Raw genomic sequence first — 576,716 nt, 5'->3', positions numbered from 1 at the left:
GAATCTGAGAACAGATATTCCGGATCCCTTTGAAGACGAAAGGGCGAAAGGAAATATCCTCCGATAACAAAGAGATAGAAGCTTTCTGAGAAACTTCTTTGTGTTCTGTGAAATCATCTCACAGAGTTATAGCTTTCCCCTGAAGAAGCCTTTCGCTAAGACAGTTCTTGTGGAATTGGCAAAGTGATATTTGGAAGCCCATAGAGGGCTATGGTGAAAAAGGAAATATCCTCAGATGAAATCTGGAAAGAAGCTTACTGAGAAACTGCTTAGTGTTCTGTTAATTCATCTCACAGAGTTACATCTGTATTTCGTGGATCTCTTTGCTAGCCTTATTTCTGTGGAATCTGAGAACAGATATTCTGGATCCCAATGAAGACTATAGGGCCAAAGGAAATATCCTCCGATAACAAAGAGAAAGAAGCTTTCTGAGAAACTTCTTTGTGTTCTGTGAAATCATCTCACAGAGTTACAGCTTTCCCCTAAAGAAGCCTTTCACTAAGATAGTTCTTGTGGAATTGGCAAAGTGATATTTGGAAGCCCATAGAGGGCTATGGTGAAAGGAAATATCCTCAGATGAAATCTGGAAAGAAGCTTACTTAGAAACTGCTTAGTGTTCTGTTAATTCATCTCACAGAGATACATCTGTATTTCGTGGATCTCTTTGCTAGCCTTATTTCTGTGGAATCTGAGAACAGATATTCCGGATCCCTTTGAAGACTATAGGGCCAAAGGAAATATCCTCTGATAACAAAGAGAAAGAAGCTTTCTGAGAAACATCTTTGTGTTCTGTGAAATCATCTCACAGAGTTACAGCTTTCCCCTCAAGAAGCCTTTCGCTAAGACAGTTCTTGAGGAATTGGCAAAGTGATATTTTGAAGCCCATAGAGGGCTATGGTGAAAAAGGAAATATCCTCAGATGAAATCTGGAAAGAAGCTTTCTGGGAAACTGCTTAGTGTTCTGTTAATTCATCTCACAGAGTTACATCTGTATTTCGTGGATCTCTTTGCTAGCCTTATTTCTGTGGAATCTGAGATCAGATATTCCGGATCCCTTTGAAGACTATAGGGCCAAAGGAAATATCCTCCGATAACAAAGAGAAAGAAGGTTTCTGAGAAACTTCTTTGTGTTCTGTGAAATCATCTCACAGAGTTACAGCTTTCCCCTAAAGAAGCCTTTCGCTAAGACAGTTCTTGTGGAATTGTCCAAGTGATATTTGGAAGCAGATAGAGGGCTATGGTGAAAAAGGAAATATCCTCTGATGAAATCTGGAAAGAAGCTTTCTGAGAAACATCTTAGTGTTCTGTTAATTCATCTCACAGAGTTACATCTGTATTTCGTGGATCTCTTTGCTGGCCTTATTTTTCTGAAATCTGAGAACAGATATTTCGGATCCCTTTGAAGACTATAGGACCAAAGGAAATATCCTCCGATAACAAAGAGAAAGAAGCTTTCTGAGAAACTTCTTTGTGTTCTGTGAAATCATCTCACAGAGTTACAGCATTTCCCTCAAGAAGCCTTTCGCTAAGACAGTTCTTGTGGAATTGGCAACGTGATATTTGGAATCCCTTAGAGGGCTATGGTGAAAAAGGAAGTATCCTCAGATGAAATCTGGAAAGAAGCTTTCTGAGAAACTGCTTAGTGTTCTGTTAATTCATCTCACAGAGTTACATCTGTATTTCGTGGATCTCTTTGCTAGCCTTATTTCTGTGGAATCTGAGAACAGATATTCCGGATCCCCTTGAAGACTATAGGGCCAAAGGAAATATCCTCCGATAACAAAGAGAAAGAAGCTTTCTGAGAAACTTCTTTGTGTTCTGTGAAATCATCTCACAGAGTTACAGCTTTCCCCTAAAGAAGCCTTTCGCTAAGACAGTTCTTGTGGAATTGTCCAAGAGATATTTGGAAGCAGATAGAGGGCTATGGTGAAAAAGGAAATATCCTCTGATGAAATCTGGAAAGAAGCTTTCTGAGAAACATCTTAGTGTTCTGTTAATTCATCTCACAGAGTTACATCTGTATTTCGTGGATCTCTTTGCTGGCCTTATTTTTCTGAAATCTGAGAACAGATATTTCGAATCCCATTGAAGACTATAGGACCAAAGGAAATATCCTCCGATAACAAAGAGAAAGAAGCTTTCTGAGAAACTTCTTTGTGTTCTGTGAAATCATCTCACAGAGTTACAGCATTTCCCTCAAGAAGCCTTTCGCTAAGACAGTTCTTGTGGAATTGGCAACGTGATATTTGGAAGCCCTTAGAGGGCTATGGTGAAAAAGGAAATATCCTCAGATGAAATCTGGAAAGAAGCTTTCTGAGAAACTGCTTAGTGTTCTGTTAATTCATCTCACAGAGTTACATCTGTATTTCGTGGATCTCTTTGCTAGCCTTATTTCTGTGGAATCTGAGAACAGATATTCCGGATCCCCTTGAAGACTATAGGGCCAAAGGAAATATCCTCCAATAACAAAGAGAAAGAAGCTTTCTGAGAAACTTCTTTGTGTTCTGTGAAATCATCCCACAGAGTTACAGCTTTCCCCTCAAGAAGCCTTTCGCTAAGACAGTTCTTGTGGAATTGGGAACGTGATATTTGGAAGCACATAGAGGGCTATGGTGAAAAAGGAAATATCCTCAGATGAAATCTGGAAAGAAGCTTTTTGGGAAACTGCTTAGTGTTCTGTTAATTCATCTCACAGAGTTACATCTGTATTTCGTGGATCTCTTTGCTAGCCTTATTTCTGTGGAATCTGAGATCAGATATTCCGGATCCCTTTGAAGACTATAGGGCCAAAGGAAATATCCTCCGATAACAAAGAGAAAGAAGGTTTCTGAGAAACTTCTTTGTGTTCTGTGAAATCATCTCACAGAGTTACAGCTTTCCCCTAAAGAAGCCTTTCGCTAAGACAGTTCTTGTGGAATTGTCCAAGTGATATTTGGAAGCAGATAGAGGGCTATGGTGAAAAAGGAAATATCCTCTGATGAAATCTGGAAAGAAGCTTTCTGAGAAACATCTTAGTGTTCTGTTAATTCATCTCACAGAGTTACATCTGTATTTCGTGGATCTCTTTGCTGGCCTTATTTTTCTGAAATCTGAGAACAGATATTTCGCATTGCTTTGAAGACTATAGGACCAAAGGAAATATCCTCCGATAACAAAGAGAAAGAAGCTTTCTGAGAAACTTCTTTGTGTTCTGTGAAATCATCTCACAGAGTTACAGCATTCCCCTCAAGAAGCCTTTCGCTAAGACAGTTCTTGTGGAATTGGCAACGTGATATTTGGAAGCCCTTAGAGGGCTATGGTGAAAAAGGAAATATCCTGAGATGAAATCTGGAAAGAAGCTTTCTGAGAAACTGCTTAGTGTTCTGTTAATTCATCTCACAGAGTTACATCTGTATTTCGTGGATCTCTTTGCTAGCCTTTTTTCTGTGGAATATGAGAACAGATATTCCGGATCCCCTTGAAGACTATAGGGCCAAAGGAAATATCCTCCAATAACAAAGAGAAAGAAGCTTTCTGAGAAACTTCTTTGTGTTCTGTGAAATCATCTCACAGAGTTACAGCTTTCCCCTCAAGAAGTCTTTCGCTAAGACAGTTCTTGTGGAATTGGGAACGTGATATTTGGAAGCACAAAGAGGGCTATGGTGAAAAAGGAAATATCCTCAGATGAAATCTGGAAAGAAGCTTTCTGAGAAACTGCTTAGTGTTCTGTTAATTCATCTCACAGAGTTACATCTGTATTTCGTGGATCTCTTTGCTAGCCTTATTTCTGTGGAATCTGAGAACAGATATTCCGGATCCCTTTGAAGACTATAGGGCAAAGGAAATATCCTCCGATAACAAAGAGAAAGAAGCTTTCTGAGAAACTTCTTTGTGTTCTATGAAATCATCTCACAGAGTTACAGCTTTCCCCTCAAGAAGCCTTTCGCTAAGACAGTTCTTTTGGAATTGGCAAAGTGATATTTGGAAGCCCATAGAGGGCTATGGTGAAAAAGGAAATATCCTCAGATGAAATCTGGAAAGAAGCTTTCTGAGAAACTGCTTAGTGTTCTGTTAATTCATCTCACAGAGTTACATCTGTATTTCGTGGATCTCTTTGCTAGCCTTATTTCTGTGGAATCTGAGAACAGATATTTCGGATCCCTTTGAAGACTATAGGGCCAAAGGAAATATCCTCCGATAACAAAGAGAAAGAAGCTTTCTGAGAAACTTCTTTGTGTTCTGTGAAATCATCTCACAGAGTTACAGCTTTACCCTCAAGAAGCCTTTCGCTAAGACAGTTCTTGTGGAATTGGCAAAGTGATATTTGGAAGCCCATAGAGGGCTATGGTGAAAAAGGAAATATCCTCAGATGAAATCTGGAAAGAAGCTTCTGAGAAACTGCTTAGTGTTCTGTTAATTCATCTCACAGAGTTACATCTGTATTTCGTGGATCTCTTTGCTAGCCTTATTTCTGTGGAATCTGAGAACAGATATTCCGGATCCCTTTGAAGACTATAGGGCCAAAGGAAATATCCTCCGATAACAAAGAGAAAGAAGCTTTCTGAGAAACTTCTTTGTGTTCTGTGAAATCATCTCACAGAGTTACAGCTTTCCCCTCAACAAGCCTTTCGCTAAGACAGTTCTTGTGGAATTGGCAACGTGATATTTGGAAGCACATAGAGGGCTATGGTGAAAAAGGAAATATCCTCAGATGAAATCTGGAAAGAAGCTTTCTGAGAAACCGCTTAGTGTTCTGTTAATTCATCTCACAGAGTTACATCTGTATTGCGTGGATCTCTTTGCTAGCCTTATTTCTCTGGAATCTGAGAACAGATATTCCGGATCCCTTTGAAGACTATAGGGCCAAAGGAAATATCCTCCGATAACAAAGAGAAAGAAGCTTTCTGAGAAACTTATTTGTGTTCTGTGAAATCATCTCACAGAGTTACAGCTTTCCCCTCAAGAATCCTTTCGCTAAGACAGTTCTTGTGGAATTGGCAAAGTGATATTTGGAAGCCCTTAGAGGGCTATGGTGAAAAAGGAAATATCCTGAGATGAAATCTGGAAAGAAGCTTTCTGAGAAACTGCTTAGTGTTTTGTTGATTCATCTCACAGAGTTACATCTGTATTTCATGGATGTCTTTGCTAGCCTTATTTTTCTGGAATCTGAGAAAAGATATTTCGGATCCCTTTGAAGACTATAGGGCCAAAGGAAATATCCTCCGATAACAAAGAGAAAGAAGGTTTCTGAGAAACTTCTTTGTGTTCTGTGAAATCATCTCACAGAGTTACAGCTTTCTCCTCAAGAAGCCTTTCGCTAAGACAGTTCTTGTGGAATTGGCAAAGTGATATTTGGAAGCCCATAGAGGGCTATGGTGAAAAAGGAAATATCCTCAGATGAAATCTGGAAAGAAGCTTTCTAAGAAACCGCTTAGTGTTCAGTTAATTCATCTCACAGAGTTACATCTGTATTTCGTGGATCTCTTTGCTAGCCTTATTTTTCTGGAATCTGAGAACAGATATTTCGGATCCCTTTGAAGACTATAGGGCCAAAGGAAATATCCTCCGATAAAAAAGAGAAAAAAGCTTTCTGAGAAACTTCTTTGTGTTCTGTGAAATCATCTCAAAGAGTTACAGCTTTCCCCTCAAAAAGCCTTTCGCTAAGACAGTTCTTGTGGAATTGGCAAAGTGATATTTGGAAGCCCTTAGAGGGCTATGGTGAAAAAGGAAATATCCTGAGATGAAATCTGGAAAGAAGCTTTCTGAGAAACTGCTTAGTGTTCTGTTAATTCATCTCACAGTGTTACATCTGTATTTCGTGGATCTCTTTGCTAGCCTTATTTTGTGGAATCTGAGAACAGATATTCCGGATCCCTTTGAAGACTATAGGGCCAAAGGAAATATCCTCCGATAACAAAGAGCAAGAAGCTTTCTGAGAAACTTCTTTGTGTTCTGTGAAATCATCTCACAGAGTTACAGCTTTCCCCTAAAGAAGCCTTTCGCTAAGACAGTTCTTGTGGAATTGGCAAAGTGATATTTGGAAGCCCATAGAGGGCTATGGTGAAAAGGAAATATCCTCAGATGAAATCTGGAAAGAAGCTTACTTAGAAACTGCTTAGTGTTCTGTTAATTCATCTCACAGAGATACATCTGTATTTCGTGGATCTCTTTGCTAGCCTTATTTCTGTGGAATCTGAGAACAGATATTCCGGATCCCTTTGAAGACTATAGGGCCAAAGGAAATGTCCTCCGATAACAAAGAGAAAGAAGCTTTCTGAGAAACTTCTTTGTGTTCTCTGAAATCATCTCACAGAGTTACAGCTTTCCCCTCAAGAAGCCTTTCGCTAAGACAGTTCTTGTGGAATTGGCAAAGTGATATTTGGAAGCCCATAGAGGGCTACGGTGAAAAAGGAAATATCCTCAGATGAAATCTGGAAAGAAGCTTTCTGAGAAACTGCTTAGTGTTCTGTTAATTCATCTCACAGAGTTACATCTGTATTTCGTGGATCTCTTTGCTAGCCTTATTTCTGTGGAATCTGAGAACAGATATTCCGGATCCCTTTGAAGACTATAGGGCCAAAGGACATATCCTCCGATAACAAAGAGAAAGAAGCTTTCTGAGAAACTTCTTTGTGTTCTGTGAAATCATCTCACAGAGTTACAGCTTTCCCCTCAACAAGCCTTTCGCTAAGACAGTTCTTGTGGAATTGGCAACGTGATATTTGGAAGCACATAGAGGGCTATGGTGAAAAAGGAAATATCCTCAGATGAAATCTGGAAAGAAGCTTTCTGAGAAACCGCTTAGTGTTCTGTTAATTCATCTCACAGAGTTACATCTGTATTGCGTGGATCTCTTTGCTAGCCTTATTTCTCTGGAATCTGAGAACAGATATTCCGGATCCCTTTGAAGACTATAGGGCCAAAGGAAATATCCTCCGATAACAAAGAGAAAGAAGCTTTCTGAGAAACTTATTTGTGTTCTGTGAAATCATCTCACAGAGTTACAGCTTTCCCCTCAAGAATCCTTTCGCTAAGACAGTTCTTGTGGAATTGGCAAAGTGATATTTGGAAGCCCTTAGAGGGCTATGGTGAAAAAGGAAATATCCTGAGATGAAATCTGGAAAGAAGCTTTCTGAGAAACTGCTTAGTGTTTTGTTGATTCATCTCACAGAGTTACATCTGTATTTCATGGATGTCTTTGCTAGCCTTATTTTTCTGGAATCTGAGAAAAGATATTTCGGATCCCTTTGAAGACTATAGGGCCAAAGGAAATATCCTCCGATAACAAAGAGAAAGAAGGTTTCTGAGAAACTTCTTTGTGTTCTGTGAAATCATCTCACAGAGTTACAGCTTTCTCCTCAAGAAGCCTTTCGCTAAGACAGTTCTTGTGGAATTGGCAAAGTGATATTTGGAAGCCCATGGAGGGCTATGGTGAAAAAGGAAATATCCTCAGATGAAATCTGGAAAGAAGCTTTCTAAGAAACCGCTTAGTGTTCAGTTAATTCATCTCACAGAGTTACATCTGTATTTCGTGGATCTCTTTGCTAGCCTTATTTTTCTGGAATCTGAGAACAGATATTTCGGATCCCTTTGAAGACTATAGGGCCAAAGGAAATATCCTCCGATAACAAAGAGAAAAAAGCTTTCTGAGAAACTTCTTTGTGTTCTGTGAAATCATCTCAAAGAGTTACAGCTTTCCCCTCAAAAAGCCTTTCGCTAAGACAGTTCTTGTGGAATTGGCAAAGTGATATTTGGAAGCCCTTAGAGGGCTATGGTGAAAAAGGAAATATCCTGAGATGAAATCTGGAAAGAAGCTTTCTGAGAAACTGCTTAGTGTTCTGTTAATTCATCTCACAGTGTTACATCTGTATTTCGTGGATCTCTTTGCTAGCCTTATTTTGTGGAATCTGAGAACAGATATTCCGGATCCCTTTGAAGACTATAGGGCCAAAGGAAATATCCTCCGATAACAAAGAGCAAGAAGGTTTCTGAGAAACTTCTTTGTGTTCTGTGAAATCATCTCACAGAGTTACAGCTTTCCCCTAAAGAAGCCTTTCGCTAAGACAGTTCTTGTGGAATTGGCAAAGTGATATTTGGAAGCCCATAGAGGGCTATGGTGAAAAGGAAATATCCTCAGATGAAATCTGGAAAGAAGCTTACTTAGAAACTGCTTAGTGTTCTGTTAATTCATCTCACAGAGATACATCTGTATTTCGTGGATCTCTTTGCTAGCCTTATTTCTGTGGAATCTGAGAACAGATATTCCGGATCCCTTTGAAGACTATAGGGCCAAAGGAAATGTCCTCCGATAACAAAGAGAAAGAAGCTTTCTGAGAAACTTCTTTGTGTTCTCTGAAATCATCTCACAGAGTTACAGCTTTCCCCTCAAGAAGCCTTTCGCTAAGACAGTTCTTGTGGAATTGGCAAAGTGATATTTGGAAGCCCATAGAGGGCTACGGTGAAAAAGGAAATATCCTCAGATGAAATCTGGAAAGAAGCTTTCTGAGAAACTGCTTAGTGTTCTGTTAATTCATCTCACAGAGTTACATCTGTATTTCGTGGATCTCTTTGCTAGCCTTATTTCTGTGGAATCTGAGAACAGATATTCCGGATCCCTTTGAAGACTATAGGGCCAAAGGACATATCCTCCGATAACAAAGAGAAAGAAGGTTTCTGAGAAACTTCTTTGTGTTCTGTGATATCATCTCACAGAGTTACAGCTTTCTCCTCAAGAAGCCTTTCGCTAAGACAGTTCTTGTGGAATTGGCAAAGTGATATTTGGAAGCCCATAGAGGGCTATGGTGAAAAAGGAAATATCCTGAGATGAAATCTGGAAAGAAGCTTTCTGAGAAACTGCTTAGTGTTCTGTTGATTCATCTCACAGAGTTACATCTGTATTTCGTGGATGTCTTTGCTAGCCTTATTTTTCTGGAATCTGAGAAAAGATATTTCGGATCCCTTTGAAGACTATAGGGCCAAAGGAAATATCCTCCGATAACAAAGAGAAAGAAGGTTTCTGAGAAACTTCTTTGTGTTCTGTGAAATCATCTCACAGAGTTACAGCTTTCTCCTCAAGAAGCCTTTCGCTAAGACAGTTCTTGTGGAATTGGCAAAGTGATATTTGGAAGCCCATAGAGGGCTATGGTGAAAAAGGAAATATCCTCAGATGAAATCTGGAAAGAAGCTTTCTAAGAAATCGCTTAGTGTTCAGTTAATTCATCTCACAGAGTTACATCTGTATTTCGTGGATCTCTTTGCTAGCCTTATTTTTCTGGAATCTGAGAACAGATATTTCGGATCCCTTTGAAGACTATAGGGCCAAAGGAAATATCCTCCGATAACAAAGAGAAAAAAGCTTTCTGAGAAACTTCTTTGTGTTCTGTGAAATCATCTCAAAGAGTTACAGCTTTCCCCTCAAGAAGCCTTTCGCTAAGACAGTTCTTGTGGAATTGGCAAAGTGATATTTGGAAGCCCTTAGAGGGCTATGGTGAAAAAGGAAATATCCTGAGATGAAATCTGGAAAGAAGCTTTCTGAGAAACTGCTTAGTGTTCTGTTAATTCATCTCACAATGTTACATCTGTATTTCGTGGATCTCTTTGCTAGCCTTATTTTGTGGAATCTGAGAACAGATACTCCGGATCCCTTTGAAGACTATAGGGCCAAAGGAAATATCCCCCGATAACAAAGAGCAAGAAGGTTTCTGAGAAACTTCTTTGTGTTCTGTGAAATCATCTCACAGAGTTACAGCTTTCCCCTAAAGAAGCCTTTCGCTAAGACAGTTCTTGTGGAATTGGCAAAGTGATATTTGGAAGCCCATAGAGGGCTATGGTGAAAAGGAAATATCCTCAGATGAAATCTGGAAAGAAGCTTACTTAGAAACTGCTTAGTGTTCTGTTAATTCATCTCACAGAGATACATCTGTATTTCGTGGATCTCTTTGCTAGCCTTATTTCTGTGGAATCTGAGAACAGATATTCCGGATCCCTTTGAAGACTATAGGGCCAAAGGAAATGTCCTCCGATAACAAAGAGAAAGAAGCTTTCTGAGAAACTTCTTTGTGTTCTCTGAAATCATCTCACAGAGTTACAGCTTTCCCCTCAAGAAGCCTTTCGCTAAGACAGTTCTTGTGGAATTGGCAAAGTGATATTTGGAAGCCCATAGAGGGCTACGGTGAAAAAGGAAATATCCTCAGATGAAATCTGGAAAGAAGCTTTCTGAGAAACTGCTTAGTGTTCTGTTAATTCATCTCACAGAGTTACATCAGTATTTCCTGGATCTCTTTGCTAGCCTTATTTCTGTGGAATCTGAGAACAGATATTTCGGATCCCTTTGAAGACTAAATGGCGAAAGGAAATATCCTCCGATAACAAAGAGATAGAAGCTTTCTGAGAAACTTCTTTGTGTTCTGTGAAATCATCTCACAGAGTTACAGCTTTCCCCTCAAGAAGCCTTTCGCTAAGACAGTTCTTGTGGAATTGGCAAAGTGATATTTGGAAGCCCATAGAGGGCTATGGTGAAAAAGGAAATATCCTCAGATGAAATCTGGAAAGAAGCTTACTGAGAAACTGCTTAGTGTTCTGTTAATTCATCTCACAGAGTTACATCTGTATTTCATGGATCTCTTTGCTAGCCTTATTACTGTGGAATCTGAGAACAGATATTCCGGATCCCTTTGAAGACTATAGGGCCAAAGGAAATATCCTCCGATAACAAAGAGAAAGAAGCTTTCTTAGAAACATCTTTGTGTTCTGTGAAATCATCTCACAGAGTTACAGCTTTCCCCTCAAGAAGCCTTTCGCTAAGACAGTTCTTGTGGAATTGGCAAAATGATATTTGGAAGCCCATAGAGGGCTAAAGTGAAAAAGGAAATATCCTCAGATGAAATCTGGAAAGAAGCTTTCTGAGAAACTGCTTAGTGTTCTGTTAATTCAACTCACAGAGTTACATCTGTATTTCGTGGATCTCTTTGCTAGCTTTATTTCTGTGGAATCTGAGAACAGATATTCCGGATCCCTTTGAAGACTCTAGGGCCAAAGGAAATATCCTCCGATAACAAAGAGAAAGAAGCTTTCTGAGAAACTTCTTTGTGTTCTGTGAAATCATCTCAGAGTTACAGCTTTCCCCTCAAGAAGACTTTCGCTAAGACAGTTCTTGTGGAATTGGCAAAGTGATATTTGGAAGCCCATAGAGGGCTATGGTGAAAAAGGAAATATACTCTGATGAAATCTGGAAAGAAGCTTACTGAGAAACTGCTTAGTGTTCTGTTAATTCATCTCACAGAGTTACATCTGTATTTCGTGGATCTCTTTGCTAGCCTTATTTCTGTGGAATCTGAGAACAGATAATCCGGATCCCTTTGAAGACTATAGGGCCAAAGGAAATATCCTCCGATAACAAAGAGAGAGAAGGTTTCTGAGAAACTTCTTTGTGTTCTGTGAAATCATCTCACAGAGTTACAGCTTTCCCCTCAAGAAGCCTTTCGCTAAGACAGTTCTTGTGGAATTGGCAAAGTGATATTTGGAAGCCCATAGAGGGCTATGGTGAAAAAGGAAATATCCTCAGATGAAATCTGGAAAGAAGCTTTCTAAGAAACCGCTTAGTGTTCTGTTAATTCATCTCACAGAGTTACATCTGTATTTCGTGGATCTCTTTGCTAGCCTTATTTTTCTGGAATCTGAGAACAGATATTTCGGATCCCTTTGAAGACTGTAGGGCCAAAGGAAATATCCTCCGATAACAAAGAGAAAAAAGCTTTCTGAGAAACTTCTTTGTGTTCTGTGAAATCATCTCACAGAGTTACAGCTTTCCCCTCAAGAAGCCTTTCGCTAAGACAGTTCTTGTGGAATTGGCAAAGTGATATTTTGAAGCCCTTAGAGGGCTATGGTGAAAAAGGAAATATCCTGAGATGAAATCTGGAAAGAAGCTTTCTGAGAAACTGCTTAGTGTTCTGTTAATTCATCTCACAGAGTTACATCTGTATTTCGTGGATCTCTTTGCTAGCCTTATTTCTGTGGAATCTGAGAACAGATATTCCGGATCCCATTGAAGACTATAGGGCCAAAGGAAATATCCTCCGATAACAAAGAGAAAGAAGCTTTCTGAGAAACTTCTTTGTGTTCTGTGAAATCATCTCACAGAGTTACAGCTTTCCCCTCAAGAAGCCTTTCGCTAAGACAGTTCTTGTGGAATTGGCAAAGTGATATTTGAGAGCACATAGAGGGCTATGGTGAAAAAGGAAATATCCTCAGATGAAATCTGGAAAGAAGATTTCTGAGAAACTGCTTAGTGTTCTGTTAATTCATCTTACAGAGTTACATCTATATTTCGTGGATCTCTTTGCTAGCCTTATTTCTGTGGAATCTGAGAACAGATATTTCGGATCCCTTTGAAGACTATAGGGCCAAAGGAAATATCCTCCGATAACAAAGAGAAAGAAGCTTTCTGAGAAACTTCTTTGTGTTCTGTGAAATCATCTCACAGAGTTACAGCTTTCCCCTCAAGAAGCCTTTCGCTAAGACAGTTCTTGTGGAATTGGCAAAGTGATATTTGGAAGCCCATAGAGGGCTATGGTGAAAAGGAAATATCCTCAGATGAAATCTGGAAAGAAGCTTACTTAGAAACTGCTTAGTGTTCTGTTAATTCATCTCACAGAGATACATCTGTATTTCGTGGATCTCTTTGCTAGCCTTATTTCTGTGGAATCTGAGAACAGATATTCCGGATCCCTTTGAAGACTATAGGGCCAAAGGAAATGTCCTCCGGTAACAAAGAGAAAGAAGCTTTCTGAGAAACTTCTTTGTGTTCTCTGAAATCATCTCACAGAGTTACAGCTTTCCCCTCAAGAAGCCTTTCGCTAAGACAGTTCTTGTGGAATTGGCAAAGTGATATTTGGAAGCCCATAGAGGGCTACGGTGAAAAAGGAAATATCCTCAGATGAAATCTGGAAAGAAGCTTTCTGAGAAACTGCTTAGTGTTCTGTTAATTCATCTCACAGAGTTACATCTGTATTTCGTGGATCTCTTTGCTAGCCTTATTTCTGTGGAATCTGAGAACAGATATTCCGGATCCCTTTGAAGACTATAGGGCCAAAGGACATATCCTCCGATAACAAAGAGAAAGAAGCTTTCTGAGAAACTTCTTTGTGTTCTGTGAAATCATCTCACAGAGTTACAGCTTTCCCCTCAACAAGCCTTTCGCTAAGACAGTTCTTGTGGAATTGGCAACGTGATATTTGGAAGCACATAGAGGGCTATGGTGAAAAAGGAAATATCCTCAGATGAAATCTGGAAAGAAGCTTTCTGAGAAACCGCTTAGTGTTCTGTTAATTCATCTCACAGAGTTACATCTGTATTGCGTGGATCTCTTTGCTAGCCTTATTTCTCTGGAATCTGAGAACAGATATTCCGGATCCCTTTGAAGACTATAGGGCCAAAGGAAATATCCTCCGATAACAAAGAGAAAGAAGCTTTCTGAGAAACTTATTTGTGTTCTGTGAAATCATCTCACAGAGTTACAGCTTTCCCCTCAAGAATCCTTTCGCTAAGACAGTTCTTGTGGAATTGGCAAAGTGATATTTGGAAGCCCTTAGAGGGCTATGGTGAAAAAGGAAATATCCTGAGATGAAATCTGGAAAGAAGCTTTCTGAGAAACTGCTTAGTGTTTTGTTGATTCATCTCACAGAGTTACATCTGTATTTCATGGATGTCTTTGCTAGCCTTATTTTTCTGGAATCTGAGAAAAGATATTTCGGATCCCTTTGAAGACTATAGGGCCAAAGGAAATATCCTCCGATAACAAAGAGAAAGAAGGTTTCTGAGAAACTTCTTTGTGTTCTGTGAAATCATCTCACAGAGTTACAGCTTTCTCCTCAAGAAGCCTTTCGCTAAGACAGTTCTTGTGGAATTGGCAAAGTGATATTTGGAAGCCCATAGAGGGCTATGGTGAAAAAGGAAATATCCTCAGATGAAATCTGGAAAGAAGCTTTCTAAGAAACCGCTTAGTGTTCAGTTAATTCATCTCACAGAGTTACATCTGTATTTCGTGGATCTCTTTGCTAGCCTTATTTTTCTGGAATCTGAGAACAGATATTTCGGATCCCTTTGAAGACTATAGGGCCAAAGGAAATATCCTCCGATAACAAAGAGAAAAAAGCTTTCTGAGAAACTTCTTTGTGTTCTGTGAAATCATCTCAAAGAGTTACAGCTTTCCCCTCAAAAAGCCTTTCGCTAAGACAGTTCTTGTGGAATTGGCAAAGTGATATTTGGAAGCCCTTAGAGGGCTATGGTGAAAAAGGAAATATCCTGAGATGAAATCTGGAAAGAAGCTTTCTGAGAAACTGCTTAGTGTTCTGTTAATTCATCTCACAGTGTTACATCTGTATTTCGTGGATCTCTTTGCTAGCCTTATTTTGTGGAATCTGAGAACAGATATTCCGGATCCCTTTGAAGACTATAGGGCCAAAGGAAATATCCTCCGATAACAAAGAGCAAGAAGGTTTCTGAGAAACTTCTTTGTGTTCTGTGAAATCATCTCACAGAGTTACAGCTTTCCCCTAAAGAAGCCTTTCGCTAAGACAGTTCTTGTGGAATTGGCAAAGTGATATTTGGAAGCCCATAGAGGGCTATGGTGAAAAGGAAATATCCTCAGATGAAATCTGGAAAGAAGCTTACTTAGAAACTGCTTAGTGTTCTGTTAATTCATCTCACAGAGATACATCTGTATTTCGTGGATCTCTTTGCTAGCCTTATTTCTGTGGAATCTGAGAACAGATATTCCGGATCCCTTTGAAGACTATAGGGCCAAAGGAAATGTCCTCCGATAACAAAGAGAAAGAAGCTTTCTGAGAAACTTCTTTGTGTTCTCTGAAATCATCTCACAGAGTTACAGCTTTCCCCTCAAGAAGCCTTTCGCTAAGACAGTTCTTGTGGAATTGGCAAAGTGATATTTGGAAGCCCATAGAGGGCTACGGTGAAAAAGGAAATATCCTCAGATGAAATCTGGAAAGAAGCTTTCTGAGAAACTGCTTAGTGTTCTGTTAATTCATCTCACAGAGTTACATCTGTATTTCGTGGATCTCTTTGCTAGCCTTATTTCTGTGGAATCTGAGAACAGATATTCCGGATCCCTTTGAAGACTATAGGGCCAAAGGACATATCCTCCGATAACAAAGAGAAAGAAGGTTTCTGAGAAACTTCTTTGTGTTCTGTGATATCATCTCACAGAGTTACAGCTTTCTCCTCAAGAAGCCTTTCGCTAAGACAGTTCTTGTGGAATTGGCAAAGTGATATTTGGAAGCCCATAGAGGGCTATGGTGAAAAAGGAAATATCCTGAGATGAAATCTGGAAAGAAGCTTTCTGAGAAACTGCTTAGTGTTCTGTTGATTCATCTCACAGAGTTACATCTGTATTTCGTGGATGTCTTTGCTAGCCTTATTTTTCTGGAATCTGAGAAAAGATATTTCGGATCCCTTTGAAGACTATAGGGCCAAAGGAAATATCCTCCGATAACAAAGAGAAAGAAGGTTTCTGAGAAACTTCTTTGTGTTCTGTGAAATCATCTCACAGAGTTACAGCTTTCTCCTCAAGAAGCCTTTCGCTAAGACAGTTCTTGTGGAATTGGCAAAGTGATATTTGGAAGCCCATAGAGGGCTATGGTGAAAAAGGAAATATCCTCAGATGAAATCTGGAAAGAAGCTTTCTAAGAAACCGCTTAGTGTTCAGTTAATTCATCTCACAGAGTTACATCTGTATTTCGTGGATCTCTTTGCTAGCCTTATTTTTCTGGAATCTGAGAACAGATATTTCGGATCCCTTTGAAGACTATAGGGCCAAAGGAAATATCCTCCGATAACAAAGAGAAAAAAGCTTTCTGAGAAACTTCTTTGTGTTCTGTGAAATCATCTCAAAGAGTTACAGCTTTCCCCTCAAGAAGCCTTTCGCTAAGACAGTTCTTGTGGAATTGGCAAAGTGATATTTGGAAGCCCTTAGAGGGCTATGGTGAAAAAGGAAATATCCTGAGATGAAATCTGGAAAGAAGCTTTCTGAGAAACTGCTTAGTGTTCTGTTAATTCATCTCACAATGTTACATCTGTATTTCGTGGATCTCTTTGCTAGCCTTATTTTGTGGAATCTGAGAACAGATACTCCGGATCCCTTTGAAGACTATAGGGCCAAAGGAAATATCCTCCGATAACAAAGAGCAAGAAGGTTTCTGAGAAACTTCTTTGTGTTCTGTGAAATCATCTCACAGAGTTACAGCTTTCCCCTAAAGAAGCCTTTCGCTAAGACAGTTCTTGTGGAATTGGCAAAGTGATATTTGGAAGCCCATAGAGGGCTATGGTGAAAAGGAAATATCCTCAGATGAAATCTGGAAAGAAGCTTACTTAGAAACTGCTTAGTGTTCTGTTAATTCATCTCACAGAGATACATCTGTATTTCGTGGATCTCTTTGCTAGCCTTATTTCTGTGGAATCTGAGAACAGATATTCCGGATCCCTTTGAAGACTATAGGGCCAAAGGAAATGTCCTCCGATAACAAAGAGAAAGAAGCTTTCTGAGAAACTTCTTTGTGTTCTCTGAAATCATCTCACAGAGTTACAGCTTTCCCCTCAAGAAGCCTTTCGCTAAGACAGTTCTTGTGGAATTGGCAAAGTGATATTTGGAAGCCCATAGAGGGCTACGGTGAAAAAGGAAATATCCTCAGATGAAATCTGGAAAGAAGCTTTCTGAGAAACTGCTTAGTGTTCTGTTAATTCATCTCACAGAGTTACATCAGTATTTCCTGGATCTCTTTGCTAGCCTTATTTCTGTGGAATCTGAGAACAGATATTTCGGATCCCTTTGAAGACTAAAGGGCGAAAGGAAATATCCTCCGATAACAAAGAGATAGAAGCTTTCTGAGAAACTTCTTTGTGTTCTGTGAAATCATCTCACAGAGTTACAGCTTTCCCCTCAAGAAGCCTTTCGCTAAGACAGTTCTTGTGGAATTGGCAAAGTGATATTTGGAAGCCCATAGAGGGCTATGGTGAAAAAGGAAATATCCTCAGATGAAATCTGGAAAGAAGCTTACTGAGAAACTGCTTAGTGTTCTGTTAATTCATCTCACAGAGTTACATCTGTATTTCATGGATCTCTTTGCTAGCCTTATTTCTGTGGAATCTGAGAACAGATATTCCGGATCCCTTTGAAGACTATAGGGCCAAAGGAAATATCCTCCGATAACAAAGAGAAAGAAGCTTTCTTAGAAACATCTTTGTGTTCTGTGAAATCATCTCACAGAGTTACAGCTTTCCCCTCAAGAAGCCTTTCGCTAAGACAGTTCTTGTGGAATTGGCAAAATGATATTTGGAAGCCCATAGAGGGCTAAAGTGAAAAAGGAAATATCCTCAGATGAAATCTGGAAAGAAGCTTTCTGAGAAACTGCTTAGTGTTCTGTTAATTCAACTCACAGAGTTACATCTGTATTTCGTGGATCTCTTTGCTAGCTTTATTTCTGTGGAATCTGAGAACAGATATTCCGGATCCCTTTGAAGACTCTAGGGCCAAAGGAAATATCCTCCGATAACAAAGAGAAAGAAGCTTTCTGAGAAACTTCTTTGTGTTCTGTGAAATCATCTCAGAGTTACAGCTTTCCCCTCAAGAAGACTTTCGCTAAGACAGTTCTTGTGGAATTGGCAAAGTGATATTTGGAAGCCCATAGAGGGCTATGGTGAAAAAGGAAATATACTCTGATGAAATCTGGAAAGAAGCTTACTGAGAAACTGCTTAGTGTTCTGTTAATTCATCTCACAGAGTTACATCTGTATTTCGTGGATCTCTTTGCTAGCCTTATTTCTGTGGAATCTGAGAACAGATAATCCGGATCCCTTTGAAGACTATAGGGCCAAAGGAAATATCCTCCGATAACAAAGAGAGAGAAGGTTTCTGAGAAACTTCTTTGTGTTCTGTGAAATCATCTCACAGAGTTACAGCTTTCCCCTCAAGAAGCCTTTCGCTAAGACAGTTCTTGTGGAATTGGCAAAGTGATATTTTGAAGCCCTTAGAGGGCTATGGTGAAAAAGGAAATATCCTGAGATGAAATCTGGAAAGAAGCTTTCTGAGAAACTGCTTAGTGTTCTGTTAATTCATCTCACAGAGTTACATCTGTATTTCGTGGATCTCTTTGCTAGCCTTATTTCTGTGGAATCTGAGAACAGATATTCCGGATCCCATTGAAGACTATAGGGCCAAAGGAAATATCCTCTGATAACAAAGAGAAAGAAGCTTTCTGAGAAACTTCTTTGTGTTCTGTGAAATCATCTCACAGAGTTACAGCTTTCCCCTAAAGAAGCCTTTCGCTAAGACAGTACTTGTGGAATTGGCAAAGTGATATTTGGAAGCCCATAGAGGGCTATGGTGAAAAGGAAATATCCTCAGATGAAATCTGGAAAGAAGCTTACTTAGAAACTGCTTAGTGTTCTGTTAATTCATCTCACAGAGATACATCTGTATTTCGTGGATCTCTTTGCTAGCCTTATTTCTGTGGAATCTGAGAACAGATATTCCGGATCCCTTTGAAGACTATAGGGCCAAAGGAAATGTCCTCCGATAACAAAGAGAAAGAAGCTTTCTGAGAAACTTCTTTGTGTTCTCTGAAATCATCTCACAGAGTTACAGCTTTCCCCTCAAGAAGCCTTTCGCAAAGACAGTTCTTGTGGAATTGGCAAAGTGATATTTGGAAGCCCATAGAGGGCTATGGTGAAAAAGGAAATATCCTCAGATGAAATCTGGAAAGAAGCTTTCTGAGAAACTGCTTAGTGTTCTGTTAATTCATCTCACAGAGTTACATCAGTATTTCCTGGATCGTTTTGCTAGCCTTATTTCTGTGGAATCTGAGAACAGATATTCCGGATCCCTTTGAAGACGAAAGGGCGAAAGGAAATATCCTCCGATAACAAAGAGATAGAAGCTTTCTGAGAAACTTCTTTGTGTTCTGTGAAATCATCTCACAGAGTTATAGCTTTCCCCTGAAGAAGCCTTTCGCTAAGACAGTTCTTGTGGAATTGGCAAAGTGATATTTGGAAGCCCATAGAGGGCTATGGTGAAAAAGGAAATATCCTCAGATGAAATCTGGAAAGAAGCTTACTGAGAAACTGCTTAGTGTTCTGTTAATTCATCTCACAGAGTTACATCTGTATTTCGTGGATCTCTTTGCTAGCCTTATTTCTGTGGAATCTGAGAACAGATATTCTGGATCCCATTGAAGACTATAGGGCCAAAGGAAATATCCTCCGATAACAAAGAGAAAGAAGCTTTCTGAGAAACTTCTTTGTGTTCTGTGAAATCATCTCACAGAGTTACAGCTTTCCCCTAAAGAAGCCTTTCACTAAGATAGTTCTTGTGGAATTGGCAAAGTGATATTTGGAAGCCCATAGAGGGCTATGGTGAAAGGAAATATCCTCAGATGAAATCTGGAAAGAAGCTTACTTAGAAACTGCTTAGTGTTCTGTTAATTCATCTCACAGAGATACATCTGTATTTCGTGGATCTCTTTGCTAGCCTTATTTCTGTGGAATCTGAGAACAGATATTCCGGATCCCTTTGAAGACTATAGGGCCAAAGGAAATATCCTCTGATAACAAAGAGAAAGAAGCTTTCTGAGAAACATCTTTGTGTTCTGTGAAATCATCTCACAGAGTTACAGCTTTCCCCTCAAGAAGCCTTTCGCTAAGACAGTTCTTGAGGAATTGGCAAAGTGATATTTTGAAGCCCATAGAGGGCTATGGTGAAAAAGGAAATATCCTCAGATGAAATCTGGAAAGAAGCTTTCTGGGAAACTGCTTAGTGTTCTGTTAATTCATCTCACAGAGTTACATCTGTATTTCGTGGATCTCTTTGCTAGCCTTATTTCTGTGGAATCTGAGATCAGATATTCCGGATCCCTTTGAAGACTATAGGGCCAAAGGAAATATCCTCCGATAACAAAGAGAAAGAAGGTTTCTGAGAAACTTCTTTGTGTTCTGTGAAATCATCTCACAGAGTTACAGCTTTCCCCTAAAGAAGCCTTTCGCTAAGACAGTTCTTGTGGAATTGTCCAAGTGATATTTGGAAGCAGATAGAGGGCTATGGTGAAAAAGGAAATATCCTCTGATGAAATCTGGAAAGAAGCTTTCTGAGAAACATCTTAGTGTTCTGTTAATTCGTCTCACAGAGTTACATCTGTATTTCGTGGATCTCTTTGCTGGCCTTATTTTTCTGAAATCTGAGAACAGATATTTCGGATCCCTTTGAAGACTATAGGACCAAAGGAAATATCCTCCGATAACAAAGAGAAAGAAGCTTTCTGAGAAACTTCTTTGTGTTCTGTGAAATCATCTCACAGAGTTACAGCATTTCCCTCAAGAAGCCTTTCGCTAAGACAGTTCTTGTGGAATTGGCAACGTGATATTTGGAATCCCTTAGAGGGCTATGGTGAAAAAGGAAGTATCCTCAGATGAAATCTGGAAAGAAGCTTTCTGAGAAACTGCTTAGTGTTCTGTTAATTCATCTCACAGAGTTACATCTGTATTTCGTGGATCTCTTTGCTAGCCTTATTTCTGTGGAATCTGAGAACAGATATTCCGGATCCCCTTGAAGACTATAGGGCCAAAGGAAATATCCTCCGATAACAAAGAGAAAGAAGCTTTCTGAGAAACTTCTTTGTGTTCTGTGAAATCATCTCACAGAGTTACAGCTTTCCCCTAAAGAAGCCTTTCGCTAAGACAGTTCTTGTGGAATTGTCCAAGTGATATTTGGAAGCAGATAGAGGGCTATGGTGAAAAAGGAAATATCCTCTGATGAAATCTGGAAAGAAGCTTTCTGAGAAACATCTTAGTGTTCTGTTAATTCATCTCACAGAGTTACATCTGTATTTCGTGGATCTCTTTGCTGGCCTTATTTTTCTGAAATCTGAGAACAGATATTTCGAATCCCATTGAAGACTATAGGACCAAAGGAAATATCCTCCGATAACAAAGAGAAAGAAGCTTTCTGAGAAACTTCTTTGTGTTCTGTGAAATCATCTCACAGAGTTACAGCATTTCCCTCAAGAAGCCTTTCGCTAAGACAGTTCTTGTGGAATTGGCAACGTGATATTTGGAAGCCCTTAGAGGGCTATGGTGAAAAAGGAAATATCCTCAGATGAAATCTGGAAAGAAGCTTTCTGAGAAACTGCTTAGTGTTCTGTTAATTCATCTCACAGAGTTACATCTGTATTTCGTGGATCTCTTTGCTAGCCTTATTTCTGTGGAATCTGAGAACAGATATTCCGGATCCCCTTGAAGACTATAGGGCCAAAGGAAATATCCTCCAATAACAAAGAGAAAGAAGCTTTCTGAGAAACTTCTTTGTGTTCTGTGAAATCATCTCACAGAGTTACAGCTTTCCCCTCAAGAAGCCTTTCGCTAAGACAGTTCTTGTGGAATTGGGAACGTGATATTTGGAAGCACATAGAGGGCTATGGTGAAAAAGGAAATATCCTCAGATGAAATCTGGAAAGAAGCTTTTTGGGAAACTGCTTAGTGTTCTGTTAATTCATCTCACAGAGTTACATCTGTATTTCGTGGATCTCTTTGCTAGCCTTATTTCTGTGGAATCTGAGATCAGATATTCCGGATCCCTTTGAAGACTATAGGGCCAAAGGAAATATCCTCCGATAACAAAGAGAAAGAAGGTTTCTGAGAAACTTCTTTGTGTTCTGTGAAATCATCTCACAGAGTTACAGCTTTCCCCTAAAGAAGCCTTTCGCTAAGACAGTTCTTGTGGAATTGTCCAAGTGATATTTGGAAGCAGATAGAGGGCTATGGTGAAAAAGGAAATATCCTCTGATGAAATCTGGAAAGAAGCTTTCTGAGAAACATCTTAGTGTTCTGTTAATTCATCTCACAGAGTTACATCTGTATTTCGTGGATCTCTTTGCTGGCCTTATTTTTCTGAAATCTGAGAACAGATATTTCGCATTGCTTTGAAGACTATAGGACCAAAGGAAATATCCTCCGATAACAAAGAGAAAGAAGCTTTCTGAGAAACTTCTTTGTGTTCTGTGAAATCATCTCACAGAGTTACAGCATTCCCCTCAAGAAGCCTTTCGCTAAGACAGTTCTTGTGGAATTGGCAACGTGATATTTGGAAGCCCTTAGAGGGCTATGGTGAAAAAGGAAATATCCTGAGATGAAATCTGGAAAGAAGCTTTCTGAGAAACTGCTTAGTGTTCTGTTAATTCATCTCACAGAGTTACATCTGTATTTCGTGGATCTCTTTGCTAGCCTTTTTTCTGTGGAATATGAGAACAGATATTCCGGATCCCCTTGAAGACTATAGGGCCAAAGGAAATATCCTCCAATAACAAAGAGAAAGAAGCTTTCTGAGAAACTTCTTGGTGTTCTGTGAAATCATCTCACAGAGTTACAGCTTTCCCCTCAAGAAGTCTTTCGCTAAGACAGTTCTTGTGGAATTGGGAACGTGATATTTGGAAGCACAAAGAGGGCTATGGTGAAAAAGGAAATATCCTCAGATGAAATCTGGAAAGAAGCTTTCTGAGAAACTGCTTAGTGTTCTGTTAATTCATCTCACAGAGTTACATCTGTATTTCGTGGATCTCTTTGCTAGCCTTATTTCTGTGGAATCTGAGAACAGATATTCCGGATCCCTTTGAAGACTATAGGGCAAAGGAAATATCCTCCGATAACAAAGAGAAAGAAGCTTTCTGAGAAACTTCTTTGTGTTCTATGAAATCATCTCACAGAGTTACAGCTTTCCCCTCAAGAAGCCTTTCGCTAAGACAGTTCTTTTGGAATTGGCAAAGTGATATTTGGAAGCCCATAGAGGGCTATGGTGAAAAAGGAAATATCCTCAGATGAAATCTGGAAAGAAGCTTTCTGAGAAACTGCTTAGTGTTCTGTTAATTCATCTCACAGAGTTACATCTGTATTTCGTGGATCTCTTTGCTAGCCTTATTTCTGTGGAATCTGAGAACAGATATTTCGGATCCCTTTGAAGACTATAGGGCCAAAGGAAATATCCTCCGATAACAAAGAGAAAGAAGCTTTCTGAGAAACTTCTTTGTGTTCTGTGAAATCATCTCACAGAGTTACAGCTTTACCCTCAAGAAGCCTTTCGCTAAGACAGTTCTTGTGGAATTGGCAAAGTGATATTTGGAAGCCCATAGAGGGCTATGGTGAAAAAGGAAATATCCTCAGATGAAATCTGGAAAGAAGCTTCTGAGAAACTGCTTAGTGTTCTGTTAATTCATCTCACAGAGTTACATCTGTATTTCGTGGATCTCTTTGCTAGCCTTATTTCTGTGGAATCTGAGAACAGATATTCCGGATCCCTTTGAAGACTATAGGGCCAAAGGAAATATCCTCCGATAACAAAGAGAAAGAAGCTTTCTGAGAAACTTCTTTGTGTTCTGTGAAATCATCTCACAGAGTTACAGCTTTCCCCTCAACAAGCCTTTCGCTAAGACAGTTCTTGTGGAATTGGCAACGTGATATTTCGAAGCACATAGAGGGCTATGGTGAAAAAGGAAATATCCTCAGATGAAATCTGGAAAGAAGCTTTCTGAGAAACCGCTTAGTGTTCTGTTAATTCATCTCACAGAGTTACATCTGTATTGCGTGGATCTCTTTGCTAGCCTTATTTCTCTGGAATCTGAGTACAGATATTCCGGATCCCTTTGAAGACTATAGGGCCAAAGGAAATATCCTCCGATAACAAAGAGAAAGAAGCTTTCTGAGAAACTTATTTGTGTTCTGTGAAATCATCTCACAGAGTTACAGCTTTCCCCTCAAGAATCCTTTCGCTAAGACAGTTCTTGTGGAATTGGCAAAGTGATATTTGGAAGCCCTTAGAGGGCTATGGTGAAAAAGGAAATATCCTGAGATGAAATCTGGAAAGAAGCTTTCTGAGAAACTGCTTAGTGTTCTGGTAATTCATCTCACAGTGTTACATCTGTATTTCGTGGATCTCTTTGCTAGCCTTATTTTGTGGAATCTGAGAACAGATATTCCGGATCCCTTTGAAGACTATAGGGCCAAAGGAAATATCCTCCGATAACAAAGAGCAAGAAGGTTTCTGAGAAACTTCTTTGTGTTCTGTGAAATCATCTCACAGAGTTACAGCTTTCCCCTAAAGAAGCCTTTCGCTAAGACAGTTCTTGTGGAATTGGCAAAGTGATATTTGGAAGCCCTTAGAGGGCTATGGTGAAAAGGAAATATCCTCAGATGAAATCTGGAAAGAAGCTTACTTAGAAACTGCTTAGTGTTCTGTTAATTCATCTCACAGAGATACATCTGTATTTCGTGGATCTCTTTGCTAGCCTTATTTCTGTGGAATCTGAGAACAGATATTCCGGATCCCTTTGAAGACTATAGGGCCAAAGGAAATGTCCTCCGATAACAAAGAGAAAGAAGCTTTCTGAGAAACTTCTTTGTGTTCTCTGAAATCATCTCACAGAGTTACAGCTTTCCCCTCAAGAAGCCTTTCGCTAAGACATTTCTTGTGGAATTGGCAAAGTGATATTTGGAAGCCCATAGAGGGCTACGGTGAAAAAGGAAATATCCTCAGATGAAATCTGGAAAGAAGCTTTCTGAGAAACTGCTTAGTGTTCTGTTAATTCATCTCACAGAGTTACATCTGTATTTCGTGGATCTCTTTGCTAGCCTTATTTCTGTGGAATCTGAGAACAGATATTCCGGATCCCTTTGAAGACTATAGGGCCAAAGGAAATATCCTCCGATAACAAAGAGAAAGAAGCTTTCTGAGAAACTTCTTTGTGTTCTGTGAAATCATCTCACAGAGTTACAGCTTTCCCCTCAACAAGCCTTTCGCTAAGACAGTTCTTGTGGAATTGGCAACGTGATATTTGGAAGCACATAGAGGGCTATGGTGAAAAAGGAAATATCCTCAGATGAAATCTGGAAAGAAGCTTTCTGAGAAACCGCTTAGTGTTCTGTTAATTCATCTCACAGAGTTACATCTGTATTGCGTGGATCTCTTTGCTAGCCTTATTTCTCTGGAATCTGAGAACAGATATTCCGGATCCCTTTGAAGACTATAGGGCCAAAGGAAATATCCTCCGATAACAAAGAGAAAGAAGCTTTCTGAGAAACTTATTTGTGTTCTGTGAAATCATCTCAAAGAGTTACAGCTTTCCCCTCAAGAAGCCTTAAGCTAAGACAGTTCTTGTGGAATTGGCAAAGTGATATTTGGAAGCCCTTAGAGGGCTATGGTGAAAAAGGAAATATCCTGAGATGAAATCTGGAAAGAAGCTTTCTGAGAAACTGCTTAGTGTTTTGTTGATTCATCTCACAGAGTTACATCTGTATTTCGTGGATCTCTTTGCTAGCTTTATTTCTGTGGAATCTGAGAACAGATATTCCGGATCCCTTTGAAGACTCTAGGGCCAAAGGAAATATCCTCCGATAACAAAGAGAAAGAAGCTTTCTGAGAAACTTCTTTGTGTTCTGTGAAATCATCTCAGAGTTACAGCTTTCCCCTCAAGAAGCCTTTCGCTAAGACAGTTCTTGTGGAATTGGCAAAGTGATATTTGGAAGCCCATAGAGGGCTATGGTGAAAAAGGAAATATACTCTGATGAAATCTGGAAAGAAGCTTACTGAGAAACTGCTTAGTGTTCTGTTAATTCATCTCACAGAGTTACATCTGTATTTCGTGGATCTCTTTGCTAGCCTTATTTCTCTGGAATCTGAGAACAGATAATCCGGATCCCTTTGAAGACTATAGGGCCAAAGGAAATATCCTCCGATAACAAAGAGAGAGAAGGTTTCTGAGAAACTTCTTTGTGTTCTGTGAAATCATCTCACAGAGTTACAGCTTTCCCCTCAAGAAGCCTTTCGCTAAGACAGTTCTTGTGGAATTGGCAAAGTGATATTTGGAAGCCCATAGAGGGCTATGGTGAAAAAGGAAATATCCTCAGATGAAATCTGGAAAGAAGCTTTCTAAGAAACCGCTTAGTGTTCTGTTAATTCATCTCACAGAGTTACATCTGTATTTCGTGGATCTCTTTGCTAGCCTTATTTTTCTGGAATCTGAGAACAGATATTTCGGATCCCTTTGAAGACTGTAGGGCCAAAGGAAATATCCTCCGATAACAAAGAGAAAAAAGCTTTCTGAGAAACTTCTTTGTGTTCTGTGAAATCATCTCACAGAGTTACAGCTTTCCCCTCAAGAAGCCTTTCGCTAAGACAGTTCTTGTGGAATTGGCAAAGTGATATTTTGAAGCCCTTAGAGGGCTATGGTGAAAAAGGAAATATCCTGAGATGAAATCTGGAAAGAAGCTTTCTGAGAAACTGCTTAGTGTTCTGTTAATTCATCTCACAGAGTTACATCTGTATTTCGTGGATCTCTTTGCTAGCCTTATTTCTGTGGAATCTGAGAACAGATATTCCGGATCCCATTGAAGACTATAGGGCCAAAGGAAATATCCTCCGATAACAAAGAGAAAGAAGCTTTCTGAGAAACTTCTTTGTGTTCTGTGAAATCAACTCACAGAGTTACAGCTTTCCCCTAAAGAAGCCTTTCGCAAGACAGTTCTTGTGGAATTGGCAAAGTGATATTTGGAAGCCCATAGAGGGCTATGGTGAAAAAGGAAATATCCTCAGATGAAATCTGGAAAGAAGCTTTCTGAGAACCTGCTTAGTGTTCTGTTAATTCATCTCACAGAGTTACATCAGTATTTCCTGGATCGTTTTGCTAGCCTTATTTCTGTGGAATCTGAGAACAGATATTCCGGATGCCTTTGAAGACGAAAGGGCGAAAGGAAATATCCTCCGATAACAAAGAGATAGAAGCTTTCTGAGAAACTTCTTTGTGTTCTGTGAAATCATCTCACAGAGTTATAGCTTTCCCCTGAAGAAGCCTTTCGCTAAGACAGTTCTTGTGGAATTGGCAAAGTGATATTTGGAAGCCCATAGAGGGCTATGGTGAAAAAGGAAATATCCTCAGATGAAATCTGGAAAGAAGCTTACTGAGAAACTGCTTAGTGTTCTGTTAATTCATCTCACAGAGTTACATCTGTATTTCGTGGATCTCTTTGCTAGCCTTATTTCTGTGGAATCTGAGAACAGATATTCCGGATCCCATTGAAGACTATAGGGCCAAAGGAAATATCCTCCGATAACAAAGAGAAAGAAGCTTTCTGAGAAACTTCTTTGTGTTCTGTGAAATCATCTCACAGAGTTACAGCTTTCCCCTAAAGAAGCCTTTCACTAAGATAGTTCTTGTGGAATTGGCAAAGTGATATTTGGAAGCCCATAGAGGGCTATGGTGAAAAGGAAATATCCTCAGATGAAATCTGGAAAGAAGCTTACTTAGAAACTGCTTAGTGTTCTGTTAATTCATCTCACAGAGATACATCTGTATTTCGTGGATCTCTTTGCTAGCCTTATTTCTGTGGAATCTGAGAACAGATATTCCGGATCCCTTTGAAGACTATAGGGCCAAAGGAAATATCCTCTGATAACAAAGAGAAAGAAGCTTTCTGAGAAACATCTTTGTGTTCTGTGAAATCATCTCACAGAGTTACAGCTTTCCCCTCAAGAAGCCTTTCGCTAAGACAGTTCTTGAGGAATTGGCAAAGTGATATTTTGAAGCCCATAGAGGGCTATGGTGAAAAAGGAAATATCCTCAGATGAAATCTGGAAAGAAGCTTTCTGGGAAACTGCTTAGTGTTCTGTTAATTCATCTCACAGAGTTACATCTGTATTTCGTGGATCTCTTTGCTGGCCTTATTTTTCTGAAATCTGAGAACAGATATTTCGAATCCCATTGAAGACTATAGGACCAAAGGAAATATCCTCCGATAACAAAGAGAAAGAAGCTTTCTGAGAAACTTCTTTGTGTTCTGTGAAATCATCTCACAGAGTTACAGCATTTCCCTCAAGAAGCCTTTCGCTAAGACAGTTCTTGTGGAATTGGCAACGTGATATTTGGAAGCCCTTAGAGGGCTATGGTGAAAAAGGAAATATCCTCAGATGAAATCTGGAAAGAAGCTTTCTGAGAAACTGCTTAGTGTTCTGTTAATTCATCTCACAGAGTTACATCTGTATTTGGTGGATCTCTTTGCTAGCCTTATTTCTGTGGAATCTGAGAACAGATATTCCGGATCCCCTTGAAGACTATAGGGCCAAAGGAAATATCCTCCAATAACAAAGAGAAAGAAACTTTCTGAGAAACTTCTTTGTGTTCTGTGAAATCATCTCACAGAGTTACAGCTTTCCCCTCAAGAAGCCTTTCGCTAAGACAGTTCTTGTGGAATTGGGAACGTGATATTTGGAAGCCCATAGAGGGCTATGGTGAAAAAGGAAATATCCTCAGATGAAATCTGGAAAGAAGCTTTCTGAGAAACTGCTTAGTGTTCTGTTAATTCATCTCACAGAGTTACATCTGTATTTCGTGGATCTCTTTGCTAGCCTTATTTCTGTGGAATCTGAGAACAGATAATCCGGATCCCTTTGAAGACTATAGGGCCAAAGGAAATATCCTCCGATAACAAAGAGAAAGAAGGTTTCTGAGAAACTTCTTTGTGTTCTGTGAAATCATCTCACAGAGTTACAGCTTTCCCCTCAAGAAGCCTTTCGCTAAGACAGTTCTTGTGGAATTGGCAAAGTGATATTTGGAAGCACATAGAGGGCTATGTTGAAAAAGGAAATATCCTCAGATGAAATCTGGAAAGAAGCTTTCTGAGAAATCGCTTAGTGTTCTGTTAATTCATCTCACAGAGTTACATCTGTATTTCGTGGATCTCTTTGCTAGCCTTATTTCTGTGGAATCTGAGAACAGATATTCCGGATCCCTTTGAAGACTATAGGGCCGAAGGAAATATCCTCCGATAACAAAGAGAAAGAAAGTCTCTGAGAAACTTCTTTGTGTTCTGTGAAATCATCTCACAGAGTTACAGCTTTCCCCTCAAGAAGCCTTTCGCTAAGACAGTTCTTGTGGAATTGGCAAAGTGATATTTCGAAGCCCATAGAGGGCTACGGTGAAAAAGGAAATATCCTCAGATGAAATCTGGAAAGAAGCTGTCTGAGAAACTGCTTAGTGTTCTGTTAATTCATCTCACAGAGTTACATCTGTATTTCGTGGATCTCTTTGCTAGCCTTATTTCTGTGGAATCTGAGAACAGATATTCCGGATCCCTTTGAAGACTATAGGGCCAAAGGAAATATCCTCCGATAACAAAGTGAAAGAAGCTTTCTGAGAAACTTCTTTGTGTTCTGTGAAATCATCTCACAGAGTTACAGCTTTCCCCTCAAGAAGCCTTTCGCTAAGACAGTTCTTGTGGAATTGGCAAAGTGATATTTGGAAGCACAAAGAGGGCTATGGTGAAAAAGGAAATATCCTCAGATGAAATCTGGAAGGAAGCTTTCTGAGAAACTGCTTAGTGTTCTGTTAATTCATCTCACAGAGTTACATCTGTATTTCGTGGATCTCTTTGCTAGCCTTATTTCTCTGGAATCTGAGAACAGATATTCCGGATCCCTTTGAAGACTATAGGGCAAAGGAAATATCCTCCGATAACAAAGAGAAAGAAGCTTTCTGAGAAACTTCTTTGTGTTCTGTGAAATCATCTCACAGAGTTACAGCTTTCCCCTCAAGAAGCCTTTCGCTAAGACAGTTCTTGTGGAATTGGCAAAGTGATATTTGGAAGCCCATAGAGGGCTATGGTGAAAAAGGAAATATCCTCAGATGAAATCTGGAAAGAAGCTTTCTGAGAAACTGCTTAGTGTTCTGTTAATTCATCTCACAGAGTTACATCTGTATTTCGTGGATCTCTTTGCTAGCCTTATTTTTCTGGAATCTGAGAACAGATATTTCGGATCCCTTTGAAGACTATAGGGCCAAAGGAAATATCCTCCGATAACAAAGAGAAAGAAGCTTTCTGAGAAACTTCTTTGTGTTCTGTGAAATCATCTCACAGAGTTACAGCTTTACCCTCAAGAAGCCTTTCGCTAAGACAGTTCTTGTGGAATTGGCAAAGTGATATTTGGAAGCCCATAGAGGGCTATGGCGAAAAAGGAAATATCCTCAGATGAAATCTGGAAAGAAGCTTCTGAGAAACTGCTTAGTGTTCTGTTAATTCATCTCACAGAGTTACATCTGTATTTCGTGGATCTCTTTGCTAGCCTTATTTCTGTGGAATCTGAGAACAGATATTCCGGATCCCTTTGAAGACTATAGGGCCAAAGGAAATATCCTCCGATAACAAAGAGAAAGAAGCTTTCTGAGAAACTTCTTTGTGTTCTGTGAAATCATCTCACAGAGTTACAGCTTTCCCCTCAAGAAGCCTTTCGCTAAGACAGTTCTTGTGGAATTGGCAACGTGATATTTGGAAGCACATAGAGGGCTATGGTGAAAAAGGAAATATCCTCAGATGAAATCTGGAAAGAAGCTTTCTGAGAAACCGCTTAGTGTTCTGTTAATTCATCTCACAGAGTTACATCTGTATTGCGTGGATCTCTTTGCTAGCCTTATTTCTCTGGAATCTGAGAACAGATATTCCGGATCCTTTTGAAGACTATAGGGCCAAAGGAAATATCCTCCGATAACAAAGAGAAAGAAGCTTTCTGAGAAACTTCTTTGTGTTCTGTGAAATCATCTCACAGAGTTACAGCATTTCCCTCAAGAAGCCTTTCGCTAAGACAGTTCTTGTGGAATTGGCAACGTGATATTTGGAATCCCTTAGAGGGCTATGGTGAAAAAGGAAATATCCTCAGATGAAATCTGGAAAGAAGCTTTCTGAGAAACTGCTTAGTGTTCTGTTAATTCATCTCACAGAGTTACATCTGTATTTCGTGGATCTCTTTGCTAGCCTTATTTCTGTGGAATCTGAGAACAGATATTCCGGATCCCCTTGAAGACTATAGGGCCAAAGGAAATATCCTCCGATAACAAAGAGAAAGAAGCTTTCTGAGAAACTTCTTTGTGTTCTGTGAAATCATCTCACAGAGTTACAGCTTTCCCCTAAAGAAGCCTTTCGCTAAGACAGTTCTTGTGGAATTGTCCAAGTGATATTTGGAAGCAGATAGAGAGCTATGGTGAAAAAGGAAATATCCTCTGGTGAAATCTGGAAAGAAGCTTTCTGAGAAACATCTTAGTGTTCTGTTAATTCATCTCACAGAGTTACATCTGTATTTCGTGGATCTCTTTGCTGGCCTTATTTTTCTGAAATCTGAGAACAGATATTTCGAATCCCATTGAAGACTATAGGACCAAAGGAAATATCCTCCGATAACAAAGAGAAAGAAGGTTTCTGAGAAACTTCTTTGTGTTCTGTGAAATCATCTCACAGAGTTACAGCTTTCCCCTCAAGAAGCCTTTCGCTAAGACAGTTCTTGTGGAATTGGCAAAGTGATATTTGGAAGCACATAGAGGGCTATGTTGAAAAAGGAAATATCCTCAGATGAAATCTGGAAAGAAGCTTTCAGAGAAACCGCTTAGTGTTCTGTTAATTCACCTCACAGAGTTACATCTGCATTTCGTGGATCTCTTTGCTAGCCTTATTTCTGTGGAATCTGAGAACAGATATTCCGGATCCCTTTGAAGACTATAGGGCAGAAGGAAATATCCTCCGATAACAAAGAGAAAGAAAGTCTCTGAGAAACTTCTTTGTGTTCTGTGAAATCATCTCACAGAGTTACAGCTTTCCCCTCAAGAAGCCTTTCGCTAAGACAGTTCTTGTGGTATTGGCAAAGTGATATTTGGAAGCCCATAGAGGGCTACGGTGAAAAAGGAAATATCCTCAGATGAAATCTGGAAAGAAGCTGTCTGAGAAACTGCTTAGTGTTCTGTTAATTCATCTCACAGAGTTACATCTGTATTTCGTGGATCTCTTTGCTAGCCTTATTTCTGTGGAATCTGAGAACAGATATTCCGGATCCCTTTGAAGACTATAGGGCCAAAGGAAATATCCTCCGATAACAAAGTGAAAGAAGCTTTCTGAGAAACTTCTTTGTGTTCTGTGAAATCATCTCACAGAGTTACAGCTTTCCCCTCAAGAAGCCTTTCGCTAAGACAGTTCTTGTGGAATTGGCAAAGTGATATTTGGAAGCACAAAGAGGGCTATGGTGAAAAAGGAAATATCCTCAGATGAAATCTGGAAGGAAGCTTTCTGAGAAACTGCTTAGTGTTCTGTTAATTCATCTCACAGAGTTACATCTGTATTTCGTGGATCTCTTTGCTAGCCTTATTTCTGTGGAATCTGAGAACAGATATTCCGGATCCCTTTGAAGACTATAGGGCCAAAGGAAATATCCTCCGATAACAAAGAGAAAGAAGCTTTCTGAGAAACTTCTTTGTGTTCTGTGAAATCATCTCACAGAGTTACAGCTTTCCCCTCAAGAAGCCTTTCGCTAAGACAGTTCTTGTGGAATTGGCAACGTGATATTTGGAAGCACATAGAGGGCTATGGTGAAAAAGGAAATATCCTCAGATGAAATCTGGAAAGAAGCTTTCTGAGAAACCGCTTAGTGTTCTGTTAATTCATCTCACAGAGTTACATCTGTATTGCGTGGATCTCTTTGCTAGCCTTATTTCTCTGGAATCTGAGAACAGATATTCCGGATCCTTTTGAAGACTATAGGGCCAAAGGAAATATCCTCCGATAACAAAGAGAAAGAAGCTTTCTGAGAAACTTATTTGTGTTCTGTGAAATCATCTCACAGAGTTACAGCTTTCCCCTCAAGAAGCCTTTCGCTAAGACAGTTCTTGTGGAATTGGCAAAGTGATATTTGGAAGCCCTTAGAGGGCTATGGTGAAAAAGGAAATATCCTCAGATGAAATCTGGAAAGAAGCTTTCTGAGTAACCGCTTAGTGTTCTGTTAATTCATCTCATAGAGTTACATCTGTATTTCGTAGATCTCTTTGCTAGCCTTATTTCTGTGGAATCTGAGAACAGATATTCCGGATCCCTTTGAAGACTATAGGGCCAAAGGAAATATCCTCTGATAACAAAGAGAAAGAAGCTTTCTGAGAAACTTCTTTGTGTTCTGTGAAATCATCTCACAGAGTTACAGCTTTCCCGTCAAGAAGCCTTTCGCTAAGACAGTTCTTGTGGAATTGGCAAAGTGATATTTGGAAGCCCTTAGAGGGCTATGGTGAAAAAGGAAATATCCTCAGATGAAATCTGGAAAGAAGCTTTCTGAGAAACTGCTTAGTGTTCTGTTAATTCAACTCACAGAGTTACATCTGTATTTCGTGGATCTCTTTGCTAGCCTTATTTCTCTGGAATCTGAGAACAGATATTCCGGATCCCTTTGAAGACTATAGGGCCAAAGGAAATATCCTCCGATAACAAAGAGAAAGAAGCTTTCTGAGAAACTTCTTTGTGTTCTGTGAAATCATCTCAGAGTTACAGCTTTCCCCTCAAGAAGCCTTTCGCTAAGACAGTTCTTGTGGAATTGGCAAAGTGATATTTGGAAGCCCATAGAGGGCTATGGTGAAAAACGAAATATCCTCAGATGAAATCTGGAAAGAAGCTTTCTGAGAAACTGCTTAGTGTTCTGTTAATTCATCTCACAGAGTTACATCTGTATTTCGTCGATCTCTTTGCTCGCCTTATTTCTGTGGAATCTGAGAACAGATATTCCGGATCCCATTGAAGACTATAGGGCCAAAGGAAATATCCTCCGATAACAAAGAGAAAGAAGGTTTCTGAGAAACTTCTTTGTGTTCTGTGAAATCATCTCACAGAGTTACAGCTTTCCCCTAAAGAAGCCTTTCGCTAAGACAGTTCTTGTGGAATTGGCAAAGTGATATTTGGAACCCCTAGAGGGCTATGGTGAAAAAGGAAATATCCTCAGATGAAATCTGGAAAGAAGCTTACTGAGAAACTGCTTAGAGTTCTGTTAATTCATCTCACAGAGTTACATTTGTATTTCGTGGATCTCTTTGCTAGCCTTATTTCTGTGGAATCTGAGAACAGATATTTCGGATCCCTTTGAAGACTATAGGGCCAAAGGAAATATCCTCCGATAACAAAGAGAAAGAAGCTTTCTGAGAAACTTCTTTGTGTTCTGTGAAATCATCTCACAGAGTTACAGCTTTCCCCTCAAGAAGCCTTTCGCTAAGACAGTTCTTGTGGAATTGGCAAAGTGATATTTGGAAGCCCTTAGAGGGCTATGGTGAAAAAGGAAATATCCTCAGATGAAATCTGGAAAGAAGCTTTCTGAGAAACCGCTTAGTGTTCTTTTAATTCATCTCACAGAGTTACATCTGTATTTCATGGATCTCTTTGCTAGCCTTATTTCTCTGGAATCTTAGAACAGATATTTCGGATCCCTTTGAAGACTATAGGGCCAAAGGAAATATCCTCCGATAACAAAGAGAAAGAAGCTTCCGGAGAAACTTCTTTGTGTTCTGTGAAATCATCTCACAGAGTTACAGCTTTCCCCTCAAGAAGCCTTTCGCTAAGACAGTTCTTGTGGAATTGGCAAAGTGATATTTGGAACCCCTAGAGGGCTATGGTGAAAAAGGAAATATCCTCAGATGAAATCTGGAAAGAAGCTTACTGAGAAACTGCTTAGTGTTCTGTTAATTCATCTCACAGAGTTACATCTGTATTTCGTGGATCTCTTTGCTAGCCTTATTTCTGTGGAATCTGAGAACAGATATTCCGGATCCCTTTGAAGACTATAGGGCCAAAGGAAATATCCTCCGATAACAAAGAGAAAGAAGCTTTCTGAGAAACTTCTTTGTGTTCTGTGAAATCATCTCACAGAGTTACAGCTTTCCCCTCAAGAAGCCTTTCGCTAAGACAGTTCTTGTGGAATTGGCAAAGTGATATTTGGAAGCCCATAGAGGGCTATGGTGAAAAAGGAAATATCCTCAGATGAAATCTGGAAAGAAGATTTCTGAGAAACTGCTTAGTGTTCTGTTAATTCATCTCACAGAGTTACATCAGTATTTCGTGGATCTCTTTGCTAGCCTAATTTCTCTGGTATCTGAGAACAGATATTTCGGATCCCTTTGAAGACTATAGGGCCAAAGGAAATATCCTCCGATAACAAAGAGAAAGAAGCTTTCTGAGAAACTTCTTTGTGTTCTGTGAAATCATCTCACAGAGTTACAGCTTTACCCTCAAGAAGCCTTTCGCTAAGACAGTTCTTGTGGAATTGGCAAAGTGATATTTGGAACCCCTAGAGGGCTACGGTGAAAAAGGAAATATCCTCAGATGAAATCTGGAAAGAAGCTTACTGAGAAACTGCTTAGAGTTCTGTTAATTCATCTCACAGAGTTACATCTGTATTTCGTGGATCTCTTTGCTAGCCTTATTTCTGTGGAATCTGAGAACAGATATTTCGGATCCCTTTGAAGACTATAGGGCCAAAGGAAATATCCTCCGATAACAAAGAGAAAGAAGCTTTCTGAGAAACTTCTTTGTGTTCTGTGAAATCATCTCACAGAGTTACAGCTTTCCCCTCAAGAAGGCTTTCGCTAAGACAGTTCTTGTGGAATTGGCAAAGTGATATTTGGAAGCCCATAGAGGGCTATGGTGAAAAAGGAAATATCCTCAGATGAAATCTGGAAAGAAGCTTACTGAGAAACTACTTAGTGTTCTGTTAATTCATCTCACCGAGTTACAACTGTATTTCGTGGATTTCTTTGCAAGCCTTATTTATGTGGAATCTGAGAACAGATATTCCGGATCCCTTTGAAGACTATAGGGCCAAAGGAAATATCCTCCAATAACAAAGAGAAAGAAGCTTTCTGAGAAACTTCTTTGTGTTCTTTGAAATCATCTCACAGAGTTACAGCTTTCCCCTCAAGAAGCCTTTCGCTAAGACAGTTCTTGTGGAATTGGCAAAGTGATATTTGGAAGCCCATAGAGGGCTATGGTGAAAAAGGAAATATCCTCAGATGAAATCTGGAAAGAAGCTTTCTGAAAAACTGCTTAGAGTTCTGTTAATTCATCTCACAGAGTTACATCTGTTTTTGGTGGATCTCTTTGCTAGCCTTATTTCTCTGGAATCTGAGAACAGATATTCCGGATCCCTTTGAAGACTATAGGGCCAAAGGAAATATCCTCCGATAACAAAGAGAAAGAAGCTTTCTGAGAAACTTCTTTGTGTTCTGTGAAATCATCTCACAGAGTTACAGCTTTCCCCTCAAGAAGCCTTTCGCTAAGACAGTTCTTGTGGAATTGGCAAAGTGATATTTGGAACCCCTAGAGGGCTATGGTGAAAAAGGAAATATCCTCAGATGAAATCTGGAAAGAAGCTTACTGAGAAACTGCTTAGTGTTCTGTTAATTCATCTCACAGAGTTACATCTGTATTTCGTGGATCTCTTTGCTAGCCTTATTTCTGTGGAATCTGAGAACAGATATTCCGGATCCCTTTGAAGACTATAGGGCCAAAGGAAATATCCTCCGATAACAAAGAGAAAGAAGCTTTCTGAGAAACTTCTTTGTGTTCTGTGAAATCATCTCACAGAGTTACAGCTTTCCCCTCAAGAAGCCTTTCGCTAAGACAGTTCTTGTGGAATTGGCAAAGTGATATTTGGAAGCCCATAGAGGGCTATGGTGAAAAAGGAAATATCCTCAGATGAAATCTGGAAAGAAGATTTCTGAGAAACTGCTTAGTGTTCTGTTAATTCATCTCACAGAGTTACATCAGTATTTCGTGGATCTCTTTGCTAGCCTAATTTCTCTGGTATCTGAGAACAGATATTTCGGATCCCTTTGAAGACTATAGGGCCAAAGGAAATATCCTCCGATAACAAAGAGAAAGAAGCTTTCTGAGAAACTTCTTTGTGTTCTGTGAAATCATCTCACAGAGTTACAGCTTTACCCTCAAGAAGCCTTTCGCTAAGACAGTTCTTGTGGAATTGGCAAAGTGATATTTGGAACCCCTAGAGGGCTACGGTGAAAAAGGAAATATCCTCAGATGAAATCTGGAAAGAAGCTTACTGAGAAACTGCTTAGAGTTCTGTTAATTCATCTCACAGAGTTACATCTGTATTTCGTGGATCTCTTTGCTAGCCTTATTTCTGTGGAATCTGAGAACAGATATTTCGGATCCCTTTGAAGACTATAGGGCCAAAGGAAATATCCTCCGATAACAAAGAGAAAGAAGCTTTCTGAGAAACTTCTTTGTGTTCTGTGAAATCATCTCACAGAGTTACAGCTTTCCCCTCAAGAAGGCTTTCGCTAAGACAGTTCTTGTGGAATTGGCAAAGTGATATTTGGAAGCCCATAGAGGGCTATGGTGAAAAAGGAAATATCCTCAGATGAAATCTGGAAAGAAGCTTACTGAGAAACTACTTAGTGTTCTGTTAATTCATCTCACCGAGTTACAACTGTATTTCGTGGATTTCTTTGCAAGCCTTATTTATGTGGAATCTGAGAACAGATATTCCGGATCCCTTTGAAGACTATAGGGCCAAAGGAAATATCCTCCAATAACAAAGAGAAAGAAGCTTTCTGAGAAACTTCTTTGTGTTCTTTGAAATCATCTCACAGAGTTACAGCTTTCCCCTCAAGAAGCCTTTCGCTAAGACAGTTCTTGTGGAATTGGCAAAGTGATATTTGGAAGCCCATAGAGGGCTATGGTGAAAAAGGAAATATCCTCAGATGAAATCTGGAAAGAAGCTTTCTGAAAAACTGCTTAGAGTTCTGTTAATTCATCTCACAGAGTTACATCTGTTTTTGGTGGATCTCTTTGCTAGCCTTATTTCTCTGGAATCTGAGAACAGATATTCCGGATCCCTTTGAAGACTATAGGGCCAAAGGAAATATCCTCCGATAACAAAGAGAAAGAAGCTTTCTGAGAAACTTCTTTGTGTTCTGTGAAATCATCTCACAGAGTTACAGCTTTCCCCTCAAGAAGCCTTTCGCTAAGACAGTTCTTGTGGAATTGGCAAAGTGATATTTGGAAGCCCATAGAGGGCTACGGTGAAAAAGGAAATATCCTCAGAAGAAATCTGGAAAGAAGCTTTCTGAGAAACATCTTAGTGTTCTGTTAATTCATCTCACAGAGTTACATCTGTATTTCGTGGATCTCTTTGCTGGCCTTATTTTTCTGAAATCTGAGAACAGATATTTCGGATCCCTTTGAAGACTATAGGACCAAAGGAAATATCCTCCGATAACAAAGAGAAAGAAGCTTTCTGAGAAACTTCTTTGTGTTCTGTGAAATCATCTCACAGAGTTACAGCATTTCCCTCAAGAAGCCTTTCGCTAAGACAGTTCTTGTGGAATTGGCAACGTGATATTTGGAATCCCTTAGAGGGCTATGGTGAAAAAGGAAATATCCTCAGATGAAATCTGGAAAGAAGCTTTCTGAGAAACTGCTTAGTGTTCTGTTAATTCATCTCACAGAGTTACATCTGTATTTCGTGGATCTCTTTGCTAGCCTTATTTCTGTGGAATCTGAGAACAGATATTCCGGATCCCCTTGAAGACTATAGGGCCAAAGGAAATATCCTCCGATAACAAAGAGAAAGAAGGTTTCTGAGAAACTTCTTTGTGTTCTGTGAAATCATCTCACAGAGTTACAGCTTTCCCCTAAAGAAGCCTTTCGCTAAGACAGTTCTTGTGGAATTGTCCAAGTGATATTTGGAAGCAGATAGTGGGCTATGGTGAAAAAGGAAATATCCTCTGATGAAATCTGGAAAGAAGCTTTCTGAGAAACATCTTAGTGTTCTGTTAATTCATCTCACAGAGTTACATCTGTATTTCGTGGATCTCTTTGCTGGCCTTATTTTTCTGAAATCTGAGAACAGATATTCCGGATCCCTTTGAAGACTATAGGGCCAAAGGAAATATCCTCCGATAACAAAGAGAAAGAAGCTTTCTGAGAAACTTCTTTGTGTTCTGTGAAATCATCTCACAGAGTTACAGCTTTCCCCTCAAGAAGCCTTTCGCTAAGACAGTTCTTGTGGAATTGGCAAAGTGATATTTGGAAGCCCATAGAGGGCTATGGTGAAAAAGGAAATATCCTCAGATGAAATCTGGAAAGAAGCTTTCTGAGAAACTGCTTAGTGTTCTGTTAATTCATCTCACAGAGTTACATCAGTATTTCCCGGATCTCTTTGCTAGCCTTATTTCTGTGGAATCTGAGAACAGATATTCCGGATCCCTTTGAAGACTAAAGGGCGAAAGGAAATATCCTCCGATAACAAAGAGATTGAAGCTTTCTGAGAAACTTCTTTGTGTTCTGTGAAATCATCTCACAGAGTTACAGCTTTCCCCTCAAGAAGCCTTTCGCTAAGACAGTTCTTGTGGAATTGGCAAAGTGATATTTGGAAGCCCATAGAGGGCTATGGTGAAAAAGGAAATATCCTCAGATGAAATCTGGAAAGAAGCTTACTGAGAAACTGCTTAGTGTTCTGTTAATTCATCTCACAGAGTTACATCTGTATTTCGTGGATCTCTTTGCTAGCCTTATTTCTGTGGAATCTGAGAACAGATATTCCGGATCCCTTTGAAGACTATAGGGCCAAAGGAAATATCCTCCGACAACAAAGAGAGAGAAGGTTTCTGAGAAACTTCTTTGTGTTCTGTGAAATCATCTCACAGAGTTACAGCTTTCCCCTCAAGAAGCCTTTCGCTAAGACAGTTCTTGTGGAATTGGCAAAGTGATATTTGGAAGACCATAGAGGGCTATGGTGAAAAAGGAAATATCCTCAGAAGAAATCTGGAAAGAAGCTTTCTAAGAAACCGCTTAGTGTTCTGTTAATTCATCTCACAGAGTTACATCTGTATTTCGTGGATCTCTTTGCTAGCCTTATTTTTCTGGAATCTGAGAACAGATATTTCGGATCCCTTTGAAGACTGTAGGGCCAAAGGAAATATCCTCCGATAACAAAGAGAAAAAAGCTTTCTGAGAAACTTCTTTGTGTTCTGTGAAATTATCTCACAGAGTTACAGCTTTCCCCTCAAGAAGCCTTTCGCTAAGACAGTTCTTGTGGAATTGGCAAAGTGATATTTGGAAGCCCTTAGAGGGCTATGGTGAAAAAGGAAATATCCTGAGATGAAATCTGGAAAGAAGCTTTCTGAGAAACTGCTTAGTGTTCTGTTAATTCACCTCACAGAGTTACATCTGTATTTCGTGGATCTCTTTGCTAGCCTTATTTCTGTGGAATCTGAGAACAGATATTCTGGATCCCATTGAAGACTATAGGGCCAAAGGAAATATCCTCCGATAACAAAGAGAAAGAAGCTTTCTGAGAAACTTCTTTGTGTTCTGTGAAATCATCTCACAGAGTTACAGCTTTCCCCTAAAGAAGCCTTTCGCTAAGACAGTTCTTGTGGAATTGTCCAAGTGATATTTGGAAGCAGATAGAGGGCTATGGTGAAAAAGGAAATATCCTCTGATGAAATCTGGAAAGAAGCTTTCTGAGAAACATCTTAGTGTTCTGTTAATTCATCTCACAGAGTTACATCTGTATTTCGTGGATCTCTTTGCTGGCCTTATTTTTCTGAAATCTGAGAACAGATATTTCGAATCCCATTGAAGACTATAGGACCAAAGGAAATATCCTCCGATAACAAAGAGAAAGAAGCTTTCTGAGAAACTTCTTTGTGTTCTGTGAAATCATCTCACAGAGTTACAGCATTTCCCTCAAGAAGCCTTTCGCTAAGACAGTTCTTGTGGAATTGGCAACGTGATATTTGGAATCCCTTAGAGGGCTATGGTGAAAAAGGAAATATCCTCAGATGAAATCTGGAAAGAAGCTTTCTGAGAAACTGCTTAGTGTTCTGTTAATTCATCTCACAGAGTTACATCTGTATTTCGTGGATCTCTTTGCTAGCCTTATTTCTGTGGAATCTGAGAACAGATATTCCGGATCCCCTTGAAGACTATAGGGCCAAAGGAAATATCCTCCGATAACAAAGAGAAAGAAGCTTTCTGAGAAACTTCTTTGTGTTCTGTGAAATCATCTCACAGAGTTACAGCTTTCCCCTCAAGAAGCCTTTCGCTAAGACAGTTCTTGTGGAATTGGCAAAGTGATATTTGGAAGCCCATAGAGGGCTACGGTGAAAAAGGAAATATCCTCAGATGAAATCTGGAAAGAAGCTGTCTGAGAAACTGCTTAGTGTTCTGTTAATTCATCTCACAGAGTTACATCTGTATTTCGTGGATCTCTTTGCTAGCCTTATTTCTGTGGAATCTGAGAACAGATATTCCGGATCCCTTTGAAGACTATAGGGCCAAAGGAAATATCCTCCGATAACAAAGTGAAAGAAGCTTTCTGAGAAACTTCTTTGTGTTCTGTGAAATCATCTCACAGAGTTACAGCTTTCCCCTCAAGAAGCCTTTCGCTAAGACAGTTCTTGTGGAATTGGCAAAGTGATATTTGGAAGCACAAAAAGGGCTATGGTGAAAAAGGAAATATCCTCAGATGAAATCTGGAAGGAAGCTTTCTGAGAAACTGCTTAGTGTTCTGTTAATTCATCTCACAGAGTTACATCTGTATTTCGTGGATCTCTTTGCTAGCCTTATTTCTGTGGAATCTGAGAACAGATATTCCGGATCCCTTTGAAGACTATAGGGCAAAGGAAATATCCTCCGATAACAAAGAGAAAGAAGCTTTCTGAGAAACTTCTTTGTGTTCTGTGAAATCATCTCACAGAGTTACAGCTTTCCCCTCAAGAAGCCTTTCGCTAAGACAGTTCTTGTGGATATGGCAAAGTGATATTTCGAAGCCCATAGAGTGCTATGGTGAAAAAGGAAATATCCTCAGATGAAATCTGGAAAGAAGCTTTCTGAGAAACTGCTTAGTGTTCTGTTAATTCATCTCACAGAGTTACATCTGTATTTCGTCGATCTCTTTGCTAGCCTTATTTTTCTGGATTCTGAGAACAGATATTTCGGATCCCTTTGAAGACTATAGGGCCAAAGGAAATATCCTCCGATAACAAAGAGAAAGAAGCTTTCTGAGAAACTTCTTTGTGTTCTGTGAAATCATCTCACAGAGTTACAGCTTTACCCTCAAGAAGCCTTTCGCTAAGACAGTTCTTGTGGAATTGGCAAAGTGATATTTGGAAGCCCATAGAGGGCTATGGTGAAAAAGGAAATATCCTCAGATGAAATCTGGAAAGAAGCTTCTGAGAAACTGCTTAGTGTTCTGTTAATTCATCTCACAGAGTTACATCTGTATTTCGTGGATCTCTTTGCTAGCCTTATTTCTGTGGAATCTGAGAACAGATATTCCGGATCCCTTTGAAGACTATAGGGCCAAAGCAAATATCCTCTGATAACAAAGAGAAAGAAGCTTTCTGAGAAACTTCTTTGTGTTCTGTGAAATCATCTCACAGAGTTACAGGTTTCCCGTCAAGAAGCCTTTCGCTAAGACAGTTCTTGTGGAATTGGCAAAGTGATATTTGGAAGCCCTTAGAGGGCTATGGTGAAAAAGGAAATATCCTCAGATGAAATCTGGAAAGAAGCTTTCTGAGAAACTGCTTAGTGTTCTGTTAATTCAACTCACAGAGTTACATCTGTATTTCGTGGATCTCTTTGCTAGCCTTATTTCTCTGGAATCTGAGAACAGATATTCCGGATCCCTTTGAAGACTATAGGGCCAAAGGAAATATCCTCCGATAACAAAGAGAAAGAAGCTTTCTGAGAAACTTCTTTGTGTTCTGTGAAATCATCTCAGAGTTACAGCTTTCCCCTCAAGAAGCCTTTCGCTAAGACAGTTCTTGTGGAATTGGCAAAGTGATATTTGGAAGCCCATAGAGGGCTATGGTGAAAAAGGAAATATCCTCAGATGAAATCTGGAAAGAAGCTTTCTGAGAAACTGCTTAGTGTTCTGTTAATTCATCTCACAGAGTTACATCTGTATTTCGTGGATCTCTTTGCTAGCCTTATTTCTGTGGAATCTGAGAACAGATATTCCGGATCCCTTTGAAGACTATAGGGCCAAAGGAAATATCCTCCGATAACAAAGAGAAAGAAGGTTTCTGAGAAACTTCTTTGTGTTCTGTGAAATCATCTCAGAGTTACAGCTTTCCCCTCAAGAAGCCTTTCGCTAAGACAGTTCTTGTGAAATTGACAAAGTGATATTTGGAAGCCCATAGAGGGCTATGGTGAAAAAGGAAATATCCTCAGATGAAATCTGGAAAGAAGCTTTCTGAGAAACTGCTTAGTGTTCTGTTAATTCATCTCCCAGAGTTACATCGGTATTTCGTCGATCTCTTTGCTCGCCTTATTTCTGTGGAATCTGAGAACAGATATTCCGGATCCCATTGAAGACTATAGGGCCAAAGGAAATATCCTCCGATAACAAAGAGAAAGAAGGTTTCTGAGAAACTTCTTTGTGTTCTGTGAAATCATCTCACAGAGTTACAGCTTTCCCCTAAAGAAGCCTTTCGCTAAGACAGTTCTTGTGGAATTGGCAAAGTGATATTTGGAACCCCTAGAGGGCTATGGTGAAAAAGGAAATATCCTCAGATGAAATCTGGAAAGAAGCTTACTGAGAAACTGCTTAGAGTTCTGTTAATTCATCTCACAGAGTTACATTTGTATTTCGTGGATCTCTTTGCTAGCCTTATTTCTGTGGAATCTGAGAACAGATATTTCGGATCCCTTTGAAGACTATAGGGCCAAAGGAAATATCCTCCGATAACAAAGAGAAAGAAGCTTTCTGAGAAACTTCTTTGTGTTCTGTGAAATCATCTCACAGAGTTACAGCTTTCCCCTCAAGAAGCCTTTCGCTAAGACAGTTCTTGTGGATATGGCAAAGTGATATTTCGAAGCCCATAGAGTGCTATGGTGAAAAAGGAAATATCCTCAGATGAAATCTGGAAAGAAGCTTTCTGAGAAACTGCTTAGTGTTCTGTTAATTCATCTCACAGAGTTACATCTGTATTTCGTCGATCTCTTTGCTAGCCTTATTTTTCTGGATTCTGAGAACAGATATTTCGGATCCCTTTGAAGACTATAGGGCCAAAGGAAATATCCTCCGATAACAAAGAGAAAGAAGCTTTCTGAGAAACTTCTTTGTGTTCTGTGAAATCATCTCACAGAGTTACAGCTTTACCCTCAAGAAGCCTTTCGCTAAGACAGTTCTTGTGGAATTGGCAAAGTGATATTTGGAAGCCCATAGAGGGCTATGGTGAAAAAGGAAATATCCTCAGATGAAATCTGGAAAGAAGCTTCTGAGAAACTGCTTAGTGTTCTGTTAATTCATCTCACAGAGTTACATCTGTATTTCGTGGATCTCTTTGCTAGCCTTATTTCTGTGGAATCTGAGAACAGATATTCCGGATCCCTTTGAAGACTATAGGGCCAAAGCAAATATCCTCTGATAACAAAGAGAAAGAAGCTTTCTGAGAAACTTCTTTGTGTTCTGTGAAATCATCTCACAGAGTTACAGGTTTCCCGTCAAGAAGCCTTTCGCTAAGACAGTTCTTGTGGAATTGGCAAAGTGATATTTGGAAGCCCTTAGAGGGCTATGGTGAAAAAGGAAATATCCTCAGATGAAATCTGGAAAGAAGCTTTCTGAGAAACTGCTTAGTGTTCTGTTAATTCAACTCACAGAGTTACATCTGTATTTCGTGGATCTCTTTGCTAGCCTTATTTCTCTGGAATCTGAGAACAGATATTCCGGATCCCTTTGAAGACTATAGGGCCAAAGGAAATATCCTCCGATAACAAAGAGAAAGAAGCTTTCTGAGAAACTTCTTTGTGTTCTGTGAAATCATCTCAGAGTTACAGCTTTCCCCTCAAGAAGCCTTTCGCTAAGACAGTTCTTGTGGAATTGGCAAAGTGATATTTGGAAGCCCATAGAGGGCTATGGTGAAAAAGGAAATATCCTCAGATGAAATCTGGAAAGAAGCTTTCTGAGAAACTGCTTAGTGTTCTGTTAATTCATCTCACAGAGTTACATCTGTATTTCGTGGATCTCTTTGCTAGCCTTATTTCTGTGGAATCTGAGAACAGATATTCCGGATCCCTTTGAAGACTATAGGGCCAAAGGAAATATCCTCCGATAACAAAGAGAAAGAAGGTTTCTGAGAAACTTCTTTGTGTTCTGTGAAATCATCTCAGAGTTACAGCTTTCCCCTCAAGAAGCCTTTCGCTAAGACAGTTCTTGTGAAATTGACAAAGTGATATTTGGAAGCCCATAGAGGGCTATGGTGAAAAAGGAAATATCCTCAGATGAAATCTGGAAAGAAGCTTTCTGAGAAACTGCTTAGTGTTCTGTTAATTCATCTCCCAGAGTTACATCGGTATTTCGTCGATCTCTTTGCTCGCCTTATTTCTGTGGAATCTGAGAACAGATATTCCGGATCCCATTGAAGACTATAGGGCCAAAGGAAATATCCTCCGATAACAAAGAGAAAGAAGGTTTCTGAGAAACTTCTTTGTGTTCTGTGAAATCATCTCACAGAGTTACAGCTTTCCCCTAAAGAAGCCTTTCGCTAAGACAGTTCTTGTGGAATTGGCAAAGTGATATTTGGAACCCCTAGAGGGCTATGGTGAAAAAGGAAATATCCTCAGATGAAATCTGGAAAGAAGCTTACTGAGAAACTGCTTAGAGTTCTGTTAATTCATCTCACAGAGTTACATTTGTATTTCGTGGATCTCTTTGCTAGCCTTATTTCTGTGGAATCTGAGAACAGATATTTCGGATCCCTTTGAAGACTATAGGGCCAAAGGAAATATCCTCCGATAACAAAGAGAAAGAAGCTTTCTGAGAAACTTCTTTGTGTTCTGTGAAATCATCTCACAGAGTTACAGCTTTCCCCTCAAGAAGCCTTTCGCTAAGACAGTTCTTGTGGTATTGGCAAAGTGATATTTGGAAGCCCTTAGAGGGCTATGGTGAAAAAGGAAATATTCTCAGATGAAATCTGGAAAGAAGCTTTCTGAGAAACCGCTTAGTGTTCTTTTAATTCATCTCACAGAATTACATCTGTATTTCGTGGATCTCTTTGCTAGCCTTATTTCTCTGGAATCTTAGAACAGATATTTCGGATCCCTTTGAAGACTATAGGGCCAAAGGAAATATCCTCCGATAACAAAGAGAAAGAAGCTTCCGGAGAAACTTCTTTGTGTTCTGTGAAATCATCTCACAGAGTTACAGCTTTCCCCTCAAGAAGCCTTTCGCTAAGACAGTTCTTGTGGAATTGGCAAAGTGATATTTGGAACCCCTAGAGGGCTATGGTGAAAAAGGAAATATCCTCAGATGAAATCTGGAAAGAAGCTTACTGAGAAACTGCTTAGTGTTCTGTTAATTCATCTCACAGAGTTACATCTGTATTTCGTGGATCTCTTTGCTAGCCTTATTTCTGTGGAATCTGAGAACAGATATTCCGGATCCCTTTGAAGACTATAGGGCCAAAGGAAATATCCTCCGATAACAAAGAGAAAGAAGCTTTCTGAGAAACTTCTTTGTGTTCTGTGAAATCATCTCACAGAGTTACAGCTTTCCCCTCAAGAAGCCTTTCGCTAAGACAGTTCTTGTGGAATTGGCAACGTGATATTTGGAAGCCCTTAGAGGGCTATGGTGAAAAAGGAAATATCCTCAGATGAAATCTGGAAAGAAGCTTTCTGAGAAACTGCTTAGTGTTCTGTTAATTCATCTCACAGAGTTACATCTGTATTTCGTGGATCTCTTTGCTAGCCTTATTTCTGTGGAATCTGAGAACAGATATTCCGGATCCCCTTGAAGACTATAGGGCCAAAGGAAATATCCTCCAATAACAAAGAGAAAGAAGCTTTCTGAGAAACTTCTTTGTGTTCTGTGAAATCATCTCACAGAGTTACAGCTTTCCCCTCAAGAAGCCTTTCGCTAAGACAGTTCTTGTGGAATTGGGAACGTGATATTTGGAAGCACATAGAGGGCTATGGTGAAAAAGGAAATATCCTCAGATGAAATCTGGAAAGAAGCTTTCTGAGAAACTGCTTAGTGTTCTGTTAATTCATCTCACAGAGTTACATCTGTATTTCGTGGATCTCTTTGCTAGCCTTATTTCTGTGGAATCTGAGAACAGATAATCCGGATCCCTTTGAAGACTATAGGGCCAAAGGAAATATCCTCCGATAACAAAGAGAAAGAAGGTTTCTGAGAAACTTCTTTGTGTTCTGTGAAATAATCTCACAGAGTTACAGCTTTCCCCTCAAGAAGCCTTTCGCTAAGACAGTTCTTGTGGAATTGGAAAAGTGATATTTGGAAGCACATAGAGGGCTATGTTGAAAAAGGAAATATCCTCAGATGAAATCTGGAAAGAAGCTTTCTGAGAAACCGCTTAGTGTTCTGTTAATTCATCTCACAGAGTTACATCTGTATTGCGTGGATCTCTTTGCTAGCCTTATTTCTGTGGAATCTGAGAACAGATATTCCGGATCCCTTTGAAGACTATACGGCCGAAGGAAATATCCTCCGATAACAAAGAGAAAGAAGGTCTCTGAGAAACTTCTTTGTGTTCTGTGAAATCATCTCACAGAGTTACAGCTTTCCCCTCAAGAAGCCTTTCGCTAAGACAGTTCTTGTGGAATTGGCAAAGTGATATTTGGAAGCCCATAGAGGGCTACGATGAAAAAGGAAATATCCTCAGATGAAATCTGGAAAGAAGCTGTCTGAGAAACTGCTTAGTGTTCTGTTAATTCATCTCACAGAGTTACATCTGTATTTCGTGGATCTCTTTGCTAGCCTTATTTCTGTGGAATCTGAGAACAGATATTCCGGATCCCTTTGAAGACTATAGGGCCAAAGGAAATATCCTCCGATAACAAAGTGAAAGAAGCTTTCTGAGAAACTTCTTTGTGTTCTGTGAAATCATCTCACAGAGTTACAGCTTTCCCCTCAAGAAGCCTTTCGCTAAGACAGTTCTTGTGGAATTGGCAAAGTGATATTTGGAAGCACAAAGAGGGCTATGGTGAAAAAGGAAATATCCTCAGATGAAATCTGGAAAGAAGCTTTCTGAGAAACTGCTTAGTGTTCTGTTAATTCATCTCACAGAGTTACATCTGTATTTCGTGGATCTCTTTGCTAGCCTTATTTCTGTGGAATCTGAGAACAGATATTCCGGATCCCTTTGAAGACTATAGGGCCAAAGGAAATATCCTCCGATAACAAAGAGAAAGAAGCTTTCTGAGAAACTTCTTTGTGTTCTGTGAAATCATCTCACAGAGTTACAGCTTTCCCCTCAAGAAGCCTTTCGCTAAGACAGTTCTTGTGGAATTGGCAACGTGATATTTGGAAGCACATAGAGGGCTATGGTGAAAAAGGAAATAGCCTCAGATGAAATCTGGAAAGAAGCTTTCTGAGAAACCGCTTAGTGTTCTGTTAATTCATCTCACAGAGTTACATCTGTATTGCGTGGATCTCTTTGCTAGCCTTATTTCTCTGGAATCTGAGAACAGATATTCCGGATCCTTTTGAAGACTATAGGGCCAAAGGAAATATCCTCCGATAACAAAGAGAAAGAAGCTTTCTGAGAAACTTATTTGTGTTCTGTGAAATCATCTCACAGAGTTACAGCTTTCCCCTCAAGAAGCCTTTCGCTAAGACAGTTCTTGTGGAATTGGCAAAGTGATATTTGGAAGCCCTTAGAGGGCTATGGTGAAAAAGGAAATATCCTCAGATGAAATCTGGAAAGAAGCTTTCTGAGTAACCGCTTAGTGTTCTGTTAATTCATCTCATAGAGTTACATCTGTATTTCGTAGATCTCTTTGCTAGCCTTATTTTTGTGGAATCTGAGAACAGATATTCCGGATCCCTTTGAAGACTATAGGGCCAAAGGAAATATCCTCTGATAACAAAGAGAAAGAAGCTTTCTGAGAAACTTCTTTGTGTTCTGTGAAATCATCTCACAGAGTTACAGCTTTCCCGTCAAGAAGCTTTTCGCTAAGACAGTTCTTGTGGAATTGGCAAAGTGATATTTGGAAGCCCTTAGAGGGCTATGGTGAAAAAGGAAATATCCTCAGATGAAATCTGGAAAGAAGGTTTCTGAGAAACTGCTTAGTGTTCTGTTAATTCATCTCACAGAGTTACATCTGTATTTCGTGGATCTCTTTGCTAGCCTTATTTCTCTGGAATCTGAGAACAGATATTCCGGATCCCTTTGAAGACTATAGGGCCAAAGGAAATATCCTCCGATAACAAAGAGAAAGAAGCTTTCTGAGAAACTTCTTTGTGTTCTGTGAAATCATCTCACAGAGTTACAGCTTTCCCCTCAAGAAGCCTTTCGCTAAGACAGTTCTTGTGGAATTGGCAAAGTGATATTTGGAAGCCCATAGAGGGCTATGGTGAAAAAGGAAATATCCTCAGATGAAATCTGGAAAGAAGCTTTCTGAGAAACCGCTTAGTGTTCTTTTAATTCATCTCACAGAGTTACATCTGTATTTCGTGGATCTCTTTGCTAGCCTTATTTCTCTGGAATCTGAGAACAGATATTTCGGATCCCTTTGAAGACTATAGGGCCAAAGGAAATATCCTCCGATAACAAAGAGAAAGAAGCTTCCGGAGAAACTTCTTTGTGTTCTGTGAAATCATCTCACAGAGTTATAGCTTTCCCCTCAAGAAGCCTTTCGCTAAGACAGTTCTTGTGGAATTGGCAAAGTGATATTTGGAACCCCTAGAGGGCTATGGTGAAAAAGGAAATATCCTCAGATGAAATCTGGAAAGAAGCTTACTGAGAAACTGCTTAGTGTTCTGTTAATTCATCTCACAGAGTTACATCTGTATTTCGTGGATCTCTTTGCTAGCCTTATTTCTGTGGAATCTGAGAACAGATATTCCGGATCCCTTTGAAGACTATAGGGCCAAAGGAAATATCCTCCGATAACAAAGAGAAAGAAGCTTTCTGAGAAACTTCTTTGTGTTCTGTGAAATCATCTCACAGAGTTACAGCTTTCCCCTCAAGAAGCCTTTCGCTAAGACAGTTCTTGTGGAATTGGCAAAGTGATATTTGGAAGCCCATAGAGGGCTATGGTGAAAAAGGAAATATCCTCAGATGAAATCTGGAAAGAAGATTTCTGAGAAACTGCTTAGTGTTCTGTTAATTCATCTCACAGAGTTACATCAGTATTTCGTGGATCTCTTTGCTAGCCTAATTTCTCTGGTATCTGAGAACAGATATTTCGGATCCCTTTGAAGACTATAGGGCCAAAGGAAATATCCTCCGATAACAAAGAGAAAGAAGCTTTCTGAGAAACTTCTTTGTGTTCTGTGAAATCATCTCACAGAGTTACAGCTTTCCCCTCAAGAAGCCTTCCGCTAAGACAGTTCTTGTGGAATTGGCAAAGTGATATTTGGAACCCCTAGAGGGCTATGGTGAAAAAGGAAATATCCTCAGATGAAATCTGGAAAGAAGCTTACTGAGAAACTGCTTAGAGTTCTGTTAATTCATCTCACAGAGTTACATCTGTGTTTCGTGGATCTCTTTGCTAGCCTTATTTCTGTGGAATCTGAGAACAGATATTTCGGATCCCTTTGAAGACTATAGGGCCAAAGGAAATATCCTCCGATAACAAAGAGAAAGAAACTTTCTGAGAAACTTCTTTGTGTTCTGTGAAATCATCTCACAGAGTTACAGCTTTCCCCTCAAGAAGCCTTTCGCTAAGACAGTTCTTGTGGAATTGGCAAAGTGATATTTGGAAGCCCATAGAGGGCTATGGTGAAAAAGGAAATATCCTCAGATGAAATCTGGAAAGAAGCTTACTGAGAAACTACTTAGTGTTCTGTTAATTCATCTCACCGAGTTACATCTGTATTTCGTGGATTTCTTTGCAAGCCTTATTTATGTGGAATCTGAGAACAGATATTCCGGATCCCTTTGAAGACTATAGGGCCAAAGGAAATATCCTCCAATAACAAAGAGAAAGAAGCTTTCTGAGAAACTTCTTTGTGTTCTTTGAAATCATCTCACAGAGTTACAGCTTTCCCCTCAAGAAGCCTTTCGCTAAGACAGTTCTTGTGGAATTGGCAAAGTGATATTTGGAAGCCCATAGAGGGCTATGGTGAAAAAGGAAATATCCTCAGATGAAATCTGGAAAGAAGCTTTCTGAAAAACTGCTTAGAGTTCTGTTAATTCATCTCACAGAGTTACATCTGTTTTTGGTGGATCTCTTTGCTAGCCTTATTTCTCTGGAATCTGAGAACAGATATTCCGGATCCCTTTGAAGACTATAGGGCCAAAGGAAATATCCTCCGATAACAAAGAGAAAGAAGCTTTCTGAGAAACTTCTTTGTGTTCTGTGAAATCATCTCACAGATTTACAGCTTTCCCCTCAAGAAGCCTTTCGCTAAGACAGTTCTTGTGGAATTGGCAAAGTGATATTTGGAAGCCCGTAGAGGGCTATGGTGGAAAAGGAAATATCCTCAGATGAAATCTGGAAAGAAGATTTCTGAGAAACTGCTTAGTGTTCTGTTAATTCATCTCACAGAGTTACATCTGAATTTCGTGGATCTCTTTGCTAGCCTTATTTCTCTGGAATCTGAGGACAGATATTTCGGATCCCTTGGAAGACTATAGGGCCAAAGGAAATATCCTCCGATAACAAAGAGAAAGAAGCTTTCTGAGAAACTTCTTTGTGTTTTGTGAAATCATCTCACAGAGTTACAGCTTTCCCCTCAAGAAGCCTTTCGCTAAGACAGTTCTTGTGGAAATAGCAAAGTGATATTTGGAAGCCCTTAGAGGGTTATGGTGAAAAAGGAAATATCCTCAGATGAAATCTGGAAAGAAGTTTTCAGAGAAACTGCTTAGTGTTCTGTTAATTCAACTCACAGAGTTACATCTGTATTTCGTGGATCTCTTTGCTAGCCTTATTTCTGTGGAATCTGAGAACAGATACTTCGGATCCCTTTGAAGACCACAGGGCCAAAGGAAATACCCTCCGATAACAAAGACAAAGAAGCTTTCTGAGAAACTTCTTTGTGCTCTGTGAAATCATCTCACAGAGTTAGAGCTTTCCCCTCAAGAAGGCTTTCGCTAAGACAGTTCTTGTGGAATTGGCAAAGTGATATTTGGAAGCCCTTAGAGGGCTATGGTTAAAAAGGAAATATCCTCAGATGAAATCTGGAAAGAAGCTTTCTGAGAAACCGCTTAGTGTTCTGTTAATTCATCTCATAGAGTTACATCTGTATTTTGTGGATCTCTTTGCCAGCCTTATTTTTCTGGAATCTGAGAACAGATATTTCGGATCCCTTGGAAGACTATAGGGCCAAAGGAAATATCCTCCGATAAAAAAGAGAAAGAAGCTTTCTGAGAAAATTCTTTGTGTTCTGTGAAATCATCTCACAGAGTTACAGCTTTCCCCTCAAGAAGCCTTTCGCTAAGACAGTTCTTGTGGAATTGGCAAAGTGATATTTGGAAGCCCATAGAGGGCTATGGTGGAAAAGGAAATATCCTCAGATGAAATCTGGAAAGAAGATTTCTGAGAAACTGCTTAGTGTTCTGTTAATTCATCTCACAGAGTTACATCTGTATTTCGTGGATCTCTTTGCTAGCCTTATTTCTCTGGAATCTGAGAACAGATATTCCGGATCCCTTTGAAGACTATAGGGCCAAAGGAAATATCCTCCGATAACAAAGAGAAAGAAGCTTTCTGAGAAACTTCTTTGTGTTCTGTGAAATCATCTCACACAGTTACATCTTTCCCCTCAAGAAGGCTTTCGCTAAGACAGTTCTTGTGGAATTGGCAAAGTGATATTTGGAAGCCCTTAGAGGTCTATGATGAAAAAGGAAATATCCTCAGATGAAATCTGGAAAGAAGCTTTCTGAGAAACTACTTAGTGTTCTGTTAATTCATCTCACAGAGTTACATCTGTATTGCGTGGATCTCTTTGCTAGCCTTATTTCCGTGGAATCTGAGAACAGATATTCCGGATCCCTTTGAAGACTATAGGGCCCAAGGAAATATCCTCCGATAACAAAGAGAAAGAAGCTTTCTGAGAATCTTCTTTTTGTTCTATGAAATCATCTCACAGAGTTACAGCTTTCCCCTCAAGAAGCCTTTCGCTAAGACAGTTCTTGTGGAATTGGCAAAGTGATATTTGGAAGCCCATAGAGGGCTATGGTGAAAAAGGAAATATCCTCAGATGAAATCTGGAAAGAAGCTTTCTGAGAAACTGCTTAGTGTTCTGTTAATTCATCTCACAGAGTTACATCTGTTTTTGGTGGATCTCTTTGCTAGCCTTATTTCTCTGGAATCTGAGAACAGATATTCCGGATCCCTTTGAAGACTATAGGGCCAAAGGAAATATCCTCCGATAACAAAGAGAAAGAAGCTTTCTGAGAAACTTCTTTGTGTTCTGTGAAATCATCTCACAGAGTTACAGCTTTCCCCTCAAGAAGCCTTTCGCTAAGACAGTTCTTGTGGAATTGGCAAAGTGATATTTGGAAGCCCATAGAGGGCTACGGTGAAAAAGGAAATATCCTCAGAAGAAATCTGGAAAGAAGATTTCTGAGAAACTGCTTAGTGTTCTGTTAATTCATCTCACAGAGTTACATCTGAATTTCGTGGATCTCTTTGCTAGCCTTATTTCTCTGGAATCTGAGGACAGATATTTCGGATCCCTTGGAAGATTATAGGGCCAAAGGAAATATCCTCCGATAACAAAGAGAAAGAAGCTTTCTGAGAAACTTCTTTGTGTTTTGTGAAATCATCTCACAGAGTTACAGCTTTCCCCTCAAGAAGCCTTTCGCTAAGACAGTTCTTGTGGAAATAGCAAAGTGATATTTGGAAGCCCTTAGAGGGTTATGGTGAAAAAGGAAATATCCTCAGATGAAATCTGGAAAGAAGTTTTCAGAGAAACTGCTTAGTGTTCTGTTAATTCAACTCACAGAGTTACATCTGTATTTCGTGGATCTCTTTGCTAGCCTTATTTCTGTGGAATCTGAGAACAGATACTTCGGATCCCTTTGAAGACCACAGGGCCAAAGGAAATACCCTCCGATAACAAAGACAAAGAAGCTTTCTGAGAAACTTCTTTGTGCTCTGTGAAATCATCTCACAGAGTTAGAGCTTTCCCCTCAAGAAGGCTTTCGCTAAGACAGTTCTTGTGGAATTGGCAAAGTGATATTTGGAAGCCCTTAGAGGGCTATGGTGAAAAAGGAAATATCCTCAGATGAAATCTGGAAAGAAGCTTTCTGAGAAACCGCTTAGTGTTCTGTTAATTCATCTCATAGAGTTACATCTGTATTTTGTGGATCTCTTTGCCAGCCTTATTTCTGTGGAATCTGAGAACAGATATTTCGGATCCCTTTGAAGACTATAGGGCCAAAGGAAATATCCTCCGATAACAAAGAGAAAGAAGCTTTCTGAGAAACTTCTTTGTGTTCTGTGAAATCATCTCACAGAGTTACAGCTTTCCACTCAAGAAGCCTTTCGCTAAGACAGTTCTTGTGGAATTGGCAAAGTGATATTTGGAAGCCCATAGAGCACTATGATGAAAAAGGAAATATCCTCAGATGAAATCTGGAAAGAAGCTTTCTGAGAAACTGCTTAGTGTTCTGTTAATTCATCTCACAGAGTTACATCTGTATTTCGTGGATCTCTTTGCTAGCCTTATTTCTGTGGAATCTGAGAACAGATATTCCGGATCCCTTTGAAGACTATAGGGCCGAAGGAAATATCCTCCGATAACAAAGAGAAAGAAGCTCTCTGAGAAACCTCTTTGTGTTCTGTGAAATCATCTCACAGAGTTACAGCTTTCCCCTCAAGAAGCCTTTCGCAAAGACAGTTCTTGTGGAATTGGCAAGGTGATATTTGGAAGCCCTAGAGGGCTATGGTGAAAAAGGAAATATCCTCAGATGAAATCTGGAAAGAAGCTTTCTGAGAAACTGCTTAGTGTTCTGTTAATTCATCTCACAGAGTTATATCTGTATTTCGTGTATCTCTTTGCTAGCCTTATTTCTGTGGAATCTGAGAACAGATATTCCGGATCCCTTTGAAGACTATAGGGCCAAAGGAAATATCCTCCGATAACAAAGAGAAAGAAGCTTTCTGAGAAACTTCTTTGTGTTCTGTGAAATCATCTCACAGAGTTACAGCTTTCCCCTCAAGAAGCCTTTCGCTAAGACAGTTCTTGTGGAATTGGCAAAGTGATATTTGGAAGCCCATAGAGGGCTATGGTGAAAAACGAAATATCCTCAGATGAAATCTGGAAAGAAGATTTCTGATAAACTGCTTAGTGTTCTGTTAATTCATCTCACAGAGTTACATCTATATTTCGTGGATCTCTTTGCTAGCCTTATTTCTCTGTAATCTGAGAACAGATATTTCGGATCCCTTTGAAGACTATAGGGCCAAAGGAAATATCCTCCGATTACAAAGAGAAAGAAGCTTTCTGAGAAACTTCTTTGTGTTCTGTGAAATCATCTCACAGAGTTACAGCTTTCCGCTCAAGAAGCCTTTCGCTAAGACAGTTCTTGTGGAATTGGCAAAGTGATATTTGGAAGCCCTTAGAGGGCTATGGTGAAAAAGGAAATATCCTCAGATGAAATCTGGAAAGAAGCTTTCTGAGAAACTGCTTAGTGTTCTGTTAATTCATCTCACAGAGTTACATCTGTATTTCGTGGATCTCTTTGCGAGCCTTATTTCTGTGGAATCTGAGAACGGATATTCCGGATCCCTTTGAAGACTATAGGGCCAAAGGAAATATCCTCCGATAACAAAGACAAAGAAGCTTTCTGAGAAACTTCTTTGTGTTCTGTGAAATCATCTCACAGAGTTACAACTTTCCCCTCAAGAAGCCTTTCGCTAAGACAGTTCTTGTGGAATTGGCAATGTGATATTTGGAAACCCATGGAGGGCTATGTTGAAAAAGGAAATATCCTCAGATGAAATCTGGAAAGAAGCTTTCTGAGAAACTTCTTAGTGTTCTGTTAATTCATCTCACAGAGTTACATCTGTATTTCGTGGATCTCTTTGCTAGCCTTATTTTTCTGGAATCTGAGAACAGATATTTCGGATCCCTTTGAAGACTTTGGGGCCAAAGGAAATATCCTCCGATAACAAAGAGAAAGAAGCTTTCTGAGAAACTTCTTTGTGTTCTGTGAAATCATCTCACAGAGTTACAGCTTTCCCCTCAAGAAGCCTTTCGCTAAGACAGTTCTTGTGGAATTGGCAAAGTGATATTTGGAAGCCCTTAGAGGGCTATGGTGAAAAAGGAAATATCCTCAGATGAAATCTGGAAAGAAGCTTTCTGAGAAACCGCTTAGTGTTCTGTTAATTCATCTCACAGAGTTACATCTGTATTTCGTGGATCTCTTTGCTAGCCTTATTTCTGTGGTATCTGAGAACAGATATTCCGGATCCCTTTGAAGACTATAGGGCCAAAGGAAATATCCTCCGATAAGAAAGAGAAAGAAGGTTTCTGAGAAACTTCTTTGTGTTCTGTGAAATCATCTCAAAGAGTTACAGCTTTCCCCTCAAGAAGCTTTTCGCTAAGACAGTTCTTGTGGAATTGGAAAAGTGATATTTGGAAGCCCTTAGAGGGCTATGATGAAAGAGGAAATATCCTCAGATGAAATCTGCAAAGAAGCTTTCTGAGAAACTGCTTAGTGTTCTGTTAATTCAACTCACAGAGTTACATCTGTATTTCGTGGATCTCTTTGCTAGCCTTATTTCTGTGGAATCTGAGAACAGATATTCCGGATCCCTTTGAAGACTATAGGGCCAAAGGAAATATCCTCCGATATCAAAGAGAAAGAAGCTTTCTGAGAAACTTCTTTGTGTTCTGTGAAATCATCTCAGAGTTACAGCTTTCCCCTCAAGAAGCCTTTTGCTAAGACAGTTCTTGTGGAATTGGCCAAGTGATATTTGGAAGCCCATAGAGGGCTATGGTGAAAAAGGAAATATCCTCAGATGAAATCTGGAAAGAAGCTTACTGAGAAACTGCTTAGTGTTCTGTTAATTCATCTCACAGAGTTACATCTGTATTTCATGGGATCTCTTTGCTAGCCTTATTTCTGTGGAATCTGAGAACAGATATTCCGGATCCCTTTGAAGACTATAGGGCCAAAGGAAATATCCTCCGATAACAAAGAGAAAGAAGCTTTCTGAGAAACTTCTTTGTGTTCTGTGAAATCATCTCACAGAGTTACAGCTTTCCCCTCAAGAAGCCTTTCGCTAAGACAGTTCTTGTGGAATTGGCAAAGTGATATTTGGAAGCACATAGAGGACTATGGTGAAAAAGGAAATATCCTCAGATGAAATCTGGAAAGAAGCTTTCTGAGAAACTGCTTAGTGTTCTGTTAATTCATCTCACAGAGTTACATCTGTATTTCGTGGATCTCTTTGCTAGCCTTATTTCTGTGGAATCTGAGAACAGATAATCCGGATCCCTTTGAAGACTATAGGGCCAAAGGAAATAACCTCCGATAACAAAGAGAAAGAAGCTTTCTGAGAAACATCTTTGTGTTCTGTGAAATCATCTCACAGAGTTACAGCTTTCCCCTCAAGAAGCCTTTCACTAAGACAGTTCTTGTGGAATTGGCAAAGTGATATTTGGAAGCCCATAGAGGGTTATGTTGAAATAGGAAATATCCTCAGATGAAATCTGGAAAGAAGCTTTCTGAGAAACTGCTTAGTGTTCTGTTAATTCATCTCACAGAGTTACATCTGTATTTCGTGGATCTCTTTGCTAGCCTTATTTCTGTGGAATCTGAGAACAGATATTCTGGATCCCTTTGAAGAGTATAGGGCCGAAGGAAATATCCTCCGATAACAAAGAGAAAGAAGCTCTCTGAGAAACTTCTTTGTGTTCTGTGAAATCATCTCACAGAGTTACAGCTTTCCCCTCAAGAAGCCTTTCGCTAAGACAGTTCTTGTGGAATTGGCAAAGTGATATTTGGAAGCCCATAGAGGGATATGGTGAAAAAGGAAATATCATCAGATGAAATCTGGAAAGAAGCTTTCTGAGAAACTGCTTAGTGTTCTGCTAATTCATCTCACAGAGTTACATCTGTATTTCGTGGATCTCTTTGCTAGCCTTATTTCTGTGGAATCTGAGAACAGATATTCCGGATCCCTTTGAAGACTATAGGGCCAAAGGAAATATCCTCCGATAACAAAGAGAAAGAAGCTTTCTGAGAAACTTCTTTCTGTTCTGTGAAATCATGTCACAGAGTTACAGCTTTCCCCTCAAGAAGCCTTTCGCTAAGACAGTTCTTGTGGAATTGGCAACGTGATATTTGGAAGCACATAGAGGGCTATGGTGAAAAAGGAAATATCCTCAGATGAAATCTGGAAAGAAGCTTTCTGGGAAACTGCTTAGTGTTCTGTTAATTCATCTCACAGAGTTACATCTGTATTTCGTGGATCTCTTTGCTAGCCGTATTTCTGGGGAATCTGAGAACAGATATTGGGGATCCCTTTGAAGACTATAGGGCCAAAGGAAATATCCTCCGATAACAAAGAGAAAGAAGCTCTCTGAGAAACCTCTTTGTGTTCTGTGAAATCATCTCACAGAGTTACAGCTTTCACCTCAAGAAGCCTTTCGCTAAGACAGTTCTTGTGGAATTGGCAAAGTGATATTTGGAAGCCCTAGAGGGCTATGGTGAAAAAGGAAATATCCTCAGATGAAATCTGGAAAGAAGCTTTCTGAGAAACTGCTTAGTGTTCTGTTAATTCATCTCACAGAGTTACATCTGTATTTCGTGGATCTCTTTGCTAGCCTTATTTCTGTGGAATCTGAGAACAGATATTCCGGATCCCTTTGAAGACTATAGGGCCAAAGGAAATATCCTCCGATAACAAAGAGAAAGAAGCTTTCTGAGAAACTTCTTTGTGTTCTGTGAAATCATCTCACAGAGTTACAGCTTTCCGCTCAAGAAGCCTTTCGCTAAGACAGTTCTTGTGGAATTGGCAAAGTGATATTTGAAAGCCCTTAGAGGGCTATGGTGAAAAAGGAAATATCCTCAGATGAAATCTGGAAAGAAGCTTTCTGAGAAACTGCTTAGTGTTCTGTTAATTCAACTCACAGAGTTACATCTGTATTTCGTGGATCTCTTTGCTAGCCTTATTTCTGTGGAATCTGAGAACGGATATTCCGGATCCCTTTGAAGACTATAGGGCCAAAGGAAATATCCTCCGATAACAAAGACAAAGAAGCTTTCTGAGAAACTTCTTTGTGTTCTGTGAAATCATCTCACAGAGTTACAGCTTTCCCCTCAAGAAGCCTTTCGCTAAGACAGTTCTTGTGGAATTGGCAAAGTGATATTTGGAAACCCATGGAGGGCTATGTTGAAAAAGGAAATATCCTCAGATGAAATCTGGAAAGAAGCTTTCTGAGAAACTTCTTAGTGTTCTGTTAATTCATCTCACAGAGTTACATCTGTATTTCGTGGATCTCTTTGCTAGCCTTATTTCTGTGGAATCTGATAACAGATATTCCGGATCCCTTTGAAGACTATAGGGCCAAAGGAAATATCCTCCGATAACAAAGAGAAAGAAGCTTTCTGAGAAACTTCTTTGTGTTCTGTGAAATCATCTCAGAGTTACAGCTTTCCCCTCAAGAAGCCTTTCGCTAAGACAGTTCTTGTGGAATTGGCAAAGTGATATTTGGAAGCCCATAGAGGGCTTGGTGAAAAAGGAAATATCCTCAGATGACATCTGGAAAGAAGCTTTCTGAGAAACTGCTTAGTGTTCTGTTAATTCATCTCACAGAGTTACATCTGTATTTCATGGATCTCTTTGCTAGCCTTATTTTTCTGGAATCTGAGAACTGATAATTCGGATCCCTTTGAAGACTATAGGGTCTAAGGAAATATCCTCCGATAACAAAGAGAAAGAAGCTTTCTGAGAAACCTCTTTGTGTTCTGTGAAATCATCTCACAGAGTTACAGCTTTCCCCTCAAGAAGGCTTTCGCTAAGACAGTTCTTGTGGAATTTGCAAAGTGATATTTGGAAGCCCATAGAGGGCTATGGTGAAAAAGGAAATATCCTCAGATGTAATCTGTAAAGAAGCTTTCTGGGAAACTGCTTAGTGTTCTGTTAATTCATCTCACAGAGTTACATCTGTATTTCGTGGATCTCTTTGCTAGCCTTATTTCTGGGGAATCTGAGAACAGATATTGGGGATCCCTTTGAAGACTATAGGGCCAAAGGAAATATCCTCCGATAAAAAAGAGAGAGAAGCTTCCTGAGAAACTTCTTTGTGTTCTGTGAAATCATCTCACAGAGTTACAGCTTTCCCCTCAAGAAGCCTTTCGCTAAGACAGTTCTTGTGGAATTGGCCAAGTGATATTTGGAAGCCCATAGAGGGCTATGGTGAAAAAGGAAATATCCTCCGATGAAATCTGGAAAGAAGCTTACTGAGAAACTGCTTAGTGTTCTGTTAATTCATCTCACAGAGTTACATCTGTATTTCGTGGATCTCTTTGCTAGCCTTATTTCTGTGGAATCTGAGAACAGATATTTCGGATCCCTTTGAAGACTATAGGGCCAAAGGAAATATCCTCCGATAACAAAGAGAAAGAAGCTTTCTGAGAAACTTCTTTGTGTTCTGTGAAATCATCTCACAGAGTTACAGCTTTCCCCTCAAGAAGCCTTTCGCTAAGACAGTTCTTGTGGTATTGGCAAAGTGATATTTGGAAGCACATAGAGGACTATGGTGAAAAAGAAAATATCCTCAGATGAAATCTGGAAAGAAGCTTTCTGAGAAACTGCTTAGTGTTCTGTTAATTCATCTCACAGAGTTACATCTGTATTTCGTGGATCTCTTTGCTAGCCTTATTTCTGTGGAATCTGAGAACAGATAATCCGGATCCCTTTGAAGACTATAGGGCCAAAGGAAATAACCTCCGATAACAAAGAGAAAGAAGGTTTCTGAGAAACTTCTTTGTGTTCTGTGAAATCATCTCACAGAGTTACAGCTTTCCCCTCAAGAAGCCTTTCACTAAGACAGTTCTTGTGGAATTGGCAAAGTGATATTTGGAAGCCCATAGAGGGTTATGTTGAAAAAGGAAATATCCTCAGATGAAATCTGGAAAGAAGCTTTCTGAGAAACTGCTTAGTGTTCTGTTAATTCATCTCACAGAGTTACATCTTTATTTCGTGGATCTCTTTGCTAGCCTTATTTCTGTGGAATCTGAGAACAGATATTCTGGATCCCTTTGAAGAGTATAGGGCCGAAGGAAATATCCTCCGATAACAAAGAGAAAGAAGCTCTCTGAGAAACTTCTTTGTGTTCTGTGAAATCATCTCACAGAGTTACAGCTTTCCCCTCAAGAAGCCTTTCGCTAAGACAGTTCTTGTGGAATTGGCAAAGTGATATTTGGAAGCCCATAGAGGGCTATGGTGAAAAAGGAAATATCCTCAGATGAAATCTGGAAAGAAGCTTTCTGAGAAACTGCTTAGTGTTCTGTTAATTCATCTCACAGAGTTACATCTGTATTTCGTGGATCTCTTTGCTAGCCTTATTTCTGTGGAATCTGAGAACAGATATTCCGGATCCCTTTGAAGACTATAGGGCCAAAGGAAATATCCTCCGATAACAAAGAGAAAGAAGCTTTCTGAGAAACTTCTTTGTGTTCTGTGAAATCATGTCACAGAGTTACAGCTTTCCCCTCAAGAAGCCTTTCGCTAAGACAGTTCTTGTGGAATTGGCAACGTGATATTTGGAAGCACATAGAGGGCTATGGTGAAAAAGGAAATATCCTCAGATGAAATCTGGAAAGAAGCTTTCTGGGAAACTGCTTAGTGTTCTGTTAATTCATCTCACAGAGTTACATCTGTATTTCGTGGATCTCTTTGCTAGCCGTATTTCTGGGGAATCTGAGAACAGATATTGGGGATCCCTTTGAAGACTATAGGGCCAAAGGAAATATCCTCCGATAACAAAGAGAAAGAAGCTCTCTGAGAAACCTCTTTGTGTTCTGTGAAATCATCTCACAGAGTTACAGCTTTCCCCTCAAGAAGCCTTTCGCTAAGACAGTTCTTGTGGAATTGGCAAAGTGATATTTGGAAGCCCTAGAGGGCTATGGTGAAAAAGGAAATATCCTCAGATGAAATCTGGAAAGAAGCTTTCTGAGAAACTGCTTAGTGTTCTGTTAATTCATCTCACAGAGTTATATCTGTATTTCGTGGATCTCTTTGCTAGCCTTATTTCTGTGGAATCTGAGAACAGATATTCCGGATCCCTTTGAAGACTATAGGGCCAAAGGAAATATCCTCCGATAACAAAGAGAAAGAAGCTTTCTGAGAAACTTCTTTGTGTTCTGTGAAATCATCTCACAGAGTTACAGCTTTCCCCTCAAGAAGCCTTTCGCTAAGACAGTTCTTGTGGAATTGGCAAAGTGATATTTGGAAGCCCATAGAGGGCTATGGTGAAAAACGAAATATCCTCAGATGAAATCTGGAAAGAAGATTTCTGATAAACTGCTTAGTGTTCTGTTAATTCATCTCACAGAGTTACATCTATATTTCGTGGATCTCTTTGCTAGCCTTATTTCTCTGTAATCTGAGAACAGATATTTCGGATCCCTTTGAAGACTATAGGGCCAAAGGAAATATCCTCCGATAACAAAGAGAAAGAAGCTTTCTGAGAAACTTCTTTGTGTTCTGTGAAATCATCTCACAGAGTTACAGCTTTCCGCTCAAGAAGCCTTTCGCTAAGACAGTTCTTGTGGAATTGGCAAAGTGATATTTGGAAGCCCTTAGAGGGCTATGGTGAAAAAGGAAATATCCTCAGATGAAATCTGGAAAGAAGCTTTCTGAGAAACTGCTTAGTGTTCTGTTAATTCAACTCACAGAGTTACATCTGTATTTCGTGGATCTCTTTGCTAGCCTTATTTCTGTGGAATCTGAGAACGGATATTCCGGATCCCTTTGAAGACTATAGGGCCAAAGGAAATATCCTCCGATAACAAAGACAAAGAAGCTTTCTGAGAAACTTCTTTGTGTTCTGTGAAATCATGTCACAGAGTTACAGCTTTCCCCTCAAGAAGCCTTTCGCTAAGACAGTTCTTGTGGAATTGGCAAAGTGATATTTGGAAACCCATGGAGGGCTATGTTGAAAAAGGAAATATCCTCAGATGAAATCTGGAAAGAAGCTTTCTGAGAAACTTCTTAGTGTTCTGTTAATTCATCTCACAGAGTTACATCTGTATTTCGTGGATCTCTTTGCTAGCCTTATTTTTCTGGAATCTGAGAACAGATATTTCGGATCCCTTTGAAGACTTTAGGGCCAAAGGAAATATCCTCCGATAACAAAGAGAAAGAAGCTTTCTGAGAAACTTCTTTGTGTTCTGTGAAATCATCTCAGAGTTACAGCTTTCCCCTCAAGAAGCCTTTCGCTAAGACAGTTCTTGTGGAATTGGCAAAGTGATATTTGGAAGCCCATAGAGGGCTTGGTGAAAAAGGAAATATCCTCAGATGACATCTGGAAAGAAGCTTTCTGAGAAACTGCTTAGTATTCTGTTAATTCATCTCACAGAGTTACATCTGTATTTCATGGATCTCTTTGCTAGCCTTATTTTTCTGGAATCTGAGAACTGATAATTCGGATCCCTTTGAAGACTATAGGGTCTAAGGAAATATCCTCCGATAACAAAGAGAAAGAAGCTTTCTGAGAAACCTCTTTGTGTTCTGTGAAATCATCTCACAGAGTTACAGCTTTCCCCTCAAGAAGGCTTTCGCTAAGACAGTTCTTGTGGAATTTGCAAAGTGATATTTGGAAGCCCATAGAGGGCTATGGTGAAAAAGGAAATATCCTCAGATGTAATCTGTAAAGAAGCTTTCTGGGAAACTGCTTAGTGTTCTGTTAATTCATCTCACAGAGTTACATCTGTATTTCGTGGATCTCTTTGCTAGCCTTATTTCTGGGGAATCTGAGAACAGATATTGGGGATCCCTTTGAAGACTATAGGGCCAAAGGAAATATCCTCCGATAAAAAAGAGAGAGAAGCTTCCTGAGAAACTTCTTTGTGTTCTGTGAAATCATCTCACAGAGTTACAGCTTTCCCCTCAAGAAGCCTTTCGCTAAGACAGTTCTTGTGGAATTGGCCAAGTGATATTTGGAAGCCCATAGAGGGCTATGGTGAAAAAGGAAATATCCTCCGATGAAATCTGGAAAGAAGCTTACTGAGAAACTGCTTAGTGTTCTGTTAATTCATCTCACAGAGTTACATCTGTATTTCGTGGATCTCTTTGCTAGCCTTATTTCTGTGGAATCTGAGAACAGATATTTCGGATCCCTTTGAAGACTATAGGGCCAAAGGAAATATCCTCCGATAACAAAGAGAAAGAAGCTTTCTGAGAAACTTCTTTGTGTTCTGTGAAATCATCTCACAGAGTTACAGCTTTCCCCTCAAGAAGCCTTTCGCTAAGACAGTTCTTGTGGTATTGGCAAAGTGATATTTGGAAGCACATAGAGGACTATGGTGAAAAAGAAAATATCCTCAGATGAAATCTGGAAAGAAGCTTTCTGAGAAACTGCTTAGTGTTCTGTTAATTCATCTCACAGAGTTACATCTGTATTTCGTGGATCTCTTTGCTAGCCTTATTTCTGTGGAATCTGAGAACAGATAATCCGGATCCCTTTGAAGACTATAGGGCCAAAGGAAATAACCTCCGATAACAAAGAGAAAGAAGGTTTCTGAGAAACTTCTTTGTGTTCTGTGAAATCATCTCACAGAGTTACAGCTTTCCCCTCAAGAAGCCTTTCACTAAGACAGTTCTTGTGGAATTGGCAAAGTGATATTTGGAAGCCCATAGAGGGTTATGTTGAAAAAGGAAATATCCTCAGATGAAATCTGGAAAGAAGCTTTCTGAGAAACTGCTTAGTGTTCTGTTAATTCATCTCACAGAGTTACATCTTTATTTCGTGGATCTCTTTGCTAGCCTTATTTCTGTGGAATCTGAGAACAGATATTCTGGATCCCTTTGAAGAGTATAGGGCCGAAGGAAATATCCTCCGATAACAAAGAGAAAGAAGCTCTCTGAGAAACTTCTTTGTGTTCTGTGAAATCATCTCACAGAGTTACAGCTTTCCCCTCAAGAAGCCTTTCGCTAAGACAGTTCTTGTGGAATTGGCAAAGTGATATTTGGAAGCCCATAGAGGGCTATGGTGAAAAAGGAAATATCCTCAGATGAAATCTGGAAAGAAGCTTTCTGAGAAACTGCTTAGTGTTCTGTTAATTCATCTCACAGAGTTACATCTGTATTTCGTGGATCTCTTTGCTAGCCTTATTTCTGTGGAATCTGAGAACAGATATTCCGGATCCCTTTGAAGACTATAGGGCCAAAGGAAATATCCTCCGATAACAAAGAGAAAGAAGCTTTCTGAGAAACTTCTTTGTGTTCTGTGAAATCATGTCACAGAGTTACAGCTTTCCCCTCAAGAAGCCTTTCGCTAAGACAGTTCTTGTGGAATTGGCAACGTGATATTTGGAAGCACATAGAGGGCTATGGTGAAAAAGGAAATATCCTCAGATGAAATCTGGAAAGAAGCTTTCTGGGAAACTGCTTAGTGTTCTGTTAATTCATCTCACAGAGTTACATCTGTATTTCGTGGATCTCTTTGCTAGCCGTATTTCTGGGGAATCTGAGAACAGATATTGGGGATCCCTTTGAAGACTATAGGGCCAAAGGAAATATCCTCCGATAACAAAGAGAAAGAAGCTCTCTGAGAAACCTCTTTGTGTTCTGTGAAATCATCTCACAGAGTTACAGCTTTCCCCTCAAGAAGCCTTTCGCTAAGACAGTTCTTGTGGAATTGGCAAAGTGATATTTGGAAGCCCTAGAGGGCTATGGTGAAAAAGGAAATATCCTCAGATGAAATCTGGAAAGAAGCTTTCTGAGAAACTGCTTAGTGTTCTGTTAATTCATCTCACAGAGTTATATCTGTATTTCGTGGATCTCTTTGCTAGCCTTATTTCTGTGGAATCTGAGAACAGATATTCCGGATCCCTTTGAAGACTATAGGGCCAAAGGAAATATCCTCCGATAACAAAGAGAAAGAAGCTTTCTGAGAAACTTCTTTGTGTTCTGTGAAATCATCTCACAGAGTTACAGCTTTCCCCTCAAGAAGCCTTTCGCTAAGACAGTTCTTGTGGAATTGGCAAAGTGATATTTGGAAGCCCATAGAGGGCTATGGTGAAAAACGAAATATCCTCAGATGAAATCTGGAAAGAAGATTTCTGATAAACTGCTTAGTGTTCTGTTAATTCATCTCACAGAGTTACATCTATATTTCGTGGATCTCTTTGCTAGCCTTATTTCTCTGTAATCTGAGAACAGATATTTCGGATCCCTTTGAAGACTATAGGGCCAAAGGAAATATCCTCCGATAACAAAGAGAAAGAAGCTTTCTGAGAAACTTCTTTGTGTTCTGTGAAATCATCTCACAGAGTTACAGCTTTCCGCTCAAGAAGCCTTTCGCTAAGACAGTTCTTGTGGAATTGGCAAAGTGATATTTGGAAGCCCTTAGAGGGCTATGGTGAAAAAGGAAATATCCTCAGATGAAATCTGGAAAGAAGCTTTCTGAGAAACTGCTTAGTGTTCTGTTAATTCAACTCACAGAGTTACATCTGTATTTCGTGGATCTCTTTGCTAGCCTTATTTCTGTGGAATCTGAGAACGGATATTCCGGATCCCTTTGAAGACTATAGGGCCAAAGGAAATATCCTCCGATAACAAAGACAAAGAAGCTTTCTGAGAAACTTCTTTGTGTTCTGTGAAATCATGTCACAGAGTTACAGCTTTCCCCTCAAGAAGCCTTTCGCTAAGACAGTTCTTGTGGAATTGGCAAAGTGATATTTGGAAACCCATGGAGGGCTATGTTGAAAAAGGAAATATCCTCAGATGAAATCTGGAAAGAAGCTTTCTGAGAAACTTCTTAGTGTTCTGTTAATTCATCTCACAGAGTTACATCTGTATTTCGTGGATCTCTTTGCTAGCCTTATTTTTCTGGAATCTGAGAACAGATATTTCGGATCCCTTTGAAGACTTTAGGGCCAAAGGAAATATCCTCCGATAACAAAGAGAAAGAAGCTTTCTGAGAAACTTCTTTGTGTTCTGTGAAATCATCTCACAGAGTTACAGCTTTCCCCTCAAGAAGCCTTTCGCTAAGACAGTTCTTGTGGAATTGGCAAAGTGATATTTGTCAGCCCTTAGAGGGCTATGGTGAAAAAGGAAATATCCTCAGATGAAATCTGGAAAGAAGCTTTCTGAGAAACCGCTTAGTGTTCTGTTAATTCATCTCACAGAGTTACATCTGTATTTCGTGGATCTCTTTGCTAGCCTTATTTCTGTGGTATCTGAGAACAGATATTCCGGATCCCTTTGAAGACTATAGGGCCAAAGGAAATATCCTCCGATAACAAAGAGAAAGAAGGTTTCTGAGAAACTTCTTTGTGTTCTGTGAAATCATCTCACAGAGTTACAGCTTTCCCCTCAAGAAGCTTTTCGCTAAGACAGTTATTGTGGAATTGGAAAAGTGATATTTGGAAGCCCTTAGAGGGCTATGGTGAAAGAGGAAATATCCTCAGATGAAATCTGCAAAGAAGCTTTCTGAGAAACTGCTTAGTGTTCTGTTAATTCAACTCACAGAGTTACATCTGTATTTCGTGGATCTCTTTGCTAGCCTTATTTCTGTGGAATCTGAGAACAGATATTCCGGATCCCTTTGAAGACTATAGGGCCAAAGGAAATATCCTCCGATAACAAAGAGAAAGAAGATTTCTGAGAAACTTCTTTGTGTTCTGTGAAATCATCTCAGAGTTACAGCTTTCCCCTCAAGAAGCCTTTCGCTAAGACAGTTCTTGTGGAATTGGCAAAGTGATATTTGGAAGCCCATAGAGGGCTATGGTGAAAAAGGAAATATCCTCAGATGACATCTGGAAAGAAGCTTTCTGAGAAACTGCTTAGTGTTCTCTTAATTCATCTCACAGAGTTACATCTGTATTTCATGGATCTCTTTGCTAGCCTTATTTTTCTGGAATCTGAGAACTGATATTTCGGATCCCTATGAAGACTATAGGGTCTAAGGAAATATCCTCCGATAACAAAGAGAAAGAAGCTTTCTGAGAAACTTCTTTGTGTTCTGTGAAATCATCTCACAGAGTTACAGCTTTCCCCTCAAGAAGCCATTCGCTAAGACAGTTCTTGTGGAATTGGCAACGTGATATTTGGAAGCCCTTAGAGGGCTATGGTGAAAAAGGAAATATCCTCAGTTGAAATCTGGAAAGAAGCTTTCTGAGAAACTGCTTAGTGTTCTGTTAATTCATCTCACAGAGTTACATCTGTATTTCGTGGATCTCTTTGCTAGCCTTATTTTTCTGGAATCTGAGAACGGATATTTCGGATCCCTTTGAAGACTATAGGGCCAAAGGAAATATCCTCCGATAACAAAGAGAAAGAAGCTTTCTGAGAAACCTCTTTGTGTTCTGTGAAATCATCTCACAGAGTTACAGCTTTCCCCTCAAGAAGGCTTTCGCTAAGACAGTTCTTGTGGAATTGGCAAAGTGATATTTGGAAGCCCATAGAGGGCTATGGTGAATAAGGAAATATCCTCAGATGTAATCTGGAAAGAAGCTTTCTGGGAAACTGCTTAGTGTTCTGTTAATTCATCTCACAGTGTTACATCTGTATTTCGTGGATCTCTTTGCTAGCCTTATTTCTGGGGAATCTGAGAACAGATATTGGGGATCCCTTTGAAGACGATAGGGCCAAAGGAAATATCCTCCGATAAAAAAGAGAGAGAAGCTTCCTGAGAAACTTCTTTGTGTTCTGTGAAATCATCTCACAGAGTTACAGCTTTCCCCTCAAGAAGCCTTTCGCTAAGACAGTTCTTGTGGAATTGGCCAAGTGATATTTGGAAGCCCATAGAGGGCTATGGTGATAAAGGAAATATCCTCAGATGAAATCTGGAAAGAAGCTTACTGAGAAACTGCTTAGTGTTCTGTTAATTCATCTCACAGAGTTACATCTGTATTTCGTGGATCTCTTTGCTAGCCTTATTTCTGTGGAATCTGAGAACAGATATTCCGGATCCCTTTGAAGACTATAGGGCCAAAGGAAATATCCTCCGATAACAAAGAGAAAGAAGCTTTCTGAGAAACATCTTTGTGTTCTGTGAAATCATCTCACAGAGTTACAGCTTTCCCCTCAAGAAGCCTTTCGCTAAGACAGTTCTTGTGGAATTGGCAAAGTGATATTTGGAAGCACATAGAGGACTATGGTGAAAAAGGAAATATCCTCAGATGAAATCTGGAAAGAAGCTTTCTGAGAAACTGCTTAGTGTTCTGTTAATTCATCTCACAGAGTTACATCTGTATTTCGTGGATCTCTTTGCTAGCCTTATTTCTGTGGAATCTGAGAACAGATAATCCGGATCCCTTTGAAGACTATAGGGCCAAAGGAAATAACCTCCGATAACAAAGAGAAAGAAGGTTTCTGAGAAACTTCTTTGTGTTCTGTGAAATCATCTCACAGAGTTACAGCTTTCCCCTCAAGAAGCCTTTCACTAAGACAGTTCTTGTGGAATTGGCAAAGTGATATTTGGAAGCCCATAGAGGGTTATGTTGAAAAAGGAAATATCCTCAGATGAAATCTGGAAAGAAGCTTTCTGAGAAACTGCTTAGTGTTCTGTTAATTCATCTCACAGAGTTACATCTGTATTTCGTGGATCTCTTTGCTAGCCTTATTTCTGTGGAATCTGAGAACAGATATTCTGGATCCCTTTGAAGAGTATAGGGCCGAAGGAAATATCCTCCGATAACAAAGAGAAAGAAGCTCTCTGAGAAACTTCTTTGTGTTCTGTGAAATCATCTCACAGAGTTACAGCTTTCCCCTCAAGAAGCCTTTCGCTAAGACAGTTCTTGTGGAATTGGCAAAGTGATATTTGGAAGCCCATAGAGGGCTATGGTGAAAAAGGAAATATCCTCAGATGAAATCTGGAAAGAAGCTTTCTGAGAAACTGCTTAGTGTTCTGTTAATTCAACTCACAGAGTTACATCTGTATTTCGTGGATCTCTTTGCTAGCCTTATTTCTGTGGAATCTGAGAACAGATATTCCGGATCCCTTTGAAGACTATAGGGCCAAAGGAAATATCCTCCGATAACAAAGAGAAAGAAGCTTTCTGAGAAACTTCTTTGTGTTCTGTGAAATCATCTCAGAGTTACAGCTTTCCCCTCAAGAAGCCTTTCGCTAAGACAGTTCTTGTGGAATTGGCAAAGTGATATTTTCAAGCCCATAGAGGGCTATGGTGAAAAAGGAAATAGCCTCAGATGAAATCTGGAAAGAAGCTTTCTGAGAAACTGCTTAGTGTTCTGTTATTTCATCTCACAGAGTTACATCTGTATTTCATGGATCTCTTTGCTAGCCTTATTTTTCTGGAATCTGAGAACAGATATTTCGGATCCCTTTGAAGACTATAGGGCCTAAGGAAATATCCTCCGATAACAAAGAGAAAGAAGCTTTCTGAGAAACTTCTTTGTGTTCTGTGAAATCATCTCACAGAGTTACAGCTTTCCCCTCAAGAAGCCTTTCGCTAAGACAGTTCTTGTGGAATTGGCAAAGTGATATATGGAAGCACATAGAGGGCTATGGTGAAAAAGGGAATATCCTCAGATGAAATCTGGAAAGAAGCTTTCTGAGAAACTGCTTAGTGTTCTGTTAATTCATCTCACAGAGTTACATCTGTATTTCGTGGATCTCTTTGCTAGCCTTATTTCTGTGGAATCTGAGAACAGATATTCCGGATACCTTTGAAGACTATAGGGCCAAAGGAAATATCCTCCGATAACAAAGAGAAAGAAGGTTTCTGAGAAACTTCTTTGTGTTCTGTGAAAACATCTCACAGAGTTACAGCTTTCCCCTCAAGAAGCCTTTCGCGAAGACAGTTCTTGTGGAATTGGCAAAGTGATATTTGGAAGCCCTTAGAGGGCTATGGTGAAAAAGGAAATATCCTCATATGAAATCTGGAAAGAAGCTTTCTGAGAAACTGCTTAGTGTTCTGTTAATTCATCTCATAGAGTTACATCTGTATTTCGTGGATCTCTTTGCTAGCCTTATTTCTGTGGAATCTGAGAACAGATATTCCGGATCCTTTTGAAGACTATAGGGCCAAAGGAAATATCCTCCGATAACAAAGAGAAAGAAGCTTTCTGAGAAACTTCTTTGTGTTCTGGGAAATCATCTCACAGAGTTACAGTTTTCCCCTCAAGAAGCCTTTCGCTAAGACAGTTCTTGTGGAATTGGCAACGTGATATTTGGAAGCACATAGAGGGCTATGGTGAAAAAGGAAATATCCTCAGATGAAATCTGGAAAGAAGCTTTCTGAGAAACTGCTTAGTGTTCTGTTAATTCATCTCATAGAGTTACATCTGTATTTCGTGGATCTCTTTGCTAGCCTTATTTCTGTGGAATCTGAGAACAGATATTCCGAATCCCTTTGAAGACTATAGGGCCAAAGGAAATATCCTCCGATAACAAAGAGAAAGAAGCTTTCTGAGAAACTTCTTTGTGTTCTGTGAAATCATCTCAGAGTTACAGCTTTCCCCTCTAGAAGCCTTTCGCTAACACAGTTCTTGTGGAATTGGCAAAGTGATATTTGGAAGCAAATAGAGGGCTATGGTGAAAAAGGAAATATCCTCAGATGAAATCTGGAAAGAAGCTTCTGAGAAACTGCTTAGTGTTCTGTTAATTCATCTCACAGAGTTACATCTGTATTTCGTGGATCTCTTTGCTAGCCTTATTTCTGTGGAATCTGAGAACAGATATTCCGGATCCCTTTGAAGACTATAGGACCAAAGGAAATATCCTCCGATAACAAAGAGAAAGAAGCTTTCTGAGAAACTTCTTTGTGTTCTGTGAAATCATCTCACAGAGTTACAGCTTTCCCCTCAAGAAGCCTTTCGCTAAGACAGTTCTTGTGGACTTGGCAACGTGATATTTGGAAGCCCTTAGAGGGCTATGGTGAAAAAGGAAATATCCTCAGATGAAATCTGGAAAGAAGCTTTCCGAGAAACTGCTTAGCGTTCTGTTAATTCATCTCACAGAGTTACATCTGTATTTCGTGGATCTCTTTGCTAGCCTTATTTCTCTTGGATCTGAGAACAAATATTCCGGATCCCTTTGAAGACTATAGGGCCAAAGGAAATATCCTCCGATAACAAAGAGAAAGAAGCTTTCTGAGAAACTTCTTTGTGTTCTGTGAAATCATCTCACAGAGTTACAGCTTTCCCCTCAAGAAGCCTTTCGCTAAGACAGTTCTTGTGGAATTGGCAAAGTAATATTTGGAAGCACATAGAGGGCTATGGTGAAAAAGGAAATATCCTCAGATGAAATCTGGAAAGAAGCTTTCTGAGAAACTGCTTAGTGTTCTGTTAATTCATCTCACAGAGTTACATCTGTATTTCGTGGATCTCTTTGCTAGCCTTATTTCTGTGGAATCTGAGAACAGATATTCCGGATCCCTTTGAAGACTATAGGGCCAAAGGAAACATCCTCCGATAAGAAAGAGAAAGAAGCTTTCTGAGAAACTTCTTTGTGTTCTGTGAAATCATCTCACAGAGTTACAGCTTTCCCCTCAAGAAGCCTTTCGCTAAGACAGTTCTTGTGGAATTGGCAAAGTGATATTTGGAAGCCCTTAGAGGGCTATGGTGAAAAAGGAAATATCCTCAGATGAAATCTGGAAAGAAGCTTTCTGAGAAACTGCTTAGTGTTCTGTTAATTCAACTCACAGAGTTACATCTGTATTTCGTGGATCTCTTTGCCAGCCTTATTTCTGTGGAATCTGAGAACAGATATTCCGGATCCCTTTGAAGACTATAGGGCCAAAGGAAATATCCTCCGAAAACAAAGAGAAAGAAGCTTTCTGAGAAACTTCTTTGTGTTCTGTGAAATCATCTCAGAGTTACAGCTTTCCCCTCAAGAAGCCTTTCGGTAAGACAGTTCTTGTGGAATTGGCAAAGTGATATTTGGAAGCCCATAGAGGGCTATGGTGAAAAAGGAAATATCCTCAGATGAAATCTGGAAAGAAGCTTTCTGAGAAACTGCTTAGTGTTCTGTTAATTCATTTCACAGAGTTACATCTGTATTTCGTGGATCTCTTTGCTAGCCTTATTTCTGTGGAATCTGAGAACAGATATTCCGGATCCCTTTGAAGACTATAGGGCCAAAGGAAATATCCTCCGATAACAAAGAGAAAGAAGCTTTCTGAGAAACTTCTTTGTGTTCTGTGAAATCATCTCACAGAGTTACAGCTTTCCCCTCAAGAAGCCTTTCGCTAAGACAGTTCTTGTGGAATTGGCAAAGTGATATTTGGAAGCACAGAGAGGGCTATGGTGAAAAAGGAAATATCCTCAGATGAAATCTGGAAAGAAGCTTTCTGAGAAACTGCTTAGTGTTCTGTTAATTCATCTCACAGAGTTACATCTGTATTTCGTGGATCTATTTGCTAGCCTTATTTCTGTGGAATCTGAGAACAGATATTCCGGATCCCTTTGAAGACTATAGGGCCAAAGGAAATATCCTCCGATAACAAAGAGAAAGAAGCTTTCTGAGAAACTACTTTGTGTTCTGTGAAATCATCTCACAGAGTTAGAGCTTACCCCTCAAGAAGCCTTTCGCTAAGACAGTTCTTCTGAAATTGGCAAAGTGATATTTGGAAGCCCTTAGAGGGCTATGGTGAAAAAGGAAATATCCTCAGATGAAATCTGGAAAGAAGCTTTCTGAGTAACAGCTTAGTGTTCTGTTAATTCATCTCATAGAGTTACATCTGTATTTCATGGATCTCTTTGCTAGCCTTGTTTTTCTGGAATCTGAGAACTGATATTTCGGATCCCTATGAAGACTATAGGGTCTAAGGAAATATCCTCCGATAACAAAGAGAAAGAAGCTTTCTGAGAAACTTCTTTGTGTTCTGTGAAATCATCTCACAGAGTTACAGTTTTCCCCTCAAGAAGCCATTCGCTAAGACAGTTCTTGTGGAATGGCAACGTGATATTTGGAAGCCCTTAGAGGGCTATGGTGAAAAAGGAAATATCCTCAGTTGAAATCTGGAAAGAAGCTTTCTGAGAAACTGCTTAGTGTTCTGTTAATTCATCTCACAGAGTTACATCTGTATTTCGTGGATCTCTTTGCTAGCCTTATTTTTCTGGAATCTGAGAACGGATATTTCGGATCCCTTTGAAGACTATAGGGCCAAAGGAAATATCCTCCGATAACAAAGAGAAAGAAGCTTTCTGAGAAACCTCTTTGTGTTCTGTGAAATCATCTCACAGAGTTACAGCTTTCACCTCAAGAAGGCTTTCGCTAAGACAGTTCTTGTGGAATTGGCAAAGTGATATTTGGAAGCCCATAGAGGGCTATGGTGAAAAAGGAAATATCCTCAGATGTAATCTGGAAAGAAGCTTTCTGGGAAACTGCTTAGTGTTCTGTTAATTCATCTCACAGTGTTACATCTGTATTTCGTGGATCTCTTTGCTAGCCTTATTTCTGGGGAATCTGAGAACAGATATTGGGGATCCCTTTGAAGACGATAGGGCCAAAGGAAATATCCTCCGATAAAAAAGAGAGAGAAGCTTCCTGAGAAACTTCTTTGTGTTCTGTGAAATCATCTCACAGAGTTACAGCTTTCCCCTCAAGAAGCCTTTCGCTAAGACAGTTCTTGTGGAATTGGCCAAGTGATATTTGGAAGCCCATAGAGGGCTATGGTGAAAAAGGAAATATCCTCAGATGAAATCTGGAAAGAAGCTTACTGAGAAACTGCTTAGTGTTCTGTTAATTCATCTCACAGAGTTACATCTGTATTTCGTGGATCACTTTGCTAGCCTTATTTCTGTGGAATCTGAGAACAGATATTCCGGATCCCTTTGAAGACTATAGGGCCAAAGGAAATATCCTCCGATAACAAAGAGAAAGAAGCTTTCTGAGAAACATCTTTGTGTTCTGTGAAATCATCTCACAGAGTTACAGCTTTCCCCTCAAGAAGCCTTTCGCTAAGACAGTTCTTGTGGAATTGGCAAAGTGATATTTGGAAGCACATAGAGGACTATGGTGAAAAAGGAAATATCCTCAGATGAAATCTGGGAAGAAGCTTTCTGAGAAACTGCTTAGTGTTCTGTTAATTCATCTCACAGAGTTACATCTGTATTGCGTGGATCTATTTGCTAGCCTTATTTCTGTGGAATCTGAGAACAGATAATCCGGATCCCTTTGAAGACTATAGGGCCAAAGGAAATAACCTCCGATAACAAAGAGAAAGAAGGTTTCTGAGAAACTTCTTTGTGTTCTGTGAAATCATCTCACAGAGTTACAGCTTTCCCCTCAAGAAGCCTTTCACTAAGACAGTTCTTGTGGAATTGGCAAAGTGATATTTGGAAGCCCATAGAGGGTTATGTTGAAAAAGGAAATATCCTCAGATGAAATCTGGAAAGAAGCTTTCTGAGAAACTGCTTAGTGTTCTGTTAATTCATCTCACAGAGTTACATCTGTATTTCGTGGATCTCTTTGCTAGCCTTATTTCTGTGGAATCTGAGAACAGATATTCTGGATCCCTTTGAAGAGTATAGGGCCGAAGGAAATATCCTCCGATAACAAAGAGAAAGAAGCTCTCTGAGAAACTTCTTTGTGTTCTGTGAAATCATCTCACAGAGTTACAGCTTTCCCCTCAAGAAGCCTTTCGCTAAGACAGTTCTTGTGGAATTGGCAAAGTGATATTTGGAAGCCCATAGAGGGCTATGGTGAAAAAGGAAATATCCTCAGATGAAATCTGGAAAGAAACTTTCTGAGAAACTGCTTAGTGTTCTGTTAATTCAACTCACAGAGTTACATCTGTATTTCGTGGATCTCTTTGCTAGCCTTATTTCTGTGGAATCTGAGAACAGATATTCCGGATCCCTTTGAAGACTATAGGGCCAAAGGAAATATCCTCCGATAACAAAGAGAAAGAAGCTTTCTGAGAAACTTCTTTGTGTTCTGTGAAATCATCTCAGAGTTACAGCTTTCCCCTCAAGAAGCCTTTCGCTAAGACAGTTCTTGTGGAATTGGCAAAGTGATATTTTCAAGCCCATAGAGGGCTATGGTGAAAAAGGAAATAGCCTCAGATGAAATCTGGAAAGAAGCTTTCTGAGAAACTGCTTAGTGTTCTGTTATTTCATCTCACAGAGTTACATCTGTATTTCATGGATCTCTTTGCTAGCCTTATTTTTCTGGAATCTGAGAACAGATATTTCGGATCCCTTTGAAGACTATAGGGCCTAAGGAAATATCCTCCGATAACAAAGAGAAAGAAGCTTTCTGAGAAACTTCTTTGTGTTCTGTGAAATCATCTCACAGAGTTACAGCTTTCCCCTCAAGAAGCCTTTCGCTAAGACAGTTCTTGTGGAATTGGCAAAGTGATATATGGAAGCACATAGAGGGCTATGGTGAAAAAGGGAATATCCTCAGATGAAATCTGGAAAGAAGCTTTCTGAGAAACTGCTTAGTGTTCTGTTAATTCATCTCACAGAGTTACATCTGTATTTCGTGGATCTCTTTGCTAGCCTTATTTCTGTGGAATCTGAGAACAGATATTCCGGATCCCTTTGAAGACTATAGGGCCAAAGGAAATATCCTCCGATAACAAAGAGAAAGAAGGTTTCTGAGAAACTTCTTTGTGTTCTGTGAAATCATCTCACAGAGTTACAGCTTTCCCCTCAAGAAGCCTTTCGCGAAGACAGTTCTTGTGGAATTGGCAAAGTGATATTTGGAAGCCCATAGAGGGCTATGGTGAAAAAGGAAATATCCTCATATGAAATCTGGAAAGAAGCTTTCTGAGAAACTGCTTAGTGTTCTGTTAATTCATCTCATAGAGTTACATCTGTATTTCGTGGATCTCTTTGCTAGCCTTATTTCTGTGGAATCTGAGAACAGATATTCCGGATCCCTTTGAAGACTATAGGGCCAAAGGAAATATCCTCCGATAACAAAGAGAAAGAAGCTTTCTGAGAAACTTCTTTGTGTTCTGTGAAATCATCTCACAGAGTTACAGTTTTCCCCTCAAGAAGCCTTTCGCTAAGACAGTTCTTGTGGAATTGGCAACGTGATATTTGGAAGCACATAGAGGGCTATGGTGAAAAAGGAAATATCCTCAGATGAAATCTGGAAAGAAGCTTTCTGAGAAACTGCTTAGTGTTCTGTTAATTCATCTCACAGAGTTACATCTGTATTTCTTGGATCTCTTTGCTAGCCTTATTTCTGTGGAATCTGAGAACAGATATTCCGAATCCCTTTGAAGACTATAGGGCCAAAGGAAATATCCTCCGATAACAAAGAGGAAGAAGCTTTCTGAGAAACTTCTTTGTGTTCTGTGAAATCATCTCAGAGTTACAGCTTTCCCCTCAAGAAGCCTTTCGCTAACACAGTTCTTGTGGAATTGGCAAAGTGATATTTGGAAGCAAATAGAGGGCTATGGTGAAAAAGGAAATATCCTCAGATGAAATCTGGAAAGAAGCTTCTGAGAAACTGCTTAGTGTTCTGTTAATTCATCTCACAGAGTTACATCTGTATTTCGTGGATCTCTTTGCTAGCCTTATTTCTGTGGAATCTGAGAACAGATATTCCGGATCCCTTTGAAGACTATAGGACCAAAGGAAATATCCTCCGATAACAAAGAGAAAGAAGCTTTCTGAGAAACTTCTTTGTGTTCTGTGAAATCATCTCACAGAGTTACAGCTTTCCCCTCAAGAAGCCTTTCGCTAAGACAGTTCTTGTGGACTTGGCAACGTGATATTTGGAAGCCCTTAGAGGGCTATGGTGAAAAAGGAAATATCCTCAGATGAAATCTGGAAAGAAGCTTTCCGAGAAACTGCTTAGCGTTCTGTTAATTCATCTCACAGAGTTACATCTGTATTTCGTGGATCTCTTTGCTAGCCTTATTTCTCTTGGATCTGAGAACAAATATTCCGGATCCCTTTGAAGACTATAGGGCCAAAGGAAATATCCTCCGATAACAAAGAGAAAGAAGCTTTCTGAGAAACTTCTTTGTGTTCTGTGAAATCATCTCACAGAGTTACAGCTTTCCCCTCAAGAAGCCTTTCGCTAAGACAGTTCTTGTGGAATTGGCAAAGTAATATTTGGAAGCACATAGAGGGCTATGGTGAAAAAGGAAATATCCTCAGATGAAATCTGGAAAGAAGCTTTCTGAGAAACTGCTTAGTGTTCTGTTAATTCATCTCACAGAGTTACATCTGTATTTCGTGGATCTCTTTGCTAGCCTTATTTCTGTGGAATCTGAGAACAGATATTCCGGATCCCTTTGAAGACTATAGGGCCAAAGGAAACATCCTCCGATAAGAAAGAGAAAGAAGCTTTCTGAGAAACTTCTTTGTGTTCTGTGAAATCATCTCACAGAGTTACAGCTTTCCCCTCAAGAAGCCTTTCGCTAAGACAGTTCTTGTGGAATTGGCAAAGTGATATTTGGAAGCCCTTAGAGGGCTATGGTGAAAAAGGAAATATCCTCAGATGAAATCTGGAAAGAAGCTTTCTGAGAAACTGCTTAGTGTTCTGTTAATTCAACTCACAGAGTTACATCTGTATTTCGTGGATCTCTTTGCCAGCCTTATTTCTGTGGAATCTGAGAACAGATATTCCGGATCCCTTTGAAGACTATAGGGCCAAAGGAAATATCCTCCGATAAAAAAGAGAAAGAAGCTTTCTGAGAAACTTCTTTGTGTTCTGTGAAATCATCTCAGAGTTACAGCTTTCCCCTCAAGAAGCCTTTCGGTAAGACAGTTCTTGTGGAATTGGCAAAGTGATATTTGGAAGCCCATAGAGGGCTATGGTGAAAAAGGAAATATCCTCAGATGAAATCTGGAAAGAAGCTTTCTGAGAAACTGCTTAGTGTTCTGTTAATTCATCTCACAGAGTTACATCTGTATTTCGTGGATCTCTTTGCTAGCCTTATTTCTGTGGAATCTGAGAACAGATATTCCGGATCCCTTTGAAGACTATAGGGCCAAAGGAAATATCCTCCGATAACAAAGAGAAAGAAGCTTTCTGAGAAACTTCTTTGTGTTCTGTGAAATCATCTCACAGAGTTACAGCTTTCCCCTCAAGAAGCCTTTCGCTAAGACAGTTCTTGTGGAATTGGCAAAGTGATATTTGGAAGCACAGAGAGGGTTATGGTGAAAAAGGAAATATCCTCAGATGAAATCTGGAAAGAAGCTTTCTGAGAAACTGCTTAGTGTTCTGTTAATTCATCTCACAGAGTTACATCTGTATTTCGTGGATCTATTTGCTAGCCTTATTTCTGTGGAATCTGAGAACAGATATTCCGGATCCCTTTGAAGACTATAGGGCCAAAGGAAATATCCTCCGATAACAAAGAGAAAGAAGCTTTCTGAGAAACTTCTTTGTGTTCTGTGAAATCATCTCACACAGTTACAGCTTTCCCCTCAAGAAGCCTTTCGCTAAGACAGTTCTTGTGGAATTGGCAAAGTGATATTTGGAAGCCCTTAGAGGGCTATGGTGAAAAAGTAAATATCCTCAGATGAAATCTGGAAAGAAGCTTTCTGAGAAACTGCTTAGTGTTCTGTTAATTCAACTCACAGAGTTACATTTGTATTTCGTGGATCTCTTTGCCAGCCTTATTTCTGTGGAATCTGAGAACAGATATTCCGGATCCCTTTGAAGACTATTGGGCCAAAGGAAATATCCTCCGATAACAAAGAGAAAGAAGCTTTCTGAGAAACTTCTTTGTGTTCTGTGAAATCATCTCAGAGTTACAGCTTTCCCCTCAAGAAGCCTTTCGCTAAGACAGTTCTTGTGGAATTGGCAAAGTGATATTTGGAAGCCCATAGAGGGCTATGGTGAAAAAGGAAATATCCTCAAGTGAAATCTGGAAAGAAGCTTTCTGAGAAACTGCTTAGTGTTCTGTTAATTCATCTCACAGAGTTACATCTGTATTTCGTGGATCTCTTTGCTAGCCTTATTTCTGTGGAATCTGAGAACAGATATTTCGGATCCCTTTGAAGACTATAGGGCCAAAGGAAATATCCTCCGATAACAAAGAGAAAGAAGCTTTCTGAGAAACTTCTTTGTGTTCTGTGAAATCATCTCACAGAGTTACAGCTTTCCCCTCAAGAAGCCTTTCGCTAAGACAGTTCTTGTGGAATTGGCAAAGTGATATTTGGAAGCCCATAGAGGGCGATGGTGAAAAACGAAATATCCTCATATGAAATCTGGAAAGAAGATTTCTGAGAAACTGCTTAGTGTTCTGTTAATTCATCTCACAGAGTTACATCAGTATTTCGTGGATCTCTTTGCTAGCCTTATTTCTCTGGAATCTGAGAACAGATATTTCTGATCCCTTTGAAGACTATAGGGCCCAAGGAAATATCCTCCGATAACAAAGAGAAAGAAGCTTTCTGAGAAACTTCTTTGTGTTCTGTGAAATCATCTCACAGAGTTACAGCTTTCCCCTCAAGAAGCCTTTCGCTAAGACAGTTCTTGTGGAATTGGCAAAGTGAAATTTGGAAGCCCTTAGAGGGCTATGGTGAAAAAGGAAATATCCTCAGATGAAATCTGGAAAGAAGCTTTCTGAGAAACTGCTTAGTGTTCTCTTAATTCAACTCACAGAGTTACATCTGTATTTCGTGGATCTCTTTGCTAGTCTTATTTCTGTGGAATATGAGAAAAGATAATCCGGATCCCTTTGAAGACTATAGGGCCAAAGGAAATATCCTCCCATAACAAAGAGAAAGAAGCTTTCTGAGAAACTTCTTTGTGTTCTGTGAAATCATCTCAGAGTTACAGCTTTCAACTCAAGAAGCCTTTCGCTAAGACAGTTCTTGTGGAATTGGCAAAGTGATATTTGGAAGCCCATAGAGGGCTATGGTGAAAAAGGAAATATCCTCAGATGAAATCTGGAAAGAAGCCTTCTGAGAAACTGCTTAGTGTTCCGTTAATTCATCTCACAGAGTTACATCTGTATTTAGTGGATCTCTTTGCTAGCCTTATTTTTCTGGAATCTGAGAACAGATATTTCGGATCCCTTTGAAGACTATAGGGACAAAGGAAATATCCTCCGATAACAAAGAGAAAGAAGCTTTCTGAGAAACTTCTTTGTGTTCTGTGAAATCATCTCACAGGGTTACAGCTTTCCCCTCAAGAAGCCTTTCGCTAAGACAGTTCTTGTGGAATTGGCAACGTGATATTTTGAAGCCCTTAGAGGGCTAGGGTCAAAAAGGAAATATCCTCAGATGAAATCTGGAAAGAAGCTTTCTGAGAAACTGCTTAGTGTTCTGTTAAATCAATTCACAGAGTTACATCTGTATTTCGTGGATCTCTTTGCTAGCCTTATTTCTGTGGAATCTGAGAACAGATATTCCGGATCCCTTTGAAGACTATAGGGCCAAAGGAAATATCCTCCGATAACAAAGATAAAGAAGTTTTCAGAGAAACTTCTTTGTGTTCTGTGAAATCATCTCACAGAGTTACAACTTTCCCCTAAAGAAGCCTTTCGCTAAGACAGTTCTTGTGGAATTGGCAAAGTGATATTTGGAAGCCCATAGAGGGCTATGGTGAAAAAGGAAATATCCTCAGATGAAATCTGGAAAGAAGCTTACTGAGAAACTGCTTAGTGTTCTGTTAATTCATCTCACCGAGTTACATCTGTATTTCGTGGATTTCTTTGCAAGCCTTATTTCTGTGGAATCTGAGAAAAGATATTCCGGATCGCTTTGAAGACTATAGGGCCAAAGGAAATATCCTCCGATAACAAAGAGAAAGAAGCTTTCTGAGAAACTTCTTTGTGTTCTTTGAAATCATCTCACAGAGTTACAGCTCTCCCCTCAAGAAGCCTTTCGCTAAGACAGTTCTTGTGGTATTGGCAAAGTGACATTTGGAAGCCCATAGAGGGCTATGGTGAAAAAGGAAATATCCTCAGATGAAATCTGGAAAGAAGCTTTCTGAAAAACTGCTTAGTGTTCTGTTAATTCATCTCACAGAGTTACATCTGTTTTTGGTGGATCTCTTTGCTAGCCTTATTTTTCTGGAATCTGAGAACAGATATTCCGGATCCCTTTGAAGACTATAGGGCCAAAGGAAATATCCTCCGATAACAAAGAGAAAGAAGCTTTCTGAGAAACTTCTTTGTGTTCTGTGAAATCATCTCACAGAGTTACAGCTTTCCCCTAAAGAAGCCTTTCGCTAAGACAGTTCTTGTGGAATTGGAAAAGTGATATTTGGAAGCCCATAGAGGGCTACGGTGAAAAAGGAAATATCCTCAGAAGAAATCTGGAAAGAAGATTTCTGAGAAACTGCTTAGTGTTCTGTTAATTCATCTCACAGAGTTACATCTGTATTTCGTGGATCTCTTTGCTAGCCTTATTTCTCTGGAATCTGAGGACAGATATTTCGGATCCCTTGGAAGACGATAGGGCCAAAGGAAATATCCTCCGATAACAAAGAGAAAGAAGCTTTCTGAGAAACTTCTTTGTGTTTTGTGAAATCATCTCACAGAGTTACAGCTTTCCCCTCAAGAAGGCTTTCGCTAAGACAGTTCTTGTGGAAATGGCAAAGTGATATTTGGAAGCCCTTAGAGGTTTATGGTGAAAAAGGAAATATCCTCAGATGAAATCTGGAAAGAAGTTTTCTGAGAAACTGCTTAGTGTTCTGTTAATTCAACTCACAGAGTTACATCTGTATTTCCTGGATCTCTTTGCTAGCCTTATTTCTGTGGAATCTGAGAACAGATATTCCGGATCCCTCTGAAGACTATAGGGCCAAAGGAAATATCCTCCGATAACAAAGAGAAAGAATCTTTCTGAGAAACTTCTTTGTGTTCTGTGAAATCATCTCACAGAGTTACAGCTTTCCCTCAAGAAGCCTTTCGCTAAGACAGTTCTTGTGGAATTGGCAAAGTGATATTTGGAAACCCGTAGAGGGCTATGGTGAAAAAGGAAATATCCTCATATGAAATCTGGAAAGAAGATTATTGAGAAACTGCTTAGTGTTCTGTTAATTCATCTCACAGAGTTACATCTGTATTTCGTGGATCTCTTTGCTAGCCTTATTTTTCTGGAGTCTGAGAAAAGATATTTCGGATCCCTTTGAAGACTATAGGGCCAAAGGAAATATCCTCCGATAACAAAGAGAAAGAAGCTTTCTGAGAAACCTCTTTGTGTTCTGTGAAATCATCTCACAGAGTAACAGCCTTCCCCTCAAGAAGGCTTTCGCTAAGACAGTTCTTGTGGAATTGGCAAAGTGATATTTGGAAGCCCATAGAGGGCTATGGTGAAAAAAGAAATATCCTCAGATGAAATCTGCAAAGAAGTTTTCTGAGAAACCGCTTAGTGTTCTGTTAATTCATCTCATAGAGTTACATCTGTATTTCGTGGATCTCTTTGCCAGCCTTATTTTTCTGGAATCTGAGAACAGATATTTCGGATCCCTTTGAAGACTATAGGGCCAAAGGAAATATCCTCCGATAACAAAGAGAAAGAAGCTTTCTGAGAAACTTCTTTGTGTTCTGAAAAATCATCTCACAGAGTTACAGCTTTCCCCTCAAGAAGCCTTTCGCTAAGACAGTTCTTGTGGAATTGGCAAAGTGATATTTTGAAGCCCTTAGAGGGCTATGGTGAAAAAGGAAATATCCTCAGATGAAATCTGGAAAGAAGCTTTCTGAGAAACTGCTTAGTGTTCTGTTAATTCATCTCACAGAGTTACATCTGTATTTCGTGGATCCCTTCGCTAGACTTATTTCTCTGGAATCTGAGAACAGATATTCCGGATCCCTTTGAAGACTATAGGGCCAAAGGAAATATCCTCCGATAAAAAAGAGAAAGAAGGTTTCTGAGAAACTTCTTTGTGTTCTCTGAAATCATCTCACAGAGTTACAGCTTTCCCCTCAAGAAGCCTTTCGCTAAGACAGTTCTTGTGGAATTGGCAAAGTGATATTTGGAAGCCCATAGAGGGCTATGGTGGAAAAGGAATTATCCTCAGATGAAATCTGGAAAGAAGCTTTCTGAGAACCTGCTTAGTGTTCTGTTAATTCATCTCACAGAGTTACATCTGTATTTCGTGGATCTCTTTGCTAGCCTTATTTATCTGGAATCTGAGAACAGATATTTCGGATCCCATTGAAGACTATAGGGCCAAAGGAAATATCCTCTGATAACAAAGAGAAAGAAGCTTTCTGAGAAACTTCTTTGTGTTCTGTGAAATCATCTCACAGAGTTACAGCTTTCCCCTCAAGAAGCCTTTCGCTAAGACAGTTCTTGTGGAATTGGCAAAGTGATATTTGGAAGCACAGAGAGGGTTATGGTGAAAAAGGAAATATCCTCAGATGAAATCTGGAAAGAAGCTTTCTGAGAAACTGCTTAGTGTTCTGTTAATTCATCTCACAGAGTTACATCTGTATTTCGTGGATCTATTTGCTAGCCTTATTTCTGTGGAATCTGAGAACAGATATTCCGGATCCCTTTGAAGACTATAGGGCCAAAGGAAATATCCTCCGATAACAAAGAGAAAGAAGCTTTCTGAGAAACTTCTTTGTGTTCTGTGAAATCATCTCACACAGTTACAGCTTTCCCCTCAAGAAGCCTTTCGCTAAGACAGTTCTTGTGGAATTGGCAAAGTGATATTTGAAAGCCCTTAGAGGGCTATGGTGAAAAAGTAAATATCCTCAGATGAAATCTGGAAAGAAGCTTTCTGAGAAACTGCTTAGTGTTCTGTTAATTCAACTCACAGAGTTACATTTGTATTTCGTGGATCTCTTTGCCAGCCTTATTTCTGTGGAATCTGAGAACAGATATTCCGGATCCCTTTGAAGACTATTGGGCCAAAGGAAATATCCTCCGATAACAAAGAGAAAGAAGCTTTCTGAGAAACTTCTTTGTGTTCTGTGAAATCATCTCAGAGTTACAGCTTTCCCCTCAAGAAGCCTTTCGCTAAGACAGTTCTTGTGGAATTGGCAAAGTGATATTTGGAAGCCCATAGAGGGCTATGGTGAAAAAGGAAATATCCTCAAGTGAAATCTGGAAAGAAGCTTTCTGAGAAACTGCTTAGTGTTCTGTTAATTCATCTCACAGAGTTACATCTGTATTTCGTGGATCTCTTTGCTAGCCTTATTTCTGTGGAATCTGAGAACAGATATTTCGGATCCCTTTGAAGACTATAGGGCCAAAGGAAATATCCTCCGATAACAAAGAGAAAGAAGCTTTCTGAGAAACTTCTTTGTGTTCTGTGAAATCATCTCACAGAGTTACAGCTTTCCCCTCAAGAAGCCTTTCGCTAAGACAGTTCTTGTGGAATTGGCAAAGTGATATTTGGAAGCCCATAGAGGGCGATGGTGAAAAACGAAATATCCTCATATGAAATCTGGAAAGAAGATTTCTGAGAAACTGCTTAGTGTTCTGTTAATTCATCTCACAGAGTTACATCAGTATTTCGTGGATCTCTTTGCTAGCCTTATTTCTCTGGAATCTGAGAACAGATATTTCTGATCCCTTTGAAGACTATAGGGCCCAAGGAAATATCCTCCGATAACAAAGAGAAAGAAGCTTTCTGAGAAACTTCTTTGTGTTCTGTGAAATCATCTCACAGAGTTACAGCTTTCCCCTCAAGAAGCCTTTCGCTAAGACAGTTCTTGTGGAATTGGCAAAGTGAAATTTGGAAGCCCTTAGAGGGCTATGGTGAAAAAGGAAATATCCTCAGATGAAATCTGGAAAGAAGCTTTCTGAGAAACTGCTTAGTGTTCTCTTAATTCAACTCACAGAGTTACATCTGTATTTCGTGGATCTCTTTGCTAGTCTTATTTCTGTGGAATATGAGAAAAGATAATCCGGATCCCTTTGAAGACTATAGGGCCAAAGGAAATATCCTCCCATAACAAAGAGAAAGAAGCTTTCTGAGAAACTTCTTTGTGTTCTGTGAAATCATCTCAGAGTTACAGCTTTCAACTCAAGAAGCCTTTCGCTAAGACAGTTCTTGTGGAATTGGCAAAGTGATATTTGGAAGCCCATAGAGGGCTATGGTGAAAAAGGAAATATCCTCAGATGAAATCTGGAAAGAAGCCTTCTGAGAAACTGCTTAGTGTTCCGTTAATTCATCTCACAGAGTTACATCTGTATTTAGTGGATCTCTTTGCTAGCCTTATTTTTCTGGAATCTGAGAACAGATATTTCGGATCCCTTTGAAGACTATAGGGACAAAGGAAATATCCTCCGATAACAAAGAGAAAGAAGCTTTCTGAGAAACTTCTTTGTGTTCTGTGAAATCATCTCACAGGGTTACAGCTTTCCCCTCAAGAAGCCTTTCGCTAAGACAGTTCTTGTGGAATTGGCAACGTGATATTTTGAAGCCCTTAGAGGGCTAGGGTCAAAAAGGAAATATCCTCAGATGAAATCTGGAAAGAAGCTTTCTGAGAAACTGCTTAGTGTTCTGTTAAATCAACTCACAGAGTTACATCTGTATTTCGTGGATCTCTTTGCTAGCCTTATTTCTGTGGAATCTGAGAACAGATATTCCGGATCCCTTTGAAGACTATAGGGCCAAAGGAAATATCCTCCGATAACAAAGATAAAGAAGTTTTCTGAGAAACTTCTTTGTGTTCTGTGAAACCATCTCACAGAGTTACAACTTTCCCCTAAAGAAGCCTTTCGCTAAGACAGTTCTTGTGGAATTGGCAAAGTGATATTTGGAAGCCCATAGAGGGCTATGGTGAAAAAGGAAATATCCTCAGATGAAATCTGGAAAGAAGCTTACTGAGAAACTGCTTAGTGTTCTGTTAATTCATCTCACCGAGTTACATCTGTATTTCGTGGATTTCTTTGCAAGCCTTATTTCTGTGGAATCTGAGAAAAGATATTCCGGATCGCTTTGAAGACTATAGGGCCAAAGGAAATATCCTCCGATAACAAAGAGAAAGAAGCTTTCTGAGAAACTTCTTTGTGTTCTTTGAAATCATCTCACAGAGTTACAGCTCTCCCCTCAAGAAGCCTTTCGCTAAGACAGTTCTTGTGGTATTGGCAAAGTGATATTTGGAAGCCCATAGAGGGCTATGGTGAAAAAGGAAATATCCTCAGATGAAATCTGGAAAGAAGCTTTCTGAAAAACTGCTTAGTGTTCTGTTAATTCATCTCACAGAGTTACATCTGTTTTTGGTGGATCTCTTTGCTAGCCTTATTTTTCTGGAATCTGAGAACAGATATTCCGGATCCCTTTGAAGACTATAGGGCCAAAGGAAATATCCTCCGATAACAAAGAGAAAGAAGCTTTCTGAGAAACTTCTTTGTGTTCTGTGAAATCATCTCACAGAGTTACAGCTTTCCCCTAAAGAAGCCTTTCGCTAAGACAGTTCTTGTGGAATTGGAAAAGTGATATTTGGAAGCCCATAGAGGGCTACGGTGAAAAAGGAAATATCCTCAGAAGAAATCTGGAAAGAAGATTTCTGAGAAACTGCTTAGTGTTCTGTTAATTCATCTCACAGAGTTACATCTGTATTTCGTGGATCTCTTTGCTAGCCTTATTTCTCTGGAATCTGAGGACAGATATTTCGGATCCCTTGGAAGACGATAGGGCCAAAGGAAATATCCTCCGATAACAAAGAGAAAGAAGCTTTCTGAGAAACTTCTTTGTGTTTTGTGAAATCATCTCACAGAGTTACAGCTTTCCCCTCAAGAAGGCTTTCGCTAAGACAGTTCTTGTGGAAATGGCAAAGTGATATTTGGAAGCACTTAGAGGTTTATGGTGTAAAAGGAAATATCCTCAGATGAAATCTGGAAAGAAGTTTTCTGAGAAACTGCTTAGTGTTCTGTTAATTCAACTCACAGAGTTACATCTGTATTTCCTGGATCTCTTTGCTAGCCTTATTTCTGTGGAATCTGAGAACAGATATTCCGGATCCCTCTGAAGACTATAGGGCCAAAGGAAATATCCTCCGATAACAAAGAGAAAGAATCTTTCTGAGAAACTTCTTTGTGTTCTGTGAAATCATCTCACAGAGTTACAGCTTTCCCTCAAGAAGCCTTTCGCTAAGACAGTTCTTGTGGAATTGGCAAAGTGATATTTGGAAACCCGTAGAGGGCTATGGTGAAAAAGGAAATATCCTCATATGAAATCTGGAAAGAAGATTATTGAGAAACTGCTTAGTGTTCTGTTAATTCATCTCACAGAGTTACATCTGTATTTCGTGGATCTCTTTGCTAGCCTTATTTTTCTGGAGTCTGAGAAAAGATATTTCGGATCCCTTTGAAGACTATAGGGCCAAAGGAAATATCCTCCGATAACAAAGAGAAAGAAGCTTTCTGAGAAACCTCTTTGTGTTCTGTGAAATCATCTCACAGAGTAACAGCCTTCCCCTCAAGAAGGCTTTCGCTAAGACAGTTCTTGTGGAATTGGCAAAGTGATATTTGGAAGCCCATAGAGGGCTATGGTGAAAAAAGAAATATCCTCAGATGAAATCTGCAAAGAAGTTTTCTGAGAAACCGCTTAGTGTTCTGTTAATTCATCTCATAGAGTTACATCTGTATTTCGTGGATCTCTTTGCCAGCCTTATTTTTCTGGAATCTGAGAACAGATATTTCGGATCCCTTTGAAGACTATAGGGCCAAAGGAAATATCCTCCGATAACAAAGAGAAAGAAGCTTTCTGAGAAACTTCTTTGTGTTCTGAAAAATCATCTCACAGAGTTACAGCTTTCCCCTCAAGAAGCCTTTCGCTAAGACAGTTCTTGTGGAATTGGCAAAGTGATATTTTGAAGCCCTTAGAGGGCTATGGTGAAAAAGGAAATATCCTCAGATGAAATCTGGAAAGAAGCTTTCTGAGAAACTGCTTAGTGTTCTGTTAATTCATCTCACAGAGTTACATCTGTATTTCGTGGATCCCTTCGCTAGACTTATTTCTCTGGAATCTGAGAACAGATATTCCGGATCCCTTTGAAGACTATAGGGCCAAAGGAAATATCCTCCGATAAAAAAGAGAAAGAAGGTTTCTGAGAAACTTCTTTGTGTTCTCTGAAATCATCTCACAGAGTTACAGCTTTCCCCTCAAGAAGCCTTTCGCTAAGACAGTTCTTGTGGAATTGGCAAAGTGATATTTGGAAGCCCATAGAGGGCTATGGTGGAAAAGGAATTATCCTCAGATGAAATCTGGAAAGAAGCTTTCTGAGAACCTGCTTAGTGTTCTGTTAATTCATCTCACAGAGTTACATCTGTATTTCGTGGATCTCTTTGCTAGCCTTATTTATCTGGAATCTGAGAACAGATATTTCGGATCCCATTGAAGACTATAGGGCCAAAGGAAATATCCTCTGATAACAAAGAGAAAGAAGCTTTCTGAGAAACTTCTTTGTGTTCTGTGAAATCATCTCAGAGTTACAGCTTTCCCCTCAAGAAGCCTTTCGCTAACACAGTTCTTGTGGAATTGGCAAAGTGATATTTGGAAGCAAATAGAGGGCTATGGTGAAAAAGGAAATATCCTCAGATGAAATCTGGAAAAAAGCTTTTGAGAAACTGCTTAGTGTTCTGTTAATTCATCTCACAGAGTTACATCTGTATTTCGTGGATCTCTTTGCTAGCCTTATTTCTGTGGAATCTGAGAACAGATATTACGGATCCCTTTGAAGACTATAGGACCAAAGGAAATATCCTCCGATAACAAAGAGAAAGAAGCTTTCTGAGAAACTTCTTTGTGTTCTGTGAAATCATCTCACAGAGTTACAGCTTTCCCCTCAAGAAGCCTTTCGCTAAGACAGTTCTTGTGGACTTGGCAACGTGATATTTGGAAGCCCTTAGAGGGCTATGGTGAAAAAGGAAATATCCTCAGATGAAATCTGGAAAGAAGCTTTCCGAGAAACTGCTTAGCGTTCTGTTAATTCATCTCACAGAGTTACATCTGTATTTCGTGGATCTCTTTGCTAGCCTTATTTCTCTTGGATCTGAGAACAAATATTCCGGATCCCTTTGAAGACTATAGGGCCAAAGGAAATATCCTCCGATAACAAAGAGAAAGAAGCTTTCTGAGAAACTTCTTTGTGTTCTGTGAAATCATCTCACAGAGTTACAGCTTTCCCCTCAAGAAGCCTTTCGCTAAGACAGTTCTTGTGGAATTGGCAAAGTAATATTTGGAAGCACATAGAGGGCTATGGTGAAAAAGGAAATATCCTCAGATGAAATCTGGAAAGAAGCTTTCTGAGAAACTGCTTAGTGTTCTGTTAATTCATCTCACAGAGTTACATCTGTATTTCGTGGATCTCTTTGCTAGCCTTATTTCTGTGGAATCTGAGAACAGATATTCCGGATCCCTTTGAAGACTATAGGGCCAAAGGAAACATCCTCCGATAAGAAAGAGAAAGAAGCTTTCTGAGAAACTTCTTTGTGTTCTGTGAAATCATCTCACAGAGTTACAGCTTTCCCCTCAAGAAGCCTTTCGCTAAGACAGTTCTTGTGGAATTGGCAAAGTGATATTTGGAAGCCCATAGAGGGCGATGGTGAAAAACGAAATATCCTCATATGAAATCTGGAAAGAAGATTTCTGAGAAACTGCTTAGTGTTCTGTTAATTCATCTCACAGAGTTACATCAGTATTTCGTGGATCTCTTTGCTAGCCTTATTTCTCTGGAATCTGAGAACAGATATTTCTGATCCCTTTGAAGACTATAGGGCCCAAGGAAATATCCTCCGATAACAAAGAGAAAGAAGCTTTCTGAGAAACTTCTTTGTGTTCTGTGAAATCATCTCACAGAGTTACAGCTTTCCCCTCAAGAAGCCTTTCGCTAAGACAGTTCTTGTGGAATTGGCAAAGTGATATTTGGAAGCACAGAGAGGGCTATGGTGAAAAAGGAAATATCCTCAGATGAAATCTGGAAAGAAGCTTTCTGAGAAACTGCTTAGTGTTCTGTTAATTCATCTCACAGAGTTACATCTGTATTTCGTGGATCTATTTGCTAGCCTTATTTCTGTGGAATCTGAGAACAGATATTCCGGATCCCTTTGAAGACTATAGGGCCAAAGGAAATATCCTCCGATAACAAAGAGAAAGAAGCTTTCTGAGAAACTTCTTTGTGTTCTGTGAAATCATCTCACAGAGTTAGAGCTTACCCCTCAAGAAGCCTTTCGCTAAGACAGTTCTTGTGGAATTGGCAAAGTGATATTTGGAAGCCCTTAGAGGGCTATGGTGAAAAAGGAAATATCCTCAGATGAAATCTGGAAAGAAGCTTTCTGAGTAACCGCTTAGTGTTCTGTTAATTCATCTCATAGAGTTACATCTGTATTTCGTGGATCTCTTTGCTAGCCTTGTTTCTGTGGAAACTGAGAACAGATATTCCGGATCCCTTTGAAGACTATAGGGCCAAAGGAAATATCCTCCGATAACAAAGAGAAAGAAGCTTTCTGAGAAACTTCTTTGTGTTCTGTGAAATCATCTCACACAGTTACAGCTTTCCCCTCAAGAAGCCTTTCGCTAAGACAGTTCTTGTGGAATTGGCAAAGTGATATTTGGAAGCCCTTAGAGGGCTATGGTGAAAAAGTAAATATCCTCAGATGAAATCTGGAAAGAAGCTTTCTGAGAAACTGCTTAGTGTTCTGTTAATTCAACTCACAGAGTTACATTTGTATTTCGTGGATCTCTTTGCCAGCCTTATTTCTGTGGAATCTGAGAACAGATATTCCGGATCCCTTTGAAGACTATTGGGCCAAAGGAAATATCCTCCGACAACAAAGAGAAAGAAGCTTTCTGAGAAACTTCTTTGTGTTCTGTGAAATCATCTCAGAGTTACAGCTTTCCCCTCAAGAAGCCTTTCGCTAAGACAGTTCTTGTGGAATTGGCAAAGTGATATTTGGAAGCCCATAGAGGGCTATGGTGAAAAAGGAAATATCCTCAAGTGAAATCTGGAAAGAAGCTTTCTGAGAAACTGCTTAGTGTTCTGTTAATTCATCTCACAGAGTTACATCTGTATTTCGTGGATCTCTTTGCTAGCCTTATTTCTGTGGAATCTGAGAACAGATATTTCGGATCCCTTTGAAGACTATAGGGCCAAAGGAAATATCCTCCGATAACAAAGAGAAAGAAGCTTTCTGAGAAACTTCTTTGTGTTCTGTGAAATCATCTCACAGAGTTACAGCTTTCCCCTCAAGAAGCCTTTCGCTAAGACAGTTCTTGTGGAATTGGCAAAGTGATATTTGGAAGCCCATAGAGGGCGATGGTGAAAAACGAAATATCCTCATATGAAATCTGGAAAGAAGATTTCTGAGAAACTGCTTAGTGTTCTGTTAATTCATCTCACAGAGTTACATCAGTATTTCGTGCATCTCTTTGCTAGCCTTATTTTTCTGGAATCTGAGAACAGATATTTCGGATCCCTTTGAAGACTATAGGGCCCAAGGAAATATCCTCCGATAACAAAGAGAAAGAAGCTTTCTGAGAAACTTCTTTGTGTTCTGTGAAATCATCTCACAGGGTTACAGCTTTCCCCTCAAGAAGCCTTTCGCTAAGACAGTTCTTGTGGAATTGGCAACGTGATATTTTGAAGCCCTTAGAGGGCTAGGGTCAAAAAGGAAATATCCTCAGATGAAATCTGGAAAGAAGCTTTCTGAGAAACTGCTTAGTGTTCTGTTAAATCATCTCACAGAGTTACATCTGTATTTCGTGGATCTCTTTGCTAGCCTTATTTCTGTGGAATCTGAGAACAGATATTCCGGATCCCTTTGAAGACTATAGGGCCAAAGGAAATATCCTCCGATAACAAAGATAAAGAAGGTTTCTGAGAAACTTCTTTGTGTTCTGTGAAACCATCTCACAGAGTTACAACTTTCCCCTAAAGAAGCCTTTCGCTAAGACAGTTCTTGTGGAATTGGCAAAGTGATATTTGGAAGCCCATAGAGGGCTATGGTGAAAAAGGAAATATCCTCAGATGAAATCTGGAAAGAAGCTTACTGAGAAACTGCTTAGTGTTCTGTTAATTCATCTCACCGAGTTACATCTGTATTTCGTGGATTTCTTTGCAAGCCTTATTTCTGTGGAATCTGAGAAAAGATATTCCGGATCGCTTTGAAGACTATAGGGCCAAAGGAAATATCCTCCGATAACAAAGAGAAAGAAGCTTTCTGAGAAACTTCTTTGTGTTCTTTGAAATCATCTCACAGAGTTACAGCTCTCCCCTCAAGAAGCCTTTCGCTAAGACAGTTCTTGTGGAATTGGCAAAGTGACATTTGGAAGCCCATAGAGGACTATGGTGAAAAAGGAAATATCCTCAGATGAAATCTGGAAAGAAGCTTTCTGAAAAACTGCTTAGTGTTCTGTTAATTCATCTCACAGAGTTACATCTGTTTTTGGTGGATCTCTTTGCTAGCCTTATTTTTCTGGAATCTGAGAACAGATATTCCGGATCCCTTTGAAGACTATAGGGCCAAAGGAAATATCCTCCGATAACAAAGAGAAAGAAGCTTTCTGAGAAACTTCTTTGTGTTCTGTGAAATCATCTCACAGAGTTACAGCTTTCCCCTAAAGAAGCCTTTCGCTAAGACAGTTCTTGTGGAATTGGAAAAGTGATATTTGGAAGCCCATAGAGGGCTACGGTGAAAAAGGAAATATCCTCAGAAGAAATCTGGAAAGAAGCTTTCTGAGAAACTGCTTAGTGTTCTGTTAATTCATCTCACAGAGTTACATCTGTATTTCGTGGATCTCTTTGCTAGCCTTATTTCTCTGGAATCTGAGGACAGATATTTCGGATCCCTTGGAAGACGATAGGGCCAAAGGAAATATCCTCCGATAACAAAGAGAAAGAAGCTTTCTGAGAAACTTCTTTGTGTTCTGTGAAATCATCTCACACAGTTACAGCTTTCCCCTCAAGAAGCCTTTCGCTAAGACAGTTCTTGTGGAATTGGCAAAGTGATATTTGGAAGCCCTTAGAGGGCTATGGTGAAAAAGTAAATATCCTCAGATGAAATCTGGAAAGAAGCTTTCTGAGAAACTGCTTAGTGTTCTGTTAATTCAACTCACAGAGTTACATTTGTATTTCGTGGATCTCTTTGCCAGCCTTATTTCTGTGGAATCTGAGAACAGATATTCCGGATCCCTTTGAAGACTATTGGGCCAAAGGAAATATCCTCCGATAACAAAGAGAAAGAAGCTTTCTGAGAAACTTCTTTGTGTTCTGTGAAATCATCTCAGAGTTACAGCTTTCCCCTCAAGAAGCCTTTCGCTAAGACAGTTCTTGTGGAATTGGCAAAGTGATATTTGGAAGCCCATAGAGGGCTATGGTGAAAAAGGAAATATCCTCAAGTGAAATCTGGAAAGAAGCTTTCTGAGAAACTGCTTAGTGTTCTGTTAATTCATCTCACAGAGTTACATCTGTATTTCGTGGATCTCTTTGCTAGCCTTATTTCTGTGGAATCTGAGAACAGATATTTCGGATCCCTTTGAAGACTATAGGGCCAAAGGAAATATCCTCCGATAACAAAGAGAAAGAAGCTTTCTGAGAAACTTCTTTGTGTTCTGTGAAATCATCTCACAGAGTTACAGCTTTCCCCTCAAGAAGCCTTTCGCTAAGACAGTTCTTGTGGAATTGGCAAAGTGATATTTGGAAGCCCATAGAGGGCGATGGTGAAAAACGAAATATCCTCATATGAAATCTGGAAAGAAGATTTCTGAGAAACTGCTTAGTGTTCTGTTAATTCATCTCACAGAGTTACATCAGTATTTCGTGGATCTCTTTGCTAGCCTTATTTCTCTGGAATCTGAGAACAGATATTTCTGATCCCTTTGAAGACTATAGGGCCCAAGGAAATATCCTCCGATAACAAAGAGAAAGAAGCTTTCTGAGAAACTTCTTTGTGTTCTGTGAAATCATCTCACAGAGTTACAGCTTTCCCCTCAAGAAGCCTTTCGCTAAGACAGTTCTTGTGGAATTGGCAAAGTGAAATTTGGAAGCCCTTAGAGGGCTATGGTGAAAAAGGAAATATCCTCAGATGAAATCTGGAAAGAAGCTTTCTGAGAAACTGCTTAGTGTTCTCTTAATTCAACTCACAGAGTTACATCTGTATTTCGTGGATCTCTTTGCTAGTCTTATTTCTGTGGAATATGAGAAAAGATAATCCGGATCCCTTTGAAGACTATAGGGCCAAAGGAAATATCCTCCCATAACAAAGAGTAAGAAGCTTTCTGAGAAACTTCTTTGTGTTCTGTGAAATCATCTCAGAGTTACAGCTTTCTACTCAAGAAGCCTTTCGCTAAGACAGTTCTTGTGGAATTGGCAAAGTGATATTTGGAAGCCCATAGAGGGCTATGGTGAAAAAGGAAATATCCTCAGATGAAATCTGGAAAGAAGCCTTCTGAGAAACTGCTTAGTGTTCCGTTAATTCATCTCACAGAGTTACATCTGTATTTAGTGGATCTCTTTGCTAGCCTTATTTTTCTGGAATCTGAGAACAGATATTTCGGATCCCTTTGAAGACTATAGGGACAAAGGAAATATCCTCCGATAACAAAGAGAAAGAAGCTTTCTGAGAAACTTCTTTGTGTTCTGTGAAATCATCTCACAGGGTTACAGCTTTCCCCTCAAGAAGCCTTTCGCTAAGACAGTTCTTGTGGAATTGGCAACGTGATATTTTGAAGCCCTTAGAGGGCTAGGGTCAAAAAGGAAATATCCTCAGATGAAATCTGGAAAGAAGCTTTCTGAGAAACTGCTTAGTGTTCTGTTAAATCAACTCACAGAGTTACATCTGTATTTCGTGGATCTCTTTGCTAGCCTTATTTCTGTGGAATCTGAGAACAGATATTCCGGATCCCTTTGAAGACTATAGGGCCAAAGGAAATATCCTCCGATAACAAAGATAAAGAAGTTTTCTGAGAAACTTCTTTGTGTTCTGTGAAACCATCTCACAGAGTTACAACTTTCCCCTAAAGAAGCCTTTCGCTAAGACAGTTCTTGTGGAATTGGCAAAGTGATATTTGGAAGCCCATAGAGGGCTATGGTGAAAAAGGAAATATCCTCAGATGAAATCTGGAAAGAAGCTTACTGAGAAACTGCTTAGTGTTCTGTTAATTCATCTCACCGAGTTACATCTGTATTTCGTGGATTTCTTTGCAAGCCTTATTTCTGTGGAATCTGAGAAAAGATATTCCGGATCGCTTTGAAGACTATAGGGCCAAAGGAAATATCCTCCGATAACAAAGAGAAAGAAGCTTTCTGAGAAACTTCTTTGTGTTCTTTGAAATCATCTCACAGAGTTACAGCTCTCCCCTCAAGAAGCCTTTCGCTAAGACAGTTCTTGTGGTATTGGCAAAGTGACATTTGGAAGCCCATAGAGGGCTATGGTGAAAAAGGAAATATCCTCAGATGAAATCTGGAAAGAAGCTTTCTGAAAAACTGCTTAGTGTTCTGTTAATTCATCTCACAGAGTTACATCTGTTTTTGGTGGATCTCTTTGCTAGCCTTATTTTTCTGGAATCTGAGAACAGATATTCCGGATCCCTTTGAAGACTATAGGGCCAAAGGAAATATCCTCCGATAACAAAGAGAAAGAAGCTTTCTGAGAAACTTCTTTGTGTTCTGTGAAATGATCTCACAGAGTTACAGCTTTCCCCTAAAGAAGCCTTTCGCTAAGACAGTTCTTGTGGAATTGGAAAAGTGATATTTGGAAGCCCATAGAGGGCTACGGTGAAAAAGGAAATATCCTCAGAAGAAATCTGGAAAGAAGATTTCTGAGAAACTGCTTAGTGTTCTGTTAATTCATCTCACAGAGTTACATCTGTATTTCGTGGATCTCTTTGCTAGCCTTATTTTTCTGGAGTCTGAGAAAAGATATTTCGGATCCCTTTGAAGACTATAGGGCCAAAGGAAATATCCTCCGATAACAAAGAGAAAGAAGCTTTCTGAGAAACCTCTTTGTGTTCTGTGAAATCATCTCACAGAGTAACAGCCTTCCCCTCAAGAAGGCTTTCGCTAAGACAGTTCTTGTGGAATTGGCAAAGTGATATTTGGAAGCCCATAGAGGGCTATGGTGAAAAAAGAAATATCCTCAGATGAAATCTGCAAAGAAGTTTTCTGAGAAACCGCTTAGTGTTCTGTTAATTCATCTCATAGAGTTACATCTGTATTTCGTGGATCTCTTTGCCAGCCTTATTTTTCTGGAATCTGAGAACAGATATTTCGGATCCCTTTGAAGACTATAGGGCCAAAGGAAATATCCTCCGATAACAAAGAGAAAGAAGCTTTCTGAGAAACTTCTTTGTGTTCTGAAAAATCATCTCACAGAGTTACAGCTTTCCCCTCAAGAAGCCTTTCGCTAAGACAGTTCTTGTGGAATTGGCAAAGTGATATTTTGAAGCCCTTAGAGGGCTATGGTGAAAAAGGAAATATCCTCAGATGAAATCTGGAAAGAAGCTTTCTGAGAAACTGCTTAGTGTTCTGTTAATTCATCTCACAGAGTTACATCTGTATTTCGTGGATCCCTTCGCTAGACTTATTTCTCTGGAATCTGAGAACAGATATTCCGGATCCCTTTGAAGACTATAGGGCCAAAGGAAATATCCTCCGATAAAAAAGAGAAAGAAGGTTTCTGAGAAACTTCTTTGTGTTCTCTGAAATCATCTCACAGAGTTACAGCTTTCCCCTCAAGAAGCCTTTCGCTAAGACAGTTCTTGTGGAATTGGCAAAGTGATATTTGGAAGCCCATAGAGGGCTATGGTGGAAAAGGAATTATCCTCAGATGAAATCTGGAAAGAAGCTTTCTGAGAACCTGCTTAGTGTTCTGTTAATTCATCTCACAGAGTTACATCTGTATTTCGTGGATCTCTTTGCTAGCCTTATTTATCTGGAATCTGAGAACAGATATTTCGGATCCCATTGAAGACTATAGGGCCAAAGGAAATATCCTCCGATAACAAAGAGAAAGAAGCTTTCTGAGAAACTTCTTTGTGTTCTGTGAAATCATCTCAGAGTTACAGCTTTCCCCTCAAGAAGCCTTTCGCTAACACAGTTCTTGTGGAATTGGCAAAGTGATATTTGGAAGCAAATAGAGGGCTATGGTGAAAAAGGAAATATCCTCAGATGAAATCTGGAAAAAAGCTTCTGAGAAACTGCTTAGTGTTCTGTTAATTCATCTCACAGAGTTACATCTGTATTTCGTGGATCTCTTTGCTAGCCTTATTTCTGTGGAATCTGAGAACAGATATTACGGATCCCTTTGAAGACTATAGGACCAAAGGAAATATCCTCCGATAACAAAGAGAAAGAAGCTTTCTGAGAAACTTCTTTGTGTTCTGTGAAATCATCTCACAGAGTTACAGCTTTCCCCTCAAGAAGCCTTTCGCTAAGACAGTTCTTGTGGACTTGGCAACGTGATATTTGGAAGCCCTTAGAGGGCTATGGTGAAAAAGGAAATATCCTCAGATGAAATCTGGAAAGAAGCTTTCCGAGAAACTGCTTAGCGTTTTGTTAATTCATCTCACAGAGTTACATCTGTATTTCGTGGATCTCTTTGCTAGCCTTATTTCTCTTGGATCTGAGAACAAATATTCCGGATCCCTTTGAAGACTATAGGGCCAAAGGAAATATCCTCCGATAACAAAGAGAAAGAAGCTTTCTGAGAAACTTCTTTGTGTTCTGTGAAATCATCTCACAGAGTTACAGCTTTCCCCTCAAGAAGCCTTTCGCTAAGACAGTTCTTGTGGAATTGGCAAAGTAATATTTGGAAGCACATAGAGGGCTATGGTGAAAAAGGAAATATCCTCAGATGAAATCTGGAAAGAAGCTTTCTGAGAAACTGCTTAGTGTTCTGTTAATTCATCTCACAGAGTTACATCTGTATTTCGTGGATCTCTTTGCTAGCCTTATTTCTGTGGAATCTGAGAACAGATATTCCGGATCCCTTTGAAGACTATAGGGCCAAAGGAAACATCCTCCGATAAGAAAGAGAAAGAAGCTTTCTGAGAAACTTCTTTGTGTTCTGTGAAATCATCTCACAGAGTTACAGCTTTCCCCTCAAGAAGCCTTTCGCTAAGACAGTTCTTGTGGAATTGGCAAAGTGATATTTGGAAGCCCATAGAGGGCGATGGTGAAAAACGAAATATCCTCATATGAAATCTGGAAAGAAGATTTCTGAGAAACTGCTTAGTGTTCTGTTAATTCATCTCACAGAGTTACATCAGTATTTCGTGGATCTCTTTGCTAGCCTTATTTCTCTGGAATCTGAGAACAGATATTTCTGATCCCTTTGAAGACTATAGGGCCCAAGGAAATATCCTCCGATAACAAAGAGAAAGAAGCTTTCTGAGAAACTTCTTTGTGTTCTGTGAAATCATCTCACAGAGTTACAGCTTTCCCCTCAAGAAGCCTTTCGCTAAGACAGTTCTTGTGGAATTGGCAAAGTGATATTTGGAAGCACAGAGAGGGCTATGGTGAAAAAGGAAATATCCTCAGATGAAATCTGGAAAGAAGCTTTCTGAGAAACTGCTTAGTGTTCTGTTAATTCATCTCACAGAGTTACATCTGTATTTCGTGGATCTATTTGCTAGCCTTATTTCTGTGGAATCTGAGAACAGATATTCCGGATCCCTTTGAAGACTATAGGGCCAAAGGAAATATCCTCCGATAACAAAGAGAAAGAAGCTTTCTGAGAAACTTCTTTGTGTTCTGTGAAATCATCTCACAGAGTTAGAGCTTACCCCTCAAGAAGCCTTTCGCTAAGACAGTTCTTGTGGAATTGGCAAAGTGATATTTGGAAGCCCTTAGAGGGCTATGGTGAAAAAGGAAATATCCTCAGATGAAATCTGGAAAGAAGCTTTCTGAGTAACCGCTTAGTGTTCTGTTAATTCATCTCATAGAGTTACATCTGTATTTCGTGGATCTCTTTGCTAGCCTTGTTTCTGTGGAAACTGAGAACAGATATTCCGGATCCCTTTGAAGACTATAGGGCCAAAGGAAATATCCTCCGATAACAAAGAGAAAGAAGCTTTCTGAGAAACTTCTTTGTGTTCTGTGAAATCATCTCACACAGTTACAGCTTTCCCCTCAAGAAGCCTTTCGCTAAGACAGTTCTTGTGGAATTGGCAAAGTGATATTTGGAAGCCCTTAGAGGGCTATGGTGAAAAAGTAAATATCCTCAGATGAAATCTGGAAAGAAGCTTTCTGAGAAACTGCTTAGTGTTCTGTTAATTCAACTCACAGAGTTACATTTGTATTTCGTGGATCTCTTTGCCAGCCTTATTTCTGTGGAATCTGAGAACAGATATTCCGGATCCCTTTGAAGACTATTGGGCCAAAGGAAATATCCTCCGATAACAAAGAGAAAGAAGCCTTCTGAGAAACTTCTTTGTGTTCTGTGAAATCATCTCAGAGTTACAGCTTTCCCCTCAAGAAGCCTTTCGCTAAGACAGTTCTTGTGGAATTGGCAAAGTGATATTTGGAAGCCCATAGAGGGCTATGGTGAAAAAGGAAATATCCTCAAGTGAAATCTGGAAAGAAGCTTTCTGAGAAACTGCTTAGTGTTCTGTTAATTCATCTCACAGAGTTACATCTGTATTTCGTGGATCTCTTTGCTAGCCTTATTTCTGTGGAATCTGAGAACAGATATTTCGGATCCCTTTGAAGACTATAGGGCCAAAGGAAATATCCTCCGATAACAAAGAGAAAGAAGCTTTCTGAGAAACTTCTTTGTGTTCTGTGAAATCATCTCACAGAGTTACAGCTTTCCCCTCAAGAAGCCTTTCGCTAAGACAGTTCTTGTGGAATTGGCAAAGTGATATTTGGAAGCCCATAGAGGGCGATGGTGAAAAACGAAATATCCTCATATGAAATCTGGAAAGAAGATTTCTGAGAAACTGCTTAGTGTTCTGTTAATTCATCTCACAGAGTTACATCAGTATTTCGTGCATCTCTTTGCTAGCCTTATTTCTCTGGAATCTGAGAACAGATATTTCGGATCCCTTTGAAGACTATAGGGCCCAAGGAAATATCCTCCGATAACAAAGAGAAAGAAGCTTTCTGAGAAACTTCTTTGTGTTCTGTGAAATCATCTCACAGGGTTACAGCTTTCCCCTCAAGAAGCCTTTCGCTAAGACAGTTCTTGTGGAATTGGCAACGTGATATTTTGAAGCCCTTAGAGGGCTAGGGTCAAAAAGGAAATATCCTCAGATGAAATCTGGAAAGAAGCTTTCTGAGAAACTGCTTAGTGTTCTGTTAAATCATCTCACAGAGTTACATCTGTATTTCGTGGATCTCTTTGCTAGCCTTATTTCTGTGGAATCTGAGAACAGATATTCCGGATCCCTTTGAAGACTATAGGGCCAAAGGAAATATCCTCCGATAACAAAGATAAAGAAGGTTTCTGAGAAACTTCTTTGTGTTCTGTGAAACCATCTCACAGAGTTACAACTTTCCCCTAAAGAAGCCTTTCGCTAAGACAGTTCTTGTGGAATTGGCAAAGTGATATTTGGAAGCCCATAGAGGGCTATGGTGAAAAAGGAAATATCCTCAGATGAAATCTGGAAAGAAGCTTACTGAGAAACTGCTTAGTGTTCTGTTAATTCATCTCACCGAGTTACATCTGTATTTCGTGGATTTCTTTGCAAGCCTTATTTCTGTGGAATCTGAGAAAAGATATTCCGGATCGCTTTGAAGACTATAGGGCCAAAGGAAATATCCTCCGATAACAAAGAGAAAGAAGCTTTCTGAGAAACTTCTTTGTGTTCTTTGAAATCATCTCACAGAGTTACAGCTCTCCCCTCAAGAAGCCTTTCGCTAAGACAGTTCTTGTGGAATTGGCAAAGTGACATTTGGAAGCCCATAGAGGACTATGGTGAAAAAGGAAATATCCTCAGATGAAATCTGGAAAGAAGCTTTCTGAAAAACTGCTTAGTGTTCTGTTAATTCATCTCACAGAGTTACATCTGTTTTTGGTGGATCTCTTTGCTAGCCTTATTTTTCTGGAATCTGAGAACAGATATTCCGGATCCCTTTGAAGACTATAGGGCCAAAGGAAATATCCTCCGATAACAAAGAGAAAGAAGCTTTCTGAGAAACTTCTTTGTGTTCTGTGAAATCATCTCACAGAGTTACAGCTTTCCCCTAAAGAAGCCTTTCGCTAAGACAGTTCTTGTGGAATTGGAAAAGTGATATTTGGAAGCCCATAGAGGGCTACGGTGAAAAAGGAAATATCCTCAGAAGAAATCTGGAAAGAAGCTTTCTGAGAAACTGCTTAGTGTTCTGTTAATTCATCTCACAGAGTTACATCTGTATTTCGTGGATCTCTTTGCTAGCCTTATTTCTCTGGAATCTGAGGACAGATATTTCGGATCCCTTGGAAGACGATAGGGCCAAAGGAAATATCCTCCGATAACAAAGAGAAAGAAGCTTTCTGAGAAACTTCTTTGTGTTTTGTGAAATCATCTCACAGAGTTACAGCTTTCCCCTCAAGAAGGCTTTCGCTAAGACAGTTCTTGTGGAAATGGCAAGGTGATATTTGGAAGCCCTTAGAGGTTTATGGTGAAAAAGGAAATATCCTCAGATGAAATCTGGAAAGAAGTTTTCTGAGAAACTGCTTAGTGTTCTGTTAATTCTACTCACAGAGTTACATCTGTATTTCCTGGATCTCTTTGCTAGCCTTATTTCTGTGGAATCTGAGAACAGATATTCCGGATCCCTCTGAAGACTATAGGGCCAAAGGAAATATCCTCCGATAACAAAGAGAAAGAATCTTTCTGAGAAACTTCTTTGTGTTCTGTGAAATCATCTCACAGAGTTACAGCTTTCCCTCAAGAAGCCTTTCGCTAAGACAGTTCTTGTGGAATTGGCAAAGTGATATTTGGAAACCCGTAGAGGGCTATGGTGAAAAAGGAAATATCCTCATATGAAATCTGGAAAGAAGATTATTGAGAAACTGCTTAGTGTTCTGTTAATTCATCTCACAGAGTTACATCTGTATTTCGTGGATCTCTTTGCTAGCCTTATTTTTCTGGAATCTGAGAAAAGATATTTCGGATCCCTTTGAAGACTATAGGGCCAAAGGAAATATCCTCCGATAACAAAGAGAAAGAAGCTTTCTGAGAAACCTCTTTGTGTTCTGTGAAATCATCTCACAGAGTAACAGCCTTCCCCTCAAGAAGGCTTTCGCTAAGACAGTTCTTGTGGAATTGGCAAAGTGATATTTGGAAGCCCATAGAGGGCTATGGTGAAAAAAGAAATATCCTCACATGAAATCTGCGAAGAAGTTTTCTGAGAAACCGCTTAGTGTTCTGTTAATTCATCTCATAGAGTTACATCTGTATTTCGTGGATCTCTTTGCCAGCCTTATTTTTCTGGAATCTGAGAACAGATATTTCGGATCCCTTTGAAGACTATAGGGCCAAAGGAAATATCCTCCGATAACAAAGAGAAAGAAGCTTTCTGAGAAACTTCTTTGTGTTCTGAAAAATCATCTCACAGAGTTACAGCTTTCCCCTCAAGAAGCCTTTCGCTAAGACAGTTCTTGTGGAATTGGCAAAGTGATATTTTGAAGCCCTTAGAGGGCTATGGTGAAAAAGGAAATATCCTCAGATGAAATCTGGAAAGAAGCTTTCTGAGAAACTGCTTAGTGTTCTGTTAATTCATCTCACAGAGTTACATCTGTATTTCGTGGATCCCTTCGCTAGACTTATTTCTCTGGAATCTGAGAACAGATATTCCGGATCCCTTTGAAGACTATAGGGCCAAAGGAAATATCCTCCGATAACAAAGAGAAAGAAGCTTTCTGAGAAACTTCTTTGTGTTCTGTGAAATCATCTCACAGAGTTTCAGCTTTCCCCTCAAGAAGCCTTTCGCTTAGACAGTTCTTGTGGAATTGGAAAAGTGATATTTGGAAGCCCATAGAGGGCTATGGTGAAAAAGGAAATATCCTCAGATGAAATCTGGAAAGAATCTTTCTGAGAAACTGCTTAGTGTTCTGTTATTTCATCTCACAGAGTTACATCTGTATTTCGTGGATCTCTTTGCTAGCCTTATTTCTGTGGAATCTGAGAACAGATATTTCGGAGCCCTTTGTAGACTATAGGGCCAAAGGAAATATCCTCCGATAACAAAGAGAAAGAAGCTTTCTGAGAAACTTCTTTGTGTTCTGTGAAATCATCTCACAGAGTTACATCTTTCCCCTCAAGAAGCCTTTCGCTAAGACAGTTCTTGTGGAATTGGCAAAGTGATATTTTGAAGCCCTTAGAGGGCTATGGAGAAAAAGGAAATATCCTCAGATGAAATCTGGAAAGAAGCTTTCTGAGAAACTGCTTAGTGTTCTGTTAATTCAACTCACAGAGTTACATGTGTATTTCGTGGATCTCTTTGCTAGCCTTATTTCTGTGGAATCTGAGAACAGATATTCCGGATCCCTTTGAAGACTATATGGCCAAATTAAATATCCTCCGATAACAAAGACAAAGAAGCTTTCTGAGGAACTTCTTTGTGTTCTGTGAAATCATCTCACAGAGTTACAGCTTTCCCCTCAAGAAGCCTTTCGCTAAGACAGTTCTTGTGGAATTGGCAAAGTGATATTTGGAAGCCCATAGAGGGCTATGGTGAAAAAGGAAATATCCTCAGATGAAATCTGGAAAGAAGATTTCTGGGAAACTGCTTAGTGTTCTGTTAATTCATCTCACGGAGTTACATCTGTATTTCGTGGATCTCTTTGCTAGCCTTATTTTTCTGGAATCTGAGAAAAGATATTTCGGATCCCTTTGAAGACTCTAGGGCCAAAGGAAATATCCTCCGATAACAAAGAGAAAGAAGCTTTCTGAGAAACTTCTTTGTGTTCTGTGAAATCATGTCACAGAGTTACAGCTTTCCAATCAATAAGCATTTCGCTAAGACAGTTCTTGTGGAATTGGCAAAGTGATATTTGGAAGCCCATAGAGGGCTATGGTGAAAAAGGAAATATCCTTAGATGAAATCTGGAAAGAAGCTTTCTGAGAAACTGCTTATTGTTCTGTTAATTCATCTCACAGAGTTACATCTGTATTTCGTGGATCTCTTTGCTAGCCTTATTTTTCTGGAATCTGAGAACAGATATTTCGGATCACTTTGAAGTCTATAGGGCCAAAGGAAATATCCTCCGATAACAAAGAGAAAGAAGCTTTCTGAGAAACCTCTTTGTGTTCTGTGAAATCATCTCACAGAGTTACAGCTTTCCCCTCAAGAAGCCTTTCGCTAAGACAGTTCTTGTGGAATTGGCAAAGTGATATTTTGATGCCCATAGAGGGCTATGGTGAAAAAGGAAATATCCTCAGATGAAATATGGAAAGAAGTTTTCTGAGAAACCGCTTAGTGTTCTGTTAATTCATCTCATAGAGTTACATCTGTATTTCATGGAACTCTTTGCTAGCCTTATTTTTCTGGAATCTGAGAACAGATATTTCGGATCCCTTTGAAGACTATAGGGCCAAAGGAAATATCCTCCGATAACAAAGAGAAAGAAGCTTTCTGAGAAACTTCTTTGTGTTCTTTGAAATCATCTCACAGAGTTACAGCTCTCCCCTCAAGAAGCCTTTCGCTAAGACAGTTCTTGTGGAATTGGCAAAGTGACATTTGGAAGCCCATAGAGGACTATGGTGAAAAAGGAAATATCCTCAGATGAAATCTGGAAAGAAGCTTTCTGAAAAACTGCTTAGTGTTCTGTTAATTCATCTCACAGAGTTACATCTGTTTTTGGTGGATCTCTTTGCTAGCCTTATTTTTCTGGAATCTGAGAACAGATATTCCGGATCCCTTTGAAGACTATAGGGCCAAAGGAAATATCCTCCGATAACAAAGAGAAAGAAGCTTTCTGAGAAACTTCTTTGTGTTCTGTGAAATCATCTCACAGAGTTACAGCTTTCCCCTAAAGAAGCCTTTCGCTAAGACAGTTCTTGTGGAATTGGAAAAGTGATATTTGGAAGCCCATAGAGGGCTACGGTGAAAAAGGAAATATCCTCAGAAGAAATCTGGAAAGAAGCTTTCTGAGAAACTGCTTAGTGTTCTGTTAATTCATCTCACAGAGTTACATCTGTATTTCGTGGATCTCTTTGCTAGCCTTATTTCTCTGGAATCTGAGGACAGATATTTCGGATCCCTTGGAAGACGATAGGGCCAAAGGAAATATCCTCCGATAACAAAGAGAAAGAAGCTTTCTGAGAAACTTCTTTGTGTTTTGTGAAATCATCTCACAGAGTTACAGCTTTCCCCTCAAGAAGGCTTTCGCTAAGACAGTTCTTGTGGAAATGGCAAGGTGATATTTGGAAGCCCTTAGAGGTTTATGGTGAAAAAGGAAATATCCTCAGATGAAATCTGGAAAGAAGTTTTCTGAGAAACTGCTTAGTGTTCTGTTAATTCTACTCACAGAGTTACATCTGTATTTCCTGGATCTCTTTGCTAGCCTTATTTCTGTGGAATCTGAGAACAGATATTCCGGATCCCTCTGAAGACTATAGGGCCAAAGGAAATATCCTCCGATAACAAAGAGAAAGAATCTTTCTGAGAAACTTCTTTGTGTTCTGTGAAATCATCTCACAGAGTTACAGCTTTCCCTCAAGAAGCCTTTCGCTAAGACAGTTCTTGTGGAATTGGCAAAGTGATATTTGGAAACCCGTAGAGGGCTATGGTGAAAAAGGAAATATCCTCATATGAAATCTGGAAAGAAGATTATTGAGAAACTGCTTAGTGTTCTGTTAATTCATCTCACAGAGTTACATCTGTATTTCGTGGATCTCTTTGCTAGCCTTATTTTTCTGGAATCTGAGAAAAGATATTTCGGATCCCTTTGAAGACTATAGGGCCAAAGGAAATATCCTCCGATAACAAAGAGAAAGAAGCTTTCTGAGAAACCTCTTTGTGTTCTGTGAAATCATCTCACAGAGTAACAGCCTTCCCCTCAAGAAGGCTTTCGCTAAGACAGTTCTTGTGGAATTGGCAAAGTGATATTTGGAAGCCCATAGAGGGCTATGGTGAAAAAAGAAATATCCTCACATGAAATCTGCGAAGAAGTTTTCTGAGAAACCGCTTAGTGTTCTGTTAATTCATCTCATAGAGTTACATCTGTATTTCGTGGATCTCTTTGCCAGCCTTATTTTTCTGGAATCTGAGAACAGATATTTCGGATCCCTTTGAAGACTATAGGGCCAAAGGAAATATCCTCCGATAACAAAGAGAAAGAAGCTTTCTGAGAAACTTCTTTGTGTTCTGAAAAATCATCTCACAGAGTTACAGCTTTCCCCTCAAGAAGCCTTTCGCTAAGACAGTTCTTGTGGAATTGGCAAAGTGATATTTTGAAGCCCTTAGAGGGCTATGGTGAAAAAGGAAATATCCTCAGATGAAATCTGGAAAGAAGCTTTCTGAGAAACTGCTTAGTGTTCTGTTAATTCATCTCACAGAGTTACATCTGTATTTCGTGGATCCCTTCGCTAGACTTATTTCTCTGGAATCTGAGAACAGATATTCCGGATCCCTTTGAAGACTATAGGGCCAAAGGAAATATCCTCCGATAACAAAGAGAAAGAAGGTTTCTGAGAAACTTCTTTGTGTTCTGTGAAATCATCTCACAGAGTTACAGCTTTCCCCTCAAGAAGCCTTTCGCTAAGACAGTTCTTGTGGAATTGGCAAAGTGATATTTGGAAGCCCATAGAGGGCTATGGTGGAAAAGGAATTATCCTCAGATGAAATCTGGAAAGAAGCTTTCTGAGAAACTGCTTAGTGTTCTGTTAATTCATCTCACAGAGTTACATCTGTATTTCGTGGATCTCTTTGCTAGCCTTATTTATCTGGAATCTGAGAACAGATGTTTCGGATCCCGTTGAAGACTATACGGCCAAAGGAAATATCCTCAGATAACACAGAGAAAGAAGCTTTCTGAGAAACTTCTTTGTGTTCTGTGAAATCATCTCACAGAGTTTCAGCTTTCCCCTCAAGAAGCCTTTCGCTTAGACAGTTCTTGTGGAATTGGAAAAGTTATATTTGGAAGCCCATAGAGGGCTATGGTGAAAAAGGAAATATCCTCAGATGAAATCTGGAAAGAATCTTTCTGAGAAACTGCTTAGTGTTCTGTTATTTCATCTCACAGAGTTACATCTGTATTTCGTGGATCTCTTTGCTAGCCTTATTTCTGTGGAATCTGAGAACAGATATTTCGGAGCCCTTTGTAGACTATAGGGCCAACGGATATATCCTCCGATAACAAAGAGAAAGAAGCTTTCTGAGAAACTTCTTTGTGTTCTGTGAAATCATCTCACAGAGTTACAGCTTTCCCCTCAAGAAGCCTTTCGCTAAGACAGTTCTTGTGGAATTGGCAAAGTGATATTTTGAAGCCCTTAGAGGGCTATGGTGAAAATGGAAATATCCTCAGATGAAAACTGGAAAGAAGCTTTCTGAGAAACTGCTTAGTGTTCTGTTAATTCAACTCACAGAGTTACATCTGTATTTCGTGGATCTCTTTGCTAGCCTTATTTTTGTGGAATCTGAGAACAGATATTCCGGATCCTTTTGAAGACTATAGGGCCAAATTAAATATCCTCCGATAACAAAGACAAAGAAGCTTTCTGAGAAACTTCTTTGTGTTCTGTGAAATCATCTCACAGAGTTACTGCTTTCTCCTCAAGAAGCCTTTCGCTAAGACAGTTCTTGTGGAATTGGCAAAGTGATATTTGGAAGCCCATAGAGGGCTATGGTGAAAAAGGAAATATCCTCAGATGAAATCTGGAAAGAAGCTTTCTGAGAAACTGCTTAGTGTTCTGTTAATTCATCTCACAGAGTTACATCTGTATTTCGTGGATCTCTTTGCTAGCCTTATTTTTCTGGAATCTGAGAAAAGATATTTCGGATCCCTTTGAAGACTATAGGGCCAAAGGAAATATCCTCCGATAACAAAGAGAAAGAAGCTTTCTGAGAAACGTCTTTGTGTTCTGTGAAATCATGTCACAGAGTTACAGCTTTCCCCTCAAGAAGCCTTTCGCTAAGACAGTTCTTGTGGAATTGGCAAAGTGATATTTGGAAGCCCTTAGAGGGCTATGGTGAAAAAGGAAATATCCTCAGATGAAATCTGGAAAGAAGCTTTCTGATAGACTGCAAAGTGTTCTGTTAATTCAACTCACAGAGTTACATCTGTATTTCGTGGATCTCTTTGCTAGCCTTATTTTTCTGGAATCTGAGAACAGATATTTCGGATCACTTTGAAGTCTATAGGGCCAAAGGAAATATCCTCCGATAACAAAGAGAAAGAAGCTTTCTGAGAAACCTCTTTGTGTTCTGTGAAATCATCTCACAGAGTTACAGCTTTCCCCTCAAGAAGCCTTTCGCTAAGACAGTTCTTGTGGAATTGGCAAAGTGATATTTGGATGCCCATAGAGGGCTATGGTGAAAAAGGAAATATCCTCAGATGAAATCTGGAAAGAAGTTTTCTGAGAAACCGCTTAGTGTTCTGTTAATTCATCTCATAGAGTTACATCTGTATTTCATGGAACTCTTTGCTAGCCTTATTTTTCTGGAATCTGAGAACAGATATTTCGGATCCCTTTGAAGACTATAGGGCCAAAGGAAATATCCTCCGATAACAAAGAGAAAGAAGCTTTCTGAGAAACTTCTTTGTGTTCTGTGAAATCATCTCACAGAGTTACAGCTTTCCCCTCAAGAAGCCTTTCGCTAAGACAGTTCTTGTGGAATTGGCAAAGTGATATTTTGAAGCCCTTAGAGGGCTATGGTGAAAAAGGAAATATCCTCAGATGAAATCTGGAAAGAAGCTTTCTGAGAAACTGCTTAGTGTTCTGTTAATTCATCTCATAGAGTTACATCTGTATTTCGTGGATCTCTTCGCTAGCCTTATTTCTCTGGAATCTGAGAACAGATGTTTCGGATCCCGTTGAAGACTATACGGCCAAAGGAAATATCCTCAGATAACAAAGAGAAAGAAGCTTTCTGAGAAACTTCTTTGTGTTCTGTGAAATCATCTCACAGAGTTTCAGCTTTCCCCTCAAGAAGCCTTTCGCTTAGACAGTTCTTGTGGAATTGGAAAATTTATATTTGGAAGCCCATAGAGGGCTATGGTGAAAAAGGAAATATCCTCAGATGAAATCTGGAAAGAAGCTTTCTGAGAAACTGCTTAGTGTTCTGTTATTTCATCTCACAGAGTTACATCTGTATTTCGTGGATCTCTTTGCTAGCCTTATTTCTGTGGAATCTGAGAACAGATATTTCGGAGCCCTTTGTAGACTATAGGGCCAAAGGATATATCCTCCGATAACAAAGAGAAAGAAGCTTTCTGAGAAACTTCTTTGTGTTCTGTGAAATCATCTCACAGAGTTACAGCTTTCCCCTCAAGAAGCCTTTCGCTAAGACAGTTCTTGTGGAATTGGCAAAGTGATATTTTGAAGCCCTTAGAGGGCTATGGTGAAAATGGAAATATCCTCAGATGAAAACTGGAAAGAAGCTTTCTGAGAAACTGCTTAGTGTTCTGTTAATTCAACTCACAGAGTTACATCTGTATTTCGTGGATCTCTTTGCTACCCTTATTTTTGTGGAATCTGAGAACAGATATTCCGGATCCTTTTGAAGACTATAGGGCCAAATTAAATATCCTCCGATAACAAAGACAAAGAAGCTTTCTGAGAAACTTCTTTGTGTTCTGTGAAATCATCTCACAGAGTTACTGCTTTCTCCTCAAGAAGCCTTTCGCTAAGACAGTTCTTGTGGAATTGGCAAAGTGATATTTGGAAGCCCATAGAGGGCTATGGTGAAAAAGGAAATATCCTCAGATGAAATCTGGAAAGAAGCTTTCTGAGAAACTGCTTAGTGTTCTGTTAATTCATCTCACAGAGTTACATCTGTAATTCGTGGATCTCTTTGCTAGCCTTATTTTTCTGGAATCTGAGAAAAGATATTTCGGATCCCTTTGAAGACTATAGGGCCAAAGGAAATATCCTCCGATAACAAAGAGAAAGAAGCTTTCTGAGAAACGTCTTTGTGTTCTGTGAAATCATGTCACAGAGTTACAGCTTTCCCCTCAAGAAGCCTTTCGCTAAGACAGTTCTTGTGGAATTGGCAAAGTGATATTTGGAAGCCCTTAGAGGGCTATGGTGAAAAAGGAAATATCCTCAGATGAAATCTGGAAAGAAGCTTTCTGATAGACTGCAAAGTGTTCTGTTAATTCAACTCACAGAGTTACATCTGTATTTCGTGGATCTCTTTGCTAGCCTTATTTTTCTGGAATCTAAGAACAGATATTTCGGATCCCTTTGAAGACTATAGGGCCAAAGGAAATATCCTCCGATAACAAAGAGAAAGAAGCATTCTGAGAAACTTCTTTGTGTTCTGTGAAATCATCTCACAGAGTTACAGCTTTCCCCTCAAGAAGCCTTTCACTAAGACAGTTCTTGTGGAATTGGCAAAGTGATATTTTGAAGCCCTTTGAGGGCTATGGTGAAAAAGGAAATATCCTCAGATGAAATCTGGAAAGAAGCTTTCTGAGAAACTGCTTAGAGTTCTGTTATTTCATCTCACAGAGTTACATCTGTATTTCGTGGATCTCTTTGCTAGCCTTATTTCTGTGGAATCTGAGAACAGATATTCTGGATCCTTTTGAAGACTATAGGGCCAAAGGAAATATCCTCCGATAACAAAGAGAAAGAAGCTCTCTGAGAAACTTCTTTGTGTTCTGTGAAATCATCTCACAGAGTTACAGCTTTCCCCTCAAGAAGCCTTTCGCTAAGACAGTTCTTGTGGAATTGGCAAAGTGATATTTGGAAGCCCTTAGAGGGCTTTGATGAAAAAGGAAATATCCTCAGAAGAAATCTGGAAAGAAGCTTTCTGAGAAACTGCTTAGTGTTCTGTTAATTCATCTCACAGAGTTACATCTGTATTTCGTGGATCTCTTTGCTAGCCTTATTTCTGTGGAATCTGAGAACAGATATTCCGGATCCCTTTGAAGACTCTAGGGCCAAAGGAAATATCCTCCGATAACAAAGAGAAAGAAGCTTTCTGAGAAACTTCTTTCTGTGCTGTGAAATCATCTCACAGAGTTACAGCTTTCCCCTCAAGAAGCCTTTCGCTAAGACAGTTCTTGTGGAATTGGCAAAGTGATATTTGGAAGCCCATAGAGGGCTATGGTGAAAAAGGAAATATCCTCAGATGAAATCTGGAAAGAAGCTTTCTGAGAAACTGCTTAGTGTTCTGTTAATTCATCTCACAGAGTTACATCTGTATTTCGTGGATCTCTTTGCTTGCCTTATTTCTGTGGAATCTGAGAACAGATGTTTCGGATCCCTTTGAAGACTATAGGGCCAAAGGAAATATCCTCCGATAACAAAGAGAAAGAAGCTTTCTGAGAAACTTCTTTGTGTTCTGTGAAATCATCTCACAGAGTTTCAGCTTTCCCCTCAAGAAGCCTTTCGCTAAGACAGTTCTTGTGGAATTGACAAAGTGATATTTGGAAGCCCTTAGAGGGCTATGGTGAAAAACGAAATATCCTCAGATGAAATCTGGAAAGAAGATTTCTGAGAAACTGCTTAGTGTTCTGTTATTTCATCTCACAGCGTTACATCTGTATTTCGTGGATCTCTTTGCTAGCCTTATTTCTGTGGAATCTGAGAACAGATATTCTGGATCCTTTTGAAGACTATAGGGCCAAAGGAAATATCCTCCGATAACAAAGAGAAAGAAGCTTTCTGAGAAACTTCTTTGTGTTCTGTGAAATCATCTCACAGAGTTACAGCTTTCCCCTCAAGAAGCCTTTCGCTAAGACAGTTCTTGTGGAATTGGCAAAGTGATATTTGGAAGCCCTTAGAGGGCTTTTATGAAAAAGGAAATATCCTCAGATGAAATCTGGAAAGAAGCTTTCTGAGAAACTGCTTAGTGTTCTGTTAATTCATCTCACAGAGTTACATCTGTATTTCGTGGATCTCTTTGCGAGCCTTATTTCTGTGGAATCTGAGAACAGATATTCCGGATCCCTTTGAAGACTCTAGGGCCAAAGGAAATATCCTCCGATAACAAAGAGAAAGAAGCTTTCTGAGAAACTTCTTTGTGTTCTGTGAAATCATCTCACAGAGTTACAGCTTTCCCCTCAAGAAGCCTTTCGCTAAGACAGTTCTTGTGGAATTGGCAAAGTGATATTTGGAAGCCCATAGAGGGCTATGGTGAAAAAGGAAATATCCTCAGATGAAATCTGGAAAGAAGCTTACGGAGAAACTGCTTAGTGTTCTGTTAATTCACCTCACAGAGTTACATCTGTATTTCGTGGATCTCTTTGCTTGCCTTATTTCTGTGGAATCTGAGAACAGATGTTTCGGATCCCTTTGAAGACTATAGGGCCAAAGGAAATATCCTCCGATAACAAAGAGAAAGAAGCTTTCTGAGAAACTTCTTTGTGTTCTGTGAAATCATCTCACAGAGTTTCAGCTTTCCCCTCAAGAAGCCTTTCGCTAAGACAGTTCTTGTGGAATTGGCAAAGTGATATTTGGAAGCCCTTAGAGGGCTATGGTGAAAAAGGAAATATCCTCAGATGAAATCTGGAAAGAAGATTTCTGAGAAACTGCTTAGTGTTCTGTTATTTCATCTCACAGCGTTACATCTGTATTTCATGGATCTCTTTGCTAGCCTTATTTCTGTGGAATCTGAGAACAGATATTTCGGAGCCCTTTGAAGACTATAGGGCCAAAGGAAATATCCTCCGATAACAAAGAGAAAGAAGCTTTCTGAGAAACTTCTTTGTGTTCAGTGAAATCATCTCACAGAGTTACAGCTTTCCCCTCAAGAAGCCTTTCGCTAAGAGAGTTCTTGTGGAATTGGCAAAGTGATATTTGGAAGCCCTTAGAGGGCTATGGTGAAAAAGGAAATATCCTCAGATGAAATCTGGAAAGAAGCTTTCTGAGAAACTGCTTAGTGTTCTGTTAATTCAACTCACAGAGTTACATCTGTATTTCGTGGATCTCTTTGCTAGCCTTATTTCTGTGGAATCTGAGAACAGATATTCCGGATCCCTTTGAAGACTATAGCGCCAAATTAAATATCCTCAGATAACAAAGACAAAGAAGCTTTCTGAGAAACTTCTTTGTGTTCTGTGAAATCATCTCACAGAGTTACAGCTTTCCCCTCAAGAAGCCTTTCGCTAAGACCGTTCTTGAGGAATTGGCAAAGTGATATTTTGAAGCCCTTAGAGGGTTATGGTGAAAAAGGAAATATCCTCAGATGAAATCTGGAAAGAAGCTTTCTGAGAAACTGATTAGTGTTCAGTTAATTCATCTCACAGAGTTACATCTGTATTTCGTGGATCTCTTTGCTAGCCTTATTTCTGTGGAATCTGAGAACAGATATTCCGGATCCCTTTGAAGACTATAGGGCCAAAGGAAATATCCTCCGATAACAAAGACAAAGAAGCTTTCTGAGAAACTTCTTTGTGTTCTGTGAAATCATCTCACAGAGTTACAGCTTTCCCTCAAGAAGCCTTTCGCTAAGACAGTTCTTGTGGAATTGGCAAAGTGATATTTGGAAACCCGTAGAGGGCTATGGTGAAAAAGGAAATATCCTCATATGAAATCTGGAAAGAAGATTATTGAGAAACTGCTTAGTGTTCTCTTAATTAATCTCACAGAGTTACATCTGTATTTCGTGGATCTCTTTGCTAGCCTTATTTTTCTGGAATCTGAGAAAAGATATTTTGGATCCCTTTGAAGACTATAGGGCCAAAGGAAATATCCTCCGATAACAAAGAGAAAGAAGCTTTCTGAGAAACTTCTTTGTGTTCTGTGAAATCATCTCACAGAGTTACAGCTTTCCCCTCAAGAAGCTTTTCGCTAAGACAGTTCTTGTGGAATTGGCAAAGTGATATTTGGAAGCCCTTAAAGGGCTATGGTGAAAAAGGAAATATCCTCAGATGAAATCTGGAAAGAAGCTTTCTGAGAAGCTGCAAAGTGTTCTGTTAATTCAACTCACAGAGTTACATCTGTATTTCGTGGATCTCTTTGCGAGCCTTATTTCTGTGGAATCTGAGAACAGATATTCCGGATCCCTTTGAAGACTCTAGGGCCAAAGGAAATATCCTCCGATAACAAAGACAAAGAAGCTTTCTGAGAAACTTCTTTGTGTTCTGTGAAATCATCTCACAGAGTTACAGCTTTCCCCTCAAGAAGCCTTTCACTAAGACAGTTCTTGTGGAATTGGCAAAGTGATATTTGGAAGCCCATAGAGGGCTATGGTGAAAAAGGAAATATCCTCAGATGAAATCTGGAAAGAAGCTTTCTGAGAAACTGCTTAGTGTTCTGTTAATTCATCTCACAGAGTTACATCTGTATCTCGTGGATATCTTTGCTAGCCTTATTTCTGTGGAATCTGAGAACAGATGTTTCGGATCCCTTTGAAGACTATAGGGCCAAAGGAAATATCCTCCGATAACAAAGAGAAGGAAGCTTTCTGGAAGCTTCTTTGTGTTCTGTGAAATCATCTCACAGAGTTACAGCTTTCCCCTCAAGAAGCCTTTCGCTAAGACAGTTCTTGTCGAATTGGCAAAGTGATATTTTGAAGCCCTTAGAGGGCTATGGTGAAAAAGGAAATATCCTCAGATGAAATCTGGAAAGAAGCTTTCTGAGAAACTGCTTAGTGTTCTGTTAATTCATCTCACAGAGTTACATCTGTATTTCGTGGATCTCTTTGCTAGCCTTATTTCTCTGGAATCTGAGAGCAGATATTCCGGATCCCTTTGAAGACTATAGGGCCAAAGGAAATATCCTCCGATAACAAAGAGAAAGAAGCTTTCAGAGAAACTTCTTTGTGTTCTGTGAAATCATCTCACAGAGTTACAGCTTTCCCCTCAAGAAGCCTTTCGCTAAGACAGTTCTTGTGGAATTGGCAAAGTGATATTTGGAAGCCCTTAGAGGGCTAAGGTGAAAAAGGAAATATCCTCAGATGTAATCTGGAACGAAGCTTTCTGACAAACTGCTTAGTGTTCTCTTAATTCATCTCACAGAGTTACATCTGTATTTCGTGGATCTCTTCGCTAGCCTTATTTCTGTGGAATCTGAGAACAGATATTCCGGATCCCTTTGAAGACTATAGGGCCAAAGGAAATATCCTCCGATAACAAAGAGAAAGAAGCTTTCTGAGAAACTTCTTTGTGTTCTGTGAAATCATCTCACAGAGTTACAGCTTTACCCTCAAGAAGCCTTTCGCTAAGACACTTCTTGTGGAATTGGCAAAGTGATATTTGGAAGCCCATAGAGGGCTATGGTGAAAGAGGAAATATCCTCAGATGAAATCTGGAAAGAAGCTTTCTGAGAAACTGCTTAGTGTCCTGTTAATTCATCTCACAGAGTTACATCTGTATTTCGTGGATCTCTTTGCTAGCCTTATTTCTGTGGAATCTGAGAACAGATATTTCGGAGCCCTTTGAAGACTATAGGGCCAAAGGAAATATCCTCCGATAACAAAGAGAAAGAAGCTTTCTGAGAAACTTCTTTGTGTTCAGTGAAATCATCTCACAGAGTTACAGCTTTCCCCTCAAGAAGCCTTTCGCTAAGACAGTTCTTGTGGAATTGGCAAAGTGATATTTGGAAGCCCTTAGAGGGCTATGGTGAAAAAGGAAATATCCTCAGATGAAATCTGGAAAGAAGCTTTCTGAGAAACTGCTTAGTGTTCTGTTAATTCAACTCACAGAGTTACATCTGTATTTCGTGGATCTCTTTGCTAGCCTTATTTCTGTGGAATCTGAGAACAGATATTCCGGATCCCTTTGAAGACTATAGCGCCAAATTAAATATCCTCAGATAACAAAGACAAAGAAGCTTTCTGAGAAACTTCTTTGTGTTCTGTGAAATCATCTCACAGAGTTACAGCTTTCCCCTCAAGAAGCCTTTCGCTAAGACCGTTCTTGAGGAATTGGCAAAGTGATATTTTGAAGCCCTTAGAGGGTTATGGTGAAAAAGGAAATATCCTCAGATGAAATCTGGAAAGAAGCTTTCTGAGAAACTGATTAGTGTTCAGTTAATTCATCTCACAGAGTTACATCTGTATTTCGTGGATCTCTTTGCTAGCCTTATTTCTGTGGAATCTGAGAACAGATATTCCGGATCCCTTTGAAGACTATAGGGCCAAAGGAAATATCCTCCGATAACAAAGAGAAAGAAGCTTTCTGAGAAACTTCTTTGTGTTCTGTGAAATCATCTCACAGAGTTACAGCTTTCCCTCAAGAAGCCTTTCGCTAAGACAGTTCTTGTGGAATTGGCAAAGTGATATTTGGAAACCCGTAGAGGGCTATGGTGAAAAAGGAAATATCCTCATATGAAATCTGGAAAGAAGATTATTGAGAAACTGCTTAGTGTTCTCTTAATTCATCTCACAGAGTTACATCTGTATTTCGTGGATCTCTTTGCTAGCCTTATTTTTCTGGAATCTGAGAAAAGATATTTTGGATCCCTTTGAAGACTATAGGGCCAAAGGAAATATCCTCCGATAACAAAGAGAAAGAAGCTTTCTGAGAAACTTCTTTGTGTTCTGTGAAATCATCTCACAGAGTTACAGCTTTCCCCTCAAGAAGCTTTTCGCTAAGACAGTTCTTGTGGAATTGGCAAAGTGATATTTGGAAGCCCTTAAAGGGCTATGGTGAAAAAGGAAATATCCTCAGATGAAATCTGGAAAGAAGCTTTCTGAGAAGCTGCAAAGTGTTCTGTTAATTCAACTCACAGAGTTACATCTGTATTTCGTGGATCTCTTTGCGAGCCTTATTTCTGTGGAATCTGAGAACAGATATTCCGGATCCCTTTGAAGACTCTAGGGCCAAAGGAAATATCCTCCGATAACAAAGACAAAGAAGCTTTCTGAGAAACTTCTTTGTGTTCTGTGAAATCATCTCACAGAGTTACAGCTTTCCCCTCAAGAAGCCTTTCGCTAAGACAGTTCTTGTGGAATTGGCAAAGTGATATTTGGAAGCCCATAGAGGGCTATGGTGAAAAAGGAAATATCCTCAGATGAAATCTGGAAAGAAGCTTACGGAGAAACTGCTTAGTGTTCTGTTAATTCACCTCACAGAGTTACATCTGTATTTCGTGGATCTCTTTGCTTGCCTTATTTCTGTGGAATCTGAGAACAGATGTTTCGGATCACTTTGAAGACTATAGGGCCAAAGGAAATATCCTCCGATAACAAAGAGAAAGAAGCTTTCTGAGAAACTTCTTTGTGTTCTGTGAAATCATCTCACAGAGTTTCAGCTTTCCCCTCAAGAAGCCTTTCGCTAAGACAGTTCTTGTGGAATTGGCAAAGTGATATTTGGAAGCCCTTAGAGGGCTATGGCGAAAAAGGAAATATCCTCAGATGAAATCTGGAAAGAAGATTTCTGAGTAACTGCTTAGTGTTCTGTTATTTCATCTCACAGCGTTACATCTGTATTTCGTGGATCTCTTTGCTAGCCTTATTTCTGTGGAATCTGAGAACAGATATTTCGGAGCCCTTTGAAGACTATAGGGCCAAAGGAAATATCCTCCGATAACAAAGAGAAAGAAGCTTTCTGAGAAACTTCTTTGTGTTCAGTGAAATCATCTCACAGAGTTACAGCTTTCCCCTCAAGAAGCCTTTCGCTAAGACAGTTCTTGTGGAATTGGCAAAGTGATATTTGGAAGCCCTTAGAGGGCTATGGTGAAAAAGGAAATATCCTCAGATGAAATCTGGAAAGAAGCTTTCTGAGAAACTGCTTAGTGTTCTGTTAATTCAACTCACAGAGTTACATCTGTATTTCGTGGATCTCTTTGCTAGCCTTATTTCTGTGGAATCTGAGAACAGATATTCCGGATCCCTTTGAAGACTATAGCGCCAAATTAAATATCCTCAGATAACAAAGACAAAGAAGCTTTCTGAGAAACTTCTTTGTGTTCTGTGAAATCATCTCACAGAGTTACAGCTTTACCCTCAAGAAGCCTTTCGCTAAGACCGTTCTTGAGGAATTGGCCAAGTGATATTTTGAAGCCCTTAGAGGGTTATGGTGAAAAAGGAAATATCCTCAGATGAAATCTGGAAAGAAGCTTTCTGAGAAACTGATTAGTGTTCAGTTAATTCATCTCACAGAGTTACATCTGTATTTCGTGGATCTCTTTGCTAGCCTTATTTCTGTGGAATCTGAGAACAGATATTCCGGATCCCTTTGAAGACTATAGGGCCAAAGGAAATATCCTCCGATAACAAAGACAAAGAAGCTTTCTGAGAAACTTCTTTGTGTTCTGTGAAATCATCTCACAGAGTTACAGCTTTCCCCTCAAGAAGCCTTTCGCTAAGACAGTTCTTGTGGAATTGGCAAAGTGATATTTGGAAACCCGTAGAGGGCTATGGTGAAAAAGGAAATATCCTCATATGAAATCTGGAAAGAAGATTATTGAGAAACTGCTTAGTGTTCTCTTAATTCATCTCACAGAGTTACATCTGTATTTCGTGGATCTCTTTGCTAGCCTTATTTTTCTGGAATCTGAGAAAAGATATTTTGGATCCCTTTGAAGACTATAGGGCCAAAGGAAATATCCTCCGATAACAAAGAGAAAGAAGCTTTCTGAGAAACTTCTTTGTGTTCTGTGAAATCATCTCACAGAGTTACAGCTTTCCCCTCAAGAAGCTTTTCGCTAAGACAGTTCTTGTGGAATTGGCAAAGTGATATTTGGAAGCCCTTAAAGGGCTATGGTGAAAAAGGAAATATCCTCAGATGAAATCTGGAAAGAAGCTTTCTGAGAAACTGCTTAGTGTTCTGTTAATTCATCTCACAGAGTTACATCTGTATCTCGTGGATATCTTTGCTAGCCTTATTTCTGTGGAATCTGAGAACAGATGTTTCGGATCCCTTTGAAGACTATAGGGCCAAAGGAAATATCCTCCGATAACAAAGAGAAGGAAGCTTTCTGGAAGCTTCTTTGTGTTCTGTGAAATCATCTCACAGAGTTACAGCTTTCCCCTCAAGAAGCCTTTCGCTAAGACAGTTCTTGTCGAATTGGCAAAGTGATATTTTGAAGCCCTTAGAGGGCTATGGTGAAAAAGGAAATATCCTCAGATGAAATCTGGAAAAAGCTTTCTGAGAAACTGCTTAGTGTTCTGTTAATTCATCTCACAGAGTTACATCTGTATTTCGTGGATCTCTTTGCTAGCCTTATTTCTCTGGAATCTGAGAGCAGATATTCCGGATCCCTTTGAAGACTATAGGGCCAAAGGAAATATCCTCCGATAACAAAGAGAAAGAAGCTTTCAGAGAAACTTCTTTGTGTTCTGTGAAATCATCTCACAGAGTTACAGCTTTCCCCTCAAGAAGCCTTTCGCTAAGACAGTTCTTGTGGAATTGGCAAAGTGATATTTGGAAGCCCTTAGAGGGCTATGGTGAAAAAGGAAATATCCTCAGATGTAATCTGGAACGAAGCTTTCTGACAAACTGCTTAGTGTTCTCTTAATTCATCTCACAGAGTTACATCTGTATTTCGTGGATCTCTTCGCTAGCCTTATTTCTGTGGAATCTGAGAACAGATATTCCGGATCCCTTTGAAGACTATAGGGCCAAAGGAAATATCCTCCGATAACAAAGAGAAAGAAGCTTTCTGCGAAACTTCTTTGTGTTCTGTGAAATCATCTCACAGAGTTACAGCTTTACCCTCAAGAAGCCTTTCGCTAAGACACTTCTTGTGGAATTGGCAAAGTGATATTTGGAAGCCCATAGAGGGCTATGGTGAAAGAGGAAATATCCTCAGATGAAATCTGGAAAGAAGCTTTCTGAGAAACTGCTTAGTGTCCTGTTAATTCATCTCACAGAGTTACATCTGTATTTCGTGGATCTCTTTGCTAGCCTTATTTCTGTGGAATCTGATAACAGATACTCCGGATCCCTTTGAAGACTATAGGGCCAAAGGAAATATCCTCCGATAACAAAGAGAAAGAAGCTTTCTCAGAAACTTCTTTGTGTTCTGTGAAATCATCTCACAGAGTTACAGCTTTCCCGTCAAGAAGCCTTTCGCTAAGACAATTCTTGTGAAATTGGCAACGTGATATTTGGAAGCCCTTAGAGGGCTATGGTGAAAAAGGAAATATCCTCCGATGAAATCTGGAAAGAAGCTTTCTGAGAAACTGCTTAGTGTTCTGTTAATTCATCTCACAGAGTTACATCTGTATTTCGTGGATCTCTTTGCTAGCCTTATTTCTGTGGAATCTGAGAACAGATATTCCGGACCCCTTGAAGACTATAGGGCCAAAGAAAATATCCTCCGATAACAAAGAGAAAGAAGCTTTCTGAGAAACTTCTTTGTGTTCTGTGAAATCATCTCACAGAGTTACAGCTTTCCCCTCAAGAAGCCTTTCGCTAAGACAGTTCTTGTGGAATTGGCAAAGTGATATTTGGAAGCACATAGAGGGCTATGGTGAAAAAGGAAATATCCTCAGATGAAATCTGGAAAGAAGCTTTCTGAGAAACTGCTTAGTGTTCTGTTAATTCATCTCACAGAGTTACATCTGTATTTCGTGGATCTCTTTGCTAGCCTTATTTCTGTGGAATCTGAGAACAGATATTCCGGATCCCTTTGAAGACTATAGGACCAAAGGAAATATCCTCCGATAACAAAGAGAAAGAAGCTTTCTGAGAAACTTCTTTGTGTTCTGTGAAATCATCTCACACAGTTACAGCTTTCCCCTCAAGAAGCCTTTCGCTAAGACAGTTCTTGTGGAATTGGCAACGTGATATTTGGAAGCCCTTAGACGGCTATGGTGAAAAAGGAAATATCCTCAGATGAAATCTGGAAAGAAGCTTTCTGAGAAACTGCTTAGTGTTCTGTTAATTCATCTCACAGAGTTACATCTGTATTTCGTGGATCTCTTTGCTCGCCTTATTTCTGTGGAATCTGAGAACAGATATTCCGGATCCCCTTGAAGACTATAGGGCCAAAGGAAATATCCTCCGATAACAAAGAGAAAGAAGCTTTCTGAGAAACTTCTTTGTGTTCTGTGAAATCATCTCACAGAGTTACAGCTTTCCCCTCAAGAAGCCTTTGGCTAAGACAGTTCTTGTGGAATTGGGAACGTGATATTTGGAAGCACATAGAGGGCTGTGGTGAAAAAGTAAATATCCTCAGATGAAATCTGGAAAGAAGCTTTCTGAGAAACTGCTTAGTGTTCTGTTAATTCATCTCACAGAGTTACATCTGGATTTCGTGGATCTCTTTGCTAGCCTTATTTCTGTGGAATCTCAGAACAGATAATCCGGATCCCTTAGAGACTATAGGGCCAAAGGAAATATACTCCGATAACAAAGAGAAAGAATGTTTCTGAGAAACCTCTTTGTGTTCTGTGAAATCATGTCACAGAGTTACAGCTTTCCCCTCAAGAAGCCTTTCGCTAAGACAGTTCTTGTGGAATTGGCAAAGTGATATTTGGAAGCACATAGAGGGCTATGTTGAAAAAGGAAATATTCTCAGATGAAATCTGGAAAGAAGCTTTCTGAGAAACTGCTTTGTGTTCTCTTAATTCATCTCACAGAGTTACATCTGTATTGCGTGGATCTCTTTGCTAGCCTTATTTCTGTGGAATCTGAGAACAGATATTCCGGATCCTTTTGAAGACTATAGGGCCAAAGGAAATATCCTCCGATAACAAAGAGAAAGAAGCTTTCTGAGAAACTTCTTTGTGTTCTGTGAAATCATCTCACAGAGTTACAGCTTTCCCCTCAAGAAGCCTTTCGCTAAGACAGTTCTTGTGGAATTGACAAAGTGATATTTGGAAGCCCTTAGAGGGCTATGGTGAAAAAGGAAATATCCTCAGATGAAATCTGGAAAGAAGCTTTCTGAGTAACCGCTTAGTGTTCTGTTAATTCATCTCATAGAGTTACATCTGTATTTCGTAGATCTCTTTGCTAACCTTATTTCTGTGGAATCTGAGAACAGATATTCCGGATCCCTTTGAAGACTATAGGGCCAAAGGAAATATCCTCCCATAACAAAGAGAAAGAAGCTTTCTGAGAAACTTCTTTGTGTTCTGTGAAATCATCTCAGAGTTACAGCTTACCCCTCAAGAAGCCTTTCGCTAAGACAGTTCTTGTGGAATTGGCAAAGTGATATTTGGAAGCCCTTAGAGGGCTATGGTGAAAAAGGAAATATCCTCAGATGAAATCTTGAAAGAAGCTTTCTGAGAATCTGCTTAGTGTTCTGTTAATTCATCTCACAGAGTTACATCTGTATTTCGTGGATCTCTTTGCTAGCCTTATTTTTCTGGAATCTGAGAACAGATATTTCGGATCCCTTTGAAGACTATAGGGCCAAAGGAAATATCCTCCGATAACAAAGAGAAAGAAGCTTTCTGAGAAACTTCTTTGTGTTCTGTGAAATCATCTCACAGGGTTACAGCTTTCCCCTCAAGAAGCCTTTCGCTAAGACAGTTCTTGTGGAATTGGCAACGTGATATTTTGAAGCCCTTAGAGGGCTAGGGTGAAAAAGGAAATATCCTCAGATGAAATCTGGAAAGAAGCTTTCTGAGAAACTGCTTAGTGTTCTGTTAATTCATCTCACCGAGTTACATCTGTATTTCGTGGATTTCTTTGCAAGCCTTATTTCTGTGGAATCTGAGAACAGATATTCCGGATCCCTTTGAAGACTATAAGGCCAAAGAAAATATCCTCCGATAACAAAGACAAAGAAGCTTTCTGAGAAACTTCTTTGTGCTCTGTGAAATCATCTCACAGAGTTACAGCTTTCCCCTCAAGAAGCCTTTCGCTAAGACAGTTCTTGTGGAATTGGCAAAGTGATATTTGGAAGCCCATAGAGGGCTATGATGAAAAAGGAAATATCCTCAGATGAAATCTGCAAAGAAGCTTTCTGAGAAACCGCTTAGTGTTGTGTTAATTCATCTCATAGAGTTACATCTGTATTTTGTGAATCTCTTTGCCAGCCTTATTTTTCTGGAATCTGAGAACAGATATTTCGGATCCCTTTGAAGACTATAGGGCCAAAGGAAATATCCTCCGATAACAAAGAGAAAGAAGCTTCTGAGAAACTTCTTTGTGTTCTGTGAAATCATCTCACAGAGTTACAGCTTTCCCCTCAAGAAGCCTTTCGCTAAGACAGTTCTTGTGGAATTGGCAAAGTGATATTTGGAAGCCCATAGAGGGCTATGGTGGAAAAGGAAATATCCTCAGATGACATCTGGAAAGAAGATTTCTGAGAAACTGCTTAGTGTTCTGTTAATTCATCTCACAGAGTTACATCTGTATTTCGTGGATCTCTTTGCTAGCCTTATTTCTCTGGAATCTGAGAACAGATATTTCGGATCCCTTTGAAGACTATAGGGCCAAAGGAAATATCCTCCGATAACAAAGAGAAAGAAGCTTTCTGAGAAACTTCTTTGTGTTCTGTGAAATCATCTCACACAGTTACATCTTTCCCCTCAAGAAGCCTTTCGCTAAGACAGTTTTTGTGGAATTGGCAAAGTGATATTTGGAAGCCCTTAGAGGGCTATGATGAAAAAGGAAATATTCTCAGATGAAATCTGGAAAGAAGCTTTCTGAGAAACTGCTTAGTGTTCTGTTAATTCATCTCACAGAGTTACATCTGTATTGCGTGGATCTCTTTGCTAGCCTTATTTCTGTGGAATCTGAGAACAGATATTCCGGATCCTTTTGAAGACTATAGGGCCAAAGGAAATATCCTCTGATAAGAAAGAGAAAGAAGCTTTCTGAGAAACTTCTTTGTGTTCTGTGAAATCATCTCACAGAGTTACAGCTTTCCCCTCAAGAAGCCTTTCGGTAAGACAGTTCTTGTGGAATTCGCAAAGTGATATTTTTAAGCCCTTAGAGGGCTATGGTGAAAAAGGAAATATCCTCAGATGAAATCTGGAAAGAAGCTTTCTGAGAAACTCCTTAGTGTTCTGTTAATTCATCTCACAGAGTTACATCTGTATTGCGTGGATCTCTTTGCTAGCCTTATTTCTGTGGAATCTGAGAACAGATAATCCGGATCCCTTTGAAGACTATAGGGCCAAAGGAAATATCCTCCGTTAACAAAGAGAAAGAAGGTTTCTGAGAATCTTCTTTGTGTTCTGTGAAATCACCTCACAGAGTTACAGCTTTCCCCTCAAGAAGCCTTTTGCTAAGACAGTTCTTGTGGAATTGGCAAAGTGATATTTGGAAGCCCATAGAGGGCTATGATGCAAAAGGAAATATCCTCAGATGAAATCTGGAAAAAAGCTTTCTGAGAAACTGCTTAGTGTTCTGTTAATTCATCTCACAGAGTTACATCTGTATTTGGTGGATCTCTTTGCTAGCCTTATTTCTGTGGAATCTGAGAACAGATATTCCGGATCCCTTTGAAGACTATAGGGCCGAAGGAAATATCCTCCGATAACAAAGAGAAAGAAGCTCTCTGAGAAACCTCTTTGTGTTCTGTGAAATCATCTCACAGAGTTACAGCTTTCCCCTCAAGAAGCCTTTCGCTAAGACAGTTCTTGTGGAATTGGCAAAGTGATATTTGGAAGCCCTAGAGGGCTATGGTGAAAAAGGAAATATCCTCAGATGAAATGTGGAAAGAAGCTTTCTGAGAAACTGTTTAGTGTTCTGTTAATTCATCTCACAGAGTTACATCTGTATTTCCTGGATCTCTTTGCTAGCCTTATTTCTGTGGAATCTGAGAACAGATATTCCGGATCCCTTTGAAGACTATAGGGCCAAAGGAAATATCCTCCGATAACAAAGAGAAAGAAGCTTTCTGAGAAATTTCTTTGTGTTCTGTGAAATCATCTCACAGAGTTACAGCTTTCCCCTCAAGAAGCCTTTCGCTAAGACAGTTCTTGTGGAATTGGCAACGTGATATTTGGAAGCACATAGAGGGCTATGGTGAAAAAGGAAATATCCTCAGATGAAATCTGGAAGGAAGCTTTCTGGGAAACTGCTTAGTGTTCTGTTAATTCATCTCACAGAGTTACATCTGTATTTCGTGGATCTCTTTGCTAGCCTTATTTTTCTGGAATCTGAGAAAAGATATTCCGGATCCCTTTGAAGACTATAGGGCCAAAGGAAATATCCTCCGATAACAAGGAGAAAGAAGGTTTCTGAGAAACTTCTTTGTGTTCTGTGAAATCATCTCACTGAGTTACAGCTTTCCCCTAAAGAAGCCTTTCGCTAAGACAGTTCTTGTGGAATTGGCCAAGTGATATTTGGAAGCCCATAGAGGGCTATGGTGAAAAAGGAAATATCCTCAGATGAAATCTGGAAAGAAGCTTTCTGAGAAACTGCTTAGTGTTCTGTTAATTCATCTCACAGAGTTACATCTCTATTTCGTGATCTCTTTGCTAGCCTTATTTCTCTGTAATCTGAGAACAGATATTTCGGATCCCTTTGAAGACTATAGGGACAAAGGAAATATCCTCCGATAACAAAGAGAAAGAAGCTTTCTGAGAAACTTCTTTGTGTTCTGTGAAATCATCTCACAGAGTTACAGCTTCGCCATCAAGAAGCCTTTCGCTAAGAGAGTTCTTGTGGAATTGGCAAAGTGATATTTGGAAGCACATAGAGGAATATGGTGAAAAGGAAATATCCTCAGATGAAATCTGGAAAGAAGCTTTCTGAGAAACTGCTTAGTGTTCTGTTAATTCATCTCACAGAGTTACATCTGTATTTCGTGGATCTCTTTGCTAGCTTTATTTCTGTGGAATCTGAGAACAGATATTCCGGATCCCTTTGAAGACTATAGGGCCGAAGGAAATATCCTCCGATAACAAAGAGAAAGAAGCTCTCTGAGAAACTTCTTTGTGTTCTGTGAAATCATCTCACAGAGTTACAGCTTTCCTTAAAGAAGCCTTTCGCTAAGACAGTTCTTGTGGAATTGGCAAAGTGATATTTGGAAGCCCTAGAGGGCTATGGTGAAAAAGGAAATATCCTCAGATGAAATCTGGAAAGAAGCTTTCTGAGAAACTGCTTAGTGTTCTGTTAATTCATCTCACAGAGTTACATCTGTATTTCGTGGATCTCTTTGCTAGCCTTATTTCTGTGGAATCTGAGAACAGATATTCCGGATCCTTTTGAAGACTATAGGGCCAAAGGAAATATCCTCCGATAACAAAGAGAAAGAAGCTTTCTGAGAAACTTCTTTGTGTTCTGTGAAATCATCTCACAGAGTTACAGCTTTCCCCTCAAGAAGCCTTTCGCTAAGACAGTTCTTGTGGAATTGGCAACGTGATATTTGGAAGCACATAGAGGGCTATGGTGAAAAAGGAAATATCCTCAGATGAAATCTGGAAAGAAGCTTTCTGGGAAACTGCTTAGTGTTCTGTTAATTCATCTCACAGAGTTACATCTGTATTTCGTGGATCTCTTTGCTAGCCTTATTTCTGGGGAATCTGAGAACAGATATTGGGGATCCCTTTGAAGACTATAGGGCCAAAGGAAATATCCTCCGATAACAAAGAGAAAGAAGCTCTCTGGGAAACCTCTTTGTGTTCTGTGAAATCATCTCACAGAGTTACAGCTTTCCCCTCAAGAAGCCTTTCGCTAAGACAGTTCTTGTGGAATTGGCAAAGTGATATTTGGAAGCCCTAGAGGGCTATGGTGAAAAAGGAAATATCCTCAGATGAAATCTGGAAAGAAGCTTTCTGAGAAACTGTTTAGTGTTCTGTTAATTCATCTCACAGAGTTACATCTGTATTTCCTGGATCTCTTTGCTAGCCTTATTTCTGTGGAATCTGAGAACAGATATTCCGGATCCCTTTGAAGACTATAGGGCCAAAGGAAATATCCTCCGATAACAAAGAGAAAGAAGCTTTCTGAGAAATTTCTTTGTGTTCTGTGAAATCATCTCACAGAGTTACAGCTTTCCCCTCAAGAAGCCTTTCGCTAAGACAGTTCTTGTGGAATTGGCAACGTGATATTTGGAAGCACATAGAGGGCTATGGTGAAAAAGGAAATATCCTCAGATGAAATCTGGAAAGAAGCTTTCTGGGAAACTGCTTAGTGTTCTGTTAATTCATCTCACAGAGTTACATCTGTATTTCGTGGATCTCTTTGCTAGCCTTATTTTTCTGGAATCTGAGAAAAGATATTCCGGATCCCTTTGAAGACTATAGGGCCAAAGGAAATATCCTCCGATAACAAGGAGAAAGAAGGTTTCTGAGAAACTTCTTTGTGTTCTGTGAAATCATCTCACAGAGTTACAGCTTTCCCCTAAAGAAGCCTTTCGCTAAGACAGTTCTTGTGGAATTGGCCAAGTGATATTTGGAAGCCCATAGAGGGCTATGTTGAAAAAGGAAATATCCTCAGATGAAATCTGGAAAGAAGCTTTCTGAGAAACTGCTTAGTGTTCTGTTAATTCATCTCACAGAGTTACATCTGTATTTCGTGGATCTCTTTGCTAGCCTTATTTCTGTGGAATCTGAGAACAGATATTCCGGATCCCTTTGAAGACTATAGGGCCAAAGGAAATATCCTCCGATAACAAAGAGAAAGAAGCTTTCTGAGAAACTTCTTTGTGTTCTGTGAAATCATCTCACAGAGTTACAGCTTTCCCCTCAAGAAGCCTTTCGCTAAGACAGTTCTTGTGGAATTGGAAAGTGATATTTGGAAGCCCATAGAGGGCTATGGTGAAAAACGAAATATCCTCAGATGAAATCTGGAAAGAAGATTTCTGAGAAACTGCTTAGTGTTCTGTTAATTCATCTCACAGAGTTACATCTCTATTTCGTGATCTCTTTGCTAGCCTTATTTCTCTGTAATCTGAGAACAGATATTTCGGATCCCTTTGAAGACTATAGGGACAAAGGAAATATCCTCCGATAACAAAGAGAAAGAAGCTTTCTGAGAAACTTCTTTGTGTTCTGTGAAATCATCTCACAGAGTTACAGCTTCCCCATCAAGAAGCCTTTCGCTAAGACAGTTCTTGTGGAATTGGCAAAGTGATATTTGGAAGCACATAGAGGACTATGGTGAAAAGGAAATATCCTCAGATGAAATCTGGAAAGAAGCTTTCTGAGAAACTGCTTAGTGTTCTGTTAATTCATCTCACAGAGTTACATCTGTATTTCGTGGATCTCTTTGCTAGCTTTATTTCTGTGGAATCTGAGAACAGATATTCCGGATCCCTTTGAAGACTATAGGGCCGAAGGAAATATCCTCCGATAACAAAGAGAAAGAAGCTCTCTGAGAAACTTCTTTGTGTTCTGTGAAAACATCTCACAGAGTTACAGCTTTCCCCTCAAGAAGCCTTTCGCTAAGACAGTTCTTGTGGAATTGGCAAAGTGATATTTGGAAGCCCATAGAGGGCTATGGTGAAAAACGAAATATCCTCAGATGAAATCTGGAAAGAAGATTTCTGAGAAACTGCTTAGTGTTCTGTTAATTCATCTCACAGAGTTACATCTGTATTTCGTGGATCTCTTTGCTAGCCTTATTTCTCTGTAATCTGAGAACAGATATTTCGGATCCCTTTGAAGACTATAGGGAAAAAGGAAATATCCTCCGATAACAAAGAGAAAGAAGCTTTCTGAGAAACTTCTTTGTGTTCTGTGAAATCATCTCACAGAGTTACAGCTTTCCCGTCAAGAAGCCTTTCGCTAAGACAGTTCTTGTGGAATTGGCAAAGTGATATTTGGAAGCACATAGAGGACTATGGTGAAAAGGAAATATCCCCAGATGAAATCTGGAAAGAAGCTTTCTGAGAAACTGCTTAGTGTTCTGTTAATTCATCTCACAGAGTTACATCTGTATTTCGTGGATCTCTTTGCTAGCTTTATTTCTGTGGAATCTGAGAACAGATATTCCGGATCCCTTTGAAGACTATAGGGCTGAAGGAAATATCCTCCGATAACAAAGAGAAAGAAGCTCTCTGAGAAACTTCTTTGTGTTCTGTGAAATCATTTCACAGAGTTACAGCTTTCCTTAAAGAAGCCTTTCGCTAAGACAGTTCTTGTGGAATTGGCAAAGTGATATTTGGAAGCCCATAGAGGGCTATGGTGAAAAAGGAAATATCCTCAGATGAAATCTGGAAAGAAGCTTTCTGAGAAACTGCTTAGTGTTCTGTTAATTCATCTCACAGAGTTACATCTGTATTTCGTGGATCTCTTTGCTAACCTTATTTTTCTGGAATCTGAGAACAGATATTTCGGATCCCATTGAAGACTATAGGGCCAAAGGAAATATCCTCCGATAACAAAGAGAAAGAAGCTTTCTGAAAAACCTCTTTGTGTTCTGTGAAATCATCTCACAGAGTTACAGCTTTCCCCTAAAGAAGCCTTTCGCTAAGACAGTTCTTGTGGAATTGGCAAAGTGATATTTGGAAGCCCATAGAGGGCTATGGTGAAAAAGGAAATATCCTCAGATGAAATCTGGAAAGAAGCTTCTTGGGAAACTGCTTAGTGTTCTGTTAATTCATCTCACAGAGTTACATCTGTATTTCGTGGATCTCTTTGCTAGCCTTATTTCTGTGGAATCTGAGAACAGATATTCCGGATCCCTTTGAAGACTATAGGGCCAAAGGAAATATCCTCCGATAACAAAGAGAAAGAAGCTTTCTGAGAAACTTCTTTGTGTTCTGTGAAATCATCTCACAGAGTTACAGCTTTCCCCTCAAGAAGCCTTTCGCTAAGACAGTTCTTGTGGAATTGGCAACGTGATATTTGGAAGCACATAGAGGGCTATGGTGAAAAAGGAAATATCCTCAGATGAAATCTGGAAAGAAGCTTTCTGGGAAACTGCTTAGTGTTCTGTTAATTCATCTCACAGAGTTACATCTGTATTTCGTGGATCTCTTTGCTAGCCTTATTTCTGGGGAATCTGAGAACAGATATTGGGGATCCCTTTGAAGACTATAGGGCCAAAGGAAATATCCTCCGATAACAAGGAGAAAGAAGGTTTCTGAGAAACTTCTTTGTGTTCTGTGAAATCATCTCACTGAGTTACAGCTTTCCCCTCAAGAAGCCTTTCTCTAAGACAGTTCTTGTGGAATTGGCCAAGTGATATTTGGAAGCCCATAGAGGGCTATGGTGAAAAAGGAAATATCCTCAGATGAAATCTGGAAAGAAGCTTTCTGAGAAACTGCTTAGTGTTCTGTTAATTCATCTCACAGAGTTACATCTGTATTTCGTGGATCTCTTTGCTAGCCTTATTTCTCTGGAATCTGAGAACAGATATTCCGGATCCCTTTGAAGACTACAGGGCCAAAGGAAATATCCTCCGATAACAAAGACAAAGAAGCTTTCTGAGAAACTTCTTTGTCTTCTGTGAAATCATCTCACAGAGTTACAGCTTTCCCCTCAAGAAGCCTTTCGCTAAGACAGTTCTTGTGGAATTGGCAAAGTGATATTTTTTGAAAGCCCATAGAGGGCTATGGTGAAAAAGGAAATATCCTCAGATGAAATCTGGAAAGAAGCTTTCTGAGAAACTGCTTAGTGTTCTGTTAATTCATCTCACAGAGTTACATCTGTATTTCGTGGATCTCTTTGCTAACCTTATTTTTCTGGAATCTGAGAACAGATATTTCGGATCCCTTTGAAGACTATAGGGCCAAAGGAAATATCCTCCGATAAAAAAGAGAAAGAAGCTTTCTGAGAAACCTCTTTGTGTTCTGTGAAATCATCTCACAGAGTTACAGCTTTCCCCTCAAGAAGGCTTTCGCTAAAACAGTTCTTGTGGAATTGGCAAAGTGATATTTGGAAGCCCATAGAGGGCTATGGTGAAAAAGGAAATATCCTCAGATGAAATCTGGAAAGAAGCTTCTTGGGAAACTGCTTAGTGTTCTGTTAATTCATCTCACAGAGTTACATCTGTATTTCGTGGATCTCTTTGCTAGCCTTATTTCTGGGGAATCTGAGAACAGATATTCCGGATCCCTTTGAAGACTATAGGGCCAAAGGAAATATCCTCCGATAACAAAGAGAAAGAAGCTTTCTGAGAAACTTCTTTGTGTTCTGTGAAATCATCTCACAGAGTTACAGCTTTCCCCTCAAGAAGCCTTTCGCTAAGACAGTTCTTGTGGATTTGGCAAAGTGATATTTGGAAGCACATAGAGGACTATGGTGAAAAAGGAAATATCCTCAGATGAAATCTGGAAAGAAGCTTTCTGAGAAACTGCTTAGTGTTCTGTTAATTCATCTCACAGAGTTACATCTGTATTTCGTGGATCTCTTTGCTAGCCTTATTTCTGTGGAATCTGAGAACAGATAATCCGGATCCCTTTGAAGACTATAGGGCCAAAGGAAATATCCTCCGATAACAAAGAGAAAGAAGGTTTCTGAGAATCTTCTTTGTGTTCTGTGAAATCACCTCACAGAGTTACAGCTTTCCCCTCAAGAAGCCTTTCGCTAAGACAGTTCTTGTGGAATTGGCAAAGTGATATTTGGAAGCCCATAGAGGGCTATGATGCAAAAGGAAATATCCTCAGATGAAATCTGGAAAGAAGCTTTCTGAGAAACTGCTTAGTGTTCTGTAATTCATCTCACAGAGTTACATCTGTATTTGGTGGATCTCTTTGCTAGCCTTATTTCTGTGGAATCTGAGAACAGATATTCCGGATCCCTTTGAAGACTATAGGGCCGAAGGAAATATCCTCCGATAACAAAGAGAAAGAAGCTCTCTGAGAAACCTCTTTGTGTTCTGTGAAATCATCTCACAGAGTTACAGCTTTCCCCTCAAGAAGCCTTTCGCTAAGACAGTTCTTGTGGAATTGGCAAAGTGATATTTGGAAGCCCTAGAGGGCTATGGTGAAAAAGGAAATATCCTCAGATGAAATCTGGAAAGAAGCTTTCTGAGAAACTGCTTAGTGTTCTGTTAATTCATCTCACAGAGTTACATCTGTATTTCGTGGATCTCTTTGCTAGCCTTATTTCTGTGGAATCTGAGAACAGATATTCCGGATCCCTTTGAAGACTATAGGGCCAAAGGAAATATCCTCCGATAACAAAGAGAAAGAAGCTTTCTGAGAAACTTCTTTGTGTTCTGTGAAATCATCTCACAGAGTTACAGCTTTCCCCTCAAGAAGCCTTTCGCTAAGACAGTTCTTGTGAAATTGGCAACGTGATATTTGGAAGCACATAGAGGGCTATGGTGAAAAAGGAAATATCCTCAGATGAAATCTGGAAAGAAGCTTTCTGGGAAACTGCTTAGTGTTCTGTTAATTCATCTCACAGAGTTACATCTGTATTTCGTGGATCTCTTTGCTAGCCTTATTTCTGGGGAATCTGAGAACAGATATTGGGGATCCCTTTGAAGACTATAGGGCCAAAGGAAATATCCTCCGATAACAAGGAGAAAGAAGGTTTCTGAGAAACTTCTTTGTGTTCTGTGAAATCATCTCACTGAGTTACAGCTTTCCCCTAAAGAAGCCTTTCGCTAAGACAGTTCTTGTGGAATTGGCCAAGTGATATTTGGAAGCCCATAGAGGGCTATGGTGAAAAAGGAAATATCCTCAGATGAAATCTGGAAAGAAGCTTTCTGAGAAACTGCTTAGTGTTCTGTTAATTCATCTCACAGAGTTACATCTGTATTTCGTGGATCTCTTTGCTAGCCTTATTTCTGTGGAATCTGAGAACAGATATTCCGGATCCCTTTGAAGACTATAGGGCCAAAGTAAATATCCTCCGATAACAAAGAGAAAGAAGCTTTCTGAGAAACTTCTTTGTGTTCTGTGAAATCATCTCACAGAGTTACAGCTTTCCCCTCAAGAAGCCTTTCGCTAAGACAGTTCTTGTGGAATTGGAAAGTGATATTTGGAAGCCCATAGAGAGCTATGGTGAAAAACGAAATGTCCTCAGATGAAATCTGGAAAGAAGATTTCTGAGAAACTGCTTAGTGTTCTGTTAATTCATCTCACAGAGTTACATCTCTATTTCGTGGATCTCTTTGCTAGCCTTATTTCTCTGTAATCTGAGAACAGATATTTCGGATCCCTTTGAAGACTATAGGGCCAAAGGAAATATCCTCCGATAACAAAGAGAAAGAAGCTTTCTGAGAAACTTCTTTGTGTTCTGTGAAATCATCTCACAGAGTTACAGCTTTCCCGTCAAGAAGACTTTCGCTAAGACAGTTCTTGTGGAATTGGCAAAGTGATATTTGGAAGCACATAGAGGACTATGGTGAAAAGGAAATATCCTCAGATAAAATCTGGTAAGAAGCTTTCTGAGAAACTGCTTAGTGTTCTGTTAATTCATCTCACAGAGTTACATCTGTATTTCGTGGATCTCTTTGCTAGCTTTATTTCTGTGGAATCTGAGAACAGATATTCCGGATCCCTTTGAAGACTATAGGGCCGAAGGAAATATCCTCCGATAACAAAGAGAAAGAAGCTCTCTGAGAAACTTCTTTGTGTTCTGTGAAATCATCTCACAGAGTTACAGCTTTCCTTAAAGAAGCCTTTCGCTAAGACAGTTCTTGTGGAATTGGCAAACTGATATTTGGAAGCCCTAGAGGGCTATGGTGAAAAAGGAAATATCCTCAGATGAAATCTGGAAAGAAGCTTTCTGAGAAACTGCTTAGTGTTCTGTTAATTCATCTCACAGAGTTACATCTGTATTTCGTGGATCTCTTTGCTAGCCTTATTTCTGTGGAATCTGAGAACAGATATTCCGGATCCCTTTGAAGACTATAGGGCCAAAGGAAATATCCTCCGATAACAAAGAGAAAGAAGCTTTCTGAGAAACTTCTTTGTGTTCTGTGAAATCATCTCACAGAGTTACAGCTTTCCCCTCAAGAAGCCTTTCGCTAAGACAGTTCTTGTGGAATTGGCAACGTGATATTTGGAAGCACATAGAGGGCTATGGTGAAATAGGAAATATCCTCAGATGAAATCTGGAAAGAAGCTTTCTTTGAAACTGCTTAGTGTTCTGTTAATTCATCTCACAGAGTTACATCTGTATTTCGTGGATCTCTTTGCTAGCCTTATTTCTCTGTAATCTGAGAACAGATATTTCGGATCCCTTTGAAGACTATAGGGCCAAAGGAAATATCCTCCGATAACAAGGAGAAAGAAGGTTTCTGAGAAACTTCTTTGTGTTCTGTGAAATCATCTCACTGAGTTACAGCTTTCCCCTCAAGAAGCCTTTCGCTAAGACAGTTCTTGTGGAATTGGCCAAGTGATATTTGGAAGCCCATAGAGGGCTATGGTGAAAAAGGAAATATCCTCAGATGAAATCTGGAAAGAAGCTTTCTGAGAAACTGCTTAGTGTTCTGTTAATTCATCTCACAGAGTTACATCTGTATTTCGTGGATCTCTTTGCTAGCCTTATTTCTGTGGAATCTGAGAACAGATATTCCGGATCCCTTTGAAGACTATAGGGCCAAAGGAAATATCCTCCGATAACAAAGAGAAAGAAGCTTTCTGAGAAACTTCTTTGTGTTCTGTGAAATCATCTCACAGAGTTACAGCTTTCCCCTCAAGAAGCCTTTCGCTAAGACAGTTCTTGTGGAATTGGCAAAGTGATATTTGGAAGCCCATAGAGGGCTATGGTGAAAAACGAAATATCCTCAGATGAAATCTGGAAAGAAGATTTCTGAGAAACTGCTTAGTGTTCTGTTAATTCATCTCACAGAGTTACATCTGTATTTCGTGGATCTCTTTGCTAGCCTTATTTCTCTGTAATCTGAGAACAGATATTTCGGATCCCTTTGAAGACTATAGGGCCAAAGGAAATATCCTCCGATAACAAAGAGAAAGAAGCTTTCTTAAAAACTTCTTTGTGTTCTGTGAAATCATCTCACAGAGTTACAGCTTTCCCGTCAAGAAGCCTTTCGCTAAGACAGTTCTTGTGGAATTGGCAAAGTGATATTTGGAAGCACATAGAGGACTATGGTGAAAAGGAAATATCCTCAGATGAAATCTGGAAAGAAGCTTTCTGAGAAACTGCTTAGTGTTCTGTTAATTCATCTCACAGAGTTACATCTGTATTTCGTGGATCTCTTTGCTAGCCTTATTTCTGGGGAATCTGAGAACAGATATTGGGGATCCCTTTGAAAACTATATGGCCAAAGGAAATATCCTCCGATAACAAAGAGAAAGAAGCTTTCTGAGAAACTTCTTTGTGTTCTGTGAAATCATCTCACTGAGTTACAGCTTTCCTTAAAGAAGCCTTTCGCTAAGACAGTTCTTGTGGAATTGTCCAAGTGATAATTGGAAGCCCTTAGAGGGCTATGGTGAAAAAGGAAATATCCTCAGATGAAATCTGGAAAGAAGCTTTCTGAGAAACTGCTTAGTGTTCTGTTAATTCAACTCACAGATTTACATCTGTATTTCGTGGATCTCTTTGCTAGCCTTATTTCTTTGGAATCTGAGAACAGATATTCCGGATCCTTTGAAGACTATAGGGCCAAAGGAAATATCCTCCGATAACAAAGAGAAAGAAGCTTTCTGAGAAACTTCTTTGTGTTCTGTGAAATCATCTCAGAGTTACAGCTTTCCCCTCAAGAAGCCTTTCGCTAAGACAGTTCTTGTGGAATTGGCAAAGTGATATTTGGAAGCCCATAGAGGGCTATGGTGAAAAAGGAAATATCCTCAGATGAAATCTGGAAAGAAGCTTTCTGAGAAACTGCTTAGTGTTCTGTTAATTCATCTCACAGAGTTACATCTGTATTTCATGGATCTCTTTGCTAGCCTTATTTTTCTGGAATCTGAGAACAGATATTTCGGATCTCTTTGAAGACTATAGGGCCTAAGGAAATATCCTCCGATAACAAAGAGAAAGAAGCTTTCTGAGAAACTTCTTTGTGTTCTGTGAAATCATCTCACAGAGTTACAGCTTTCCCATCAAGAAGCCATTTGCTAAGACAGTTCTTGTGGAATTGGCAACGTGATATTTGGAAGCCCTTAGAGGGCTATGGTGAAAAAGGAAATATCCTCAGATGAAATCTGGAAAGAAGCTTCCTGAGAAACTGCTTAGTGTTCTGTTAAATCATCTCACAGAGTTACATCTGTATTTCGTGGATCTCTTTGCTAGCCTTATTTTTCTGGAATCTGAGAACAGATATTTCGGATCCCTTTGAAGACTATAGGGCCAAAGGAAATATCCTCCGATAACAAAGAGAAAGAAGGTTTCTGAGAAACTTCTTTGTGTTCTGTGAAATCATCTCACTGAGTTACAGCTTTCCCCTAAAGAAGCCTTTCGCTAAGACAGTTCTTGTGGAATTGGCCAAGTGATATTTGGAAGCCCATAGAGGGCTATGGTGAAAAAGGAAATATCCTCAGATGAAATCTGGAAAGAAGCTTTCTGAGAATCTGCTTAGTGTTCTGTTAATTCATCTCACAGAGTTACATCTGTATTTCGTGGATCTCTTTGCTAGCCTTATTTCTGGGGAATCTGAGAACAGATATTCCGGATCCCTTTGAAGACTATAGGGCCAAAGGAAATATCCTCCGATAACAAAGAGAAAGAAGCTTTCTGAGAAACTTCTTTGTGTTCTGTGAAATCATCTCACAGAGTTACAGCTTTCCCCTCAAGAAGCCTTTCGCTAAGACAGTTCTTGTGGAATTGGCAAAGTGATATTTGGAAGCCCATAGAGGGCTATGGTGAAAAACGAAATATCCTCAGATGAAATCTGGAAAGAAGATTTCTGAGAAACTGCTTAGTGTTCTGTTAATTCATCTCACAGAGTTACATCTGTATTTCGTGGATCTCTTTGCTAGCCTTATTTCTCTGTAATCTGAGAACAGATATTTCGGATCCCTTTGAAGACTATAGGGCCAAAGGAAATATCCTCCGATAACAAAGAGAAAGAAGCTTTCTGAGAAACTTCTTTGTGTTCTGTGAAATCATCTCACAGAGTTACAGCTTTCCCCTCAAGAAGCCTTTCGCTAAGACAGTTCTTGTGGAATTGGCAAAGTGATATTTGGAAGCCCTTAGAGGGCTATGGTGAAAAAGGAAATATCCTCAGATGAAATCTGGAAAGAAGCTTTCTGAGAAACTGCTTAGTGTTCTGTTAATTCAACTCACAGAGTTACATCTGTATTTCGTGGATCTCTTTGCTAGCCTTATTTCTGTGGAATCTGAGAACAGATATTCCCGATCCCTTTGAAGACTATAGGGCCAAAGGAAATATCCACCGATAACAAAGACAAAGAAGCTTTCTGAGAAACTTCTTTGTGTTCTGTGAAATCATCTCACAGAGTTACAGCTTTCCCCTCAAGAAGCCTTTCGCTAAGACAGTTCTTGTGGAATTGGCAAAGTGATATTTGGAAGCCCATAGAGGGCTATGGTGAAAAACGAAATATCCTCAGATGAAATCTGGAAAGAAGCTTTCTGAGAAACTTCTTAGTGTTCTGTTAATTCATCTCACAGAGTTACATCTGTATTTCGTGGATCTCTTTGCTAGCCTTATTTCTGGGGAATCTGAGAACAGATATTCCGGATCCCTTTGAAGACTATAGGGCCGAAGGAAATATCCTCCGATAACAAAGAGAAAGAAGGTTTCTGAGAAACCTCTTTGTGGTCTGTGAAATCATCTCACTGAGTTACAGCTTTCCCCTCAAGAAGCCTTTCGCTAAGACAGTTCTTGTGGAATTGTCCAAGTGATATTTGGAAGCCCATAGAGGGCTATGGTGAAAAAGGAAATATCCTCAGATGAAATCTGCAAAGAAGCTTTCTGAGAAACTGCTTAGTGTTCTGTTAATTCATCTCACAGAGTTACATCTGTATTTCGTGGATCTCTTTGCTAGCCTTATTTCTGTGGAATCTGAGAACAGATATTCCGGATCCCTTTGAAGACTATAGGGCCAAAGGAAATATCCTCCGATAACAAAGAGAAAGAAGCTTTCTGAGAAACTTCTTTGTGTTCTGTGAAATCATCTCACAGAGTTACAGCTTTCCCCTCAAGAAGCCTTTCGCTAAGACAGTTCTTGTGGAATTGGCAAAGTGATATTTGGAAGCCCATAGAGGGCTATGGTGAAAAACGAAATATCCTCAGATGAAATCTGGAAAGAAGATTTCTGAGAAACTGCTTAGTGTTCTGTTAATTCATCTCACAGAGTTACATCTGTATTTCGTGGATCTCTTTGCTAGCCTTATTTCTGTGGAATCTGAGAACAGATATTCCGGATCTCTTTGAAGACTATAGGGCCAAAGGAAATATCCTCCGATAACAAAGAGAAAGAAGCTTTCTGAGAAACTTCTTTGTGTTCTGTGAAATCATCTCACAGAGTTACAGCTTTCCCCTCAAGAAGCCTTTCGCTAAGACAGTTCTTGTGGAATTGGCAAAGTGATATTTGGAAGCCCTTAGAGGGCTATGGTGAAAAAGGAAATATCCTCAGATGAAATCTGGAAAGAAGCTTTCTGAGAAACTGCTTAGTGTTCTGTTAATTCAACTCACAGAGTTACATCTGTATTTCGTGGATCTCTTTGCTAGCCTTATTTCTGTGGAATCTGAGAACACATATTCCGGATCCCTTTGAAGATAATAGGGCCAAAGGAAATATCCTCCGATAACAAAGACAAAGAAGCTTTCTGAGAAACTTCTTTGTGTTCTGTGAAATCATCTCACAGAGTTACAGCTTTCCCCTCAAGAAGCCTTTCGCTAAGATAGTTCTTGTGGAATTGGCAACGTGATATTTGGAAGCCCATAGAGGGCTATGGTGAAAAAGGAAATATCCTCAGATGAAATCTGGAAAGAAGCTTTCTGGGAAACTGCTTAGTGTTCTGTTAATTCATCTCACAGAGTTACATCTGTATTTCGTGGATCTCTTTGCTAGCCTTATTTCTGGGGAATCTGAGAACAGATATTGGGGATCCCTTTGAAGACTATAGGGCCAAAGGTAATATCCTCCGATAACAAAGAGAAAGAAGGTTTCTGAGAAACTTCTTTGTGTTCTGTGAAATCATCTCACTGAGTTACAGCTTTCCTTAAAGAAGCCTATCGCTAAGACAGTTCTTGTGGAATTGTCCAAGTGATATTTGGAAGCCCATAGAGGGCTATGATGAAAAAGGAAATATCCTCAGATGAAATCTGGAAAGAAGCTTTCTGAGAAACTGCTTAGTGTTCTGTTAATTCATCTCACAGAGTTACATCTGTATTTCGTGGATCTCTTTGCTAGCCTTATTTCTGTGGAATCTGAGAACAGATATTCCGGATCCCTTTGAAGACTATAGGGCCAAAGGAAATATCCTCCGATAACAAAGAGAAAGAAACTCTCTGAGAAACTTCTTTGTGTTCTGTGAAATCATCTCACAGAGTTACAGCTTTCCCCTCAAGAAGCCTTTCGCTAAGACAGTTCTTGTGGAATTGGCAAAGTGATATTTGGAAGCCCATAGAGGGCTATGGTGAAAAAGGAAATATCCTCAGATGAAATCTGGAAACAAGCTTTCTGAGAAACTGCTTAGTGTTCTGTTAATTCATCTCACAGAGTTACATCTGTATTTCGTGGATCTCTTTGCTAGCCTTATTTCTGTGGAATCTGAGAACAGATATTCCGGATCTCTTTGAAGACTATAGGGCCAAAGGAAATATCCTCCGATAACAAAGAGAAAGAAGCTTTCTGAGAAACTTCTTTGTGTTCTGTGAAATCATCTCACAGAGTTACAGCTTTCCCCTCCAGAAGCCTTTCGCTAAGACAGTTCTTGTGGAATTGGCAAAGTGATATTTGGAAGCCCATAGAGGGCTATGGTGAAAAAGGAAATATCCTCAGATGAAATCTGGAAAGAAGATTTCTGAGAAACTGCTTAGTGTTCTGTTAATTCATCTCACAGAGTTACATCTGTATTTCGTGGATCTCTTTGCTAGCCTTATTTCTCTGTAATCTGAGAACAGATATTTCGGATCCCTTTGAAGACTATAGGGCCAAAGGAAATATCCTCCGATAACAAAGAGAAAGAAGCTTTCTGAGAAACTTCTTTGTGTTCTGTGAAATCATGTCACAGAGTTACAGCTTTCCCCTCAAGAAGCCTTTCGCTAAGACAGTTCTTGTGGAATTGGCAAAGTGATATTTGGAAGCCCTTAGAGGGCTATGGTGAAAAAGGAAATATCCTCAGATGAAATCTGGAAAGAAGCTTTCTGAGAAACTGCTTAGTGTTCTGTTAATTCAACTCACAGAGTTACATCTGTATTTCGTGGATCTCTTTGCTAGCCTTATTTCTGTGGAATCTGAGAACAGATATTCCCGATCCCTTTGAAGACTATAGGGCCAAAGGAAATATCCACCGATAACAAAGACAAAGAAGCTTTCTGAGAAACTTCTTTGTGTTCTGTGAAATCATCTCACAGAGTTACAGCTTTCCCCTCAAGAAGCCTTTCGCTAAGACAGTTCTTGTGGAATTGGCAAAGTGATATTTGGAAGCCCATAGAGGGCTATGGTGAAAAACGAAATATCCTCAGATGAAATATGGAAAGAAGCTTTCTGAGAAACTTCTTAGTGTTCTGTTAATTCATCTCACAGAGTTACATCTGTATTTCGTGGATCTCTTTGCTAGCCTTATTTCTGGGGAATCTGAGAACAGATATTCCGGATCCCTTTGAAGACTATAGGGCCGAAGGAAATATCCTCCGATAACAAAGAGAAAGAAGGTTTCTGAGAAACCTCTTTGTGGTCTGTGAAATCATCTCACTGAGTTACAGCTTTCCCCTCAAGAAGCCTTTCGCTAAGACAGTTCTTGTGGAATTGTCCAAGTGATATTTGGAAGCCCATAGAGGGCTATGGTGAAAAAGGAAATATCCTCAGATGAAATCTGCAAAGAAGCTTTCTGAGAAACTGCTTAGTGTTCTGTTAATTCATCTCACAGAGTTACATCTGTATTTCGTGGATCTCTTTGCTAGCCTTATTTCTGTGGAATCTGAGAACAGATATTCCGGATCCCTTTGAAGACTATAGGGCCAAAGGAAATATCCTCCGATAACAAAGAGAAAGATGCTTTCTGAGAAACTTCTTTGTGTTCTGTGAAATCATCTCACAGAGTTACAGCTTTCCCCTCAAGAAGCCTTTCGCTAAGACAGTTCTTGTGGAATTGGCAAAGTGATATTTGGAAGCCCATAGAGGGCTATGGTGAAAAACGAAATATCCTCAGATGAAATCTGGAAAGAAGATTTCTGAGAAACTGCTTAGTGTTCTGTTAATTCATCTCACAGAGTTACATCTGTATTTCGTGGATCTCTTTGCTAGCCTTATTTCTGTGGAATCTGAGAACAGATATTCCGGATCTCTTTGAAGACTATAGGGCCAAAGGAAATATCCTCCGATAACAAAGAGAAAGAAGCTTTCTGAGAAACTTCTTTGTGTTCTGTGAAATCATCTCACAGAGTTACAGCTTTCCCCTCAAGAAGCCTTTCGCTAAGACAGTTCTTGTGGAATTGGCAAAGTGATATTTGGAAGCCCTTAGAGGGCTATGGTGAAAAAGGAAATATCCTCAGATGAAATCTGGAAAGAAGCTTTCTGAGAAACTGCTTAGTGTTCTGTTAATTCAACTCACAGAGTTACATCTGTATTTCGTGGATCTCTTTGCTAGCCTTATTTCTGTGGAATCTGAGAACACATATTCCGGATCCCTTTGAAGATAATAGGGCCAAAGGAAATATCCTCCGATAACAAAGACAAAGAAGCTTTCTGAGAAACTTCTTTGTGTTCTGTGTAATCATCTCACAGAGTTACAGCTTTCCCCTCAAGAAGCCTTTCGCTAAGACAGTTCTTGTGGAATTTGCAAAGTGATATTTGGAAGCCCATAGAGGGCTATGGTGAAAAAGGAAATATCCTCAGATGAAATCTGGAAAGAAGCTTTCTGAGAAACTTCTTAGTGTTCTGTTAATTCATCTCACAGAGTTACATCTGTATTTCGTGGATCTCTTTGCTAGCCTTATTTCTGGGGAATCTGAGAACAGATATTCCGGATCCCTTTGAAGACTATAGGGCCGAAGGAAATATCCTCCGATAACAAAGAGAAAGAAGGTTTCTGAGAAACTTCTTTGTGGTCTGTGAAATCATCTCACTGAGTTACAGCTTACCCCTCAAGAAGCCTTTCGCTAAGACAGTTCTTGTGGAATTGTCCAAGTGATATTTGGAAGCCCATAGAGGGCTATGGTGAAAAAGGAAATATCCTCAGATGAAATCTGGAATGAAGCTTTCTGAGAAACTACTTAGTGTTCTGTTAATTCATCTCACAGAGTTACATCTGTATTTCGTGGATCTCTTTGCTAGCCTTATTTCTGTGGAATCTGAGAACAGATATTCCGGATCCCTTTGAAGACTATAGGGCCAAAGGAAATATCCTCCGATAACAAAGAGAAAGAAGCTTTCTGAGAAACTTCTTTGTGTTCTGTGAAATCATCTCACAGAGTTACAGCTTTCCCCTCAAGAAGCCTTTCGCTAATACAGTTCTTGTGGAATTGGCAACGTGATATTTGGAAGCCCATAGAGGGCTATGGTGAAAAACGAAATATCCTCAGATGAAATCTGGAAAGAAGATTTCTGAGAAACTGCTTAGTGTTCTGTTAATTCATCTCACAGAGTTACATCTGTATTTCGTGGATCTCTTTGCTAGCCTTATTTCTCTGTAATCTGAGAACAGATATTTCGGATCCCTTTGAAGACTATAGGGCCAAAGGAAATATCCTCCGATAACAAAGAGAAAGAAGCTTTCTGAGAAACTTCTTTGTGTTCTGTGAAATCATGTCACAGAGTTACAGCTTTCCCCTCAAGAAGCCTTTCGCTAAGACAGTTCTTGTGGAATTGGCAAAGTGATATTTGGAAGCCCTTAGAGGGCTATGGTGAAAAAGGAAATATCCTCAGATGAAATCTGGAAAGAAGCTTTCTGAGAAACTGCTTAGTGTTCTGTTAATTCAACTCACAGAGTTACATCTGTATTTCGTGGATCTCTTTGCTAGCCTTATTTCTGTGGAATCTGAGAACAGATATTCCCGATCCCTTTGAAGACTATAGGGCCAAAGGAAATATCCACCGATAACAAAGACAAAGAAGCTTTCTGAAAAACTTCTTTGTGTTCTGTGAAATCATCTCACAGAGTTACAGCTTTCCCCTCAAGAAGCCTTTCGCTAAGACAGTTCTTGTGGAATTGGCAAAGTGATATTTGGAAGCCCATAGAGGGCTATGGTGAAAAACGAAATATCCTCAGATGAAATCTGGAAAGAAGCTTTCTGAGAAACTTCTTAGTGTTCTGTTAATTCATCTCACAGAGTTACATCTGTATTTCGTGGATCTCTTTGCTAGCCTTATTTCTGGGGAATCTGAGAACAGATATTCCGGATCCCTTTGAAGACTATAGGGCCGAAGGAAATATCCTCCGATAACAAAGAGAAAGAAGGTTTCTGACAAACCTCTTTGTGGTCTGTGAAATCATCTCACTGAGTTACAGCTTTCCCCTCAAGAAGCCTTTCGCTAAGACAGTTCTTGTGGAATTGTCCAAGTGATATTTGGAAGCCCATAGAGGGCTATGGTGAAAAAGGAAATATCCTCAGATGAAATCTGCAAAGAAGCTTTCTGAGAAACTGCTTAGTGTTCTGTTAATTCATCTCACAGAGTTACATCTGTATTTCGTGGATCTCTTTGCTAGCCTTATTTCTGTGGAATCTGAGAACAGATATTCCGGATCCCTTTGAAGACTATAGGGCCAAAGGAAATATCCTCCGATAACAAAGAGAAAGAAGCTTTCTGAGAAACTTCTTTGTGTTCTGTGAAATCATCTCACAGAGTTACAGCTTTCCCCTCAAGAAGCCTTTCGCTAAGACAGTTCTTGTGGAATTGGCAAAGTGATATTTGGAAGCCCATAGAGGGCTATGGTGAAAAACGAAATATCCTCAGATGAAATCTGGAAAGAAGATTTCTGAGAAACTGCTTAGTGTTCTGTTAATTCATCTCACAGAGTTACATCTGTATTTCGTGGATCTCTTTGCTAGCCTTATTTCTGTGGAATCTGAGAACAGATATTCCGGATCTCTTTGAAGACTATAGGGCCAAAGGAAATATCCTCCGATAACAAAGAGAAAGAAGCTTTCTGAGAAACTTCTTTGTGTTCTGTGAAATCATCTCACAGAGTTACAGCTTTCCCCTCAAGAAGCCTTTCGCTAAGACAGTTCTTGTGGAATTGGCAAAGTGATATTTGGAAGCCCTTAGAGGGCTATGGTGAAAAAGGAAATATCCTCAGATGAAATCTGGAAAGAAGCTTTCTGAGAAACTGCTTAGTGTTCTGTTAATTCAACTCACAGAGTTACATCTGTATTTCGTGGATCTCTTTGCTAGCCTTATTTCTGTGGAATCTGAGAACACATATTCCGGATCCCTTTGAAGATAATAGGGCCAAAGGAAATATCCTCCGATAACAAAGACAAAGAAGCTTTCTGAGAAACTTCTTTGTGTTCTGTGAAATCATCTCACAGAGTTACAGCTTTCCCCTCAAGAAGCCTTTCGCTAAGATAGTTCTTGTGGAATTGGCAACGTGATATTTGGAAGCCCATAGAGGGCTATGGTGAAAAAGGAAATATCCTCAGATGAAATCTGGAAAGAAGCTTTCTGGGAAACTGCTTAGTGTTCTGTTAATTCATCTCACAGAGTTACATCTGTATTTCGTGGATCTCTTTGCTAGCCTTATTTCTGGGGAATCTGAGAACAGATATTGGGGATCCCTTTGAAGACTATAGGGCCAAAGGTAATATCCTCCGATAACAAAGAGAAAGAAGGTTTCTGAGAAACTTCTTTGTGTTCTGTGAAATCATCTCACTGAGTTACAGCTTTCCTTAAAGAAGCCTATCGCTAAGACAGTTCTTGTGGAATTGTCCAAGTGATATTTGGAAGCCCATAGAGGGCTATGATGAAAAAGGAAATATCCTCAGATGAAATCTGGAAAGAAGCTTTCTGAGAAACTGCTTAGTGTTCTGTTAATTCATCTCACAGAGTTACATCTGTATTTCGTGGATCTCTTTGCTAGCCTTATTTCTGTGGAATCTGAGAACAGATATTCCGGATCTCTTTGAAGACTATAGGGCCAAAGGAAATATCCTCCGATAACAAAGAGAAAGAAACTCTCTGAGAAACTTCTTTGTGTTCTGTGAAATCATCTCACAGAGTTACAGCTTTCCCCTCAAGAAGCCTTTCGCTAAGACAGTTCTTGTGGAATTGGCAAAGTGATATTTGGAAGCCCATAGAGGGCTATGGTGAAAAAGGAAATATCCTCAGATGAAATCTGGAAACAAGCTTTCTGAGAAACTGCTTAGTGTTCTGTTAATTCATCTCACAGAGTTACATCTGTATTTCGTGGATCTCTTTGCTAGCCTTATTTCTGTGGAATCTGAGAACAGATATTCCGGATCTCTTTGAAGACTATAGGGCCAAAGGAAATATCCTCCGATAACAAAGAGAAAGAAGCTTTCTGAGAAACTTCTTTGTGTTCTGTGAAATCATCTCACAGAGTTACAGCTTTCCCCTCCAGAAGCCTTTCGCTAAGACAGTTCTTGTGGAATTGGCAAAGTGATATTTGGAAGCCCATAGAGGGCTATGGTGAAAAACGAAATATCCTCAGATGAAATCTGGAAAGAAGATTTCTGAGAAACTGCTTAGTGTTCTGTTAATTCATCTCACAGAGTTACATCTGTATTTCGTGGATCTCTTTGCTAGCCTTATTTCTCTGTAATCTGAGAACAGATATTTCGGATCCCTTTGAAGACTATAGGGCCAAAGGAAATATCCTCCGATAACAAAGAGAAAGAAGCTTTCTGAGAAACTTCTTTGTGTTCTGTGAAATCATGTCACAGAGTTACAGCTTTCCCCTCAAGAAGCCTTTCGCTAAGACAGTTCTTGTGGAATTGGCAAAGTGATATTTGGAAGCCCTTAGAGGGCTATGGTGAAAAAGGAAATATCCTCAGATGAAATCTGGAAAGAAGCTTTCTGAGAAACTGCTTAGTGTTCTGTTAATTCAACTCACAGAGTTACATCTGTATTTCGTGGATCTCTTTGCTAGCCTTATTTCTGTGGAATCTGAGAACAGATATTCCCGATCCCTTTGAAGACTATAGGGCCAAAGGAAATATCCACCGATAACAAAGACAAAGAAGCTTTCTGAGAAACTTCTTTGTGTTCTGTGAAATCATCTCACAGAGTTACAGCTTTCCCCTCAAGAAGCCTTTCGCTAAGACAGTTCTTGTGGAATTGGCAAAGTGATATTTGGAAGCCCATAGAGGGCTATGGTGAAAAACGAAATATCCTCAGATGAAATCTGGAAAGAAGCTTTCTGAGAAACTTCTTAGTGTTCTGTTAATTCATCTCACAGAGTTACATCTGTATTTCGTGGATCTCTTTGCTAGCCTTATTTCTGGGGAATCTGAGAACAGATATTCCGGATCCCTTTGAAGACTATAGGGCCGAAGGAAATATCCTCCGATAACAAAGAGAAAGAAGGTTTCTGAGAAACCTCTTTGTGGTCTGTGAAATCATCTCACTGAGTTACAGCTTTCCCCTCAAGAAGCCTTTCGCTAAGACAGTTCTTGTGGAATTGTCCAAGTGATATTTGGAAGCCCATAGAGGGCTATGGTGAAAAAGGAAATATCCTCAGATGAAATCTGCAAAGAAGCTTTCTGAGAAACTGCTTAGTGTTCTGTTAATTCATCTCACAGAGTTACATCTGTATTTCGTGGATCTCTTTGCTAGCCTTATTTCTGTGGAATCTGAGAACAGATATTCCGGATCCCTTTGAAGACTATAGGGCCAAAGGAAATATCCTCCGATAACAAAGAGAAAGAAGCTTTCTGAGAAACTTCTTTGTGTTCTGTGAAATCATCTCACAGAGTTACAGCTTTCCCCTCAAGAAGCCTTTCGCTAAGACAGTTCTTGTGGAATTGGCAAAGTGATATTTGGAAGCCCATAGAGGGCTATGGTGAAAAACGAAATATCCTCAGATGAAATCTGGAAAGAAGATTTCTGAGAAACTGCTTAGTGTTCTGTTAATTCATCTCACAGAGTTACATCTGTATTTCGTGGATCTCTTTGCTAGCCTTATTTCTCTGGAATCTGAGAACAGATATTTCGGATCCCTTTGAAGACTATAGGGCCAAAGGAAATATCCTCCGATAACAAAGAGAAAGAAGCTTTCTGAGAAACTTCTTTGTGTTCTGTGAAATCATCTCACAGAGTTACAGCTTTCCCCTCAAGAAGCCTTTCGCTAAGACAGTTCTTGTGGAATTGGCAACGTGATATTTGGAAGCCCATAGAGGGCTATGGTGAAAAAGGAAATATCCTCAGATGAAATCTGGAAAGAAGCTTTCTGAGAAACTGCTTAGTGTTCTGTTAATTCAACTCACAGAGTTACATCTGTATTTCGTGGATCTCTTTGCTAGCCTTATTTCTGTGGAATCTGAGAACAGATATTCCGGATCCCTTTGAGACTATAGGGCCAAAGGAAATATCCTACGATAACAAAGACAAAGAAGATTTCTGAGAAACTTCTTTGTGTTCTGTGAAATCGTCTCACAGAGTTACAGCTTTCCCCTCAAGAAGCCTTTCGCTAAGACAGTTCTCGTGGAATTGGCAAAGTGATATTTGGAAGCCCATAGAGGGCTATGGTGAAAAAGGAAATATCCTCAGATGAAATCTGGAAGGAAGCTTTCTGAGAAACTTCTTAGTGTTCTGTTAATTCATCTCACAGAGTTACATCTGTATTTCGTGGATCTCTTTGCTAGCCTTATTTCTGGGGAATCTGAGAACAGATATTCCGGATCCCTTTGAAGACTATAGGGCCAAAGGAAATATCCTCTGATAACAAAGAGAAAGAAGGTTTCTGAGAAACTTCTTTGTGTTCTGTGAAATCATCTCACTGAGTTACAGCTTTCCCCTCAAGAAGCCTTTCGCTAAGACAGTTCTTGTGGAATTGGCAAAGTGATATTTGGAAGCCCATAGAGGGCTATGGTGAAAAAGGAAATATCCTCAGATGAAATCTGGAAGGAAGCTTTCTGAGAAACTTCTTAGTGTTCTGTTAATTCATCTCACAGAGTTACATCTGTATTTCGTGGATATCTTTGCTAGCCTTATTTCTGGGGAATCTGAGAACAGATATTCCGGATCCCTTTGAAGACTATAGGGCCAAAGGAAATATCCTCTGATAACAAAGAGAAAGAAGGTTTCTGAGAAACTTCTTTGTGTTCTGTGAAATCATCTCACTGAGTTACAGCTTTCCCCTCAAGAAGCCTTTCGCTAAGACAGTTCTTGTGGAATTGTCCAAGTGATATTTGGAAGCCCATAGAGGGCTATGGTGAAAAAGGAAATATCCTCAGATGAAATCTGGAAAGAAGCTTTCTGGGAAACTGCTTAGTGTTCTGTTAATTCATCTCACAGAGTTACATCTGTATTTCGTGGATCTCTTTGCTAGCCTTATTTCTGGGGAATCTGAGAACAGATATTGGGGATCCCTTTGAAGACTATAGGGCCAAAGGAAATATCCTCCGATAACAAGGAGAAAGAAGGTTTCTGAGAAACTTCTTTGTGTTCTGTGAAATCATCTCACTGAGTTACAGCTTTCCCCTAAAGAAGCCTTTCGCTAAGACAGTTCTTGTGGAATTGGCCAAGTGATATTTGGAAGCCCATAGAGGGCTATGGTGAAAAAGGAAATATCCTCAGATGAAATCTGGAAAGAAGCTTTCTGAGAAACTGCTTAGTGTTCTGTTAATTCATCTCACAGAGTTACATCTGTATTTCGTGGATCTCTTTGCTAGCCTTATTTCTGTGGAATCTGAGAACAGATATTCCGGATCCCTTTGAAGACTATAGGGCCAAAGTAAATATCCTCCGATAACAAAGAGAAAGAAGCTTTCTGAGAAACTTCTTTGTGTTCTGTGAAATCATCTCACAGAGTTACAGCTTTCCCCTCAATAAGCCTTTCGCTAAGACAGTTCTTGTGGAATTGGAAAGTGATATTTGGAAGCCCATAGAGAGCTATGGTGAAAAACGAAATATCCTCAGATGAAATCTGGAAAGAAGATTTCTGAGAAACTGCTTAGTGTTCTGTTAATTCATCTCACAGAGTTACATCTCTATTTCGTGGATCTCTTTGCTAGCCTTATTTCTCTGTAATCTGAGAACAGATATTTCGGATCCCTTTGAAGACTATAGGGCCAAAGGAAATATCCTCCGATAACAAAGAGAAAGAAGCTTTCTGAGAAACTTCTTTGTGTTCTGTGAAATCATCTCACAGAGTTACAGCTTTCCCGTCAAGAAGCCTTTCGCTAAGACAGTTCTTGTGGAATTGGCAAAGTGATATTTGGAAGCACATAGAGGACTATGGTGAAAAGGAAATATCCTCAGATAAAATCTGGTAAGAAGCTTTCTGAGAAACTGCTTAGTGTTCTGTTAATTCATCTCACAGAGTTACATCTGTATTTCGTGGATCTCTTTGCTAGCTTTATTTCTGTGGAATCTGAGAACAGATATTCCGGATCCCTTTGAAGACTATAGGGCCGAAGGAAATATCCTCCGATAACAAAGAGAAAGAAGCTCTCTGAGAAACTTCTTTGTGTTCTGTGAAATCATCTCACAGAGTTACAGCTTTCCTTAAAGAAGCCTTTCGCTAAGACAGTTCTTGTGGAATTGGCAAAGTGATATTTGGAAGCCCTAGAGGGCTATGGTGAAAAAGGAAATATCCTCAGATGAAATCTGGAAAGAAGCTTTCTGAGAAACTGCTTAGTGTTCTGTTAATTCATCTCACAGAGTTACATCTGTATTTCGTGGATCTCTTTGCTAGCCTTATTTCTGTGGAATCTGAGAACAGATATTCCGGATCCCTTTGAAGACTATAGGGCCAAAGGAAATATCCTCCGATAACAAAGAGAAAGAAGCTTTCTGAGAAACTTCTTTGTGTTCTGTGAAATCATCTCACAGAGTTACAGCTTTCCCCTCAAGAAGCCTTTCGCTAAGACAGTTCTTGTGGAATTGGCAACGTGATATTTGGAAGCACATAGAGGGCTATGGTGAAATAGGAAATATCCTCAGATGAAATCTGGAAAGAAGCTTTCTGAGAAACTGCTTAGTGTTCTGTTAATTCATCTCACAGAGTTACATCTGTATTTCGTGGATCTCTTTGCTAGCCTTATTTCTGGGGAATCTGAGAACAGATATTGGGGATCCCTTTGAAGACTATAGGGCCAAAGGAAATATCCTCCGATAACAAGGAGAAAGAAGGTTTCTGAGAAACTTCTTTGTGTTCTGTGAAATCATCTCACTGAGTTACAGCTTTCCCCTCAAGAAGCCTTTCGCTAAGACAGTTCTTGTGGAATTGGCCAAGTGATATTTGGAAGCCCATAGAGGGCTATGGTGAAAAAGGAAATATCCTCAGATGAAATCTGGAAAGAAGCTTTCTGAGAAACTGCTTAGTGTTCTGTTAATTCATCTCACAGAGTTACATCTGTATTTCGTGGATCTCTTTGCTAGCCTTATTTCTGTGGAATCTGAGAACAGATATTCCGGATCCCTTTGAAGACTATAGGGCCAAAGGAAATATCCTCCGATAACAAAGAGAAAGAAGCTTTCTGAGAAACTTCTTTGTGTTCTGTGAAATCATCTCACAGAGTTACAGCTTTCCCCTCAAGAAGCCTTTCGCTAAGACAGTTCTTGTGGAATTGGCAAAGTGATATTTGGAAGCCCATAGAGGGCTATGGTGAAAAACGAAATATCCTCAGATGAAATCTGGAAAGAAGATTTCTGAGAAACTGCTTAGTGTTCTGTTAATTCATCTCACAGAGTTACATCTGTATTTCGTGGATCTCTTTGCTAGCCTTATTTCTCTGTAATCTGAGAACAGATATTTCGGATCCCTTTGAAGACTATAGGGCCAAAGGAAATATCCTCCGATAACAAAGAGAAAGAAGCTTTCTTAAAAACTTCTTTGTGTTCTGTGAAATCATCTCACAGAGTTACAGCTTTCCCCTCAAGAAGCCTTTCGCTAAGACAGTTCTTGTGGAATTGGCAAAGTGATATTTGGAAGCCCATAGAGGGCTATGGTGAAAAAGGAAATATCCTCAGATGAAATCTGGAAAGAAGCTTTCTGAGAAACTGCTTAGTGTTCTGTTAATTCATCTCACAGAGTTACATCTGTATTTCATGGATCTCTTTGCTAGCCTTATTTTTCTGGAATCTGAGAACAGATATTTCGGATCTCTTTGAAGACTATAGGGCCTAAGGAAATATCCTCCGATAACAAAGAGAAAGAAGCTTTCTGAGAAACTTCTTTGTGTTCTGTGAAATCATCTCACAGAGTTACAGCTTTCCCATCAAGAAGCCATTTGCTAAGACAGTTCTTGTGGAATTGGCAACGTGATATTTGGAAGCCCTTAGAGGGCTATGGTGAAAAAGGAAATATCCTCAGATGAAATCTGGAAAGAAGCTTCCTGAGAAACTGCTTAGTGTTCTGTTAAATCATCTCACAGAGTTACATCTGTATTTCGTGGATCTCTTTGCTAGCCTTATTTTTCTGGAATCTGAGAACAGATATTTCGGATCCCTTTGAAGACTATAGGGCCAAAGGAAATATCCTCCGATAACAAAGAGAAAGAAGGTTTCTGAGAAACTTCTTTGTGTTCTGTGAAATCATCTCACTGAGTTACAGCTTTCCCCTAAAGAAGCCTTTCGCTAAGACAGTTCTTGTGGAATTGGCCAAGTGATATTTGGAAGCCCATAGAGGGCTATGGTGAAAAAGGAAATATCCTCAGATGAAATCTGGAAAGAAGCTTTCTGAGAATCTGCTTAGTGTTCTGTTAATTCATCTCACAGAGTTACATCTGTATTTCGTGGATCTCTTTGCTAGCCTTATTTCTGTGGAATCTGAGAACAGATATTCCGGATCCATTTGAAGACTATAGGGCCAAAGGAAATATCCTCCGATAACAAAGAGAAAGAAGCTTTCTGAGAAACTTCTTTGTGTTCTGTGAAATCATCTCACAGAGTTACAGCTTTCCCCTCAAGAAGCCTTTCGCTAAGACAGTTCTTGTGGAATTGGCAAAGTGATATTTGGAAGCCCATAGAGGGCTATGGTGAAAAACGAAATATCCTCAGATGAAATCTGGAAAGAAGATTTCTGAGAAACTGCTTAGTGTTCTGTTAATTCATCTCACAGAGTTACATCTGTATTTCGTGGATCTCTTTGCTAGCCTTATTTCTGTGGAATCTGAGAACAGATATTCCGGATCTCTTTGAAGACTATAGGGCCAAAGGAAATATCCTCCGATAACAAAGAGAAAGAAGCTTTCTGAGAAACTTCTTTGTGTTCTGTGAAATCATCTCACAGAGTTACAGCTTTCCCCTCAAGAAGCCTTTCGCTAAGACAGTTCTTGTGGAATTGGCAAAGTGATATTTGGAAGCCCTTAGAGGGCTATGGTGAAAAAGGAAATATCCTCAGATGAAATCTGGAAAGAAGCTTTCTGAGAAACTGCTTAGTGTTCTGTTAATTCAACTCACAGAGTTACATCTGTATTTCGTGGATCTCTTTGCTAGCCTTATTTCTGTGGAATCTGAGAACACATATTCCGGATCCCTTTGAAGATAATAGGGCCAAAGGAAATATCCTCCGATAACAAAGACAAAGAAGCTTTCTGAGAAACTTCTTTGTGTTCTGTGTAATCATCTCACAGAGTTACAGCTTTCCCCTCAAGAAGCCTTTCGCTAAGACAGTTCTTGTGGAATTTGCAAAGTGATATTTGGAAGCCCATAGAGGGCTATGGTGAAAAAGGAAATATCCTCAGATGAAATCTGGAAAGAAGCTTTCTGAGAAACTGCTAAGTGTTCTGTTAATTCATCTCACAGAGTTACATCTGTATTTCGTGGATCTCTTTGCTAGCCTTATTTCTGGGGAATCTGAGAACAGATATTCCGGATCCCTTTGAAGACTATAGGGCCGAAGGAAATATCCTCCGATAACAAAGAGAAAGAAGGTTTCTGAGAAACTTCTTTGTGGTCTGTGAAATCATCTCACTGAGTTACAGCTTACCCCTCAAGAAGCCTTTCGCTAAGACAGTTCTTGTGGAATTGTCCAAGTGATATTTGGAAGCCCATAGAGGGCTATGGTGAAAAAGGATATATCCTCAGATGAAATCTGGAATGAAGCTTTCTGAGAAACTACTTAGTGTTCTGTTAATTCATCTCACAGAGTTACATCTGTATTTCGTGGATCTCTTTGCTAGCCTTATTTCTGTGGAATCTGAGAACAGATATTCCGGATCCCTTTGAAGACTATAGGGCCAAAGGAAATATCCTCCGATAACAAAGAGAAAGAAGCTTTCTGAGAAACTTCTTTGTGTTCTGTGAAATCATCTCACAGAGTTACAGCTTTCCCCTCAAGAAGCCTTTCGCTAAGACAGTTCTTGTGGAATGGGCAAAGTGATATTTGGAAGCCCATAGAGGGCTATGGTGAAAAACGAAATATCCTCAGATGAAATCTGGAAAGAAGATTTCTGAGAAACTGCTTAGTGTTCTGTTAATTCATCTCACAGAGTTACATCTGTATTTCGTGGATCTCTTTGCTAGCCTTATTTCTCTGGAATCTGAGAACAGATATTTCGGATCCCTTTGAAGACTATAGGGCCAAAGGAAATATCCTCCGATAACAAAGAGAAAGAAGCTTTCTGAGAAACTTCTTTGTGTTCTGTGAAATCATCTCACAGAGTTACAGCTTTCCCCTCAAGAAGCCTTTCGCTAAGACAGTTCTTGTGGAATTGGCAACGTGATATTTGGAAGCCCATAGAGGGCTATGGTGAAAAAGGAAATATCCTCAGATGAAATCTGGAAAGAAGCTTTCTGAGAAACTGCTTAGTGTTCTGTTAATTCAACTCACAGAGTTACATCTGTATTTCGTGGATCTCTTTGCTAGCCTTATTTCTGTGGAATCTGAGAACAGATATTCCGGATCCCTTTGAGACTATAGGGCCAAAGGAAATATCCTACGATAACAAAGACAAAGAAGATTTCTGAGAAACTTCTTTGTGTTCTGTGAAATCGTCTCACAGAGTTACAGCTTTCCCCTCAAGAAGCCTTTCGCTAAGACAGTTCTTGTGGAATTGGCAAAGTGATATTTGGAAGCCCATAGAGGGCTATGGTGAAAAAGGAAATATCCTCAGATGAAATCTGGAAGGAAGCTTTCTGAGAAACTTCTTAGTGTTCTGTTAATTCATCTCACAGAGTTACATCTGTATTTCGTGGATCTCTTTGCTAGCCTTATTTCTGGGGAATCTGAGAACAGATATTCCGGATCCCTTTGAAGACTATAGGGCCAAAGGAAATATCCTCTGATAACAAAGAGAAAGAAGGTTTCTGAGAAACTTCTTTGTGTTCTGTGAAATCATCTCACTGAGTTACAGCTTTCCCCTCAAGAAGCCTTTCGCTAAGACAGTTCTTGTGGAATTGTCCAAGTGATATTTGGAAGCCCATAGAGGGCTATGGTGAAAAAGGAAATATCCTCAGATGAAATCTGGAAAGAAGCTTTCTGAGAAACTGCTTAGTGTTCTGTTAATTCATCTCACAGAGTTACATCTGTATTTCGTGGATCTCTTTGCTAGCCTTATTTCTGTGGAATCTGAGAACAGATATTCCGGATCCCTTTGAAGACTATAGGGCCGAAGGAAATATCCTCCGATAACAAAGAGAAAGAAGCTCTCTGAGAAACTTCTTTGTGTTCTGTGAAATCATCTCACAGAGTTACAGCTTTCCCCTCAAGAAGCCTTTCGCTAAGACAGTTCTTGTGGAATTGGCAAAGTGATATTTGGAAGCCCATAGAGGGCTATGGTGAAAAAGGAAATATCCTCAGATGAAATCTGGAAAGAAGCTTTCTGAGAAACTGCTTAGTGTTCTGTTAATTCATCTCACAGAGTTACATCTGTATTTCGTGGATCTCTTTGCTAGCCTTATTTCTGTGGAATCTGAGAACAGATATTCCGGATCCCTTTGAAGACTATAGGGCCAAAGGAAATATCCTCCGATAACAAAGAGAAAGAAGCTTTCTGAGAAACTTCTTTGTGTTCTGTGAAATCATCTCACAGAGTTACAGCTTTCCCCTCAAGAAGCCTTTCGCTAAGACAGTTCTTGTGGAATTGGCAAAGTGATATTTGGAAGCCCATAGAGGGCTATGGTGAAAAACGAAATATCCTCAGATGAAATCTGGAAAGAAGATTTCTGAGAAACTTCTTAGTGTTCTGTTAATTCATCTCACAGAGTTACATCTGTATTTCGTGGATCTCTTTGCTAGCCTTATTTTTCTGGAATCTGAGAACAGATATTTCGGATCCCTTTGAAGACTATAGGGCCAAAGGAAATATCCTCCGATAACAAAGAGAAAGAAGCTTTCTGAGAAACTTCTTTGTGTTCTGTGAAATCATCTCACAGAGTTACAGCTTTCCCCTCAAGAAGCCTTTCGCTAAGACAATTCTTGTGGAATTGGTAAAGTGATATTTGGAAGCCCTTAGAGGGCTATGGTGAAAAAGGAAATATCCTCAGATGAAATCTGGAAAGAAGCTTTCTGAGAAACCGCTTAGTGTTCTGTTAATTCATCTCACAGAGTTACATCTGTATTTCGTGGATCTCCTTGCTAGCCTTATTTCAGTGGAATCTGAGAACAGATATTCCGGATCCCTTTGAAGACTATAGGGCCAAAGGAAATATCCTCCGATAACAAAGAGAAAGAAGGTTTCTGAATAACTTCTTTGTGTTCTGTGAAATCATCTCACAGAGTTACAGCTTTCCCCTCAACAAGCCTTTCGCTAAGACAGTTCTTGTGGAATTGGCAAAGTGATATTTGGAAGTCCTTAGAGGGCTATGGTGAAAGAGGAAATATCCTCAGATGAAATCTGGAAAGAAGCTTTCTGAGAAACTGCTTAGTGTTCCTTTAATTCAACTCACAGAGTTACATCTGGATTTCGTGGATCTCTTTGCTAGCCTTATTTCTGTGGAATCTGAAAACAGATATTCCGGATCCCTTTGAAGACTATAGGGCCAAAGGAAATATCCTCCGATAACAAAGAGATAGAAGGTTTCTGAGAAACTTCTTTGTGTTCTGTGAAATCATCTCAGAGTTACAGCTTTCCCCTCAAGAAGCCTTTCGCTAAGACAGTTCTTGTGGAATTGGCAAAGTGATATTTGGAAGCCCATAGAGGGCTATGGTGAAAAAGGAAATATCCTCAGATGAAAACTGGAAAGAAGCTTACTGAGAAACTGCTTAGTGTTCTGTTAATTCATCTCACAGAGTTACATCTGTATTTCGTGGATCTCTTTGCTAGCCTTATTTCTGTGGAATCTGAGAACAGATATTCCGGATCCCTTTGAAGACCATAGGGCCAAAGGAAATATCCTCCGATAACAAAGAGAAAGAAGCTTTCTGAGAAACTTCTTTGTGTTCTGTGAAATCATCTCACAGAGTTACAGCTTTCCCCTCAAGAAGCCTTTCGCTAAGACAGCTGTTGTGAAATTGGAAAAGTGATATATGGAAGCACATAGAGGGCTATGGTGAAAAAGGAAATATCCTCAGATGAAATCTGGAAAGAAGCTTTCTGAGAAACTGCTTAGTGTTCTGTTAATTCATCTCACAGAGTTACATCTGTATTTCGTGGATTTCTTTGCTAGCCTTATTTCTGTGGAATCTGAGAACAGATATTCCGGATCCCTTTGAAGACTATAGGGCCAAAGGAAATATCCTCCGATAACAAAGAGAAAGAAGCTTTCTGAGAAACTTCTTTGTGTTCTGTGAAATCATCTCACAGAGTTACAGCTTTCCCCTCAAGAAGCCTTTCGCTAAGACAGTTCTTGTGGAATTGGCAACGTGATATTTGGAAGCCCATAGAGGGCTATGGTGAAAAACGAAATATCCTCAGATGAAATCTGGAAAGAAGATTTCTGAGAAACTGCTTAGTGTTCTGTTAATTCATCTCACAGAGTTACATCTGTATTTCGTGGATCTCTTTGCTAGCCTTATTTCTCTGTAATCTGAGAACAGATATTTCGGATCCCTTTGAAGACTATAGGGCCAAAGGAAATATCCTCCGATAACAAAGAGAAAGAAGCTTTCTGAGAAACTTCTTTGTGTTCTGTGAAATCATCTCACAGAGTTACAGCTTTCCACTCAAGAAGCCTTTCGCTAAGACAGTTCTTGTGGAATTGGCAACGTGATATTTGGAAGCCCTTAGAGGGCTATGGTGAAAAAGGAAATATCCTCAGATGAAATCTGGAAAGAAGCTTTCTGAGAAACTGCTTAGTGTTCTGTTAATTCAACTCACAGAGTTATATCTGTATTTCGTGGATCTCTTTGCTAGCCTTATTTCTGGGAATCTGAGAACAGATATTCCGGATCCCTTTGAGACTATAGGGCCAAAGGAAATATCCTAAGATAACAAAGACAAAGAAGCTTTCTGAGAAACTTCTTTGTGTTCTGTGAAATCATCTCACAGAGTTACAGCTTTCCCCTCAAGAAGCCTTTCGCTAAGACAGTTCTTGTGGAATTGGCAAAGTGATATTTGGAAGCCCATAGAGGGCTATGGTGAAAAAGGAAATATCCTCAGATGAAATCTGGAAGGAAGCTTTCTGAGAAACTTCTTAGTGTTCTGTTAATTCATCTCACAGAGTTACATCTGTATTTCGTGGATATCTTTGCTAGCCTTATTTCTGGGGAATCTGAGAACAGATATTCCGGATCCCTTTGAAGACTATACGGCCAAAGGAAATATCCTCTGATAACAAAGAGAAAGAAGGTTTCTGAGAAACTTCTTTGTGTTCTGTGAAATCATCTCACTGAGTTACAGCTTTCCCCTCAAGAAGCCTTTCGCTAAGACAGTTCTTGTGGAATTGTCCAAGTGATATTTGGAAGCCCATAGAGGGCTATGGTGAAAAAGGAAATATCCTCAGATGAAATCTGGAAAGAAGCTTTCTGGGAAACTGCTTAGTGTTCTGTTAATTCATCTCACAGAGTTACATCTGTATTTCGTGGATCTCTTTGCTAGCCTTATTTCTGGGGAATCTGAGAACAGATATTGGGGATCCCTTTGAAGACTATAGGGCCAAAGGAAATATCCTCCGATAACAAGGAGAAAGAAGGTTTCTGAGAAACTTCTTTGTGTTCTGTGAAATCATCTCACTGAGTTACAGCTTTCCCCTAAAGAAGCCTTTCGCTAAGACAGTTCTTGTGGAATTGGCCAAGTGATATTTGGAAGCCCATAGAGGGCTATGGTGAAAAAGGAAATATCCTCAGATGAAATCTGGAAAGAAGCTTTCTGAGAAAATGCTTAGTGTTCTGTTAATTCATCTCACAGAGTTACATCTGTATTTCGTGGATCTCTTTGCTAGCCTTATTTCTGTGGAATCTGAGAACAGATATTCCGGATCCCTTTGAAGACTATAGGGCCAAAGTAAATATCCTCCGATAACAAAGAGAAAGAAGCTTTCTGAGAAACTTCTTTGTGTTCTGTGAAATCATCTCACAGAGTTACAGCTTTCCCCTCAAGAAGCCTTTCGCTAAGACAGTTCTTGTGGAATTGGAAAGTGATATTTGGAAGCCCATAGAGAGCTATGGTGAAAAACGAAATATCCTCAGATGAAATCTGGAAAGAAGATTTCTGAGAAACTGCTTAGTGTTCTGTTAATTCATCTCACAGAGTTACATCTCTATTTCGTGGATCTCTTTGCTAGCCTTATTTCTCTGTAATCTGAGAACAGATATTTCGGATCCCTTTGAAGACTATAGGGCCAAAGGAAATATCCTCCGATAACAAAGAGAAAGAAGCTTTCTGAGAAACTTCTTTGTGTTCTGTGAAATCATCTCACAGAGTTACAGCTTTCCCGTCAAGAAGCCTTTCGCTAAGACAGTTCTTGTGGAATTGGCAAAGTGATATTTGGAAGCACATAGAGGACTATGGTGAAAAGGAAATATCCTCAGATAAAATCTGGTAAGAAGCTTTCTGAGAAACTGCTTAGTGTTCTGTTAATTTATCTCACAGAGTTACAACAGTATTTCGTGGATCTCTTTGCTAGCTTTATTTCTGTGGAATCTGAGAACAGATATTCCGGATCCCTTTGAAGACTATAGGGCCGAAGGAAATATCCTCCGATAACAAAGAGAAAGAAGCTCTCTGAGAAACTTCTTTGTGTTCTGTGAAATCATCTCACAGAGTTACAGCTTTCCTTAAAGAAGCCTTTCGCTAAGACAGTTCTTGTGGAATTGGCAAAGTGATATTTGGAAGCCCTAGAGGGCTATGGTGAAAAAGGAAATATCCTCAGATGAAATCTGGAAAGAAGCTTTCTGAGAAACTGCTTAGTGTTCTGTTAATTCATCTCACAGAGTTACATCTGTATTTCGTGGATCTCTTTGCTAGCCTTATTTCTGTGGAATCTGAGAACAGATATTCCGGATCCCTTTGAAGACTATAGGGCCAAAGGAAATATCCTCCGATAACAAAGAGAAAGAAGCTTTCTGAGAAACTTCTTTGTGTTCTGTGAAATCATCTCACAGAGTTACAGCTTTCCCCTCAAGAAGCCTTTCGCTAAGACAGTTCTTGTGGAATTGGCAACGTGATATTTGGAAGCACATAGAGGGCTATGGTGAATAGGAAATATCCTCAGATGAAATCTGGAAAGAAGCTTTCTTTGAAACTGCTTAGTGTTCTGTTAATTCATCTCACAGAGTTACATCTGTATTTCGTGGATCTCTTTGCTAGCCTTATTTCTGGGGAATCTGAGAACAGATATTGGGGATCCCTTTGAAGACTATAGGGCCAAAGGAAATATCCTCCGATAACAAAGAGAAAGAAGGTTTCTGAGAAACTTCTTTGTGTTCTGTGAAATCATCTCACTGAGTTACAGCTTTCCCCTCAAGAAGCCTTTCGCTAAGACAGTTCTTGTGGAATTGGCCAAGTGATATTTGGAAGCCCATAGAGGGCTATGGTGAAAAAGGAAATATCCTCAGATGAAATCTGGAAAGAAGCTTTCTGAGAAACTGCTTAGTGTTCTGTTAATTCATCTCACAGAGTTACATCTGTATTTCGTGGATCTCTTTGCTAGCCTTATTTCTGTGGAATCTGAGAACAGATATTCCGGATCCCTTTGAAGACTATAGGGCCAAAGGAAATATCCTCCGATAACAAAGAGAAAGAAGCTTTCTGAGAAACTTCTTTGTGTTCTGTGAAATCATCTCACAGAGTTACAGCTTTCCCCTCAAGAAGCCTTTCGCTAAGACAGTTCTTGTGGAATTGGCAAAGTGATATTTGGAAGCCCATAGAGGGCTATGGTGAAAAACGAAATATCCTCAGATGAAATCTGGAAAGAAGATTTCTGAGAAACTGCTTAGTGTTCTGTTAATTCATCTCACAGAGTTACATCTGTATTTCGTGGATCTCTTTGCTAGCCTTATTTCTCTGTAATCTGAGAACAGATATTTCGGATCCCTTTGAAGACTATAGGGCCAAAGGAAATATCCTCCGATAACAAAGAGAAAGAAGCTTTCTTAAAAACTTCTTTGTGTTCTGTGAAATCATCTCACAGAGTTACAGCTTTCCCGTCAAGAAGCCTTTCGCTAAGACAGTTCTTGTGGAATTGGCAAAGTGATATTTGGAAGCACTTAGAGGACTATGGTGAAAAGGAAATATCCTCAGATGAAATCTGGAAAGAAGCTTTCTGAGAAACTGCTTAGTGTTCTGTTAATTCATCTCACAGAGTTACATCTGTATTTCGTGGATCTCTTTGCTAGCCTTATTTCTGGGGAATCTGAGAACAGATATTGGGGATCCCTTTGAAAACTATATGGCCAAAGGAAATATCCTCCGATAACAAAGAGAAAGAAGCTTTCTGAGAAACTTCTTTGTGTTCTGTGAAATCATCTCACTGAGTTACAGCTTTCCTTAAAGAAGCCTTTCGCTAAGACAGTTCTTGTGGAATTGTCCAAGTGATAATTGGAAGCCCATAGAGGGCTATGGTGAAAAAGGAAATATCCTCAGATGAAATCTGGAAAGAAGCTTTCTGAGAAACTGCTTAGTGTTCTGTTAATTCAACTCACAGATTTACATCTGTATTTCGTGGATCTCTTTGCTAGCCTTATTTCTTTGGAATCTGAGAACAGATATTCCGGATCCTTTGAAGACTATAGGGCCAAAGGAAATATCCTCCGATAACAAAGAGAAAGAAGCTTTCTGAGAAACTTCTTTGTGTTCTGTGAAATCATCTCAGAGTTACAGCTTTCCCCTCAAGAAGCCTTTCGCTAAGACAGTTCTTGTGGAATTGGCAAAGTGATATTTGGAAGCCCATAGAGGGCTATGGTGAAAAAGGAAATATCCTCAGATGAAATCTGGAAAGAAGCTTTCTGAGAAACTGCTTAGTGTTCTGTTAATTCATCTCACAGAGTTACATCTGTATTTCATGGATCTCTTTGCTAGCCTTATTTTTCTGGAATCTGAGAACAGATATTTCGGATCTCTTTGAAGACTATAGGGCCTAAGGAAATATCCTCCGATAACAAAGAGAAAGAAGCTTTCTGAGAAACTTCTTTGTGTTCTGTGAAATCATCTCACAGAGTTACAGCTTTCCCATCAAGAAGCCATTTGCTAAGACAGTTCTTGTGGAATTGGCAACGTGATATTTGGAAGCCCTTAGAGGGCTATGGTGAAAAAGGAAATATCCTCAGATGAAATCTGGAAAGAAGCTTCCTGAGAAACTGCTTAGTGTTCTGTTAAATCATCTCACAGAGTTACATCTGTATTTCGTGGATCTCTTTGCTAGCCTTATTTTTCTGGAATCTGAGAACAGATATTTCGGATCCCTTTGAAGACTATAGGGCCAAAGGAAATATCCTCCGATAACAAAGAGAAAGAAGGTTTCTGAGAAACTTCTTTGTGTTCTGTGAAATCATCTCACTGAGTTACAGCTTTCCCCTAAAGAAGCCTTTCGCTAAGACAGTTCTTGTGGAATTGGCCAAGTGATATTTGGAAGCCCATAGAGGGCTATGGTGAAAAAGGAAATATCCTCAGATGAAATATGGAAAGAAGCTTTCTGAGAATCTGCTTAGTGTTCTGTTAATTCATCTCACAGAATTACATCTGTATTTCGTGGATCTCTTTGCTAGCCTTATTTCTGTGGAATCTGAGAACAGATATTCCGGATCCATTTGAAGACTATAGGGCCAAAGGAAATATCCTCCGATAACAAAGAGAAAGAAGCTTTCTGAGAAACTTCTTTGTGTTCTGTGAAATCATCTCACAGAGTTACAGCTTTCCCCTCAAGAAGCCTTTCGCTAAGACAGTTCTTGTGGAATTGGCAAAGTGATATTTGGAAGCCCATAGAGGGCTATGGTGAAAAACGAAATATCCTCAGATGAAATCTGGAAAGAAGATTTCTGAGAAACTGCTTAGTGTTCTGTTAATTCATCTCACAGAGTTACATCTGTATTTCGTGGATCTCTTTGCTAGCCTTATTTCTCTGTAATCTGAGAACAGATATTTCGGATCCCTTTGAAGACTATAGGGCCAAAGGAAATATCCTCCGATAACAAAGAGAAAGAAGCTTTCTGAGAAACTTCTTTGTGTTCTGTGAAATCATCTCACTGAGTTACAGCTTTCCTTAAAGAAGCCTATCGCTAAGACAGTTCTTGTGGAATTGTCCAAGTGATATTTGGAAGCCCATAGAGGGCTATGATGAAAAAGGAAATATCCTCAGATGAAATCTGGAAAGAAGCTTTCTGAGAAACTGCTTAGTGTTCTGTTAATTCATCTCACAGAGTTACATCTGTATTTCGTGGATCTCTTTGCTAGCCTTATTTCTGTGGAATCTGAGAACAGATATTCCGGATCCCTTTGAAGACTATAGGGCCAAAGGAAATATCCTCCGATAACAAAGAGAAAGAAACTCTCTGAGAAACTTCTTTGTGTTCTGTGAAATCATCTCACAGAGTTACAGCTTTCCCCTCAAGAAGCCTTTCGCTAAGACAGTTCTTGTGGAATTGGCAAAGTGATATTTGGAAGCCCATAGAGGGCTATGGTGAAAAAGGAAATATCCTCAGATGAAATCTGGAAACAAGCTTTCTGAGAAACTGCTTAGTGTTCTGTTAATTCATCTCACAGAGTTACATCTGTATTTCGTGGATCTCTTTGCTAGCCTTATTTCTGTGGAATCTGAGAACAGATATTCCGGATCTCTTTGAAGACTATAGGGCCAAAGGAAATATCCTCCGATAACAAAGAGAAAGAAGCTTTCTGAGAAACTTCTTTGTGTTCTGTGAAATCATCTCACAGAGTTACAGCTTTCCCCTCCAGAAGCCTTTCGCTAAGACAGTTCTTGTGGAATTGGCAAAGTGATATTTGGAAGCCCATAGAGGGCTATGGTGAAAAACGAAATATCCTCAGATGAAATCTGGAAAGAAGCTTTCTGAGAAACTTCTTAGTGTTCTGTTAATTCATCTCACAGAGTTACATCTGTATTTCGTGGATCTCTTTGCTAGCCTTATTTCTGGGGAATCTGAGAACAGATATTCCGGATCCCTTTGAAGACTATAGGGCCGAAGGAAATATCCTCCGATAACAAAGAGAAAGAAGGTTTCTGAGAAACCTCTTTGTGGTCTGTGAAATCATCTCACTGAGTTACAGCTTTCCCCTCAAGAAGCCTTTCGCTAAGACAGTTCTTGTGGAATTGTCCAAGTGATATTTGGAAGCCCATAGAGGGCTATGGTGAAAAAGGAAATATCCTCAGATGAAATCTGCAAAGAAGCTTTCTGAGAAACTGGTTAGTGTTCTGTTAATTCATCTCACAGAGTTACATCTGTATTTCGTGGATCTCTTTGCTAGCCTTATTTCTGTGGAATCTGAGAACAGATATTCCGGATCCCTTTGAAGACTATAGGGCCAAAGGAAATATCCTCCGATAACAAAGAGAAAGAAGCTTTCTGAGAAACTTCTTTGTGTTCTGTGAAATCATCTCACAGAGTTACAGCTTTCCCCTCAAGAAGCCTTTCGCTAAGACAGTTCTTGTGGAATTGGCAAAGTGATATTTGGAAGCCCATAGAGGGCTATGGTGAAAAACGAAATATCCTCAGATGAAATCTGGAAAGAAGATTTCTGAGAAACTGCTTAGTGTTCTGTTAATTCATCTCACAGAGTTACATCTGTATTTCGTGGATCTCTTTGCTAGCCTTATTTCTGTGGAATCTGAGAACAGATATTCCGGATCTCTTTGAAGACTATAGGGCCAAAGGAAATATCCTCCGATAACAAAGAGAAAGAAGCTTTCTGAGAAACTTCTTTGTGTTCTGTGAAATCATCTCACAGAGTTACAGCTTTCCCCTCAAGAAGCCTTTCGCTAAGACAGTTCTTGTGGAATTGGCAAAGTGATATTTGGAAGCCCTTAGAGGGCTATGGTGAAAAAGGAAATATCCTCAGATGAAATCTGGAAAGAAGCTTTCTGAGAAACTGCTTAGTGTTCTGTTAATTCAACTCACAGAGTTACATCTGTATTTCGTGGATCTCTTTGCTAGCCTTATTTCTGTGGAATCTGAGAACACATATTCCGGATCCCTTTGAAGATAATAGGGCCAAAGGAAATATCCTCCGATAACAAAGACAAAGAAGCTTTCTGAGAAACTTCTTTGTGTTCTGTGAAATCATCTCACAGAGTTACAGCTTTCCCCTCAAGAAGCCTTTCGCTAAGACAGTTCTTGTGGAATTGGCAAAGTGATATTTGGAAGCCCATAGAGGGCTATGGTGAAAAAGGAAATATCCTCAGATGAAATCTGGAAAGAAGCTTTCTGAGAAACTGCTAAGTGTTCTGTTAATTCATGTCACAGAGTTACATCTGTATTTCGTGGATCTCTTTGCTAGCCTTATTTCTGTGGAATCTGAGAACAGATATTCCGGATCCCTTTGAAGAGTATAGGGCCAAAGGAAATATCCTCCGATAACAAAGAGAAAGAAGCTTTCTGAGAAACTTCTTTGTGTTCTGTGAAATCATCTCACAGAGTTACAGCTTTCCCCTCAAGAAGCCTTTCGCTAAGATAGTTCTTGTGGAATTGGCAACGTGATATTTGGAAGCCCATAGAGGGCTATGGTGAAAAAGGAAATATCCTCAGATGAAATCTGGAAAGAAGCTTTCTGGGAAACTGCTTAGTGTTCTGTTAATTCATCTCACAGAGTTACATCTGTATTTCGTGGATCTCTTTGCTAGCCTTATTTCTGGGGAATCTGAGAACAGATATTGGGGATCCCTTTGAAGACTATAGGGCCAAAGGTAATATCCTCCGATAACAAAGAGAAAGAAGGTTTCTGAGAAACTTCTTTGTGTTCTGTGAAATCATCTCACTGAGTTACAGCTTTCCTTAAAGAAGCCTATCGCTAAGACAGTTCTTGTGGAATTGTCCAAGTGATATTTGGAAGCCCATAGAGGGCTATGATGAAAAAGGAAATATCCTCAGATGAAATCTGGAAAGAAGCTTTCTGAGAAACTGCTTAGTGTTCTGTTAATTCATCTCACAGAGTTACATCTGTATTTCGTGGATCTCTTTGCTAGCCTTATTTCTGTGGAATCTGAGAACAGATATTCCGGATCCCTTTGAAGACTATAGGGCCAAAGGAAATATCCTCCGATAACAAAGAGAAAGAAACTCTCTGAGAAACTTCTTTGTGTTCTGTGAAATCATCTCACAGAGTTACAGCTTTCCCCTCAAGAAGCCTTTCGCTAAGACAGTTCTTGTGGAATTGGCAAAGTGATATTTGGAAGCCCATAGAGGGCTATGGTGAAAAAGGAAATATCCTCAGATGAAATCTGGAAACAAGCTTTCTGAGAAACTGCTTAGTGTTCTGTTAATTCATCTCACAGAGTTACATCTGTATTTCGTGGATCTCTTTGCTAGCCTTATTTCTGTGGAATCTGACAACAGATATTCCGGATCTCTTTGAAGACTATAGGGCCAAAGGAAATATCCTCCGATAACAAAGAGAAAGAAGCTTTCTGAGAAACTTCTTTGTGTTCTGTGAAATCATCTCACAGAGTTACAGCTTTCCCCTCCAGAAGCCTTTCGCTAAGACAGTTCTTGTGGAATTGGCAAAGTGATATTTGGAAGCCCATAGAGGGCTATGGTGAAAAACGAAATATCCTCAGATGAAATCTGGAAAGAAGATTTCTGAGAAACTGCTTAGTGTTCTGTTAATTCATCTCACAGAGTTACATCTGTATTTCGTGGATCTCTTTGCTAGCCTTATTTCTCTGTAATCTGAGAACAGATATTTCGGATCCCTTTGAAGACTATAGGGCCAAAGGAAATATCCTCCGATAACAAAGAGAAAGAAGCTTTCTGAGAAACTTCTTTGTGTTCTGTGAAATCATGTCACAGAGTTACAGCTTTCCCCTCAAGAAGCCTTTCGCTAAGACAGTTCTTGTGGAATTGGCAAAGTGATATTTGGAAGCCCTTAGAGGGCTATGGTGAAAAAGGAAATATCCTCAGATGAAATCTGGAAAGAAGCTTTCTGAGAAACTGCTTAGTGTTCTGTTAATTCAACTCACAGAGTTACATCTGTATTTCGTGGATCTCTTTGCTAGCCTTATTTCTGTGGAATCTGAGAACAGATATTCCCGATCCCTTTGAAGACTATAGGGCCAAAGGAAATATCCACCGATAACAAAGACAAAGAAGCTTTCTGAGAAACTTCTTTGTGTTCTGTGAAATCATCTCACAGAGTTACAGCTTTCCCCTCAAGAAGCCTTTCGCTAAGACAGTTCTTGTGGAATTGGCAAAGTGATATTTGGAAGCCCATAGAGGGCTATGGTGAAAAACGAAATATCCTCAGATGAAATCTGGAAAGAAGCTTTCTGAGAAACTTCTTAGTGTTCTGTTAATTCATCTCACAGAGTTACATCTGTATTTCGTGGATCTCTTTGCTAGCCTTATTTCTGGGGAATCTGAGAACAGATATTCCGGATCCCTTTGAAGACTATAGGGCCGAAGGAAATATCCTCCGATAACAAAGAGAAAGAAGGTTTCTGAGAAACCTCTTTGTGGTCTGTGAAATCATCTCACTGAGTTACAGCTTTCCCCTCAAGAAGCCTTTCGCTAAGACAGTTCTTGTGGAATTGTCCAAGTGATATTTGGAAGCCCATAGAGGGCTATGGTGAAAAAGGAAATATCCTCAGATGAAATCTGCAAAGAAGCTTTCTGAGAAACTGCTTAGTGTTCTGTTAATTCATCTCACAGAGTTACATCTGTATTTCGTGGATCTCTTTGCTAGCCTTATTTCTGTGGAATCTGAGAACAGATATTCCGGATCCCTTTGAAGACTATAGGGCCAAAGGAAATATCCTCCGATAACAAAGAGAAAGAAGCTTTCTGAGAAACTTCTTTGTGTTCTGTGAAATCATCTCACAGAGTTACAGCTTTCCCCTCAAGAAGCCTTTCGCTAAGACAGTTCTTGTGGAATTGGCAAAGTGATATTTGGAAGCCCATAGAGGGCTATGGTGAAAAACGAAATATCCTCAGATGAAATCTGGAAAGAAGCTTTCTGAGAAACTGCTTAGTGTTCTGTTAATTCATCTCACAGAGTTACATCTGTATTTCGTGGATCTCTTTGCTAGCCTTATTTCTGTGGAATCTGAGAACAGATATTCCGGATCTCTTTGAAGACTATAGGGCCAAAGGAAATATCCTCCGATAACAAAGAGAAAGAAGCTTTCTGAGAAACTTCTTTGTGTTCTGTGAAATCATCTCACAGAGTTACAGCTTTCCCCTCAAGAAGCCTTTCGCTAAGACAGTTCTTGTGGAATTGGCAAAGTGATATTTGGAAGCCCTTAGAGGGCTATGGTGAAAAAGGAAATATCCTCAGATGAAATCTGGAAAGAAGCTTTCTGAGAAACTGCTTAGTGTTCTGTTAATTCAACTCACAGAGTTACATCTGTATTTCGTGGATCTCTCTGCTAGCCTTATTTCTGTGGAATCTGAGAACACATATTCCGGATCCCTTTGAAGATAATAGGACCAAAGGAAATATCCTCCGATAACAAAGACAAAGAAGCTTTCTGAGAAACTTCTTTGTGTTCTGTGAAATCATCTCACAGAGTTACAGCTTTCCCCTCAAGAAGCCTTTCGCTAAGACAGTTCTTGTGGAATTTGCAAAGTGATATTTGGAAGCCCATAGAGGGCTATGGTGAAAAAGGAAATATCCTCAGATGAAATCTGGAAAGAAGCTTTCTGAGAAACTTCTTAGTGTTCTGTTAATTCATCTCACAGAGTTACATCTGTATTTCGTGGATCTCTTTGCTAGCCTTATTTCTGGGGAATCTGAGAACAGATATTCCGGATCCCTTTGAAGACTATAGGGCCGAAGGAAATATCCTCCGATAACAAAGAGAAAGAAGGTTTCTGAGAAACTTCTTTGTGGTCTGTGAAATCATCTCACTGAGTTACAGCTTACCCCTCAAGAAGCCTTTCGCTAAGACAGTTCTTGTGGAATTGTCCAAGTGATATTTGGAAGCCCATAGAGGGCTATGGTGAAAAAGGAAATATCCTCAGATGAAATCTGGAATGAAGCTTTCTGAGAAACTACTTAGTGTTCTGTTAATTCATCTCACAGAGTTACATCTGTATTTCGTGGATCTCTTTGCTAGCCTTATTTCTGTGGAATCTGAGAACAGATATTCCGGATCCCTTTGAAGACTATAGGGCCAAAGGAAATATCCTCCGATAACAAAGAGAAAGAAGCTTTCTGAGAAACTTCTTTGTATTCTGTGAAATCATCTCACAGAGTTACAGCTTTCCCCTCAAGAAGCCTTTCGCTAAGACAGTTCTTGTGGAATGGGCAAAGTGATATTTGGAAGCCCATAGAGGGCTATGGTGAAAAACGAAATATCCTCAGATGAAATCTGGAAAGAAGATTTCTGAGAAACTGCTTAGTGTTCTGTTAATTCATCTCACAGAGTTACATCTGTATTTCGTGGATCTCTTTGCTAGCCTTATTTCTCTGGAATCTGAGAACAGATATTTCGGATCCCTTTGAAGACTATAGGGCCAAAGGAAATATCCTCCGATAACAAAGAGAAAGAAGCTTTCTGAGAAACTTCTTTGTGTTCTGTGAAATCATCTCACAGAGTTACAGCTTTCCCCTCAAGAAGCCTTTCGCTAAGACAGTTCTTGTGGAATTGGCAACGTGATATTTGGAAGCCCATAGAGGGCTATGGTGAAAAAGGAAATATCCTCAGATGAAATCTGGAAAGAAGCTTTCTGAGAAACTGCTTAGTGTTCTGTTAATTCAACTCACAGAGTTACATCTGTATTTCGTGGATCTCTTTGCGAGCCTTATTTCTGGGGAATCTGAGAACAGATATTCCGGATCCCTTTGAAGACTATAGGGCCAAAGGAAATATCCTCTGATAACAAAGAGAAAGAAGGTTTCTGAGAAACTTCTTTGTGTTCTGTGAAATCATCTCACTGAGTTACAGCTTTCCCCTCAAGAAGCCTTTCGCTAAGACAGTTCTTGTGGAATTGTCCAAGTGATATTTGGAAGCCCATAGAGGGCTATGGTGAAAAAGGAAATATCCTCAGATGAAATCTGGAAAGAAGCTTTCTGAGAAACTGCTTAGTGTTCTGTTAATTCATCTCACAGAGTTACATCTGTATTTCGTGGATCTCTTTGCTAGCCTTATTTCTGTGGAATCTGAGAACAGATATTCCGGATCCCTTTGAAGACTATAGGGCCGAAGGAAATATCCTCCGATAACAAAGAGAAAGAAGCTCTCTGAGAAACTTCTTTGTGTTCTGTGAAATCATCTCACAGAGTTACAGCTTTCCCCTCAAGAAGCCTTTCGCTAAGACAGTTCTTGTGGAATTGGCAAAGTGATATTTGGAAGCCCATAGAGGGCTATGGTGAAAAAGGAAATATCCTCAGATGAAATCTGGAAAGAAGCTTTCTGAGAAACTGCTTAGTGTTCTGTTAATTCATCTCACAGAGTTACATCTGTATTTCGTGGATCTCTTTGCTAGCCTTATTTCTGTGGAATCTGAGAACAGATATTCCGGATCCCTTTGAAGACTATAGGGCCAAAGGAAATATCCTCCGATAACAAAGAGAAAGAAGCTTTCTGAGAAACTTCTTTGTGTTCTGTGAAATCATCTCACAGAGTTACAGCTTTCCCCTCAAGAAGCCTTTCGCTAAGACAGTTCTTGTGGAATTGGCAAAGTGATATTTGGAAGCCCATAGAGGGCTATGGTGAAAAACGAAATATCCTCAGATGAAATCTGGAAAGAAGATTTCTGAGAAACTTCTTAGTGTTCTGTTAATTCATCTCACAGAGTTACATCTGTATTTCGTGGATCTCTTTGCTAGCCTTATTTTTCTGGAATCTGAGAACAGATATTTCGGATCCCTTTGAAGACTATAGGGCCAAAGGAAATATCCTCCGATAACAAAGAGAAAGAAGCTTTCTGAGAAACTTCTTTGTGTTCTGTGAAATCATCTCACAGAGTTACAGCTTTCCCCTCAAGAAGCCTTTCGCTAAGACAATTCTTGTGGAATTGGTAAAGTGATATTTGGAAGCCCTTAGAGGGCTATGGTGAAAAAGGAAATATCCTCAGATGAAATCTGGAAAGAAGCTTTCTGAGAAACCGCTTAGTGTTCTGTTAATTCATCTCACAGAGTTACATCTGTATTTCGTGGATCTCCTTGCTAGCCTTATTTCAGTGGAATCTGAGAACAGATATTCCGGATCCCTTTGAAGACTATAGGGCCAAAGGAAATATCCTCCGATAACAAAGAGAAAGAAGGTTTCTGAATAACTTCTTTGTGTTCTGTGAAATCATCTCACAGAGTTACAGCTTTCCCCTCAACAAGCCTTTCGCTAAGACAGTTCTTGTGGAATTGGCAAAGTGATATTTGGAAGTCCTTAGAGGGCTATGGTGAAAGAGGAAATATCCTCAGATGAAATCTGGAAAGAAGCTTTCTGAGAAACTGCTTAGTGTTCCTTTAATTCAACTCACAGAGTTACATCTGGATTTCGTGGATCTCTTTGCTAGCCTTATTTCTGTGGAATCTGGAAACAGATATTCCGGATCCCTTTGAAGACTATAGGGCCAAAGGAAATATCCTCCGATAACAAAGAGATAGAAGCTTTCTGAGAAACTTCTTTGTGTTCTGTGAAATCATCTCAGAGTTACAGCTTTCCCCTCAAGAAGCCTTTCGCTAAGACAGTTCTTGTGGAATTGGCAAAGTGATATTTGGAAGCCCATAGAGGGCTATGGTGAAAAAGGAAATATCCTCAGATGAAAACTGGAAAGAAGCTTACTGAGAAACTGCTTAGTGTTCTGTTAATTCATCTCACAGAGTTACATCTGTATTTCGTGGATCTCTTTGCTAGCCTTATTTCTGTGGAATCTGAGAACAGATATTCCGGATCCCTTTGAAGACCATAGGGCCAAAGGAAATATCCTCCGATAACAAAGAGAAAGAAGCTTTCTGAGAAACTTCTTTGTGTTCTGTGAAATCATCTCACAGAGTTACAGCTTTCACCTCAAGAAGCCTTTCGCTAAGACAGCTGTTGTGGAATTGGAAAAGTGATATATGGAAGCACATAGAGGGCTATGGTGAAAAAGGAAATATCCTCAGATGAAATCTGGAAAGAAGCTTTCTGAGAAACTGCTTAGTGTTCTGTTAATTCATCTCACAGAGTTACATCTGTATTTCGTGGATTTCTTTGCTAGCCTTATTTCTGTGGAATCTGAGAACAGATATTCCGGATCCCTTTGAAGACTATAGGGCCAAAGGAAATATCCTCCGATAACAAAGAGAAAGAAGCTTTCTGAGAAACTTCTTTGTGTTCTGTGAAATCATCTCACAGAGTTACAGCTTTCCCCTCAAGAAGCCTTTCGCTAAGACAGTTCTTGTGGAATTGGCAACGTGATATTTGGAAGCCCATAGAGGGCTATGGTGAAAAACGAAATATCCTCAGATGAAATCTGGAAAGAAGATTTCTGAGAAACTGCTTAGTGTTCTGTTAATTCATCTCACAGAGTTACATCTGTATTTCGTGGATCTCTTTGCTAGCCTTATTTCTCTGTAATCTGAGAACAGATATTTCGGATCCCTTTGAAGACTATAGGGCCAAAGGAAATATCCTCCGATAACAAAGAGAAAGAAGCTTTCTGAGAAACTTCTTTGTGTTCTGTGAAATCATCTCACAGAGTTACAGCTTTCCACTCAAGAAGCCTTTCGCTAAGACAGTTCTTGTGGAATTGGCAACGTGATATTTGGAAGCCCTTAGAGGGCTATGGTGAAAAAGGAAATATCCTCAGATGAAATCTGGAAAGAAGCTTTCTGAGAAACTGCTTAGTGTTCTGTTAATTCAACTCACAGAGTTACATCTGTATTTCGTGGATATCTTTGCTAGCCTTATTTCTGGGGAATCTGAGAACAGATATTCCGGATCCCTTTGAAGACTATAGGGCCAAAGGAAATATCCTCTGATAACAAAGAGAAAGAAGGTTTCTGAGAAACTTCTTTGTGTTCTGTGAAATCATCTCACTGAGTTACAGCTTTCCCCTCAAGAAGCCTTTCGCTAAGACAATTCTTGTGGAATTGGCAAAGTGATATTTGGAAGCCCTTAGAGGGCTATGGTGAAAAATGAAATATCCTCAGATGAAATCTGGAAAGAAGCTTTCTGAGAAACCGCTTAGTGTTCTGTTAATTCATCTCACAGAGTTACATCTGTATTTCGTGGATCTCTTTGCTAGCCTTATTTCTGTGGAATCTGAGAACAGATATTCCGGATCCCTTTGAAGACTATAGGGCCAAAGGAAATATCCTCTGATAACAAAGAGAAAGAAGGTTTCTGAGAAACTTCTTTGTGTTCTGTGAAATCATCTCACAGAGTTACAGCTTTCCCCTCAAGAAGCCTTTCGCTAAGACAATTCTTGTGGAATTGGCAAAGTGATATTTGGAAGCCCTTAGAGGGCTATGGTGAAAAATGAAATATCCTCAGATGAAATCTGGAAAGAAGCTTTCTGAGAAACCGCTTAGTGTTCTGTTAATTCATCTCACAGAGTTACATCTGTATTTCGTGGATCTCCTTGCTAGCCTTATTTCAGTGGAATCTGAGAACAGATATTCCGGATCCCTTTGAAGACTATAGGGCCAAAGGAAATATCCTCCGATAACAAAGAGAAAGAAGGTTTCTGAATAACTTCTTTGTGTTCTGTGAAATCATCTCACAGAGTTACAGCTTTCCCCTCAAGAAGCCTTTCGCTAGAGAGTTCTTGTGGAATTGGCAAAGTGATATTTGGAAGCCCTTAGATGGCTATGGTGAAAGAGGAAATATCCTCAGATGAAATCTGGAAAGAAGTTTCTGAGAAACTGCTTAGTGTTCTTTTAATTCAACTCACAGAGTTACATCTGTATTTCGTGGATCTCTTTGCTAGCCTTATTTCTGGGAATCGGAGAACAGATATTCCGGATCCCTTTGAGACTATAGGGCCAAAGGAAATATCCTACGATAACAAAGACAAAGAAGCTTTCTGAGAAACTTCTTTGTGTTCTGTGAAATCATCTCACTGAGTTACAGCTTTCCCCTCAAGAAGCCTTTCGCTAAGACAGTTCTTGTGGAATTGTCCAAGTGATATTTGGAAGCCCATAGAGGGCTATGGTGAAAAAGGAAATATCCTCAGATGAAATCTGGAAAGAAGCTTTCTGAGAAACTGCTTAGTGTTCTGTTAATTCATCTCACAGAGTTACATCTGTATTTCGTGGATCTCTTTGCTAGCCTTATTTCTGTGGAATCTGAGAACAGATATTCCGGATCCCTTTGAAGACTATAGGGCCGAAGGAAATATCCTCCGATAACAAAGAGAAAGAAGCTTTCTGAGAAACTTCTTTGTGTTCTGTGAAATCATCTCACAGAGTTACAGCTTTCCCCTCAAGAAGCCTTTCGCTAAGACAGTTCTTGTGGAATTGGCAAAGTGATATTTGGAAGCCCATAGAGGGCTATGGTGAAAAACGAAATATCCTCAGATGAAATCTGGAAAGAAGATTTCTGAGAAACTGCTTAGTGTTCTGGTAATTCATCTCACAGAGTTACATCTGTATTTCGTGGATCTCTTTGCTAGCCTTATTTCTCTGTAATCTGAGAACAGATATTTCGGATCCCTTTGAAGACTATAGGGCCAAAGGAAATATCCTCCGATAACAAAGAGAAAGAAGCTTTCTGAGAAACTTCTTTGTGTTCTGTGAAATCATCTCACAGAGTTACAGCTTTCCCCTCAAGAAGTCTTTCGCTAAGACAGTTCTTGTGGAATTGGCAACGTGATATTTGGAAGCCCGTAGAGGGCTATGGTGAAAAACGTAATATCCTCAGATGAAATCTGGAAAGAAGCTTTCTGAGAAACTGCTTAGTGTTCTGTTAATTCATCTCACAGAGTTACATCTGTATTTCGTGGATCTCTTTGCTAGCCTTATTTCTGTGGAATCTGAGAACAGATATTCCGGATCCCTTTGAAGACTATAGGGCCAAAGGAAATATCCTCCGAAAACAAAGAGAAAGAAGCCTTCTGAGAAACTTCTTTGTGTTCTGTGAAATCATCTCACAGAGTTACAGCTTTCCCCTCAAGAAGCCTTTCGCTAAGACAGTTCTTGTGGAATTGACAACGTGATATTTGGAAGCTCATAGAGGGCTATGGTGAAAAAGGAAATATCCTCAGATGAAATATGGAAAGAAGCTTTCTGAGAAACTGCTTAGTGTTCTGTTAATTCATCTCACAGAGTTACATCTGTATTTCGTGGATCTCTTTGCTAGCCTTATTTCTGTGGAATCTGAGAACAGATAATCCGGATCCCTTTGAAGACTATAGGACCAAAGGAAATATCCTCCGATAACAAAGAGAAAGAAGGTTTCTGAGAAACTCCTTTGTGTTCTGTGAAATCATCTCACAGAGTTACAGCTTTCCCCTCAAGAAGCCTTTCGCTAAGACAGTTCTTGTGGAATTGGCAAAGTGATATTTGGAAGCCCATAGTGGGCTATGTTGAAAAAGGAAATATCCTCAGATGAAATCTGGAAAGAAGCTTTCTGAGAAACCGCTTAGTGTTCTGTTAATTCATCTCACATAGTTACATCTGTATTTCGTGGATCTCTTTGCCAGCCTTATTTCTGTGGAATCTGAGAACAGATATTCCGGATCCCTTTGAAGACTATAGGGCCGAAGGAAATATCCTCCGATAACAAAGAGAAAGAAGCTCTCTGAGAAACTTCTTTGTGTTCTGTGAAATCATCTCACAGAGTTACAGCTTTCCCCTCAAGAAGCCTTTCGCTAAGACAGTTCTTCTGGAATTGGCAAAGTGATATTTGGAAGCCCATAGAGGGCTATGGTGAAAAAGGAAATATCCTCAGATGAAATCTGGAAAGAAGCTTTCTGAGAAACTGCTTAGTGATCTGTTAATTCATCTCACAGAGTTACATCTGTATTTCGTGGATCTCTTTGCTATCCTTATTTCTGTGAAATCTGAGAACAGATATTCCGGATCCCTTTGAAGACTATAGGGCCAAAGGAAATATCCTCCGATAACAAAGAGAAAGAAGGTTTCTGAGAAACTTCTTTGTGTTCTGTGAAATCATCTCACAGAGTTACAGCTTTCCCCTCAAGAAGCCTTTCGCTAAGACAGTTCTTGTGGAATTGGCAAAGTGATATTTGGTAGCGCATAAAGGGCTATGTTGAAAAAGGAAATATCCTCAGATGAAATCTGGAAAGAAGCTTTCTGAGAAACCGCTTAGTGTTCTGTTAATTCATCTCACAGAGTTACATCTGTATTTCGTGGATCTCTTTGCTAGCCTTATTTCTGTGGAATCTGAGAACAGATATTCCGGATCCCTTTGAAGACTATAGGGCCAAAGGAAATATCCTCCGATAACAAAGAGAAAGAAGCTCTCTGAGAAACTTCTTTGTGTTCTGTGAAATCATGTCACAGTGTTACAGCTTTCCCCTCAAGAAGCCTTTCGCTAAGACAGTTCTTGTGGAATTGGCAAAGTGGTATTTTGAAGCCCATAGAGGGCTATGGTGAAAAAGGAAATATCCTCAGATGAAATCTGGAAAGAAGCTTTCTGAGAAACTGCTTAGTGTTCTGTTAATTCATCTCACAGAGTTACATCTGTATTTCGTGGATCTCTTTGCTAGCCTTATTTCTGTGGAATCTGAGAACAGATATTCCGGATCCCTTTGAAGACTATAGGGCCAAAGGAAATATCCTCCGATAACAAAGAGAAAGAAGCTTTCTGAGAAACTTCTTTGTGTTCTGTGTAATCATCTCACAGAGTTACAGCTTTCCCCTCAAGAAGCCTTTCGCTAAGACAGTTCTTGTGGAATTGGCAAAGTGATATTTGGAAGCCCATAGAGGGCTATGGTGAAAAAGGAAATATCCTCAGATGAAATCTGGAAAGAAGATTTCTGAGAAACTGCTTAGTGTTCTGTTAATTCATCTCAAAGAGTTACATCTGTATTTCGTGGATCTCTTTGCTAGCCTTATTTCTCTGAAATCTGAGAACAGATATTTCGGATCTCTTTGAAGACTATAGGACCAAAGGAAATATCCTCCGATAACAAAGAGAAAGAAGCTTTCTGAGAAACTTCTTTGTGTTCTGTGAAATCATCTCACAGAGTTAAAGCTTTCCCCTCAAGAAGCCTTTCGCTAAGACAGTTCTTGTGGAATTGGCAAAGTGATATTTGGAAGCCCTTAGAGGGCTATGGTGAAAAAGGAAATATCCTCAGATGAAATCTGGAAAGAAGCTTTCTGAGAAACCGCTTAGTGTTCTGTTAATTCATCTCACAGAGTTACATCTGTATTTCGTGGATCTCTTTGCTAGCCTTATTTCTGTGGAATCTGAGAACAGATATTACGGATCCCTTTGAAGACTATAGGGCCAAAGGAAATATCCTCCGATAACAAAGAGAAAGAAGCTTTCTGAGAAACTTCTTTGTGTTCTGTGAAATCATCTCACAGAGTTACAGCTTTCCCCTCAAGAAGCCTTTCGCTAAGACAGTTCTTGTGGAATTGGCAAAGTGATATTTGGAAGCCCTTAGAGGGCTATGGTGAAAGAGGAAATATCCTCAGATGAAATCTGGAAAGAAGCTTTCTGAGAAACTTCTTAGTGTTCTGTTAATTCAACTCACAGAGTTACATCTGGATTTCGTGGATCTCTTTGCTAGCCTTATTTCTGTGGAATCTGAAAACAGATATTCCGGATACCTTTGAAGACTATAGGGCCAAAGGAAATATCCTCCGATAACAAAGAGATAGAAGCTTTCTGAGAAACTTCTTTGTGTTCTGTGAAATCATCTCAGAGTTACAGCTTTCCCCTCAAGAAGCCCTTCGCTAAGACAGTTCTTGTGGAATTGGCAAAGTGATATTTGAAGCCCATAGAGGGCTATGGTGAAAAAGGAAATATCCTCAGATGAAATCTGGAAAGAAGCTTTCTGAGAAACTGCTTAGTGCTCTGTTAATTCATCTCACAGAGTTACATCTGTATTTCATGGATCTCTTTGCTAGCCTTATTTTTCTGGAATCTGAGAACAGATATTTCGGATCCCTTTGAAGACTGTAGGGCCTAAGGAAATATCCTCCGATAACAAAGAGAAAGAAGCTTTCTGAGAAACTTCTTTGTGTTCTGTGAAATCATCTCACAGAGTTACAGCTTTCCCCTCAAGAAGCCTTTCGCTAAGACAGTTGTTGTGGAATTGGCAAAGTGATATATGGAAGCACATAGAGAGCTATGGTGAAAAAGGAAATATCCTCAGATGAAATCTGGAAAGAAGCTTTCTGAGAAACTGCTTAGTGTTCTGTTAATTCATCTCACAGTGTTACATCTGTATTTCGTGGATCTCTTTGCTAGCCTTATTTCTGTGGAATCTGAGAACAGATATTCCGGATCCCTTTGAAGACTATGGGGACAAAGGAAATATCCTCCGATAACAAAGAGAAAGAAGGTTTCTGAGAAACTTCTTTGTGTTCTGTGAAATCATCTCACAGAGTTACAGCTTTCCCCTCAAGAAGCCTTTCGCTAAGACAGTTCTTGTGGAATTGGCAAAGTGATATTTGGAAGCACATAGAGGGCTATGGTGAAAAAGGAAATATCCTAAGATGAAATCTGGAAAGAAGCTTTCTGAGAAACTGCTTAGTGTTCTGTTAACTCATCTCACAGAGTTACATATGTATTTCGTGGATCTCTTTGCTAGCCTTATTTCTGTGGAATCTGAGAACAGATATTCCGGATCCCTTTGAAGACTATAGGCCGAAAGGAAATATCCTCCGATAACAAAGAGAAAGAAGCTCTCTGAGAAACTTCTTTGTGTTCTGTGAAATCATCTCACAGAGTTACAGCTTTCCCCTCAAGAAGCCTTTCGCTAAGACAGTTCTTGTGGAATTGGCAAAGTGATATTTGGAAGCCCATAGAGGGCTATGGTGAAAAAGGAAATATCCTCAGATGAAATCTGGAAAGAAGCTTTCTGAGAAACTGCTTAGTTTTCTGTTAATTCATCTCACAGAGTTACATCTGTATTTCGTGGATCTCTTTGCTAGCCTTATTTCTGTGGAATCTGAGAACAGATATTCCGGATCCCTTTGAAGACCATAGGGCCAAAGGAAATATCCTCCGATAACAAAGAGAAAGAAACTTTCTGAGAAACTTCTTTTTGTTCTGTGAAATCATCTCACAGAGTTACAGCTTTCCCCTCAAGAAGCCTTTCGCTAAGATAGTTGTTGTGGAATTGGCAATGTGATATATGGAAGCACATAGAGGGCTATGGTGAAAAAGGAAATATCCTCAGATGAAATCTGGAAAGAAGCTTTCTGAGAAACTGCTTAGTGTTCTGTTAATTCATCTCACAGAGTTACATCTGTATTTCGTGGATCTCTTTGCTAGCCTTATTTCTGTGGAATCTGAGAACAGATATTCCGGATCCCTTTGAAGACTATGGGGCCAAAGGAAATATCCTCCGATAACAAAGAGAAAGAAGGTTTCTGAGAAACTTCTTTGTGTTCTGTGAAATCATCTCACAGAGTTACAGCTTTCCCCTCAAGAAGCCTTTCGCTAAGACAGTTCTTGTGGAATTGGCAAAGTGATATTTGGAAGCCCATAGAGGGCTATGGTGAAAAAGGAAATATCCTCAGATGAAATCTGGAAAGAAGCTCTGAGAAACTGCTTAGTGTTCTGTTAATTCATCTCACAGAGTTACATCTGTATTTCGTGGATCTCTTTGCTAGCCTTATTTCTGTGGAATCTGAGAACAGATATTACGGATCCCTTTGAAGACTATAGGGCCAAAGGAAATATCCTCCGATAACAAAGAGAAAGAAGCTTTCTGAGAAACTTCTTTGTGTTCTGTGAAATCATCTCACAGAGTTACAGTTTTCCCCTCAAGAAGCCTTTCGCTAAGACAGTTCTTGTGGAATTGGCAACGTGATATTTGGAAGCACATAGAGGGCTATGGTGAAAAAGGAAATATCCTAAGATGAAATCTGGAAAGAAGCTTTCTGAGAAACTGCTTAGTGATCAGTTAATTCATCTCACAGACTTACATCTGTATTTCGTGGATCTCTTTGCTAGCCTTATTTCTGTGGAATCTGAGAACAGATATTCCGGATCCCTTTGAAGACTATAGGCCGAAAGGAAATATCCTCCGACAACAAAGAGAAAGAAGCTCTCTGAGAAACTTCTTTGTGTTCTGTGAAATCATCTCACAGAGTTACAGCTTTCCCCTCAAGAAGCCTTTCGCTAAGACAGTTCTTGTGGAATTGGCAAAGTGATATTTGGAAGCCCATAGAGGGCTATGGTGAAAAAGGAAATATCCTCAGATGAAATCTGGAAAGAAGCTTTCTGAGAAACTGCTTAGTGTTCTGTTAATTCATCTCACAGAGTTACATCTGTATTTCGTGGATCTCTTTGCTAGCCTTATTTCTGTGGAATCTGAGAACAGATATTTCGGATCCCTTTGAAGACTATAGGGCCAAAGGAAATATCCTCCAATAACAAAGAGAAAGAAGGTTTCTGAGAAACTTCTTTGTGTTCTGTGAAATCATCTCACAGAGTTACATCTTTCCCCTCAAGAAGCCTTTCACTAAGACAGTTCTTGTGGAATTGGCAAAGTGATATTTGGAAGCCCATAGAGGGCTATGGTGAAAAAGGAAATATCCTCAGATGAAATCTGGAAAGAAGCTTTCTGAGAAACTGCTTAGTGTTCTGTTAATTCATCTCACAGAGTTACATCTGTATTTCGTGGATCTCTTTGCTAGCCTTATTTCTGTGGAATCTTAGAACAGATATTCCGGATCCTTTTGAAGACTATAGGGCCAAAGGAAATATCCTCCGATAACAAAGAGAAAGAAGCTCTCTGAGAAACTTCTTTGTGTTCTGTGAAATCATCTCACAGAGTTACAGCTTTCCCCTCAAGAAGCCTTTCGCTAAGACAGTTCTTGTGGAATTGGCAACGTGATATTTGGAAGCACATAGAGGGCTATGGTGAAAAAGGAAATATCCTAAGATGAAATCTGGAAAGAAGCTTTCTGAGAAACTGCTTAGTGTTCTTTTAACTCATCTCACAGAGTTACATCTGTGTTTCGTGGATCTCTTTGCTAGCCTTATTTCTGTGGAACCTGAGAACAGATATTCCGGATCCCTTTGAAGACTATAGGCCGAAAGGAAATATCCTCCGATAACAAAGAGAAAGAAGCTCTCTGAGAAACTTCTTTGTGTTCTGTGAAATCATCTCACAGAGTTACAGCTTTCCCCTCAAGAAGCCTTTCGCTAAGACAGTTCTTGTGGAATTGGCAAAGTGATATTTGGAAGCCCATAGAGGGCTATGGTGAAAAAGGAAATATCCTCAGATGAAATCTGGAAAGAAGCTTTCTGAGAAACTGCTTAGTGTTCTGTTAATTCATCTCACAGAGTTACATCTGTATTTCGTGGATCTCTTTGCTAGCCTTATTTCTGTGGAATCTGAGAACAGATAATCCGGATCCCTTTGAAGACTCTAGGGCCAAAGGAAATATCCTCCGATAACAAAGAGAAAGAAGCTTTCTGAGAAACTTCTTTGTGTTCTGTGAAATCATCTCACAGAGTTACAGCTTTCCCCTCAAGAAGCCTTTCGCTAAGACAGTTATTGTGGAATTGGCAACGTGATATTTGGAAGCACATAGAGGGCTATGGTGTAAAAGGAAATATCCTCAGATGAAATCTGGAAAGAAGCGTTTCAGAAACTGCTTAGTGTTCTGTTAATTCATCTCACAGAGTTACATCTGTATTTCGTGGATCTCTTTGCTAGCCTTATTTCTGTGGAATCTGAGAACAGATATTCCGGATCCCTTTGAAGACTATAGGGCCAAAGGAAATATCCTCCGATAACAAAGAGAAAGAAGCTTTCTGAGAAACTTCTTTGTGTTCTGTGAAATCATCTCACAGAGTTACAACTTTCACCTCAACAAGCCTTTCGCTAAGACAGTTCTTGTGGAATTGGCAACGTGATATTTGGAAGCACATAGAGGGCTATGGTGAAAAAGGAAATATCCTCAGATGAAATCTGGAAAGAAGCTTTCTGAGAAACTGCTTAGTGTTCTGTTAATTCATCTCACAGAGTTACATCTGTAATTCGTGGATCTCTTTGCTAGCCTTATTTCTGTGGAATCTGAGAACAGATATTCCGGATCCCTTTGAAGACTATAGGGCCAAAGGAAATATCCTCCGATAACAAAGAGAAAGAAGCTTTCTGAGAAACTTCTTTGTGTTCTGTGAAATCATCTCACAGATTTACAGCTTTCCCCTCAAGAAGCCTTTCGCTAAGACAGTTCTTGTGGAATTGGCAAAGTGATATTTGGAAGCCCTTAGAGGGCTATGGTGAAAAAGGAAATATCCTCAGATGAAATCTGGAAAGAAGCTTTCTGAGTAACCGCTTAGTGTTCTGTTAATTCATCTCATAGAGTTACATCTGTATTTCGTGGATCTCTTTGCTAGCCTTATTTCTGTGGAATCTGAGAACAGATATTCCGGATCCCTTTGAAGACTATGGGGCCAAAGTAAATATCCTCCGATAACAAAGAGAAAGAAGCTTTCTGAGAAACTTCTTTGTGTTCTCTGAAATCATCTCACAGAGTTACAGATTTCCCCTCAGGAAGCCTTTCGCTAAGACAGTTCTTGTGGAATTGGCAAAGTGATATTTGGAAGCCCTTAGAGGGCTATGGTGAAAAAGTAAATATCCTCAGATGAAATCTGGAAAGAAGCTTTCTGAGAAACTGCTTAGTGTTCTGTTAATTCATCTCACAGAGTTATATCTGTATTTCGTGGATCTCTTTGCCAGCCTTATTTCTGTGGAATCTGAGAACAGATATTCCGGAACCCTTTGAAGACTATAGGGCCAAAGGAAATATCCTCCGATAACAAAGAGAAAGAAGCTTTCTGAGAAACTTCTTTGTGTTCTGTGAAATCATCTCAGAGTTACAGCTTTCCCCTCAAGAAGCCTTTCGCTAAGACAGTTCTTGTGGAATTGGCAAAGTGATATTTGGAAGCCCATAGAGGGCTATGGTGAAAAAGGAAATATCCTCAGATGAAATCTGGAAAGAAGCTTTCTGAGAAACTGCTTAGTGTTCTGTTAATTCATCTCACAGAGTTACATCTGTATTTCGTGGATCTCTTTGCTAGCCTTATTTCTGTGGAATCTGAGAACAGATATTCCGGATCCCTTTGAAGACTATAGGCCGAAAGGAAATATCCTGCGATAACAAAGAGAAAGAAGCTCTCAGAGAAACTTCTTTGTGTTCTGTGAAATCATCTCACAGAGTTACAGCTTTCCCCTCAAGAAGCCTTTCGCTAAGACAGTCCTTGTGGAATTGGCAAAGTGATATTTGGAAGCCCATAGAGGGCTATGGTGAAAAAGGAAATATCCTCAGATGAAATCTGAAAAGAAGCTTTGTGAGAAACTGCTTAGTGTTCTGTTAATTCACCTCACAGAGTTACATCTGTATTTCGTGGATCTCTTTGCTAGCCTTATTTCTGTGGAATCTGAGAACAGATATTCCGGATCCCTTTGAAGACTATAGGGCCAAAGGAAAAATCCTCCGATAACAAAGAGAAAGAAGCTTTCTGAGAAACATCTTTGTGTTCTGTGAAATCATCTCACAGAGTTACAGCTTTCCCCTCAAGAAGCCTTTCGCTAAGACAGTTCTTGTGGAATTGGCAAAGTGATATTTGGAAGCCCATAGAGGGCTATGGTGAAAAAGGAAATATCCTCAGAAGAAATCTGGAAAGAAGCTTTCTGAGAAACTGCTTAGTGTTCTGTTAATTCAACTCACAGAGTTACATCTGTATTTCGTGGATCTCTTTGCTAGCCTGATTTCTGTGGAATCTGAGAACAGATATTCCGGATCCCTTTGAAGACTATAGGGCCGAAGGAAATATCCTCCGATAACAAAGAGAAAGAAGCCTTCTGAGAAACTTCTTTGTGTTCTGTGAAATCATCTCACAGAGTTACAGCTTTCCCCTCAAGAAGCCTTTCGCTAAGACAGTTCTTGTGGAATTGGCAAAGTGATGTTTGGAAGCCCATAGAGGGCTATGGTGAAAAAGGAAATATCCTCAGATGAAATCTGGAAAGAAGCTTTCTGAGAAACTGCTTAGTGTTCTGTTAATTCATCTCACAGAGTTACATCTGTATTTCGTGGATCTCTTTGCTAGCCTTATTTCTGTGGAATCTGAGAACAGATAATCCGGATCCCTTTGAAGACTATAGGGCCAAAGGAAATATCCTCCGATAACAAAGAGAAAGAAGCTTTCTGAGAAACTTCTTTGTGTTCTGTGAAATCATCTCACAGAGTTACAGCTTTCCCCTCAAGAAGTCTTTCGCTAAGACAGTTCTTGTGGAATTGGCAAAGTGATATTTGGAAGCCCATAGAGGGCTATGGTGAAAAAGGAAATATCCTCAGATGAAATCTGGAAAGAAGCTTTCTGAGAAACTGCTTAGTGTTCTGTTAATTCATCTCACAGAGTTACATCTGTATTTCGTGGATCTCTTTGCTAGCCTTATTATTTTGGAATCTGAGAACAGATATTCCGGATCCCTTTGAAGACTATAGGGCCAAAGGAAATATCCTCCGATAACAAAGAGAAAGAAGCTTTCTGAGAAACTTCTTTGTGTTCTGTGAAATCATCTCACAGAGTTACAACTTTCACCTCAACAAGCCTTTCGCTAAGACAGTTCTTGTGGAATTGGAACGTGATATTTGGAAGCACATAGAGGGCTATGGTGAAAAAGGAAATATCCTCAGATGAAATCTGGAAAGAAGCTTTCTGAGAAACTGCTTAGTGTTCTGTTAATTCATCTCACAGAGTTACATCTGTATTTCGTGGATCTCTTTGCTAGCCTTATTTCTGTGGAATCTGAGAACAGATATTCCGGATCCCTTTGAAGACTATAGGGCCAAAGGAAATATCCTAGGATAACAAAGAGAAAGAAGCTTTCAGAGAAACTTCTTTGTGTTCTGTGAAATCATCTCACAGAGTTACAGCTTTCCCCTCAAGAAGCCTTTCGCTAAGACAGTTCTTGTGGAATTGGCAAAGTGATATTTGCAAGCACATAGAGGGCTATGGTGAAAAAGGAAATATCCTCAGATGAAATCTGGAAAGAAGCGTTTGAGAAACTGCTTAGTGTTCTGTTAATTCATCTCACAGAGTTACATCTGTATTTCGTGGATCTCTTTGCTAGCCTTATTTCTGTGGAATCTGAGAACAGATATTCCGGATCCCTTTGAAGACTATAGGGCCAAAGGAAATATCCTCCGATAACAAAGAGAAAGAAGCTTTCTGAGAAACTTCTTTGTGTTCTGTGAAATCATCTCACAGAGTTACAACTTTCACCTCAACAAGCCTTTCGCTAAGACAGTTCTTGTGGAATTGGCAACGTGATATTTGGAAGCCCATAGAGGGCTATGGTGAAAAAGGAAATATCCTCAGAAGAAATCTGGAAAGAAGCTTTCTGAGAAACTGCTTAGTGTTCTGTTAATTCAACTCACAGAGTTACATCTGTATTTCGTGGATCTCTTTGCTAGCCTTATTTCTGTGGAATCTGAGAACAGATATTCCGGATCCCTTTGAAGACTATAGGGCCGAAGGAAATATCCTCCGATAACAAAGAGAAAGAAGCCTTCTGAGAAACTTCTTTGTGTTCTGTGAAATCATCTCACAGAGTTACAGCTTTCCCCTCAAGAAGCCTTTCGCTAAGACAGTTCTTGTGGAATTGGCAAAGTGATGTTTGGAAGCCCATAGAGGGCTATGGTGAAAAAGGAAATATCCTCAGATGAAATCTGGAAAGAAGCTTTCTGAGAAACTGCTTAGTGTTCTGTTAATTCATCTCACAGAGTTACATCTGTATTTCGTGGATCTCTTTGCTAGCCTTATTTCTGTGGAATCTGAGAACAGATAATCCGGATCCCTTTGAAGACTATAGGGCCAAAGGAAATATCCTCCGATAACAAAGAGAAAGAAGCTTTCTGAGAAACTTCTTTGTGTTCTGTGAAATCATCTCACAGAGTTACAGCTTTCCCCTCAAGAAGTCTTTCGCTAAGACAGTTCTTGTGGAATTGGCAAAGTGATATTTGGAAGCCCATAGAGGGCTATGGTGAAAAAGGAAATATCCTCAGATGAAATCTGGAAAGAAGCTTTCTGAGAAACTGCTTAGTGTTCTGTTAATTCATCTCACAGAGTTACATCTGTATTTCGTGGATCTCTTTGCTAGCCTTATTATTTTGGAATCTGAGAACAGATATTCCGGATCCCTTTGAAGACTATAGGGCCAAAGGAAATATCCTCCGATAACAAAGAGAAAGAAGCTTTCTGAGAAACTTCTTTGTGTTCTGTGAAATCATCTCACAGAGTTACAACTTTCACCTCAACAAGCCTTTCGCTAAGACAGTTCTTGTGGAATTGGAACGTGATATTTGGAAGCACATAGAGGGCTATGGTGAAAAAGGAAATATCCTCAGATGAAATCTGGAAAGAAGCTTTCTGAGAAACTGCTTAGTGTTCTGTTAATTCATCTCACAGAGTTACATCTGTATTTCGTGGATCTCTTTGCTAGCCTTATTTCTGTGGAATCTGAGAACAGATATTCCGGATCCCTTTGAAGACTATAGGGCCAAAGGAAATATCCTCCGATAACAAAGAGAAAGAAGCTTTCAGAGAAACTTCTTTGTGTTCTGTGAAATCATCTCACAGAGTTACAGCTTTCCCCTCAAGAAGCCTTTCGCTAAGACAGTTCTTGTGGAATTGGCAAAGTGATATTTGGAAGCACATAGAGGGCTATGGTGAAAAAGGAAATATCCTCAGATGAAATCTGGAAAGAAGCGTTTGAGAAACTGCTTAGTGTTCTGTTAATTCATCTCACAGAGTTACATCTGTATTTCGTGGATCTCTTTGCTAGCCTTATTTCTGTGGAATCTGAGAACAGATATTCCGGATCCCTTTGAAGACTATAGGGCCAAAGGAAATATCCTCCGATAACAAAGAGAAGGAAGCTTTCTGAGAAACTTCTTTGTGTTCTGTGAAATCATCTCACAGAGTTACAACTTTCACCTCAACAAGCCTTTCGCTAAGACAGTTCTTGTGGAATTGGCAACGTGATATTTGGAAGCACATAGAGGGCTATGGTGAAAAAGGAAATATCCTCAGATGAAATCTGGAAAGAAGCTTTCTGAGAAACTGCTTAGTGTTCTGTTAATTCATCTCACAGAGTTACATCTGTATTTCGTGGATCTCTTTGCTAGCCTTATTTCTGTGGAATCTTAGAACCGATATTCCGGATCCCTTTGAAGACTATAGGGCCAAAGGAAATATCCTCCGATAACAAAGAGAAAGAAGCTTTCTGAGAAACTTCTTTGTGTTCTGTGAAATCATCTCACAGAGTTACAGCTTTCCCCTCAAGAAGCATTTCGCTAAGACAGTTCTTGTGGAATTGGCAACGTGATATTTGGAAGCACATAGATGGCTATGGTGAAAAAGGAAATATCCTCAGATGAAATCTGGAAAGAAGCTTTCTGAGAAACTGCTTAGTGTTCTGTTAATTCATCTCACAGAGTTACATCTGTATTTCGTGGATCTCTTTGCTAGCCTTATTTCTGTGGAATCTGAGAACAGATAATCCGGATCCCTTTGAAGACTCTAGGGCCAAAGGAAATATCCTCCGATAACAAAGAGAAAGAAGCTTTCTGAGAAACTTCTTTGTGTTCTGTGAAATCATCTCACAGAGTTACAGCTTTCCCCTCAAGAAGCCTTTCGCTAAGACAGTTATTGTGGAATTGGCAACGTGATATTTGGAAGCACATAGAGGGCTATGGTGTAAAAGGAAATATCCTCAGATGAAATCTGGAAAGAAGCGTTTCAGAAACTGCTTAGTGTTCTGTTAATTCATCTCACAGAGTTACATCTGTATTTCGTGGATCTCTTTGCTAGCCTTATTTCTGTGGAATCTGAGAACAGATATTCCGGATCCCTTTGAAGACTATAGGGCCAAAGGAAATATCCTCCGATAACAAAGAGAAAGAAGCTTTCTGAGAAACTTCTTTGTGTTCTGTGAAATCATCCCACAGATTTACAGCTTTCCCCTCAAGAAGCCTTTCGCTAAGACAGTTCTTGTGGAATTGGCAAAGTGATATTTGGAAGCCCTTAGAGGGCTATGGTGAAAAAGGAAATATCCTCAGATGAAATCTGGAAAGAAGCTTTCTGAGTAACCGCTTAGTGTTCTGTTAATTCATCTCATAGAGTTACATCTGTATTTCGTGGATCTCTTTGCTAGCCTTATTTCTGTGGAATCTGAGAACAGATATTCCGGATCCCTTTGAAGACTATGGGGCCAAAGTAAATATCCTCCGATAACAAAGAGAAAGAAGCTTTCTGAGAAACTTCTTTGTGTTCTGTGAAATCATCTCACAGAGTTACAGATTTCCCCTCAGGAAGCCTTTCGCTAAGACAGTTCTTGTGGAATTGGCAAAGTGATATTTGGAAGCCCTTAGAGGGCTATGGTGAAAAAGTAAATATCCTCAGATGAAATCTGGAAAGAAGCTTTCTGAGAAACTGCTTAGTGTTCTGTTAATTCATCTCACAGAGTTATATCTGTATTTCGTGGATCTCTTTGCCAGCCTTATTTCTGTGGAATCTGAGAACAGATATTCCGGAACCCTTTGAAGACTATAGGGCCAAAGGAAATATCCTCCGATAACAAAGAGAAAGAAGCTTTCTGAGAAACTTCTTTGTGTTCTGTGAAATCATCTCAGAGTTACAGCTTTCCCCTCAAGAAGCCTTTCGCTAAGACAGTTCTTCTGGAATTGGCAAAGTGATATTTGGAAGCCCATAGAGGGCTATGGTGAAAAAGGAAATATCCTCAGATGAAATCTGGAAAGAAGCTTTCTGAGAAACTGCTTAGTGTTCTGTTAATTCATCTCACAGAGTTACATCTGTATTTCGTGGATCTCTTTGCTAGCCTTATTTCTGTGGAATCTGAGAACAGATATTCCGGATCCCTTTGAAGACTATAGGCCGAAAGGAAATATCCTGCGATAACAAAGAGAAAGAAGCTCTCAGAGAAACTTCTTTGTGTTCTGTGAAATCATCTCACAGAGTTACAGCTTTCCCCTCAAGAAGCCTTTCGCTAAGACAGTCCTTGTGGAATTCGCAAAGTGATATTTGGAAGCCCATAGAGGGCTATGGTGAAAAAGGAAATATCCTCAGATGAAATCTGAAAAGAAGCTTTGTGAGAAACTGCTTAGTGTTCTGTTAATTCACCTCACAGAGTTACATCTGTATTTCGTGGATCTCTTTGCTAGCCTTATTTCTGTGGAATCTGAGAACAGATATTCCGGATCCCTTTGAAGACTATAGGGCCAAAGGAAAAATCCTCCGATAACAAAGAGAAAGAAGCTTTCTGAGAAACATCTTTGTGTTCTGTGAAATCATCTCACAGAGTTACAGATTTCCCCTCAAGAAGCCTTTCGCTAAGACAGTTCTTGTGGAATTGGCAAAGTGATATTTGGAAGCCCATAGAGGGCTATGGTGAAAAAGGAAATATCCTCAGAAGAAATCTGGAAAGAAGCTTTCTGAGAAACTGCTTAGTGTTCTGTTAATTCAACTCACAGAGTTACATCTGTATTTCGTGGATCTCTTTGCTAGCCTTATTTCTGTGGAATCTGAGAACAGATATTCCGGATCCCTTTGAAGACTATAGGGCCGAAGGAAATATCCTCCGATAACAAAGAGAAAGAAGCCTTCTGAGAAACTTCTTTGTGTTCTGTGAAATCATCTCACAGAGTTACAGCTTTCCCCTCAAGAAGCCTTTCGCTAAGACAGTTCTTGTGGAATTGGCAAAGTGATGTTTGGAAGCCCATAGAGGGCTATGGTGAAAAAGGAAATATCCTCAGATGAAATCTGGAAAGAAGCTTTCTGAGAAACTGCTTAGTGTTCTGTTAATTCATCTCACAGAGTTACATCTGTATTTCGTGGATCTCTTTGCTAGCCTTATTTCTGTGGAATCTGAGAACAGATAATCCGGATCCCTTTGAAGACTATAGGGCCAAAGGAAATATCCTCCGATAACAAAGAGAAAGAAGCTTTCTGAGAAACTTCTTTGTGTTCTGTGAAATCATCTCACAGAGTTACAGCTTTCCCCTCAAGAAGTCTTTCGCTAAGACAGTTCTTGTGGAATTGGCAAAGTGATATTTGGAAGCCCATAGAGGGCTATGGTGAAAAAGGAAATATCCTCAGATGAAATCTGGAAAGAAGCTTTCTGAGAAACTGCTTAGTGTTCTGTTAATTCATCTCACAGAGTTACATCTGTATTTCGTGGATCTCTTTGCTAGACTTATTATTTTGGAATCTGAGAACAGATATTCCGGATCCCTTTGAAGACTATAGGGCCAAAGGAAATATCCTCCGATAACAAAGAGAAAGAAGCTTTCTGAGAAACTTCTTTGTGTTCTGTGAAATCATCTCACAGAGTTACAACTTTCACCTCAACAAGCCTTTCGCTAAGACAGTTCTTGTGGAATTGGAACGGGATATTTGGAAGCACATAGAGGGCTATGGTGAAAAAGGAAATATCCTCAGATGAAATCTGGAAAGAAGCTTTCTGAGAAACTGCTTAGTGTTCTGTTAATTCATCTCACAGAGTTACATCTGTATTTCGTGGATCTCTTTGCTAGCCTTATTTCTGTGGAATCTTAGAACAGATATTCTGGATCCCTTTGAAGACTATAGGGCCAAAGGAAATATCCTCCGATAACAAAGAGAAAGAAGCTTTCTGAGAAACTTCTTTGTGTTCTGTGAAATCATCTCACAGAGTTACAGCTTTCCCCTCAAGAAGCCTTTCGCTAAGACAGTTCTTGTGGAATTGGCAACGTGATATTTGGAAGCACATAGATGGCTATGGTGAAAAAGGAAATATCCTCAGATGAAATCTGGAAAGAAGCTTTCTGAGAAACTGCTTAGTGTTCTGTTAATTCATCTCACAGAGTTACATCTGTATTTCGTGGATCTCTTTGCTAGCCTTATTTCTGTGGAATCTGAGAACAGATAATCCGGATCCCTTTGAAGACTATAGGGCCAAAGGAAATATCCTCCGATAACAAAGAGAAAGAAGGTTTCTGAGAAACTTCTTTGTGTTCTGTGAAATCATCTCACAGAGTTACAGCTTTCCCCTTAAGAAGCCTTTCGCTAAGACAGTTCTTGTGGAATTGGCAAAGTGATATTTGGAAGCCCATAGAGGGCTATGGTCAAAAAGGAAATATCATCAGAAGAAATCTGGAAAGAAGCTTTCTGAGAAACTGCTTAGTGTTCTGTTAATTCAACTCACAGAGTTACATCTGTATTTCGTGGATCTCTTTGCTAGCCTTATTTCTGTGGAATCTGAGAACAGATATTCCGGATCCCTTTGAAGACTATAGGGCCGAAGGAAATATCCTCCGATAACAAAGAGAAAGAAGCTCTCTGAGAAACTTCTTTGTGTTCTGTGAAATCATCTCACAGAGTTACAGCTTTCCCCTCAAGAAGCCTTTCGCTAAGACAGTTCTTGTGGAACTGGCAAAGTGATATTTGGAAGCCCATAGAGGGCTATGGTGAAAAAGGAAATATCCTCAGATGAAATCTGGAAAGAAGCTTTCTGAGAAACTGCTTAGTGTTCTGTTAATTCATCTCACAGAGTTACATCTGTATTTCGTGGATCTCTTTGCTAGCCTTATTTCTGTGGAATCTGAGAACAGATATTCCGGATCCCTTTGAAGACTATAGGGCCAAAGGAAATATCCTCCGATAACAAAGAGAAAGAAGCTTTCTGAGAAACTTCTTTGTGTTCTGTGAAATCATCTCACAGAGTTACAGCATTCCCCTCAAGAAGCCTTTCGCTAAGACAGTTCTTGTGGAATTGGCAAAGTGATATTTGGAAGCACATAGAGGGCTATGGTGAAAAAGGAAATATCCTCAGATGAAATCTGGAAAGAAGCGTTTGAGAAACTGCTTAGTGTTCTGTTAATTCATCTCACAGAGTTACATCTGTATTTCGTGGATCTCTTTGCTAGCCTTATTTCTGTGGAATCTGAGAACAGATATTCCGGATCCCTTTGAAGACTATAGGGCCAAAGGAAATATCCTCCGATACAAAGAGAAAGAAGCTTTCTGAGAAACTTCTTTGTGTTCTGTGAAATCATCTCACAGAGTTACAACTTTCACCTCAACAAGCCTTTCGCTAAGACAGTTCTTGTGGAATTGGCAAAGTGATATTTGGAAGCCCATAGAGGGCTATGGTGAAAAAGGAAATATCCTCAGATGAAATCTGGAAAGAAGCTTCTGAGAAACTGCTTAGTGTTCTGTTAATTCATCTCACAGAGTTACATCTGTATTTCGTGGATCTCTTTGCTAGCCTTATTTCTGTGGAATCTGAGAACAGATATTCCGGATCCCTTTGAAGACTATAGGGCCAAAGGAAATATCCTCCGATAACAAAGAGAAAGAAGCTTTCTGAGAAACTTCTTTGTGTTCTGTGAAATCATCTCACAGAGTTACAGCTTTCCCCTCAAGAAGCCTTTCGCTAAGACAGTTCTTGTGGAATTGGCAAAGTGATATTTGGAAGCACATAGAGGGCTATGGTGAAAAAGGAAATATCCTCAGATGAAATCTGGAAAGAAGCGTTTGAGAAACTGCTTAGTGTTCTTTTAATTCATCTCACAGAGTTACATCTGTATTTCGTGGATCTCTTTGCTAGCCTTATTTCTGTGGAATCTGAGAACAGATATTCCGGATCCCTTTGAAGACTATAGGGCCGAAGGATATATCCTCCGATAACAAAGAGAAAGAAGCTCTCTGAGAAACTTATTTGTGTTCTGTGAAATCATCTCACAGAGTTACAGCTTTCCCCTCAAGAAGCCTTTCGCTAAGACAGTTCTTGTGGAATTGGCAAAGTGATATTTGGAAGCCCATAGAGGGCTATGGTGAAAAAGGAAATATCCTCAGATGAAATCTGGAAAGAAGCTTTCTGAGAAACTGCTTAGTGTTCTGTTAATTCATCTCACAGAGTTACATCTGTATTTCGTGGATCTCTTTGCTAGCCTTATTTCTGTGGAATCTGAGAACAGATATTCCGGATCCCTTTGAAGACTATAGGGCCAAAGGAAATATCCTCCGATAACAAAGGGAAAGAATCTCTCTGAGAAACTTCTTTGTGTTCTGTGAAATCATCTCACAGAGTTACAGCTTTCCCCTCAAGAATCCTTTCGCTAAGACAGTTCTTGTGGAATTGGCAACGTGATATTTGGAAGCCCTTAGAGGGCTATGGTGAAAAAGGAAATATCCTCAGATGAAATCTGGAAAGAAGCTTACTGAGAAACTGCTTAGTGTTCTGTTAATTCATATCACAGAGTTACATCTGTATTTCGTGGATCTCTTTGCTAGCCTTATTTCTGTGGAATCTGAGAACAGATATTCCGGATCCCTTTGAAGACTATAGGGCCAAAGGAAATATCCTCCGATAAAAAAGAGAAAGAAGCTTTCTGAGAAACTTCTTTGTGTTCTGTGAAATCATCTCACAGAGTTACAGCTTTCCCCTCAAGAAGCCTTTCGCTAAGACAGTTCTTGTGGAATTGGCAAAGTGATATTTGGAAGCACATAGAGGGCTACGGTGAAAAAGGAAATATCCTCAGATGAAATCTGGAAAGAAGCTTTCTGAGAAACTGCTTAGTGTTCTGTTAATTCATCTCACAGAGTTACATCTGTATTTCGTGGATCTCTTTGCTAGCCTTATTTCTGTGGAATCTGAGAACAGATAATCCGGATCCCTTTGAAGACTATAGGGCCAAAGGAAATATCCTCCGATAACAAAGAGAAAGAAGGTTTCTGAGAAACTTCTTTGTGTTCTGTGAAATCATCTCACAGAGTTACAGCTTTCCCCTCAAGAAGCCTTTCGCTAAGACAGTTCTTGTGGAATTGGCAAAGTTATATTTGGAAGCCCATAGAGGGCTATGTTGAAAAAGGAAATATCCTCAGATGAAATCTGGAAAGAAGCTTTCTGAGAAACTGCTTAGTGTTCTGTTAATTCATCTCACAGAGTTACATCTGTATTTCGTGGATCTCTTTGCTAGCCTTATTTCTGTGGAATCTGAGAACAGATATTCCGGATCCCTTTGAAGACTATAGGGCCGAAGGAAATATCCTCCGATAACAAAGAGAAAGAAGCTCTCTGAGAAACTTCTTTGTGTTCTGTGAAATCATCTCACAGAGTTACAGCTTTCCCCTCAAGAAGCCTTTCGCTAAGACAGTTCTTGTGGAATTGGCAAAGTGATATTTGGAAGCCCATTCAGGGCTATGGTGAAAAAGGAAATATCCTCAGATGAAATCTGGAAAGAAGCTTTCTGAGAAACTGCTTAGTGTTCTGTTAATTCATCTCACAGAGTTACATCTGTATTTCGTGGATCTCTTTGCTAGCCTTATTTCTGTGGAATCTGAGATCAGATAATCCGGATCCCTTTGAAGACTATAGGGCCAAAGGAAATATCCTCCGATAACAAAGAGAAAGAAGGTTTCTGAGAAACTTCTTTGTGTTCTGTGAAATCATCTCACAGAGTTACAGCTTTCCACTCAAGAAGCCTTTCGCTAAGACAGTTCTTGTGGAATTGGCAAAGTGATATTTGGAAGCGCATAGAGGGCTATGTTGAAAAAGGAAATATCCTCAGATGAAATCTGGAAAGAAGCTTTCTGAGAAACCGCTTAGTGTTCTGTTAATTCATCTCACAGAGTTACATCTGTATTTCGTGGATCTCTTTGCTAGCCTTATTTCTGTGGAATCTGAGAACAGATATTCCGGATCCCTTTGAAGACTATAGGGCCGAAGGAAATATCCTCCGATAACAAAGAGAAAGAAGCTCTCTGAGAAACTTCTTTGTGTTCTGTGAAATCATGTCACAGAGTTACAACTTTCCCCTCAAGAAGCCTTTCGCTAAGACAGTTCTTGTGGAATTGGCAAAGTGATATTTTGAAGCCCATAGAGGGCTATGGTGAAAAAGGAAATATCCTCAGATGAAATCTGGAAAGAAGCTTTCTGAGAAACTGCTTAGTGTTCTGTTAATTCATCTCACAGAGTTACATCTGTATTTCGTGGATCTCTTTGCTAGCCTTATTTCTGTGGAATCTGAGAACAGATATTCCGGATCCCTTTGAAGACTACAGGGCCAAAGGAAATATCCTCCGATAACAAAGACAAAGAATCTTTCTGAGAAACTTCTTTGTGTTCTGTGAAATCATCTCATAGAGTTACAGCTTTCCCCTCAAGAAGCCTTTCGCTAAGACAGTTCTTGTGGAATTGGCAAAGTGATATTTGGAAGCCCATAGAGGGCTATGGTGAAAAAGGAAATATCCTCAGATGAAATCTGGAAAGAAGCTTTCTGAGAAACTGCTTAGTGTTCTGTTAATTCATCTCACAGAGTTACATCTGTATTTCGTGGATCTCTTTGCTGGCCTTATTTTTCTGGAATCTGAGAACAGGTATTTCGGATCCCTTTGAAGACTATAGGGCCAAAGTAAATATCCTCCGATAACAAAGAGAAAGAAGCTTTCTGAGAAACTTCTTTGTGTTCTGTGAAATCATCTCACAGAGTTACAGCTTTCCCCTCAACAAGCCTTTCGCTAAGACAGTTCTTGTGGAATTGGCAAAGTGATATTTGGAAGCCCATAGAGGGCTTTGGTGAAAAAGGAAATATCCTCAGATGAAATCTGGAAAGAAGCTTCTGAGAAACTGCTTAGTGTTCTGTTAATTCACTCACAGAGTTACATCTGTATTTCGTGGATCTCTTTGCTAGCCTTATTTCTGTGGAATCTGAGAACAGATATTCCGGATCCCTTTGAAGACTATAGGACCAAAGGAAATATCCTCCGATAACAAAGAGAAAGAAGCTTTCTGAGAAACTTCTTTGTGTTCTGTGAAATCATCTCACAGAGTTACAGCTTTCCCCTCAAGAAGCCTTTCGCTAAGACAGTTCTTGTGGAATTGGCAACGTGATATTTGGAAGCCCTTAGAGGGCTATGGTGAAAAAGGAAATATCCTCAGATGAAATCTGGAAAGAAGCTTTCTGAGAAACTGCTTAGTGTTCTGTTAATTCATCTCACAGAGTTACATCTGTATTTCGTGGATCTCTTTGCTAGCCTTATTTCTGTGGAATCTGAGAACAGATATTCCGGATCCCTTTGAAGACTATAGGGCCAAAGGAAATATCCTCCGATAACAAAGAGAAAGAAGCTTTCTGAGAAACTTCTTTGTGTTCTGTGAAATCATCTCACAGAGTTACAGCTTTCCCCTCAAGAAGCCTTTCGCTAAGACAGTTCTTGTGGAATTGGCAACGTGATATTTGGAAGCACATAGAGGGCTATGGTGAAAAAGGAAATATCCTCAGATGAAATCTGGAAAGAAGCTTTCTGAGAAACTGCTTAGTGTTCTGTTAATTCATCTCACAGAGTTACATCTGTGTTTAGTGGATCTCTTTGCTAGCCTTATTTCTGTGGAATCTGAGAACAGATAATCCGGATCCCGTTGAAGACTATAGGGCCAAAGGAAATATCCTCCGATAACAAAGAGAAAGAAGCTCTCTGAGAAACTTCTTTGTGTTCTGTGCAATCATCTCACAGAGTTACAGCTTTCCCCTCAAGAAGCCTTTCGCTAAGACAGTTCTTGTGGAATTGGCAAAGTGATATTTGGAAGCCCATAGAGGGCTATGTTGAAAAAGGAAATATCCTCAGATGAAATCTGGAAAGAAGCTTTCTGAGAAACCGCTTAGTGTTCTGTTAATTCATCTCACAGAGTTACATCTCTATTTCGTGGATCTCTTTGCTAGCCTTATTTCTGTGGAATCTGAGAACAGATATTTCGGATCCCTTTGAAGACTATAGGGCCGAATGAAATATCCTCCGATAACAAAGAGAAAGAAGCTCTCTGAGAAACTTCTTTGTGTTCTGTGAAATCATCTCACAGAGTTACAGCTTTCCCCTCAAGAAGCCTTTCGCTAAGACAGTTCTTGTGGAATTGGCAACGTGATATTTGGAAGCACATAGATGGCTATGGTGAAAAAGGAAATATCCTCAGATGAAATCTGGAAAGAAGCTTTCTGAGAAACTGCTTAGTGTTCTGTTAATTCATCTCACAGAGTTACATCTGTATTTCGTGGATCTCTTTGCTAGCCTTATTTCTGTGGAATCTGAGAACAGATAATCCGGATCCCTTTGAAGACTATAGGGCCAAAGGAAATATCCTCCGATAACAAAGAGAAAGAAGGTTTCTGAGAAACTTCTTTGTGTTCTGTGAAATCATCTCACAGAGTTACAGCTTTCCCCTCAAGAAGCCTTTCGCTAAGACAGTTCTTGTGGAATTGGCAAAGTGATATTTGGAAGCGCATAGAGGGCTATGTTGAAAAAGGAAATATCCTCAGATGAAATCTGGAAAGAAGCTTTCTGAGAAACCGCTTAGTGTTCTGTTAATTCATCTCACAGAGTTACATCTGTATTTCGTGGATCTCTTTGCTAGCCTTATTTCTGTGGAATCTGAGAACAGATATTCCGGATCCCTTTGAAGACTATAGGGCCGAAGGAAATATCCTCCGATAACAAAGAGAAAGAAGCTCTCTGAGAAACTTCTTTGTGTTCTGTGAAATCATGTCACAGAGTTACAACTTTCCCCTCAAGAAGCCTTTCGCTAAGACAGTTCTTGTGGAATTGGCAAAGTGATATTTTGAAGCCCATAGAGGGCTATGGTGAAAAAGGAAATATCCTCAGATGAAATCTGGAAAGAAGCTTTCTGAGAAACTGCTTAGTGTTCTGTTAATTCATCTCACAGAGTTACATCTGTATTTCGTGGATCTCTTTGCTAGCCTTATTTCTGTGGAATCTGAGAACAGATATTCCGGATCCCTTTGAAGACTATAGGGCCAAAGGAAATATCCTCCGATAACAAAGACACAGAATCTTTCTGAGAAACTTCTTTGTGTTCTGTGAAATCATCTCACAGAGTTACAGCTTTCCCCTCAAGAAGCCTTTCGCTAAGACAGTTCTTGTGGAATTGGCAAAGTGATATTTGGAAGCCCATAGAGGGCTATGGTGAAAAAGGAAATATCCTCAGATGAAATCTGGAAAGAAGCTTTCTGAGAAACATCTTAGTGTTCTGTTAATTCATCTCACAGAGTTACATCTGTATTTCGTGGATCTCTTCGCTGGCCTTATTTTTCTGGAATCTGAGAACAGGTATTTCGGATCCCTTTGAAGACTATAGGGCCAAAGGAAATATCCTCCGATAACAAAGAGAAAGAAGCTTTCTGAGAAACTTCTTTGTGTTCTGTGAAATCATCTCACAGAGTTACTGCTTTCCCCTCAAGAAGCCTTTCACTAAGACAGTTCTTGTGGAATTGGCAAAGTGATATTTGGAAGCCCTTAGAGGGCTATGGTGAAAAAGGAAATATCCTCAGATGAAATCTGGAAAGAAGCTTTCTGAGAAACAGCTTAGTGTTCTGTTAATTCAACTCACAGAGTTACATCTGTATTGCGTGGATCTCTTTGCTAGCCTTATTTCTGTGGAATCTGAGAACAGATATTCCGGATCCCTTTGAAGATTATAGGGCCAAAGGAAATATCCTCCGACAACAAAGAGAAAGAAGCTTTCTGAGAAACTTCTTTGTGTTCTGTGAAATCATCTCACAGAGTTACAGCTTTCCCCTCAAGAAGCCTTTCGCTAAGAGAGTTCTTGTGGAATTGGCAAAGTGATATTTGGAAGCCCATAGAGGGCTATGGTGAAAAAGGAAATATCCTCAGATGAAATCTGGAAAGAAGCTTTCTGAGAAACATCTTAGTGTTCTGTTAATTCATCTCACAGAGTTACATCTGTATTTCGTTGATCTCTTTGCTGGCCTTATTTTTCTGGAATCTGAGAACAGATATTTCTGATCCCTTTGAAGACTATAGGGCCAAAGTAAATATCCTCCGATAACAAAGAGAAAGAAGCTTTCTGAGAAACTTCTTTGTGTTCTGTGAAATCATCTCACAGAGTTACAGCTTTCCCCTCAACAAGCCTTTCGCTAAGACAGTTCTTGTGGAATTGGCAAAGTGATATTTGGAAGCCCATAGAGGGCTATGGTGAAAAAGGAAATATCCTCAGATGAAATCTGGAAAGAAGCTTCTGAGAAACTGCTTAGTGTTCTGTTAATTCATCTCACAGAGTTACATCTGTATTTCGTGGATCTCTTTGCTAGCCTTACTTCTGTGGAATCTGAGAACAGATATTCCGGATCCCTTTGAAGACTATAGGGCCGAAGGAAATATCCTCCGAAAACAAAGAGAAAGAAGCTCTCTGAGAAACTTCTTTGCATTCTGTGAAATCATCTCACAGAGTTACAGCTTTCCCCTCAAGAAGCCTTTCGCTAAGACAGTTCTTGTGGAATTGGCAAAGTGATATTTGGAAGCACATAGAGGGCTATGGTGAAAAAGGAAATATCCTCAGATGAAATCTGGAAAGAAGCTTCTGAGAAACTGCTTAGTGTTCTGTTAATTCATCTCACAGAGTTACATCTGTATTTCGTGGATCTCTTTGCTTGCCTTATTTCTGTGGAATCTGAGAACAGATATTCCGGATCCCTTTGAAGACTATAGGGGCAAAGGAAATATCCTCCGATAACAAAGAGAAAGAAGCTTTCTGAGAAACTTCTTTGTGTTCTGTGAAATCATCTCACAGAGTTACAGCTTTCCCCTCAAGAAGCCTTTCGCTAAGACAGTTCTTGTGGAATTGGCAAAGTGATATTTGGAAGCACATAGAGGGCTATGGTGAAAAAGGAAATATCCTCAGATGAAATCTGGAAAGAAGCGTTTGAGAAACTGCTTAGTGTTCTGTTAATTCATCTCACAGAGTTACATCTGTAGTTCGTGGATCTCTTTGCTAGCCTTATTTCTGGGGAATCTGAGAACAGGTAATCCGGATCCCTTTGAAGACTATAGGGCCAAAGGAAATATCCTCCGATAACAAAGAGAAAGAAGGTTTCTGAGAAACTTCTTTGTGTTCTGTGAAATCATCTCACAGAGTTACAGCTTTCCCCTCAAGAAGCCTTTCGCTAAGACAGTTCTTGTGGAATTGGCAAAGTGATATTTGGAAGCCCATAGAGGGCTATGTTGAAAAAGGAAATATCCTCAGATGAAATCTGGAAAGAAGCTTTCTGAGAAACCGCTTAGTGTTCTGTTAATTCATCTCACAGAGTTACATCTGTATTTCGTGGATCTCTTTGCTAGCCTTATTTCTGTGGAATCTGAGAACAGATATTCCGGATCCCTTTGAAGTCTATAGGGCCGAAGGAAATATCCTCCGATAACAAAGAGAAAGAAGCTCTCTGAGAAACTTATTTGTGTTCTGTGAAATCATCTCACAGAGTTACAGCTTTCCCCTCAAGAAGCCTTTCGCTAAGACAGTTCTTGTGGAATTGGCAAAGTGATATTTGGAAGCCCATAGAGGGCTATGGTGAAAAAGGAAATATCCTCAGATGAAATCTGGAAAGAAGCTTTCTGAGAAACTGCTTAGTGTTCTGTTAATTCATCTCACAGAGTTACATCTGTATTTCGTGGATCTCTTTGCTAGCCTTATTTCTGTGGAATCTGAGAACAGATATTCCGGATCCCTTTGAAGACTATAGGGCCAAAGGAAATATCCTCCGATAACAAAGAGAAAGAAGCTTTCTGAGAAACTTCTTTGTGTTCTGTGAAATCATCTCACAGAGTTACAGCTTTCCACTCAAGAAGCCTTTCGCTAAGACAGTTCTTGTGGAATTGGCAAAGTGATATTTGGAAGCCCATAGAGGGCTATGTTGAAAAAGGAAATATCCTCAGATGAAATCTGGAAAGAAACTTTCTGAGAAACTGCTTAGTGTTCTGTTAATTCATCTCACAGAGTTACATCTCTATTTCGTGGATCTCTTTGCTAGCCTTATTTCTGTGGAATCTGAGAACAGATATTCTGGATCCCTTTGAAGACTATAATGCCGAAGGAAATATCCTCCGATAACAAAGAGAAAGAAGGTTTCTGAGAAACTTCTTTGTGTTCTGTGAAATCATCTCACAGAGTTACAGCTTTCCCCTCAAGAAGCCTTTCGCTAAGACTGTTCTTCTGGAATTGGCAAAGTGATATTTGGAAGCCCATAGAGGGCTATGTTGAAAAAGGAAATATCCTCAGATGAAATCTGGAAAGAAGCTTTCTGAGAAACTGCTTAGTGTTCTGTTAATTCATCTCACAGAGTTACATCTGTATATCGTGGATCTCTTTGCTAGCCTTATTTCTGTGGAATCTGAGATCAGATAATCTGGATCCCTTTGAAGACTATAGGGCCAAAGGAAATATCCTCCGATAACAAAGAGAAAGAAGGTTTCTGAGAAACTTCTTTGTGTTCTGTGAAATCATCTCACAGAGTTACAGCTTTCCCCTCAAGAAGCCTTTCGCTAAGACAGTTCTTGTGGAATTGGCAAAGTGATATTTGGAAGCGCATAGAGGGCTATGTTGAAAAAGGAAATATCCTCAGATGAAATCTGGAAAGAAGCTTTCTGAGAAACCGCTTAGTGTTCTGTTAATTCATCTCACAGAGTTACATCTGTATTTCGTGTATCTCTTTGCTAGTCTTATTTCTGTGGAATCTGAGAACAGATATTCCGGATCCCTTTGAAGACTATAGGGCCGAAGGAAATATCCTCCGATAACAAAGAGAAAGAAGCTCTCTGAGAAACTTCTTTGTGTTCTGTGAAATCATCTCACAGAGTTACAACTTTCACCTCAAGAAGCCTTTCGCTAAGACAGTTCTTGTGGAATTGGCAAAGTGATATTTTGAAGCCCATAGAGGGCTATGGTGAAAAAGGAAATATCCTCAGATGAAATCTGGAAAGAAGCTTTCTGAGAAACTGCTTAGTGTTCTGTTAATTCATCTCACAGAGTTACATCTGTATTTCGTGGATCTCTTTGCTAGCCTTATTTCTGTGGAATCTGAGAACAGATATTCCGGATCCCTTTGAAGACTATAGGGCCAAAGGAAATATCCTCCGATAACAAAGACAAAGAATCTTTCTGAGAAACTTCTTTGTGTTCTGTGAAATCATCTCACAGAGTTACAGCTTTCCCCTCAAGAAGTCTTTCGATAAGACAGTTCTTGTGGAATTGGCAAAGTGATATTTGGAAGCCCATAGAGGGCTATGGTGAAAAAGGAAATATCCTCAGATGAAATCTGGAAAGAAGCTTTCTGAGAAACATCTTAGTGTTCTGTTAATTCATCTCACAGAGTTACATCTGTATTTCGTGGATCTCTTTGCTGGCCTTATTTTTCTGGAATCTGAGAACAGGTATTTCGGATCCCTTTGAAGACTATAGGGCCAAAGTAAATATCCTCCGATAACAAAGAGAAAGAAGCTTTCTGAGAAACTTCTTTGTGTTCTGTGAAATCATCTCACAGAGTTACAGCTTTCCCCTCAAGAAGCCTTTCGCTAAGACAGTTCTTGTGGAATTGGCAAAGTGATATTTGGAAGCCCATAGAGGGCTTTGGTGAAAAAGGAAATATCCTCAGATGAAATCTGGAAAGAAGCTTCTGAGAAACTGCTTAGTGTTCTGTTAATTCATCTCACAGAGTTACATCTGTATTTCGTGGATCTCTTTGCTAGCCTTATTTCTGTGGAATCTGAGAACAGATATTCCGGATCCCTTTGAAGACTATAGGACCAAAGGAAATATCCTCCGATAACAAAGAGAAAGAAGCTTTCTGAGAAACTTCTTTGTGTTCTGTGAAATCATCTCACAGAGTTACAGCTTTCCCCTCAAGAAGCCTTTCGCTAAGACAGTTCTTGTGGAATTGGCAACGTGATATTTGGAAGCCCTTAGAGGGCTATGGTGAAAAAGGAAAAATCCTCAGATGAAATCTGGAAAGAAGCTTTCTGAGAAACTGCTTAGTGTTCTGTTAATTCATCTCACAGAGTTACATCTGTATTTCGTGGATCTCTTTGCTAGCCTTATTTCTGTGGAATCTGAGAACAGATAATCCGGATCCCTTTGAAGACTATAGGGCCAAAGGAAATATCCTCCGATAACAAAGAGAAAGAAGGTTTCTGAGAAACTTCTTTGTGTTCTGTGAAATCATCTCACAGAGTTACAGCTTTCCCCTCAAGAAGCCTTTTGCTAAGACAGTTCTTGTGGAATTGGCAAAGTGATATTTGGAAGCCCATAGAGGGCTATGTTGAAAAAGGAAATATCCTCAGATGAAATCTGGAAAGAAGCTTTCTGAGAAACTGCTTAGTGTTCTGTTAATTCATCTCACAGAGTTACATCTGTATTTCGTGGATCTCTTTGCTAGCCTTATTTCTGTGGAATCTGAGAACAGATATTCCGGATCCCTTTGAAGACTATAGGGCCGAAGGAAATATCCTCCGATAACAAAGAGAAAGAAGCTCTCTGAGAAACTTCTTTGTGTTCTGTGAAATCATCTCACAGAGTTACAGCTTTCCCCTCAAGAAGCCTTTCGCTAAGACAGTTCTTGTGGAATTGGCAAAGTGATATTTGGAAGCCCATTCAGGGCTATGGTGAAAAAGGAAATATCCTCAGATGAAATCTGGAAAGAAGCTTTCTGAGAAACTGCTTAGTGTTCTGTTAATTCATCTCACAGAGTTACATCTGTATATCGTGGATCTCTTTGCTAGCCTTATTTCTGTGGAATCTGAGATCAGATAATCCGGATCCCTTTGAAAACTATAGGGCCAAAGGAAATATCCTCCGATAACAAAGAGAAAGAAGGTTTCTGAGAAACTTCTTTGTGTTCTGTGAAATCATCTCACAGAGTTACAGCTTTCCCCTCAAGAAGCTTTTCGCTAAGACAGTTCTTGTGGAATTGGCAAAGTGATATTTGGAAGCGCATAGAGGGCTATGTTGAAAAAGGAAATATCCTCAGATGAAATCTGGAAAGAAGCTTTCTGAGAAACCGCTTAGTGTTCTGTTAATTCATCTCACAGAGTTACATCTGTATTTCGTGGATCTCTTTGCTAGTCTTATTTCTGTGGAATCTGAGAACAGATATTCCGGATCCCTTTGAAGACTATAGGGCCGAAGGAAATATCCTCCGATAACAAAGAGAAAGAAGCTCTCTGAGAAACTTCTTTGTGTTCTGTGAAATCATGTCACAGAGTTACAACTTTCCCCTCAAGAAGCCTTTCGCTAAGACAGTTCTTGTGGAATTGGCAAAGTGATATTTTGAAGCCCATAGAGGGCTATGGTGAAAAAGGAAATATCCTCAGATGAAATCTGGAAAGAAGCTTTCTGAGAAACTGCTTAGTGTTCTGTTAATTCATCTCACAGAGTTACATCTGTATTTCGTGGATCTCTTTGCTAGCCTTATTTCTGTGGAATCTGAGAACAGATATTCCGGATCCCTTTGAAGACTATAGGGCCAAAGGAAATATCCTCCGATAACAAAAACAAAGAATCTTTCTGAGAAACTTCTTTGTGTTCTGTGAAATCATCTCACAGAGTTACAGCTTTCCCCTCAAGAAGCCTTTCGCTAAGACAGTTCTTGTGGAATTGGCAAAGTGATATTTGGAAGCCCATAGAGGGCTATGGTGAAAAAGGAAATATCCTCAGATGAAATCTGGAAAGAAGCTTTCTGAGAAACATCTTAGTGTTCTGTTAATTCATCTCACAGAGTTACATCTGTATTTCGTGGATCTCTTTGCTGGCCTTTTTTTTCTGGAATCTGAGAACAGGTATTTCGGATCCCTTTGAAGACTATGGGGCCAAAGTAAATATCCTCCGATAACAAAGAGAAAGAAGCTTTCTGAGAAACTTCTTTGTGTTCTGTGAAATCATCTCACAGAGTTACAGCTTTCCCCTCAACAAGCCTTTCGCTAAGACAGTTCTTGTGGAATTGGCAAAGTGATATTTGGAAGCCCATAGAGGGCTTTGGTGAAAAAGGAAATATCCTCAGAAGAAATCTGGAAAGAAGCTTCTGAGAAACTGCTTAGTGTTCTGTTAATTCATCTCACAGAGTTACATCTGTATTTCGTGGATCTCTTTGCTAGCCTTATTTCTGTGGAATCTGAGAACAGATATTCCGGATCCCTTTGAAGACTATAGGACCAAAGGAAATATCCTCCGATAACAAAGAGAAAGAAGCTTTCTGAGAAACTTCTTTGTGTTCTGTGAAATCATCTCACAGAGTTACAGCTTTCCCCTCAAGAAGCCTTTCGCTAAGACAGTTCTTGTGGAATTGGCAACGTGATATTTGGAAGCCCTTAGAGGGCTATGGTGAAAAAGGAAGTATCCTCAGATGAAATCTGGAAAGAAGCTTTCTGAGAAACTGCTTAGTGTTCTGTTAATTCATCTCACAGAGTTACATCTGTATTTCGTGGATCTCTTTGCTAGCCTTATTTCTGTGGAATCTGAGAACAGATATTCCGGATCCCTTTGAAGACTATAGGGCCAAAGGAAATATCCTCCGATAACAAAGAGAAAGAAGCTTTCTGAGAAACTTCTTTGTGTTCTGTGAAATCATCTCACAGAGTTACAGCTTTCCCCTCAAGAAGCCTTTCGCTAAGACAGTTCTTGTGGAATTGGCAAAGTGATATTTGGAAGCCCATAGAGGGCTATGTTGAAAAAGGAAATATCCTCAGATGAAATCTGGAAAGAAGCTTTCTGAGAAACCGCTTAGTGTTCTGTTAATTCATCTCACAGAGTTACATCTGTATTTCGTGGATCTCTTTGCTAGCCTTATTTCTGTGGAATCTGAGAACAGATATTCCGGATCCCTTTGAAGACTATAGGGCCGAAGGAAATATCCTCCGATAACAAAGAGAAAGAAGCTCTCTGAGAAACTTCTTTGTGTTCTGTGAAATCATCTCACAGAGTTACAGCTTTCCCCTCAAGAAGCCTTTCGCTAAGACAGTTCTTGTGGAATTGGCAACGTGATATTTGGAAGCACATAGATGGCTATGGTGAAAAAGGAAATATCCTCAGATGAAATCTGGAAAGAAGCTTTCTGAGAAACTGCTTAGTGTTCTGTTAATTCATCTCACAGAGTTACATCTGTATTTCGTGGATCTCTTTGCTAGCCTTATTTCTGTGGAATCTGAGAACAGATAATCCGGATCCCTTTGAAGACTATAGGGCCAAAGGAAATATCCTCCGATAACAAAGAGAAAGAAGGTTTCTGAGAAACTTCTTTGTGTTCTGTGAAATCATCTCACAGAGTTACAGCTTTCCCCTCAAGAAGCCTTTCGCTAAGACAGTTCTTGTGGAATTGGCAAAGTGATATTTGGAAGCGCATAGAGGGCTATGTTGAAAAAGGAAATATCCTCAGATGAAATCTGGAAAGAAGCTTTCTGAGAAACCGCTTAGTGTTCTGTTAATTCATCTCACAGAGTTACATCTGTATTTCGTGGATCTCTTTGCTAGCCTTATTTCTGTGGAATCTGAGAACAGATATTCCGGATCCCTTTGAAGACTATAGGGCCGAAGGAAATATCCTCCGATAACAAAGAGAAAGAAGCTCTCTGAGAAACTTCTTTGTGTTCTGTGAAATCATGTCACAGAGTTACAACTTTCCCCTCAAGAAGCCTTTCGCTAAGACAGTTCTTGTGGAATTGGCAAAGTGATATTTGGAAGCCCATAGAGGGCTATGGTGAAAAAGGAAATATCCTCAGATGAAATCTGGAAAGAAGCTTTCTGAGAAACTGCTTAGTGTTCTGTTAATTCATCTCACAGAGTTACATCTGTATTTCGTGGATCTCTTTGCTAGCCTTATTTCTGTGGAATCTGAGAACAGATATTCCGGATCCCTTTGAAGACTATAGTGCCAAAGGAAATATCCTCCGATAACAAAGACAAAGAATCTTTCTGAGAAACTTCTTTGTGTTCTGTGAAATCATCTCACAGAGTTACAACTTTCCCCTCAAGAAGCCTTTCGCTAAGACAGTTCTTGTGGAATTGGCAAAGTGATATTTGGAAGCCCATAGAGGGCTATGGTGAAAAAGGAAATATCCTCAGATGAAATCTGGAAAGAAGCTTTCTGAGAAACACCTTAGTGTTCTGTTAATTCATCTCACAGAGTTACATCTGTATTTCGTGGATCTCTTCGCTGGCCTTATTTTTCTGGAATCTGAGAACAGGTATTTCGGATCCCTTTGAAGACTATAGGGCCAAAGGAAATATCCTCCGATAACAAAGAGAAAGAAGCTTTCTGAGAAACTTCTTTGTGTTCTGTGAAATCATCTCACAGAGTTACAGCTTTCCCCTCAAGAAGCCTTTCGCTAAGACAGTTCTTGTGGAATTGGCAAAGTGATATTTGGAAGCCATTAGAGGGCTATGGTGAAAAAGGAAATATCCTCAGATGAAATCTGGAAAGAAGCTTTCTGAGAAACAGCTTAGTGTTCTGTTAATTCAACTCACAGAGTTACATCTGTATTTCGTGGATCTCTTTGCTAGCCTTATTTCTGTGGAATCTGAGAACAGATATTCCGGATCCCTTTGAAGACTATAGGGCCAAAGGAAATATCCTCCGATAACAAAGAGAAAGAAGCTTTCTGAGAAACTTCATTGTGTTCTGTGAAATCATCTCACAGAGTTACAGCTTTCCCCTCAAGAAGCCTTTCGCTAAGACAGTTCTTGTGGAATTGGCAAAGTGATATTTCGAAGCCCATAGAGGGCTATGGTGAAAAAGGAAATATCCTCAGATGAAATCTGGAAAGAAGCTTTCTGAGAAACATCTTAGTGTTCTGTTAATTCATCTCACAGAGTTACATCTGTATTTCGTGGATCTCTTTGCTGGCCTTATTTTTCTGGAATCTGAGAACAGATATTTCGGATCCCTTTGAAGACTATAGGGCCAAAGTAAATATCCTCCGATAACAAAGAGAAAGAAGCTTTCTGAGAAACTTCTTTGTGTTCTGTGAAATCATCTCACAGAGTTACAGCTTTCCCCTCAACAAGCCTTTCGCTAAGACAGTTCTTGTGGAATTGGCAAAGTGATATTTGGAAGCCCATAGGGGGCTATGGTGAAAAAGGAAATATCCTCAGATGAAATCTGGAAAGAAGCTTCTGAGAAACTGCTTAGTGTTCTGTTAATTCATCTCACAGAGTTACATCTGTATTTCGTGGATCTCTTTGCTAGCCTTACTTCTGTGGAATCTGAGAGCAGATATTCCGGATCCCTTTGAAGACTATAGGGCCGAAGGAAATATCCTCCGATAACAAAGAGAAAGAAGCTCTCTGAGAAACTTCTTTGTGTTCTGTGAAATCATCTCACAGAGTTACAGCTTTCCCCTCAAGAAGCCTTTCGCTAAGACAGTTCTTGTGGAATTGGCAAAGTGATATTTGGAAGCCCATAGATGGCTATGGTGAAAAAGGAAATATCCTCAGATGAAATCTGGAAAGAAGCTTTCTGAGAAACCGCTTAGTGTTCTGTTAATTCATCTCACAGAGTTACATCTGTATTTCGTGGATCTCTTTGCTGGCCTTATTTTTCTGGAATCTGAGAACAGGTATTTCGGATCCCTTTGAAGACTATAGGGCCAAAGGAAATATCCTCCGATAACAAAGAGAAAGAAGCTTTCTGAGAAACTTCTTTGTGTTCTGTGAAATCATCTCACAGAGTTACAGCTTTCCCCTCAAGAAGCCTTTCGCTAAGACAGTTATTGTGGAATTGGCAAGGTGATATTTGGAAGCCCTTAGAGGGCTATGGTGAAAAAGGAAATATCCTCAGATGAAATCTGGAAAGAAGCTTTCTGAGAAACTGCTTAGTGTTCTGTTAATTCATCTCACAGAGTTACATCTGTATTTCGTGGATCTCTTTGCTAGCCTTATTTCTGTGGAATCTGAGAACAGATATTCCGGATCCCTTTGAAGACTATAGGGCCGAAGGAAATATCCTCCGATAACAAAGAGAAAGAAGCTTTCTGAGAAACTTCTTTGTGTTCTGTGAAATCATCTCACAGAGTTACAGCTTTCCCCTCAAGAAGCCTTTCGCTAAGACAGTTCTTGTGGAATTGGCAACGTGATATCTAGAAGCACATAGAGGGCTATGGTGAAAAAGGAAATATCCTCAGATGAAATCTGGAAAGAAGCTTTCTGAGAAACTGCTTAGTGTTCTGTTAATTCATCTCACAGAGTTACATCTGTGTTTCGTGGATCTCTTTGCTAGCCTTATTTCTGTGGAATCTGAGAACAGATAATCCGGATCCCTTTGAAGACTATAGGGCCAAAGGAAATATCCTCCGATAAGAAAGAGAAAGAAGCTCTCTGAGAAACTTCTTTGTGTTCTGTGAAATCATCTCACAGAGTTACAGCTTTCCCCTCAAGAAGCCTTTCGCTAAGACAGTTCTTGTGGAATTGGCAAAGTGATATTTGGAAGCCCATAGAGGGCTATGGTGAAAAAGGAAATATCCTCAGATGAAATCTGGAAAGAAGCTTTCTGAGAAACCGCTTAGTGTTCTGTTAATTCATCTCACAGAGTTACATCTGTATTTCGTGGATCTCTTTGCTAGCCTTATTTCTGTGGAATCTGAGAACAGATATTCCGGATCCCTTTGAAGAATATAGGGCCGAAGGAAATATCCTCCGATAACAAAGAGAAAGAAGCTCTCTGAGAAACTTCTTTGTGTTCTGTGAAATCATCTCACAGAGTTACAGCTTTCCCCTCCAGAAGCCTTTCGCTAAGACAGTTCTTGTGGAATTGGCAACGTGATATTTGGAAGCACATAGATGGCTATGGTGAAAAAGGAAATATCCTCAGATGAAATCTGGAAAGAAGCTTTCTGAGAAACTGCTTAGTGTTCTGTTAAATCATCTCACAGAGTTACATCTGTATTTCGTGGATCTCTTTGCTAGCCTTATTTCTGTGGAATCTGAGAACAGATAATCCGGATCCCTTTGAAGACTATAGGGCCAAAGGAAATATCCTCCGATAACAAAGAGAAAGAAGCTTTCTGAGAAACTTCTTTGTGTTCTGTGAAATCATCTCACAGAGTTACAGCTTTCCCCTCAAGAAGCCTTTCGCTAAGACAGTTCTTGTGGAATTGGCAAACTGATATTTGGAAGCCCATAGAGGGCTATGGTGAAAAAGGAAATATCCTCAGATGAAATCTGGAAAGAAGCTTTCTGAGAAACTGCTTAGTGTTCTGTTAATTCATCTCACAGAGTTACATCTGTATTTCGTGGATCTCTTTGCTACCCTTATTTCTGTGGAATCTGAGAACAGATATTCCGGATCCCTTTGAAGACTATAGGGCCAAAGGAAATATCCTCCGATAACAAAGAGAAAGAAGCTGTCTGCGAAACTTCTTTGTGTTCTGTGAAATCATCTCACAGAGTTACAGCTTTCCCCTCAAGAAGCCTTTCGCTAAGACAGTTCTTGTGGAATTGGCAACGTGATATTTGGAAGCACATAGAGGGCTATGGTGAAAAAGGAAATATCCTCATATGAAATCTGGAAAGAAGCTTTCTGAGAAACTGCTTAGTGTTCTGTTAATTCATCTCACAGAGTTACATCTGTGTTTCGTGGATCTCTTTGCTAGCCTTATTTCTGTGGAATCTGAGAACAGATAATCCGGATCCCTTTGAAGACTATAGGGCCAAAGGAAATATCCTCCGATAACAAAGAGAAAGAAGCTTTCTGAGAAACTTCTTTGTGTTCTGTGAAATCATCTCACAGAGTTACAGCTTTCCCCTCAACAAGCCTTTCGCTAAGACAGTTCTTGTGGAATTGGCAAAGTGATATTTGGAAGCCCATAGAGGGCTTTGGTGAAAAAGGAAATATCCTCAGATGAAATCTGGAAAGAAGCTTCTGAGAAACTGCTTAGTGTTCTGTTAATTCATCTCACAGAGTTACATCTGTATTTCGTGGATCTCTTTGCTAGCCTTATTTCTGTGGAATCTGAGAACAGATATTCCGGATCCTTTTGAAGACTATAGGGCCAAAGGAAATATCCTCCGATAACAAAGAGAAAGAAGCTTTCTGAGAAACTTCTTTGTGTTCTCTGAAATCATCTCACAGAGTTACAGCTTTCCCCTCAAGAAGCCTTTTGCTAAGACAGTTCTTGTGGAATTGGCAAAGTGATATTTTGAAGCCCTTAGAGGGCTATGGTGAAAAAGGAAATATCCTCAGATGAAATCTGGAAAGAAGCTTTCTGAGAAACCGCTTAGTGTTCTGTTAATTCATCTCACAGAGTTACATCTGTATTTCGTGGATCTCTTTGCTAGCCTTATTTCTGTGGAATCTGAGAACAAATATTCCGGATCCCTTTGAAGACTATAGGGCCAAAGGAAATATCCTCCGATAACAAAGAGAAAGAAGCTTTCTGAGAAACTTCTTTGTGTTCTGTGAAATCATCTCACAGAGTTACAGCTTTCCCCTCAAGAAGCCTTTCGCTAAGACAGTTCTTGTGGAATTTGCAAAGTGATATTTGGAAGCCCTTAGAGGGCTATGGTGAAAAAGTAAATATCCTCAGATGAAATCTGGAAAGAAGCTTTCTGAGAAACTGCTTAGTGTTCTGTTAATTCAACTCACAGAGTTATATCTGTATTTCGTGGATCTCTTTGCCAGGCTTATTTCTGTGGAATCTGAGAACAGATATTCCGGATCCCTTTGAAGACTATAGGGCCAAAGGAAATATCCTCCGATAACAAAGAGAAAGAAGCTTTCTGAGAAACTTCTTTGTGTTCTGTGAAATCATCTCACAGAGTTACAGCTTTCCCCTCAAGAAGCCTTTCGCTAAGACAGTTCTTGTGGAATTGGCAAAGTGATATTTGAAACCCCTAGAGGGCTATGGTGAAAAAGGAAATATCCTCAGATGAAATCTGGAAAGAAGCTTACTGAGAAACTGCTTAATATTTTGTTAATTCATCTCACAGAGTTACATCTGTATTTCGTGGATCTCTTTGCTAGCCTTAATTCTGTGGAATCTGAGAACAGATATTCCGGATCCCTTTGAAGACTATAGGGCCAAAGGAAATATCCTCCGATAACAAAGAGAAAGAAGCTTTCTGAGAAACTTCTTTGTGTTCTGTGAAATCATCTCACAGAGTTACAGCTTTCCCCTCAAGAATCCTTTCGCTAAGACAGTTCTTGTGGAATTGGAAAAGTGATATTTGGAAGCCCATAGAGGGCTATGGTGAAAAAGGAAATATCCTCATATGAAATCTGGAAAGAAGATTTCTGAGAAACTGCTTAGTGTTCTGTTAATTCATCTCACACAGTTACATCAGTATTTCGTGGATCTCTTTGCTAGCCTTATTTCTCTGGAATCTGAGAACAGATATTTCGGATCCCTTTGAAGACTATAGGGCCAAAGGAAACATCCTCCGATAACAAAGAGAAAGAAGCTTTCTGAGAAACTTCTTTGTGTTCTGTGAAATCATCTCACAGAGTTACAGCTTTCCCCTCAAGAAGCCTTTCGCTAAGACAGTTCTTGTGGAATTTGCAAAGTGATATTTGGAAGCCCTTAGAGGGCTATGGTGAAAAAGGAAATATCCTCAGATGAAATCTGGAAAGAAGCTTTCTGAGAAACTGCTTAGTGTTCTGTTAATTCAACTCACAGAGTTACATCTGTATTTCGTGGCTCTCTTTGCTAGCCTTATTTCTGTGGAATATGAGAACAGATATTCCGGATCCCTTTGAAGACTATAGGGCCAAAGGAAATATCCTCCCATAACAAAGAGAAAGAAGCTTTCTGAGAAACTTCTTTGTGTTCTGTGAAATCATCTCAGAGTTACAGCTTTCCCCTCAAGAAGCCTTTCGCTAAGACAGTTCTTGTGGAATTGGCAACGTGATATTTGGAAGCACATAGAGGGCTATGGTGAAAAAGGAAATATCCTCAGATGAAATCTGGAAAGAAGCTTTCTGAGAAACTGCTTAGTGTTCTGTTAATTCATCTCACAGAGTTACATCTGTGTTTCGTGGATCTCTTTGCTAGCCTTATTTCTGTGGAATCTGAGAACAGATAATCCGGATCCCTTTGAAGACTATAGGGCCAAAGGAAATATCCTCCGATAACAAAGAGAAAGAAGCTCTCTGAGAAACTTCTTTGTTTCTGTGAAATCATCTCACAGAGTTACAGCTTTCCCCTCAAGAAGCCTTTCGCTAAGACAGTTCTTGTGGAATTGGCAACGTGATATTTGGAAGCCCTTAGAGGGCTATGGTGAAAAAGGAAATATCCTCAGATGAAATCTGTAAAGAAGCTTTCTGAGAAACTGCTTAGTGTTCTGTTAATTCATCTCACAGAGTTACATCTGTATTTCGTGGATCTCTTTGCTAGCCTTATTTCTGTGGAATCTGAGAACAGATATTCCGGATCCCTTTGAAGACTATAGGGCCAAAGGAAATATCCTCCGATAACAAAGAGAAAGAAGGTTTCTGAGAAACTTCTTTGTGTTCTGTGAAATCATCTCACAGAGTTACAGCTTTCCCCTCAAGAAGCCTTTCGCTAAGACAGTTCTTGTGGAATTGGCAAAGTGATATTTGGAAGCCCATAGAGGGCTATGTTGAAAAAGGAAATATCCTCAGATGAAATCTGGAAAGAAGCTTTCTGAGAAACCGCTTAGTGTTCTGTTAATTCATCTCACAGAGTTACATCTGTATTTCGTGGATCTCTTTGCTAGCCTTATTTCTGTGGAATCTGAGAACAGATATTCCGGATCCCTTTGAAGACTATAGGGCCAAAGGAAATAACCTCCGATAACAAAGAGAAAGAAGCTCTCTGAGAAACTTCTTTGTGTTCTGTGAAATCATCTCACAGAGTTACAACTTTCCCCTCAAGAAGACTTTCGCTAAGACAGTTCTTGTGGAATTGGCAAAGTGATATTTGGAAGCCCATAGAAGGCTATGGTGAAAAAGGAAATATCCTCAGATGAAATCTGGAAAGAAGTTTTCTGAGAAACTGCTTAGTGTTCTGTTAATTCATCTCACAGAGTTACATCTGTATTTGGTGGATCTCTTTGCTAGCCTTATTTCTGTGGAATCTGAGAACAGATATTCCGGATCCCTTTGAAGACTATAGGGCCAAAGGAAATATCCTCCGATAAGAAAGAGAAACAAGCTTTCTGAGAAACTTCTTTGTGTTCTGTGAAATCATCTCACAGAGTTACAGCTTTCCCCTCAAGAAGCCTTTCGCTAAGACAGTTCTTGTGGAATTGGCAAAGTGATATTTGGAAGCCCATAGAGGGCTTTGGTGAAAAAGGAAATATCCTCAGATGAAATCTGGAAAGAAGCTTCTGAGAAACTGCTTAGTGTTCTGTTAATTCATCTCACAGAGTTACATCTGTATTTCGTGGATCTCTTTGCTAGCCTTATTTCTGTGGAATCTGAGAACAGATATTCCGGATCCCTTTGAAGACTATAGGACCAAAGGAAATATCCTCCGATAAGAAAGAGAAAGAAGCTTTCTGAGAAACTTCTTTGTGTTCTGTGAAATCATCTCACAGAGTTACAGCTTTCCCCTCAAGAAGCCTTTCGCTAAGACAGTTCTTGTGGAATTGGCAACGTGATATTTGGAAGCCCTTAGAGGGCTATGGTGAAAAAGGAAATATCCTCAGATGAAATCTGGAAAGAAGCTTTCTGAGAAACTGCTTAGTGTTCTGTTAATTCATCTCACAGAGTTACATCTGTATTTCGTGGATCTCTTTGCTAGCCTTATTTCTGTGGAATCTGAGAACAGATATTCCGGATCCCTTTGAAGACTATAGGGCCAAAGGAAATATCCTCCGATAACAAAGAGAAAGAAGCTGTCTGAGAAACTTCTTTGTGTTCTGTGAAATCATCTCACAGAGTTACAGCTTTCCCCTCAAGAAGCCTTTCGCTAAGACAGTTCTTGTGGAATTGGCAACGTGATATTTGGAAGCACATAGAGGGCTATGGTGAAAAAGGAAATATCCTCAGATGAAATCTGGAAAGAAGCTTTCTGAGAAACTGCTTAGTGTTCTGTTAATTCATCTCACAGAGTTACATCTGTGTTTCGTGGATCTCTTTGCTAGCCTTATTTCTGTGGAATCTGAGAACAGATAATCCGGATCCCTTTGAAGACTATAGGGCCAAAGGAAATATCCTCCGATAACAAAGAGAAAGAAGCTCTCTGAGAAACTTCTTTGTGTTCTGTGAAATCATCTCACAGAGTTACAGCTTTCCCCTCAAGAAGCCTTTCGCTAAGACAGTTCTTGTGGAATTGGCAAAGTGATATTTGGAAGCCCATAGAGGGCTATGTTGAAAAAGGAAATATCCTCAGATGAAATCTGGAAAGAAGCTTTCTGAGAAACCGCTTAGTGTTCTGTTAATTCATCTCACAGAGTTACATCTGTATTTCGTGGATCTCTTTGCTAGCCATATTTCTGTGGAATCTGAGAACAGATATTCCGGATCCCTTTGAAGACTATAGGGCCAAAGGAAATAACCTCCGATAACAAAGAGAAAGAAGCTCTCTGAGAAACTTCTTTGTGTTCTGTGAAATCACCTCACAGAGTTACAACTTTCCCCTCAAGAAGACTTTCGCTAAGACAGTTCTTGTGGAATTGGCAAAGTGATATTTGGAAGCCCATAGAAGGCCATGGTGAAAAAGGAAATATCCTCAGATGAAATCTGGAAAGAAGTTTTCTGAGAAACTGCTTAGTGTTCTGTTAATTCATCTCACAGAGTTACATCTGTATTTCGTGGATCTCTTTGCTAGCCTTATTTCTGTGGAATCTGAGAACAGATATTCCGGATCCCTTTGAAGACTATAGGGCCAAAGGAAATATCCTCCGATAACAAAGAGAAAGAAGCTTTCTGAGAAACTTCTTTGTGTTCTGTGTAATCATCTCACAGAGTTACAGCTTTCCCCTCAAGAAGCCTTTCGCTAAGACAGTTCTTGTGGAATTTGCAAAGTGATATTTGGAAGCCCTTAGAGGGCTATGGTGAAAAAGTAAATATCCTCAGATGAAATCTGGAAAGAAGCTTTCTGAGAAACTGCTTAGTGTTCTGTTAATTCAACTCACAGAGTTATATCTGTATTTCGTGGATCTCTTTGCCAGGCTTATTTCTGTGGAATCTGAGAACAGATATTCCGGATCCCTTTGAAGACTATAGGGCCAAAGGAAATATCCTCCGATAACAAAGAGAAAGAAGCTTTCTGAGAAACTTCTTTGTGTTCTGTGAAATCATCTCACAGAGTTACAGCTTTCCCCTAAAGAAGCCTTTCGCTAAGACAGTTCTTGTGGAATTGGCAAAGTGATATTTGAAACCCCTAGAGGGCTATGGTGAAAAAGGAAATATCCTCAGATGAAATCTGGAAAGAAGCTTACTGAGAAACTGCTTAATATTTTGTTAATTCATCTCACAGAGTTACATCTGTATTTCGTGGATCTCTTTGCTAGCCTTAATTCTGTGGAATCTGAGAACAGATATTCCGGATCCCTTTGAAGACTATAGGGCCAAAGGAAATATCCTCCGATAACAAAGAGAAAGAAGCTTTCTGAGAAACTTATTTGTGTTCTGTGAAATCATCTCACAGAGTTACAGCTTTCCCCTCAAGAATCCTTTCGCTAAGACAGTTCTTGTGGAATTGGAAAAGTGATATTTGGAAGCCCATAGAGGGCTATGGTGAAAAAGGAAATATCCTCATATGAAATCTGGAAAGAAGATTTCTGAGAAACTGCTTAGTGTTCTGTTAATTCATCTCACACAGTTACATCAGTATTTCGTGGATCTCTTTGCTAGCCTTATTTCTCTGGAATCTGAGAACAGATATTTCGGATCCCTTTGAAGACTATAGGGCCAAAGGAAACATCCTCCGATAACAAAGAGAAAGAAGCTTTCTGAGAAACTTCTTTGTGTTCTGTGAAATCATCTCACAGAGTTACAGCTTTCCCCTCAAGAAGCCTTTCGCTAAGACAGTTCTTGTGGAATTTGCAAAGTGATATTTGGAAGCCCATAGAGGGCTATGGTGAAAAAGGAAATATCCTCAGATGAAATCTGGAAGGAAGCTTTCTGAGAAACTGCTTAGTGTTCTGTTAATTCAACTCACAGAGTTACATCTGTATTTCGTGGCTCTCTTTGCTAGCCTTATTTCTGTGGAATATGAGAACAGATATTCCGGATCCCTTTGAAGACTATAGGGCCAAAGGAAATATCCTCCCATAACAAAGAGAAAGAAGCTTTCTGAGAAACTTCTTTGTGTTCTGTGAAATCATCTCAGAGTTACAGCTTACCCCTCAAGAAGCCTTTCGCTAAGACAGTTCTTGTGGAATTGGCAAAGTGATATTTGGAAGCCCGTAGAGGGCTATGGTGAAAAAGGAAATATCCTCAGATGAAATCTGGAAAGAAGCTTTCTGAGAAACTGCTTAGTGTTCTGTTAATTCATCTCACAGAGTTACATCTGTATATCGTGAATCTCTTTGCTAGCCTTATTTTTCTGGAATCTGAGAACAGATATTTCGGATCCCTTTGAAGACTATAGGGCCAAAGGAAATATCCTCCGATAACAAAGAGAAAGAAGCTTTCTGAGAAACTTCTTTGTGTACTCTGAAAACATCTCACAGGGTTACAGCTTTCCCCTCAAGAAACCTTTCGCTAAGACAGTTCTTGTGGAATTGGAAACGTGATATTTTGAAGCTCTTAGAGGGCTAGGGTGAAAAAGTGAATATCCTCAGATGAAATCTGGAAAGAAGCTTTCTGAGAAACTGCTTAGTGTTCTGTTAAATCATCTCACAGAGTTACATCTGTATTTCGTGGATCTCTTTGCTAGCCTTATTTCTGTGGAATCTGAGAACAGATATTCCGGATCCCTTTGAAGACTATAGGGCCAAAGGAAATATCCTCCGATAACAAAGAGAAAGAAGGTTTCTGTGAAACATCTTTGTGTTCTGTGAAACCATCTCACAGAGTTACAACTTTCCCCTAAAGAAGCCTTTCGCTAAGACAGTTCTTGTGGAATTGGCAAAGTGATATTTGGAAGCCCATAGAGGGCTATGGTGAAAAAGGAAATATCCTCAGATGAAATCTGGAAAGAAGCTTACTGAGAAACTGCTTAGTGTTCTGTTAATTCATCTCACCGAGTTACATCTGTATTTCGTGGATTTCTTTGCAAGCCTTATTTCTGTGGAATCTGAGAAAAGATATTCCGGATCCCTTTGAAGACTATAGGGCCAAAGGAAATATCCTCCGATAACAAAGACAAAGAAGCTTTCTGAGAAACTTCTTTGTGTTCTGTGAAATCATCTCACAGAGTTACAGCTTTCCCCTCAAGAAGCCTTTCGCTAAGACAGTTCTTGTGGAATTGGCAAAGTGATATTTGGAAGCCCATAGAGGGCTACGGTGAAAAAGGAAATATCCTCAGAAGAAATCTGGAAAGAAGATTTCTGAGAAACTGATTAGTGTTCTGTTAATTCATCTCACAGAGTTACATCTGTATTTCGTGGATCTCTTTGCTAGCCTTATTTCTCTGGAATCTGAGGACAGATATTTCGGATCCCTTGAAGACTATAGGGCCAAAGGAAATATCCTCCGATAACAAAGAGAAAGAAGCTTTTTGAGAAACTTCTTTGTGTTTTGTGAAATCATCTCACAGAGTTACAGCTTTCCCCTCAAGAAGGCTTTCGCTAAGACAGTTCTTGTGGAAATGGCAAAGTGATATTTGGAAGCCCTTAGAGGGTTATGGTGAAAAAGGAAATATCCTCAGATGAAATCTGGAAAGAAGTTTTCTGAGAAACTGCTTAGTGTTCTGGTAATTCAACTCACAGAGTTACATCTGTATTTCGTGGATCTCTTTGCAAGCCTTATTTCTGTGGAATCTGAGAACAGATACTTCGGATCCCTTTGAAGACTACAGGGCCAAAGGAAATACCCTCCGATAACAAAGACAAAGAAGCTTTCTGAGAAACTTCTTTGTGCTCTGTGAAATCATCTCACAGAGTTACAGCTTTCCCCTCAAGAAGGCTTTCGCTAAGACAGTTCTTGTGGAATTGGCAACGTGATATTTGGAAGGCCATAGATGGCTACGGTGAAAAAGGAAATATCCTCAGATGAAATCTGGAAAGAAGCTTTCTGAGAAACCGCTTAGTGTTCTGTTAATTCATCTCATAGAGTTACCTCTGTATTTTGTGGATCTCTTTGCCAGCCTTATTTTTCTGGAATCTGAGAACAGATATTTCGGATCCCTTTGAAGACTATAGGGCCAAAGGAAATATCCTCCGATAACAAAGAGAAAGAAGCTTTCTGAGAAACTACTTTGTGTTCTGTGAAATCATCTCACAGAGTTACAGCTTTCCCCTCAAGAAGCCTTTCGCTAAGACAGTTCTTGTGGAATTGGCAAAGTGATATTTGGAAGCCCATAGAGGGCTATGGTGAAAAAGGAAATATCCTCAGATGAAATCTGGAAAGAAGCTTTCTTAGAAACCGCTTAGTGTTCTGTTAATTCATCTCACAGAGTTACATCTGTATTTCGTGGATCTCTTTGCTAGCCTTATTTCTGTGGAATCTGAGAACAGATATTCCGGATCCCTTTGAAGACTATAGGGCCAAAGGAAATATCCTCCGATAACAAAGACAAAGAAGCTTTCTGAGAAACTTCTTTGTGTTCTGTGAAATCATCTCACAGAGTTAGAGCTTTCCCCTCAAGAAGCCTTTCGGTAAGACAGTTCTTGTGGAATTGGCAAAGTGATATTTGGAAGACCCTAGAGGGCTATGGTGAAAAAGGAAATATCCTCAGATGAAATCTGGAAAGAAGCTTTCTGAGAAACTGCTTAGTGTTCTGTTAATTCATCTCACAGAGTTACATCTGTATTTCGTGGATCTCTTTGCTAGCCTTATTTCTGTGGAATCTGAGAACAGATGTTTCTGATCCCTTTGAAGACTATAGGGCCGAAGGAAATATCCTCCGATAACAGAGAGAAAGAAGCTTTCTGAGAAACTTCTTTGTGTTCTGTGAAATCATCTCACAGAGTTACAGCTTTCCCTCAAGAAGCCTTTCGCTAAGACAGTTCTTGTGGAATTGGCAAAGTGATATTTGTAAACCCGTACAGGGCTATGGTGAAAAAGGAAATATCCTCATATGAAATCTGGAAAGAAGATTATTGAGAAACTGCTTAGTGTTCTGTTAATTCATCTCACAGAGTTACATCTGTATTTCGTGGATCTCTTTGCTAGCCTTATTTTTCTGGAATCTGAGAAAAGATATTTCGGATCCCTTTGAAGACTATAGAGCCAAAGCAAATATCCTCCGATAACAAAGAGAAAGAAGCTTTCTGAGAAACTTCTTTGTGTTCTGTGAAATCATCACACAGAGTTACAGCTTTCCCCTCAAGAAGCCTTTCGCTAAGACAGTTCTTGTGGAATTGGCAAAGTGATATTTGGAAGCCCTTAGAGGGCTATGGTGAAAAAGGAAATATCCTCAGATGAAATCTGGAAAGAAGCTTTCTGAGAAACTGCTTAGTGTTCTGTTAATTCATCTCACAGAGTTTCGTCTGTATTTCGTGGATCTCTTTGCTAGCCTTATTTCTCTGGAATCTGAGAACAGATATTCCAGATCCCATTGAAGACTATAGGGCCAAAGGAAATATCCTCCGATAACAAAGAGAAAGAAGGTTTCTGAGAAACTTCTTTCTGTTCTGTGAAATCATCTCACAGAGTTACAGCTTTCCCCTCAAGAAGCCTTTCGCTAAGACAGTTCTTGTGGAATTGGCAAAGTGATATTTGGAAGCCCATAGAGGGCTAAGGTGAAAAAGGAAATATCCTCAGATGAAATCTGGAAAGAAGCTTTCTGAGAAACTGCTTAGTGTTCTGTTAATTCATCTCACAGAGTTACATCTGTATTGCGTGGATCTCTTGCTAGCCTTATTTCTGTGGAATCTGAGAACAGATATTCCGGATCCTTTTGAAGACTATAGGGCCAAAGGAAATATCCTCCGATAACAAAGACAAAGAAGCTTTCTGAGAAACTTCTTTGTGTTCTGTGAAATCATCTCACAGAATTACAGCTTTCCCCTCAAGAAGCCTTTCGCTAAGACAGTTTTTGTGGATTTGGCAAAGTGATATTTGGAAGCCCTTAGAGGGCTATGGTGAAAAAGGAAATATCCTCAGATGAAATCTGGAAAGAAGCTTTCTGAGAAACTGCTTAGTGTTCTGTTAATTCATCTCACAGCGTTACGTCTGTATTTCGTGGATCTCTTTGCTAGCCTTATTTCTCTGGAATCTGAGAACAGATATTCCGCATCCCTTTGAAGACTATAGGGCCAAAGGAAATATCCTCCGATAACTAAGAGAAAGAAGCTTTCTGAGAAACTTCTTTGTGTTCTGTGAAATCATCTCACAGAGATACAGCTTTCCCCTCAAGAAGCCTTTCGCTAAGACAGTTCTTGTGGAATTGGCAAAGTGATATTTCGAAGCCCATAGAGGGCTATGGTGAAAAAGGAAATATCCTCAGATGAAATCTGGAAAGAAGCTTTCTGAGAAACTGCTTAGTGTTCTGTTAATTCATCGCACAGAGTTACATCTGTATTTCGTGGATCTCTTTGCTAGCCTTATTTCTGTGGAATCTGAGAATAGATGTTTCGGATCCCTTTGAAGACTATAGGGCCGAAGGAAATATCCTCCGATAACAAAGAGAAAGAAGCTTTCTGAGAAACTTCTTTGTGTTCTGTGAAATCATCTCACAGAGTTTCAGCTTTCCCCTTAAGAAGCCTTTCGCTAAGACAGTTTTGGTGGAATTGGCAAAGTGATGTTTGGAAGCCCATAGAGGGCTATGGTGAAAAAGGAAATATCCTCAGATGAAATCTGGAAAGAAGCTTTCTGAGAAACTGCTTAGTGTTCTGTTATTTCATCTCACAGGTTTACATCTGTATTTCCTGGATCTCTTTGCTAGCCTTATTTTTCTGGAATCTGAGAAAAGATATTTCGGATCCCTTTGAAGACTATAGGGCCAAAGGAAATATCCTCCGATAACAAAGAGAAAGAAGCTTTCTGAGAAACTTCTTTGTGTTCTTTGAAATCATCTCACAGAGTTACAGCTTTCCCCTCAAGAAGCCTTTCGCTAAGACAGTTCTTGTGGAATTGGCAAAGTGTTATTTTGAAGCACGTAGAGGGCTATGGTGTAAAAGGAAATATCCTCAGATGAAATCTGGAAAGAAGCTTTCTGAAAAACTGCTTAGTGTTCTGTTAATTCATCTCACAGAGTTACATCTGTATTTCGTGGATCTCTTTGCTAGCCTTATTTCTGTGGAATCTGAGAACAGATATTCCGGATCCCTGTGAAGACTATAGGGCCAAAGGAAATATCCTCTGATAACAAAGAGAAAGAATCTTTCTGAGAAACTTCTTTGTGTTCTGTGAAATCATCTCACAGAGTTACAACTTTCCCTCAAGAAGCCTTTCGCTAAGACAGTTCTTGTGGAATTGGCAAAGTGATATTTGGAAACCCGTAGAGGGCTACGGTGAAAAAGGAAATATCCTCATATGAAATCTGGAAAGAAGATTATTGAGAAACTGCTTAGTGTTCTGTTAATTCATCTCACAGAGTTACATCTGTATTTCGTGGATCTCTTTGCTAGCCTTATTTTTCTGGAATCTGAGAAAAGATATTTCGGATCCCTTTGAAGACTATAGGGCCAAAGGAAATATCCTCCGATAACAAAGAGAAAGAAGCTTTCTGAGAAACTTCTTTGTGTTCTGTGAAATCATCTCACAGAGTTACAGCTTTCCCCTCCAGAAGCCTTTCGCTAAGACAGTTCTTGTGGAATTGGCAACGAGATATTTTGAAGCCCTTATAGGGCTATGGTGAAAAAGGAAATATCCTCAGATGAAATCTGGAAAGAAGCTTTCTGAGAAACTGCTTAGTGTTCTGTTAATTCATCTCACAGAGTTACATCTGTATTTCGTGGATCTCATTGCTAGCCTTATTTCTCTGGAATCTGAGAACAGATATTCCAGATCCCTTTGAAGACTATAGGGCCAAAGGAAATATCCTCCGATAACAAAGAGAAAGAAGCTCTCTGAGAAACTTCTTTGTGTTCTGTGAAATCATCTCACAGAGTTACAGCTTTCCCCTCAAGAAGCCTTTCGCTAAGACAGTTCTTGTGGAATTGGCAAAGTGATATTTTGAAGCCCTTAGAGGGCTATGGTGAAAAAGGAAATATCCTCAGATGAAATCTGGAAAGAAGCTTTCTGAGAAACTGCTTAGTGTTCTTTTAATTCATCTCACAGAGTTACATCTGTATTTCGTGGATCTCTTCGCTAGCCTTATTTCTCTGGAATCTGAGAACAGATATTCGGGATCCCTTTGAAGACTATAGGGCCGAAGGAAATATCCTCCGATAACAAAGAGAAAGAAGGTTTCTGAGAAACTTCTTTGTGTTCTGTGAAATCATCTCACAGAGTTACAGCTTTCCCCTCAAGAAGCCTTTCGCTAAGACAGTTCTTGTGGAATTGGCAAAGTGATATTTGGAAGCCCATAGAGGGCTATGGTGGAAAAAGAAATATCCTCAGATGAAATCTGGAAAGAAGATTTCTGAGAAACTGCTTAGTGTTCTGTTAATTCATCTCACAGAGTTACATCTGTATTTCGTGGATCTCTTTGCTGGCCTTATTTCTCTGGAATCTGAGAACAGATATTTCGGATCCCTTTGAAGACTATAGGGCCAAAGGAAATATCCTCCGATAACAAAGAGAAAGAAGCTTTCTGAGAAACTTCTTTGTGTTCTGTGAAATCATCTCACAGAGTTACAGCTTTCCCCTCAAGAAGCTTTTCGCTAAGACAGTTCTTGTGGAATTGGCAAAGTGATATTTGGAAGCCCTTAGAGGGCTATGATGAAAAAGGAAATATCCTCAGATGAAATCTGGAAAGAAGCTTTCTGAGAAACCGTTTAGTGTTCTGTTAATTCATCTCACAGAGTTACATCTGTATTGCGTGGATCTCTTTGCTAGCCTTATTTCTGTGGAATCTGAGAACAGATATTTCGGATCTCGTTGAAGACTATAGGGCCAAAGGAAATATCCTCCGATAACAAAGAGAAAGAAGCTTTCTGAGAAACTTCTTTGTGTTCTGTGAAATCATCTCACAGAATTACAGCTTTCCCCTCAAGAAGCCTTTCGCTAAGACAGTTCTTGTGGAATTGGCAAAGTGATATTTTGAAGCCCTTAGAGGGCTATGGTGAAAAAGGAAATATCCTCAGATGAAATCTGGAAAGAAGCTTTCTGAGAAACTGCTTAGTGTTCTGTTAATTCATCTCACAGAGTTACATCTGTATTTCGTGGATCTCTTTGCTAGCCTTATTTTTCTGGAATCTGAGAAAAGATATTTCGGATCCCTTTGAAGACTATAGGGCCAAAGGAAATATCCTCCGATAACAAAGAGAAAGAAGCTTTCTGAGAAACTTCTTTGTGTTCTGTGAAATCATCTCACAGAGTTACAGCTTTCCCCTCAAGAAGCCTTTCGCTAAAAGAGTTCTTGGGGAATTGCCAAAGTGATATTTTGAAGCCCTTAGAGGGCTATGATGAAGAAGGAAATATCCTCAGATGAAATCTGGAAAGAAGCTTTCTGAGAAACTGCTTAGTGTTCTGTTAATTCATCTCACAGAGTTACATATGTATTTCGTGGATCTCTTCGCTAGCCTTATTTCTCTGGAATCTGAGAACAGATATTCCGGATCCCTTTGAAGACTATAGGGCCAAAGGAAATATCCTCCGATAACAAAGAGAAAGAAGGTTTCTGAGAAACTTCTTTGTGTTCTGTGAAATCATCTCACAGAGTTACAGCTTTCCCCTCAAGAAGCCTTTCGCTAAGACAGTTCTTGTGGAATTGACAAAGTGATATTTGGAAGCCCATAGAGGGCTATGGTGGAAAAGGAAATATCCTCAGATGAAATCTGGAAAGAAGCTTTCTGAGAAACTGCTTAGTGTTCTGTTAATTCATCTCACAGAGTTACATCTGTATTGCGTGGATCTCTTTGCTAGCCTTATTTCTGTGGAATCTGAGAACAGATATTTCGGATCCTTTTGAAGACTATAGGGCCAAAGGAAATATCCTCCGATAACAAAGAGAAAGAAGCTCTCTGAGAAACTTCTTTGTGTTCTGTGAAATCATCTCACAGAGTTACAGCTTTCCCCTCAAGAAGCCTTTCGCTAAGACAGTTCTTGTGGAATTGGCAAAGTGATATTTGGAAGCCCTTAGAGGGCTTTAATGAAAAAGGAAATATCCTCAGATGAAATCTGGAAAGAAGCTTTCTGAGAAACTGCTTAGTGTTCTGTTAATTCATCTCACAGAGTTACATCTGTATTTCGTGGATCTCTTTGCTAGCCTTATTTCTGTGGAATCTGAGAACAGATATTCCGGATCCCTTTGAAGACTATAGGGCCAAAGGAAATATCCTCCGATAACAAAGAGAGAGAAGCTTTCTGAGAAACTTCTTTGTGTTCTGTGAAATCATCTCACAGAGTTACAGCTTTCCCCTCAAGAGGCCTTTCGCTAAGACAGTTCTTGTTCAATTGGCAAAGAGATATTTCTAAGCCCTTAGAGGGCTATGGTGAAAAAGGAAATATCCTCAGATGAAATCTGGAAAGAAGCTTTCTGAGAAACTGCTTAGTTTTCTGTTAATTCATTTCACAGAGTTACATCTGTATTTCGTGGATCTCTTTGCTAGCCTTATTTCTGTGGAATCTGAGAACAGATATTTCGGAGCCCTTTGAAGACTATAGTGCCAAAGGAAATATCCTCCGATAACAAAGAGAAAGAAGCTTTCTGAGAAACTTTTTGTGTTCTGTGAAATCATCTCACAGAGTTACAGCTTTCCCCTCAAGAAGCCTTTCGCTAAGACACTTCTTGTGGAAATGGCAAAGTGATATTTGGAAGCCCATAGAGGGCTATGGTGATAAAGGAAATATCCTCAGATGAAATCTGGAAAGAAGCTTTCTGAGAAACTGCTTAGTGTTCTGTTAATTCAACTCACAGAGTTACATCTGTATTTCGTGGATCTCTCTGCTAGCCTTATTTCTGTGGAATCTGAGAACAGATATTCCGGATCCCTTTGAAGACTATAGGGCCAAATTAAATATCCTCCGATAACAAAGACAAAGAAGCTTTCTGAGAAACTTCTTTGTGTTCTGTGAAATCATCTCACAGAGTTACAGCTTTCCCCTCAAGAAGACTTTCGCTAAGACAGTTCTTGTGGAATTGGCAAAGTGATATTTGGAAACCCATAGAGGGCTATGGTGAAAAAGGAAATATCCTCAGATGAAATCTGGAAAGAAGCTTTCTGAGAAACTGATTAGTGTTCTGTTAATTCATCTCACAGAGTTACATCTGTATTTCATGGATCTCTTTGCTAGCCTTATTTTTCTGGAATCTGAGAAAAGATATTTCTGATCCCTTTGAAGACTATAGGGCCAAAGGAAATATCCTCCGATAACAAAGAGAAAGAAGCTTTCTGAGAAACTTCTTTGTGTTCTGTGAAATCATCTCACAGAGTTACAGCTTTCCCCTTAAGAAGCCTTTCGCTAAGACAGTTCTTGTGGGATTGGCAAAGTGATATTTGGAAGCCCTTAGAGGGCTATGGTGAAAAAGGAAATATCCTCAGATGAAATCTGGAAAGAAGCTTTCTGAGAGACGGCAAAGTGTTCTGTTAATTGAACTCACAGAGTTACATCTGTATTTCGTGGATCTCTTTGCCAGCCTTATTCTTCTGGAATCTGAGAACAGATATTTCGGATCCCTTTGAAGACTATAGGGCCGAAGGAAATATCCTCCGATAACAAAGAGAAAGAAGCTTTCTGAGAAACTTCTTTGTGTTCTGTGAAATCATCTCACAGAATTACAGCTTTCCCCTCAAGAAGCCTTTCGCTAAGACAGTTCTTGTGGAATTGGCAGAGTTATATTTTGAAGCCCTTAGAGGGCTATGGTGAAAAAGGAAATATCCTCAGATGAAATCTGGAAAGAAGCTTTCTGAGAAACTGCTTAGTGTTCTTTTAATTCATCTCACAGAGTTACATCTGTATTTCGTGGATCTCTTTGCTAGCCTTATTTCTCTGGAATCTGAGAACAGATATTCCGGATCCCTTTGAAGACTATAGGGCCAAAGGAAATATCCTCCGATAACAAAGAGAAAGAAGGTTTCTGAGAAACTTCTTTGAGTTCTGTGACATCATCTCACAGAGTTACAGCTTTCCCCTCAAGAAGCCTTTCGCTAAGACAGTTCTTGTGGAATTGGCAAAGTGATATTTGGAAGCCCTTAGAGGGCTATGAGGAAAAAGGAAATATCCTCAGATGAAATCTGGAAAGAAGCTTTCTGAGAAACTGCTTAGTGTTCTGTTAATTCATCTCACAGAGTTACATCTGTATTGCATGGATCTCTTTGCTAGCCTTATTTCTGTGGAATCTGAGAACAGATATTTCGGATCCCGTTGAAGACTATACGGCCAAAGGAAATATCCTCCGATAACAAAGAGAAAGAAGCTTTCTGAGAAACTTCTTTGTGTTCTGTGAAATCATCTCACAGAGTTACAGCTTTCCCCTCAAGAAGCCTTTCGCTAAGACAGTTCTTGTGGAATTGGCAAAGTGATATTTGGAAACCCATAGAGGGCTATGGTGAAAAAGGAAATATCCTCAGATGAAATCTGGAAAGAAGATTTCTGAGAAACTGCTTAGTGTTCTGTTAATTCATCTCACAGAGTTACATCTGTATTTCGTGGATCTCTTTGCTAGCCTTATTTTTCTGGAATCTGAGAAAAGATATTTCGGATCCCTTTGAAGACTATAGGGCCAAAGGAAATATCCTCTGATAACAAAGAGAAAGAAGCTTTCTGAGAAATTTCTTTGTGTTCTGTGAAATCATCTCACAGAGTTACAGCTTTACCCTCAAGAAGCCTTTCGCTAAGACAGTTCTTGAGGAATTGCCAAAGTGATACTTTGAAGCCCTTAGAGGGCTATGGTGAAAAAGGAAATATCCTCAGATGAAATCTGGAAAGAAGCTTTCTGAGAAACTGCTTAGTGTTCTGTTAATTCATCTCACAGAGTTACATCTGTATTTCGTGGATCTCTTCGCTAGCCTGATTTCTCTGGAATCTGAGAACAGATATTCGGGATCCCTTTGAAGACTATAGGGCCGAAGGAAATATCCTCCGATAACAAAGAGAAAGAAGGTTTCTGAGAAACTTCTTTGTGTTCTGTGAAATCATCTCACAGAGTTACAGCTTTCCCCTCAAGAAGCCTTTCGCTAAGACAGTTCTTGTGGAATTGGCAAAGTGATATTTGGAAGCCCATAGAGGGCTATGGTGGAAAAAGAAATATCCTCAGATGAAATCTGGAAAGAAGATTTCTGAGAAACTGCTTAGTGTTCTGTTAATTCATCTCACAGAGTTACATCTGTATTTCGTGGATCTCTTTGCTGGCCTTATTTCTCTGGAATCTGAGAACAGATATTTCGGATCCCTTTGAAGACTATAGGGCCAAAGGAAATATCCTCCGATAACAAAGAGAAAGAAGCTTTCTGAGAAACTTCTTTGTGTTCTGTGAAATCATCTCACAGAGTTACAGCTTTCCCCTCAAGAAGCTTTTCGCTAAGACAGTTCTTGTGGAATTGGCAAAGTGATATTTGGAAGCCCTTAGAGGGCTATGATGAAAAAGGAAATATCCTCAGATGAAATCTGGAAAGAAGCTTTCTGAGAAACTGCTTAGTGTTCTGTTAATTCATCTCACAGAGTTACATCTGTATTGCGTGGATCTCTTTGCTAGCCTTATTTCTGTGGAATCTGAGAACAGATATTTCGGATCTCGTTGAAGACTATAGGGCCAAAGGAAATATCCTCCGATAACAAAGAGAAAGAAGCTTTCTGAGAAACTTCTTTGTGTTCTGTGAAATCATCTCACAGAATTACAGCTTTCCCCTCAAGAAGCCTTTCGCTAAGACAGTTCTTGTGGAATTGGCAAAGTGATATTTTGAAGCCCTTAGAGGGCTATGGTGAAAAAGGAAATATCCTCAGATGAAATCTGGAAAGAAGCTTTCTGAGAAACTGCTTAGTGTTCTGTTAATTCATCTCACAGAGTTACATCTGTATTTCGTGGATCTCTTTGCTAGCCTTATTTTTCTGGAATCTGAGAAAAGATATTTCGGATCCCTTTGAAGACTATAGGGCCAAAGGAAATATCCTCCGATAACAAAGAGAAAGAAGCTTTCTGAGAAACTTCTTTGTGTTCTGTGAAATCATCTCACAGAGTTACAGCTTTCCCCTCAAGAAGCCTTTCGCTAAAACAGTTCTTGTGGAATTGCCAAAGTGATATTTTGAAGCCCTTAGAGGGCTATGATGAAGAAGGAAATATCCTCAGATGAAATCTGGAAAGAAGCTTTCTGAGAAACTGCTTAGTGTTCTGTTAATTCATCTCACAGAGTTACATATGTATTTCGTGGATCTCTTCGCTAGCCTTATTTCTCTGGAATCTGAGAACAGATATTCCGGATCCCTTTGAAGACTATAGGGCCAAAGGAAATATCCTCCGATAACAAAGAGAAAGAAGGTTTCTGAGAAACTTCTTTGTGTTCTGTGAAATCATCTCACAGAGTTACAGCTTTCCCCTCAAGAAGCCTTTCGCTAAGACAGTTCTTGTGGAATTGACAAAGTGATATTTGGAAGCCCATAGAGGGCTATGGTGGAAAAGGAAATATCCTCAGATGAAATCTGGAAAGAAGCTTTCTGAGAAACTGCTTAGTGTTCTGTTAATTCATCTCACAGAGTTACATCTGTATTGCGTGGATCTCTTTGCTAGCCTTATTTCTGTGGAATCTGAGAACAGATATTTCGGATCCTTTTGAAGACTATAGGGCCAAAGGAAATATCCTCCGATAACAAAGAGAAAGAAGCTCTCTGAGAAACTTCTTTGTGTTCTGTGAAATCATCTCACAGAGTTACAGCTTTCCCCTCAAGAAGCCTTTCGCTAAGACAGTTCTTGTGGAATTGGCAAAGTGATATTTGGAAGCCCTTAGAGGGCTTTGATGAAAAAGGAAATATCCTCAGATGAAATCTGGAAAGAAGCTTTCTGAGAAACTGCTTAGTGTTCTGTTAATTCATCTCACAGAGTTACATCTGTATTTCGTGGATCTCTTTGCTAGCCTTATTTCTGTGGAATCTGAGAACAGATATTCCGGATCCCTTTGAAGACTATAGGGCCAAAGGAAATATCCTCCGATAACAAAGAGAGAGAAGCTTTCTGAGAAACTTCTTTGTGTTCTGTGAAATCATCTCACAGAGTTACAGCTTTCCCCTCAAGAGGCCTTTCGCTAAGACAGTTCTTGTTCAATTGGCAAAGAGATATTTCTAAGCCCTTAGAGGGCTATGGTGAAAAAGGAAATATCCTCAGATGAAATCTGGAAAGAAGCTTTCTGAGAAACTGCTTAGTGTTCTGTTAATTCATCTCACAGAGTTACGTCTGTATTTCGTGGATCTCTTTGCTAGCCTTATTTCTCTGGAATCTGAGAACAGATATTCCAGATCCCTTTGAAGACTATAGGGCCAAAGGAAATATCCTCCGATAACAAAGAGAAAGAAGCTCTCTGAGAAACTTCTTTGTGTTCTGTGAAATCATCTCACAGAGTTACAGCTTTCCCCTCAAGAAGCCTTTCGCTAAGACAGTTCTTGTGGAATTGGCAAAGTGATATTTGGAAGCCCTTAGAGGGCTTTGATGAAAAAGGAAATATCCTCAGAGGAAATCTGGAAAGAAGCTTTCTGAGAAACTGCTTAGTTTTCTGTTAATTCATTTCACAGAGTTACATCTGTATTTCGTGGATCTCTTTGCTAGCCTTATTTCTGTGGAATCTGAGAACAGATATTTCGGAGCCCTTTGAAGACTATAGTGCCAAAGGAAATATCCTCCGATAACAAAGAGAAAGAAGCTTTCTGAGAAACTTTTTGTGTTCTGTGAAATCATCTCACAGAGTTACAGCTTTCCCCTCAAGAAGCCTTTCGCTAAGACACTTCTTGTGGAAATGGCAAAGTGATATTTGGAAGCCCATAGAGGGCTATGGTGATAAAGGAAATATCCTCAGATGAAATCTGGAAAGAAGCTTTCTGAGAAACTGCTTAGTGTTCTGTTAATTCAACTCACAGAGTTACATCTGTATTTCGTGGATCTCTCTGCTAGCCTTATTTCTGTGGAATCTGAGAACAGATATTCCGGATCCCTTTGAAGACTATAGGGCCAAATTAAATATCCTCCGATAACAAAGACAAAGAAGCTTTCTGAGAAACTTCTTTGTGTTCTGTGAAATCATCTCACAGAGTTACAGCTTTCCCCTCAAGAAGACTTTCGCTAAGACAGTTCTTGTGGAATTGGCAAAGTGATATTTGGAAACCCATAGAGGGCTATGGTGAAAAAGGAAATATCCTCAGATGAAATCTGGAAAGAAGCTTTCTGAGAAACTGATTAGTGTTCTGTTAATTCATCTCACAGAGTTACATCTGTATTTCATGGATCTCTTTGCTAGCCTTATTTTTCTGGAATCTGAGAAAAGATATTTCTGATCCCTTTGAAGACTATAGGGCCAAAGGAAATATCCTCCGATAACAAAGAGAAAGAAGCTTTCTGAGAAACTTCTTTGTGTTCTGTGAAATCATCTCACAGAGTTACAGCTTTCCCCTTAAGAAGCCTTTCGCTAAGACAGTTCTTGTGGGATTGGCAAAGTGATATTTGGAAGCCCTTAGAGGGCTATGGTGAAAAAGGAAATATCCTCAGATGAAATCTGGAAAGAAGCTTTCTGAGAGACGGCAAAGTGTTCTGTTAATTGAACTCACAGAGTTACATCTGTATTTCGTGGATCTCTTTGCCAGCCTTATTCTTCTGGAATCTGAGAACAGATATTTCGGATCCCTTTGAAGACTATAGGGCCGAAGGAAATATCCTCCGATAACAAAGAGAAAGAAGCTTTCTGAGAAACTTCTTTGTGTTCTGTGAAATCATCTCACAGAATTACAGCTTTCCCCTCAAGAAGCCTTTCGCTAAGACAGTTCTTGTGGAATTGGCAGAGTTATATTTTGAAGCCCTTAGAGGGCTATGGTGAAAAAGGAAATATCCTCAGATGAAATCTGGAAAGAAGCTTTCTGAGAAACTGCTTAGTGTTCTTTTAATTCATCTCACAGAGTTACATCTGTATTTCGTGGATCTCTTTGCTAGCCTTATTTCTCTGGAATCTGAGAACAGATATTCCGGATCCCTTTGAAGACTATAGGGCCAAAGGAAATATCCTCCGATAACAAAGAGAAAGAAGGTTTCTGAGAAACTTCTTTGTGTTCTGTGAAATCATCTCACAGAGTTACAGCTTTCCCCTCAAGAAGCCTTTCGCTAAGACAGTTCTTGTGGAATTGGCAAAGTGATATTTGGAAGCCCTTAGAGGGCTATGAGGAAAAAGGAAATATCCTCAGATGAAATCTGGAAAGAAGCTTTCTGAGAAACTGCTTAGTGTTCTGTTAATTCATCTCACAGAGTTACATCTGTATTGCATGGATCTCTTTGCTAGCCTTATTTCTGTGGAATCTGAGAACAGATATTTCGGATCCCGTTGAAGACTATACGGCCAAAGGAAATATCCTCCGATAACAAAGAGAAAGAAGCTTTCTGAGAAACTTCTTTGTGTTCTGTGAAATCATCTCACAGAGTTACAGCTTTCCCCTCAAGAAGCCTTTTGCTAAGACAGTTCTTGTGGAATTGCCAAAGTGATATTTTGAAGCCCTTAGAGGGCTATGGTGAAAAAGGAAATATCCTCAGATGAAATCTGGAAAGAAGCTTTCTGAGAAACTGCTTAGTGTTCTGTTAATTCAACTCACAGAGTTACATCTGTATTTCGTGGATCTCTTTGCTAGCCTTATTTCTGTGGAATCTGAGAACAGATATTCCGGATCCCTTTGAAGACTATAGGGCCAAATTAAATATCCTCCGATAACAAAGACAAAGAAGCTTTCTGAGAAACTTCTTTGTGTTCTGTGAAATCATCTCACAGAGTTACAGCTTTCCCCTCAAGAAGCCTTTCGCTAAGACAGTTCTTGTGGAATTGGCAAAGTGATATTTGGAAACCCATAGAGGGCTATGGTGAAAAAGGAAATATCCTCAGATGAAATCTGGAAAGAAGATTTCTGAGAAACTGCTTAGTGTTCTGTTAATTCATCTCACAGAGTTACATCTGTATTTCGTGGATCTCTTTGCTAGCCTTATTTTTCTGGAATCTGAGAAAAGATATTTCGGATCCCTTTGAAGACTATAGGGCCAAAGGAAATATCCTCCGATAACAAAGAGAAAGAAGCTTTCTGAGAAATTTCTTTGTGTTCTGTGAAATCATCTCACAGAGTTACAGCTTTACCCTCAAGAAGCCTTTCGCTAAGACAGTTCTTGTGGAATTGCCAAAGTGATACTTTGAAGCCCTTAGAGGGCTATGGTGAAAAAGGAAATATCCTCAGATGAAATCTGGAAAGAAGCTTTCTGAGAAACTGCTTAGTGTTCTGTTAATTCATCTCACAGAGTTACATCTGTATTTCGTGGATCTCTTCGCTAGCCTTATTTCTCTGGAATCTGAGAACAGATATTCCGGATCCCTTTGAAGACTATAGGGCCAAAGGAAATATCCTCCGATAACAAAGAGAAAGAAGGTTTCTGAGAAACTTCTTTGTGTTCTGTGAAATCATCTCACAGAGTTACAGCGTTCCCCTCAAGAAGCCTTTCGCTAAGACAGTTCTTGTGGAATTGACAAAGTGATATTTGGAAGCCCATAGAGGGCTATGTTGGAAAAGGAAATATCCTCAGATGAAATCTGGAAAGAAGATTTCTGAGAAACTGCTTAGTGTTCTGTTAATTCATCTCACAGAGTTACATCTGTATTCGTGGATCTCTTTGCTAGCCTTATTTCTGTGGAATCTGAGAACAGATATTCCGGATCCCTTTGAAGACTATAGGGCCAAAGGAAATATCCTCCGATAACAAAGAGAAAGAAGCTTTCTGAGAAACTTCTTTGTGTTCTGTGAAATCATCTCAAAGAGTTACAGCTTTCCCCTCAAGAAGCCTTTCGCTAAGACAGTTCTTGTGGAAATGGCAAAGTGATATTTGGAAGCCCCTAGAGGGCTATGGTGAAAAAGGAAATATCCTCAGATGAAATCTGGAAAGAAGCTTTCTGAGAGACTGCAATGTGTTCTGTTAATTCAACTCACAGAGTTACATGTGTATTTCGTGGATCTCTTTGCTAGCCTTATTTCTGTGGAATCTGAGAACAGATATTCCGGATCCCTTTGAAGACTACAGGGCCAAAGGAAATATCCTCCGATAACAAAGAGAAAGAAGCTTTCTGAGAAACTTCTTTGTCTTCTGTGAAATCATCTCACAGAGTTACAGCTTCCCCCTCAAGAAGCCTTTCGCTAAGACAGTTCTTGTGGAATTGGCAAAGTGATATTTGGAAGCCCATAGAGGGCTATGGTGAAAAAAGAAATATCCTTAGATGAAATCTGGAAAGAAGCTTTCTGAGAAACTGCTTAGTGTTCTGTTAATTCATCTCACAGAGTTACATCTGTATTTCGTGGATCTCTTTGCTAGCCTTATTTTTCTGGAATCTGAGAACAGATATTTCGGATCACTTTGAACTCTATAGGACCAAAGGAAATATCCTCCGATAACAAAGAGAAAGAAGCTTTCTGAGAAACCTCTTTGTGTTCTGTGAAATCATCTCACAGAGTTACAGCGTTCCCCTCAAGAAGCCTTTCCTTTAGACAGTTCTTGTGGAATTGGCAAAGTGATATTTGGAAGCCCATAGAGGGCTATGGTGAAAAAGGAAATATCCTCAGTTGAAATCTGGAAAGAAGTTTTCTGAGAAACCGCTTAGTGTTCTGGTAATTCATCTCATAGAGTTACATCTGTATTTCATGGATCTCTTTGCTAGCCTTATTTCTCTGGAATCTGAGAACAGATATTTCGGATCCCTTTGAAGACTATAGGGCCAAAGGAAATATCCTCCGATAACAAAGAGAAAGAAGCTTTCTGAGAAACTTCTTTGTGTTCTGTGAAATCATCTCACAGAGTTACAGCTTTCCCCTCAAGAAGCCTTTCGCTAAGACAGTTCTTGTGGAATTGGCAAAGTGATATTTGGAAGCCCTTAGAGGGCTATGATGAAAAAGGAAATATCCTCAGATGAAATCTGGAAAGAAGCTTTCTGAGAAACTGCTTAGTGTTCTGTTAATTCATCTCACAGAGTTACATCTGTATTTCGTGGATCTCTTTGCTAGCCTTATTTCTGTGGAATCTGAGAACAGATATTCCGGATCCCTTTGAAGACTATAGGGCCAAAGGAAATATCCTCCGATAACAAAGAGAAAGAAGCTTTCAGAGAAACTTCTTTGTGTTCTGTGAAATCATCTCACAGAGTTACAGCTTTCCCCTCAAGAAGCCTTTCGCTAACACAGTTCTTGTGGAATTGGCAAAGTGATATTTGGAAGCCCTTAGAGGGCTATGGTGAAAAAGGAAATATCCTCAGATGTAATCTGTAACGAAGCTTTCTGACAAACTGCTTAGTGTTCTCTTAATTCATCTCACAGAGTTACATCTGTATTTCGTGGATCTCTTCGCTAGCCTTATTTCTGTGGAATCTGAGAACAGATATTCCGGATCCCTTTGAAGACTATAGGGCCAAAGGAAATATCCTCCGATAACAAAGAGAAAGAAGCTTTCTGAGAAACTTCTTTGTGTTCTGTGAAATCATCTCACAGAGTTACAGCTTTCCCCTCAAGAAGCCTTTCGCTAAGATAGTTCTTGTGGAATTGGCAAAGTGATATTTGGAAGCCCATAGAGGGCTATGGTGAAAAAGGAAATATCCTCAGATGAAATCTGGAAAGAAGCTTTCTGAGAAACTGATTAGTGTCCTGTTAATTCATCTCACAGAGTTACATCTGTATTTCGTGGATTACTTTGCTAGCCTTATTTCTGTGGAATCTGATAACAGATACTCCGGATCCCTTTGAAGACTATAGGGCCAAAGGAAATATCCTCCGATAACAAAGACAAAGAAGCTTTCTGAGAAACTTCTTTGTGTTCTGTGAAATCATCTCACAGAGTTACAGCTTTCCCCCCAAGAAGCCTTTCGCTAAGACAGTTCTTGTGGAATTGGCAAAGTGATATTTGGAAGCCCATAGAGGGCTATGGTGAAAAAGGAAATATCCTCAGATGAAATCTGGAAAGAAGCTTTCTGAGAAACTGCTTAGTGTTCTGTTAATTCCTCTCACAGGGTTATATCAGTGTTTCGTAGATCTCTTTGCTAGCCTTATTTCTGTGAAATCTGAGAACAGATGTTTCGGATCCCTTTGAAGACTATAGGGCCAAAGGAAATATCCTCCGATAACAAAGAGAAAGAAGCTTTCTGAGAAACTTCTTTGTGTTCTGTGAAATCATCTCACAGAGTTACAGCTTTCCCCTCAAGAAGCCTTTCGCTAAGACAGTTCTTGTGGAATTGGCAAAGTGATATTTTGAAGCCCTTAGAGGGCTATGGTGAAAAAGGAAATATCCTCAGATGAAATCTGGAAAGAAGCTTTCTGAGAAACTGCTTAGTGTTCTGTTAATTCATCTCACAGAGTTACATCTGTATTTCGTGGATCTCTTTGCTAGCCTTAATTCTCTGGAATCGGAGAGCAGATATTCCGGATCCCTTTGAAGACTATAGGGCCAAAGGAAATATCCTCCGATAACAAAGAGAAAGAAGGTTTCAGAGAAACTTCTTTGTGTTCTGTGAAATCATCTCACAGAGTTACAGCTTTCCCCTCAAGAAGCCTTTCGCTAAGACAGTTCTTGTGGAATTGGCAAAGTGATATTTGGAAGCCCTTAGAGGGCTATGGTGAAAAAGGAAATATCCTCAGATGTAATCTGTAACGAAGCTTTCTGAGAACCTACTTAGTGTTCTGTTATTTCATCTCACAGAGTTACATCTGTATTTCGTGGATCTCTTTGCTAACCTTATTTCTGTGGAATCTGAGAACAGATATTTCGGATCCCTTTGAAGACAATAGGGCCAAAGGAAATATCCTCTGATAACAAAGAGAAGGAAGCTTTCTGAGAAACTACTTTGTGTTCTGTGAAATCATCTCACAGAGTTACAGCTTTCCCCTTAAGAAGTCTTTCGCTAAGACATTTCTTGTGGAACTGGCAAAGTGATATTTGGAAGCCCATAGATGGCTATGGTGAAAAAGGAAATATCCTCAGATGAAATCTGGAAAGAAGCTTTCTGAGAAACTGCTTAGTGTTCTGTTAATTCATCTCACAGAGTTACATCTGTATTTCATGGATCTCTTTGCTAGCCTTATTTCTGTGGAATCTGATAACAGATATTCCGGATCCCTTTGAAGACAATAGGGCCAAAGGAAATATCCTCCGATAACAAAGAGAAAGAAGTTTTCTGAGAAACTTCTTTGTGTTCTGTGAAATCATCTCACAGAGTTACAGCTTTCCCTTCAAGAAGCCTTTCGCTAAGACAGTTCTTCTGAAATTGGCAAAGTGATATTTGGAAGCCCATAGAGGGCTATGGTGAAAAAGGAAATATCCTCAGATGAAATCTGGAAAGAAGCTTTCTGAGAAACTGATTAGTGTTCTGTTAATTCATCTCACAGAGTTACATCTGTATTTCATGGATCTCTTTGCTAGCCTTATTTCTGTGGAATCTGATAACAGATATTCCGGATCCCTTTGAAGACAATAGGGCCAAAGGAAATATCCTCCGATAACAAAGAGAAAGAAGCTTTCTGAGAAACTTCTTTGTGTTCTGTGAAATCATCTCACAGAGTTACAGCTTTCCCTTCAAGAGGCGTTTCGCTAAGACAGTTCTTCTGAAATTGGCAAAGTGATATTTGGAAGCCCATAGAGGGCTATGCTGAAAAAGGAAATATCCTCAGATGAAATCTGTAAAGAAGCTTTCTGAGAAACTGATTAGTGTTCTGTTAATTCATCTCACAGTGTTACATCTGTATTTCGTGGATCTCTTTGCTAGCCTTATTTCTGTGCAATCTGAGAACAGGTATTTCGGATCCCTTTGAAGACCATAGGGTCAAAGGAAATATCCTCCGATAACCAAGGGAAAGAAGCTTTCACAGAAACTTCTTTGTGTTCTGTGAAATCATCTCACAGAGTTACAGCTTTCCCCTCAAGAAGCCTTTCGCTGAGACAGTTCTTGTGGAATTGGGAACGTGATATTTGGAAGCACGTAGAGGGCTATGGTGAGAAAGGAAATATCCTCAGATGAAATCTGGAAAGAAGCTTTCTGAGAACCTACTTAGTGTTCTGTTATTTCATCTCACAGAGTTACATCTGTATTTCGTGGATCTCTTTGCTAGCCTTATTTCTGTGGAATCTGAGAACAGATATTCCGGATCCCTTTGAAGACTATAGGGCCAAAGGAAATATCCTCCGATAACAAAGAGAAAGAAGCTTTCTGAGAAACTTCTTTGTGTTCTGTGAAATCATCTCACCGAGTTACAGCTTTCCCCTCAAGAAGCCTTTCGCTAAGACAGTTCTTCTGGAATTGGCAAAGTGATATTTGGAAGCCCTTAGAGGGCTATGGTGAAAAAGGAAATATCCTCAGATGAAATCTGGTAAGAAGCTTTCTGAGAAACTGCTTAGTGTTCTGTTAATTCATCTCACAGAGTTACATCTGTATTTCGTGGATCTCTTTGCTATCCTTATTTCTGTGGAATCTGAGAACAGATGATTCCGATCCCTTTGAAGACTATTGGGCCAAAGGAAATATCCTCCGATAACAAAGAGAAAGAAGCTTTCTGAGAAACTTCTTTGTGTTCTGTGAAATCATCTCACAGAGTTTCAGCTTTCCCCTCAAGAAGCCTTTCGTTAAGAAAGTTCTTGTGGAATTGGCAAAGTGATATTTGGAAGCCCATAGAGGGCTATGGTGAAAAAGGAAATATCCTCAGATGAAATCTGGAAAGAAGCTTTCTGAGAAACTGCTAAGTGTTCAGTTATTTCATCTCACAGAGTTACATCTGTATTTCGTGGATCTCTTTGCTAGCCTTATTTCTGTGGAATCTGAGAACAGATATTTCGGATCCCTTTGAAGACTGTAGGGCCAAAGGAAATATCCTCCGATAACAAAGAGAAAGAAGCTTTCTGAGAAACTTCTTTGTGTTCTGTGAAACCATACCAAAGAGTTACAGCTTTCCCCTCAAGAAGCCTTTCGCTAAGACAATTCTTGTGGAATTTTCAAAGTGATATGTGGAAGCCCTTAGAGGGCTATGGTGAAAAAGGAAATATCCTCAGATGAAATCTGGAAAGAAGCTTTCTGAGAAACTGCTTAGTCTTCTGTTAATTCATCTCACAGAGTTACATCTGTATTTCGTGGATCTCTTTGTTAGCCTTATTTCTGTGGAATCTGAGAAGAGATATTCCGGATCCTTTTGAAGACTATAGGGCCAAAGGAAATATCCTCCGATAACAAAGAGAAAGAAGCTCTCTGAGAAACTTATTTGTGTTCTGTGAAATCATCTCACAGAGTTACAGCTTTCCCCTCAAGAAGCCTTTCGCTAAGACAGTTCTTGTGGAATTGGCAAAGTGATATTTGGAAGCCCTTAGAGGGCTTTGATGAAAAAGGAAATATCCTCAGATGAAATCTGGAAAGAAGCTTTCTGAGAAACTGCTTAGTGTTCTGTTAATTCATCTCACAGAGTTACATCTGTATCTCGTGGATCTCTTTGCTAGCCTTATTTCTGTGGAATCTGCGAACAGATATTCCGGATCCCTTTGAAGACTATAGGGCCAAAGGAAATATCCTCCGATAACAAAGAGAAAGAAGCTTTCTGAGAAACTTCTTTGTGTTCTGTGAAACTATCTCACAGAGTTACAGCTTTCCCCTCAAGAAGCCTTTCGCTAAGACAGTTCTTGTGGAATTGGCAAAGTGATATTTTGAAGCCCTTAGAGGGCTATGGTGAAAAAGGAAATATCCTCAGATGAAATCTGGAAAGAAGCTTTCTGAGAAACTGCTTAGTGTTCTGTTAATTCATCTCACAGAGTTACATCTGTATTTCGTGGATCTCTTTGCTAGCCTTAATTCTCTGGAATCTGAGAGCAGATATTCTGGATCCCTTTGAAGACTATAGGGCCAAAGGAAATATCCTCCGATAACAAAGAGAAAGAAGCTTTCAGAGAAACTTCTTTGTGTTCTGTGAAATCAGCTCACAGAGTTACAGCTTTCCCCTCAAGAAGCCTTTCGCTAAGACAGTTCTTGTGGAATTGGCAAAGTGATATTTGGAAGGCCTTAGAGGGCTATGGTGAAAAGGGAAATATCCTCAGATGTAATCTGGAACGAAGCTTTCTGACAAACTGCTTAGTGTTCTCTTAATTCATCTCACAGAGTTACATCTGTATTTCGTGGATCTCTTCGCTAGCCTTATTTCTGTGGAATCTGAGAACAGATATTCCGGATCCCTTTGAAGACTATAGGGCCAAAGGAAATATCCTCCGATAATAAAGAGAAAGAAGCTTTCTGAGAAACTTCTTTGTGTTCTGTGAAATAATCTCACAGAGTTACAGCTTTCCCCTCAAGAAGCCTTTCGCCAAGATAGTTCTTGTGGAATTGGCAAAGTGATATTTGGAAGCCCATAGAGGGCTATGGTGAAAAAGGAAATATCCTCAGATGAAATCTGGAAAGAAGCTTTCTGAGAAACTGCTTAGTGTCCTGTTAATTCATCTCACAGAGTTACATCTGTATTTCGTGGATCTCTTTGCTAGTCTTATTTCTGTGGAATCTGATAACAGATACTCCGGATCCCTTTGAAGACTATAGGGCCAAAGGAAATATCCTCCGATAACAAAGAGAAAGAATCTTTCAGAGAAACTTCTTTGTGTTCTGTGAAATCATCTCACAGAGTTACAGCTTTACCCTCAAGAAGCCTTTCGCTAAGACAGTTCTTGTGGAATTGGCAGAGTGATATTTGGAAGCCCATAGAGGGCTATGGTGAAAAAGGAAATATCCTCAGATGAAATCTGGAAAGAAGCTTTCTGAGAAACTGCTTAGTGTTCTCTTAATTCATCTCACAGAGTTACATCTGTATTTCGTGGATCTCTTTGCTAGCCTTATTTCTGTGGAATCTGAGAACAGATATTTCGGATCCCTTTGAAGACAATAGGGCCAAAGGAAATATCCTCTGATAACAAAGAGAAGGAAACTTTCTGAGAAACTACTTTGTGTTCTGTGAAATCATCTCACAGAGTTACAGCTTTCCCCTCAAGAAGTCTTTCGCTAAGACATTTCTTGTGGAACTGGCAAAGTGATATTTGGAAGCCCATAGATGGCTATGGTGAAAAAGGAAATATCCTCAGATGAAATCTGGAAAGAAGCTTTCTGAGAAACTGATTAGTGTTCTGTTAATTCATCTCACAGACTTACATCTGTATTTCGTGGATCTCTTTGCTAGCCTTATTTCTGTGGAATCTGAGAACAGATATTCCGGATCCCTTTGAAGACAATAGGGCCAAAGGAAATGTCCTCCGATAACAAAGAGAAAGAAGCTTTCTGAGAAACTTCTTTGTGTTCTGTGAAATCATCTCACAGAGTTACAGCTTTCCCTTCAAGAAGCCTTTCGCTAAGACAGTTCTTCTGAAATTGGCAAAGTGATATTTGGAAGCCCATAGAGGGCTATGCTGAAAAAGGAAATATCCTCAGATGAAATCTGGAAAGAAGCTTTCTGAGAAACTGATTAGTGTTCTGTTAATTCATCTCACAGAGTTACATCTGTATTTCGTGGATCTCTTTGCTAGCCTTATTTCTGTGCAATCTGAGAACAGATATTTCGGATCCCTTTGAAGACCATAGGGACAAAGGAAATATCCTCCGATAACCAAGGGAAAGAAGCTTTCACAGAAACTTCTTTGTGTTCTGTGAAATCATCTCACAGAGTTACAGCTTTCCCCTCAAGAAGCCTTTCGCTGAGACAGTTCTTGTGGAATTGGGAACGTGATATTTGGAAGCACATAGAGGGCTATGGTGAGAAAGGAAATATCCTCAGATGAAATCTGGAAAGAAGCTTTCTGAGAACCTACTTAGTGTTCTGTTATTTCATCTCACAGAGTTACATCTGTATTTCGTGGATCTCTTTGCTAGCCTTATTTCTGTGGAATCTGAGAACAGATATTTCGGATCCCTTTGAAGACTGTAGGTCCAAAGGAAATATCCTCCGATAACAAAGAGAAAGAAGCTTTCTGAGAAACTTCTTTGTGTTCTGTGAAACCATATCAAAGAGTTACAGCTTTCCCCTCAAGAAGCCTTTCGCTAAGACAATTCTTGTGGAATTTTCAAAGTGATATGTGGAAGCCCTTAGAGGGCTATGGTGAAAAAGGAAATATCCTCAGATGAAATCTGGAAAGAAGCTTTCTGAGAAACTGCTTAGTGTTCTGTTAATTCATCTCACAGAGTTACATCTGTATTTCGTGGATCTCTTTGCTAGCCTTATTTCTGTGAAATCTGAGAACAGAAGTTTCGGATCCCTTTGAAGACTATAGGGCCAAAGGAAATATCCTCCGATAACAAAGAGAAAGAAGCTTTCTGAGAAACTTCTTTGTGTTCTGTGAAATCATCTCACAGAGTTACAGCTTTCCCCTCAAGAAGCCTTTCGCTAAGACAGTTCTTGTGGATTTGGCAAAGTGATATTTTGAAGCCCTTAGAGGGCTATGGTGAAAAAGGAAATATCCTCAGATGAAATCTGGAAAGAAGCTTTCTGAGAAACTGCTTAGTGTTCTGTTAATTCATCTCACAGAGTTACATCTGTATTTCGTGGATCTCTTTGCTAGCCTTAATTCTCTGGAATCTGAGAGCAGATATTCCGGATCCCTTTGAAGACTATAGGGCCAAAGGAAATATCCTCCGATAACAAAGAGAAAGAAGCTTTCAGAGAAACTTCCTTGTGTTCTGTGAAATCATCTCACAGAGTTACAGCTTTCCCCTCAAGAAGCCTTTCGCTAAGACAGTTCTTGTGGAATTGGCAAAGTGATATTTGGAAGCCATTAGAGGGCTGTGGTGAAAAAGGAAATATCCTCAGATGTAATCTGGAACGAAGCTTTCTGACAAACTGCTTCGTGTTCTCTAAATTCATCTCACAGAGTTACATCTGTATTTCGTGGATCTCTTCGCTAGCCTTATTTCTGTGGAATCTGAGAACAGATATTCCGGATCCCTTTGAAGACTATAGGGCCAAAGGAAATATCCTCCGATAACAAAGAGAAAGAAGCTTTCTGAGAAACTTCTTTGTGTTCTGTGAAATCATCTCACAGAGTTACAGCTTTCCCCTCAAGAAGCCTTTCGCTAAGATAGTTCTTGTGGAATTGGCAAAGTGATATTTGGAAGCCCATAGAGGGCTATGGTGAAAAAGGAAATATCCTCAGATGAAATCTGGAAAGAAGCTTTCTGAGAAACTGCTTAGTGTCCTGTTAATTCATCTCACAGAGTTACATCTGTATTTCGTGGATCTCTTTGCTAGCCTTATTTCTGTGGAATCTGATAACAGATACTCCGGATCCCTTTGAAGACTATAGGGCCAAAGGAAATATCCTCCGATAACAAAGAGAAAGAAGCTTTCTGAGAAACTTCTTTGTGTTCTGTGAAATCATCTCACAGAGTTACAGCTTTCCCCTCAAGAAGCCTTTCGCTAAGACAGTTCTTGTGGATTTGGCAAAGTGATATTTTGAAGCCCTTAGAGGGCTATGGTGAAAAAGGAAATATCCTCAGATGAAATCTGTAAAGAAGCTTTCTGAGAAACTGCTTAGTGTTCTGTTAATTCATCTCACAGAGTTACATCTGTATTTCGTGGGTCTCTTTGCTAGCCTTAATTCTCTGGAATCTGAGAGCAGATATTCCGGATCCCTTTGAAGACTATAGGGCCAAAGGAAATATCCTCCGATAACAAAGAGAAAGAAGGTTTCAGAGAAACTTCTTTGTGTTCTGTGAAATCATCTCACAGAGTTACAGCTTTCCCCTCAAGAAGCCTTTCGCTAAGACAGTTCTTGTGGAATTGGCAAAGTGATATTTGGAAGCCCTTAGAGGGCTATGGTGAAAAAGGAAATATCCTCAGATGTAATCTGTAACGAAGCTTTCTGAGAACCTACTTAGTGTTCTGTTATTTCATCTCACAGAGTTACATCTGTATTTCGTGGATCTCTTTGCTAGCCTTATTTCTGTGGAATCTGAGAACAGATATTTCGGATCCCTTTGAAGACAATAGGGCCAAAGGAAATATCCTCTGATAACAAAGAGAAGGAAGCTTTCTGAGAAACTACTTTGTGTTCTGTGAAATCATCTCACAGAGTTACAGCTTTCCCCTCATGAAGTCTTTCGCTAAGACATTTCTTGTGGAACTGGCAAAGTGATATTTGGAAGCCCATAGATGGCTATGGTGAAAAAGGAAATATCCTCAGATGAAATCTGGAAAGAAGCTTTCTGAGAAACTGCTTAGTGTTCCGTTAATTCATCTCACAGAGTTACATCTGTGTTTCGTGGATCTCTTTGCTAGCCTTATTTCTGTGGAATCTGAGAACAGATATTCCGGATCCCTTTGAAGACAATAGGGCCAAAGTAAATATCCTCCGATAACAAAGAGAAAGAAGCTTTCTGAGAAACTTCTTTGTGTTCTGTGAAATCATCTCACAGAGTTACAGCTTTCCCTTCAAGAAGCCTTTCGCTAAGACATTCTTCTGAAATTGGCAAAGTGATATTTGGAAGCCCATAGAGGGCTATGGTGAAAAAGGAAATATCCTCAGATGAAATCTGGAAAGAAGCTTTCTGAGAAACTGCTTAGTGTTCTGTTAATTCATCTCACAGAGTTACATCTGTATTTCGTGGATCTCTTTGCTAGCCTTAATTCTCTGGAATCTGAGAGCAGATATTCCGGATCCCTTTGAAGACTATAGGGCCAAAGGAAATATCCTCCGATAACAAAGAGAAAGAAGCTTTCAGAGAAACTTCCTTGTGTTCTGTGAAATCATCTCACAGAGTTACAGCTTTCCCCTCAAGAAGCCTTTCGCTAAGACAGTTCTTGTGGAATTGGCAAAGTGATATTTGGAAGCCATTAGAGGGCTGTGGTGAAAAAGGAAATATCCTCAGATGTAATCTGGAACGAAGCTTTCTGACAAACTGCTTCGTGTTCTCTAAATTCATCTCACAGAGTTACATCTGTATTTCGTGGATCTCTTCGCTAGCCTTATTTCTGTGGAATCTGAGAACAGATATTCCGGATCCCTTTGAAGACTATAGGGCCAAAGGAAATATCCTCCGATAACAAAGAGAAAGAAGCTTTCTGAGAAACTTCTTTGTGTTCTGTGAAATCATCTCACAGAGTTACAGCTTTCCCCTCAAGAAGCCTTTCGCTAAGATAGTTCTTGTGGAATTGGCAAAGTGATATTTGGAAGCCCATAGAGGGCTATGGTGAAAAAGGAAATATCCTCAGATGAAATCTGGAAAGAAGCTTTCTGAGAAACTGCTTAGTGTCCTGTTAATTCATCTCACAGAGTTACATCTGTATTTCGTGGATCTCTTTGCTAGCCTTATTTCTGTGGAATCTGATAACAGATACTCCGGATCCCTTTGAAGACTATAGGGCCAAAGGAAATATCCTCCGATAACAAAGAGAAAGAAGCTTTCTGAGAAACTTCTTTGTGTTCTGTGAAATCATCTCACAGAGTTACAGCTTTCCCCTCAAGAAGCCTTTCGCTAAGACAGTTCTTGTGGATTTGGCAAAGTGATATTTTGAAGCCCTTAGAGGGCTATGGTGAAAAAGGAAATATCCTCAGATGAAATCTGTAAAGAAGCTTTCTGAGAAACTGCTTAGTGTTCTGTTAATTCATCTCACAGAGTTACATCTGTATTTCGTGGGTCTCTTTGCTAGCCTTAATTCTCTGGAATCTGAGAGCAGATATTCCGGATCCCTTTGAAGACTATAGGGCCAAAGGAAATATCCTCCGATAACAAAGAGAAAGAAGGTTTCAGAGAAACTTCTTTGTGTTCTGTGAAATCATCTCACAGAGTTACAGCTTTCCCCTCAAGAAGCCTTTCGCTAAGACAGTTCTTGTGGAATTGGCAAAGTGATATTTGGAAGCCCTTAGAGGGCTATGGCTAAAAAGGAAATATCCTCAGATGTAATCTGTAACGAAGCTTTCTGAGAACCTACTTAGTGTTCTGTTATTTCATCTCACAGAGTTACATCTGTATTTCGTGGATCTCTTTGCTAGCCTTATTTCTGTGGAATCTGAGAACAGATATTTCGGATCCCTTTGAAGACAATAGGGCCAAAGGAAATATCCTCTGATAACAAAGAGAAGGAAGCTTTCTGAGAAACTACTTTGTGTTCTGTGAAATCATCTCACAGAGTTACAGCTTTCCCCTCAAGAAGTCTTTCGCTAAGACATTTCTTGTGGAACTGGCAAAGTGATATTTGGAAGCCCATAGATGGCTATGGTGAAAAAGGAAATATCCTCAGATGAAATCTGGAAAGAAGCTTTCTGAGAAACTGCTTAGTGTTCCGTTAATTCATCTCACAGAGTTACATCTGTGTTTCGTGGATCTCTTTGCTAGCCTTATTTCTGTGGAATCTGAGAACAGATATTCCGGATCCCTTTGAAGACAATAGGGCCAAAGTAAATATCCTCCGATAACAAAGAGAAAGAAGCTTTCTGAGAAACTTCTTTGTGTTCTGTGAAATCATCTCACAGAGTTACAGCTTTCCCTTCAAGAAGCCTTTCGCTAAGACATTCTTCTGAAATTGGCAAAGTGATATTTGGAAGCCCATAGAGGGCTATGGTGAAAAAGGAAATATCCTCAGATGAAATCTGGAAAGAAGCTTTCTGAGAAACTGCTTAGTGTTCTGTTAATTCATCTCACAGAGTTACATCTGTATTTCGTGGATCTCTTTGCTAGCCTTATTTCTGTGCAATCTGAGAACAGATATTTAGGATCCCTTTGAAGACCATAGGGTCAAAGGAAATATCCTCCGATAACCAAGGGAAAGAAGCTTTCAGAGAAACTTCTTTGTGTTCTGTGAAATCATCTCACAGAGTTACAGCTTTCCCCTCAAGAAGCCTTTCGCTGAGACAGTTCTTGTGGAATTGGGAACGTGATATTTGGAAGCACATAGAGGGCTATGGTGAGAAAGGAAATATCCTCAGATGAAATCTGGAAAGAAGCTTTCTGAGAACCTACTTAGTGTTCTGTTATTTCATCTCACGGAGTTACATCTGTATTTCGTGGATCTCTTTGCTAGCCTTATTTCTGTGGAATCTGAGAACAGATATTCCGGATCCCTTTGAAGACTATAGGGCCAAAGGAAATATCCTCCGATAACAAAGAGAAAGAAGGTTTCTGAGAAACTTCTTTGTGTTCTGTGAAATCATCTCACAGAGTTACAGCTTTCCCCTCAAGAAGCCTTTCGCTAAGACAGTTCTTCTGGAATTGGCAAAGTGATATTTGGAAGCCCTTAGAGGGCTATGGTGAAAAAGGAAATATCCTCAGATGAAATCTGTTAAGAAGCTTTCTGAGAAACTGCTTAGTGTTCTGTTAATTCATCTCACAGAGTTACATCTGTATTTCGTGGATCTCTTTGCTAGCCTTATTTCTGTGGAATCTGAGAACAGATGATTCCGATCCCTTTGAAGACTATTGGGCCAAAGGAAATATCCTCCGATAACAAAGAGAAAAAAGCTTTCTGAGAAACTTCTTTGTGTTCTGTGAAATCATCTCACAGAGTTTCAGCTTTCCCCTCAAGAAGCCTTTCGCTAAGACAGTTCTTGTGGAATTGGCAAAGTGATATTTGGAAGCCCATAGAGGGCTATGGTGAAAAAGGAAATATCCTCAGATGAAATCTGGAAAGAAGCTTTCTGAGAAACTGCTAAGTGTTCAGTTATTTCATCTCACAGAGTTACATCTGTATTTCGTGGATCTCTTTGCTAGCCTTATTTCTGTGGATTCTGAGAACAGATATTTCGGATCCCTTTGAAGACTGTAGGGCCAAAGGAAATATCCTCCGATAACAAAGAGAAAGAAGCTTTCTGAGAAACTTCTTTGTGTTCTGTGAAACCATACCAAAGAGTTACAGCTTTCCCCTCAAGAAGCCTTTCGCTAAGACAATTCTTGTGGAATTTTCAAAGTGATATGTGGAAGCCCTTAGAGGGCTATGGTGAAAAAGGAAATATCCTCAGATGAAATCTGGAAAGAAGCTTTCTGAGAAACTGCTTAGTGTTCTGTTAATTCATCTCACAGAGTTACATCTGTATTTCGTGGATCTCTTCGCTAGACTTATCTCTCTGGAATCTGAGAACTGATATTCCGGATCCCTTTGAAGACTATAGGGCCAAAAGAAATATCCTTCAATAACAAAGAGAAAGAAGCTTTCTGAGAAACTTCTTTGTGTTCTGTGAAATCATCTCACAGAGTTACAGCTTTCCCCTCAAGAAGCCTTTCGCTAAGACAGTTCTTGTGGAATTGGCAAAGTGATATTTGGAAGCCCTTAGAGGGCTATGGTGAAAAAGGAAATATCCTCAGATGAAATCTGGAAAGAAGCTTTCTGAGAAACTGCTTAGTGTTCTGTTAATTCATCTCACAGAGTTACATCTATATTTCGTGGATCTCTTTGCTAGCCTTATTTCTGTGGAATCTGAGAACAGATGTTTCGGATCCCTTTGAAGACTATAGGGCCAAAGGAAATATCCTCCGATAACAAAGAGAAAGAAGCTTTCTGAGAAACTTCTTTGTGTTCTGTGAAATCATCTCACAGAGTTACAGCTTTCCCCTCAAGAAGCCTTTCGCTAAGACAGTTCTTGTGGAATTGGCAAAGTGATATTTGGAAGCCCGTAGACAGCTATGGTGAAAAAGGAAATATCCTTAGATGAAATCTGGAAAGAAGCCCTAGGAGAAGCTGCTTAGTTTTCTGTTAATTAATCTCACAGAGTTACATTTGTATTTCGTGGATCTCTTTGCTAGCCTTATTTCTGTGGAATCTGAGAACAGATATTCCGGATCCCTTTGAAGACTATAGGGCCAAAGGAAATATCCTCCGATAACAAAGAGAAAGAAGCTTTCTGAGAAACTTCTTTGTGTTCTGTGAAATCATCTCACAGAGTTACAGCTTTCCCCTCAAGAAGCCTTTCGCTAAGACAGTTCTTGTGGAATTGGCAAAGTGATATTTGGAAACCCATAGAGGGCTATGGTGAAAAAGGAAATATCCTAAGATGAAATCTGGAAAGAAGCTTTCTCAGAAACTCCTTAGTGTTCTGTTAATTCATCTCACAGAGTTACATCTGTATTTCGTGGATCTCTTTGCTAGCCTTATTTCTGTGGAATCTGAGAACAGATATTTCGGATCCCTTTGAAGACTATAGGGCCAAAGGAAATATCCTCCGATAACAAAGAGAAAGAAGCTTTCTGAGAAACTTCTTTTTGTTCTGTGAAATCATCTCACAGAGTTACAGCTTTCCCCTCAAGAAGCCTTTCGCTAAGACAGTTCTTGTGGAATTGGCAAAGTGATATTTGGAAGCCCGTAGACAGCTATGGTGAAAAAGGAAATATCCTAAGATGAAATCTGGAAAGAAGCCCCAGGAGAAGCTGCTTAGTTTTCTGTTAATTCATCTCACAGAGTTACATCTGTATTTCTTGGATCTCTTTGCTAGCCTTATTTCTGTGGAGTCTGAGAACAGATATTCCGGATACCTTTGAAGACTATAGGGCCAAAGGAAATATCCTCCGATAACAAAGAGAAAGAAGCTTTCTGAGAAACTTCTTTGTGTTCTGTGAAATCATCTCACAGAGTTACAGCTTTCCCCTCAAGAAGCCTTTCGCTAAGACAGTTCTTGTGGAATTGGCAAAGTGATATTTGGAAGCCCATAGAGGGCTATGGTGAAAAAGGAAATATCCTCAGATGAAATCTGGAAAGAAGCTTTCTGAGAAACTGCTTAGTGTTCTGTTAATTCATCTCACAGAGTTACATATGTATTTCATGGATCTCTTTGCTAGCGTTATTTCTGTGGAATCTGAGAACAGATATTTCGGATCCCTTTGAAGACTATAGGGCCAAGGAAATATCCTCCGATAAAAAAGAGAAAGGAGCTTTCTGAGAAACTTCTTTGTGTTCTGTGAAATCATCTCACAGAGTTACAGCTTACCCTCAAGAAGCCTTTCGCTAAGACAGTTCTTGTGGAATTGGCAAAGTGATATTTGGAAGCCCATAGAGGGCTATGGTGAAAAGGAAATATCCTCAGATGAAATCTGGAAAGAAGCTTTCTGAGAAACTGCTTAGTGTTCTGTTAATTCATCTCACAGAGTCACATTTGTATTTCGTGGATCTCTTTGCTCGCCTTATTTCTGTGGAATCTGAGAACAGATATTTCGGATCCCTTTGAAGACTATAGGGCCAAAGGAAATATCCTCCGATAACAAAGAGAAAGAAGCTTTTTGAGAAACTTCTTTGTGTTCTGTGAAATCATCTCACAGAGTTACAGCTTTCCCCTCAAGAAGCCTTTCGCTAAAACAGTTCTTGTGAAATTGGCAAAGTGATATTTGGAAGCCCTTAGAGGGCTATGGTGAAAAAGGAAATATCCTCAGATGAAATCTGGAAAGAAGCTTTCTGAGAAACTGCTTAGTGTTCTGTTAATTCATCTCACAGAGTTACATCTGTATTTCGTGTATCTCTCTACTAGCCTTATTTCTGTGGGATCTGAGAACAGATATTTCGGATCCCTTTGAAGACTATAGGGCCAAAGGAATTATCCTCCGATAACAAAGAGAAAGAAGCTTTCTGAGAAACTTCTTTGTGTCCTGTGAAATCATCTCACAGAGTTACAGCTTTCCCCTCAAGAAGCCTTTCGCTGAAACAGTTCTTGTGGAATTGGCCAAGTGATATTTTGAAGCACATAGAGGGCTATGGTGAAAAAGGAAATATCCTCAGATGAAATCTGGAAAGAAGCTTTCTGAGAACCTACTTAGTGTTCTGTTATTTCATCTAACAGTGTTACATCTGTATTTCGTGGATCCTTTGCTAGCGTTATTTCTGTGGAATCTGAGAACAGATATTCCGGATCCCTTTGAAGACTATAGGGCCAAAGGAAATATCCTCCGATAACAAAGAGAAAGAAGCTTTCTGAGAAACTTCTTTGTGTTCTGTGAAATCATCTCACAGAGTTACAGCTTTCCCCTCAAGAAGCCTTTCGCTAAGACAGTTCTTGTGGAATTGGCAAAGTGATATTTGGAAGCCCTTAGAGGGCTATGGTGAAAAAGGAAATATCCTCAGATGAAATCTGGAAAGAAGCTTTCTGAGAAACTGCTTAGTGTTCTGTTAATTCATCTCACAGAGTTACATCTATATTTCGTGGATCTCTTTGCTAGCCTTATTTCTGTGGAATCTGAGAACAGATGTTTCGGATCCCTTTGAAGACTATAGGGCCAAAGGAAATATCCTCCGATAACAAAGAGAAAGAAGCTTTCTGAGAAACTTCTTTGTGTTCTGTGAAATCATCTCACAGAGTTACAGCTTTCCCCTCAAGAAGCCTTTCGCTAAGACAGTTCTTGTGGAATTGGCAAAGTGATATTTGGAAGCCCGTAGACAGCTATGTTGAAAAAGGAAATATCCTTAGATGAAATCTGGAAAGAAGCCCTAGGAGAAGCTGCTTAGTTTTCTGTTAATTAATCTCACAGAGTTACATTTGTATTTCGTGGATCTCTTTGCTAGCCTTATTTCTGTGGAATCTGAGAACAGATATTTCGGATCCCTTTGAAGACTATAGGGCCAAAGGAAATATCCTCCGATAACAAAGAGAAAGAAGCTTTCTGAGAAACTTCTTTGTGTTCTGTGAAATCATCTCACAGAGTTACAGCTTTCCCCTCAAGAAGCCTTTCGCTAAGACAGTTCTTGTGGAATTGGCAAAGTGATATTTGGAAACCCATAGAGGGCTATGGTGAAAAAGGAAATATCCTAAGATGAAATCTGGAAAGAAGCTTTCTCAGAAACTCCTTAGTGTTCTGTTAATTCATCTCACAGAGTTACATCTGTATTTCGTGGATCTCTTTGCTAGCCTTATTTCTGTGTAATCTGAGAACAGATATTTCGGATCCCTTGAAGACTATAGGGCCAAAGGAAATATCCTCCGATAAAAAAGAGAAAGAAGCTTTCTGAGAAACTTCTTTTTGTTCTGTGAAATCATCTCACAGAGTTACAGCTTTCCCCTCAAGAAGCCTTTCGCTAAGACAGTTCTTGTGGAATTGGCAAAGTGATATTTGGAAGCCCGTAGACAGCTATGGTGAAAAAGGAAATATCCTAAGATGAAATCTGGAAAGAAGCCCCAGGAGAAGCTGCTTAGTTTTCTGTTAATTCATCTCACAGAGTTACATCTGTATTTCTTGGATCTCTTTGCTAGCCTTATTTCTGTGGAGTCTGAGAACAGATATTCCGGATACCTTTGAAGACTATAGGGCCAAAGGAAATATCCTCCGATAACAAAGAGAAAGAAGCTTTCTGAGAAACTTCTTTGGGTTCTGTGAAATCATCTCACAGAGTTACAGCTTTCCCCTCAAGAAGCCTTTCGCTAAGACAGTTCTTGTGGAATTGGCAAAGTGATATTTGGAAGCCCATAGAGGGCTATGGTGAAAAGGAAATATCCTCAGATGAAATCTGGAAAGAAGCTTTCTGAGAAACTGCTTAGTGTTCTGTTAATTCATCTCACAGAGTCACATTTGTATTTCGTGGATCTCTTTGCTCGCCTTATTTCTGTGGAATCTGAGAACAGATATTTCGGAACCCTTTGAAGACTATAGGGCCAAAGGAAATATCCTCCGATAACAAAGAGAAAGAAGCTTTTTGAGAAACTTCTTTGTGTTCTGTGAAATCATCTCACAGAGTTACAGCTTTCCCCTCAAGAAGCCTTTCGCTAAAACAGTTCTTGTGAAATTGGCAAAGTGATATTTGGAAGCCCTTAGAGGGCTATGGTGAAAAAGGAAATATCCTCAGATGAAATCTGGAAAGAAGCTTTCTGAGAAACTGCTTAGTGTTCTGTTAATTCATCTCACAGAGTTACATCTGTATTTCGTGGATCTCTCTACTAGCCTTATTTCTGTGGGATCTGAGAACAGATATTTCGGATCCCTTTGAAGACTATAGGGCCAAAGGAATTATCCTCCGATAACAAAGAGAAAGAAGCTTTCTGAGAAACTTCTTTGTGTTCTGTGAAATCATCTCACAGAGTTACAGCTTTCCCCTCAAGAAGCCTTTCGCTGAAACAGTTCTTGTGGAATTGGCCAAGTGATATTTTGAAGCACATAGAGGGCTATGGTGAAAAAGGAAATATCCTCAGATGAAATCTGGAAAGAAGCTTTCTGAGAACCTACTTAGTGTTCTGTTATTTCATCTAAAAGAGTTACATCTGTATTTCGTGGATCCTTTGCTAGCGTTATTTCTGTGGAATCTGAGAACAGATATTCCGGATCCCTTTGAAGACTATAGGGCCAAATTAAATATCCTCCGATAACAAAGGGAAAGAAGCTTTCTGAGAAACTTCTTTGTGTTCTGTGAAATCATCTCACAGAGTTACAGCTTTCCCCTCATGAAGCCTTTCGCTAAGACAGTTCTTGTGGAATTGGCAAAGTGATATTTGGAAGCCCATAGAGGGCTATGGTGAAAAAGGAAATATCCTCAGATGAAACCTGGAAAGAAGCTTTCTGAGAACCTGCTTAGTGTTCTGTTAATTCATCTCACAGAGTTACATCTGTATTTCGTGGATCTCTTTGCTAGCCTTATTTCTGTGGAATCGGATAACAGATATTCCGGATCCCTTTGAAGACAATAGGGCTAAAGGAAATATCCTCCGATAACAAAGAGAAAGAAGCTTTCTGAGAAACTTCTTTGTGTTCTGTGAAATCATCTCACAGAGTTACAGCTTTCCCTTCAAGAAGCCTTTCGCTAAGACAGTTCTTCTGGAATTGGCAAAGTGATATTTGGAAGCCCATAGAGGGCTATGGTGAAAAAGGACATATCCTCAGATGAAATCTGGAAAGAAGCTTTCTGAGAAACTGCTTAGTGTTCTGTTAATTCATCTCACAGAGTTACATCTGTATTTCGTGAATCTCTTTGCTAGCCTTATTTCTGTGCAATCTGAGAACAGATATTTCGGATCCCTTTGAAGACCATAGGGCCAAAGGAAATATCCTCCGATAACCAAGGTGAAGAAGCTTTCAGAGAAACTTCTTTGTGTTCTGTGAAATCATCTCACAGAGTTACAGCTTTCCCCTCAAGAAGCCTTTCGCTAAGAAAATTCTTGTTGAATTTTCAAAGTGATATGTGGAAGCCCTTAGAGGGCTATGGTGAAAAAGGAAATATCCTCAGATGAAATCTGCAAAGAAGCTTTCTGAGAAACTGCTTAGTGTTCTGTTAATTCATCTCACAGAGTTACATCTGTATTTCGTGGATCTCTTCGCTAGACTTATCTCTCTGGAATCTGAGAACTGATATTCCGGATCCCTTAGAAGACTATAGGGCCAAAAGAAATATCCTTCAATAACAAAGAGAAAGAAGCTTTCTGAGAAACTTCTTTGTGTTCTGTGAAATCATCTCACAGAGTTACAGCTTTCCCCTCAAGAAGCCTTTCGCTAAGACAGTTCTTGTGAAATTGGCAAAGTGATATTTGGAATCCCTTAGAGGGCTATGGTGAAAAAGGAAATATCCTCAGATGAAATCTGGAAAGAAGCTTTCTGAGAAACTGCTTAGTGTTCTGTTAATTCATCTCACAGAGTTACATCTATATTTCGTGGATCTCTTTGCTAGCCTTATTTCTGTGGAATCTGAGAACAGATGTTTCGGATCCCTTTGAAGACTATAGGGCCAAAGGAAATATCCTCCGATAACAAAGAGAAAGAAGCTTTCTGAGAAACTTCTTTGTGTTCTGTGAAATCATCTCACAGAGTTACAGCTTTCCCCTCAAGAAGCCTTTCGCTAAGACAGTTCTTCTGGAATTGGCAAAGTGATATTTGGAAGCCCTTAGAGGGCTATGGTGAAAAAGGAAATATCCTCAGATGAAATCTGGAAAGAAGCTTTCTGAGAAACTGCTTAGTGTTCTGTTAATTCATCTCACAGAGTTACATCTGTATTTCGTGGATCTCTTTGCTAGCCTTATTTCTGTGGAATCTGAGAACAGATGTTTCGGATCCCTTTGAAGACTATAGGGCCAAATTAAATATCCTCCGATAACAAAGAGAAAGAAGCTTTCTGAGAAACTTCTTTGTGTTCTGTGAAATCATCTCACAGAGTTACAGCTTTCCCCTCAAGAAGCCTTTCGCTAAGACAGTTCTTGTGGAATTGGCAAAGTGATATTTGGAAGCCCGTAGACAGCTATGGTGAAAAAGGAAATATCCTAAGATGAAATCTGGAAAGAAGCTTTCTGAGAAACTGCTTAGTGTTCTGTTATTTCATATCACAGAGTTACATCTGTATTTCGTGGATCTCTTTGCTAGCCTTATTTCTGTGGAATCTGAGAACAGATATTTCGGATCCCTTTGAAGACTCTAGGGCCAAAGGAAATATCCTCCGATAACAAAGAGAAAGAAGCTTTGTGAGAAACTTCTTTTTGTTCTGTGAAATCATCTCACAGAGTTACAGCTTTCCCCTCAAGAAGCCTTTCGCTAAGACAGTTCTTGTGGAATTGGCAAAGTGATATTTCGAAGCCCGTAGACAGCTATGGTGAAAAAGGAATTATCCTAAGATGAAATCTGGAAAGAAGCCCCAGGAGAAGCTGCTTAGTTTTCTGTTAATTCATCTCACAGAGTTACATCTGTATTTCGTGGATCTCTTTGCTAGCGTTATTTCTGTGGAATCTGAGAACAGATATTTCGGATCCCTTTGAAGACTATAGGGCCAAGGAAATATCCTCCGATAAAAAAGAGAAAGGAGCTTTCTGAGAAACTTCTTTGTGTTCTGTGAAATCATCTCACAGAGTTACAGCTTACCCTCAAGAAGCCTTTCGCTAAGACAGTTCTTGTGGAATTGGCAAAGTGATATTTGGAAGCCCATAGAGGGCTATGGTGAAAAGGAAATATCCTCAGATGAAATCTGGAAAGAAGCTTTCTGAGAAACTGCTTAGTGTTCTGTTAATTCATCTCACAGAGTCACATTTGTATTTCGTGGATCTCTTTGCTCGCCTTATTTCTGTGGAATCTGAGAACAGATATTTCGGATCCCTTTGAAGACTATAGGGCCAAAGGAAATATCCTCCGATAACAAAGACAAAGAAGCTTTTTGAGAAACTTCTTTGTGTTCTGTGAAATCATCTCACAGAGTTACAGCTTTCCCCTCAAGAAGCCTTTCGCTAAAACAGTTCTTGTGAAATTGGCAAAGTGATATTTGGAAGCCCTTACAGGGCTATGGTGAAAAAGGAAATATCCTCAGATGAAATCTGGAAAGAAGCTTTCTGAGAAACTGCTTAGTGTTCTGTTAATTCATCTCACAGAGTTACATCTGTATTTCGTGTATCTCTCTAGTAGCCTTATTTCTGTGGGATCTGAGAACAGATATTTCGGATCCCTTTGAAGACTATAGGGCCAAAGGAATTATCCTCCGATAACAAAGAGAAAGAAGCTTTCTGAGAAACTTCTTTGTGTTCTGTGAAATCATCTCACAGAGTTACAGCTTTCCCCTCAAGAAGCCTTTCGCTGAAACAGTTCTTGTGGAATTGGCCAAGTGATATTTTGAAGCACATAGAGGGCTATGGTGAAAAAGGAAATATCCTCAGATGAAATCTGGAAAGAAGCTTTCTGAGAACCTACTTAGTGTTCTGTTATTTCATCTAACAGAGTTACATCTGTATTTCGTGGATCCTTTGCTAGAGTTATTTCTGTGGAATCTGAGAACAGATATTCCGGATCCCTTTGAAGACTATAGGGCCAAAGGAAATATCCTCCGATAACAAAGAGAAAGAAGCTTTCTGAGAAACTTCTTTGTGTTCTGTGAAATCATCTCACAGAGTTACAGCTTTCCCCTCAAGAAGCCTTTCGCTAAGACAGTTCTTGTGGAATTGGCAAAGTGATATTTGGAAGCCCATAGAGGGCTATGGTGAAAAAGGAAATATCCTCAGATGAAACCTGGAAAGAAGCTTTCTGAGAACCTGCTTAGTGTTCTGTTAATTCATCTCACAGAGTTACATCTGTATTTCGTGGATCTCTTTGCTAGCCTTATTTCTGTGGAATCGGATAACAGATATTCCGGATCCCTTTGAAGACAATAGGGCTAAAGGAAATATCCTCCGATAACAAAGAGAAAGAAGCTTTCTGAGAAACTTCTTTGTGTTCTGTGAAATCATCTCACAGAGTTACAGCTTTCCCTTCAAGAAGCCTTTCGCTAAGACAGTTCTTCTGGAATTGGCAAAGTGATATTTGGAAGCCCATAGAGGGCTATGGTGAAAAAGGACATATCCTCAGATGAAATCTGGAAAGAAGCTTTCTGAGAAACTGCTTAGTGTTCTGTTAATTCATCTCACAGAGTTACATCTGTTTTTCGTGAATCTCTTTGCTAGCCTTATTTCTGTGCAATCTGAGAACAGATATTTCGGATCCCTTTGAAGACCATAGGGCCAAAGGAAATATCCTCCGATAACCAAGGTGAAGAAGCTTTCAGAGAAACTTCTTTGTGTTCTGTGAAATCATCTCACAGAGTTACAGCTTTCCCCTCAAGAAGCCTTTCGCTAAGACAATTCTTGTTGAATTTTCAAAGTGATATGTGGAAGCCCTTAGAGGGCTATGGTGAAAAAGGAAATATCCTCAGATGAAATCTGGAAAGAAGCTTTCTGAGAAACTGCTTAGTGTTCTGTTAATTCATCTCACAGAGTTACATCTGTATTTCGTGGATCTCTTCGCTAGACTTATCTCTCTGGAATCTGAGAACTGATATTCCGGATCCCTTAGAAGACTATAGGGCCAAAAGAAATATCCTTCAATAACAAAGAGAAAGAAGCTTTCTGAGAAACTTCTTTGTGTTCTGTGAAATCATCTCACAGAGTTACAGCTTTCCCCTCAAGAAGCCTTTCGCTAAGACAGTTCTTGTGAAATTGGCATAGTGATATTTGGAAGCCCTTAGAGGGCTATGGTGAAAAAGGAAATATCCTCAGATGAAATCTGGAAAGAAGCTTTCTGAGAAACTGCTTAGTGTTCTGTTAATTCATCTCACAGAGTTACATCTATATTTCGTGGATCTCTTTGCTAGCCTTATTTCTGTGGAATCTGAGAACAGATGTTTCGGATCCCTTTGAAGACTATAGGGCCAAAGGAAATATCCTCCGATAACAAAGAGAAAGAAGCTTTCTGAGAAACTTCTTTGTGTTCTGTGAAATCATCTCACAGAGTTACAGCTTTCCCCTCAAGAAGCCTTTCGCTAAGACAGTTCTTGTGGAATTGGCAAAGTGATATTTGGAAGCCCTTAGAGGGCTATGGTGAAAAAGGAAACATCCTCAGATGAAATCTGGAAAGAAGCTTTCTGAGAAACTGCTTAGTGTTCTGTTAATTCATCTCACAGAGTTACATCTGTATTTCGTGGATCTCTTTGCTAGCCTTATTTCTGTGGAATCTGAGAACAGATGTTTCGGATCCCTTTGAAGACTATAGGGCCAAATTAAATATCCTCCGATAACAAAGAGAAAGAAGCTTTCTGAGAAACTTCTTTGTGTTCTGTGAAATCATCTCACAGAGTTACAGCTTTCCCCTCAAGAAGCCTTTCGCTAAGACAGTTCTTGTGGAATTGGAAAAGTGATATTTGGAAGCCCGTAGACAGCTATGGTGAAAAAGGAAATATCCTAAGATGAAATCTGGAAAGAAGCTTTCTGAGAAACTGCTTAGTGTTCTGTTATTTCATATCACAGAGTTACATCTGTATTTCGTGGATCTCTTTGCTAGCCTTATTTCTGTGGAATCTGAGAACAGATATTTCGGATCCCTTTGAAGACTGTAGGGCCAAAGGAAATATCCTCCGATAACAAAGAGAAAGAAGCTTTCTGAGAAACTTCTTTTTGTTCTGTGAAATCATCTCACAGAGTTACAGCTTTCCCCTCAAGAAGCCTTTCGCTAAGACAGTTCTTGTGGAATTGGCAAAGTGATATTTGGAAGCCCGTAGACAGCTATGGTGAAAAAGGAAATATCCTAAGATGAAATCTGGAAAGAAGCCCCAGGAGAAGCTGCTTAGTTTTCTGTTAATTCATCTCACAGAGTTACATCTGTATTTCGTGGATCTCTTTGCTAGCCTTATTTCTGTGGAGTCTGAGAACAGATATTCCGGATACCTTTGAAGACTATAGGGCCAAAGGAAATATCCGCCGAAAACAAAGAGAAAGAAGCTTTCCGAGAAACTTCTTTGTGTTCTGTGAAATCATCTCACAGAGTTACAGCTTTCCCCTCAAGAAGCCTTTCACTAAGACAGTTCTTGTGGAATTGGCAAAGTGATATTTGGAAGCCCATAGAGGGCTATGGTGAAAAAGGAAATATCCTCAGATGAAATCTGGAAAGAAGCTTTCTGAGAAACTGCTTAGTGTTCTGTTAATTCATCTCACAGAGTTACATCTGTATTTCGTGGATCTCTTTGCTAGCGTTATTTCTGTGGAATCTGAGAACAGATATTTCGGATCCCTTTGAAGAGTATAGGGCCAAGGAAATATCCTCCGATAAAAAAGAGAAAGGAGCTTTCTGAGAAACTTCTTTGTGTTCTGTGAAATCATCTCACAGAGTTACAGCTTACCCTCAAGAAGCCTTTCGCTAAGACAGTTCTTGTGGAATTGGCAAAGTGATATTTGGAAGCCCATAGAGGGCTATGGTGAAAAGGAAATATCCTCAGATGAAATCTGGAAAGAAACTTTCTGAGAAACTGCTTAGTGTTCTGTTAATTCATCTCACAGAGTCACATTTGTATTTCGTGGATCTCTTTGCTCGCCTTATTTCTGTGGAATCTGAGAAGAGATATTTCGGATCCCTTTGAAGACTATAGGGCCAAAGGAAATATCCCCCGATAACAAAGAGAAAGAAGCTTTTTGAGAAACTTCTTTGTGTTCTGTGAAATCATCTCACAGAGTTACAGCTTTCCCCTCAAGAAGCCTTTCGCTAAAACAGTTCTTGTGAAATTGGCAAAGTGATATTTGGAAGCCCTTAGAGGGCTATGGTGAAAAAGGAAATATCCTCAGATGAAATCTGGAAAGAAGCTTTCTGAGAAACTGCTTAGTGTTCTGTTAATTCATCTCACAGAGTTACATCTGTATTTCGTGGATCTCTCTACTAGCCTTATTTCTGTGGGATCTGAGAACAGATATTTCGGATCCCTTTGAAGACTATAGGGCCAAAGGAATTATCATCCGATAACAAAGAGAAAGAAGCTTTCTGAGAAACTTCTTTGTGTTCTGTGAAATCATCTCACAGAGTTACAGCTTTCCCCTCAAGAAGCCTTTCGCTGAAACAGTTCTTGTGGAATTGGCCAAGTGATATTTTGAAGCACATAGAGGGCTATGGTGAAAAAGGAAATATCCTCAGATGAAATCTGGAAAGAAGCTTTCTGAGAACCTACTTAGTGTTCTGTTATTTCATCTCACAGAGTTACATCTGTATTTCGTGGATCCTTTGCTAGCGTTATTTCTGTGGAATCTGAGAACAGATATTCCGGATCCCTTTGAAGACTATAGGGCCAAAGGAAATATCCTCCGATAACAAAGAGAAAGAAGCTTTCTGGGAAACTTCTTTGTGTTCTGTGAAATCATCTCACAGAGTTACAGCTTTCCCCTCAAGAAGCCTTTCGCTAAGACAGTTCTTGTGGAATTGGCAAAGTGATATTTGGAAGCCCATAGAGGGCTATGGTGAAAAAGGAAATATCCTCAGATGAAATCTGGAAAGAAGCTTTCTGAGAACCTGCTTAGTGTTCTGTTAATTCATCTCACAGAGTTACATCTGTATTTCGTGGATCTCTTTGCTAGCCTTATTTCTGTGGAATCGGATAACAGATATTCCGGATCCCTTTGAAGAAAATAGGGCTAAAGGAAATATCCTCCGATAACAAAGAGAAAGAAGCTTTCTGAGAAACTTCTTTGTGTTCTGTGAAATCATCTCACAGAGTTACAGCTTTCCCCTCAAGAAGCCTTTCGCTGAGACAGTTCTTGTGGAATTGGGAACTTGATATTTGGAAGCACATAGAGGGCTATGGTGAGAAAGGAAATATCCTTAGATGAAATCTGGAAAGAAGCTTTCTGAGAACCTACTTAGTGTTCTGTTATTTCATCTCACAGAGTTACATCTGTATTTCGTGGATCTCTTTGCTAGCCTTATTTCTGTGGAATCTGAGAACAGATATTCCGGATCCCTTTGAAGACTATAGGGCCAAAGGAAATATCCTCCGATAACAAAGAGAAAGAAGGTTTCTGAGAAACTTCTTTGTGTTCTGTGAAATCATCTCACAGAGTTACAGCTTTCCCCTCAAGAAGCCTTTCGCTAAGACAGTTCTTCTGGAATTGGCAAAGTGATATTTGGAAGCCCTTAGAGGGCTATGGTGAAAAAGGAAATATCCTCAGATGAAATCTGGTAAGAAGCTTTCTGAGAAACTGCTTAGTGTTCTGTTAATTCATCTCACAGAGTTACATCTGTATTTCGTGGATCTCTTTGCTAGCCTTATTTCTGTGGAATCTGAGAACAGATGATTCCGATCCCTTTGAAGACTATTGGGCCAAAGGAAATATCCTCCGATAACAAAGAGAAAGAAGCTTTCTGAGAAACTTCTTTGTGTTCTGTGAAATCATCTCACAGAGTTTCAGCTTTCCCCTCAAGAAGCCTTTCGCTAAGACAGTTCTTGTGGAATTGGCAAAGTGATATTTGGAAGCCCATAGAGGGCTATGGTGAAAAAGGAAATATCCTCAGATGAAATCTGGAAAGAAGCTTTCTGAGAAACTGCTAAGTGTTCAGTTATTTCATCTCACAGAGTTACATCTGTATTTCGTGGATCTCTTTGCTAGCCTTATTTCTGTGGAATCTGAGAACAGATATTTCGGATCCCTTTGAAGACTGTAGGGCCAAAGGAAATATCCTCCGATAACAAAGAGAAAGAAGCTTTCTGAGAAACTTCTTTGTGTTCTGTGAAACCATACCAAAGAGTTACAGCTTTCCCCTCAAGAAGCCTTTCGCTGAGACAATTCTTGTGGAATTTTCAAAGTGATATGTGGAAGCCCTTAGAGGGCTATGGTGAAAAAGGAAATATCCTCAGATGAAATCTGGAAAGAAGCTTTCTGAGAAACTGCTTAGTGTTCTGTTAATTAATCTCACAGAGTTACATCTGTATTTCGTGGATCTCTTCGCTAGACTTATCTCTCTGGAATCTGAGAACTGATATTCCGGATCCCTTTGAAGACTATAGGGCCAAAAGAAATATCCTTCAATAACAAAGAGAAAGAAGCTTTCTGAGAAACTTCTTTGTGTTCTGTGAAATCATCTCACAGAGTTACAGCTTTCCCCTCAAGAAGCCTTTCGCTAAGACAGTTCTTGTGGAATTGGCAAAGTGATATTTGGAAGCCCTTAGAGGGCTATGGTGAAAAAGGAAATATCCTCAGATGAAATCTGGAAAGAAGCTTTCTGAGAAACTGCTTAGTGTTCTGTTAATTCATCTCACAGAGTTACATCTATATTTCGTGGATCTCTTTGCTAGCCTTATTTCTGTGGAATCTGAGAACAGATGTTTCGGATCCCTTTGAAGACTATAGGGCCAAAGGAAATATCCTCCGATAACAAAGAGAAAGAAGCTTTCTGAGAAACTTCTTTGTGTTCTGTGAAATCATCTCACAGAGTTACAGCTTTCCCCTCAAGAAGCCTTTCGCTAAGACAGTTCTTGTGGAATTGGCAAAGTGATATTTGGAAGCCCGTAGACATCTATGGTGAAAAAGGAAATATCCTTAGATGAAATCTGGAAAGAAGCCCTAGGAGAAGCTGCTTAGTTTTCTGTTAATTAATCTCACAGAGTTACATTTGTATTTCGTGGATCTCTTTGCTAGCCTTATTTCTGTGGAATCTGAGAACAGATATTCCGGATCCCTTTGAAGACTATAGGGCCAAAGGAAATATCCTCCGATAACAAAGAGAAAGAAGCTTTCTGAGAAACTTCTTTGTGTTCTGTGAAATCATCTCACAGAGTTACAGCTTTCCCCTCAAGAAGCCTTTCGCTAAGACAGTTCTTGTGGAATTGGCAAAGTGATATTTGGAAACCCATAGAGGGCTATGGTGAAAAAGGAAATATCCTAAGATGAAATCTGTAAAGAAGCTTTCTCAGAAACTCCTTAGTGTTCTGTTAATTCATCTCACAGAGTTACATCTGTATTTCGTGGATCTCTTTGCTAGCCTTATTTCTGTGGAATCTGAGAACAGATATTTCGGATCCCTTTGAAGACTATAGGGCCAAAGGAAATATCCTCCGATAAAAAGAGAAAGGAGCTTTCTGAGAAACTTCTTTGTGTTCTGTGAAATCATCTCACAGAGTTACAGCTTTCCTCTCAAGAAGCCTTTCGCTAAAACAGTTCTTGTGAAATTGGCAAAGTGATATTTGGAAGCCCTTAGAGGGCTATGGTGAAAAAGGAAATATCCTCAGATGAAATCTGGAAAGAAGCTTTCTGAGAAACTGCTTAGTGTTCTGTTAATTCATCTCACAGAGTTACATCTGTATTTCGTGGATCTCTTTGCTAGCCTTATTTCTGTGGAATCTGAGAACAGATGTTTCGGATCCCTTTGAAGACTATAGGGCCAAATTAAATATCCTCCGATAACAAAGAGAAAGAAGCTTTCTGAGAAACTTCTTTGTGTTCTGTGAAATCATCTCACAGAGTTACAGCTTTCCCCTCAAGAAGCCTTTCGCTAAGACAGTTCTTGTGGAATTGGAAAAGTGATATTTCGAAGCCCGTAGACAGCTATGGTGAAAAAGGAAATATCCTAAGATGAAATCTGGAAAGAAGCTTTCTGAGAAACTGCTTAGTGTTCTGTTATTTCATATCACAAAGTTACATCTGTATTTCGTGGATCTCTTTGCTAGCCTTATTTCTGTGGAATCTGAGAACAGATATTTCGGATCCCTTTGAAGACTCTAGGGCCAAAGGAAATATCCTCCGATAACAAAGAGAAAGAAGCTTTCTGAGAAACTTCTTTTTGTTCTGTGAAATCATCTCACAGAGTTACAGCTTTCCCCTCAAGAAGCCTTTCGCTAAGACAGTTCTTGTGGAATTGGCAAAGTGATATTTGGAAGCCCGTAGACAGCTATGGTGAAAAAGGAAATATCCTAAGATGAAATCTGGAAAGAAGCCCCAGGAGAAGCTGCTTAGTTTTCTGTTAATTCATCTCACAGAGTTACATCTGTATTTCGTGGATCTCTTTGCTAGCCTTATTTCTGTGGAGTCTGAGAACAGATATTCCGGATACCTTTGAAGACTATATGGCCAAAGCAAATATCCTCCGATAACAAAGAGAAAGAAGCTTTCTGAGAAACTTCTTTGTGTTCTGTGAAATCATCTCACAGAGTTACAGCTTTCCCCTCAAGAAGCCTTTCGCTAAGACAGTTCTTGTGGAATTGGCAAAGTGATATTTGGAAGCCCATAGAGGGCTATGGTGAAAAAGGAAATATCCTCAGATGAAATCTGGAAAGAAGCTTTCTGAGAAACTGCTTAGTGTTCTGTTAATTCATCTCACAGAGTTACATCTGTATTTCGTGGATCTCTTTGCTAGCGTTATTTCTGTGGAATCTGAGAACAGATATTTCGGATCCCTTTGAAGACTATAGGGCCAAGGAAATATCCTCCGATAAAAAAGAGAAAGGAGCTTTCTGAGAAACTTCTTTGTGTTCTGTGAAATCATCTCACAGAGTTACAGCTTACCCTCAAGAAGCCTTTCGCTAAGACAGTTCTTGTGGAATTGGCAAAGTGATATTTGGAAGCCCATAGAGGGCTATGGTGAAAAGGAAATATCCTCAGATGAAATCTGGAAAGAAGCTTTCTGAGAAACTGCTTAGTGTTCTGTTAATTCATCTCACAGAGTCACATTTGTATTTCGTGGATCTCTTTGCTCGCCTTATTTCTGTGGAATCTGAGAACAGATATTTCGGATCCCTTTGAAGACTATAGGGCCAAAGGAAATATCCTCCGATAACAAAGAGAAAGAAGCTTTTTGAGAAACTTCTTTGTGTTCTGTGAAATCATCTCACAGAGTTACAGCTTTCCCCTCAAGAAGCCTTTCGCTAAAACAGTTCTTGTGAAATTGGCAAAGTGATATTTGGAAGCCCTTAGAGGGCTATGGTGAAAAAGGAAATATCCTCAGATGAAATCTGGAAAGAAGCTTTCTGAGAAACTGCTTAGTGTTCTGTTAATTCATCTCACAGAGTTACATCTGTATTTCGTGGATCTCTCTACTAGCCTTATTTCTGTGGCATCTGAGAACAGATATTTCGGATCCCTTTGAAGACTATAGGGCCAAAGGAATTATCCTCCGATAACAAAGAGAAAGAAGCTTTCTGAGAAACTTCTTTGTGTTCTGTGAAATCATCTCACAGAGTTACAGCTTTCCCCTCAAGAAGCCTTTCGCTGAAACAGTTCTTGTGGAATTGGCCAAGTGATATTTTGAAGCACATAGAGGGCTATGGTGAAAAAGGAAATATCCTCAGATGAAATCTGGAAAGAAGCTTTCTGAGAACCTACTTAGTGTTCTGTTATTTCATCTCACAGAGTTACATCTGTATTTCGTGGATCCTTTGCTAGCGTTATTTCTGTGGAATCTGAGAACAGATATTCCGGATCCCTTTGAAGACTATAGGGCCAAAGGAAATATCCTCCGATAACAAAGAGAAAGAAGCTTTCTGAGAAACTTCTTTGTGTTCTGTGAAATCATCTCACAGAGTTACAGCTTTCCCCTCAAGAAGCCTTTCGCTAAGACAGTTCTTGTGGAATTGGCCAAGTGATATTTGGAAGCCCATAGAGGGCTATGGTGAAAAAGGAAATATCCTCAGAGAAACCTGGAAAGAAGCTTTCTGAGAACCTGCTTAGTGTTCTGTTAATTCATCTCACAGAGTTACATCTGTATTTCGTGGATCTCTTTGCTAGCCTTATTTCTGTGGAATCGGATAACAGATATTCCGGATCCCTTTGAAGACAATAGGGCTAAAGGAAATATCCTCCGATAACAAAGAGAAAGAAGCTTTCTGAGAAACTTCTTTGTGTTCTGTGAAATCATCTCACAGAGTTACAGCTTTCCCTTCAAGAAGCCTTTCGCTAAGACAGTTCTTCTGGAATTGGCAAAGTGATATTTGGAAGCCCATAGAGGGCTATGGTGAAAAAGGACATATCCTCAGATGAAATCTGGAAAGAAGCTTTCTGAGAAACTGCTTAGTGTTCTGTTAATTCATCTCACAGAGTTACATCTGTATTTCGTGAATCTCTTTGCTAGCCTTATTTCTGTGCAATCTGAGAACAGATATTTCGGATCCCTTTGAAGACCATAGGGCCAAAGGAAATCTCCTCCGATAACCAAGAGAAAGAAGCTCTCTGAGAAACTTCTTTGTGTTCTGTGAAATCATCTCACAGAGTTACAGCTTTCCCCTCAAGAAGCCTTTCGCTAAGACAATTCTTGTTGAATTTTCAAAGTGATATGTGGAAGCCCTTAGAGGGCTATGGTGAAAAAGGAAATATCCTCAGATGAAATCTGGAAAGAAGCTTTCTGAGAAACTGCTTAGTGTTCTGTTAATTCATCTCACAGAGTTACATCTGTATTTCGTGGATCTCTTCGCTAGACTTATCTCTCTGGAATCTGAGAACTGATATTCCGGATCCCTTTGAAGACTATAGGGCCAAAAGAAATATCCTTCAATAACAAAGAGAAAGAAGCTTTCTGAGAAACTTCTTTGTGTTCTGTGAAATCATCTCACAGAGTTACAGCTTTCCCCTCAAGAAGCCTTTCGCTAAGACAGTTCTTGTGGAATTGGCAAAGTGATATTTGGAAGCCCTTAGAGGGCTATGGTGAAAAAGGAAATATCCTCAGATGAAATCTGGAAAGAAGCTTTCTGAGAAACTGCTTAGTGTTCTGTTAATTCATCTCACAGAGTTACATCTATATTTCGTGGATCTCTTTGCTAGCCTTATTTCTGTGGAATCTGAGAACAGATGTTTCGGATCCCTTTGAAGACTATAGGGCCAAAGGAAATATCCTCCGATAACAAAGAGAAAGAAGCTTTCTGAGAAACTTCTTTGTGTTCTGTGAAATCATCTCACAGAGTTACAGCTTTCCACTCAAGAAGCCTTTCGCTAAGACAGTTCTTGTGGAATTGGCAAAGTGATATTTGGAAGCCCGTAGACAGCTATGGTGAAAAAGGAAATATCCTTAGATGAAATCTGGAAAGAAGCCCTAGGAGAAGCTGCTTAGTTTTCTGTTAATTAATCTCACAGAGTTACATTTGTATTTCGTGGATCTCTTTGCTAGCCTTATTTCTGTGGAATCTGAGAACAGATATTCCGGATCCCTTTGAAGACTATAGGGCCAAAGGAAATATCCTCCGATAACAAAGAGAAAGAAGCTTTCTGAGAAACTTCTTTGTGTTCTGTGAAATCATCTCACAGAGTTACAGCTTTCCCCTCAAGAAGCCTTTCGCTAAGACAGTTCTTGTGGAATTGGCAAAGTGATATTTGGAAGCCCATAGAGGGCTATGGTGAAAAAGGAAATATCCTCAGATGAAATCTGGAAAGAAGCTTTCTGAGAAACTGCTTAGTGTTCTGTTAATTCATCTCACAGAGTTACATCTGTATTTCGTGGATCTCTTTGCTAGCGTTATTTCTGTGGAATCTGAGAACAGATATTTCGGATCCCTTTGAAGACTATAGGGCCAAGGAAATATCCTCCGATAAAAAAGAGAAAGGAGCTTTCTGAGAAACTTCTTTGTGTTCTGTGAAATCATCTCACAGAGTTACAGCTTACCCTCAAGAAGCCTTTCGCTAAGACAGTTCTTGTGGAATTGGCAAAGTGATATTTGGAAGCCCATAGAGGGCTATGGTGAAAAGGAAATATCCTCAGATGAAATCTGGAAAGAAGCTTTCTGAGAAACTGCTTAGTGTTCTGTTAATTCATCTCACAGAGTCACATTTGTATTTCGTGGATCTCTTTGCTCGCCTTATTTCTGTGGAATCTGAGAACAGATATTTCGGATCCCTTTGAAGACTATAGGGCCAAAGGAAATATCCTCCGATAACAAAGAGAAAGAAGCTTTTTGAGAAACTTCTTTGTGTTCTGTGAAATCATCTCACAGAGTTACAGCTTTCCCCTCAAGAAGCCTTTCGCTAAAACAGTTCTTGTGAAATTGGCAAAGTGATATTTGGAAGCCCTTAGAGGGCTATGGTGAAAAAGGAAATATCCTCAGATGAAATCTGGAAAGAAGCTTTCTGAGAAACTGCTTAGTGTTCTGTTAATTCATCTCACAGAGTTACATCTGTATTTCGTGGATCTCTCTACTAGCCTTATTTCTGTGGCATCTGAGAACAGATATTTCGGATCCCTTTGAAGACTATAGGGCCAAAGGAATTATCCTCCGATAACAAAGAGAAAGAAGCTTTCTGAGAAACTTCTTTGTGTTCTGTGAAATCATCTCACAGAGTTACAGCTTTCCCCTCAAGAAGCCTTTCGCTGAAACAGTTCTTGTGGAATTGGCCAAGTGATATTTTGAAGCACATAGAGGGCTATGGTGAAAAAGGAAATATCCTCAGATGAAATCTGGAAAGAAGCTTTCTGAGAACCTACTTAGTGTTCTGTTATTTCATCTCACAGAGTTACATCTGTATTTCGTGGATCCTTTGCTAGCGTTATTTCTGTGGAATCTGAGAACAGATATTCCGGATCCCTTTGAAGACTATAGGGCCAAAGGAAATATCCTCCGATAACAAAGAGAAAGAAGCTTTCTGAGAAACTTCTTTGTGTTCTGTGAAATCATCTCACAGAGTTACAGCTTTCCCCTCAAGAAGCCTTTCGCTAAGACAGTTCTTGTGGAATTGGCCAAGTGATATTTGGAAGCCCATAGAGGGCTATGGTGAAAAAGGAAATATCCTCAGAGAAACCTGGAAAGAAGCTTTCTGAGAACCTGCTTAGTGTTCTGTTAATTCATCTCACAGAGTTACATCTGTATTTCGTGGATCTCTTTGCTAGCCTTATTTCTGTGGAATCGGATAACAGATATTCCGGATCCCTTTGAAGACAATAGGGCTAAAGGAAATATCCTCCGATAACAAAGAGAAAGAAGCTTTCTGAGAAACTTCTTTGTGTTCTGTGAAATCATCTCACAGAGTTACAGCTTTCCCTTCAAGAAGCCTTTCGCTAAGACAGTTCTTCTGGAATTGGCAAAGTGATATTTGGAAGCCCATAGAGGGCTATGGTGAAAAAGGACATATCCTCAGATGAAATCTGGAAAGAAGCTTTCTGAGAAACTGCTTAGTGTTCTGTTAATTCATCTCACAGAGTTACATCTGTATTTCGTGAATCTCTTTGCTAGCCTTATTTCTGTGCAATCTGAGAACAGATATTTCGGATCCCTTTGAAGACCATAGGGCCAAAGGAAATCTCCTCCGATAACCAAGAGAAAGAAGCTCTCTGAGAAACTTCTTTGTGTTCTGTGAAATCATCTCACAGAGTTACAGCTTTCCCCTCAAGAAGCCTTTCGCTAAGACAATTCTTGTTGAATTTTCAAAGTGATATGTGGAAGCCCTTAGAGGGCTATGGTGAAAAAGGAAATATCCTCAGATGAAATCTGGAAAGAAGCTTTCTGAGAAACTGCTTAGTGTTCTGTTAATTCATCTCACAGAGTTACATCTGTATTTCGTGGATCTCTTCGCTAGACTTATCTCTCTGGAATCTGAGAACTGATATTCCGGATCCCTTTGAAGACTATAGGGCCAAAAGAAATATCCTTCAATAACAAAGAGAAAGAAGCTTTCTGAGAAACTTCTTTGTGTTCTGTGAAATCATCTCACAGAGTTACAGCTTTCCCCTCAAGAAGCCTTTCGCTAAGACAGTTCTTGTGGAATTGGCAAAGTGATATTTGGAAGCCCTTAGAGGGCTATGGTGAAAAAGGAAATATCCTCAGATGAAATCTGGAAAGAAGCTTTCTGAGAAACTGCTTAGTGTTCTGTTAATTCATCTCACAGAGTTACATCTATATTTCGTGGATCTCTTTGCTAGCCTTATTTCTGTGGAATCTGAGAACAGATGTTTCGGATCCCTTTGAAGACTATAGGGCCAAAGGAAATATCCTCCGATAACAAAGAGAAAGAAGCTTTCTGAGAAACTTCTTTGTGTTCTGTGAAATCATCTCACAGAGTTACAGCTTTCCACTCAAGAAGCCTTTCGCTAAGACAGTTCTTGTGGAATTGGCAAAGTGATATTTGGAAGCCCGTAGACAGCTATGGTGAAAAAGGAAATATCCTTAGATGAAATCTGGAAAGAAGCCCTAGGAGAAGCTGCTTAGTTTTCTGTTAATTAATCTCACAGAGTTACATTTGTATTTCGTGGATCTCTTTGCTAGCCTTATTTCTGTGGAATCTGAGAACAGATATTCCGGATCCCTTTGAAGACTATAGGGCCAAAGGAAATATCCTCCGATAACAAAGAGAAAGAAGCTTTCTGAGAAACTTCTTTGTGTTCTGTGAAATCATCTCACAGAGTTACAGCTTTCCCCTCAAGAAGCCTTTCGCTAAGACAGTTCTTGTGGAATTGGCAAAGTGATATTTGAAAACCCATAGAGGGCTATGGTGAAAAAGAAAATATCCTAAGATGAAATCTGGAAAGAAGCTTTCTCAGAAACTCCTTAGTGTTCTGTTAATTCATCTCACAGAGTTACATCTGTATTTCGTGGATCTCTTTGCTAGCCTTATTTCTGTGGAATCTGAGAACAGATATTTCGGATCCCTTTGAAGACTATAGGGCCAAAGGAAATATCCTCCGATAAAAAAGAGAAAGGAGCTTTCTGAGAAACTTCTTTGTGTTCTGTGAAATCATCTCACAGAGTTACAGCTTTCCTCTCAAGAAGACTTTCGCTAAAACAGTTCTTGTGAAATTGGCAAAGTGATATTTGGAAGCCCTTAGAGGGCTATGGTGAAAAAGGAAATATCCTCAGATGAAATCTGGAAAGAAGCTTTCTGAGAAACTGCTTAGTGTTCTGTTAATTCAAATCACAGAGTTACATCTGTATTTCGTGGATCTCTTTGCTAGCCTTATTTCTGTGGAATCTGAGAACAGATGTTTCGGATCCCTTTGAAGACTATAGGGCCAAATTAAATATCCTCCGATAACAAAGAGAAAGAAGCTTTCTGAGAAACTTCTTTGTGTTCTGTGAAATCATCTCACAGAGTTACAGCTTTCCCCTCAAGAAGCCTTTCGCTAAGACAGTTCTTGTGGAATTGGAAAAGTGATATTTGGAAGCCCGTAGACAGCTATGGTGAAAAAGGAAATATCCTAAGATAAAATCTGGAAAGAAGCTTTCTGAGAAACTGCTTAGTGTTCTGTTATTTCATTTCACAGAGTTACATCTGTATTTCGTGGATCTCTTTGCTAGCCTTATTTCTGTGGAATCTGAGAACAGATATTTAGGATCCCTTTGAAGACTCTAGGGCCAAGGGAAATATCCTCCGATAACAAAGAGAAAGAAGCTTTCTGAGAAACTTCTTTTTGTTCTGTGAAATCATCTCACAGAGTTACAGCTTTCCCCTCAAGAAGCCTTTCGCTAAGACAGTTCTTGTGGAATTGGCAAAGTGATATTTGGAAGCCCGTAGACAGCTATGGTGAAAAAGGAAATATCCTAAGATGAAATCTGGAAAGAAGCCCCAGGAGAAGCTGCTTAGTTTTCTGTTAATTCATCTCACAGAGTTACATCTGTATTTCGTGGATCTCTTTGCTAGCCTTATTTCTGTGGAGTCTGAGAACAGATATTCGGGATACCTTTGAAGACTATAGGGCCAAAGGAAATATCCTCCGAAAACAAAGAGAAAGAAGCTTTCTGAGAAACTTCTTTGTGTTCTGTGAAATCATCTCACAGAGTTACAGCTTTCCCCTCAAGAAGCCTTTCACTAAGACAGTTTTTGTGGAATTGGCAAAGTGATATTTGGAAGCCAATAGAGGGCTATGGTGAAAAAGGAAATATCCTCAGATGAAATCTGGAAAGAAGCTTTCCGAGAAACTGCTTAGTGTTCTGTTAATTCATCTCACAGAGTTACATCTGTATTTCGTGGATCTCTTTGCTAGCGTTATTTCTGTGGAATCTGAGAACAGATATTTCGGATCCCTTTGAAGACTATAGGGCCAAGGAAATATCCTCCGATAAAAAAGAGAAAGGAGCTTTCTGAGAAACTTCTTTGTGTTCTGTGAAATCATCTCACAGAGTTACAGCTTACCCTCAAGAAGCCTTTCGCTAAGACAGTTCTTGTGGAATTGGCAAAGTGATATTTGGAAGCCCATAGAGGGCTATGGTGAAAAGGAAATATCCTCAGATGAAATCTGGAAAGAAGCTTTCTGAGAAACTGCTTAGTGTTCTGTTAATTCATCTCACAGAGTCACATTTGTATTTCGTGGATCTCTTTGCTCGCCTTATTTCTGTGGAATCTGAGAACAGATATTTCGGATCCCTTTGAAGACTATAGGGCCAAAGGAAATATCCCCCGATAACAAAGAGAAAGAAGCTTTTTGAGAAACTTCTTTGTGTTCTGTGAAATCATCTCACAGAGTTACAGCTTTCCCCTCAAGAAGCCTTTCGCTAAAACAGTTCTTGTGAAATTGGCAAAGTGATATTTGGAAGCCCTTAGAGGGCTATGGTGAAAAAGGAAATATCCTCAGATGAAATCTGGAAAGAAGCTTTCTGAGAACCTGCTTAGTGTTCTGTTAATTCATCTCACAGAGTTACATCTGTATTTCGTGGATCTCTTTGCTAGCCTTATTTCTGTGGAATCGGATAACAGATATTCCGGATCCCTTTGAAGACAATAGGGCTAAAGGAAATATCCTCCGATAACAAAGAGAAAGAAGCTTTCTGAGAAACTTCTTTGTGTTCTGTGAAATCATCTCACAGAGTTACAGCTTTCCCTTCAAGAAGCCTTTCGCTAAGACAGTTCTTCTGGAATTGGCAAAGTGATATTTGGAAGCCCATAGAGGGCTATGGTGAAAAAGGACATATCCTCCGATGAAATCTGGAAAGAAGCTTTCTGAGAAACTGCTTAGTGTTCTGTTAATTCATCTCACAGAGTTACATCTGTATTTCGTGAATCTCTTTGCTAGCCTTATTTCTGTGCAATCTGAGAACAGATATTTCGGATCCCTTTGAAGACCATAGGGCCAAAGGAAATATCCTCCGATAACCAAGAGAAAGAAGCTTTCAGAGAAACTTCTTTGTGTTCTGTGAAATCATCTCACAGAGTTACAGCTTTTCCCTCAAGAAGCCTTTCGCTAGGACAGTTCTTGTGGAATTGGCAAAGTGATATTTGGAAACCCATAGAGGGCTATGTTGAAAAAGGAAATATCCTCAGATGAAATCTGGAAAGAAGCTTTCTGAGAAACTGCTTAGTGTTCTGTTAATTCATCTCACAGAGTTACATCTGTATTTCGTGGATCTCTTTGCTAGCCTTATTTCTGTGGAATCTGAGAACAGATGATTCCGATCCCTTTGAAGACTATTGGGCCAAAGGAAATATCCTCCGATAACAAAGAGAAAGAAGCTTTCTGAGAAACTTCTTTGTGTTCTGTGAAATCATCTCACAGAGTTTCAGCTTTCCCCTAAAGAAGCCTTTCGCTAAGACAGTTCTTGTGGAATTGGCAAAGTGATATTTGGAAGCCCATAGAGGGCTATGGTGAAAAAGGAAATATCCTCAGATGAAATCTGGAAAGAAGCTTTCTGAGAAACTGCTAAGTGTTCTGTTATTTCATCTCACAGAGTTACATCTGTATTTCGTGGATCTCTTTGCTAGCCTTATTTCTGTGGAATCTGAGAAGAGATATTTCGGATCACTTTGAAGACTGTAGGGCCAAAGGAAATATCCTCCGATAACAAAGAGAAAGAAGCTTTCTGAGAAACTTCTTTGTGTTCTGTGAAACCATCTCAAGGAGTTACAGCTTTCCCCTCAAGAAGCCTTTCGCTAAGACAGTTCTTGTGGAATTGGCAAAGTGATATTTTGAAACCCTTAGAGGCCTATGGTGAAAAAGGAAATATCCTCAGGTGAAATCTAGAAAGAAGCTTTCTGAGAAACTGCTTAGTGCTCTGTTAATTCATCTCACAGAGTTACATCTGTATTTCGTGGATCTCTTTGCTAGCCTTATTTCTGTGGAATCTGAGAACAGATATTCCGGATCCCTTTGAAGACTATAGGGCCAAAGGAAATATCCTCCGATAACAAAGAGAAAGAAGCTTTCAGAGAAACTTCTTTGTGTTCTGTGAAATCATCTCACAGAGTTACAGCTTTCCCCTCAAGAAGCCTTTCGCTAAGACAGTTCTTGTGGAATTGGCAAAGTGATATTTGGAAGCCCATAGAGGACTATGGTGAAAAAGGAAATATCCTCACATGAAATCTGGAAAGAAGCTTTCTGAGAACCTGCTTAGTGTTCTGTTATTTCATCTCATAGAGTTACATCTGTATTTCGTGGATCTCTTTGCTAGCCTTATTTCTGTGGAATCTGAGAACAGATATTTCGGATCCCTTTGAAGACTATAGGGCAAAAGGAAATATCCTCCGATAACAAAGAGAAAGAAGCTTTCTGAGAAACTTCTTTGTGTTCTGTGAAATCATCTCACAGAGTTACAGCTTTCCCCTCAAGAAGCCTTTCGCTAACACAGTTCTTGTGGATTTGGCAAAGTGATATTTGGAAGCCCATAGAGGGCTATGGTGAAAAAGGAAATATCCTCAGATGAAATCTGGAAAGAAGCTTTCTGAGAAACTGCAAAGTGTTCTGTTAATTCATCTCACAGAGTTACAACTGTATTTCGTGGATCTCTTTGCTAGCCTTATTTCTGTGGCATCTGAGAACAGATACTTCGGATCCCTTTGAGGACTATAAGGCCAAAGGAAATATCCTCCGATAACAAAGAGAAAGAAGCTTTCTGAGAGACTTCTTTGTGTTCTGTTAAATCATCTCACAGAGTTACAGCTTTCCCCTCAAGAAGCCTTTCGCTAAAACAGTTCTTGTGGAATTGGCCAAGTGATATTTGGAAGCCCATAGAGGGCTATGGTGAAAAAGGAAATATCCTCAGATGAAATCTGGAAAGAAGCTTTCTGAGAAACTGCTTAGTGTTCTTTTAATTCAACTCACAGAGTTACATCCGTATTTCGTGGATCTGTTCGCTAGCCTTATTTTTCTGGAATCTGAGAACAGATATTTAGGATCCCTTGGAAGACTATAGGGCCAAAGGAAATATCCTCCTATAACAAAGAGAAAGAAGCTTTCTGAGAAACTTCTTTGTGTTCTGTGAAATCATCTCACAGAGTTACAGCTTTCTCCTCAAGAAGCCTTTCGCTAAGACAGTTCTTGAGAATTGGCAAAGTGATATTTGGAAGCTCATAGAGGGCTATGGTGAAAAAGGAAATATCCTCAGATGAAATCTGGAAAGAAGCTTTCTGAGAAACTGCTTAGTGTTCTGTTAATTCATCTCACAGAGTTACATCTGTATTTCGTGGATCTCTTTGCTAGCCTTATTTCTCTGGAATCTGAGAACAGATATTCCGGATCCCTTTGAAGACTATAGGGCCAAAGGAAATATCCTCCGATAACAAAGAGAAAGAAGTTTTCTGAGAAACTTCTTTGTGTTCTGTGAAATCATCTTACAGAGTTACAGCTTTCCCCTCAAGAAGCCTTTCGCTAAGACAGTTCTTGTGGAATTGGCAAAGTGATATTTGGAAGCCCATAGAGGGCTATGGTGAAAAAGGAAATATCCTCAGATGAAATCTGGAAAGAAGCTTTCTGAGAAACTGCTTAGTGTTCTGTTAATTCATCTCACAGAGTTACATCTGTATTTCGTGGATCTCTTTGCTAGCCTTATTTCTGTGGAATCTGAGAATAGATATTTCGGATCCCTTTGAGGACTATAGGGCCAAAGGAAATATCCTCCGATAACAAAGAGAAAGAAGCTTTCTGAGAAACTTCTCTGTGTTCTGTGAAATCATCTCACAGATTTACAGTTTTCCCCTCAAGAAGCCTTTGGCTAAGACAGTTCTTGTGGAATTGGCAAAGTGATATTTGGAAGCCCATAGAGGGTATGGTGAAAAAGGAAATATCCTCAGATGAAATCTGGAAAGAAGCTTTCTGAGAAACTGCTTAGTGTTCTGTTTATTCATCTCACAGAGTTACATCCGTATTTCGTGGATCTGTTTTCTAGCCTTATTTTTCTGGAATCTGAGAACAGATATTTCGGATCCCTTGGAAGACTATAGGGCCAAAGGAAATATCCTCCGATAACAAAGAGAAAGAAGCTTTCTGAGAAACTTCTTTGTGTTCTGTGAAATCATCTCACAGAGTTACAGCTTTCTCCTCAAGAAGCCTTTCGCTAAGACAGTTCTTGTGGAATTGGCAAAGTGATATTTGGAAGCCCATAGAGGGCTATGGTGAAAAAGGAAATATCCTCAGATGAAATCTGGAAAGAAGCTTTTTGAGAAACCGCTTAGTGTTCTGTTAATTCATCTCACAGAGTTACATCTGTATTTCTTGGATCTCTTTGCTAGCCTTATTTCTGTGGAATCCGAGAACAGATATTTCGGATCCCTTTGAAGACTATAGGGCCAAAGGAAATATCCTCCGATAACAAAGAGAAAGAAGCTTTCTGAGAAACTTCTTTGTGTTCTGTGAAATCATCACACAGAGTTACAGCTTTCCCCTCAAGAAGCCTTTCGCTAAGACAGTTCTTGTGGAATTGGCAAAGTGATATTTGGAAGCCCATAGAGGGCTATGGTGAAAAAGGAAATATCCTCAGATGAAATCTGGAAAGAAGCTTTCTGAGAAACCGCTGAGTGTTCTGGTAATTCATCTCACAGAGGTACATCTATATTTCGTGGATCTCTTTGCTAGCCTTATTTCTGTGGAATCCGAGAACAGATATTTCGGATCCCTTTGAAGACTATAGGGCCAAAGGAAATATCCTCCGATAACAAAGAGAAAGAAGCTTTCTGAGAAACTTCTTTGTGTTCTGTGAAATGATCTCACAGAGTTACAGCTTTCCCCTCAAGAAGCCTTTCGCTAAGACACTTCTTGTGGAATTGGCAAAGTGATATTTGGAAGCCCATAGAGGGCTATGGTGAAAAAGGAAATATCCTCAGATGAAATCTGGAAAGAAGCTTTCTGAGAAGCTGCTTAGTGTTCTGTTAATTCACCTCACAGTGTTACATCTGTATTTCGTGGATCTCTTTGCTAGCCTTATTTCTCTGGAATCTTAGAACAGATATTTCGGATCCCTTTGAAGACTATAGGGCCAAAGGAAATATCCTCCGATAACAAAGAGAAAGAAGCTTTCTGAGAAACTTCTTTGTGTTCTGTGAAATCATCTCACAGAGTTACAGCTTTCCCCTCAAGAAGCCTTTCGCTAAGACAGTTCTTGTGGAATTGGCAAAGTGATATTTGGAAGCCCATAGAGGGCTATGGTGAAAAAGGAAATATCCTCAGATGAAATCTGGAAAGAAGCTTTCTGAGAAACTGCTTAGTGTTCTGTTATTTCATCTCACAGAGTTACATCTGTATTTCGTGGATCTCTTTCCTAGCCTTATTTCTGTGGAATCTGAGAACAGATATTTCGGATCCCTTTGAAGACTATAGGGCCAAAGGAAATATCCTCCGATACCAAAGAGAAAGAAGCTTTCTGAGAAACTTCTTTGTGTTCTGTGAAATCATCTCACAGAGTTACAGCTTTCCCCTCAAGAAGCCTTTCGCTAAGACAGTTCTTGTGGAATTGGCAAAGTGATATTTGGAAGCCCATAGAGGGCTATGTTGAAAAAGGAAATATCCTCAGATGAAATCTGGAAAGAAGCTTTCTGAGAAACCGCTGAGTGTTCTGGTAATTCATCTCACAGAGTTACATCTGTATTTCGTGGATCTCTTTCCTAGCCTTATTTCTGTGGAATCTGAGAACAGATATTTCGGATCCCTTTGAAGACTATAGGGCAAAAGGAAATATCCTCCGATACCAAAGAGAAAGAAGCTTTCTGAGAAATTCTTTGTGTTCTGTGAAATCATCTCACAGAGTTACAGCTTTCCCCTCAAGAAGCCTTTCGCTAAGACAGTTCTTGTGGAATTGGCAAAGTGATATTTGGAAGCCCTTAGAGGGCTATGGTGAAAAAAGAAATATCCCCAGATGAAATCTGGAAAGAAGCTTTCTGAGAAACTGCTTAGTGTTCTGTTATTTCATCTCACAGAGTTACATCTGTATTTCGTGGATCTCTTTGCTAGCCTTATTTCTGTGGAATCTGAGAACAGATATTTCGGATCCGTTTGAAGACTATAGGGCCAAAGGAAATATCCTCCGATAACAAAGAGAAAGAAGCTTTCTGAGAAACTTCTTTGTGTTCTGTGAAATCATCTCACAGAGTTACAGCTTTCCCCTCAAGAAGCCTTTCGCTAAGACAGTTCTTGTGGAATTGGCAAAGTGATATTTGGAAGCCCTTAGAGGGCTACGGTGAAAAAGGAAATATCCTCAGATGAAATCTGGAAAGAAGCTTTCTGAGAAACTGCTTAGTGTTCTGTAAATTCATCTCACAGAGTTATATCTGTATTTCGTGGATCTCTTTGCTAGCCTTATTTCTGTGGAATCTGAGAACAGATATTTCGGATCCCTTTGAAGACTATAGGGCCAAAGGAAATATCCTCCGATAACAAAGAGAAAGAAGCTTTCTGAGAAACTTCTTTGTGTTCTGTGAAATCATCTCACGGAGTTACAGCTTTCCCCTCAGGAAGCCTTTCGCTAAGACAGTTTTTGTGGAATTGGCAAAGTGATATTTGGAAGCCCTTAGAGGTCTATGGTGAAAAAGGAAATATCCTCAGATGAAATATGGAAAGAAGCTATCTGAGAAACTGCTTAGTGTTCTGTTAATTCATCTCACAGAGTTATATCCGTATTTCGTGGATCTGTTTGCTAGCCTTGTTTTTCTGGAATCTGAGAACAGATATTTCGGATCCCTTTGAAGACCATAGGGACAAAGGAAATATCCTCCGATAACAAAGAGAAATAAGCTTTCTGTGAAACTTCTTTGTGTTCTGTGAAATCATCTCACAGAGTTACAGCTTTCACCTCAAGAAGCCTTTCGCTAAGACAGTTCTTGTGGAATTGGCAAAGTGATATTTGGAAGCCCATAGAGGGCAATGGTGAAAAAGGAAATATCCTCAGATGAAATCTGGAAAGAAGCTTTCTGAGAAACTGCTTAGTGTTCTGTTAATTCATCTCACAGAGTTACATCTGTATTTCGTGAATCTCTTTGCTAGCCTTATTTCGGTGGAATCTGAGAACAGATGTTTCGGATCCCTTTGAAGACTATAGGGTCAAAGGAAATATCCCTCGATAACAAAGAGAAAGAAGCTTTCTGAGAAACTTCTTTGTGTTCTGTGAAATCATCTCACAGAGTTACAGCTTTCCCCTCAAGAAGCCTTTTGCTAAGACTGTTCTTCTGGAATGGGCAAAGTGATATTTGGAAGCCCCTAGAGGGCTATGGTGAAAAAGGAAATATCCTCAGATGAAATCTGGAAAGAAGCCTTCTTAGAAACTGCTTAGTGTTCTGTTAATTCATCTCACAGAGTTACATCTGTATTTCGTGAATCTCTTTGCTAGCCTTATTTCTGTGGAATCTGAGAACAGATGTTTCGGATCCCTTTGAAGACTATAAGGTCAAAGGAAATATCCCTCGATAACAAAGAGAAAGAAGCTTTCTGAGAAACTTCTTTGTGTTCTGTGAAATCATCTCACAGAGTTACAGCTTTCGCCTCAAGAAGCCTTTCGCTAAGACAGTTCTTGTGGAATTGGCAAAGTGATATTTGGAAGCCCATAGAGGGCTATGGTGAAAAAGGAAATATCCTCAGATGAAATCTGGAAAGAAGCTTTCTGAGAAACCGCTTAGTGTTCTTTTAATTCATCTCACAGAGTTACATCTGTATTTCGTGGATCTCTTTGCTAGCCTTACTTCTCTGGAATCTTAGAACAGATATTTCGGATCCCTTTGAAGACTATAGGGCCAAAGGAAATATCCTCCGATAACAAAGAGAAAGAAGCTTCCTGAGATACTTCTTTGTGTTCTGTGAAATCATCTCACAGAGTTACAGCTTTCCCCTCAAGAAGCCTTTCGCTAAGACAGTTCTTGTGGAATTGGCAAAGTGATATTTGGAAACCCATAGAGGGTATGGTGAAAAAGGAAATATCCTCAGATGAAATCTGGAAAGAAGCTTTCTGAGAAACTGCTTAGTGTTCTGTTAATTCATCTCACAGAGTTACATCCGTATTTCGTGGATCTGTTTGCAAGCCTTATTTTTCTGGAATCTGAGAACAGAAATTTCGGATCCCATGGAAGACTATAGGGCCAAAGGAAATATCCTCCGATAACAAAGGGAAAGAAGCTTTCTGAGAAACTTCTTTGTGTTCTGTGAAATCATCTCACAGAGTTACAGCTTTCTCCTCAAGAAGCCTTTCGCTAAGACAGTTCTTATGGAATTGGCAAAGTGATATTTGGAAGCCCATAGAGGGCTATGGTGAAAAAGGAAATATCCTCAGATGAAATCTGGAAAGAAGCTTTCTGAGAAACTGCTTAGCTTTCTGTTAATTCATCTCACAGAGTTACATCTCTATTTCGTGGATCTCTTTGCTAGCCTTATTTCTGTGGAATCTGAGAACAGATATTTCGGATCCCTTTGAAGACTATAGGGCCAAAGGAAATATCCTCCGATAACAAAGAGAGAGAAGCTTCCTGAGAAACTTCTTTGTGTTCTGTGAAATCATCTCACAGAGTTACAGCTTTCCCCTCAAGAAGCCTTTCGCTAAGACAGTTCTTGTGGAATTGGCAAAGTGATATTTGGAAGCCCATAGAGGGCTATGGTGAAAAAGGAAATATCCTCAGATGAAATCTGGAAAGAAGCTTTCTGAGAAACCGCTGAGTGTTCTGTTAATTCATCTCACACAGTTACATCTGTATTTCGTGGATCTCTTTGCTAGCCTTATTTCTGTGGAATCTGAGAACAGATATTTCGGATCCCTTTGAAGACTATAGGGCCAAAGGAAATATCCTCCGATAACAAAGAGAAAGAAGCTTTCTGAGAAACTTCTTTGTGTTCTGTGAAATCATCTCAAAGAGTTACAGCATTCCCCTCAAGAAGCCTTTCGCTAAGACACTTCTTGTGGAAATGGCAAAGTGATATTTGGAAGCCCTTAGAGGGCAATGGTGAAAAAGGAAATATCCTCAGATGAAATCTGGAAAGAAGCTTTCTGAGAAACTGCTTAGTGTTCTGTTAATTCATCTCACAGAGTTACATCTGTATTTCGTGGATCTCTTTGCTAGCCTTATTTCTGTGGAATCTGAGAACAGATATTTCGGATCCCTTTGAAGACTATAGGGCCAAAGGAAATATCCTCCGATAACAAAGAGAAAGAAGCTTTCTGAGAAACTTCTTTGTGTTCTGTGAAATCATCTCACAGAGTTACAGCATTCCCCTCAAGAAGCCTTTCGCTAAGACAGTTCTTGTGAAAATGGCAAAGAGATATTTGGAAGCCCTTAGAGGGCTACGGTGAAAAAGGAAATATCCTCAGATTTAATCTGGAAAGAAGCTTTCTGAGAAACTGCTTAGTGTTCTGTTAATTCAACTCACAGGGTTACATCTGTATTTCTTGGATCTCTTTGCTAGCCTTATTTCTGTGGAATCTGAGAACAGATGTTTCGGATCCCTTTGAAGACTATAGGGCCAAAGGAAATATCCCTCGATAACAAAGAGAAAGAAGCTTTCTGAGAAACTTCTTTGTGTTCTGTGAAATCATCTCACAGAGTTACAGCTTTCCCCTCAAGAAGACTTTCGCTAAGACAGTTCTTGTGGAATTGGCAAAGTGATATTTGGAAGCCCTTAGAGGGCTATGGTGAAAAAAGAAATATCCCCAGATGAAATCTGGAAAGAAGCTTTCTGAGAAACTGCTTAGGGTTCTGTTATTTCATCTCACAGAGTTACATCTGTATTTCGTGGATCTCTTTGCTAGCCTTATTTCTGTGGAATCTGAGAACAGATATTTCGGATCCCTTTGAAGACTATAGGGCCAAAGGAAATATCCTCCGATAACAAAGAGAAAAAAGCTTTCTGAGAAACTTCTTTGTGTTCTGTGAAATCATCTCACAGAGTTACAGCTTTCCCCTCAAGAAGCCTTTCGCTAAGACAGTTCTTGTGGAATTGGCAAAGTGATATTTGGAAGCCCTTAGAGGGCTACGGTGAAAAAGGAAATATCCTCAGATGATATCTGGAAAGAAGCTTTCTGAGAAACTGCTTAGTGTTCTGTTAATTCATCTCACAGAGTTACATCTGTATTTCGTGGATCTCTTTGCTAGCCTTATTTCTGTGCAATCTGAGAACAGATATTTCGGATCCCTTTGAAGACTATAGGGCCAAAGGATATATCCTCCGATAACAAAGAGAAAGAAGCTATCTGAGAAACTGCTTAGTGTTCTGTTAATTCATCTCACAGAGTTACATCCGTATTTCGTGGATCTGTTTGCTAGCCTTATTTTTCTGGAATCTGAGAACAGATATTTCAGATCCCTTTGAAGACCATAGGGCCAAAGGAAATATCCTCCGATAACAAAGAAAAATAAGCTTTCTGAGAAACTTCTTTGTGTTCTGTGAAATCATCTCACAGAGTTACAGCTTTCACCTCAAGAAACCTTTCGCTAAGTCAGTTCTTGTGGAATTGGCAAAGTGATATTTGGAAGCCCATAGAGGGCTATGGTGAAAAAGGAAATATCCTCAGATGAAATCTGGAAAGAAGCTTTCTGAGAAACTGCTTAGTGTTCTGTTAATTCATCTCACAGAGTTACATCTGTATTTCGTGAATCTCTTTGCTAGCCTTATTTCTGTGGAAAATGAGAACAGATGTTTCGGATCCCTTTGAAGACTATAGGGTCAAAGGAAATATCCCTCGATTACAAAGAGAAAGAAGCTTTCTGAGAAACTTCTTTGTGTTCTGTGAAATCATCTCACAGAGTTACAGCTTTCCCCTCAAGAAGCCTTTCGCTAAGACTGTTCTTCTGGAATGGGCAAAGTGATATTTGGAAGCCCATAGAGGGCTATGGTGAAAAAGGAAATATCCTCAGATGAAATCTGGAAAGAAGCCTTCTGAGAAACTGCTTAGTGTTCTGTTAATTCATCTCAAAGAGTTACATCTGTATTTCGTGAATCTCTTTGCTAGCCTTATTTCTGTGGAATCTGAGAACAGATGTTTCGGATCCCTTGGAAGACTATAAGGTCAAAGGAAATATCCCTCGATAACAAAGAGAAAGAAGCTTTCTGAGAAACTTCTTTGTGTTCTGTGAAATCATCTCACAGAGTTACAGCTTTCCCCTCAAGAAGCCTTTCGCTAAGACAGTTCTTGTGGAATTGGCAAAGTGATATTTGGAAGCCCATAGAGGGCTATGGTGAAAAAGGAAATATCCTCAGATGAAATCTGGAAAGAAGCTTTCTGAGAAACCGCTTAGTGTTCTTTTAATTCATCACACAGAGTTACATCTGTATTTCGTGGATCTCTTTGCTAGCCTTATTTCTCTGGAATCTTAGAACAGATATTTCGGATCCCTTTGAAGACTATAGGGCCAAAGGAAATATCCTCCGATAACAAAGAGAAAGAAGCTTCCGGAGAAACTTCTTTGTGTTCTGTGAAATCATCTCACAGAGTTACAGCTTTCCCCTCAAGAAGCTTTTCACTAAGACAGTTCTTGTGGAATTGGCAAAGTGATATTTGGAAGCCCATAGAGGGCTATGGTGAAAAAGGAAATATCCTCAGATGAAATCTGGAAAGAAGCTTTCTGAGAAACTGCTTAGTGTTCTGTTAATTCATCTCACAGAGTTACATCTGTATTTCGTGGATCTCTTTGCTAGCCTTATTTCTGTGGAATCTGAGAACAGATATTTCGGATCCCTTTGAGGACTATAAGGCCAAAGGAAATATCCTCCGATAACAAAGAGAAAGAAGCTTTCTGAGAGACTTCTTTGTGTTCTGTGAAATCATCTCACAGAGTTACAGCTTTCCCCTCAAGAAGCCTTTCGCTGAAACAGTTCTTGTGGAATTGGCCAAGTGATATTTGGAAGCCCATAGAGGGCTATGGTGAAAAAGGAAATATCCTCAGATGAAATCTGGAAAGAAGCTTTCTGAGAAACTGCTTAGTGTTCTGATAATTCATCTCACAGAGTTACATCCGTATTTCGTGGATCTGTTTGCTAGCCTTATTTTTCTGGAATCTGAGAGCAGATATTTCGGATCCCTTGGAAGACTATAGGACCAAAGGAAATATCCTCCGATAACAAAGAGAAAGAAGCTTTCTGAGAAACTTCTTTGTGATCTCTGAAATCATCTCACTGAGTTACAGCTTTCTCCGCAAGAAGCCTTTCGCTAAGACAGTTCTTGTGGAATTGGCAAAGTGATATTTGGAAGCCCTTAGAGGGCTATGGTGAAAAAATAAATATCCCCAGATGAAATCTGGAAAGAAGCTTTCTGAGAAACTGCTTATGGTTCTGTTATTTCATCTCACAGAATTACATCTGTATTTCCTGGATCTCTTTGCTAGCCTTATTTCTGTGGAATCTGAGAACAGATATTTCGGATCCCTTTGAAGACTATAGGGCCAAAGGAAATATCCTCCGATAACAAAGAGAAAGAAGCTTTCTGAGAAACTTCTTTGTGTTCTGTGAAATCATCTCACAGAGTTACAGCTTTCCCCTCAAGAAGCCTTTCGCTAAGACAGTTCTTGTGGAATTGGCAAAGTGATATTTGGAAGCCCTTAGAGGGCTACGGTGAAAAAGGAAATATCCTCAGATGAAATCTGGAAAGAAGCTTTCTGAGAAACTGCTTAGTGTTCTGTTAATTCATCTCACAGAGTTACATCTGTATTTCGTGGATCTCTTTGCTAGCCTTATTTCTGTGGAATCTGAGAACAGATATTTCGGATCCCTTTGAAGACTATAGGGCCAAAGGAAATATCCTCCGATAACAAAGAGAAAGAAGCTATCTGAGAAACTGCTTAGTGTTCTGTTAATTCATCTCACAGAGTTACATCCGTATTTCGTGGATCTGTTTGCTAGCCTTATTTTTCTGGAATCTGAGAACAGATATTTCGGATCCCTTTGAAGACCATAGGGCCAAAGGAAATATCCTCCGATAACAAAGAGAAATAAGCTTTCTGAGAAACTTCTTTGTGTTCTGTGAAATCATCTCACAGAGTTACAGCTTTCACCTCAAGAAACCTTTCGCTAAGACAGTTCTTGTGGAATTGGCAAAGTGATATTTGGAAGCCCATAGAGGGTTATGATGAAAAAGGAAATATCCTCAGATGAAATCTGGAAAGAAGCTTTCTGAGAAACTGCTTAGTGTTCTGTTAATTCATCTCACAGAGTTACATCAGTATTTCGTGAATCTCTTTGCTAGCCTTATTTCTGTGGAATCTGAGAACAGATGTTTCGGATCCCTTTGAAGACTATAGGGTCAAAGGAAATATCCCTCGATAACAAAGAGAAAGAAGCTTTCTGAGAAACTTCTTTGTGTTCTGTGAAATCATCTCGCAGAGTTACAGCTTTCCCCTCAAGAAGCCTTTCGCTAAGACTGTTCTTCTGGAATGGGCAAAGTGATATTTGGAAGCCCATAGAGGGCTATGGTGAAAAAGGAAATATCCTCAGATGAAATCTGGAAAGAAGCCTTCTGAGAAACTGCTTAGTGTTCTGTTAATTCATCTCACAGAGTTACATCTGTATTTCGTGAATCTCTTTGCTAGCCTTATTTCTGTGGAATCTGAGAACAGATGTTTCGGATCCCTTGGAAGACTATAAGGTCAAAGGAAATATCCCTCGATAACAAAGAGAAAGAAGCTTTCTGAGAAACTTCTTTGTGTTCTGTGAAATCATCTCACAGAGTTACAGCTTTCCCCTCAAGAAGCCTTTCGCTAAGACAGTTCTTGTGGAATTGGCCAAGTGATATTTGGAAGCCCATAGAGGGCTATGGTGAAAAAGGAAATATCCTCAGATGAAATCTGGAAAGAAGCTTTCTGAGAAACCGCTTAGTGTTCTTTTAATTCATCTCACAGAGTTACATCTGTATTTCGTGGATCTCTTTGCTAGCCTTATTTCTCTGGAATCTTAGAACAGATATTTCGGATCCCTTTGAAGACTATAGGGCCAAAGGAAATGTCCTCCGATAATAAAGAGAAAGAAGCTTTCTGAGAAACTTCTTTGTGTTCTGTGAAATCGTCTCACAGAGTTACAGCTTTCCCCTCAAGAAGCCTTTCGCTAAGACAGTTCTTGTGGAATTGGCAAAGTGATATTTGGAAGCCCTAAGAGGGCTATGGTGAAAAAGGCAATATCCTCAGATGAAATCTGGAAAGAAGCTTTTTGAGAAACCGCTTAGTGTTCTGTTAATTCATCTCACTGAGTTACATCTGTATTTCGTGGATCTCTTTGGTAGCCTTATATGTGTGGAATCCGAGAACAGATATTTCGGATCCCTTTGAAGACTACAGGGCCAAAGGAAATATCCTCCGATAACAAAGAGAAAGAAGCTTTCTGAGAAACGTCTTTGTGTTCTGTGAAATCATCTCACAGAGTTACAGCTTTCCCCTCAAGAAGCCTTTCGCTAAGACAGTTCTTGTGGAATTGGAAAAGTGATATTTGGAAGCCCATAGAGGGCTATGGTGAAAAAGGAAATATCCTCAGATGAAATCTGGAAAGAAGCTTTCTGAGAAACCGCTGAGTGTTCTGTTAATTCATCTCACAGAGTTACAACTGTATTTCGTGGATCTCTTTGCTCGCCTTATTTCTGTGGAATCTGAGAACAGATATTCCGGATCCCTTTGAAGACTATAGGGCCAAAGGAAATATCCTCCGATAACAAAGAGAAAGAAGCTTTCTGAGAAACTTCTTTGTGTTCTGTGAAATCATCTCACAGAGTTACAGCTTTCCCCTCAAGAAGCCTTTCGTTAAGACAGTTCTTGTGGAATTGGCAAAGTGATATTTGGAAGCCCATAGAGGGCTATGGTGAAAAAGGAAATATCCTCAGATGAAATCTGGAAAGAAGCTTTCTGAGAAACGGCTTAGTGTTCTGTTAATTCATCTCACAGAGTTACATCTGTATTTCTTCAATCTCTTTGCTAGCCTTATTTCTGTGGAATCTGAGAACAGATATTTCGGATCCCTTTGAAGACTATAGTGCCAAAGGAAATATCCTCCGATAACAAAGAGAAAGAAGCTTTCTGAGAAACTTCTTTGTGTTCTGTGAAATCGTCTCACAGAGTTACAGCTTTCCCCTCAAGAAGCCTTTCGCTAAGACAGTTCTTGTGGAATTGGCAAAGTGATATTTTGAAGCCCCTAGTGGGCTATGGTGAAAAAGGAAATATCCTCAAATGAAAACTGGAAAGAAGCTTTCTGAGAAACTGCTTAGTGTTCTGTAAATTCATCTCACAGAGTTACATCTGTATTTCGTGGATCTCTTTGCTAGCCTAATTTTTCTGGAATCTGAGAACAGATATTTCGGAACCCTTTGAAGACTATAGGGCCAAAGGAAATATCCTCCGATAACAAAGAGAAAGAAGCTTTCTGAGAAACTTCTTTGTGTTCTGTGAAATCATCTCACAGAGTTACAGCTTTCCCGTCAAGAAGCCTTTCGCTAAGACAGTTCTTCTGGAATTGGCAAAGTGTATTTGGAAGCCCCTAGAGGGCTATGGTGAAAAAGGAAATATCCTCAGATGAAATCTGGAAAGAAGCTTTCTGACAAACTGCTTAGTGTTCTGTTAATTCATCTCACAGAGTTACATCTGTATTTCGTGGATCTCTTTGCTAGCCTTATTTCTGTGGAATCTGAGAACAGATATTTCGGGTCCCTTTGAAGACTATAGGGCCAAAGGAAATATCCTCCGATAACAAAGAGAAAGAAGCTTTCTGAGAAACTTCTTTGTGTTCTGTGAAATCATCTCACAGAGTTACAGCTTTCCCCTCAAGAAGCCTTTCGCTAAGACAGTTCTTGTGGAATTGGCAAAGTGATATTTGGAAGCCCTTAGAGGGCTATGGTGAAAAAGGAAATATCCTCAGATGAAATCTGGAAAGAAGCTTTTTGAGAAACCGCTTAGTGTTCTGTTAATTCATCTCACAGAGTTACATCTGTATTTCGTGGATCTCTTTGGTAGCCTTATTTCTGTGGAATCCGAGAACAGATATTTCGGATCCCTTTGAAGACTATAGGGCCAAAGGAAATATCCTCCGATAACAAAGAGAAAGAAGCTTTCTGAGAAACTTCTTTGTGTTCTGAGAAATCATCTCACAGAGTTACAGCTTTCCCCTCAAGAAGCCTTTCGCTAAGACAGTTCTTGTGGAATTGGCAAAGTGATATTTGGAAGCCCATAGAGGGTATGGTGAAAAAGGAAATATCCTCAGATGAAATCTGGAAAGAAGCTTTCTGAGAAACTGCTTAGTGTTCTGTTAATTCATCTCACAGAGTTACATCCGTATTTCGTGGATCTGTTTGCTAGCCTTATTTTTCTGGAATCTGAGAACAGAAATTTCGGATCCCATGGAAGACTATAGGGCCAAAGGAATTATCCTCCGATAACAAAGAGAAAGAAGATTTCTGAGAAACTTCTTTGTGTTCTGTGAAATCATCTCACAGAGTTACAGCTTTCCCCTCAAGAAGCCTTTCGCTAAGACAGTTCTTGTGGAATTGGCAAAGTGTATTTTGAAGCCCATAGAGGGCTATGGTGAAAAAGGAAATATCCTCAGATGAAATCTGGAAAGAAGCTTTCTGAGAAACGGCTTAGTGTTCTGTTAATTCATCTCACAGAGTTACATCTGTATTTCTTGAATCTCTTTGCTAGCCTTATTTCTGTGGAATCTGAGAACAGATATTTCGGATCCCTTTGAGGACTATAGGGCCAAAGGAAATATCCTCCGATAACAAAGAGAAAGAAGCTTTCTGAGAAACTTCTTTGTGTTCTGTGAAATCGTCTCACAGAGTTACAGCTTTCCCCTCAAGAAGCCTTTCGCTAAGACAGTTCTTGTGGAATTGGCAAAGTGATATTTTGAAGCCCCTAGAGGGCTATGGTGAAAAAGGAAATATCCTCAGATGAAATCTGGAAAGAAGCTTTCTGAGAAACTGCTTAGTGTTCTGTAAATTCATCTCACAGAGTTACATCTGTATTTCGTGGATCTCTTTGCTAGCCTTATTTTTCTGGAATCTGAGAACAGATATTTCGGATCCCTTTGAAGACTATAGGGCCAAAGGAAATATCCTCCGATAACAAAGAGAAAGAAGCTTTCTGAGAAACTTCTTTGTGTTCTGTGAAATCATCTCACAGAGTTACAGCTTTCCCGTCAAGAAGCCTTTCACTAAGACAGTTCTTCTGGAATTGGCAAAGTGTATTTGGAAGCCCCTAGAGGGCTATGGTGAAAAAGGAAATATCCTCAGATGAAATCTGGAAAGAAGCTTTCTGACAAACTGCTTAGTGTTCTGTTAATTCATCTCACAGAGTTACATCTGTATTTCGTGGATCTCTTTGCTAGCCTTCTTCTGTGGAATCTGAGAACAGATATTTCGGGTCCCTTTGAAGACTATAGGGCCAAAGGAAATATCCTCCGATAACAATGAGAAAGAAGCTTTCTGAGAAACTTCTTTGTGTTCTGTGAAATCGTCTCACAGAGTTACAGCTTACCCCTCAAGAAGCCTTTCGCTAAGACAGTTCTTGTGGAATTGGCAAAGTGATATTTGGAAGCCCATAGAGGGCTATGGTGAAAAAGGAAATATCCTCAGATGAAATCTGGAAAGAAGCTTTTTGAGAAACCGCTTAGTGTTCTGTTAATTAATCTCACAGAGTTACATCTGTATTTCGTGGATCTCTTTGGTAGCCTTATTTCTGTGGAATCCGAGAACAGATATTTCGGATCCCTTTGAAGACTATAGGGCCAAAGGAAATATCCTCCGATCACAAAGAGAGAGAAGCTTCCTGAGAAACTTCTTTGTGTTCTGTGAAATCATCTCACAGAGTTACAGCTTTCCCCTCAAGAAGCCTTTCGCTAAGACAGTTCTTGTGGAATTGGCAAAGTGATATTTCGAAGCCCGTAGACAGCTATGGTGAAAAAGGAATTATCCTAAGATGAAATCTGGAAAGAAGCCCCAGGAGAAGCTGCTTAGTTTTCTGTTAATTCATCTCACAGAGTTACATCTGTATTTCGTGGATCTCTTTGCTAGCGTTATTTCTGTGGAATCTGAGAACAGATATTTCGGATCCCTTTGAAGACTATAGGGCCAAGGAAATATCCTCCGATAAAAAAGAGAAAGGAGCTTTCTGAGAAACTTCTTTGTGTTCTGTGAAATCATCTCACAGAGTTACAGCTTACCCTCAAGAAGCCTTTCGCTAAGACAGTTCTTGTGGAATTGGCAAAGTGATATTTGGAAGCCCATAGAGGGCTATGGTGAAAAGGAAATATCCTCAGATGAAATCTGGAAAGAAGCTTTCTGAGAAACTGCTTAGTGTTCTGTTAATTCATCTCACAGAGTCACATTTGTATTTCGTGGATCTCTTTGCTCGCCTTATTTCTGTGGAATCTGAGAACAGATATTTCGGATCCCTTTGAAGACTATAGGGCCAAAGGAAATATCCTCCGATAACAAAGACAAAGAAGCTTTTTGAGAAACTTCTTTGTGTTCTGTGAAATCATCTCACAGAGTTACAGCTTTCCCCTCAAGAAGCCTTTCGCTAAAACAGTTCTTGTGAAATTGGCAAAGTGATATTTGGAAGCCCTTACAGGGCTATGGTGAAAAAGGAAATATCCTCAGATGAAATCTGGAAAGAAGCTTTCTGAGAAACTGCTTAGTGTTCTGTTAATTCATCTCACAGAGTTACATCTGTATTTCGTGTATCTCTCTAGTAGCCTTATTTCTGTGGGATCTGAGAACAGATATTTCGGATCCCTTTGAAGACTATAGGGCCAAAGGAATTATCCTCCGATAACAAAGAGAAAGAAGCTTTCTGAGAAACTTCTTTGTGTTCTGTGAAATCATCTCACAGAGTTACAGCTTTCCCCTCAAGAAGCCTTTCGCTGAAACAGTTCTTGTGGAATTGGCCAAGTGATATTTTGAAGCACATAGAGGGCTATGGTGAAAAAGGAAATATCCTCAGATGAAATCTGGAAAGAAGCTTTCTGAGAACCTACTTAGTGTTCTGTTATTTCATCTAACAGAGTTACATCTGTATTTCGTGGATCCTTTGCTAGAGTTATTTCTGTGGAATCTGAGAACAGATATTCCGGATCCCTTTGAAGACTATAGGGCCAAAGGAAATATCCTCCGATAACAAAGAGAAAGAAGCTTTCTGAGAAACTTCTTTGTGTTCTGTGAAATCATCTCACAGAGTTACAGCTTTCCCCTCAAGAAGCCTTTCGCTAAGACAGTTCTTGTGGAATTGGCAAAGTGATATTTGGAAGCCCATAGAGGGCTATGGTGAAAAAGGAAATATCCTCAGATGAAACCTGGAAAGAAGCTTTCTGAGAACCTGCTTAGTGTTCTGTTGATTCATCTCACAGAGTTACATCTGTATTTCGTGGATCTCTTTGCTAGCCTTATTTCTGTGGAATCGGATAACAGATATTCCGGATCCCTTTGAAGACAATAGGGCTAAAGGAAATATCCTCCGATAACAAAGAGAAAGAAGCTTTCTGAGAAACTTCTTTGTGTTCTGTGAAATCATCTCACAGAGTTACAGCTTTCCCTTCAAGAAGCCTTTCGCTAAGACAGTTCTTCTGGAATTGGCAAAGTGATATTTGGAAGCCCATAGAGGGCTATGGTGAAAAAGGACATATCCTCAGATGAAATCTGGAAAGAAGCTTTCTGAGAAACTGCTTAGTGTTCTGTTAATTCATCTCACAGAGTTACATCTGTTTTTCGTGAATCTCTTTGCTAGCCTTATTTCTGTGCAATCTGAGAACAGATATTTCGGATCCCTTTGAAGACCATAGGGCCAAAGGAAATATCCTCCGATAACCAAGGTGAAGAAGCTTTCAGAGAAACTTCTTTGTGTTCTGTGAAATCATCTCACAGAGTTACAGCTTTCCCCTCAAGAAGCCTTTCGCTAAGACAATTCTTGTTGAATTTTCAAAGTGATATGTGGAAGCCCTTAGAGGGCTATGGTGAAAAAGGAAATATCCTCAGATGAAATCTGGAAAGAAGCTTTCTGAGAAACTGCTTAGTGTTCTGTTAATTCATCTCACAGAGTTACATCTGTATTTCGTGGATCTCTTCGCTAGACTTATCTCTCTGGAATCTGAGAACTGATATTCCGGATCCCTTAGAAGACTATAGGGCCAAAAGAAATATCCTTCAATAACAAAGAGAAAGAAGCTTTCTGAGAAACTTCTTTGTGTTCTGTGAAATCATCTCACAGAGTTACAGCTTTCCCCTCAAGAAGCCTTTCGCTAAGACAGTTCTTGTGAAATTGGCATAGTGATATTTGGAAGCCCTTAGAGGGCTATGGTGAAAAAGGAAATATCCTCAGATGAAATCTGGAAAGAAGCTTTCTGAGAAACTGCTTAGTGTTCTGTTAATTCATCTCACAGAGTTACATCTATATTTCGTGGATCTCTTTGCTAGCCTTATTTCTGTGGAATCTGAGAACAGATGTTTCGGATCCCTTTGAAGACTATAGGGCCAAAGGAAATATCCTCCGATAACAAAGAGAAAGAAGCTTTCTGAGAAACTTCTTTGTGTTCTGTGAAATCATCTCACAGAGTTACAGCTTTCCCCTCAAGAAGCCTTTCGCTAAGACAGTTCTTGTGGAATTGGCAAAGTGATATTTGGAAGCCCTTAGAGGGCTATGGTGAAAAAGGAAATATCCTCAGATGAAATCTGGAAAGAAGCTTTCTGAGAAACTGCTTAGTGTTCTGTTAATTCATCTCACAGAGTTACATCTGTATTTCGTGGATCTCTTTGCTAGCCTTATTTCTGTGGAATCTGAGAACAGATGTTTCGGATCCCTTTGAAGACTATAGGGCCAAATTAAATATCCTCCGATAACAAAGAGAAAGAAGCTTTCTGAGAAACTTCTTTGTGTTCTGTGAAATCATCTCACAGAGTTACAGCTTTCCCCTCAAGAAGCCTTTCGCTAAGACAGTTCTTGTGGAATTGGAAAAGTGATATTTGGAAGCCCGTAGACAGCTATGGTGAAAAAGGAAATATCCTAAGATGAAATCTGGAAAGAAGCTTTCTGAGAAACTGCTTAGTGTTCTGTTATTTCATATCACAGAGTTACATCTGTATTTCGTGGATCTCTTTGCTAGCCTTATTTCTGTGGAATCTGAGAACAGATATTTCGGATCCCTTTGAAGACTCTAGGGCCAAAGGAAATATCCTCCGATAACAAAGAGAAAGAAGCTTTCTGAGAAACTTCTTTTTGTTCTGTGAAATCATCTCACAGAGTTACAGCTTTCCCCTCAAGAAGCCTTTCGCTAAGACAGTTCTTGTGGAATTGGCAAAGTGATATTTGGAAGCCCGTAGACAGCTATGGTGAAAAAGGAAATATCCTAAGATGAAATCTGGAAAGAAGCCCCAGGAGAAGCTGCTTAGTTTTCTGTTAATTCATCTCACAGAGTTACATCTGTATTTCGTGGATCTCTTTGCTAGCCTTATTTCTGTGGAGTCTGAGAACAGATATTCCGGATACCTTTGAAGACTATAGGGCCAAAGGAAATATCCGCCGAAAACAAAGAGAAAGAAGCTTTCCGAGAAACTTCTTTGTGTTCTGTGAAATCATCTCACAGAGTTACAGCTTTCCCCTCAAGAAGCCTTTCACTAAGACAGTTCTTGTGGAATTGGCAAAGTGATATTTGGAAGCCCATAGAGGGCTATGGTGAAAAAGGAAATATCCTCAGATGAAATCTGGAAAGAAGCTTTCTGAGAAACTGCTTAGTGTTCTGTTAATTCATCTCACAGAGTTACATCTGTATTTCGTGGATCTCTTTGCTAGCGTTATTTCTGTGGAATCTGAGAACAGATATTTCGGATCCCTTTGAAGAGTATAGGGCCAAGGAAATATCCTCCGATAAAAAAGAGAAAGGAGCTTTCTGAGAAACTTCTTTGTGTTCTGTGAAATCATCTCACAGAGTTACAGCTTACCCTCAAGAAGCCTTTCGCTAAGACAGTTCTTGTGGAATTGGCAAAGTGATATTTGGAAGCCCATAGAGGGCTATGGTGAAAAGGAAATATCCTCAGATGAAATCTGGAAAGAAACTTTCTGAGAAACTGCTTAGTGTTCTGTTAATTCATCTCACAGAGTCACATTTGTATTTCGTGGATCTCTTTGCTCGCCTTATTTCTGTGGAATCTGAGAAGAGATATTTCGGATCCCTTTGAAGACTATAGGGCCAAAGGAAATATCCCCCGATAACAAAGAGAAAGAAGCTTTTTGAGAAACTTCTTTGTGTTCTGTGAAATCATCTCACAGAGTTACAGCTTTCCCCTCAAGAAGCCTTTCGCTAAAACAGTTCTTGTGAAATTGGCAAAGTGATATTTGGAAGCCCTTAGAGGGCTATGGTGAAAAAGGAAATATCCTCAGATGAAATCTGGAAAGAAGCTTTCTGAGAAACTGCTTAGTGTTCTGTTAATTCATCTCACAGAGTTACATCTGTATTTCGTGGATCTCTCTAGTAGCCTTATTTCTGTTGGATCTGAGAACAGATATTTCGGATCCCTTTGAAGACTATAGGGCCAAAGGAATTATCATCCGATAACAAAGAGAAAGAAGCTTTCTGAGAAACTTCTTTGTGTTCTGTGAAATCATCTCACAGAGTTACAGCTTTCCCCTCAAGAAGCCTTTCGCTGAAACAGTTCTTGTGGAATTGGCCAAGTGATATTTTGAAGCACATAGAGGGCTATGGTGAAAAAGGAAATATCCTCAGATGAAATCTGGAAAGAAGCTTTCTGAGAACCTACTTAGTGTTCTGTTATTTCATCTCACAGAGTTACATCTGTATTTCGTGGATCCTTTGCTAGCGTTATTTCTGTGGAATCTGAGAACAGATATTCCGGATCCCTTTGAAGACTATAGGGCCAAAGGAAATATCCTCCGATAACAAAGAGAAAGAAGCTTTCTGGGAAACTTCTTTGTGTTCTGTGAAATCATCTCACAGAGTTACAGCTTTCCCCTCAAGAAGCCTTTCGCTAAGACAGTTCTTGTGGAATTGGCAAAGTGATATTTGGAAGCCCATAGAGGGCTATGGTGAAAAAGGAAATATCCTCAGATGAAATCTGGAAAGAAGCTTTCTGAGAACCTGCTTAGTGTTCTGTTAATTCATCTCTCAGAGTTACATCTGTATTTCGTGGATCTCTTTGCTAGCCTTATTTCTGTGGAATCGGATAACAGATATTCCGGATCCCTTTGAAGAAAATAGGGCTAAAGGAAATATCCTCCGATAACAAAGAGAAAGAAGCTTTCTGAGAAACTTCTTTGTGTTCTGTGAAATCATCTCACAGAGTTACAGCTTTCCCCTCAAGAAGCCTTTCGCTGAGACAGTTCTTGTGGAATTGGGAACTTGATATTTGGAAGCACATAGAGGGCTATGGTGAGAAAGGAAATATCCTTAGATGAAATCTGGAAAGAAGCTTTCTGAGAACCTACTTAGTGTTCTGTTATTTCATCTCACAGAGTTACATCTGTATTTCGTGGATCTCTTTGCTAGCCTTATTTCTGTGGAATCTGAGAACAGATATTCCGGATCCCTTTGAAGACTATAGGGCCAAAGGAAATATCCTCCGATAACAAAGAGAAAGAAGGTTTCTGAGAAACTTCTTTGTGTTCTGTGAAATCATCTCACAGAGTTACAGCTTTCCCCTCAAGAAGCCTTTCGCTAAGACAGTTCTTCTGGAATTGGCAAAGTGATATTTGGAAGCCCTTAGAGGGCTATGGTGAAAAAGGAAATATCCTCAGATGAAATCTGGTAAGAAGCTTTCTGAGAAACTGCTTAGTGTTCTGTTAATTCATCTCACAGAGTTACATCTGTATTTCGTGGATCTCTTTGCTAGCCTTATTTCTGTGGAATCTGAGAACAGATGATTCCGATCCCTTTGAAGACTATTGGGCCAAAGGAAATATCCTCCGATAACAAAGAGAAAGAAGCTTTCTGAGAAACTTCTTTGTGTTCTGTGAAATCATCTCACAGAGTTTCAGCTTTCCCCTCAAGAAGCCTTTCGCTAAGACAGTTCTTGTGGAATTGGCAAAGTGATATTTGGAAGCCCATAGAGGGCTATGGTGAAAAAGGAAATATCCTCAGATGAAATCTGGAAAGAAGCTTTCTGAGAAACTGCTAAGTGTTCAGTTATTTCATCTCACAGAGTTACATCTGTATTTCGTGGATCTCTTTGCTAGCCTTATTTCTGTGGAATCTGAGAACAGATATTTCGGATCCCTTTGAAGACTGTAGGGCCAAAGGAAATATCCTCCGATAACAAAGAGAAAGAAGCTTTCTGAGAAACTTCTTTGTGTTCTGTGAAACCATACCAAAGAGTTACAGCTTTCCCCTCAAGAAGCCTTTCGCTGAGACAATTCTTGTGGAATTTTCAAAGTGATATGTGGAAGCCCTTAGAGGGCTATGGTGAAAAAGGAAATATCCTCAGATGAAATCTGGAAAGAAGCTTTCTGAGAAACTGCTTAGTGTTCTGTTAATTAATCTCACAGAGTTACATCTGTATTTCGTGGATCTCTTCGCTAGACTTATCTCTCTGGAATCTGAGAACTGATATTCCGGATCCCTTTGAAGACTATAGGGCCAAAAGAAATATCCTTCAATAACAAAGAGAAAGAAGCTTTCTGAGAAACTTCTTTGTGTTCTGTGAAATCATCTCACAGAGTTACAGCTTTCCCCTCAAGAAGCCTTTCGCTAAGACAGTTCTTGTGGAATTGGCAAAGTGATATTTGGAAGCCCTTAGAGGGCTATGGTGAAAAAGGAAATATCCTCAGATGAAATCTGGAAAGAAGCTTTCTGAGAAACTGCTTAGTGTTCTGTTAATTCATCTCACAGAGTTACATCTATATTTCGTGGATCTCTTTGCTAGCCTTATTTCTGTGGAATCTGAGAACAGATGTTTCGGATCCCTTTGAAGACTATAGGGCCAAAGGAAATATCCTCCGATAACAAAGAGAAAGAAGCTTTCTGAGAAACTTCTTTGTGTTCTGTGAAATCATCTCACAGAGTTACAGCTTTCCCCTCAAGAAGCCTTTCGCTAAGACAGTTCTTGTGGAATTGGCAAAGTGATATTTGGAAGCCCGTAGACATCTATGGTGAAAAAGGAAATATCCTTAGATGAAATCTGGAAAGAAGCCCTAGGAGAAGCTGCTTAGTTTTCTGTTAATTAATCTCACAGAGTTACATTTGTATTTCGTGGATCTCTTTGCTAGCCTTATTTCTGTGGAATCTGAGAACAGATATTCCGGATCCCTTTGAAGACTATAGGGCCAAAGGAAATATCCTCCGATAACAAAGAGAAAGAAGCTTTCTGAGAAACTTCTTTGTGTTCTGTGAAATCATCTCACAGAGTTACAGCTTTCCCCTCAAGAAGCCTTTCGCTAAGACAGTTCTTGTGGAATTGGCAAAGTGATATTTGGAAACCCATAGAGGGCTATGGTGAAAAAGGAAATATCCTAAGATGAAATCTGTAAAGAAGCTTTCTCAGAAACTCCTTAGTGTTCTGTTAATTCATCTCACAGAGTTACATCTGTATTTCGTGGATCTCTTTGCTAGCCTTATTTCTGTGGAATCTGAGAACAGATATTTCGGATCCCTTTGAAGACTATAGGGCCAAAGGAAATATCCTCCGATAAAAAGAGAAAGGAGCTTTCTGAGAAACTTCTTTGTGTTCTGTGAAATCATCTCACAGAGTTACAGCTTTCCTCTCAAGAAGCCTTTCGCTAAAACAGTTCTTGTGAAATTGGCAAAGTGATATTTGGAAGCCCTTAGAGGGCTATGGTGAAAAAGGAAATATCCTCAGATGAAATCTGGAAAGAAGCTTTCTGAGAAACTGCTTAGTGTTCTGTTAATTCATCTCACAGAGTTACATCTGTATTTCGTGGATCTCTTTGCTAGCCTTATTTCTGTGGAATCTGAGAACAGATGTTTCGGATCCCTTTGAAGACTATAGGGCCAAATTAAATATCCTCCGATAACAAAGAGAAAGAAGCTTTCTGAGAAACTTCTTTGTGTTCTGTGAAATCATCTCACAGAGTTACAGCTTTCCCCTCAAGAAGCCTTTCGCTAAGACAGTTCTTGTGGAATTGGAAAAGTGATATTTCGAAGCCCGTAGACAGCTATGGTGAAAAAGGAAATATCCTAAGATGAAATCTGGAAAGAAGCTTTCTGAGAAACTGCTTAGTGTTCTGTTATTTCATATCACAAAGTTACATCTGTATTTCGTGGATCTCTTTGCTAGCCTTATTTCTGTGGAATCTGAGAACAGATATTTCGGATCCCTTTGAAGACTCTAGGGCCAAAGGAAATATCCTCCGATAACAAAGAGAAAGAAGCTTTCTGAGAAACTTCTTTTTGTTCTGTGAAATCATCTCACAGAGTTACAGCTTTCCCCTCAAGAAGCCTTTCGCTAAGACAGTTCTTGTGGAATTGGCAAAGTGATATTTGGAAGCCCGTAGACAGCTATGGTGAAAAAGGAAATATCCTAAGATGAAATCTGGAAAGAAGCCCCAGGAGAAGCTGCTTAGTTTTCTGTTAATTCATCTCACAGAGTTACATCTGTATTTCGTGGATCTCTTTGCTAGCCTTATTTCTGTGGAGTCTGAGAACAGATATTCCGGATACCTTTGAAGACTATATGGCCAAAGGAAATATCCTCCGATAACAAAGAGAAAGAAGCTTTCTGAGAAACTTCTTTGTGTTCTGTGAAATCATCTCACAGAGTTACAGCTTTCCCCTCAAGAAGCCTTTCGCTAAGACAGTTCTTGTGGAATTGGCAAAGTGATATTTGGAAGCCCATAGAGGGCTATGGTGAAAAAGGAAATATCCTCAGATGAAATCTGGAAAGAAGCTTTCTGAGAAACTGCTTAGTGTTCTGTTAATTCATCTCACAGAGTTACATCTGTATTTCGTGGATCTCTTTGCTAGCGTTATTTCTGTGGAATCTGAGAACAGATATTTCGGATCCCTTTGAAGACTATAGGGCCAAGGAAATATCCTCCGATAAAAAAGAGAAAGGAGCTTTCTGAGAAACTTCTTTGTGTTCTGTGAAATCATCTCACAGAGTTACAGCTTTCCTCTCAAGAAGCCTTTCGCTAAAACAGTTCTTGTGAAATTGGCAAAGTGATATTTGGAAGCCCTTAGAGGGCTATGGTGAAAAAGGAAATATCCTCAGATGAAATCTGGAAAGAAGCTTTCTGAGAAACTGCTTAGTGTTCTGTTAATTCATCTCACAGAGTTACATCTGTATTTCGTGGATCTCTTTGCTAGCCTTATTTCTGTGGAATCTGAGAACAGATGTTTCGGATCCCTTTGAAGACTATAGGGCCAAATTAAATATCCTCCGATAACAAAGAGAAAGAAGCTTTCTGAGAAACTTCTTTGTGTTCTGTGAAATCATCTCACAGAGTTACAGCTTTCCCCTCAAGAAGCCTTTCGCTAAGACAGTTCTTGTGGAATTGGAAAAGTGATATTTCGAAGCCCGTAGACAGCTATGGTGAAAAAGGAAATATCCTAAGATGAAATCTGGAAAGAAGCTTTCTGAGAAACTGCTTAGTGTTCTGTTATTTCATATCACAAAGTTACATCTGTATTTCGTGGATCTCTTTGCTAGCCTTATTTCTGTGGAATCTGAGAACAGATATTTCGGATCCCTTTGAAGACTCTAGGGCCAAAGGAAATATCCTCCGATAACAAAGAGAAAGAAGCTTTCTGAGAAACTTCTTTTTGTTCTGTGAAATCATCTCACAGAGTTACAGCTTTCCCCTCAAGAAGCCTTTCGCTAAGACAGTTCTTGTGGAATTGGCAAAGTGATATTTGGAAGCCCGTAGACAGCTATGGTGAAAAAGGAAATATCCTAAGATGAAATCTGGAAAGAAGCCCCAGGAGAAGCTGCTTAGTTTTCTGTTAATTCATCTCACAGAGTTACATCTGTATTTCGTGGATCTCTTTGCTAGCCTTATTTCTGTGGAGTCTGAGAACAGATATTCCGGATACCTTTGAAGACTATATGGCCAAAGGAAATATCCTCCGATAACAAAGAGAAAGAAGCTTTCTGAGAAACTTCTTTGTGTTCTGTGAAATCATCTCACAGAGTTACAGCTTTCCCCTCAAGAAGCCTTTCGCTAAGACAGTTCTTGTGGAATTGGCAAAGTGATATTTGGAAGCCCATAGAGGGCTATGGTGAAAAAGGAAATATCCTCAGATGAAATCTGGAAAGAAGCTTTCTGAGAAACTGCTTAGTGTTCTGTTAATTCATCTCACAGAGTTACATCTGTATTTCGTGGATCTCTTTGCTAGCGTTATTTCTGTGGAATCTGAGAACAGATATTTCGGATCCCTTTGAAGACTATAGGGCCAAGGAAATATCCTCCGATAAAAAAGAGAAAGGAGCTTTCTGAGAAACTTCTTTGTGTTCTGTGAAATCATCTCACAGAGTTACAGCTTACCCTCAAGAAGCCTTTCGCTAAGACAGTTCTTGTGGAATTGGCAAAGTGATATTTGGAAGCCCATAGAGGGCTATGGTGAAAAGGAAATATCCTCAGATGAAATCTGGAAAGAAGCTTTCTGAGAAACTGCTTAGTGTTCTGTTAATTCATCTCACAGAGTCACATTTGTATTTCGTGGATCTCTTTGCTCGCCTTATTTCTGTGGAATCTGAGAACAGATATTTCGGATCCCTTTGAAGACTATAGGGCCAAAGGAAATATCCTCCGATAACAAAGAGAAAGAAGCTTTTTGAGAAACTTCTTTGTGTTCTGTGAAATCATCTCACAGAGTTACAGCTTTCCCCTCAAGAAGCCTTTCGCTAAGACAGTTCTTGTGGAATTGGAAAAGTGATATTTGGAAGCCCGTAGACAGCTATGGTGAAAAAGGAAATATCCTAAGATGAAATCTGGAAAGAAGCTTTCTGAGAAACTGCTTAGTGTTCTGTTATTTCATATCACAGAGTTACATCTGTATTTCGTGGATCTCTTTGCTAGCCTTATTTCTGTGGAATCTGAGAACAGATATTTCGGATCCCTTTGAAGACTCTAGGGCCAAAGGAAATATCCTCCGATAACAAAGAGAAAGAAGCTTTCTGAGAAACTTCTTTTTGTTCTGTGAAATCATCTCACAGAGTTACAGCTTTCCCCTCAAGAAGCCTTTCGCTAAGACAGTTCTTGTGGAATTGGCAAAGTGATATTTGGAAGCCCGTAGACAGCTATGGTGAAAAAGGAAATATCCTAAGATGAAATCTGGAAAGAAGCCCCAGGAGAAGCTGCTTAGTTTTCTGTTAATTCATCTCACAGAGTTACATCTGTATTTCGTGGATCTCTTTGCTAGCCTTATTTCTGTGGAGTCTGAGAACAGATATTCCGGATACCTTTGAAGACTATAGGGCCAAAGGAAATATCCGCCGAAAACAAAGAGAAAGAAGCTTTCCGAGAAACTTCTTTGTGTTCTGTGAAATCATCTCACAGAGTTACAGCTTTCCCCTCAAGAAGCCTTTCACTAAGACAGTTCTTGTGGAATTGGCAAAGTGATATTTGGAAGCCCATAGAGGGCTATGGTGAAAAAGGAAATATCCTCAGATGAAATCTGGAAAGAAGCTTTCTGAGAAACTGCTTAGTGTTCTGTTAATTCATCTCACAGAGTTACATCTGTATTTCGTGGATCTCTTTGCTAGCGTTATTTCTGTGGAATCTGAGAACAGATATTTCGGATCCCTTTGAAGAGTATAGGGCAAAGGAAATATCCTCCGATAAAAAAGAGAAAGGAGCTTTCTGAGAAACTTCTTTGTGTTCTGTGAAATCATCTCACAGAGTTACAGCTTACCCTCAAGAAGCCTTTCGCTAAGACAGTTCTTGTGGAATTGGCAAAGTGATATTTGGAAGCCCATAGAGGGCTATGGTGAAAAGGAAATATCCTCAGATGAAATCTGGAAAGAAACTTTCTGAGAAACTGCTTAGTGTTCTGTTAATTCATCTCACAGAGTCACATTTGTATTTCGTGGATCTCTTTGCTCGCCTTATTTCTGTGGAATCTGAGAAGAGATATTTCGGATCCCTTTGAAGACTATAGGGCCAAAGGAAATATCCCCCGATAACAAAGAGAAAGAAGCTTTTTGAGAAACTTCTTTGTGTTCTGTGAAATCATCTCACAGAGTTACAGCTTTCCCCTCAAGAAGCCTTTCGCTAAAACAGTTCTTGTGAAATTGGCAAAGTGATATTTGGAAGCCCTTAGAGGGCTATGGTGAAAAAGGAAATATCCTCAGATGAAATCTGGAAAGAAGCTTTCTGAGAAACTGCTTAGTGTTCTGTTAATTCATCTCACAGAGTTACATCTGTATTTTGTGGATCTCTCTACTAGCCTTATTTCTGTGGGATCTGAGAACAGATATTTCGGATCCCTTTGAAGACTATAGGGCCAAAGGAATTATCATCCGATAACAAAGAGAAAGAAGCTTTCTGAGAAACTTCTTTGTGTTCTGTGAAATCATCTCACAGAGTTACAGCTTTCCCCTCAAGAAGCCTTTCGCTGAAACAGTTCTTGTGGAATTGGCCAAGTGATATTTTGAAGCACATAGAGGGCTATGGTGAAAAAGGAAATATCCTCAGATGAAATCTGGAAAGAAGTTTCTGAGAACCTACTTAGTGTTCTGTTATTTCATCTCACAGAGTTACATCTGTATTTCGTGGATCCTTTGCTAGCGTTATTTCTGTGGAATCTGAGAACAGATATTCCGGATCCCTTTGAAGACTATAGGGCCAAAGGAAATATCCTCCGATAACAAAGAGAAAGAAGCTTTCTGGGAAACTTCTTTGTGTTCTGTGAAATCATCTCACAGAGTTACAGCTTTCCCCTCAAGAAGCCTTTCGCTAAGACAGTTCTTGTGGAATTGGCAAAGTGATATTTGGAAGCCCATAGAGGGCTATGGTGAAAAAGGAAATATCCTCAGATGAAATCTGGAAAGAAGCTTTCTGAGAACCTGCTTAGTGTTCTGTTAATTCATCTCACAGAGTTACATCTGTATTTCGTGGATCTCTTTGCTAGCCTTATTTCTGTGGAATCGGATAACAGATATTCCGGATCCCTTTGAAGAAAATAGGGCTAAAGGAAATATCCTCCGATAACAAAGAGAAAGAAGCTTTCTGAGAAACTTCTTTGTGTTCTGTGAAATCATCTCACAGAGTTACAGCTTTCCCCTCAAGAAGCCTTTCGCTGAGACAGTTCTTGTGGAATTGGGAACTTGATATTTGGAAGCACATAGAGGGCTATGGTGAGAAAGGAAATATCCTTAGATGAAATCTGGAAAGAAGCTTTCTGAGAACCTACTTAGTGTTCTGTTATTTCATCTCACAGAGTTACATCTGTATTTCGTGGATCTCTTTGCTAGCCTTATTTCTGTGGAATCTGAGAACAGATATTCCGGATCCCTTTGAAGACTATAGGGCCAAAGGAAATATCCTCCGATAACAAAGAGAAAGAAGGTTTCTGAGAAACTTCTTTGTGTTCTGTGAAATCATCTCACAGAGTTACAGCTTTCCCCTCAAGAAGCCTTTCGCTAAGACAGTTCTTCTGGAATTGGCAAAGTGATATTTGGAAGCCCTTAGAGGGCTATGGTGAAAAAGGAAATATCCTCAGATGAAATCTGGTAAGAAGCTTTCTGAGAAACTGCTTAGTGTTCTGTTAATTCATCTCACAGAGTTACATCTGTATTTCGTGGATCTCTTTGCTAGCCTTATTTCTGTGGAATCTGAGAACAGATGATTCCGATCCCTTTGAAGACTATTGGGCCAAAGGAAATATCCTCCGATAACAAAGAGAAAGAAGCTTTCTGAGAAACTTCTTTGTGTTCTGTGAAATCATCTCACAGAGTTTCAGCTTTCCCCTCAAGAAGCCTTTCGCTAAGACAGTTCTTGTGGAATTGGCAAAGTGATATTTGGAAGCCCATAGAGGGCTATGGTGAAAAAGGAAATATCCTCAGATGAAATCTGGAAAGAAGCTTTCTGAGAAACTGCTAAGTGTTCAGTTATTTCATCTCACAGAGTTACATCTGTATTTCGTGGATCTCTTTGCTAGCCTTATTTCTGTGGAATCTGAGAACAGATATTTCGGATCCCTTTGAAGACTGTAGGGCCAAAGGAAATATCCTCCGATAACAAAGAGAAAGAAGCTTTCTGAGAAACTTCTTTGTGTTCTGTGAAACCATACCAAAGAGTTACAGCTTTCCCCTCAAGAAGCCTTTCGCTGAGACAATTCTTGTGGAATTTTCAAAGTGATATGTGGAAGCCCTTAGAGGGCTATGGTGAAAAAGGAAATATCCTCAGATGAAATCTGGAAAGAAGCTTTCTGAGAAACTGCTTAGTGTTCTGTTAATTAATCTCACAGAGTTACATCTGTATTTCGTGGATCTCTTCGCTAGACTTATCTCTCTGGAATCTGAGAACTGATATTCCGGATCCCTTTGAAGACTATAGGGCCAAAAGAAATATCCTTCAATAACAAAGAGAAAGAAGCTTTCTGAGAAACTTCTTTGTGTTCTGTGAAATCATCTCACAGAGTTACAGCTTTCCCCTCAAGAAGCCTTTCGCTAAGACAGTTCTTGTGGAATTGGCAAAGTGATATTTGGAAGCCCTTAGAGGGCTATGGTGAAAAAGGAAATATCCTCAGATGAAATCTGGAAAGAAGCTTTCTGAGAAACTGCTTAGTGTTCTGTTAATTCATCTCACAGAGTTACATCTATATTTCGTGGATCTCTTTGCTAGCCTTATTTCTGTGGAATCTGAGAACAGATGTTTCGGATCCCTTTGAAGACTATAGGGCCAAAGGAAATATCCTCCGATAACAAAGAGAAAGAAGCTTTCTGAGAAACTTCTTTGTGTTCTGTGAAATCATCTCACAGAGTTACAGCTTTCCCCTCAAGAAGCCTTTCGCTAAGACAGTTCTTGTGGAATTGGCAAAGTGATATTTGGAAGCCCGTAGACATCTATGGTGAAAAAGGAAATATCCTTAGATGAAATCTGGAAAGAAGCCCTAGGAGAAGCTGCTTAGTTTTCTGTTAATTAATCTCACAGAGTTACATTTGTATTTCGTGGATCTCTTTGCTAGCCTTATTTCTGTGGAATCTGAGAACAGATATTCCGGATCCCTTTGAAGACTATAGGGCCAAAGGAAATATCCTCCGATAACAAAGAGAAAGAAGCTTTCTGAGAAACTTCTTTGTGTTCTGTGAAATCATCTCACAGAGTTACAGCTTTCCCCTCAAGAAGCCTTTCGCTAAGACAGTTCTTGTGGAATTGGCAAAGTGATATTTGGAAACCCATAGAGGGCTATGGTGAAAAAGGAAATATCCTAAGATGAAATCTGTAAAGAAGCTTTCTCAGAAACTCCTTAGTGTTCTGTTAATTCATCTCACAGAGTTACATCTGTATTTCGTGGATCTCTTTGCTAGCCTTATTTCTGTGGAATCTGAGAACAGATATTTCGGATCCCTTTGAAGACTATAGGGCCAAAGGAAATATCCTCCGATAAAAAGAGAAAGGAGCTTTCTGAGAAACTTCTTTGTGTTCTGTGAAATCATCTCACAGAGTTACAGCTTTCCTCTCAAGAAGCCTTTCGCTAAAACAGTTCTTGTGAAATTGGCAAAGAGATATTTGGAAGCCCTTAGAGGGCTATGGTGAAAAAGGAAATATCCTCAGATGAAATCTGGAAAGAAGCTTTCTGAGAAACTGCTTAGTGTTCTGTTAATTCATCTCACAGAGTTACATCTGTATTTCGTGGATCTCTTTGCTAGCCTTATTTCTGTGGAATCTGAGAACAGATGTTTCGGATCCCTTTGAAGACTATAGGGCCAAATTAAATATCCTCCGATAACAAAGAGAAAGAAGCTTTCTGAGAAACTTCTTTGTGTTCTGTGAAATCATCTCACAGAGTTACAGCTTTCCCCTCAAGAAGCCTTTCGCTAAGACAGTTCTTGTGGAATTGGAAAAGTGATATTTCGAAGCCCGTAGACAGCTATGGTGAAAAAGGAAATATCCTAAGATGAAATCTGGAAAGAAGCTTTCTGAGAAACTGCTTAGTGTTCTGTTATTTCATATCACAAAGTTACATCTGTATTTCGTGGATCTCTTTGCTAGCCTTATTTCTGTGGAATCTGAGAACAGATATTTCGGATCCCTTTGAAGACTCTAGGGCCAAAGGAAATATCCTCCGATAACAAAGAGAAAGAAGCTTTCTGAGAAACTTCTTTTTGTTCTGTGAAATCATCTCACAGAGTTACAGCTTTCCCCTCAAGAAGCCTTTCGCTAAGACAGTTCTTGTGGAATTGGCAAAGTGATATTTGGAAGCCCGTAGACAGCTATGGTGAAAAAGGAAATATCCTAAGATGAAATCTGGAAAGAAGCCCCAGGAGAAGCTGCTTAGTTTTCTGTTAATTCATCTCACAGAGTTACATCTGTATTTCGTGGATCTCTTTGCTAGCCTTATTTCTGTGGAGTCTGAGAACAGATATTCCGGATACCTTTGAAGACTATATGGCCAAAGGAAATATCCTCCGATAACAAAGAGAAAGAAGCTTTCTGAGAAACTTCTTTGTGTTCTGTGAAATCATCTCACAGAGTTACAGCTTTCCCCTCAAGAAGCCTTTCGCTAAGACAGTTCTTGTGGAATTGGCAAAGTGATATTTGGAAGCCCATAGAGGGCTATGGTGAAAAAGGAAATATCCTCAGATGAAATCTGGAAAGAAGCTTTCTGAGAAACTGCTTAGTGTTCTGTTAATTCATCTCACAGAGTTACATCTGTATTTCGTGGATCTCTTTGCTAGCGTTATTTCTGTGGAATCTGAGAACAGATATTTCGGATCCCTTTGAAGACTATAGGGCCAAGGAAATATCCTCCGATAAAAAAGAGAAAGGAGCTTTCTGAGAAACTTCTTTGTGTTCTGTGAAATCATCTCACAGAGTTACAGCTTACCCTCAAGAAGCCTTTCGCTAAGACAGTTCTTGTGGAATTGGCAAAGTGATATTTGGAAGCCCATAGAGGGCTATGGTGAAAAGGAAATATCCTCAGATGAAATCTGGAAAGAAGCTTTCTGAGAAACTGCTTAGTGTTCTGTTAATTCATCTCACAGAGTCACATTTGTATTTCGTGGATCTCTTTGCTCGCCTTATTTCTGTGGAATCTGAGAACAGATATTTCGGATCCCTTTGAAGACTATAGGGCCAAAGGAAATATCCTCCGATAACAAAGAGAAAGAAGCTTTTTGAGAAACTTCTTTGTGTTCTGTGAAATCATCTCACAGAGTTACAGCTTTCCCCTCAAGAAGCCTTTCGCTGAGACAGTTCTTGTGGAATTGGGAACTTGATATTTGGAAGCACATAGAGGGCTATGGTGAGAAAGGAAATATCCTTAGATGAAATCTGGAAAGAAGCTTTCTGAGAACCTACTTAGTGTTCTGTTATTTCATCTCACAGAGTTACATCTGTATTTCGTGGATCTCTTTGCTAGCCTTATTTCTGTGGAATCTGAGAACAGATATTCCGGATCCCTTTGAAGACTATAGGGCCAAAGGAAATATCCTCCGATAACAAAGAGAAAGAAGGTTTCTGAGAAACTTCTTTGTGTTCTGTGAAATCATCTCACAGAGTTACAGCTTTCCCCTCAAGAAGCCTTTCGCTAAGACAGTTCTTCTGGAATTGGCAAAGTGATATTTGGAAGCCCTTAGAGGGCTATGGTGAAAAAGGAAATATCCTCAGATGAAATCTGGTAAGAAGCTTTCTGAGAAACTGCTTAGTGTTCTGTTAATTCATCTCACAGAGTTACATCTGTATTTCGTGGATCTCTTTGCTAGCCTTATTTCTGTGGAATCTGAGAACAGATGTTTCGGATCCCTTTGAAGACTATAGGGCCAAATTAAATATCCTCCGATAACAAAGAGAAAGAAGCTTTCTGAGAAACTTCTTTGTGTTCTGTGAAATCATCTCAAAGAGTTTCAGCTTTCCCCTCAAGAAGCCTTTCGCTAAGACAGTTCTTGTGGAATTGGCAAAGTGATATTTGGAAGCCCATAGAGGGCTATGGTGAAAAAGGAAATATCCTCAGATGAAATCTGGAAAGAAGCTTTCTGAGAAACTGCTAAGTGTTCAGTTATTTCATCTCACAGAGTTACATCTGTATTTCGTGGATCTCTTTGCTAGCCTTATTTCTGTGGAATCTGAGAACAGATATTTCGGATCCCTTTGAAGACTGTAGGGCCAAAGGAAATATCCTCCGATAACAAAGAGAAAGAAGCTTTCTGAGAAACTTCTTTGTGTTCTGTGAAACCATACCAAAGAGTTACAGCTTTCCCCTCAAGAAGCCTTTCGCTGAGACAATTCTTGTGGAATTTTCAAAGTGATATGTGGAAGCCCTTAGAGGGCTATGGTGAAAAAGGAAATATCCTCAGATGAAATCTGGAAAGAAGCTTTCTGAGAAACTGCTTAGTGTTCTGTTAATTAATCTCACAGAGTTACATCTGTATTTCGTGGATCTCTTCGCTAGACTTATCTCTCTGGAATCTGAGAACTGATATTCCGGATCCCTTTGAAGACTATAGGGCCAAAAGAAATATCCTTCAATAACAAAGAGAAAGAAGCTTTCTGAGAAACTTCTTTGTGTTCTGTGAAATCATCTCACAGAGTTACAGCTTTCCCCTCAAGAAGCCTTTCGCTAAGACAGTTCTTGTGGAATTGGCAAAGTGATATTTGGAAGCCCTTAGAGGGCTATGGTGAAAAAGGAAATATCCTCAGATGAAATCTGGAAAGAAGCTTTCTGAGAAACTGCTTAGTGTTCTGTTAATTCATCTCACAGAGTTACATCTATATTTCGTGGATCTCTTTGCTAGCCTTATTTCTGTGGAATCTGAGAACAGATGTTTCGGATCCCTTTGAAGACTATAGGGCCAAAGGAAATATCCTCCGATAACAAAGAGAAAGAAGCTTTCTGAGAAACTTCTTTGTGTTCTGTGAAATCATCTCACAGAGTTACAGCTTTCCCCTCAAGAAGCCTTTCGCTAAGACAGTTCTTGTGGAATTGGCAAAGTGATATTTGGAAGCCCGTAGACATCTATGGTGAAAAAGGAAATATCCTTAGATGAAATCTGGAAAGAAGCCCTAGGAGAAGCTGCTTAGTTTTCTGTTAATTAATCTCACAGAGTTACATTTGTATTTCGTGGATCTCTTTGCTAGCCTTATTTCTGTGGAATCTGAGAACAGATATTCCGGATCCCTTTGAAGACTATAGGGCCAAAGGAAATATCCTCCGATAACAAAGAGAAAGAAGCTTTCTGAGAAACTTCTTTGTGTTCTGTGAAATCATCTCACAGAGTTACAGCTTTCCCCTCAAGAAGCCTTTCGCTAAGACAGTTCTTGTGGAATTGGCAAAGTGATATTTGGAAACCCATAGAGGGCTATGGTGAAAAAGGAAATATCCTAAGATGAAATCTGTAAAGAAGCTTTCTCAGAAACTCCTTAGTGTTCTGTTAATTCATCTCACAGAGTTACATCTGTATTTCGTGGATCTCTTTGCTAGCCTTATTTCTGTGGAATCTGAGAACAGATATTTCGGATCCCTTTGAAGACTATAGGGCCAAAGGAAATATCCTCCGATAAAAAGAGAAAGGAGCTTTCTGAGAAACTTCTTTGTGTTCTGTGAAATCATCTCACAGAGTTACAGCTTTCCTCTCAAGAAGCCTTTCGCTAAAACAGTTCTTGTGAAATTGGCAAAGTGATATTTGGAAGCCCTTAGAGGGCTATGGTGAAAAAGGAAATATCCTCAGATGAAATCTGGAAAGAAGCTTTCTGAGAAACTGCTTAGTGTTCTGTTAATTCATCTCACAGAGTTACATCTGTATTTCGTGGATCTCTTTGCTAGCCTTATTTCTGTGGAATCTGAGAACAGATGTTTCGGATCCCTTTGAAGACTATAGGGCCAAATTAAATATCCTCCGATAACAAAGAGAAAGAAGCTTTCTGAGAAACTTCTTTGTGTTCTGTGAAATCATCTCACAGAGTTACAGCTTTCCCCTCAAGAAGCCTTTCGCTAAGACAGTTCTTGTGGAATTGGAAAAGTGATATTTCGAAGCCCGTAGACAGCTATGGTGAAAAAGGAAATATCCTAAGATGAAATCTGGAAAGAAGCTTTCTGAGAAACTGCTTAGTGTTCTGTTATTTCATATCACAAAGTTACATCTGTATTTCGTGGATCTCTTTGCTAGCCTTATTTCTGTGGAATCTGAGAACAGATATTTCGGATCCCTTTGAAGACTCTAGGGCCAAAGGAAATATCCTCCGATAACAAAGAGAAAGAAGCTTTCTGAGAAACTTCTTTTTGTTCTGTGAAATCATCTCACAGAGTTACAGCTTTCCCCTCAAGAAGCCTTTCGCTAAGACAGTTCTTGTGGAATTGGCAAAGTGATATTTGGAAGCCCGTAGACAGCTATGGTGAAAAAGGAAATATCCTAAGATGAAATCTGGAAAGAAGCCCCAGGAGAAGCTGCTTAGTTTTCTGTTAATTCATCTCACAGAGTTACATCTGTATTTCGTGGATCTCTTTGCTAGCCTTATTTCTGTGGAGTCTGAGAACAGATATTCCGGATACCTTTGAAGACTATATGGCCAAAGCAAATATCCTCCGATAACAAAGAGAAAGAAGCTTTCTGAGAAACTTCTTTGTGTTCTGTGAAATCATCTCACAGAGTTACAGCTTTCCCCTCAAGAAGCCTTTCGCTAAGACAGTTCTTGTGGAATTGGCAAAGTGATATTTGGAAGCCCATAGAGGGCTATGGTGAAAAAGGAAATATCCTCAGATGAAATCTGGAAAGAAGCTTTCTGAGAAACTGCTTAGTGTTCTGTTAATTCATCTCACAGAGTTACATCTGTATTTCGTGGATCTCTTTGCTAGCGTTATTTCTGTGGAATCTGAGAACAGATATTTCGGATCCCTTTGAAGACTATAGGGCCAAGGAAATATCCTCCGATAAAAAAGAGAAAGGAGCTTTCTGAGAAACTTCTTTGTGTTCTGTGAAATCATCTCACAGAGTTACAGCTTACCCTCAAGAAGCCTTTCGCTAAGACAGTTCTTGTGGAATTGGCAAAGTGATATTTGGAAGCCCATAGAGGGCTATGGTGAAAAGGAAATATCCTCAGATGAAATCTGGAAAGAAGCTTTCTGAGAAACTGCTTAGTGTTCTGTTAATTCATCTCACAGAGTCACATTTGTATTTCGTGGATCTCTTTGCTTGCCTTATTTCTGTGGAATCTGAGAACAGATATTTCGGATCCCTTTGAAGACTATAGGGCCAAAGGAAATATCCTCCGATAACAAAGAGAAAGAAGCTTTTTGAGAAACTTCTTTGTGTTCTGTGAAATCATCTCACAGAGTTACAGCTTTCCCCTCAAGAAGCCTTTCGCTAAAACAGTTCTTGTGAAATTGGCAAAGTGATATTTGGAAGCCCTTAGAGGGCTATGGTGAAAAAGGAAATATCCTCAGATGAAATCTGGAAAGAAGCTTTCTGAGAAACTGCTTAGTGTTCTGTTAATTCATCTCACAGAGTTACATCTGTATTTCGTGGATCTCTCTACTAGCCTTATTTCTGTGGCATCTGAGAACAGATATTTCGGATCCCTTTGAAGACTATAGGGCCAAAGGAATTATCCTCCGATAACAAAGAGAAAGAAGCTTTCTGAGAAACTTCTTTGTGTTCTGTGAAATCATCTCACAGAGTTACAGCTTTCCCCTCAAGAAGCCTTTCGCTGAAACAGTTCTTGTGGAATTGGCCAAGTGATATTTTGAAGCACATAGAGGGCTATGGTGAAAAAGGAAATATCCTCAGATGAAATCTGGAAAGAAGCTTTCTGAGAACCTACTTAGTGTTCTGGTAATTCATCTCACAGAGTTACATCTGTATTTCGTGGATCCTTTGCTAGCGTTATTTCTGTGGAATCTGAGAACAGATATTCCGGATCCCTTTGAAGACTATAGGGCCAAAGGAAATATCCTCCGATAACAAAGAGAAAGAAGCTTTCTGAGAAACTTCTTTGTGTTCTGTGAAATCATCTCACAGAGTTACAGCTTTCCCCTCAAGAAGCCTTTCGCTAAGACAGTTCTTGTGGAATTGGCCAAGTGATATTTGGAAGCCCATAGAGGGCTATGGTGAAAAAGGAAATATCCTCAGATGAAACCTGGAAAGAAGCTTTCTGAGAACCTGCTTAGTGTTCTGTTAATTCATCTCACAGAGTTACATCTGTATTTCGTGGATCTCTTTGCTAGCCTTATTTCTGTGGAATCGGATAACAGATATTCCGGATCCCTTTGAAGACAATAGGGCTAAAGGAAATATCCTCCGATAACAAAGAGAAAGAAGCTTTCTGAGAAACTTCTTTGTGTTCTGTGAAATCATCTCACAGAGTTACAGCTTTCCCTTCAAGAAGCCTTTCGCTAAGACAGTTCTTCTGGAATTGGCAAAGTGATATTTGGAAGCCCATAGAGGGCTATGGTGAAAAAGGACATATCCTCAGATGAAATCTGGAAAGAAGCTTTCTGAGAAACTGCTTAGTGTTCTGTTAATTCATCTCACAGAGTTACATCTGTATTTCGTGAATCTCTTTGCTAGCCTTATTTCTGTGCAATCTGAGAACAGATATTTCGGATCCCTTTGAAGACCATAGGGCCAAAGGAAATATCCTCCGATAACCAAGAGAAAGAAGCTCTCTGAGAAACTTCTTTGTGTTCTGTGAAATCATCTCACAGAGTTACAGCTTTCCCCTCAAGAAGCCTTTCGCTAAGACAATTCTTGTTGAATTTTCAAAGTGATATGTGGAAGCCCTTAGAGGGCTATGGTGAAAAAGGAAATATCCTCAGATGAAATCTGGAAAGAAGCTTTCTGAGAAACTGCTTAGTGTTCTGTTAATTCATCTCACAGAGTTACATCTGTATTTCGTGGATCTCTTCGCTAGACTTATCTCTCTGGAATCTGAGAACTGATATTCCGGATCCCTTTGAAGACTATAGGGCCAAAAGAAATATCCTTCAATAACAAAGAGAAAGAAGCTTTCTGAGAAACTTCTTTGTGTTCTGTGAAATCATCTCACAGAGTTACAGCTTTCCCCTCAAGAAGCCTTTCGCTAAGACAGTTCTTGTGGAATTGGCAAAGTGATATTTGGAAGCCCTTAGAGGGCTATGGTGAAAAAGGAAATATCCTCAGATGAAATCTGGAAAGAAGCTTTCTGAGAAACTGCTTAGTGTTCTGTTAATTCATCTCACAGAGTTACATCTATATTTCGTGGATCTCTTTGCTAGCCTTATTTCTGTGGAATCTGAGAACAGATGTTTCGGATCCCTTTGAAGACTATAGGGCCAAAGGAAATATCCTCCGATAACAAAGAGAAAGAAGCTTTCTGAGAAACTTCTTTGTGTTCTGTGAAATCATCTCACAGAGTTACAGCTTTCCACTCAAGAAGCCTTTCGCTAAGACAGTTCTTGTGGAATTGGCAAAGTGATATTTGGAAGCCCGTAGACAGCTATGGTGAAAAAGGAAATATCCTTAGATGAAATCTGGAAAGAAGCCCTAGGAGAAGCTGCTTAGTTTTCTGTTAATTAATCTCACAGAGTTACATTTGTATTTCGTGGATCTCTTTGCTAGCCTTATTTCTGTGGAATCTGAGAACAGATATTCCGGATCCCTTTGAAGACTATAGGGCCAAAGGAAATATCCTCCGATAACAAAGAGAAAGAAGCTTTCTGAGAAACTTCTTTGTGTTCTGTGAAATCATCTCACAGAGTTACAGCTTTCCCCTCAAGAAGCCTTTCGCTAAGACAGTTCTTGTGGAATTGGCAAAGTGATATTTGGAAACCCATAGAGGGCTATGGTGAAAAAGAAAATATCCTAAGATGAAATCTGGAAAGAAGCTTTCTCAGAAACTCCTTAGTGTTCTGTTAATTCATCTCACAGAGTTACATCTGTATTTCGTGGATCTCTTTGCTAGCCTTATTTCTGTGGAATCTGAGAACAGATATTTCGGATCCCTTTGAAGACTATAGGGCCAAAGGAAATATCCTCCGATAAAAAAGAGAAAGGAGCTTTCTGAGAAACTTCTTTGTGTTCTGTGAAATCATCTCACAGAGTTACAGCTTTCCTCTCAAGAAGACTTTCGCTAAAACAGTTCTTGTGAAATTGGCAAAGTGATATTTGGAAGCCCTTAGAGGGCTATGGTGAAAAAGGAAATATCCTCAGATGAAATCTGGAAAGAAGCTTTCTGAGAAACTGCTTAGTGTTCTGTTAATTCAAATCACAGAGTTACATCTGTATTTCGTGGATCTCTTTGCTAGCCTTATTTCTGTGGAATCTGAGAACAGATGTTTCGGATCCCTTTGAAGACTATAGGGCCAAATTAAATATCCTCCGATAACAAAGAGAAAGAAGCTTTCTGAGAAACTTCTTTGTGTTCTGTGAAATCATCTCACAGAGTTACAGCTTTCCCCTCAAGAAGCCTTTCGCTAAGACAGTTCTTGTGGAATTGGAAAAGTGATATTTGGAAGCCCGTAGACAGCTATGGTGAAAAAGGAAATATCCTAAGATAAAATCTGGAAAGAAGCTTTCTGAGAAACTGCTTAGTGTTCTGTTATTTCATTTCACAGAGTTACATCTGTATTTCGTGGATCTCTTTGCTAGCCTTATTTCTGTGGAATCTGAGAACAGATATTTAGGATCCCTTTGAAGACTCTAGGGCCAAGGGAAATATCCTCCGATAACAAAGAGAAAGAAGCTTTCTGAGAAACTTCTTTTTGTTCTGTGAAATCATCTCACAGAGTTACAGCTTTCCCCTCAAGAAGCCTTTCGCTAAGACAGTTCTTGTGGAATTGGCAAAGTGATATTTGGAAGCCCGTAGACAGCTATGGTGAAAAAGGAAATATCCTAAGATGAAATCTGGAAAGAAGCCCCAGGAGAAGCTGCTTAGTTTTCTGTTAATTCATCTCACAGAGTTACATCTGTATTTCGTGGATCTCTTTGCTAGCCTTATTTCTGTGGAGTCTGAGAACAGATATTCGGGATACCTTTGAAGACTATAGGGCCAAAGGAAATATCCTCCGAAAACAAAGAGAAAGAAGCTTTCTGAGAAACTTCTTTGTGTTCTGTGAAATCATCTCACAGAGTTACAGCTTTCCCCTCAAGAAGCCTTTCACTAAGACAGTTTTTGTGGAATTGGCAAAGTGATATTTGGAAGCCAATAGAGGGCTATGGTGAAAAAGGAAATATCCTCAGATGAAATCTGGAAAGAAGCTTTCCGAGAAACTGCTTAGTGTTCTGTTAATTCATCTCACAGAGTTACATCTGTATTTCGTGGATCTCTTTGCTAGCGTTATTTCTGTGGAATCTGAGAACAGATATTTCGGATCCCTTTGAAGACTATAGGGCCAAGGAAATATCCTCCGATAAAAAAGAGAAAGGAGCTTTCTGAGAAACTTCTTTGTGTTCTGTGAAATCATCTCACAGAGTTACAGCTTACCCTCAAGAAGCCTTTCGCTAAGACAGTTCTTGTGGAATTGGCAAAGTGATATTTGGAAGCCCATAGAGGGCTATGGTGAAAAGGAAATATCCTCAGATGAAATCTGGAAAGAAGCTTTCTGAGAAACTGCTTAGTGTTCTGTTAATTCATCTCACAGAGTCACATTTGTATTTCGTGGATCTCTTTGCTCGCCTTATTTCTGTGGAATCTGAGAACAGATATTTCGGATCCCTTTGAAGACTATAGGGCCAAAGGAAATATCCCCCGATAACAAAGAGAAAGAAGCTTTTTGAGAAACTTCTTTGTGTTCTGTGAAATCATCTCACAGAGTTACAGCTTTCCCCTCAAGAAGCCTTTCGCTAAAACAGTTCTTGTGAAATTGGCAAAGTGATATTTGGAAGCCCTTAGAGGGCTATGGTGAAAAAGGAAATATCCTCAGATGAAATCTGGAAAGAAGCTTTCTGAGAAACTGCTTAGTGTTCTGTTAATTCATCTCACAGAGTTACATCTGTGTTTCGTGGATCTCTCTACTAGCCTTATTTCTGTGGGATCTGAGAACAGATATTTCGGATCCCTTTGAAGACTATAGGGCCAAAGGAATTATCCTCCGATAACAAAGAGAAAGAAGCTTTCTGAGAAACTTCTTTGTGTTCTGTGAAATCATCTCACAGAGTTACAGCTTTCCCCTCAAGAAGCCTTTCGCTGAAACAGTTCTTGTGGAATTGGCCAAGTGATATTTTGAAGCACATAGAGGGCTATGGTGAAAAAGGAAATATCCTCAGATGAAATCTGGAAAGAAGCTTTCTGAGAACCTGCTTAGTGTTCTGTTAATTCATCTCACAGAGTTACATCTGTATTTCGTGGATCTCTTTGCTAGCCTTATTTCTGTGGAATCGGATAACAGATATTCCGGATCCCTTTGAAGACAATAGGGCTAAAGGAAATATCCTCCGATAACAAAGAGAAAGAAGCTTTCTGAGAAACTTCTTTGTGTTCTGTGAAATCATCTCACAGAGTTACAGCTTTCCCTTCAAGAAGCCTTTCGCTAAGACAGTTCTTCTGGAATTGGCAAAGTGATATTTGGAAGCCCATAGAGGGCTATGGTGAAAAAGGACATATCCTCCGATGAAATCTGGAAAGAAGCTTTCTGAGAAACTGCTTAGTGTTCTGTTAATTCATCTCACAGAGTTACATCTGTATTTCGTGAATCTCTTTGCTAGCCTTATTTCTGTGCAATCTGAGAACAGATATTTCGGATCCCTTTGAAGACCATAGGGCCAAAGGAAATATCCTCCGATAACCAAGAGAAAGAAGCTTTCAGAGAAACTTCTTTGTGTTCTGTGAAATCATCTCACAGAGTTACAGCTTTTCCCTCAAGAAGCCTTTCGCTAGGACAGTTCTTGTGGAATTGGCAAAGTGATATTTGGAAACCCATAGAGGGCTATGTTGAAAAAGGAAATATCCTCAGATGAAATCTGGAAAGAAGCTTTCTGAGAAACTGCTTAGTGTTCTGTTAATTCATCTCACAGAGTTACATCTGTATTTCGTGGATCTCTTTGCTAGCCTTATTTCTGTGGAATCTGAGAACAGATGATTCCGATCCCTTTGAAGACTATTGGGCCAAAGGAAATATCCTCCGATAACAAAGAGAAAGAAGCTTTCTGAGAAACTTCTTTGTGTTCTGTGAAATCATCTAACAGAGTTTCAGCTTTCCCCTAAAGAAGCCTTTCGCTAAGACAGTTCTTGTGGAATTGGCAAAGTGATATTTGGAAGCCCATAGAGGGCTATGGTGAAAAAGGAAATATCCTCAGATGAAATCTGGAAAGAAGCTTTCTGAGAAACTGCTAAGTGTTCTGTTATTTCATCTCACAGAGTTACATCTGTATTTCGTGGATCTCTTTGCTAGCCTTATTTCTGTGGAATCTGAGAAGAGATATTTCGGATCACTTTGAAGACTGTAGGGCCAAAGGAAATATCCTCCGATAACAAAGAGAAAGAAGCTTTCTGAGAAACTTCTTTGTGTTCTGTGAAACCATCTCAAGGAGTTACAGCTTTCCCCTCAAGAAGCCTTTCGCTAAGACAGTTCTTGTGGAATTGGCAAAGTGATATTTTGAAACCCTTAGAGGCCTATGGTGAAAAAGGAAATATCCTCAGGTGAAATCTAGAAAGAAGCTTTCTGAGAAACTGCTTAGTGCTCTGTTAATTCATCTCACAGAGTTACATCTGTATTTCGTGGATCTCTTTGCTAGCCTTATTTCTGTGGAATCTGAGAACAGATATTCCGGATCCCTTTGAAGACTATAGGGCCAAAGGAAATATCCTCCGATAACAAAGAGAAAGAAGCTTTCAGAGAAACTTCTTTGTGTTCTGTGAAATCATCTCACAGAGTTACAGCTTTCCCCTCAAGAAGCCTTTCGCTAAGACAGTTCTTGTGGAATTGGCAAAGTGATATTTGGAAGCCCATAGAGGACTATGGTGAAAAAGGAAATATCCTCACATGAAATCTGGAAAGAAGCTTTCTGAGAACCTGCTTAGTGTTCTGTTATTTCATCTCACAGAGTTACATCTGTATTTCGTGAATCTCTTTGCTAGCCTTATTTCTGTGGAATCTGAGAACAGATGTTTCGGATCCCTTTGAAGACTATAAGGTCAAAGGAAATATCCCTCGATAACAAAGAGAAAGAAGCTTTCTGAGAAACTTCTTTGTGTTCTGTGAAATCATCTCACAGAGTTACAGCTTTCGCCTCAAGAAGCCTTTCGCTAAGACAGTTCTTGTGGAATTGGCAAAGTGATATTTGGAAGCCCATAGAGGGCTATGGTGAAAAAGGAAATATCCTCAGATGAAATCTGGAAAGAAGCTTTCTGAGAAACCGCTTAGTGTTCTTTTAATTCATCTCACAGAGTTACATCTGTATTTCGTGGATCTCTTTGCTAGCCTTACTTCTCTGGAATCTTAGAACAGATATTTCGGATCCCTTTGAAGACTATAGGGCCAAAGGAAATATCCTCCGATAACAAAGAGAAAGAAGCTTCCTGAGATACTTCTTTGTGTTCTGTGAAATCATCTCACAGAGTTACAGCTTTCCCCTCAAGAAGCCTTTCGCTAAGACAGTTCTTGTGGAATTGGCAAAGTGATATTTGGAAGCCCATAGAGGGTATGGTGAAAAAGGATATATCCTCAGATGAAATCTGGAAAGAAGCTTTCTGAGAAACTGCTTAGTGTTCTGTTAATTCATCTCACAGAGTTACATCCGTATTTCGTGGATCTGTTTGCAAGCCTTATTTTTCTGGAATCTGAGAACAGAAATTTCGGATCCCATGGAAGACTATAGGGCCAAAGGAAATATCCTCCGATAACAAAGGGAAAGAAGCTTTCTGAGAAACTTCTTTGTGTTCTGTGAAATCATCTCACAGAGTTACAGCTTTCTCCTCAAGAAGCCTTTCGCTAAGACAGTTCTTATGGAATTGGCAAAGTGATATTTGGAAGCCCATAGAGGGCTATGGTGAAAAAGGAAATATCCTCAGATGAAATCTGGAAAGAAGCTTTCTGAGAAACTGCTTAGCTTTCTGTTAATTCATCTCACAGAGTTACATCTCTATTTCGTGGATCTCTTTGCTAGCCTTATTTCTGTGGAATCTGAGAACAGATATTTCGGATCCCTTTGAAGACTATAGGGCCAAAGGAAATATCCTCCGATAACAAAGAGAGAGAAGCTTCCTGAGAAACTTCTTTGTGTTCTGTGAAATCATCTCACAGAGTTACAGCTTTCCCCTCAAGAAGCCTTTCGCTAAGACAGTTCTTGTGGAATTGGCAAAGTGATATTTGGAAGCCCATAGAGGGCTATGGTGAAAAAGGAAATATCCTCAGATGAAATCTGGAAAGAAGCTTTCTGAGAAACCGCTGAGTGTTCTGTTAATTCATCTCACACAGTTACATCTGTATTTCGTGGATCTCTTTGCTAGCCTTATTTCTGTGGAATCTGAGAACAGATATTTCGGATCCCTTTGAAGACTATAGGGCCAAAGGAAATATCCTCCGATAACAAAGAGAAAGAAGCTTTCTGAGAAACTTCTTTGTGTTCTGTGAAATCATCTCAAAGAGTTACAGCATTCCCCTCAAGAAGCCTTTCGCTAAGACACTTCTTGTGGAAATGGCAAAGTGATATTTGGAAGCCCTTAGAGGGCAATGGTGAAAAAGGAAATATCCTCAGATGAAATCTGGAAAGAAGCTTTCTGAGAAACTGCTTAGTGTTCTGTTAATTCATCTCACAGAGTTACATCTGTATTTCGTGGATCTCTTTGCTAGCCTTATTTCTGTGGAATCTGAGAACAGATATTTCGGATCCCTTTGAAGACTATAGGGCCAAAGGAAATATCCTCCGATAACAAAGAGAAAGAAGCTTTCTGAGAAACTTCTTTGTGTTCTGTGAAATCATCTCACAGAGTTACAGCATTCCCCTCAAGAAGCCTTTCGCTAAGACAGTTCTTGTGAAAATGGCAAAGAGATATTTGGAAGCCCTTAGAGGGCTACGGTGAAAAAGGAAATATCCTCAGATTTAATCTGGAAAGAAGCTTTCTGAGAAACTGCTTAGTGTTCTGTTAATTCAACTCACAGGGTTACATCTGTATTTCTTGGATCTCTTTGCTAGCCTTATTTCTGTGGAATCTGAGAACAGATGTTTCGGATCCCTTTGAAGACTATAGGGCCAAAGGAAATATCCCTCGATAACAAAGAGAAAGAAGCTTTCTGAGAAACTTCTTTGTGTTCTGTGAAATCATCTCACAGAGTTACAGCTTTCCCCTCAAGAAGACTTTCGCTAAGACAGTTCTTGTGGAATTGGCAAAGTGATATTTGGAAGCCCTTAGAGGGCTATGGTGAAAAAAGAAATATCCCCAGATGAAATCTGGAAAGAAGCTTTCTGAGAAACTGCTTAGGGTTCTGTTATTTCATCTCACAGAGTTACATCTGTATTTCGTGGATCTCTTTGCTAGCCTTATTTCTGTGGAATCTGAGAACAGATATTTCGGATCCCTTTGAAGACTATAGGGCCAAAGGAAATATCCTCCGATAACAAAGAGAAAAAAGCTTTCTGAGAAACTTCTTTGTGTTCTGTGAAATCATCTCACAGAGTTACAGCTTTCCCCTCAAGAAGCCTTTCGCTAAGACAGTTCTTGTGGAATTGGCAAAGTGATATTTGGAAGCCCTTAGAGGGCTACGGTGAAAAAGGAAATATCCTCAGATGATATCTGGAAAGAAGCTTTCTGAGAAACTGCTTAGTGTTCTGTTAATTCATCTCACAGAGTTACATCTGTATTTCGTGGATCTCTTTGCTAGCCTTATTTCTGTGCAATCTGAGAACAGATATTTCGGATCCCTTTGAAGACTATAGGGCCAAAGGATATATCCTCCGATAACAAAGAGAAAGAAGCTATCTGAGAAACTGCTTAGTGTTCTGTAAATTCATCTCACAGAGTTACATCCGTATTTCGTGGATCTGTTTGCTAGCCTTATTTTTCTGGAATCTGAGAACAGATATTTCAGATCCCTTTGAAGACCATAGGGCCAAAGGAAATATCCTCCGATAACAAAAAAAATAAGCTTTCTGAGAAACTTCTTTGTGTTCTGTGAAATCATCTCACAGAGTTACAGCTTTCACCTCAAGAAACCTTTCGCTAAGTCAGTTCTTGTGGAATTGGCAAAGTGATATTTGGAAGCCCATAGAGGGCTATGGTGAAAAAGGAAATATCCTCAGATGAAATCTGGAAAGAAGCTTTCTGAGAAACTGCTTAGTGTTCTGTTAATTCATCTCACAGAGTTACATCTGTATTTCGTGAATCTCTTTGCTAGCCTTATTTCTGTGGAATCTGAGAACAGATGTTTCGGATCCCTTTGAAGACTATAGGGTCAAAGGAAATATCCCTCGATTACAAAGAGAAAGAAGCTTTCTGAGAAACTTCTTTGTGTTCTGTGAAATCATCTCACAGAGTTACAGCTTTCCCCTCAAGAAGCCTTTCGCTAAGACTGTTCTTCTGGAATGGGCAAAGTGATATTTGGAAGCCCATAGAGGGCTATGGTGAAAAAGGAAATATCCTCAGATGAAATCTGGAAAGAAGCCTTCTGAGAAACTGCTTAGTGTTCTGTTAATTCATCTCAAAGAGTTACATCTGTATTTCGTGAATCTCTTTGCTAGCCTTATTTCTGTGGAATCTGAGAACAGATGTTTCGGATCCCTTGGAAGACTATAAGGTCAAAGGAAATATCCCTCGATAACAAAGAGAAAGAAGCTTTCTGAGAAACTTCTTTGTGTTCTGTGAAATCATCTCACAGAGTTACAGCTTTCCCCTCAAGAAGCCTTTCGCTAAGACAGTTCTTGTGGAATTGGCAAAGTGATATTTGGAAGCCCATAGAGGGCTATGGTGAAAAAGGAAATATCCTCAGATGAAATCTGGAAAGAAGCTTTCTGAGAAACCGCTTAGTGTTCTTTTAATTCATCACACAGAGTTACATCTGTATTTCGTGGATCTCTTTGCTAGCCTTATTTCTCTGGAATCTTAGAACAGATATTTCGGATCCCTTTGAAGACTATAGGGCCAAAGGAAATATCCTCCGATAACAAAGAGAAAGAAGCTTCCGGAGAAACTTCTTTGTGTTCTGTGAAATCATCTCACAGAGTTACAGCTTTCCCCTCAAGAAGCTTTTCACTAAGACAGTTCTTGTGGAATTGGCAAAGTGATATTTGGAAGCCCATAGAGGGCTATGGTGAAAAAGGAAATATCCTCAGATGAAATCTGGAAAGAAGCTTTCTGAGAAACTGCTTAGTGTTCTGTTAATTCATCTCACAGAGTTACATCTGTATTTCGTGGATCTCTTTGCTAGCCTTATTTCTGTGGAATCTGAGAACAGATATTTCGGATCCCTTTGAGGACTATAAGGCCAAAGGAAATATCCTCCGATAACAAAGAGAAAGAAGCTTTCTGAGAGACTTCTTTGTGTTCTGTGAAATCATCTCACAGAGTTACAGCTTTCCCCTCAAGAAGCCTTTCGCTGAAACAGTTCTTGTGGAATTGGCCAAGTGATATTTGGAAGCCCATAGAGGGCTATGGTGAAAAAGGAAATATCCTCAGATGAAATCTGGAAAGAAGCTTTCTGAGAAACTGCTTAGTGTTCTGATAATTCATCTCACAGAGTTACATCCGTATTTCGTGGATCTGTTTGCTAGCCTTATTTTTCTGGAATCTGAGAGCAGATATTTCGGATCCCTTGGAAGACTATAGGACCAAAGGAAATATCCTCCGATAACAAAGAGAAAGAAGCTTTCTGAGAAACTTCTTTGTGATCTCTGAAATCATCTCACTGAGTTACAGCTTTCTCCGCAAGAAGCCTTTCGCTAAGACAGTTCTTGTGGAATTGGCAAAGTGATATTTGGAAGCCCTTAGAGGGCTATGGTGAAAAAATAAATATCCCCAGATGAAATCTGGAAAGAAGCTTTCTGAGAAACTGCTTATGGTTCTGTTATTTCATCTCACAGAATTACATCTGTATTTCCTGGATCTCTTTGCTAGCCTTATTTCTGTGGAATCTGAGAACAGATATTTCGGATCCCTTTGAAGACTATAGGGCCAAAGGAAATATCCTCCGATAACAAAGAGAAAGAAGCTTTCTGAGAAACTTCTTTGTGTTCTGTGAAATCATCTCACAGAGTTACAGCTTTCCCCTCAAGAAGCCTTTCGCTAAGACAGTTCTTGTGGAATTGGCAAAGTGATATTTGGAAGCCCTTAGAGGGCTACGGTGAAAAAGGAAATATCCTCAGATGAAATCTGGAAAGAAGCTTTCTGAGAAACTGCTTAGTGTTCTCTGAATTCATCTCACAGAGTTACATCTGTATTTCGTGGATCTCTTTGCTAGCCTTATTTCTGTGGAATCTGAGAACAGATATTTCGGATCCCTTTGAAGACTATAGGGCCAAAGGAAATATCCTCCGATAACAAAGAGAAAGAAGCTATCTGAGAAACTGCTTAGTGTTCTGTTAATTCATCTCACAGAGTTACATCCGTATTTCGTGGATCTGTTTGCTAGCCTTATTTTTCTGGAATCTGAGAACAGATATTTCGGATCCCTTTGAAGACCATAGGGCCAAAGGAAATATCCTCCGATAACAAAGAGAAATAAGCTTTCTGAGAAACTTCTTTGTGTTCTGTGAAATCATCTCACAGAGTTACAGCTTTCACCTCAAGAAACCTTTCGCTAAGACAGTTCTTGTGGAATTGGCAAAGTGATATTTGGAAGCCCATAGAGGGTTATGATGAAAAAGGAAATATCCTCAGATGAAATCTGGAAAGAAGCTTTCTGAGAAACTGCTTAGTGTTCTGTTAATTCATCTCACAGAGTTACATCAGTATTTCGTGAATCTCTTTGCTAGCCTTATTTCTGTGGAATCTGAGAACAGATGTTTCGGATCCCTTTGAAGACTATAGGGTCAAAGGAAATATCCCTCGATAACAAAGAGAAAGAAGCTTTCTGAGAAACTTCTTTGTGTTCTGTGAAATCATCTCGCAGAGTTACAGCTTTCCCCTCAAGAAGCCTTTCGCTAAGACTGTTCTTCTGGAATGGGCAAAGTGATATTTGGAAGCCCATAGAGGGCTATGGTGAAAAAGGAAATATCCTCAGATGAAATCTGGAAAGAAGCCTTCTGAGAAACTGCTTAGTGTTCTGTTAATTCATCTCACAGAGTTACATCTGTATTTCGTGAATCTCTTTGCTAGCCTTATTTCTGTGGAATCTGAGAACAGATGTTTCGGATCCCTTGGAAGACTATAAGGTCAAAGGAAATATCCCTCGATAACAAAGAGAAAGAAGCTTTCTGAGAAACTTCTTTGTGTTCTGTGAAATCATCTCACAGAGTTACAGCTTTCCCCTCAAGAAGCCTTTCGCTAAGACAGTTCTTGTGGAATTGGCCAAGTGATATTTGGAAGCCCATAGAGGGCTATGGTGAAAAAGGAAATATCCTCAGATGAAATCTGGAAAGAAGCTTTCTGAGAAACCGCTTAGTGTTCTTTTAATTCATCTCACAGAGTTACATCTGTATTTCGTGGATCTCTTTGCTAGCCTTATTTCTCTGGAATCTTAGAACAGATATTTCGGATCCCTTTGAAGACTATAGGGCCAAAGGAAATGTCCTCCGATAATAAAGAGAAAGAAGCTTTCTGAGAAACTTCTTTGTGTTCTGTGAAATCGTCTCACAGAGTTACAGCTTTCCCCTCAAGAAGCCTTTCGCTAAGACAGTTCTTGTGGAATTGGCAAAGTGATATTTGGAAGCCCTAAGAGGGCTATGGTGAAAAAGGCAATATCCTCAGATGAAATCTGGAAAGAAGCTTTTTGAGAAACCGCTTAGTGTTCTGTTAATTCATCTCACAGAGTTACATCTGTATTTCGTGGATCTCTTTGGTAGCCTTATATGTGTGGAATCCGAGAACAGATATTTCGGATCCCTTTGAAGACTACAGGGCCAAAGGAAATATCCTCCGATAACAAAGAGAAAGAAGCTTTCTGAGAAACTTCTTTGTGTTCTGTGAAATCATCTCACAGAGTTACAGCTTTCCCCTCAAGAAGCCTTTCGCTAAGACAGTTCTTGTGGAATTGGAAAAGTGATATTTGGAAGCCCATAGAGGGCTATGGTGAAAAAGGAAATATCCTCAGATGAAATCTGGAAAGAAGCTTTCTGAGAAACCGCTGAGTGTTCTGTTAATTCATCTCACAGAGTTACAACTGTATTTCGTGGATCTCTTTGCTCGCCTTATTTCTGTGGAATCTGAGAACAGATATTCCGGATCCCTTTGAAGACTATAGGGCCAAAGGAAATATCCTCCGATAACAAAGAGAAAGAAGCTTTCTGAGAAACTTCTTTGTGTTCTGTGAAATCATCTCACAGAGTTACAGCTTTCCCCTCAAGAAGCCTTTCGTTAAGACAGTTCTTGTGGAATTGGCAAAGTGATATTTGGAAGCCCATAGAGGACTATGGTGAAAAAGGAAATATCCTCAGATGAAATCTGGAGAGAAGCTTTCTGAGAAACGGCTTAGTGTTCTGTTAATTCATCTCACAGAGTTACATCTGTATTTCTTCAATCTCTTTGCTAGCCTTATTTCTGTGGAATCTGAGAACAGATATTTCGGATCCCTTTGAAGACTATAGTGCCAAAGGAAATATCCTCCGATAACAAAGAGAAAGAAGCTTTCTGAGAAACTTCTTTGTGTTCTGTGAAATCGTCTCACAGAGTTACAGCTTTCCCCTCAAGAAGCCTTTCGCTAAGACAGTTCTTGTGGAATTGGCAAAGTGATATTTTGAAGCCCCTAGTGGGCTATGGTGAAAAAGGAAATATCCTCAAATGAAAACTGGAAAGAAGCTTTCTGAGAAACTGCTTAGTGTTCTGTAAATTCATCTCACAGAGTTACATCTGTATTTCGTGGATCTCTTTGCTAGCCTAATTTTTCTGGAATCTGAGAACAGATATTTCGGAACCCTTTGAAGACTATAGGGCCAAAGGAAATATCCTCCGATAACAAAGAGAAAGAAGCTTTCTGAGAAACTTCTTTGTGTTCTGTGAAATCATCTCACAGAGTTACAGCTTTCCCGTCAAGAAGCCTTTCGCTAAGACAGTTCTTCTGGAATTGGCAAAGTGTATTTGGAAGCCCCTAGAGGGCTATGGTGAAAAAGGAAATATCCTCAGATGAAATCTGGAAAGAAGCTTTCTGACAAACTGCTTAGTGTTCTGTTAATTCATCTCACAGAGTTACATCTGTATTTCGTGGATCTCTTTGCTAGCCTTATTTCTGTGGAATCTGAGAACAGATATTTCGGGTCCCTTTGAAGACTATAGGGCCAAAGGAAATATCCTCCGATAACAAAGAGAAAGAAGCTTTCTGAGAAACTTCTTTGTGTTCTGTGAAATCATCTCACAGAGTTACAGCTTTCCCCTCAAGAAGCCTTTCGCTAAGACAGTTCTTGTGGAATTGGCAAAGTGATATTTGGAAGCCCTTAGAGGGCTATGGTGAAAAAGGAAATATCCTCAGATGAAATCTGGAAAGAAGCTTTTTGAGAAACCGCTTAGTGTTCTGTTAATTCATCTCACAGAGTTACATCTGTATTTCGTGGATCTCTTTGGTAGCCTTATTTCTGTGGAATCCGAGAACAGATATTTCGGATCCCTTTGAAGACTATAGGGCCAAAGGAAATATCCTCCGATAACAAAGAGAAAGAAGCTTTCTGAGAAACTTCTTTGTGTTCTGAGAAATCATCTCACAGAGTTACAGCTTTCCCCTCAAGAAGCCTTTCGCTAAGACAGTTCTTGTGGAATTGGCAAAGTGATATTTGGAAGCCCATAGAGGGTATGGTGAAAAAGGAAATATCCTCAGATGAAATCTGGAAAGAAGCTTTCTGAGAAACTGCTTAGTGTTCTGTTAATTCATCTCACAGAGTTACATCCGTATTTCGTGGATCTGTTTGCTAGCCTTATTTTTCTGGAATCTGAGAACAGAAATTTCGGATCCCATGGAAGACTATAGGGCCAAAGGAATTATCCTCCGATAACAAAGAGAAAGAAGATTTCTGAGAAACTTCTTTGTGTTCTGTGAAATCATCTCACAGAGTTACAGCTTTCCCCTCAAGAAGCCTTTCGCTAAGACAGTTCTTGTGGAATTGGCAAAGTGTATTTTGAAGCCCATAGAGGGCTATGGTGAAAAAGGAAATATCCTCAGATGAAATCTGGAAAGAAGCTTTCTGAGAACCTGCTTAGTGTTCTGTTAATTCATCTCACAGAGTTACATCTGTATTTCTTGAATCTCTTTGCTAGCCTTATTTCTGTGGAATCTGAGAACAGATATTTCGGATCCCTTTGAGGACTATAGGGCCAAAGGAAATATCCTCCGATAACAAAGAGAAAGAAGCTTTCTGAGAAACTTCTTTGTGTTCTGTGAAATCGTCTCACAGAGTTACAGCTTTCCCCTCAAGAAGCCTTTCGCTAAGACAGTTCTTGTGGAATTGGCAAAGTGATATTTTGAAGCCCCTAGAGGGCTATGGTGAAAAAGGAAATATCCTCAGATGAAATCTGGAAAGAAGCTTTCTGAGAAACTGCTTAGTGTTCTGTAAATTCATCTCACAGAGTTACATCTGTATTTCGTGGATCTCTTTGCTAGCCTTATTTTTCTGGAATCTGAGAACAGATATTTCGGAACCCTTTGAAGACTATAGGGCCAAAGGAAATATCCTCCGATAACAAAGAGAAAGAAGCTTTCTGAGAAACTTCTTTGTGTTCTGTGAAATCATCTCACAGAGTTACAGCTTTCCCGTCAAGAAGCCTTTCACTAAGACAGTTCTTCTGGAATTGGCAAAGTGTATTTGGAAGCCCCTAGAGGGCTATGGTGAAAAAGGAAATATCCTCAGATGAAATCTGGAAAGAAGCTTTCTGACAAACTGCTTAGTGTTCTGTTAATTCATCTCACAGAGTTACATCTGTATTTCGTGGATCTCTTTGCTAGCCTTCTTCTGTGGAATCTGAGAACAGATATTTCGGGTCCCTTTGAAGACTATAGGGCCAAAGGAAATATCCTCCGATCACAAAGAGAGAGAAGCTTCCTGAGAAACTTCTTTGTGTTCTGTGAAATCATCTCACAGAGTTACAGCTTTCCCCTCAAGAAGCCTTTCGCTAAGACAGTTCTTGTGGAATTGGCAAAGTGATATTTGGAAGCCCATAGAGGGCTATGGTGAAAAAGGAAATATCCTCAGATGAAATCTGGAAAGAAGCTTTTTGAGAAACCGCTTAGTGTTCTGTTAATTAATCTCACAGAGTTACATCTGTATTTCGTGGATCTCTTTGGTAGCCTTATTTCTGTGGAATCCGAGAACAGATATTTCGGATCCCTTTGAAGACTATAGGGCCAAAGGAAATATCCTCCGATCACAAAGAGAGAGAAGCTTCCTGAGAAACTTCTTTGTGTTCTGTGAAATCATCTCACAGAGTTACAGCTTTCCCCTCAAGAAGCCTTTCGCTAAGACAGTTCTTGTGGAATTGGCAAAGTGATATTTGGAAGCCCATAGAGGGCTATGGTGAAAAAGGAAATATCCTCAGATGAAATCTGGAAAGAAGCTTTCTGAGAAACCGCTTAGTGTTCTGTTAATTCATCTCAAAGAGTTACATCTGTATTTCGTGAATCTCTTTGCTAGCCTTATTTCTGTGGAATCTGAGAACAGATATTCCGGATCCCTTTGAAGACTATAGGGCCAAAGGAATTATCCTCCGATAACAAAGAGAAAGAAGATTTCTGAGAAACTTCTTTGTGTTCTGTGAAATCATCTCACAGAGTTACAGCTTTCCCCTCAAGAAGCCTTTCGCTAAGACAGTTCTTGTGGAATTGGCAAAGTGTATTTGGAAGCCCATAGAGGGCTATGGTGAAAAAGGAAATATCCTCAGATGAAATCGGGAAAGAAGTTTTCTGAGGAACGGCTTAGTGTTCTGTTAATTCATCTCACAGAGTTACATCTGTATTTCGTGAATCTCTTTGCTAGCCTTATTTCTGTGGAATCTGAGAACAGATATTTCGGATCCCTTTGAAGACTATAGGGCCAAAGGAAATATCCTCCGATAACAAAGAGAAAGAAGCTTTCTGAGAAACTTCTTTGTGTTCTGTGAAATCGTCTCACAGAGTTACAGCTTTCCCCTCAAGAAGCCTTTCGCTAAGACTGTTCTTATGGAATTGGCAAAGTGATATTTTGAAGCCCCTAGAGGGCTATGGTGAAAAAGGAAATATCCTCAGATGAAATCTGGAAAGAAGCTTTCTGAGAAACTGCTTAGTGTTCTGTTAATTCATCTCACAGAGTTACATCTGTATTTCGTGGATCTCTTTGCTAGCCTTATTTTTCTGGAATCTGAGAACAGATATTTCAGAACCCTTTGAAGACTATATGGCCAAAGGAAATATCCTCCGATAACAAAGAGAAAGAAGCTTTCTGAGAAACTTCTTTGTGTTCTGTGAAATCATCTCACAGAGTTACAGCTTTCCCGTCAAGAAGCCTTTCGCTAAGACAGTTCTTCTGGAATTGGCAAAGTGTATTTGGAAGCCCCTAGAGGGCTATGGTGAAAAAGGAAATATCCTCAGATGAAATCTGGAAAGAAGCTTTCTGAAAAACTGCTTAGTGTTCTGTTAATTCATCTCACAGAGTTACACCTGTATTTCGTGGATCTCTTTGCTAGCCTTATTTCTGTGGAATCTGAGAACAGATATTTCGGGTCCCTTTGAAGACTATAGGGCCAAAGGAAATATCCTCCGATAACAAAGAGAAAGAAGCTTTCTGAGAAACTTCTTTGTGTTCTGTGAAATCGTCTCACAGAGTTACAGCTTTCCCTTCAAGAAGCCTTTCGCTAAGACAGTTCTTGTGGAATTGGCAAAGTGATATTTGGAAGCCCTTAGAGGGCTATGGTGAAAAAGGAAATATCCTCAGATGAAATCTGGAAAGAAGCTTTCTGAGAAACCGCTTAGTGTTCTGTTAAATCATCTCACAGAATTACATCTGTATTTCGTGGATCTCTTTGCTAGCCTTATTTCTGTGGAATCTGAGAACAGATATTTCGGATCCCTTTGAAGACTATAGGGCCAAAGGAAATATCCTCCGATAACAAAGAGAAAGAAGCTTTCTGAGAAACTTCTTTGTGTTCTGTGAAATCATGTCACAGAGTTACAGCTTTCCCCTCAAGAAGCCTTTCGCTAAGACAGTTCTTGTGGAATTGGCAAAGTGATATTTGGAAGCCCATAGAGGGTAATGGTGAAAAAGGAAATATCCTCAGATGAAATCTGGAAAGAAGCTTTCTGAGAAACCGCTGAGTGTTCTGTTAATTCATCTCACACAGTTACATCTGTATTTCGTGGATCTCTTTGCTAGCCTTATTTCTGTGGAATCTGAGAACAGATATTTCGGATCCCTTTGAAGACTATAGGGCCAAAGGAAATATCCTCCGATAACAAAGAGAAAGAAGCTTTCTGAGAAACTTCTTTGTGTTCTGTGAAATCATCTCACAGAGTTACAGCATTCCCCTCAAGAAGCCTTTCGCTAAGACACTTCTTGTGGAATTGGCAAAGTGATATTTGGAAGCCCATAGAGGGCAATGGTGAAAAAGGAAATATCCTCAGATGAAATCTGGAAAGAAGCTTTCTGAGAAACTGCTTAGTGTTCTGTAAATTCATCTCACAGAGTTACATCTGTATTTCGTGGATCTCTTTGCTAGCCTTATTTTTCTGGAATCTGAGAACAGATATTTCGGAACCATTTGAAGACTATAGGGCCAAAGGAAATATCCTCCGATAACAAAGAGAAAGAAGCTTTCTGAGAAACTTCTTTGTGTTCTGTGAAATCATCTCACAGAGTTACAGCATTCCCGTCAAGAAGCCTTTCCCTAAGACAGTTCTTCTGGAATTGGCAAAGTGTATTTGGAAGCCCCTAGAGGACTATGGTGAAAAAGGAAATATCCTCAGATGAAATCTGGAAAGAAGCTTTCTGACAAACTGCTTAGTGTTCTGTTAATTCATCTCACAGAGTTACATCTGTATTTCGTGGATCTCTTTGGTAGCCTTATTTCTGTGGAATCCGAGAACAGATATTTCGGATCCCTTTGAAGACTATAGGGCCAAAGGAAATATCCTCCGATAACAAAGAGAAAGAAGCTTTCTGAGAAACTTCTTTGTGTTCTGTGAAATCATCTCACAGAGTTACAGCTTTCCCCTCAAGAAGCCTTTCGCTAAGACAGTTCTTGTGGAATTGGAAAAGTGATATTGGGAAGCCCATAGAGGGCTATGGTGAAAAAGGAAATATCCTCAGATGAAATCTGGAAAGAAGCTTTCTGAGAAACCGCTGAGTGTTCTGTTAATTCATCTCACAGAGTTACAACTGTATTCTGTGGATCCCTTTGCTCGCCTTATTTCTGTGGAATCTGAGAACAGATATTCCGGATCCCTTTGAAGACTATAGGGCCAAAGGAAATATCCTCCGATAACAAAGAGAAAGAAGCTTTCTGAGAAACTTCTTTGTGTTCTGTGAAATCATCTCACAGAGTTACAGCTTTCCCCTCAAGAAGCCTTTCGTTAAGACAGTTCTTGTGGAATTGGCAAAGTGATATTTGGAAGCCCATAGAGGGCTACGGTGAAAAAGGAAATATCCTAAGATGAAATCTGGAAAGAAGCTTTCTGAGAAACCGCTTAGTGTTCTGTTAAATCATCTCACAGAGTTACATCTGTATTTCGTGGATCTCTTTGCTAGCCTTATTTCTGTGGAATCTGAGAACAGATATTTCGGATCCCTTTGAAGACTATAGGGCCAAAGGAAATATCCTCCGATAACAAAGAGAAAGAAGCTTTCTCAGAAACTTCTTTGTGTTCTGTGAAATCATCTCACAGAGTTACAGCTTTCCCCTCAAGAAGCCTTTCGCTTAGACAGTTTTTGTGGAATTGGCAAAGTGATATTTGGAAGCCCCTAGAGGGCTATGGTGAAAAAGGAAATATCCTCAGATGAAATCTGGAAAGAAGCTTTCTGAGAAACCGCTTAGTGTTCTGTTAATTCGTGTCACAGAGTTACATCTGTATTTCTTGGATCTCATTGCTAGCCTTATTTCTGTGGAATCTGAGAACAGATATTTCGGATCCCTTTGAAGACTATAGGGCCAAAGGAAATATCCTCCGATAACAAAGAGAGAGGAGCTTCCTGAGAAACTTCTTTGTGTTCTGTGAAATCATCTCACAGAGTTACAGCTTTCCCCTCAAGAAGCCTTTCGCTAAGACAGTTCTTGTGGAATTGGCAAAGTGATATTTGGAAGCCCATAGAGGGCTATGGTGAAAAAGGAAATATCCTCAGATGAAATCTGGAAAGAAGCTTTCTGAGAAACCGCTTAGTGTTCTGTTAATTCATCTCCAAGAGTTACATCTGTATTTCGTGGATCTCTTTGCTAGCCTTATTTCTGTGGAATCTGAGAACAGATATTCCGGATCCCTTTGAAGACTATAGGGCCAAAGGAATTATCCTCCGATAACAAAGAGAAAGAAGATTTCTGAGAAACTTCTTTGTGTTCTGTGAAATCATCTCACAGAGTTACAACTTTCCCCTCAAGAAGTCTTTCGCTAAGACAGTTCTTGTGGAATTGGCAAAGTGTATTTGGAAGCCCATAGAGGGCTATGGTGAAAAAGGAAATATCCTCAGATGAAATCGGGAAAGAAGCTTTCTGAGGAACGGCTTAGTGTTCTCTTAATTCATCTCACAGAGTTACATCTGTATTTCGTGAATCTCTTTGCTAGCCTTATTTCTGTGGAATCTGAGAACAGATATTTCGGATCCCTTTGAAGACTATAGGGCCAAAGGAAATATCCTCCGATAACAAAGAGAAAGAAGCTTTCTGAGAAACTTCTTTGTGTTCTGTGAAATCGTCTCACAGAGTTACAGCTTTCCCCTCAAGAAGCCTTTCGCTAAGACTGTTCTTGTGGAATTGGCAAAGTGATATTTTGAAGCCCCTAGAGGGCTATGGTGAAAAAGGAAATATCCTCAGATGAAATCTGGAAAGAAGCTTTCTGAGAAACTGCTTAGTGTTCTGTTAATTCATCACACAGAGTTACATCTGTATTTCGTGGATCTCTTTGCTAGCCTTATTTTTCTGGAATCTGAGAACAGATATTTCAGAACCCTTTGAAGACTATAGGGCCAAAGGAAATATCCTCCGATAACAAAGAGAAAGAAGCTTTCTGAGAAACTTCTTTGTGTTCTGTGAAATCATCTCACAGAGTTACAGCTTTCCCGTCAAGAAGCCTTTCGCTAAGACAGTTCTTCTGGAATTGGCAAAGTGTATTTGGAAGCCCCTAGAGGGCTATGGTGAAAAAGGAAATATCCTCAGATGAAATCTGGAAAGAAGCTTTCTGACAAACTGCTTAGTGTTCTGTTAATTCATCTCACAGAGTTACACCTGTATTTCGTGGATCTCTTTGCTAGCCTTATTTCTGTGGAATCTGAGAACAGATATTTCGGGTCCCTTTGAAGACTATAGGGCCAAAGGAAATATCCTCCGATATCAAAGAGAAAGAAGCTTTCTGAGAAACTTCTTTGTGTTCTGTGAAATCGTCTCACAGAGTTACAGCTTTCCCTTCAAGAAGCCTTTCGCTAAGACAGTTCTTGTGGAATTGGCAAAGTGATATTTGGAAGCCCTTAGAGGGCTATGGTGAAAAAGGAAATATCCTCAGATGAAATCTGGAAAGAAGCTTTCTGAGAAACCGCTTAGTGTTCTGTTAATTCACCTCACAGAGTTACATCTGTATTTCGTGGATCTCTTTGCTAGCCTTATTTCTGTGGAATCTGAGAACAGATATTTCGGATCCCTTTGAAGACTATAGGGCCAAAGGAAATATCCTCCGATAACAAAGAGAAAGAAGCTTTCTGAGAAACTTCTTTGTGTTCTGTGAAATCATCTCACAGAGTTACAGCTTTCCCCTCAAGAAGCCTTTCGCTAAGACAGTTCTTGTGGAATTGGCAAAGTGATATTTGGAAGCCCATAGAGGGCAATGGTGAAAAAGGAAATATCCTCAGATGAAATCTGGAAAGAAGCTTTCTGAGAAACCGCTGAGTGTTCTGTTAATTCATCTCACACAGTTACATCTGTATTTCGTGGATCTCTTTGCTAGGCTTATTTCTGTGGAATCTGAGAACAGATATTTCGGATCCCTTTGAAGACTATAGGGCCAAAGGAAATATCCTCCGATAACAAAGAGAAAGAAGCTTTCTGAGAAACTTCTTTGTGTTCTGTGAAATCATCTCACAGAGTTACAGCATTCCCCTCAAGAAGCCTTTCGCTAAGACACTTCTTGTGGAAATGGCAAAGTTATATTTGGAAGCCCATAGAGGGCAATGGTGAAAAAGGAAATATCCTCAGATGAAATCTGGAAAGAAGCTTTCTGAGAAACTGCTTAGTGTTCTGTTAATTCATCTCACAGAGTTACATCTGTATTTCGTGGATCTCTTTGCTAGCCTTATTTCTGTGGAATCTGAGAACAGATATTTCGGATCCCTTTGAAGACTATAGGGCCAAAGGAAATATCCTCCGATAACAAAGAGAAAGAAGCTTTCTGAGAAACTTCTTTGTGTTCTGTGAAATCATCTCACAGAGTTACAGCATTCCCCTCAAGAAGCCTTTCGCTAAGACAGTTCTTGTGAAAATGGCAAAGTGATATTTGGAAGCCCTTAGAGGGCTACGGTGAAAAAGGAAATATCCTCAGATGAAATCTGGAAAGAAGCTTTCTGAGAAACTGCTTAGTGTTCTGTTAATTCATCTCACAGAGTTACATCTGTATTTCGTGGATCTCTTTGCTAGCCTTATTTCTGTGGAATCTGAGAACAGATATTTCGGATCCCTTTGAAGACTATATGACCAAAGGAAATATCCTCCGATAACAAACAGAAAGAAGCTTTCTGAGAAACTTCTTTGTGTTCTGTGAAATCATCTCACAGAGTTACAGCTTTCCCCTCAAGAAGTCTTGCGCTAAGACAGTTCTTGTGGAATTGGCAAAGTGATATTTGGAAGCCCATAGAGGGCTATGGTGAAAAACGAAATATCCTCAGATGAAATCTGGAAAGAAGCTTTCTGAGAAACCGCTTAGTGTTCTGTTAATTTATCTCACAGAGTTACATCTGTATTTCGTGGATCTCTTTGCTAGCCTTATTTCTGTGGAATCTGAGAACAGATGTTTCTGATCCCTTTGAAGAGTATAGGGCCAAAGGAAATATCCTCCGATAACAAAGAGAAAGAAGCTTTCTGAGAAACTTCTTTGTGTCCTGTGAAATCATCTCACAGAGTTACAGCTTTCACCTCAAGAAGCCTTTCGCTAAGACAGTTCTTGTGGAATTGGCAAAGTGATATTTGGAAGCCCATAGAGGGCTACGGTGAAAAAGGAAATATCCTCAGATGAAATCTGGAAAGAAGCTTTCTGAGAAACTGCTTAGTGTTCTGTTAATTCATCTCACAGAGTTACATCCGTTTTTCGTGGATCTGTTTGCTAGCCTTATTTCTGTGGAATCTGAGAACAGATGTTTCGGATCCCTTTGAAGACTATAGGGCTAAAGGAAATATCCCTCGATAACAAAGAGAAAGAAGCTTTCTGAGAAACTTCTTTGTGTTCTGTGAAATTATCTCACAGAGTTACAGCTTTCCCCTCAAGAAGCCTTTCGCTAAGACAGTTCTTGTGGAATTGGCAAAGTGATATTTGGAAGCCCTTAGAGGGCTATGGTGAAAAAAGAAATATCCCCAGATGAAATCTGGAAAGAAGCTTTCTGAGAAACTGCTTAGTGTTCTGTTATTTCATCTCACAGAGTTACATCTGTATTTCGTGGATCTCTTTGCTAGCCTTATTTCTCTGGAATCTGAGAACAGATATTTCGGATCCCTTTGAAGACTACAGGGCCAAAGGAAATATCCTAAGATAACAAAGAGAAAGAAGCTTTCTGAGAAACTTCTTTGTGTTCTGTGAAATCACCTCACAGAGTTATAGCTGTCCCCTCAAGAAGCTCTTCGCTAAGACAGTTCTTGTGGAATTGGCAAAGTGATATTTGGAAGCCCATAGAGGGCTACGGTGACAAAGGAAATATCCTCAGATGAAATCTGGAAAGAAGCTTTCTGAGAAACAGCTTAGTGTTCTGTTAATTCATCTCACAGAGTTACATCTGTATTTCGTGGATCTCTTTGCTAGCCTTATTACTCTGGAATCTGAGAACAGATATTTCGGATACCTTTGAAGACCATCGGGCCAAAGGAAATATCCTCCGATAACAAAGAGAAATAAGCTTTCTGAGAAACTTCTTTGTGTTCTGTGAAATCATCTCACAGAGTTACAGCTTTCACCTCAAGAAGCCTTTCGCTAAGACAGTTCTTGTGGAATGGGCAAAGTGATATTTGGAAGCCCATGGAGGGCTATGGTGAAAAACGAAATATCCTCAGATGAAATCTGGAAAGAAGCTTTCTGAGAAACTGCTTAGAGTTCTGTTAATTCAACTCACAGAGTTACATCTGTATTTCGTGGATCTCTTTGCTAGCCTTATTTCTGTGGAATCTGAGAACAGATATTTCGGATCCCTTTGAAGACTATAGGGCCAAAGGAAATATCCTCCGATAACAAAGAGAAAGAAGCTTTCTGAGAAACTTCTTTGTGTTCTGTGAAATCGTCTCACAGAGTTACAGCTTTCCCCTCAAGAAGCCTTTCGCTAAGACTGTTCTTGTGGAATTGGCAAAGTGATATTTTGAAGCCCCTAGAGGGCTATGGTGAAAAAGGAAATATCCTCAGATGAAATCTGGAAAGAAGCTTTCTGAGAAACTGCTTAGTGTTCTGTTAATTCATCTCACAGAGTTACATCTGTATTTCGTGGATCTCTTTGCTAGCCTTATTTTTCTGGAATCTGAGAACAGATATTTCAGAACCCTTTGAAGACTATAGGGCCAAAGGAAATATCCTCCGATAACAAAGAGAAAGAAGCTTTCTGAGAAACTTCTTTGTGTTCTGTGAAATCATCTCACAGAGTTACAGCTTTCCCGTCAAGAAGCCTTTCGCTAAGACAGTTCTTCTGGAATTGGCAAAGTGTATTTGGAAGCCCCTAGAGGGCTATGGTGAAAAAGGAAATATCCTCAGATGAAATCTGGAAAGAAGCTTTCTGACAAACTGCTTAGTGTTCTGTTAATTCATCTCACAGAGTTACACCTGTATTTCGTGGATCTCTTTGCTAGCCTTATTTCTGTGGAATCTGAGAACAGATATTTCGGGTCCCTTTGAAGACTATAGGGCCAAAGGAAATATCCTCCGATAACAAAGAGAAAGAAGCTTTCTGAGAAACTTCTTTGTGTTCTGTGAAATCGTCTCACAGAGTTACAGCTTTCCCTTCAAGAAGCCTTTCGCTAAGACAGTTCTTGTGGAATTGGCAAAGTGATATTTGGAAGCCCTTAGAGGGCTATGGTGAAAAAGGAAATATCCTCAGATGAAATCTGGAAAGAAGCTTTCTGAGAAACCGCTTAGTGTTCTGTTAATTCATCTCACAGAGTTACATCTGTATTTCGTGGATCTCTTTGCTAGCCTTATTTCTGTGGAATCTGAGAACAGATATTTCGGATCCCTTTGAAGACTATAGGGCCAAAGGAAATATCCTCCGATAACAAAGAGAAAGAAGCTTTCTGAGAAACTTCTTTGTGTTCTGTGAAATCATCTCACAGAGTTACAGCTTTCCCCTCAAGAAGCCTTTCGCTAAGACAGTTCTTGTGGAATTGGCAAAGTGATATTTGGAAGCCCATAGAGGGCAATGGTGAAAAAGGAAATATCCTCAGATGAAATCTGGAAAGAAGCTTTCTGAGAAACCGCTGAGTGTTCTGTTAATTCATCTCACACAGTTACATCTGTATTTCGTGGATCTCTTTGCTAGGCTTATTTCTGTGGAATCTGAGAACAGATATTTCGGATCCCTTTGAAGACTATAGGGCCAAAGGAAATATCCTCCGATAACAAAGAGAAAGAAGCTTTCTGAGAAACTTCTTTGTGTTCTGTGAAATCATCTCACAGAGTTACAGCATTCCCCTCAAGAAGCCTTTCGCTAAGACACTTCTTGTGGAAATGGCAAAGTTATATTTGGAAGCCCATAGAGGGCAATGGTGAAAAAGGAAATATCCTCAGATGAAATCTGGAAAGAAGCTTTCTGAGAAACTGCTTAGTGTTCTGTTAATTCATCTCCTAGAGTTACATCTGTATTTCGTGGATCTCTTTGCTAGCCTTATTTCTGTGGAATCTGAGAACAGATATTTCGGATCCCTTTGAAGACTATAGGGCCAAAGGAAATATCCTCCGATAACAAAGAGAAAGAAGCTTTCTGAGAAACTTCTTTGTGTTCCGTGAAATCATCTCACAGAGTTACAGCTTTCCCCTCAAGAAGCCTTTCGCTAAGACAGTTCTTGTGGAATTGGCAAAGTGATATTTGGAAGCCCATAGAGGGCAATGGTGAAAAAGGAAATATCCTCAGATGAAATCTGGAAAGAAGCTTTCTGAGAAACCGCTGAGTGTTCTGTTAATTCATCTCACACAGTTACATCTGTATTTCGTGGATCTCTTTGCTAGGCTTATTTCTGTGGAATCTGAGAACAGATATTTCGGATCCCTTTGAAGACTATAGGGCCAAAGGAAATATCCTCCGATAACAAAGAGAAAGAAGCTTTCTGAGAAACTTCTTTGTGTTCTGTGAAATCATCTCCCAGAGTTACAGCATTCCCCTCAAGAAGCCTTTCGCTAAGACACTTCTTGTGGAAATGGCAAAGTTATATTTGGAAGCCCATAGAGGGCAATGGTGAAAAAGGAAATATCCTCAGATGAAATCTGGAAAGAAGCTTTCTGAGAAACTGCTTAGTGTTCTGTTAATTCATCTCACAGAGTTACATCTGTATTTCGTGGATCTCTTTGCTAGCCTTATTTCTGTGGAATCTGAGAACAGATATTTCGGATCCCTTTGAAGACTATAGGGCCAAAGGAAATATCCTCCGATAACAAAGAGAAAGAAGCTTTCTGAGAAACTTCTTTGTGTTCTGTGAAATCATCTCACAGAGTTACAGCATTCCCCTCAAGAAGCCTTTCGCTAAGACAGTTCTTGTGAAAATGGCAAAGTGATATTTGGAAGCCCTTAGAGGGCTACGGTGAAAAAGGAAATATCCTCAGATGAAATCTGGAAAGAAGCTTTCTGAGAAACTGCTTAGTGTTCTGTTAATTCATCTCACAGAGTTACATCTGTATTTCGTGGATCTCTTTGCTAGCCTTATTTCTGTGGAATCTGAAAACAGATATTTCGGATCCCTTTGAAGACTATATGACCAAAGGAAATATCCTCCGATAACAAACAGAAAGAAGCTTTCTGAGAAACTTCTTTGTGTTCTGTGAAATCATCTCACAGAGTTACAGCTTTCCGCTCAAGAAGTCTTTCGCTAAGACAGTTCTTGTGGAATTGGCAAAGTGATATTTGGAAACCCATAGAGGGCTATGGTGAAAAACGAAATATCCTCAGATGAAATCTGGAAAGAAGCTTTCTGAGAAACCGCTTAGTGTTCTGTTAATTTATCTCACAGAGTTACATCTGTATTTCTTGGATCTCTTTGCTAGCCTTATTTCTGTGGAATCTGAGAACAGATGTTTCTGATCCCTTTGAAGAGTATAGGGCCAAAGGAAATATCCTCCGATAACAAAGAGAAAGAAGCTTTCTGAGAAACTTCTTTGTGTCCTGTGAAATCATCTCACAGAGTTACAGCTTTCACCTCAAGAAGCCTTTCGCTAAGACAGTTCTTGTGGAATTGGCAAAGTGATATTTGGAAGCCCATAGAGGGCTACGGTGAAAAAGGAAATATCCTCAGATGAAATCTGGAAAGAAGCTTTCTGAGAAACTGCTTAGTGTTCTGTTAATTCATCTCACAGAGTTACATCCGTTTTTCGTGGATCTGTTTGCTAGCCTTATTTCTGTGGAATCTGAGAACAGATGTTTCGGATCCCTTTGAAGACTATAGGGCCAAAGGAAATATCCCTCGATAACAAAGAGAAAGAAGCTTTCTGAGAAACTTCTTTGTGTTCTGTGAAATTATCTCACAGAGTTTCAGCTTTCCCCTCAAGAAGCCTTTCGCTAAGACAGTTCTTGTGGAATTGGCAAAGTGATATTTGGAAGCCCTTAGAGGGCTATGGTGAAAAAAGAAATATCCCCAGATGAAATCTGGAAAGAAGCTTTCTGAGAAACTGCTTAGTGTTCTGTTATTTCATCTCACAGAGTTACATCTGTATTTCGTGGATCTCTTTGCTAGCCTTATTTCTCTGGAATCTGAGAACAGATATTTCGGATCCCTTTGAAGACTACAGGGCCAAAGGAAATATCCTAAGATAACAAAGAGAAAGAAGCTTTCTGAGAAACTTCTTTGTGTTCTGTGAAATCACCTCACAGAGTTATAGCTGTCCCCTCAAGAAGCTGTTCGCTAAGACAGTTCTTGTGGAATTGGCAAAGTGATATTTGGAAGCCCATAGAGGGCTACGGTGACAAAGGAAATATCCTCAGATGAAATCTGGAAAGAAGCTTTCTGAGAAACAGCTTAGTGTTCTGTTAATTCATCTCACAGAGTTACATCTGTATTTCGTGGATCTCTTTGCTAGCCTTATTACTCTGGAATCTGAGAACAGATATTTCGGATACCTTTGAAGACCATCGGGCCAAAGGAAATATCCTCCGATAACAAAGAGAAATAAGCTTTCTGAGAAACTTCTTTGTGTTCTGTGAAATCATCTCACAGAGTTACAGCTTTCACCTCAAGAAGCCTTTCGCTAAGACAGTTCTTGTGGAATGGGCAAAGTGATATTTGGAAGCCCATGGAGGGCTATGGTGAAAAACGAAATATCCTCAGATGAAATCTGGAAAGAAGCTTTCTGAGAAACTGCTTAGTGTTCTGTTAATTCATCTCACAGAGTTACATCTGTATTTCGTGGATCTCTTTGCTAGCCTTATTTCTGTGGAATCTGAGAACAGATATTTCGGATCCCTTTGAAGACTATAGGGCCAAAGGAAATATCCTCCGATAACAAAGAGAAAGAAGCTTTCTGAGAAACTTCTTTGTGTTCTGTGAAATCATCTCACAGAGTTACAGCTTTCCCCTCAAGAAGTCTTTGGCTAAGACAGTTCTTGTGGAATTGGCAAAGTGATATTTGGAAGCCCATAGAGGGCTATGGTGAAAAACGAAATATCCACAGATGAAATCTGGAAAGAAGCTTTCTGAGAAACCGCTTAGTGTTCTGTTAATTCATCTCACAGAGTTACATCTGTATTTCGTGGATCTCTTTGCTAGCCTTATTTCTGTGTAATCTGAGAACAGATATTTCGGATCCCTTTGAAGACTACAGGGCCAAAGGAAATATCCTCCGATAACAAAGATAAAGAAGCTTTCTGAGAAACTTCTTTGTGTTCTGTGAAATCATCTCACAGAGTTACAGCTTTCCCCTCAAGAAGTCTTTCGCTAAGACAGTTCTTCTGGAATAGGCAAAGTGATATTTGGAAGCCCATAGAGGGCTATGGTGAAAAAGGAAATATCCTCAGATGAAATCTGGAAAGAAGGTTTCTGAGAAACTGCTTAGTGTTCTGTTAATTCATCTCACAGAGTTACATCTGTATTTCGTGGATCTCTTTGCTAGCCTTATTTCTGCGGAATCTGAGAACAGATATTTCGGATCCCTTTGAAGACTATAGGGCCAAAGGAAATATCCTCCGATAACAAAGAGAAAGAAGCTTTCTGAGAAACTTCTTTGTGTTCTGTGAAATCATCTCACAGAGTTACAGCATTCCCCTCAAGAAGCCTTTCGCTAAGACAGTTCTTGTGAAAATGGCAAAGTGATATTTGGAAGCCCTTAGAGGGCTATGGTGAAAAAAGAAATATCCCCAGATGAAATCTGGAAAGAAGCTTTCTGAGAAACTGCTTAGTGTTCTGTTATTTCATCACACAGAGTTACATCTATATTTCGTGGATCTCTTTGCTAGCCTTATTTCTGTGGAATCTGAGAACGGATATTTCGGATCCCTTTGAAGACTATAGGGCCAAAGGAAATATCCTCCGATAACAAAGAGAAAGAAGCTTTCTGAGAAACTTCTTTGTGTTCTGTGAAATCATCTCACAGAGTAACAGCTTTCCCCTTAAGAAGCCTTTCGCTAAGACAGTTCTTGTGGAATTGGCAAAGTGATATTTGGAAGCCCATAGAGGGCTACGGTGAAAAAGGAAATATCCTCAGATAAAATCTGGAAAGAAGCTTTCTGAGAAACTGCTTAGTGTTCTGTTAATTCACCTCACAGAGTTACATCCGTATTTCGTGGATCTGTTTGCTAGCCTTATTTTTCTGGAATATGAGAACAGATATTTCCGATCCCTTTGAAGACTATAGGGCCAAAGGAAATATCCTCTGAAAACAAAGAGAAATAAGCTTTCTGAGAAACTTCTTTGTGTTCTGTGAAATCATCTCACAGAGTTACAGCTTTCCCCTCAAGAAGCCTTTCGCTAAGACAGTTCTTGTGAAATTGGCAAAGTGATATTTGGAAGCCCATAGAGGGCTACGGTGAAAAAGGAAATATCCTCAGATGTAATCTGGAAAGAAGATTTCTGAGAAACTGCTTAGTGTTCTGTTAATTCATCTCACAGAGTTACATCTGTATTTCGTGGATCTCTTTGCTAGCCTTATTATTCTGGAATCTGAGAACAGATATTTCGGATCCCTTTGAAGACTATAGGGCCAAAGGAAATATCCTCCGATAACAAAGAGAAAGAAGCTTTCTGAGAAACTTCTTTGTGTTCTGTGAAAACATCTCACAGAATTACAGCATTCCCCTCAAGAAGCCTTTCGCTAAGACACTTCTTGTGGAAATGGCAAAGTGATATTTGGAAGCCCGTAGAGGGCTATGGTGAAAAAGGAAATATCCTCAGATGAAATGTGGAAAGAAACTTTCTGAGAAACTGCTTAGTGTTTGTTAATTCATTTCACAGAGTTACATCTGTATTTCGTGGATCTCTTTGCTAACCTTATTTCTGTGGAATCTGAGAACAGATATTTCGGATCGCTTTGACGACTATAGGGCCAAAGGAAATATCCTCCCATACCCAAGAGAAAGAAGCTTTCAGAGAAACTTCTTTGTGTTCCGTGAAATCACCTCACAGAGTTACAGCTTTCCCCTCAAGAATCCTTTCGCAAAGACAGTTCTTGTGGAATTGGCAAAGTGATATTTGGAAGCCCATAGAGGGCTATGGTGTAAAAGGAAATATCCTCAGATGAAATCTGGAAAGAAGCTTTCTGAGAAACTGCTTAGTGTTCTGTTAATTCATCACACAGAGTTACATCTGTATATCGTGAATCTCTTTGCTAGCCTTATTTCTGTGGATTCTGAGAACAGATGTTTCGGATCCCTTTGAAGACTATAGGGTCAAAGGAAATATCCCTCGATAACAAGGAGAAAGAAGCTTTCTGTGAAACTTCTTTGTGTTCCTTGAAATCATCTCACAGAGTTACAGCTTTCCCCTCAAGAAGCCTTTCGCTAAGACAGTTCTTGTGGAATTGGCATAGTGATATTTGGAAGCCCATAGAGGGCTATGGTGAAAAAGGAAATATCCTCAGATGAAATCTGGAAAAAAGCTTTCTGAGAAACTGCTTAGTGTTCTGTTAATTCATCTCACAGAGTTACATCTGTATTTCGTGGATCTCTTTGCTAGCCTTATTTCTGTGGAATCTGAGAACAGATATTTCGGATCCCTTTGAAGACTATAGGGCCAAAGGAAATATCCTCCGATAACAAAGAGAAAGAAGCTTTCTGAGAAACTTCTTTGTGTTCTGTGAAATCATCTCACAGAGCTACAGAGTTCCCCTCAAGAAGCCTTTCGCTAAGACAGTTCTTGTGGAATTGGCAAAGTGATATTTGGAAGCCCATGGAGGGCTATGGTGAAAAACGAAATATCCTCAGATGAAATCTGGAAAGAAGCTTTCTGAGAAACTGCTTAGTGTTCTGTTAATTCACCTCACAGAGTTACATCTGTATTTAGTGGATCTCTTTGCTAGCCTTATTTCTGTGGAATCTGAGAACAGATATTTCGGATCCCTTTGAAGACTATAGGGCAAAAGGAAATATCCTCCGATAACAAAGAGAAAGAAGCTTTCTGAGAAACTTCCTTGTGTTCTGTGAAATCATCTCACAGAGTTACAGCATTCCCCTCAAGAAGCCTTTCGCTAAGACACTTCTTGTGGAAATTGCAAAGTGATATTTGGAAGCCCATACAGGGCTACGGTGAAAAAGGAAATATCCTCAGATGAAATCTGGAAAGAAGCTTTCTGAGAAACTGCTTAGTGTTCTGTTAATTCATCTCACAGAGTTACATCTGTATTTCGTGGATCTCTTTGCTAGCCTTATTTCTGTGGAATCTGAGAACAGATATTTCGGATCCCTTTGAAGACTATAGGGCCAAAGGAAATATCCTCCGATAACAAAGAGAAAGAAGCTTTCTGAGAAACTTCTTTGTGTTCTGTGAAATCATCTCACAGAGTTACAGCATTCCCCTCAAGAAGCCTTTCGCTAAGACAGTTCTTGTGAAAATGGCAAAGTGATATTTGGAAGCCCTTAGAGGGCTACGGTGAAAAAGGAAATATCCTCAGATGAAATCTGGAAAGAAGCTTTCTGAGAAACTGCTTAGTGTTCTGTTAATTCATCTCACAGAGTTACATCTGTATTTCGTGGATCTCTTTGCTAGCCTTATTTCTGTGGAATCTGAGAACAGATATTTCGGATCCCTTTGAAGACTATATGACCAAAGGAAATATCCTCCGATAACAAACAGAAAGAAGCTTTCTGAGAAACTTCTTTGTGTTCTGTGAAATCATCTCACAGAGTTACAGCTTTCCCCTCAAGAAGTCTTGCGCTAAGACAGTTCTTGTGGAATTGGCAAAGTGATATTTGGAAGCCCATAGAGGGCTATGGTGAAAAACGAAATATCCTCAGATGAAATCTGTAAAGAAGCTTTCTGAGAAACCGCTTAGTGTTCTGTTAATTTATCTCACAGAGTTACATCTGTATTTCGTGGATCTCTTTGCTAGCCTTATTTCTGTGGAATCTGAGAACAGATGTTTCTGATCCCTTTGAAGAGTATAGGGCCAAAGGAAATATCCTCCGATAACAAAGAGAAAGAAGCTTTCTGAGAAACTTCTTTGTGTCCTGTGAAATCATCTCACAGAGTTACAGCTTTCACCTCAAGAAGCCTTTCGCTAAGACAGTTCTTGTGGAATTGGCAAAGTGATATTTGGAAGCCCATAGAGGGCTACGGTGAAAAAGGAAATATCCTCAGATGAAATCTGGAAAGAAGCTTTCTGAGAAACTGCTTAGTGTTCTGTTAATTCATCTCACAGAGTTACATCCGTTTTTCGTGGATCTGTTTGCTAGCCCTATTTCTGTGGAATCTGAGAACAGATGTTTCAGATCCCTTTGAAGACTATAGGGCTAAAGGAAATATCCCTCGATAACAAAGAGAAAGAAGCTTTCTGAGAAACTTCTTTGTGTTCTGTGAAATTATCTCACAGAGTTACAGCTTTCCCCTCAAGAAGCCTTTCGCTAAGACAGTTCTTGTGGAATTGGCAAAGTGATATTTGGAAGCCCTTAGAGGGCTATGGTGAAAAAAGAAATATCCCCAGATGAAATCTGGAAAGAAGCTTTCTGAGAAACTGCTTAGTGTTCTGTTATTTCATCTCACAGAGTTACATCTGTATTTCGTGGATCTCTTTGCTAGCCTTATTTCTCTGGAATCTGAGAACAGATATTTCGGATCCCTTTGAAGACTACAGGGCCAAAGGAAATATCCTAAGATAACAAAGAGAAAGAAGCTTTCTGAGAAACTTCTTTGTGTTCTGTGAAATCACCTCACAGAGTTATAGCTGTCCCCTCAAGAAGCTCTTCGCTAAGACAGTTCTTGTGGAATTGGCAAAGTGATATTTGGAAGCCCATAGAGGGCTACGGTGACAAAGGAAATATCCTCAGATGAAATCTGGAAAGAAGCTTTCTGAGAAACAGCTTAGTGTTCTGTTAATTCAACTCACAGAGTTACATCTGTATTTCGTGGATCTCTTTGCTAGCCTTATTACTCTGGAATCTGAGAACAGATATTTCGGATACCTTTGAAGACCATCGGGCCAAAGGAAATATCCTCCGATAACAAAGAGAAATAAGCTTTCTGAGAAACTTCTTTGTGTTCTGTGAAATCATCTCACAGAGTTACAGCTTTCCCCTCAAGAAGTCTTTCGCTAAGACAGTTCTTGTGGAATTGGCAAAGTGATATTTGGAAGCCCATAGAGGGCTATGGTGAAAAACGAAATATCCTCAGATGAAATCTGGAAAGAAGCTTTCTGAGAAACCGCTTAGTGTTCTGTTAATTTATCTCACAGAGTTACATCTGTATTTCGTGGATCTCTTTGCTAGCCTTATTTCTGTGGAATCTGAGAACAGATGTTTCTGATCCCTTTGAAGAGTATAGGGCCAAAGGAAATATCCTCCGATAACAAAGAGAAAGAAGCTTTCTGAGAAACTTCTTTGTGTCCTGTGAAATCATCTCACAGAGTTACAGCTTTCACCTCAAGAAGCCTTTCGCTAAGACAGTTCTTGTGGAATTGGCAAAGTGATATTTGGAAGCCCATAGAGGGCTACGGTGAAAAAGGAAATATCCTCAGATGAAATCTGGAAAGAAGCTTTCTGAGAAACTGCTTAGTGTTCTGTTAATTCATCTCACAGAGTTACATCCGTTTTTCGTGGATCTGTTTGCTAGCCTTATTTCTGTGGAATCTGAGAACAGATGTTTCGGATCCCTTTGAAGACTATAGGGCCAAAGGAAATATCCCTCGATAACAAAGAGAAAGAAGCTTTCTGAGAAACTTCTTTGTGTTCTGTGAAATTATCTCACAGAGTTTCAGCTTTCCCCTCAAGAAGCCTTTCGCTAAGACAGTTCTTGTGGAATTGGCAAAGTGATATTTGGAAGCCCTTAGAGGGCTATGGTGAAAAAAGAAATATCCCCAGATGAAATCTGGAAAGAAGCTTTCTGAGAAACTGCTTAGTGTTCTGTTATTTCATCTCACAGAGTTACATCTGTATTTCGTGGATCTCTTTGCTAGCCTTATTTCTCTGGAATCTGAGAACAGATATTTCGGATCCCTTTGAAGACTACAGGGCCAAAGGAAATATCCTAAGATAACAAAGAGAAAGAAGCTTTCTGAGAAACTTCTTTGTGTTCTGTGAAATCACCTCACAGAGTTATAGCTGTCCCCTCAAGAAGCTGTTCGCTAAGACAGTTCTTGTGGAATTGGCAAAGTGATATTTGGAAGCCCATAGAGGGCTACGGTGACAAAGGAAATATCCTCAGATGAAATCTGGAAAGAAGCTTTCTGAGAAACAGCTTAGTGTTCTGTTAATTCATCTCACAGAGTTACATCTGTATTTCGTGGATCTCTTTGCTAGCCTTATTACTCTGGAATCTGAGAACAGATATTTCGGATACCTTTGAAGACCATCGGGCCAAAGGAAATATCCTCCGATAACAAAGAGAAATAAGCTTTCTGAGAAACTTCTTTGTGTTCTGTGAAATCATCTCACAGAGTTACAGCTTTCACCTCAAGAAGCCTTTCGCTAAGACAGTTCTTGTGGAATGGGCAAAGTGATATTTGGAAGCCCATGGAGGGCTATGGTGAAAAACGAAATATCCTCAGATGAAATCTGGAAAGAAGCTTTCTGAGAAACTGCTTAGTGTTCTGTTAATTCATCTCACAGAGTTACATCTGTATTTCGTGGATCTCTTTGCTAGCCTTATTTCTGTGGAATCTGAGAACAGATATTTCGGATCCCTTTGAAGACTATAGGGCCAAAGGAAATATCCTCCGATAACAAAGAGAAAGAAGCTTTCTGAGAAACTTCTTTGTGTTCTGTGAAATCATCTCACAGAGTTACAGCTTTCCCCTCAAGAAGTCTTTGGCTAAGACAGTTCTTGTGGAATTGGCAAAGTGATATTTGGAAGCCCATAGAGGGCTATGGTGAAAAACGAAATATCCACAGATGAAATCTGGAAAGAAGCTTTCTGAGAAACCGCTTAGTGTTCTGTTAATTCATCTCACAGAGTTACATCTGTATTTCGTGGATCTCTTTGCTAGCCTTATTTCTGTGTAATCTGAGAACAGATATTTCGGATCCCTTTGAAGACTACAGGGCCAAAGGAAATATCCTCCGATAACAAAGATAAAGAAGCTTTCTGAGAAACTTCTTTGTGTTCTGTGAAATCATCTCACAGAGTTACAGCTTTCCCCTCAAGAAGTCTTTCGCTAAGACAGTTCTTCTGGAATAGGCAAAGTGATATTTGGAAGCCCATAGAGGGCTATGGTGAAAAAGGAAATATCCTCAGATGAAATCTGGAAAGAAGGTTTCTGAGAAACTGCTTAGTGTTCTGTTAATTCATCTCACAGAGTTACATCTGTATTTCGTGGATCTCTTTGCTAGCCTTATTTCTGCGGAATCTGAGAACAGATATTTCGGATCCCTTTGAAGACTATAGGGCCAAAGGAAATATCCTCCGATAACAAAGAGAAAGAAGCTTTCTGAGAAACTTCTTTGTGTTCTGTGAAATCATCTCACAGAGTTACAGCATTCCCCTCAAGAAGCCTTTCGCTAAGACAGTTCTTGTGAAAATGGCAAAGTGATATTTGGAAGCCCTTAGAGGGCTATGGTGAAAAAAGAAATATCCCCAGATGAAATCTGGAAAGAAGCTTTCTGAGAAACTGCTTAGTGTTCTGTTATTTCATCACACAGAGTTACATCTATATTTCGTGGATCTCTTTGCTAGCCTTATTTCTGTGGAATCTGAGAACGGATATTTCGGATCCCTTTGAAGACTATAGGGCCAAAGGAAATATCCTCCGATAACAAAGAGAAAGAAGCTTTCTGAGAAACTTCTTTGTGTTCTGTGAAATCATCTCACAGAGTAACAGCTTTCCCCTTAAGAAGCCTTTCGCTAAGACAGTTCTTGTGGAATTGGCAAAGTGATATTTGGAAGCCCATAGAGGGCTACGGTGAAAAAGGAAATATCCTCAGATAAAATCTGGAAAGAAGCTTTCTGAGAAACTGCTTAGTGTTCTGTTAATTCACCTCACAGAGTTACATCCGTATTTCGTGGATCTGTTTGCTAGCCTTATTTTTCTGGAATATGAGAACAGATATTTCCGATCCCTTTGAAGACTATAGGGCCAAAGGAAATATCCTCTGAAAACAAAGAGAAATAAGCTTTCTGAGAAACTTCTTTGTGTTCTGTGAAATCATCTCACAGAGTTACAGCTTTACCCTCAAGAAGCCTTTCGCTAAGACAGTTCTTGTGAAATTGGCAAAGTGATATTTGGAAGCCCATAGAGGGCTACGGTGAAAAAGGAAATATCCTCAGATGTAATCTGGAAAGAAGATTTCTGAGAAACTGCTTAGTGTTCTGTTAATTCATCTCACAGAGTTACATCTGTATTTCGTGGATCTCTTTGCTAGCCTTATTATTCTGGAATCTGAGAACAGATATTTCGGATCCCTTTGAAGACTATAGGGCCAAAGGAAATATCCTCCGATAACAAAGAGAAAGAAGCTTTCTGAGAAACTTCTTTGTGTTCTGTGAAAACATCTCACAGAATTACAGCATTCCCCTCAAGAAGCCTTTCGCTAAGACACTTCTTGTGGAAATGGCAAAGTGATATTTGGAAGCCCGTAGAGGGCTATGGTGAAAAAGGAAATATCCTCAGATGAAATGTGGAAAGAAACTTTCTGAGAAACTGCTTAGTGTTTGTTAATTCATTTCACAGAGTTACATCTGTATTTCGTGGATCTCTTTGCTAACCTTATTTCTGTGGAATCTGAGAACAGATATTTCGGATCGCTTTGACGACTATAGGGCCAAAGGAAATATCCTCCCATACCCAAGAGAAAGAAGCTTTCAGAGAAACTTCTTTGTGTTCCGTGAAATCACCTCACAGAGTTACAGCTTTCCCCTCAAGAATCCTTTCGCAAAGACAGTTCTTGTGGAATTGGCAAAGTGATATTTGGAAGCCCATAGAGGGCTATGGTGTAAAAGGAAATATCCTCAGATGAAATCTGGAAAGAAGCTTTCTGAGAAACTGCTTAGTGTTCTGTTAATTCATCACACAGAGTTACATCTGTATATCGTGAATCTCTTTGCTAGCCTTATTTCTGTGGATTCTGAGAACAGATGTTTCGGATCCCTTTGAAGACTATAGGGTCAAAGGAAATATCCCTCGATAACAAGGAGAAAGAAGCTTTCTGTGAAACTTCTTTGTGTTCCTTGAAATCATCTCACAGAGTTACAGCTTTCCCCTCAAGAAGCCTTTCGCTAAGACAGTTCTTGTGGAATTGGCATAGTGATATTTGGAAGCCCATAGAGGGCTATGGTGAAAAAGGAAATATCCTCAGATGAAATCTGGAAAAAAGCTTTCTGAGAAACTGCTTAGTGTTCTGTTAATTCATCTCACAGAGTTACATCTGTATTTCGTGGATCTCTTTGCTAGCCTTATTTCTGTGGAATCTGAGAACAGATATTTCGGATCCCTTTGAAGACTATAGGGCCAAAGGAAATATCCTCCGATAACAAAGAGAAAGAAGCTTTCTGAGAAACTTCTTTGTGTTCTGTGAAATCATCTCACAGAGCTACAGAGTTCCCCTCAAGAAGCCTTTCGCTAAGACAGTTCTTGTGGAATTGGCAAAGTGATATTTGGAAGCCCATGGAGGGCTATGGTGAAAAACGAAATATCCTCAGATGAAATCTGGAAAGAAGCTTTCTGAGAAACTGCTTAGTGTTCTGTTAATTCACCTCACAGAGTTACATCTGTATTTAGTGGATCTCTTTGCTAGCCTTATTTCTGTGGAATCTGAGAACAGATATTTCGGATCCCTTTGAAGACTATAGGGCAAAAGGAAATATCCTCCGATAACAAAGAGAAAGAAGCTTTCTGAGAAACTTCCTTGTGTTCTGTGAAATCATCTCACAGAGTTACAGCATTCCCCTCAAGAAGCCTTTCGCTAAGACACTTCTTGTGGAAATTGCAAAGTGATATTTGGAAGCCCATACAGGGCTACGGTGAAAAAGGAAATATCCTCAGATGAAATCTGGAAAGAAGCTTTCTGAGAAACTGCTTAGTGTTCTGTTAATTCATCTCACAGAGTTACATCTGTATTTCGTGGATCTCTTTGCTAGCCTTATTTCTGTGGAATCTGAGAACAGATATTTCGGATCCCTTTGAAGACTATAGGGCCAAAGGAAATATCCTCCGATAACAAAGAGAAAGAAGCTTTCTGAGAAACTTCTTTGTGTTCTGTGAAATCATCTCACAGAGTTACAGCATTCCCCTCAAGAAGCCTTTCGCTAAGACAGTTCTTGTGAAAATGGCAAAGTGATATTTGGAAGCCCTTAGAGGGCTACGGTGAAAAAGGAAATATCCTCAGATGAAATCTGGAAAGAAGCTTTCTGAGAAACTGCTTAGTGTTCTGTTAATTCATCTCACAGAGTTACATCTGTATTTCGTGGATCTCTTTGCTAGCCTTATTTCTGTGGAATCTGAGAACAGATATTTCGGATCCCTTTGAAGACTATATGACCAAAGGAAATATCCTCCGATAACAAACAGAAAGAAGCTTTCTGAGAAACTTCTTTGTGTTCTGTGAAATCATCTCACAGAGTTACAGCTTTCCCCTCAAGAAGTCTTGCGCTAAGACAGTTCTTGTGGAATTGGCAAAGTGATATTTGGAAGCCCATAGAGGGCTATGGTGAAAAACGAAATATCCTCAGATGAAATCTGTAAAGAAGCTTTCTGAGAAACCGCTTAGTGTTCTGTTAATTTATCTCACAGAGTTACATCTGTATTTCGTGGATCTCTTTGCTAGCCTTATTTCTGTGGAATCTGAGAACAGATGTTTCTGATCCCTTTGAAGAGTATAGGGCCAAAGGAAATATCCTCCGATAACAAAGAGAAAGAAGCTTTCTGAGAAACTTCTTTGTGTCCTGTGAAATCATCTCACAGAGTTACAGCTTTCACCTCAAGAAGCCTTTCGCTAAGACAGTTCTTGTGGAATTGGCAAAGTGATATTTGGAAGCCCATAGAGGGCTACGGTGAAAAAGGAAATATCCTCAGATGAAATCTGGAAAGAAGCTTTCTGAGAAACTGCTTAGTGTTCTGTTAATTCATCTCACAGAGTTACATCCGTTTTTCGTGGATCTGTTTGCTAGCCCTATTTCTGTGGAATCTGAGAACAGATGTTTCAGATCCCTTTGAAGACTATAGGGCTAAAGGAAATATCCCTCGATAACAAAGAGAAAGAAGCTTTCTGAGAAACTTCTTTGTGTTCTGTGAAATTATCTCACAGAGTTACAGCTTTCCCCTCAAGAAGCCTTTCGCTAAGACAGTTCTTGTGGAATTGGCAAAGTGATATTTGGAAGCCCTTAGAGGGCTATGGTGAAAAAAGAAATATCCCCAGATGAAATCTGGAAAGAAGCTTTCTGAGAAACTGCTTAGTGTTCTGTTATTTCATCTCACAGAGTTACATCTGTATTTCGTGGATCTCTTTGCTAGCCTTATTTCTCTGGAATCTGAGAACAGATATTTCGGATCCCTTTGAAGACTACAGGGCCAAAGGAAATATCCTAAGATAACAAAGAGAAAGAAGCTTTCTGAGAAACTTCTTTGTGTTCTGTGAAATCACCTCACAGAGTTATAGCTGTCCCCTCAAGAAGCTCTTCGCTAAGACAGTTCTTGTGGAATTGGCAAAGTGATATTTGGAAGCCCATAGAGGGCTACGGTGACAAAGGAAATATCCTCAGATGAAATCTGGAAAGAAGCTTTCTGAGAAACAGCTTAGTGTTCTGTTAATTCAACTCACAGAGTTACATCTGTATTTCGTGGATCTCTTTGCTAGCCTTATTACTCTGGAATCTGAGAACAGATATTTCGGATACCTTTGAAGACCATCGGGCCAAAGGAAATATCCTCCGATAACAAAGAGAAATAAGCTTTCTGAGAAACTTCTTTGTGTTCTGTGAAATCATCTCACAGAGTTACAGCTTTCCCCTCAAGAAGTCTTTCGCTAAGACAGTTCTTGTGGAATTGGCAAAGTGATATTTGGAAGCCCATAGAGGGCTATGGTGAAAAACGAAATATCCTCAGATGAAATCTGGAAAGAAGCTTTCTGAGAAACCGCTTAGTGTTCTGTTAATTTATCTCACAGAGTTACATCTGTATTTCGTGGATCTCTTTGCTAGCCTTATTTCTGTGGAATCTGAGAACAGATGTTTCTGATCCCTTTGAAGAGTATAGGGCCAAAGGAAATATCCTCCGATAACAAAGAGAAAGAAGCTTTCTGAGAAACTTCTTTGTGTCCTGTGAAATCATCTCACAGAGTTACAGCTTTCACCTCAAGAAGCCTTTCGCTAAGACAGTTCTTGTGGAATTGGCAAAGTGATATTTGGAAGCCCATAGAGGGCTACGGTGAAAAAGGAAATATCCTCAGATGAAATCTGGAAAGAAGCTTTCTGAGAAACTGCTTAGTTTTCTGTTAATTCATCTCACAGAGTTACATCCGTTTTTCGTGGATCTGTTTGCTAGCCTTATTTCTGTGGAATCTGAGAACAGATGTTTCGGATCCCTTTGAAGACTATAGGGCTAAAGGAAATATCCCTCGATAACAAAGAGAAAGAAGCTTTCTGAGAAACTTCTTTGTGTTCTGTGAAATTATCTCACAGAGTTACAGCTTTCCCCTCAAGAAGCCTTTCGCTAAGACAGTTCTTGTGGAATTGGCAAAGTGATATTTGGAAGCCCTTAGAGGGCTATGGTGAAAAAAGAAATATCCCCAGATGAAATCTGGAAAGAAGCTTTCTGAGAAACTGCTTAGTGTTCTGTTATTTCATCTCACAGAGTTACATCTGTATTTCGTGGATCTCTTTGCTAGCCTTATTTCTCTGGAATCTGAGAACAGATATTTCGGATCCCTTTGAAGACTACAGGGCCAAAGGAAATATCCTAAGATAACAAAGAGAAAGAAGCTTTCTGAGAAACTTCTTTGTGTTCTGTGAAATCACCTCACAGAGTTATAGCTGTCCCCTCAAGAAGCCTTTCGCTAAGACTGTTCTTGTGGAATTGGCAAAGTGATATTTTGAAGCCCCTAGAGGGCTATGGTGAAAAAGGAAATATCCTCAGATGAAATCTGGAAAGAAGCTTTCTGAGAAACTGCTTAGTGTTCTGTTAATTCATCTCACAGAGTTACATCTGTATTTCGTGGATCTCTTTGCTAGCCTTATTTTTCTGGAATCTGAGAACAGATATTTCAGAACCCTTTGAAGACTATAGGGCCAAAGGAAATATCCTCCGATAACAAAGAGAAAGAAGCTTTCTGAGAAACTTCTTTGTGTTCTGTGAAATCATCTCACAGAGTTACAGCTTTCCCGTCAAGAAGCCTTTCGCTAAGACAGTTCTTCTGGAATTGGCAAAGTGTATTTGGAAGCCCCTAGAGGGCTATGGTGAAAAAGGAAATATCCTCAGATGAAATCTGGAAAGAAGCTTTCTGACAAACTGCTTAGTGTTCTGTTAATTCATCTCACAGAGTTACACCTGTATTTCGTGGATCTCTTTGCTAGCCTTATTTCTGTGGAATCTGAGAACAGATATTTCGGGTCCCTTTGAAGACTATAGGGCCAAAGGAAATATCCTCCGATAACAAAGAGAAAGAAGCTTTCTGAGAAACTTCTTTGTGTTCTGTGAAATCGTCTCACAGAGTTACAGCTTTCCCTTCAAGAAACCTTTCGCTAAGACAGTTCTTGTGGAATTGGCAAAGTGATATTTGGAAGCCCTTAGAGGGCTATGGTGAAAAAGGAAATATCCTCAGATGAAATCTGGAAAGAAGCTTTCTGAGAAACCGCTTAGTGTTCTGTTAATTCATCTCACAGAGTTACATCTGTATTTCGTGGATCTCTTTGCTAGCCTTATTTCTGTGGAATCTGAGAACAGATATTTCGGATCCCTTTGAAGACTATAGGGCCAAAGGAAATATCCTCCGATAACAAAGAGAATGAAGCTTTCTGAGAAACTTCTTTGTGTTCTGTGAAATCATCTCACAGAGTTACAGCTTTACCCTCAAGAAGCCTTTCGCTAAGACAGTTCTTGTGAAATTGGCAAAGTGATATTTGGAAGCCCATAGAGGGCTACGGTGAAAAAGGAAATATCCTCAGATGTAATCTGGAAAGAAGATTTCTGAGAAACTGCTTAGTGTTCTGTTAATTCATCTCACAGAGTTACATCTGTATTTCGTGGATCTCTTTGCTAGCCTTATTATTCTGGAATCTGAGAACAGATATTTCGGATCCCTTTGAAGACTATAGGGCCTAAGGAATTATCCTCCGATAACAAAGAGAAAGAAGCTTTCTGAGAAACTTCTTTGTGTTCTGTGAAAACATCTCACAGAATTACAGCATTCCCCTCAAGAAGCCTTTCGCTAAGACACTTCTTGTGGAAATGGCAAAGTGATATTTGGAAGCCCGTAGAGGGCTATGGTGAAAAAGGAAATATCCTCAGATGAAATGTGGAAAGAAACTTTCTGAGAAACTGCTTAGTGTTTGTTAATTCATTTCACAGAGTTACATCTGTATTTCGTGGATCTCTTTGCTAACCTTATTTCTGTGGAATCTGAGAACAGATATTTCGGATCGCTTTGACGACTATAGGGCCAAAGGAAATATCCTCCCATACCCAAGAGAAAGAAGCTTTCAGAGAAACTTCTTTGTGTTCCGTGAAATCACCTCACAGAGTTACAGCTTTCCCCTCAAGAATCCTTTCGCAAAGACAGTTCTTGTGGAATTGGCAAAGTGATATTTGGAAGCCCATAGAGGGCTATGGTGTAAAAGGAAATATCCTCAGATGAAATCTGGAAAGAAGCTTTCTGAGAAACTGCTTAGTGTTCTGTTAATTCATCACACAGAGTTACATCTGTATATCGTGAATCTCTTTGCTAGCCTTATTTCTGTGGAATCTGAGAACAGATGTTTCGGATCCCTTTGAAGACTATAGGGTCAAAGGAAATATCCCTCGATAACAAGGAGAAAGAAGCTTTCTGTGAAACTTCTTTGTGTTCCTTGAAATCATCTCACAGAGTTACAGCTTTCCCCTCAAGAAGCCTTTCGCTAAGACAGTTCTTGTGGAATTGGCAAAGTGATATTTGGAAGCCCATGGAGGGCTATGGTGAAAAACGAAATATCCTCAGATGAAATCTGGAAAGAAGCTTTCTGAGAAACTGCTTAGTGTTCTGTTAATTCACCTCACAGAGTTACATCTGTATTTAGTGGATCTCTTTGCTAGCCTTATTTCTGTGGAATCTGAGAACAGATATTTCGGATCCCTTTGAAGACTATAGGGCAAAAGGAAATATCCTCCGATAACAAAGAGAAAGAAGCTTTCTGAGAAACTTCCTTGTGTTCTGTGAAATCATCTCACAGAGTTACAGCATTCCCCTCAAGAAGCCTTTCGCTAAGACACTTCTTGTGGAAATTGCAAAGTGATATTTGGAAGCCCATAGAGGGCTACGGTGAAAAAGGAAATATCCTCAGATGAAATCTGGAAAGAAGCTTTCTGAGAAACTGCTTAGTGTTCTGTTAATTCATCTCAAAGAGTTACATCTGTATTTCGTGGATCTCTTTGCTAGCCTTATTTCTGTGGAATCTGAGAACAGATATTTCGGATCCCTTTGAAGACTATAGGGCCAAAGGAAATATCCTCCGATACCAAAGAGAAAGAAGTTTTCAGAGAAACTTCTTTGTGTTCTGTGAAATCATCTCACAGAGTTACAGCTTTCCCCTCAAGAAGTCTTTGGCTAAGACAGTTCTTGTGGAATTGGCAAAGTGATATTTGGAAGCCCATAGAGGTCTATGGTGAAAAACGAAATATCCTCAGATGAAATCTGGAAAGAAGCTTTCTGAGAAACTGCTTAGTGTTCTGTTAATTCATCTCACAGAGTTACATCTGTATTTCGTGGATCTCTTTGCTAGCCTTATTTCTGTGTAATCTGAGAACAGATGTTTCGGATCCCTTTGAAGACTATAGGGTCAAAGGAAATATCCCTCGATAACAAGGAGAAAGAAGCTTTCTGTGAAACTTCTTTGTGTTCTGTGAAATCATCTCACAGAGTTACAGCTTTCCCCTCAAGAAGCCTTTCGCTAAGACAGTTCTTGTGGAATTGGCAAAGTGATATTTGGAAGCCCATAGAGGGATATGGTGAAAAAGGAAATATCCTCAGATGAAATCTGGAAAGAAGCTTTCTGAGAAACTGCTTAGTGTTCTGTTAATTCATCTCACAGAGTTACATCTGTATTTCGTGGATCTCTTTGCTAGCCTTATTTCTGTGGAATCTGAGAACAGATATTTCGGATCCCTTTGAAGACTATAGGGCCAAAGGAAATAACCTCCGATAACAAAGAGAAAGAAGCTTTCTGAGAAACTTCTTTGTGTTCTGTGAAATCATCTCACAGAGTTACAGAGTTCCCCTCAAGAAGCCTTTCGCTAAGACAGTTCTTTTGGAAATGGCAAAGTGATATTTGGAAGCCCATGGAGGGCTATGCTGAAAAAGGAAATATCCTCAGATAAAATCTGGAAAGAAGCTTTCTGAGAAACTGCTTAGTGTTCTGTTAATTCATCTCACAGAGTTACATCTGTATTTCGTGGATCTCTTTGCTAGCCTTATTTCTGTGGAATCTGAGAACAGATATTTCGGATCCCTTTGAAGACTATAGGGCCAAGGGAAATATCCTCCGATACCAAAGAGAAAGAAGTTTTCTGAGAAACTTCTTTGTGTTCTGTGAAATCATCCAACAGAGTTGCAGCTTTCCCCTCAAGAAGTCTTTCGCTAAGACAGTTCTTGTGGAATTGGCAAAGTGATATTTGGAAGCCCATCGAGGTCTATGGTGAAAAAGGAAATATCCTCAGATGAAATCTGGAAAGAAGCTTTCTGAGAAACCGCTTAGTGTTCTGTTAATTCATCTCACAGAGTTACATCTGTATTTCGTGGATCTCTTTGCTAGCCTTATTTCTGTGGAATCTGAGAACAGATATTTCGGATCCCTTTGAAGACTATAGGGCCAAAGGAAATATCCTCCGATAACAAAGAGAAAGAAGCTTTCTGAGAAACTTCTTTGTGTTCTGTGAAATCATCTCACAGAGTTACAGCTTTCCCGTCAAGAAGCCTTCCGCTAACACAGTTCTTGTGGAATTGGCAAAGTGATATTTGGAAGCCCATAGAGGGCTATGGTGAAAAAGGAAATATCCTCAGATGAAATATGGAAAGAAGCTTTCTGAGAAACCGCTTAGTGTTCTGTTAATTCATCTCACAGAGTTACATCTGTATTTCGTGGATCTCTTTGCTAGCCTTATTACTCTGGAATCTGAGAACAGATATTTCGGATACCTTTGAAGACCATCGGGCCAAAGGAAATATCCTCCGATAACAAAGAGAAATAAGCTTTCTGAGAAACTTCTTTGTGTTCTGTGAAATCATCTCACAGAGTTACAGCTTTCACCTCAAGAAGCCTTTCGCTAAGACAGTTCTTGTGGAATGGGCAAAGTGATATTTGGAAGCCCATGGAGGGCTATGGTGAAAAACGAAATATCCTCAGATGAAATCTGGAAAGAAGCTTTCTGAGAAACTGCTTAGTGTTCTGTTAATTCATCTCACAGAGTTACATCTGTATTTCGTGGATCTCTTTGCTAGCCTTATTTCTGTGGAATCTGAGAACAGATATTTCGGATCCCTTTGAAGACTATAGGGCCAAAGGAAATATCCTCCGATAACAAAGAGAAAGAAGCTTTCTGAGAAACTTCTTTGTGTTCTGTGAAATCATCTCACAGAGTTACAGCTTTCCCTTCAAGAAGTCTTTGGCTAAGACAGTTCTTGTGGAATTGGCAAAGTGATATTTGGAAGCCCATAGAGGGCTATGGTGAAAAACGAAATATCCACAGATGAAATCTGGAAAGAAGCTTTCTGAGAAACCGCTTAGTGTTCTGTTAATTCATCTCACAGAGTTACATCTGTATTTCGTGGATCTCTTTGCTAGCCTTATTTCTGTGTAATCTGAGAACAGATATTTCGGATCCCTTTGAAGACTACAGGGCCAAAGGAAATATCCTCCGATAACAAAGATAAAGAAGCTTTCTGAGAAACTTCTTTGTGTTCTGTGAAATCATCTCACAGAGTTACAGCTTTCCCCTCAAGAAGTCTTTCGCTAAGACAGTTCTTCTGGAATAGGCAAAGTGATATTTGGAAGCCCATAGAGGGCTATGGTGAAAAAGGAAATATCCTCAGATGAAATCTGGAAAGAAGGTTTCTGAGAAACTGCTTAGTGTTCTGTTAATTCATCTCACAGAGTTACATCTGTATTTCGTGGATCTCTTTGCTAGCCTTATTTCTGCGGAATCTGAGAACAGATATTTCGGATCCCTTTGAAGACTATAGGGCCAAAGGAAATATCCTCCGATAACAAAGAGAAAGAAGCTTTCTGAGAAACTTCTTTGTGTTCTGTGAAATCATCTCACAGAGTTACAGCATTCCCCTCAAGAAGCCTTTCGCAAAGACAGTTCTTGTGAAAATGGCAAAGTGATATTTGGAAGCCCTTAGAGGGCTATGGTGAAAAAAGAAATATCCCCAGATGAAATCTGGAAAGAAGCTTTCTGAGAAACTGCTTAGTGTTCTGTTATTTCATCACACAGAGTTACATCTATATTTCGTGGATCTCTTTGCTAGCCTTATTTCTGTGGAATCTGAGAACGGATATTTCGGATCCCTTTGAAGACTATAGGGCCAAAGGAAATATCCTCCGATAACAAAGAGAAAGAAGCTTTCTGAGAAACTTCTTTGTGTTCTGTGAAATCATCTCACAGAGTAACAGCTTTCCCCTTAAGAAGCCTTTCGCTAAGACAGTTCTTGTGGAATTGGCAAAGTGATATTTGGAAGCCCATAGAGGGCTACGGTGAAAAAGGAAATATCCTCAGATAAAATCTGGAAAGAAGCTTTCTGAGAAACTGCTTAGTGTTCTGTTAATTCACCTCACAGAGTTACATCCGTATTTCGTGGATCTGTTTGCTAGCCTTATTTTTCTGGAATATGAGAACAGATATTTCCGATCCCTTTGAAGACTATAGGGCCAAAGGAAATATCCTCTGAAAACAAAGAGAAATAAGCTTTCTGAGAAACTTCTTTGTGTTCTGTGAAATCATCTCACAGAGTTACAGCTTTACCCTCAAGAAGCCTTTCGCTAAGACAGTTCTTGTGAAATTGGCAAAGTGATATTTGGAAGCCCATAGAGGGCTACGGTGAAAAAGGAAATATCCTCAGATGTAATCTGGAAAGAAGATTTCTGAGAAACTGCTTAGTGTTCTGTTAATTCATCTCACAGAGTTACATCTGTATTTCGTGGATCTCTTTGCTAGCCTTATTATTCTGGAATCTGAGAACAGATATTTCGGATCCCTTTGAAGACTATAGGGCCAAAGGAAATATCCTCCGATAACAAAGAGAAAGAAGCTTTCTGAGAAACTTCTTTGTGTTCTGTGAAAACATCTCACAGAATTACAGCATTCCCCTCAAGAAGCCTTTCGCTAAGACACTTCTTGTGGAAATGGCAAAGTGATATTTGGAAGCCCGTAGAGGGCTATGGTGAAAAAGGAAATATCCTCAGATGAAATGTGGAAAGAAACTTTCTGAGAAACTGCTTAGTGTTTGTTAATTCATTTCACAGAGTTACATCTGTATTTCGTGGATCTCTTTGCTAACCTTATTTCTGTGGAATCTGAGAACAGATATTTCGGATCGCTTTGACGACTATAGGGCCAAAGGAAATATCCTCCCATACCCAAGAGAAAGAAGCTTTCAGAGAAACTTCTTTGTGTTCCGTGAAATCACCTCACAGAGTTACAGCTTTCCCCTCAAGAATCCTTTCGCAAAGACAGTTCTTGTGGAATTGGCAAAGTGATATTTGGAAGCCCATAGAGGGCTATGGTGTAAAAGGAAATATCCTCAGATGAAATCTGGAAAGAAGCTTTCTGAGAAACTGCTTAGTGTTCTGTTAATTCATCACACAGAGTTACATCTGTATATCGTGAATCTCTTTGCTAGCCTTATTTCTGTGGAATCTGAGAACAGATGTTTCGGATCCCTTTGAAGACTATAGGGTCAAAGGAAATATCCCTCGATAACAAGGAGAAAGAAGCTTTCTGTGAAACTTCTTTGTGTTCCTTGAAATCATCTCACAGAGTTACAGCTTTCCCCTCAAGAAGCCTTTCGCTAAGACAGTTCTTGTGGAATTGGCATAGTGATATTTGGAAGCCCATAGAGGGCTATGGTGAAAAAGGAAATATCCTCAGATGAAATCTGTAAAGAAACTTTCTGAGAAACTGCTTAGTGTTCTGTTAATTCATCTCACAGAGTTACATCTGTATTTCGTGGATCTCTTTGCTAGCCTTATTTCTGTGGAATCTGAGAACAGATATTTCGGATCCCTTTGAAGACTATAGGGCCAAAGGAAATATCCTCCGATAACAAAGAGAAAGAAGCTTTCTGAGAAACTTCTTTGTGTTCTGTGAAATCATCTCACAGAGCTACAGAGTTCCCCTCAAGAAGCCTTTCGCTAAGACACTTCTTGTGGAAATTGCAAAGTGATATTTGGAAGCCCATAGAGGGCTACGGTGAAAAAGGAAATATCCTCAGATGAAATCTGGAAAGAAGCTTTCTGAGAAACTGCTTAGTGTTCTGTTAATTCATCTCAAAGAGTTACATCTGTATTTCGTGGATCTCTTTGCTAGCCTTATTTCTGTGGAATCTGAGAACAGATATTTCGGATCCCTTTGAAGACTATAGGGCCAAAGGAAATATCCTCCGATACCAAAGAGAAAGAAGTTTTCAGAGAAACTTCTTTGTGTTCTGTGAAATCATCTCACAGAGTTACAGCTTTCCCCTCAAGAAGTCTTTGGCTAAGACAGTTCTTGTGGAATTGGCAAAGTGATATTTGGAAGCCCATAGAGGTCTATGGTGAAAAACGAAATATCCTCAGATGAAATCTGGAAAGAAGCTTTCTGAGAAACTGCTTAGTGTTCTGTTAATTCATCTCACAGAGTTACATCTGTATTTCGTGGATCTCTTTGCTAGCCTTATTTCTGTGTAATCTGAGAACAGATGTTTCGGATCCCTTTGAAGACTATAGGGTCAAAGGAAATATCCCTCGATAACAAGGAGAAAGAAGCTTTCTGTGAAACTTCTTTGTGTTCTGTGAAATCATCTCACAGAGTTACAGCTTTCCCCTCAAGAAGCCTTTCGCTAAGACAGTTCTTGTGGAATTGGCAAAGTGATATTTGGAAGCCCATAGAGGGCTATGGTGAAAAAGGAAATATCCTCAGATGAAATCTGGAAAGAAGCTTTCTCAGAAACCGCTTAGTGTTCTGTTAATTCATCTCACAGAGTTACATCTGTATTTCGTGGATCTCTTTGCTAGCCTTATTTCTGTGAAATCTGAGAACAGATATTTCGGATCCCTTTGAAGACTATAGGGCCAAAGGAAATATCCTCCGATAACAAAGGGAAAGAAGCTTTCTGAGAAACTTCTTTGTGTTCTGTGAAATCATCTCACAGAGTTACAGCTTTCCCCTCAAGAAGCCTTTCGCTAAGACAGTTCTTGTGGAATTGGGAAAGTGATATTTGGAAGCCCATAGAGGGCTACGGTGAAAAAGGAAATATCCTCAGATGAAATCTGGAAAGAAGCTTTCTGAGAAACCGCTTAGTATTCTGTTAATTCATCTGACAGTGTTACAACTGTATTTCGTGGATCTCTTTTCTAGCCTTATTTCTCTGGAATCTGAGAACAGATATTCCGGATCCCTTTGAAGACTATAGGGCCAAACAAAATATCCTCCGATAAAAAAGAGAAAGAAGCTTTCTGAGAAACTTCTTTGTGTTCTGTGAAATCATCTCACAGAGTTACAGCTTTCCCCTCAAGAAGCCTTTCGCTAAGACAGTTCTTGTGGAAATGGCAAAGTGATATTTGGAAGCCCGTAGAGGGCTATGGTGTAAAGGGAAATATCCTCAGATGAAATCTGGAAAGAAGCTTTCTGAGAAACTGCTTAGTGTTCTGTTAATTCATCTCACAGAGTTGCATCTGTATTTCGTGAATCTCTTTGCTAGCCTTATTTCTGTGGAATCTGAGAACAGATGTTTCGGATCCCTTTGAAGAATATAGGGCCAAAGGAAATATCCCTCGATAACAAAGAGAAAGAAGCTTTCTGTGAAACTTCTTTGTGTTCTGTGAAATCATCTCACAGAGTTACAGCTTTCCCCTCAAGAAGCCTTTCGCTAAGACAGTTCTTGTGGAATTGGCAAAGTGATATTTGGAGGCCCATAGAGGGCTGTGGTGAAAAAGGAAATATCCTCAGATGAAATCTGGAAAGAAGCTTTCTGAGAAACTGCTTAGTGTTCTGTTAATTCATCTCACAGAGTTACATCTGTATTTCGTGGATCTCTTTGCTAGCCTTATTTCTGTGGAATCTGAGAACAGGTGTTTCGGATCCTTTGAAGACTATAGGGCCAAGGGAAATATCCTCCGATAACAAAGAGAAATAAGTTTTCTGAGAAACTTCTTTGTGTTCTGTGAAATCATCTCACAGAGTTACAGCTTTCCCCTCAAGAAGCCTTTCGCTAGACAGTTCTTGTGGAATTGGCAAAGGGATATTTGGAAGACCATCGAGGGCTATGGTGAAAAAGGAAATATCCTCAGATGAAATCTGGAAAGAAGCTTTCTGAGAAACCGCTTAGTGTTCTGTTAATTCATCTCACAGAGTTACATCTGTATTTCGTGGATCTCTTTGCTAGCCTTATTTCTGTGGAATCTGAGAACAGATATTTCGGATCCCTTTGAAGACTATAGGGCCAAAGGAAATATCCTCCGATAACAAAGAGAAAGAAGCTTTCTGAGAAACTTCTTTGTGTTCTGTGAAATCATCTCAAAGAGTTACAGCTTTCCCCTCAAGAAGCCTTTCTCTAAGACAGTTCTTGTGGAATTGGCCAAGTGATATTGGAAGCCCATAGAGGTCTAAGGTGAAAAAGGAAATATCCTCAGATGAAATCTGGAAAGAAGCTTTCTGAGAAACTGCTTAGTGTTCCGTTAATTCATCTCACACTGTTACATCTGTATTTCGTGGATCTCTTTGCTAGCCTTATTTCTGTGGAATCTGAGAACAGATATTTCGGATCCCTTTGAAGACTATAGGGCCAATGGAAATATCTTCCGATTCCAAAGAGAAAGAAGTTTTCTGAGAAACTTCTTTGTGTTCTGTGAAATCATCTCACAGAGTTACAGCTTTCCCCTCAAGAAGTCTTTCGCTAAGACAGTTCTTGTGGAATTGGCAAAGTGATATTTGGAAGCCCATAGAGGGCTATGGTGAAAAAGGAAATATCCTCAGATGAAATCTGGAAAGAAGCTTTCTCAGAAACCGCTTAGTGTTCTGTTAATTCATCTCACAGAGTTACATCTGTATTTCGTGGATCTCTTTGCTAGCCTTATTTCTGTGAAATCTGAGAACAGATATTTCGGATCCCTTTGAAGACTATAGGGCCAAAGGAAATATCCTCCGATAACAAAGGGAAAGAAGCTTTCTGAAAAACTTCTTTGTGTTCTGTGAAATCATCTCACAGAGTTACAGCTTTCCCCTCAAGAAGCCTTTCGCTAAGACAGTTCTTGTGGAATTGGGAAAGTGATATTTGGAAGCCCATAGAGGGCTACGGTGAAAAAGGAAATATCCTCAGATGAAATCTGGAAAGAAGCTTTCTGAGAAACCGCTTAGTATTCTGTTAATTCATCTCACAGTGTTACAACTGTATTTCGTGGATCTCTTTTCTAGCCTTATTTCTCTGGAATCTGAGAACAGATATTCCGGATCCCTTTGAAGACTATAGGGCCAAACAAAATATCCTCCGATAAAAAAGAGAAAGAAGCTTTCTGAGCAACTTCTTTGTGTTCTGTGAAATCATCTCACAGAGTTACAGCTTTCCCCTCAAGAAGCCTTTCGCTAAGACAGTTCTTGTGGAAATGGCAAAGTGATATTTGGAAGCCCGTAGAGGGCTATGGTGTAAAAGGAAATATCCTCAGATGAAATCTGGAAAGAAGCTTTCTGAGAAACTGCTTAGTGTTCTGTTAATTCATCTCACAGAGTTGCATCTGTATTTCGTGAATCTCTTTGCTAGCCTTATTTCTGTGGAATCTGAGAACAGATGTTTCGGATCCCTTTGAAGAATATAGGGCCAAAGGAAATATCCCTCGATAACAAAGAGAAAGAAGCTTTCTGTGAAACTTCTTTGTGTTCTGTGAAATCATCTCACAGAGTTACAGCTTTCCCCTCAAGAAGCCTTTCGCTAAGACAGTTCTTGTGGAATTGGCAAAGTGATATTTGGAGGCCCATAGAGGGCTGTGGTGAAAAAGGAAATATCCTCAGATGAAATCTGGAAAGAAGCTTTCTGAGAAACTGCTTAGTGTTCTGTTAATTCATCTCACAGAGTTACATCTGTATTTCGTGGATCTCTTTGCTAGCCTTATTTCTGTGGAATCTGAGAACAGGTATTTCGGATCCTTTGAAGACTATAGGGCCAAGGGAAATATCCTCCGATAACAAAGAGAAAGAAGTTTTCAGAGAAACTTCTTTGTGTTCTGTGAAATCATCTCACAGAGTTACAGCTTTCCCCTCAAGAAGCCTTTCGCTAGACAGTTCTTGTGGAATTGGCAAAGTGATATTTGGAAGCCCATAGAGGGCTATGGTGAAAAAGGAAATATCCTCAGATGAAATCTGGAAAGAAGCTTTCTCAGAAACCGCTTAGTGTTCTGTTAATTCATCTCACAGAGTTACATCTGTATTTCGTGGATCTCTTTGCTAGCCTTATTTCTGTGGAATCTGAGAACAGATATTTCGGATCCCTTTGAAGACTATAGGGCCAAAGGAAATATCCTCCGATAACAAAGGGAAAGAAGCTTTCTGAGAAACTTCTTTGTGTTCTGTGAAATCATCTCACAGAGTTACAGCTTTCCCCTCAAGAAGCCTTTCGCTAAGACAGTTCTTGTGGAATTGGGAAAGTGATATTTGGAAGCCCATAGAGGGCTACGGTGAAAAAGGAAATATCCTCAGATGAAATCTGGAAAGAAGCTTTCTGAGAAACCGCTTAGTGTTCTTTTAATTCATCTCACAGTGTTACAACTGTATTTCGTGGATCTCTTTTCTAGCCTTATTTCTCTGGAATCTGAGAACAGATATTCCGGATCCCTTTGAAGACTATAGGGCCAAACAAAATATCCTCCGATAAAAAAGAGAAAGAAGCTTTCTGAGCAACTTCTTTGTGTTCTGTGAAATCATCTCACAGAGTTACAGCTTTCCCCTCAAGAAGCCTTTCGCTAAGACAGTTCTTGTGGAAATGGCAAAGTGATATTTGGAAGCCCGTAGAGGGCTATGGTGAAAAAGGAAATATCCTCAGATGAAATCTGGAAAGAAGCTTTCTGAGAAACTGCTTAGTGTTCTGTTAATTCATCTCACAGAGTTACATCTGTATTTCGTGGATCTCTTTCTAGCCAGATTTCTGAGGAATCTGAGAACAGATATTTCGGATCCCTTTGAAGACTATAGGGCCAAAGGAAATATCCTCTGATACCAAAGAGAAAGAAGTTTTCTGAGAAACTTCTTTGTGTTCTGTGAAATCATCTCACAGAGTTACAGCTTTCCCCTCAAGAAATCTTTCGCTAAGACAGTTCTTGTGGAATTGGCAAAGTGATATTTGGGAGCCCATAGAAGGCTATGGTGAAAAAGGAAATATCCTCAGATGAAACCTGGAAAGAAGCTTTCTGAGAAACCGCTTAGTGTTCTGTTAATTCATCTCACAGAGTTACAACTGTATTTCGTGGATCTCTTTGCTAGCCTTATTTCTGTGGAATCTGAGAACAGATATTTCGGATCCCTTTGAAGACTATAGGGCCAAAGGAAATATCCTCCGATAACAAAGAGAAAGAAGCTTTCTGAGAAACTTCTTTGTGTTCTGTGAAATCATCTCAGAGAGTTACAGATTTCCCCTCAAGAAGCCTTTCGCTAAGACAGTTCTTCTGAAATTGGCAAAGTGATATTTGGAAGCCCATAGAGGGCTATGGTGAAAAAGGAAATATCCTCAGATGAAATATGGAAAGAAGCTTCCTGAGAAACTGCTTAGTGTTCTGTTAATTCACCTCACAGAGTTCCATCCGTATTTCTTGGATCTGTTTGCTAGCATTATTTTTCTGGAATCTGAGAACAGATATTTCGGATCCCTTTGAAGACTATAGGGCCAAAGGAAATATCCTCCGATAACAAAGAGAAAGAAGCTTTCTGAGAAACTTCTTTGTGTTCTGTGAAATCATCTCACAGAGTTACAGCTTTCCCCTCAAGAAGCCATTCGCTAAGACAGTTCTTGTGGAATTGGCAAAGTGATATTTGGAAGCCCATAGAGGGCTATGGTGAAAAAGGAAATATCCTCAGATGAAATCTGGAAAGAAGATTTCTGAGAAACTGCTTAGTGTTCTGTTAATTCATCTCACAGAGTTACATCTGTATTTCGTGGATCTCTTTGCTAGCCTTATTACTCTGGAATCTGAGAACAGATATTTCGGATCCCTTTGAAGACTATAGGGCCAAAGGAAATATCCTCCGATAACAAAAAGAAAGAAGCTTTCTGAGAAACTTCTTTGTGTTCTGTGAAAACATCTCACAGAGTTACAGCTTTCCCCTCAAGAAGCCTTTCGCTAAGACACTTCTTGTGGAAATGGCAAACAGATATTTGGAAGCCCGTAGAGGGCTATGGTGAAAAAGGAAATATCTTCAGATGAAATCTGGAAAGAAACTTTCTGAGAAACTGCTTAGTGTTTGTTAATTCATCTCACAGAGTTACATCTGTATTTCTTGGAACTCTTTGCTAGCCTTATTTCTGTTGAATCTGAGAACAGATATTTCGGATCCCTTTGAAGACTATAGGGCCAAAGGAAATATCCTCCGATACCCAAGAGAAAGAAGCTTTCAGAGAAACTTCTTTGTGTTCCGTGAAATCATCTCACAGAGTTACAGCTTTCCCCTCAAGAAGCCTTTTGAAAAGACAGTTCTTGTGGAACTGGCAAAGTGATATTTGGAAGCCCATAGAGGGCTAGGGTGTAAAAGGAAATATCCTCAGATGAAATCTGGAAAGAAGCTTTCTGAGAAACTGCTTAGTGTTCTGTTAATTCATCTCACAGAGTTACATCTGTATTTCGTGAATCTCTTTGCTAGCCTTATTTCTGTGGAATCTGAGAACAGATGTTTCGGATCCCTTTGAAGACTATAGGGTCAAAGGAAATATCCCTCGATAACAAAGAGAAAGAAGCTTTCTGTGAAACTTCTTTGTGTTCTGTGAAATCATCTCACAGAGTTACAGCTTTCCCCTCAAGAAGCCTTTCGCTAAGTCAGTTCTTGTGGAATTGGCAAAGTGATATTTGGAAGCCCATAGAGGGCTATGGTGAAAAAGGAAATATCCTCAGATGAAATCTGGAAAGAAGCTTTCTGAGAAACTGCTTAGTGTTCTGTTAATTCATCTCACAGAGTTACATCTGTATTTCGTGGATCTCTTTGCTAGCCTTATTTCTGTGGAATCTGAGAACAGATATTACGGATGCCATTGAAGACTATGGGGCCAAAGGAAATATCCTCCGATAACAAAGAGAAAGAAGCTTTCTGAGAAACTTCTTTGTGTTCTGTGAAATCATCTCACAGAGTTACAGAGTTCCCCTCAAGAAGCCTTTCGCTAAGACAGTTCTTATGGAAATGGCAAAGTGATATTTGGAAGCCCATGGAGGGCTATGGTGAAAAAGGAAATATCCTCAGATGAAATCTGGAAAGAAGCTTTCTGAGAAACTGCTTAGTGTTCCGTTAATTCATCTCACACTCTTACATCTGTATTTCGTGGATCTCTTTGCTAGCCTTATTTCTGTGGAATCTGAGAACAGATATTTCGGATCCCTTTGAAGACTATAGGGCCAATGGAAATATCCTCCGATACCAAAGAGAAAGAAGTTTTCTGAGAAGCTTCTTTGTGTTCTGTGAAATCATCTCACAGAGTTACAGCTTTCCCCTCAAGAAGTCTTTCGCTAAGACAGTTCTTGTGGAATTGGCACAGTGATATTTGGAAGCCCATAGAGGGCTATGGTGAAAAAGGAAATATCCTCAGATGAAATCTGGAAAGAAGCTTTCTCAGAAACCGCTTAGTGTTCTGTTAATTCATCTCACAGAGTTACATCTGTATTTCGTGGATCTCTTTGCTAGCCTTATTTCTGTGGAATCTGAGAACAGATATTTCGGATCCCTTTGAAGACTATAGGGCCAAAGGAAATATCCTCCGATAACAAAGGGAAAGAAGCTTTCTGAGAAACTTCTTTGTGTTCTGTGAAATCATCTCACAGAGTTACAGCTTTCCCCTCAAGAAGCCTTTCGCTAAGACAGTTCTTGTGGAATTGGGAAAGTGATATTTGGAAGCCCATAGAGGGCTACGGTGAAAAAGGAAATATCCTCAGATGAAATCTGGAAAGAAGCTTTCTGAGAAACCGCTTAGTATTCTGTTAATTCATCTCACAGTGTTACAACTGTATTTCGTGGATCTCTTTTCTAGCCTTATTTCTCTGGAATCTGAGAACAGATATTCCGGATCCCTTTGAAGACTATAGGGCCAAACAAAATATCCTCCGATAAAAAAGAGAAAGAAGCTTTCTGAGCAACTTCTTTGTGTTCTGTGAAATCATCTCACAGAGTTACAGCTTTCCCCTCAAGAAGCCTTTCGCTAAGACAGTTCTTGTGGAAATGGCAAAGTGATATTTGGAAGCCCGTAGAGGGCTATGGTGAAAAAGGAAATATCCTCAGATGAAATCTGGAAAGAAGCTTTCTGAGAAACTGCTTAGTGTTCTGTTAATTCATCTCACAGAGTTACATCTGTATTTCGTGGATCTCTTTCTAGCCAGATTTCTGAGGAATCTGAGAACAGATATTTCGGATCCCTTTGAAGACTATAGGGCCAAAGGAAATATCCTCTGATACCAAAGAGAAAGAAGTTTTCTGAGAAACTTCTTTGTGTTCTGTGAAATCATCTCACAGAGTTACAGCTTTCCCCTCAAGAAGTCTTTCGCTAAGACAGTTCTTGTGGAATTGGCAAAGTGATATGTGGAAGCCCTTAGAGGGCTATGGTGAAAAAGGAAATATCCTCAGATGAAACCTGGAAAGAAGCTTTCTGAGAAACCGCTTAGTGTTCTGTTAATTCATGTCACAGAGTTACATCTGTATTTCGTGGATCTCTTTGCTAGCCTTATTTCTGTGGAATCTGAGAACAGATATTTCGGATCCCTTTGAAGTCTATAGAGCCAAAGGAAATATCCTCCGATAACAAAGAGAAAGAAGCTTTCTGAGAAACTTCTTTGTGTTCTGTGAAATCATCTCACAGAGTTACGGCTTTCCCCTCAAGAACCCTTTCGCTAAGACAGTTCTTGTGGAATTGGCAAAGTGATATTTGGAAGCCCATAGAGGGCTATGGTGAAAAAGGAAATATCCTCAGATGAAATCTGGAAAGAAGCTTTCTGAGAAACTGCTTAGTTTTCTGGGAATTCATCTCACAGAGTTACATCTGTATTTCGTGGATCTCTTTGCTAGCCTTATTTCTGTGGAATCTGAGAACAGATATTTCGGATCCCTTTGAAGACTATAGGGCCAAAGGAAATATCCTCCGATAATAAAGAGAAAGAAGCTTTCTGAGAAACTTCTTTGTGTTCTGTGAAATCATCTCACAGAGTTACAGCATTCCCCTCAAGAAGCCTTTCGCTAAGACACTTATTGTGGAAATTTCAAAGTGATATTTGGAAGCCCATAGAGGGCTGTGGTGAAAAAGGAAATATCCTCAGTTGAAATCTCGAAAGAAGCTTTCTGAGAAACTACTTAGTGTTCTGTTAATTCATCTCACAGAGTTACATCTGTATTTCGTGAATCTCTTTGCTAGCCTTGTTTCTGTGGAATCTGAGAACAGATGTTTCGGATCCCTTTGAAGACTATAGGGTCAAAGGAAATATCCCTCGATAACAAAGAGAAAGAAGCTTTCTGAGAAACTTCTTTGTGTTCTGTGAAATCATCTCACAGAGATACAGCTTTCCCCTCAAGAAGCCTTTCGCTAAGACAGTTCTTGTGGAATTGGCAAAGTGATATTTGGAAGCCCATAGAGGGCTACGGTGAAAAAGGAAATATCCTCAGATGAAATCTGGAAAGAAGCTTTCTGAGAAACTGCTTAGTGTTCTGTTAATTCATCTCACAGAGTTACATCTGTATTTCGTGGATCTCTTTGCTAGCGTTATTTTTCTGGAATCTGAGAACAGATATTTCGGATCCCTTTGAAGACTATAGGGCCAAAGGAAATATCCTCCGATAACAAAGAGAAAGAAGCTTTCTGAGAAACTTCTTTGTGTTCTGTGAAATCATCTCACAGAGTTACAGCTTTCCCCTCAAGAAGCCTTTCGCTAAGACAGTTCTTGTGGAATTGGCAAAGTGATATTTGGAAGCCCATAGAGGGCTATGGTGAAAAAGGAAATATCCTCAGATGAAACCTGGAAAGAAGATTTCTGAGAAACTGCTTAGTGTTCTCTTAATTCATCTCACAGAGTTACATCTGTATTTCGTCGATCTCTTTGCTAGCCTTATTACTCTAGAATCTGAGAACAGATATTTCGGATCCCTTTGAAGACTATAGGGCCAAAGGAAATATCCTCCGATAACAAAGAGAAAGAAGCTTTCTGAGAAACTTCTTTGTGTTCTGTGAAAACATCTCACAGAGTTACAGCATTCCCCTCAAGAAGCCTTTCGCTAAGACACTTCTTGTGGAAATGGCAAAGTGATATTTGGAAGCCCGTAGAGGGCTATGGTGAAAAAGGAAATATCCTCAGATGAATTCTGGAAAGAAACATTCTGAGAAACTGCTTAGTGTTTGTTAATTCATCTCACAGTGTTACATCTGTATTTCTTGGATCTCTTTGCTAGCCTTATTTCTGTGGAATCTGAGAACAGATATTTCGGATCCCTTTGAAGACTATAGGGCCAAAGGAAATATCCTCCGATACCCAAGAGAAAGAAGCTTTCAGAGAAACTTCTTTGTGTTCCGTGAAATCATCTCACAGAGTTACAGCTTTCCCCTCAAGAAGCCTTTCGCAAAGACAGTTCTTGTGGAATTGGCAAAGTGATATTTGGAAGCCCATAGAGGGCTATGGTGTAAAAGGAAATATCCTCAGATGAAATCTGGAAAGAAGTTTTCTGAGAAACTGCTTAGTGTTCTGTTAATGCATCTCACAGAGTTGCATCTGTATTTCGTGAATCTCTTTGCTAGCCTTATTTCTGTGGAATCTGAGAACAGATGTTTCGGATCCCTTTGAAGACTATAGGGTCAAAGGAAATATCCCTCGATAACAAAGAGAAAGAAGCTTTCTGTGAAACTTCTTTGTGTTCTGTGAAATCATCTCACAGAGTTACAGCTTTCCCCTCAAGAAGCCTTTCGCTAAGACAGTTCTTGTGGAATTGGCAAAGTGATATTTGGAAGCCCATAGAGGGCTGTGGTGAAAAAGGAAATATCCTCAGATGAAATCTGGAAAGAAGCTTTCTGAGAAACTGCTTAGTGTTCGGTTAATTCATCTCACAGAGTTACATCTGTATTTCGTGGATCTCTTTGCTAGCCTTATTTCTGTGGAATCTGAGAACAGATATTTCGGATCCCTTTGAAGACTATAGGGCCAAAGGAAATATCCTCCGATAACAAAGAGAAAGAAGCTTTCTGAGAAACTTCTTTGTGTTCTGTGAAATCATCTCACAGAGTTACAGAGTTCCCCTCAAGAAGCCTTTCGCTAAGACAGTTCTTGTGGAAATGGAAAGTGATATTTGGAAGCCCATGGAGGGCTATGGTGAAAAAGGAAATATCCTCAGATAAAATCTGGAAAGAAGCTTTCTGAGAAACTGCTTAGTGTTCTGTTAATTCATCTCACAGAGTTACATCTGTATTTCGTGGATCTCTTTGCTAGCCTTATTTCTGTGGAATCTGAGAACAGATATTTCGGATCCGTTTGAAGACTATAGGGCCAAGGGAAATATCCTCCGATACCAAAGAGAAAGAAGTTTTCTGAGAAACTTGTTTGTGTTCTGTGAAATCCTCTCACAGAGTTACAGCTTTCCCCTCAAGAAGCCTTTCGCTAAGACAGTTCTTGTGGAATTGGCAAAGTGATATTTGGAAGCCCATAGAGGGCTATGGTGAAAAAGGAAATATCCTCAGATGAAATCTGGAAAGAAGATTTCTGAGAAACTGCTTAGTGTTCTGTTAATTCATCTCACAGAGTTACATCTGTATTTCGTCGATCTCTTTGCTAGCCTTATTACTCTGGAATCTGAGAACAGATATTTCGGATCCCTTTGAAGACTATAGGGCCAAAGGAAATATCCTCCGATAACAAAGAGAAAGAAGCTTTCTGAGAAACTTCTTTGTGTTCTGTGAAAACATCTCACAGAGTTACAGCATTCCCCTCAAGAAGCCTTTCGCTAAGACACTTCTTGTGGAAATGGCAAAGTGATATTTGGAAGCCCGTAGAGGGCTATGGTGAAAAAGGAAATATCCTCAGATGAAATCTGGAAAGAAACATTCTGAGAAACTGCTTAGTGTTTGTTAATTCATCTCACAGTGTTACATCTGTATTTCTTGGATCTCTTTGCTAGCTTTATTTCTGTGGAATCTGAGAACAGATATTTCGGATCCCTTTGAAGACTATAGGGCCAAAGGAAATATCCTCCGATACCCAAGAGAAAGAAGCTTTCAGAGAAACTTCTTTGTGTTCCGTGAAATCATCTCACAGAGTTACAGCTTTCCCCTCAAGAAGCCTTTCGCAAAGACAGTTCTTGTGGAATTGGCAAAGTGATATTTGGAAGCCCATAGAGGGCTATGGTGTAAAAGGAAATATCCTCAGATGAAATCTGGAAAGAAGCTTTCTGAGAAACTGCTTAGTGTTCTGTTAATGCATCTCACAGAGTTGCATCTGTATTTCGTGAATCTCTTTGCTAGCCTTATTTCTGTGGAATCTGAGAACAGATGTTTCGGATCCCTTTGAAGACTATAGGGTCAAAGGAAATATCCCTCGATAACAAAGAGAAAGAAGCTTTCTGTGAAACTTCTTTGTGTTCTGTGAAATCATCTCACAGAGTTACAGCTTTCCCCTCAAGAAGCCTTTCGCTAAGACAGTTCTTGTGGAATGGGCAAAGTGATATTTGGAAGCCCATAGAGGGCTGTGGTGAAAAAGGAAATATCCTCAGATGAAATCTGGAAAGAAGCTTTCTGAGAAACTGCTTAGTATTCTGTTAATTCATCTCACAGAGTTACATCTGTATTTCGTGGATCTCTTTGCTAGCCTTATTTCTGTGGAATCTGAGAACAGATATTTCGGATCCCTTTGAAGACTATAGGGCCAAAGGAAATATCCTCCGATAACAAAGAGAAAGAAGCTTTCTGAGAAACTTCTTTGTGTTCTGTGAAATCATCTCACAGAGTTACAGAGTTCCCCTCAAGAAGCCTTTCGCTAAGACAGTTCTTGTGGAAATGGAAAGTGATATTTGGAAGCCCATGGAGGGCTATGGTGAAAAAGGAAATATCCTCAGATAAAATCTGGAAAGAAGCTTTCTGAGAAACTGCTTAGTGTTCTGTTAATTCATCTCACAGAGTTACATCTGTATTTCGTGGATCTCTTTGCTAGCCTTATTTCTGTGGAATCTGAGAACAGATATTTCGGATCCCTTTGAAGACTATAGGGCCAAGGGAAATATCCTCCGATACCAAAGAGAAAGAAGTTTTCTGAGAAACTTGTTTGTGTTCTGTGAAATCCTCTCACAGAGTTACAGCTTTCCCCTCAAGAAGTCTTTCGCTAAGACAGTTCTTGTGGAATTGGCAAAGTGATATTTGGAAGCCCATCGAGGGCTATGGTGAAAAAGGAAATAACCTCAGATGAAATCTGGAAAGAAGCTTTCTGAGAAACTGCTTAGTGTTCTGTTAATTCATCTCACAGAGTTACATCTGTATTTCGTGGATCTCTTTGCTAGCCTTATTTCTGTGGAATCTGAGAACAGATATTTCGGATCCCTTTGAAGACTATAGGGCCAATGGAAATATCCTCCGATAACAAAGAGAAAGAAGCTTTCTGAGAAACTTCTTTGTGTTCTGTGAAATCATCTCACAGAGTTACAGCTTTCCCCACAACAAGCCTTTCGCTAAGACAGTTCTTGTGGAATTGGCAAAGTGATATTTGGAAGCCCATAGAGGGCTATGGTGAAAAAGGAAATATCCTCAGATGAAATATGGAAAGAAGCTTTCTGAGAAACTGCTTAGTGTTCTGTTAATTCACCTCACAGAGTTACATCCGTGTTTCGTGGATCTGTTTGCTAGCCTTATTTTTCTGGAATCTGAGAACAGATATTTCGGATCCCTTTGAAGACTATAGGGCCAAAGGAAATATCCTCCGATAACAAAGAGACAGAAGCTTTCTGAGAAACTTCTTTGTGTTCTGTGAAATCATCTCACAGAGTTACAGCTTTCCCCTCAAGAAGCCTTTCGCTAAGACAGTTCTTGTGGAATTGGCAAAGTGATATTTGGAAGCCCATAGAGGGCTATGCTGAAAAAGGAAATATCCTCAGATGAAATCTGGAAAGAAGATTTCTGAGAAACTGCTTAGTGTTCTGATAATTCATCTCACAGAGTTACATCTGTATTTCGTGGATCTCTTTGCTAGCCTTATTACTCTGGAATCGGAGAACAGATATTTCGGATCCCTTTGAAGACTATAGGGCCAAAGGAAATATCCTCCGATAACAAAGAGAAAGAAGCTTTCTGAGAAACTTCTTTGTGTTCTGTGAAAACATCTCACAGAGTTACAGCATTCCCCTCAAGAAGCCTTTCGCTAAGACACTTCTTGTGGAAATGGCAAAGTGATATTTGGAAGCCCGTAAGGGCTATGGTGAAAAAGGAAATATCCTCAGATGAAATCTGGAAAGAAACTTTCTGAGAAACCGCTTAGTGTTTGTTAATTCATCTCAAGAGTTACATCTATATTTCTTGGATCTCTTTGCTAGCCTTATTTCTGTTGAATCTGAAAACAGATATTTCGGATCCCTTTGAAGACTATAGGGCCAAAGGAAATATCCTCCGATACCCAAGAGAAAGAAGCTTTCAGAGAAACTTCTTTGTGTTCCGTGAAATCATCTCACAGAGTTACAGCTTTCCCCTCAAGAAGCCTTTCGCAAAGACAGTTCTTGTGGAATTGGCAAAGTGATATTTGGAAGCCCATAGAGGGCTATGGTGTAAAAGGAAATATCCTCAGATGAAATCTGGAAAGAAGCTTTCTGAGAAACTGCTTAGTGTTCTGTTAATTCATCTCACAGAGTTACATCTGTATTTCGTGAATCTCTTTGCTAGCCTTATTTCTGTGGAATCTGAGAACAGATGTTTCGGATCCCTTTGAAGACTATAGGGTCAAAGGAAATATCCCTCGATAACAAAGAGAAAGAAGCTTTCTGTGAAACTTCTTTGTGTTCTGTGAAATCATCTCACAGAGTTACAGCTTTCCCCTCAAGAAGCCTTTCGCTAAGTCAGTTCTTGTGGAATTGGCAAAGTGATATTTGGAAGCCCTTAGAGGGCTATGGTGAAAAAGGAAATATCCTCAGATGAAATCTGGAAAGAAGCTTTCTGAGAAACTGCTTAGTGTTTTGTTAATTCATCTCACAGAGTTACATCTGTATTTCGTGGATCTCTTTGCTAGCCTTATTTCTGTGGAATCTGAGAACAGATATTTCGGATCCCTTTGAAGACTATAGGGCCAAAGGAAATATCCTCCGATAACAAAGAGAAAGAAGCTTTCTGAGAAACTTATTTGTGTTCTGTGAAATCATCTCACAGAGTTACAGAGTTCCCCTCAAGAAGCCTTTCGCTAAGACAGTTCTTATGGAAATGGCAAAGTGATGTTTGGAAGCCCATGGAGGGCTATGGTGAAAAAGGAAATATCCTCAGATAAAATCTGGAAAGAAGCTTTCTGAGAAACTGCTTAGTGTTCTGTTAATTCATCTCACAGAGTTACATCTGTATTTCGTGGATCTCTTTGCTAGCCTTATTTCTGTGGAATCTGAGAACAGATATTTCGGATCCCTTTGAAGACTATAGGGCCAAGGGAAATATCCTCCGATAACAAAGAAAAATAAGTTTTCTGAGAAACTTCTTTGTGTTCTGTGAAATCATCTCACAGAGTTACAGCTTTCCCCTCAAGAAGTCTTTCGCTAAGACAGTTCTTGTGGAATTGGCAAAGTGATATTTGGAAGCCCATCGAGGGCTATGGTGAAAAAGGAAATATCCTCAGATGAAATCTGGAAAGAAGCTTTCTGAGAAACTGCTTAGTGTTCCGTTAATTCATCTCACACTATTACATCTGTATTTCGTGGATCTTTTTGCTAGCCTTATTTCTGTGGAATCTGAGAACAGATATTTCGGATCCCTTTGAAGACTATAGGGCCAATGGAAATATCCTCCGATACCAAAGAGAAAGAAGTTTTCTGAGAAACTTCTTTGTGTTCTGTGAAATCATCTCACAGAGTTACAGCTTTCCCCTCAAGAAGTCTTTGGCTAAGACAGTTCTTGTGGAATTGGCCAAGTGATATTTGGAAGCCCATAGAGGGCTATGGTGAAAAAGGAAATATCCTCAGATGAAATCTGGAAAGAAGCTTTCTCAGAAACCGCTTAGTGTTCTGTTAATTCATCTCACAGAGTTACATCTGTATTTCGTGGATCTCTTTGCTAGCCTTATTTCTGTGGAATCTGAGAACAGATATTTCGGATCCCTTTGAAGACGATAGGGCCAAAGGAAATATCCTACGATAACAAAGGGAAAGAAGCTTTCTGAGAAACTTCTTTGTGTTCTGTGAAATCATCTCACAGAGTTACAGCTTTCCCCTCAAGAAGCCTTTCGCTAAGACAGTTCTTGTGGAATTGGGAAATTGATATTTGGAAGCCCATAGAGGGCTACGGTGAAAAAGGAAATATCCTCAGATGAAATCTGGAAAGAAGCTTTCTGAGAAACCGCTTAGTATTCTGTTAATTCATCTCACAGAGTTACAACTGTATTTCGTGGATCTCTTTGCTAGCCTTATTTCTGTGGAATCTGAGAACAGATATTCCGGATCCCTTTGAAGACTATAAGGCCAAAGAAAATATCCTCCGATAAAAAAGAGAAAGAAGCTTTCTGAGCAACTTCTTTGTGTTCTGTGAAATCATCTCACAGAGTTACAGCTTTCCCCTCAAGAAGCCTTTCGCTAAGACACTTCTTGTGGAAATGGCAAAGTGATATTTGGAAGCCCGTAGAGGGCTATGGTAAAAAAGGAAATATCCTCAGATGAAATCTGGAAAGAAGCTTTCTGAGAAACTGCTTAGTGTTCTGTTAATTCATCTCACAGAGTTACATCTGTATTTCGTGGATCTCTTTGCTAACCTTATTTCTGTGGAATCTGAGAACAGATATTTCGGATCCCTTTGAAGACTATAGGGCCAAAGGAAATATCCTCCGATACCAAAGAGAAAGAAGTTTTCTGAGAAACTTCTTTGTGTTCTGTGAAATCATCTCACAGAGTTACAGCTTTCCCCTCAAGAAGTCTTTCGCTAAGACAGTTCTTGCGGAATTGGCAAATTGATATTTGGAAGCCCATAGAGGGCTATGGTGAAAAAGGAAATATCCTCAGATGAAACCTGGAAAGAAGCTTTCTGAGAAACGGCTTAGTGTTCTGTTAATTCATCTCACAGAGTTACATCTGTATTTCGTGGATCTCTTTGCTAGCCTTATTTCTGTGGAATCTGAGAACAGATATTTCGGATCCCTTTGAAGACTATAGGGCCAAAGGAAATATCCTCCGATAACAAAGAGAAAGAAGCTTTCTGAGAAACTTCTTTGTGTTCTGTGAAATCATCTCACTGAGTTACAACGTTCCCCTCAAGAAGCCTTTCACTAAGACAGTTCTTGTGGAATTGGCAAAGTGATATTTGCAAGCCCATAGAGGGCTATGGTGAAAAAGGAAATATCCTCAGATGAAATCTGGAAAGAAGCTTTCTGACAAACTGATCTGTGTTCTGTTAATTCATCTCACAGAGTTACAACAGTATTTCGTGGATCTCTTTGCTAGCCTTATTTCTGTGGGATCTGAGTACAGATATTTCGGATCCCTTTGAAGACTATAGGGCCAAAGGAAATATCCTCCGATAACAAAGAGAAAGAAGCTTTCTGAGAAACTTCTTTGTGTTCTGTGAAATCATCTCACAGAGTTACGGCTTTCCCCTCAAGAAGCCTTTCGCTAAGACAGTTCTTCTGGAATTGGCAAAGTGATATTTGGAAGCCCATAGAGGGCTATGGTGAAAAAGGAAATATCCTCAGATGAAATCTGGAAAGAAGCTTTCTGAGAAACTGCTTAGTTTTCTGGTAATTCATCTCACAGAGTTACATCTGTATTTCGTGGATCTCTTTGCTAGCCTTATTTCTGTGGAATCTGAGAACAGATATTTCGGATCCCTTTGAAGACTATAGGGCCAAAGGAAATATCCTCCGATAACAAAGAGAAAGAAGCTTTCTGAGAAACTTCTTTGTGTTCTGTGAAATCATCTCACAGAGTTACAGCATTCCGCTCAAGAAGCCTTTCGCTAAGACACTTATTGTGGAAATGGCAAAGTGATATTTGGAAGCCCATAGAGGGCTGTGGTGAAAAAGGAAATACCCTCAGATGAAAACTCGTAAGAAGCTTTCTGAGAAACTGCTTAGTGTTCTGTTAATTCATCTCACAGAGTTACATCTGTATTTCGTGAATCTCTTTGCTAGCCTTGTTTCTGTGGAATCTGAGAACAGATGTTTCGGATCCCTTTGAAGACTATAGGGTCAAAGGAAATATCCCTCGATAACAAAGAGAAAGAAGCTTTCTGAGAAACTTCTTTGTGTTCTTTGAAATCATCTCACAGAGTTACAGCTTTCCCCTCAAGAAGCCTTTCGCTAAGACAGTTTTTGTGGAATTGGGAAAGTGATATTTGGAAGCCCTTAGAGGGCTATGGTGAAAAAGGAAATATCCTCAGATGAAATCTGGAAAGAAGCTTTCTGAGAAACCGCTGAGTGTTCTGTTAATTCATCTCACAGAGTTACATCTGTATTTCGTGGATCTCTTTGCTAGCCTTATTTCTGTGGAATCTGAGAACAGATATTTCGGATCCCTTTGAAGACTATAGGGCCAAAGGAGATATCCTCCGATAACAAAGAGAAAGAAGCTTTCTGAGAAACTTCTTTGTGTTCTGTGAAATCATCTCACAGAGTTGCAGCTTTCCCCTCAAGAAGTCTTTGGCTAAGACAGTTCTTGTGGAATTGGCAAAGTGATATTTGGAAGCCCATAGAGGGCTATGGTGAAAAAGGAAATATCCTCAGATGAAATCTGGAAAGAAGCTTTCTGAGAAGCTGCTTAGTGTTCTGTTAATTCATCTCACAGAGTTACATCTGTATTTCGTGGATCTCTTTGCTAGCCTTATTTCTGTGGAATCTGAGAACAGATATTCCGGATCCCTTTGAAGACTATAGGGCCAAAGGAAATATCCTCCGATAACAAAGAGAAAGAAGCTTTCTGAGAAACTTCTTTGTGTTCTGTGAAATCATCTCACGGAGTTACAGCTTTCACCTCAAGAAACCTTTCGCTAAGACAGTTCTTGTGGAATTGGCCAAGTGATATTTGGAAGCCCATAGAGGGCTATGGTGAAAAAGGAAATATCCTCAGATGAAATCTGGAAAGAAGCTTTCTGAGAAACCGCTTAGTGTTCTGTTAATTCATCTCACAGAGTTACATCTGTATTTCGTGGATGTCTTTGCTAGCTTTATTTCTGTGGAATCTGAGAACAGATATTTCGGATCCCTTTGAAGACTATAGGGCCAAAGGAAATATCCTCCCATAACAAAGAGAAACAAGCTTTCTGAGAAACTTCTTTGTGTTCTGTGAAATCATCTCACAGAGTTACAGCATTCCCCTCAAGAAGCCTTTCGCTAAGACACTTCTTGTGGAAATGGCAAAGTGATATTTGGAACCCCTAGAGGGCAATGGTGAAAAAGGAAATATCCTCAGATGAAATCTGGAAAGAAGCTTTCTGATAAACTGCTTAGTGTTCTGTTAATTCATCTCACAGAGTTACATCTGTATTTCGTGGATCTCTTTGCTAGCCTTATTTCTGTGGAATCTGAGAACAGATATTTCGGATCCCTTTGAAGACTATAGGGCCAAAGGAAATATCCTCCGATACCAAAGAGAAAGAAGTTTTCAGAGAAACTTCTTTGTGTTCTGTGAAATCATCTCACAGAGTTACAGCTTTCCCCTCAAGAAGTCTTTGGCTAAGACAGTTCTTGTGGAATTGGCAAAGTGATATTTGGAAGCCCATAGAGGGCTATGGTGAAAAAGGAAATATCCTCAGATGAAATCTGGAAAGAAGCTTTCTGAGAAACTGCTTAGTGTTCTGTTAATTCATCTCACAGAGTTACATCTGTATTTCGTGGATCTCTTTGCTAGCCTTATTTCTGTGGAATCTGAGAACAGATATTTCGGATCCCTTTGAAGACTATAGGGCCAAGGGAAATATCCTCCGATAACAAAGAGAAATAAGTTTTCTGAGAAACTTCTTTGTGTTCTGTGAAATCATCTCACAGAGTTACAGCTTTCCCCTCAAGAAGTCTTTCTCTAAGACAGTTCTTGTGGAATTGGCAAAGTGATATTTGGAAGCCCATCGAGGGCTATGGTGAAAAAGGAAATATCCTCAGATGAAATCTGGAAAGAAGCTTTCTGAGAAACCGCTTAGTGTTCTGTTAATTCATCTCACAGAGTTACATCTGTATTTCGTGGATCTCTTTGCTAGCCTTATTTCTGTGGAATCTGAGAACAGATATTTCGGATCCCTTTGAAGACTATAGGGCCAAAGGAAATATCCTCCGATAACAAAGAGAAAGAAGCTTTCTGAGAAACTTCTTTGTTTTCTGTGAAATCATCTCACAGAGTTACAGCTTTCCCCTCAAGAAGCCTTTCGCTAAGACAGTTCTTGTGGAATTGGCCAAGTGATATTTGGAAGCCCATAGAGGTCTATGGTGAAAAAGGAAATATCCTCAGATGAAATCTGGAAAGAAGCTTTCTGAGAAACTGCTTAGTGTTCCGTTAATTCATCTCACACTATTACATCTGTATTTCGTGGATCTCTTTGCTAGCCTTATTTCTGTGGAATCTGAGAACAGATATTTCGGATCCCTTTGAAGACTATAGGGCCAATGGAAATATCCTCCGATACCAAAGAGAAAGAAGTTTTCTGAGAAACTTCTTTGTGTTCTGTGAAATCATCTCACAGAGTTACAACGTTCCCCTCAAGAAGCCTTTCACTAAGACAGTTCTTGTGGAATTGGCAAAGTGATATTTGGAAGCCCATAGAGGGCTATGGTGAAAAAGGAAATATCCTCAGATGAAATCTGGAAAGAAGCTTTCTGACAAACTGCTCTGTGTTCTGTTAATTCATCTCACAGAGTTACAACAGTATTTCGTGGATCTCTTTGCTAGCCTTATTTCTGTGGGATCTGAGTACAGATATTTCGGATCCCTTTGAAGACTATAGGGCCAAAGGAAATATCCTCCGATAACAAAGAGAAAGAAGCTTTCTGAGAAACTTCTTTGTGTTCTGTGAAATCATCTCACAGAGTTACGGCTTTCCCCTCAAGAAGCCTTTCGCTAAGACAGTTCTTGTGGAATTGGCAAAGTGATATTTGGAAGCCCATAGAGGGCTATGGTGAAAAAGGAAATATCCTCAGCTGAAATCTGGAAAGAAGCTTTCTGAGAAACTGCTTAGTTTTCTGGGAATTCATCTCACAGAGTTACATCTGTATTTCGTGGATCTCTTTGCTAGCCTTATTTCTGTGGAATCTGAGAACAGATATTTCGGATCCCTTTGAAGACCATAGGGCCAAAGGAAATATCCTCCGATAACAAAGAGAAAGAAGCTTTCTGAGAAACTTCTTTGTGTTCTGTGAAATCATCTCACAGAGTTACAGCATTCCCGTCAAGAAGCCTTTCGCTAAGACACTTATTGTGGAAATGGCAAAGTGATATTTGGAAGCCCATAGAGGGCTGTGGTGAAAAAGGAAATACCCTCAGATGAAATCTCGAAAGAAGCTTTCTGAGAAACTGCTTAGTGTTCTGTTAATTCATCTCACAGAGTTACATCTGTATTTCGTGAATCTCTTTGCTAGCCTTGTTTCTGTGGAATCTGAGAACAGATGTTTCGGATCCCTTTGAAGACTATAGGGTCAAAGGAAATATCCCTCGATAACAAAGAGAAAGAAGCTTTCTGAGAAACTTCTTTGTGTTCTGTGAAATCATCTCACAGAGTTACAGCTTTCCCCTCAAGAAGCCTTTCGCTAAGACAGTTCTTGTGGAATTGGGAAAGTGATATTTGGAAGCCCATAGAGGGCTATGGTGAAAAAGGAAATATCCTCAGATGAAATCTGGAAAGAAGCTTTCTGAGAAACCGCTGAGTGTTCTGTTAATTCATCTCACAGAGTTACATCTGTATTTCGTGGATCTCTTTGCTAGCCTTATTTCTGTGGAATCTGAGAACAGATATTTCGGATCCCTTTGAAGACTATAGGGCCAAAGGAAATATCCTCCCATAACAAAGAGAAAGAAGCTTTCTGAGAAACTTCTTTGTGTTCTGTGAAATCATCTCACAGAGTTACAGCATTCCCCTCAAGAAGCCTTTCGCTAAGACACTTCTTGTGGAAATGGCAAAGTGATATTTGGAACCCCTAGAGGGCAATGGTGAAAAAGGAAATATCCTCAGATGAAATCTGGAAAGAAGCTTTCTGAGAAACTGCTTAGTGTTCTGTTAATTCATCTCACAGAGTTACATCTGTATTTCGTGGATCTCTTTGCTAGCCTTATTTCTGTGGAATCTGAGAACAGATATTTCGGATCCCTTTGAAGACTATAGGGCCAAAGGAAATATCCTCCGATACCAAAGAGAAAGAAGTTTTCAGAGAAACTCCTTTGTGTTCTGTGAAATCATCTCACAGAGTTACAGCTTTCCCCTCAAGAAGTCTTTCGCTAAGACAGTTCTTGTGGAATTGGCAAAGTGATATTTGGAAGCCCATCGAGGGATATGGTGAAAAAGGAAATATCCTCAGATGAAATCTTGAAAGAAGCTTTCTGAGAAACCGCTTAGTGTTCTGTTAATTCATCTCACAGAGTTACATCTGTATTTCGTGGATCTCTTTGCTAGCCTTATTTCTGTGGAATCTGAGAACAGATATTTCGGATCCCTTTGAAGACTATAGGGCCAAGGGAAATATCCTCCGATACCAAAGAGAAAGAAGTTTTCTGAGAAACTTCTTTGTGTTCTGTGAAATCATCTCACAGAGTTACAGCTTTCCCCTCAAGAAGTCTTTCGCTAAGACAGTTCTTTTGGAATTGGCAAAGTTATATTTGGAAGCCTATCGAGGGCTATGGTGAAAAAGGAAATATCCTCAGATGAAATCTGGAAAGAAGCTTTCTGAGAAACCGCTTAGTGTTCTGTTAATTCATCTCACAGAGTTACATGTGTATTTCGTGGATCTCTTTGCTAGCCTTATTTCTGTGGAATCTGAGAACAGATATTTCGGATCCCTTTGAAGACTATAGGGCCAAAGGAAATATCCTCCGATAACAAAGAGAAAGAAGCTTTCTGAGAAACTTCTTTGTGTTCTGTGAAATCATCTCACAGAGTTACAGCTTTCCCCTCAAGAAGCATTTCGCTAAGACAGTTCTTGTGGAATTGGCAAACTGATATTTGGAAGCCCATAGAGGGCTATGGTGAAAAAGGAAATATCCTCAGATGAAATCTGGAAAGAAGCTTTCTGAGAGACTGCTTTGTGTTCTGTTAAGTCATCTCACAGAGTTACATCTGTATTTCGTGGATCTCTTTGCTAGCCTTATTTCTGTGGAATGTGAGAACAGATATTTCGGATCCCTTTGAAGACTATAGGGCCAAAGGAACTATCCTCCGATAACAAAGAGAAAGAAGCTTTCTGAGAAACTTCTTTGTGTTCTGTGAAATCATCTCACAGAGTTACAGCGTTCCCTTCAAGAAGCCTTTCGCTAAGACAGTTCTTGTGGAAATGGCAAAGAGATATTTGGAAGCCCATGGAGGGCTATGGTGAAAAAGGAAATATCCTTAGATAAAATCTGGAAAGAAGCTTTCTGAGAAACTGCTTAGTGTTCTGTTAATTCATCTCACAGAGTTACATCTGTATTTCGTGGATCTCTTTGCTAGCCTTATTTCTGTGGAATCTGAGAACAGATATTTCGGATCCCTTTGAAGACTATAGGGCCAAAGGAAATATCCTCCGATAACAAAGAGAAAGAAGTTTTCTGTGAAACTTCTTTGTGTTCTGTGAAATCATCTCACCGAGTTACAGCTTTCCCCTCAAGAAGTCTTTCGCTAAGACAGTCCTTGTGGAATTGGCAAAGTGATATTTGGAAGCCCATAGAGGGCTATGGTGAAAAAGGAAATATCCTCAGATGAAATCTGTAAAGAAACTTTCTGAGAAACCGCTTAGTGTTCTGTTAATTCATCTCAAAGAGTTACATCTGTATTTCGTGGATCTCTTTGCTAGCCTTATTTCTGTGGAATCTGAGAACAGATATTTCGGATCCCTTTGAAGACTATAGGGCCAAAGGAAATATCCTCCGATAACAAAGGGAAGGAAGCTTTCTGAGAAACTTCTTTGTGTTCTGTGAAATCATCTCACAGAGTTACAGCTTTCCCCTCAAGAAGCCTTTCGCTAAGACAGTTCATGTGGAATTGGGAAAGTGATATTTGGAAGCCCATAGAGGGCTACGGTGAAAAAGGAAATATCCTCAGATGAAATCTGGAAAGAAGCTTTCTGAGAAACCGCTTAGTGTTCTGTTAATTCATCTCACAGAGTTACAACTGTATTTCGTGGATCTCTTTGCTAGCCTTATTTCTGTGGAATCTGAGAACAGATATTCCGGATCCCTTTGAAGACTATAGGGCTAAACAAAATATCCTCCGATAAAAAAGAGAAAGAAGCTTTCTGAGCAACTTCTTTGTGTTCTGTGAAATCATCTCACAGAGTTACAGCTTTCCACTCAAGAAGCCTTTCGCTAAGACAGTTCTTGTGGAATTGGCCAAGTGATATTTGGAAGGCCATAGAGGGCTATGATGAAAAAGGAAATATCCTCAGATGAAATCTGGAAAGAAGTTTTCTGAGAAACTGCTTAGTGTTCCGTTAATTCATCTCACACTGTTACATCTGTATTTCGTGGATCTCTTTGCTAGCCTTATTTCTGTGGAATCTGAGAACAGATATTTCGGATCCCTTTGAAGACTATAGGGCCAAAGGAAATATCCTCCGATACCAAAGAGAAAGAAGCATTCTGAGAAACTTCTTTGTGTTCTGTGAAATCATCTCACAGAGTTACAGCTTTCCCCTCAAGAAGCCTTTCGCTAAGACAGTTCTTGTGGAATTGGCAAACTGATATTTGGAAGCCCATAGAGGGCTATGGTGAAAAAGGAAATATCCTCAGATGAAATCTGGAAAGAAGCTTTCTGAGAAACTGCTTAGTGTTCTGTTAAATCATCTCACAGAGTTACATCTGTATTTCGTGGATCTCTTTGCTAGCCTTATTTCTGTGGAATGTGAGAACAGATGTTTCGGATCCCTTTGAAGACTATAGGGCCAAAGGAACTATCCTCCGATAACAAAGAGAAAGAAGCTTTCTGAGCAACTTCTTTGTGTTCTGTGAAATCATCTCACAGAGTTAAAGCGTTCCCCTCAAGAAGCCTTTCGCTAAGACAGTTCTTGTGGAAATGGCAAAGTGATATTTGGAAGCCCATGGAGGGCTATGGTGAAAAAGGAAATATCCTTAGATAAAATCTGGAAAGAAGCTTTCTGAGAAACTGCTTAGTGTTCTGTTAATTCATCTCACAGAGTTACATCTGTATTTCGTGGATCTCTTTGCTAGCCTTATTTCTGTGGAATCTGAGAACAGATATTTCGGATCCCTTTGAAGACTATAGGGCCAAAGGAAATATCCTCCGATACCAAAGAGAAAGAAGTTTTCTGAGAAACTTCTTTGTGTTCTGTGAAATCATCTCACCGAGTTACAGCTTTCCCCTCAAGAAGTCTTTCGCTAAGACAGTTCTTGTGGAATTGGCAAAGTGATATTTGGAAGCCCATAGTGGGCTATTGTGAAAAAGGAAATATCCTCAGATGAAATCTGGAAAGAAGCTTTTTCAGAAACCGCTTAGTGTTCTGTTAATTCATCTCACAGAGTTACATCTGTATTTCGTGGATCTCTTTGCTAGCCTTATTTCTGTGGAATCTGAGAACAGATATTTCGGATCCCTTTGAAGACTATAGGGCCAAAGGAAATATCCTCCGATAACAAAGGGAAGGAAGCTTTCTGAGAAACTTCTTTGTGTTCTGTGAAATCATCTCACAGAGTTACAGCTTTCACCTCAAAAAGCCTTTCGCTAAGACAGTTCTTGTGGAATTGGGAAAGTGATATTTGGAAGCCCATAGAGGGCTACGGTGAAAAAGGAAATATCCTCAGATGAAATCTGGAAAGAAGCTTTCTGAGAAACCGCTTAGTGTTCTGTTAATTCATCTCAAGAGTTACAACTATATTTCGTGGATCTCTTTGCTAGCCTTATTTCTGTGGAATCTGAGAACAGATATTCCGGATCCCTTTGAAGACTATAGTGCTAAACAAAATATCCTCCGATCAAAAAGAGAAAGAAGCTTTCTGAGAAACTTCTTTGTGTTCTGTGAAATCATCTCACAGAGTTACAGCTTCCCCTCAAGAAGCCTTTCGCTAAGACACTTCTTGTGGAAATGGCAAAGTGATATTTGGAAGCCAGTAGAGGGCTATGGTGAAAAAGGAAATATCCTCAGATGAAATCTGGAAAGAAGCTTTCTGAGAAACTGCTTAGTGTTCTGTTATTTCATCTCACAGAGTTACATCTGTATTTCGTGGATCTCTTTGCTAGCCTTATTTCTCTGGAATGTGAGAACAGATATTTCGGATCCCATTGAAGACTATAGGGCCAAAGGAAATATCCTCCGATAACAAAGAGAAAGAAGCTTTCTGAGAAACTTCTTTGTGTTCTGTGAAATCATCTCACAGAGGTACAGCTTTCCCCTAAAGAAGTCTTTCGCTAAGACAGTTCTTGTGGAATTGGCAAAGTGATATTTGGAAGCCCGTAGAGGGCTATGGAGAAAAAGGAAATATCCTCAGATGAAACCTGGAAAGAAGCTTTCTGAGAAACCGCTTAGTGTTCTGTTAATTCATCTCACAGAGTTACATCTGTATTTCGTGGATCTCTTTGCTAGCCTTATTTCTGTGGAATCTGAGAACAGATATTTCGGATCCCTTTGAAGACTATAGGGCCAAAGGAAATATCCTCCGATAACAAAGAGAAAGAAGCTTTCTGAGAAACTTCTTTGTGTTCTGTGAAATCATCTCACAGAGTTACAACGTTCCCCTCAAGAAGCCTTTCACTAAGACAGTTCTTGTGGAATTGGCAAAGTGATATTTGGAAGCCCATAGAGGGCTATGGTGAAAAAGGAAATATCCTCAGATGAAATCTGGAAAGAAGGTTTCTGACAAACTGCTTAGTGTTCTGTTAATTCATCTCACAGAGTTACAACAGTATTTCGTGGATCTCTTTGCTAGCCTTATTTCTCTGGAATCTGAGTACAGATATTTCGGATCCCTTTGAAGACTATAGGGCCAAAGGAAATATCCTCCGATAACAAAGAGAAAGAAGCTTTCTGAGAAACTTCTTTGTGTTCCGTGAAATCATCTCACATAGTTACAGCTTTCCCCTCAAGAAGCCTTTCGCAAAGACAGTTCTTGTGGAATTGGCAAAGTTATATTTGGAAGCCCTTGGAGGGCTATGGTGAAAAAGGAAATATCCTCAGATGAAATCTGGAAAGAAGCTTTCTGAGAAACCGCTTAGTGTTCTGTTAATTCATCTCACAGTGTTACATCTGTATTTCGTGGATCTCTTTGCTAGCCTTATTTCTGTGGAATCTGAGAACAGATATTTCGGATCCCTTTGAAGACTATAGGGCCAAAGGAAATATCCTCCGATAACAAAGAGAAAGAAGGTTTCTGAGAAACTTCTTTGTGTTCTGTGAAATCATCTCACAGTGTTACAGCTTTCCCCTCAAGAAGCCTTTCGCTAAGACAGTTCTTGTGGAATTGGCCAAGTGATATTTGGAAGCCCATAGAGGGCTATGATGAAAAAGGAAATATCCTCAGATGAAATCTGGAAAGAAGCTTTCTGAGAAACTGCTTAGTGTTCCGTTAATTCATCTCACACTGTTACATCTGTATTTCGTGGATCTCTTTGCTAGCCTTATTTCTGTGGAATCTGAGAACAGATATTTCGGATCCCTTTGAAGACTATAGGGCCAAAGGAAATATCCTCCGATACCAAAGAGAAAGAAGCATTCTGAGAAACTTCTTTGTGTTCTGTGAAATCATCTCACAGAGTTACAGCTTTCCCCTCAACAAGCCTTTCGCTAAGACAGTTCTTGTGGAACTGGTAAACTGATATTTGGAAGCCCATAGAGGGCTATGGTGAAAAAGGAAATATCCTCAGATGAAATCTGGAAAGAAGCTTTCTGAGAAACTGCTTAGTGTTCTGTTAAGTCATCTCACAGAGTTACATCTGTATTTCGTGGATCTCTTTGATAGCCTTATTTCTGTGGAATGTGAGAACAGATATTTCGGATCCCTTTGAAGACTATAGGGCCAAAGGAACTATCCTCCGATAACAAAGAGAAAGAAGCTTTCTGAGAAACTTCTTTGTGTTCTGTGAAATCATCTCACAGTGTTACAGCGTTCCCCTCAAGAAGCCTTTCGCTAAGACAGTTCTTGTGGAAATGGCAAAGTGATATTTGGAAGCCAGTAGAGGGCTATGGTGAAAAAGGAAATATCCTCAGATGAAATCTGGAAAGAAGCTTTCTGAGAAACTGCTTAGTGTTCTGTTAATTCATCTCACAGAGTTACATCTGTATTTCGTGGATCTCTTTGCTAGCCTTATTTCTGTGAAATCTGAGAACAGATATTTCGGTTCCCTTTGAAGACTATAGGGCCAAAGGAAATATCCTCCGATACCAAAGAGAAAGAAGTTTTCTGAGAAACTTCTTTGTGTACTGTGAAATCATCTCACAGAGTTACAGCATTCCCCTCAAGAAGTCTTTCGCTAAGACAGTTCTTGTGGAATTGGCAAAGTGATATTTGGAAGCCCGTAGAGGGCTATGGTGAAAAAGGAAATATCCTCAGATGAAACCTGGAAATAAGCTTTCTGAGAAACCGCTTAGTGTTCTGTTAATTCATCTCACAGAGTTACATCTGTATTTCGTGGATCTCTTTGCTAGCCTTATTTCTGTGGAATCTGAGAACAGATATTTCGGATCCCTTTGAAGACTATAGGGCCAAAGGAAATATCCTCCGATAACAAAGAGAAAGAAGCTTTCTGAGAAACTTCTTTGTGTTCTGTGAAATCATCTCACAGAGTTACAGCTTTCCCCTCAAGAAGCCTTTCGCTAAGACAGTTCTTGTGGAATTGGCCAAGTGATATTTGGAAGCCCATAGAGGGCTATGATGAAAAAGGAAATATCCTCAGATGAAATCTGGAAAGAAGCTTTCTGAGAAACTGCTTAGTGTTCCGTTAATTCATCTCACACTGTTACATCTGTATTTCGTGGATCTCTTTGCTAGCCTTATTTCTGTGGATTCTGAGAACAGATATTTCGGATCCCTTTGAAGACTATAGGGCCAAAGGAAATATCCTCCGATACCAAAGAGAAAGAAGCATTCTGAGAAACTTCTTTGTGTTCTGTGAAATCATCTCACAGAGTTACAGCTTTCCCCTCAAGAAGCCTTTCGCTAAGACAGTTCTTGTGGAATTGGCAAACTGATATTTGGAAGCCCATAGAGGGCTATGGTGAAAAAGGAAATATCCTCAGATGAAATCTGGAAAGAAGCTTTCTGAGAAACTGCTTAGTGTTCTGTTAAGTCATCTCACAGAGTTACATCTGTATTTCGTGGATATCTTTGCTAGCCTTATTTCTGTGGAATGTGAGAACAGATATTTCGGATCCCTTTGAAGACTATAGGGCCAAAGGAACTATCCTCCGATAACAAAGAGAAAGAAGCTTTCTGAGAAACTTCTTTGTGTTCTGTGAAATCATCTCACAGAGTTACAGCGTTCCCCTCAAGAAGTCTTTCGCTAAGACAGTTCTTGTGGAAATGGCAAAGTGATATTTGGAAGCCCATGGAGGGCTATGGTGAAAAAGGAAATATCCTTAGATAAAATCTGGAAAGAAGCTTTCTGAGAAACTGCTGAGTGTTCTGTTAATTCATCTCACTGAGTTACATCTGTATTTCGTGGATCTCTTTGCTAGCCTTATTTCTCTGGAATCTGAGAACAGATATTTCGGATCCCTTTGAAGACTATAGGGCCAAAGGAAATATCCTCCGATAACAAAGAGAAAGAAGTTTTCTGAGAAACTTCTTTGTGTACTGTGAAATCATCTCACCGAGTTACAGCTTTCCCCTCAAGAAGTCTTTCGCTAAGACAGTTCTTGTGGAATTGGCAAAGTGATATTTGGAAGCCCATAGTGGGCTATGGTGAAAAAGGAAATATCCTCAGATGAAATCTGGAAAGAAGCTTTTTCAGAAACCGCTTAGTGTTCTGTTAATTCATCTCACAGAGTTACATCTGTATTTCGTGCATCTCTTTGCTAGCCTTATTTCTGTGGAATCTGAGAACAGATATTTCGGATCCCTTTGAAGACTATAGGGCCAAAGGAAATATCCTCCGATAACAAAGGGAAGGAAGCTTTCTGAGAAACTTCTTTGTGTTCTGTGAAATCATCTCACAGAGTTACAGCATTCACCTCAAGAAGCGTTTCGCTAAGACAGTTCTTGTGGAATTGGGAAAGTGATATTTGGAAGCCCATAGAGGGCTACGGTGAAAAAGGAAATATCCTCAGATGAAATCTGGAAAGAAGCTTTCTGAGAAACCGCTTAGTGTTCTGTTAATTCATCTCACAGAGTTACAACTGTATTTCGTGGATCTCTTTGCTAGCCTTATTTCTGTGGAATCTGAGAACAGATATTCCGGATCCCTTTGAAGACTATAGGGCTAAACAAAATATCCTCTGATAAAAAAGAGAAAGAAGCTTTCTGAGCAAATTCTTTGTGTTCTGTGAAATCATCTCACAGAGTTACAGCTTCCCCTCAAGAAGCCTTTCGCTAAGACACTTCTTGTGGAAATGGCAAAGTGATATTTGGAAGCCAGTAGAGGGCTATGGTGAAAAAGGAAATATCCTCAGATGAAATCTGGAAAGAAGCTTTCTGAGAAACTGCTTAGTGTTCTGTTAATTCATCTCACAGAGTTACATCTGTATTTCGTGGATCTCTTTGCTAGCCTTATTTCTGTGAAATCTGAATACAGATATTTCGGTTCCCTTTGAAGACTATAGGGCCAAAGGAAATATCCTCCGATACCAAAGAGAAAGAAGTTTTCTGAGAAACTTCTTTGTGTACTGTGAAATAATCTCACAGAGTTACAGCTTTCCCCTCAAGAAGTCTTTCGCTAAGACAGCTCTTGTGGAATTGGCAAAGTGATATTTGGAAGCCCGTAGAGGGCTATGGTGAAAAAGGAAATATCCTCAGATGAAACCTGGAAAGAAGCTTTCTGAGAAACCGCTTAGTGTTCTGTTAATTCATCTCACAGAGTTACATCTGTATTTCGTGGATCTCTTTGCTAGCCTTATTTCTGTGGAATCTGAGAACAGATATTTCGGATCCCTTTGAAGACTATAGGGCCAAAGGAAATATCCTCCGATAACAAAGAGAAAGAAGCTTTCTGAGAAACTTCTTTGTGTTCTGTGAAATCATCTCACAGAGTTACAGCTTTCCCCTCAAGAAGCCTTTCGCTAAGACAGTTCTTGTGGAATTGGCCAAGTGATATTTGGAAGCCCATAGAGGGCTATGATGAAAAAGGAAATATCCTCAGATGAAATCTGGAAAGAAGCTTTCTGAGAAACTGCTTAGTGTTCCATTAATTCATCTCACACTGTTACATCTGTATTTCGTGGATCTCTTTGCTAGCCTTATTTCTGTGGATTCTGAGAACAGATATTTCGGATCCCTTTGAAGACTATAGGGCCAAAGGAAATATCCTCCGATACCAAAGAGAAAGAAGCATTCTGAGAAACTTCTTTGTGTTCTGTGAAATCATCTCACAGAGTTACAGCTTTCCCCTCAAGAAGCCTTTCGCTAAGACAGTTCTTGTGGAATTGGCAAACTGATATTTGGAAGCCCATAGAGGGCTATGGTGAAAAAGGAAATATCCTCAGATGAAATCTGGAAAGAAGCTTTCTGAGAAACTGCTTAGTGTTCTGTTAAGTCATCTCACAGAGTTACATCTGTATTTCGTGGATCTCTTTGCTAGCCTTATTTCTGTGGAATGTGAGAACAGATATTTCGGATCCCTTTGAAGACTATAGGGCCAAAGGAACTATCCTCCGATAACAAAGAGAAAGAAGCTTTCTGAGAAACTTCTTTGTGTTCTGTGAAATCATCTCACAGAGTTACAGCGTTCCCCTCAAGAAGTCTTTCGCTAAGACAGTTCTTGTGGAAATGGCAAAGTGATATTTGGAAGCCCATGGAGGGCTATGGTGAAAAAGGAAATATCCTTAGATAAAATCTGGTAAGAAGCTTTCTGAGAAACTGCTGAGTGTTCTGTTAATTCATCTCACTGAGTTACATCTGTATTTCGTGGATCTTTTTGCTAGCCTTATTTCTGTGGAATCTGAGAACAGATATTTCGGATCCCTTTGAAGATTATAAGGCCAAAGGAAATATCCTCCGAAAACAAAGAGAAAGAAGCTTTCTGAGAAACTTGTTTGTGTTCTGTGAAATCATCTCACAGAGTTACAACGTTCCCCTCAAGAAGCCTTTCGCTAAGACAGTTCTTGTGGAATTGGCAAAGTGATATTTGGAAGCCCATAGAGGGCTATGGTGAAAAAGGAAATATCCTCAGATGAAATCTGGAAAGAAGATTTCTGAGAAACTGCTTAGTGTTCTGTGATTTCATCTCACAGAGTTACAACAGTATTTCGTGGATCTCTTTGCTAGCCTTATTTCTGTGGAATCTGAGAACAGATATTTCAGATCCCTTTGAAGACTATAGGGCCAAAGGAAATATCCTCCGATAACAAAGAGAAAGAAGCTTTCTGAGAAACTTGTTTGTGTTCTGTGAAATCATCTCACAGAGTTACGACTTTCCCCTCAAGAAGACTTTCGCTAAGACAGTTCTTGTGGAATTGGCAATGTGATATTTGGAAGCCCATAGAGGGCTATGGTGAAAAAGGAAATATCCTCAGATGAAATCTGGAAAGAAGCTTTCTGAGAAACTGCTTAGAGTTCTGTTAATTCATCTCACAGAGTTACATCTGTATTTCGTGGATCTCTTTGCTAGCCTTATTTCTGTGGAATCTGAGAACAGATATTTCGGATCCCTTTGAAGACTATAGGGCCAAAGGAAATATCCTCCGATAACAAAGAGAAAGAAGCTTTCTGAGAAACTTCTTTGTGTTCTGTGAAATCATCTCACAGAGTTACAACGTTCCCCTCAAGAAGCCTTTCACTAAGACAGTTCTTGTGGAATTGGCAAAGTGATATTTGGAAGACCATAGAGGGCTATGGTGAAAAAGGAAATATCCTCAGATGAAATCTGGAAAGAAGCTTTCTGACAAACTGCTTAGTGTTCTGTTAATTCATCTCACAGAGTTACAACAGTATTTCGTGGATCTCTTTGCTAGCCTTATTTCTGTGGAATCTGAGTACAGATATTTCGGATCCCTTTGAAGACTATAGGGCCAAAGGAAATATCCTCTGATAACAAAGAGAAAGAAGCTTTCTGAGAAACTTCTTTGTGTTCTGTGAAATCATCTCACAGAGTTACGGCTTTCCCCTCAAGAAGCCTTTCGCTAAGACAGTTCTTGTGGAATTGGCAAAGTGATATTTGGAAGCCCATAGAGGGCTATGGTGAAAAAGGAAATATCATCATATGAAATCTGGAAAGAAGCTTTCTGAGAAACTGCTTAGTGTTCTGTTAATTCATCTCACAGAGTTACATCTGTATTTCGTGGATATCTTTGCTAGCCTCATTTCTGTGGAATCTGAGAAGAGATATTTCGGATCCCTTTGAAGACTATAGGGCCAAAGGAAATATCCTCCGAAAAGAAAGAGAAAGAAGCTTTCTGAGAAACTTGTTTGTGTTCTGTGAAATCATCTCACAGAGTTACAACGTTCCCCTCAAGAAGCCTTTCGCTAAGAAAGTTCTTGTGGAATTCGCAAAGTGATATTTGGAAGCCCATAGAGGGCTATGGTGAAAAAGGAAATATCATCAGATGAAATCTGGAAAGAAGCTTTCTGAGAAACTGCTTAGTGTTCTGTTAATTCATCTCACAGAGTTACAACAGTATTTCGTGGATCTCTTTGCTAGCCTTATTTCTGTGGAATCTGAGTACAGATATTTCGGATCCCTTTGAAGACTATAGGGCCAAAGGAAATATCCTCCGATAACAAAGAGAAAGAAGCTTTCTGAGAAACTTCTTTGTGTTCTGTGAAATCATCTCACAGAGTTACGGCTTTCCCCTCAAGAAGCCTTTCGCTAAGACAGTTCTTGTGGAATTGGCAAAGTGATATTTGGAAGCCCATAGAGGGCTATGGTGAAAAAGGAAATATCATCAGATGAAATCTGGAGAGAAGCTTTCTGAGAAACTGCTTAGTGTTCTGTTAATTCATCTCACAGAGTTACATCTGTATTTCGTGGATCTCTTTGCTAGCCTCATTTCTGTGGAATCTGAGAACAGATATTTTGGATCCCTTTGAAGACTATAGGGCCAAAGGAAATATCCTCCGAAAAGAAAGAGAAAGAAGCTTTCTGAGCAACTTCTTTGTGTTCTGTGAAATCATCTCACAGAGTTACTACGTTCCCCTCAAGAAGTCTTTCGCTAAGAAAGTTCTTGTGGAATTCGCAAAGTGATATTTGGAAGCCCATAGAGGGCTATGGTGAAAAAGGAAATATCCTCAGATGAAATCTGGAAAGAAGTTTTCTGAGAAACTGCTTAGTGTTCTGTGATTTCATCTCACAGAGTTACAACAGTATTTCCTGGATCTCTTTGCTAGCCTTATTTCTGTGGAATCTGAGAACAGATATTTCGGATCCCTTTGAAGACTATAGGGCCAAAGGAAATATCCTCCGATAACAAAGAGAAAGAAGCTTTCTGAGAAACTTCTTTGTGTTCAGTGAAATCATCTCACAGAGTTACAGAGTTCCCCTCAAGAAGCCTTTCGGTAAGACAGTTCTTGTGGAAATGGCCAAGTGATATTTGGAAGCCCATGTAGGGCTATGGTGAAAAAGGAAATATCTTCAGATAAAATATGGAAAGAAGCTTTCTGAGAAACTGCTTAGTGTTCTGTTAATTCATCTCACAGAGTTACATCTGTTTTTCGTGGATCTCTTTGCTAGCCTTATTTCTGTGGAATCTGAGAACAGATATTTCGGATCCCTTTCAAGACTATAGGGCCAAAGGAAATATCCTCCGATACCAAAGAGAAAGAAGTTTTCTGAGAAACTTCTTTGTGTTCTGTGAAATCATCTCACAGAGTTACAGCTTTCCCCTCAAGAAGTCTTTCACTAAGACAGTTTTTGTGGAATTGGCAAAGTGATATTTGGAAGCCCATAGAGGGCTATGGTGAAAAAGGAAATATCCTCAGATGAAATCTGGAAATAAGCTTTCTCAGAAACCGCTTAGTGTTCTGTTAATTCAGCTCACAGAGTTACATCTGTATTTCGTGGGTCTCTTTGCTAGCCTTATTTCTGTGGAATCTGAGAACAGATATTTCGGATCCCTTTGAAGACTATAGGGCCAAAGGAAATATCCTCCGATAAGAAAGGGAAAGAAGCTTTCTGAGAAACTTCTTTGTGTTCTGTGAAATCATCTCACAGAGTTACAGCTTTCACCTCAAGAAGCCTTTCGCTAAGACAGTTCTTGTGGAATTGGCAAAGTGATATTTGGAAGCCCATAGAGGGCTATGTTGAAAAAGGAAATATCCTCAGATGAAATCTGGAAAGAAGCTTTCTGAGAAACCGCTTAGTGTTCTGTTAATTCATCTCACAGAGTTACAACTGTATTTCGTGGATCTCTTTGCTAGCCTTATTTCTGTGGAATCTGAGAACAGATATTCCGGATCCCTTTGAAGACTATAGGGCCAAAGAAAATATCCTCCGATAAAAAAGAGAAAGAAGCTTTCTGAGAAACTTCTTTGTGTTCTGTGAAATCATCTCACAGAGTTTCAGCTTTCCCCTCAAGAAGCCTTTCGCTAAGACACTTCTTGTGGAAATGGCAAAGTGATATTTGGAAGCCCGTAGAGGGCTATGGTGAAAAAGGAAATATCCTCAGATGAAATCTGGAAAGAAGCTTTCTGAGAAACTGCTTAGTGTTCTGTTAATTCATCTCACAGAGTTACATCTGTATATCGTGGATCTCTTTGCTAGCCTTATTTCTGTGGAATCTGAGAACAGATATTTCGGATCCCTTTGAAGACTATAGGGCCAAAGGAAATATCCTCTAATAACAAAGAGAAAGAAGCTTTCTGAGAAACTTCTTTGTGTTCTGTGAAATCATCTCACAGAGTCACAACGTTCCCCTCAAGAAGCCTTTCGCTAAGACAGTTCTTGTGGAATTGGCAAAGTGATATTTGGAAGCCCATGGAGGGCTATGGTGAAAAAGGAAATATCCTCAGATGAAATCTGGAAAGAAGCTTTCTGACAAACTGGTTAATGTTCTGTTAATTCATCTCACAGAGTTACAACAGTATTTCGTGGATCTCTTTGCTAGCCTTATTTCTGTGGAATCTGAGAACAGATATTTCGGATCCCTTTGAAGACTATAGGGCCAAAGGAAATATCCTCCGATAACAAAGAGAAAGAAGCTTTCTGAGAAACTTCTTTGTGTTCTGTGAAATCATCTCACAGAGTTACGGCTTTCCCTTCAATAAGCCTTTCGCTAAGACAGTTCTTGTGGAATTGGGAAAGTGATATTTGGAAGCCCATAGAGGGCTACGGTGAAAAAGGAAATATCCTCAGATGAAATCTGGAAAGAATCTTTCTGAGAAACCGCTTAGTGTTCTGTTAATTCATCTCACAGAGTTACAACTGTATTTCGTGGATCTCTTTGCTAGCCTTATTTCTGTGGAATCTGAGAACAGATATTCCGGATCCCTTTGAAGACTATAGGGCTAAACAAAATATCCTCCGATAAAAAAGAGAAAGAAGCTTTCTGAGCAACTTCTTTGTGTTCTGTGAAATCATCTCACAGAGTTACGGCTTTCCCTTCAATAAGCCTTTCGCTAAGACACTTCTTGTGGAAATGGCAAAGTGATATTTGGAAGCCCGTAGAGGGCTATGTTGAAAAAGGAAATATCCTCAGATGAAATCTGGAAAGAAGCTTTCTGAGAAACTGCTTGGTGTTCTGTTAATTCATCTCACAGAGTTACATCTGTATTTCGTGGATCTCTTTGCTAGCCTTATTTCTGTGGAATCTGAGAACAGATATTTCGGTTCCCTTTGAAGACTATAGGGCCAAAGGAAATATCCTCCGATACCAAAGAGAAAGAAGTTTTCTGAGAAACTTCTTTGTGTTCTGTTAAATCATCTCACAGAGTTACAGCTTTCCCCTCAAGAAGTCTTTCGCTAAGACAGTTCTTGTGGAATTGGCAAAGTGATATTTGGAAGCCCGTAGAGGGCTATGGTGAAAAAGGAAATATCCTCAGATGAAACCTGGAAAGAAGCTTTCGGAGAAACCGCTTAGTGTTCTGTTAATTCATCTCCCAGAGTTACATCTGTATTTCGTGGATCTCTTTGCTAGCCTTATTTCTGTGGAATCTGAGAACAGATATTTCGGATCCCTTTGAAGACTATAGGGCCAAAGGAAATATCCTCCGATAACAAAGAGAAAGAAGCTTTCTGAGAAACTTCTTTGTGTTCTGTGAAATCATCTCACAGAGTTACAGAGTTCCACTCAAGAAGCCTTTCGCTAAGACAGTTCTTGTGGAAATGGCAAAGTGATATTTGGAAGACCATGGAGGGCTATGGTGAAAAAGGAAATATCCTCAGATAAAATATGGAAAGAAGCTTTTTGAGAAACTGCTTAGTGTTCTGTTAATTCATCTCACAGAGTTACATCTGTATTTCGTGGATCTCTTTGCTAGCCTTATTTCTGTGGAATCTGAGAACAGATATTTCGGATCCCTTTGAAGACTATACGGCCAAAGGAAATATCCTCAGATACCAAAGAGAAAGAAGTTTTCTGAGAAACTTCTTTGTGTTCTGTGAAATCATCTCACAGAGTTACAGCTTTCCCCTCAAGAAGTCTTTCGCTAAGACAGTTCTTGTGGAATTGGCAAAGTGATATTTGGAAGCCCGTAGAGGGCTATGGTGAAAAAGGAAATATCCTCAGATGAAACCTGGAAAGAAGCTATCTGAGAAACCGCTTAGTGTTCTGTTAATTCATCTCACAGAGTTACAACAGTATTTCGTGGATCTCTTTGCTAGCCTTATTTCTGTGGAATCTGAGAACAGATATTTCGGATCCCTTTGAGGACTATAGGGCCAAAGGAAATATCCTCCGATAACAAAGAGAAAGAAGCTTTCTGAGAAACTTCTTTGTGTTCTGTGAAATCATCTCACAGAGTTACGGCTTTCCCTTCAATAAGCCTTTCGCTAAGACAGTTCTTGTGGAATTGGGAAAGTGATATTTGGAAGCCCATAGAGTGCTACGGTGAAAAAGGAAATATCCTCAGATGAAATCTGGAAAGAAGCTTTCTGAAAAACCGCTTAGTGTTCTGTTAATTCATCTCACAGAGTTACAACTGTATTTCGTGGATCTCTTTGCTAGCCTTATTTCTGTGGAATCTGAGAACAGATATTCCGGATCCCTTTGAAGACTATAGGGCTAAACAAAATATCCTCCGATAAAAAAGAGAAAGAAGCTTTCTGAGCAACTTCTTTGTGTTCTGTGAAATCATCTCACAGAGTTACAGCTTTCCCCTCAAGAAGCCTTTCGCTAAGACACTTCTTGTGGAAATGGCAAAGTGATATTTGGAAGCCTGTAGAGGGCTATGGTGAAAAAGGAATTATCCTCGGATGAAATCTGGAAAGAAGCTTTCTGAGAAACTGCTTGGTGTTCTGTTAATTCATCTCACAGAGTTACATCTGTATTTCGTGGATCTCTTTGCTAGCCTTATTTCTGTGGAATCTGAGAACAGATATTTCGGATCCCTTTGAAGACTATAGGGCCAAAGGAAATATCCTCCGAAAACAAAGAGAAAGAAGCTTTCTGAGAAACTTGTTTGTGTTCTGTGAAATCATCTCACAGAGTTACAACGTTCCCCTCAAGAAGCCTTTCGCTAAGACAGTTCTTGTGGAATTCACAAAGTGATATTTGGAAGCCCATAGAGGGCTATGGTGAAAAAGGAAATATCCTCAGATGAAATCTAGAAAGAAGCTTTCTGAGAAACTGCTTAGTGTTCTGTTAATTCATCTCACAGAGTTACAACAGTATTTCGTGGATCTCTTTGCTAGCCTTATTTCTGTGGATTCTGAGAACAGATATTTCGGATCCCTTTGAAGACTATAGGGCCAAAGGAAATATCCTCCGATAACAAAGAGAAAGAAGCTTTCTGAGAAACTTCTTTGTGTTCTGTGAAATCATCTCACAGAGTTACGACTTTCCCCTCAAGAAGCCTTTCGCTAAGACAGTTCTTGTGGAATTGGCAATGTGATATTTGGAAGCCCATAGAGGGCTATGGTGAAAAAGGAAATATCCGCAGATGAAATCTGGAAAGAAGCTTTCTGAGAAACTGCTTAGTGTTCTGTTAATTCATCTCACAGAGTTACATCTGTATTTCGTGGATCTCTTTGCTAGCCTTATTTCTGTGGAATCTGAGAACAGATATTTCGGATCCCTTTGAAGACTATAGGGCCAAAGGAAATATCCTCCGATAACAAAGAGAAAGAAGCTTTCTGAGAAACTTCTTTGTGTTCTGTGAAATCATCTCACAGAGTTACAGCTTTCCCCTCAAGAAGCCTTTCGCTAAGACAGTTCTTGTGGAATTGGCAAAGTGATATTTGGGAGCCCATAGAGGGCTATGGTGAAAAAGGAAATATCCTCAGATGAAATCTGGAAAGAAGCTTTCTGAGAAACTGCTTAGTGTTCTGTTAATTCATCTCACAGAGTTACATCTGTATTTCGTGGATCTCTTTGCTAGCCTTATTTCTGTGGAATCTGAGAACAGATGTTTCGGATCCCTTTGAAGACTATAGGGTCAAAGGAAATATCACTCGATAACAAAGAGAAAGAAGCTTTCTGAGAATCTTCTTTGTGTTCTGTGAAATCATCTCACAGAGTTACAGCTTTCCCCTCAAGAAGCCTTTCGCTAATACAGTTCTTGTGGAATTGGCAAAGTGATATTTGGAAGCCCATAGAGGGCTATGGTGAAAAAGGAAATATCCTCAGATGAAATCTGGAAAGAAGCGTTCTGAGAAACTGCTTAGTGTTCTGTTAATTCATCTCACAGAGTTACATCTGTATTTCGTGGATCTCTTTGCTAGCCTTATTTCTGTGGAATCTGAGAACAGATATTTCGGATCCCTTTGAAGACTATAGGGCCAAAGGAAATATCCTCCGATAACAAAGAGAAAGAAGCTTTCTGAGAAACTTCCTTGTGTTCTGTGAAATCATCTCACAGAGTTACAGAGTTCCCCTCAAGAAGCCTTTCGCTAAGACAGTTCTTGTGGAAATGGCAAAGTGATATTTGGAAGCCCATGGAGGGCTATGGTGAAAAAGGAAATATCCTCAGATAAAATATGGAAAGAAGCTTTCTGAGAAACTGCTTAGTGTTCTGTTAATTCATCTCACAGAGTTACATCTGTATTTCGTGGATCTCTTTGCTAGCCTTATTTCTGTGGAATCTGAGAACAGATATTTCGGATACCTTTGAAGACTATACGGCCAAAGGAAATATCCTCAGATACCAAAGAGAAAGAAGTTTTCTGAGAAACTTCTTTGTGTTCTGTGAAATCATCTCACAGAGTTACAGCTTTCCCCTCAAGAAGTCTTTCGCTAAGACAGTTCTTGTGGAATTGGCAAAGTGATAATTGGAAGCCCTTAGAGGGCTATGGTGAAAAAGGCAATATCCTCAGATGAAATCTGGAAATAAGCTTTCTCAGAAACCGCTTAGTGTTCTGTTAATTCATCTCACAGAGTTACATCTGTATTTCGTGGATCTCTTTGCTAGCCTTATTTCTGTGGAATCTGAGAACAGATATTTCGGATCCCTTTGAAGACTATAGGGCCAAAGGAAATATCCTCCGATAAGAAAGGGAAAGAAGCTTTCTGAGAAACTTCTTTGTGTTCTGTGAAATCATCTCACAGAGTTACAGCCTTCCCCTCAAGAAGCCTTTCGCTAAGACAGTTCTTGTGGAATTGGCAAAGTGATATTTGGAAGCCCATAGAGGGCTATGTTGAAAAAGGAAATATCCTCAGATGAAATCTGGAAAAAAGCTTTCTGAGAAACCGCTTAGTGTTCTGTTAATTCATCTCACAGAGTTACAACTGTATTTCGTGGATCTCTTTGCTAGCCTTATTTCTGTGGAATCTGAGAACAGATATTCCGGATCCCTTTGAAGACTATAGGGCCAAAGAAAATATCCTCCGATAAAAAAGAGAAAGAAGCTTTCTGAGAAACTTCTTTGTGTTCTGTGATATCATCTCACAGAGTTTCAGCTTCCCCTCAAGAAGCCTTTCGCTAAGACACTTCTTGTGGAAATGGCAAAGTGATATTTGGAAGCCCGTAGAGGGCTATGGTGAAAAAGGAAATATCCTCAGATGAAATCTGGAAAGAAGCTTTCTGAGAAACTGCTTAGTGTTCTGTTAATTCATCTCACAGAGTTACATCTGTATATCGTGGATCTCTTTGATAGCCTTATTTCTGTGGAATCTGAGAACAGATATTTCGGATCCCTTTGAAGACTATAGGGCCAAAGGAAATATCCTCTGATAACAAAGAGAAAGAAGCTTTCTGAGAAACTTCTTTGTGTTCTGTGAAATCATCTCACAGAGTTACGGCTTTCCCCTCAAGAAGCCTTTCCCTAAGACAGTTCTTGTGGAATTGGCAAAGTGATATTTGGAAGCCCATAGAGGGCTATGGTGAAAAAGGAAATATCCTCAGATGAAATCTGGAAAGAAGCTTTCTGAGAAACTGCTTAGTGTTCTGTTAATTCATCTCACAGAGTTACATCTGTATTTCGTGGATCTCTTTGCTAGCCTTATTTCTGTGGAATCTGAAGACAGATGTTTCTGATCCCTTTGAAGACTGTAGGGCCAAAGGAAATATCCCTCGATAACAAAGAGAAAGAAGCTTTCTGAGAAACTTCTTTGTGTTCTGTGATATCATCTCACAGAGTTACAGCTTTCCCCTCAAGAAGCCTTTCGCTAAGACAGTTCTTGTGGAATTGGCAAAGTGATATTTGGAAGCCCATCGAGGGCTATGGTGAAAAAGGAAATATCCTCAGATGAAATCTGGAAAGAAGCTTCCTGCCAAACTGCTTAGTGTTCTGTTAATTCATCTCACAGAGTTACAACAGTATTTCGTGGATCTCTTTGCTAGCCTTATTTCTGTGGAATCTGAGAACAGATATTTCGGATCCCTTTGAAGACTATAGGGCCAAAGGAAATATCCTCCGATAACAAAGAGAAAGAAGCTTTCTGAAAAACTTCTTTGTGTTCTGTGAAATCATCTCACAGAGTTACGGCTTTCCCCTCAATAAGCCTTTCGCTAAGACAGTTCTTGTGGAATTGGCAAAGTGATATTTGGAAGCCCTTAGAGGGCTATGGTGAAAAAGGAAATATCCTCAGATGAAATCTGGAAAGAAGCTTTCTGAGAAACTGCTTAGTGTTCTGTTAATTCATCTCACAGAGTTACATCTGTATTTCGTGAATCTCTTTGCTAGCCTTATTTCTGTGGAATCTGAGAACAGATGTTTCGGATCCCTTTGAACACTATAGGGTCAAAGGAAATATCACTCGATAACAAAGAGAAAGAAGCTTTCTGAGAAACTTCCTTGTGTTCTGTGAAATCATCTCACAGAGTTACAGCTTTCCCCTCAAGAAGCCTTTCGCTAAGACAGTTCTTGTGGAATTGGCAAAGTGATATTTGGAAGCCCATAGAGGGTTATGGTGAAAAAGGAAATATCCTCAGATGAAATCTGGAAAGAAGCTTTCTGAGAAACTGCTTAGTGTTCTGTTAATTCATCTCACAGAGTTACATCTGTATTTCGTGGGTCTCTTTGCTAGCCTTATTTCTGTGGAATCTGAGAACAGATATTTCGGATCACTTTGAAGACTATAGGGCCAAAGGAAATATCCTCCGATAACAAAGAGAAAGAAGCTTTCTGAGAAACTTCTTTGTGTTCTGTGAAATCATCTCACAGAGTTACAGAGTTCCCCTCAAGAAGCCTTTCGCTAAGACAGTTCTTGTGGAAATGGCAAAGTGATACTTGGAAGCCCATGGAGGGCTATGGTGAAAAAGGAAATATCCTCAGATAAAATATGGAAAGAAGCTTTCTGAGAAACTGCTTAGTGTTCTGTTAATTCATCTCACAGAGTTACATCTGTATTTCGTGCATCTCTTTGCTAGCCTTATTTCTGTGGAATCTGAGAACAGATATTTCGGATCCCTTTGAAGACTATACGGCCAAAGGAAATATCCTCAGATACCAAAGAGAAAGAAGTTTTCTGAGAAACTTCTTTGTGTTCTGTGAAATCATCTCACAGAGTTACAGCTTTCCCCTCAAGAAGTCTTTCGCTAAGACAGTTCTTGTGGAATTGGCAAAGTGATATTTGGAAGCCCTTAGAGGGCTATGGTGAAAAAGGAAATATCCTCAGATGAAATCTGGAAATAAGCTTTCTCAGAAACCGCTTAGTGTTCTGTTAATTCATCTCACAGAGTTACATCTGTATTTCGTGGATCTCTTTGCTAGCCTTATTTCTGTGGAATCTGAGAACAGATATTTCGGATCCCTTTGAAGACTATAGGGCCAAAGGAAATATCCTCCGATAAGAAAGGGAAAGAAGCTTTCTGAGAAACTTCTTTGTGTTCTGTGAAATCATCTCACAGAGTTACAGCCTTCCCCTCAAGAAGCCTTTCGCTAAGACAGTTCTTGTGGAATTGGCAAAGTGATATTTGGAAGCCCATAGAGGGCTATGTTGAAAAAGGAAATATCCTCAGATGAAATCTGGAAAGAAGCTTTCTGAGAAACCGCTTAGTGTTCTGTTAATTCATCTCACAGAGTTACAACTGTATTTCGTGGATCTCTTTGCTAGCCTTATTTCTGTGGAATCTGAGAACAGATATTCCGGATCCCTTTGAAGACTATAGGGCCAAAGAAAATATCCTCCGATAAAAAAGAGAAAGAAGCTTTCTGAGAAACTTCTTTGTGTTCTGTGAAATCATCTCACAGAGTTTCAGCTTTCCCCTCAAGACGCCTTTCGCTAATACACTTCTTGTGGAAATGGCAAAGTGATATTTGGAAGCCCGTAGAGGGCTATGGTGAAAAAGGAAATATCCTCAGATGAAATCTGGAAAGAAGCTTTCTGAGAAACTGCTTAGTGTTCTGTTAATTCATCTCACAGAGTTACATCTGTATTTCGTGGATATCTTTGCTAGCCTCATTTCTGTGGAATCTGAGAAGAGATATTTCGGATCCCTTTGAAGACTATAGGGCCAAAGGAAATATCCTCCGAAAAGAAAGAGAAAGAAGCTTTCTGAGAAACTTGTTTGTGTTCTGTGAAATCATCTCACAGAGTTACAACGTTCCCCTCAAGAAGCCTTTCGCTAAGAAAGTTCTTGTGGAATTCGCAAAGTGATATTTGGAAGCCCATAGAGGGCTATGGTGAAAAAGGAAATATCATCAGATGAAATCTGGAAAGAAGCTTTCTGAGAAACTGCTTAGTGTTCTGTTAATTCATCTCACAGAGTTACAACAGTATTTCGTGGATCTCTTTGCTAGCCTTATTTCTGTGGAATCTGAGTACAGATATTTCGGATCCCTTTGAAGACTATAGGGCCAAAGGAAATATCCTCCGATAACAAAGAGAAAGAAGCTTTCTGAGAAACTTCTTTGTGTTCTGTGAAATCATCTCACAGAGTTACGGCTTTCCCCTCAAGAAGCCTTTCGCTAAGACAGTTCTTGTGGAATTGGCAAAGTGATATTTGGAAGCCCATAGAGGGCTATGGTGAAAAAGGAAATATCATCAGATGAAATCTGGAGAGAAGCTTTCTGAGAAACTGCTTAGTGTTCTGTTAATTCATCTCACAGAGTTACATCTGTATTTCGTGGATCTCTTTGCTAGCCTCATTTCTGTGGAATCTGAGAACAGATATTTTGGATCCCTTTGAAGACTATAGGGCCAAAGGAAATATCCTCCGAAAAGAAAGAGAAAGAAGCTTTCTGAGCAACTTCTTTGTGTTCTGTGAAATCATCTCACAGAGTTACTACGTTCCCCTCAAGAAGTCTTTCGCTAAGAAAGTTCTTGTGGAATTCGCAAAGTGATATTTGGAAGCCCATAGAGGGCTATGGTGAAAAAGGAAATATCCTCAGATGAAATCTGGAAAGAAGCTTTCTGAGAAACCGCTTAGTGTTCTGTTAATTCATCTCACAGAGTTACATCTGTATATCGTGGATCTCTTTGCTAGCCTTATTTCTGTGGAATCTGAGAACAGATATTTCGGATCCCTTTGAAGACTATAGGGCCAAAGGAAATATCCTCTAATAACAAAGAGAAAGAAGCTTTCTGAGAAACTTCTTTGTGTTCTGTGAAATCATCTCACAGAGTCACAACGTTCCCCTCAAGAAGCCTTTCGCTAAGACAGTTCTTGTGGAATTGGCAAAGTGATATTTGGAAGCCCATGGAGGGCTATGGTGAAAAAGGAAATATCCTCAGATGAAATCTGGAAAGAAGCTTTCTGACAAACTGGTTAATGTTCTGTTAATTCATCTCACAGAGTTACAACAGTATTTCGTGGATCTCTTTGCTAGCCTTATTTCTGTGGAATCTGAGAACAGATATTTCGGATCCCTTTGAAGACTATAGGGCCAAAGGAAATATCCTCCGATAACAAAGAGAAAGAAGCTTTCTGAGAAACTTCTTTGTGTTCTGTGAAATCATCTCACAGAGTTACGGCTTTCCCTTCAATAAGCCTTTCGCTAAGACAGTTCTTGTGGAATTGGGAAAGTGATATTTGGAAGCCCATAGAGGGCTACGGTGAAAAAGGAAATATCCTCAGATGAAATCTGGAAAGAATCTTTCTGAGAAACCGCTTAGTGTTCTGTTAATTCATCTCACAGAGTTACAACTGTATTTCGTGGATCTCTTTGCTAGCCTTATTTCTGTGGAATCTGAGAACAGATATTCCGGATCCCTTTGAAGACTATAGGGCTAAACAAAATATCCTCCGATAAAAAAGAGAAAGAAGCTTTCTGAGCAACTTCTTTGTGTTCTGTGAAATCATCTCACAGAGTTACGGCTTTCCCTTCAATAAGCCTTTCGCTAAGACACTTCTTGTGGAAATGGCAAAGTGATATTTGGAAGCCCGTAGAGGGCTATGTTGAAAAAGGAAATATCCTCAGATGAAATCTGGAAAGAAGCTTTCTGAGAAACTGCTTGGTGTTCTGTTAATTCATCTCACAGAGTTACATCTGTATTTCGTGGATCTCTTTGCTAGCCTTATTTCTGTGGAATCTGAGAACAGATATTTCGGTTCCCTTTGAAGACTATAGGGCCAAAGGAAATATCCTCCGATACCAAAGAGAAAGAAGTTTTCTGAGAAACTTCTTTGTGTTCTGTTAAATCATCTCACAGAGTTACAGCTTTCCCCTCAAGAAGTCTTTCGCTAAGACAGTTCTTGTGGAATTGGCAAAGTGATATTTGGAAGCCCGTAGAGGGCTATGGTGAAAAAGGAAATATCCTCAGATGAAACCTGGAAAGAAGCTTTCGGAGAAACCGCTTAGTGTTCTGTTAATTCATCTCCCAGAGTTACATCTGTATTTCGTGGATCTCTTTGCTAGCCTTATTTCTGTGGAATCTGAGAACAGATATTTCGGATCCCTTTGAAGACTATAGGGCCAAAGGAAATATCCTCCGATAACAAAGAGAAAGAAGCTTTCTGAGAAACTTCTTTGTGTTCTGTGAAATCATCTCACAGAGTTACAGAGTTCCACTCAAGAAGCCTTTCGCTAAGACAGTTCTTGTGGAAATGGCAAAGTGATATTTGGAAGACCATGGAGGGCTATGGTGAAAAAGGAAATATCCTCAGATAAAATATGGAAAGAAGCTTTTTGAGAAACTGCTTAGTGTTCTGTTAATTCATCTCACAGAGTTACATCTGTATTTCTTGGATCTCTTTGCTAGCCTTATTTCTGTGGAATCTGAGAACAGATATTTCGGATCCCTTTGAAGACTATACGGCCAAAGGAAATATCCTCAGATACCAAAGAGAAAGAAGTTTTCTGAGAAACTTCTTTGTGTTCTGTGAAATCATCTCACAGAGTTACAGCTTTCCCCTCAAGAAGTCTTTCGCTAAGACAGTTCTTGTGGAATTGGCAAAGTGATATTTGGAAGCCCGTAGAGGGCTATGGTGAAAAAGGAAATATCCTCAGATGAAACCTGGAAAGAAGCTATCTGAGAAACCGCTTAGTGTTCTGTTAATTCATCTCACAGAGTTACAACAGTATTTCGTGGATCTCTTTGCTAGCCTTATTTCTGTGGAATCTGAGAACAGATATTTCGGATCCCTTTGAGGACTATAGGGCCAAAGGAAATATCCTCCGATAACAAAGAGAAAGAAGCTTTCTGAGAAACTTCTTTGTGTTCTGTGAAATCATCTCACAGAGTTACGGCTTTCCCTTCAATAAGCCTTTCGCTAAGACAGTTCTTGTGGAATTGGGAAAGTGATATTTGGAAGCCCATAGAGTGCTACGGTGAAAAAGGAAATATCCTCAGATGAAATCTGGAAAGAAGCTTTCTGAAAAACCGCTTAGTGTTCTGTTAATTCATCTCACAGAGTTACAACTGTATTTCGTGGATCTCTTTGCTAGCCTTATTTCTGTGGAATCTGAGAACAGATATTCCGGATCCCTTTGAAGACTATAGGGCTAAACAAAATATCCTCCGATAAAAAAGAGAAAGAAGCTTTCTGAGCAACTTCTTTGTGTTCTGTGAAATCATCTCACAGAGTTACAGCTTTCCCCTCAAGAAGCCTTTCGCTAAGACACTTCTTGTGGAAATGGCAAAGTGATATTTGGAAGCCTGTAGAGGGCTATGGTGAAAAAGGAATTATCCTCGGATGAAATCTGGAAAGAAGCTTTCTGAGAAACTGCTTGGTGTTCTGTTAATTCATCTCACAGAGTTACATCTGTATTTCGTGGATCTCTTTGCTAGCCTTATTTCTGTGGAATCTGAGAACAGATATTTCGGATCCCTTTGAAGACTATAGGGCCAAAGGAAATATCCTCCGAAAACAAAGAGAAAGAAGCTTTCTGAGAAACTTGTTTGTGTTCTGTGAAATCATCTCACAGAGTTACAACGTTCCCCTCAAGAAGCCTTTCGCTAAGACAGTTCTTGTGGAATTCACAAAGTGATATTTGGAAGCCCATAGAGGGCTATGGTGAAAAAGGAAATATCCTCAGATGAAATCTAGAAAGAAGCTTTCTGAGAAACTGCTTAGTGTTCTGTTAATTCATCTCACAGAGTTACAACAGTATTTCGTGGATCTCTTTGCTAGCCTTATTTCTGTGGATTCTGAGAACAGATATTTCGGATCCCTTTGAAGACTATAGGGCCAAAGGAAATATCCTCCGATAACAAAGAGAAAGAAGCTTTCTGAGAAACTTCTTTGTGTTCTGTGAAATCATCTCACAGAGTTACGACTTTCCCCTCAAGAAGCCTTTCGCTAAGACAGTTCTTGTGGAATTGGCAATGTGATATTTGGAAGCCCATAGAGGGCTATGGTGAAAAAGGAAATATCCGCAGATGAAATCTGGAAAGAAGCTTTCTGAGAAACTGCTTAGTGTTCTGTTAATTCATCTCACAGAGTTACATCTGTATTTCGTGGATCTCTTTGCTAGCCTTATTTCTGTGGAATCTGAGAACAGATATTTCGGATCCCTTTGAAGACTATAGGGCCAAAGGAAATATCCTCCGATAACAAAGAGAAAGAAGCTTTCTGAGAAACTTCTTTGTGTTCTGTGAAATCATCTCACAGAGTTACAGCTTTCCCCTCAAGAAGCCTTTCGCTAAGACAGTTCTTGTGGAATTGGCAAAGTGATATTTGCAAGCCCATAGAGGGCTATGGTGAAAAAGGAAATATCCTCAGATGAAATCTGGAAAGAAGCTTTCTGAGAAACTGCTTAGTGTTCTGTTAATTCATCTCACAGAGTTACATCTGTATTTCGTGGATCTCTTTGCTAGCCTTATTTCTGTGGAATCTGAGAACAGATGTTTCGGATCCCTTTGAAGACTATAGGGTCAAAGGAAATATCACTCGATAACAAAGAGAAAGAAGCTTTCTGAGAATCTTCTTTGTGTTCTGTGAAATCATCTCACAGAGTTACAGCTTTCCCCTCAAGAAGCCTTTCGCTAATACAGTTCTTGTGGAATTGGCAAAGTGATATTTGGAAGCCCATAGAGGGCTATGGTGAAAAAGGAAATATCCTCAGATGAAATCTGGAAAGAAGCGTTCTGAGAAACTGCTTAGTGTTCTGTTAATTCATCTCACAGAGTTACATCTGTATTTCGTGGATCTCTTTGCTAGCCTTATTTCTGTGGAATCTGAGAACAGATATTTCGGATCCCTTTGAAGACTATAGGGCCAAAGGAAATATCCTCCGATAACAAAGAGAAAGAAGCTTTCTGAGAAACTTCCTTGTGTTCTGTGAAATCATCTCACAGAGTTACAGAGTTCCCCTCAAGAAGCCTTTCGCTAAGACAGTTCTTGTGGAAATGGCAAAGTGATATTTGGAAGCCCATGGAGGGCTATGGTGAAAAAGGAAATATCCTCAGATAAAATATGGAAAGAAGCTTTCTGAGAAACTGCTTAGTGTTCTGTTAATTCATCTCACAGAGTTACATCTGTATTTCGTGGATCTCTTTGCTAGCCTTATTTCTGTGGAATCTGAGAACAGATATTTCGGATACCTTTGAAGACTATACGGCCAAAGGAAATATCCTCAGATACCAAAGAGAAAGAAGTTTTCTGAGAAACTTCTTTGTGTTCTGTGAAATCATCTCACAGAGTTACAGCTTTCCCCTCAAGAAGTCTTTCGCTAAGACAGTTCTTGTGGAATTGGCAAAGTGATAATTGGAAGCCCTTAGAGGGCTATGGTGAAAAAGGCAATATCCTCAGATGAAATCTGGAAATAAGCTTTCTCAGAAACCGCTTAGTGTTCTGTTAATTCATCTCACAGAGTTACATCTGTATTTCGTGGATCTCTTTGCTAGCCTTATTTCTGTGGAATCTGAGAACAGATATTTCGGATCCCTTTGAAGACTATAGGGCCAAAGGAAATATCCTCCGATAAGAAAGGGAAAGAAGCTTTCTGAGAAACTTCTTTGTGTTCTGTGAAATCATCTCACAGAGTTACAGCCTTCCCCTCAAGAAGCCTTTCGCTAAGACAGTTCTTGTGGAATTGGCAAAGTGATATTTGGAAGCCCATAGAGGGCTATGTTGAAAAAGGAAATATCCTCAGATGAAATCTGGAAAAAAGCTTTCTGAGAAACCGCTTAGTGTTCTGTTAATTCATCTCACAGAGTTACAACTGTATTTCGTGGATCTCTTTGCTAGCCTTATTTCTGTGGAATCTGAGAACAGATATTCCGGATCCCTTTGAAGACTATAGGGCCAAAGAAAATATCCTCCGATAAAAAAGAGAAAGAAGCTTTCTGAGAAACTTCTTTGTGTTCTGTGATATCATCTCACAGAGTTTCAGCTTCCCCTCAAGAAGCCTTTCGCTAAGACACTTCTTGTGGAAATAGCAAAGTGATATTTGGAAGCCCGTAGAGGGCTATGGTGAAAAAGGAAATATCCTCAGATGAAATCTGGAAAGAAGCTTTCTGAGAAACTGCTTAGTGTTCTGTTAATTCATCTCACAGAGTTACATCTGTATATCGTGGATCTCTTTGATAGCCTTATTTCTGTGGAATCTGAGAACAGATATTTCGGATCCCTTTGAAGACTATAGGGCCAAAGGAAATATCCTCTGATAACAAAGAGAAAGAAGCTTTCTGAGAAACTTCTTTGTGTTCTGTGAAATCATCTCACAGAGTTACGGCTTTCCCCTCAAGAAGCCTTTCCCTAAGACAGTTCTTGTGGAATTGGCAAAGTGATATTTGGAAGCCCATAGAGGGCTATGGTGAAAAAGGAAATATCCTCAGATGAAATCTGGAAAGAAGCTTTCTGAGAAACTGCTTAGTGTTCTGTTAATTCATCTCACAGAGTTACATCTGTATTTCGTGGATCTCTTTGCTAGCCTTATTTCTGTGGAATCTGAAGACAGATGTTTCTGATCCCTTTGAAGACTGTAGGGCCAAAGGAAATATCCCTCGATAACAAAGAGAAAGAAGCTTTCTGAGAAACTTCTTTGTGTTCTGTGATATCATCTCACAGAGTTACAGCTTTCCCCTCAAGAAGCCTTTCGCTAAGACAGTTCTTGTGGAATTGGCAAAGTGATATTTGGAAGCCCATCGAGGGCTATGGTGAAAAAGGAAATATCCTCAGATGAAATCTGGAAAGAAGCTTCCTGCCAAACTGCTTAGTGTTCTGTTAATTCATCTCACAGAGTTACAACAGTATTTCGTGGATCTCTTTGCTAGCCTTATTTCTGTGGAATCTGAGAACAGATATTTCGGATCCCTTTGAAGACTATAGGGCCAAAGGAAATATCCTCCGATAACAAAGAGAAAGAAGCTTTCTGAAAAACTTCTTTGTGTTCTGTGAAATCATCTCACAGAGTTACGGCTTTCCCCTCAATAAGCCTTTCGCTAAGACAGTTCTTGTGGAATTGGCAAAGTGATATTTGGAAGCCCTTAGAGGGCTATGGTGAAAAAGGAAATATCCTCAGATGAAATCTGGAAAGAAGCTTTCTGAGAAACTGCTTAGTGTTCTGTTAATTCATCTCACAGAGTTACATCTGTATTTCGTGAATCTCTTTGCTAGCCTTATTTCTGTGGAATCTGAGAACAGATGTTTCGGATCCCTTTGAACACTATAGGGTCAAAGGAAATATCACTCGATAACAAAGAGAAAGAAGCTTTCTGAGAAACTTCCTTGTGTTCTGTGAAATCATCTCACAGAGTTACAGCTTTCCCCTCAAGAAGCCTTTCGCTAAGACAGTTCTTGTGGAATTGGCAAAGTGATATTTGGAAGCCCATAGAGGGTTATGGTGAAAAAGGAAATATCCTCAGATGAAATCTGGAAAGAAGCTTTCTGAGAAACTGCTTAGTGTTCTGTTAATTCATCTCACAGAGTTACATCTGTATTTCGTGGGTCTCTTTGCTAGCCTTATTTCTGTGGAATCTGAGAACAGATATTTCGGATCACTTTGAAGACTATAGGGCCAAAGGAAATATCCTCCGATAACAAAGAGAAAGAAGCTTTCTGAGAAACTTCTTTGTGTTCTGTGAAATCATCTCACAGAGTTACAGAGTTCCCCTCAAGAAGCCTTTCGCTAAGACAGTTCTTGTGGAAATGGCAAAGTGATACTTGGAAGCCCATGGAGGGCTATGGTGAAAAAGGAAATATCCTCAGATAAAATATGGAAAGAAGCTTTCTGAGAAACTGCTTAGTGTTCTGTTAATTCATCTCACAGAGTTACATCTGTATTTCGTGCATCTCTTTGCTAGCCTTATTTCTGTGGAATCTGAGAACAGATATTTCGGATCCCTTTGAAGACTATACGGCCAAAGGAAATATCCTCAGATACCAAAGAGAAAGAAGTTTTCTGAGAAACTTCTTTGTGTTCTGTGAAATCATCTCACAGAGTTACAGCTTTCCCCTCAAGAAGTCTTTCGCTAAGACAGTTCTTGTGGAATTGGCAAAGTGATATTTGGAAGCCCTTAGAGGGCTATGGTGAAAAAGGAAATATCCTCAGATGAAATCTGGAAATAAGCTTTCTCAGAAACCGCTTAGTGTTCTGTTAATTCATCTCACAGAGTTACATCTGTATTTCGTGGATCTCTTTGCTAGCCTTATTTCTGTGGAATCTGAGAACAGATATTTCGGATCCCTTTGAAGACTATAGGGCCAAAGGAAATATCCTCCGATAAGAAAGGGAAAGAAGCTTTCTGAGAAACTTCTTTGTGTTCTGTGAAATCATCTCACAGAGTTACAGCCTTCCCCTCAAGAAGCCTTTCGCTAAGACAGTTCTTGTGGAATTGGCAAAGTGATATTTGGAAGCCCATAGAGGGCTATGTTGAAAAAGGAAATATCCTCAGATGAAATCTGGAAAGAAGCTTTCTGAGAAACCGCTTAGTGTTCTGTTAATTCATCTCACAGAGTTACAACTGTATTTCGTGGATCTCTTTGCTAGCCTTATTTCTGTGGAATCTGAGAACAGATATTCCGGATCCCTTTGAAGACTATAGGGCCAAAGAAAATATCCTCCGATAAAAAAGAGAAAGAAGCTTTCTGAGAAACTTCTTTGTGTTCTGTGAAATCATCTCACAGAGTTTCAGCTTTCCCCTCAAGACGCCTTTCGCTAATACACTTCTTGTGGAAATGGCAAAGTGATATTTGGAAGCCCGTAGAGGGCTATGGTGAAAAAGGAAATATCCTCAGATGAAATCTGGAAAGAAGCTTTCTGAGAAACTGCTTAGTGTTCTGTTATTCATCTCACAGAGTTACATCTGTATATCGTGGATCTCTTTGATAGCCTTATTTCTGTGGAATCTGAGAACAGATATTTCGGATCCCTTTGAAGACCATAGGGCCAAAGGAACTATCCTCCGATAACAAAGAGAAAGAAGCTTTCTGAGAAACTTCTTTGTGTTCTGTGAAATCATCTCACAGAGTTACAGCGTTCCCCTCAAGAAGCCTTTCGCTAAGACAGTTCTTGTGGAAATGGCAAAGTGATATTTGGAAGCCCATGGAGGGCTATGGTGAAAAAGGAAATATCCTCAGATAAAATCTGGAAAGAAGCTTTCTGACAAACTGCTTAGTGTTCTGTTAATTCATCTCACAGAGTTACATCTGTATTTCGTGGATCTCTTTGCTAGCCTTATTTCTGTGGAATCTGAGAACAGATATTTCGGATCCCTTTGAAGACTATAGGGCCAAAGGAAATATCCTCCGATACCAAAGAGAAAGAAGTTTTCTGAGAATCTTCTTTGTGTTCTGTGAAATCAACTCACAGAATTACAGCTTTCCCCTCAAGAAGTCTTTCACTAAGACAGTTCTTGTGGAATTGGCAAAGTGATATTTGGAAGCCCTTAGAGGGCTATGGTGAAAAAGGAAATATCCTCAGATGAAATCTGGAAAGAAGCTTTCTGAGAAACTGCTTAGTGTTCTGTTAATTCATCTCACAGAGTTACATCTGTATTTCGTGGATCTCTTTGCTAGCCTTATTTCTGTGGAATCTGAGAACACATGTTTCGGATCCCTTTGAAGACTATAGGGTCAAAGGAAATATCTCTCGATAACAAAGAGAAAGAAGCTTTCTGAGAAACTTCTTTGTTTCTGTGAAATCATCTCACAGAGTTACAGCTTTCCCCTCAAGAAGCCTTTCGCTAAGACAGTTCTTGTGGAATTGCCAAAGTGATATTTGGAAGCCCATAGAGGGCTATGGTGAAAAAGGAAATATCCTCAGATGAAATCTGGAAAGAAGCTTTCTGAAAAACTGCCTAGTGTTCTGTTAATTCATCTCACAGAGTTACATCTGTATTTCGTGGATCTCTTTGCTAGCCTTATTTCTGTGGAATCTGAGAACAGATATTTCGGATCCCTTTGAAGACTATAGGGCCAAAGGAAATATCCTCCGATAACAAAGAGAAAGAAGCTTTCTGAGAAACTTCTTTGTGTTCTGTGAAATCATCTCACAGAGTTACAGAGTTCCCCTCAAGAAGCCTTTCGGTAAGACAGTTCTTGTGGAAATGGCCAAGTGATATTTGGAAGCCCATGGAGGGCTATGGTGAAAAAGGAAATATCTTCAGATAAAATATTGAAAGAAGCTTTCTGAGAAACTGCTTAGTGTTCTGTTAATTCATCTCACAGAGTTACATCTGTTTTTCGTGGATCTCTTTGCTAGCCTTATTTCTGTGGAATCTGAGAACAGATATTTCGGATCCCTTTGAAGACTATACGGCCAAAGGAAATATCCTCAGATACCAAAGAGAAAGAAGTTTTCTGAGAAACTTCTTTGTGTTCTGTGAAATCATCTCACAGAGTTACAGCTTTCCCCTCAAGAAGTCTTTCGCTAAGACAGTTCTTCTGTAATTGGCAAAGTGATATTTGGAAGCCCTTAGAGGGCTATGGTGAAAAAGGAAATATCCTCAGATAAAATCTGGAAAGAAGCTTTCTGAGAAACTGCTTAGTGTTCTGTTAATTCATCTCACAGAGTTACATCTGTATTTCGTGGATCTCTTTGCTAGCCTTATTTCTGTGGAATCTGAGAACAGATATTTCGGATCCCTTTGAAGACTATAGGGCCAAAGGAAATATCCTCCGATACCAAAGAGAAAGAAGTTTTCTGAGAAACTTCTTTGTGTTCTGTGAAATCATCTCACAGAGTTACAGCTTTCCCCTCAAGAAGTCTTTCACTAAGACAGTTTTTGTGGAATTGGCAAAGTGATATTTGGAAGCCCATAGAGGGCTATGGTGAAAAAGGAAATATCCTCAGATGAAATCTGGAAATAAGCTTTCTCAGAAACCGCTTAGTGTTCTGTTAATTCAGCTCACAGAGTTACATCTGTATTTCGTGGGTCTCTTTGCTAGCCTTATTTCTGTGGAATCTGAGAACAGATATTTCAGATCCCTTTGAAGACTATAGGGCCAAAGGAAATATCCTCCGATAAGAAAGGGAAAGAAGCTTTCTGAGAAACTTCTTTGTGTTCTGTGAAATCATCTTACAGAGTTACAGCTTTCACCTCAAGAAGCCTTTCGCTAAGACAGTTCTTGTGGAATTGGCAAAGTGATATTTGGAAGCCCATAGAGGGCTATGTTGAAAAAGGAAATATCCTCAGATGAAATCTGGAAAGAAGCTTTCTGAGAAACCGCTTAGTGTTCTGTTAATTCATCTCACAGAGTTACAACTGTATTTCGTGGATCTCTTTGCTAGCCTTATTTCTGTGGAATCTGAGAACAGATATTCCGGATCCCTTTGAAGACTATAGGGCCAAAGATAATATCCTCCGATAAAAAAGAGAAAGAAGCTTTCTGAGAAACTTCTTTGTGTTCTGTGAAATCATCTCACAGAGTTTCAGCTTTCCCCTCAAGAAGCCTTTCGCTAAGACACTTCTTGTGGAAATGGCAAAGTGATATTTGGAAGCCCGTAGAGGGCTATGGTGAAAAAGGAAATATCCTCAGATGAAATCTGGAAAGAAGCTTTCTGAGAAACTGCTTAGTGTTCTGTTAATTCATCTCACAGAGTTACATCTGTATATCGTGGATCTCTTTGCTAGCCTTATTTCTGTGGAATCTGAGAACAGATATTTCGGATCCCTTTGAAGACTATAGGGCCAAAGGAAATATCCTCTAATAACAAAGAGAAAGAAGCTTTCTGAGAAACTTCTTTGTGTTCTGTGAAATCATCTCACAGAGTCACAACGTTCCCCTCAAGAAGCCTTTCGCTAAGACAGTTCTTGTGGAATTGGCAAAGTGATATTTGGAAGCCCATGGAGGGCTATGGTGAAAAAGGAAATATCCTCAGATGAAATCTGGAAAGAAGCTTTCTGACAAACTGGTTAATGTTCTGTTAATCCATCTCACAGAGTTACAACAGTATTTCGTGGATCTCTTTGCTAGCCTTATTTCTGTGGAATCTGAGAACAGATATTTCGGATCCCTTTGAAGACTATAGGGCCAAAGGAAATATCCTCCGATAACAAAGAGAAAGAAGCTTTCTGAGAAACTTCTTTGTGTTCTGTGAAATCATCTCACAGAGTTACGGCTTTCCCTTCAATAAGCCTTTCGCTAAGACAGTTCTTGTGGAATTGGGAAAGTGATATTTGGAAGCACATAGAGGGCTACGGTGAAAAAGGAAATATCCTCAGATGAAATCTGGAAAGAATCTTTCTGAGAAACCGCTTAGTGTTCTGTTAATTCATCTCACAGAGTTACAACTGTATTTCGTGGATCTCTTTGCTAGCCTTATTTCTGTGGAATCTGAGAACAGATATTCCGGATCCCTTTGAAGACTATAGGGCTAAACAAAATATCCTCCGATAAAAAAGAGAAAGAAGCTTTCTGAGCAACTTCTTTGTGTTCTGTGAAATCATCTCACAGAGTTACGGCTTTCCCTTCAATAAGCCTTTCGCTAAGACACTTCTTGTGGAAATGGCAAAGTGATATTTGGAAGCCCGTAGAGGGCTATGGTGAAAAAGGAAATATCCTCAGATGAAATCTGGAAAGAAGCTTTCTGAGAAACTGCTTGGTGTTCTGTTAATTCATCTCACAGAGTTACATCTGTATTTCGTGGATCTCTTTGCTAGCCTTATTTCTGTGGAATCTGAGAACAGATATTTCGGTTCCCTTTGAAGACTATAGGGCCAAAGGAAATATCCTCCGATACCAAAGAGAAAGAAGTTTTCTGAGAAACTTCTTTGTGTTCTGTTAAATCATCTCACAGAGTTACAGCTTTCCCCTCAAGAAGTCTTTCGCTAAGACAGTTCTTGTGGAATTGGCAAAGTGATATTTGGAAGCCCGTAGAGGGCTATGGTGAAAAAGGAAATATCCTCAGATGAAACCTGGAAAGAAGCTTTCGGAGAAACCGCTTAGTGTTCTGTTAATTCATCTCACAGAGTTACATCTGTATTTCGTGGATCTCTTTGCTAGCCTTATTTCTGTGGAATCTGAGAACAGATATTTCGGATCCCTTTGAAGACTATAGGGCCAAAGGAAATATCCTCCGATAAGAAAGGGAAAGAAGCTTTCTGAGAAACTTCTTTGTGTTCTGTGAAATCATCTCACAGAGTTACAGCCTTCCCCTCAAGAAGCCTTTCGCTAAGACAGTTCTTGTGGAATTGGCAAAGTGATATTTGGAAGCCCATAGAGGGCTATGTTGAAAAAGGAAATATCCTCAGATGAAATCTGGAAAGAAGCTTTCTGAGAAACCGCTTAGTGTTCTGTTAATTCATCTCACAGAGTTACAACTGTATTTCGTGGATCTCTTTGCTAGCCTTATTTCTGTGGAATCTGAGAACAGATATTCCGGATCCCTTTGAAGACTATAGGGCCAAAGAAAATATCCTCCGATAAAAAAGAGAAAGAAGCTTTCTGAGAAACTTCTTTGTGTTCTGTGAAATCATCTCACAGAGTTTCAGCTTTCCCCTCAAGACGCCTTTCGCTAATACACTTCTTGTGGAAATGGCAAAGTGATATTTGGAAGCCCGTAGAGGGCTATGGTGAAAAAGGAAATATCCTCAGATGAAATCTGGAAAGAAGCTTTCTGAGAAACTGCTTAGTGTTCTGTTATTCATCTCACAGAGTTACATCTGTATATCGTGGATCTCTTTGATAGCCTTATTTCTGTGGAATCTGAGAACAGATATTTCGGATCCCTTTGAAGACCATAGGGCCAAAGGAACTATCCTCCGATAACAAAGAGAAAGAAGCTTTCTGAGAAACTTCTTTGTGTTCTGTGAAATCATCTCACAGAGTTACAGCGTTCCCCTCAAGAAGCCTTTCGCTAAGACAGTTCTTGTGGAAATGGCAAAGTGATATTTGGAAGCCCATGGAGGGCTATGGTGAAAAAGGAAATATCCTCAGATAAAATCTGGAAAGAAGCTTTCTGACAAACTGCTTAGTGTTCTGTTAATTCATCTCACAGAGTTACATCTGTATTTCGTGGATCTCTTTGCTAGCCTTATTTCTGTGGAATCTGAGAACAGATATTTCGGATCCCTTTGAAGACTATAGGGCCAAAGGAAATATCCTCCGATACCAAAGAGAAAGAAGTTTTCTGAGAATCTTCTTTGTGTTCTGTGAAATCAACTCACAGAATTACAGCTTTCCCCTCAAGAAGTCTTTCACTAAGACAGTTCTTGTGGAATTGGCAAAGTGATATTTGGAAGCCCTTAGAGGGCTATGGTGAAAAAGGAAATATCCTCAGATGAAATCTGGAAAGAAGCTTTCTGAGAAACTGCTTAGTGTTCTGTTAATTCATCTCACAGAGTTACATCTGTATTTCGTGGATCTCTTTGCTAGCCTTATTTCTGTGGAATCTGAGAACACATGTTTCGGATCCCTTTGAAGACTATAGGGTCAAAGGAAATATCTCTCGATAACAAAGAGAAAGAAGCTTTCTGAGAAACTTCTTTGTTTCTGTGAAATCATCTCACAGAGTTACAGCTTTCCCCTCAAGAAGCCTTTCGCTAAGACAGTTCTTGTGGAATTGCCAAAGTGATATTTGGAAGCCCATAGAGGGCTATGGTGAAAAAGGAAATATCCTCAGATGAAATCTGGAAAGAAGCTTTCTGAAAAACTGCCTAGTGTTCTGTTAATTCATCTCACAGAGTTACATCTGTATTTCGTGGATCTCTTTGCTAGCCTTATTTCTGTGGAATCTGAGAACAGATATTTCGGATCCCTTTGAAGACTATAGGGCCAAAGGAAATATCCTCCGATAACAAAGAGAAAGAAGCTTTCTGAGAAACTTCTTTGTGTTCTGTGAAATCATCTCACAGAGTTACAGAGTTCCCCTCAAGAAGCCTTTCGGTAAGACAGTTCTTGTGGAAATGGCCAAGTGATATTTGGAAGCCCATGGAGGGCTATGGTGAAAAAGGAAATATCTTCAGATAAAATATTGAAAGAAGCTTTCTGAGAAACTGCTTAGTGTTCTGTTAATTCATCTCACAGAGTTACATCTGTTTTTCGTGGATCTCTTTGCTAGCCTTATTTCTGTGGAATCTGAGAACAGATATTTCGGATCCCTTTGAAGACTATACGGCCAAAGGAAATATCCTCAGATACCAAAGAGAAAGAAGTTTTCTGAGAAACTTCTTTGTGTTCTGTGAAATCATCTCACAGAGTTACAGCTTTCCCCTCAAGAAGTCTTTCGCTAAGACAGTTCTTCTGTAATTGGCAAAGTGATATTTGGAAGCCCTTAGAGGGCTATGGTGAAAAAGGAAATATCCTCAGATAAAATCTGGAAAGAAGCTTTCTGAGAAACTGCTTAGTGTTCTGTTAATTCATCTCACAGAGTTACATCTGTATTTCGTGGATCTCTTTGCTAGCCTTATTTCTGTGGAATCTGAGAACAGATATTTCGGATCCCTTTGAAGACTATAGGGCCAAAGGAAATATCCTCCGATACCAAAGAGAAAGAAGTTTTCTGAGAAACTTCTTTGTGTTCTGTGAAATCATCTCACAGAGTTACAGCTTTCCCCTCAAGAAGTCTTTCACTAAGACAGTTTTTGTGGAATTGGCAAAGTGATATTTGGAAGCCCATAGAGGGCTATGGTGAAAAAGGAAATATCCTCAGATGAAATCTGGAAATAAGCTTTCTCAGAAACCGCTTAGTGTTCTGTTAATTCAGCTCACAGAGTTACATCTGTATTTCGTGGGTCTCTTTGCTAGCCTTATTTCTGTGGAATCTGAGAACAGATATTTCGGATCCCTTTGAAGACTATAGGGCCAAAGGAAATATCCTCCGATAAGAAAGGGAAAGAAGCTTTCTGAGAAACTTCTTTGTGTTCTGTGAAATCATCTTACAGAGTTACAGCTTTCACCTCAAGAAGCCTTTCGCTAAGACAGTTCTTGTGGAATTGGCAAAGTGATATTTGGAAGCCCATAGAGGGCTATGTTGAAAAAGGAAATATCCTCAGATGAAATCTGGAAAGAAGCTTTCTGAGAAACCGCTTAGTGTTCTGTTAATTCATCTCACAGAGTTACAACTGTATTTCGTGGATCTCTTTGCTAGCCTTATTTCTGTGGAATCTGAGAACAGATATTCCGGATCCCTTTGAAGACTATAGGGCCAAAGATAATATCCTCCGATAAAAAAGAGAAAGAAGCTTTCTGAGAAACTTCTTTGTGTTCTGTGAAATCATCTCACAGAGTTTCAGCTTTCCCCTCAAGAAGCCTTTCGCTAAGACACTTCTTGTGGAAATGGCAAAGTGATATTTGGAAGCCCGTAGAGGGCTATGGTGAAAAAGGAAATATCCTCAGATGAAATCTGGAAAGAAGCTTTCTGAGAAACTGCTTAGTGTTCTGTTAATTCATCTCACAGAGTTACATCTGTATATCGTGGATCTCTTTGCTAGCCTTATTTCTGTGGAATCTGAGAACAGATATTTCGGATCCCTTTGAAGACTATAGGGCCAAAGGAAATATCCTCTAATAACAAAGAGAAAGAAGCTTTCTGAGAAACTTCTTTGTGTTCTGTGAAATCATCTCACAGAGTCACAACGTTCCCCTCAAGAAGCCTTTCGCTAAGACAGTTCTTGTGGAATTGGCAAAGTGATATTTGGAAGCCCATGGAGGGCTATGGTGAAAAAGGAAATATCCTCAGATGAAATCTGGAAAGAAGCTTTCTGACAAACTGGTTAATGTTCTGTTAATCCATCTCACAGAGTTACAACAGTATTTCGTGGATCTCTTTGCTAGCCTTATTTCTGTGGAATCTGAGAACAGATATTTCGGATCCCTTTGAAGACTATAGGGCCAAAGGAAATATCCTCCGATAACAAAGAGAAAGAAGCTTTCTGAGAAACTTCTTTGTGTTCTGTGAAATCATCTCACAGAGTTACGGCTTTCCCTTCAATAAGCCTTTCGCTAAGACAGTTCTTGTGGAATTGGGAAAGTGATATTTGGAAGCACATAGAGGGCTACGGTGAAAAAGGAAATATCCTCAGATGAAATCTGGAAAGAATCTTTCTGAGAAACCGCTTAGTGTTCTGTTAATTCATCTCACAGAGTTACAACTGTATTTCGTGGATCTCTTTGCTAGCCTTATTTCTGTGGAATCTGAGAACAGATATTCCGGATCCCTTTGAAGACTATAGGGCTAAACAAAATATCCTCCGATAAAAAAGAGAAAGAAGCTTTCTGAGCAACTTCTTTGTGTTCTGTGAAATCATCTCACAGAGTTACGGCTTTCCCTTCAATAAGCCTTTCGCTAAGACACTTCTTGTGGAAATGGCAAAGTGATATTTGGAAGCCCGTAGAGGGCTATGGTGAAAAAGGAAATATCCTCAGATGAAATCTGGAAAGAAGCTTTCTGAGAAACTGCTTGGTGTTCTGTTAATTCATCTCACAGAGTTACATCTGTATTTCGTGGATCTCTTTGCTAGCCTTATTTCTGTGGAATCTGAGAACAGATATTTCGGTTCCCTTTGAAGACTATAGGGCCAAAGGAAATATCCTCCGATACCAAAGAGAAAGAAGTTTTCTGAGAAACTTCTTTGTGTTCTGTTAAATCATCTCACAGAGTTACAGCTTTCCCCTCAAGAAGTCTTTCGCTAAGACAGTTCTTGTGGAATTGGCAAAGTGATATTTGGAAGCCCGTAGAGGGCTATGGTGAAAAAGGAAATATCCTCAGATGAAACCTGGAAAGAAGCTTTCGGAGAAACCGCTTAGTGTTCTGTTAATTCATCTCACAGAGTTACATCTGTATTTCGTGGATCTCTTTGCTAGCCTTATTTCTGTGGAATCTGAGAACAGATATTTCGGATCCCTTTGAAGACTATAGGGCCAAAGGAAATATCCTCCGATAAGAAAGGGAAAGAAGCTTTCTGAGAAACTTCTTTGTGTTCTGTGAAATCATCTTACAGAGTTACAGCTTTCACCTCAAGAAGCCTTTCGCTAAGACAGTTCTTGTGGAATTGGCAAAGTGATATTTGGAAGCCCATAGAGGGCTATGGTGAAAAAGGAAATATCCTCAGATGAAATCTGGAAAGAAGCTTTCTGAGAAACTGCTTAGTGTTCTGTTAATTCATCTCACAGAGTTACATCTGTATATCGTGGATCTCTTTGCTAGCCTTATTTCTGTGGAATCTGAGAACAGATATTCCGGATCCCTTTGAAGACTATAGGGCCAAAGAAAATATCCTCCGATAAAAAAGAGAAAGAAGCTTTCTGAGAAACTTCTTTGTGTTCTGTGAAATCATCTCACAGAGTTTCAGCTTTCCCCTCAAGAAGCCTTTCGCTAAGACACTTCTTGTGGAAATGGCAAAGTGATATTTGGAAGCCCGTAGAGGGCTATGGTGAAAAAGGAAATATCCTCAGATGAAATCTGGAAAGAAGCTTTCTGAGAAACTGCTTAGTGTTCTGTTAATTCATCTCACAGAGTTACATCTGTATATCGTGGATCTCTTTGCTAGCCTTATTTCTGTGGAATCTGAGAACAGATATTTCGGATCCCTTTGAAGACTATAGGGCCAAAGGAAATATCCTCTAATAACAAAGAGAAAGAAGCTTTCTGAGAAACTTCTTTGTGTTCTGTGAAATCATCTCACAGAGTCACAACGTTCCCCTCAAGAAGCCTTTCGCTAAGACAGTTCTTGTGGAATTGGCAAAGTGATATTTGGAAGCCCATGGAGGGCTATGGTGAAAAAGGAAATATCCTCAGATGAAATCTGGAAAGAAGCTTTCTGACAAACTGGTTAATGTTCTGTTAATCCATCTCACAGAGTTACAACAGTATTTCGTGGATCTCTTTGCTAGCCTTATTTCTGTGGAATCTGAGAACAGATATTTCGGATCCCTTTGAAGACTATAGGGCCAAAGGAAATATCCTCCGATAACAAAGAGAAAGAAGCTTTCTGAGAAACTTCTTTGTGTTCTGTGAAATCATCTCACAGAGTTACGGCTTTCCCTTCAATAAGCCTTTCGCTAAGACAGTTCTTGTGGAATTGGGAAAGTGATATTTGGAAGCACATAGAGGGCTACGGTGAAAAAGGAAATATCCTCAGATGAAATCTGGAAAGAATCTTTCTGAGAAACCGCTTAGTGTTCTGTTAATTCATCTCACAGAGTTACAACTGTATTTCGTGGATCTCTTTGCTAGCCTTATTTCTGTGGAATCTGAGAACAGATATTCCGGATCCCTTTGAAGACTATAGGGCTAAACAAAATATCCTCCGATAAAAAAGAGAAAGAAGCTTTCTGAGCAACTTCTTTGTGTTCTGTGAAATCATCTCACAGAGTTACGGCTTTCCCTTCAATAAGCCTTTCGCTAAGACACTTCTCGTGGAAATGGCAAAGTGATATTTGGAAGCCCGTAGAGGGCTATGGTGAAAAAGGAAATATCCTCAGATGAAATCTGGAAAGAAGCTTTCTGAGAAACTGCTTGGTGTTCTGTTAATTCATCTCACAGAGTTACATCTGTATTTCGTGGATCTCTTTGCTAGCCTTATTTCTGTGGAATCTGAGAACAGATATTTCGGTTCCCTTTGAAGACTATAGGGCCAAAGGAAATATCCTCCGATACCAAAGAGAAAGAAGTTTTCTGAGAAACTTCTTTGTGTTCTGTTAAATCATCTCACAGAGTTACAGCTTTCCCCTCAAGAAGTCTTTCGCTAAGACAGTTCTTGTGGAATTGGCAAAGTGATATTTGGAAGCCCGTAGAGGGCTATGGTGAAAAAGGAAATATCCTCAGATGAAACCTGGAAAGAAGCTTTCGGAGAAACCGCTTAGTGTTCTGTTAATTCATCTCACAGAGTTACATCTGTATTTCGTGGATCTCTTTGCTAGCCTTATTTCTGTGGAATCTGAGAACAGATATTTCGGATCCCTTTGAAGACTATAGGGCCAAAGGAAATATCCTCCGATAACAAAGAGAAAGAAGCTTTCTGAGAAACTTCTTTGTGTTCTGTGAAATCATCTCACAGAGTTACAACGTTCCCCTCAAGAAGCCTTTCACTAAGACAATTCTTGTGGAATTGGCAAAGTGATATTTGGAAGCCCATAGAGGGCTATGGTGAAAAAGGAAATATCCTCAGATGAAATCTGGAAAGAAGGTTTCTGACAAACTGCTTAGTGTTCTGTTAATTCATCTCACAGAGTTACAACAGTATTTTGTGGATCTCTTTGCTAGCCTTATTTCTGTGGAATCTGAGTACAGATATTTCGGATCCCTCTGAAGACTATAGGGCCAAAGGAAATATCCTCCGATAACAAAGAGAAAGAAGCTTTCTGAGAAACTTCTTTGTGTTCTGTGAAATCATCTCACAGAGTTACTTCTTTCCCCTCAAGAAGCCTTTCGCTAAGACAGTTCTTGTGGAATTGGCAAAGTGATATTTGGAAGCCCATAGAGGGCTATGGTGAAAAAGGAAATATCCTCAGATGAAATCTGGAAAGAAGCTTTCTGAGAAACTGCTTAGTGTTCTGTTAATTCATCTCACAGAGTTACATCTGTTTCGTGAATCTCTTTGCTAGCCTTATTTCTGTGGAATCTGAGAACAGATGTTTCAGATCCCTTTGAAGACTATAGGGTCAAAGGAAATATCCCTCGATAACAAAGAGAAAGAAGCTTTCTGAGAAACTTCTTTGTGTTCTGTGAAATCATCTCACAGAGTTACAGCTTTCCCCTCAAGAAGTCTTTCGCTAAGACAGTTCTTGTGGAATTGGCAAAGTGATATTTGGAAGCCCATAGAGGGCTATGGTGAAAAAGGAAATATCCTCAGATGAAATCTGGAAAGAAGCTTTCTGAGAAACTGCTTAGTGTTCTGTTAATTCATCTCACAGTGTTACATCTGTATTTCGTGGATCTCTTTGCTAGCCTTATTTCTGTGGAATCTGAGAACAGATATTTCGGATCCCTTTGAAGACTATAGGGCCAAAGGAAATATCCTCCGATAACAAAGAGAAAGAAGCTTTCTGAGAAACTTCTTTGTGTTCTGTGAAATCATCTCACAGAGTTACAGAGTTCCACTCAAGAAGCCTTTCGCTAAGACAGTTCTTGTGGAAATGGCAAAGTGATATTTGGAAGACCATGGAGGGCTATGGTGAAAAAGGAAATATCCTCAGATAAAATATGGAAAGAAGCTTTCTGAGAAACTGCTTAGTGTTCTGTTAATTCATCTCACAGAGTTACATCTGTATTTCGTGGATCTCTTTGCTAGCCTTATTTCTGTGGAATCTGAGAACAGATATTTCGGATCCCTTTGAAGACTATACGGCCAAAGGAAATATCCTCAGATACCAAAGAGAAAGAAGTTTTCTGAGAAACTTCTTTGTGTTCTGTGAAATCATCTCACAGAGGTACAGCTTTCCCCTCAAGAAGTCTTTCGCTAAGACAGTTCTTGTGGAATTGGCAAAGTGATATTTGGAAGCACGTAGAGGGCTATGGTGAAAAAGGAAATATCCTCAGATGAAACCTGGAAAGAAGCTATCTGAGAAACCGCTTAGTGTTCTCTTAATTCATCTCACAGAGTTACAACAGTATTTCGTGGATCTCTTTGCTAGCCTTATTTCTGTGGAATCTGAGAACAGATATTTCGGATCCCTTTGAGGACTATAGGGCCAAAGGAAATATCCTCCGATAACAAAGAGAAAGAAGCTTTCTGAGAAACTTCTTTGTGTTCTGTGAAATCATCTCACAGAGTTACGGCTTTCCCTTCAATAAGCCTTTCGCTAAGACAGTTCTTGTGGAATTGGGAAAGTGATATTTGGAAGCCCATAGAGTGCTACGGTGAAAAAGGAAATATCCTCAGATGAAATCTGGAAAGAAGCTTTCTGAAAAACCGCTTAGTGTTCTGTTAATTCATCTCACAGAGTTACAACTGTATTTCGTGGATCTCTTTGCTAGCCTTATTTCTGTGGAATCTGAGAACAGATATTCCGGATCCCTTTGAAGACTATAGGGCTAAACAAAATATCCTCCGATAAAAAAGAGAAAGAAGCTTTCTGAGCAACTTCTTTGTGTTCTGTGAAATCATCTCACAGAGTTACAGCTTTCCCCTCAAGAAGCCTTTCGCTAAGACACTTCTTGTGGAAATGGCAAAGTGATATTTGGAAGCCTGTAGAGGGCTATGGTGAAAAAGGAATTATCCTCGGATGAAATCTGGAAAGAAGCTTTCTGAGAAACTGCTTGGTGTTCTGTTAATTCATCTCACAGAGTTACATCTGTATTTCGTGGATCTCTTTGCTAGCCTTATTTCTGTGGAATCTGAGAACAGATATTTCGGATCCCTTTGAAGACTATAGGGCCAAAGGAAATATCCTCCGAAAACAAAGAGAAAGAAGCTTTCTGAGAAACTTGTTTGTGTTCTGTGAAATCATCTCACAGAGTTACAACGTTCCCCTCAAGAAGCCTTTCGCTAAGACAGTTCTTGTGGAATTCACAAAGTGATATTTGGAAGCCCATAGAGGGCTATGGTGAAAAAGGAAATATCCTCAGATGAAATCTAGAAAGAAGCTTTCTGAGAAACTGCTTAGTGTTCTGTTAATTCATCTCACAGAGTTACAACAGTATTTCGTGGATCTCTTTGCTAGCCTTATTTCTGTGGATTCTGAGAACAGATATTTCGGATCCCTTTGAAGACTATAGGGCCAAAGGAAATATCCTCCGATAACAAAGAGAAAGAAGCTTTCTGAGAAACTTCTTTGTGTTCTGTGAAATCATCTCACAGAGTTACGACTTTCCCCTCAAGAAGCCTTTCGCTAAGACAGTTCTTGTGGAATTGGCAATGTGATATTTGGAAGCCCATAGAGGGCTATGGTGAAAAAGGAAATATCCGCAGATGAAATCTGGAAAGAAGCTTTCTGAGAAACTGCTTAGTGTTCTGTTAATTCATCTCACAGAGTTACATCTGTATTTCGTGGATCTCTTTGCTAGCCTTATTTCTGTGGAATCTGAGAACAGATATTTCGGATCCCTTTGAAGACTATAGGGCCAAAGGAAATATCCTCCGATAACAAAGAGAAAGAAGCTTTCTGAGAAACTTCTTTGTGTTCTGTGAAATCATCTCACAGAGTTACACCTTTCCCCTCAAGAAGCCTTTCGCTAAGACAGTTCTTGTGGAATTGGCAAAGTGATATTTGGAAGCCCATAGAGGGCTATGGTGAAAAAGGAAATATCCTCAGATGAAATCTGGAAAGAAGCTTTCTGAGAAACTGCTTAGTGTTCTGTTAATTCATCTCACAGAGTTACATCTGTATTTCGTGGATCTCTTTGCTAGCCTTATTTCTGTGGAATCTGAGAACAGATGTTTCGGATCCCTTTGAAGACTATAGGGTCAAAGGAAATATCACTCGATAACAAAGAGAAAGAAGCTTTCTGAGAATCTTCTTTGTGTTCTGTGAAATCATCTCACAGAGTTACAGCTTTCCCCTCAAGAAGCCTTTCGCTAATACAGTTCTTGTGGAATTGGCAAAGTGATATTTGGAAGCCCATAGAGGGCTATGGTGAAAAAGGAAATATCCTCAGATGAAATCTGGAAAGAAGCGTTCTGAGAAACTGCTTAGTGTTCTGTTAATTCATCTCACAGAGTTACATCTGTATTTCGTGGATCTCTTTGCTAGCCTTATTTCTGTGGAATCTGAGAACAGATATTTCGGATCCCTTTGAAGACTATAGGGCCAAAGGAAATATCCTCCGATAACAAAGAGAAAGAAGCTTTCTGAGAAACTTCCTTGTGTTCTGTGAAATCATCTCACAGAGTTACAGAGTTCCCCTCAAGAAGCCTTTCGCTAAGACAGTTCTTGTGGAAATGGCAAAGTGATATTTGGAAGCCCATGGAGGGCTATGGTGAAAAAGGAAATATCCTCAGATAAAATATGGAAAGAAGCTTTCTGAGAAACTGCTTAGTGTTCTGTTAATTCATCTCACAGAGTTACATCTGTATTTCGTGGATCTCTTTGCTAGCCTTATTTCTGTGGAATCTGAGAACAGATATTTCGGATACCTTTGAAGACTATACGGCCAAAGGAAATATCCTCAGATACCAAAGAGAAAGAAGTTTTCTGAGAAACTTCTTTGTGTTCTGTGAAATCATCTCACAGAGTTACAGCTTTCCCCTCAAGAAGTCTTTCGCTAAGACAGTTCTTGTGGAATTGGCAAAGTGATATTTGGAAGCCCTTAGAGGGCTATGGTGAAAAAGGAAATATCCTCAGATGAAATCTGGAAATAAGCTTTCTCAGAAACCGCTTAGTGTTCTGTTAATTCATCTCACAGAGTTACATCTGTATTTCGTGGATCTCTTTGCTAGCCTTATTTCTGTGGAATCTGAGAACAGATATTTCGGATCCCTTTGAAGACTATAGGGCCAAAGGAAATATCCTCCGATAAGAAAGGGAAAGAAGCTTTCTGAGAAACTTCTTTGTGTTCTGTGAAATCATCCCACAGAGCTACAGCCTTCCCCTCAAGAAGCCTTTCGCTAAGACAGTTCTTGTGGAATTGGCAAAGTGATATTTGGAAGCCCATAGAGGGCTATGTTGAAAAAGGAAATATCCTCAGATGAAATCTGGAAAAAAGCTTTCTGAGAAACCGCTTAGTGTTCTGTTAATTCATCTCACAGAGTTACAACTGTATTTCGTGGATCTCTTTGCTAGCCTTATTTCTGTGGAATCTGAGAACAGATATTCCGGATCCCTTTGAAGACTATAGGGCCAAAGAAAATATCCTCCGATAAAAAAGAGAAAGAAGCTTTCTGAGAAACTTCTTTGTGTTCTGTGAAATCATCTCACAGAGTTTCAGCTTCCCCTCAAGAAGCCTTTCGCTAAGACACTTCTTGTGGAAATGGCAAAGTGATATTTGGAAGCCCGTAGAGGGCTATGGTGAAAAAGGAAATATCCTCAGATGAAATCTGGAAAGAAGCTTTCTGAGAAACTGCTTAGTGTTCTGTTAATTCATCTCACAGAGTTACATCTGTATATCGTGGATCTCTTTGATAGCCTTATTTCTGTGGAATCTGAGAACAGATATTTCGGATCCCTTTGAAGACTATAGGGCCAAAGGAAATATCCTCTGATTACAAAGAGAAAGAAGCTTTCTGAGAAACTTCTTTGTGTTCTTTGAAATCATCTCACAGAGTTACGGCTTTCCCCTCAAGAAGCCTTTCCCTAAGACAGTTCTTGTGGAATTGGCAAAGTGATATTTGGAAGCCCATAGAGGGCTATGGTGAAAAAGGAAATATCCTCAGATGAAATCTGGAAAGAAGCTTTCTGAGAAACTGCTTAGTGTTCTGTTAATTCATCTCACAGAGTTACATCTGTATTTCGTGGATCTCTTTGCTAGCCTTATTTCTGTGGAATCTGAAGACAGATGTTTCTGATCCCTTTGAAGACTGTAGGGCCAAAGGAAATATCCCTCGATAACAAAGAGAAAGAAGCTTTCTGAGAAACTTCTTTGTGTTCTGTGATATCATCTCACAGAGTTACAGCTTTCCCCTCAAGAAGCCTTTCGCTAAGACAGTTCTTGTGGAATTGGCAAAGTGATATTTGGAAGCCCATCGAGGGCTATGGTGAAAAAGGAAATATCCTCAGATGAAATCTGGAAAGAAGCTTCCTGCCAAACTGCTTAGTGTTCTGTTAATTCATCTCACAGAGTTACAACAGTATTTCGTGGATCTCTTTGCTAGCCTTATTTCTGTGGAATCTGAGAACAGATATTTCGGATCCCTTTGAAGACTATAGGGCCAAAGGAAATATCCTCCGATAACAAAGAGAAAGAAGCTTTCTGAAAAACTTCTTTGTGTTCTGTGAAATCATCTCACAGAGTTACGGCTTTCCCCTCAATAAGCCTTTCGCTAAGACAGTTCTTGTGGAATTGGCAAAGTGATATTTGGAAGCCCTTAGAGGGCTATGGTGAAAAAGGAAATATCCTCAGATGAAATCTGGAAAGAAGCTTTCTGAGAAACTGCTTAGTGTTCTGTTAATTCATCTCACAGAGTTACATCTGTATTTCGTGAATCTCTTTGCTAGCCTTATTTCTGTGGAATCTGAGAACAGATGTTTCGGATCCCTTTGAACACTATAGGGTCAAAGGAAATATCACTCGATAACAAAGAGAAAGAAGCTTTCTGAGAAACTTCCTTGTGTTCTGTGAAATCATCTCACAGAGTTACAGCTTTCCCCTCAAGAAGCCTTTCGCTAAGACAGTTCTTGTGGAATTGGCAAAGTGATATTTGGAAGCCCATAGAGGGTTATGGTGAAAAAGGAAATATCCTCAGATGAAATCTGGAAAGAAGCTTTCTGAGAAACTGCTTAGTGTTCTGTTAATTCATCTCACAGTGTTACATCTGTATTTCGTGGGTCTCTTTGCTAGCCTTATTTCTGTGGAATCTGAGAACAGATATTTCGGATCACTTTGAAGAATATAGGGCCAAAGGAAATATCCTCCGATAACAAAGAGAAAGAAGCTTTCTGAGAAACTTCTTTGTGTTCTGTGAAATCATCTCACAGAGTTACAGAGTTCCCCTCAAGAAGCTTTTCGCTAAGACAGTTCTTGTGGAAATGGCAAAGTGATACTTGAAAGCCCATGGAGGGCTATGGTGAAAAAGGAAATATCCTCAGATAAAATATGGAAAGAAGCTTTCTGAGAAACTGCTTAGTGTTCTGTTAATTCATCTCACAGAGTTACATCTGTATTTCGTGGATCTCTTTGCTAGCCTTATTTCTGTGGAATCTGAGAACAGATATTTCGGATCCCTTTGAAGACTATACGGCCAAAGGAAATATCCTCAGATACCAAAGAGAAAGAAGTTTTCTGAGAAACTTCTTTGTGTTCTGTGAAATCATCTCACAGAGTTACAGCTTTCCCCTCAAGAAGTCTTTCGCTAAGACAGTTCTTGTGGAATTGGCAAAGTGATATTTGGAAGCCCTTAGAGGGCTATGGTGAAAAAGGAAATATCCTCAGATGAAATCTGGAAATAAGCTTTCTCAGAAACCGCTTAGTGTTCTGTTAATTCATCTCACAGAGTTACATCTGTATTTCGTGGATCTCTTTGCTAGCCTTATTTCTGTGGAATCTGAGAACAGATATTTCGGATCCCTTTGAAGACTATAGGGCCAAAGGAAATATCCTCCGATAAGAAAGGGAAAGAAGCTTTCTGAGAAACTTCTTTGTGTTCTGTGAAATCATCTCATAGAGTTACAGCCTTCCCCTCAAGAAGCCTTTCGCTAAGACAGTTCTTGTGGAATTGGCAAAGTGATATTTGGAAGCCCATAGAGGGCTATGTTGAAAAAGGAAATATCCTCAGATGAAATCTGGAAAATCTTTCTGAGAAACCGCTTAGTGTTCTGTTAATTCATCTCACAGAGTTACAACTGTATTTCGTGGATCTCTTTGCTAGCCTTATTTCTGTGGAATCTGAGAAGAGATATTCCGGATCCCTTTGAAGACTATAGGGCCAAAGAAAATATCCTCCGATAAAAAAGAGAAAGAAGCTTTCTGAGAAACTTCTTTGTGTTCTGTGAAATCATCTCACAGAGTTTCAGCTTTCCCCTCAAGACGCCTTTCGCTAATACACTTCTTGTGGAAATGGCAAAGTGATATTTGGAAGCCCGTAGAGGGCTATGGTGAAAAAGGAAATATCCTCAGATGAAATCTGGAAAGAAGCTTTCTGAGAAACTGCTTAGTGTTCTGTTATTCATCTCACAGAGTTACATCTGTATATCGTGGATCTCTTTGATAGCCTTATTTCTGTGGAATCTGAGAACAGATATTTCGGATCCCTTTGAAGACCATAGGGCCAAAGGAACTATCCTCCGATACCAAAGAGAAAGAAGCTTTCTGAGAAACTTCTTTGTGTTCTGTGAAATCATCTCACAGAGTTACAGCGTTCCCCTCAAGAAGCCTTTCGCTAAGACAGTTCTTGTGGAATTGGCAAAGTGATATTTGGAAGCCCATGGAGGGCTATGGTGAAAAAGGAAATATCCTCAGATAAAATCTGGAAAGAAGCTTTCTGAGAAACTGCTTAGTGTTCTGTTAATTCATCTCACAGAGTTACATCTGTATTTCGTGGATCTCTTTGCTAGCCTTATTTCTGTGGAATCTGAGAACAGATATTTCGGATCCCTTTGAAGACTATACGGCCAAAGGAAATATCCTCAGATACCAAAGAGAAAGAAGTTTTCTGAGAAACTTCTTTGTGTTCTGTGAAATCATCTCACAGAGTTACAGCTTTCCCCTCAAGAAGTCTTTCGCTAAGACAGTTCTTGTGGAATTGGCAAAGTGATATTTGGAAGCCCTTAGAGGGCTATGGTGAAAAAGGAAATATCCTCAGATGAAATCTGGAAATAAGCTTTCTCAGAAACCGCTTAGTGTTCTGTTAATTCATCTCACAGAGTTACATCTGTATTTCGTGGATCTCTTTGCTAGCCTTATTTCTGTGGAATCTGAGAACAGATATTTCGGATCCCTTTGAAGACTATAGGGCCAAAGGAAATATCCTCCGATAAGAAAGGGAAAGAAGCTTTCTGAGAAACTTCTTTGTGTTCTGTGAAATCATCTCACAGAGTTACAGCCTTCCCCTCAAGAAGCCTTTCGCTAAGACAGTTCTTGTGGAATTGGCAAAGTGATATTTGGAAGCCCATAGAGGGCTATGTTGAAAAAGGAAATATCCTCAGATGAAATCTGGAAAATCTTTCTGAGAAACCGCTTAGTGTTCTGTTAATTCATCTCACAGAGTTACAACTGTATTTCGTGGATCTCTTTGCTAGCCTTATTTCTGTGGAATCTGAGAAGAGATATTCCGGATCCCTTTGAAGACTATAGGGCCAAAGAAAATATCCTCCGATAAAAAAGAGAAAGAAGCTTTCTGAGAAACTTCTTTGTGTTCTGTGAAATCATCTCACAGAGTTTCAGCTTTCCCCTCAAGACGCCTTTCGCTAATACACTTCTTGTGGAAATGGCAAAGTGATATTTGGAAGCCCGTAGAGGGCTATGGTGAAAAAGGAAATATCCTCAGATGAAATCTGGAAAGAAGCTTTCTGAGAAACTGCTTAGTGTTCTGTTATTCATCTCACAGAGTTACATCTGTATATCGTGGATCTCTTTGATAGCCTTATTTCTGTGGAATCTGAGAACAGATATTTCGGATCCCTTTGAAGACCATAGGGCCAAAGGAACTATCCTCCGATACCAAAGAGAAAGAAGCTTTCTGAGAAACTTCTTTGTGTTCTGTGAAATCATCTCACAGAGTTACAGCGTTCCCCTCAAGAAGCCTTTCGCTAAGACAGTTCTTGTGGAATTGGCAAAGTGATATTTGGAAGCCCATGGAGGGCTATGGTGAAAAAGGAAATATCCTCAGATAAAATCTGGAAAGAAGCTTTCTGAGAAACTGCTTAGTGTTCTGTTAATTCATCTCACAGAGTTACATCTGTATTTCGTGGATCTCTTTGCTAGCCTTATTTCTGTGGAATCTGAGAACAGATATTCCGGATCCCTTTGAAGACTATAGGGCCAAAGGAAATATCCTCCGATAACAAAGAGAAAGAAGCTTTCTGAGAAACTTCTTTGTGTTCTGTGAAATCATCTCACAGAGTTACAGCTTTCCCCTCAAGAAGCCTTTCGCTAAGACAGTTCTTGTGGAATTGGCAAAGTGATATTTGGAAACCCATAGAGGGCTATGGTGAAAAAGGAAATATCCTAAGATGAAATCTGTAAAGAAGCTTTCTCAGAAACTCCTTAGTGTTCTGTTAATTCATCTCACAGAGTTACATCTGTATTTCGTGGATCTCTTTGCTAGCCTTATTTCTGTGGAATCTGAGAACAGATATTCCGGATCCCTTTGAAGACTATAGGGCCAAAGAAAATATCCTCCGATAAAAAAGAGAAAGAAGCTTTCTGAGAAACTTCTTTGTGTTCTGTGAAATCATCTCACAGAGTTTCAGCTTTCCCCTCAAGAAGCCTTTCGCTAAGACACTTCTTGTGGAAATGGCAAAGTGATATTTGGAAGCCCGTAGAGGGCTATGGTGAAAAAGGAAATATCCTCAGATGAAATCTGGAAAGAAGCTTTCTGAGAAACTGCTTAGTGTTCTGTTAATTCATCTCACAGAGTTACATCTGTATATCGTGGATCTCTTTGCTAGCCTTATTTCTGTGGAATCTGAGAACAGATATTTCGGATCCCTTTGAAGACTATAGGGCCAAAGGAAATATCCTCTAATAACAAAGAGAAAGAAGCTTTCTGAGAAACTTCTTTGTGTTCTGTGAAATCATCTCACAGAGTCACAACGTTCCCCTCAAGAAGCCTTTCGCTAAGACAGTTCTTGTGGAATTGGCAAAGTGATATTTGGAAGCCCATGGAGGGCTATGGTGAAAAAGGAAATATCCTCAGATGAAATCTGGAAAGAAGCTTTCTGACAAACTGGTTAATGTTCTGTTAATCCATCTCACAGAGTTACAACAGTATTTCGTGGATCTCTTTGCTAGCCTTATTTCTGTGGAATCTGAGAACAGATATTTCGGATCCCTTTGAAGACTATAGGGCCAAAGGAAATATCCTCCGATAACAAAGAGAAAGAAGCTTTCTGAGAAACTTCTTTGTGTTCTGTGAAATCATCTCACAGAGTTACGGCTTTCCCTTCAATAAGCCTTTCGCTAAGACAGTTCTTGTGGAATTGGGAAAGTGATATTTGGAAGCACATAGAGGGCTACGGTGAAAAAGGAAATATCCTCAGATGAAATCTGGAAAGAATCTTTCTGAGAAACCGCTTAGTGTTCTGTTAATTCATCTCACAGAGTTACAACTGTATTTCGTGGATCTCTTTGCTAGCCTTATTTCTGTGGAATCTGAGAACAGATATTCCGGATCCCTTTGAAGACTATAGGGCTAAACAAAATATCCTCCGATAAAAAAGAGAAAGAAGCTTTCTGAGCAACTTCTTTGTGTTCTGTGAAATCATCTCACAGAGTTACGGCTTTCCCTTCAATAAGCCTTTCGCTAAGACACTTCTTGTGGAAATGGCAAAGTGATATTTGGAAGCCCGTAGAGGGCTATGGTGAAAAAGGAAATATCCTCAGATGAAATCTGGAAAGAAGCTTTCTGAGAAACTGCTTGGTGTTCTGTTAATTCATCTCACAGAGTTACATCTGTATTTCGTGGATCTCTTTGCTAGCCTTATTTCTGTGGAATCTGAGAACAGATATTTCGGTTCCCTTTGAAGACTATAGGGCCAAAGGAAATATCCTCCGATACCAAAGAGAAAGAAGTTTTCTGAGAAACTTCTTTGTGTTCTGTTAAATCATCTCACAGAGTTACAGCTTTCCCCTCAAGAAGTCTTTCGCTAAGACAGTTCTTGTGGAATTGGCAAAGTGATATTTGGAAGCCCGTAGAGGGCTATGGTGAAAAAGGAAATATCCTCAGATGAAACCTGGAAAGAAGCTTTCGGAGAAACCGCTTAGTGTTCTGTTAATTCATCTCACAGAGTTACATCTGTATTTCGTGGATCTCTTTGCTAGCCTTATTTCTGTGGAATCTGAGAACAGATATTTCGGATCCCTTTGAAGACTATAGGGCCAAAGGAAATATCCTCCGATAACAAAGAGAAAGAAGCTTTCTGAGAAACTTCTTTGTGTTCTGTGAAATCATCTCACAGAGTTACAACGTTCCCCTCAAGAAGCCTTTCACTAAGACAATTCTTGTGGAATTGGCAAAGTGATATTTGGAAGCCCATAGAGGGCTATGGTGAAAAAGGAAATATCCTCAGATGAAATCTGGAAAGAAGGTTTCTGACAAACTGCTTAGTGTTCTGTTAATTCATCTCACAGAGTTACAACAGTATTTTGTGGATCTCTTTGCTAGCCTTATTTCTGTGGAATCTGAGTACAGATATTTCGGATCCCTCTGAAGACTATAGGGCCAAAGGAAATATCCTCCGATAACAAAGAGAAAGAAGCTTTCTGAGAAACTTCTTTGTGTTCTGTGAAATCATCTCACAGAGTTACTTCTTTCCCCTCAAGAAGCCTTTCGCTAAGACAGTTCTTGTGGAATTGGCAAAGTGATATTTGGAAGCCCATAGAGGGCTATGGTGAAAAAGGAAATATCCTCAGATGAAATCTGGAAAGAAGCTTTCTGAGAAACTGCTTAGTGTTCTGTTAATTCATCTCACAGAGTTACATCTGTTTCGTGAATCTCTTTGCTAGCCTTATTTCTGTGGAATCTGAGAACAGATGTTTCAGATCCCTTTGAAGACTATAGGGTCAAAGGAAATATCCCTCGATAACAAAGAGAAAGAAGCTTTCTGAGAAACTTCTTTGTGTTCTGTGAAATCATCTCACAGAGTTACAGCTTTCCCCTCAAGAAGTCTTTCGCTAAGACAGTTCTTGTGGAATTGGCAAAGTGATATTTGGAAGCCCATAGAGGGCTATGGTGAAAAAGGAAATATCCTCAGATGAAATCTGGAAAGAAGCTTTCTGAGAAACTGCTTAGTGTTCTGTTAATTCATCTCACAGTGTTACATCTGTATTTCGTGGATCTCTTTGCTAGCCTTATTTCTGTGGAATCTGAGAACAGATATTTCGGATCCCTTTGAAGACTATAGGGCCAAAGGAAATATCCTCCGATAACAAAGAGAAAGAAGCTTTCTGAGAAACTTCTTTGTGTTCTGTGAAATCATCTCACAGAGTTACAGAGTTCCACTCAAGAAGCCTTTCGCTAAGACAGTTCTTGTGGAAATGGCAAAGTGATATTTGGAAGACCATGGAGGGCTATGGTGAAAAAGGAAATATCCTCAGATAAAATATGGAAAGAAGCTTTCTGAGAAACTGCTTAGTGTTCTGTTAATTCATCTCACAGAGTTACATCTGTATTTCGTGGATCTCTTTGCTAGCCTTATTTCTGTGGAATCTGAGAACAGATATTTCGGATCCCTTTGAAGACTATACGGCCAAAGGAAATATCCTCAGATACCAAAGAGAAAGAAGTTTTCTGAGAAACTTCTTTGTGTTCTGTGAAATCATCTCACAGAGGTACAGCTTTCCCCTCAAGAAGTCTTTCGCTAAGACAGTTCTTGTGGAATTGGCAAAGTGATATTTGGAAGCACGTAGAGGGCTATGGTGAAAAAGGAAATATCCTCAGATGAAACCTGGAAAGAAGCTATCTGAGAAACCGCTTAGTGTTCTCTTAATTCATCTCACAGAGTTACAACAGTATTTCGTGGATCTCTTTGCTAGCCTTATTTCTGTGGAATCTGAGAACAGATATTTCGGATCCCTTTGAAGACTATAGGGCCAAAGGAAATATCCTCCGATAACAAAGAGAAAGAAGCTTTCTGAGAAACTTCTTTGTGTTCTGTGAAATCATCTCACAGAGTTACGGCTTTCCCTTCAATAAGCCTTTCGCTAAGACAGTTCTTGTGGAATTGGGAAAGTGATATTTGGAAGCCCATAGAGTGCTACGGTGAAAAAGGAAATATCCTCAGATGAAATCTGGAAAGAAGCTTTCTGAAAAACCGCTTAGTGTTCTGTTAATTCATCTCACAGAGTTACAACTGTATTTCGTGGATCTCTTTGCTAGCCTTATTTCTGTGGAATCTGAGAACAGATATTCCGGATCCCTTTGAAGACTATAGGGCTAAACAAAATATCCTCCGATAAAAAAGAGAAAGAAGCTTTCTGAGCAACTTCTTTGTGTTCTGTGAAATCATCTCACAGAGTTACAGCTTTCCCCTCAAGAAGCCTTTCGCTAAGACACTTCTTGTGGAAATGGCAAAGTGATATTTGGAAGCCTGTAGAGGGCTATGGTGAAAAAGGAATTATCCTCGGATGAAATCTGGAAAGAAGCTTTCTGAGAAACTGCTTGGTGTTCTGTTAATTCATCTCACAGAGTTACATCTGTATTTCGTGGATCTCTTTGCTAGCCTTATTTCTGTGGAATCTGAGAACAGATATTTCGGATCCCTTTGAAGACTATAGGGCCAAAGGAAATATCCTCCGAAAACAAAGAGAAAGAAGCTTTCTGAGAAACTTGTTTGTGTTCTGTGAAATCATCTCACAGAGTTACAACGTTCCCCTCAAGAAGCCTTTCGCTAAGACAGTTCTTGTGGAATTCACAAAGTGATATTTGGAAGCCCATAGAGGGCTATGGTGAAAAAGGAAATATCCTCAGATGAAATCTAGAAAGAAGCTTTCTGAGAAACTGCTTAGTGTTCTGTTAATTCATCTCACAGAGTTACAACAGTATTTCGTGGATCTCTTTGCTAGCCTTATTTCTGTGGATTCTGAGAACAGATATTTCGGATCCCTTTGAAGACTATAGGGCCAAAGGAAATATCCTCCGATAACAAAGAGAAAGAAGCTTTCTGAGAAACTTCTTTGTGTTCTGTGAAATCATCTCACAGAGTTACGACTTTCCCCTCAAGAAGCCTTTCGCTAAGACAGTTCTTGTGGAATTGGCAATGTGATATTTGGAAGCCCATAGAGGGCTATGGTGAAAAAGGAAATATCCGCAGATGAAATCTGGAAAGAAGCTTTCTGAGAAACTGCTTAGTGTTCTGTTAATTCATCTCACAGAGTTACATCTGTATTTCGTGGATCTCTTTGCTAGCCTTATTTCTGTGGAATCTGAGAACAGATATTTCGGATCCCTTTGAAGACTATAGGGCCAAAGGAAATATCCTCCGATAACAAAGAGAAAGAAGCTTTCTGAGAAACTTCTTTGTGTTCTGTGAAATCATCTCACAGAGTTACACCTTTCCCCTCAAGAAGCCTTTCGCTAAGACAGTTCTTGTGGAATTGGCAAAGTGATATTTGGAAGCCCATAGAGGGCTATGGTGAAAAAGGAAATATCCTCAGATGAAATCTGGAAAGAAGCTTTCTGAGAAACTGCTTAGTGTTCTGTTAATTCATCTCACAGAGTTACATCTGTATTTCGTGGATCTCTTTGCTAGCCTTATTTCTGTGGAATCTGAGAACAGATGTTTCGGATCCCTTTGAAGACTATAGGGTCAAAGGAAATATCACTCGATAACAAAGAGAAAGAAGCTTTCTGAGAATCTTCTTTGTGTTCTGTGAAATCATCTCACAGAGTTACAGCTTTCCCCTCAAGAAGCCTTTCGCTAATACAGTTCTTGTGGAATTGGCAAAGTGATATTTGGAAGCCCATAGAGGGCTATGGTGAAAAAGGAAATATCCTCAGATGAAATCTGGAAAGAAGCGTTCTGAGAAACTGCTTAGTGTTCTGTTAATTCATCTCACAGAGTTACATCTGTATTTCGTGGATCTCTTTGCTAGCCTTATTTCTGTGGAATCTGAGAACAGATATTTCGGATCCCTTTGAAGACTATAGGGCCAAAGGAAATATCCTCCGATAACAAAGAGAAAGAAGCTTTCTGAGAAACTTCCTTGTGTTCTGTGAAATCATCTCACAGAGTTACAGAGTTCCCCTCAAGAAGCCTTTCGCTAAGACAGTTCTTGTGGAAATGGCAAAGTGATATTTGGAAGCCCATGGAGGGCTATGGTGAAAAAGGAAATATCCTCAGATAAAATATGGAAAGAAGCTTTCTGAGAAACTGCTTAGTGTTCTGTTAATTCATCTCACAGAGTTACATCTGTATTTCGTGGATCTCTTTGCTAGCCTTATTTCTGTGGAATCTGAGAACAGATATTTCGGATCCCTTTGAAGACTATACGGCCAAAGGAAATATCCTCAGATACCAAAGAGAAAGAAGTTTTCTGAGAAACTTCTTTGTGTTCTGTGAAATCATCTCACAGAGTTACAGCTTTCCCCTCAAGAAGTCTTTCGCTAAGACAGTTCTTGTGGAATTGGCAAAGTGATATTTGGAAGCCCTTAGAGGGCTATGGTGAAAAAGGAAATATCCTCAGATGAAATCTGGAAATAAGCTTTCTCAGAAACCGCTTAGTGTTCTGTTAATTCATCTCACAGAGTTACATCTGTATTTCGTGGATCTCTTTGCTAGCCTTATTTCTGTGGAATCTGAGAACAGATATTTCGGATCCCTTTGAAGACTATAGGGCCAAAGGAAATATCCTCCGATAAGAAAGGGAAAGAAGCTTTCTGAGAAACTTCTTTGTGTTCTGTGAAATCATCTCACAGAGTTACAGCCTTCCCCTCAAGAAGCCTTTCGCTAAGACAGTTCTTGTGGAATTGGCAAAGTGATATTTGGAAGCCCATAGAGGGCTATGTTGAAAAAGGAAATATCCTCAGATGAAATCTGGAAAATCTTTCTGAGAAACCGCTTAGTGTTCTGTTAATTCATCTCACAGAGTTACAACTGTATTTCGTGGATCTCTTTGCTAGCCTTATTTCTGTGGAATCTGAGAAGAGATATTCCGGATCCCTTTGAAGACTATAGGGCCAAAGAAAATATCCTCCGATAAAAAAGAGAAAGAAGCTTTCTGAGAAACTTCTTTGTGTTCTGTGAAATCATCTCACAGAGTTTCAGCTTTCCCCTCAAGACGCCTTTCGCTAATACACTTCTTGTGGAAATGGCAAAGTGATATTTGGAAGCCCGTAGAGGGCTATGGTGAAAAAGGAAATATCCTCAGATGAAATCTGGAAAGAAGCTTTCTGAGAAACTGCTTAGTGTTCTGTTATTCATCTCACAGAGTTACATCTGTATATCGTGGATCTCTTTGATAGCCTTATTTCTGTGGAATCTGAGAACAGATATTTCGGATCCCTTTGAAGACCATAGGGCCAAAGGAACTATCCTCCGATACCAAAGAGAAAGAAGCTTTCTGAGAAACTTCTTTGTGTTCTGTGAAATCATCTCACAGAGTTACAGCGTTCCCCTCAAGAAGCCTTTCGCTAAGACAGTTCTTGTGGAATTGGCAAAGTGATATTTGGAAGCCCATGGAGGGCTATGGTGAAAAAGGAAATATCCTCAGATAAAATCTGGAAAGAAGCTTTCTGAGAAACTGCTTAGTGTTCTGTTAATTCATCTCACAGAGTTACATCTGTATTTCGTGGATCTCTTTGCTAGCCTTATTTCTGTGGAATCTGAGAACAGATATTTCGGATCCCTTTGAAGACTATACGGCCAAAGGAAATATCCTCAGATACCAAAGAGAAAGAAGTTTTCTGAGAAACTTCTTTGTGTTCTGTGAAATCATCTCACAGAGTTACAGCTTTCCCCTCAAGAAGTCTTTCGCTAAGACAGTTCTTGTGGAATTGGCAAAGTGATATTTGGAAGCCCTTAGAGGGCTATGGTGAAAAAGGAAATATCCTCAGATGAAATCTGGAAATAAGCTTTCTCAGAAACCGCTTAGTGTTCTGTTAATTCATCTCACAGAGTTACATCTGTATTTCGTGGATCTCTTTGCTAGCCTTATTTCTGTGGAATCTGAGAACAGATATTTCGGATCCCTTTGAAGACTATAGGGCCAAAGGAAATATCCTCCGATAAGAAAGGGAAAGAAGCTTTCTGAGAAACTTCTTTGTGTTCTGTGAAATCATCTCACAGAGTTACAGCCTTCCCCTCAAGAAGCCTTTCGCTAAGACAGTTCTTGTGGAATTGGCAAAGTGATATTTGGAAGCCCATAGAGGGCTATGTTGAAAAAGGAAATATCCTCAGATGAAATCTGGAAAATCTTTCTGAGAAACCGCTTAGTGTTCTGTTAATTCATCTCACAGAGTTACAACTGTATTTCGTGGATCTCTTTGCTAGCCTTATTTCTGTGGAATCTGAGAAGAGATATTCCGGATCCCTTTGAAGACTATAGGGCCAAAGAAAATATCCTCCGATAAAAAAGAGAAAGAAGCTTTCTGAGAAACTTCTTTGTGTTCTGTGAAATCATCTCACAGAGTTTCAGCTTTCCCCTCAAGACGCCTTTCGCTAATACACTTCTTGTGGAAATGGCAAAGTGATATTTGGAAGCCCGTAGAGGGCTATGGTGAAAAAGGAAATATCCTCAGATGAAATCTGGAAAGAAGCTTTCTGAGAAACTGCTTAGTGTTCTGTTATTCATCTCACAGAGTTACATCTGTATATCGTGGATCTCTTTGATAGCCTTATTTCTGTGGAATCTGAGAACAGATATTTCGGATCCCTTTGAAGACCATAGGGCCAAAGGAACTATCCTCCGATACCAAAGAGAAAGAAGCTTTCTGAGAAACTTCTTTGTGTTCTGTGAAATCATCTCACAGAGTTACAGCGTTCCCCTCAAGAAGCCTTTCGCTAAGACAGTTCTTGTGGAATTGGCAAAGTGATATTTGGAAGCCCATGGAGGGCTATGGTGAAAAAGGAAATATCCTCAGATAAAATCTGGAAAGAAGCTTTCTGAGAAACTGCTTAGTGTTCTGTTAATTCATCTCACAGAGTTACATCTGTATTTCGTGGATCTCTTTGCTAGCCTTATTTCTGTGGAATCTGAGAACAGATATTCCGGATCCCTTTGAAGACTATAGGGCCAAAGGAAATATCCTCCGATAACAAAGAGAAAGAAGCTTTCTGAGAAACTTCTTTGTGTTCTGTGAAATCATCTCACAGAGTTACAGCTTTCCCCTCAAGAAGCCTTTCGCTAAGACAGTTCTTGTGGAATTGGCAAAGTGATATTTGGAAACCCATAGAGGGCTATGGTGAAAAAGGAAATATCCTAAGATGAAATCTGTAAAGAAGCTTTCTCAGAAACTCCTTAGTGTTCTGTTAATTCATCTCACAGAGTTACATCTGTATTTCGTGGATCTCTTTGCTAGCCTTATTTCTGTGGAATCTGAGAACAGATATTCCGGATCCCTTTGAAGACTATAGGGCCAAAGAAAATATCCTCCGATAAAAAAGAGAAAGAAGCTTTCTGAGAAACTTCTTTGTGTTCTGTGAAATCATCTCACAGAGTTTCAGCTTTCCCCTCAAGAAGCCTTTCGCTAAGACACTTCTTGTGGAAATGGCAAAGTGATATTTGGAAGCCCGTAGAGGGCTATGGTGAAAAAGGAAATATCCTCAGATGAAATCTGGAAAGAAGCTTTCTGAGAAACTGCTTAGTGTTCTGTTAATTCATCTCACAGAGTTACATCTGTATATCGTGGATCTCTTTGCTAGCCTTATTTCTGTGGAATCTGAGAACAGATATTTCGGATCCCTTTGAAGACTATAGGGCCAAAGGAAATATCCTCTAATAACAAAGAGAAAGAAGCTTTCTGAGAAACTTCTTTGTGTTCTGTGAAATCATCTCACAGAGTCACAACGTTCCCCTCAAGAAGCCTTTCGCTAAGACAGTTCTTGTGGAATTGGCAAAGTGATATTTGGAAGCCCATGGAGGGCTATGGTGAAAAAGGAAATATCCTCAGATGAAATCTGGAAAGAAGCTTTCTGACAAACTGGTTAATGTTCTGTTAATCCATCTCACAGAGTTACAACAGTATTTCGTGGATCTCTTTGCTAGCCTTATTTCTGTGGAATCTGAGAACAGATATTTCGGATCCCTTTGAAGACTATAGGGCCAAAGGAAATATCCTCCGATAACAAAGAGAAAGAAGCTTTCTGAGAAACTTCTTTGTGTTCTGTGAAATCATCTCACAGAGTTACGGCTTTCCCTTCAATAAGCCTTTCGCTAAGACAGTTCTTGTGGAATTGGGAAAGTGATATTTGGAAGCACATAGAGGGCTACGGTGAAAAAGGAAATATCCTCAGATGAAATCTGGAAAGAATCTTTCTGAGAAACCGCTTAGTGTTCTGTTAATTCATCTCACAGAGTTACAACTGTATTTCGTGGATCTCTTTGCTAGCCTTATTTCTGTGGAATCTGAGAACAGATATTCCGGATCCCTTTGAAGACTATAGGGCTAAACAAAATATCCTCCGATAAAAAAGAGAAAGAAGCTTTCTGAGCAACTTCTTTGTGTTCTGTGAAATCATCTCACAGAGTTACGGCTTTCCCTTCAATAAGCCTTTCGCTAAGACACTTCTTGTGGAAATGGCAAAGTGATATTTGGAAGCCCGTAGAGGGCTATGGTGAAAAAGGAAATATCCTCAGATGAAATCTGGAAAGAAGCTTTCTGAGAAACTGCTTGGTGTTCTGTTAATTCATCTCACAGAGTTACATCTGTATTTCGTGGATCTCTTTGCTAGCCTTATTTCTGTGGAATCTGAGAACAGATATTTCGGTTCCCTTTGAAGACTATAGGGCCAAAGGAAATATCCTCCGATACCAAAGAGAAAGAAGTTTTCTGAGAAACTTCTTTGTGTTCTGTTAAATCATCTCACAGAGTTACAGCTTTCCCCTCAAGAAGTCTTTCGCTAAGACAGTTCTTGTGGAATTGGCAAAGTGATATTTGGAAGCCCGTAGAGGGCTATGGTGAAAAAGGAAATATCCTCAGATGAAACCTGGAAAGAAGCTTTCGGAGAAACCGCTTAGTGTTCTGTTAATTCATCTCACAGAGTTACATCTGTATTTCGTGGATCTCTTTGCTAGCCTTATTTCTGTGGAATCTGAGAACAGATATTTCGGATCCCTTTGAAGACTATAGGGCCAAAGGAAATATCCTCCGATAACAAAGAGAAAGAAGCTTTCTGAGAAACTTCTTTGTGTTCTGTGAAATCATCTCACAGAGTTACAACGTTCCCCTCAAGAAGCCTTTCACTAAGACAATTCTTGTGGAATTGGCAAAGTGATATTTGGAAGCCCATAGAGGGCTATGGTGAAAAAGGAAATATCCTCAGATGAAATCTGGAAAGAAGGTTTCTGACAAACTGCTTAGTGTTCTGTTAATTCATCTCACAGAGTTACAACAGTATTTTGTGGATCTCTTTGCTAGCCTTATTTCTGTGGAATCTGAGTACAGATATTTCGGATCCCTCTGAAGACTATAGGGCCAAAGGAAATATCCTCCGATAACAAAGAGAAAGAAGCTTTCTGAGAAACTTCTTTGTGTTCTGTGAAATCATCTCACAGAGTTACTTCTTTCCCCTCAAGAAGCCTTTCGCTAAGACAGTTCTTGTGGAATTGGCAAAGTGATATTTGGAAGCCCATAGAGGGCTATGGTGAAAAAGGAAATATCCTCAGATGAAATCTGGAAAGAAGCTTTCTGAGAAACTGCTTAGTGTTCTGTTAATTCATCTCACAGAGTTACATCTGTTTCGTGAATCTCTTTGCTAGCCTTATTTCTGTGGAATCTGAGAACAGATGTTTCAGATCCCTTTGAAGACTATAGGGTCAAAGGAAATATCCCTCGATAACAAAGAGAAAGAAGCTTTCTGAGAAACTTCTTTGTGTTCTGTGAAATCATCTCACAGAGTTACAGCTTTCCCCTCAAGAAGTCTTTCGCTAAGACAGTTCTTGTGGAATTGGCAAAGTGATATTTGGAAGCCCATAGAGGGCTATGGTGAAAAAGGAAATATCCTCAGATGAAATTTGGAAAGAAGCTTTCTGAGAAACTGCTTAGTGTTCTGTTAATTCATCTCACAGTGTTACATCTGTATTTCGTGGATCTCTTTGCTAGCCTTATTTCTGTGGAATCTGAGAACAGATATTTCGGATCCCTTTGAAGACTATAGGGCCAAAGGAAATATCCTCCGATAACAAAGAGAAAGAAGCTTTCTGAGAAACTTCTTTGTGTTCTGTGAAATCATCTCACAGAGTTACAGAGTTCCACTCAAGAAGCCTTTCGCTAAGACAGTTCTTGTGGAAATGGCAAAGTGATATTTGGAAGACCATGGAGGGCTATGGTGAAAAAGGAAATATCCTCAGATAAAATATGGAAAGAAGCTTTCTGAGAAACTGCTTAGTGTTCTGTTAATTCATCTCACAGAGTTACATCTGTATTTCGTGGATCTCTTTGCTAGCCTTATTTCTGTGGAATCTGAGAACAGATATTTCGGATCCCTTTGAAGACTATACGGCCAAAGGAAATATCCTCAGATACCAAAGAGAAAGAAGTTTTCTGAGAAACTTCTTTGTGTTCTGTGAAATCATCTCACAGAGGTACAGCTTTCCCCTCAAGAAGTCTTTCGCTAAGACAGTTCTTGTGGAATTGGCAAAGTGATATTTGGAAGCACGTAGAGGGCTATGGTGAAAAAGGAAATATCCTCAGATGAAACCTGGAAAGAAGCTATCTGAGAAACCGCTTAGTGTTCTCTTAATTCATCTCACAGAGTTACAACAGTATTTCGTGGATCTCTTTGCTAGCCTTATTTCTGTGGAATCTGAGAACAGATATTTCGGATCCCTTTGAGGACTATAGGGCCAAAGGAAATATCCTCCGATAACAAAGAGAAAGAAGCTTTCTGAGAAACTTCTTTGTGTTCTGTGAAATCATCTCACAGAGTTACGGCTTTCCCTTCAATAAGCCTTTCGCTAAGACAGTTCTTGTGGAATTGGGAAAGTGATATTTGGAAGCCCATAGAGTGCTACGGTGAAAAAGGAAATATCCTCAGATGAAATCTGGAAAGAAGCTTTCTGAAAAACCGCTTAGTGTTCTGTTAATTCATCTCACAGAGTTACAACTGTATTTCGTGGATCTCTTTGCTAGCCTTATTTCTGTGGAATCTGAGAACAGATATTCCGGATCCCTTTGAAGACTATAGGGCTAAACAAAATATCCTCCGATAAAAAAGAGAAAGAAGCTTTCTGAGCAACTTCTTTGTGTTCTGTGAAATCATCTCACAGAGTTACAGCTTTCCCCTCAAGAAGCCTTTCGCTAAGACACTTCTTGTGGAAATGGCAAAGTGATATTTGGAAGCCTGTAGAGGGCTATGGTGAAAAAGGAATTATCCTCGGATGAAATCTGGAAAGAAGCTTTCTGAGAAACTGCTTGGTGTTCTGTTAATTCATCTCACAGAGTTACATCTGTATTTCGTGGATCTCTTTGCTAGCCTTATTTCTGTGGAATCTGAGAACAGATATTTCGGATCCCTTTGAAGACTATAGGGCCAAATGAAATATCCTCCGAAAACAAAGAGAAAGAAGCTTTCTGAGAAACTTGTTTGTGTTCTGTGAAATCATCTCACAGAGTTACAACGTTCCCCTCAAGAAGCCTTTCGCTAAGACAGTTCTTGTGGAATTCACAAAGTGATATTTGGAAGCCCATAGAGGGCTATGGTGAAAAAGGAAATATCCTCAGATGAAATCTAGAAAGAAGCTTTCTGAGAAACTGCTTAGTGTTCTGTTAATTCATCTCACAGAGTTACAACAGTATTTCGTGGATCTCTTTGCTAGCCTTATTTCTGTGGATTCTGAGAACAGATATTTCGGATCCCTTTGAAGACTATAGGGCCAAAGGAAATATCCTCCGATAACAAAGAGAAAGAAGCTTTCTGAGAAACTTCTTTGTGTTCTGTGAAATCATCTCACAGAGTTACGACTTTCCCCTCAAGAAGCCTTTCGCTAAGACAGTTCTTGTGGAATTGGCAATGTGATATTTGGAAGCCCATAGAGGGCTATGGTGAAAAAGGAAATATCCGCAGATGAAATCTGGAAAGAAGCTTTCTGAGAAACTGCTTAGTGTTCTGTTAATTCATCTCACAGAGTTACATCTGTATTTCGTGGATCTCTTTGCTAGCCTTATTTCTGTGGAATCTGAGAACAGATATTTCGGATCCCTTTGAAGACTATAGGGCCAAAGGAAATATCCTCCGATAACAAAGAGAAAGAAGCTTTCTGAGAAACTTCTTTGTGTTCTGTGAAATCATCTCACAGAGTTACACCTTTCCCCTCAAGAAGCCTTTCGCTAAGACAGTTCTTGTGGAATTGGCAAAGTGATATTTGGAAGCCCATAGAGGGCTATGGTGAAAAAGGAAATATCCTCAGATGAAATCTGGAAAGAAGCTTTCTGAGAAACTGCTTAGTGTTCTGTTAATTCATCTCACAGAGTTACATCTGTATTTCGTGGATCTCTTTGCTAGCCTTATTTCTGTGGAATCTGAGAACAGATGTTTCGGATCCCTTTGAAGACTATAGGGTCAAAGGAAATATCACTCGATAACAAAGAGAAAGAAGCTTTCTGAGAATCTTCTTTGTGTTCTGTGAAATCATCTCACAGAGTTACAGCTTTCCCCTCAAGAAGCCTTTCGCTAATACAGTTCTTGTGGAATTGGCAAAGTGATATTTGGAAGCCCATAGAGGGCTATGGTGAAAAAGGAAATATCCTCAGATGAAATCTGGAAAGAAGCGTTCTGAGAAACTGCTTAGTGTTCTGTTAATTCATCTCACAGAGTTACATCTGTATTTCGTGGATCTCTTTGCTAGCCTTATTTCTGTGGAATCTGAGAACAGATATTTCGGATCCCTTTGAAGACTATAGGGCCAAAGGAAATATCCTCCGATAACAAAGAGAAAGAAGCTTTCTGAGAAACTTCCTTGTGTTCTGTGAAATCATCTCACAGAGTTACAGAGTTCCCCTCAAGAAGCCTTTCGCTAAGACAGTTCTTGTGGAAATGGCAAAGTGATATTTGGAAGCCCATGGAGGGCTATGGTGAAAAAGGAAATATCCTCAGATAAAATATGGAAAGAAGCTTTCTGAGAAACTGCTTAGTGTTCTGTTAATTCATCTCACAGAGTTACATCTGTATTTCGTGGATCTCTTTGCTAGCCTTATTTCTGTGGAATCTGAGAACAGATATTTCGGATACCTTTGAAGACTATACGGCCAAAGGAAATATCCTCAGATACCAAAGAGAAAGAAGTTTTCTGAGAAACTTCTTTGTGTTCTGTGAAATCATCTCACAGAGTTACAGCTTTCCCCTCAAGAAGTCTTTCGCTAAGACAGTTCTTGTGGAATTGGCAAAGTGATATTTGGAAGCCCTTAGAGGGCTATGGTGAAAAAGGAAATATCCTCAGATGAAATCTGGAAATAAGCTTTCTCAGAAACCGCTTAGTGTTCTGTTAATTCATCTCACAGAGTTACATCTGTATTTCGTGGATCTCTTTGCTAGCCTTATTTCTGTGGAATCTGAGAACAGATATTTCGGATCCCTTTGAAGACTATAGGGCCAAAGGAAATATCCTCCGATAAGAAAGGGAAAGAAGCTTTCTGAGAAACTTCTTTGTGTTCTGTGAAATCATCTCACAGAGCTACAGCCTTCCCCTCAAGAAGCCTTTCGCTAAGACAGTTCTTGTGGAATTGGCAAAGTGATATTTGGAAGCCCATAGAGGGCTATGTTGAAAAAGGAAATATCCTCAGATGAAATCTGGAAAGAAGCTTTCTGAGAAACTGCTTAGTGTTCTGTTAATTCATCTCACAGAGTTACATCTGTATTTCGTGGATCTCTTTGCTAGCCTTATTTCTGTGGAATCTGAAGACAGATGTTTCTGATCCCTTTGAAGACTGTAGGGCCAAAGGAAATATCCCTCGATAACAAAGAGAAAGAAGCTTTCTGAGAAACTTCTTTGTGTTCTGTGATATCATCTCACAGAGTTACAGCTTTCCCCTCAAGAAGCCTTTCGCTAAGACAGTTCTTGTGGAATTGGCAAAGTGATATTTGGAAGCCCATCGAGGGCTATGGTGAAAAAGGAAATATCCTCAGATGAAATCTGGAAAGAAGCTTCCTGCCAAACTGCTTAGTGTTCTGTTAATTCATCTCACAGAGTTACAACAGTATTTCGTGGATCTCTTTGCTAGCCTTATTTCTGTGGAATCTGAGAACAGATATTTCGGATCCCTTTGAAGACTATAGGGCCAAAGGAAATATCCTCCGATAACAAAGAGAAAGAAGCTTTCTGAAAAACTTCTTTGTGTTCTGTGAAATCATCTCACAGAGTTACGGCTTTCCCCTCAATAAGCCTTTCGCTAAGACAGTTCTTGTGGAATTGGCAAAGTGATATTTGGAAGCCCTTAGAGGGCTATGGTGAAAAAGGAAATATCCTCAGATGAAATCTGGAAAGAAGCTTTCTGAGAAACTGCTTAGTGTTCTGTTAATTCATCTCACAGAGTTACATCTGTATTTCGTGAATCTCTTTGCTAGCCTTATTTCTGTGGAATCTGAGAACAGATGTTTCGGATCCCTTTGAACACTATAGGGTCAAAGGAAATATCACTCGATAACAAAGAGAAAGAAGCTTTCTGAGAAACTTCCTTGTGTTCTGTGAAATCATCTCACAGAGTTACAGCTTTCCCCTCAAGAAGCCTTTCGCTAAGACAGTTCTTGTGGAATTGGCAAAGTGATATTTGGAAGCCCATAGAGGGTTATGGTGAAAAAGGAAATATCCTCAGATGAAATCTGGAAAGAAGCTTTCTGAGAAACTGCTTAGTGTTCTGTTAATTCATCTCACAGTGTTACATCTGTATTTCGTGGGTCTCTTTGCTAGCCTTATTTCTGTGGAATCTGAGAACAGATATTTCGGATCACTTTGAAGAATATAGGGCCAAAGGAAATATCCTCCGATAACAAAGAGAAAGAAGCTTTCTGAGAAACTTCTTTGTGTTCTGTGAAATCATCTCACAGAGTTACAGAGTTCCCCTCAAGAAGCCTTTCGCTAAGACAGTTCTTGTGGAAATGGCAAAGTGATACTTGAAAGCCCATGGAGGGCTATGGTGAAAAAGGAAATATCCTCAGATAAAATATGGAAAGAAGCTTTCTGAGAAACTGCTTAGTGTTCTGTTAATTCATCTCACAGAGTTACATCTGTATTTCGTGGATCTCTTTGCTAGCCTTATTTCTGTGGAATCTGAGAACAGATATTTCGGATCCCTTTGAAGACTATACGGCCAAAGGAAATATCCTCCGATAACAAAGAGAAAGAAGTTTTCTGAGAAACTTCTTTGTGTTCTGTGAAATCATCTCACAGAGTTACAGCTTTCCCCTCAAGAAGTCTTTCGCTAAGACAGTTCTTGTGGAATTGGCAAAGTGATATTTGGAAGCCCTTAGAGGGCTATGGTGAAAAAGGAAATATCCTCAGATGAAATCTGGAAATAAGCTTTCTCAGAAACCGCTTAGTGTTCTGTTAATTCATCTCACAGAGTTACATCTGTATTTCGTGGATCTCTTTGCTAGCCTTATTTCTGTGGAATCTGAGAACAGATATTTCGGATCCCTTTGAAGACTATAGGGCCAAAGGAAATATCCTCCGATAAGAAAGGGAAAGAAGCTTTCTGAGAAACTTCTTTGTGTTCTGTGAAATCATCTCACAGAGTTACAGCCTTCCCCTCAAGAAGCCTTTCGCTAAGACAGTTCTTGTGGAATTGGCAAAGTGATATTTGGAAGCCCATAGAGGGCTATGTTGAAAAAGGAAATATCCTCAGATGAAATCTGGAAAATCTTTCTGAGAAACCGCTTAGTGTTCTGTTAATTCATCTCACAGAGTTACAACTGTATTTCGTGGATCTCTTTGCTAGCCTTATTTCTGTGGAATCTGAGAAGAGATATTCCGGATCCCTTTGAAGACTATAGGGCCAAAGAAAATATCCTCCGATAAAAAAGAGAAAGAAGCTTTCTGAGAAACTTCTTTGTGTTCTGTGAAATCATCTCACAGAGTTTCAGCTTTCCCCTCAAGACGCCTTTCGCTAATACACTTCTTGTGGAAATGGCAAAGTGATATTTGGAAGCCCGTAGAGGGCTATGGTGAAAAAGGAAATATCCTCAGATGAAATCTGGAAAGAAGCTTTCTGAGAAACTGCTTAGTGTTCTGTTATTCATCTCACAGAGTTACATCTGTATATCGTGGATCTCTTTGATAGCCTTATTTCTGTGGAATCTGAGAACAGATATTTCGGATCCCTTTGAAGACCATAGGGCCAAAGGAACTATCCTCCGATAACAAAGAGAAAGAAGCTTTCTGAGAAACTTCTTTGTGTTCTGTGAAATCATCTCACAGAGTTACAGCGTTCCCCTCAAGAAGCCTTTCGCTAAGACAGTTCTTGTGGAATTGGCAAAGTGATATTTGGAAGCCCATGGAGGGCTATGGTGAAAAAGGAAATATCCTCAGATAAAATCTGGAAAGAAGCTTTCTGAGAAACTGCTTAGTGTTCTGTTAATTCATCTCACAGAGTTACATCTGTATTTCGTGGATCTCTTTGCTAGCCTTATTTCTGTGGAATCTGAGAACAGATATTTCGGATCCCTTTGAAGACTATAGGGCCAAAGGAAATATCCTCCGATACCAAAGAGAAAGAAGTTTTCTGAGAATCTTCTTTGTGTTCTGTGAAATCAACTCACAGAATTACAGCTTTCCCCTCAAGAAGTCTTTCACTAAGACAGTTCTTGTGGAATTGGCAAAGTGATATTTGGAAGCCCATAGAGGGCTATGGTGAAAAAGGAAATATCCTCAGATGAAATCTGGAAATAAGCTTTCTCAGAAAACGCTTAGTGTTCTGTTAATTCATCTCACAGAGTTACATCTGTATTTCGTGGATCTCTTTGCTAGCCTTATTTCTGTGGAATCTGAGAACAGATATTTCGGATCCCTTTGAAGACTATAGGGCCAAAGGAAATATCCTCCGATAAGAAAGGGAAGGAAGCTTTCTGAGAAACTTCTTTGTGTTCTGTGAAATCATCTCACAGAGTTACAGCTTTCCCCTCAAGAAGCCTTTCGCTAAGACAGTTCTTGTGGAATTGGCAAAGTGATATTTGGAAGCCGATAGAGGGCTGTGGTGAAAAAGGAAATATCCTCAGATGAAATCTGGAAAGAAGCTTTCTGAGAAACTGCTTAGTGTTCTGTTAATTCATCTCACAGAGTTACATCTGTATTTCGTGGATCTCTTTGCTAGCCTTATTTCTGTGGAATCTGAGAACAGATATTTCGGATCCCTTTGAAGACTATAGGGCCAAAGGAAATATCCTCTGATAACAAAGAGAAAGAAGCTTTCTGAGAAACTTCTCTGTGTTCTGTGAAATCATCTCACAGAGTTACAACGTTCCCCACAAGAAGCCTTTCGCTAAGACAGTTCTTGTGGAATTGGCAAAGGGATATTTGGAAGCCCATAGAGGGCTATGGTGAAAAAGGAAATATCCTCAGATGAAATCTGGAAAGAAGCTTTCTGAGAAACTGCTTAGTGTTCTTTTAATTCATCTCACAGAGTTACATCTGTATTTCGTGGATCTCTTTGCTAGCCTTATTTCTGTGGAATCTGAGAACAGATATTTCGGATCCCTTTGAAGACTATAGGGCCAAAGGAAATATCCTCCGATACCAAAGAGAAAGAAGTTTTCTGAGAATCTTCTTTGTGTTCTGTGAAATCATCTCACAGAGTTACAGCGTTCCCCTCAAGAAGCCTTTCGCTAAGACAGTTCTTGTGGAAATGGCAAAGTGATATTTGGAAGCCCATAGAGGGCTATGGTGAAAAAGGAAATATCCTCAGATGAAATCTTGAAAGAAGTTATCTGAGAAACTGCTTAGTGTTCTGTTAATTCATCTCACAGAGGTACATCTGTATTTCGTGGATCTCTTTGCTAGCCTTATTTCTGTGGAATCTGAGAACAGATATTTCGGATCCCTTTGAAGACTATAGGGCCAAAGGAAATATCCTCGGATAACAAAGAGTAAAAAGCTTTCTGAGAAACTTCTTTGTGTTCTGTGAAATCATCTCACAGAGTTACGGCTTTCCCCTCAAGAAGCCTTTCGCTAAGACAGTTCTGTGGAATTTGCAAAGTGATATTTGGAAGCCCATAGACGGCTATGGTGAAAAAGGAAATATCCTCAGATGAAATCTGGAAATAAACTTTCTCAGAAAACGCTTAGTGTTCTGTTAATTCATCTCACAGAGTTACATCTGTATTTCTTGGATCTCTTTGCTAGCCTTATTTCTGTGGAATCTGAGAACAGATATTTCGGATCCCTTTGAAGACTATAGGGCCAAAGGAAATATCCTCCGATAAGAAAGGGAAAGAAGCTTTCTGAGAAACTTCTTTGTGTTCTGTGAAATCATCTCACAGAGTTACAGCTTTCCCCTCAAGAAGCCTTTCGCTAAGACAGTTCTTGTGGAATTGGCAAAGTGATATTTGGAAGCCGATAGAGGGCTATGGTGAAAAAGGAAATATCCTCAGATGAAATCTGGAAAGAAGCTTTCTGAGAAACCGCTTAGTGTTCTGTTAATTCATCTCACAGAGTTACAACTGTATTTCGTGGATCTCTTTGCTAGCCTTATTTCTGTGGAATCTCAGTACAGATATTCCGGATCCCTTTGAAGACTATATGGCCAAAGAAAATATCCTCCGATAAAAAAGAGAAAGAAGCTTTCTGAGAAACTTCTTTGTGTTCTGTGAAATCATCTCACAGAGTTACAGCTTTCCCCTCAAGAAGCCTTTCGCTAAGACAGTTCTTGTGGAAATGGCAAAGTGATATTTGGAAGCCCATAGAGGGCTATGGTGAAAAAGGAAATATCCTCAGATGAAATCTGGAAAGAAGCTTTCTGAGAAACTGCTTAGTGTTCTGTTAATTCATCTCACAGAGTTACATCTGTATTTCGTGGATCTCTTTGCTAGCCTTATTTCTGTGGAATCTGAGAACAGATATTTCGGATCCCTTTGAAGACTATAGGGCCAAAGGAAATATCCTCTGATAACAAAGAGAAAGAAGCTTTCTGAGAAACTTCTCTGTGTTCTGTGAAATAATCTCACAGAGTTACAACGTTCCCCACAAGAAGCCTTTCGCTAAGACTGTTCTTGTGGAATTGGCAAAGTGATATTTGGAAGCCCATAGAGGGCTATGGTGAAAAAGGAAATATCCTCAGATGAAATCTGGAAAGAAGCTTTCTGACAAACTGCTTAGTGTTCTGTTAATTCATCTCACAGAGTTACATCTGTATATCGTGGATCTCTTTGCTAGCCTTATTTCTGTGGAATCTGAGACCAGATATTTCGGATCTCTTTGAAGACTATAGGGCCAAAGGAAATATCTTCTGATAACAAAGAGAAAGAAGCTTTCTGAGAAACTTCTTTGTGTTCTGTGAAATCATCTCACAGAGTCACAACGTTCCCCTCAAGAAGCCTTTCGCTAAGACAGTTCTTGTGGAATTGGCAAAGTGATATTTGGAAGCCCATAGAGGGCTATGGTGAAAAAGGAAATATCCTCAGATGAAATCTGGAAAGAAGCTTTCTGACAAACTGCTTAGTGTTCTGTTAAGTCATCTCACAGAGTTACAACAGTATTTCGTGGATCTCTTTGCTAGCCTTATTTCTGTGGAATCTGAGAACAGATATTTCGGATCCCTTTGAAGACTATAGGGCCAAAGGAAATATCCTCCGATAACAAAGAGAAAGAAGCTTTCTGAGAAACTTCTTTGTGTTCTGTGAAATCATCTCACAGAGTTACGGCTTTCCCCTCAATAAGCCTTTCGCTAAGACAGTTCTTGTGGAATTGGCAAAGTGATATTTGGAAGCCCTTAGAGGGCTATGGTGAAAAAGGAAATATCCTCAGATGAAATCTGGAAAGAAGCTTTGTGAGAAAATGCTTAGTGTTCTGTTAATTCATCTCACAGAGTTACATCTGTATTTCGTGGATCTCTTTGCTAGCCTTATTTCTGTGGAATCTGAAAACAGATGTTTCGTATCCCTTTGAAGACTATAGGGCCAAAGGAAATATCCTCCGATAACAAAGAGAAAGAAGCTTTCTGAGAAACTTCTTTGTGTTCTTTGAAATCATCTCACAGAGTTACAGCTTTCCCCTCAAGAAGCCTTTCGCTAAGACAGTTCTTGTGGAATTGGCAAAGTGATATTTGGAAGCCCATAGAGGGCTATGGTGAAAAAGGAAATATCCTCAGATAAAATATGGAAAGAAGCTTTCTGAGAAACTGCTTAGTGTTCTGTTAATTCATCTCACAGAGTTACATCTGTATTTCGTGGATCTCTTTGCTAGCCTTATTTCTGTGGAATCTGAGAACAGATATTTCGGATCCCTTTGAAGACTATACGGCCAAAGGAAATATCCTCAGATACCAAAGAGAAAGAAGTTTTCTGAGAAACTTCTTTGTGTTCTGTGAAATCATCTCACAGAGTTACAGCTTTCCCCTCAAGAAGTCTTTCGCTAAGACAGTTCTTGTGCAATTGGCAAAGTGATATTTGGAAGCCCTTAGAGGGCTATGGTGAAAAAGGCAATATCCTCAGATGAAATCTGGAAATAAGCTTTCTCAGAAACCGCTTAGTGTTCTGTTAATTCATCTCACAGAGTTACATCTGTATTTCGTGGATCTCTTTGCTAGCCTTATTTCTGTGGAATCTGAGAACAGATATTTCGGATCCCTTTGAAGACTATAGGGCCAAAGGAAATATCCTCCGATAAGAAAGGGAAAGAAGCTTTCTGAGAAACTTCTTTGTGTTCTGTGAAATCATCTCACAGAGTTACAGCCTTCCCCTCAAGAAGCCTTTCGCTAAGACAGTTCTTGTGGAATTGGCAAAGTGATATTTGGAAGCCCATAGAGGGCTATGTTGAAAAAGGAAATATCCTCAGATGAAATCTGGAAAAAAGCTTTCTGAGAAACCGCTTAGAGTTCTGTTAATTCATCTCACAGAGTTACAACTGTATTTCGTGGATCTCTTTGCTAGCCTTATTTCTGTGGAATCTGAGAACAGATATTCCGGATCCCTTTGAAGACTATAGGGCCAAAGAAAATATCCTCCGATAAAAAAGAGAAAGAAGCTTTCTGAGAAACTTCTTTGTGTTCTGTGAAATCATCTCACAGAGTTTCAGCTTTCCCCTCAAGACGCCTTTCGCTAATACACTTCTTGTGGAAATGGCAAAGTGATATTTGGAAGCCCGTAGAGGGCTATGGTGAAAAAGGAAATATCCTCAGATGAAATCTGGAAAGAAGCTTTCTGAGAAACTGCTTAGTGTTCTGTTATTCATCTCACAGAGTTACATCTGTATATCGTGGATCTCTTTGATAGCCTTATTTCTGTGGAATCTGAGAACAGATATTTCGGATCCCTTTGAAGACCATAGGGCCAAAGGAACTATCCTCCGATAACAAAGAGAAAGAAGCTTTCTGAGAAACTTCTTTGTGTTCTGTGAAATCATCTCACAGAGTTACAGCGTTCCCCTCAAGAAGCCTTTCGCTAAGACAGTTCTTGTGGAAATGGCAAAGTGATATTTGGAAGCCCATGGAGGGCTATGGTGAAAAAGGAAATATCCTCAGATAAAATCTGGAAAGAAGCTTTCTGCCAAACTGCTTAGTGTTCTGTTAATTCATCTCACAGAGTTACATCTGTATTTCGTGGATCTCTTTGCTAGCCTTATTTCTGTGGAATCTGAGAACAGATATTTCGGATCCCTTTGAAGACTATAGGGCCAAAGGAAATATCCTCCGATACCAAAGAGAAAGAAGTTTTCTGAGAATCTTCTTTGTGTTCTGTGAAATCAACTCACAGAATTACAGCTTTCCCCTCAAGAAGTCTTTCACTAAGACAGTTCTTGTGGAATTGGCAAAGTGATATTTGGAAGCCCATAGAGGGCTATGGTGAAAAAGGAAATATCCTCAGATGAAATCTGGAAATAAGCTTTCTCAGAAAACGCTTAGTGTTCTGTTAATTCATCTCACAGAGTTACATCTGTATTTCGTGGATCTCTTTGCTAGCCTTATTTCTGTGGAATCTGAGAACAGATATTTCGGATCCCTTTGAAGACTATAGGGCCAAAGGAAATATCCTCCGATAAGAAAGGGAAGGAAGCTTTCTGAGAAACTTCTTTGTGTTCTGTGAAATCATCTCACAGAGTTACAGCTTTCCCCTCAAGAAGCCTTTCGCTAAGACAGTTCTTGTGGAATTGGCAAAGTGATATTTGGAAGCCGATAGAGGGCTGTGGTGAAAAAGGAAATATCCTCAGATGAAATCTGGAAAGAAGCTTTCTGAGAAACTGCTTAGTGTTCTGTTAATTCATCTCACAGAGTTACATCTGTATTTCGTGGATCTCTTTGCTAGCCTTATTTCTGTGGAATCTGAGAACAGATATTTCGGATCCCTTTGAAGACTATAGGGCCAAAGGAAATATCCTCTGATAACAAAGAGAAAGAAGCTTTCTGAGAAACTTCTCTGTGTTCTGTGAAATCATCTCACAGAGTTACAACGTTCCCCACAAGAAGCCTTTCGCTAAGACAGTTCTTGTGGAATTGGCAAAGGGATATTTGGAAGCCCATAGAGGGCTATGGTGAAAAAGGAAATATCCTCAGATGAAATCTGGAAAGAAGCTTTCTGAGAAACTGCTTAGTGTTCTTTTAATTCATCTCACAGAGTTACATCTGTATTTCGTGGATCTCTTTGCTAGCCTTATTTCTGTGGAATCTGAGAACAGATATTTCGGATCCCTTTGAAGACTATAGGGCCAAAGGAAATATCCTCCGATACCAAAGAGAAAGAAGTTTTCTGAGAATCTTCTTTGTGTTCTGTGAAATCATCTCACAGAGTTACAGCGTTCCCCTCAAGAAGCCTTTCGCTAAGACAGTTCTTGTGGAAATGGCAAAGTGATATTTGGAAGCCCATAGAGGGCTATGGTGAAAAAGGAAATATCCTCAGATGAAATCTTGAAAGAAGTTATCTGAGAAACTGCTTAGTGTTCTGTTAATTCATCTCACAGAGGTACATCTGTATTTCGTGGATCTCTTTGCTAGCCTTATTTCTGTGGAATCTGAGAACAGATATTTCGGATCCCTTTGAAGACTATAGGGCCAAAGGAAATATCCTCGGATAACAAAGAGTAAAAAGCTTTCTGAGAAACTTCTTTGTGTTCTGTGAAATCATCTCACAGAGTTACGGCTTTCCCCTCAAGAAGCCTTTCGCTAAGACAGTTCTGTGGAATTTGCAAAGTGATATTTGGAAGCCCATAGACGGCTATGGTGAAAAAGGAAATATCCTCAGATGAAATCTGGAAATAAACTTTCTCAGAAAACGCTTAGTGTTCTGTTAATTCATCTCACAGAGTTACATCTGTATTTCTTGGATCTCTTTGCTAGCCTTATTTCTGTGGAATCTGAGAACAGATATTTCGGATCCCTTTGAAGACTATAGGGCCAAAGGAAATATCCTCCGATAAGAAAGGGAAAGAAGCTTTCTGAGAAACTTCTTTGTGTTCTGTGAAATCATCTCACAGAGTTACAGCTTTCCCCTCAAGAAGCCTTTCGCTAAGACAGTTCTTGTGGAATTGGCAAAGTGATATTTGGAAGCCGATAGAGGGCTATGGTGAAAAAGGAAATATCCTCAGATGAAATCTGGAAAGAAGCTTTCTGAGAAACCGCTTAGTGTTCTGTTAATTCATCTCACAGAGTTACAACTGTATTTCGTGGATCTCTTTGCTAGCCTTATTTCTGTGGAATCTCAGTACAGATATTCCGGATCCCTTTGAAGACTATATGGCCAAAGAAAATATCCTCCGATAAAAAAGAGAAAGAAGCTTTCTGAGAAACTTCTTTGTGTTCTGTGAAATCATCTCACAGAGTTACAGCTTTCCCCTCAAGAAGCCTTTCGCTAAGACAGTTCTTGTGGAAATGGCAAAGTGATATTTGGAAGCCCATAGAGGGCTATGGTGAAAAAGGAAATATCCTCAGATGAAATCTGGAAAGAAGCTTTCTGAGAAACTGCTTAGTGTTCTGTTAATTCATCTCACAGAGTTACATCTGTATTTCGTGGATCTCTTTGCTAGCCTTATTTCTGTGGAATCTGAGAACAGATATTTCGGATCCCTTTGAAGACTATAGGGCCAAAGGAAATATCCTCTGATAACAAAGAGAAAGAAGCTTTCTGAGAAACTTCTCTGTGTTCTGTGAAATAATCTCACAGAGTTACAACGTTCCCCACAAGAAGCCTTTCGCTAAGACTGTTCTTGTGGAATTGGCAAAGTGATATTTGGAAGCCCATAGAGGGCTATGGTGAAAAAGGAAATATCCTCAGATGAAATCTGGAAAGAAGCTTTCTGACAAACTGCTTAGTGTTCTGTTAATTCATCTCACAGAGTTACATCTGTATATCGTGGATCTCTTTGCTAGCCTTATTTCTGTGGAATCTGAGACCAGATATTTCGGATCTCTTTGAAGACTATAGGGCCAAAGGAAATATCTTCTGATAACAAAGAGAAAGAAGCTTTCTGAGAAACTTCTTTGTGTTCTGTGAAATCATCTCACAGAGTCACAACGTTCCCCTCAAGAAGCCTTTCGCTAAGACAGTTCTTGTGGAATTGGCAAAGTGATATTTGGAAGCCCATAGAGGGCTATGGTGAAAAAGGAAATATCCTCAGATGAAATCTGGAAAGAAGCTTTCTGACAAACTGCTTAGTGTTCTGTTAAGTCATCTCACAGAGTTACAACAGTATTTCGTGGATCTCTTTGCTAGCCTTATTTCTGTGGAATCTGAGAACAGATATTTCGGATCCCTTTGAAGACTATAGGGCCAAAGGAAATATCCTCCGATAACAAAGAGAAAGAAGCTTTCTGAGAAACTTCTTTGTGTTCTGTGAAATCATCTCACAGAGTTACGGCTTTCCCCTCAATAAGCCTTTCGCTAAGACAGTTCTTGTGGAATTGGCAAAGTGATATTTGGAAGCCCTTAGAGGGCTATGGTGAAAAAGGAAATATCCTCAGATGAAATCTGGAAAGAAGCTTTGTGAGAAAATGCTTAGTGTTCTGTTAATTCATCTCACAGAGTTACATCTGTATTTCGTGGATCTCTTTGCTAGCCTTATTTCTGTGGAATCTGAAAACAGATGTTTCGTATCCCTTTGAAGACTATAGGGCCAAAGGAAATATCCTCCGATAACAAAGAGAAAGAAGCTTTCTGAGAAACTTCTTTGTGTTCTTTGAAATCATCTCACAGAGTTACAGCTTTCCCCTCAAGAAGCCTTTCGCTAAGACAGTTCTTGTGGAATTGGCAAAGTGATATTTGGAAGCCCATAGAGGGCTATGGTGAAAAAGGAAATATCCTCAGATAAAATATGGAAAGAAGCTTTCTGAGAAACTGCTTAGTGTTCTGTTAATTCATCTCACAGAGTTACATCTGTATTTCGTGGATCTCTTTGCTAGCCTTATTTCTGTGGAATCTGAGAACAGATATTTCGGATCCCTTTGAAGACTATACGGCCAAAGGAAATATCCTCAGATACCAAAGAGAAAGAAGTTTTCTGAGAAACTTCTTTGTGTTCTGTGAAATCATCTCACAGAGTTACAGCTTTCCCCTCAAGAAGTCTTTCGCTAAGACAGTTCTTGTGCAATTGGCAAAGTGATATTTGGAAGCCCTTAGAGGGCTATGGTGAAAAAGGCAATATCCTCAGATGAAATCTGGAAATAAGCTTTCTCAGAAACCGCTTAGTGTTCTGTTAATTCATCTCACAGAGTTACATCTGTATTTCGTGGATCTCTTTGCTAGCCTTATTTCTGTGGAATCTGAGAACAGATATTTCGGATCCCTTTGAAGACTATAGGGCCAAAGGAAATATCCTCCGATAAGAAAGGGAAAGAAGCTTTCTGAGAAACTTCTTTGTGTTCTGTGAAATCATCTCACAGAGTTACAGCCTTCCCCTCAAGAAGCCTTTCGCTAAGACAGTTCTTGTGGAATTGGCAAAGTGATATTTGGAAGCCCATAGAGGGCTATGTTGAAAAAGGAAATATCCTCAGATGAAATCTGGAAAAAAGCTTTCTGAGAAACCGCTTAGAGTTCTGTTAATTCATCTCACAGAGTTACAACTGTATTTCGTGGATCTCTTTGCTAGCCTTATTTCTGTGGAATCTGAGAACAGATATTCCGGATCCCTTTGAAGACTATAGGGCCAAAGAAAATATCCTCCGATAAAAAAGAGAAAGAAGCTTTCTGAGAAACTTCTTTGTGTTCTGTGAAATCATCTCACAGAGTTTCAGCTTTCCCCTCAAGACGCCTTTCGCTAATACACTTCTTGTGGAAATGGCAAAGTGATATTTGGAAGCCCGTAGAGGGCTATGGTGAAAAAGGAAATATCCTCAGATGAAATCTGGAAAGAAGCTTTCTGAGAAACTGCTTAGTGTTCTGTTATTCATCTCACAGAGTTACATCTGTATATCGTGGATCTCTTTGATAGCCTTATTTCTGTGGAATCTGAGAACAGATATTTCGGATCCCTTTGAAGACCATAGGGCCAAAGGAACTATCCTCCGATAACAAAGAGAAAGAAGCTTTCTGAGAAACTTCTTTGTGTTCTGTGAAATCATCTCACAGAGTTACAGCGTTCCCCTCAAGAAGCCTTTCGCTAAGACAGTTCTTGTGGAAATGGCAAAGTGATATTTGGAAGCCCATGGAGGGCTATGGTGAAAAAGGAAATATCCTCAGATAAAATCTGGAAAGAAGCTTTCTGCCAAACTGCTTAGTGTTCTGTTAATTCATCTCACAGAGTTACATCTGTATTTCGTGGATCTCTTTGCTAGCCTTATTTCTGTGGAATCTGAGAACAGATATTTCGGATCCCTTTGAAGACTATAGGGCCAAAGGAAATATCCTCCGATACCAAAGAGAAAGAAGTTTTCTGAGAATCTTCTTTGTGTTCTGTGAAATCAACTCACAGAATTACAGCTTTCCCCTCAAGAAGTCTTTCACTAAGACAGTTCTTGTGGAATTGGCAAAGTGATATTTGGAAGCCCATAGAGGGCTATGGTGAAAAAGGAAATATCCTCAGATGAAATCTGGAAATAAGCTTTCTCAGAAAACGCTTAGTGTTCTGTTAATTCATCTCACAGAGTTACATCTGTATTTCGTGGATCTCTTTGCTAGCCTTATTTCTGTGGAATCTGAGAACAGATATTTCGGATCCCTTTGAAGACTATAGGGCCAAAGGAAATATCCTCCGATAAGAAAGGGAAGGAAGCTTTCTGAGAAACTTCTTTGTGTTCTGTGAAATCATCTCACAGAGTTACAGCTTTCCCCTCAAGAAGCCTTTCGCTAAGACAGTTCTTGTGGAATTGGCAAAGTGATATTTGGAAGCCGATAGAGGGCTGTGGTGAAAAAGGAAATATCCTCAGATGAAATCTGGAAAGAAGCTTTCTGAGAAACTGCTTAGTGTTCTGTTAATTCATCTCACAGAGTTACATCTGTATTTCGTGGATCTCTTTGCTAGCCTTATTTCTGTGGAATCTGAGAACAGATATTTCGGATCCCTTTGAAGACTATAGGGCCAAAGGAAATATCCTCTGATAACAAAGAGAAAGAAGCTTTCTGAGAAACTTCTCTGTGTTCTGTGAAATCATCTCACAGAGTTACAACGTTCCCCACAAGAAGCCTTTCGCTAAGACAGTTCTTGTGGAATTGGCAAAGGGATATTTGGAAGCCCATAGAGGGCTATGGTGAAAAAGGAAATATCCTCAGATGAAATCTGGAAAGAAGCTTTCTGAGAAACTGCTTAGTGTTCTTTTAATTCATCTCACAGAGTTACATCTGTATTTCGTGGATCTCTTTGCTAGCCTTATTTCTGTGGAATCTGAGAACAGATATTTCGGATCCCTTTGAAGACTATAGGGCCAAAGGAAATATCCTCCGATACCAAAGAGAAAGAAGTTTTCTGAGAATCTTCTTTGTGTTCTGTGAAATCATCTCACAGAGTTACAGCGTTCCCCTCAAGAAGCCTTTCGCTAAGACAGTTCTTGTGGAAATGGCAAAGTGATATTTGGAAGCCCATAGAGGGCTATGGTGAAAAAGGAAATATCCTCAGATGAAATCTTGAAAGAAGCTATCTGAGAAACTGCTTAGTGTTCTGTTAATTCATCTCACAGAGTTACATCTGTATTTCGTGGATCTCTTTGCTAGCCTTATTTCTGTGGAATCTGAGAACAGATATTTCGGATCCCTTTGAAGACTATAGGGCCAAAGGAAATATCCTCGGATAACAAAGAGTAAAAAGCTTTCTGAGAAACTTCTTTGTGTTCTGTGAAATCATCTCACAGAGTTACGGCTTTCCCCTCAAGAAGCCTTTCGCTAAGACAGTTCTGTGGAATTTGCAAAGTGATATTTGGAAGCCCATAGACGGCTATGGTGAAAAAGGAAATATCCTCAGATGAAATCTGGAAATAAACTTTCTCAGAAAACGCTTAGTGTTCTGTTAATTCATCTCACAGAGTTACATCTGTATTTCGTGGATCTCTTTGCTAGCCTTATTTCTGTGGAATCTGAGAACAGATATTTCGGATCCCTTTGAAGACTATAGGGCCAAAGGAAATATCCTCCGATAAGAAAGGGAAAGAAGCTTTCTGAGAAACTTCTTTGTGTTCTGTGAAATCATCTCACAGAGTTACAGCTTTCCCCTCAAGAAGCCTTTCGCTAAGACAGTTCTTGTGGAATTGGCAAAGTGATATTTGGAAGCCGATAGAGGGCTATGGTGAAAAAGGAAATATCCTCAGATGAAATCTGGAAAGAAGCTTTCTGAGAAACCGCTTAGTGTTCTGTTAATTCATCTCACAGAGTTACAACTGTATTTCGTGGATCTCTTTGCTAGCCTTATTTCTGTGGAATCTCAGTACAGATATTCCGGATCCCTTTGAAGACTATATGGCCAAAGAAAATATCCTCCGATAAAAAAGAGAAAGAAGCTTTCTGAGAAACTTCTTTGTGTTCTGTGAAATCATCTCACAGAGTTACAGCTTTCCCCTCAAGAAGCCTTTCGCTAAGACAGTTCTTGTGGAAATGGCAAAGTGATATTTGGAAGCCCATAGAGGGCTATGGTGAAAAAGGAAATATCCTCAGATGAAATCTGGAAAGAAGCTTTCTGAGAAACTGCTTAGTGTTCTGTTAATTCATCTCACAGAGTTACATCTGTATTTCGTGGATCTCTTTGCTAGCCTTATTTCTGTGGAATCTGAGAACAGATATTTCGGATCCCTTTGAAGACTATAGGGCCAAAGGAAATATCCTCTGATAACAAAGAGAAAGAAGCTTTCTGAGAAACTTCTCTGTGTTCTGTGAAATCATCTCACAGAGTTACAACGTTCCCCACAAGAAGCCTTTCGCTAAGACTGTTCTTGTGGAATTGGCAAAGTGATATTTGGAAGCCCATAGAGGGCTATGGTGAAAAAGGAAATATCCTCAGATGAAATCTGGAAAGAAGCTTTCTGACAAACTGCTTAGTGTTCTGTTAATTCATCTCACAGAGTTACATCTGTATATCGTGGATCTCTTTGCTAGCCTTATTTCTGTGGAATCTGAGACCAGATATTTCGGATCTCTTTGAAGACTATAGGGCCAAAGGAAATATCTTCTGATAACAAAGAGAAAGAAGCTTTCTGAGAAACTTCTTTGTGTTCTGTGAAATCATCTCACAGAGTCACAACGTTCCCCTCAAGAAGCCTTTCGCTAAGACAGTTCTTGTGGAACTGGCAAAGTGATATTTGGAAGCCCTTAGAGGGCTATGGTGAAAAAGGAAATATCCTCAGATGAAATCTGGAAAGAAGCTTTCTGAGAAAATGCTTAGTGTTCTGTTAATTCATCTCACAGAGTTACATCTGTATTTCGTGGATCTCTTTGCTAGCCTTATTTCTGTGGAATCTGAAAACAGATGTTTCGTATCCCTTTGAAGACTATAGGGCCAAAGGAAATATCCTCCGATAACAAAGAGAAAGAAGCTTTCTGAGAAACTTCTTTGTGTTCTGTGAAATCATCTCACAGAGTTACAGCTTTCCCCTCAAGAAGCCTTTCGCTAAGACAGTTCTTGTGGAATTGGCAAAGTGATATTTGGAAGCCCATAGAGGGCTATGGTGAAAAAGGAAATATCCTCAGATGAAATCTGGAAAGAAGCGTTCTGAGAAACTGCTTAGTGTTCTGTTAATTCATCTCACAGAGTTACATCTGTATTTCGTGGATCTCTTTGCTAGCCTTATTTCTGTGGAATCTGAGAACAGATATTTCGGATCCCTTTGAAGACTATAGGTCCAAAGGAAATATCCTCCGATAACAAAGAGAAAGAAGCTTTCTGAGAAACTTCCTTGTGTTCTGTGAAATCATCTCACAGAGTTACAGAGTTCCCCTCAAGAAGCCTTTCGCTAAGACAGTTCTTGTGGAAATGGCAAAGTGATATTTGGAAGCCCATGGAGGGCAATGGTGAAAAAGGAAATATCCTCAGATAAAATATGGAAAGAAGCTTTCTGAGAAACTGCTTAGTGTTCTGTTAATTCATCTCACAGAGTTACATCTGTATTTCGTGGATCTCTTTGCTAGCCTTATTTCTGTGGAATCTGAGAACAGATATTTCGGATCCCTTTGAAGACTATACGGCCAAAGGAAATATCCTCAGATACCAAAGAGAAAGAAGTTTTCTGAGAAACTTCTTTGTGTTCTGTGAAATCATCTCACAGAGTTACAGCTTTCCCCTCAAGAAGTCTTTCGCTAAGACAGTTCTTGTGCAATTGGCAAAGTGATATTTGGAAGCCCTTAGAGGGCTATGGTGAAAAAGGCAATATCCTCAGATGAAATCTGGAAATAAGCTTTCTCAGAAACCGCTTAGTGTTCTGTTAATTCATCTCACAGAGTTACATCTGTATTTCGTGGATCTCTTTGCTAGCCTTATTTCTGTGGAATCTGAGAACAGATATTTCGGATCCCTTTGAAGACTATAGGGCCAAAGGAAATATCCTCCGATAAGAAAGGGAAAGAAGCTTTCTGAGAAACTTCTTTGTGTTCTGTGAAATCATCTCACAGAGTTACAGCCTTCCCCTCAAGAAGCCTTTCGCTAAGACAGTTCTTGTGGAATTGGAAAAGTGATATTTGGAAGCCCATAGAGGGCTATGTTGAAAAAGGAAATATCCTCAGATGAAATCTGGAAAAAAGCTTTCTGAGAAACCGCTTAGTGTTCTGTTAATTCATCTCACAGAGTTACAACTGTATTTCGTGGATCTCTTTGCTAGCCTTATTTCTGTGGAATCTGAGAACAGATATTCCGGATCCCTTTGAAGACTATAGGGCCAAAGAAAATATCCTCCGATAAAAAAGCGAAAGAAGCTTTCTGAGAAACTTCTTTGTGTTCTGTGAAATCATCTCACAGAGTTTCAGCTTTCCCCTCAAGAAGCCTTTCCCTAAGACACTTCTTGTGGAAATGGCAAAGTGATATTTGGAAGCCCGTAGAGGGCTATGGTGAAAAAGGAAATATCCTCAGATGAAATCTGGAAAGAAGCTTTCTGAGAAACTGCTTAGTGTTCTGTTAATTCATCTCACAGAGTTACATCTGTATATCGTGGATCTCTTTGATAGCCTTATTTCTGTGGAATCTGAGAACAGATATTTCGCATCCCTTTGAAGACTATAGGGCCAAAGGAAATATCCTCTGATAACAAAGAGAAAGAAGCTTTCTGAGAAACTTCTTTGTGTTCTGTGAAATCATCTCACAGAGTCACAACGTTCCCCTCAAGAAGCCTTTCGCTAAGACAGTTCTTGTGGAATTGGCAAAGTGATATTTGGAAGCCCATAGAGGGCTATGGTGAAAAAGGAAATATCCTCAGATGAAATCTGGAAAGAAGCTTTCTGCCAAACTGCTTAGTGTTCTGTTAATTCATCTCACAGAGTTACAACAGTATTTCGTGGATCTCTTTGCTAGCCTTATTTCTGTGGAATCTGAGAACAGATATTTCGGATCCCTTTGAAGACTATAGGGCCAAAGGAAATATCCTCCGATAACAAAGAGAAAGAAGCTTTCTGAGAAACTTCTTTGTGTTCTGTGAAATCATCTCACAGAGTTACGGCTTTCCCCTCAATAAGCCTTTCACTAAGACAGTTCTTGTGGAATTGGCAAAGTGATATTTGGAAGCCCTTAGAGGGCTATGGTGAAAAAGGAAATATCCTCAGATGAAATCTGGAAAGAAGCTTTCTGAGAAACTGCTTAGTGTTCTGTTAATTCATCTCACAGAGTTACATCTGTATTTCGGGGATCTCTTTGCTAGCCTTATTTCTGTGGAATCTGAGAACAGATATTTCGGATCCCTTTGAAGACCATAGGGCCAAAGGAACTATCCTCCGATAACAAAGAGAAAGAAGCTTTCTGAGAAACTTCTTTGTGTTCTGTGAAATCATCTCACAGAGTTACAGCGTTCCCCTCAAGAAGCCTTTCGCTAAGAGAGTTCTTGTGGAAATGGCAAAGTGATATTTGGAAGCCCATGGAGGGCTATGGTGAAAAAGGAAATATCCTCAGATAAAATCTGGAAAGAAGCTTTCTGAGAAACTGCTTAGTGTTCTGTTAATTCATCTCACAGAGTTACATCTGTATTTCGTGGATCTCTTTGCTAGCCTTATTTCTGTGGAATCTGAGAACAGATATTTCGGATCCCTTTGAAGACTATAGGGCCAAAGGAAATATCCTCCGATACCAAAGAGAAAGAAGTTTTCTGAGAATCTTCTTTGTGTTCTGTGAAATCAACTCACAGAATTACAGGTTTCCCCTCAAGAAGTCTTTCGCTAAGACAGTTCTTGTGGAATTGGCAAAGTGATATTTGGAAGCCCATAGAGGGCTATGGTGAAAAAGGAAATATCCTCAGATGAAATCTGGAAATAAGCTTTCTCAGAAAACGCTTAGTGTTCTGTTAATTCATCTCACAGAGTTACATCTGTATTTCGTGGATCTCTTTGCTAGCCTTATTTCTGTGGAATCTGAGAACAGATATTTCGGATCCCTTTGAAGACTATAGGGCCAAAGGAAATATCCTCCGATAAGAAAGGGAAAGAAGCTTTCTGAGAAACTTCTTTGTGTTCAGTGAAATCATCTCACAGAGTTACAGCTTTCCCCTCAAGAAGCCTTTCGCTAAGACAGTTCTTGTGGAATTGGCAAAGTGATATTTGGAAGCCGATAGAGGGCTATGGTGAAAAAGGAAATATCCTCAGATGAAATCTGGAAAGAAGCTTTCTGAGAAACCGCTTAGTGTTCTGTTAATTCATCTCACAGAGTTACAACTGTATTTCGTGGATCTCTTTGCTAGCCTTATTTCTGTGGAATCTGAGTACAGATATTCCGAATCCCTTTGAAGACTATATGGCCAAAGAAAATATCCTCCGATAAAAAAGAGAAAGAAGCTTTCTGAGAAACTTCTTTGTGTTCTGTGAAATCATCTCACAGAGTTACAGATTTCCCCTCAAGAAGCCTTTCGCTAAGACAGTTCTTGTGGAAATGGCAAAGTGATATTTGGAAGCCCATAGAGGGCTATGGTGAAAAAGGAAATATCCTCAGATGAAATCTGGAAAGAAGCTTTCTGAGAAACTGCTTAGTGTTCTGTTAATTCATCTCACAGAGTTACATCTGTATTTCGTGGATCTCTTTGCTAGCCTTATTTCTGTGGAATCTGAGAACAGATATTTCGGATCCCTTTGAAGACTATAGGGCCAAAGGAAATATCCTCTGATAACAAAGAGAAAGAAGCTTTCTGAGAAACTTCTCTGTGTTCTGTGAAATCATCTCACAGAGTTACAACGTTCCCCACAAGAAGCCTTTCGCTAAGACAGTTCTTGTGGAATTGGCAAAGTGATATTTGGAAGCCCATAGAGGGCTATGGTGAAAAAGGAAATATCCTCAGATGAAATCTGGAAAGAAGCTTTCTGACAAACTGCTTAGTGTTCTGTTAATTCATCTCACAGAGTTACATCTGTATTTGGTGGATCTCTTTGCTAGCCTTATTTCTGTGGAATCGGAGAACAGATATTTCGGATCTCTTTGAAGACTATAGGGCCAAAGGAAATATCCTCTGATAACAAAGAGAAAGAAGCTTTCTGAGAAACTTCTTTGTGTTCTGTGAAATCATCTCACAGAGTCACAACGTTCCCCTCAAGAAGCCTTTCGCTAAGACAGTTCTTGTGGAATTGGCAAAGTGATATTTGGAAGCCCATAGAGGGCTATGGTGAAAAAGGAAATATCCTCAGATGAAATCTGGAAAGAAGCTTTCTGAGAAACTGCTTAGGGTTCTGTTAATTCATCTCACAGAGTTACATCTGTATTTCGTGGATCTCTTTGCTAGCCTTATTTCTGTGGAATCTGAGAACAGATATTTCGGATCCCTTTGAAGACTATAGGGCCAAAGGAAATATCCTCCGATAACAAAGAGAAAGAAGGTTTCTGAGAAACTTCTTTGTGTTCTGTGAAATCATCTCACAGAGTTACAGCTTTCCCCTCAAGAAGCCTTTCGCTAAGACAGTTCTTGTGGAATTGGCAAAGTGATATTTGGAAGCCCTTAGAGGGCTATGGTGAAAAAGGAAATATCCTCAGATGAAATCTGGAAATAAGCTTTCTGAGAAAATGCTTAGTGTTCTCTTAATTCATCTCACAGAGTTACATCTGTATTTCGTGGATCTCTTTGCTAGCCTTATTTCTGTGGAATCTGAAAACAGATGTTTCGTATCCCTTTGAAGACTATAGGGCCAAAGGAAATATCCTCCGATAACAAAGAGAAAGAAGCTTTCTGAGAAACTTCTTTGTGTTCTGTGAAATCATCTCACAGAGTTACAGCTTTCCCCTCAAGAAGCCTTTCGCTAAGACAGTTCTTGTGCAATTGGCAAAGTGATATTTGGAAGCCCATAGAGGGCTATGGTGAAAAAGGAAATATCCTCAGATGAAATCTGGAAAGAAGCGTTCTGAGAAACTGCTTAGTGTTCTGTTAATTCATCTCACAGAGTTACATCTGTATTTCGTGGATCTCTTTGCTAGCCTTATTTCTGTGGAATCTGAGAACAGATATTTCGGATCCCTTTGAAGACTATAGGTCCAAAGGAAATATCCTCCGATAACAAAGAGAAAGAAGCTTTCTGAGAAACTTCCTTGTGTTCTGCGAAATCATCTCACAGAGTTACAGAGTTCCCCTCAAGAAGCCTTTCGCTAAGACAGTTCTTGTGGAAATGGCAAAGTGATATTTGGAAGCCCATGGAGGGCTATGGTGAAAAAGGAAATATCCTCAGATAAAATATGGAAAGAAGCTTTCTGAGAAACTGCTTAGTGTTCTGTTAATTCATCTCACAGAGTTACATCTGTATTTCGTGGATCTCTTTGCTAGCCTTATTTCTGTGGAATCTGAGAACAGATATTTCGGATCCCTTTGAAGACTATACGGCCAAAGGAAATATCCTCAGATACCAAAGAGAAAGAAGTTTTCTGAGAAACTTCTTTGTGTTCTGTGAAATCATCTCACAGAGTTACAGCTTTCCCTTCAAGAAGTCTTTCGCTAAGACAGTTCTTGTGCAATTGGCAAAGTGATATTTGGAAGCCCTTAGAGGGCTATGGTGAAAAAGGCAATATCCTCAGATGAAATCTGGAAATAAGCTTTCTCAGAAACCGCTTAGTGTTCTGTTAATTCATCTCACAGAGTTACAACTGTATTTCGTGGATCTCTTTGCTAGCCTTATTTCTGTGGAATCTGAGTACAGATATTCCGAATCCCTTTGAAGACTATATGGCCAAAGAAAATATCCTCCGATAAAAAAGAGAAAGAAGCTTTCTGAGAAACTTCTTTGTGTTCTGTGAAATCATCTCACAGAGTTACAGATTTCCCCTCAAGAAGCCTTTCGCTAAGACAGTTCTTGTGGAAATGGCAAAGTGATATTTGGAAGCCCATAGAGGGCTATGGTGAAAAAGGAAATATCCTCAGATGAAATCTGGAAAGAAGCTTTCTGAGAAACTGCTTAGTGTTCTGTTAATTCATCTCACAGAGTTACATCTGTATTTCGTGGATCTCTTTGCTAGCCTTATTTCTGTGGAATCTGAGAACAGATATTTCGGATCCCTTTGAAGACTATAGGGCCAAAGGAAATATCCTCTGATAACAAAGAGAAAGAAGCTTTCTGAGAAACTTCTCTGTGTTCTGTGAAATCATCTCACAGAGTTACAACGTTCCCCACAAGAAGCCTTTCGCTAAGACAGTTATTGTGGAATTGGCAAAGTGATATTTGGAAGCCCATAGAGGGCTATGGTGAAAAAGGAAATATCCTCAGATGAAATCTGGAAAGAAGCTTTCTGACAAACTGCTTAGTGTTCTGTTAATTCATCTCACAGAGTTACATCTGTATATCGTGGATCTCTTTGCTAGCCTTATTTCTGTGGAATCTGAGAACAGATATTTCGGATCTCTTTGAAGACTATAGGGCCAAAGGAAATATCCTCTGATAACAAAGAGAAAGAAGCTTTCTGAGAAACTTCTTTGTGTTCTGTGAAATCATCTCACAGAGTCACAACGTTCCCCTCAAGAAGCCTTTCGCTAAGACAGTTCTTGTGGAATTGGCAAAGTGATATTTGGAAGCCCATAGAGGGCTATGGTGAAAAAGGAAATATCCTCAGATGAAATCTGGAAAGAAGCTTTCTGAGAAACTGCTTAGGGTTCTGTTAATTCATCTCACAGAGTTACATCTGTATTTCGTGGATCTCTTTGCTAGCCTTATTTCTGTGGAATCTGAGAACAGATATTTCGGATCCCTTTGAAGACTATAGGGCCAAAGGAAATATCCTCCGATAACAAAGAGAAAGAAGGTTTCTGAGAAACTTCTTTGTGTTCTGTGAAATCAACTCACAGAGTTACAGCTTTCCCCTCAAGAAGCCTTTCGCTAAGACAGTTCTTGTGGAATTGGCAAAGTGATATTTGGAAGCCGATAGAGGGCTATGGTGAAAAAGGAAATATCCTCAGATGAAATCTGGAAAGAAGCTTTCTGAGAAACCGCTTAGTGTTCTGTTAATTCATCTCACAGAGTTACAACTGTATTTCGTGGATCTCTTTGCTAGCCTTATTTCTGTGGAAACTGAGTACAGATATTCCGAATCCCTTTGAAGACTATATGGCCAAAGAAAATATCCTCCGATAAAAAAGAGAAAGAAGCTTTCTGAGAAACTTCTTTGTGTTCTGTGAAATCATCTCACAGAGTTACAGCTTTCCCCTCAAGAAGCCTTTCGCTAAGACAGTTCTTGTGGAAATGGCAAAGTGATATTTGGAAGCCCATAGAGGGCTATGGTGAAAAAGGAAATATCCTCAGATGAAATCTGGAAAGAAGCTTTCTGAGAAACTGCTTAGTGTTCTGTTAATTCATCTCACAGAGTTACATCTGTATTTCGTGGATCTCTTTGCTAGCCTTATTTCTGTGGAATCTGAGAACAGATATTTCGGATCCCTTTGAAGACTATAGGGCCAAAGGAAATATCCTCTGATAACAAAGAGAAAGAAGCTTTCTGAGAAACTTCTCTGTGTTCTGTGAAATCATCTCACAGAGTTACAACGTTCCCCACATGAAGCCTTTCGCTAAGACAGTTCTTGTGGAATTGGCAAAGTGATATTTGGAAGCCCATAGAGGGCTATGGTGAAAAAGGAAATATCCTCAGATGAAATCTGGAAAGAAGCTTTCTGACAAACTGCTTAGTGTTCTGTTAATTCATCTCACAGAGTTACATCTGTATATCGTGGATCTCTTTGCTAGCCTTATTTCTGTGGAATCTGAGAACAGATATTTCGTATCTCTTTGAAGACTATAGGGCCAAAGGAAATATCCTCTGATAACAAAGAGAAAGAAGCTTTCTGAGAAACTTCTTTGTGTTCTGTGAAATCATCTCACAGAGTCACAACGTTCCCCTCAAGAAGCCTTTCGCTAAGACAGTTCTTGTGGAATTGGCAAAGTGATATTTGGAAGCCCATAGAGGGCTATGGTGAAAAAGGAAATATCCTCAGATGAAATCTGGAAAGAAGCTTTCTGAGAAACTGCTTAGGGTTCTGTTAATTCATCTCACAGAGTTACATCTGTATTTCGTGGATCTCTTTGCTAGCCTTATTTCTGTGGAATCTGAGAACAGATATTTCGGATCCCTTTGAAGACTATAGGGCCAAAGGAAATATCCTCCGATAACAAAGAGAAAGAAGGTTTCTGAGAAACTTCTTTGTGTTCTGTGAAATCATCTCACAGAGTTACAGCTTTCCCCTCAAGAAGCCTTTCGCTAAGACAGTTCTTGTGGAATTGGCAAAGTGATATTTGGAAGCCCTTAGAGGGCTATGGTGAAAAAGGAAATATCCTCAGATGAAATCTGGAAAGAAGCTTTCTGAGAAACCGCTTAGTGTTCTGTGAATTCATCTCACAAAGTTACATCTGTATTTCGTGGATCTCTTTGCTAGCCTTATTTCTGTGGAATCTGAAAACAGATGTTTCGTATCCCTTTGATGACTATAGGACCAAAGGAAATATCCTCCGATAAGAAAGAGAAAGAAGCTTTCTGAGAAACTTCTTTGTGTTCTGTGAAATCATCTCACAGAGTTACAGCTTTCCCCTCAAGAAGCCTTTCGCTAAGACAGTTCTTGTGGAATTGGCAAAGTGATATTTGGAAGCCCATCGAGGGCTATGGTGAAAAAGGAAATATCCTCAGATGAAATCTGGAAAGAAGCTTCCTGCCAAACTGCTTAGTGTTCTGTTAATTCATCTCACAGAGTTACAACAGTATTTCGTGGATCTCTTTGCTAGCCTTATTTCTGTGGAATCTGAGAACAGATATTTCGGATCCCTTTGAAGACTATAGGGCCAAAGGAAATATCCTCCGATAACAAAGAGAAAGAAGCTTTCTGAGAAACTTCTTTGTGTTCTGTGAAATCATCTCACAGAGTTACGGCTTTCCCCTCAATAAGCCTTTCGCTAAGACAGTTCTTGTGGAATTGGCAAAGTGATATTTGGAAGCCCTTAGAGGGCTATGGTGAAAAAGGAAATATCCTCAGATGAAATCTGGAAAGAAGCTTTCTGAGAAACTGCTTAGTGTTCTGTTAATTCATCTCACAGAGTTACATCTGTATTTCGTGAATCTCTTTGCTAGCCTTATTTCTGTGGAATCTGAGAACAGATGTTTCGGATCCCTTTGAAGACTATAGGGTCAAAGGAAATATCACTCGATAACAAAGAGAAAGAAGCTTTCTGAGAAACTTCTTTGTGTTCTGTGAAATCATCTCACAGAGTTACAGCTTTCCCCTCAAGAAGCCTTTCGCTAAGACAGTTCTTGTGGAATTGGCAAAGTGATATTTGGAAGCCCATAGAGGGCTATGGTGAAAAAGGAAATATCCTCAGATGAAATCTGTAAAGAAGCTTTCTGAGAAACTGCTTAGTGTTCTGTTAATTCATCTCACAGAGTTACATCTGTATTTCGTGGGTCTCTTTGCTAGCCTTATTTCTGTGGAATCTGAGAACAGATATTTCGGATCACTTTGAAGACTATAGGGCCAAAGGAAATATCCTCCGATAACAAAGAGAAAGAAGCTTTTTGAGAAACTTCTTTGTGTTCTGTGAAATCATCTCACAGAGTTACAGAGTTCCCCTCAAGAAGCCTTTCGCTAAGACAGTTCTTGTGGAAATGGCAAAGTGATACTTGGAAGCCCATGGAGGGCTATGGTGAAAAAGGAAATGTCCTCAGATAAAATATGGAAAGAAGCTTTCTGAGAAACTGCTTAGTGTTCTGTTAATTCATCTCACAGAGTTACATCTGTATTTGGTGGATCTCTTTGCTAGCCTTATTTCTGTGGAATCTGAGAACAGATATTTCGGATCCCTTTGAAGACTATACGGCCAAAGGAAATATCCTCAGATACCAAAGAGAAAGAAGTTTTCTGAGAAACTTCTTTGTGTTCTGTGAAATCATCTCACAGAGTTACAGCTTTCCCCTCAAGAAGTCTTTCGCTAAGACAGTTCTTGTGGAATTGGCAAAGTGATATTTGGAAGCCCTTAGAGGGCTATGGTGAAAAAGGAAATATCCTCAGATGAAATCTGGAAATAAGCTTTCTCAGAAACCGCTTAGTGTTCTGTTAATTCATCTCACAGAGTTACATCTGTATTTCGTGGATCTCTTTGCTAGCCTTATTTCTGTGGAATCTGAGAACAGATATTTCGGATCCCTTTGAAGACTATAGGGCCAAAGGAAATATCCTCCGATGAGAAAGGGAAAGAAGCTTTCTGAGAAACTTCTTTGTGTTCTGTGAAATCATCTCACAGAGTTACAGCCTTCCCCTCAAGAAGCCTTTCGCTAAGACAGTTCTTGTGGAATTGGCAAAGTGATATTTGGAAGCCCATAGAGGGCTATGTTGAAAAAGGAAATATCCTCAGATGAAATCTGGAAAAAAGCTTTCTGAGAAACCGCTTAGTGTTCTGTTAATTCATCTCACAGAGTTACAACTGTATTTCGTGGATCTCTTTGCTAGCCTTATTTCTGTGGAATCTGAGAACAGATATTCCGGATCCCTTTGAAGACTATAGGGCCAAAGAAAATATCCTCCGATAAAAAAGAGAAAGAAGCTTTCTGAGAAACTTCTTTGTGTTCTGTGAAATCATCTCACAGAGTTTCAGCTTTCCCCTCAAGACGCCTTTCGCTAATACACTTCTTGTGGAAATGGCAAAGTGATATTTGGAAGCCCGTAGAGGGCTATGGTGAAAAAGGAAATATCCTCAGATGAAATCTGGAAAGAAGCTTTCTGAGAAACTGCTTAGTGTTCTGTTATTCATCTCACAGAGTTACATCTGTATATCGTGGATCTCTTTGATAGCCTTATTTCTGTGGAATCTGAGAACAGATATTTCGGATCCCTTTGAAGACCATAGGGCCAAAGGAACTATCCTCCGATAACAAAGAGAAAGAAGCTTTCTGAGAAACTTCTTTGTGTTCTGTGAAATCATCTCACAGAGTTACAGCGTTCCCCTCAAGAAGCCTTTCGCTAAGACAGTTCTTGGGGAAATGGCAAAGTGATATTTGGAAGCCCATGGAGGGCTATGGTGAAAAAGGAAATATCCTCAGATAAAATCTGGAAAGAAGCTTTCTGAGAAACTGCTTAGTGTTCTGTTAATTCATCTCACAGAGTTACATCTGTATTTCGTGGATCTCTTTGCTAGCCTTATTTCTGTGGAATCTGAGAACAGATATTTCGGATCCCTTTGAAGACTATAGGGCCAAAGGAAATATTCTCCGATACCAAAGAGAAAGAAGTTTTCTGAGAATCTTCTTTGTGTTCTGTGAAATCAACTCACAGAATTACAGCTTTCCCCTCAAGAAGTCTTTCGCTAAGACAGTTCTTGTGGAATTGGCAAAGTGATATTTGGAAGCCCATAGAGGGCTATGGTGAAAAAGGAAATATCCTCAGATGAAATCTGGAAATAAGCTTTCTCAGAAAACGCTTAGTGTTCTGTTAATTCATCTCACAGAGTTACATCTGTATTTCGTGGATCTCTTTGCTAGCCTTATTTCTGTGGAATCTGAGAACAGATATTTCGGATCCCTTTGAAGACTATAGGGCCAAAGGAAATATCCTCCGATAAGAAAGGGAAGGAAGCTTTCTGAGAAACTTCTTTGTGTTCTGTGAAATCATCTCACAGAGTTACAGCTTTCCCCTCAAGAAGCCTTTCGCTAAGACAGTTCTTGTGGAATTGGCAAAGTGATATTTGGAAGCCGATAGAGGGCTGTGGTGAAAAAGGAAATATCCTCAGATGAAATCTGGAAAGAAGCTTTCTGAGAAACTGCTTAGTGTTCTGTTAATTCATCTCACAGAGTTACATCTGTATTTCGTGGATCTCTTTGCTAGCCTTATTTCTGTGGAATCTGAGAACAGATATTTCGGATCCCTTTGAAGACTATAGGGCCAAAGGAAATATCCTCTGATAACAAAGAGAAAGAAGCTTTCTGAGAAACTTCTCTGTGTTCTGTGAAATCATCTCACAGAGTTACAACGTTCCCCACAAGAAGCCTTTCGCTAAGACAGTTCTTGTGGAATTGGCAAAGGGATATTTGGAAGCCCATAGAGGGCTATGGTGAAAAAGGAAATATCCTCAGATGAAATCTGGAAAGAAGCTTTCTGAGAAACTCCTTAGTGTTCTGTTAATTCATCTCACAGAGTTACATCTGTATTTCGTGGATCTCTTTGCTAGCCTTATTTCTGTGGAATCTGAAGACAGATGTTTCTGATCCCTTTGAAGACTGTAGGGCCAAAGGAAATATCCCTCGATAACAAAGAGAAAGAAGCTTTCTGAGAAACTTCTTTGTGTTCTGTGATATCATCTCACAGAGTTACAGCTTTCCCCTCAAGAAGCCTTTCGCTAAGACAGTTCTTGTGGAATTGGCAAAGTGATATTTGGAAGCCCATCGAGGGCTATGGTGAAAAAGGAAATATCCTCAGATGAAATCTGGAAAGAAGCTTCCTGCCAAACTGCTTAGTGTTCTGTTAATTCATCTCACAGAGTTACAACAGTATTTCGTGGATCTCTTTGCTAGCCTTATTTCTGTGGAATCTGAGAACAGATATTTCGGATCCCTTTGAAGACTATAGGGCCAAAGGAAATATCCTCCGATAACAAAGAGAAAGAAGCTTTCTGAAAAACTTCTTTGTGTTCTGTGAAATCATCTCACAGAGTTACGGCTTTCCCCTCAATAAGCCTTTCGCTAAGACAGTTCTTGTGGAATTGGCAAAGTGATATTTGGAAGCCCTTAGAGGGCTATGGTGAAAAAGGAAATATCCTCAGATGAAATCTGGAAAGAAGCTTTCTGAGAAACTGCTTAGTGTTCTGTTAATTCATCTCACAGAGTTACATCTGTATTTCGTGAATCTCTTTGCTAGCCTTATTTCTGTGGAATCTGAGAACAGATGTTTCGGATCCCTTTGAAGACTATAGGGTCAAAGGAAATATCACTCGATAACAAAGAGAAAGAAGCTTTCTGAGAAACTTCTTTGTGTTCTGTGAAATCATCTCACAGAGTTACAGCTTTCCCCTCAAGAAGCCTTTCGCTAAGACAGTTCTTGTGGAATTGGCAAAGTGATATTTGGAAGCCCATAGAGGGCTATGGTGAAAAAGGAAATATCCTCAGATGAAATCTGTAAAGAAGCTTTCTGAGAAACTGCTTAGTGTTCTGTTAATTCATCTCACAGAGTTACATCTGTATTTCGTGGGTCTCTTTGCTAGCCTTATTTCTGTGGAATCTGAGAACAGATATTTCGGATCACTTTGAAGACTATAGTGCCAAAGGAAATATCCTCCGATAACAAAGAGAAAGAAGCTTTCTGAGAAACTTCTTTGTGTTCTGTGAAATCATCTCACAGAGTTACAGAGTTCCTCTCAAGAAGCCTTTCGCTAAGACAGTTCTTGTGGAAATGGCAAAGTGATACTTGGAAGCCCATGGAGGGCTATGGTGAAAAAGGAAATATCCTCAGATAAAATATGGAAAGAAGCTTTCTGAGAAACTGCTTAGTGTTCTGTTAATTCATCTCACAGAGTTACATCTGTATTTCGTGGATCTCTTTGCTAGCCTTATTTCTGTGGAATCTGAGAACAGATATTTCGGATCCCTTTGAAGACTATACGGCCAAAGGAAATATCCTCAGATACCAAAGAGAAAGAAGTTTTCTGAGAAACTTCTTTGTGTTCTGTGAAATCATCTCACAGAGTTACAGCTTTCCCCTCAAGAAGTCTTTCGCTAAGACAGTTCTTGTGGAATTGGCAAAGTGATATTTGGAAGCCCTTAGAGGGCTATGGTGAAAAAGGAAATATCCTCAGATGAAATCTGGAAATAAGCTTTCTCAGAAACCGCTTAGTGTTCTGTTAATTCATCTCACAGAGTTACATCTGTATTTCGTGGATCTCTTTGCTAGCCTTATTTCTGTGGAATCTGAGAACAGATATTTCGGATCCCTTTGAAGACTATAGGGCCAAAGGAAATATCCTCCGATGAGAAAGGGAAAGAAGCATTCTGAGAAACTTCTTTGTGTTCTGTGAAATCATCTCACAGAGTTACAGCCTTCCCCTCAAGAAGCCTTTCGCTAAGACAGTTCTTGTGGAATTGGCAAAGTGATATTTGGAAGCCCATAGAGGGCTATGTTGAAAAAGGAAATATCCTCAGATGAAATCTGGAAAAAAGCTTTCTGAGAAACCGCTTAGTGTTCTGTTAATTCATCTCACAGAGTTACAACTGTATTTCGTGGATCTCTTTGCTAGCCTTATTTCTGTGGAATCTGAGAACAGATATTCCGGATCCCTTTGAAGACTATAGGGCCAAAGAAAATATCCTCCGATAAAAAAGAGAAAGAAGCTTTCTGAGAAACTTCTTTGTGTTCTGTGAAATCATCTCACAGAGTTTCAGCTTTCCCCTCAAGACGCCTTTCGCTAATACACTTCTTGTGGAAATGGCAAAGTGATATTTGGAAGCCCGTAGAGGGCTATGGTGAAAAAGGAAATATCCTCAGATGAAATCTGGAAAGAAGCTTTCTGAGAAACTGCTTAGTGTTCTGTTATTCATCTCACAGAGTTACATCTGTATATCGTGGATCTCTTTGATAGCCTTATTTCTGTGGAATCTGAGAACAGATATTTCGGATCCCTTTGAAGACCATAGGGCCAAAGGAACTATCCTCCGATAACAAAGAGAAAGAAGCTTTCTGAGAAACTTCTTTGTGTTCTGTGAAATCATCTCACAGAGTTACAGCGTTCCCCTCAAGAAGCCTTTCGCTAAGACAGTTCTTGTGGAAATGGCAAAGTGATATTTGGAAGCCCATGGAGGGCTATGGTGAAAAAGGAAATATCCTCAGATAAAATCTGGAAAGAAGCTTTCTGAGAAACTGCTTAGTGTTCTGTTAATTCATCTCACAGAGTTACATCTGTATTTCGTGGATCTCTTTGCTAGCCTTATTTCTGTGGAATCTGAGAACAGATATTTCGGATCCCTTTGAAGACTATAGGGCCAAAGGAAATATCCTCCGATACCAAAGAGAAAGAAGTTTTCTGAGAATCTTCTTTGTGTTCTGTGAAATCAACTCACAGAATTACAGCTTTCCCCTCAAGAAGTCTTTCGCTAAGACAGTTCTTGTGGAATTGGCAAAGTGATATTTGGAAGCCCATAGAGGGCTATGGTGAAAAAGGAAATATCCTCAGATGAAATCTGGAAATAAGCTTTCTCAGAAAACGCTTAGTGTTCTGTTAATTCATCTCACAGAGTTACATCTGTATTTCGTGGATCTCTTTGCTAGCCTTATTTCTGTGGAATCTGAGAACAGATATTTCGGATCCCTTTGAAGACTATAGGGCCAAAGGAAATATCCTCCGATAAGAAAGGGAAGGAAGCTTTCTGAGAAACTTCTTTGTGTTCTGTGAAATCATCTCACAGAGTTACAGCTTTCCCCTCAAGAAGCCTTTCGCTAAGACAGTTCTTGTGGAATTGGCAAAGTGATATTTGGAAGCCGATAGAGGGCTGTGGTGAAAAAGGAAATATCCTCAGATGAAATCTGGAAAGAAGCTTTCTGAGAAACTGCTTAGTGTTCTGTTAATTCATCTCACAGAGTTACATCTGTATTTCGTGGATCTCTTTGCTAGCCTTATTTCTGTGGAATCTGAGAACAGATATTTCGGATCCCTTTGAAGACTATAGGGCCAAAGGAAATATCCTCTGATAACAAAGAGAAAGAAGCTTTCTGAGAATCTTCTCTGTGTTCTGTGAAATCATCTCACAGAGTTACAACGTTCCCCACAAGAAGCCTTTCGCTAAGACAGTTCTTGTGGAATTGGCAAAGGGATATTTGGAAGCCCATAGAGGGCTATGGTGAAAAAGGAAATATCCTCAGATGAAATCTGGAAAGAAGCTTTCTGAGAAACTGCTTAGTGTTCTGTTAATTCATCTCACAGAGTTACATCTGTATTTCGTGGATCTCTTTGCTAGCCTTATTTCTGTGGAATCTGAGAACAGATATTTCGGATCCCTTTGAAGACTATAGGTCCAAAGGAAATATCCTCCGATACCAAAGAGAAAGAAGTTTTCTGAGAATCTTCTTTGTGTTCTGTGAAATCATCTCACAGAGTTACAGCGTTCCCCTCAAGAAGCCTTTCGCTAAGACAGTTCTTGTGGAAATGGCAAAGTGATATTTGGAAGCCCATAGAGGGCTATGGTGAAAAAGGAAATATCCTCAGATGAAATCTGGAAAGAAGCTATCTGAGAAACTGCTTAGTGTTCTGTTAATTCATCTCACAGAGTTACATCTGTATTTCGTGGATCTCTTTGCTAGCCTTATTTCTGTGGAATCTGAGAACAGATATTTCGGATCCCTTTGAAGACTATAGGGCCAAAGGAAATATCCTCTGATAACAAAGAGAAAGAAGCTTTCTGAGAAACTTCTTTGTGTTCTGTGAAATCATCTCACAGAGTTACAACGTTCCCCACAAGAAGCCTTTCGCTAAGACAGTTCTTGTGGAATTGGCAAAGTGATATTTGGAAGCCCTTAGAGGGCTATGGTGAAAAAGGAAATATCCTCAGATGAAATCTGGAAAGAAGCTTTCTGACAAACTGCTTAGTGTTCTGATAATTCATCTCACAGAGTTACAACAGTATTTCGTGGATCTCTTTGCTAGCCTTATTTCTGTGGAATCTGAGAACAGATATTTCGGATCCCTTTGAAGACTATAGGGCCAAAGGAAATATCCTCGGATAACAAAGAGTAAAAAGCTTTCTGAGAAACTTCTTTGTGTTCTGTGAAATCATCTCACAGAGTTACGGCTTTCCCCTCAAGAAGCCTTTCGCTAAGACAGTTCTTGTGGAATTTGCAAAGTGATATTTGGAAGCCCATAGAGGGCTATGGTGAAAAAGGAAATATCCTCAGATGAAATCTGGAAATAAACTTTCTCAGAAAACGCTTAGTGTTCTGTTAATTCAACTCACAGAGTTACATCTGTATTTCGTGGATCTCTTTGCTAGCCTTATTTCTGTGGAATCTGAGAACAGATATTTCGGATCCCTTTGAAGACTATAGGGACAAAGGAAATATCCTCCGATACCAAAGAGAAAGAAGTTTTCTGAGAATCTTCTTTGTGTTCTGTGAAATCATCTCACAGAGTTACAGCGTTCCCCTCAAGAAGCCTTTCGCTAAGACAGTTCTTGTGGAAATGGCAAAGTGATATTTGGAAGCCCATAGAGGGCTATGGTGAAAAAGGAAATATCCTCAGATGAAATCTGGAAAGAAGCTTTCTGAGAAACTGCTTAGTGTTCTGTTAATTCATCTCACAGAGTTACATCTGTATTTCGTGGATCTCTTTGCTAGCCTTATTTCTGTGGAATGTGAGAACAGATATTTCGGATCCCTTTGAAGACTATAGGGCCAAAGGAAATATCCTCTGATAACAAAGAGAAAGAAGCTTTCTGAGAAACTTCTTTGTGTTCTGTGAAATCATCTCACGGAGTTACAACGTTCCCCACAAGAAGCCTTTCGCTAAGACAGTTCTTGTGGAATTGGTAAAGTGATATTTGGAAGCCCTTAGAGGGCTATGGTGAAAAAGGAAATATCCTCAGATGAAATCTGGAAAGAAGCTTTCTGAGAAACTGCTTAGTGTTCTGTTAATTCATCTCACAGAGTTACATCTGTATTTCGTGGATCTCTTTGCTAGCCTTATTTCTGTGGAATCTGAGAACAGATATTTCGGATCTCTTTGAAGACTATAGGGCCAAAGGAAATATCCTCGGATAACAAAGAGTAAGAAGCTTTCTGAGAAACTTCTTTGTGTTCTGAGAAATCAACTCACAGAGTTACGGCTTTCCCCTCAAGAAGCCTTTCGCTAAGACAGTTCTTGTGGAATTGGCAAAGTGATATTTGGAAGCCCATAGAGGGCTATGGTGAAAAAGGAAATATCCTCAGATGAAATCTGGAAATAAACTTTCTCTGAAAACGCTTAGTGTTCTGTTAATTCATCTCACAGAGTTACATCTGTATTTCGTGGATCTCTTTGCTAGCCTTATTTCTGTGGAATCTGAGAACAGATATTTCGGATCCCTTTGAAGACTATAGGGCCAAAGGAAATATCCTCCGATAAGAAAGGGAAAGAAGCTTTCTGAGAAACTTCTTTGTGTTCTGTGAAATCATCTCACAGAGTTACAGCTTTCCCCTCAAGAAGCCTTTCGCTAAGACAGTTCTTGTGGAATTGGCAAAGTGATATTTGGAAGCCCATGGAGGGCTATGGTGAAAAAGGAAATATCCTCAGATAAAATCTGGAAAGAAGCTTTCTGAGAAACTGCTTAGTGTTCTGTTAATTCAACTCACAGAGTTACATCTGTATTTCGTGGATCTCTTTGCTAGCCTTATTTCTGTGGAATCTGACAACAGATATTTCGGATCCCTTTGAAGACTATAGGGCCAAAGGAAATATCCTCCGATACCAAAGAGAAAGAAGTTTTCTGAGAATCTTCTTTGTGTTCTGTGAAATCATCTCACAGAGTTACAGCGTTCCCCTCAAGAAGCCTTTCGCTAAGACAGTTCTTGTGGAAATGGCAAAGTGATATTTGGAAGCCCATAGAGGGCTATGGTGAAAAAGGAAATATCCTCAGATGAAATCTGGAAAGAAGCTTTCTGAGAAACTGCTTAGTGTTCTGTTAATTCATCTCACAGAGTTACATCTGTATTTCGTGGATCTCTTTGCTAGCCTTATTTCTGTGGAATGTGAGAACAGATATTTCGGATCCCTTTGAAGACTATAGGGCCAAAGGAAATATCCTCTGATAACAAAGAGAAAGAAGCTTTCTGAGAAACTTCTTTGTGTTCTGTGAAATCATCTCACGGAGTTACAACGTTCCCCACAAGAAGCCTTTCGCTAAGACAGTTCTTGTGGAATTGGCAAAGTGATATTTGGAAGCCCTTAGAGGGCTATGGTGAAAAAGGAAATATCCTCAGATGAAATCTGGAAAGAAGCTTTCTGAGAAACTGCTTAGTGTTCTGTTAATTCATCTCACAGAGTTACATCTGTATTTCGTGGATCTCTTTGCTAGCCTTATTTCTGTGGAATCTGAGAACAGATATTTCGGATCCCTTTGAAGACTATAGGGCCAAAGGAAATATCCTCGGGTAACAAAGAGTAAGAAGCTTTCTGAGAAACTTCTTTGTGTTCTGAGAAATCAACTCACAGAGTTACGGCTTTCCCCTCAAGAAGCCTTTCGCTAAGACAGTTCTTGTGGAATTTGCAAAGTGATATTTGGAAGCCCAAAGAGGGCTATGGTGAAAAAGGAAATATCCTCAGATGAAATCTGGAAAGAAGCTTTCTGAGAAACTGGTTAGTGTTCTGTTAATTCATCTCACAGAGTTACATCTGTATTTCGTGGATCTCTTTGCTAGCCTTATTTCTGTGGAATCTGAAGACAAATGTTTCGGATCCCTTTGAAGACTATAGGGCCAAAGGAAATATCCCTCGATAACAAAGAGAAAGAAGCTTTCTGAGAAACTTCTTTGTGTTCTGTGATATCATCTCACAGAGTTACAGCTTTCCCCTCAAGAAGCCTTTCGCTAAGACAGTTCTTGTGGAATTGGCAAAGTGATATTTGGAAGCCCATAGAGGGCTATGGTGAAAAAGGAAATATCCTCAGATGAAATCTGGAAATAAACTTTCTCTGAAAACGCTTAGTGTTCTGTTAATTCATCTCACAGAGTTACATCTGTATTTCGTGGATCTCTTTGCTAGCCTTATTTCTGTGGAATCTGAGAACAGATATTTCGGATCCCTTTGAAGACTATAGGGCCAAAGGAAATATCCTCCGATAAGAAAGGGAAAGAAGCTTTCTGAGAAACTTCTTTGTGTTCTGTGAAATCATCTCACAGAGTTACAGCTTTCCCCTCAAGAAGCCTTTCGCTAAGACAGTTCTTGTGGAATTGGCAAAGTGATATTTGGAAGCCGATAGAGGGCTATGGTGAAAAAGGAAATATCCTCAGATGAAATCTGGAAAGAAGCTTTCTGAGAAACCGCTTAGTGTTCTGTTAATTCATCTCACAGAGTTACAACTGTATTTCGTGGATCTCTTTGCTAGCCTTATTTCTGTGGAATCTCAGTACAGATATTCCGGATCCCTTTGAAGACTATATGGCCAAAGAAATATCCTCCGATAAAAAAGAGAAAGAAGCTTTCTGAGAAACTTCTTTGTGTTCTGTGAAATCATCTCACAGAGTTACAGCTTTCCCCTCAAGAAGCCTTTCGCTAAGACAGTTCTTGTGGAAATGGCAAAGTGATATTTGGAAGCCCTTAGAGGGCTATGGTGAAAAAGGAAATATCCTCAGATGAAATCTGGAAAGAAGCTTTCTGAGAAACTGCTTAGTGTTCTGTTAATTCATCTCACAGAGTTACATCTGTATTTCGTGGATCTCTTTGCTAGCCTTATTTCTGTGGAATCTGAGAACAGATATTTCGGATCCCTTTGAAGACTACACGGCCAAAGGAAATATCCTCTGATAACAAAGAGAAAGAAGCTTTCTGAGAAACTTCTCTGTGTTCTGTGAAATCATCTCACAGAGTTACAACGTTCCCCACAAGAAGCCTTTCGCTAAGACAGTTCTTGTGGAATTGGCAAAGTGATATTTGGAAGCCCATCGAGGGCTATGGTGAAAAAGGAAATATCCTCAGATGAAATCTGGAAAGAAGCTTTCTGACAAACTGCTTAGTGTTCTGTTAATTCATCTCACAGAGTTACATCTGTATATCGTGGATCTCTTTGCTAGCCTTATTTCTGTGGAATCTGAGAACAGATATTTCGGATCTCTTTGAAGACTATAGGGCCAAAGGAAATATCCTCTGATAACAAAGAGAAAGAAGCTTTCTGAGAAACTTCTTTGTGTTCTGTGAAATCATCTCACAGAGTCACAACGTTCCCCTCAAGAAGCCTTTCGCTAAGACAGTTCTTGTGGAATTGGCAAAGTGATATTTGGAAGCCCATAGAGGGCTATGGTGAAAAAGGAAATATCCTTAGATGAAATCTGGAAAGAAGCTTTCTGACAAACTGCTTAGTGTTCTGTTAAGTCATCTCACAGAGTTACAACAGTATTTCGTGGATCTCTTTGCTAGCCTTATTTCTGTGGAATCTGAGAACAGATATTTCGGATCCCTTTGAAGACTATAGGGCCAAAGGAAATATCCTCCGATAACAAAGAGAAAGAAGCTTTCTGAGAAACTTCTTTGTGTTCTGTGAAATCATCTCACAGAGTTACGGCTTTCCCCTCAATAAGCCTTTCGCTAAGACAGTTCTTGTGGAATTGGCAAAGTGATATTTGGAAGCCCTTAGAGGGCTATGGTGAAAAAGGAAATATTCTCAGATGAAATCTGGAAAGAAGCTTTCTGAGAAAATGCTTAGTGTTCTGTTAATTCATCTCACAGAGTTACATCTGTATTTCGTGGATCTCTTTGCTAGCCTTATTTCTGTGGAATCTGAAAACAGATGTTTCGTATCCCTTTGAAGACTATAGGGCCAAAGGAAATATCCTCCGATAACAAAGAGAAAGAAGCTTTCTGAGAAACTTCTTTGTGTTCTGTGAAATCATCTCACAGAGTTACAGCTTTCCCCTCAAGAAGCCTTTCGCTAAGACAGTTCTTGTGGAATTGGCAAAGTGATATTTGGAAGCCCATAGAGGGCTATGGTGAAAAAGGGAATATCCTCAGATGAAATCTGGAAAGAAACTTTCTGAGAAACTGCTTAGTGTTCTGTTAATTCATCTCACAGAGTTACATCTGTATTTCGTGGATCTCTTTGCTAGCCTTATTTCTGTGGAATCTGAGAACAGATATTTCGGATCCCTTTGAAGACTATAGGGCCAAAGGAACTATCCTCCGATAACAAAGAGAAAGAAGCTTTCTGAGAAACTTCTTTGTGTTCTGTGAAATCATCTCACAGAGTTACAGCGTTCCCCTCAAGAAGCCTTTCGCTAAGACAGTTCTTGTGGAAATGGCAAAGTGATATTTGGAAGCCCATGGAGGGCTATGTTGAAAAAGGAAATATCCTCAGATAAAATCTGGAAAGAAGCTTTCTGAGAAACTGCTTAGTGTTCTGTTAATTCAACTCACAGAGTTACATCTGTATTTCGTGGATCTCTTTGCTAGCCTTATTTCTGTGGAATCTGAGAACAGATATTTCGGATCCCTTTGAAGACTATAGGGCCAAAGGAAATATCTTCCGATACCAAAGAGAAAGAAGTTTTCTGAGAATCTTCTTTGTGTTCTGTGAAATCATCTCACAGAGTTACAGCGTTCCCCTCAAGAAGCCTTGCGCTAAGACAGTTCTTGTGGAAATGGCAAAGTGATATTTGGAAGCCCATAGAGGGCCATGGTGAAAAAGGAAATATCCTCAGATGAAATCTGGAAAGAAGCTTTCTGAGAAACTGCTTAGTGTTCTGTTAATTCATCTCACAGAGTTACATCTGTATTTCGTGGATCTCTTTGCTAGCCTTATTTCTGTGGAATGTGAGAACAGATATTTCGGATCCCTTTGAAGACTATAGGGCCAAAGGAAATATCCTCTGATAACAAAGAGAAAGAAGCTTTCTGAGAAACTTCTCTGTGTTCTGTGAAATCATCTCACAGAGTTACAACGTTCCCCACAAGAAGCCTTTCGCTAAGACAGTTCTTGTGGAATTGGCAAAGTGATATTTGGAAGCCCATAGAGGGCTATGGTGAAAAAGGAAATATCCTCAGATGAAATCTGGAAAGAAGCTTTCTGACAAACTGCTTAGTGTTCTGTTAATTCATCTCACAGAGTTACATCTGTATATCGTGGATCTCTTTGCTAGCCTTATTTCTGTGGAGTCTGAGACCAGATATTTCGGATCTCTTTGAAGACTATAGGGCCAAAGGAAATATCCTCTGATAACAAAGAGAAAGAAGCTTTCTGAGAAACTTCTTTGTGTTCTGTGAAATCATCTCACAGAGTCACAACTTTCCCCTCAAGAAGCCTTTCGCTAAGACAGTTCTTGTGGAATTGGCAAAGTGATATTTGGAAGCCCATAGGGGGCTAGGGTGAAAAAGGAAATATCCTCAGATGAAATCTGGAAAGAAGCTTTCTGACAAACTGCTTAGTGTTCTGTTAAGTCATCTCACAGAGTTACAACAGTATTTCGTGGATCTCTTTGCTAGCCTTATTTCTGTGGAATCTGAGAACAGATATTTCGGATCCCTTTGAAGACTATAGGGCCAAAGGAAATATCCTCCGATAACAAAGAGAAAGAAGCTTTCTGAGAAACTTCTTTGTGTTCTGTGAAATCATCTCACAGAGTTACGGCTTTCCCCTCAATAAGCCTTTCTCTAAGACAGTTCTTGTGGAATTGGCAAAGTGATATTTGGAAGCCCTTAGAGGGCTATGGTGAAAAAGGAAATATCCTCAGATGAAATCTGGAAAGAAGCTTTCTGAGAAAATGCTTAGTGTTCTGTTAATTCATCTCACAGAGTTACATCTGTATTTCGTGGATCTCTTTGCTAGCCTTATTTCTGTGGAATCTGAAAACAGATGTTTCGTATCCCTTTGAAGACTATAGGGCCAAAGGAAATATCCTCCGATAACAAAGAGAAAGAAGCTTTCTGAGAAACTTCTTTGTGTTCTGTGAAATCATCTCACAGAGTTACAGCTTTCCCCTCAAGAAGCCTTTCGCTAAGACAGTTCTTGTGGAAATGGCAAAGTGATATTTGGAAGCCCATGGAGGGCTATGGTGAAAAAGGAAATATCCTCAGATAAAATCTGGAAAGAAGCTTTCTGAGAAACTGCTTAGTGTTCTGTTAATTCAACTCACAGAGTTACATCTGTATTTCGTGGATCTCTTTGCTAGCCTTATTTCTGTGGAATCTGAGAACAGATATTTCGGATCCCTTTGAAGACTATAGGGCCAAAGGAAATATCCTCCGATACCAAAGAGAAAGAAGTTTTCTGAGAATCTTCTTTGTGTTCTGTGAAATCATCTCACAGATTTACAGCGTTCCCCTCAAGAAGCCTTTCGCTAAGACAGTTCTTGTGGAAATGGCAAAGTGATATTTGGAAGCCCATAGAGGGCTATGGTGAAAAAGGAAATATCCTCAGATGAAATCTGGAAAGAAGCTTTCTGAGAAACTGCTTAGTGTTCTGTTAATTCATCTCACAGAGTTACATCTGTATTTCGTGGATCTCTTTGCTAGCCTTATTTCTGTGGAATGTGAGAACAGATATTTCGGATCCCTTTGAAGACTATAGGGCCAAAGGAAATATCCTCTGATAACAAAGAGAAAGAAGCTTTCTGAGAAACTTCTTTGTGTTCTGTGAAATCATCTCACGGAGTTACAACGTTCCCCACAAGAAGCCTTTCGCTAAGACAGTTCTTGTGGAATTGGTAAAGTGATATTTGGAAGCCCTTAGAGGGCTATGGTGAAAAAGGAAATATCCTCAGATGAAATCTGGAAAGAAGCTTTCTGAGAAACTGCTTAGTGTTCTGTTAATTCATCTCACAGAGTTACATCTGTATTTCGTGGATCTCTTTGCTAGCCTTATTTCTGTGGAATCTGAGAACAGATATTTCGGATCTCTTTGAAGACTATAGGGCCAAAGGAAATATCCTCGGATAACAAAGAGTAAGAAGCTTTCTGAGAAACTTCTTTGTGTTCTGAGAAATCAACTCACAGAGTTACGGCTTTCCCCTCAAGAAGCCTTTCGCTAAGACAGTTCTTGTGGAATTTGCAAAGTGATATTTGGAAGCCCAAAGAGGGCTATGGTGAAAAAGGAAATATCCTCAGATGAAATCTGGAAAGAAGCTTTCTGAGAAACTGCTTAGTGTTCTGTTAATTCATCTCACAGAGTTACATCTGTATTTCGTGGATCTCTTTGCTAGCCTTATTTCTGTGGAATCTGAAGACAAATGTTTCGGATCCCTTTGAAGACTATAGGGCCAAAGGAAATATCCCTCGATAACAAAGAGAAAGAAGCTTTCTGAGAAACTTCTTTGTGTTCTGTGATATCATCTCACAGAGTTACAGCTTTCCCCTCAAGAAGCCTTTCGCTAAGACAGTTCTTGTGGAATTGGCAAAGTGATATTTGGAAGCCCATAGAGGGCTATGGTGAAAAAGGAAATATCCTCAGATGAAATCTGGAAATAAACTTTCTCTGAAAACGCTTAGTGTTCTGTTAATTCATCTCACAGAGTTACATCTGTATTTCGTGGATCTCTTTGCTAGCCTTATTTCTGTGGAATCTGAGAACAGATATTTCGGATCCCTTTGAAGACTATAGGGCCAAAGGAAATATCCTCCGATAAGAAAGGGAAAGAAGCTTTCTGAGAAACTTCTTTGTGTTCTGTGAAATCATCTCACAGAGTTACAGCTTTCCCCTCAAGAAGCCTTTCGCTAAGACAGTTCTTGTGGAATTGGCAAAGTGATATTTGGAAGCCCATGGAGGGCTATGGTGAAAAAGGAAATATCCTCAGATAAAATCTGGAAAGAAGCTTTCTGAGAAACTGCTTAGTGTTCTGTTAATTCAACGCACAGAGTTACATCTGTATTTCGTGGATCTCTTTGCTAGCCTTATTTCTGTGGAATCTGACAACAGATATTTCGGATCCCTTTGAAGACTATAGGGCCAAAGGAAATATCCTCCGATACCAAAGAGAAAGAAGTTTTCTGAGAATCTTCTTTGTGTTCTGTGAAATCATCTCACAGAGTTACAGCGTTCCCCTCAAGAAGCCTTTCGCTAAGACAGTTCTTGTGGAAATGGCAAAGTGATATTTGGAAGCCCATAGAGGGCTATGGTGAAAAAGGAAATATCCTCAGATGAAATCTGGAAAGAAGCTTTCTGAGAAACTGCTTAGTGTTCTGTTAATTCATCTCACAGAGTTACATCTGTATTTCGTGGATCTCTTTGCTAGCCTTATTTCTGTGGAATGTGAGAACAGATATTTCGGATCCCTTTGAAGACTATAGGGCCAAAGGAAATATCCTCTGATAACAAAGAGAAAGAAGCTTTCTGAGAAACTTCTTTGTGTTCTGTGAAATCATCTCACGGAGTTACAACGTTCCCCACAAGAAGCCTTTCGCTAAGACAGTTCTTGTGGAATTGGCAAAGTGATATTTGGAAGCCCTTAGAGGGCTATGGTGAAAAAGGAAATATCCTCAGATGAAATCTGGAAAGAAGCTTTCTGAGAAACTGCTTAGTGTTCTGATAATTCATCTCACAGAGTTACATCTGTATTTCGTGGATCTCTTTGCTAGCCTTATTTCTGCGGAATCTGAGAACAGATATTTCGGATCCCTTTGAAGACTATAGGGCCAAAGGAAATATCCTCGGGTAACAAAGAGTAAGAAGCTTTCTGAGAAACTTCTTTGTGTTCTGAGAAATCAACTCACAGAGTTACGGCTTTCCCCTCAAGAAGCCTTTCGCTAAGACAGTTCTTGTGGAATTTGCAAAGTGATATTTGGAAGCCCAAAGAGGGCTATGGTGAAAAAGGAAATATCCTCAGATGAAATCTGGAAAGAAGCTTTCTGAGAAACTGGTTAGTGTTCTGTTAATTCATCTCACAGAGTTACATCTGTATTTCGTGGATCTCTTTGCTAGCCTTATTTCTGTGGAATCTGAAGACAAATGTTTCGGATCCCTTTGAAGACTATAGGGCCAAAGGAAATATCCCTCGATAACAAAGAGAAAGAAGCTTTCTGAGAAACTTCTTTGTGTTCTGTGATATCATCTCACAGAGTTACAGCTTTCCCCTCAAGAAGCCTTTCGCTAAGACAGTTCTTGTGGAATTGGCAAAGTGATATTTGGAAGCCCATAGAGGGCTATGGTGAAAAAGGAAATATCCTCAGATGAAATCTGGAAATAAACTTTCTCTGAAAACGCTTAGTGTTCTGTTAATTCATCTCACAGAGTTACATCTGTATTTCGTGGATCTCTTTGCTAGCCTTATTTCTGTGGAATCTGAGAACAGATATTTCGGATCCCTTTGAAGACTATAGGGCCAAAGGAAATATCCTCCGATAAGAAAGGGAAAGAAGCTTTCTGAGAAACTTCTTTGTGTTCTGTGAAATCATCTCACAGAGTTACAGCTTTCCCCTCAAGAAGCCTTTCGCTAAGACAGTTCTTGTGGAATTGGCAAAGTGATATTTGGAAGCCGATAGAGGGCTATGGTGAAAAAGGAAATATCCTCAGATGAAATCTGGAAAGAAGCTTTCTGAGAAACCGCTTAGTGTTCTGTTAATTCATCTCACAGAGTTACAACTGTATTTCGTGGATCTCTTTGCTAGCCTTATTTCTGTGGAATCTGAGTACAGATATTCCGGATCCCTTTGAAGACTATATGGCCAAAGAAATATCCTCCGATAAAAAAGAGAAAGAAGCTTTCTGAGAAACTTCTTTGTGTTCTGTGAAATCATCTCACAGAGTTACAGCTTTCCCCTCAAGAAGCCTTTCGCTAAGACAGTTCTTGTGGAAATGGCAAAGTGATATTTGGAAGCCCATAGAGGGCTATGGTGAAAAAGGAAATATCCTCAGATGAAATCTGGAAAGAAGCTTTCTGAGAAACTGCTTAGTGTTCTGTTAATTCATCTCACAGAGTTACATCTGTATTTCGTGGATCTCTTTGCTAGCCTTATTTCTGTGGAATCTGAGAACAGATATTTCGGATCCCTTTGAAGACTACACGGCCAAAGGAAATATCCTCTGATAAAAAAGAGAAAGAAGCTTTCTGAGAAACTTCTCTGTGTTCTGTGAAATCATCTCACAGAGTTACAACGTTCCCCACAAGAAGCCTTTCGCTAAGACAGTTCTTGTGGAATTGGCAAAGTGATATTTGGAAGCCCATCGAGGGCTATGGTGAAAAAGGAAATATCCTCAGATGAAATCTGGAAAGAAGCTTTCTGACAAACTGCTTAGTGTTCTGTTAATTCATCTCACAGAGTTACATCTGTATATCGTGGATCTCTTTGCTAGCCTTATTTCTGTGGAATCTGAGAACAGATATTTCGGATCTCTTTGAAGACTATAGGGCCAAAGGAAATATCCTCTGATAACAAAGAGAAAGAAGCTCTCTGAGAAACTTCTTTGTGTTCTGTGAAATCATCTCACAGAGTCACAACGTTCCCCTCAAGAAGCCTTTCGCTAAGACAGTTCTTGTGGAATTGGCAAAGTGATATTTGGAAGCCCATAGAGGGCTATGGTGAAAAAGGAAATATCCTCAGATGAAATCTGGAAAGAAGCTTTCTGACAAACTGCTTAGTGTTCTGTTAAGTCATCTCACAGAGTTACAACAGTATTTCGTGGATCTCTTTGCTAGCCTTATTTCTGTGGAATCTGAGAACAGATATTTCGGATCCCTTTGAAGACTATAGGGCCAAAGGAAATATCCTCCGATAACAAAGAGAAAGAAGCTTTCTGAGAAACTTCTTTGTGTTCTGTGAAATCATCTCACAGAGTTACGGCTTTCCCCTCAATAAGCCTTTCGCTAAGACAGTTCTTGTGGAATTGGCAAAGTGATATTTGGAAGCCCTTAGAGGGCTATGGTGAAAAAGGAAATATTCTCAGATGAAATCTGGAAAGAAGCTTTCTGAGAAAATGCTTAGTGTTCTGTTAATTCATCTCACAGAGTTACATCTGTATTTCGTGGATCTCTTTGCTAGCCTTATTTCTGTGGAATCTGAAAACAGATGTTTCGTATCCCTTTGAAGACTATAGGGCCAAAGGAAATATCCTCCGATAACAAAGAGAAAGAAGCTTTCTGAGAAACTTCTTTGTGTTCTGTGAAATCATCTCACAGAGTTACAGCTTTCCCCTCAAGAAGCCTTTCGCTAAGACAGTTCTTGTGGAATTGGCAAAGTGATATTTGGAAGCCCATAGAGGGCTATGGTGAAAAAGGAAATATCCTCAGATGAAATCTGGAAAGAAACTTTCTGAGAAACTGCTTAGTGTTCTGTTAATTCATCTCACAGAGTTACATCTGTATTTCGTGGATCTCTTTGCTAGCCTTATTTCTGTGGAATCTGAGAACAGATATTTCGGATCCCTTTGAAGACTATAGGGCCAAAGGAACTATCCTCCGATAACAAAGAGAAAGAAGCTTTCTGAGAAACTTCTTTGTGTTCTGTGAAATCATCTCACAGAGTTACAGCGTTCCCCTCAAGAAGCCTTTCGCTAAGACAGTTCTTGTGGAAATGGCAAAGTGATATTTGGAAGCCCATGGAGGGCTATGTTGAAAAAGGAAATATCCTCAGATAAAATCTGGAAAGAAGCTTTCTGAGAAACTGCTTAGTGTTCTGTTAATTCAACTCACAGAGTTACATCTGTATTTCGTGGATCTCTTTGCTAGCCTTATTTCTGTGGAATCTGAGAACAGATATTTCGGATCCCTTTGAAGACTATAGGGCCAAAGGAAATATCTTCCGATACCAAAGAGAAAGAAGTTTTCTGAGAATTTTCTTTGTGTTCTGTGAAATCATCTCACAGAGTTACAGCGTTCCCCTCAAGAAGCCTTTCGCTAAGACAGTTCTTGTGGAAATGGCAAAGTGATATTTGGAAGCCCATAGAGGGCTATGGTGAAAAAGGAAATATCCTCAGATGAAATCTGGAAAGAAGCTTTCTGAGAAACTGCTTAGTGTTCTGTTAATTCATCTCACAGAGTTACATCTGTATTTCGTGGATCTCTTTGCTAGCCTTATTTCTGTGGAATGTGAGAACAGATATTTCGGATACCTTTGAAGACTATAGGGCCAAAGGAAATATCCTCTGATAACAAAGAGAAAGAAGCTTTCTGAGAAACTTCTCTGTGTTCTGTGAAATCATCTCACAGAGTTACAACGTTCCCCACAAGAAGCCTTTCGCTAAGACAGTTCTTGTGGAATTGGCAAAGGGATATTTGGAAGCCCATAGAGGGCTATGGTGAAAAAGGAAATATCCTCAGATGAAATCTGGAAAGAAGCTTTCTGAGAAACTGCTTAGTGTTCTGTTAATTCATCTCACAGAGTTACATCTGTATTTCGTGGATCTCTTTGCTAGCCTTATTTCTGTGGAATCTGAGAACAGATATTTCGGATCCCTTTGAAGACTATAGGGCCAAAGGAAATATCCTCCGATAACAAAGAGAAAGAAGTTTTCTGAGAATCTTCTTTGTGTTCTGTGAAATCATCTCACAGAGTTACAGCGTTCCCCTCAAGAAGCCTTTCGCTAAGACAGTTCTTGTGGAAATGGCAAAGTGATATTTGGAAGCCCATAGAGGGCTATGGTGAAAAAGGAAATATCCTCAGATGAAATCTGGAAAGAAGCTATCTGAGAAACTGCTTAGTGTTCTGTTAATTCATCTCACAGAGTTACATCTGTATTTCGTGGATCTCTTTGCTAGCCTTATTTCTGTGGAATCTGAGAACAGATATTTCGGATCCCTTTGAAGACTATAGAGCCAAAGGAAATATCCTCTGATAACAAAGAGAAAGAAGCTTTCTGAGAAACTTCTTTGTGTTCTGTGAAATCATCTCACAGAGTTACAACGTTCCCCACAAGAAGCCTTTCGCTAAGACAGTTCTTGTGGAATTGGCAAAGTGATATTTGGAAGCCCTTAGAGGGCTATGGTGAAAAAGGAAATATCCTCAGATGAAATCTGGAAAGAAGCTTTCTGACAAACTGCTTAGTGTTCTGTTAATTCATCTCACAGAGTTACAACAGTATTTCGTGGATCTCTTTGCTAGCCTTATTTCTGTGGAATCTGAGAACAGATATTTCGGATCCCTTTGAAGACTATAGGGCCAAAGGAAATATCCTCGGATAACAAAGAGTAAAAAGCTTTCTGTGAAACTTCTTTGTGTTCTGTGAAATCATCTCACAGAGTTACGGCTTTCCCCTCAAGAAGCCTTTCGCTAAGACAGTTCTTGTGGAATTTGCAAAGTGATATTTGGAAGCCCATAGAGGGCTATGGTGAAAAAGGAAATATCCTCAGATGAAATCTGGAAATAAACTTTCTCAGAAAACGCTTAGTGTTCTGTTAATTCATCTCAAAGAGTTACATCTGTATTTCGTGGATCTCTTTGCTAGCCTTATTTCTGTGGAATCTGAGAACAGATATTTCGGATCCCTTTGAAGACTATAGGGCCAAAGGAAATATCCTCCGATAAGAAAGGGAAAGAAGCTTTCTGAGAAACTTCTTTGTGTTCTGTGAAATCATCTCACAGAGTTACAGCTTTCCCCTCAAGAAGCCTTTCGCTAAGACAGTTCTTGTGGAATTGGCAAAGTGATATTTGGAAGCCGATAGAGGGCTATGGTGAAAAAGGAAATATCCTCAGATGAAATCTGGAAAGAAGCTTTCTGAGAAACCGCTTAGTGTTCTGTTAATTCATCTCACAGAGTTACAACTGTATTTCGTGGATCTCTTTGCTAGCCTTATTTCTGTGGAATCTCAGTACAGATATTCCGGATCCCATTGAAGACTATATGGCCAAAGAAAATATCCTCCGATAAAAAAGAGAAAGAAGCTTTCTGAGAAACTTCTTTGTGTTCTGTGAAATCATCTCACAGAGTTACAGCTTTCCCCTCAAGAAGCCTTTCGCTAAGACAGTTCTTGTGGAAATGGCAAAGTGATATTTGGAAGCCCATAGAGGGCTATGGTGAAAAAGGAAATATCCTCAGATGAAATCTGGAAAGAAGCTTTCTGACAAACTGCTTAGTGTTCTGTTAAGTCATCTCACAGAGTTACAACAGTATTTCGTGGATCTCTTTGCTACCCTTATTTCTGTGGAATCTGAGAACAGATATTTCGGATCCCTTTGAAGACTATAGGGCCAAAGGAAATATCCTCCGATAACAAAGAGAAAGAAGCTTTCTGAGAAACTTCTTTGTGTTCTGTGAAATCATCTCACAGAGTTACGGCTTTCCCCTCAATAAGCCTTTCGCTAAGACAGTTCTTGTGGAATTGGCAAAGTGATATTTGGAAGCCCTTAGAGGGCTATGGTGAAAAAGGAAATATCCTCAGATGAAATCTGGAAAGAAGCTTTCTGAGAAAATGCTTAGTGTTCTGTTAATTCATCTCACAGAGTTACATCTGTATTTCGTGGATCTCTTTGCTAGCCTTATTTCTGTGGAATCTGAAAACAGATGTTTCGTATCCCTTTGAAGACTATAGTGCCAAAGGAAATATCCTCCGATAACAAAGAGAAAGAAGCTTTCTGAGAAACTTCTTTGTGTTCTGTGAAATCATCTCACAGAGTTACAGCTTTCCCCTCAAGAAGCCTTTCGCTAAGACAGTTCTTGTGGAAATGGCAAAGTGATATTTGGAAGCCCATGGAGGGCTATGGTGAAAAAGGAAATATCCTCAGATAAAATCTGGAAAGAAGCTTTCTGAGAAACTGCTTAGTGTTCTGTTAATTCAACTCACAGAGTTACATCTGTATTTCGTGGATCTCTTTGCTAGCCTTATTTCTGTGGAATCTGAGAACAGATATTTCGGATCCCTTTGAAGACTATAGGGCCAAAGGAAATATCCTCCGATACCAAAGAGAAAGAAGTTTTCTAAGAATCTTCTTTGTGTTCTGTGAAATCATCTCACAGAGTTACAGCGTTCCCCTCAAGAAGCCTTTCGCTAAGACAGTTCTTGTGGAAATGGCAAAGTGATATTTGGAAGCCCATAGAGGGCTATGGTGAAAAAGGAAATATCCTCAGATGAAATCTGGAAAGAAGCTTTCTGAGAAACTGCTTAGTGTTCTGTTAATTCATCTCACAGAGTTACATCTGTATTTCGTGGATCTCTTTGCTAGCCTTATTTCTGTGGAATGTGAGAACAGATATTTCGGATCCCTTTGAAGACTATAGGGCCAAAGGAAATATCCTCTGATAACAAAGAGAAAGAAGCTTTCTGAGAAACTTCTTTGTGTTCTGTGAAATCATCTCACGGAGTTACAACGTTCCCCACAAGAAGCCTTTCGCTAAGACAGTTCTTGTGGAATTGGCAAAGTGATATTTGGAAGCCCTTAGAGGGCTATGGTGAAAAAGGAAATATCCTCAGATGAAATCTGGAAAGAAGCTTTCTGAGAAACTGCTTAGTGTTCTGTTAATTCATCTCACAGAGTTACATCTGTATTTCGTGGATCTCTTTGCTAGCCTTATTTCTGTGGAATCTGAGAACAGATATTTCGGATCCCTTTGAAGACTATAGGGCCAAAGGAAATATCCTCGGATAACAAAGAGTAAGAAGCTTTCTGAGAAACTTCTTTGTGTTCTGAGAAATCAACTCACAGAGTTACGGCTTTCCCCTCAAGAAGCCTTTCGCTAAGACAGTTCTTGTGGAATTTGCAAAGTGATATTTGGAAGCCCAAAGAGGGCTATGGTGAAAAAGGAAATATCCTCAGATGAAATCTGGAAAGAAGCTTTCTGAGAAACTGCTTAGTGTTCTGTTAATTCATCTCACAGAGTTACATCTGTATTTCGTGGATCTCTTTGCTAGCCTTATTTCTGTGGAATCTGAAGACAAATGTTTCGGATCCCTTTGAAGACTATAGGGCCAAAGGAAATATCCATCGATAACAAAGAGAAAGAAGCTTTCTGAGAAACTTCTTTGTGTTCTGTGATATCATCTCACAGAGTTACAGCTTTCCCCTCAAGAAGCCTTTCGCTAAGACAGTTCTTGTGGAATTGGCAAAGTGATATTTGGAAGCCCATAGAGGGCTATGGTGAAAAAGGAAATATCCTCAGATGAAATCTGGAAATAAACTTTCTCTGAAAACGCTTAGTGTTCTGTTAATTCATCTCACAGAGTTACATCTGTATTTCGTGGATCTCTTTGCTAGCCTTATTTCTGTGGAATCTGAGAACAGATATTTCGGATCCCTTTGAAGACTATAGGGCCAAAGGAAATATCCTCCGATAAGAAAGGGAAAGAAGCTTTCTGAGAAACTTCTTTGTGTTCTGTGAAATCATCTCACAGAGTCACAACGTTCCCCTCAAGAAGCCTTTCGCTAAGACAGTTCTTGTGGAATTGGCAAAGTGATATTTGGAAGCCCATAGAGGGCTATGGTGAAAAAGGAAATATCCTCAGATGAAATCTGGAAAGAAGCTTTCTGACAAACTGCTTAGTGTTCTGTTAAGTCATCTCACAGAGTTACAACAGTATTTCGTGGATCTCTTTGCTAGCCTTATTTCTGTGGAATCTGAGAACAGATATTTCGGATCCCTTTGAAGACTATAGGGCCAAAGGAAATATCCTCCGATAACAAAGAGAAAGAAGCTTTCTGAGAAACTTCTTTGTGTTCTGTGAAATCATCTCACAGAGTTACAGCTTTCCCCTCAATAAGCCTTTCGCTAAGACAGTTCTTGTGGAATTGGCAAAGTGATATTTGGAAGCCCTTAGAGGGCTATGGTGAAAAAGGAAATATCCTCAGATGAAATCTGGAAAGAAGCTTTCTGAGAAAATGCTTAGTGTTCTGTTAATTCATCTCACAGAGTTACATCTGTATTTCGTGGATCTCTTTGCTAGCCTTATTTCTGTGGAATCTGAAAACAGATGTTTCGTATCCCTTTGAAGACTATAGGGCCAAAGGAAATATCCTCCGATAACAAAGAGAAAGAAGCTTTCTGAGAAACTTCTTTGTGTTCTGTGAAATCATCTCACAGAGTTACAGCTTTCCCCTCAAGAAGCCTTTCGCTAAGACAGTTCTTGTGGAAATGGCAAAGTGATATTTGGAAGCCCATGGAGGGCTATGGTGAAAAAGGAAATATCCTCAGATAAAATCTGGAAAGAAGCTTTCTGAGAAACTGCTTAGTGTTCTGTTAATTCAACTCACAGAGTTACATCTGTATTTCGTGGATCTCTTTGCTAGCCTTATTTCTGTGGAATCTGAGAACAGATATTTCGGATCCCTTTGAAGACTATAGGGCCAAAGGAAATATCCTCCGATACCAAAGAGAAAGAAGTTTTCTGAGAATCTTCTTTGTGTTCTGTGAAATCATCTCACAGAGTTTCAGCGTTCCCCTCAAGAAGCCTTTCGCTAAGACAGTTCTTGTGGAAATGGCAAAGTGATATTTGGAAGCCCATAGAGGGCTATGGTGAAAAAGGAAATATCCTCAGATGAAATCTGGAAAGAAGCTTTCTGAGAAACTGCTTAGTGTTCTGTTAATTCATCTCACAGAGTTACATCTGTATTTCGTGGATCTCTTTGCTAGCCTTATTTCTGTGGAATGTGAGAACAGATATTTCGGATCCCTTTGAAGACTATAGGGCCAAAGGAAATATCCTCTGATAACAAAGAGAAAGAAGATTTCTGAGAAACTTCTTTGTGTTCTGTGAAATCATCTCACGGAGTTACAACGTTCCCCACAAGAAGCCTTTCGCTAAGACAGTTCTTGTGGAATTGGCAAAGTGATATTTGGAAGCCCTTAGAGGGCTATGGTGAAAAAGGAAATATCCTCAGATGAAATCTGGAAAGAAGCTTTCTGAGAAACTGCTTAGTGTTCTGTTAATTCATCTCACAGAGTTACATCTGTATTTCGTGGATCTCTTTGCTAGCCTTATTTCTGTGGAATCTGAGAACAGATATTTCGGATCCCTTTGAAGACTATAGGGCCAAAGGAAATATCCTCGGATAACAAAGAGTAAGAAGCTTTCTGAGAAACTTCTTTGTGTTCTGAGAAATCAACTCACAGAGTTACGGCTTTCCCTTCAAGAAGCCTTTCGCTAAGACAGTTCTTGTGGAATTTGCAAAGTGATATTTGGAAGCCCAAAGAGGGCTATGGTGAAAAAGGAAATATCCTCAGATGAAATCTGGAAAGAAGCTTTCTGAGAAACTGCTTAGTGTTCTGTTAATTCATCTCACAGAGTTACATCTGTATTTCGTGGATCTCTTTGCTAGCCTTATTTCTGTGGAATCTGAAGACAAACGTTTCGGATCCCTTTGAAGACTATAGGGCCAAAGGAAATATCCCTCGATAACAAAGAGAAAGAAGCTTTCTGAGAAACTTCTTTGTGTTCTGTGATATCATCTCACAGAGTTACAGCTTTCCCCTCAAGAAGCCTTTCGCTAAGACAGTTCTTGTGGAATTGGCAAAGTGATATTTGGAAGCCCATTGAGGGCTATGGTGAAAAAGGAAATATCCTCAGATGAAATCTGGAAATAAACTTTCTCTGAAAACGCTTAGTGTTCTGTTAATTCATCTCACAGAGTTACATCTGTATTTCGTGGATCTCTTTGCTAGCCTTATTTCTGTGGAATCTGAGAACAGATATTTCGGATCCCTTTGAAGACTATAGGGCCAAAGGAAATATCCTCCGATAAGAAAGGGAAAGAAGCTTTCTGAGAAACTTCTTTGTGTTCTGTGAAATCATCTCACAGAGTTACAGCTTTCCCCTCAAGAAGCCTTTCGCTAAGACAGTTCTTGTGGAATTGGCAAAGTGATATTTGGAAGCTGATAGAGGGCTATGGTGAAAAAGGAAATATCCTCAGATGAAATCTGGAAAGAAGCTTTCTGAGAAACCGCTTAGTGTTCTGTTAATTCATCTCACAGAGTTACAACTGTATTTCGTGGATCTCTTTGCTAGCCTTATTTCTGTGGAATCTCAGTACAGATATTCCGGATCCCTTTGAAGACTATATGGCCAAAGAAATATCCTCCGATAAAAAAGAGAAAGAAGCTTTCTGAGAAACTTCTTTGTGTTCTGTGAAATCATCTCACAGAGTTACAGCTTTCCCCTATGAAGCCTTTCGCTAAGACAGTTCTTGTGGAAATGGCAAAGTGATATTTGGAAGCCCATAGAGGGCTATGGTGAAAAAGGAAATATCCTCAGATGAAATCTGGAAAGAAGCTTTCTGACAAACTGCTTAGTGTTCTGTTAAGTCATCTCACAGAGTTACAACAGTATTTCGTGGATCTCTTTGCTAGCCTTATTTCTGTGGAATCTGAGAACAGATATTTCGGATCCCTTTGAAGACTATAGGGCCAAAGGAAATATCCTCCGATAACAAAGAGAAAGAAGCTTTCTGAGAAACTTCTTTGTGTTCTGTGAAATCATCTCACAGAGTTACGGCTTTCCCCTCAATAAGCCTTTCGCTAAGACAGTTCTTGTGGAATTGGCAAAGTGATATTTGGAAGCCCTTAGAGGGCTATGGTGAAAAAGGAAATATCCTCAGATGAAATCTGGAAAGAAGCTTTCTGAGAAAATGCTTAGTGTTCTGTTAATTCATCTCACAGAGTTACATCTGTATTTCGTGGATCTCTTTGCTAGCCTTATTTCTGTGGAATCTGAAAACAGATGTTTCGTATCCCTTTGAAGACTATAGTGCCAAAGGAAATATCCTCCGATAACAAAGAGAAAGAAGCTTTCTGAGAAACTTCTTTGTGTTCTGTGAAATCATCTCACAGAGTTACAGCTTTCCCCTCAAGAAGCCTTTCGCTAAGACAGTTCTTGTGGAAATGGCAAAGTGATATTTGGAAGCCCATGGAGGGCTATGGTGAAAAAGGAAATATCCTCAGATAAAATCTGGAAAGAAGCTTTCTGAGAAACTGCTTAGTGTTCTGTTAATTCAACTCACAGAGTTACATCTGTATTTCGTGGATCTCTTTGCTAGCCTTATTTCTGTGGAATCTGAGAACAGATATTTCGGATCCCTTTGAAGACTATAGGGCCAAAGGAAATATCCTCCGATACCAAAGAGAAAGAAGTTTTCTAAGAATCTTCTTTGTGTTCTGTGAAATCATCTCACAGAGTTACAGCGTTCCCCTCAAGAAGCCTTTCGCTAAGACAGTTCTTGTGGAAATGGCAAAGTGATATTTGGAAGCCCATAGAGGGCTATGGTGAAAAAGGAAATATCCTCAGATGAAATCTGGAAAGAAGCTTTCTGAGAAACTGCTTAGTGTTCTGTTAATTCATCTCACAGAGTTACATCTGTATTTCGTGGATCTCTTTGCTAGCCTTATTTCTGTGGAATGTGAGAACAGATATTTCGGATCCCTTTGAAGACTATAGGGCCAAAGGAAATATCCTCTGATAACAAAGAGAAAGAAGCTTTCTGAGAAACTTCTTTGTGTTCTGTGAAATCATCTCACGGAGTTACAACGTTCCCCACAAGAAGCCTTTCGCTAAGACAGTTCTTGTGGAATTGGCAAAGTGATATTTGGAAGCCCTTAGAGGGCTATGGTGAAAAAGGAAATATCCTCAGATGAAATCTGGAAAGAAGCTTTCTGAGAAACTGCTTAGTGTTCTGTTAATTCATCTCACAGAGTTACATCTGTATTTCGTGGATCTCTTTGCTAGCCTTATTTCTGTGGAATCTGAGAACAGATATTTCGGATCCCTTTGAAGACTATAGGGCCAAAGGAAATATCCTCGGATAACAAAGAGTAAGAAGCTTTCTGAGAAACTTCTTTGTGTTCTGAGAAATCAACTCACAGAGTTACGGCTTTCCCCTCAAGAAGCCTTTCGCTAAGACAGTTCTTGTGGAATTTGCAAAGTGATATTTGGAAGCCCAAAGAGGGCTATGGTGAAAAAGGAAATATCCTCAGATGAAATCTGGAAAGAAGCTTTCTGAGAAACTGCTTAGTGTTCTGTTAATTCATCTCACAGAGTTACATCTGTATTTCGTGGATCTCTTTGCTAGCCTTATTTCTGTGGAATCTGAAGACAAATGTTTCGGATCCCTTTGAAGACTATAGGGCCAAAGGAAATATCCATCGATAACAAAGAGAAAGAAGCTTTCTGAGAAACTTCTTTGTGTTCTGTGATATCATCTCACAGAGTTACAGCTTTCCCCTCAAGAAGCCTTTCGCTAAGACAGTTCTTGTGGAATTGGCAAAGTGATATTTGGAAGCCCATAGAGGGCTATGGTGAAAAAGGAAATATCCTCAGATGAAATCTGGAAATAAACTTTCTCTGAAAACGCTTAGTGTTCTGTTAATTCATCTCACAGAGTTACATCTGTATTTCGTGGATCTCTTTGCTAGCCTTATTTCTGTGGAATCTGAGAACAGATATTTCGGATCCCTTTGAAGACTATAGGGCCAAAGGAAATATCCTCCGATAAGAAAGGGAAAGAAGCTTTCTGAGAAACTTCTTTGTGTTCTGTGAAATCATCTCACAGAGTCACAACGTTCCCCTCAAGAAGCCTTTCGCTAAGACAGTTCTTGTGGAATTGGCAAAGTGATATTTGGAAGCCCATAGAGGGCTATGGTGAAAAAGGAAATATCCTCAGATGAAATCTGGAAAGAAGCTTTCTGACAAACTGCTTAGTGTTCTGTTAAGTCATCTCACAGAGTTACAACAGTATTTCGTGGATCTCTTTGCTAGCCTTATTTCTGTGGAATCTGAGAACAGATATTTCGGATCCCTTTGAAGACTATAGGGCCAAAGGAAATATCCTCCGATAACAAAGAGAAAGAAGCTTTCTGAGAAACTTCTTTGTGTTCTGTGAAATCATCTCACAGAGTTACAGCTTTCCCCTCAATAAGCCTTTCGCTAAGACAGTTCTTGTGGAATTGGCAAAGTGATATTTGGAAGCCCTTAGAGGGCTATGGTGAAAAAGGAAATATCCTCAGATGAAATCTGGAAAGAAGCTTTCTGAGAAAATGCTTAGTGTTCTGTTAATTCATCTCACAGAGTTACATCTGTATTTCGTGGATCTCTTTGCTAGCCTTATTTCTGTGGAATCTGAAAACAGATGTTTCGTATCCCTTTGAAGACTATAGGGCCAAAGGAAATATCCTCCGATAACAAAGAGAAAGAAGCTTTCTGAGAAACTTCTTTGTGTTCTGTGAAATCATCTCACAGAGTTACAGCTTTCCCCTCAAGAAGTCTTTCGCTAAGACAGTTCTTGTGGAAATGGCAAAGTGATATTTGGAAGCCCATGGAGGGCTATGGTGAAAAAGGAAATATCCTCAGATAAAATCTGGAAAGAAGCTTTCTGAGAAACTGCTTAGTGTTCTGTTAATTCAACTCACAGAGTTACATCTGTATTTCGTGGATCTCTTTGCTAGCCTTATTTCTGTGGAATCTGAGAACAGATATTTCGGATCCCTTTGAAGACTATAGGGCCAAAGGAAATATCCTCCGATACCAAAGAGAAAGAAGTTTTCTGAGAATCTTCTTTGTGTTCTGTGAAATCATCTCACAGAGTTTCAGCGTTCCCCTCAAGAAGCCTTTCGCTAAGACAGTTCTTGTGGAAATGGCAAAGTGATATTTGGAAGCCCATAGAGGGCTATGGTGAAAAAGGAAATATCCTCAGATGAAATCTGGAAAGAAGCTTTCTGAGAAACTGCTTAGTGTTCTGTTAATTCATCTCACAGAGTTACATCTGTATTTCGTGGATCTCTTTGCTAGCCTTATTTCTGTGGAATGTGAGAACAGATATTTCGGATCCCTTTGAAGACTATAGGGCCAAAGGAAATATCCTCTGATAACAAAGAGAAAGAAGATTTCTGAGAAACTTCTTTGTGTTCCGTGAAATCATCTCACGGAGTTACAACGTTCCCCACAAGAAGCCTTTCGCTAAGACAGTTCTTGTGGAATTGGCAAAGTGATATTTGGAAGCCCTTAGAGGGCTATGGTGAAAAAGGAAATATCCTCAGATGAAATCTGGAAAGAAGCTTTCTGAGAAACTGCTTAGTGTTCTGTTAATTCATCTCACAGAGTTACATCTGTATTTCGTGGATCTCTTTGCTAGCCTTATTTCTGTGGAATCTGAGAACAGATATTTCGGATCCCTTTGAAGACTATAGGGCCAAAGGAAATATCCTCGGATAACAAAGAGTAAGAAGCTTTCTGAGAAACTTCTTTGTGTTCTGAGAAATCAACTCACAGAGTTACGGCTTTCCCCTCAAGAAGCCTTTCGCTAAGACAGTTCTTGTGGAATTTGCAAAGTGATATTTGGAAGCCCAAAGAGGGCTATGGTGAAAAAGGAAATATCCTCAGATGAAATCTGGAAAGAAGCTTTCTGAGAAACTGCTTAGTGTTCTGTTAATTCATCTCACAGAGTTACATCTGTATTTCGTGGATCTCTTTGCTAGCCTTATTTCTGTGGAATCTGAAGACAAACGTTTCGGATCCCTTTGAAGACTATAGGGCCAAAGGAAATATCCCTCGATAACAAAGAGAAAGAAGCTTTCTGAGAAACTTCTTTGTGTTCTGTGATATCATCTCACAGAGTTACAGCTTTCCCCTCAAGAAGCCTTTCGCTAAGACAGTTCTTGTGGAATTGGCAAAGTGATATTTGGAAGCCCATTGAGGGCTATGGTGAAAAAGGAAATATCCTCAGATGAAATCTGGAAATAAACTTTCTCTGAAAACGCTTAGTGTTCTGTTAATTCATCTCACAGAGTTACATCTGTATTTCGTGGATCTCTTTGCTAGCCTTATTTCTGTGGAATCTGAGAACAGATATTTCGGATCCCTTTGAAGACTATAGGGCCAAAGGAAATATCCTCCGATAAGAAAGGGAAAGAAGCTTTCTGAGAAACTTCTTTGTGTTCTGTGAAATCATCTCACAGAGTTACAGCTTTCCCCTCAAGAAGCCTTTCGCTAAGACAGTTCTTGTGGAATTGGCAAAGTGATATTTGGAAGCTGATAGAGGGCTTTGGTGAAAAAGGAAATATCCTCAGATGAAATCTGGAAAGAAGCTTTCTGAGAAACCGCTTAGTGTTCTGTTAATTCATCTCACAGAGTTACAACTGTATTTCGTGGATCTCTTTGCTAGCCTTATTTCTGTGGAATCTCAGTACAGATATTCCGGATCCCTTTGAAGACTATATGGCCAAAGAAATATCCTCCGATAAAAAAGAGAAAGAAGCTTTCTGAGAAACTTCTTTGTGTTCTGTGAAATCATCTCACAGAGTTACAGCTTTCCCCTATGAAGCCTTTCGCTAAGACAGTTCTTGTGGAAATGGCAAAGTGATATTTGGAAGCCCATAGAGGGCTATGGTGAAAAAGGAAATATCCTCAGATGAAATCTGGAAAGAAGCTTTCTGAGAAACTGCTTAGTGTTCTGTTAATTCATCTCACAGAGTTACATCTGTATTTCGTGGATCTCTTTGCTAGCCTTATTTCTGTGGAATCTGAGAACAGATATTTCGGATCCCTTTGAAGACTACACGGCCAAAGGAAATATCCTCTGATAACAAAGAGAAAGAAGCTTTCTGAGAAACTTCTCTGTGTTCTGTGAAATCATCTCACAGAGTTACAACGTTCCCCACAAGAAGCCTTTCGCTAAGACAGTTCTTGTGGAATTGGCAAAGTGATATTTGGAAGCCCATCGAGGGCTATGGTGAAAAAGGAAATATCCTCAGATGAAATCTGGAAAGAAGCTTTCTGACAAACTGCTTAGTGTTCTGTTAATTCATCTCACAGAGTTACATCTGTATATCGTGGATCTCTTTGCTAGCCTTATTTCTGTGGAATCTGAGAACAGATATTTCGGATCTCTTTGAAGACTATAGGGCCAAAGGAAATATCCTCTGATAACAAAGAGAAAGAAGCTTTCTGAGAAACTTCTTTGTGTTCTGTGAAATCATCTCACAGAGTCACAACGTTCCCCTCAAGAAGCCTTTCGCTAAGACAGTTCTTGTGGAATTGGCAAAGTGATATTTGGAAGCCCATAGAGGGCTATGGTGAAAAAGGAAATATCCTCAGATGAAATCTGGAAAGAAGCTTTCTGACAAACTGCTTAGTGTTCTGTTAAGTCATCTCACAGAATTACAACAGTATTTCGTGGATCTCTTTGCTAGCCTTATTTCTGTGGAATCTGAGAACAGATATTTCGGATCCCTTTGAAGACTATAGGGCCAAAGGAAATATCCTCCGATAACAAAGAGAAAGAAGCTTTCTGAGAAACTTCTTTGTGTTCTGTGAAATCATCTCACAGAGTTACGGCTTTCCCCTCAATAAGCCTTTCGCTAAGACAGTTCTTGTGGAATTGGCAAAGTGATATTTGGAAGCCCTTAGAGGGCTATGGTGAAAAAGGAAATATCCTCAGATGAAATCTGGAAAGAAGCTTTCTGAGAAAATGCTTAGTGTTCTGTTAATTCATCTCACAGAGTTACATCTGTATTTCGTGGATCTCTTTGCTAGCCTTATTTCTGTGGAATCTGAAAACAGATGTTTCGTATTCCTTTGAAGACTATAGGGCCAAAGGAACTATCCTCCGATAACAAAGAGAAAGAAGCTTTCTGAGAAACTTCTTTGTGTTCTGTGAAATCATCTCACAGAGTTACAGCGTTCCCCTCAAGAAGCCTTTCGCTAAGACAGTTCTTGTGGAAATGGCAAAGTGATATTTGGAAGCCCATGGAGGGCTATGGTGAAAAAGGAAATATCCTCAGATAAAATCTGGAAAGAAGCTTTCTGAGAAACTGCTTAGTGTTCTGTTAATTCAACTCACAGAGTTACATCTGTATTTCGTGGATCTCTTTGCTAGCCTTATTTCTGTGGAATCTGAGAACAGATATTTCGGATCACTTTGAAGACTATAGGGCCAAAGGAAATATCCTCCGATACCAAAGAGAAAGAAGTTTTCTGAGAATCTTCTTTGTGTTCTGTGAAATCATCTCACAGAGTTACAGCGTTCCCCTCAAGAAGCCTTTCGCTAAGACAGTTCTTGTGGAAATGGCAAAGTGATATTTGGAAGCCCATAGAGGGCTATGGTGAAAAAGGAAATATCCTCAGATGAAATCTGGAAAGAAGCTTTCTGAGAAACTGCTTAGTGTTCTGTTAATTCATCTCACAGAGTTACATCTGTATTTCGTGGATCTCTTTGCTAGCCTTATTTCTGTGGAATGTGAGAACAGATATTTCGGATCCCTTTGAAGACTATAGGGCCAAAGGAAATATCCTCTGATAACAAAGAGAAAGAAGCTTTCTGAGAAACTTCTTTGTGTTCTGTGAAATCATCTCACGGAGTTACAACGTTCCCCACAAGAAGCCTTTCGCTAAGACAGTTCTTGTGGAATTGGCAAAGTGATATTTGGAAGCCCTTAGAGGGCTATGGTGAAAAAAGAAATATCCTCAGATGAAATCTGGAAAGAAGCTTTCTGACAAACTGCTTGGTGTTCTGTTAATTCATCTCACAGAGTTACAACAGTATTTCGTGGGTCTCTTTGCTAGCCTTATTTCTGTGGAATCTGAGAACAGATATTTCGGATACCTTTGAAGACTATAGGGCCAAAGGAAATATCCTCGGATAACAAAGAGTAAGAAGCTTTCTGAGAAACTTCTTTGTGTTCTGTGAAATCATCTCACAGAGTTACGGCTTTCCCCTCAAGAAGCCTTTCGCTAAGACAGTTATTGTGGAATTTGCAAAGTGATATTTGGAAGCCCATAGAGGGCTATGGTGAAAAAGGAAATATCCTCCGATGAAATCTGGAAAGAAGCTTTCTGAGAAACTGCTTAGTGTTCTGGTAATTCATCTCACAGAGTTACATCTGTATTTCGTGGATCTCTTTGCTAGCCTTATTTCTGTGGAATCTGAGAACAGATATTTCGGATCCCTTTGAAGACTATAGGGCCAAAGGAAATATCCTCTGATAACAAAGAGAAAGAAGGTTTCTGAGAAACTTCTTTGTGTTCTGTGAAATCATCTCACAGAGTTACAACGTTCCCCACAAGAAGCCTTTCGCTAAGACAGTTCTTGTGGAATTGGCAAAGTGATATTTGGAAGCCCATAGAGGGCTATGCTGAAAAAGGAAATATCCTCAGATGAAATCTGGAAAGAAGCTTTCTGACAAACTGCTTGGTGTTCTGTTAATTCATCTCACAGAGTTACAACAGTATTTCGTGGATCTCTTTGCTAGCCTTATTTCTGTGGAATCTGAGAACAGATATTTCGGATCCCTTTGAAGACTATAGGGCCAAAGGAAATATCCTCGGATAACAAAGAGGAAGAAGCTTTCTGAGAAACTTCTTTGTGTTCTGTGAAATCATCTCACAGAGTTACGGCTTTCCCCTCAAGAAGCCTTTCGCTAAGACAGTTCTTGTGGAATTGGCTAAGTGATATTTGGAAGCCCATAGAGGGCTATGGTGAAAAAGGAAATATCCTCAGATGAAATCTGGAAAGAAGTTTTCTGAGAAACTGCTTAGTTTTCTGTTAATTCATCTCACAGAGTTACATCTGTATTTCGTGGATCTCTTTGCTAGCCTTATTTCTGTGGAATCTGAGAACAGATGTTTCGGATCACTTTGAAGACTATAGGGCCAAGGAAAATATCCTCCGATAACAAAGAGAAAGAAGCTTTCTGTGAAACTTCTTTGTGTTCTGTGAAATCAACTCACAGAGTTCCAGCTTTCCCCTCTAGAAGCCTTTCGCTAAGACAGTTCTTGTGGAATTGGCACAGTGATATTTGGAAGCCCTTAGAGGGCTATGGTGAAAAAGGAAGTATCCTCAGATGAAATCTGGAAAGAAGCCTTCTGAGAAACTGCTTAGTGTTCTGTTAATTCATCTCACAGAGTTACAACTGTATTTCGTGGATCTCTTTGCTAGCCTTATTTCTGTGGAATCTTAGAACAGATATTTCGGATCCCTTTGAAGACTATAGGGCCAAAGAAAATATCCTCCGATAAAAAAGAGAAAGAAGCTTTCTGAGAAACTTCTTTGTGTTCTGTGATATCATCTCACAGAGTAACAGCTTTCCCCTCAAGAAGCCTTTCGCTGAGACAGTTCTTGTGGAATTGGCAAAGTGATATTTGGAAGCCCATAGAGGGCTATGGTGAAAAAGGAAATATCCTCAGATGAAATCTGGAAAGAAGCTTTCTGAGAAACTGCTTAGTGTTCTGTTAATTCATCTCACGGAGTTACATCTGTATTTCGTGTATCTCTTTGCTAGCCTTATTTCTGTCGAATCTGAGAACAGATGTTTCGGATCCCTTTGAAGACTATAGGGCCAAAGGAAATATCCTCCGATAACAAAGAGAAAGAAGCTTTCTGAGAAACTTCTTTGTGTTCTGTGAAATCATCTCACAGAGTTTCAGCTTTCCCCTCCGGAAGCCTTTCGCTAAGACACTTCTTGTGGAAATGGAAAACTGATATTTGGAAGCCCATAGAGGGCTATGGTGAAAAAGGAAATATCCTCAGATGAAATCTGGAAAGAAGCTTTCTGAGAAACTGCTTAGTGTTCTGTTAATTCATCTCACAGAGTTACATCTGTATTTCGTGGATCTCTTTGCTAGCCTTATTTCTGTGGAATCTGAGAACAGATATTTCGGATCCCTTTGAAGACTATAGGGCCAAAGGAACTATCCTCCGATAACAAAGAGAAAGAAGCTTTCTGAGAAACTTCTTTGTGTTCTGTGAAATCATCTCACAGAGTTGCAGCTTTCCCCACAAGAATCCTTTCGCTAAGACAGTTCTTGTGGAATTGGCAAAGTGATATTTGGAAGCCCATAGAGGGCTATGGTGAAAAAGGAAATATCCTCAGATGAAATCTGGAAAGAAGCTTTCTGAGAAACTGCTTAGTGTTCTGTTAATTCATCTCACAGAGTTACATCTGTATTTCGTGGATCTCTTTGCTAGCCTTCTTTCTGTGGAATCTGACAACAGATATTTCGGATCCCTTTGAAGACTATAGGGCCAAAGGAACTATCCTCCGATAACAAAGAGAAAGAAGCTTTCTGAGAAACTTCTTTGTATTCTGTGAAATCATCTCACAGAGTTACAGCGTTCCCCTCAAGAAGCCTTTCGCTAAGACAGTTCTTGTGGAAATGGCAAAGTGATATTTGGAAGCCCATGGAGGGCTATGGTGAAAAAGGAAATATCCTCAGATGAAATCTGGAAATAAGCTTTCTCAGAAACCGCTTAGTGTTCTGTTAATTCATCTCACAGAGTTACATCTGTATTTCGTGGATCTCTTTGCTAGCCTTATTTCTGTGGAATCTGAGAACAGATATTTCGGATCCCTTTGAAGACTATAGGGCCAAAGGAAATATCCTCCGATACCAAAGAGAAAGAAGTTTTCTGAGAATCTTCTTTGTGTTCTGTGAAATCATCTCACAGAGTTACAGCGTTCCCCTCAAGAAGCCTTGCGCTAAGACAGTTCTTGTGGAAATGGCAAAGTGATATTTGGAAGCCCATAGAGGGCTATGGTGAAAAAGGAAATATCCTCAGATGAAATCTGGAAAGAAGCTATCTGAGAAACTGCTTAGTGTTCTGTTAATTCATCTCACAGAGTTACATCTGTATTTCGTGGATCTCTTTGCTAGCCTTATTTCTGTGGAATCTGAGAACAGATATTTCGGATCCCTTTGAAGACTATACGGCCAAAGGAAATATCCTCTGATAACAAAGAGAAAGAAGCTTTCTGAGAAACTTCTCTGTGTTCTGTGAAATCATCTCACAGAGTTACAACGTTCCCCACAAGAAGCCTTTCGCTAAGACAGTTCTTGTGGAATTGGCAAAGTGATATTTGGAAGCCCATAGAGGGCTATGGTGAAAAAGGAAATATCCTCAGATGAAATCTGGAAAGAAGCTTTCTGACAAACTGCTTAGTGTTCTGTTAATTCATCTCACAGAGTTACATTTGTATATCGTGGATCTCTTTGCTAGCCTTATTTCTGTGGAATCTGAGAACAGATATTTCGGATCTCTTTGAAGACTATAGGGCCAAAGGAAATATCCTCTGATAACAAAGAGAAAGAAGCTTTCTGAGAAACTTCTTTGTGTTCTGTGAAATCATCTCACAGAGTCACAACGTTCCCCTCAAGAAGCCTTTCGCTAAGACAGTTCTTGTGGAATTGGCAACGTGATATTTGGAAGCCCATAGAGGGCTATGGTGAAAAAGGAAATATCCTCAGATGAAATCTGGAAAGAAGCTTTCTGACAAACTGCTTAGTGTTCTGTTAAGTCATCTCACAGAGTTACAACAGTATTTCGTGGATCTCTTTGCTAGCCTTATTTCTGTGGAATCTGAGAACAGATATTTCGGATCCCTTTGAAGACTATAGGGCCAAAGGAAATATCCTCCGATAACAAAGAGAAAGAAGCTTTCTGAGAAACTTCTTTGTGTTCTGTGAAATCATCTCACAGAGTTACGGCTTTCCCCTCAATAAGCCTTTCGCTAAGACAGTTCTTGTGGAATTGGCAAAGTGATATTTGGAAGCCCTTAGAGGGCTATGGTGAAAAAGGAAATATCCTCAGATGAAATCTGGAAAGAAGCTTTCTGAGAAAATGCTTAGTGTTCTGTTAATTCATCTCACAGAGTTACATCTGTATTTCCTGGATCTCTTTGCTAGCCTTATTTCTGTGGAATCTGAAAACAGATGTTTCGTATCCCTTTGAAGACTATAGGGCCAAAGGAAATATCCTCCGATAACAAAGAGAAAGAAGCTTTCTGAGAAACTTCTTTGTGTTCTGTGAAATCATCTCACAGAGTTACAGCTTTCCCCTCAAGAAGCCTTTCGCTAAGACAGTTCTTGTGGAAATGGCAAAGTGATATTTGGAAGCCCATGGAGGGCTATGGTGAAAAAGGAAATATCCTCAGATGAAATATGGAAAGAAGCTTTCTGAGAAACTGCTTAGTGTTCTGTTAATTCATCTCACAGAGTTACATCTGTATTTCGTGGATCTCTTTGCTAGCCTTATTTCTGTGGAATCTGAGAACAGATATTTCGGATCCCTTTGAAGACTATACGGCCAAAGGAAATATCCTCAGATACCAAAGAGAAAGAAGTTTTCTGAGAATCTTCTTTGTGTTCTGTGAAATCATCTCACAGAGTTACAGCTTTCCCCTCAAGAAGTCTTTCGCTAAGACAGTTCTTGTGCAATTGGCAAAGTGATATTTGGAAGCCCTTAGAGGGCTATGGTGAAAAAGGAAATATCCTCAGATGAAATCTGGAAAGAAGCTTTCTGCCAAACTGCTTAGGGTTCTGTTAATTCATCTCACAGAGTTACAACAGTATTTCGTGGATCTCTTTGCTAGCCTTATTTCTGTGGAATCTGAGAACAGATATTTCGGATCCCTTTGAAGACTATAGGGCCAAATGAAATATCCTCCGATAACAAAGAGAAAGAAGCTTTCTGAGAAACTTCTTTGTGTTCTGTGAAATCATCTCACAGAGTTACGGCTTTCCCCTCAATAAGCCTTTCGCTAAGACAGTTCTTGTGGAATTGGCAAAGTGATATTTGGAAGCCCTTAGAGGGCTATGGTGAAAAAGGAAATATCCTCAGATGAAATCTGGAAAGAAGCTTTCTGAGAAACTGCTTAGTGTTCTGTTAATTCATCTCACAGAGTTACATCTGTATTTCGGGGATCTCTTTGCTAGCCTTATTTCTGTGGAATCTGAGAACAGATATTTCGGATCCCTTTGAAGACCATAGGGCCAAAGGAACTATCCTCCGATAACAAAGAGAAAGAAGCTTTCTGAGAAACTTCTTTGTGTTCTGTGAAATCATCTCACAGAGTTACAGCGTTCCCCTCAAGAAGCCTTTCGCTAAGACAGTTCTTGTGTAAATGGCAAAGTGATATTTGGAAGCCCATGGAGGGCTATGGTGAAAAAGGAAATATCCTCAGATAAAATCTGGAAAGAAGCTTTCTGAGAAACTGCTTAGTGTTCTGTTAATTCATCTCACAGAGTTACATCTGTATTTCGTGGATCTCTTTGCTAGCCTTATTTCTGTGGAATCTGAGAACAGATATTTCGGATCCCTTTGAAGACTATAGGGCCAAAGGAAATATCCTCCGATACCAAAGAGAAAGAAGTTTTCTGAGAATCTTCTTTGTGTTCTGTGAAATCAACTCACAGAATTACAGGTTTCCCCTCAAGAAGTCTTTCGCTAAGACAGTTCTTGTGGAATTGGCAAAGTGATATTTGGAAGCCCATAGAGGGCTATGGTGAAAAAGGAAATATCCTCAGATGAAATCTGGAAATAAGCTTTCTCAGAAAACGCTTAGTGTTCTGTTAATTCATCTCACAGAGTTACATCTGTATTTCGTGGATCTCTTTGCTAGCCTTATTTCTGTGGAATCTGAGAACAGATATTTCGGATCCCTTTGAAGACTATAGGGCCAAAGGAACTATCCTCCGATAACAAAGAGAAAGAAGCTTTCTGAGAAACTTCTTTGTGTTCTGTGAAATCATCTCACAGAGTTACAGCGTTCCCCTCAAGAAGCCTTTCGCTAAGACAGTTCTTGTGGAAATGGCAAAGTGATATTTGGAAGCCCATGGAGGGCTATGGTGAAAAAGGAAATATCCTCAGATAAAATCTGGAAAGAAGCTTTCTGAGAAACTGCTTAGTGTTCTGTTAATTCAACTCACAGAGTTACATCTGTATTTCGTGGATCTCTTTGCTAGCCTTATTTCTGTGGAATCTGAGAACAGATATTTCGGATCACTTTGAAGACTATAGGGCCAAAGGAAATATCCTCCGATACCAAAGAGAAAGAAGTTTTCTGAGAATCTTCTTTGTGTTCTGTGAAATCATCTCACAGAGTTACAGCGTTCCCCTCAAGAAGCCTTTCGCTAAGACAGTTCTTGTGGAAATGGCAAAGTGATATTTGGAAGCCCATAGAGGGCTATGGTGAAAAAGGAAATATCCTCAGATGAAATCTGGAAAGAAGCTTTCTGAGAAACTGCTTAGTGTTCTGTTAATTCATCTCACAGAGTTACATCTGTATTTCGTGGATCTCTTTGCTAGCCTTATTTCTGTGGAATGTGAGAACAGATATTTCGGATCCCTTTGAAGACTATAGGGCCAAAGGAAATATCCTCTGATAACAAAGAGAAAGAAGCTTTCTGAGAAACTTCTTTGTGTTCTGTGAAATCATCTCACGGAGTTACAACGTTCCCCACAAGAAGCCTTTCGCTAAGACAGTTCTTGTGGAATTGGCAAAGTGATATTTGGAAGCCCTTAGAGGGCTATGGTGAAAAAAGAAATATCCTCAGATGAAATCTGGAAAGAAGCTTTCTGACAAACTGCTTGGTGTTCTGTTAATTCATCTCACAGAGTTACAACAGTATTTCGTGGGTCTCTTTGCTAGCCTTATTTCTGTGGAATCTGAGAACAGATATTTCGGATACCTTTGAAGACTATAGGGCCAAAGGAAATATCCTCGGATAACAAAGAGTAAGAAGCTTTCTGAGAAACTTCTTTGTGTTCTGTGAAATCATCTCACAGAGTTACGGCTTTCCCCTCAAGAAGCCTTTCGCTAAGACAGTTATTGTGGAATTTGCAAAGTGATATTTGGAAGCCCATAGAGGGCTATGGTGAAAAAGGAAATATCCTCCGATGAAATCTGGAAAGAAGCTTTCTGAGAAACTGCTTAGTGTTCTGGTAATTCATCTCACAGAGTTACATCTGTATTTCGTGGATCTCTTTGCTAGCCTTATTTCTGTGGAATCTGAGAACAGATATTTCGGATCCCTTTGAAGACTATAGGGCCAAAGGAAATATCCTCTGATAACAAAGAGAAAGAAGCTTTCTGAGAAACTTCTTTGTGTTCTGTGAAATCATCTCACAGAGTTACAACGTTCCCCACAAGAAGCCTTTCGCTAAGACAGTTCTTGTGGAATTGGCAAAGTGATATTTGGAAGCCCATAGAGGGCTATGCTGAAAAAGGAAATATCCTCAGATGAAATCTGGAAAGAAGCTTTCTGACAAACTGCTTGGTGTTCTGTTAATTCATCTCACAGAGTTACAACAGTATTTCGTGGATCTCTTTGCTAGCCTTATTTCTGTGGAATCTGAGAACAGATATTTCGGATCCCTTTGAAGACTATAGGGCCAAAGGAAATATCCTCGGATAACAAAGAGGAAGAAGCTTTCTGAGAAACTTCTTTGTGTTCTGTGAAATCATCTCACAGAGTTACGGCTTTCCCCTCAAGAAGCCTTTCGCTAAGACAGTTCTTGTGGAATTGGCTAAGTGATATTTGGAAGCCCATAGAGGGCTATGGTGAAAAAGGAAATATCCTCAGATGAAATCTGGAAAGAAGTTTTCTGAGAAACTGCTTAGTTTTCTGTTAATTCATCTCACAGAGTTACATCTGTATTTCGTGGATCTCTTTGCTAGCCTTATTTCTCTGGAATGTGAGAACAGATATTTCGGATCCCATTGAAGACTATAGGGCCAAAGGAAATATCCTCCGATAACAAAGAGAAAGAAGCTTTCTGAGAAACTTCTTTGTGTTCTGTGAAATCATCTCACAGAGTTACAGCTTTCCCCTCAAGAAGCCTTTCGCTAAGACAGTTCGTGTGGAATTGGCAAAGTGATATTTGGAAGCCCATATAGGGCTATGGTCAAAAAGGAAATATCCTCAGATGAAATCTGGAAAGAAGCTTTCTGAGAAGCTGCTTAGTGTTCTGTTAATTCGTCTCACAGAGTTACATCTGTATTTCGTGGATCTCTTTGCTAGCCTTATTTCTGTGGAATCTGAGAACAGATGTTTCGGATCACTTTGAAGACTATAGGGCCAAGGAAAATATCCTCCGATAACAAAGAGAAAGAAGCTTTCTGTGAAACTTCTTTGTGTTCTGTGAAATCAACTCACAGAGTTCCAGCTTTCCCCTCTAGAAGCCTTTCGCTAAGACAGTTCTTGTGGAATTGGCACAGTGATATTTGGAAGCCCTTAGAGGGCTATGGTGAAAAAGGAAGTATCCTCAGATGAAATCTGGAAAGAAGCCTTCTGAGAAACTGCTTAGTGTTCTGTTAATTCATCTCACAGAGTTACAACTGTATTTCGTGGATCTCTTTGCTAGCCTTATTTCTGTGGAATCTTAGAACAGATATTTCGGATCCCTTTGAAGACTATAGGGCCAAAGAAAATATCCTCCGATAAAAAAGAGAAAGAAGCTTTCTGAGAAACTTCTTTGTGTTCTGTGATATCATCTCACAGAGTAACAGCTTTCCCCTCAAGAAGCCTTTCGCTGAGACAGTTCTTGTGGAATTGGCAAAGTGATATTTGGAAGCCCATAGAGGGCTATGGTGAAAAAGGAAATATCCTCAGATGAAATCTGGAAAGAAGCTTTCTGAGAAACTGCTTAGTGTTCTGTTAATTCATCTCACGGAGTTACATCTGTATTTCGTGTATCTCTTTGCTAGCCTTATTTCTGTCGAATCTGAGAACAGATGTTTCGGATCCCTTTGAAGACTATAGGGCCAAAGGAAATATCCTCCGATAACAAAGAGAAAGAAGCTTTCTGAGAAACTTCTTTGTGTTCTGTGAAATCATCTCACAGAGTTTCAGCTTTCCCCTCCGGAAGCCTTTCGCTAAGACACTTCTTGTGGAAATGGAAAACTGATATTTGGAAGCCCATAGAGGGCTATGGTGAAAAAGGAAATATCCTCAGATGAAATCTGGAAAGAAGCTTTCTGAGAAACTGCTTAGTGTTCTGTTAATTCATCTCACAGAGTTACATCTGTATTTCGTGGATCTCTTTGCTAGCCTTATTTCTGTGGAATCTGAGAACAGATATTTCGGATCCCTTTGAAGACTATAGGGCCAAAGGAACTATCCTCCGATAACAAAGAGAAAGAAGCTTTCTGAGAAACTTCTTTGTGTTCTGTGAAATCATCTCACAGAGTTGCAGCTTTCCCCACAAGAATCCTTTCGCTAAGACAGTTCTTGTGGAATTGGCAAAGTGATATTTGGAAGCCCATAGAGGGCTATGGTGAAAAAGGAAATATCCTCAGATGAAATCTGGAAAGAAGCTTTCTGAGAAACTGCTTAGTGTTCTGTTAATTCATCTCACAGAGTTACATCTGTATTTCGTGGATCTCTTTGCTAGCCTTCTTTCTGTGGAATCTGACAACAGATATTTCGGATCCCTTTGAAGACTATAGGGCCAAAGGAACTATCCTCCGATAACAAAGAGAAAGAAGCTTTCTGAGAAACTTCTTTGTATTCTGTGAAATCATCTCACAGAGTTACAGCGTTCCCCTCAAGAAGCCTTTCGCTAAGACAGTTCTTGTGGAAATGGCAAAGTGATATTTGGAAGCCCATGGAGGGCTATGGTGAAAAAGGAAATATCCTCAGATGAAATCTGGAAATAAGCTTTCTCAGAAACCGCTTAGTGTTCTGTTAATTCATCTCACAGAGTTACATCTGTATTTCGTGGATCTCTTTGCTAGCCTTATTTCTGTGGAATCTGAGAACAGATATTTCGGATCCCTTTGAAGACTATAGGGCCAAAGGAAATATCCTCCGATACCAAAGAGAAAGAAGTTTTCTGAGAATCTTCTTTGTGTTCTGTGAAATCATCTCACAGAGTTACAGCGTTCCCCTCAAGAAGCCTTGCGCTAAGACAGTTCTTGTGGAAATGGCAAAGTGATATTTGGAAGCCCATAGAGGGCTATGGTGAAAAAGGAAATATCCTCAGATGAAATCTGGAAAGAAGCTATCTGAGAAACTGCTTAGTGTTCTGTTAATTCATCTCACAGAGTTACATCTGTATTTCGTGGATCTCTTTGCTAGCCTTATTTCTGTGGAATCTGAGAACAGATATTTCGGATCCCTTTGAAGACTATACGGCCAAAGGAAATATCCTCTGATAACAAAGAGAAAGAAGCTTTCTGAGAAACTTCTCTGTGTTCTGTGAAATCATCTCACAGAGTTACAACGTTCCCCACAAGAAGCCTTTCGCTAAGACAGTTCTTGTGGAATTGGCAAAGTGATATTTGGAAGCCCATAGAGGGCTATGGTGAAAAAGGAAATATCCTCAGATGAAATCTGGAAAGAAGCTTTCTGACAAACTGCTTAGTGTTCTGTTAATTCATCTCACAGAGTTACATTTGTATATCGTGGATCTCTTTGCTAGCCTTATTTCTGTGGAATCTGAGAACAGATATTTCGGATCTCTTTGAAGACTATAGGGCCAAAGGAAATATCCTCTGATAACAAAGAGAAAGAAGCTTTCTGAGAAACTTCTTTGTGTTCTGTGAAATCATCTCACAGAGTCACAACGTTCCCCTCAAGAAGCCTTTCGCTAAGACAGTTCTTGTGGAATTGGCAACGTGATATTTGGAAGCCCATAGAGGGCTATGGTGAAAAAGGAAATATCCTCAGATGAAATCTGGAAAGAAGCTTTCTGACAAACTGCTTAGTGTTCTGTTAAGTCATCTCACAGAGTTACAACAGTATTTCGTGGATCTCTTTGCTAGCCTTATTTCTGTGGAATCTGAGAACAGATATTTCGGATCCCTTTGAAGACTATAGGGCCAAAGGAAATATCCTCCGATAACAAAGAGAAAGAAGCTTTCTGAGAAACTTCTTTGTGTTCTGTGAAATCATCTCACAGAGTTACGGCTTTCCCCTCAATAAGCCTTTCGCTAAGACAGTTCTTGTGGAATTGGCAAAGTGATATTTGGAAGCCCTTAGAGGGCTATGGTGAAAAAGGAAATATCCTCAGATGAAATCTGGAAAGAAGCTTTCTGAGAAAATGCTTAGTGTTCTGTTAATTCATCTCACAGAGTTACATCTGTATTTCGTGGATCTCTTTGCTAGCCTTATTTCTGTGGAATCTGAAAACAGATGTTTCGTATCCCTTTGAAGACTATAGGGCCAAAGGAAATATCCTCCGATAACAAAGAGAAAGAAGCTTTCTGAGAAACTTCTTTGTGTTCTGTGAAATCATCTCACAGAGTTACAGCTTTCCCCTCAAGAAGCCTTTCGCTAAGACAGTTCTTGTGGAAATGGCAAAGTGATATTTGGAAGCCCATGGAGGGCTATGGTGAAAAAGGAAATATCCTCAGATGAAATATGGAAAGAAGCTTTCTGAGAAACTGCTTAGTGTTCTGTTAATTCATCTCACAGAGTTACATCTGTATTTCGTGGATCTCTTTGCTAGCCTTATTTCTGTGGAATCTGAGAACAGATATTTCGGATCCCTTTGAAGACTATACGGCCAAAGGAAATATCCTCAGATACCAAAGAGAAAGAAGTTTTCTGAGAATCTTCTTTGTGTTCTGTGAAATCATCTCACAGAGTTACAGCTTTCCCCTCAAGAAGTCTTTCGCTAAGACAGTTCTTGTGCAATTGGCAAAGTGATATTTGGAAGCCCTTAGAGGGCTATGGTGAAAAAGGAAATATCCTCAGATGAAATCTGGAAAGAAGCTTTCTGCCAAACTGCTTAGTGTTCTGTTAATTCATCTCACAGAGTTACAACAGTATTTCGTGGATCTCTTTGCTAGCCTTATTTCTGTGGAATCTGAGAACAGATATTTCGGATCCCTTTGAAGACTATAGGGCCAAATGAAATATCCTCCGATAACAAAGAGAAAGAAGCTTTCTGAGAAACTTCTTTGTGTTCTGTGAAATCATCTCACAGAGTTACGGCTTTCCCCTCAATAAGCCTTTCGCTAAGACAGTTCTTGTGGAATTGGCAAAGTGATATTTGGAAGCCCTTAGAGGGCTATGGTGAAAAAGGAAATATCCTCAGATGAAATCTGGAAAGAAGCTTTCTGAGAAACTGCTTAGTGTTCTGTTAATTCATCTCACAGAGTTACATCTGTATTTCGGGGATCTCTTTGCTAGCCTTATTTCTGTGGAATCTGAGAACAGATATTTCGGATCCCTTTGAAGACCATAGGGCCAAAGGAACTATCCTCCGATAACAAAGAGAAAGAAGCTTTCTGAGAAACTTCTTTGTGTTCTGTGAAATCATCTCACAGAGTTACAGCGTTCCCCTCAAGAAGCCTTTCGCTAAGACAGTTCTTGTGTAAATGGCAAAGTGATATTTGGAAGCCCATGGAGGGCTATGGTGAAAAAGGAAATATCCTCAGATAAAATCTGGAAAGAAGCTTTCTGAGAAACTGCTTAGTGTTCTGTTAATTCATCTCACAGAGTTACATCTGTATTTCGTGGATCTCTTTGCTAGCCTTATTTCTGTGGAATCTGAGAACAGATATTTCGGATCCCTTTGAAGACTATAGGGCCAAAGGAAATATCCTCCGATACCAAAGAGAAAGAAGTTTTCTGAGAATCTTCTTTGTGTTCTGTGAAATCAACTCACAGAATTACAGGTTTCCCCTCAAGAAGTCTTTCGCTAAGACAGTTCTTGTGGAATTGGCAAAGTGATATTTGGAAGCCCATAGAGGGCTATGGTGAAAAAGGAAATATCCTCAGATGAAATCTGGAAATAAGCTTTCTCAGAAAACGCTTAGTGTTCTGTTAATTCATCTCACAGAGTTACATCTGTATTTCGTGGATCTCTTTGCTAGCCTTATTTCTGTGGAATCTGAGAACAGATATTTCGGATCCCTTTGAAGACTATAGGGCCAAAGGAAATATCCTCCGATAAGAAAGGGAAAGAAGCTTTCTGAGAAACTTCTTTGTGTTCTGTGAAATCATCTCACAGAGTTACAGCTTTCCCCTCAAGAAGCCTTTCGCTAAGACAGTTCTTGTGGAATTGGCAAAGTGATATTTGGAAGCCGATAGAGGGCTATGGTGAAAAAGGAAATATCCTCAGATGAAATCTGGAAAGAAGTTTTCTGAGAAACCGCTTAGTGTTCTGTTAATTCATCTCACAGAGTTACAACTGTATTTCGTGGATCTCTTTGCTAGCCTTATTTCTGTGGAATCTGAGTACAGATATTCCGAATCCCTTTGAAGACTATATGGCCAAAGAAAATATCCTCCGATAAAAAAGAGAAAGAAGCTTTCTGAGAAACTTCTTTGTGTTCTGTGAAATCATCTCACAGAGTTACAGCTTTCCCCTCAAGAAGCCTTTCGCTAAGACAGTTCTTCTGGAAATGGCAAAGTGATATTTGGAAGCCCATAGAGGGCTATGGTGAAAAAGGAAATATCCTCAGATGAAATCTGGAAAGAAGCTTTCTGAGAAACTGCTTAGTGTTCTGTTAATTCATCTCACAGAGTTACATCTGTATTTCGTGGATCTCTTTGCTAGCCTTATTTCTGTGGAATCTGAGAACAGATATTTCGGATCCCTTTGAAGACTATACGGCCAAAGGAAATATCCTCTGATAACAAAGAGAAAGAAGCTTTCTGAGAAACTTCTCTGTGTTCTGTGAAATCATCTCACAGAGTTACAACGTTCCCCACAAGAAGCCTTTCGCTAAGACAGTTCTTGTGGAATTGGCAAAGTGATATTTGGAAGCCCATCGAGGGCTATGGTGAAAAAGGAAATATCCTCAGATGAAATCTGGAAAGAAGCTTTCTGACAAACTGCTTAGTGTTCTGTTAATTCATCTCACAGAGTTACATCTGTATATCGTGGATCTCTTTGCTAGCCTTATTTCTGTGGAATCTGAGAACAGATATTTCGGATCTCTTTGAAGACTATAGGGCCAAAGGAAATATCCTCTGATAACAAAGAGAAAGAAGCTTTCTGAGAAACTTCTTTGTGTTCTGTGAAATCATCTCACAGAGTCACAACGTTCCCCTCAAGAAGCCTTTCGCTAAGACAGTTCTTGTGGAATTGGCAAAGTGATATTTGGAAGCCCATAGAGGGCTATGGTGAAATCGGAATTATCCTCAGATGAAATCTGGAAAGAAGCTTTCTGACAAACTGCTTAGTGTTCTGTTAATTCATCTCACAGAGTTACATCTGTATATCGTGGATCTCTTTGCTAGCCTTATTTCTGTGGAATCTGAGAACAGATATTTCGGATCTCTTTGAAGACTATAGGGCCAAAGGAAATATCCTCTGATAACAAAGAGAAAGAAGCTTTCTGAGAAACTTCTTTGTGTTCTGTGAAATCATCTCACAGAGTCACAACGTTCCCCTCAAGAAGCCTTTCGCTAAGACAGTTCTTGTGGAATTGGCAAAGTGATATTTGGAAGCCCATAGAGGGCTATGGTGAAAAAGGAAATATCCTCAGATGAAATCTGGAAAGAAGCTTTCTGAGAAACTGCTTAGGGTTCTGTTAATTCATCTCACAGAGTTACATCTGTATTTCGTGGATCTCTTTGCTAGCCTTATTTCTGTGGAATCTGAGAACAGATATTTCGGATCCCTTTGAAGACTATACGGCCAAAGGAAATATCCTCCGATAACAAAGAGAAAGAAGGTTTCTGAGAAACTTCTTTGTGTTCTGTGAAATCATCTCACAGAGTTACAGCTTTCCCCTCAAGAAGTCTTTCGCTAAGACAGTTCTTGTGCAATTGGCAAAGATATATTTGGAAGCCCTTAGAGGGCTATGGTGAAAAAGGAAATATCCTCAGATGAAATCTGGAAAGAAGCTTTCTGCCAAACTGCTTAGTGTTCTGTTAATTCATCTCACAGAGTTACAACAGTATTTCGTGGATCTCTTTGCTAGCCTTATTTCTGTGGAATCTGAGAACAGATATTTCGGATCCCTTTGAAGACTATAGGGCCAAAGGAAATATCCTCGGATAACAAAGAGAAAGAAGCTTTCTGAGAAACTTCTTTGTGTTCTGTGAAATCATCTCACAGAGTTACGGCTTTCCCCTCAATAAGCCTTTCGCTAAGACAGTTCTTGTGGAATTGGCAAAGTGATATTTGGAAGCCCTTAGAGGGCTATGGTGAAAAAGGAAATATCCTCAGATGAAATCTGGAAAGAAGCTTTCTGAGAAACTGCTTAGTGTTCTGTTAATTCATCTCACAGAGTTACATCTGTATTTCGGGGATCTCTTTGCTAGCCTTATTTCTGTGGAATCTGAGAACAGATATTTCGGATCCCTTTGAAGACCATAGGGCCAAAGGAACTATCCTCCGATAACAAAGAGAAAGAAGCTTTCTGAGAAACTTCTTTGTGTTCTGTGAAATCATCTCACAGAGTTACAGCGTTCCCCTCAAGAAGCCTTTCGCTAAGACAGTTCTTGTGTAAATGGCAAAGTGATATTTGGAAGCCCATGGAGGGCTATGGTGAAAAAGGAAATATCCTCAGATAAAATCTGGAAAGAAGCTTTCTGAGAAACTGCTTAGTGTTCTGTTAATTCATCTCACAGAGTTACATCTGTATTTCGTGGATCTCTTTGCTAGCCTTATTTCTGTGGAATCTGAGAACAGATATTTCGGATCCCTTTGAAGACTATAGGGCCAAAGGAAATATCCTCCGATACCAAAGAGAAAGAAGTTTTCTGAGAATCTTCTTTGTGTTCTGTGAAATCAACTCACAGAATTACAGGTTTCCCCTCAAGAAGTCTTTCGCTAAGACAGTTCTTGTGGAATTGGCAAAGTGATATTTGGAAGCCCATAGAGGGCTATGGTGAAAAAGGAAATATCCTCAGATGAAATCTGGAAATAAGCTTTCTCAGAAAACGCTTAGTGTTCTGTTAATTCATCTCACAGAGTTACATCTGTATTTCGTGGATCTCTTTGCTAGCCTTATTTCTGTGGAATCTGAGAACAGATATTTCGGATCCCTTTGAAGACTATAGGGCCAAAGGAAATATCCTCCGATAAGAAAGGGAAAGAAGCTTTCTGAGAAACTTCTTTGTGTTCTGTGAAATCATCTCACAGAGTTACAGCTTTCCCCTCAAGAAGCCTTTCGCTAAGACAGTTCTTGTGGAATTGGCAAAGTGATATTTGGAAGCCGATAGAGGGCTATGGTGAAAAAGGAAATATCCTCAGATGAAATCTGGAAAGAAGCTTTCTGAGAAACCGCTTAGTGTTCTGTTAATTCATCTCACAGAGTTACAACTGTATTTCGTGGATCTCTTTGCTAGCCTTATTTCTGTGGAATCTGAGTACAGATATTCCGAATCCCTTTGAAGACTATAAGGCCAAAGAAAATATCCTCCGATAAAAAAGAGAAAGAAGCTTTCTGAGAAACTTCTTTGTGTTCTGTGAAATCATCTCACAGAGTTACAGCTTTCCCCTCAAGAAGCCTTTCGCTAAGACAGTTCTTCTGGAAATGGCAAAGTGATATTTGGAAGCCCATAGAGGGCTATGGTGAAAAAGGAAATATCCTCAGATGAAATCTGGAAAGAAGCTTTCTGAGAAACTGCTTAGTGTTCTGTTAATTCATCTCACAGAGTTACATCTGTATATCGTGGATCTCTTTGCTAGCCTTATTTCTGTGGAATCTGAGAACAGATATTTCGGATCTCTTTGAAGACTATAGGGCCAAAGGAAATATCCACTGATAACAAAGAGAAAGAAGCTTTCTGAGAAACTTCTTTGTGTTCTGTGAAATCATCTCACAGAGTCACAACGTTCCCCTCAAGAAGCCTTTCGCTAAGACAGTTCTTGTGGAATTGGCAAAGTGATATTTGGAAGCCCATAGAGGGCTATGGTGAAAAAGGAAATATCCTCAGATGAAATCTGGAAAGAAGCTTTCTGACAAACTGCTTAGTGTTCTGTTAATTCATCTCACAGAGTTACATTTGTATATCGTGGATCTCTTTGCTAGCCTTATTTCTGTGGAATCTGAGAACAGATATTTCGGATCTCTTTGAAGACTATAGGGCCAAAGGAAATATCCTCTGATAACAAAGAGAAAGAAGCTTTCTGAGAAACTTCTTTGTGTTCTGTGAAATCATCTCACAGAGTCACAACGTTCCCCTCAAGAAGCCTTTCGCTAAGACAGTTCTTGTGGAATTGGCAAAGTGATATTTGGAAGCCCATAGAGGGCTATGGTGAAAAAGGAAATATCCTCAGATGAAATCTGGAAAGAAGCTTTCTGAGAAACTGCTTAGGGTTCTGTTAATTCATCTCACAGAGTTACATCTGTATTTCGTGGATCTCTTTGCTAGCCTTATTTCTGTGGAATCTGAGAACAGATATTTCGGATCCCTTTGAAGACTATAGGGCCAAAGGAAATATCCTCCGATAACAAAGAGAAAGAAGGTTTCTGAGAAACTTCTTTGTGTTCTGTGAAATCATCTCACAGAGTTACAGCTTTCCCCTCAAGAAGCCTTTCGCTAAGACAGTTCTTGTGGAATTGGCAAAGTGATATTTGGAAGCCCTTACAGGGCTATGGTGAAAAAGGAAATATCCTCAGATGAAATCTGGAAAGAAGCTTTCTGAGAAACCGCTTAGTGTTCTGTTAATTCATCTCACAGAGTTACATCTGTATTTCGTGGATCTCTTTGCTAGCCTTATTTCTGTGGAATCTGAAAACAGTTGTTTCGTATCCCTTTGATGACTATAGGACCAAAGGAAATATCCTCCGATAAGAAAGAGAAAGAAGCTTTCTGAGAAACTTCTTTGTGTTCTGTGAAATCATCTCACAGAGTTACGGCTTTCCCCTCAAGAAGCCTTTCCCTAAGACAGTTCTTGTGGAATTTGCAAAGTGATATTTGGAAGCCCATAGAGGGCTATGGTGAAAAAGGAAATATCCTCAGATGAAATCTGGAAAGAAGCTTTCTGAGAAACTGCTTAGTGTTCTGTTAATTCATCTCACAGAGTTACATCTGTATTTCGTGGATCTCTTTGCTAGCCTTATTTCTGTGGAATCTGAAGACAGATGTTTCGGATCCCTTTGAAGACTGTAGGGCCAAAGGAAATATCCCTCGATAACAAAGAGAAAGAAGCTTTCTGAGAAACTTCTTTGTGTTCTGTGATATCATCTCACAGAGTTACAGCTTTCCCCTCAAGAAGCCTTTCGCTAAGACAGTTCTTGTGGAATTGGCAAAGTGATATTTGGAAGCCCATCGAGGGCTATGGTGAAAAAGGAAATATCCTCAGATGAAATCTGGAAAGAAGCTTCCTGCCAAACTGCTTAGTGTTCTGTTAATTCATCTCACAGAGTTACAACAGTATTTCGTGGATCTCTTTGCTAGCCTTATTTCTGTGGAATCTGAGAACAGATATTTCGGATCCCTTTGAAGACTATAGGGCCAAAGGAAATATCCTCCGATAACAAAGAGAAAGAAGCTTTCTGAAAAACTTCTTTGTGTTCTGTGAAATCATCTCACAGAGTTACGGCTTTCCCCTCAATAAGCCTTTCGCTAAGACAGTTCTTGTGGAATTGGCAAAGTGATATTTGGAAGCCCTTAGAGGGCTATGGTGAAAAAGGAAATATCCTCAGATGAAATCTGGAAAGAAGCTTTCTGAGAAACTGCTTAGTGTTCTGTTAATTCATCTCACAGATTTACATCTGTATTTCGTGAATCTCTTTGCTAGCCTTATTTCTGTGGAATCTGAGAACAGATGTTTCGGATCCCTTTGAAGACTATAGGGTCAAAGGAAATATCACTCGATAACAAAGAGAAAGAAGCTTTCTGAGAAACTTCTTTGTGTTCTGTGAAATCATCTCACAGAGTTACAGCTTTCCCCTCAAGAAGCCTTTCGCTAAGACAGTTCTTGTGGAATTGGCAAAGTGATATTTGGAAGCCCATAGAGGGCTATGGTGAAAAAGGAAATATCCTCAGATGAAATCTGGAAAGAAGCTTTCTGAGAAACTGCTTAGTGTTCTGTTAATTCATCTCACAGAGTTCCATCTGTATTTCGTGGGTCTCTTTGCTAGCCTTATTTCTGTGGAATCTGAGAACAGATATTTCGGATCACTTTGAAGACTATAGGGCCAAAGGAAATATCCTCCGATAACAAAGAGAAAGAAGCTTTCTGAGAAACTTCTTTGTGTTCTGTGAAATCATCTCACAGAGTTACAGAGTTCCCCTCAAGAAGCCTTTCGCTAAGATAGTTCTTGTGGAAATGGCAAAGTGATATTTGGAAGCCCATAGAGGGCTATGGTGAAAAAGGAAACATCCTCAGATGAAATCTGGAAAGAAGCTATCTGAGAAACTGCTTAGTGTTCTGTTAATTCATCTCACAGAGTTACATCTGTATTTCGTGGATCTCTTTGCTAGCCTTATTTCTGTGGAATCTGAGAACAGATATTTCGGATCCCTTTGAAGACTATAGGGCCAAAGGAAATATCCTCTGATAACAAAGAGAAAGAAGCTTTCTGAGAAACTTCTTTGTGTTCTGTGAAATCATCTCACAGAGTTACAACGTTCCCCACAAGAAGCCTTTCGCTAAGACAGTTCTTGTGGAATTGGCAAAGTGATATTTGGAAGCCCTTAGAGGGCTATGGTGAAAAAGGAAATATCCTCAGATGAAATCTGGAAAGAAGCTTTCTGACAAACTGCTTAGTGTTCTGTTAATTCATCTCACAGAGTTACAACAGTATTTCGTGGATCTCTTTGCTAGCCTTATTTCTGTGGAATCTGAGAACAGATATTTCGGATCCCTTTGAAGACTATAGGGCCAAAGGAAATATCCTCGGATAACAAAGAGTAAAAAGCTTTCTGAGAAACTTCTTTGTGTTCTGTGAAATCATCTCACAGAGTTACGGCTTTCCCCTCAAGAAGCCTTTCGCTAAGACAGTTCTTGTGGAATTTGCAAAGTGATATTTGGAAGCCCATAGAGGGCTATGGTGAAAAAGGAAATATCCTCAGATGAAATCTGGAAATAAACTTACTCAGAAAACGCTTAGTGTTCTGTTAATTCATCTCACAGAGTTACATCTGTATTTCGTGGATCTCTTTGCTAGCCTTCTTTCTGTGGAATCTGACAACAGATATTTCGGATCCCTTTGAAGACTATAGGGCCAAAGGAACTATCCTCCGATAACAAAGAGAAAGAAGCTTTCTGAGAAACTTCTTTGTATTCTGTGAAATCATCTCACAGAGTTACAGCGTTCCCCTCAAGAAGCCTTTCGCTAAGACAGTTCTTGTGGAAATGGCAAAGTGATATTTGGAAGCCCATGGAGGGCTATGGTGAAAAAGGAAATATCCTCAGATGAAATCTGGAAATAAGCTTTCTCAGAAACCGCTTAGTGTTCTGTTAATTCATCTCACAGAGTTACATCTGTATTTCGTGGATCTCTTTGCTAGCCTTATTTCTGTGGAATCTGAGAACAGATATTTCGGATCCCTTTGAAGACTATAGGGCCAAAGGAAATATCCTCCGATACCAAAGAGAAAGAAGTTTTCTGAGAATCTTCTTTGTGTTCTGTGAAATCATCTCACAGAGTTACAGCGTTCCCCTCAAGAAGCCTTGCGCTAAGACAGTTCTTGTGGAAATGGCAAAGTGATATTTGGAAGCCCATAGAGGGCTATGGTGAAAAAGGAAATATCCTCAGATGAAATCTGGAAAGAAGCTATCTGAGAAACTGCTTAGTGTTCTGTTAATTCATCTCACAGAGTTACATCTGTATTTCGTGGATCTCTTTGCTAGCCTTATTTCTGTGGAATCTGAGAACAGATATTTCGGATCCCTTTGAAGACTATACGGCCAAAGGAAATATCCTCTGATAACAAAGAGAAAGAAGCTTTCTGAGAAACTTCTCTGTGTTCTGTGAAATCATCTCACAGAGTTACAACGTTCCCCACAAGAAGCCTTTCGCTAAGACAGTTCTTGTGGAATTGGCAAAGTGATATTTGGAAGCCCATAGAGGGCTATGGTGAAAAAGGAAATATCCTCAGATGAAATCTGGAAAGAAGCTTTCTGACAAACTGCTTAGTGTTCTGTTAATTCATCTCACAGAGTTACATTTGTATATCGTGGATCTCTTTGCTAGCCTTATTTCTGTGGAATCTGAGAACAGATATTTCGGATCTCTTTGAAGACTATAGGGCCAAAGGAAATATCCTCTGATAACAAAGAGAAAGAAGCTTTCTGAGAAACTTCTTTGTGTTCTGTGAAATCATCTCACAGAGTCACAACGTTCCCCTCAAGAAGCCTTTCGCTAAGACAGTTCTTGTGGAATTGGCAACGTGATATTTGGAAGCCCATAGAGGGCTATGGTGAAAAAGGAAATATCCTCAGATGAAATCTGGAAAGAAGCTTTCTGACAAACTGCTTAGTGTTCTGTTAAGTCATCTCACAGAGTTACAACAGTATTTCGTGGATCTCTTTGCTAGCCTTATTTCTGTGGAATCTGAGAACAGATATTTCGGATCCCTTTGAAGACTATAGGGCCAAAGGAAATATCCTCCGATAACAAAGAGAAAGAAGCTTTCTGAGAAACTTCTTTGTGTTCTGTGAAATCATCTCACAGAGTTACGGCTTTCCCCTCAATAAGCCTTTCGCTAAGACAGTTCTTGTGGAATTGGCAAAGTGATATTTGGAAGCCCTTAGAGGGCTATGGTGAAAAAGGAAATATCCTCAGATGAAATCTGGAAAGAAGCTTTCTGAGAAAATGCTTAGTGTTCTGTTAATTCATCTCACAGAGTTACATCTGTATTTCGTGGATCTCTTTGCTAGCCTTATTTCTGTGGAATCTGAAAACAGATGTTTCGTATCCCTTTGAAGACTATAGGGCCAAAGGAAATATCCTCCGATAACAAAGAGAAAGAAGCTTTCTGAGAAACTTCTTTGTGTTCTGTGAAATCATCTCACAGAGTTACAGCTTTCCCCTCAAGAAGCCTTTCGCTAAGACAGTTCTTGTGGAAATGGCAAAGTGATATTTGGAAGCCCATGGAGGGCTATGGTGAAAAAGGAAATATCCTCAGATGAAATATGGAAAGAAGCTTTCTGAGAAACTGCTTAGTGTTCTGTTAATTCATCTCACAGAGTTACATCTGTATTTCGTGGATCTCTTTGCTAGCCTTATTTCTGTGGAATCTGAGAACAGATATTTCGGATCCCTTTGAAGACTATACGGCCAAAGGAAATATCCTCAGATACCAAAGAGAAAGAAGTTTTCTGAGAATCTTCTTTGTGTTCTGTGAAATCATCTCACAGAGTTACAGCTTTCCCCTCAAGAAGTCTTTCGCTAAGACAGTTCTTGTGCAATTGGCAAAGTGATATTTGGAAGCCCTTAGAGGGCTATGGTGAAAAAGGAAATATCCTCAGATGAAATCTGGAAAGAAGCTTTCTGCCAAACTGCTTAGTGTTCTGTTAATTCATCTCACAGAGTTACAACAGTATTTCGTGGATCTCTTTGCTAGCCTTATTTCTGTGGAATCTGAGAACAGATATTTCGGATCCCTTTGAAGACTATAGGGCCAAATGAAATATCCTCCGATAACAAAGAGAAAGAAGCTTTCTGAGAAACTTCTTTGTGTTCTGTGAAATCATCTCACAGAGTTACGGCTTTCCCCTCAATAAGCCTTTCGCTAAGACAGTTCTTGTGGAATTGGCAAAGTGATATTTGGAAGCCCTTAGAGGGCTATGGTGAAAAAGGAAATATCCTCAGATGAAATCTGGAAAGAAGCTTTCTGAGAAACTGCTTAGTGTTCTGTTAATTCATCTCACAGAGTTACATCTGTATTTCGGGGATCTCTTTGCTAGCCTTATTTCTGTGGAATCTGAGAACAGATATTTCGGATCCCTTTGAAGACCATAGGGCCAAAGGAACTATCCTCCGATAACAAAGAGAAAGAAGCTTTCTGAGAAACTTCTTTGTGTTCTGTGAAATCATCTCACAGAGTTACAGCGTTCCCCTCAAGAAGCCTTTCGCTAAGACAGTTCTTGTGTAAATGGCAAAGTGATATTTGGAAGCCCATGGAGGGCTATGGTGAAAAAGGAAATATCCTCAGATAAAATCTGGAAAGAAGCTTTCTGAGAAACTGCTTAGTGTTCTGTTAATTCATCTCACAGAGTTACATCTGTATTTCGTGGATCTCTTTGCTAGCCTTATTTCTGTGGAATCTGAGAACAGATATTTCGGATCCCTTTGAAGACTATAGGGCCAAAGGAAATATCCTCCGATACCAAAGAGAAAGAAGTTTTCTGAGAATCTTCTTTGTGTTCTGTGAAATCAACTCACAGAATTACAGGTTTCCCCTCAAGAAGTCTTTCGCTAAGACAGTTCTTGTGGAATTGGCAAAGTGATATTTGGAAGCCCATAGAGGGCTATGGTGAAAAAGGAAATATCCTCAGATGAAATCTGGAAATAAGCTTTCTCAGAAAACGCTTAGTGTTCTGTTAATTCATCTCACAGAGTTACATCTGTATTTCGTGGATCTCTTTGCTAGCCTTATTTCTGTGGAATCTGAGAACAGATATTTCGGATCCCTTTGAAGACTATAGGGCCAAAGGAAATATCCTCCGATAAGAAAGGGAAAGAAGCTTTCTGAGAAACTTCTTTGTGTTCTGTGAAATCATCTCACAGAGTTACAGCTTTCCCCTCAAGAAGCCTTTCGCTAAGACAGTTCTTGTGGAATTGGCAAAGTGATATTTGGAAGCCGATAGAGGGCTATGGTGAAAAAGGAAATATCCTCAGATGAAATCTGGAAAGAAGTTTTCTGAGAAACCGCTTAGTGTTCTGTTAATTCATCTCACAGAGTTACAACTGTATTTCGTGGATCTCTTTGCTAGCCTTATTTCTGTGGAATCTGAGTACAGATATTCCGAATCCCTTTGAAGACTATATGGCCAAAGAAAATATCCTCCGATAAAAAAGAGAAAGAAGCTTTCTGAGAAACTTCTTTGTGTTCTGTGAAATCATCTCACAGAGTTACAGCTTTCCCCTCAAGAAGCCTTTCGCTAAGACAGTTCTTCTGGAAATGGCAAAGTGATATTTGGAAGCCCATAGAGGGCTATGGTGAAAAAGGAAATATCCTCAGATGAAATCTGGAAAGAAGCTTTCTGAGAAACTGCTTAGTGTTCTGTTAATTCATCTCACAGAGTTACATCTGTATTTCGTGGATCTCTTTGCTAGCCTTATTTCTGTGGAATCTGAGAACAGATATTTCGGATCCCTTTGAAGACTATACGGCCAAAGGAAATATCCTCTGATAACAAAGAGAAAGAAGCTTTCTGAGAAACTTCTCTGTGTTCTGTGAAATCATCTCACAGAGTTACAACGTTCCCCACAAGAAGCCTTTCGCTAAGACAGTTCTTGTGGAATTGGCAAAGTGATATTTGGAAGCCCATCGAGGGCTATGGTGAAAAAGGAAATATCCTCAGATGAAATCTGGAAAGAAGCTTTCTGACAAACTGCTTAGTGTTCTGTTAATTCATCTCACAGAGTTACATCTGTATATCGTGGATCTCTTTGCTAGCCTTATTTCTGTGGAATCTGAGAACAGATATTTCGGATCTCTTTGAAGACTATAGGGCCAAAGGAAATATCCTCTGATAACAAAGAGAAAGAAGCTTTCTGAGAAACTTCTTTGTGTTCTGTGAAATCATCTCACAGAGTCACAACGTTCCCCTCAAGAAGCCTTTCGCTAAGACAGTTCTTGTGGAATTGGCAAAGTGATATTTGGAAGCCCATAGAGGGCTATGGTGAAATCGGAATTATCCTCAGATGAAATCTGGAAAGAAGGTTTCTGACAAACTGCTTAGTGTTCTGTTAATTCATCTCACAGAGTTACATCTGTATATCGTGGATCTCTTTGCTAGCCTTATTTCTGTGGAATCTGAGAACAGATATTTCGGATCTCTTTGAAGACTATAGGGCCAAAGGAAATATCCTCTGATAACAAAGAGAAAGAAGCTTTCTGAGAAACTTCTTTGTGTTCTGTGAAATCATCTCACAGAGTCACAACGTTCCCCTCAAGAAGCCTTTCGCTAAGACAGTTCTTGTGGAATTGGCAAAGTGATATTTGGAAGCCCATAGAGGGCTATGGTGAAAAAGGAAATATCCTCAGATGAAATCTGGAAAGAAGCTTTCTGAGAAACTGCTTAGGGTTCTGTTAATTCATCTCACAGAGTTACATCTGTATTTCGTGGATCTCTTTGCTAGCCTTATTTCTGTGGAATCTGAGAACAGATATTTCGGATCCCTTTGAAGACTATACGGCCAAAGGAAATATCCTCCGATAACAAAGAGAAAGAAGGTTTCTGAGAAACTTCTTTGTGTTCTGTGAAATCATCTCACAGAGTTACAGCTTTCCCCTCAAGAAGTCTTTCGCTAAGACAGTTCTTGTGCAATTGGCAAAGATATATTTGGAAGCCCTTAGAGGGCTATGGTGAAAAAGGAAATATCCTCAGATGAAATCTGGAAAGAAGCTTTCTGCCAAACTGCTTAGTGTTCTGTTAATTCATCTCACAGAGTTACAACAGTATTTCGTGGATCTCTTTGCTAGCCTTATTTCTGTGGAATCTGAGAACAGATATTTCGGATCCCTTTGAAGACTATAGGGCCAAAGGAAATATCCTCGGATAACAAAGAGAAAGAAGCTTTCTGAGAAACTTCTTTGTGTTCTGTGAAATCATCTCACAGAGTTACGGCTTTCCCCTCAATAAGCCTTTCGCTAAGACAGTTCTTGTGGAATTGGCAAAGTGATATTTGGAAGCCCTTAGAGGGCTATGGTGAAAAAGGAAATATCCTCAGATGAAATCTGGAAAGAAGCTTTCTGAGAAACTGCTTAGTGTTCTGTTAATTCATCTCACAGAGTTACATCTGTATTTCGGGGATCTCTTTGCTAGCCTTATTTCTGTGGAATCTGAGAACAGATATTTCGGATCCCTTTGAAGACCATAGGGCCAAAGGAACTATCCTCCGATAACAAAGAGAAAGAAGCTTTCTGAGAAACTTCTTTGTGTTCTGTGAAATCATCTCACAGAGTTACAGCGTTCCCCTCAAGAAGCCTTTCGCTAAGACAGTTCTTGTGTAAATGGCAAAGTGATATTTGGAAGCCCATGGAGGGCTATGGTGAAAAAGGAAATATCCTCAGATAAAATCTGGAAAGAAGCTTTCTGAGAAACTGCTTAGTGTTCTGTTAATTCATCTCACAGAGTTACATCTGTATTTCGTGGATCTCTTTGCTAGCCTTATTTCTGTGGAATCTGAGAACAGATATTTCGGATCCCTTTGAAGACTATAGGGCCAAAGGAAATATCCTCCGATACCAAAGAGAAAGAAGTTTTCTGAGAATCTTCTTTGTGTTCTGTGAAATCAACTCACAGAATTACAGGTTTCCCCTCAAGAAGTCTTTCGCTAAGACAGTTCTTGTGGAATTGGCAAAGTGATATTTGGAAGCCCATAGAGGGCTATGGTGAAAAAGGAAATATCCTCAGATGAAATCTGGAAATAAGCTTTCTCAGAAAACGCTTAGTGTTCTGTTAATTCATCTCACAGAGTTACATCTGTATTTCGTGGATCTCTTTGCTAGCCTTATTTCTGTGGAATCTGAGAACAGATATTTCGGATCCCTTTGAAGACTATAGGGCCAAAGGAAATATCCTCCGATAAGAAAGGGAAAGAAGCTTTCTGAGAAACTTCTTTGTGTTCTGTGAAATCATCTCACAGAGTTACAGCTTTCCCCTCAAGAAGCCTTTCGCTAAGACAGTTCTTGTGGAATTGGCAAAGTGATATTTGGAAGCCGATAGAGGGCTATGGTGAAAAAGGAAATATCCTCAGATGAAATCTGGAAAGAAGCTTTCTGAGAAACCGCTTAGTGTTCTGTTAATTCATCTCACAGAGTTACAACTGTATTTCGTGGATCTCTTTGCTAGCCTTATTTCTGTGGAATCTGAGTACAGATATTCCGAATCCCTTTGAAGACTATAAGGCCAAAGAAAATATCCTCCGATAAAAAAGAGAAAGAAGCTTTCTGAGAAACTTCTTTGTGTTCTGTGAAATCATCTCACAGAGTTACAGCTTTCCCCTCAAGAAGCCTTTCGCTAAGACAGTTCTTCTGGAAATGGCAAAGTGATATTTGGAAGCCCATAGAGGGCTATGGTGAAAAAGGAAATATCCTCAGATGAAATCTGGAAAGAAGCTTTCTGAGAAACTGCTTAGTGTTCTGTTAATTCATCTCACAGAGTTACATCTGTATATCGTGGATCTCTTTGCTAGCCTTATTTCTGTGGAATCTGAGAACAGATATTTCGGATCTCTTTGAAGACTATAGGGCCAAAGGAAATATCCACTGATAACAAAGAGAAAGAAGCTTTCTGAGAAACTTCTTTGTGTTCTGTGAAATCATCTCACAGAGTCACAACGTTCCCCTCAAGAAGCCTTTCGCTAAGACAGTTCTTGTGGAATTGGCAAAGTGATATTTGGAAGCCCATAGAGGGCTATGGTGAAAAAGGAAATATCCTCAGATGAAATCTGGAAAGAAGCTTTCTGACAAACTGCTTAGTGTTCTGTTAATTCATCTCACAGAGTTACATTTGTATATCGTGGATCTCTTTGCTAGCCTTATTTCTGTGGAATCTGAGAACAGATATTTCGGATCTCTTTGAAGACTATAGGGCCAAAGGAAATATCCTCTGATAACAAAGAGAAAGAAGCTTTCTGAGAAACTTCTTTGTGTTCTGTGAAATCATCTCACAGAGTCACAACGTTCCCCTCAAGAAGCCTTTCGCTAAGACAGTTCTTGTGGAATTGGCAAAGTGATATTTGGAAGCCCATAGAGGGCTATGGTGAAAAAGGAAATATCCTCAGATGAAATCTGGAAAGAAGCTTTCTGAGAAACTGCTTAGGGTTGTGTTAATTCATCTCACAGAGTTACATCTGTATTTCGTGGATCTCTTTGCTAGCCTTATTTCTGTGGAATCTGAGAACAGATATTTCGGATCCCTTTGAAGACTATAGGGCCAAAGGAAATATCCTCCGATAACAAAGAGAAAGAAGGTTTCTGAGAAACTTCTTTGTGTTCTGTGAAATCATCTCACAGAGTTACAGCTTTCCCCTCAAGAAGCCTTTCGCTAAGACAGTTCTTGTGGAATTGGCAAAGTGATATTTGGAAGCCCTTACAGGGCTATGGTGAAAAAGGAAATATCCTCAGATGAAATCTGGAAAGAAGCTTTCTGAGAAACCGCTTAGTGTTCTGTTAATTCATCTCACAGAGTTACATCTGTATTTCGTGGATCTCTTTGCTAGCCTTATTTCTGTGGAATCTGAAAACAGTTGTTTCGTATCCCTTTGATGACTATAGGACCAAAGGAAATATCCTCCGATAAGAAAGAGAAAGAAGCTTTCTGAGAAACTTCTTTGTGTTCTGTGAAATCATCTCACAGAGTTACGGCTTTCCCCTCAAGAAGCCTTTCCCTAAGACAGTTCTTGTGGAATTTGCAAAGTGATATTTGGAAGCCCATAGAGGGCTATGGTGAAAAAGGAAATATCCTCAGATGAAATCTGGAAAGAAGCTTTCTGAGAAACTGCTTAGTGTTCTGTTAATTCATCTCACAGAGTTACATCTGTATTTCGTGGATCTCTTTGCTAGCCTTATTTCTGTGGAATCTGAAGACAGATGTTTCGGATCCCTTTGAAGACTGTAGGGCCAAAGGAAATATCCCTCGATAACAAAGAGAAAGAAGCTTTCTGAGAAACTTCTTTGTGTTCTGTGATATCATCTCACAGAGTTACAGCTTTCCCCTCAAGAAGCCTTTCGCTAAGACAGTTCTTGTGGAATTGGCAAAGTGATATTTGGAAGCCCTTAGAGGGCTATGGTGAAAAAGGAAATATCCTCAGATGAAATCTGGAAAGAAGCTTCCTGCCAAACTGCTTAGTGTTCTGTTAATTCATCTCACAGAGTTACAACAGTATTTCGTGGATCTCTTTGCTAGCCTTATTTCTGTGGAATCTGAGAACAGATATTTCGGATCCCTTTGAAGACTATAGGGCCAAAGGAAATATCCTCCGATAACAAAGAGAAAGAAGCTTTCTGAAAAACTTCTTTGTGTTCTGTGAAATCATCTCACAGAGTTACGGCTTTCCCCTCAATAAGCCTTTCGCTAAGACAGTTCTTGTGGAATTGGCAAAGTGATATTTGGAAGCCCTTAGAGGGCTATGGTGAAAAAGGAAATATCCTCAGATGAAATCTGGAAAGAAGCTTTCTGAGAAACTGCTTAGTGTTCTGTTAATTCATCTCACAGTTTTACATCTGTATTTCGTGAATCTCTTTGCTAGCCTTATTTCTGTGGAATCTGAGAACAGATGTTTCGGATCCCTTTGAAGACTATAGGGTCAAAGGAAATATCACTCGATAACAAAGAGAAAGAAGCTTTCTGAGAAACTTCTTTGTGTTCTGTGAAATCATCTCACAGAGTTACAGCTTTCCCCTCAAGAAGCCTTTCGCTAAGACAGTTCTTGTGGAATTGGCAAAGTGATATTTGGAAGCCCATAGAGGGCTATGGTGAAAAAGGAAATATCCTCAGATGAAATCTGGAAAGAAGCTTTCTGAGAAACTGCTTAGTGTTCTGTTAATTCATCTCACAGAGTTCCATCTGTATTTCGTGGGTCTCTTTGCTAGCCTTATTTCTGTGGAATCTGAGAACAGATATTTCGGATCACTTTGAAGACTATAGGGCCAAAGGAAATATCCTCCGATAACAAAGAGAAAGAAGCTTTCTGAGAAACTTCTTTGTGTTCTGTGAAATCATCTCACAGAGTTACAGAGTTCCCCTCAAGAAGCCTTTCGCTAAGATAGTTCTTGTGGAAATGGCAAAGTGATATTTGGAAGCCCATAGAGGGCTATGGTGAAAAAGGAAACATCCTCAGATGAAATCTGGAAAGAAGCTATCTGAGAAACTGCTTAGTGTTCTGTTAATTCATCTCACAGAGTTACATCTGTATTTCGTGGATCTCTTTGCTAGCCTTATTTCTGTGGAATCTGAGAACAGATATTTCGGATCCCTTTGAAGACTATAGGGCCAAAGGAAATATCCTCTGATAACAAAGAGAAAGAAGCTTTCTGAGAAACTTCTTTGTGTTCTGTGAAATCATCTCACAGAGTTACAACGTTCCCCACAAGAAGCCTTTCGCTAAGACAGTTCTTGTGGAATTGGCAAAGTGATATTTGGAAGCCCTTAGAGGGCTATGGTGAAAAAGGAAATATCCTCAGATGAAATCTGGAAAGAAGCTTTCTGACAAACTGCTTAGTGTTCTGTTAATTCATCTCACAGAGTTACAACAGTATTTCGTGGATCTCTTTGCTAGCCTTATTTCTGTGGAATCTGAGAACAGATATTTCGGATCCCTTTGAAGACTATAGGGCCAAAGGAAATATCCTCGGATAACAAAGAGTAAAAAGCTTTCTGAGAAACTTCTTTGTGTTCTGTGAAATCATCTCACAGAGTTACGGCTTTCCCCTCAAGAAGCCTTTCGCTAAGACAGTTCTTGTGGAATTTGCAAAGTGATATTTGGAAGCCCATAGAGGGCTATGGTGAAAAAGGAAATATCCTCAGATGAAATCTGGAAATAAACTTACTCAGAAAACGCTTAGTGTTCTGTTAATTCATCTCACAGAGTTACATCTGTATTTCGTGGATCTCTTTGCTAGCCTTATTTCTGTGGAATCTGAGAACAGATATTTCGGATCCCTTTGAAGACTATAGGGCCAAAGGAAATATCCTCCGATAAGAAAGGGAAAGAAGCTTTCTGAGAAACTTCTTTGTGTTCTGTGAAATCATCTCACAGAGTTACAGCTTTCCCCTCAAGAAGCCTTTCGCTAAGACAGTTCTTGTGGAATTGGCAAAGTGATATTTGGAAGCCGATAGAGGGCTATGGTGAAAAAGGAAATATCCTCAGATGAAATCTGGAAAGAAGCTTTCTGAGAAACCGCTTAGTGTTCTGTTAATTCATCTCACAGAGTTACAACTGTATTTCGTGGATCTCTTTGCTAGCCTTATTTCTGTGGAATCTCAGTACAGATATTCCGGATCCCTTTGAAGACTATATGGCCAAAGAAAATATCCTCCGATAAAAAAGAGAAAGAAGCTTTCTGAGAAACTTCTTTGTGTTCTGTGAAATCATCTCACAGAGTTACAGCTTTCCCCTCAAGAAGCCTTTCGCTAAGACAGTTCTTGTGGAAATGGCAAAGTGATATTTGGAAGCCCATAGAGGGCTATGGTGAAAAAGAAATATCCTCAGATGAAATCTGGAAAGAAGCTTTCTGAGAAACTGCTTAGTGTTCTGTTAATTCATCTCACAGAGTTACATCTGTATTTCGTGGATCTCTTTGCTAGCCTTATTTCTGTGGAATCTGAGAACAGATATTTCGGATCCCTTTGAAGACTATAGGGCCAAAGGAAATATCCTCTGATAACAAAGAGAAAGAAGCTTTCTGAGAAACGTCTCTGTGTTCTGTGAAATCATCTCACAGAGTTACAACGTTCCCCACAAGAAGCCTTTCGCTAAGACAGTTCTTGTGGAATTGGCAAAGTGATATTTGGAAGCCCATAGAGGGCTATGGTGAAAAAGGAAATATCCTCAGATGAAATCTGGAAAGAAGCTTTCTGACAAACTGCTTAGTGTTCTGTTAATTCATCTCACAGAGTTACATCTGTATATCGTGGATCTCTTTGCTAGCCTTATTTCTGTGGAATCTGAGACCAGATATTTCGGATCTCTTTGAAGACTATAGGGCCAAAGGAAATATCCTCTGATAACAAAGAGAAAGAAGCTTTCTGAAAAACTTCTTTGTGTTCTGTGAAATCATCTCACAGAGTCACAACGTTCCCCTCAAGGAGCCTTTCGCTAAGACAGTTCTTGTGGAATTGGCAAAGTGATATTTGGAAGCCCATAGAGGGCTATGGTGAAAAAGGAATTATCCTCAGATGAAATCTGGAAAGAAGCTTTCTGACAAACTGCTTAGTGTTCTGTTAAGTCATCTCACAGAGTTACAACAGTATTTCGTGGATCTCTTTGCTAGCCTTATTTCTGTGGAATCTGAGAACAGATATTTCGGATCCCTTTGAAGACTATAGGGCCAAAGGAAATATCCTCCGATAACAAAGAGAAAGAAGCTTTCTGAGAAACTTCTTTGTGTTCTGTGAAATCATCTCACAGAGTTACGGCTTTCCCCTCAATAAGCCTTTCGCTAAGACAGTTCTTGTGGAATTGGCAAAGTGATATTTGGAAGCCCTTAGAGGGCTATGGTGAAAAAGGAAATATCCTCAGATGAAATCTGGAAAGAAGCTTTCTGAGAAAATGCTTAGTGTTCTGTTAATTCATCTCACAGAGTTACATCTGTATTTCGTGGATCTCTTTGCTAGCCTTATTTCTGTGGAATCTGAAAACAGATGTTTCGTATCCCTTTGAAGACTATAGGGCCAAAGGAAATATCCTCCGATAACAAAGAGAAAGAAGCTTTCTGAGAAACTTCTTTGTGTTCTGTGAAATCATCTCACAGAGTTACAGCTTTCCCCTCAAGAAGCCTTTCGCTAAGACAGTTCTTGTGGAAATGGCAAAGTGATATTTGGAAGCCCATGGAGGGCTATGGTGAAAAAGGAAATATCCTCAGATAAAATCTGGAAAGAAGCTTTCTGAGAAACTGCTTAGTGTTCTGTTAATTCAACTCACAGAGTTACATCTGTATTTCGTGGATCTCTTTGCTAGCCTTATTTCTGTGGAATCTGAGAACAGATATTTCGGATCCCTTTGAAGACTATAGGGCCAAAGGAAATATCCTCCGATACCAAAGAGAAAGAAGTTTTCTGAGAATCTTCTTTGTCTTCTGTGAAATCATCTCACAGAGTTACAGAGTTCCCCTCAAGAAGCCTTTCGCTAAGACAGTTCTTGTGGAAATGGCAAAGTGATATTTGGAAGCCCATAGAGGGCTATGGTGAAAAAGGAAATATCCTCAGATGAAATCTGGAAAGAAGCTTTCTGAGAAACTGCTTAGTGTTCTGTTAATTCATCTCACAGAGTTACATCTGTATTTCGTGGATCTCTTTGCTAGCCTTATTTCTGTGGAATCTGAGAACAGATATTTCGGATCCCTTTGAAGACTATAGGACCAAAGGAAATATCCTCTGATAACAAAGAGAAAGAAGCTTTCCGAGAAACTTCTTTGTGTTCTGTGAAATCATCTCACAGAGTTACAACGTTCCCCACAAGAAGCCTTTCGCTAAGACAGTTCTTGTGGAATTGGCAAAGTGATATTTGGAAGCCCTTAGAGGGCTATGGTGAAAAAGGAAATATCCTCAGATGAAATCTGGAAAGAAGCTTTCTGACAAACTGCTTAGTGTTCTGTTAATTCATCTCACAGAGTTACAACAGTATTTCGTGGATCTCTTTGCTAGCCTTATTTCTGTGGAATCTGAGAACAGATATTTCGGATCCCTTTGAAGACTATAGGGCCAAAGGAAATATCCTCGGATAACAAAGAGAAAGAAGCTTTCTGAGAAACTTCTTTGTGTTCTGTGAAATCATCTCACAGAGTTACGGCTTTCCCCTCAAGAAGCCTTTCCCTAAGACAGTTCTTGTGGAATTTGCAAAGTGATATTTGGAAGCCCATAGAGGGCTATGGTGAAAAAGGAAATATCCTCAGATGAAATCTGGAAAGAAGCTTTCTGAGAAACTGCTTAGTGTTCTGTTAATTCATCTCACAGAGTTACATCTGTATTTCGTGGATCTCTTTGCTAGCCTTATTTCTGTGGAATCTGAAGACAGATGTTTCGGATCCCTTTGAAGACTGTAGGGCCAAAGGAAATATCCTTCGATAACAAAGAGAAAGAAGCTTTCTGAGAAACTTCTTTGTGTTCTGTGATATCATCTCACAGAGTTACAGCTTTCCCCTCAAGAAGCCTTTCGCTAAGACAGTTCTTGTGGAATTGGCAAAGTGATATTTGGAAGCCCATCGAGGGCTATGGTGAAAAAGGAAATATCCTCAGATGAAATCTGGAAAGAAGCTTCCTGCCAAACTGCTTAGTGTTCTGTTAATTCATCTCACAGAGTTACAACAGTATTTCGTGGATCTCTTTGCTAGCCTTATTTCTGTGGAATCTGAGAACAGATATTTCGGATCCCTTTGAAGACTATAGGGCCAAAGGAAATATCCTCCGATAAAAAAGAGAAAGAAGCTTTCTGAAAAACTTCTTTGTGTTCTGTGAAATCATCTCACAGAGTTACGGCTTTCCCCTCAATAAGCCTTTCGCTAAGACAGTTCTTGTGGAATTGGCAAAGTGATATTTGGAAGCCCTTAGAGGGCTATGGTGAAAAAGGAAATATCCTCAGATGAAATCTGGAAAGAAGCTTTCTGAGAAACTGCTTAGTGTTCTGTTAATTCATCTCACAGAGTTACATCTGTATATCGTGGATCTCTTTGCTAGCCTTATTTCTGTGGAATCTGAGAACAGATATTTCGGATCTCTTTGAAGACTATAGGGCCAAAGGAAATATCCTCTGATAACAAAGAGAAAGAAGCTTTCTGAGAAACTTCTTTGTGTTCTGTGAAATCATCTCACAGAGTTACAGCTTTCCCCTCAAGAAGTCTTTCGCTAAGACAGTACTTGTGGAATTGGCAAAGTGATATTTGGAAGCCCTTAGAGGGCTATGGTGAAAAAGGAAATATCCTCAGATGAAATCTGGAAATAAGCTTTCTCAGAAACCGCTTAGTGTTCTGTTAATTCATCTCACAGAGTTACATCTGTATTTCGTGGATCTCTTTGCTAGCCTTATTTCTGTGGAATCTGAGAACAGATATTTCGGATCCCTTTGAAGACTATAGGGCCAAAGGAAATATCCTCCGATGAGAAAGGGAAAGAAGCTTTCTGAGAAACTTCTTTGGGTTCTGTGAAATCATCTCACAGAGTTACAGCCTTCCCCTCAGGAAGCCTTTCGCTAAGACAGTTCTTGTGGAATTGGCAAAGTGATATTTGGAAGCCCATAGAGGGCTATGTTGAAAAAGGAAATATCCTCAGATGAAATCTGGAAAAAAGCTTTCTGAGAAACCGCTTAGTGTTCTGTTAATTCATCTCACAGAGTTACAACTGTATTTCGTGGATCTCTTTGCTAGCCTTATTTCTGTGGAATCTGAGAACAGATATTCCGGATCCCTTTGAAGACTATAGGGCCAAAGAAAATATCCTCCGATAAAAAAGAGAAAGAAGCTTTCTGAGAAACTTCTTTGTGTTCTGTGAAATCATCTCACAGAGTTTCAGCTTTCCCCTCAAGACGCCTTTCGCTAATACACTTCTTGTGGAAATGGCAAAGTGATATTTGGAAGCCCGTAGAGGGCTATGGTGAAAAAGGAAATATCCTCAGATGAAATCTGGAAAGAAGCTTTCTGAGAAACTGCTTAGTGTTCTGTTATTCATCTCACAGAGTTACATCTGTATATCGTGGATCTCTTTGATAGCCTTATTTCTGTGGAATCTGAGAACAGATATTTCGGATCCCTTTGAAGACCATAGGGCCAAAGGAACTATCCTCCGATAACAAAGAGAAAGAAGCTTTCTGAGAAACTTCTTTGTGTTCTGTGAAATCATCTCACAGAGTTACAGCGTTCCCCTCAAGAAGCCTTTCGCTAAGACAGTTCTTGTGGAAATGGCAAAGTGATATTTGGAAGCCCATGGAGGGCTATGGTGAAAAAGGAAATATCCTCAGATAAAATCTGGAAAGAAGCTTTCTGAGAAACTGCTTAGTGTTCTGTTAATTCATCTCACAGAGTTACATCTGTATTTCGTGGATCTCTTTGCTAGCCTTATTTCTGTGGAATCTGAGAACAGATATTTCGGATCCCTTTGAAGACTATAGGGCCAAAGGAAATATACTCCGATACCAAAGAGAAAGAAGTTTTCTGAGAATCTTCTTTGTGTTCTGTGAAATCAACTCACAGAATTACAGCTTTCCCCTCAAGAAGTCTTTCGCTAAGACAGTTCTTGTGGAATTGGCAAAGTGATATTTGGAAGCCCATAGAGGGCTATGGTGAAAAAGGAAATATCCTCAGATGAAATCTGGAAATAAGCTTTCTCAGAAAACGCTTAGTGTTCTGTTAATTCATCTCACAGAGTTACATCTGTATTTCGTGGATCTCTTTGCTAGCATTATTTCTGTGGAATCTGAGAACAGATATTTCGGATCCCTTTGAAGACTATAGGGCCAAAGGAAATATCCTCCGATAAGAAAGGGAAGGAAGCTTTCTGAGAAACTTCTTTGTGTTCTGTGAAATCATCTCACAGAGTTACAGCTTTCACCTCAAGAAGCCTTTCGCTAAGACAGTTCTTGTGGAATTGGCAAAGTGATATTTGGAAGCCGATAGAGGGCTGTGGTGAAAAAGGAAATATCCTCAGATGAAATCTGGAAAGAAGCTTTCTGAGAAACTGCTTAGTGTTCTGTTAATTCATCTCACAGAGTTACATCTGTATTTCGTGGATCTCTTTGCTAGCCTTATTTCTGTGGAATCTGAGAACAGATATTTCGGATCCCTTTGAAGACTATAGGGCCAAAGGAAATATCCTCCGATAACAAATAGAAAGAAGCTTTCTGAGAAACTTCTTTGTGTTCTGTGAAATCATCTCACAGAGTTACGGCTTTCCCCTCAATAAGCCTTTCGCTAAGACAGTTCTTGTGGAATTGGCAAAGTGATATTTGGAAGCCCTTAAAGGGCTATGGTGAAAAAGGAAATATCCTCAGATGAAATCTGGAAAGAAGCTTTCTGAGAAAATGCTTAGTGTTCTGTTAATTCATCTCACAGAGTTACATCTGTATTTCGTGGATCTCTTTGCTAGCCTTATTTCTGTGGAATCTGAAAACAGATGTTTCGTATCCCTTTGAAGACTATAGGGCCAAAGGAAATATCCTCCGATAACAAAGAGAAAGAAGCTTTCTGAGAAACTTCTTTGTGTTCTGTGAAATCATCTCACAGAGTTACAGCTTTCCCCTCAAGAAGCCTTTCGCTAAGACAGTTCTTGTGGAATTGGCAAAGTGATATTTGGAAGCCCTTAGAGGGCTATGGTGAAAAAGGAAATATCCTCAGATGAAATCTGGAAAGAAGCTTTCTGAGAAACTGCTTAGTGTTCTGTTAATTCATCTCACAGATTTACATCTGTATTTCGTGAATCTCTTTGCTAGCCTTATTTCTGTGGAATCTGAGAACAGATGTTTCGGATCCCTTTGAAGACTATAGGGTCAAAGGAAATATCACTCGATAACAAAGAGAAAGAAGCTTTCTGAGAAACTTCTTTGTGTTCTGTGAAATCATCTCACAGAGTTACAGCTTTCCCCTCAAGAAGCCTTTCGCTAAGACAGTTCTTGTGGAATTGGCAAAGTGATATTTGGAAGCCCATAGAGGGCTATGGTGAAAAAGGAAATATCCTCAGATGAAATCTGGAAAGAAGCTTTCTGAGAAACTGCTTAGTGTTCTGTTAATTCATCTCACAGAGTTCCATCTGTATTTCGTGGGTCTCTTTGCTAGCTTTATTTCTGTGGAATCTGAGAACAGATATTTCGGATCACTTTGAAGACTATAGGGCCAAAGGAAATATCCTCCGATAACAAAGAGAAAGAAGCTTTCTGAGAAACTTCTTTGTGTTCTGTGAAATCATCTCACAGAGTTACAGAGTTCCCCTCAAGAAGCCTTTCGCTAAGATAGTTCTTGTGGAAATGGCAAAGTGATATTTGGAAGCCCATAGAGGGCTATGGTGAAAAAGGAAACATCCTCAGATGAAATCTGGAAAGAAGCTATCTGAGAAACTGCTTAGTGTTCTGTTAATTCATCTCACAGAGTTACATCTGTATTTCGTGGATCTCTTTGCTAGCCTTATTTCTGTGGAATCTGAGAACAGATATTTCGGATCCCTTTGAAGACTATAGGGCCAAAGGAAATATCCTCTGATAACAAAGAGAAAGAAGCTTTCTGAGAAACTTCTTTGTGTTCTGTGAAATCATCTCACAGAGTTACAACGTTCCCCACAAGAAGCCTTTCGCTAAGACAGTTCTTGTGGAATTGGCAAAGTGATATTTGGAAGCCCTTAGAGGGCTATGGTGAAAAAGGAAATATCCTCAGATGAAATCTGGAAAGAAGCTTTCTGACAAACTGCTTAGTGTTCTGTTAATTCATCTCACAGAGTTACAACAGTATTTCGTGGATCTCTTTGCTAGCCTTATTTCTGTGGAATCTGAGAACAGATATTTCGGATCCCTTTGAAGACTATAGGGCCAAAGGAAATATCCTCGGATAACAAAGAGTAAAAAGCTTTCTGAGAAACTTCTTTGTGTTCTGTGAAATCATCTCACAGAGTTACGGCTTTCCCCTCAAGAAGCCTTTCGCTAAGACAGTTCTTGTGGAATTTGCAAAGTGATATTTGGAAGCCCATAGAGGGCTATGGTGAAAAAGGAAATATCCTCAGATGAAATCTGGAAATAAACTTACTCAGAAAACGCTTAGTGTTCTGTTAATTCATCTCACAGAGTTACATCTGTATTTCGTGGATCTCTTTGCTAGCCTTATTTCTGTGGAATCTGAGAACAGATATTTCGGATCCCTTTGAAGACTATAGGGCCAAAGGAAATATCCTCCGATAAGAAAGGGAAAGAAGCTTTCTGAGAAACTTCTTTGTGTTCTGTGAAATCATCTCACAGAGTTACAGCTTTCCCCTCAAGAAGCCTTTCGCTAAGACAGTTCTTGTGGAATTGGCAAAGTGATATTTGGAAGCCGATAGAGGGCTATGGTGAAAAAGGAAATATCCTCAGATGAAATCTGGAAAGAAGCTTTCTGAGAAACCGCTTAGTGTTCTGTTAATTCATCTCACAGAGTTACAACTGTATTTCGTGGATCTCTTTGCTAGCCTTATTTCTGTGGAATCTCAGTACAGATATTCCGGATCCCTTTGAAGACTATATGGCCAAAGAAAATATCCTCCGATAAAAAAGAGAAAGAAGCTTTCTGAGAAACTTCTTTGTGTTCTGTGAAATCATCTCACAGAGTTACAGCTTTCCCCTCAAGAAGCCTTTCGCTAAGACAGTTCTTGTGGAAATGGCAAAGTGATATTTGGAAGCCCATAGAGGGCTATGGTGAAAAAGGAAATATCCTCAGATGAAATCTGGAAAGAAGCTTTCTGAGAAACTGCTTAGTGTTCTGTTAATTCATCTCACAGAGTTACATCTGTATTTCGTGGATCTCTTTGCTAGCCTTATTTCTGTGGAATCTGAGAACAGATATTTCGGATCCCTTTGAAGACTATAGGGCCAAAGGAAATATCCTCTGATAACAAAGAGAAAGAAGCTTTCTGAGAAACGTCTCTGTGTTCTGTGAAATCATCTCACAGAGTTACAACGTTCCCCACAAGAAGCCTTTCGCTAAGACAGTTCTTGTGGAATTGGCAAAGTGATATTTGGAAGCCCATAGAGGGCTATGGTGAAAAAGGAAATATCCTCAGATGAAATCTGGAAAGAAGCTTTCTGACAAACTGCTTAGTGTTCTGTTAATTCATCTCACAGAGTTACATCTGTATATCGTGGATCTCTTTGCTAGCCTTATTTCTGTGGAATCTGAGACCAGATATTTCGGATCTCTTTGAAGACTATAGGGCCAAAGGAAATATCCTCTGATAACAAAGAGAAAGAAGCTTTCTGAAAAACTTCTTTGTGTTCTGTGAAATCATCTCACAGAGTCACAACGTTCCCCTCAAGGAGCCTTTCGCTAAGACAGTTCTTGTGGAATTGGCAAAGTGATATTTGGAAGCCCATAGAGGGCTATGGTGAAAAAGGAATTATCCTCAGATGAAATCTGGAAAGAAGCTTTCTGACAAACTGCTTAGTGTTCTGTTAAGTCATCTCACAGAGTTACAACAGTATTTCGTGGATCTCTTTGCTAGCCTTATTTCTGTGGAATCTGAGAACAGATATTTCGGATCCCTTTGAAGACTATAGGGCCAAAGGAAATATCCTCCGATAACAAAGAGAAAGAAGCTTTCTGAGAAACTTCTTTGTGTTCTGTGAAATCATCTCACAGAGTTACGGCTTTCCCCTCAATAAGCCTTTCGCTAAGACAGTTCTTGTGGAATTGGCAAAGTGATATTTGGAAGCCCTTAGAGGGCTATGGTGAAAAAGGAAATATCCTCAGATGAAATCTGGAAAGAAGCTTTCTGAGAAAATGCTTAGTGTTCTGTTAATTCATCTCACAGAGTTACATCTGTATTTCGTGGATCTCTTTGCTAGCCTTATTTCTGTGGAATCTGAAAACAGATGTTTCGTATCCCTTTGAAGACTATAGGGCCAAAGGAAATATCCTCCGATAACAAAGAGAAAGAAGCTTTCTGAGAAACTTCTTTGTGTTCTGTGAAATCATCTCACAGAGTTACAGCTTTCCCCTCAAGAAGCCTTTCGCTAAGACAGTTCTTGTGGAAATGGCAAAGTGATATTTGGAAGCCCATGGAGGGCTATGGTGAAAAAGGAAATATCCTCAGATAAAATCTGGAAAGAAGCTTTCTGAGAAACTGCTTAGTGTTCTGTTAATTCAACTCACAGAGTTACATCTGTATTTCGTGGATCTCTTTGCTAGCCTTATTTCTGTGGAATCTGAGAACAGATATTTCGGATCCCTTTGAAGACTATAGGGCCAAAGGAAATATCCTCCGATACCAAAGAGAAAGAAGTTTTCTGAGAATCTTCTTTGTCTTCTGTGAAATCATCTCACAGAGTTACAGAGTTCCCCTCAAGAAGCCTTTCGCTAAGACAGTTCTTGTGGAAATGGCAAAGTGATATTTGGAAGCCCATAGAGGGCTATGGTGAAAAAGGAAATATCCTCAGATGAAATCTGGAAAGAAGCTTTCTGAGAAACTGCTTAGTGTTCTGTTAATTCATCTCACAGAGTTACATCTGTATTTCGTGGATCTCTTTGCTAGCCTTATTTCTGTGGAATCTGAGAACAGATATTTCGGATCCCTTTGAAGACTATAGGACCAAAGGAAATATCCTCTGATAACAAAGAGAAAGAAGCTTTCCGAGAAACTTCTTTGTGTTCTGTGAAATCATCTCACAGAGTTACAACGTTCCCCACAAGAAGCCTTTCGCTAAGACAGTTCTTGTGGAATTGGCAAAGTGATATTTGGAAGCCCTTAGAGGGCTATGGTGAAAAAGGAAATATCCTCAGATGAAATCTGGAAAGAAGCTTTCTGACAAACTGCTTAGTGTTCTGTTAATTCATCTCACAGAGTTACAACAGTATTTCGTGGATCTCTTTGCTAGCCTTATTTCTGTGGAATCTGAGAACAGATATTTCGGATCCCTTTGAAGACTATAGGGCCAAAGGAAATATCCTCGGATAACAAAGAGAAAGAAGCTTTCTGAGAAACTTCTTTGTGTTCTGTGAAATCATCTCACAGAGTTACGGCTTTCCCCTCAAGAAGCCTTTCCCTAAGACAGTTCTTGTGGAATTTGCAAAGTGATATTTGGAAGCCCATAGAGGGCTATGGTGAAAAAGGAAATATCCTCAGATGAAATCTGGAAAGAAGCTTTCTGAGAAACTGCTTAGTGTTCTGTTAATTCATCTCACAGAGTTACATCTGTATTTCGTGGATCTCTTTGCTAGCCTTATTTCTGTGGAATCTGAAGACAGATGTTTCGGATCCCTTTGAAGACTGTAGGGCCAAAGGAACTATCCTTCGATAACAAAGAGAAAGAAGCTTTCTGAGAAACTTCTTTGTGTTCTGTGATATCATCTCACAGAGTTACAGCTTTCCCCTCAAGAAGCCTTTCGCTAAGACAGTTCTTGTGGAATTGGCAAAGTGATATTTGGAAGCCCATCGAGGGCTATGGTGAAAAAGGAAATATCCTCAGATGAAATCTGGAAAGAAGCTTCCTGCCAAACTGCTTAGTGTTCTGTTAATTCATCTCACAGAGTTACAACAGTATTTCGTGGATCTCTTTGCTAGCCTTATTTCTGTGGAATCTGAGAACAGATATTTCGGATCCCTTTGAAGACTATAGGGCCAAAGGAAATATCCTCCGATAAAAAAGAGAAAGAAGCTTTCTGAAAAACTTCTTTGTGTTCTGTGAAATCATCTCACAGAGTTACGGCTTTCCCCTCAATAAGCCTTTCGCTAAGACAGTTCTTGTGGAATTGGCAAAGTGATATTTGGAAGCCCTTAGAGGGCTATGGTGAAAAAGGAAATATCCTCAGATGAAATCTGGAAAGAAGCTTTCTGAGAAACTGCTTAGTGTTCTGTTAATTCATCTCACAGAGTTACATCTGTATTTCGTGAATCTCTTTGCTAGCCTTATTTCTGTGGAATCTGAGAACAGATGTTTCGGATCCCTTTGAAGACTATAGGGTCAAAGGAAATATCACTCGATAACAAAGAGAAAGAAGCTTTCTGAGAAACTTCTTTGTGTTCTGTGAAATCATCTCACAGAGTTACAGCTTTCCCCTCAAGAAGCCTTTCGCTAAGACAGTTCTTGTGGAATTGGCAAAGTGATATTTGGAAGCCCATAGAGGGCTATGGTGAAAAAGGAAATATCCTCAGATGAAATCTGGAAAGAAGCTTTCTGAGAAACTGCTTAGTGTTCTGTTAATTCATCTCACAGAGTTACATCTGTATTTCGTGGGTCTCTTTGCTAGCCTTATTTCTGTGGAATCTGAGAACAGATATTTCGGATCACTTTGAAGACTATAGGGCCAAAGGAAATATCCTCCGATAACAAAGAGAAAGAAGCTTTCTGAGAAACTTCTTTGTGTTCTGTGAAATCATCTCACAGAGTTACAGAGTTCCCCTCAAGAAGCCTTTCGCTAAGATAGTTCTTGTGGAAATGGCAAAGTGATACTTGGAAGCCCACGGAGGGCTATGGTGAAAAAGGAAGTATCCTCAGATAAAATATGGAAAGAAGCTTTCTGAGAAACTGCTTAGTGTTCTGTTAATTCAACTCACAGAGTTACATCTGTATTTCGTGGATCTCTTTGCTAGCCTTATTTCTGTGGAATCTGAGAAGAGATATTTCGGATCCCTTTGAAGACTATACGGCCAAAGGAAATATCCTCAGATACCAAAGAGAAAGAAGTTTTCTGAGAAACTTCTTTGTGTTCTGTGAAATCATCTCACAGAGTTACAGCTTTCCCCTCAAGAAGTCTTTCGCTAAGACAGTACTTGTGGAATTGGCAAAGTGATATTTGGAAGCCCTTAGAGGGCTATGGTGAAAAAGGAAATATCCTCAGATGAAATCTGGAAATAAGCTTTCTCAGAAACCGCTTAGTGTTCTGTTAATTCATCTCACAGAGTTACATCTGTATTTCGTGGATCTCTTTGCTAGCCTTATTTCTGTGGAATCTGAGAACAGATATTTCGGATCCCTTTGAAGACTATAGGGCCAAAGGAAATATCCTCCGATGAGAAAGGGAAAGAAGCTTTCTGAGAAACTTCTTTGGTTTCTGTGAAATCATCTCACAGAGTTACAGCCTTCCCCTCAGGAAGCCTTTCGCTAAGACAGTTCTTGTGGAATTGGCAAAGTGATATTTGGAAGCCCATAGAGGGCTATGTTGAAAAAGGAAATATCCTCAGATGAAATCTGGAAAAAAGCTTTCTGAGAAACCGCTTAGTGTTCTGTTAATTCATCTCACAGAGTTACAACTGTATTTCGTGGATCTCTTTGCTAGCCTTATTTCTGTGGAATCTGAGAACAGATATTCCGGATCCCTTTGAAGACTATAGGGCCAAAGAAAATATCCTCCGATAAAAAAGAGAAAGAAGCTTTCTGAGAAACTTCTTTGTGTTCTGTGAAATCATCTCACAGAGTTTCAGCTTTCCCCTCAAGACGCCTTTCGCTAATACACTTCTTGTGGAAATGGCAAAGTGATATTTGGAAGCCCGTAGAGGGCTATGGTGAAAAAGGAAATATCCTCAGATGAAATCTGGAAAGAAGCTTTCTGAGAAACTGCTTAGTGTTCTGTTATTCATCTCACAGAGTTACATCTGTATATCGTGGATCTCTTTGATAGCCTTATTTCTGTGGAATCTGAGAACAGATATTTCGGATCCCTTTGAAGACCATAGGGCCAAAGGAACTATCCTCCGATAACAAAGAGAAAGAAGCTTTCTGAGAAACTTCTTTGTGTTCTGTGAAATCATCTCACAGAGTTACAGCGTTCCCCTCAAGAAGCCTTTCGCTAAGACAGTTCTTGTGGAAATGGCAAAGTGATATTTGGAAGCCCATGGAGGGCTATGGTGAAAAAGGAAATATCCTCAGATAAAATCTGGAAAGAAGCTTTCTGAGAAACTGCTTAGTGTTCTGTTAATTCATCTCACAGAGTTACATCTGTATTTCGTGGATCTCTTTGCTAGCCTTATTTCTGTGGAATCTGAGAACAGATATTTCGGATCCCTTTGAAGACTATAGGGCCAAAGGAAATATACTCCGATACCAAAGAGAAAGAAGTTTTCTGAGAATCTTCTTTGTGTTCTGTGAAATCAACTCACAGAATTACAGCTTTCCCCTCAAGAAGTCTTTCGCTAAGACAGTTCTTGTGGAATTGGCAAAGTGATATTTGGAAGCCCATAGAGGGCTATGGTGAAAAAGGAAATATCCTCAGATGAAATCTGGAAATAAGCTTTCTCAGAAAACGCTTAGTGTTCTGTTAATTCATCTCACAGAGTTACATCTGTATTTCGTGGATCTCTTTGCTAGCCTTATTTCTGTGGAATCTGAGAACAGATATTTCGGATCCCTTTGAAGACTATAGGGCCAAAGGAAATATCCTCCGATAAGAAAGGGAAGGAAGCTTTCTGAGAAACTTCTTTGTGTTCTGTGAAATCATCTCACAGAGTTACAGCTTTCACCTCAAGAAGCCTTTCGCTAAGACAGTTCTTGTGGAATTGGCAAAGTGATATTTGGAAGCCGATAGAGGGCTGTGGTGAAAAAGGAAATATCCTCAGATGAAATCTGGAAAGAAGCTTTCTGAGAAACTGCTTAGTGTTCTGTTAATTCATCTCACAGAGTTACATCTGTATTTCGTGGATCTCTTTGCTAGCCTTATTTCTGTGGAATCTGAGAACTGATATTTCGGATCCCTTTGAAGACTATAGGGCCAAAGGAAATATCCTCCGATAACAAATAGAAAGAAGCTTTCTGAGAAACTTCTTTGTGTTCTGTGAAATCATCTCACAGAGTTACGGCTTTCCCCTCAATAAGCCTTTCGCTAAGACAGTTCTTGTGGAATTGGCAAAGTGATATTTGGAAGCCCTTAAAGGGCTATGGTGAAAAAGGAAATATCCTCAGATGAAATCTGGAAAGAAGCTTTCTGAGAAAATGCTTAGTGTTCTGTTAATTCATCTCACAGAGTTACATCTGTATTTCGTGGATCTCTTTGCTAGCCTTATTTCTGTGGAATCTGAAAACAGATGTTTCGTATCCCTTTGAAGACTATAGGGCCAAAGGAAATATCCTCCGATAACAAAGAGAAAGAAGCTTTCTGAGAAACTTCTTTGTGTTCTGTGAAATCATCTCACAGAGTTACAGCTTTCCCCTCAAGAAGCCTTTCGCTAAGACAGTTCTTGTGGAAATGGCAAAGTGATATTTGGAAGCCCATGGAGGGCTATGGTGAAAAAGGAAATATCCTCAGATAAAATCTGGAAAGAAGCTTTCTGAGAAACTGCTTAGTGTTCTGTTAATTCAACTCACAGAGTTACATCTGTATTTCGTGGATCTCTTTGCTAGCCTTATTTCTGTGGAATCTGAGAACAGATATTTCGGATCCCTTTGAAGAGTATAGGGCCAAAGGAAATATCCTCCGATACCAAAGAGAAAGAAGTTTTCTGAGAATCTTCTTTGTGTTCTGTGAAATCATCTCACAGAGTTACAGCGTTCCCCTCAAGAAGCCTTTCGCTAAGACAGTTCTTGTGGAAATGGCAAAGTGATATTTGGAAGCCCATAGAGGGCTATGGTGAAAAAGGAAATATCCTCAGATGAAATCTGGAAAGAAGCTTTCTGAGAAACTGCTTAGTGTTCTGTTAATTCATCTCACAGAGTTACATCTGTATTTCGTGGATCTCTTTGCTAGCCTTATTTCTGTGGAATGTGAGAACAGATATTTCGGATCCCTTTGAAGACTACAGGGCCAAAGGAAATATCCTCTGATAACAAAGAGAAAGAAGCTTTCTGAGAAACTTCTTTGTGTTCTGTGAAATCATCTCACGGAGTTACAATGTTCCCCACAAGAAGCCTTTCGCTAAGACAGTTCTTGTGGAATTGGCCAAGTGATATTTGGAAGCCCTTAGAGGGCTATGGTGAAAAAGGAAATATCCTCAGATGAAATCTGGAAAGAAGCTTTCTGAGAAACTGCTTAGTGTTCTGTTAATTCATCTCACAGAGTTACATCTGTATTTCGTGGATCTCTTTGCTAGCCTTATTTCTGTGGAATCTGAGAACAGATATTTCGGATCCCTTTGAAGACTATAGGGACAAAGGAAATATCCTCGGATAACAAAGAGTAAGAAGCTATCTGAGAAACTTCTTTGTGTTCTGAGAAATCAACTCACAGGGTTACGGCTTTCCCCTCAAGAAGCCTTTCGCTAAGACAGTTCTTGTGGAATTTGCAAAGTGATATTTGGAAGCCCAAAGAGGGCTATGGTGAAAAAGGAAATATCCTCAGATGAAATCTGGAAAGAAGCTTTCTGAGAAACTGCTTAGTGTTCTGTTAATTCATCTCACAGAGTTACATCTGTATTTCGTGGATCTCTTTGCTAGCCTTATTTCTGTGGAATCTGAAGACAAATGTTTCGGATCCCTTTGAAGACTATAGGGCCAAAGGAAATATCCCTCGATAACAAAGAGAAAGAAGCTTTCTGAGAAACTTCTTTGTGTTCTGTGATATCATCTCACAGAGTTACAGCTTTCCCCTCAAGAAGCCTTTCGCTAAGACAGTTCTTGTGGAATTGGCAAAGTGATATTTGGAAGCCCATAGAGGGCTATGGTGAAAAAGGAAATATCCTCAGATGAAATCTGGAAATAAACTTTCTCTGAAAACGCTTAGTGTTCTGTTAATTCATCTCACAGAGTTACATCTGTATTTCGTGGATCTCTTTGCTAGCCTTATTTCTGTGGAATCTGAGAACAGATATTTCGGATCCCTTTGAAGACTATAGGGCCAAAGGAAATATCCTCCGACAAGAAAGGGAAAGAAGCTTTCTGAGAAACTTCTTTGTGTTCTGTGAAATCATCTCACAGAGGTACAGCTTTCCCCTCAAGAAGCCTTTCGATAAGACAGTTCGTGTGGAATTGGCAAAGTGATATTTGGAAGCCGATAGAGGGCTATGGTGAAAAAGGAAATATCCTCAGATGAAATCTGGAAAGAAGCTTTCTGAGAAACCGCTTAGTGTTCTGTTAATTCATCTCACAGAGTTACAACTGTATTTCGTGGATCTCTTTGCTAGCCTTATTTCTGTGGAATCTCAGTACAGATATTCCGGATCCCTTTGAAGACTATATGGCCAAAGAAATATCCTCCGATAAAAAAGAGAAAGAAGCTTTCTGAGAAACTTCTTTGTGTTCTGTGAAATCATCTCACAGAGTTACAGCTTTCCCCTCAAGAAGCCTTTCGCTAAGACAGTTCTTGTGGAAATGGCAAAGTGATATTTGGAAGCCCATAGAGGGCTATGGTGAAAAAGGAAATATCCTCAGATGAAATCTGGAAAGAAGCTTTCTGAGAAACTGCTTAGTGTTCTGTTAATTCATCTCACAGAGTTACATCTGTATTTCGTGGATCTCTTTGCTAGCCTTATTTCTGTGGAATCTGAGAACAGATATTTCGGATCCCTTTGAAGACTATACGGCCAAAGGAAATATCCTCTGATAACAAAGAGAAAGAAGCTTTCTGAGAAACTTCTCTGTGTTCTGTGAAATCATCTCACAGAGTTACAACGTTCCCCACAAGAAGCCTTTCGCTAAGACAGTTCTTGTGGAATTGGCAAAGTGATATTTGGAAGCCCATCGAGGGCTATGGTGAAAAAGGAAATATCCTCAGATGAAATCTGGAAAGAAGCTTTCTGACAAACTGCTTAGTGTTCTGTTAATTCATCTCACAGAGTTACATCTGTATATCGTGGATCTCTTTGCTAGCCTTATTTCTGTGGAATCTGAGAACAGATATTTCGGATCTCTTTGAAGACTATAGGGCCAAAGGAAATATCCTCTGATAACAAAGAGAAAGAAGCTTTCTGAGAAACTTCTTTGTGTTCTGTGAAATCATCTCACAGAGTCACAACGTTCCCCTCAAGAAGCCTTTCGCTAAGAAAGTTCTTGTGGAATTGGCAAAGTGATATTTGGAAGCCCATCGAGGGCTATGGTGAAAAAGGAAATATCCACAGATGAAATCTGGAAAGAAGCTTCCTGCCAAACTGCTTAGTGTTCTGTTAAGTCATCTCACAGAGTTACAACAGTATTTCGTGGATCTCTTTGCTAGCCTTATTTCTGTGGAATCTGAGAACAGATATTTCGGATCCCTTTGAAGACTATAGGGCCAAAGGAAATATCCTCCGATAACAAAGAGAAAGAAGCTTTCTGAGAAACTTCTTTGTGTTCTGTGAAATCACCTCACAGAGTTACGGCTTTCCCCTCAATAAGCCTTTCGCTAAGACAGTTCTTGTGGAATTGGCAAAGTGATATTTGGAAGTCCTTAGAGGGCTATGGTGAAAAAGGAAATATCCTCAGATGAAATCTGGAAAGAAGCTTTCTGAGAAAATGCTTAGTGTTCTGTTAATTCATCTCACAGAGTTACATCTGTATTTCGTGGATCTCTTTGCTAGCCTTATTTCTGTGGAATCTGAAAACAGATGTTTCGTATCCCTTTGAAGACTATAGGGCCAAAGGAAATATCCTCCGATAACAAAGAGAAAGAAGCTTTCTGAGAAACTTCTTTGTGTTCTGTGAAATCATCTCACAGAGTTACAGCTTTCCCCTCAAGAAGCCTTTCGCTAAGACAGTTCTTGTGGAATTGGAAAAGTGATATTTGGAAGCCCATAGAGGGCTATGGTGAAAAAGGAAATATCCTCAGATGAAATCTGGAAAGAAACTTTCTGAGAAACTGCTTAGTGTTCTGTTAATTCATCTCACAGAGTTACATCTGTATTTCGTGGATCTCTTTGCTAGCCTTATTTCTGTGGAATCTGAGAACAGATATTTCGGATCCCTTTGAAGACTATAGGGCCAAAGGAACTATCCTCCGATAACAAAGAGAAAAAAGCTTTCTGAGAAACTTCTTTGTGTTCTGTGAAATCATCTCATAGAGTTACAGCGTTCCCCTCAAGAAGCCTTTCGCTAAGACAGTTCTTGTGGAAATGGCAAAGTGATATTTGGAAGCCCATGGAGGGCTATGGTGAAAAAGGAAATATCCTCAGATAAAATCTGGAAAGAAGCTTTCTGAGAAACTGCTTAGTGTTCTGTTAATTCAACTCACAGAGTTACATCTGTATTTCGTGGATCTCTTTGCTAGCCTTCTTTCTGTGGAATCTGAGAACAGATATTTCGGATCCCTTTGAAGACTATAGGGCCAAAGGAAATATCCTCCGATACCAAAGAGAAAGAAGTTTTCTGAGAATCTTCTTTGTGTTCTGTGAAATCATCTCACAGAGTTACAGCGTTCCCCTCAAGAAGCCTTTCGCTAAGACAGTTCTTGTGGAAATGGCAAAGTGATATTTGGAAGCCCATAGAGGGCTACGGTGAAAAAGGAAATATCCTCAGATGAAATCTGGAAAGAAGCTTTCTGAGAAACTGCTTAGTGTTCTGTTAATTCATCTCACAGAGTTACATCTGTATTTCGTGGATCTCTTTGCTAGCCTTATTTCTGTGGAATGTGAGAACAGATATTTCGGATCCCTTTGAAGACTATAGGGCCAAAGGAAATATCCTCTGATAACAAAGAGAAAGAAGCTTTCTGAGAAACTTCTTTGTGTTCTGTGAAATCATCTCACGGAGTTACAACGTTCCCCACAAGAAGGCTTTCGCTAAGACAGTTCTTGTGGAATTGGCAAAGTGATATTTGGAAGCCCTTAGAGGGCTATGGTGAAAAAGGAAATATCCTCAGATGAAATCTGGAAAGAAGCTTTCTGAGAAACTGCTTAGTGTTCTGGTAATTCATCTCACAGAGTTACATCTGTATTTCGTGGATCTCTTTGCTAGCCTTATTTCTGTGGAATCTGAGAACAGATATTTCGGATCCCTTTGAAGACTATAGGGCCAAAGGAAATATCCTCTGATAACAAAGAGAAAGAAGCTTTCTGAGAAACTTCTTTGTGTTCTGTGAAATCATCTCACAGAGTTACAACGTTCCCCACAAGAAGCCTTTCGCTAAGACAGTTCTTATGGAATTGGCAAAGTGATATTTGGAAGCCCATAGAGGGCTATGCTGAAAAAGGAAATATCCTCAGATGAAATCTGGAAAGAAGCTTTCTGACAAACTGCTTAGTGTTCTGTTAATTCATCTCACAGAGTTACATCTGTATTTCGTGGATCTCTTTGCTAGCCTTATTTCTCTGGAATGTGAGAACAGATATTTCGGATCCCATTGAAGACTATAGGGCCAAAGGAAATATCCTCCGATAACAAAGAGAAAGAAGCTTTCTGAGAAACTTCTTTGTGTTCTGTGAAATAATCTCACAGAGTTACAGCTTTCCCCTCAAGAAGCCTTTCGCTAAGACAGTTCGTGTGGAATTGGCAAAGTGATATTTGGAAGCCCATATAGGGCTATGGTCAAAAAGGAAATATCCTCAGATGAAATCTGGAAAGAAGCTTTCTGAGAAGCTGCTTAGTGTTCTGTTAATTCGTCTCACAGAGTTACATCTGTATTTCGTGGATCTCTTTGCTAGACTTATTTCTGTGGAATCTGAGAACAGATGTTTCGGATCACTTTGAAGACTATAGGGCCAAGGAAAATATCCTCCGATAACAAAGAGAAAGAAGCTTTCTGTGAAACTTCTTTGTGTTCTCTGAAATCAACTCACAGAGTTCCAGCTTTCCCCTCTAGAAGCCTTTCGCTAAGACAGTTCTTGTGGAATTGGCACAGTGATATTTGGAAGCCCTTAGAGGGCTATGGTGAAAAAGGAAGTATCCTCAGATGAAATCTGGAAAGAAGCCTTCTGAGAAACTGCTTAGTGTTCTGTTAATTCATCTCACAGAGTTACAACTGTATTTCGTGGATCTCTTTGCTAGCCTTATTTCTGTGGAATCTTAGAACAGATATTTCGGATCCCTTTGAAGACTATAGGGCCAAAGAAAATATCCTCCGATAAAAAAGAGAAAGAAGCTTTCTGAGAAACTTCTTTGTGTTCTGTGATATCATCTCACAGAGTAACAGCTTTCCCCTCAAGAAGCCTTTCGCTGAGACAGTTCTTGTGGAATTGGCAAAGTGATATTTGGAAGCCCATAGAGGGCTATGGTGAAAAAGGAAATATCCTCAGATGAAATCTGGAAAGAAGCTTTCTGAGAAACTGCTAGGTGTTCTGTTAATTCATCTCACGGAGTTACATCTGTATTTCGTGTATCTCTTTGCTAGCCTTATTTCTGTCGAATCTGAGAACAGATGTTTCGGATCCCTTTGAAGACTATAGGGCCAAAGGAAATATCCTCCGATAACAAAGAGAAAGAAGCTTTCTGAGAAACTTCTTTGTGTTCTGTGAAATCATCTCACAGAGTTTCAGCTTTCCCCTCCGGAAGCCTTTCGCTAAGACACTTCTTGTGGAAATGGAAAAGTGATATTTGGAAGCCCGTAGAGGGCTATGGTGAAAAAGGAAATATCCTCAGATGAAATCTGGAAAGAAGCTTTCTGAGAAACTGCTTGGTGTTCTGTTAATTCATCTCACAGAGTTACATCTGTATTTCGTGGATCTCTTTGCTAGCCTTATTTCTGTGGAATCTGAGAACTGGTATTTCGGTTCCCTTTGAAGACTATAGGGCCAAAGGAAATATCCTCCGATACCAAAGAGAAAGAAGTTTTCTGAGAAACTTCTTTGTGTTCTGTTAAATCATCTCACAGAGTTACAGCTTTCCCCTCAAAAAGTCTTTCGCTAAGACAGTTCTTGTGGAATTGGCAAAGTGATATTTGGAAGCCCGTAGAGGGCTATGGTGAAAAAGGAAATATCCTCAGATGAAACCTGGAAAGAAGCTTTCTGAGAAACCGCTTAGTGTTCTGTTAATTCATCTCACAGAGTTACATCTGTATTTCGTGGATCTCTTTGCTAGCCTTATTTCTGTGGAATCTGAGAACAGATATTTCGGATCCCTTTGAAGACTATAGGGCCAAAGGAAATATGCTCCGATAACAAAGAAAAAGAAGCTTTCTGAGAAACTTCTTTGTGTTCTGTGAAATCATCTCACAGAGTTACGGCTTTCCCCTCAAGAAGCCTTTCGCTAAGACAGTTCTTGTGGAATTGGCAAAGTGATATTTGGAAGCCCATGGAGGGCAATGGTGAAAAAGGAAATATCCTCAGATGAAATCTGGAAAGAAGCTTTCTGAGAAACTGCTTAGTGTTCTGTTAATTCATCTCACAGAGTTACATCTGTTTCGTGAATCTCTTTGCTAGCCTTATTTCTGTGGAATCTGAGAACAGATGTTTCGGATCCCTTTGAAGACTATAGGGTCAAAGGAAATATCCCTCGATAACAAAGAGAAAGAAGCTTTCTGAGAAACTTCTTTGTGTTCTGTGAAATCATCTCACAGAGTTACAGCTTTCCCCTCAAGAAGCCTTTCGCTAAGACAGTTCTTGTGGAATTGGCAAAGTGATATTTGGAAGCCCATAGAGGGCTACGGCGAAAAAGGTAATATCCTCAGATGAAATCTGGAAAGAAGCTTTCTGAGAAACTGTTTAGTGTTCTGTTAATTCATCTCACAGAGTTACATCTGCATTTCGTGGATCTCTTTGCTAGCCTTATTTCTGTGGAATCTGAGAACAGATATTTCGGATCCCTTTGAAGACTATAGGGCCAAAGGAAATATCCTCCGATAACAAAGAGAAAGAAGCTTTCTGAGAAACTTCTTTGTGTTCTGTGAAATCATCTCACAGAGTTACAGAGTTCCACTCAAGAAGCCTTTCGCTAAGACAGTTCCTGTGGAATTGGCAAAGTGATATTTGGAAGCCCATAGAGGGCTATGGTGAAAAAGGAAATATCCTCAGATGAAATCTGGAAAGAAGCTTTCTGACAAACTGCTTATTGTTCTGTTAATTCATCTCACAGAGTTACAACAGTATTTCGTGGATCTCTTTGCTAGCCTTATTTCTGTGGAATCTGAGAACAGATATTTCGGATCCCTTTGAAGACTATAGGGCCAAAGGAAATATCCTCGGATAACAAAGAGAAAGAAGCTTTCTGAGAAACTTCTTTGTGTTCTGTGAAATCATCTCACAGAGTTACGGCTTTCCCCTCAAGAAGCCTTTCGCTAAGACAGTTCTTGTGGAATTGGCAAAGTGATATTTGGAAGCCCTTAGAGGGCTATGGTGAAAAAGGATATATCCTCAGATGAAATCTGGAAAGAAGCTTTCTGACAAACTGCTTAGTGTTCTGTTAATTCATCTCACAGAGTTACAACAGTATTTCGTGGATCTCTTTGCTAGCCTTATTTCTGTGGAATCTGAGAACAGATATTTCGGATCCCTTTGAAGACTATAGGGCCAAAGGAAATATCCTCCGATAACAAAGAGAAAGAAGCTTTCTGAGAAACTTCTTTGTGTTCTGTGAAATCATCTCACAGAGTTACGGCTTTCCCCTCAAGAAGCCTTTCGCTAAGACAGTTCTTGTGGAATTGGCAAAGTGATATTTGGAAACCCATAGAGGGCTACGGTGAAAAAGGAAATATCCTCAGATGAAATCTGGAAAGAAGCTTTCTGAGAAACTGCTTAGTGTTCTGTTAATTCATCTCACAGAGTTACATCTGTATTTCGTGGATCTCTTTGCTAGCCTTATTTCTGTGGAATCTGAAGACAGATGTTTCGGATCCCTTTGAAGACTATAGTGCCAAAGGAAATATCCTCCGATAACAAAGAGAAAGAAGCTTTCTGAGAAACTTCTTTGTGTTCTGTGAAATCATCTCACAGAGTTACAGCTTTCCCCTCAAGAAACCTTTCGCTAAGACAGTTCTTGTGGAATTGGCAAAGTGATATTTGGAAGCCCATAGAGGGCTATGGTGAAAAAGGAAATATCCTCAGATGAAATCTGGAAAGAAGCTTTCTGAGAAACTGCTTAGTGTTCTGTTAATTCATCTCACAGAGTTACATCTGTATTTCGTGGATCTCTTTGCTAGCCTTATTTCTGTGGAATCTGAGAACAGATATTTCGGATCCCTTTGAAGAATATAGGGCCAAAGGAACTATCCTCCGATAACAAAGAGAAAGAAGCTTTCTGAGAAACTTCTTTGTGTTCTGTGAAATCATCTCACATAGTTGCAGCTTTCCCCTCAAGAAGCCTTTCGATAAGACAGTTCTTGTGGAATTGGCAAAGTGATATTTGGAAGTCCATAGAGGGCTATGGTGAAAAAGGAAATATCCTCAGATGAAATCTAGAAAGAAGCTTTCTGAGAAACTGCTTAGTGTTCTGTTAATTCATCTCACAGAGTTACATCTGTATTTCGTGGATCTCTTTGCTAGCCTTATTTCTGTGGAATCTGAGAACAGATATTTCGGATCCCTTTGAAGACTATAGGGCCAAAGGAACTATCCTCCGATAACAAAGAGAAAGAAGCTTTCTGAGAAACTTCTTTGTGTTCTGTGAAATCATCTCACAGAGTTACAGCGTTCCCCTCAAGAAGCCTTTCGCTAAGACAGTTCTTGTGGAAATGGCAAAGTGATATTTGGAAGCCCATGGAGGGCTATGGTGAAAAAGGAAATATCCTCAGATGAAATCTGGAAATAAGCTTTCTCAGAAACCGCTTAGTGTTCTGTTAATTCATCTCACAGAGTTACATCTGTATTTCGTGGATCTCTTTGCTAGCCTTATTTCTGTGGAATCTGAGAACAGATATTCCGGATCCCTTTGAAGACTATAGGGCCAAAGGAACTATCCTCCGATAAGAAAGGGAAAGAAGCTTTCTGAGAAACTTCTTTGTGTTCTGTGAAATCATCTCACAGAGTTACGGCTTTCCCTTTAATAAGCCTTTCGCTAAGACAGTTCTTGTGGAATTGGGAAAGTGATATTTGGAAGCCCATAGAGGGCTACGGTGAAAAAGGAAATATCCTCAGATGAAATCTGGAAAGAAGCTTTCTGAGAAACCGCTTAGTGTTCTGTTAATTCATCTCACAGAGTTACAACTGTATTTCGTGGATCTCTTTGCTAGCCTTATTTCTGTGGAATCTGAGAACAGATATTCCGGATCCCTTTGAAGACTATAGGGCTAAACAAAATATCCTCCGATAAAAAAGAGAAAGAAGCTTTCTGAGCAACTTCTTTGTGTTCTGTGAAATCATCTCACAGAGTTACAGCTTTCCCCTCAAGAAGCCTTTCGCTAAGACACTTCTTGTGGAAATGGCAAAGTTATATTTGGAAGCCCGTAGAGGGCTATGGTGAAAAAGGAAATATCCTCAGATGAAATCTGGAAAGAAGGTTTCTGACAAACTGCTTAGTGTTCTGTTAATTCATCTCACAGAGTTACAACAGTATTTCGTGGATCTCTTTGCTAGCCTTATTTCTGTGGAATCTGAGTACAGATATTTCGGATCCCTTTGAAGACTATAGGGCCAAAGGAACTATCCTCCGATAACAAAGAGAAAGAAGCTTTCTGAGAAACTTCTTTGTGTTCTGTGAAATCATCTCACAGAGTTACGGCTTTCCCCTCAAGAAGCCTTTCGCTAAGACAGTTCTTGTGGAATTGGCAAAGTGATATTTGGAAGCCCTTAGAGGGCTATGGTGAAAAAGGAAATACCCTCAGATGAAATCTGGAAAGAAGCTTTCTGAGAAACTGCTTAGTTTTCTGTTAATTCATCTCACAGAGTTACATCTGTATTTCGTGGATCTCTTTGCTAGCCTTATTTCTGTGGAATCTGAAGACAGATGTTTCGGATCCCTTTGAAGACTATAGGGCCAAAGGAAATATCCTCCGATAACAAAGAGAAAGAAGCTTTCTGAGAAACTTCTTTGTGTTCTGTGAAATCATCTCACAGAGTTACAGCTTTCCCCTCAAGAAGCCTTTTTCTAAGACAGTTCTTGTGGAATTGGCAAAGTGATATTTGGAAGCCCATAGAGGGCTATGGTGAAAAAGGAAATATCCTCAGATGAAATCTGGAAAGAAGCTTTCTGAGAAACTGCTTAGTGTTCTGTTAATTCATCTCACAGAGTTACATCTGTATTTCGTGGATCTCTTTGCTAGCCTTATTTCTGTGGAATCTGAGAACAGATATTTCGGATCCCTTTGAAGACTATAGGGCCAAAGGAACTATCCTCCGATAACAAAGAGAAAGAAGCTTTCTGAGAAACTTCTTTGTGTTCTGTGAAATCATCTCACAGAGTTGCAGCTTTCCCCACAAGAAGCCTTTCGCTAAGACAGTTCTTGTGGAATTGGCAAAGTGATATTTGGAAGCCCATAGAGGGCTATGGTGAAAAAGGAAATATCCTCAGATGAAATCTGGAAAGAAGCTTTCTGAGAAGCTGCTTAGTGTTCTGTTAATTCATCTCACAGAGTTACATCTGTATTTCGTGGATCTCTTTGCTATCCTTCTTTCTGTGGAATCTGAGAACAGATATTTCGGATCCCTTTGAAGACTATAGGGCCAAAGGAACTATCCTCCGATAACAAAGAGAAAGAAGCTTTCTGAGAAAATTCTTTGTGTTCTGTGAAATCATCTCACAGAGTTACAGCGTTCCCCTCAAGAAGCCTTTCGCTAAGACAGTTCTTGTGGAAATGGCAAAGTGATATTTGGAAGCCCATGGAGGGCTATGGTGAAAAAGGAAATATCCTCAGATGAAATCTGGAAATAAGGTTTCTCAGAAACCGCTTAGTGTTCTGTTAATTCATCTCACAGAGTTACACCTGTATTTCGTGGATCTCTTTGCTAGCCTTATTTCTGTGGAATCTGAGAACAGATAATTCGGATCCCTTTGAAGACTACAGGGCCAAAGGAAATATCCTCCGATAAGAAAGGGAAAGAAGCTTTCTGAGAAACTTCTTTGTGTTCTGTGAAATCATCTCACAGAGTTACGGCTTTCCCTTCAATAAGCCTTTCGCTAAGACAGTTCTTGTGGAATTGGGAAAGTGATATTTGGAAGCCCATAGAGGGCTACGGTGAAAAAGGAAATATCCTCAGATGAAATCTGGAAAGAAGCTTTCTGAGAAACTGCTTGGTGTTCTGTTAATTCATCTCACAGAGTTACAACTGTATTTCGTGGATCTCCTTGCTAGCCTTATTTCTGTGGAATCTGAGAACTGATATTCCGGATCCCTTTGAAGACTATAGGGCTAAACAAAATATCCTCCGATAAAAAAGAGAAAGAAGCTTTCTGAGCAACTTCTTTGTGTTCTGTGAAATCATCTCACAGAGTTACAGCTTTCCCCTCAAGAAGCCTTTCGCTAAGACACTTCTTGTGGAAATGGCAAAGTGATATTTGGAAGCCCGTAGAGGGCTATGGTGAAAAAGGAAATATCCTCAGATGAAATCTGGAAAGAAGCTTTCTGAGAAACTGCTTGGTGTTCTGTTAATTCATCTCACAGAGTTACATCTGTATTTCGTGGATCTCTTTGCTAGCCTTATTTCTGTGGAATCTGATAACAGATATTTCGGTTCCCTTTGAAGACTATAGGGCCAAAGGAAATATCCTCCGATACCAAAGAGAAAGAAGTTTACTGAGAAACTTCTTTGTGTTCTGTTAAATCATCTCACAGAGTTACAGATTTCCCCTCAAAAAGTCTTTCGCTAAGACAGTTCTTGTGGAATTGGCAAAGTGATATTTGGAAGCCCGTAGAGGGCTATGGTGAAAAAGGAAATATCCTCAGATGAAACCTGGAAAGAAGCTTTCTGAGAAACCGCTTAGTGTTCTGTTAATTCATCTCACAGAGTTACATCTGTATTTCGTGGATCTCTTTGCTAGCCTTATTTCTGTGGAAGCTGAGAACAGATATTTCGGATCCTTTTGAAGACTATAGGGCCAAAGGAAATATGCTCCGATAACAAAGAGAAAGAAGATTTCTGAGAAACTTCTTTGTGTTCTGTGAAATCATCTCACAGAGTTACAACGTTCCCCTCAAGAAGCCTTTCACTAAGACAGTTCTTGTGGAATTGGCAAAGTGATATTTGGAAGCCCATAGAGGGCTATGGTGAAAAAGGAAATATCCTCAGATGAAATCTGGAAAGAAGGTTTCTGACAAACTGCTTAGTGTTCTGTTAATTCATCTCACAGAGTTACAACAGTATTTCGTGGATCTCTTTGCTAGCCTTATTTCTGTGGAATCTGAGTACAGATATTTCGGATCCCTTTGAAGACTATAGGGCCAAAGGAAATATCCTCCGATAACAAAGAGAAAGAAGCTTTCTGAGAAACTTCTTTGTGTTCTGTGAAATCATCTCACAGAGTTACGGCTTTCCCCTCAAGAAGCCTTTCGCTAAGACAGTTCTTGTGGAATTGGCAAAGTGATATTTGGAAGCCCATAGAGGGCTATGGTGAAAAAGGAAATATCCTCAGATGAAATCTGGAAAGAATCTTTCTGAGAAACTGCTTAGTGTTCTGTTAATTCATCTCACAAAGTTACATCTGTTTCGTGAATCTCTTTGCTAGCCTTATTTCTGTGGAATCTGAGAACAGATGTTTCAGATCCCTTTGAAGACTACAGGGTCAAAGGAAATATCCCTCGATAACAAAGAGAAAGAAGCTTTCTGAGAAACTTCTTTGTGTTCTGTGAAATCATCTCACAGAGTTACAGCTTTCCCCTCAAGAAGCCTTTCGCTAAGACAGTTCTTGTGGAATTGGCAAAGTGATATTTGGAAGCCCATAGAGGGCTACGGTGAAAAAGGAAATATACTCAGATGAAATCTGGAAAGAAGCTTTCTGAGAAACTGCTTACTGTTCTGTTAATTCATCTCACAGAATTACATCTGTATTTCATGGATCTCTTTGCTAGCCTTATTTCTGTGGAATCTGAGAACAGATATTTCGGATCCCTTTGAAGACTATAGGGCCAAAGGAAATATCCTCCGATAACAAAGAGAAAGAAGCTTTCTGAGAAACTTCTTTGTGTTCTGTGAAATCATCTCACAGAGTTACGGCTTTCCCTTCAATAAGCCTTTCGCTAAGACAGTTCTTGTGGAATTGGGAAAGTCATATTTGGAAGCCCATAGAGGGCTACGGTGAAAAAGGAAATATCCTCAGGTGAAATCTGGAAAGAAGCTTTCTGAGAAACCGCTTAGTGTTCTGTTAATTCATCTCACAGAGTTACAACTGTATTTCGTGGATCTCTTTGCTAGCCTTATTTCTGTGGAATCTGAGAACAGATATTCCAGATCCCTTTGAAGACTATAGGGCTAAACAAAATATCCTCCGATAAAAAAGAGAAAGAAGCTTTCTGAGCAACTTCTTTGTGTTCTGTGAAATCATCTCACAGAGTTACAGCTTTCCCCTCAAGAAGCCTTTCGCTAAGACACTTCTTGTGGAAATGGCAAAGTGATATTTGGAAGCCCGTAGAGGGCTATGGTGAAAAAGGAAATATCCTCAGATGAAATCTGGAAAGAAGCTTTCTGAGAAACTGCTTGGTGTTCTGTTAATTCATCTCACAGAGTTACATCTGTATTTCGTGGATCTCTTTGCTAGCCTTATTTCTGTGGAATCTGAGAACAGATATTTCGCTTCCCTTTGAAGACTATAGGGTCAAAGGAAATATCCTCCGATAACAAAGAGATAGAAGTTTTCTGAGAAACTTCTTTGTGTTCTGTGAAATCATCTCACAGAGTTACAACGTTCCCCTCAAGAAGCCTTTCACTAAGACAGTTCTTGTGGAATTGGCAAAGTGATATTTGGAAGCCCTTAGAGGGCTATGGTGAAAAAGGAAATATCCTCAGATGAAATCTGGAAAGAAGGTTTCTGACAAACTGCTTAGTGTTCTGTTAATTCATCTCACAGAGTTACAACAGTATGTCGTGGATCTCTTTGCTAGCCTTATTTCTGTGGAATCTGAGTACAGATATTTCGGATCCCTTTGAAGACTATAGGGCCAAGGGAAATATCCTCCGATAACAAAGAGAAAGAAGCTTTCTGAAAAACTTCTTTGTGTTCTGTGAAATCATCTCACAGAGTTACGGCTTTCCCCTCAATAAGCCTTTCGCTAAGACAGTTCTTGTGGAATTGGCAAAGTGATATTTGGAAGCCCATAGAGGGCTATGGTGAAAAAGGAAATATCCTCAGGTGAAATCTGGAAAGAAGCTTTCTGAGAAACTGCTTAGTGTTCTGTTAATTCATCTCACTGAGTTACATCTGTATTTCGTGGATCTCTTTGCTAGCCTTATTTCTGTGGAATCTGAGAACAGATATTTCGGATCCCTTTGAAGACTATAGGGCCAAAGGAAATATCCTCCGAAAACAAAGAGAAAGAAGCTTTCTGAGAAACTTGTTTGTGTTCTGTGAAATCATCTCACAGAGTTACAACGTTCCCCTCAAGAAGCCTTTCGCTAAGACAGTTCTTGTGGAATTCGCAAAGTGATATTTGGAAGCCCATAGAGGGCTATGGTGAAAAAGGAAATATCCTCAGATGAAATCTGGAAAGAAGCTTTCAGAGAAACTGCTTAGTGTTCTGTTAATTCATCTCACAGAGTTACAACAGTATTTCGTGGATCTCTTTGCTAGCCTTATTTCTGTGGAATCTGAGAACAGATATTTCGGATCCCTTTGAAGACTATAGGGCCAAAGGAAATATCCTCCGATAACAAAGAGAAAGAAGCTTTCTGAGAAACTTCTTTGTGTTCTGTGAAATCATCTCACAGAGTTACGACTTTCCCCTCAAGAAGCCTTTCGCTAAGACAGTTCTTGTGGAATTGGCAATGTGATATTTGGAAGCCCATAGAGTGCTATGGTGAAAAAGGAAATATCCTCAGATGAAATCTGGAAAGAAGCTTTCTGAGAAACTGCTTGGTGTTCTGTTAATTCATCTCACAGAGTTACATCTGTATTTCGTGGATCTCTTTGCTAGCCTTATTTCTGTGGAATCTGAGAACAGATATTTCGGTTCCCTTTGAAGACTATAGGGCCAAAGGAAATATCCTGCGATAACAAAGAGAAAGAAGTTTTCTGAGAAACTTCTTTGTGTTCTGTGAAATCATCTCACAGAGTTACAGCTTTCCCCTCAAGAAGTCTTTCGCTAAGACAGTTTTTGTGGAATTGGCAAAGTGATATTTGGAAGCCCGTAGAGGGCTATGGTGAAAAAGGAAATATCCTCAGAAGAAACCTGGAAAGAAGCTTTCTGAGAAACCGCTTAGTGTTCTGTTAATTCATCTCACAGAGTTACATCTGTATTTCGTGGATCTCTTTGCTAGCCTTATTTCTGTGGAATCTGAGAACAGATATTTCGGATCCCTTTGAAGACTATAGGGCCAAAGGAAATATCCTCCGATAACAAAGAGAAAGAAGCTTTCTGAGAAACTTCTTTGTGTTCTGTGAAATCATCTCACAGAGTTACAACGTTCCCCTCAAGAAGCCTTTCACTAAGACAGTTCTTGTGGAATTGGGAAAGTGATATTTGGAAGCCCATAGAGGGCTACGTTGAAAAAGGAAATATCCTCAGATGAAATCTGGAAAGAAGCTTTCTGAGAAACTGCTTAGTTTTCTGTTAATTCATCTCACAGAGTTACATCTGTATTTCGTGGATCTCTTTGCTAGCCTTATTTCTGTGGAATCTGAAGACAGATGTTTCGGATCCCTTTGAAGACTATAGGGCCAAAGGAAATATCCTCCGATAACAAAGAGAAAGAAGCTTTCTGAGAAACTTCTTTGTGTTCTGTGAAATCATCTCACAGAGTTACAGCTTTCCCCTCAAGAAGCCTTTTTCTAAGACAGTTCTTGTGGAATTGGCAAAGTGATATTTGGAAGCCCATAGAGGGCTATGGTGAAAAAGGAAATATCCTCAGATGAAATCTGGAAAGAAGCTTTCTGAGAAACTGCTTAGTGTTCTGTTAATTCATCTCACAGAGTTACATCTGTATTTCGTGGATCTCTTTGCTAGCCTTATTTCTGTGGAATCTGAGAACAGATATTTCGGATCCCTTTGAAGACTATAGGGCCAAAGGAACTATCCTCCGATAACAAAGAGAAAGAAGCTTTCTGAGAAACTTCTTTGTGTTCTGTGAAATCATCTCACAGAGTTGCAGCTTTCCCCACAAGAAGCCTTTCGCTAAGACAGTTCTTGTGGAATTGGCAAAGTGATATTTGGAAGCCCATAGAGGGCTATGGTGAAAAAGGAAATATCCTCAGATGAAATCTGGAAAGAAGCTTTCTGAGAAGCTGCTTAGTGTTCTGTTAATTCATCTCACAGAGTTACATCTGTATTTCGTGGATCTCTTTGCTATCCTTCTTTCTGTGGAATCTGAGAACAGATATTTCGGATCCCTTTGAAGACTATAGGGCCAAAGGAACTATCCTCCGATAACAAAGAGAAAGAAGCTTTCTGAGAAAATTCTTTGTGTTCTGTGAAATCATCTCACAGAGTTACAGCGTTCCCCTCAAGAAGCCTTTCGCTAAGACAGTTCTTGTGGAAATGGCAAAGTGATATTTGGAAGCCCATGGAGGGCTATGGTGAAAAAGGAAATATCCTCAGATGAAATCTGGAAATAAGGTTTCTCAGAAACCGCTTAGTGTTCTGTTAATTCATCTCACAGAGTTACACCTGTATTTCGTGGATCTCTTTGCTAGCCTTATTTCTGTGGAATCTGAGAACAGATAATTCGGATCCCTTTGAAGACTACAGGGCCAAAGGAAATATCCTCCGATAAGAAAGGGAAAGAAGCTTTCTGAGAAACTTCTTTGTGTTCTGTGAAATCATCTCACAGAGTTACGGCTTTCCCTTCAATAAGCCTTTCGCTAAGACAGTTCTTGTGGAATTGGGAAAGTGATATTTGGAAGCCCATAGAGGGCTACGGTGAAAAAGGAAATATCCTCAGATGAAATCTGGAAAGAAGCTTTCTGAGAAACTGCTTGGTGTTCTGTTAATTCATCTCACAGAGTTACAACTGTATTTCGTGGATCTCCTTGCTAGCCTTATTTCTGTGGAATCTGAGAACTGATATTCCGGATCCCTTTGAAGACTATAGGGCTAAACAAAATATCCTCCGATAAAAAAGAGAAAGAAGCTTTCTGAGCAACTTCTTTGTGTTCTGTGAAATCATCTCACAGAGTTACAGCTTTCCCCTCAAGAAGCCTTTCGCTAAGACACTTCTTGTGGAAATGGCAAAGTGATATTTGGAAGCCCGTAGAGGGCTATGGTGAAAAAGGAAATATCCTCAGATGAAATCTGGAAAGAAGCTTTCTGAGAAACTGCTTGGTGTTCTGTTAATTCATCTCACAGAGTTACATCTGTATTTCGTGGATCTCTTTGCTAGCCTTATTTCTGTGGAATCTGATAACAGATATTTCGGTTCCCTTTGAAGACTATAGGGCCAAAGGAAATATCCTCCGATACCAAAGAGAAAGAAGTTTACTGAGAAACTTCTTTGTGTTCTGTTAAATCATCTCACAGAGTTACAGATTTCCCCTCAAAAAGTCTTTCGCTAAGA

This window comes from Macaca nemestrina, chromosome 3 (genome assembly GCF_043159975.1).
Source record: "Macaca nemestrina isolate mMacNem1 chromosome 3, mMacNem.hap1, whole genome shotgun sequence".
Lineage (NCBI taxonomy): Eukaryota > Metazoa > Chordata > Mammalia > Primates > Cercopithecidae > Macaca > Macaca nemestrina.
This window is presented reverse-complemented; position numbering follows the sequence as displayed.